This window comes from Hyperoodon ampullatus (genome assembly GCF_949752795.1).
Source record: "Hyperoodon ampullatus genome assembly, chromosome: 11".
NCBI lineage: Eukaryota > Metazoa > Chordata > Mammalia > Artiodactyla > Ziphiidae > Hyperoodon > Hyperoodon ampullatus.
Genome location: NC_136924.1, coordinates 46,280,871 through 46,857,586, shown reverse-complemented (window position 1 = coordinate 46,857,586; position 576,716 = coordinate 46,280,871). Strand labels below are relative to the sequence as shown.

At 36.6% G+C, this 576,716-nt stretch overlaps 1 protein-coding gene and 1 pseudogene across 2 annotated transcripts; one reads left to right on the top strand and one right to left on the bottom strand.

Annotated features, from left to right (window-relative positions):
* Nucleotides 1-108,790: 108,790 nt before the first annotated feature.
* SLC2A13 (solute carrier family 2 member 13) lies at nucleotides 108,791-573,709 on the top strand (the record flags this gene model as incomplete). The annotated part of the gene is made up of 10 exons (XM_079714440.1): nucleotides 108,791-109,340; nucleotides 192,039-192,198; nucleotides 220,203-220,411; nucleotides 350,080-350,188; nucleotides 455,970-456,133; nucleotides 462,407-462,527; nucleotides 489,520-489,645; nucleotides 567,430-567,551; nucleotides 567,669-567,821; nucleotides 573,483-573,709. 10 exons carry the CDS (start codon nucleotides 108,791-108,793, stop codon nucleotides 573,707-573,709), a joined length of 1,941 nt encoding a protein of 646 aa, XP_079570566.1.
* Nucleotides 271,205-272,049, bottom strand: LOC307060843 (40S ribosomal protein S3a-like; annotated as a pseudogene). The gene has a single exon. The product of its transcript is annotated as a 40S ribosomal protein S3a-like (transcript).
* Nucleotides 573,710-576,716: the final 3,007 nt, after the last annotated feature.

The following is a 576,716-nucleotide window of genomic DNA, read 5'->3' as shown; positions in this document are numbered from 1 at the left end:
CATCAACAAATGAATCTCTTGGCACTGGAAGCAGGTGATAGAATGAAAGAGCATAGAGTTTGAATTCTGACACACTTGGGCATAAATCACAGCACCAACATTTATAGTTGCATGTGACCAAGGGCAAAAATAACATGTTTTGAGCCTTTCTTTTCTCATCTGAAATATGGAAAAAATAACATTTACCTTTCAGGATTGTTATGGGGATAATGTTAATAAATGTAAAATTCCTAACATATAATATACATATATATATTACATTTAAAAATAGCTGTTATCAAAATTATAAAGAATATTTCAACATGAGAAAATGTTTACAAATAAGGCAATATTATGGAATAATCACTGATCTAAAAACAATAACATTCAAGACTATAATTCTGGATATAGAGCATAATGCAGAATTTAAAGTAGTATTTCCTACTCGATATACTGTTTTTTATTTTTCTATTTGTATAAAAAAAGTCAAGCTTACAGAATAGTTGAAGAATAATATAATGAATGCCTGCATACCCTTTACTTAGTTTCAACTGTTGCAGGGGAAGAAATTTTCCTCTACCCATCTAGGTTCTTCTGACTGGTCTAAGAATTAAATTGACTTGAGACAGGTTAACAGGAAATATTATAAACAGAAGTTTAATAACATGTATACATGGAAGAGACCCAGGAAAACTGAGAAACTTGCTAAAATGGCTGAAATCTTCACCTTGAATACCATCTTCAGCTAAAGAAAAAAGAGGGTGTTGGGGATAGTGGTTTGGACCTCAAAGGGGAGGAAGGCAATTTACAAGAAGATAGAAAAGCAAATATTTGGTAAACAAATGTTTACTGGATCATCCAGAGACAATGGGACTCAGAGTGCACTCTGATAAAGCTCTAGGCCCTGTGAAGTTTCCCTCCCACCACACTTAGCCCATATTAATTGCAGATATCTCTGGTGATATCTCTATTCTGGGAACAAGACCTTTATCTAAATTCTTCAGGCAGCTAAGGGAGAGGTAAAAAGAAAGGCTTTTTTTTTTAACCTCTCTCTTACCTCTGAGAGACTGTTCTGAAGAGGTGAGGTGGGAGCCAGGGTATTTAGTTTTTGTAAGGAAGACCAGGTAGTCAGAACATCAAAAGCTTACTATTAATTAAAGAAAACCAGACATCTCAAGTTAAGGAATCTAGCACTTTTATATATAATGGGAAGATGCAAGAGTCTGGGCTCACTGAAATCATTCCTTTGATATACACCTCAGCTATCTGGGGTCAGTATCCTGTGTTTTCCCATCCTAAGTCTCCTCAGGGTGCATCTTTGGGGGTAGCTGCAGTGTCTGACTACTTGATGGCAGGCATCCTGTTCCCATCCTGAGTTTCCTCAGGGCTCACCATGTGGGGGGTGGGCAGCACTACAATGTGATGGCTTGATGGCTGCAACATCCTCTGTCTACTGATATAGCAGGCAACATTTTTTCATTGACACTCACTACTGACTTTTCTCTAGTCTTTGCTCTGCAGCTTCTCTAGACAATAACTCAGCTGTGCTGGGTTAAGTTTGTCACACAATATGCATCCACCCCAGAGAACTGTCTAAGAGAAAGGTGCTTTCACAATTTTGTTTTTTCCCCTCAGCCTTATCTCTGTATTTAGTCTTTTCCTCTACCTTTATTTATGCACAGTTCAGTCAATTTTACCTCAGGCAAGTTTCAATATGCAAACTCACCTTTGTTAACATTTTCCCTCTAATTTCCTCTCTTCCTGTTTTTGCTCAATTTTCACAACAATACCTCACTCCCTTTGTATATCCTAGCTTTTCTTTTTTCCTTGACTTTTTTTTTATTGTGAAGTAGCAAAATAATCCCAATTACTACTAGTTGGCTAGTTACCTTTGGGCAAAATGCTTGAACCTCCTGGACCTCAATTGTCCCTCCTGGCAGCTAAGCGAGTAAGTGCTATTTCCAAAGCCACAATGGAGAGTCAGATAGCCTTGAGTGAGATTGAGTAGCTGAAATTCTGGCCTCAACCAGCCTGCGTTCAAATCTCTGCTTCTCAATTACTAGTTTGATGGCTGCAGTGAGTTACTTAACTTTTCATACCTATTTGTAAAACAAGTATGTTAAACAGAGTACTTACCTCATAATTTGGAGTTAATATTTGTAACCATTGATGGTGTCTATGAACGAAAAATGTAAGAGTTATGCTTGGAATACATTCACATCAAGGAAACAAACACCAGAAGCTCTGAGATAACTATGTAGAGAAAAGAGCTAGTGGGATCAAATCTCTGAAAGTATAGTCAGGGAGGAAGAAATTTCTCTCTACCCTTCTAGGTTCGTCTGGAAGGTCTAAGAATTAAATGACATGAGATAGACTAACAGGAGAAAATCAAACAAAAATCTAATAACATGTATACTTAGGAGTGACCCAGGAAATCTAAGTAACTTACCAAAATGACAGAAATCTTCATCTTCAATACCATCTTCAGCTAAGGACAAAAAAGGGATATTGGGGTTAGTGATTTGGGCCTCAAATTGCAGGAGGGCAATTCACATGGAAATGGAAAAGCAAATGTTTGATAAACAGATGTTTGCTTGGTTATGCAGAGACAGTGGAACACAGTGGAATTTTACCAGGCTTTGCTAGGTTCTTCCACCTACACACCTAGTTAATATTAACTATTATGGTACTAGCTTCCTTCCTGGAATAGGTCCTCTATTTACTTTCTTTTAGGCAGTTACAGGAAGGTCAAGTATCTTCCTGAGGTTTTGGGCCTTGATTGTTTTTGGCTCAAAATAATCTGCATGCCAAAGAGACATTTTGGGATGGCAAGGTTTGTTCCCCTACAGTCTTGCCTTTGAAACTTCTTTTAAGAAGTTTCACAGTCCAGAAGATGAGTTAATAGACTGCTCCATCTCATTAAACCAGCCTCTTAGTACTAACAATAGATCAGTTCAGTTACTTATTTCAGTAGGTGGTGATGCAGGTGGGCTCTCAAAGTTAGGCCTATAAGGTGCAAGCAGTTATGTATTTTGTAAGAGGCATTTCTAATGGATACAAAAGAAAAACAAAGGTTAGTGATTGGAGCAAATTACGAACCAGTTTCTGAGCCTAGGGGCCAGTCAGTCAAGAAGATTTCTAGATGTCAAGGTCAAAGCATCTTTTACACTTTTGAATTGTTGCAGCAAAAATAGAAATAAAGTCTTCCCTCTCTTGAGAAAAAGGAAAATAAAAGGAACAGTGAACAAACAGGCTAGAGAAGAAACATAACCTGGCCTGAAAGAGTTAATCACTCCTAGTTTTTTTTTTTTTTTAACTGTTACTAATCTGTAGTGTCTGTAACTATATTTGTACTTCACAAAGCTAACCTATTACTCTTTAAAACTATGTGAATTACATCCTGCACTCCCTGTAGCAAATCACCCCATGTAATATTTGCATTTCAGAAAAAATGTCCCAGGCCGATACCCAGAGACAAACGGACCCAATTGCTGGGCTGCCTGACGCCAGCTGTGACTATTTTGAAATAATGCAGGAAGAAGAAGAATGCAAGACCTTCACTACTTTGATTCTTATCATATAACCCGGACTGTGAACCCCACATATAAAATCTCCGATTCCCAGTGGAGGTGGGGGACACAGTTCTTAAGGCGCTAGCCTGCTGTGTCTTCCCTTCTGCCTGGCAGAAAAAGAAAGCCATCTCTCTCTTCCTCCAAAATCTCTGTCTCCATATTTGTTTGGCATCGGTGCACAGGAAAGCCGATATCTCGGCAACAAAATGTCTCTGATGATGTCATTGACTATTCAGTCAAACTTTCTGAGTGACTTACACAGCAACAGGCATGAGAATTGTCTAAACATGGGCTATTTTGTTGATCTTTCTTAAGTTTATGTGAAGGTGTTCAGCTTAATTTTGCAGATCTTCAGGAAAACAGCAGCTTTGACCCTCAGTAATTCCAAGTGAAAAGTGAGAGAAAATTGGAAACATTAGTTTGGAGAGTTGTAGCCAAATATTTGAGGAAACTAGAAGAATTCAGGATCCAGTCCAATTTACAGGTGGAAAAACAAAACTTCAAAGATGATTAACAGAACAAGAACCTAGTATCCACAACTGTGTACTATAGTTTCTGCTGAAGCAAAAAGTATTCTTTCTTTTTAAAAATCACCTTCAATTTTACTATCAATGATATCAAAGATAGCCAAATTAAGACTACTTTATTTCCAAAATAAGTTTAGTTTCATTAAACTTGGTCTATTTCCATAAGTCCAGCAAGAATAGCAGTTGACCATACATCTTCTTAAATCTGCTTTGTGGGTACTTTTCATAAATAATCTCAAATTGAATTTTTAAATGCCTCTTGAGGCCAGGAAGCCACACCGAGAACTCGCCATCAGACTCATTTGTAATACCTATAGATTTGGGTGAATTCCTCTTCTTGGGGTCCCCAAAATATGCTGGAGTCCCTGCATTTGCCAGGAAGTTACCCTTCTTATTTACCTGGTAAGGTTTCTGAGTAATCTGTAAGCAAAGTACCACCAGGCCGCTTTCTCAAAGGGCCTTATGGGTCCATAAAGTCAATATTAGTTTCTTAAAGTTGTCCGGTCATATCTGATTCTATGCATATTCTCAAATATGGAATTCCAGTCAAAGCCATGGTAATATAATCAATATTTCCAAGTATGTCCTGTTATAAGGAGAACAGATTCTTAGTGAACTTATGTAAATAATGATATTGCCATGAAAATAAGAATACTCACCAAGTTTCCAAATCCTGGAGGAATCAGGTAGGGAGAAAAAGATAAATATTTCAATTCTGCTTACAAAGATAAAATTTACCACATGACTGAAGTCATAGTTGGCATAAGAGGAAAAGTTTCCTCATATCTGGAAAACAAAATAAAAAGCTTTTTTCAGACAAAAAGTCATAAAAAATATAATCATATTTTTCAGTTCATTCAGTTCCATGTAATTAATTTTTGTTGAGCTTGATCTTCTGTTAAGAGTTTTATGAAACCATCAAGTTTTCCATTTGAGTTCTGTAATTTCTAACCCAGTTCAGTAGTATAAACTAAATGTTATCAGAAAGCTTGATGTCATAAAGTCCTTTCTATGAATCTTCTTCAAAAAGAAGCATTTTTTCCAAAGGGTCAAAGAATAGCTATCTAAAATGACAAAAGACTTAAAATGGCATGGTTAAAGATCTGATTACAATTAAATTGACAAAGAAATCTGGTTAATTCTGTGACACACAACACTTTAAGATAATAACTAGATTTATGACTGATAAAATTATACCAGGAACATATCCAGATTTGGGGAATTTCATATAATTTCTAGAACATTGATATAAATAATATTTACTCACCCAATAAAACCTAAGAAGTTTTATCATCTCTCATTTGACAATGTTTCCCGTGTAATTTTACATACCAAATAAGCCTAATTAGTTTAGGCTTTGAGATGTTTGAGATGTTTAAGGGGCCCTCTGAGCATCCCAAAGTTAGCAAGAGCTAAAAAACACTTCATTTAGAATTTGATTTGGGGGCTTGTCAGTGATATCAAAAGGTTTTAAAATACTTTGTCAAATAGAACCACAGTTCACTGTGAAACAATACTTATTCACTTAACCAAAGTGACAATAAAAGATTTCAAAAGCAAATGCAGAAAGTTATTATACAACAGATTACTTAAAAGGTAAAGAAAGTTTTACAATCTGTTATCAAAGCAAATCAATATTCCAAGAAAACTTTGTCCTCTTGAGAGATAGAGAAAATAAAATTCTCGTTTTGCACCAGTTTACTTTTAACATTAAAATTCATTTACTCAATTAAATTTATTCTAATCTTAGCCAGTCCTGACCATGCACAAAACTCTTTTTCTCAGGGTTTATTTTCCACAAACCTTCTATGACTTCCTTTTTACATTCAGATTTTATCCTATGCTTTCCCTTTCTCTCTCTCTCTTTAGAACAAACTTACTTTCTTTTCCTTAACAAAATGCATTTTGATTCCTTATACAGTTTAAAAAAAATTTCCTTACATACAAAGACATTTCCTTCTTAGTTTTAGTAGTTTCAATGACATGTATTAATTAGAATTTTTAACCCTTAGAAACCTTAATTTTTAGTGAAATCTAAAACTTTGCAATTGTGAACTGTTTGTTATACCAGTATTTTTTATGACTGGCAAACATGAATACATTTCATAATTTCTAGATGTGTACATTTTCTCATAGTATAACTATGTTTTTTCAATGTGGTACAAGACACATTTACTAATAAACTTACATATCTTTATTTTTTCTATAATAAGACAAAAATAGGTAAACTTAGAATTGTTTAGCAATTAATGTTTCAGTATTTTATCTTATTTGGAAATAATCTAGACATTTAATAAATTCTCATCATTTAAATTAACTTAGTAAAACTCTAAATTTCAAGTTATCAAAAAGATTTGGGGAAACTATTTTTAAGATGACATACCATAAAGCATAATTATTCTTAGAGAGTTAACCTAAAATCCCTTTTCCCAATTACATTTATATAATTACTTACGGAAATTTCATCATACCAAGTTTTTTTTTTTTTTTTTTTTTTTGGCTGACAAGTTTTGTAGCAGAGATAACATGAACTTATTTGACTTGTGGTCAAGCTGGGTAGAATATAAGTTTTACATTTAATGATGATAACTCTAAAGACATGCCTATTTTAATTAAACCAATAACTTAAATTTACTTTTATTTACTAAAGGTTAATTCTAGATCATATGAACTTGAAAAACATTTGGGTTAGTTTCTACTACATTTACCAATATTTAATTCATAAGTATGTTCTATTAAGCCAATTAAATAGAGCTCTTTTACAAATTAATTTTGATAATATTATTTGGAGGTAGAAAAATACCATATCTGTAATGTACACACATAGACATAGAGACAGACACAGCCAGAGATCTCACAGATTTCATTTTAAAACTTTAGTCATGAACCAGGTATAATACAAAACTCACTAGTTTGTAAATAACTATTGGAGTAAGCAAAGTTTATTTGCTCAGATGGCTAAGTCTTTTTTACTGTTTGTGAAAAAGATTTTTAAGATTTGTATTTTTCCTTGATAAATCCTTAAGGAAGCTGTGAATTAGATTTTGGGCAAGGGAGCCTTTCCAGCAGTTTGTACTGTTAAAAGACCTCTTTCTCTTTTTCTTTCTTTCGATTTCAGGTTTTGCCCTGTTGAGTAAACCAGGCTTACTCTCAGGCCATTGTGGGCTGTATTTACAGTTCTGATTTTGTAGAGATTTGCAAGACAAAGACAGTTGCTTTCAATTCTCCAGAGAACTGGGCTGCCACCTAAATGATATCAAAAGGTTGATCTGCCCACCCAACTACATATTTTTTTAAATGTGCCTTCTTATATCAGGGAGAAGATTTCTAACTAAAATGGAAATCAAAAAATTTCTATGTTCTAGAACTTCAGGGTTCAATGAATCAGGCTTTAAAAAGTCTAAGAGAGTGGCATGGACTTATATATACTACCAAATGTAAAATAGATAGCTAGTGGGAAGCAACCATATAGCACAGGGAGAGCGGCTCTGTGCCTTGTGACCACCTAGAGGGGTGGGATAGGGAAGGTGGGAGGGAAATGCAAAAGGGAGGAGATATGGGGATACATATATATATATATATATATATATATATATATATATATATATATATATATATGTATAGCTGATTCACTTTGTTATAAAGCAGAAACTAACACACCATTGTAAAGCAATTATACTCCAATAAAGATGTTTAAAAAAAAAAAGTCTGTACACGGTATTTAATAAATTGTGTACTCTTTCAGAGTACACAATTCAACCCATACCAATTCACTCTAGGGGCAAAAATCCTCTATTATTGCTCTGTTAGACCCAGAATATCAGTGCCCAGTGTCCATCTCACATGGTGTGGTCTCAGGCAATCCTACTGGTTTCCTTTAAGCATGTTCAATTAACATTGCCTGAAGGATGCATTTATACTGCTGTCTTACAATACCAGGTGGGGAAGCATTCCCCAGTGAGACACAATGTCCATCCCCACACTACAATCAGGCAAAAGGACATGCAACCATCTTATCTATAACCCGCTCAAATACAACAATTTTCTTATAAATTTTCATCTCAATTTTATTAACTCTTATGCCTTTAACCGTAGCATTCATCAAGACCCATAAGTCTCACTCTTACAGAGAGTCCCAGAAACTTTTTCTTTCTACTTCCCAGGCATTTAATCCATTCCTTTATAAAAGGCTTTGGGTCCCAACTGAGGGGATAAGCCAGGGAACCCAGGCCCTTTTATTAACATTTAACTTGATTAATCAGCCTAACTGTTGGCCCAAGAAATTGCTGGTCAGGTTTCTCAGTGTGATTTTTTTTCTTCCAGTCTTTTAAATTTCTCCAAACTGGGATAAATAAAACAGACTTATTTGGAGCCCTTTAATACTGGGGGAAGGGGGGACCAATAAAGGGTCCCTTTGGCCCATCCAACCTTAGGTAGTGCTGAATTAAAATCTTTGTTTTAATCACATCACTTTCTATTTTATTTATCCCATTTCTTAATAACCATCTAAAGATTTCCATCCTGCTGGGTTGAGTCCCGTGATTCTTCCCTATCTGATTTCTCTTTACTTCACCACTTTTGTTAGGGGAACCACTGACTGAAACCGCCTGTCCCGACCAGGCATGATAGAAACCAGTTGCATGAGTTATCTTACAACAGAAGGTCCCGGTAAGGAACTCAGAACTGACAAGCTTACTACCAAACAAAAGAATTCGGGAAAGTCAAAAGGAGAGAGGAGACGCCAGTCCATACATCCTACCAACCTCCCAGACTCCTTCTTGCCGGAATCTATCTTGGCTGAGCGATGCATGCACCACCAGGAAGGACCCAGAATGACTGGCCAGAACCAACCCAGAAACTAACCTCATTACCATAGAATCTGAGACTGCAAGCCATGTGGCATTGCAGTTCTCCTGGGTTCCCTTTCCCTACTGCTCTCCACCCCTGTGCCCCTTCCCAATAAAGTCTCTTGCTTTTTCACCATATGCATCTCCTTGGACAATTCATTTCTGAGGTTAGACAGGAGCCCATTCTTGGGCCCTGGAAGGGGTTCCCCTTCCTGCAACACTTTCAATATTTGTTTTATTTACCTTATTTCTTATTAACACTTTAAAAAGTTTTACCTTGTTTGGAACAATCCCTTGAATTTCCCTTGGCTTCTTTCCATTCTTTTGTTAATTAACACAATGTTTTCTATTAGCATCTGTTTTTATTAGCATAAGGGGAAGCTGAGGTCACAAATTTAATAAAGCTTCCCAAACCATTTTTTTTTTAAACTAAGGGTTTAATGTTAAGGGTTATGCTGTGGTCCAAACGCAGGTTGAAAAAGAATTTCCAGACACAAGGCAGAATGTAAAGAAGATAGAATTTATTAGAGGGAAGGGTCGCTGCCGGAACAGCTGGCCGACTTCCTAGTAGTCTGGGAGAGTCGAGCCCGAACATGTGCTATTGATCAGTTTTTATAGCCAGAAAACAAAGGAATGGTCCGAGGTGAAAATTTCATTTACTGATTGGTTGAGGCACGTATACCTTCCTTCTATAGGGTGGGAGTGGGACAGGGCATATGCCTTTCCGTATTTGGGACAGATCCCGTCACCCAGGTGGGCATCGTCCAGGTGGACTCAGGAATTTCGTAACCATTGCTGGTGGGGAGGGCGATTAAGAGTCTGGTAGGGGGTGTAACGCTGAAACTTTTTCAGGCAGCATTGTCCTTTGTCCTTGAAGCACCACTGTCCTTGGAGCACCGCAGGTTATATTTCTTTGTATCCACCTTATAACTTGATCCTTCTATACGTACCAGTAAAACAGCTGTTTATGATGAGAGCTCTCTAGAAAATTTACCAATTAAGAAGATTTTCCAATTTGAAGGATCCATTGTCTGGCCATTGATGAATAGAGTCTTAACAGTGACTGAAACCAGTAAGACAAAAAAGGTGTCCCCACAGGACAGTGCAAAGGGTACAGCCTTCACAAGATCCAGAAAGCTTACTCCCCAAAATTGTCGAAGAGGGTAAAAACTTTTTGTTACATCACTAGTAAAACAATAGCGTTTGAGACAACAAAGATCTCTTATGGACCAAGATCACTTACCTTTTTTTTTGGCCACACTGTGTGACATGTGGGATCTTAGTTCCCTGACCAGGGATTGAGCCCAGGCTCCCTACAACAGAGTCCCAATCACTGGACCGGACAGACATGGAAGTCCCTTTTTAAATATTTTTTATGACCCTCTTACCCTTATGACAAACTCCCCTAAGCTCTTTACTGCAGCAGTCTTGGCAAGAGTAGTGTTCAGTCAGTAAAGTTGCAGCCCATCCTCATTGCCAACTGCTGGGGAAGGGGAAATTTTCCTCTACCCTTCTAGGTTCTTCTAGCTGGTCTAATAATTCAATTGACATGAGACAGATTAATAGGAGAAAATCAAACAAAATTTTCATAACATGTATACATAGAAGAGACCCAGGAAAACTGTGTAACTCACCAAAATGACTGAAACCTTCACCTTAAATACCATCTTCAGCTAAAGACAAAAGAGGATGTTGGGGGTAGTGGTTTGGACTTCAAAGGGGAGGAGGGAAATTCCCATGAAAATGGAAAATCAAATGTTTGGTAAGCAAATGTTTGGTAAGCAAATGTTTGTAAACAAATGTTTGTTGGGTTACAAAGAGACAATTGGGCACAGAAAAGAGTTTTAACAAGCAAACTTTGTTAGGTTCCTTCCTGTCTCCACACTTAGTTTATACTATAGTTATCTAGTGATAGCTCCCTTCCTGGAATATGTCTTCTGTTGACATTCGTTTAGGCCATTAGGGAGAAGATCAAAGTTTTTTTCTGAGTCCTTTGAGCCTTGTTTTCAGCTTAAAATAATCTGCATGCCAAAGAGTCATTTTGGGGTGGCAAGTTTTTCTCCCCTACAAGTATTGAGAACATGTAAAATGTCCTATAAGAATAGATAAGTCTAAATGCCTCCCCCTTGCTGCCTACTTTATTCTCATTCTAATTACCCTACTTGTATTCAAAGAGTCAATTAAGATAAAAATTCTTTAACAATATTTTCAAATTACTGCCATTACAACAGTCTAATTTTCCAAAATTTAATTATATATTATACCAGATACATCATGTATGTACTAAATTTATATGGAGGGGGCAGTTGGGGCTTAACCACAGTATATACTATTATAGGTTCTCATTTTTGTCAATGTATTAATCTCAAAGAGTTAAAAACAAAACTCTCATAAAAATAAAGAGTGAGCATATGTTAAAAATATTTAACTACTTAATCAGGGAACAAGTAGAATGGTAAAGCGGGCTCCAAAGAGGGAAGGAGAGACTAGTAAATATGGTCAATGGAAGAAAGAATACTGAAAAAAAAAAGATTGCGAGGTTAGATTTTTAAATACTAAATGCTATCATCTGAATGTTTGTGTCCCCCCAAAATTTGTATGTTGAAATCTCAACTCCCAAAGGTGATGGTATGTGGCTTTTGGCTGTGCTTAGATCATGAAGGTGGAACCCTCATGTGTAGTATTAGTGCTTTATAAAAGGGACTTCTGACAGATCTGTGCTTAGATCATGAAGGTGGAACCCTCATGCGTAGGATTAGTGCTTTATAAAAGGGACTTCTGACGGATCCCTAGCTCCTTCTGCCATATGACCTAGAAGAGAATCCTCACCCAACCATGATCTCAGAATTTTAGCCTCCAGAACTTTGAGAAATAAGTTCTGTTGCTTTATAAGGTACCCAGATGTGGTATTTTGTTATAGCAGCCCCAAAGGACTAAGACACTGATTAATATTCTTCAGGATAATAAAACCATAACCTTTAAGGTTATCTTTTCTACTAGAAAGACATCATTTGATTCACTGCCAGACAAAAATAAATTGCAACTTAACAGTCTTTGACAAATTAACATCTAACTTTGTGAAGTCTGGGTCCAATTAACAATAAAAAGTAAGACAAACAATTGCAATCTCTAAAATGCCCTTAAGCAGGCTGATTAGACAGTACTTCGGTATGACAGTGAAAGCACACTTATGCCTTATTTTTAAGTTTTGGATAATCTTTCTCAACATTATGTGTTTTTAAGTAAGCTTTTATAACAATCCATGTATCAATTATACATTTACTTAATTTGGAAAAAATAGTATACACATGCAGAAAAAACCAAAGGATATTTACAAAGACATATTTAAAAGTTAAACTTGATGAATGAATAAGTAGTTGGAATCAGTTCTAGTCTAATATAGGTAATCAGAAAAAAAACAAGAAATATGATCTTTACACTTAAAACATTAAACACCAACTTTTAAAAGAGATAGGTTCAAAATGCATACCATGTACTACACATTAAAAACTTTGTATTGGGCTTCCCTGGTGGCGCAGTGGTTGAGAGTCTGCCTGCTGATGCAGGGGACACGGGTTCGTGCCCCGGTCCGGGAGGATCCCACATGCTGCGGAGCGGCTGGGCCCGTGAGCTATGGCCGCTGAGCCTGGGCGTCCGGAGCCCGTGCTCCGCAATGGGAGAGGCCACAACAGTGAGAGGCCCGCGTACCGCAAAAAAAACCCAAAAAAACAAAAAAAAAACTTTGTATTTATTTTATTAAATTCAGAGTTTATTCAAAAAATTTTCTCAATTTAAATTCAGTAATTATACTAAGCCAGTAATTTTTACATTCCCTCTTCTCTTCTGCCTCTTCCTCCTATAGAACAAAAGCACCAGAAAAGCCTGGCTTTTTCTATGAAGAGGTAAAATTCATATGCAAGTATAGTTTATTAAAGAATATATATTTCATAGTAATCTTTTATTTTTTGTTTATTCTACTGAAAGCAATACCTTTGCAAATATACATTCTAATACTGTAATAACATGCAGGTAAAATGAGCAATTCTGGTTTTGGAAAAAAATTCTTTAAAATTCCTTTTCAAAATAGCCACACTTTTTTTTTTTTTTTTTTTTTTGTAAATCTGTGCTTAAATAAAGAAGAGAATGTCTGAAAAGATTGCAAAATATTACCATACCTACTCTACCTTATTAGTAGAAAATGTAAATGAGTTAAAAATCTTATAAAAGATCTAAGACAAATCAATAAGAAAACACAAAGACACCCAACAGTAAGAAGGCTAAGGATATGAAAAGAAAACTAAAAAGAGGAACTACTGCTCAGCAGTCTTATGGGAATATGTTCTTAGCACTCAAAGAATGCAAATTAAAACAAAATACTAGTATTCACCTTAATTAGTATACTAGTTTTCTAGGACTGCCTTAACAAATTACCATAAACTGAATAGTTTAAAACAACAGAAAGTTATTCTCTCTCAGTTCTGGAGGCTAGAAATATGAAATTAAGGTGTCAACAGAGTCATGCTCTCTCTGAAGTCTCCTCCCTTGCCTCGTCCTAGCTTCAGATGGTAGCCAGCAATTCTTGACTTGCAGCTGCATCACTCTAATCTCTGCCTTCATCTCCACATTGCCTTCTCCCCTCTGTGTATATGTCTCTGTGTCCAAATTCCCTCTTCTATAAGGACATGTCATTGGATTAGGGCCCATCCTAATCCAGTGTGACCTCATCATAACTTGGTTGCATCTACAAAGACCCTATTTCCAAATAAGGGCACATTCTGAAGTTCCAGATGGCATTAATTGTTGGGGGACATTATTCAACCCAGTATAATGCACAAGGATTTTTACTTAATGGTACATCCAGTACTTGGAGTCGACTGAGACTTGTCTCTGTCTCTCATCCCACATGTGATTATCAGCAAGCATGTTTAAATATCTTCTAAATCTGACTTCTCAGCATCATCTCTCCATCTGGACTATTGCAGCAGTCACCTACTTGGTTTCCTGCTTCTGCCCTTGCCTCCCTACATTTTCTTCTCCACATCGTGCCAGGGTAAGCCTTCAAAACCTCAATCATGAAATATCACCTCTTTGTTCAAACTATGTCAGGAATCATCACATTTAGAATGGAGTAGAAAGTCCTTGTCAGGTTGTACAAGGCCAAATGCTCCAGAACCTGAGTCCCTCTCTGGTCTCATTTCTAACCCTTCTTCCCCTTGTTCATGTCTCTCAGGTTGCTCTGACCTTCATATAGGGCACCTATGTATGTTCTCACTTGCAGCCATTTTTGCTTGTTATTCCCTCTGTTTGGAATGGTCTCCCTCAATATCTTACCATGACTGCTAATTCACTGTATTCAGCTCTCTGCTCAAATGTCGCCTTCTCCATGAATCTTTCCTTGTTCACTTTTTCTGAATGGTACCCCTTAAGTATTCTCTATAGTCTTTCTCAGATTTATTGTTCTTCATAGCATTTATCACTACCTGGTATTACCTAGTCATGTGTATACATAAATGTATCTGTTATATATATGTATTGTGTATATAATAAACAATAGACCTGTGTATTATATATATCTAATTTTACATATGTGTGGTTCATTTTGTTCTCTTTACTCAAGTGAGCTCTCTACCCACCTGAGACACTCTCCAAACATAACTCTTGTCTTTCCTCTCTAGAAGTCTTAATCCCTGTGTATGTAGGGCTGATCAAATACACCATGAAATAGATTTTCAGGTGGCCATACTGTTATCTTAGAGTTTCTACAAAAGAGATGCCAGAGAAATAAGACAGAAACCAACTACATATTGAGTACTGGAATATAAACAGGATCACAACCTAAACGGGGAATGAAGTATAACTTGATTAAACTGGATGTGCATGCTTTAATCCCTCTAAATTTCATGTTTCTGGTAATCTGTGTTGGACAATGCAGTTTAGATCTGAAGCTAAAGTGACGCTTTCTATTCTCTTCCCTCTAAATCAAAGGCAGCTGATTCTACAGTGTAGGCCCCACCTGAATTACTTACCCAGTTGCAGAAAAAGTTGTAACTGAGTCAGAGAAGAGAGATTCCCTCTCTTGTGTGGGCAGGCCTATTAGGTTTAAATACCTCTCAGCCAAACAAAGCCACATATGCCTGGATGTAGAAAATAAATGAGCATGGTATATTTTTAAGCCCCAACCTTAAGGCAAAAAGATCCTGTCCACTATTAAATGTTCATCAATGAATGGCAAGTTCTAAGGAAGCAGAATTACCATCTCCTTGCTTTGGAAGTGTTGTGGGTTGAATTGTGCTCCCCCTCCCAAGTAAAAGATACGTTCAATTCTTAACCCTCCCCCCACTCCCCAGTTCCTGTGAATGTGATCTTATTTGGAAATAGGGGGTTTGCAGATGTGATCAATTTAAGATGAAGTCATTGGTTTAGGGTATGCCCTAATCCAATGACTAGTGTCCTTATAAGAAGAGGGAAATTTGGTCACACACACACACACACACACACACACACACACACACACATAGAGAGAAGGTCATGTGAAGATGGAGGCAGAGGTTGAGACTAGAGTTGTGCAGCTGCAAGTCAAGAGAGCAAGGTTTGTCAGCAACCACCAGAAGCTAGGAAGAAGAATGAAAGGATGCTTCTCTACAGATTCAGAAGGGAGCATGACCCTACCAACTCCTTGATTTCAGAATTCTAGCCTCCAAAACTGAGAGAGAATAACCCCCTGTTGTTGTAAGCCACTCAGTGTGGTACTTTGTATGACAGCATTAAGAAACTAACACAGGGAGGAATGAGAAATGGGTTGGAAAGAAGGTCTGGAAGTGTTCCTTATTTTCAACTCTCCCTCAAGTGGAGGAAAAAAGCTTTTGCCCAATGGGATAAGAGAGGATAAAACTTCTCCAAAGACTTTCCTTTGTGTCTCCCTGGACCAGTGAACTGGGGAATTCAGCAATGGGCCCCAGTGATCTCTGAAATTGGTCAGAATGAAATATTAATTATTTAACTTTACAAGCATAGTATACCCTAAGCAAAAAATTCATTTTATTTTCTATTTCCTAGGTCAAAATATGCTCAACCACTAGTCTTCAAATACCAGAGATTCATTATGAACTAGAATAGCCTCAGCTCCAATTTTGAAAATTAAAGTCCTGCTTCCATTATTAAATTCCCAGAAAGAAATTAGAATCCAAAGTTAAAGTCTCCTTCAGTTGGCAAATTTAAGTTCAATAAAATTAAAGCTCAATATTCTTCCCTTTCTAATTCTGTTTCTCTTCCGTATCAGTATAGGTGGCTCTCTGGTGCCCTTGGCTTGGGTTATCATTCTTTGCAATGGGTTAGCTCCCTTAGTCCCCCAGGAGTTGATTTAACCCAACACTAAATCTTTCATGTGTACTACCATGAGAGGACAACTGTCAATAGGTTTTTTGATCTGGGTTCCTTCAGGGAAGTAATCCTACTTTGTTCCTTGAGATCTTGCCTCTTATTTTTATTAGTGTTGTTAATATCCATAATAATGTAATAATAGCTCATATTATAGAGTGCTTACTATATGTTTAAATGCTCTTCTAAAGTCTTTATCAATTTTATCACACTTAATCCTTTCAAGAATCCTATGAGATTTTATTACTCCTGTTTCATAGAGCAGAAAACTAAGGCACAGAGACAAAAAATAAGAACAACAGCTAAGGTTCAAACCCTGGCTCTGTGGCTCCAGAAGCCACAGTCTTAACCATTACACAATAAGCCTTTACAAAACTTGTTTGATTTGGGGATGCCCAGTCAAACTTTCTGATCTAGGCACAAATAAATTTGTCTCCTCCTTTGAGCTCCTTCCCTTAAAACAAGCAGATATGTGCATCTTGTATCTTTTTCTTTTCTCCCAGCTTGCCATCTAAACTATCAACATTTCTCCTAAGGAATGCTTGTACTTCTTTTACCACCATCAATAAGGCTTCCTTCATTTTTGCTTCATGTTGCTACTCTTTCTAGAATGACTACCTGTCTTTCAAATCTGACTTGTCTTTGACCTTGTGACCGTGATATATACATATGCATATATATTTATATAAAATTATTTAAATTATCAGGGAATAGTGATCTAAATAAAATTGTCACAAGTTTTAAGCAACATTTTTTTTAATGTAGGTATTTCAACTAGTTGTTCTTTAATTTCATATTTTTCTTACTAAGGCTTTTATAATGTACCAAAAACCTCTTCAGAAAACTCTTTTAAAATCTTTGTGGAAAACCCAAGTAAAAAAGTATATTTGCCCAGTATTCTGTTGAAAACATAACAAATAACCACATGCATAGGTATGTGCCATTTCTCAGATCAAATAAATTCCTGAAAGCACTTTATTGTACAAATGTCCCTTTAAAAGAAAATTCCATGTACTTTATTACAAAACTGAATCTGGTCATTGTCCAAGTCCTTCAGAAAACCACCAGGTCCTGGCAATTGTCCATATTCTGATATTTCCTTATTCACCAATGTATACTATGCAGTTTTTCTTAGTTGGGAAGAGGCAGATTACGAAGACCCTAATTTTGGAATCAAGCTTCTACTTATACCTTTAAAGTTATTTGTAAGGAAACTTACACAAATTCTAATTATTCGAACAATTATATTTCATAGTAGGTGTATTGTACAAATGTAAATAAGTCTATCCACTGTGCAATGTCAGAACTCTTTTATGGCAGTTGTTTTCTGAAGTACCTTTTAGTTAGCACCCTAATAATCTTATAAGAGGATAAATTAACATAAACTAACAAAGAAGTTGTGGGAAGGTGCTCAGAATAAATTATACAGTCCAGTTTTATCTAAAACCTATAATAAAACTATGCTTTTTTAATGAAAATTATATCTCTTTCATTAACACTTGAGTTTTTCCACAAGCAATTTTGCACAGGAAAAAATAATGAAGGAATTAAATTATGATGTGAAAAGTAACTAGTATCACAGGCTTTTGGAATTGCTGTCTGGGTACTAGTTTTTAATTTTATTTCTTTCTTTCAGTTTCTGGTTTAACAAACCTCAATTTATATACAGTTATTTATTGCAGCACAACAAATTAGCCCCAAACTAAGTAACTTAAAACAGTAAACATTTATTATCATCACAGTTTCTGTGGGTGAGGAAATTTGGGAACAGATTAGCTGGGCAGTTTTGCCTAGGGTCTCTCACAAGGTTGCAATCAGAGATGACAGGGGCCGCAGTCATCTGAAGGCCTGACTGGACTGGAGATGCCAGTTCCAGTCTCTTGGCTGCCAAGGTGTTGATGGTTTTTGGCAGGAGTCCTCAGTTCCTCACCATGTGAGCCTCTCCACAGGTTGTCTGAGGGTCCCCATGATACAGCCAGTGGTTGGCTTCCTCCAGAGCAAACGATCTAAGAGAAAGCAAAGTCATATCCAAAATGTCACACACTGTCACTTCCACTACTTTCCAGTTGTTAGAAGCCAGTCAGAGTCCAGCTCACATCCAAGGGAAGGGAAGTTAGGCTCCATCTTTTGAAGTGAGGTGTATAAAAATACAGTGTGGACATGTCTTTAAAACACAATAGTATTTCTTACTTTATCTCTTACTTATTATAAAGAAAGTTTAACAAAAACCTAAAGTTATAATAACAGGTAATTTATCTCATTCTCAAATATTTCCCCCAATTTTCAACAAACTTACTTAGCAGCCCTGTATATTCTGAAATTTTTTTTCTCACAATTTTATTGTTGTTCAGCATATAAGCCTGTTCTTACTTTCACCATTAGTACAATAGTGGTTAAACATGAATGCTTTGATGTACTAGATTGAGAGGTTCTTATTAGGCTTTGAGATTTGAAACTTTCTGTTGTTGTTCATTTATTCCTGCAGTCTCAGAGTTTGCATTGTGTATGTAACTTTGTTGGCACTCAAAAGTATGGTGAATAAATAAATAAAGCATCTATATTCCTTTTTTGTTTGTTTGGGATTCTTGGATCTAGCATTTCCCATCATGTTCATAAGGTAAAATCAGAGACTTTGTAAAAATATTACATTTTGTGCCCTGAAAAGTTATGTCAAAAATATATAACGTGAATTATTTTTACAAGAAAATGGAGTAAACTATGAAGCAAATGAAAATCCATAGGGCAATAAAAGTATTGAGTAGAAGAGACCAATATATCCATCTAGTGCTCCCCCCCACCCCTCCCCTTCTCACATGTGGGTGGGCACAAGATCTCAGAAGAAATGGAAGAGAAGATATCCAAAGAATAAAACCCCACAGTCCTGGGACTTCCCTGGTAACACAATGGTTAAGACTCCACCTGCCAGTGCAAGGGACATGGGTTCAAGCCCTGGTCTGGGAAGATCCCACATGCTGTGGAACAACTAAACCCGAGCACCACAACTACTGAGCCTGCACTCTAGAGCCTGCGAGCCACAACTACTGAGCCTGTGCGCCTAGAGCCCATGCTCTGCAATAAGAGAAGCCACCGCAATGAGAAGCACATGAACCACAGCAAAGAGTGGCCCCCACCCGCCACAACTAGAGAAAGCCTGCATGCAGCAACGAAGACCCAATGCAGCCAAAAACAAACAAACAAACAAACAAAAACACAGCACTCATGAAAAATAGGAGGAAAATATCATCAGCATAGTCACCACCTGAAAGTGGGGCCAACAAATGGAATTGAAGGATTATAAAGAGAAACAAAGGAGTGAAAGAGTTGTTTTGGAGAGTGGAAGAGTGGGAGGTCATTAACTATGGATATATAGTAGACTGCAGAGTCACACAGAGGCCTTCTTAGTGGTCATGATTTAAAGTGACAGCCACATTCAGCTGCTAAGGGACAGGCAATGAATAGAAAGGGAGTTCAGTTTGACCTATAGTTGGGGTTTTGCCAGAGTAACTGGAGGGAAAGCAAGACAAGAGATATGTTATGATAAACCATGGAATCTAAAATGGGTAATAAAATGCAAGGACAAGACAGAAATGATGAACAGTAGTAAGGTGGTAGAATCAATGGATTAGAGGTCCATTAGGATTTAGGAATTTGGGGTGCAGATTTTTAGCTGGGAAGACAGTGGTGGTGGGAGAGTGGGATGTCTGAGATTATGATAGGGTAGAGTTGGTGATGACAATGTCTAAGCCAAGACTGTGGAAGTGAGTGATTGGCATGATGTGGAGGACAAGATCATTAGGGAAGTAAAAGAACTAAGAAACCAGGAGAAGTATACCTCATCAGACAGGTTCTGAGAAAGATTAGTTAAACTTAGAATTCTCTATTCATCCAAATTATCAATCCAATATGAGCAAAAATTGAAGAGTTTTTTACATACAAAAACTTAAAGAACATAATGCCCATATACTATAAATGAAAATACTCCAGAGTGGACTACAGAAAAGTAAAATCTATAACCCCAAAACAAAGCAAAGTGGTGTCTAAGAAATGCCAGCCCCTGTGCATTAAAGTGAAGAAAGCTAGAAAATATTAAAACAGGATCTGTTATATTCAGACGCTTGCAGATTTTCCTTCAAATGGCAAAATTTAAATGATAAATATATATATTAAATGATATTATATTTTCTCTTTTCTTTGACTCTAATCACACCACACTATGAGTATTACAGTGAATTAATTCTTCCACACTTTGTACATAAGTTGATTATATAAATTGAAGCCAAATAGGCAATACTTATAGTGTGAGTATATGAATAATGATTACAGTTAAAGTGTAAACATTATAATTTTTCACAACTAAAATAATAATATAACTAAAAGATAATCAAAGAAGAGAACTGGAAGGAAGGGCAAGATGTGTTCATTTCTTCATCTTTAATGGCAAAAGGTGGTAGGTATTGCATAAATCAATATAAATAGGGAGTTCAAGTGTATTATTTCAAGGAGAACTAATATTGATGCTATAAATAACAATTTAGAAAGTGAAAGTGAATTAAGTTCCTCATACCTCATAACAGATAAATGCAGCAAGAAATTGAGGTAAATGACTACCATATGTAAGTATAAACATAACCACAAAAGAACAAAAAAAATTGTTGATTGTGGTTGCCTCCAGGAAATTAAACAGCCTGCTGCTTGGGAAGAGGAATTACTGGTTTTCATTTTCTGCCTTTTAAATCCTTTGACTTGAAAAAATATTATTTCTGTGTTTTAAAAATGTTAGCTCTAAAGAAAAATGGACAGTGGGGCAGGGTTTGGGGTGGGGAATAAGTCACACACAATTAATTTCAAGTCTATTTTTTTATGTGTCATGTTAGGATACAGGTAATTATAAATTTACTTAGATTTATAAGGATTTAAATTACTTTACCCTATAAAGACAAAAATGAATAAATATCACCATTTTTTAGTTTAAAAATTACCTACAGATGTCACTTTTTCTTCTGTTTTTCATCCTTATTGTTAGTGTTACAGTATCCTTTTTCTAAAAATGGGAGGGGTAAGGAGGAAGAGAGGACAGAGAGAAACTCAAAGTTCAAGCAGAAGTTTGAAAGAAGCTGATCTGAGAGTTAATCATACAGAATAGAGACAAGATGAACCATAAACTGCATCCATTGCCATAGATAACAAAGCTTGTATTTGTAAATAGTTTTGCTGACAAAGTGCTATATTTTTCAGATCTCATTGGGGTGTGCATAAAGAGATTTACCAAACACTGCCAAATAAGTTTTATATATTAGATGATTCTTCACATTGTATTTAATGATAGATTATGAATAATTTAATAAATGTAATAATTGATTATGACCAATATAATTGCTCAGATGAAAGATGACTGATACATTCAGTAAATTATGAACATTTTTACTAAATGTATTAGTTCTAATGGTTCACAGCTCTAATTTTGAGCAATTTATTCTGCTTTTTTGAATTAAGTTCAAGTAGGGGGAAAAAGTGGAAAAAAGTCTTCCCTTTATTCTTGATCCTGTACCCCACCACCTCTCTTTTTCTTTTTGTTAATTCTTTTAACTGAATCAGCAGTTTAAGGCCAGGGGTCCTTTCAAGTAAAATAACAAGCATGTGAGAGCTACAACATGGTTAAATAAATAGAAATCCATTTTCTTTATTTTGCTTATTTGTTTATACCCTTCCTTCTTTCACGTGTGACAACTTTTTTTTAAAGATAATTTCCTTCCTCACCAAAATGAGATAATTCTTTTAAAAAACACGACTTTGTAAGTTCATATAAATACTTCCATAATTTGTCTGTTATTACAGTTCTGGCTTTTTATCTTTATATCCTTAGAATAAGCTTTTTTGTTTCCTTAAAGAAATATTAGCTCCTAATATTCTGGCCATTTTTTCCAAATTTCATATATTCACTCATACATTATAAATCTAGAAAGAATGACTAGCTGCTCTCCAATTTCTGTCTTCATGTGAAAAACTCCAACATCATGTGTAGAAACCAGCTAAGAACATACTGGTCTTGTGATCACTTCATCAGAGGTTAATTTATGATATATAAGCTGTAATGAAAGAGAAAATCAATGTGTTAAATTGGTTGTCCTAGAGTAAATTTATTTTACTGCTAATGCATATTCATTTTGAAGAAAATTTTGTATTCTTGAATGAATAAAAAGACTCATTTTAATTTTATATTTTGACACTAATCCTTTCTTGTTTGCTTTTGTCAACACAAAATTTAATCAATTTAGCTTGAATTTTGTGGGTGATGTAGGAAAGATTGATGTAAGGTAAATTTTCAACTAGGAAGTGAAGATGTAAAGCACTGAAACTTAGGACTGAATCTCTTTGTGTAAGTATTAGTAAGACATAAAAATATAGACCTCTGGGGGAAGGGTGAGTGAATGCAGCTATACAAGAAAGAGTAGTAAGAAAATCTTGCCATTTGCAACAACATGGATGGACCTTGAGGGCATTATGCTTAGCGAAATAATTCAGAGAAAGACATATACCATATGATTTTATTTTTATGTGAAATTAAAAAAAATAATAACTGAACTCATGGATACAGAAAACAGATTGGGGATTGTCAGAGGTGGAGGGGCAGGAGAGGGGGTGTGAGGGGTGGGCAAAATGGGTAAAGAAAATCAAAGATACAAACTTCCAGTCTACAATAAATAAGTCATGAGGATGTAATATACATCACAGTGACTATAGTTAACAACACTCTATTGTATATTTGAAAGTTGCTGAGAGATCCTAAAGTCCTCATCAAAAGAAAAAAACTGTAACTGTGTGCATTACAATTATTAAAAAATTATTGTAGGGCTTCCCTGGTGGCGCAGTGGTTGAGAGTCCACCTGCCGATGCAGGGGACACGGGTTTGTGCCCCAGTCTGGGAAGATCCCACATGTCACGGAGCAGCTAGGCCCATGAGCCATGGCCGCTGAGCCTGTGCATCCGGAGTCTGTGCTCCTCAACGGGAGAGGCCACACAGTGAGAGGCCCGCGTACCGCAAAAAAGAAAAAAAAAATTATTGTGGTGATCATTTCACAATATGTATTGAATCATTGTGTTGTACCTCAGAAACTAATATAATGTTACATGCCAATTATATCTCAATTAAAAAAAGAAAGATTGATTAAAATACTTATCTATGGAAAGGAAGGGAAAGGTAATAGAGAAAACTAAAGCAACACTATGAGATAAAAAATGTAATAGAATGAGAAGAAATAGGAAGGTGAACACAATAGGATGAAAAACAAAAATGCTGAGTGTTATGGACTGAATGTTTGTGTCCTCCCCAAAATCATATGTTGAAGCCCTAATCCCCATATGACTGTATGTGGAGATGGGGCCTCTAAGGAAGTAATTAAGGTTAACTGAGGTCATAAGCATGGTGCCCTGATCCAATAGAATTAGTGTCCTTATAAGAAGAAATATCAGAGAGCTTGCTCTCACTGTCTGTGCATGTGTACAGAAGAAAGACTATGTGAGGACACAGTGAGAAGGAGGCCACCAGCCAGAAAGAGGGGGCCTCATCAGAAACCAACCATGCTGGCACCTTGAACTTGGATTTCTAGCCTCCATAACTTTGAGAAAATACACTTCTGTTATTTAATTAATACCCATTCTGTGGCATTTTGTTATAGAGGCTCAGGCAGACTAAATGCTGAGATTAGAAAGTTTCTGCAAGGAAGCTCAAAATATAATGACTAAATTAAAATCTACACTGAAGACCAGAAAAAGCAGGATTTACATTGAAGACAATGTAATCAGTGTTATAGAGTGTGTTTCTCACACTTCAGTGAGTATGGGAATCACCTGAGGTTCTTGTTAAAATGCAGAGTCTGGGGTCTGAGATTGTGAATTTCTAACAAGCTCCACTATGGCTGGTCTAAACACAACATACTGAGTGACATGGCTGTAAAGGACATTCTTGAGAAGTTCAGAAGGTGATAGATATGGATGACAATGAATATATTGATGTTCATAATTCTAAAGGAAAGATCAGAACAAATGCAACAGCAGAAATAATTAAATGTACAACTGAAGAAAACTTTACTGAGATTCAGAGAGAACCATGAGTGCAGAAAAAAAGCACTAATGCTTTATGTGCAAAATTCAGTGACATGTTCTTATACCTATTCCAGGAAACTAAAGAAAAAAAAAAAGAACAAAAACAAGACCAAAACAATTTACTACAAACATAATTAGGAAAAGGAAGAAAAACAGAAGAGGCAGATTTTAAAGTAAAACAAAAAATAAGCTGCCCTTAGAACTCTCAGCAATTTTACTTAGCTGGAAAAATATTTATCATAAATGAGTTTATAATAGGGTAAAATACACACAATCCAAATGTCCAACAATAAATTGTCTAAAATTTTGGTACATTCATAAAGTAGACACTATGTTAAAATTAAAATTACATAGCAGAAAAACATGTAATAAAATAGAAAATATTCACAATGTATTGTAAAGTGAAAAAAGAAAGTTGCAAAACAGCATATGACTTCACTCCTATAAAAATGTGTAGTAATGAATATGTGAGTATAGGCACAGAAAAACTGGAAGTATATACTCCTGCTCCCTCATGTGGGATTCCAGGTGATTTTTTATTTTCTTCTTCCTTTTTTTTTTTCATTTTTAAAAAATATTTATTTAGTATTTATTTGGCTGCGCCAGGTCTTAGTTGCTGATCTTCGTTGCAACATATGGGATATTTGGTTGCGGCATGTGGGATCTAGTTCCCTGATCAGGGATTGAATCCAGGCCCCCTGCATTGGGAGCGCAGAGTCTTAACCACTGGACCACCAGGGAAGTCCCTATTTTCTTCTTTCTTGCTGATATTTTCTAAATTCTCTACAGTAAATATAAAATGGGTCTATAAAAATGTCTAAGAGATATAAATCACTAAGAATGCCTATCACTGGGCATGTTATGTCTAATAAAGTCCTTCATATTTTATAATAAATACCTAAATGGGTTTTTTAAATTATATAGACATCACCGGTGTTCAGGGAAGGTTAATTATGACATAACTTCAACAAAATTAGCAAGGCAACCAGGGACAGTATTGCCATAACTTGACTTCTCTTGTTTGAGGAAATAGTTTTCCTGTCCCATTTCTGATTTTTCTATCTTATGAAAATTTCAAATATTCAAAAAAAGAATAAATAAATCATATTTGAGATGGTTTTATTCTATGTCTTCTTTAAATTATTTTTGAAATCAAAATTCACTTCAATAAAATTAAGAATAAAAAATATTCTCAATTCCACTATCAAATCATTACATTATAATATCTACATTACTGAGTAACAGATTTTTAAAGCAAAAATTAGAAAAAGTGGGTAGTAGAACAGATGTATTTCTTTATGTACAAGTGATTATAGAAACAGTTTTTCTTTATAGTTAGAAGGAGAAAAAGGCCACACAGTGTTTTGGAAATAGATTTTGTAATGTTTTTTCCCCTAGATGTACTTTAATTTTGCTTTCTATATTCATTTCCTAAATATAGTTGGAGATTCTGAACCACATATTATAAGGATATTCCCACATGTACCCAATATGTAATTTCAGTGTTCTATTAAAAGAGCTAATAAGCTGAACACAATGTAATTTATATTCATTCTTAGATCCAGCATCAGCTGTTCTTTCAAAAATAACAATAACAAAACAAAATAGAGCAAAACATCATCTCTTCTTTATTTTGGATATTAAAATAAACTTATTGCATTCAAATTATTATTATTATTATTATTTTTTTTTTTTTTTTTTTGCGGTACGTGGGCCTCTCACTCCTGTGGCCTCTCCCGTTGCGGAGCACAGGCTCCGGACGCGCAGGCTCAGCGGCCATGGCTTACGGGCCCAGCCACTCCGAGGCATGTGGGATCCTCCCGGACCGGGGCACGAACCTGCGTCTCCTGCATCGGCAGGTGGATTCTCAACCACTGCACCACCAGGGAGGCCCCGCATTCAAATTATTTTTAAGTTCAAAATATCACCTTAGGCATTTTCCAAAATTGAAACAGGGCATTTGAACTCTTCTATGTCATTTCAGATAATTCATAAATAATTCCTTTTGGAAATGAAGAACTCAAGTTGATTCCTAACCATAATTCTCACTTTTTTTTCACTATGTGGTGATTTTTCAAAATGACAGAGATGTAGTCTTCTCACGGCCTTTAACTATTTTATGAATTTATCCTTATATCCATGTCCTTTTCTACTCTGATGCTAGGCTTAGCCCTCTGACTGGTTTTGGGTCATGGGAGGTTAGATAAGATGATACAAACAGATCTTGAAAAGCACCTGCACTGGTCTGTTCTTGCCATCTTCCATTGCCATGAAAACATGTGCCAGCTAGTCTGCTGGAACAAGAGGTATGTAAAACACAGGCAAGCCTTCACAACTGTCATAGGCAAGGTCTTACCAAATTGGATGACAGCCAGTTGACTCCTGGACATGAGAAGAAGCCCAAATGAGATCAGCAAAAGCACCTAGCTAACCACCCACCACATATGGGCAAAACATATATATTGTTGTATGTCACTAAGATTTGTAGTTTTTGTTGCATATCATTATTGTGGTAATGTATAACTGATACAAAAATAACATCAGTATTCTGTTGGCACTGTTTTACAATACAGTGAATTGAAGAGATTTGGAATATCTTGTGGAAGCAAAAATGAGTGTCAGAAGTGATTGACTAAAGAAACTTCAGCAAGAGTTAGGAAAAACTGATAGATGTTCATCAAGACATTGAAATTTTCCCTGTGAATTCTCAGAAATGTTGTGGGTATGGCAATAGTCATAAGTCACTTGGCTAAAAAAAAATTATATTTGGTCATTACTTTTTAAAGAGGGGAATTCTACTGAGGGGGTGTGTGGCCAAGATGGCAGAGCAGGAAGACCCTGAGCTCAACCCCTCCCATAGGCACATATAATTACAACTATTTACAGAGCAACAATCTATTATGAGAAACACCTGAAAACTAAAAGAAAATATTTCTCACAGCTAAAGGTATAAGGAAGGAACCACAGTGAGATGTGTAGGCAGGGCACAGAAGTGGTATAGTCAAGACCCCAAAATGGGAAGATAATTCCAATTGCAGAGATTCTCCCCAGGGAGCAAGAGGTCTGAACCCCATATCCCACATCCTGGGAGGTCCTGCACCAGAAATATGAGCCCACAGAATATCTGGCTTTGAAGGCCAGCAGGGTTTGTGTATGGGAGAGCTGGAGGGCAGTAAGAAAGAGAGACTGCAATATTAATGGGCAAGTACAAAATCTCATGCACTCTGGTCCCAGCCATGAGGCAGTAATTTGAAAAGAGCCTTGGTTATACCCACTTGCTCATCTTGTAGAGCCCCCTCAGAGAGATAAGGAGAAACGAGGAATCCTCCTGGGGATGGAGAAGCTGGCAGCAAACATTTTTGGGATCTCCTTCTACCATGAGGACATTGGTGCTGGCAAGGACCATTTTGAGGTCCTCCCTCTAAGCTATTAGAACCAGTGGCTTACCTGCCTACCAGCAGTCCAGCACTAACCCTGGGACCACCAGCCCCAGGACACCCAGTCCCACAGTGGGCCTGGCACTCAACTGTCAAGATCCAACCACACCCAGCTGCATGCCCACAGTAGTTGGCCTTGCCATAACAGAAGGGCTCAAGGACCCCACATAGGAGGAACCCCTAGAGCTTATAGCTCTAGTGACCAGAGGGGAGTGTGCTGCTGGGCCCCACAGAACATTTCCTATATAAGGACACTTCTGCAAGATTGGGAAATATAAAGGACCTACACAATACATCGAAATAAGCACAGAGAATTAAGCAAAATGAATAGACATAGGACTAAGTTCCAAACAAAGGAATAAGGCAAAATCTCAGAAGAAGAACTAAATGAAATGGAAATAAGGAATCTACTTAATAGAGTTCAAGATAATGATCATAAAGATGCTCAAAAATCTCAGGGGAAGAATGGAAGAACACAGTGAAAAGTTTAACAAAGAGTTAGGAAATATAAAAATGAAATACACAGAGATAAAATATATAATAACTGAAATAAAAAATACACTAGGAAGAATCAACTGATCAACTATAGATCAGAGGTACAGAATAACAGATCAACAAGTCAGAAGACAGAATAGTGGAAATCACCCAAGCTGACAAAAAAAAAAAAAAAAAAAAGATAAAACAACAACAAAAAACAAAAAGAGAAATAGAGAAAATGAGGGTAGCTTAAGTGACCTCTGAGACAACATCAAGCGTACTAATATTCACATTATAGGGATCCCAGAAAGAGAAGAAAGAGAAATCAGCAGAGCATTTGTTTGAAGAAATAATAGATGAAAACTTCTCTAACCCAGGAAAGGAAACAGACACGCAGGTTCAGGAAGCACAGAGAGTCCCAAGCAAGATGAACCCAAAGAGGCCAACACTAAGGCACACTTTAATTAAAATGGCTAAAAACTAGAGAGAATATTAAAAGCAGCAAAGGAAAAGCAACTAGTTATATGCAAGGAAACTACATAAGATTGTCAGCTGACTTCTTAGCAGAAACTTTGCAAGTCAGAAGGAAGAGGCACTATATATTCAAAGAAATGAAAGTAAAAAACCTACAACCAAGAATACTCTACCAGACAACACTATCATTCAGATTTGAAGGAGAGATAAAGGGTTTCACAGACAAGCAAAAGCTAAAAGAATCCAGCATCACTAAACCGGCTTTACAAGAAATGTTAAAGGGACCTCTCTAAGCAGAATAGAAAAGGCTACAGCTAGAAATATGAATATTACAAAAGGAAAATGTCATTGGTAAAGGCAAACATACAGTAAAGGTAGTAGATCAGCTACCTAAAGCTAGTAGGAAGGTTGAAAGACAAAAGTAGTAAAATCATCTATATGCACAATAAGTTGTTAAGGGATACGTGAAACAAAAAGATGTAAAAAACGATGTCAAAAACATTAAACATGAAGGTGGGAGATAAAAATGCAGGGTTATTAGAATGCATTTGAATTTAAAAGATCATCAACTTAAATAATAAAGTATATATATACTTACAAGTATATATATTTATATAAGTATAGATAAAATTTATGTTTATACATATAAGTATGCATACTCAAAACACAATAGAATATATATAAACAAAACCAAACAAAATATATATATTTCTTACATATAAACCTCATGGTAACAACAATGAAAAATCTATAATAGACACAAACACAAAAAAGAGAGAGGAATCCAAACATAACACTAAAGATAGCCATCAAATCACAAGAAAAGAGAGAAAAAAAGAAACAAAAAGAACTACAAAACAACCTCAAGATAACTACAAAATGGCAATAAGTACCTACCTATCAATAATTACTTTAAACATAAATGGATTAATGCTCCAATCAAAAGACATAGAGTGGCTGCATGGATAAAAAAACAAGACCCATATGTGCTGCTGCCTACAAAAGACTCACTTCAGATATGAAGATATAAACATACTGAAAGTGAGGAGATGGAAAATGTATTCCATTTAAATGTAAATGAAGAGAAACCTGCGTAGCAATACTTGTATCAAACAAAATAAACTTTAAAACAAAGTCTGTAACAAAAGACAAAGAAGGACATTATATAATGATACAGGGCTCAATTCAACAAGAACATATAATACATAAATATATATGAATCCAATATAAGAGCACCTAAATAAATTCAGAAAATATTAACAGACGTGAAGGGAAAAATTGACATTAACATAATAATAGTAAAGAATTTTAACACCCCACTTACATCAGTGGATAGATCATCTAGATGGAAATCAATAAGGAAACATTGGCCTTAAACAACATTACATCAGATGAACTTAATAGATATATATTGAATATTCCACTCAAAAAGCAGCAGAATACACTATCTTTTCAAATGCTCATGAAATATTCTCCAGGATAGATCACAAGCTAGGCCATGAAACAAGTCTCAATAAATTCAAGATTGAAATCAATATCAAGCATCTTTTCTGATCAAATGGTATGAAACTAGAAATCAGCTACAAAAAAAAAAAAACTGCAAAAAACACAAACACAAGGAGGCTAAACAGTATGCTACTAAACAATCAATGGGTCACTGAAGAAATCTTCTAAAAAAATTAAAAATTATCTGAAGACAAATGAAAATGGACCAAAAGGATCCAAAATCTATGGGACACAGCAAAACAATTCTAAGAGGGAAGTTTACAGCAATACAAACCTACTTCAGGAAGCAAGAAAAATCTCAAATAAGCTACTTAATATTACACCAAATGAACTAGAAAAAGAACAAATAAAACCCAAAGTTAGTGAAAGAAGGGAAATATTAAACATCAGAGCAGAAATAAATGAAATAGTGACTAAAAAACACTGAAAAAGATCAATGAAACCAAGAACTGGTTCTTTTAAAAGGTAAACAAAATTATAAGCATTTAGCCAGACTCATCAAGAAAAAAAGAGAGGGCCCAAATCAATAAAATCAGAAATGAAAAAGAAGAAGTTACAACCAGCATTACAGAAATACAAAAGATCATAAGAGATTACAATGAACAATTATTTATAATAAAATGAACAACCTAGAAGAAATAAATTCCTAGAAATGTACAATTTCCCAAGACTGAATCAGGAAGAAGCATAAATTATGAACAAACGAATTACAAGTAATAATATTGAATCAGTAAAAAAAAACTCCCAACAAATGAAAGTTCAGGAACAGATGGCTTCACAGGGGAATTTTATCAAACATTTAAAGAAGAGTTAATGCTTATCCTTCTCAAACTATTGCCAAAATTTGAAGGGGAAACAATGCTTCCAAACTCATTCTAAAGCACCAGTCTCACCCCAATACAAAAACCAGACAGACACCACAAGCAAAACAAAAATCCTTAACGAACATAGATGCAAAAATCCTCAACAAAATATTAGCAAGCTGAATACAACAATACATTAAAAGGATCATACACAAGTGGGATTTACCCTACGAATACAAGGATGGTTCAATATCCACAAATCAATCAATATGATATACCACCTTAACTACCTGAAGACTAAAAATTATACAATCATCATCTCAATTTTTTTGACAAAATTCAACACCCATTCATGATAAAAACTCTCAACAAAGTGAATATAGAGGGAATATACCTCAATATAATCAAGGTCATATATGACAAACCTATAGCCAACATCATACTTGATGGGAAAAAAGTGAAAGCATTTCCTCTAAGAACAGGAACAAGGCAAAGATGCCCACTCTCACACTTTTATTCAATATAGTATTGAAAGTCCTAGCCACATCAATTAGGCAAGAAAAGGAAATAAATGGCATCCGAACTGGAAAGAAAGAAGTAAAACTGTCACAGTTTGCAGATGATTGATAGATAGATACATAGACAGATAATCTTAAAGATGCCACCAAAAAAACTATTAGAACTAATAAATGAATTCAATAAAGTTTCAGAATACAAAATTAATGTACAGAAATCTGTTGCTTTTCTCTACACTAACAACTATTGGAAAGTGTAATTAAGAAAATAATCCCATTTACAACTACATCAAAAAAAATAAAATGCCTAGGAATAAATCTAGCCAAGGAGGTAAAAGACCTATACTCAGAAAACAATAAGACATTGATGAAAGAAATTGAAGATGACACAAAGGGAAAGATACACTGTGTTCATAGGTTGGAAGAATTTATATTGTTACAGTAACCATATTACCCAAGGCAATCTACGGATTCAATGCAATTCCATCAAAATAACAATGCCATTTTCCACAGAACTACAACAAAGAATTATTTTCCAAAGAAGAATACAGATGGCCAACAGGTACATGAAAAGATGCTTAACACCACTAATCATCAGGGAAATGCAAATAAAATCATAATGAGGTATCCTGAACACTGTAATAATGGTTATTATCAAAAAGGCAAGAAATAACAAGTGTTGGCAAGGATGTAGAGAAAAGGGAACCCTTTTGCACTGTTGGTGTGAATGTAAATCAGTATAGGCACTATGGAAAATAGGATGGAGGTTCCTCAAAAATTAAAAATAGAACTACCATACGATGCAGCAATTGCACTTCTGGACGTTTTTGAAGAAAACAAAAACACTAATTCAATAAGATATATGTACCCCTATGTTCATGACAGCATTATGTAAAACAGTCAAGATATGGAAGCAACCTAAGTGTCCACCTATAGATGAATGGATAAAGAAGATGTGATATATATATATATATATATATATATATATATAATGTTTATATGTCTATATGTGTGTGTGTGTGTATATATATATATATATATATGCACACTATATATACACACAATATTACTCAGCCATAAAAAAAAGAATGAAATCTTGCCATTTGGGATAGCATAAACGGACCTAGAGGGTATTATGCTAAGTGAAATAAATCAGACAGAGATAGACAAATACCATATGATTTCACACGTGTGTAATATAAAAAACAAAACAAACATAACAAAAAAGAAACAGACTCATAGATAGAGAGAACAAACTGGTGGTTGCCAGAGAGAAGGTGGTTGAAGGATGAGTGAAATAGGAGAGGGAGGTACAAACCTCCCATTACAAAAAAATAAGCCACAGGGATGTAATACACAGCATAGGGAATATATATAGTCAATAATACTGTAATTACTTTGTACAGTGACAGATTGTAACTAGACTTATCATGGTGATCATTTTGTAATGTATAAAAAATATTGAATCACTGTGTTATAAACCTGAAACTAATATAATATTGCAAGTCAATTATACGTCAATATAAATAAATAAATAGTGGAAACCTTAGAAAGCTGAAGGATTGGGGATCTTATTTTATTTCATTTTATTTTATTTTATACTTATTTAAAGTATATTACTGTGAGTTTCTTGAATCCTTAATGGAACAATAGACAGAATAAAGAATAAAAAATAAAGAATATAGTGTTCTTTTTCCCCATAATTAATAAACCACTGACGGGTAGAGACAATATTTTATTTATTTATTTATTTTACCTCGGACAGTACCTATCCTGTGATTTGCACATAAATTGTCACTCAGTATGTGTTTTGTTGTGCTCAGTTGGACAATTGTGGAATAATTACTTTGTAATTCCTTTGAGCTCTGTGAGAGAATTCTCACCCAAGATTTTGCTGAAAGATGTGTTCAAGTGTTTGAAATTGATGCAGAAATCTATGTTTATTTGCATATCGTTCATTTAAAAAACATAACCTACTTCACCGAATTTCAGGTAACTATAAATTTACTATCATTGGCCCAAGTTCCCTACAACAAAATTAAAAAGGACTTCTGGGAGAGGTAAGTTGCAGATGAGAAATGAGGAGAATGTAGATGTTTTTAACACCAATGATTCTAACAGCAAAGGGACGAGGAAAAACCAGAAGATAAAGCTGACTGCTGATTCACCCTCTTGCATCCATGTGACCTCAGGTAAGCCACCTAATGTCTCTAAGCCTCATTCCTTTTGATTGTTTGAGTTTTCTATAAAATGGGGGAAAGTGGAGGATATGCTCTGCTTGCCTCACTGGGTAATAGTGATAATGAACTGTGTTGGGGTATGTGAAAGCCATACAGACATTATACAATATATAAACCATCATCTCATTATTATTGTGACATGAGATTAGAACACACTATGTTCCATGTAACATTGCACTTATCTAGCTCTAACTCTATGATGTTAAATAATGACTCTCATTTTATTCTAACTCCAGAGAACATAATACAACACCTTCCAAAAGAGATCTCACCTGCCCTCGGTCAGGCTATATGGAGACACGCCAAGAACTCCCTCAGTGGGGCCATGCCATCTTGGCCTTCAATCTATGAGTCAGAAATTGAACTGGCTAAATTGTAAAGACCACTTTAAGTAACTTGTAATTGTCTTTTTCCTTGACTATGCACAATTTCCTGATTTAAATTATTGTGATACTTTGAGGAAATTCTTTATGAAAGCAATATTTGCAATAAAATTAGTATGTAGCTTGTTCTGGAATTCAGTAAGCTCACCAGGAAGGGTCAGAGTTAAATCCCTCATATTTAGTAAAAATACAAAGAAAATTCACAACAGAATAATCTTCCTCTGTTGAATTCATAAAAGAGAATACTAATAATATGAAAGAAACAATAAGTGTGAATGATCACATATCAGGCATAATATAATGATAAAAATACTGGACTTAAACTACTGAACATCTCTTAAGTCTCCATTTTCTCACTTATGCAATGAAATTAGTACCACTTACCTTACCAAATTGCTGTAAGGATTAAATTAGGCGAGGCTTATTAAATAAGAGCAGAGCATACCATACTCTTTGTTTCCTTTCTTTTTTTTTTTTTTTTTAAATCTTCCCTGAAATTTGGTTAAAGCAAGTCCTGCTTCAAAGGACCATATGTTTGTCTCCCTTTCTTGAAGCTAAGGCCATTTCTGGTGAGCTTCTGCCCATCCAGCTATGTAATATAAGCCCCATATTCTTGCTCTCAATAGAGGCCTCTGTAATTTGCCGCATTTCTTTCTTACCTATAGATTCTCCAATTCCAGATCTCAGACTCTAGCTCTGTCACATGAGAAATCTCTTCTGTGTGCTCACTGCTTGTGCATACTTTATCACTCCCTATGTATCACCTGTGTACATAGAAACGGTAAGGTTGCACAGTAACTACATTATCTAGCATCTTCATTCTACCTCTTCTATCTTAAATGACCAAAAACTAGTAGAACATTTTCAGCTAACAACAGAAAGAGAAGAGATATAATTTAACCAGAAAAAGAAAAGATATAATTTCAGGTTGTTAATTCAGGTTTTTAAAAATTCACCTTTATTTTTATATTCACCAGGCTTGTGCATAAAATAAAAACGGAAGTGCTCACAGATGAGGCAGCAATTAGCATCTAAACATACCATATGCTGTTGTTGCACCTATCAAAAGTTATCTAGGTTATCACTGACAAACAGCTACCCCCAGAACACAAGAAATCGACACCACCTGCTCCTTCTTGGCTTGTGGAGTGAAACAGACTTTATTCTCTACTGCCTCTGCTAAACTGTGCATTACAGGTGAGCCAAAACCACTCTGCCAGCCAATCAAAGAAAAATGACTTCACTCAGCAGGAGGATGCTCCTTTGCCAAAAGAAAGGAAAAGAGATCTGAGAAATCATTTAATCCAAGACCCTCATTGTATAGATCAGAATGCAGGTCAAATGCTTTGCCAAAGTCATAAAAGTTAGTTAGCTGCAAAAATAGGATGAGTAAAAACCTTTCTGCTTAAATTAAGGATTCCTTCAGGGAGGGAGTAGGATGTACTGTGGTAAAATACACATAATATGACATAAATATACATAACATGTGTATTTTAAGAGCACAGAACCAGTATTGAGTGAGACTGCCTTGGCTTGTATTATAATTCTTCAATTATATACAAACTACCAAGGTAACCTGTAGGGCCTTCAGTTTTCTTGAAACTATCTTGCAGGGTCATTGTGAAGAGTACATGAGACAATGCACATAATATCCATGTAATTGCACCACACATATATTAAACACATGATAGCAATTATTATTATTATTCAACAGTCCAGAAAATCTAAACCTATTAATAGATTAAATCTATTAAGTCCCAAAATAACTTAATATCTTCAAAAGAAGGGATCATCCTACATTCAATGGAACTGTAAAGTCAGACTTCCAAATTTTAAAACTTTATCTAGATCACCAACTATTCAGTCCCTTTAAAATTATCTTTTCTTTATCTTTGGAATGGCTGTCCTAAGCTTTCAGTAAATTCACCTGTCCCAGAACATAACCACATATAATATAGAGATTAAGAAATAAAGGTTTTTACTTCCATTTAAAACTCTCATTTGAGCCTTTAAACAAGATTCTAGCTATTATGTAGAAATAAAAGATTAAGGAAACAAAGTAAAAATTTATGAAGTATGAGGAACTCTGCCTAATTTGAGCTTTGAGCCATGGTTTAAATATTCTTTTAAGGAAAAGCCTCTTAAACCATTTATCTATTGATGGGCATTTAGATTGCTTCTGTATCTTGGTTATTTTAAATAATACTGCAATGCCATAGGGGTGAATATATCTTTTTGAATTAGTTAAATACTCAGGAATGAAATTGCTGGATTTGAATTTTTAAAAAAAATCTCCATACTGTTTTCCACAGTGACTGCACCAATTTACATTCCCACCAATGGGGCACAAGGGTTTCCTCTTCTCCATAACCTCGCAAACTCTTATTTGTTGTCATTTTGATGCTAGCCATTCTGACACATGTGAAGTGTTATTGTGGTTTTGACTTGCATTTCCCTGATGATTAGTGATATTTAGCATCTTTTCATGTGCTTGTTGGTCATCTGTCTGCCTTCTTTGGAAAAATGTCTATTCAGATCCTGTACCCATTTTTTAATTGGGTTGTTTGTTTTTTGATGTTGAATTATATGAGTTTTTTGCATATTTTGGATATTAACCTTTCTCTCTCTCTCTCTCTCTTTTTTTTTTTTCAGTGCCATGTGGCTTGCAGGATCTTAGTTCCCTGACCAGGGATTGAACCCGGGCCCGGGTAGTGAAAGCGCTGCGTCCTAACCACTGGACAACCAGGGAATTCCCTGGGTATTAACCTCTTATGGGGTATATCATTTGCAAATATCTTCTCCCATTCAGTAGATGGCCTTCTCATTTTGTTGACAGTTTCCTTCACTGTGCAAAAGCTTTTTAGTTTAATGTAATCCAATTTGCCTATTTTTCCTTTTGTTTCCCATGCCTAAGGAGACATGTATCCCCAAGATATTACTAAGAACAATATCAAACTAGGTACTGCCAAGAAAGGGATCACGAGGAAAGAGTAGGAGGATGCTGGGCTCACCTCCCCTCACGAACACATCAAATCTACCACTGTATATTGACGCTTGCTGAAATCAACCTGGGGACTAGCAGGATAGCTCTTCAGCAACCAAGGCTGTAAAGAAAGATCCACACAGAGTCTGGTAGGAAGGGATGAGAAGGGATCTGGTTGGGATCTGCACTGTGTCTGTTGGGGAACACAGAAGTGGAGGGGGGATATCACAGCCTCAGGGATCCTCCCTCGGGGAGCGGCGGGTTCAAGCCACATATTAGGCACCCCAGCCCTGGGGTCAGACACCAGGAAAACAAGCCTCCTTAGCTTGCTTCAAAACCGGTGGGGTGCAATCCCACTACTGGGCATATACCCTGAGAAAACCAGAATTCAAAAAGAGTCATGTACCAAAATGTTCATTGCAGCTCTATTTACAATAGCCAGGACATGGAAGCAATCTAAGTGTCCATCAACAGATGAATGGATAAGGGAGGTGTGGCACATATATACAATGGAATATTACTCGGCCATAAAAAGAAACGAAATTGAGTTATTTGTAGTGAGGTGGATGGACCTAGAGTCTGTCATACAGAGTGAAGTAAGTCAGAAAGAGAAAAACAAATACCGTATGCTAACACACATATATGGAATCTAAGGGGAAAAAAAGGTCATGAAGAACCTAGAGGCAAGATGGGAATAAAGACACAGACCTACTAGAGAATGGACTTGAGGATATAGGGAGGGGGAAGGGTAAGCTGTGACAAAGTGAGAGAGTGGCATGGACATATATACACTACCAAACATAAAATAGATAGCTAGTGGGAAGCAGCCACATAGCACAGGGAGATCAGCTCGGTGCTTTGTGACCACTTAGAGGGGTGGGATAGGGAGGGTGGGAGGGAGGGAGATGTAAGAGGGTAGAGATATGGGAACATATGTATATGTATAACTGATTCACTTTGTTATAAAGCAGAAACTAACACACCACTGTAAAGCAATTATACTCCAATAAAGATGTTAAAAAAAAAAACAAAAAAAAACCGGTGTGGCTTACTGGAAGACTGTAAGAGAACCAAGGCTCTGTGGTTAAAGCATGTAAGCATAGACTTGCTTACTCCCAGTCACAGAATAGAGGCAGCAGATTGAAAACTACTTGAAGCCCTGGCTGGCTTGCGAGAACTGACCTTGTACAAAAGTTGCAACTACGTTCACCTGCAAATGTGGGATGACAAGCCCTTTAAATGAGATTTAAAGATCACAGTAAAGCATGAATTTCTATGATGAATTTAGTAAAGAAGGTTGTTCTGATTTGACTCACCAAATAATGTTGAGTCAGGAAGTTGAGGGATACGGACAAACAAAAAAAAAGTGGTAACAGATTGATACAATCTGGCACAAACACAGAAGTGCCAATGACATATGCCTCATTTAAAACAGTTTTTGGTAAGCTTTGGTACTTAGTAAGGTTAGAGACAGACCGTTTAAGAATCATCTAAAACATGTATGAACTTCAAAGAACTATGCAAGGTGAAATACATGAGTCACAAAGGGACAAATGCTATATGAATCCCCTTATACGTGGAATACCTAGAGTAGTCAAATTTGTAGACAGAAAGTCTGGTGGTAGCCAGGGGTTAGAGAGAGGGGGAAGTGGGCTTGTTTAATATGTACGGAGTTTCAGTTTGGAAAGATGAAGCAGTTATGCATATGGATGGTGATGATGGTTGCACAACAATGTGAATGTACTTAATGCTACTGAACTGTACACTTTAAAATGGTTAAAATGGCAAATTTTATGTTATGCGTATTTCACCACAGTTATAAAAAAGAATAACCTGGAGAAACATAGCAAAGGAAGAAACTGACTAGGATAAGGCAACTGAAATAACCATGAGAAACTAAACGTACATATCTATTTATTGGTACCAAATTTCCTTATCATAAAATCTGTTTTTACCTTAAAATGTGTAGAAAATCTCAGCAAAAGAGTGCCCCCTTGTGGACCTCTGTAAAGTGGCAAAATTCATAATGAATAAGTTCTCTAAATTTGCACAGCTCTCCTGAATCATACATTCCAGTTCCTGCACATAAGCCTTGTGCTTGCATTCCTTGATATCAAAGGACTCAAACACCTCCCAAAAGTTAATCCAGAATCAGAGACTAAAAGAATGATGCTGATATATTTTGGAGAGATTCTTTTCTCTTAATTTCTTAGCTGACACTCAAAAGACTATTCTTTTCTTGAAAGTTTTAAAGGTTGAAGCTCAGTGGCTTTTATGCTAATTGTAACCTAGTATGTTTAAATTCATACTGGGTTTCTGGAAGAAGCTTCTCTACGTGAAGAAAGAAAACATTTTGAGTGGATCTTTTTTGGGGGAGGTGGTTTAAGATTAACTTTATTTCATTCATCACTGCATTTTGTTCTGTTTCTCAGTAGAAATGACACCTTTTTTGTTACTGCCATCCAACTTTGCTGTTAATAAATAGGAAACTGAAGAAAATAAATACCTCTTTGATCACCACAAAGTGGTATGATGTCTTTCCACAACAGATATTTTTATTTAACACTTTTATTTTAAGTTGCTTTTTGATGATTATGTAATTGTTCCTCCTGTTTTTGTTTTTTAACTTAGAGAATTTCATTAACCTCATTTGGTGGCCAAGGAACATGTTAAGTAAACTTTTAAAGGTCATTGAAAGAATGAGTGGCAAAGCAAGATTAAAATTCTGATGTACTGATTTCCTATGCTAATCTTAGCTGATTGCCAAAGCTGCTGCTTTAAAAATGTATGTTCTTAAGTAGAAGCAATTTTTTTTGAATGGGATTTTTCAAGGTAATTCTATTTTGTGGGGGAAAATAATTTATAGGATTTGATAAAAATTTCTTTTACAAACATAAGTTCCTAATCATGAATATGCTAATTTTGAAGAAGACAATAGAAAGATGAATTGCACCTGCTGGCAGCTTTCACTTGACCTTGGAAAGGTTAGAGTCATCCAGAGATCTCCTTAGAAATACTTTTTAGTGAAAAGTTCAAATTAAATGTCTTTCTACACTTTGGCTTCTGTTTCCTTAGGATCTGGAACTTGAACCAGTCTGGTATTAATGCAATAACTGTAAGTATCTTAAGCAATTTGTGGTTATCCATCGTGAGATGCTTTGAAGACCATTAGTTATAAGTTCATGATGTCACAGTGTCTCATTAGTAGGCTATTATCATTTCCAATTGTAACTATGTGAGGATATTTTAAAACTTCTTATTTTAGAATAATTTTAGATTTACAGAAGAACTGCAAAGATAGTATAGAGAATTTTTATATACCCTTCACCCAGTTTCCCTTCATGTTAACATCTTACATTACCATGTTACATTTGTCAAAATTTAGACACTAATATTGGCACATGACTGTTAACTAAACCCCCAAATTTATTCCATTTTTCCACTAATGTTTTTCCCTATCCCAGATTTTCATGCAGGATATCACTTTGCATTTAGTGGTCATACCTCCTTAGTCTTCTCTGATCTATGACAGTCTCTCAGATTTTCCCTGTTTTTCATGACCTTGACAGTTTTGAGGAATATGTATTTTGTAGATTGTCTTCAAATTTGTTTTTTACTGATGTTTTTCTTATGATTAGACTGGAGTTAGGGCTCGTGTGTGTCTGTGTGTGTGTGGGTGGGTGTGTAGAATATGGAAAAGGTGACAGTGTCCTTCTCATAACATCAAATCAGAGGTGCATGATATCAGCATGACTTATCACTGGTAAGATAACCTTGATCACTAGGTTAAGATTGTGCTTGCCAAGTTTTTCCATTATAACATTGCTGGGTTTTCTATTTTTTCTTTCCACAATTGTTTGGAAGGGATTACTATGTCCAGCCCACACTGAAGGTGGGGAGAATTAAGCTCCATCTCCTGAAGGGGGAGTATTTGCATATGTTATTTGGAATTTTCTATAAGGAAGGTTTTTCTCTTCTTTTCCATTTATTTGTTTATTCAGTTATTTCTTTATATCAGTATGGACTATGTATATTTTATACTTTGGGTTATAATCCAATACTATTTATTTTGTTGCCCACATTTTCCATCTTTGGCCATTGGGATCTCTTTCAGATTTATTCCCGTGGCCTTTTGACATGCCCCCATTCTTTTGTTTTCTTAAGCACCTCCTTACTTTCTGGCATTATAAGATGCTCCAGGTTCATCTAGTATTTACTAGTATTTCTATTGCCCCAGCCCTAGAATCACCCATTTTTCCAAGGAGCTCTGATTGCTTTTATTGGCAAATGGTATTTAGAAACCAAGATCTGAGCACTCAGTGTGCTCATTGTTACTGGGTGTCACTCCTTCTAGGCCCTCTCAGTAAATAGAACTAGGAAACATATGTATGTATAAACATATGTATATAATTATTTCTCCATCTGTAGACAGATGATAGATGAATGGTTAGGTAGACAGATATTAAGAATTCATACTAAAGTCTCTGACACTAACCCAATACCAAATGGTTTATTCTAGCCTTTTGTGAGAATTTTTTTAAAATCTTGAAACTTACTTCTTCTTAATCACTGAATCTTTTTGGTAACATGTTTTATATTATTAAAGAATGTTTGCCTTTTAGGCTGCTACCGGTGTACTTTGGTGACATAATGGTGTTGCAGTATCATTTTCTGTAAGTCAGGTCAAGTTTTTTTTTTTTTTTTTTTCTGTACGTGGGCCTCTCATCACTGCGGCCTCTCCCATTGCAGAGCACAGGCTCTGGACGTGCAGGCCCAGCGGCCATGGTCCACGGGTCCAGCCGCTCCGCGGCACATGGGACCGGGGCACAAACCCGCCCCCCCCCCGCATCGGCAGGCGGACCCTCAACCACTGCGCCACCAGGGAAGCCCAGTCACGTCAAGTTTTTTGACCCATATGGCAGATCCTGCTGATTACCTACTTAATATTTATTCAACTCTTCTTTATTCCTCAAACTTTAGGGGTAGCAGTGTGCCCAGTTTAAAAATTATTCTCCCCAGACTTTCTTTAACTTAGGTAAACCTGCAATCTAGATCTACAAGATATAAGAGGAAGCTTCCTGGGTAGAGTATATGGGAAGGCTATTGTTTTCCCAATAAAACACATATTTTGCTCTTCATTCTGTTCTCTTCCATCTGAGACACATGATATATGGAGGCAGAGCAGCTATATTGTGAACAAGTGGATAATAACCATATTCTAAAAATGGCAGAGCAGGATGATTAGAAGGATCCTGCTTTAATGAGTTCTCTAAGTAACTGCACCAGCTTTAGACTGCCTACCTCCAGACTTCTTGTTATGTGGGGGAAGTGGGCTCCTATTAAGTTAAGCTACTGCAGTCTGTTATGTGAAGTTGAACAGAATTAATTGGTACAACCCATTTGGAAGAATGGAACAATAATTCTTTTCTGTCTAAATTGGAAGATCTGTTATTGTAATATGTGCCATGAAATACCAACCAGAGCTGGTTTGTTGTATCACATTTAGGTGTTGAAAAGCATAGTTCAGTTTTAACCATTGATATGCAAAAATTTTAATGGTATTAGGCCAGTAAGTTTCAGTATTAGCCAAAAGTTCCTCCATACATACCATGTAAAGGAAAAAAATTTGGGGAAAAAAAGGAAATTGTGTATGGGCCCTGAGGTTATAAATTAGTTTCATAAGAGATTGATTTGCAGGATGTGAGTCAGTATCTTAAGAATACAGTCCAAAGATTCTTGGGATGGCAGGAGAGGAATATGGGGAAGGGAGAGGAGGAAATAGGGGAGTGTCAGAGTTCATGGGAGAATGTGCAATTTGAAAAAATCATATTAGAGTTATAATGACTTTTGATTAATATATTTAATTTTCTTTGAAAATTAATAATGATAATAATAGACATTTTAAATGTTCCAGGCTATATACTAAGCCTCATAAAAGTATTATAACATTAACTTGTCACAATAATACTTTGCAGTAGCTACTCTTAGTATCTTCATTTAAAAGATTAGGAAACAAGTGTAGAAGTGTCAGCTCACATATCTAACAAGCTCTGGCATTTAAAACCAAGTATGTCTGGTTCCAGGATCTATGTCCCTACTCACCTCACCTCCTTGCTAAATAACATTAAAGGAAATTATAGGGCTCTTATTTCATCAAGTGGCACTTTACAAAAGGGATTTTTAAAAAGTTGAGTAATATTGCTATACTCAGTGAAAAATGAAAAAATGTTTTCCTACCTACTGATAGGAGTAAATCACATTGCCAAATGACATATTTCTAGATGAATATAACAATTTAAATTGAGAGTTGACTTGTATGAATCTATGACCTGAGTTCATTGCAATGTCACTTTTCTCAATTAAAACATAAAAAATGAGGTATATTTGTTTCACATAAATTATTTGCAATAGGAATATGTATAGCTCTACTGTATACATTGCTCATAATTCACTTTTATATGAGATATTTTGAATCATGCTAGAAATGACAGGCAGCTTTAACTGTCATTCTGATTTAGGAAATGCTAGGTATCTGCGAACTTAATTGGCATGAATAAAATATGATTTATGAAAGATATTGGAAGGATTTTTGTCAATTTTTCTATTCATAGTAAATGTATGTGATTGTATTCTTGAAAATTATTGTTTAATAAATTATGAAGTAGAAACTTCTACCAGAATAAGAAGAAATACATTTTCCAACATTTATAGTCCTTTTAGTAGGCATATTTTTTTAACCCTACCTATAACAGATTTTCACACTGTTTATAATAGATTAGCATGGAACAACCAACTATTGCCTTATGAACATAAAGATTTTCATGAAGAGCTTATGGCATCCCTAATAAAATTGAACACAAGACTGAATAAATTGTCTCAAATAGCAATTCCTATGTATTGACAGTCATAGCAACAAAATCTCATATCTGAAGTAGCATCCATAATAATTTAATTCTAATATCAATACATAGTTCCATAAATTATTGATTAAAGAAATAAATGTACCTTCTTTTTTTCAGAAAAAGACTTCTGCATATAAATGCATAAAAATAGACAGCTAAAAATCAATATCACTGCAGTACTAGCCTCTGTGAGGGACACTGCCTGATGAAGTGTATATTATCTGTACCCTGGATGTCATGTGGGATCGCCAGTCCCCTTAATGTCTGAATAAAATTTCCTCCATCATCCCATTCCATGACTTGTGTCAGCACAAAACTTTTCTCAAGTTTTCTGAAAATTATCTAGGTCTTACATTTTCTTTGTTCTTCGGGCTTCTAGCTTTCTGCTCTTTGAATTAGTTTACCTTTTCACCTTTTCAACTATCCTTTCTGTTTCAGGTCATATTAACCCAGATACGAAACTCAGTCATTTATTATAGTACCACAAAATTTAAAAAATAATAAGACATATTATGTAATATAATGTGCTAAATTGGGGGGAGAAAAGGGATAGGAGAGAACTTACCTGGAAGAAATATCATCATCTTAAATTGAATAATAGACATCCTAGTTTAAAATACTTCAGCCATCCCACCCACTGCCAGGGATTTTTCATTGCTTCCTCACTGCATATAGACCCTCAGCCTCATACCATCTCTTTGGCTCCTTATTCATCTTCCCACTTCCATCTAGTCTCTTCCCTGCCCTCGCCTTCCTGAATTGCCACGAATAACTCCAAATTCAGCAGAGAAATTCATTTTGTCTTCCTCTGAGTACCTTAAAAAAAACAAAAACAAAACAAACAGAAGCACATAGAGCCTGAAAAAAGCTTCCCTGCTGTTTTATCAGGAAGTGAAATTCCAGGGAAGCAAGAATGAGGTAAAAAGGAAAGTGAAGCAAGGAAGAAAAGAAAATATAAGGGGATGTATTACTGACCTGGCTATAGTTTCACAAGAAAACATAACTTAGTATTGCAGGACATGTGGAACTTTTTGCATCTCCAAATAGTCAGGGGCTGGAAGAGATCAAAATATATCTGCAGGACCCTTTCCATCTCCTGCCTCTCATTGATCAGTTTCCTTCTAGTGGAGTTTGAACTTCACAGCATTTGTGATTTTAAATAAGATTCCTCATCAGATATATATATTACATTACTTGATTTCTGGATACACATAAATGGTAAACTCTGCTTCAGAAGTTTAATTAGCAATCAGACTCACCAGCATCCATAGTCTGTCATTTCAAACAACCTCTTATCACTGTCCTAAATTCTTCAACCCTGTTATCCTTTTGTCACCACCTGCTAGGGAAAAAAAACCCCAGAACAATATATCTGCACTATGCAATGCTGATGAAAATTGTACAGCTGGGAATTCTGGCTACAAATTCAACAACCTTAACTGGATTTTCAACACTGCCCAATTCAACTGCTTTGTTTCCTTCATTAGTTTGCTCTCCTGTTTCCACACAATTTAAAGTCTTCACTCTCCTTAAATCTCAAGCCCCAAACTTTTCCCTCACCCTTAGGAAATGACCCTCCACCCCATATTCAGATAGAAAAAGAAAGCTTTTATACAGACTTTCCGTCAAATACCTATGACCCAATTCTCAAAGCTACCTTCATCCTTTGTATCAACAGGCCCTGGCGTAGAGTGGGTACACAATAAGTATTTTTTAAATAAATACATACTCACTCTTAACTGCTCCCCCATGTCTAATGAAGAAATGTCCATTCCACCTGTCTCTTCTATGTCTTCAACCTCCCACTCCTTACTGATGGACATTTAAATTTGCTATAGTGTCTCTAGTTTGTTTGGTTGTTTGGTTGTTTTTCAATCTTCCTTCAGTCTTACACTTTCAGCCTTACCCACCCACAGCTGAATAGGATTCCACTGTATGAATGTCATTTCTGTATCCATTCTACTGTTGGTCATTTGAGTTGTTTCCAGTTTTTTTTTTGCTATTACAGAGATTCTACAAAGATACTTGTGCCTGTTTCCTGGTGCATATATGTAAGATTTTCTCTAGAAGAGAAATTTCTGGGTCACTAGGTATACACATTCTCAACTATAGCACATAATGCCAAATTATGATCCAGAATGGTTGGACACTTTACACTTCTGCCAGCCATACGTAAGGGTTTCCCATAGCTCCACATCATCATAAATTGATAAACTCATTATTTCTTAGTTTTTACAAATCAAGTGGGTGTGTAATGATATCACACTTTGGCTATAATTTGCAGTTTCTTGATTACTAATGAAGCTGATTATATTTTAATGTTTTTAGACCATTCTTTTTTCTGTGAGGAGCTTTCTCAAATATTTTGCCCATTTTTCTTTTGGGTAACATTTTAGTGTTGGTTTGCTGTTCTTTGTATATTCTGGATATTAATAATTTTAAATTAAATTTGTTTCAAATATCTTCTATTTTGATTTGTTTTTCACATTCTATATGCTCTTTTGATAAATAGATGTTTTATTTTTAACATAATTGAATTTATCAATCTTTTCCTTTATAATTTGAGTAGTTTGTTTCTTGCTTGAGAATCTTTGCTGTGAGATACTAAAGATTCTCATAGATTGTCTTACAAAAGTATTATAGAATTATCTAATTCACCTATAATTTTTTTGTGTGTATGTGGGAGCCAGTTTCCAAGATGGTCTCCAATAATCCCTGCCTCTGTTATTCTTACCCTTGTGTATTATCTCCGCACAATGAATAAGGCTAACCTGTGTAATAAATAGTAGATGTGGAAATAATGGTTTTTGACCTCTGAGTCTAGATAATAAAAGGCATTGCAGTTTCCATTTTGCTCTCTCTTATATCACTAACTATGGGAGAAAACAGCTGCCATGTTGTGAGGATACTCAGGCAGCCCAGTGGAGTAGTCTATGTAGGTAGGGGCTGAACTCTCCCTAGCCAAAAGCCAGTAAGAAACTGGTTGACAACAGCCATATAAATAAGTCGTCTCTGAAGTGTGTCCTCCTGTCTCAGTCTTGCCTTCAGAAGACTGAAGCACCTGGTTAACATTTTGACTGCAACCTCATGAGAGACTCTGAGACAGAACTACCAAATAAGCTGCTCTTGAACTTCTAATTTGCAGAAACTGTGTGAATTAAATGTGTTATTTATTAGTCCTAAGTGTTGGGCTAATATGTTGTGCAGTACAGATAATTAACAATTATATACGTAAGATAGCATTTACATTTCAATATTTTTCACTTGCATAATCAGTTTTTCCAGCATAATTTATTTGAAAAGTCCTTTTTATCTACAGTTATCTGCAAGAGTAGCTCTTCCATAAATAAATTTTCCACTTATATGTGGATCTGATTCTGCACTCCTTATTCTATTTTATTGGTCAATTTGTACAGCCTTGAGTTAATTCTTCATTAGTTACTAAGCTATATAACTTTTTATATTTGGAAGGCAGCTACAATAACCACTAACCAACACACACTAACTTTTTATATTTGATAAAACCTGCTTCCAATATTCTTCAGGAAATTCTTATCTGTTTTTAACCCTTTGATCTTCTATGTGTATATTTAGAATCATCTTCTCATTCTCTGCAGGAAAACCTGTTGAGTCTTTTAGTATTTTAGCATTTTGAATATTTTAGTCTATGTGTATCCATTTGGAGTTTTCTTTAACAAGTATCATAATTTTCTTCAAAAAGACCACATAGTTTTTTATTAGATTTATACCTAGGTATTTCATTTTTATAAACCAGCATGGAGTATTATAAAATGGAATTTTAAAGAAGATATAATCTAAAATAGCAGAAAATATAACAAATTGCTCAAGCCAGAAACTAGCCTATAGTAAGCACTCCATAATATTTTAAAGAATATTTATGAATGAATAAATGGATAAATGGTAAATAACTAAATGGATGACCACCTACCATTTATTTTTGAAGTGACTGGTATGCCTACCTCTAATATCCATTTCAGATACCATTTTAATTAGGTACTCAGTATTCTTGGGGGATTTTTCCCCCACAATAAGAAACCCTGATGTTTCTAGTTCTCATCTCAGTATGCCACTGATCCAGTGATACAGGATCTAAAGGAATACTTCAAAGGGGCATAAGACAGCATCTTATATCAACTTGTCTTTTCTTTTTCCATGATACCCTTTTCTTCTTTATAACTTTTGACATGTGTTACTGAGCTCTCCTGCTAAGTGTATTCAGTTCAACTTATTGTACTTCACTGAGGCTTTTACAAATTTTTTCATGTGTAAGGATAATAGTTACATATTTTTCTATATTTTGTTGCTGATTTTGTTGTTGTTTTCTTTCATTTGTTATAAAGATTAGACTCTTTATAACTCTTTATAAATGGAAAAATTTTCAAAAATTATATCACTATTATCCTCATTCCTCACTGTATATGGAATTTATAAATATTTCCAAATTCTCAATCCTGGACATCTTTCAGTGATATTTTTTAAGTCTCTTAAGTTATTCAGCAATTTAATAGATCCTTTTTGCTATTTTTTTCAAAGTCTGGGGAAGAAACTGCATATTGGACTTGGGCCAACAATATGTGTTTCTCTCTGTGGATAAGCAAAATTTCATAAGAACTAAGATAATTCAAGCAGATGTTCATGATGTAACTGCCAGAAAAAGCACTCGGAGGCACAAGGATAAATTCAAATTCAGTGTTTGGAAATTTCCCCACTATACCCAAGCATCTTTTGAAGAAGCTATTTTGTGGGTTTTAGGTACTTTTAAAGACCTTCCATAATTTCATCTAAAAATCACTTTTGAAATTTGAACTACTATTCCTGGAAATATATCTTAGATGGATTTTGGATGGAAGTGAGGGAGTAGATATAGGTCTTTATCTTTTAGTGGCTCACTCACTTACAAATATATGGGGCTCTCCATGATCAAGCCACAGCTTATTTCTTGTCACTTCCTATTTTCAAATCCTCTTCCAATTAAATGGAAATTCCAGCATCTCCTAAAACATGTCATGCTATTTCACACCTCTGTGGCTTTGCTCATTTTGTTGTCTTTCCTTAGAATGCTCTACTCTAAGCCCCACTGCCATTATCCACCAGGCAAATACGTACTGTGTTTTCAGGTACAGCCCAACATCATCTGTTCTAGGAAACCTCCTCTGACTGCCATTCATCTCCCACAGGCAAATTAACTACTTTATCTTTCGTACTTTCTCTCTCTCTATTCTAGACCTTTCTATAATGGTACCTATATCATCGTATTGGCTTATTTGAATTTTTGGTTCTCCCTGAGCAACCATAAATTATTTGGAGGTGATCATTTTATCGTCCAGTTTTGGATTACTAGCATCTAGTAGTATCTGACTCAGTACGAACTCAGTGAATTCATCTCAAAGGAATGAATGAATGTCTCTATTTTCATCAGTGATTTAATACTTGATAGTAAAGGTTTTAAATTTTACTCTCCCACATTTTGAGATTTTGACTTTAATGAAATCTCTTGCATACGTTAGACATTACTTTGTCCTTTTCATTTGTCCCTAACACATATGAGATAAATAATCTCCATAAATGTTAAGAGAACATATTGTAATATGTCATAGCATAGAAAAGGCATATCTAATACACCATAGTGCAGACACTTTGTTCCAATGTTTGACAGAATGCTGGACTAAAACTTAAAGAATCTTGAAAAGAAGGAATACTTAAATAAGGATAACTTTATAATGTTTCATTTATATCCTTAGAACTGTAATGTGTTCCCTGAATAAGTTGCCTCATTTAATTTAATGTGCACAAAAAGCCTACAAGATTTGTGGATATTTTCCTCATAGCAGAAAAGGAAACTGAGAGATTAAATAAATCTCAGAGAGAGAGATTTGACATAAATTGCAGCAATATTTTTTTCAGATTAAATAATTCTGAAATAAATAAATAAATAAATCTCAGAGAGATTAAATAAATCTCCCAAGGACACACAAAGTGACTTTGGTATTCTAACACAAAAGCCCATGGTTTTTGTTTTCTTTTCCTTTCTTTTATTTTTTTATTTATTTATTTTTTTTGCAGTACGCGGGCCTCTCACTGTTGTGGCCTCTCCCGTTGCGGAGCACAGGCTCTGGAGCACAGCCTCCGGACACGCAGGCTCAGCGGCCATGGCTCACGGGCCCAGCCGCTCCACGGCATGTGGGATCTTCCCGGACCGGGACACGAACCCATGTCCCCTGCATCGGCAGGCGGACTCTCAACCACTGCACCACCAGGGAAGCCCTTCCTTTCTTTTTTACAGTGGTAAGAACGCTTAACATGAGATCAACCCTCAACACATTTTTAAGCATGTATTGTTAGTATAGGCACAATGTTATACAGCAGAGCTCTAGAACTTAATCACCTTGAGTAACTGGAACTTTGTACCAGTTGATTAGCAGCTCTCCATTGCTACACACACCCCCACACCCCACCCCTGGCAACACCATTGCACTCTCTCCTTCTATGTGTCTGACTATTTTATTTTATTTTTAATTAAAGTAGAGCTGCTGTACAATATTACATAAGCTACAGATGTACAATATAGTGATTCACTATTTTTAAAGGTTATATTCTATTTATAGTTATTATAAAATATTGGCTACAGTCCCCATGCTGTACAATATAACCTTGTAGGTTATTTTACACCTAATAGTTTGTATCTCTTAATCCCCTAGGCCTAGAGTCCCTCCCCCTTTCCTCTCCCCACTGGTAATGACTAATTTGTTCTCTATATCTGTGAGTATGCTTCTTTTTTATTATATTCACTAATTTATTGTATTTTAGATTCCACATATAAGTGATATCATACAGTGTTTGTCTTTCTCTGTCTGACTTATTTCACTTAGCATGATGCCTTCACTTAGCATGATGCCTTTCATGTGCCTGTTGGCCATCTGCATTTCCTCTTTGGAAAAAGGTCTATTCAGTAATGCCCATTTTTTAATCAGGTTTTTTGTTTTCTTGATGTTGAGTTGTATGAGCTGTTTTTATATGCTGAATATTAATCCCTTATCAGTCATATCATTTGCAAATATAATCTCCCATTCAGTAGGTTGTCCTTTTGTTTAGTCCATGGTTTCCTTTGCTGTTAAAAAGCTTTTAAGTTTAATTATGTCCCATTTCTTTGTTTTGCTTTTATTTCGTTTACTTAGGAGACAGATCCAAAAAAATATTGCTGCAATTTATGTCAAAGAGTGTTCTGCCTATATTTTCCTCTAGGAGCTTTATAGTATCTGGTCTTACATTTAGGTCTTTAATTCATTTAGGTTTTTAATATGGTGTTAGACAATGAATTTGGTAAAGTTGCAGGATACAAAATTAAGACAAAGAAATCTGTTGCATTTCTATACACTAACAATGAAATATCAGAAAGAGAAATTAAGGAAACAATATCATCACATCAAAAAGAATAAAATACCTGAAATAGATCTACCTAAAGAAGTAAAAGATCTGTACTCAAAATCTATAAGACACTGATGAAAGAAACTGAAGATGACACAAACAGATGGAAAGATATACTGAGTTCTTGGATTGGAAAAATTAATATTGTTAAAATGACTATACTACCCAGGTCAAGCTACAGATTCAATGCAATCCCTATCAAAATACCAATGGTATTTTTTTGCAGAACTAAAACAAATAATTTTAAAGTTTGTATAGAAACACAAAAGACCTCCAATAGCCAAAACAATCATGAGAAGGAAGAATAGAGCTTGAGGAATCATGCTCCTTGACTTTAGATTATATTACAAAGCTACAGTAATAAAAACTGTGTGGTACTGACACAAAAGCAGACACATAGCTCAATGGAACAGTGTAGAGGGCCCAGAATTAAACCCACACAACTATAGTCAGTCAATTTACAACAAAGGAAGCAAGCATATACAATGGAGAAAACACAGTCTCTTCAATAAGTGGTACTGGGAAAACTGGACAACCACATGTAAAAGAATGAAAGCGTTTGACTATTTTAGAGTCATGATATAAGTTGAATCATACAATATTTGTCCTTCTGAAAGCCTATGTTTTAATTTATTAGCCCTTTAAAAAATAACAGTAATAAACTGTAACATGTTAACATAAGATTTATGAATGATATTTCCTATTGAATAATTGATTTACAATGTTGTTTTAGTTTCTAGTGTACAGAAAAGTGATTCTAATACATATATATGTATTTTTATATACTTTTTCTGATTCTTTTCCATTGTAGGTTATTACAAGGTATTGAATATTGTTCCCTGTGCTATACGGTAGGAACTTGCTGTTAATTTTATATGTATTAGTGTGTATCTGTTAATCCAAAGCTCCTAATTTATTCCTCCTCCTCCTTTTCCCCATTGGTAACTATAAGTTTTTTTTCTATGGCTGTGAGTCTCTTTCTGCTTTGTACATAGGTTCATTTGGGCTGTATATTAGATTCCTCACATAAGTGATATCACATGATATTTGTCTTTCTCTGACTGACTTACTTCACTTAAAATGATAATCTCTCATCCATGTTGCTGCAAATGGCATTATTTCATTCTTTTTTATGGCTGAGTAGGATTCCATTATATATATATACCACCTCTTCTTTATCCATTCATCTGTCAATGGACATTTAGGTTGCTGCCATGTCCTGGCTATTGTAAATAGTGCTACTATGAACATTACAATGAATGTAACTTTTCAAATTAGACTTTTCTCCAGACATAGGCCCAGGAGTGGGATCACTGGATCATACGGTAATTCTATTTTTAAGTTTCTGAGAAATTTCCACAATGTTTTCCATAGTGGCTACACCAACTTACATTCCCACCAAGAGTGTAGAAGGGTTCCCTTTTCTCCACAGCCTGTCCAGCATTTGTTATTTGTAGACTTTTTTTTTTTTTTTTTGTGGTACACGGGCCTCCCACTGCCACGGCCTCTCCTGCTGCGGAGCACAGGCTCTGGACGCGCAGGCCCAGTGGCCATGGCCCAAGTGCTCAGCCGCTCTGCGGCACGCGGGATCCTCCCAGACCAGGGCACGAACCCGCGCCCCCCGCATCGGCAGGTGGACTCTCAACCACTGCGCCACCAGGGAAGCTCTATTTGTAGACTTTTTAATGATGGCCATTCTGACAGGTATGAGGTGGTATCTCATTGTAGTTTTGATTTGCATTTCTCCAATAATTAGTGATGTTGAGCATCCTTTCATGTGTTTGTTGGCCATCTGTGTGTCTTCTTTGGAGAAATGTCTATTGAGGCCTTCTGCCCATTTTTTGATTGGGTTGTTTGTTTTTTTTTGATATTGAGTTGTATGAGCTGTTTGTTTATTTTGGATATTAACTCCTTGACAGTTGCATCATTTGCAAATATTTCTCCCATTCCATAGTTTTTGTTTTGTTTCATTGATTGTTTCCTTCACTATGCAGAAGCTTTAAATTTAATTATGTTCCATTTGCTTATTTTCACTTTCATTCCTGTCACCTTGGGAGAGTGACCTAAGAAAATATTGCTATGATTTATGTCCAAAAATATTTTGTCTATGTTCTAGTCTACGAGATTTATGATGTTGTCTAATATTTACATCAACCAGTTTGAGTTTATTTTTGTGTATGGTTCAAGGGAGTGTTCTAACTTCATTGATTTACCTGTGGCTGTCCAGCTTTCCCAGCACTACTTGCCAGAGAGACTGTCTTTTTTTCCATTGTATATTCTTGCCTCCTTTGTTAAATATTAATTGACCATAGTTGTGTGGGTATATTTCTGGGCCTTCTCTTCTGTTCCATTGATTCATATGTCAGTTTTTGTGCCAATACCATGCAGTTTTGATTACTGTAGCCTTGTAGTATTGTCTGAAGTCTGGGTGGGTTATGCTTACTGCTTTGTTGGGTTTTTTTTCCCCCTCAGGATTGCTTCAGTAATTCTGGGTCTTTTGTGGTTCCATATAAATTTTAGGATTATTTGTTCTAGTTCTTTGAAAAATGTCATGGGTAATTTGATAGGGATCACATTAAATCTGTAGATTGCTTTGGGTAGTATGGCCATTTTAACAATATTAATTCTTTCAATCGAAGAGCATGGGATATTTTTCCATTTCTTTGAATCCCTTTCAATTTCCTTTATCAATGTTTTATAGTTCTCAGCATATATGTCTTTCACCTTCTTGGTCAGGTTTTTTTCTAAGTATTTTATTTTTTATTTTTTGGTGCAACTTTAAAAGGGATTTCTTTTTTTACTTTCTCTTTCTGATATTTCATTGTTAATGTAAAGAAATGCAGTAGATTTCTGTATGTTAATCTTGTATCTTCCTAATTTCCTGAATTTGTTTATCAGTTCTAGTAGTTTTTGTGTAGAGTCTTTGGGGTTATCTGCATATAATGACAATTTTACCTCTTCCCTTCCAATTTAGATAGGTTTTATTTCTTTTTCTTCTCTGATTGCTGTGCCTAGAACTTCCAATACTATGTTGAATAGAGGTGGTGAGAGTGGGCATCTTGGTATTGTTCCAGATTTTAGCAAGAAGGCTTTTAGCTTTTCACTGTTGAGTATTATGTTGGCTATGGATTTGTCATAAATAGCTTTTTAAAATTTTTTTTATTGAAGTATAGTTGATTTACAATGTTGTGCCAATCTCTGCTGTACAGCAAAGTGACTCAGTTATACACAGAGACATTCTCTTTTTTTTAATATTCTTTTCCATTATGGTTTATCACAGGATATTGAACATAGTTCCCTGTGCTATTCAGTAGAACCTTGTTGTTTGTCCATCCTATACATAATAGTTTACATCTGCTAATCTCACACTCGCAGTCCTTCCCTCCTCACACCCCGCCCCCTTGGCAACCACAGATCTGTTCTTTATGTCTGTGAGTCTGTTTCTCTTTTGTAGATAGGTTCATTTGTGCCATATTTTAGATTCCACATATAAGTGATATCATGTGGTATTTGTCTTTCTCTTTCTGACTTACTTCAGTTAAGATGATAATCTCTAGTTGCATCCACGTTGCTGCAAATGGCATTATTTCATTCTTTTTTATGGGTGAGTAGGATTCCATTGTGTTTACATACCACATCTTCTTTATCCATTCATCTGTTGATGTACATTTAGGTTGTTTCCATGTTTTGGCTATTGTGAATAGCACTGCTATGAACATAGAGGTGCATATATCTTGTTGAATTATAGTTTTGTCTGGGTATAGGCCCAGGAGTGGGATTGCTGGATTATATGATAATTCTATTTTTAGTTTTCTGAGGAAACTCCACACTGTTTTCCATAGTGGCTGCACCAACTTACATTCCCACCAACAGTGTAGGAATGTTCCCTTTTCTCCACAGCCTGTCCAGCATTTGTTATTTGTAGACTTTTTAATGATGGCCATTCTGACTGGTGTGAGGAGGTACCTCACTGTAGCTTTGATTTGCATTTCTGTAATAACTAGTGATGCCGAACATTGTTTCATGTGCCTCGTTGCCATCTGTATGTGTTCTTTGGATAAATGTCTATTAAGGTCTTCTGCCCATTTTTATATTGAGCTGTTTGGTTTTTGCTGTTGTTGTTGTTTAATTGTATTAGCTGTTTGTATATTTTGGAGATTAAGCCCTTGTCTGTCTCATCATTTGCAAATATTTTCTCCCTTTCATAGGTTGTCTTTTCAGTTTTGTTTGTTTGTTTTTGTTTTTTATGGTTACCTTTGCTGTGCAAAAGCTTGTAAGTTTGATTAGGTCCCATTTGTTTATTTTTGTTTTTATTTCTATTGCCTTGGGAGACTGACCTAATAAAACATTGGTATGATTTATGTCAGAGAATGTTTTGCTTATGCTCTCTTCTAGGAGTTCTGTGGTGTCATGTCTTATGTTTAAGTCTTTAAGCCATTTTGAGTTTCTTTTTGTGCATGGTGTGAGGGTGTGTTCTAACTCCATTGATTCACATGTGGCTGTCTAAGTTTCCCAGCACCACTTGCCGGAGACACTGTCTTTTTCCCATTTTATATTCTTTCCTCCTTTGTCAAAGATTAATTGACCATAGGTGTGTGGGTTTGTTTTTGGGTTCTCTATTCTGTTCCATTGGTCTGTTTGTCTGTTTTTGTGCCAATAGCACATTGTTTTGATAACTGTAGCTTTGTAGTATTGTCTGAAGTCTGGGAGAGTTATGCTTACTGCTTTGTTCCCCACCCCCAAGATTGCTTTGGAAGTTATATGTCTTTGATGGTAGCATGTAAATTTTAGGGTTATTTATTCTAGTTCTGTGAAAAATGTATTGGGTATTTTGATAGGGATCACGTTAAATCTGTAGATTGCTTTGGGTAGTACTGCCATTTTAACAATAATAATTATTCTAATCCAAGAGCATGGGCTATCTTTCTATTTCTTTGAAATCTTTTTAATTTCTTTTATTAATATTTTATAGTTTTCAGCATATAAGTCTTTCACCTACTTGGTCAAGTTTATTCTTAGGGTTTTTTTTTTTTTTTGGTGCTATTTTAAAAGGTTTTTTTTTTTACATTCCCTTTCTGATATTTCATTTTTAGTGTAAAGAAATGCAACCAATCTTTGAATGTTAATCTTGTATCCTGTTACTTTGCTGAATTTATTTATTAGTAGGCTTTGTGTGGAGTCCTTAGGGTTTTGTATATATAGTATTATGAAATCTGCATATAGTGACAATTTTACCTCTTCCCTTCCAATTTGGATATATTTTATTTCTTTTTCTTATCTGATTACTGTGGCTAGGACTTCCAATATTATGTTGAATAGAAGTGATGAGAGTAGGCATCCTTGTCTTGTTCCAGATTTTATCTGGGAGGCTTTTAGCTTTTCACTGTTGAGTATTATATTGGCTGTGGGTTTGTCATAAATGGCTTTTATTATGTAGAAATAAGTTCCCTCTATTCCTGCTTAGGTAAGAATTTTTATCATGAATGAATGTTGAATTTTGTCAAATGCTTTTTCTACATCTATTGAGATGATCATGTGATTTTTGACTTTTCTTTTGTTAATGTGGTGTATTACATTGATTGATTTTCAAAGTTGAACCATCCTAGTGAACTTGGGATGAATCCCACTTGGTTGTTCTGTATGATCTTTTTTATATGTTGTTGGATTCAGTTTGCTAATATTTTGTTGAGAATTTTGGCATCTATGTTCATCAAAAATATTGGCCTGTAATTTTATTTTTTTGGTGGTGGTGGTGTCTTTTTCTGGTTTTGGTATCAGGGTGACTGTGGCTTCATAGAATGTCTCTGGGAGTGTTTCCTCCTCTTCAACCTTTTGGAAGAGTTTGAGAAGAATCAGTATAAGTTCTTTGTATGTTTGGTAGAATTCACCTGTGAAGCCATCTGGTCCTGGACTTTTGTTTGTAGGGAACTTTTTTTTTAATTACAGACTCTAATTTACTTCTAGTGGTTGGTCTTTTGAAATCATCTATTTCTTCTTGATTCAATTTTGCTGGGCTCTATGTTTCTAAAAAGTTGTCCATTTCTTCTAGGTTGTCAAATTTGTTGACATATAATTGTTCATAGTATCATCTTATGGTTTTATGCATTTCTGTGGTATCAGTTGAGATTTCTCCTTTTTCATTTCTTATTTTGTTATTTGGGTTCTCTCCTTTTTCTTCTTGGTGAGCCTGGCCAGAAGTTTGTCAATTTTGTTTACCCTTTCAAAGAAAGAGCTCTTGGTTTTATTGAGTTTTTTCTATTGTTTTTAAATCTCTATTTTATTTATTTCCTTCCTGATCTTTATTATTTCCTTCCTTCTACTGACTTTAGGTTTTGCTTGTTCTTCTTTTTCTAATTCTTTTAGGTGGCAGGTTAGGTTGTTGACTTGAGATTTTTCATGTTTTTTGAGGAAGCCTGTATGGCTATGAACTTTCCTCTAAGTACTGCTTTTTCTGCAACCCATAGATTTTGTAATTATTTTCATTGTCGTTTGTCTCAAGGTATTTTTTAATTTCCTTTTTGATTTCCTCATTGACCCACTGCTTTTTAGTAGTATGTTGTTTAGTCTCCATGTAGTCATTTTTTTCTCTTTTCTTTTCCTGTGGTTGATTTCTTGTTTCATGCCATTGTGGTCAGAGAAGATGCTTGAAATAATTTCTATACTCTTAAATTTGTTGAGGTTAGTTTTGTGCCCTAGTATGTGGTCAATCCTAGAGAAAGTTCCATGTGAGCTTGAAAAGAATGTGTATTCTGTTTTTTCTGGATGTAATGTCCTGAAAATATCAAGTCTAACTGTTCTATTGTATCATTTAGGATCTCTGTTGCCTTATTGATTCTCTGTCTGGAAGATCTGTCCATTGATGTGAGTGAGGTGTTAGTCTCCTACTATTATTCTATTTTCATTGATTTCTCCTTTCATGTCTGTTAGTATTTGTTTTATGTATTTAGGTGTTCCTATATTAAGTGCATATAAGTTGATGAGTGTAATATCTTTTTCCTGTATTGATCCTTTTATCATTATATAGTGTCCTTCTTTATTTTTCCTTATATTCTTTACCTTGAAGTCTATTTTGTCTGATATGAGTATTATAACTCCTGCTTTCTTGTCATTTCCATTTGCCTGGAATATCTTTTTCCATCCTCTCACTTTCAATCTATATGTGTCCTTTGTGCTAAGGTGGGTCTCTTGTAGGCAGCATATTGTAGGCTCTTGTTTTTTTAATCCAGTCTGCCCCTCTATGTCTTTGATTGGAGCATTCAGTCCACTGACATTTAAGGTAATTATTGATACATAAGTGTTTATTGTCATTTCAAACCTTATTTTCAACTGGAAATGTTGGAAATCAACTGGAAATGTCTTCTATATTCCATTCTTTTTCTTTTTGTTTTTCTTTTTGTGGTTTGATGGTTTCCTTTTATTTTATGCTTGTGTTCTCTTCTTTTTGGTTTTTATAAATCTATTTTATGTTTTTGATTTGTTGTTACCCTGTTTTTCAAGTATGTTAACCCCTTTCTATAACTGCTTGCTTTAGACTGATAGTCATATAAGCTCAAAAACATTCTAAAAAAAAGAATCTGCATTTCCTTACTCTTCTTCCCCACATTTTATGATTTTGATGTCCCTCTTTACATCTTTATGTTTATCCTTTTGCTGTTCCATGTGTTTATCATTGTTTTCACAGATAGGTTTTTTTTTAATCTGTATACTTGTCTATTTAACTGATTTACTTTCCAATTTTGATTTCCTCCTTCCTATATCTTCTTGCTTATTTTCTATTTAGAGATGACCTTTCAATATTTCTTTTAGGATAGGTTACTATTTCTGTATTCTTTTAGTTTTTGCTTGTCTGAGAAATTCTTTATTTCTCCTCTTATTCTAAATGATAATCTTGCTAGATAGAGTTTCTAGATTGCAGATTTTTCTCTTTCAAGACCTTGAGCATATTTTGCCACTCCCTTCTTACCTGCAGTATTTCTGTAGAGAAATCAACTGATAGCTCTATGGGGGTTCCCTTGTAATTAACTCTTTGTTTTTCTCTTGCTGCCTTTAGAAACCTCCCTTTATCTTTAACTTTTGCCATTTTTTAGTATAATATGTCTTGGTGTAGGTCTGTTTGGGTTCATCTTGTTTTGGACCCTCTGTGCTTCTTGTATCTGGATATCAGTTTCCTTTTTAGGTTTGGGAAGTTTTCAGCCATAATTTCTTCAGATACGTTTTCAATCCTCCTTTCTCTTTCTTCTCCTTCTGGAATCCCTATTATGCATAGATTGGCTCACTTTATATTATCCTCTATGTCTCTTCTATTGCTTTCATTTTTTTTTTTCATTTGGCTTTCTGTCTGCTCTTTCGATTGGGTAATTTCCATTATTCTATCTTCCAGGTCACTTATTCTTTTTTTCTGCATTGTTCATTCTGCTATTCATTGCCTTGAGCTCAGCTTTCACCTCAGCAAATGAGTTTTCTAATTTTTCTTGACTCTTCCTTACAGTTTCTAATTCCTTTTTACATCAATCTGCATTTCTGTCAATAGCCTTTCTTCAGTATTTTCATTACCTCCTTTTTGAACTTGGTGTCTGTAAGACTGAAGAGGTCTGTTTCATTGTTTGTTCCTTCAGGGGAATTCTCTTGGTCTTTTAACTGAGAGTGGTTCCTCTGATTCTTCATTCTGCTTATATTTCTCTTACTCTGTGAGTTTAGGAGAAACAAATATCTACTGTAGTCTTGGAGAACTATTTATATCTGGGAGCATCCCTGTGTAGCTTGTGTGTGTTTAATATTTTTTTGGCATGAGGGCTGTTTTTGGTTTGGATGCTTGCCATCTCTTTCCTCAGCATGTGCTGGTGGTTATCTCCTTGATAGGGGGTGTTCAGGTGCATGGCTCACGTGCACGCTCCCAGAAAGTCAGGTGCAGTGGTTGGCTCCGGGTTGTGGGTTCCTTGGGGGAGGCGACTGGCTGCATGTACTCCTGGGGTGGGGGGGTAGTGACCTGCACCCACCACAGGACCCTCAGCGAGAGCAGTTCACGCCTGCCTCTGGAGTCTGAGATGGCAATGGCAGTTCACACCTGCCCCCGTAGTTCATGTAGGCAGTGCCCTGTCACCTGAGAGTGCATAGAGAAAGAAGCTCCTATGGTGGGCCCACTCGTCTCCTCATGTGTCTCCCAACAATGGCACCTTGCCTTTCTGATGGGCCCAGGCTTCTTCCCGTACTCCCTAGTTGTAGCACACCACATCCTAGCCCTCTCAGGCTGTCTTCATGCAGCCACCCCCCATCCTCTACTCAGGGTCTGACCTCTGAAGCCTGACCCTCAGCACCCAGCCCCCGGCAACCCCAACAGACAAACATCTCAGGCTGGGGGGGGGTGCTGGTTGGCAGAAATCATTTGTGTAGGTCTCTCTCTGCTTTGTCCTCTGCAAACCTGTTGCTGTCTTCTCTGGGCTCTGAAACTCCCCCTCTGTCCTGGCTGATCTCCCTGCCAGAAAGGGGACTTTCCTGTGTGTGGAAACCTTTCCTCTTTCACAGCTCCCTCCCAGGGGTGCAGGTCCCACCCCATTCCTTTCTCTCTTTTTTTTCTTTTGTCCTACCCAGTTACGTGGAGATTTTCTTGTCCTTTCGGAAGTCTGAAGTCTTCTTCCACTGTTCAGTTGATGTTCTGTGAGAGATGTTCCACATGTAGATGCATTTTTTATGCATCTGTGAGGAGAAGATGAACTCCACGTCCTACCCTCCACCATCTTGATCCTTTCTCATAAATAGCTTTTATTATGCTGAGATATGTTCCATCTATCCACTTTGGTGAGTTACTTTATCATGAATGTATTCCGAATTTTATCAAATGCTTTTTCTGCATCTATTGAGATGATCATTTGGTTTTTGTCTTTTCTTTTGTTGCTGTGGTATATCACATTGATTGATTTGCATATGTTGAACCATCCTTGTGAATCTGGGATAATCCAACTTGATCAGGGTGTATGATCCTCCTTATGTGTTGCTGGATTTGGTTTGCTACTATTTTGTTGAGGATTTTAACACTTATATTCATCAAAGATATTGAACTGGTAATTTTCTTTTCTGGTAGTATCTTTGTCTGGTTTTGGTATCAGGGTGATGTTGGCTTTGTAGAATGAATTTGGGAGTGTTCCTTCCTCTTCAATCTTTTGGAAGAGTTTGGGAAGAATTGGTATAATTTCTTCTTTGTATATTTGGTAGAATTCCCCAGTGAAACCATCTGATCCTGGACTTCTGTTTGCAGGGAGATTTTTTAAATTACAGTTTCTATTTCACTTCTAGTGATTGTTGTCTTCAAATCATCTATTTGTTCTTGATTCAGCTTTGGTGGGCCATTTATTTCTAGAAACTTGTCCATTTCTTCTAGGTTGTCAAATTCGTTGGTGTATAATTGTTCATAGTAGTCTTATGGTTTTTTATATTTCTGTGGTATCAGTTGTTATTTCTCCTCTTTCATTTCTTATTTTGTTATTTGGGTCCTCTTTCTTTTCTTCTTGGTGAGCCTGGCCAGAGGTTTGTCAGTTTTGTTTATCCTTTCAAAAGAACAGTTCTTGGTTTGATTGACCTTTTCTATTGTTTTTTAATCTCTATCTTTTTTACCTCTTCTCTGATCTTATTGTTTCCTTCCTTCTGCTGACTTTAACTTTTGTTTGTTCTTCTCTTTCTGATTCTTTTAGGAAGTAGGTTACATTGTTTATTTGAGATTTTTCTTGTTTTTGAGGAAGCCTGTATTAGTATACAAGTCCCTCTTAGGACGGATTTTGCTGCATCCCATAGATTTTGTAATTGTTTTCATTGTCATTTTTCTCAAGGTATTTTAAATTTTCCTCTTTGATTTCATCTTTCGTCCATTGGTTATTTAGTATCATGTTGTTTAGTCTCCATATAATCATTTTTTTTCTCATATCTCTTTCTGTGGCTGATTTCTAGTTTAATATCACTGTGGTCAGAAAAGATGCTTGAAATAATTTCTATACTCTTAAATTTGTTGAAGTTTGTTTTGTGTCCTAGTATGTGGTCTATCCAAGAGAATGTTCCTTGTGCCCTTGAAAAGAATGTGTATTCTCAGGTTTTTTTGGCTGTAATGTCCTGAAAATATCAATTAAGTCTAAATGTTCTATTGTGTCATTTAGGATCTCTGTTGCCTTATTAATTTTTTGTCTGGAAGATCTGTCCATTGACGTGAGTGAGGTGTTAATGTCTCCTACTATTATTATACTCTCATCAGTTTCTCCCTTTATGTCTGTTAGTATTTGTTTTATATTTAGGTTCTTCTACATTGGGTGTGTATGTATTAACGAGTGTAATATCCTCTTCTTGTATTGATCCTTATTTCATTATATAGTGTCATTCTTTGTCTTTCTTTATGGCCTTTGTTTTAAGTCTATTTTTTCTCATGTGAGTATCACTACTACCACATTCCTGTCATTTCTGTTTGCATGAAATATCTTTTTTCAATTTCCTCACTTGCAATCTGTGTGTCCTTCACCCTAAAGTGGGTCTCTTATAGGCAGCATATTGTTGGCTCTTGTTTTATTATCCAATCTGCTGCTGTATGTCTTTTGACTGGAACATTTAGTCCATTGACATTTAAGCAAATTATTGATAGGTATGTATTTATTGTCATTGTAAACTTTTTTTCCATTTGCTTTTATATTTCTTTTTTGTTCCTTTCTTTTTCTGTTTCTTTTTCCTTTGTGGTTTAATGGTTTTCTTTTGCATTATTTATGCTTGAGTTCTCTTCTTTTTGGTTTTTGTGAATCTATTGTATATTTTGATTTGTGGTTACCCTGGTTTTGAGAAGACCTTTCAATATTTCTTTAGATTAGATTTAGTACTGCTGTATTCTTGTAGTTTTTGCTTGTCTGTGGAATTCTTTCTCTCTCCTTATATTCTAAATGATAATCTTGCTGGGTAGAGTACCCTGGGTTGCAGCTTTTTCCCTTTCAGGACTTTGAAGATATCATGGCACTCCCTTCTGGCCTGCAAATTTTCTTAAGAGAAATCAGCTGAGAGTCTCATGGGGATTCCCTTGTAACTGGCTCTTTGGTTTTCTCTTGCTGCTTTTAGAATCCTCTCTTAATCTTTAAATTTTTCCATTTTATTTATGGTATGTCTTAGTGTGGGTCTGTTTGGGTTCATTTTGTTTGGGACCCTCTGTGTTTCCTGTACCTGGATATCTGTTTCCTTCTTTAGGTTTAGGAAATTTTTGGCCATAATTTCTCCAGATACATTTCCAATCACCTTCTCTCTAGCTTCTCCTTCTGGATCCCCTTTATACATAGATTGGCACACTTTATATTATCCCATAGGTCTCCTATATTGCTTTCATTTTTTTTCATTTGGCTTTCTGTCTGCTGTTCTGATTAATTTCCACTATTCTATCTTCTAGATCAATTATTCACTCTTCTTATTATCTAGTTTGCTGTTTATCACCTTTAGCTCAGTTTTCATCTCAACAAGTGAGTTGCCCAACTTTGATTGGCTCTTATTTACAGTTTCTATTTCCTTGTTACTGTTATCTGCATTTCTACTGATAACCTTTCTTAATTCATCAGCATTTTTATTACCTCCTTTTTGAACTTGGGGTCTAATAGACTGGAGAGGTCTGTTTCATTATTTGTTCTTTGAGGAGGATTTTATTGTTTTTTAAACTGGGAGTGGTTCCCTTTTCTTCATTTTATTTCTATTTCCCTGACTCTATAAATTTAGGAGAAACAGTTATCCACTGTGGTCTTGAAGAGCAGTTTTTATGTGGGAGCATCCCTGAGGAGCCTGTATGAGTCCAATATTTTTGGTTGCTTTTGGTATGGATGACTGCCACATCTCTCCTTAGGATGTGCTGGCTGTTATCCCCTTTATTGGAGTTGTGATTGGTGTTGTGGGGACCAGAGCCTGCACTTTATGTTGAACGAGGCCTCTTCTTTGCTCTGTTGGATTGTATTTTTGGTGTTTTTATGGGTGGAGGTGGGCTCTACGTCTTTCAATTTCACCATCATGATCTCTACCAAATAACTATATTATTTAAAAATTGGAAGAATGACATAGTTATATTTTTTATTTTTTCTAACATCTTTATTGGACTATAATTGCTTTACAATGGTGTGTTAGTTTCTGCTTTATAACAATGTGAATCAGCTATGCATATACATATATCCCCATATCTCCTCCCCCTTGCGTCTCCCTCCCACCCTCCTTACCCCACCCCTCTAGGTGGTCACAAAGCAGCTAGGTGATCTCCCTGTGTTATGCAGCTGCTTCACACTAGCTATCTATTTTACATTTGGTAGTATATATATGTCCATGCCACTCTTTACTTCATCCCAGCTTCCTCTTCCCCTTCCCTGTGTCCTCAAGTCCATTCTCTAACTTGCATCTTTATTACTGCCTTGCCCCTAGGTTCTTCAGAACCATTTTCTTTTCTTTTCTTTTTCAGATTCCACATATATGTGTTAGTATACAGTATTTGATTTCCTCTTTCTGACTTACTTCACCCTGTATGACAGTCTCTAGATCCATCCACCTTACTACAAATAACTCAATTTTGTTTCTTTTTATGGCTGAGTAATATTCCACTGTGTATATGTGCCACATCTTCTTTATCCATTCATCTGTTGATGGACACTTAGGTTACTTCCATGTCCTGGCTATTGTAAATAGAACCACAATGAACATTGCGGTACATGACTCTTTTTGAATTACAGTTTTCTCAGGGTATATGCCCAGTAATGGGATTGCTGGGTCATATTGTAGTTCTATTTTTAGTTTTTCAGGGAAACTCCATACTGTTTTATTGTAGCCAAATCAATTTACATTCCCACCAACAGTGCAAGAGGGTTCCCTTTTCTCCACACACTCTCTAGCATTTATTGATTGTAGATTTTTTGATGATGGCCATTCTGACTGGTGTGAGGTGAAATCTCATTGTAGTTTTGATTTGTATTTCTCTAATGATTAATGATGTTGAGCACTCTTTCATGTGTTTGATGGCAACATGTATATCTTCTTTGGAGAAATGTCTGCTTAGCTCTTCTGCCCATTTTTGGATTGGGTTGTTTGTTTTTTTGATATTGAGCTGCATGAGCTGCTTGTATATTCAGTTGTTTCATTTGCAAATATTTTCTCCCATTCTGAGGGCTGTCTTTTTGTCTTGTTTATGGTTTCCTTTGCTGTGCAAAAGCTTTTAAGTTTCATTAGGTCACATTTGTCTATTTTTTTTTAATTTCCATTTCTCTAAGAGGTGGATCAAAAAGGATCTTGCTGTGATGTATGTCATAGAGTGTTCTGCCTATGTTTTCCTCTAAGAGTTTGATAGTGTCTGGCCTTACATTTAGGTCTTTAATCCATTTGGAGGGTTTTTTTTTTGTGTATGGTGTTAGGGAGTGTTCTAATTTCATTCTTTTACATGTAGCTGTCCACTTTTCCCAGCACCACTTGTTGAAGAGGCTGTCTTTTCTCCATTATATATTCTTGCCTCCTTTATCAAAAAGAAGGTGACCATATGTGCATGGGTTTATCTCTGGGCTTTCTATCCTGTTCCATTGATCTATATTTCTGTCTTTGTGCCAGTACCATACTGTCTTGATTACTGTAGCTTTATAGTATAGTCTGAAGTCAGGGAGCCTAAGTTCTCCAGCTCCGTTTTTCTTTCTAAAGATTGCTGTGGTTCTTCGCAGTCTTTTGTGTTTCCATATAAGTTGTGCAATTTTCTGTTCTAATTCTGTGAAAAACGCCAGTGGTAGTTTGATAGGGATTGCATTGAATCTGTAGATTGCTTTGGGCAGTATAGTCTTTTTTACAATGTTGATTCTTCCAATCCAAGAACATGGTATATCTCTCTGTTTGTATCATCTTTAATTTCTTTCATGAGTATCTTACAGTTTTCTGCATACAGGTTTTTTGTCTCCTTAGGTAGGTTTATTCCTAGGTATTTTATTCTTTCTGTTGGAATGGTAAATGGGAGTGTTTCCTTAATTTCACTTCCAGATTTTTCATCATTAGTGTATAGGAATGCATGAGATTTCTGTGCATTAATTTTGTATCCTGCTACTTTACCAAATTCATTGATTAGCTATAGTAGTTTTCTGGTAGCATCTTTAGGATTCTCTATGTATAATATCATGTCATCTGCAAACAGAGACAACTTTACTTCTTCTTTTCCTGTTTGGATTCTTTTTATTTCTTTTCCTTCCCTGATTGCTGTGGCTAACACTTCCAAAACAATGTTGAATAATACTGGTGAGAGTGGGCAACCTTGTCTTGTTCCTGATCTTAGAGGAAATGGTTTTAGTTTTTCACCATTGAGAACGATGTTGGCTGTGGGTGTGTAATGTATGGCCTTTATTATGTTGAGGTAAGTTCCCTCTATGCCTACATTCTGGAGGGTTTTATCATAAATCAGTGTTGAATTTTGTTGAAAGCTCTCTCTGCATCTATTGAGATGTTCATATGGTTTTTCTCCTTCAATTTTTTAATATGGTGTATCACGTTGATTGATTTGCATATATTGAAGAATCCTTGCATTCTTGGGATAAACCCCACTTGATCATGGTGTATGATCCTTTTAATGTGCTGTTGGATTCTATTTGCTAGTGTTTTGTTGAGGATTTTTGCATTTATGTTCATCAGTGATATTGGCCTGTAGTTTTCTTTCTTTGTGACATCTTTTTCTGTTTTGGTATCAGAGTGATGGTGGCCTCATAGAATGAGTTTGGGAGTGTTCCTACCTCTGCTATATTTTGGAAGAGTTTGAGAAGGATAGGTGTTAGCTCTTCCCTAAATCTTTGATAGAATTCACCTGTGAAGCCATCTGGTCCTGGATTTTTGTTTGTTGGAAGATTTTTAATCACAGTTAAAATTTCATTGCTTGTGATTGGTCTCTTTATATTTTCTATTTCTTCCTGTTTCAATCTCGGAAGGTTGTGCTTTTGTAAGAATTTGTCCATTTATTCCAAGTTGTCCATTTTATTGGCATATGGTTCCTTGTCGTAATCTCTCCTGATCGTTTGTATTTCTGCAGTGTCAGTTGTTACTTCTCCTTTTTCCTTTCCAATTCTGTTGATTTGAGTCTTCTCCCTTTTTTTCTTGATGAGTCTGGCTAATGGTTTTTCAATTTTGTTTACCTTCCCAAAAAACCACCTTTTAGTTTTATTGATCTGTGCTATTGTTTTCTCCATTTATTTCTGATCTGATCTTTATGATTTCTCTCCTTCTGCTAACTTTGTGGATTTTTGTTCTTCTTTCTCTAATTGCTTTAGGTGTAAGGTTAGGTTGTTTATTTGAGATGTTTCTTGTTACTTGAGGTAGGATTGTGTTGCTATAAACTTCCCTCTTAGAAGTAACTGCTTTTGCTGCATCCCATAGGTTTTGGGTCATCATGTATTAATTGTCTTTTGTTTCTAGGTATTTTTTGATTTCCTCTTTGATTTCTTCAGTGATCTCTTCGTTATTTAGTAGCATATTGTTTAGCCCCCATGTGTTTGTATTTTTTATAGAGTTTTTATTTTAATTGGTATCTAGTCTCATAGCATTGTTGTCACAACAGATACTGATACGATTTCAATTTTCTTAAATTTACCAAAACTTGATTTGTGACCAAAGATATGATCTATCCTAGAGGAATTTCTATGAGCAGTTGAGAAGAAAGTGTATTCTGTTGCTTTTGGATGGAAGTCCTATAAATATCAATAAAGTCCAACTTGTTTAATGTATCATTTAAAGCTTGTGTTTCCTCATTTATTTTCTGTTTGGATGATCTGTCCATTGGTGAAGGTGGGGTTTTAACGTCCCCTACTATGAATGTGTTACTTTTGACTTCCCCTTTCATGGCTGTTAGTATTTGCCTTATGTATTGAGGTGCTCCTATGTTGGGTACATATATATTTACGATTGTTATATCTTCTTCTTGGATTGATCCCTTGATCATTATGTAGTGTCCTTCTTTGACTAATGTGATAGTTTTTATTTTAAAGCCTATTTTGTCTGATATGAGAATTGCTACTCCAGCTTTCTTGTGATTTCCATCTGCATGGAATATCTGTTTCCACCCCCTCACTTTCAGTCTGTATGTGTCCGTAGGTGAAGTGGGTCTCTTGTAGACAGCATTTATATGGGTCTTATTTTTGTATCCATTCAGCCAGTCTATGTGTTTTGGTTGGAGCACTTAATCCATTCATATTTAAGGTAGTTATCAATATGTATGTTCCTATTACCATTTTCTTAAATATTTTGGGTTTATTTTTGTAGGTCTTTTCCTTCTCTTGAGTTTCCTTCCTAGAGAAGTTCCTTTAGCATTTGTTTTAAAGCTGGTTTTGTGGTGCTGAATTCTCTTAGCTTTTGCTTGTCTGTGAAGGTTTTAATTTCTCCAATGAATCTGAATGAGATTCTTGCTGGATGGTGTGATCTTCGTTGTAGGTTTTTCCCTTTCATCAATTTAAATATGTCCTGCCACTCCCTTCTGGCTTGCAGAGTTTCTGTTGAAAGATCAGCTGTTAACCTTACAGGGATTCCCTTGTGTGCTATTTGTTGTTTTTCCCTTGCTGCTTTTAATATTCTTTCTTTGTATTTAATTTTTGATAGTTTGAGTAATATGTGTCTTGGCAATTTTCTCTTTGGATTTATCCTGTATGGGACTCTGTGCACTTTCTGGACTTGATTGTCTATTTCCACTCCCATATTAGAGAAGTTTTCAACTATAATCTCTTGAAATATTTTCTCAGTCCCTTTCTTTTTCTCTTCTTCTTCTGGAACCCCTATAATTCGAATGTTGGTGTATTAATGTTGTCCCAGAAGTCTCTAAGGCTGTCCTCAATTCTTTTCATTCTTTTTTCTTTATTTTGCTCTGCAGTAGTTATTTCCACTATTTTATCTTCCAGGTCACTATCCGTTCTTCTTCCTCAGTTATTCTGCCATTGATTCCTTCTAGAGAATTTTTAATTTCATTGTGCTGTTCATCATTGTTTGTTTGCTCTTTAGTTCTTCTAGGTCATTTTGAAACTTTTCTTGTATTTCCCCCATTCTATTTCCAAGATTTTGGATCATCTTTACTATCATTACTCTTAATTCTTTTTCAGGTAGACTGCCTGTTTCCTCCTCATTTGTTTGGCCTGGTGGGTTTTTACCTTGCTCCTTCATCTGCTGTGTGTTTCTCTGTCTTCTCATTTTGCTTAACTTACTGTGTTTGGGGTCTCCTTTTTGCAGGCTGCAGGTTCATAGCTCCCGTTGTTTTTGGTGTCTGTCCCCAGTGGGTAAGTTTGGTTCAGTGGGTTGTGTCGGCTTCCTTGTGGAGGGGACTAGTGCCTGTGTTCTGTTGGATGAGCCTGCATCCTATCTTTCTGGTGGGAAAGACCACGTCCAGTGGTGTGTTCTGGGGTGTCTGTGACCTTATTATAATTTTAGGCAGCCTCTCTGCTAATGGGTGGTGTTGTGTTCCTGTCTTGCTAGTTGTTTGGCATAGGGTGTCCAGCACTGTATCTTGCTGGTCGTTGAGTGGAGTTGGGTCTTAGAGTTGAGATGGAGATATGTGGGAGAGCTTTCACCATTTGATAATGTGTGGAGCCAGGAGGTCTCTGGTGGAGCAATGTCCTGAACTCAGCTCTCCCACCTCAAAGGCAGAGGCCTGACAGCCAGCCGGAGCACCATGACCCTGTCTGCCATGTGGCTCAGAAGGAAAAGGAGAAAAAAAGAAAAAGAAAAAAATAGAATAAATAATTAAAATTTAAAAATGTAAAAATTATTAAAAATAAAAAGTTTTTAAGTAAAACAAAAAGAAAGAAAGAAGAGAGCAACCAAACCAAAAAACAAATCCACCAATGATAACAAGTGCTGAAAACTATACTTAAAAAAAAAAAACACACACAGAAAAAAGGACAGATAGAACCCTAGAAAAAATGGTAAGAGCAACGCTATTCAGACAAAATCACACAAAGAAGCATACACATACACACTCACAAAAAGCAAAAAAGGAAATATATTTAAACATCTATATATAAACAAAAAGGAGGAAGAGAGCAACCATCAATAAATAAATCTACCAATGATAATAAACTCTAAATATTAAACTAAGATAAACATAAAACCAGAAAAAAATTAGACACAGAAAACAAACCCCAAGTCTACAGTTGCTCCCAAAGCCTAGGATTTGGGATGATTCATTGTCTATTCAGGTATTCCAGAGATGCAGGGTACATCAAGTTGATTGTGAAGATTTAATCCACTGCTCCTGAGGCTGCTGGAAGAAATTTCCCTTTCTCTTCTTTGTTCACACAGCTCCTGGGGTTCAGCTTTGGATTTGGCCCCGCCTCTGCATGTAGGTCTCCTGAGGGCGTCTGTTCCCGCCCAGACAGGACAGGGTTAAAGAAACAGCTGATTAGGGGGCTCTGGCTCACTCAGGTGGGGGGATGGAGGGGTACGGAATGCAGGATGAGGCTATAGGAGGCAGAGGCCGGTGTTATGTTGCAACAGCCTGAGGCGCACTGTGTGTTTTCCCAGGAAAGTTGTCTCTGGATCACGGGACCCTGGCAGTGGTGGGCTGCACAGGTTCCCGGGAGGGGAGGTGTGGATAGTGACCTGTGCTTGTACACAGGCTTCTTGGTGGCTGCAGCAGCAGTCTTAGTGTTTCATGTCAGTGTCTGGTGTCCACGCTGATAACCACTGCTCACACCCATCTCTGGAGCTCGTTCAGGCAGTGCTCTGCATCCCCTCTCCTCGCACACCCCAAAATAATGGTTTCTTGCCTCTTGGGCAGTTCCATACTTTTTCCGGGACTCCCTCCTGACTAGCTGTGGCACACTAGCCCCTTCAGGCTGTGTTCATGCAGCCAACCCCAGTCCTCTCCCTGGGATCTGACCTCTGAAGCCCAAGCCTCAGCTCCCAGTCCCCACCCACCCCGGGGCATGAGCAGACAAGCTTCTCAGGCTGGTGAGGGCTGGTCAGCACTAATCCTCTTTATGGGAATCTCTCTGCTTTGCCTCTGCACCCCTGTTGCTGCGCTCTCCTCCGTGGCTCTGAAGCTTTCCCCCCACCACCCCCGACTCTGCCAGTGAGGGGACTTCCTAGTGTGTGGAAACTTTACCTCCTTCACAGCTCCCTCTTAGAGGTACAGGTCCCGTCCTTATTCTTTTGTCTCTGTTTTTTCTTTTTTCTTTTGCCCTACTCTGGTATGTGGGGAGTTTCTTGTCTTTTGAGAAGTCTGAGGACTTCTGCCAGCATTCAGTAGGTGTTCTGTAGGAGTTGTTCCACATATAGATGGAGAAAGGTGATCTCCAGGTCTTAACTCCTCCGCCATCTTGAAGTTCTCCCACGACATAGTTTTACATATCACCACCAGTCTCTTTAAAATGTTTGAACTATTGGGAAATATTAACTTCATGCTGAGAGACACACATTTTCCAAAATTTAATTCTTTCTTTAAAATTCCAAGTTTATCATTGGCAACCTCTACTGTCAATTGTTTTCCTTGAAGTCACAAACCCACTTTGTGCATTTTCAAGAAAATATTTGCCCAATACCCAAATCTGAATAGATATAGTTTGTCAACATTCTTTTAATGATCTTCTGTTCCATTAAAAATAAAAGTGGCTTGCTCAACTTGCAACTCACTTGCACAAATGTTTTTCTTCAAGAAAACCATTATACCTTCATAAACAGCAGAAGAGCTTTATGTGTACTTCTCATTTCATCACACGGAATTATTAACAAGACATATTCTCAAAGGTTGAGATTTAATAACATTAATAATTTCTATTACTACATCAAGGATATACAGACCTTTTTTTTGTTGTTTTGATGTGCACAGTTGTGGTTGTAGAGAATACAGTGACTTTTAGTAGAGTTTGGTGCCGCTGTCTTGATTCATGCTAAGATGACAGCAGTATTACTCATCATTGCTTTTGCACCATCAGTGCATATGTCAACACAGTGAAAAAGGCAAATAACGTCTTACTTATCAAGAAAATAGCTTTAACTTCATGGATTCCTGAAAGGTTCTCAGTATTTCCCTGGAGTTCCTTAGCCTACACATTGAGAAGTATACAAGACAACTGCCACAGCTTCCTACTAGCCCTTCTATAATCTTTTCTCTCCCCAACACTCTAAATCAGATCATGTTACCTTTCTGTACAAAACTACATGAACTTCTCATCTCATGCAGAATAATGTGGGGTGTTCTGATCTTTCCAATCTCATTTCTTACTACTTTCTCAGTTGCTCACCTTCCTCAAAAATCTAGTGATCTTCTTATTCTTGGACATTTCAAGTAATGTCCTTCTCAGTGGGTCTTTACACTCTCTATTCTTTCTGCACAGAACATTTTTTTTCCTTAGAGATTTCTGTGGGTCGTTTTCTCCTTTTCATTCAGGTTTCTGTTTCAATATCAACTGACAGGAAGGGCCTCCCTTGACCACACTCCACAATTGTGTTTCTGTCATTCTTTAAACCCTTGGCTTGCTTTTTGCCACTTATTTGTTATTGTCTAACTTCCCCCATGCTAGTATGTCAGCTCTGTGTAAACAGGAATTTGATTTTGTTCACTACAGTGGAAAATTTTTGTATGAATTAATAAAAACTACATGCAAGTAGACCCATCAAGGTGAATTCACAAGAATGTTTGCCTTATGGAAGCATAATATAGTACTTCTTAAATGCACGTTCACAGTTAGACTGCACCAAATTAACTTAAGATATTTTTTAAAGTAAAGAATTTAGACTCTTCCCCCAAAATTCTGATTCAGTCAGTCTAAAACAAAAAGAGACAATGTATATTAAAAAATTCCCCAGGTATTTCTCAAGAGCTGTCAGTTTTGGAAACCCTTTTTCTAAATCAACATTCTACTTTCCAATGTAAGGCATTAGTAGATGCTGGATTTATATGAAAGTCAGTTGGGCAATCTGCTAAATCATCATTCAGATCATTCAAATTTCTAAGGATCATGATTATGCAGATGGTCATAAAAACATGTAACTTTATGAAAAGCCTCAAAAAGTAGAATAAACTAAATGTTCTATATTTACTTAGTTACAGTATCAATATACAAAAATCAATTGCATTTCTATATGTTAGCAATGTTCAATATGAAAATTAAACTGATGAGGCAGTTCCATTTACAATGGCCTCAGAAGGAATAAAATGCTTAGAAATAAATTTAATGAAAGAAATGTAAGGCTTGTACCTACTGAGGACTACAAAGCATAAGTAAATAGGAGGACATCCCATGTTTATGGTTCAGAAAACTTAATATTGTTAAGATGAGAGTAGTCCTCAAACTGATGTACAGATTCAATCAGATTCCTCTCAAAACCCCATCTGGCTTTTTTGCAGAAATTGACAAGCTGATCCTAAAATTCATATAGAAATTTAAGGGACTCAGAGAAGCCAAAATAATATTGAAAAGTAAGAGCTATGCTTGAAAGAAGAGTTTTTTCAACAAATGATACCAGGATATCTGGAGATCTATATACAGAAAATGAAGTTGGAGGTCTTCCCCACAATATACACAAAAATAATTCAAAATGTCTCATAGGCCTACGTTTATGAGGTAAAGCTACAAAACTCTTAGAAGAAAATATAGGAGTAAATCTTCATGTACCTTGGGTTATGCAGAGTCTTCTTAAATATGACAACATAGGCACAAACAACAAAAGAAAAAATTGACAAATTAGACTTCATCAACATGAAATATTTTGTGCTTCAAAGGATACCATCAAGAAAGCGAAAAGACAACCCACAGAATGGGGGGAAATATATGCAAAAATATATATGGGATAAGGAACTGGTATCTATCTATAAATAAACAATTATTAAAATGCAATAATAATAAAAATAAAATAAAATAAAATGTAACAATAAGACAACCCAATTTAAAATTGACAGATAACAAAATAAATAAAATTGACAAATAATGTAAATAGATATTTCTTCAAAGAAAATGGACAAATGGCCAGTAAACACATGAAAAGATGCTCAAAATCATCTGCCTTAAAGATATGCAAATCAAAATCACAATGAGATACTACTTCCAGCTGACTAGGATGGCCAAAATAAAGACAGAAAATAACAATTTTTAGCAAGAATGTAGAGGACTTAGAACACTCTCACATTGCTGGTAGTGATATAAAATGGTGCAGCCCCTTTGGTAAAGAGTCTGGCAATTCCTCAAAAAGTTAAGCATAGAGTTCAGCATTCCACTCCTAGGAATCACTACACCCCTCACCCAAAGTGAAAACATATATCCATGCAAAAACTTGTCCATTAATATTCATGGCAGCATTATTTGTAATAGCCAGAGTAGCAATAACCCAAATGTCCTTCAGCAGCTTAATGGTTTTAAAAAATATGTCATATCCAGAAATGGAACATTATTTAACAATGAAAAGGTATGAAGTATTGATGCATACTACTACACTGATGAACCTTGAAAACATTACACTAAGTGAAAGAGGCCAGTCTGAGTACATATTACATACTATTTGTATGAAATGTCCAGAATCAATCTATAAAAACAGAAAGTAAATCAACATTTTCCTGTGTTGATAGGTGGGGGCTTGGAAGAAATGGAGTGACTGCTAATGGGTCTGTAGTTATGTAGTTCTTTAGCCAGAATGGACTAAGACAAACTATCAGCCAGAATGGACTAAGACAAACTCCATAGCTCAAGTATATGGTTTTCAAATCTTATGTGTGTCAAATGTGTATTCTTGACAACCAGGTAACCTTCCAGAATAACAAAGACAGAAAAGCTTCCAAGAAAAGGGATGGAGTGAGTCTCTAGTTTAACTCCTGTGCCTCCTTTCATATCCTCCTTGATTAATTTTTGAAAAACTACACTCTTTTAAAGTTATAGACCTCGTTAGCTACAAGGGGTTTTAGCATAATTTAAAAAATTATTTTCTTAAAGTACAGCAACAGAGGATAATAGAGATGGGAAGGGACATTTATTTTTCTCTGCCCTTTCCTTTCTCTAATGCACTCAAATACTATTTAACACTCAAATGCCCTTTCACTGCAACATCAAAATATCTAATTCACTATTTATATTTTATTTTCACAATAAAAAATTGTTCAGCCTAAAGAGTGTTAAATTGTATAGTAAGTGACTTTTTTATTGTGGTAAAATTTACATAACATAAATTTACCATTTTAACCATTTTTTAAGTGTAGAATTCAGTGGCATTAAGTGTATTCACATCATTGTGAAACCATCATAGGAAGTAACTTTTATATAAATAATTTGATAGAAAATTCAAATGTATAATCAAATCTACAAAGTACTTTTCATTATTAAAGTAAAATCACAGTTCTAATAAAGAATGTTATCATGTCTTCAGCTAAACTAGTAATCCTATGGAGAAATTCATGACATTATTATTTATGGAATCATTTAAAATATTTTTACACTTGTAATTTCTTTAAAAAATTATTTATTTATGGCTGCATTGGGTCTTCATTACTGTGTGCGGGCTTTCTCTAGTTGCAGCAAGCGGGAGCTACTCTTCTATTTGTTGCGCAGTTTTCTCATTGTGGTGGCCTCTCTTGTTGTGGAGCACGGGCTCTAGGCACGTGGGCTTCAGTAGTTAGCTGTAGCATGTGGGTTTAGTTGCCCCTGCAGCATGTGGGATCCTCCCCGACCAGGGCTCAAACCCGTGTCCCCTGCATTGGCACACGGATTCTTAACCACTGCGCCACCAGGGAAGTCCCCTCCTTTTTTTTTGTAATATCTTTATTGGAGTATAATTGCTTTACTGTGTTGTGTTAGTTTCTGCTGTATAACAAAGTGAATCAGCTATATGTATACGTATATCGCCATATCCCCTCCCTCTTACCTCTCCCTCCCACCGTCCCTATCCCACCCCTCTAAGTGATCACAATGCACTGAGCTGATCTCCCTGTGCTATGCAGCTGCTTCCCACTAGCTATCTATTTTACATTTGGTAGTGTATATATGTCCATGCCACTCTCTCACTTCGTCCCAGCTTACCCTTCCCCCTCCCTGAGTCCTCAAGTCCATTGTCTATGCCTGCGTCTTTTTTCCTGTCCTACCCCTAGGTTCTTCAGGACCATTTTCTTCTCTTCTCTTTTCTTTTTTTTTTTAGATTCCATATATATATATGTGTTAGCATATGATATATATTTTTTTCTCTTTCTGACTTACTTCACTCTGTATGACAGATTCTAGGTCCATCCACCTCACTACAAATAGTTTGATTTCATTTCTTTTTATGGCTGAATAATATTCCATTGTATATATGTACCACAACTTCTGTATCCATTCATCTGTCGATGGACACTCAGGTTGCTTCCGTGTCCTGGCTGTTGTAAATAGAGCTGTAATGAACATTGTGGTACATGTCTCTTTTTGAATTATGGAAAAATGTTCATCTAGATTTCATATTGAAAATAAATTCATTGATGCATCATGAGATAGATTGCATATTAAGTATATTAAATGTCAGGCTTGTTTTTCTAGTTTCATTTGAAAAACAAAGTTTTCCATAAGGCATGGACAGATGTTGATAAGATAATAGCAGCTGTGGTGAGAATACATTTTCATTAAGGAAAAATGACAGTGTTTTTCTTTAATGGTTAAGATTATTAATAGTTCTTTGGAAGTATTAGACAGAAGTTGTTACAAGATATTTTAAAATAATCATGAACCTGTGCACTGTGTTTTTTATTTTGGTACCAGCTGCTACGGTTTCTTCTCTCTTGACAAGACATCAAACTCTAAGGCCATGTCTACCTGACCATATCAGAGAGGTCAAAACACAGATACCCACTTGACTAAGAGAATTATCCAATTAAGCCAGAATTTCCTCAGTTTTTCCTCGCTTTTCATGTTCTTCCTCCTTTATGCATGGGTCTTTTATCCACCCCCTTTTGGCCCTTAAGGGCTTGCTATCAATGATTTTTTCATCTATGCCTTTATCTTCAAAGTTTATAGGTTCTTTCCCCTCAGTATTTCCACACTTTGTAAAGAAAAAATAAAAAATAAAAATCATTTTTCGTATCCCTCATATTCCCACTTAGTTAGTATTTAAGATCTCTACTGCACATTTTAACCAAATTTCTTTAAAGAGAAACTGACATCCCCTCTCCACTTTCTCACCATGATTCCCTGCTTAATCTACTGGAAGGTTGCATCTACTGAAATTGACCATGCTGAGGCCACTAAGGCCAATGGATATGTTTTTGTCTTCCTACTTGACCTCTCTTGGCCTTTAATGGTTTCATGGATATTTACCCTGGAAACTCCCCTGCACTGGCCTGTGTAACACTAACTCTCACAGTTCTCCACATTTCTCACTCCTTTGCAGTTTCTCTTGTGGACTCTTCCTTCTCTGTCCTCTTAAATACTGATGTTTTCCATGTATCCAATTTCTTACAAAACATCTATAATTGGTCAGCATATCTCAAATTCAATTACAAAATTCAGTTCCTTGTTTTCCCCTCAATATTCCCCCTCCTTAGATGCTTTCTCTCTCAGTGAAGGGTGCCACCATTCACCCAGTCTGAGTACTACCCTTGGCTTCTTCTCCTTCCTCTCCCACGTGGCACCAGTTACCAGGTCCTGCTATGTTCTTCCACTACTCTGTTCTCCCTCACCAAACTGTGCTTCATGCTCAGAACTGGCTTACTGCAATAGCTTCTAACCAGTTGCCCTATCCCTCAATTTGATTCTCCACACTGTTTCAGACTCATCTTTCTAGTATTTAAATCTGGTCATGTCACCTCTTTACTTAAATATCCATCAGTACTTCTACATGAGAGAACAGGTTTAAACTTGCCTAAAGTTTCTAATACTACCTGATTCCCACTTTTCACTATATCCTTCCATTCCCATTGTTCCAAATAATCAACCTTCACTCTAGCCAAAGGGAATTTATTAGATTTCCTCCAGTGTGTAATGTGGTTTTCCTTTTCTTAAAATACTCTTCTCACTTTTCCCTTATCCATTAAAAATAATCTATGTCCATGAAGTCCTTACCCACCTCCCCAGGCATAACTTCAGGCCAACTTTGATGCCCCCCATTTGTTCACCTAAAGCTGCCTCTACATGCATCTTTCTAATTTGGCTCATATCAGAGTAAATTGTAATCCTAGATTTGCTTTTATTTCCTCTACTAAATTGTCGACTCTTTTTTTTTTTAATGTTTTCCTTATTAATATTTAGTAGTTTTAAAAAAAATAAATTTATTTATTTATTGGGTCTTTGTTGCTGCGCGTGGGCTTTCTCTAGTTGCGGCGAGCGGGGGCTACTCTTAGTTTCGGTGCGCAGGCTTCTTATTACGGTGACTTCTCTTGTTGCGGAGCACGGGCTTTAGACGCGCAGGCTTCAGTAGTTGTGGCACGCGGGCTCAGTAGCTGTGGCTCACGACCTCTAGAGTACAGGCTCAGTAGTTGTGGCACACAGGCTTAGTTGCTCCACAGCATATGGGATCTTCACGGCCCAGGGCTAGAACCCATGTTCCCTGCAATGGCAGGCGGATTCTTAATCACTGCGTCACCACGGAAGTCCCTAAATTGTCAGCTCTTGAGGGAAAGGAATGTGCTTCTCTTGCCTCTACAGTCCTAGAATGAAGTAAAGTGTTTGGCTGTAGTAGTGAGTAATAAAAGTTTGTTGAATTAATGAATACAGGAATAAATTTAATCAACTAAACTCGTTTTGACTTAAATATATGGCTGACCATATATTGGTTATTCTTGTAACACAAGAACCCAGAATTATTACCCTGTTACTCAAAATGCTTTGAATTGAATCCACTAAATAATTGGGTTTCAGTTTGGTTGATTCTTAAACAAGAAGGCTTGGTATACTACAGAAGTCACTTAATTAAATTTTATAGTTTTATTTTTCCTCATTTTTGCAAACTGTCATTTATGTATACTCTAGTGGAAAAAATATTTCAGCTTGACAACATTCAGTTGGTAGGCATTTGTGTGCACATGAATATAAAAATCTCTGGCCACCAGAATATCTTGATCCAAATTGTGAAACAAAAGGACAAGAGACTTCCAGAAACATTGATTACACTGTTTCAATGACAGGGAGTTCCTGTCAGCCACTCTCAGACAAGATCCAAAATCTATGGTTGGTTTATCCATTTGCTTATTTTTTTCTTGCCTTCAGTGCCTGACAATGCTAAGTACAGAGTAAGACTGAGTAATAATTTTACATTCGCATAGCAATTTAAATATAAAAGTACTTTCAAGTTAATTTTCTCCTGCGAAACATTTGTTGGTATGTCTATTTTATTTAATCCTCCTGAATCCTCAATGGTTCTAACAAGAAACAAAACTCTGTTTCTGTATTTTACAGTGTCTAAAACTCAAAATCCTATTTTTGTCTGAATATTTAAAAAATATTTTCATTGTGTTTCAGTTTTGTTTTCAATTTTAAAAATGGTCTGTCTTGGGTTTTATAATACTTTTAAATGAGCTTTAAATTATTGTTTTCTATTTTAAAATACATAGGTATCATTCAGGGAAATATGTAGCTCTAATCTGAAGTATTCCAATCACTTCTATGGATGACCTTTAGCTCCAAATTGCTTCTATGAAGTATTTTTCCCAGTTGTTAAGGTAAAATGTCAAGTCACTACTTTATTTTGAAGGTACTCCTTATTCTTGCATTGCATTGCAATGCTCTTATAAATGTATCTTTTCTTTAATGGAAGAAAAGCAGTAACTGTTATTTCCAGGCTTTAGAAATAACTTTCTGTCCTATCTTACCCTTGAACCTAAATCTTTTAAACCTACTGAACTTATTCTTACATGCTATCTACTCTCAATGTCTTCATATTTAATTCACAGTAGGACTATACTAAGAATGCATACATAATAGAATTTATGTTTTAAATTATCTGTATGGCTTACATAGCTTCTGCCGGTCACATATGGAGACTGTGTGACTGAGCATAAATAGTTAAAAAGTCAGCAACTAGTTTTTGATTCCTCCTGTGGGTCAGGTACTGTTATAAGCCCTGGTAAATAGTACTACCATTGATATGTTACAATCATACCGAACGACCAATTGTGTTTTATATGAAACATCTTGGTTACCATCATTCAGAGTCACATCTTAAATTTTTAATTTATTTTTCCTACCTTAGTATTCCTTTTACCCTTAATTCTTTAATACATTATTTTAAAATTCTTGATTTGTATGTAGGTTTGTATAATCCCTCAGGTCATTATGGAATGAGGTATGATGTAAATAACCAAACACTACTCAATGTAGAAATACATTTTTAGCATAGACACAATAAAGAAGTCACTCTTTCCTCCAAGTGAACAGGAAATGAGTTTTGTTTTCCTTTGCCTCAGCAGATGGAGAATGCAAAGCACTCAAGTCAGAAATCAGAAAAGTCAGCACAAGGAAGCAGAGACAGAAACCATTCCCAGATAATCAGTAACACACATTTTGCAGAGCAAACTTTTTAGAAATGATGCTTACATTTTTAAATAAGCGTTGATATTTAAAGTGAACCTTGAGGAAACAATCAGCCAAACCCAGTACGTGGGAAATTCTACAAAACAAATGATTCAATTTTTCAGTAAATAAATGAAAGAAGGAAAAGAAAAAAAAGAAAGAAGAAAGAAAGAAAGAGAAAAAAGAAAGAAAGAAAGAAGGAAGGAAGGAAGGAAGGAAGAAAGAAAGAAAGAAAGAAAGAAAAGAACTGCTATAGATTAAGAGAGTTGTACGACCTTGTAATAATCCTGACTCCAGTAAACTAACTATAAAAAAGATATTTTTTACACAATTAAGAAAAACTAAACACGTATTAAGTATTAGGTAATATTAAGAAAATATTGTTAATTTTAGGAACGTGATAATGGGACTGTAGTTATACTTTTTTTTTTTTTTTTTTTTTTTGCTGTACGTGGGCCTCTCACTGTTGTGGCCTCTCCCATTGCGGAGCACAGGCTCCGGACGCGCAGGCTCAACGGCCATGGCTCACGGGCCCAACCGCTCCGCGGCATGTGGGATCTTCCCAGACCGGGGCACGAACCCGTGTCCCCTGCATCGGCAGGCGGACTCTCAACCACTGCGCCACCAGGGAAGCCCTGTAGTTATACTTTTTAAAGACCTTATATATGAGATACATATTAATATATTTATAGATGAAATATGTCAGATATTTTCTTTAAAATAGTCCAGATTTATGCATTTTATATGTGAATAAGGAAATTTATCAGTTTAAAAGTAAGCAAGAAGAATAAAGCATACCTTGAATCACAGTAAGTCTCTAATAGGATTTAAATAAATACAAATTATATTCTTGTCTCAGTCCAGGTTCTTTCAAAAGTAGCAACTGAGAGAAAAGCATATTTGAGAGTATAGTCTGCCTTCTGTAGCCACATCCTCTGCATCTGAAGATTTGACCAACTGTGGATCAAAAATATTTTTTTAAGTTCCAGAAAGTTCCAAAAAAGCAAAACTTGAATTTGCTATGCACTGGCAACTATTTATGTAGCATTTTTCTGTAACATCTTATGGAAAAACCCGAATGAACTTTTTGGCCAATCCAATACATTGTATTAAGTATTAAAAATAATCTAGCCATGATTTAAAGTATAGGGGAGGATGTAAGTAGATTAAATTCAAATAGTACACCATTTTATATAAAGGACCTGAATATTTGTGGATCTTGTTATCCACAAGAATCCTAGAACCAATCCACAACAGATACCTAGGGATAACTGCAATGTTTTAGGAACATGATTCCAGGGAACAGCACTGAGAGTCAGAGAGAGTAAAAATGGAGAAGAAAAAGCCAGCAGAGGAATGTACACTGAGTTGGCTACCCACTTTTGGATGACAAGGAGTTCAGTCCTGCACGAGCAAAATGCATCTCAGAACCATTCACTGGGGGAACAAGAGAGAAAGCATTTATCAATCACCTCCCTTCTCCACTGATCAAGGCTAGACCACAGGGCATTAACTCTGGACTTCTTAGTCCACGAGCATGAATGCTGAGAGAATTCTGTGGTATCTAATGACTTGGCTAATAGAAGCCCTCCAGCAGAAAGTAAGAGGTTCTCAGCATTGGCCTGAGGCAATGTGCTGTCAGGTTTCACCTGAATGCATCTGGTTGAAGTCTTCAGGAGAACTAGTCTCCACAGCTAAGATCAGAATAAAAGGATTAGAAGAGATGCACAAGAGTTGTTCCAATAGTCTATTCTCTGTGCCTACCACTCAACATTTCCTTTTTCCTCCCATAAAGTCCAGTCAGTTACAGAATTCCTTTCAATATGGTGGCCAGCTGGAATCTCTGCAAAGACTGAATGTAAGAATGTTAGTGAAACAAGCTACCATCCCCAACGCTACAGCTGATTCCAAGGTCACAATAGACATTATTTATTTCCTTCCTCCATTACCAAATGTAGAATTCTCTCAGCTTAGGCCTGGTTGATTTATGTTGTTTTCCTTCTGAGGTGACCCAGACTTTTATCCCCAAAGGGTCTGTGCCCTTGATTTCCTTGTGCTTGGCAGTCTGTGGTTGCTGCAATCTTCTGTCCATAATTTTCACTGGGCATGGTAGCACCAAGAGACATCCGGGGGCATCCCCTAGGCACTCTGTAGGTCCCAGTTATTTATCTCCTTGCCTTCATTTTGTAGTCAGAACACTAGCTGCTCATGGTAAAAATCAGAAATAATTACCACTACCAATACAAAATGTCTTTCTTTGCCTTTTGTTAGATTTCAGGACTATAAGTGTTCAAACATAACAATGTACAGGTTACCAGTAAGATACTCAGAATATAACATTGAATGTGGTAACAGAACAGTGATCAAGGTCAAAAACAGTCTAATTAGCAGCTGGTGATGTGTTATACTTTTGTAAACTTGACTTCAAATCATTACCTTAAAATACAAAAAACAAAACTAAACAAAAACAGGTGGTTGAACATGTCTCAAAATACAAGGTTATTTTACATGAAAATTTCTTCCCATGAACCATTCTAGAAAACTCTAATTCCTGTGATTGTTTTTTATTCTATTTAAAATAATTTATACTTTTTCTCATTCAATAAATATTTGAAGGAAATATGTTGGATTAATAATTTTTACCTAGTGTGGACAGAAGCATAAGAAAGCTTATTTAATAGAAAAGTGGAGTCTTATCTACCTCATCAGTTATGTCTATTCTGGATGCATTTGCTTATTCATTAATAATACAAATGCTTCCATTTATTTTGTACATCTGTTGTGATCGGCTCTTCTGTGAATTGGACTTAATCCCCACAATAATCCTGTAAGGTAGGAAACTGAGGAGTTATAGGAAGCAACTTACCCAAAGTCAAACAGTTTCTAAACACCTAAGCCAGAATTCCAGTTTAGACCTGTTGCCTTCAAACCATCATCTGGAATAACAAAAGAAATCATTCATTTTATATGATAAGTATTGTAGGAAATCTATTTAGATTTGCATTCATTGGATTGTCATTTTGTGATTCCAAGTTAAGAACAGAGGTGTAATGAAAAGCTGAGGGGTAATTCACAGGCCGTTGCTTTCAAACAGCTGGCTTTTGTATTATTCCATCATTGCCTATTCCATCACAGGCAAAAGCAGAAGTCCACATACAGTCTTTGTGGGTTGAAAATCAAGGTGCCCTGATCTACCATAGTCAAGGAGGTGTCATTTGACTTAAGTAAGAACAGTCACATTTTCTCTCCTGAGATTTTGATATGTGAGTAAAGTGACACGACATGAAAGAATAGACAAAGCATATTTACTCTGGGGCAGCATTCTTACAACACAGCTAAGCAATTCTGGCAGCCTAGCTTTTGGAGTCTGTCATTTTATGGGCACCTCTTTAGTCTTCCTGTAGTTTTTGTAAGGATATCATTATATCTTTCCAATTAAATTTTTTTTCTTACATTAGGCACTCAGCTCCTATTGCTAGCCATCAAAGAACCCTAAATTATATGCAATTGGAACCAAAAGTGATCATTTCTTTCTCTAAATACCTATTGACTCAACAGTCCACACCACAAAATTCAGCATCAATGTTCTCTAATCCCACCGGGATTAATCCTGCCTCCCTAGCTCGAGTGTAAACTATTTGGGCATTATTATCATTATTCTTTGGCTTCCCTCTTATGACCTAGCACAGGGCTATGTACTAAATTGATGGATAGAATTTAAAAACATGCTAAAATGGATACAATGGTAAGGGATAGGAAGTCAGGTAAGCCAGGGGTAGGAAATGAACATAAAAATCAGGGAATGGCAAAAGAGAAAGCCAAAGTTGTCTCCTTATATCCTGCCTCAACCCACTCATGACTATGGCAAAACACCATTCTCTACTGGACAGCTATTCAGGCTAACAATAAGTACATAAAAAACAATCGTGCTAGTCATGTCTGCTTGTGTTTACTAAAACCCACTCTCTTCTATGTGGGGAAAAGAGTTGGGATTATTGGATTCCCATAGAATTATGAATAAGTCATTAACACGTTTTTTGCACAAATATTTTAAAAGTTATATAGAGTGGTATTCTCACCTTTTACCAGCATTAATGATTATTGAAAATATTAAGCAAATTGGCAGGAAGAAAATATAATCTCTTATTAGACATTATAAATGTATTACTTTGTAGAGTTTCTAAAGTTGTAGTAGAATGAACTATTTTCCTAGGCTTCCAGAGTATAAACAATTTATTTCACACACACACACACACACAAAAGCCTCAATAGGAAAGAGTGATTACTTTTAGTATATTGAATCGTTGAGGGAGTGCTTATCATACCTCTTAAGTCCTTCTGAGATATGAATTAAGAGCATTTGTTGGTTGTTCACAAAGCATAGTTGTTCTCAGCCTGAATACTGAGAAAACAAAAAAGAAGAAAAACCTTTTAGGAGAAGTTTAGATTTTTAGAAAATAGTTCCGGTTGAACAGCATGACATCTACTGTTTCCTCTTTGCTTTTAGCCATATAAATGCGTGCTTTTTAGCAATTACAAAAGGTGATTTCATCTCAGATTGGTCTCATTTACCTTGAGATAAATCAAACATTACCTCCTTATGCCTACCATGCTTTCCTTCCTTCCTATAATTTTCTTTGAAACTCTTCTTAAAGACATGTTATTATGATAAAGTATATACCTGATAACTAAATTAAACATGTTCTTGAAATTTTTCCATAAAGAACATTTTCTACAACTAACAATAGTCTGTGAAGTCGTTCAGTTTTGAAGGACATTCACAAACTCTATCTCCTACAAAACTGCATAAAAAATTATATGAGGAGTTAATCCAGGCAGTGTGTAATGAAATACCAAAAAGGGGAAACAGGATATAAGAAACAGGCCAGCTAAGTCTTACCCAGAAGAAGTTAAGAACAAAATTTGAAAAAAAAATAAGAATATCATAAGTCCAAGATGCTTGGAAGATTTCCCTTAGAGTAAGAAAATTTAATGGTACAAGGTTACATATATTTCTTTAGGCATCCAACCATATTACTTGGTTCAACAGAAAATATCATTTATATAGTAATATTGTATTACTGTTGATTGGTTTTTGGAATGAATCTACAAACATAATTTTAGTGACTGTCATAAACCTTAGCTATCAGTATAATAACACAATAACACAACTATAAAAACCAGAAAGTAAGTGGGGGAAAGAGAAATTAGGAGGTAGGGTAGGTACACTAAATGTCCTCATGCTTCTGAGTAGGTAATCAAAAGATACTGTCTAATGTTGTTGGTAAATCTAAAAATGACAACCAGGGACCTACTGACCTTGATACTAATGAAGCTTAATCCTTAATCCTTCTGGAATGCTCACCTGCAAGGGCTCCTTGAAAGGCATTGAGGGAGAGCTAGCAATTCTGTATATGTAATTTTGCATTTATTTTCTTACAGATGTGTCTTCCCAAATGTATACATTTTAGGCCCCACATAATCTGGATCTACTTCTGGGCCACTCCCAGGGTGCTGGGAGAGACTTATGCACCTGGAGGACCCTGCAGTTAAAATTTCTTTAGCTGCAAAGTAAATTCAACCTTGATGGTAGCAACCAAAATAACTAAAAGTAGAAAACTCTGCTCCTAGAGGATGGTCCTGGTAGAACTAGGAGGGGAGTAGGGGTGGGGGAGCAGGCAGAGGGACATTTATACTTTTCATTTTATAGCCACTGGTATGGTTTTATTTATTTATTTATTTACCTGTAGATGTATTTTTTTTTAAATAAAGTGATTTTTAAAAAATTATTTATTTATTTATTTGTTTGTTTATGGCTGTGTTGGGTCTTCGTTTCTGTGCGAGGGCTTTCTCTAGTTGCGGCAAGCGGGGGCCACTCTTCATCGCGGTGCGCGGGCCTCTCACTATCACGGCCTCTCTTGTTGCGGAGCACAGGCTCCACACGCGCAGACTCAGTAATTGTGGCTCACGGGCCTAGCTGCCCCGCGGCATGTGGGATCTTCCCAGACCAGGGCTCGAACCCGTGTCCCCTGCATTGGCAGGCAGATTCTCAACCACTGCACCACCAGGGAAGCCCCTGTAGATGTATTTTTTTAATAGCAATTTATTAGTCAACATGCACATTCCTCTTTCACATGTACAAAAGCTGTAATATTGAAGACAAAAGATAGGGCTGCAATGTATATATTTTATCCACAACTGTAGTGACAATCCTTATTTTCTCCTTACACACAGATTTATCCTGGGTTCGGTGCTACCTTTCAAGATAATAGGAATTCCACATGTGAAAATAGCAGTGCCTAAGATAGTAGGAAATAAAAACATCTGGCATTAAATTCTTGTTCTCAGGAAGAACAACTGCAGAAAACATCAGTGATTGTCTTTTCTCACCATATACATAGTGTTATTGATAGAACTCTTAAAATATAGTATTTTCTTCTTATAAAGAGTTTTCTCATGAATGAATTTTGTTCTTTCCTAAGATACTTAAAAAAAGAAATTCATGATTTTCATCATAGAATCTCTGTAGCATTACAACAACAGATGAAGCGTTGCTTTTTTCAGATAATTAGACTGTTCTTTACCTGCCATGAAGGAAGGCAACAGTGAGCAGACACTAACTCCATGGTGACATGCAGATCAGCATTTTCCTTTTCAACACCTGGGAAACTTCATTTCTCTGAACATCTGCTCGGGGTTTTTTTTCTCAGTAACAGATTAGACAACTAGCAGCAAAGAAAATGTTTAAACATGTTTAAACCTGAAAGCATTATTGGGTCATTCAACTACTTAAACAAATGAAGGGGAACAAGAGAAAAAGATATGTGTAGATTTCCTCCCAGCCTTGAGGTAAAAGAAGTTTGGCTGGAGGATCCCAGCTGGTAATTAGGAAAGCCTCACTGCTTTGCTTTTGCTTATCTCCTGGACAGCTTTGCGAAGAATGGCAGAGTATAAAAAGAGAATCTAATTTAATTAAGCAATGTAAATAATTGTCTTTTGATTTATTTTTCATATTGCTTACTTCCAGTTGAATGGTTATATTATCAATAACATTTCTATTATTTTATGAATATGAAAGTAAAATTGGTATCAAAGACCTGCAAATGACCTGTAAATCTGTTTACCTAGGAGTTGAGGGATAATTAATCCTGTGTGTTTGTTTAATATTTTATTTTAACTTTTGCTAAGAAAGACTACATGGACATTTTTTAATACCAACTGACCCCTGTAAGGTATTGTGAGAAGGTAAGCCATTTTAAACAAAAAGATATTAAGAAATTGAAGCTGTACATATGAGATTGTTAAACATTGAATAATGAATGATAAATTTAAAAGAGCTTGTTGGTAAAATGAAGGTGAGAGACTAAAGAATCTCCAAGGTTTACTCAAGTCTGTACTTCTTTGAGTATCAAGAAAAGACTACATGAAGAAATTCAAAGGCAAAAATAGAGCATTGAATTTTTAAAAATTCTTAAGTACTCTTGAAAAAAACTTAACTATAATGACATGGTAGGCTACTGTTGGCATGAGAGGAAATTGGTGAAAGTAATGGTCTGTTTGCAAGAATGAGCAAAAAATATATGCCTTAGGGAAGTTGTGGAACAGAGGAGAAAATGTAAGAACATGTAGACAAAAATACCTATGTGTGAACCGTCATTAGAGGAATTATTTTAGAAGCAGGCATTTAAAAGTCCCAGAGAAGTTGGTGACAGCAGAATTAACAATAAAAGTTTAAGTTGCATGGGTTATTTTGAAGTAGAAAGAAATGCATATTTGTAACTACTATACAATAACAATTAAAGTGCTAGCAAGAGCAGAATACCATGCAAGACTATTAAAGACTAAATGAATGATCTGGCATCATATTCTAGAATTCAAAAAATCTGAATGAATTACTTAATTGATTAATGAATTAACAGGCAATACATATAAATAATATGATGTAAAATACAGTGGGATAGGTAGACAAACATCTGTTCTAGGGTTGTCTTTTGCAAACATGTTATGTTTTCTCCAATTTTTTGGAAATCCTGGCTTAGCTTAGACCAAAGCCCAACGGTAAAGCTGTCAGCAATCTGGCCTTTTTGGTTTCTGTAGTTAGAGGCCTCCACCAAGACTAACAGAGTAGCAGATTTTCCAAACACCAAAGGAAGAGTCAGCACCCTGTGGCCTCTGGGATCGAGCCTCTGAAATTCAGGACTTCCTGCACCCTGGAAGCCAGTGGCTTTAGCAGACTCCTCCCTATCTGCCCTTCTGCAGAGACTTAGGCTTTGAAGCCAGGTATGATTGCCTCTTGCTTGGTGAAGTCCTCACTAGATCATTAGACCCATAAGAGCAGAGCCCTTGTCCAGTGAATTTGCTGCTCTCCCAGACCAGGCCGGGGACACATGTAGGTGAGACCGAAACCTAGGAAATACTTATGACTAAGGTCTCTGGTCTCGTGGAGTTTATATTCTGGGCTGAGATTATGTAGGAAATAAAAACTGAACTATAGTTTTGTCTTAGAAAAGAAAAAAAAAGGAAGAGTCAGGTGCTAAGCAGCCAAAAGTCTCCCAAGAAATGTTCATAACAGGAGCCAAGGGTCCTCATATTGGGATTAATTGTGTACAAGGGCTGAGGAAGAGCTCTATTTAAGAAAAACAAGTGAGTTTGTTCAACATTTATTACTGAACTCCTGTTGAGTACCTATTGAGAAACAATTGAGTGCCAAGCTTACTACCAAGTCCACAGAAGATAAAGAATAAGAAGCAATCCTTGCTTTGATGAAATTCAGAGTCTAACAGAAGAAACACACAGGTATATATATAGGACAGTTTTCTACAATTTTGAGAATTATGTTCTTGAAAACTCTGTGACTGGATAATTTGTAAGCTAAAAATGTAAGAATTGAAGAGGCAGTAGGGATGTGGGACAAAGTTCAAAAAAAAAAAAAAAAACCAGGAAGGTCTTATTAAGTGTGAGATTTGTATACCCTTAAAAACAGGTTTTCAGTGCAAGAGATCATCCAAGGATTTCTTTTTATATTAAAATTTGATATTCAATTTAGCAAGGTTCTTCTTTAAAATTTTAAGTTGAACATACAAACCTACTTATAGTTTAGTTTAGCAGTTCCTGAATAATGTTTGATTGGTCCCATTTAATATTTTAAAGTATTGTAAACTATACCTATAAATACACAATATTCAATTTCCTACTTAAGTCCTTTGATTTATGACTTAAAATCCTCTGAAGTATAAAATTAATTCTTATAAAGATATTAAACTTCTGAATAATTTGGTTCTTAAGTTCTCTTAAGTGTTTCAATGTATGCATTTAATAAAGGCTTAGTTTAAAATCAAAAGTCTAAATGAATCACTAAATTACTCATTTTAAATTGAATGAAATGCTTGACATATGTTGCTCTAAAAGGCTAATTCCTTTTTTTCATTAGAATGACATTCCTAATATCCTCAGATTCTGTAACATAGAAATGTTAATATGATGCTTCTGATTCTTTTTAACTTTTCTGTATTTAGTTCTAGATCTTTGAATAGTTGAGAGATGCTTACTTGATAAGGAAATAATTATGTCATCCCACTTGAATTTCAGCCCAACTTCTGTTTGGTTTCACAATCAGAGCTTTTGCTTCTGATGCTGACTGGATTGTTATCAGAGACTAATGGGACAGGTTTAGCATTACTTGTACTCCTATATCAATGTGATTTACAATAAATCACATCACTGGGTTCCATTTACAGATATCTGATTCTTCTGCCTACTGATAGAAGCGTCATAGCCCTACCTGGGTTGTTTATATCATATGATTGGGTTTCATAGTTTGTAAACACTTAAAATATGTACTTGTATTTTCTGGCTACCTTTGATCTGGAAGGATTCCTACATTTAAAATATAGATTTCCTAATTTACAGGACACACAACTCTTATAGATGTGATATGCAATTCAATTTTTAATGTTTTAATGGCTTAGTATGACTATTCAGGTACAACTTCTTAGGATTTGAGTTAATCTGCTTGTAACAACAACAACAACAAAATTTTTAAGATGAGTATATTTTGAAACATTGGTGCTTTTAATATTTTCATGTATGAGGAACACATAGCTGGGCAGAAAATGGCTGATATGGCATCTTCATGATGACATCAGACACTCAAGCCCTTTCCATCTTTTCCCTATCCTTCCCATTCTCATGTACAAAATATTTTACATGCTTAAATAATAATAATAAACTCAGCATATAAAATAGAAAAAATATTTTCTTTTTTTACCAAGACATATAAATGTAAGCTCTTAAAAACAGATTTATTAAGGTGTAATTGACACTCAATATACTATATATATTTAAGGTGTATAATCTGGTAAGTTTTGACATATGTATACACCTGAAAAACCATCACCACAGTCAAGGTAATGAACATAACCATCCATTTCAACTGCTTCCTACAGCACCTGTGAAATCTCTTCCTACTCTTCCCCTACCCCCAATGCCATTCTAAGACAACCAGTATCTGCTTTCATTTACTATATATTAGTTTGCATTTAATATAACATTATATAAATGAAATTTTACAGGGTATACTGTTTTGTCTGGCTTGTTTCACTCAGCACAATTATTTTGAGATCATCTATGTTGCCACATGTACCAATAGTTCATTACTTTTTATTTCTGATTAGTTTTCCATGTATAGATATACCACAGTTGGTCTAATTATCTGTGATGGAGATTTGGATTATTTTCATTTTTTTGTCTACTACTAGTAAAGCTTCTATGAACATTAACAAAATGTTGTATGTACATATGCTTTCATCTTCAAAGAAATACCTAGGAGTGGAATGACTGGATTATATACTAAGTGTATTTTTAACTTTTTAAAGAAAATGTCACACTATTTTCAAAAGTGGTTGTATCATTATACATTCCCACGTGCAGATGAATGTTCCAGTCCTTCCACATCCTTGTCAACTCTTGATATGATCAGTAGGTTTACTTTTAGCCATTCTATTAGGCATGTAGTAATATCTCATCAGGGTTTTAATGTACATTTCCCTAATGACCAGTGGGTTTTAAGCATCATTTCATATGCATATTTGCTATCTGCACATATAGTCTTTCGTGAATGTTTTTCAGGTTATTTTGTTCACCTTTTAGTTGAGTTGTTTATTATTTAATTTCAAGAGTGTTTTATTTATTCTGGGTATGAGTCTTCTATCGACATAAAATTTGCAAATATTTTCTAGTCTGTAACTTAATTTTCTTATACTCTTAAAGTTTCCTTTCGATAAAAGAACATTAAGTTCAGCAAGGTTACATGATAAAAAATAAAAATACAAAAAAATCAATTATATTTCTATATACTAGTGATAAAAAAGTTAATGCCAAAATTGTAAATATATACCATTTACAATCTTCAGAATGCTAATGAAAGAAATCAAAGAAGTTAAATAAATGGAAAGACAGACTGTTCCTGGAAATGAACACTCAATATACTCAACACTGTAAAGACATTAATTCTCTCTAAACTGATATACAAGTTTAACACAATTCTTATCAAAATCTCAGCATTTTTGTAGATATATACAAGATTGTCCTAAATTTTAAATGGAAATGGAAAGGAACTAGAATAGCTAAAACAATTTCAAAAAAGAAACATAAATTGGGAAGAATCTGTTTACCCAATTTTGACACATTTGATAGTGGCAATAGTTAAGACTGTGTGGTATTGGGGGAGGGATAGACACCAGACACCACAAATAGCGCAATTAATTTTTGACAAAAGAGCAAAAGTAATTCAGTGGAAGAAAGATGCCTTGTCAACAAAATGATGCTGGAGTAAGTGGACATCCATGAGCAAAAAAATCAATATTGACCTAAGTCATACATCTTATACACACATTATCTTAAAATGGGTCACTGGATTAAGTGTAACAGTTTATGTTTTATTCCATAACACTTTTAGAAAGAAAAAACTAAGAGAAAATCTTTGGGATCTAGGACCAGGAAAAAAATTCTTAGACTCAAAGCCAAACACATAATCCCTAGAAGACAAAATAAATAAATCCGATTTGACCAAAACTGAAAACTTTGCTTTGCCAAACTCCCTGTTAAAAGGATAAAAAAATCAAGTTACAGACTTGGAGAAAATATTTGCTCTCTACATATCCAACAACAACAAAACAGACTATTATCTAAAAGATATAAAGAATTCTCGAGTAAAAACAACAATCCATTAGAAAATGAGCAAAGAATATGAAGAGAGATTTCACTGAAGATGATATAGAGATGGCAAATTAGGACACAAAAAGAGTTGAACGTCAATAGCCTTTAAGAAAATGCTAATTGTGAGCAGAGAGCTGGTGATGGCAGTTGTTGGGGTGCGGTGACTGCTGGCAGTGAGAGGTTTGGTCTGAGCAGGGAGAGCACCAAGCAGGGGGTCCTGTGGTGATCCATCAGTCAGACTGCCAGCCTCAGCTTCACTGGCATCTGGCATATATGTCATCACCTCAAGAGCTTCTTTAGAGCCAAGAAGCTGGTGTAGTGTCCCCTCTGGGGGAATATTTGGTATTCCCCCAACTCAACACCTTGTCTACTAGTATTGAGAGGGGAAAATGAAAAAAATATATAAGCCACACTAATCTCATGGCAACAAAGCTTTCAGATCAGCCTCTTGTTAACACTGGTCCTCAAGGATGTGGGACACTGGTCCAAGTTTTCAAAAATCTGTCTTAGCTTTTGTGAGGAGTTGGAACAAACTCAGGACTAAGAGTTTTACTTCATTCACTTCCAGGCAATTCCCTCCATCCTATCACAAAATGAGCAAATGAAAAATCTCCTTTTCTACTCCTTGGATGTCTCCTTTTCTTTTTATGCACTAGATGACTCAAATGGCCCATCAAGGAGGCACCACCTCACTGCTCCCCTGTCAGCCCTGGGCTTATTCAGTGGCACTGGGAATGGAAATAAGGGGCAGGTCTTGGCTCCAGAGGATTTAGATATTTCTCAACTTATTACAACTATTTTTTGATAAATTATATATTTTCCTTCCTAGTTGAAGTGTTCTTGCCTGTATGTGGCTACCTGAAAACACCAATGCAGTCCCTTCTGAATTCTATTTATTCACACATTTTTGATAACTACCATGGCAGCTCTCAGTGTCTATGGGCCAGAAAGCAGATGTCACAGCTGCCCTCCAGGCCTTACCAGAGGGCCCAACAGAGTGAATTCCCTGGCAGTCCAGTGGTTAGGACTCTGCACTTTCACTGCCAAGGATGTGGGTTCAATCCCTGGTCGATCCCCATAAGTCTCATAGCATAGCCAAAAAAAAAAATATATAAAAAATAAAGAGAGAGAGCCCAGCAGAGAATTATCTTGGGCATGTGTGATTGCCGTTACACAGGGCCACAGAGCAAGAGGTAAGGTAGTGATAGAGCTAGCCCAATTTAGTACACTCTGACCGCACCCCCCCCTTCACCTTTACTTAAGCTGTGGGGGATGTTTTCTTCATAGGAACCAGATTTGGCTCTTTACACAGATTTTCACAGTGAAATAAAACATGTCGTAGTTAAAAAACAAAATAAAGAAGAAGGAGGCAGAGGAGGAAGAAAAGAAAGAAAAAAGAAAATGCACATTGAAACCACAATGAGATATCACTACGCACCTATAAGAATGGCTAAAAGGAAGCAAAGTAACAACACCAAATGTTGATGAGGATCTGGAGATTCTGGATCTGGAGGATTAATATATCGCTGGTGGGAATGTAAAATGGTACAACCACTCTAGAAAACATTTTGGTAGTTTCTTGAAAAACTAAACATGCAACTACCATATAACCCAGCGATTATACTCTTGGTCAATTATCTTAGAGAGATGAAAATTTCTGTTCACACAACAACTTGTACACAAATGTTTATAACAGCTTTGTTTATAATAGGACAAAACTAGAAACAACCCAGATGTTCTTCAATGAGTGAATGATTAAATATACCATGGTATACCATACCATGGAATATAGCACAGTAAGAAAAAGGGAAGAAAGATTGATACATGCAACAACTTGGATGAATATCCAGAGAATTATGCTGAGAGAAAAAAGCCAATATCAAGAGTTTACATACTGTGTGATTTCATTTAAAAAACATGACAAGATTACAGAAATGGAGAACAGATTAGGGGTCGTCAAGGTTAAGGAGGATGTGAGGACTGGAGGGAAGTCAGTATGGCTCAAAAAAGACAACATAAGAGATCCTTGTGTGGGAAACATTCTGTATCTTGACTATTATCAGCAGCAATATCCTGGTTGTGATATTGTACCGAAGTTTTGCAAAATGTTACTGTTGGGGGAAACTGGGTGGAGGATACCTAAGATCTCTTTGTGTTATTTCCTACAATGCATATGAATCTACCATTATCTCAAAATAACAAGTTTACTTAAAAAAAAAGTAACTTTTGACATGAGAAATTTCCAATTTTGATGAAAACTAATTTATCAGTTTGTTCTTCTACACATTGTGCTTTTGATAGCATATTTAAGAACTCTTTGCCTAACTTAAGGCAACAAAAAGTTTCTCCTTGCTTTTCTCCTAGAAGATTTTTAGTTTTAGGTTCTCACATTTAGGTAAACATTCCATTTTGAATTAATTTTTGTGTCTGCTGAAAAGTATGAATTCAAGTTCACTGTTTTTTGCATATGGGTAACCAAATGATCCAGCTGTCCTTTCTCCACTCAATTGCCTTTCATTGTGTTGAAAACCAGTTGTGCATACATATGTGGATCTATTTCTGGACTCTATGCTATTGCACTGTTATATTTGTCTGTCTTTACATCAATGCCACACTACCTTGATTACTATAGCTATATAATACAGCTTGAAATCAAGTAGTCCTTGATTTTAACTGACCAACTAAAGCATGTTTGTTAGTCCTCCAACTTTCTTTTTCAATTTAATGTTGTTTTGGATATTTCGTCTCCTTGCATTTCCATATAAAATTTTAAATCATTTTGTTAATTTCTTCAAGAAATGCCTATTGGAATTTTGAATGGGATTGTGTTTAATCTATGGATCAATTTGGGGAGAATTAACACCTTAGTAATACTGAATTTTTCAATCCATGAAGGTAGCATATATCTCCATTTGTTTAGGTCTTTAATTTTTCCTAGCAATGTTTTATAGTTTTTTTCAGTGTATAGGTTTTTCACATCTTTTGTAAGATTCATCCTGAAGTATTAATATTTTTGATGCAATTGTAAATAGTATTTTTATTTCAATTTTTGATTGTTGTTCGTATTTAGAAATACAGCTGATTTTTGTTTATGACAGTATATCTTATAACCTTGCTAAACTCGCTTATTGGTTCTAGTAGACCTTTTGTAGAGTCCTTTGGATTTTCTAGAGACCAATATGTCATCTGTGAATAAAGACAGTTTGATTACTTTTTTTACACTCTGGGTGAATTTTGTTTTACTATTATTATTTTATTTCTTTGTCTTGCCTTATTGTTTGGCTAGAACCTCCAGTACTGTGTTGAATAGAATTGCTGAGAGTGAAAATCCTTACTTTGCCCCTGACACCAAGAATAAAGTGTTCCAGCCTTTCATCAGTAAATATGATGTTAGTTGTAGATGGCTTTTATCAAGTTGAGAAAGTCTTCTTCTATTCTTAGCTTGTTGAGGGTTTTTATTTAAATCACAAATGAATATTGTATGTTTCAAAATTTTTTCTGCATCTCTTGAGATGATCATACGAATTTCTTAAAATAAGTTTTTAATATAATGAATTATATTGACTGATTTTTTAAATGTGAAACCAACCTTGCATTCTTAGGACTAACTCCACTTAGTCATGATGTATTATCCTTTTAATATATTGTTTGATTTAATTTGTTAAAAATTTTTTTAGAAATTTTGCATCTATCTATATGAGAGTTTTGCAGTTTTCTTAAAATGTCTTTGGTTTTGGAATCAGGATAATGCTGACTTTCTGCTCCTCTTTGATTTTCTAAGAGTTAGTATGGATCATATTATTTCTTCCTTAAATGTTTGGTAGACTTTACCTGTGAAGCCAACAGGGCCTGGAGTTTTCCTCATGGGAAGGTTTTAAACTATAAGTTTCTTAATAAATATAAGGCTATTCAGATTATCTCTTTTTTTTTTTTTTTTTTTTTTTTTTGCGGTACACGGGCCTCTCACTGTTGTGGCCTCTCCCGCTGCGGAGCACAGGCTCTGGACGTGCAAGCTCAGTGGCCATGGCTCACGGGCCCAGCCACTCCACGGCATGTGGTATATTTCTTTTTGAATGAGATTTGGTAGGTTTTTATTTTTTATTTTTCTATTTCAAGGAATATGTCCATTTTGTCAAACTTTTTTGGCATGAATTTTTTATCCTATTCCCTTACTATTATTTAATATTTGTGGAATATGTAGTGATATAACCTCACTCATTCTTGATACTGGTAATTTGTGTCTTCTATATTTTTTCCTTGATCAATCTAATGAGAGGATTATCAATTTTATTAATCTTTTTAAAGAACCAGCTTTTAGTTTTATTGATATTTCTCTATTGTTTTTCTGTTTTCCATTTCACTGATTTCCCCTTTGACCTTTATTATTTCCTTTCCTGTACTTAAAGTTTCATCTACTGTTCCTTTTCCTGTATTTGAAGTTTGAAACTGAAGTCACTGATTTGCAATCTTTTTTTTTTTTTTTTTTTTTTTGTGGTACGCGGGCCTCTCACTGCTGTGGCCTCTCCCATTGTGGAACACAGGCTGTGGACGCGCAGGCTCAGCGGCCATGGCTCATGGGCCCAGCCGCTCCGCGGCATGTGGGATCTTCCTGGACCGGGGCACGAACCCGCATCCCCTGCATCGGCAGGAGGACTCTCAACCACTGCGCCACCAGGGAAGCCCTGCAATTTTTTTTTTGTTTCTATTATAGGCTATGCATATCTCCTAAGAGTTGCTTCAGTGGGATCCCACAAATTTTGGTCTGTTGTGTGTATGTTTTCTTTCAGTTCAAAATATTTTCTAATCTCCCTTTTGATTCCTTCTCTGATACATAGATTATTTATAAATGTACTATTTAGTTTCTATATGTTTGTGTGCTCTATGGTATTGATTCCAATTTAACTCCATGTGAACAGAAAATATACTAATGTCTTGAATCACTCTAAATTTATTAACACTAGTTTCAAAGCCTAAGTTATGGTCTAACTAACTCGGGTAATTGTTTCACATGTACTTGAAAGGGATGTGTATTCTATTGTTGTTCAATGGAGTGTTCTCTAAGTGTCAATTATGTTAATACGGCTGATAGTCTTATTCAAATCTTTTACATCTTTGTTATATCCTATTTTCTGTGTACTACTTCTATCAATCATGGAAAGATGACTATTGAATCTCTGACTCTAATTGTGGTTTTATATACTTTTCTTGTATCTCTATCATTTATTTTGAAGTTCTGGTTTTTGGTTTTCTGTTTTTTTGGCCGTGCGGCATGTGGGATCTTAGTTCCCCAACCAGCAATTGAACCCGTGCCCCCTGCAGTGGAAGCACGGGGTCTCAACAATTGGACCACCAGGGAAGTCCCTTGAAGCTCTGTTTTCAGATGTTTAAACTTTTAAGATTATGTAATCTGATGAATAGACACCTCTATCATTATCTTATTTGTGTGTATTAATATATCCAGCTTTCTTTGGGCTAGTGTTAGCAAGATGTATCTTTGTCTATTCTTTTATACTTAATATATAATAAATAAATATAATAATATTTAATATATCCTTTATATTTAAAGTTGGTTTCTTGTAGGCAGCATATAGTTGAGTTCTGTGTTTTATATCTAATCTGATAATCTTTGTCTTTTAATTGGTATGCTTAGACTATTTATCTTCTATGTGATTACTGATATGTTTGGGATTAAATTGGCCATTCTGCTGTTTTTCTATCTTTCCCTGTTCTTTGTTACCTTTTTCCTCTTTTTTTGCCTTTTTATGGATTGAAGTTTTTTTGTACTATGGCTATTATATATTATTTATTGATATAAATAAAGTCAAAGAATTTTGCAAGAACCAGATAATCACACCTGGAGGTGATGCGTCCAACCACATCTTAATTACCCCGCTGGTTGCTCAGTGGAGACTCTTCTGCTGCTGCTGGGTAAAGACACCACATCTCCTGCTGCCAACTTTAGACATAGTATGCCCCCAGTAGTACTCCTGCTGCCATTTTTTCAAGGCTGTATGGCTTCCCTCTGCCAGTCTTTGCCACCCTCAGTAGGATAGGCTTCATAGAGAGCCTCCCTCATCATGTTATTCTCTTCCAATCAAACTCTTGTGCAGATGTCTTTGATTGGCTGACCTTGGGTGATATACCTGCCCCTAACTCCAAGGAATGCTGGGAGAGTGAACTTCTGGCTTCTATTTTGGCAAAGTGAGACTCATAATACAGGCAATTCCCTAGAGAAAGCGTGTCCAAAAGTACAAGATCACAAAGTATAATAGATGTCTACTACAATTTAGGGAGGTTAAAAAAAAAAGCGGGTTGTATTATAAGATAATTTTTAAAAGACAAAATTTAAAAGATCATACGTTTTTAAAAACAAAAGACACAAAGCAGTTTTTATTCATACCTAAACTGTAACATTATTTTTTTAATGTTTAAAGCTATGAGTATATATAGTTGACTGCTTTTTCCCCTTATTATTCACACTGTGAGTTTCTCATCCATTAGGATGATAATTGAAAGCTGAGTCTTCACTTAGCCTGTAGGTCTATGAAAAATAGCCTCAGGGTATTTTTAATATATATGATTACCTCAGGGTTCATGCATGAAAATTTCATGGCAATTTCACAAAACAAAGATCGTACAGAAGAAATAGACTTTGCTTTTCTTGTTAGTGCACTATTACATTCTTATTTTCTTACCAGATCATTCCCTGAAGAATATCTGTCATCGTTAGCCAGTGACAATAACGTTTTGAATTTTTCTGTACTCATCCAAGCATCTCTTATAACAATTCGATGATTTAGAGAAAATAATGAAATTATCTTAGATCTTCAAATGGTGCAATCTAAGGAATGCTTTTTTGCACTTGGAAGCTTTCTTTTTCCTTTTGGTATTGGGAAGAGCTGCTAAAGTAGTTCCATCTCTTTCTTCTTCCCCATAGAATTCAGAGTAATTTTCTAAGATGACAGACCATTGATTGATATGTATATTGACTTAGCTTTCAGCTTGAAAATTGTCAAAATTTTCTTTTAAAAGATTTTCAAAATATGTATTCCTATTCTATGTTTTGGAATTTATGCAGTTTTTCTTCTATTTGCCAATTTTTCATTAGAATAGTATGCAAAACCACATAGTATAAGCAGGGTGATTATGTCTGGTTAGTAGCTGGGTAAGATGTCTATTAATTAAGAGGTAGCACACAGAAATTGTGCTTTGCCACTTGTAACCTAGGGCTCCCCAAATTAATGATGAAATAGACTGTAATCACTAATAGACCAGAAAAATGAAAAAAAACTGAGTATATTGTAAAACCCAAAGGCAAAATGAAATGATTTACTCTTTAGTTTGATCAGTTGACATTTCATCAACAATTTTGGTAGCAATTAGGAATAAGAATAATTCTATTGCAACAACTTTGTTTTTTTATGTTATAGCTTTGAACTGGAGAAAATAAATACCATTTTATTTTATTTTTTTAATTTAAATTTCAGTCCATTGATCTCTCTTCTCTTATTAACCAGAATTTTGTCTCTTTCAATAATTTGGTACATAATGATTTATACGATCAGCTATTTTTATATATGGGTCTGCAGTGTTTTCCTACTGGGAATGAAGACAATTGAGGACAGTGCAAAGTAAAGTGCTTTTCATAAAGTTCAATGCTCAAGAAATATTGCATTTATTTCTGTTAACATCTATAGGCTATGCTGTGTATTTCTTAAGAAAAATCATGCTTGTTTGATCAGTTAAAATCTGACACTGCTTGAGCTATATTTAGGGTTGGGGTCAGGTGGCATGTTATACACATACTTTGTATTATCTCAACTTGTTGTTATTTCATCATATTATGTATAGGTATGGAAAGTGATGACTTACAGACCTGAGCCAAACAGATTCCATGCAGACTGATATCCCTCACTCATTCATTCATTCATTCAATAAATACTTATGTACCAGCAATGTGTTAGACTCAGGGGATATAATGGTGAACAGAGCAAACACAGGCCCTGCTCTCATTTACTAAGGACACTTTTCTTTAACTATGGGCTGACCTGTAGATAAAACTTCTCTAATTGCACTTATGAAGATATGTTTTCTAGGAGTCTCAGTTTAGAAAAATCACAGGAAGAGAGTACAATAAGTTCCCTACATACGAATGAGTTCTGTTCTGAGAGCACATTCATAAGTCCAATTTGTTTGTAAGTCCAGCAAAGTTAGCCCAGGTACCCAACATAACTGGCTATATAGTACTGTACTGTAATAGGTTTATAATACTTTTCACACAAATAATACATAAAAAACAAACACAAGGGTTTCTCTGGTGGCGCAGTGGTTAGGAATCCGCCTGACAATGCAGGGGACACGGGTTCAAGTCCTGGTCCGGGAGGATCCCACATGCTGCGGAGCAACAAAGCCGTGTGCCACAACTACTGAGCCTGCGCTCTGGAGCCCACATGCCACAACTACTGAAGCCCATGTGCCTAGAGCCCATGCTCCGCAACAAGAGAAGCCACCGCAATGAGAAGCCCGTGCACCGCAACTAGAGAAAGGCCGCACACAGCAACAAAGACCCAATGCAGCCAAAAGTAAAAAAAAATTTAAAAAAACCCACAAAAACTAAAGAAAATATTTTTAATCTTATAGTACAGTACCTTGAAAAGTACAGTAGTACAGTACAACAGCTGGCATACACGGGCTGGCATCGAGTGAACAGGCAAGAAAAGTTACTGACTGGAGGAGGGAGAGGAGGTGGGAGATGGTAGAGATGAAGGAACGTCAGCAATAGGAGACACAGGGCAAGCTGCAATTTCACTCATGCCTGATGTTGATGGAATGCACGTTTGCATCTTTGGATGTTAGCAACTTGAAGTTTCATATGTAGGGGACTTACTGTAATGAATGCTCCTATTTCCACCATAAAGACTCTCTGTCCCATACTTACTGACTCAGCATGAAAATCAGATATAAAAGCAAGTTCAGTATTACTGAAGTGTCATTTAGTGTATTTGAGATATAAAAATGTTCAATGCTGTACACTGTAAAAATTGTGAGAGAGAATCTGAGAGGAAATTACAATAGTGTTTTTTTGGAAACATTGAGGTTGACCACTCTTTCTGAAATATTTTTTGCATAAGTTTGTTTAAACAGTCATATTTTGCATGTGCAAGTACTACTGGCTGGGAAAACAAAAGCATCCTTCAAAGCAGTGCTTGTTAATACTGTGAAACTTATATGGTCAGTGAATTACATAGTTTGTATTATTAAATTAAAAGTTTTCGGTTCTCCCGAGTTAAGAAGAATGTATAAGGAAATAGGAATTTATTTTATCTAAATAATTCCAACTACAAAATATAAATTAATTGTTTCAGCTGGATATTTACTTAGTTTTAACATGGTAAGTTCACTCAGTTTGGCAAAGCAGAGTCACCCTATTACCATGCTTACAACATAGTGACTCTGCTTCAGACAGAGTCATTATTACAGGTGAGTTTACAATTTGGATTCAAAATGCAAAAGAAAGCCTACTTTTTAAAGTAGAATTTTTTAAAACAAATGATTAGTGAGGAGCTCTTCATGTTCCAAGATACATTTGAAAGTATTTTCCATTACTAGTCAAACGACTGAAACTGGCTGAAGAACCAGTGTCAGGCCAAGTTAATAATTTCTCAGTTAGAGAAAACCATAATTCAAAAAGAGACATGTACCAAAATGTTCATAGCAGCCCTATTTACAATAGCCCGGAGATGGAAACAACCTAAGTGTCCATCATCGGATGAATGGGTAAAGAAGATGTGGCACATACATACAATGGAATATTACTCAGCCATAAAAAGAAATGAAATTGAACTATTTGTAATGAGGTGGATGGACCTAGAGTCTGTCATACAGAGTGAAGTAAGTCAGAAAGAGAAAGACAAATACTGTATGCTGACACATATATATGGAATTTAAGAAAAAAAAAGGTCATGAAGAACATAGGGGTAAGACAGGAATAAAGACACAGACCTACTAGAGAATGGACTTGAGGATATGGGGAGGGGGAAGGGTAAGCTGTGACAAAGTGAAAGAGCGGCATGGACATATATACACTACCAAACGTAAGGTAGATAGCTAGTGGGAAGAAGCCGCATAGCACAGGGAGATCAGCTCGGTGCTTTGTGACCGCCTGGAGGGGTGGGATAGGGAGGGTGGGAGGGAGACGCAAAAGGGAGGGGATATGGGAACATATGTATACATATAACTGATTAAATTTGTGATAAAGCAAAAAAAAAAAAAAAAAAAAAAAAATAATTTCTCAGTTAAAGAGGGTGAGTTGTTACTAATTTCATTAGTGATTCTACTTTGAAACAAATACTTCCCACTACTCTCATTTCAGATTTTTGCATCCTGTTTAATTAAGAGATTTCTTGAAGTTGCAAGTCAAAGGTTTTTTTTTTTTTCTTTCTGTTATTTTTTTAACTGTTATCATTTGCAGCTACTCATTTGGGTCAATAAAGAATATTTTGAAGCTCTGCAATCAAAGTTGAGTTCCACTGGAATTTTTGTTTCTAGCTCCAAGTTGGTACACTATGCTTTGTATTATTAGGTATATTTAAACATAGCCATGTTGGTCTTTTACTACTTGGAATATATTGCATTTGAGAATAGGGACTAAGTACTGTACTTTTCTGTATACATTAGAAAAATGGTACCTGGAAATGTTAGAGCCCTCTTATAGAAGCTAGCAGAGGGCAAAACTAATACACTAAGAATAGTAGAGTGGAGAAAAGGACAGAATCTGGATCTTTGACACCATTTTTCAAAGACTGATCAAACCATTCCTGATGCTGCCCCCTCTGGACATTCAGATTTATGTAATAATACACTTCTGTAGTGTATAAGGCAGTTTCAGTATGGATTTCCTGTTACTCAGATTGAAACCATCTAACTACTGATACAGTATTATTATCCTCCTTTTACAGAAGAGAAACCTGAAGTTTAGAGAAAATAAGTAAGTGGTCATACAGTCAAGGAAGTAGCAGATTGAAAATATGAACTTGGGTGTTCCTGCTTACAACATCTAGGTTCACTCCATCTCCCATCCCCCTATTATCCATTTCATGAAAGCTTTCTTTTTTTATTTTTATAATTTTTGTTAGTGATTATCCTATTACTTATGCTATTAATGAACTATAAGAGCTAGCCTAGTAAAAGTCCTTGGGCCAACAGCAGTACCCAGAATTGAGTGCTAATAGTGTAGATACTTGCCAGTCCCTCGGTTAAAAGCTACCAAGGTCAACACTGTATTTTTGTTTTTAATGCCATGTTCTTCTTTCCTGTTTTTTTTTTTTTTTGGCTTGCCTTCTCTTTTAGAGGAAGAAGTGTTCCTCCGCTTCCCTATGGCTAGGTTAGCCTCTCTCTTACTGATCTTGCTCTTTTCCTCCCTGCCTTCTTTGAGACTTTGCTCTATCCATCATGCAGGATCCTGACTTGTCAATATATTATTTTCACTTCAGTATATGAATACATTTGTCATGCCTAACCCCTCTACCCGTTCTCTTGATCCTGATATCTCGTTAAACTATTCTCTCCTTCATTGCATTTACCAAGAGACTTCTAGAAAATGCAACCTACAGTTGCTATTTCCGCTATTTTCTTTTAATTGACATTGCTCTCCTAAAAGTCTCTGAGGAGGAAGAGGAGCTGCAACCCTCCCCACCCAAAAGAGGAGGAGGTGATATTATGTTGTATTGCAAGTTCTCTTCCCAGTTGGGCATGGTTATTAGTGGGCAGGGTCAATGTGTGTTAAAATATCATCTATGCCTCATGCTTCCTTGTATTTCCTGTTCCATGTCTCCATGTAGTAAGCAGATCCAGATCGGACATTGTCCATTGGGCATGCTGACCATCCTGTTTTCTTACCTTCCATTCTTGCCTCCCTCATTCCCTCTCTTCTTCCTTAGAACAAGTCAAAGGCAAGATTCGGGGGAAGTACTAAGCACGTATTAAACCTCATAACTAAGCCATGGGACCCGCTACCTTTGTACCTATTAATAATATATTTATTTTGATGCTGCTATTGTCTATTATACGTACAGAAAGGAAGAACAATCAATAGGGCAGGATTCTGGCATTACTACTTGGTTTCTGAATGTAATACCAGCAAAATACCATCAAAACAATATTCTGATTCTCAGCAGTCACCATTGACTTTTTTTTCTCTCTTTTCCCCCCCAGCTTTATTGTTGTATGATTGACAAATTAAAAATGTATATTGTTAAGGTATACAATGTGATGTTTTGATATATGCATACACTGTGAAATGATTACCACAATCAAGCTAATTAGCATATTAATCACCTCACAGATTACCTGTTTTGTGGTGAGAACATTTAAGATATACTCTATTAGCAAATTTCAAATATACAATATATTAACTATTAACTCTAGTCACCATGGTGTACATTAGGTCTTCACCATTGACTTTCTACTAGTCAAGTTCAATGATTTCATATGAGTTTTTATTCTCTTTGATCTCTATGCAATATATTTGGTTCTCTTAGCCAGCCCCTCCTTCCTGAAACGCTTTACTTGCCTTTTATGCCATGTTACTTGACTAGTTACTTTGGTAACTCAAATCTGTTGGTTTTATTGCCCAGGATTTATTTGCCTGTCTTCCGGCAAAAAAATACCCCAGATTTCTTATGGGAATGCCCCCCAAACACACTCGAAGCCCACATGATTTACTTCTATTAATAGTTCAAGATGTGTGCACTAATTGGTCCTCAGATATGAGTAGAATAGGTAATAGACCTTGGAACCTGCTGTAGTCACTTGGCTACCACATGGAATTTGAGAGTGGAGTGCAAGTAGCAAGAAGCAGATGGAGAGATGGAGCTCTTGGTGACATCCTGGTTTTTGAGGCCCATATTCAGCTGTACATGAAATCAGCCTGTTGAAAACTTTTCAGAGACAAGAGTCAAAAAATCCTCCCTCTCCACCATAATTTTGGCTTAAACCAGTCTGATTTGGGTTTTCTTTCTTTGTGATTTAAACAATAGTAAAATAAACTTTGTGTTTTACTGTGTACATACAAATGCATACAGAAAGTTCTGGAAAGATACATTTCAAAGTGATAGGTGTGGTTATCTCTGGGGAAAGGGAACTGTTATGGTGGGAGAGATGAATGGAAAGGGATCTGTAGCAGTACAGCTAAAACCACTCTCTCACTTCTTTCCCTCTTCCTGGAGGTTGTAAAGCAAATGTACTTAAAACTTGGGTTTTCAAATTCACCTTGCAAGCCAATAATGATGCTTAGAATTATTATTTACTGTGCAATAGCAACTAGGTATATTTTAAAATTATTTTTCATTTCTAATAAATGAGTCATTGTGTACCAATATCTGCTCTGCAAATAAGAAAACAAGGAACAGACTAATTTAGTGGTTGTCAAAAGTTGCACAGTAAAACAGTGATACTGATAGGACTCATGTCTTTTGATCCTTAGCTTTCCATTTCATCATAATCTGCGGTTGGGGCAGGCTTCAGGGAACTATACTTTGGACTCACGCTGTAATGTTAAAATGAACTTGGCTCCCTCCAAGGGCTGGAAAGAACTCTGTTGAATTCTGATCCCTTTTTTTCATGTCACATTTCTTTTCAGATGTAACCTGATCGTAGGTATTTAGGTGCCCTGATGATTTGGAGTGGAACCATTTTAAGTAGTTTAGCGTTCTGTGACATAAAAGCTGAATTTCCAGCAAGGGATGCTCAGGAGCCAAGGTGTTCCTGCCAGGAGTAAAAGGAAGTTTGTTTCATCTCAGCAAGAGGGAACTGTCAACAGTACCAGCTGATTCTCATCTGGTAGAAGAGCCCTGCTCTTCAAAAGCGATGAACCGGCTCACCACCAGGTGGCGCGGTTTTATTACGGCAGGCATGGAAAAGGGCGCTCTCTTACCTGAATCTTTTTCTGTAGCCTGAATATTAGAGTTCATTGCTCCAGAGCTAAAAGCTCTCTCTGTTTAATTGATCCCTGGGAATTATGAGAGAACCTTACTTTAAAGCCACACAATAAGTTTAAACAGTTAAGCCCTCTAAGCTCATTAGTTCATTTTTCCTTGTTGCTGTTAAGGAAAGTGTTATATTATGGAGATAATCATGATTGATAATCCATAGGAAAGCAATTTTGACAAATTATAATATAAATTTTTATTGAAAACGAAACGACAAAATCCTTTTCTTTAATAAGAACAAGTTTTAGGCTGCATGAAAAAATAGGCCTCAGACTAAGACTTTTGCTCAAATAAGGAAAATAAAAGAGCACTGAAATGATAAGGAACAAAATTATATGATGCTTTACCTCCTGCCCTGAGCCTGAAGAATGAAAGCAAATCACAGGGACAAAGTTTCTCTTCTAAAGTGGAGCTGTATAAAATGATTTACTACTGACTTCAAAGTGAGGTAAAAAACTAACAACCAGCAATTAACCCAACAGTTTAAAAAGCTGGTGGCAAGTAATGTCACCTTTGCTTTGTTTCAAGCAAATGAAGCAGTTAGAATTGCCCCTGCAAATGGAAGGCAACAGTGCAGACTTCTCAGGGGAGAAGACATTCTTCCTTTTAGTGAGTATGTTGGGGGAGTTAGGTGGAGAGTTCCTCTTAAACCTTAAATCACATCAAATACTGGGTTTACTTTGTACCAGTGGGAGCTCCTTGGTGATACAGGAGTGTAATGTATAAATGTGAATTTTCTTTTACACATCAGGGATCCATGGAAGGAAGTTTGGGATTCACCTAGGGAGATTCATTATTTCTGTCCTCAAAGAAATAAGATGTACCGTGCCTTTAAAATAAGCACAAGTTGAGGAGGGACTGGCGATAAGAAACTCAATTGCTCCAGAACAGACCCATTTTTGTCACAATATTATAAAAGTAAGGAAGGGTAATTGCTATATGCCATAACAGGATATTTTTTCCTAGGCCCTTTCCAGCCTTGGCCATCCTCAGGCTTTTATAAGGGGTTCTCTCCTTGCCTTTCCAAACCGTGCAATCATCGTAGTTGGTTTCTCCGGGTCTGAAAGCCTAGTACCCGGCATTCAAACATTGGCTTGCTACCCAGCTGCGGCCCCCAAACAAGGGGGCTTAAAGCTGTAAGGATGCGAGAGCCACGTAAGAAGGATCCTAGGTCAGAGGTCGCGATCAACCTGGGGGTGGGTTTTAGGGATCGGGGCGGGCTCAGGTTGGCCCCGCCCGGGGAGGGGGCGGGGCGTCTCCGGCCCGGCCCTGCCGGCTGGGGCTGCACGTGACCCGCGGCCCCACCTCCCGCTCGCTCTGCAGCGCCAGCTCGGCAGGCGCGGGGCGTGAGTCTCGAGTGAGACCCGCCAGGCTCCAACTCCGCAGCGCCGGGGCTCGGCGGGCAGCAACTTTCTCCCCGGAGCGGCCGCGGCGGCGGCGGCTGCTGCCGTGGCAGTCGGAGCGGGAGCCGGGAGGAGGAAGGCGGGGGCAGCGGTTCCTTGTGCCCGCTCGGGCTGTCTAGCCCTCCGAGACCGCCGGCCCGCGGAGCCTCGTCCTCCCGGGCAGCCCCGGGCCCCTGCCCTATGTCCCGCAAGGCGAGCGAGAATGTGGAGTACACGCTGCGGAGCCTGAGCAGCCTCATGGGCGAGCGGCGCAGGAAGCAGCAGGAGCCGGACGCGGCGAGCACGGCTGGGGAGCGCAGCCTCCTGGCGGCCGCCGAGTCCAGCGCCAGCCTGCAGGGCTCGGGCGGTGGCGGCGTCGGGGACCTGGAGCGCGCGGCGCGGAGGCAGTTCCAGCAGGACGAGACCCCCGCCTTCGTGTACGTGGTGGCAGTCTTCTCCGCGCTGGGCGGCTTCCTGTTCGGCTATGACACCGGGGTGGTGTCGGGGGCCATGCTGCTGCTCAAGCGGCAGCTCAGCCTGGACGCGCTGTGGCAGGAGCTGCTCGTGTCCAGCACGGTGGGGGCGGCCGCAGTCTCGGCGCTGGCTGGCGGGGCCCTCAACGGCGTCTTCGGCCGCCGCGCCGCCATCCTGCTGGCCAGTGCCCTCTTCACCGCCGGCTCCACGGTGCTGGCTGCGGCGAACAACAAGGAGACGCTGCTCGCCGGCCGCCTGGTTGTAGGGCTCGGCATCGGTGAGTTCCGGCTTGGCGAAGGGCGCCCGGGGGGCCCCTGGCGACACCACCCTTGAACCTGGTCGCTGCGTTCCTTTTGCCCCTTCGGGGTCCCCGTCGGGTCTGGCCGGCTCCCGAGAATACTTCGCGTCTCTTGCTCCTGCTCCGAGAGCCCATCTGTTTGTTAGTCCGGCCTCGCAGGCTCCCCCTAGGGTGGGGGTGGGGGTTCGCTGTAGTCTCTCCCGAGTCCACGAGGAATCTTCGATTTCCCACAGACAAGTGAATCAGCGTGATTGTTGTCTCTCAGAGCCCTTCCGGGAGCCCCGCGTATCACCAGCGTTGTCCTTGATCCAGCCCTACCTGATGCCTATCTAGAGCTTAGGAAGGAGGGTCTCTTTACTTTTCAGCATTGTCTCACTTTGTTTCTCCATTGCTAGACCGTTTTCCTTTCCTAGGATTCCAAACTCCGAACCCAATCAGTCTTAAAAATCACAGTAAGAGAATTTTTAAAGTTAAGTCATCTGGACTCTATTTTTTGCTACTCCTCACTTTTCTTCTCTAGTCATTTATCTTTAGGGTGGAGTATTATTTTTTCTCCTCTTTTGCTGTGACTTTTTGTATTGCCCTTTGCTTTTGATTTTCCCAAATGAATTCTTGCCTTTTCTGTTTCTCTGACTTTTTCCTTTAAATCTATATTCACCCATTCTCTTTGTTTTGCCTCTCCTGCTTTCCCTTGGGTCATGTTCACTTCCTAAATTCATTTAGGAACTACTGGCCCTGTGGATAAATGCCTAGCAAGGTAGATATTCACAATTTACTTCCAAAATGAAGGGATGTAGATTCCCTTGGCATTGATTGTTCACCCTGGTTGCTGAGCAGGGGAGGTGCAGTTGGTAAGTTCTTGGCAGATGGAAGCTATTTGGAATGTGCTTAGTATTATTAGAAAACACTTTTGAGACAAAGTAGGGGGTTGAGACTTAAATCTCGCTAGTAATTTCTCTAAGACGCGCCACTGATGCTTTTTTAATGTTGCCTTTCATAATTCAGTTTTTTTTTTTGTTTCCTTTAGGGTGCTGTTGAAGTATTTCTTCCCTATGGCTAGGGATTGATGAAAGAGCCCTTGAAATCTTGGGCTCCTGATGATCTGTCCATTCACCACTTGTTTGACCTTTATGCCTTTTGCCTCTTCTCTGTAGGCTCTATGGGGGAGAGAGCCCCATTTATACAACTCCACATGTAGGAACCATGGGCCTAAAACCCAACTCACTGCACTTTTATATCCAAAATCGGTTATTACTGACTTCCTTTTTGTTTGTATATCGCACTGTTAATTGGGAAGCAGTAAAATATTGAGTTGGTGCATTAAAGTCCAAAATGACCAAAAAGTACAGCTGAAATGAAACCTCTCTGTACAGGAACTACCTGTGCCTTCAGGATTATTTTCTCAGAATTCTCTGCCTGGGATATCAGACTACCTTTTTTGTTTCTTTGGACCTGGAAATAATGTAATTTTAGGTAGCAAGATTTGTTCAGTAAGACTGAATCTTATTTGTGATTTTGGAATTCAATACTGTTTTGCAGAGATCTCTAAATGAAGTTTCCTAGTGTTTAGCTATGGCAAGTTTGGATATTTGGGTATTATGTTTACTCTTTTATCTGATAGGAAAATTAACCCGCTGTTGTGTGTAAGGGCCCTTTCCAGATGTTGTGAGCAGAACAGTGAGGAGCATTTATATTTCAGTAAGAGTGGCAGGGCAGGACTAAAGCAAGGTAGAACTTGCTAATCTCCATAAGAAAGGATCACAGGGAGGGCTGATGAATTAAAAGAGGGTACCATTACCCCCAACAGAGGAAAGCCTAAGCTCTTCCAGATGGAAATGGTATGTTGATGAGTAGTATTTTGACAGTAGAAGTAAGGAAAGGACCTTCTAAGCCAGGGAATGAGTAAAGAAAGGAAACCATAGGCCATACGTGGGGAACCAGGTGGATGCAGCCAAGAGGATGAAGCCGGAGGTTAGATTGGAAAGGTTGGTGTGCAAGAACTGCATCTGTGTCTCTGGCACCTGGTCTGCTTGCCTGATAGTGCAGCCAGTTGAGACGTGGTCCTGATAAAAAATTAGTTAAATTTTTTTTAACTAACGGCCTGTCTCATTCCAGGGGGAGCATCCCTTAGACTGGAAGCCATGATACAAAGTTTCGTAAAAAACCCTCCTCACTTATAAAGTGAAGAATGTTTTAAGATCATAAACAGGTTTTCAAATAAGCCACATTAAACATCACCACCTTTCAAATTAGGATCTATGTGATGCATGTAATTGTACACATAAAACCCTTAAAACTCACAAAGATTACTAACCATTCAAAAAAGAAGTCACAAATATTTTTAGCTACAAGGAAATGGGTCCTAACGAGCATTTTTTTAGGGATACAAAATCAGTTTTGTTTGTTTAGTACACTAAATCTGAGTTTATTTCATGCTGTTTTAAGTAGTTAAATTTTATGTGTGGTCAGGAGTTTGTTGTTGTTCTTTTGATATTTAGTAAATGTTGAAGAATAACAGAATGTGTCCTCTGGTATATTTTTCAGACAAGTTTGCAATGGTAATTTCTTACTTCCACAGATTAACCTGTGGTAAATATAAGGGCCGGGAGGACAAGGTTTTTTATTCATTTTGTTCACTAATGTTCAGTACTCCCAGCCCGCAGGAGGCACTGGTTGTACTTGTTGAATAAATGAGTGAATAGTAAGCAGAAACATTAAAAAATTCCATTGCTGATAGGGTATCGCTCTAAGTTGGGATTGTTATTATTTTTTTAAGGGTATTATGAAATATTTGAAAGGCCATCTAAGGGTTTTAGTTTGTAATAGTTTAATTAAATCATTTATTTGTTTAACAAATGCGAATTAAGCTTCCATTATTGATTCTGTCAGTTTCGGAGTAGGCAGTAATTAGATAAAAATCCCACCCTGTAGGTGTTCATACTCTAATGGAACAGAAAGGCCAGCAACAAGCAATTAGGGACTTCCCTGGTGGCACAGTGGTTAAGAATCTACCTGCCAATGCAGGGGGCACGGGTTCTAGCCCTGGTCCCGGAATATCCCACATGCCGCAGAGCAACTAGCCCGTGTGCAACAACTACTGAGCCTACACTCTAGAGCCTGCGAGCCACAGTTACTGAGCCCGCGTGCTGTAGCTACTGAAGCCCACGCGCCTAGAGCCCGTGCTCTGCAACAAGAGAAGCCACCGCAATGAGAAGCCCATGCACCGCAATAAAGAGTAACTCCCCGCTCGCCACAACTAGAGAAAGCCCGTGTGTGGCACGAAGACCCAATGCAGCCAAAATAAATTTTAAAAAAAAGCAATTAAAATACAATAGAGGTTTCTCTAAGTGCCATGGGAAACACAGGGTTAATAGGCAATTGCATTTTTTGGGGGGGGGGAAGAAAATAGAACACATAATTAAGCAGGTTTTTTAGAAACAGATATTTAAAATGGGGTTTGAAGGATGAGTAGGAGTTCAGCAGATTTACAGAGAGCCATGAAAGAAATATTATTTATTTAGTGCTTTAGTATGGACTAGGAACCCTGCTCTTACTTTATGTAGGTTATCTCATTTAACCCTCTTAGCTCTAGAAACAGGTCTCCTTTTGCTGGATGCATACCTCATAGATATTGTGGGTTTGGTTCTACACCACCGAAATAAAGTGACTATTGCCATAAAGTGAGTTACACAAACTTCCAGTGCATAAGAAGTTATCTTTACACTATACTGTAGTCTATTGTCTACAAACAGTATTGTCTCTAAAAAAAATGTACGTACCTTAATTTAAAAATACTTTACTGCTAAAAATTGTTAACCATCGTGTGAGTCTTCAGCTAGTAATCTTTGTGGGTGGAGGGTCTTGCCTCCATATAGATGGCTACTGACTGATCAAGGTGGTGGTTGCTGAAGCCTGGGGGACTGTGGCAATCTCTTAAAATAAGACAACACTGAAGTTTGCTGCATCAGTTGCATCAATTGACTTTCTTTCACAAATGATTTCTCTGTAGCATGCGATGCTGTTTGGGTAGCATTTTACCTATAGTTAGAACTTCTTTCAAAATTGGAATCAATCCTCTCAAACACTGCCACTGATTTATCAACTAACTTTATGTATTGATAGTATTCTAAATCCATTGCTGCCACTTCAACTGTCTTCACAGCATCTTCACCAGGAGTAGATTTCTTTTTGAGAAACCACTTTCTTTGCTTATCCGTAAGAAGCATCTCCTTATCCGTGAAAGTTTTATCATGAGATTGCAGCAATTCAGTCACATCTGCAGGCTCCACTTCTAATTATGGTTCTCTTGCTGTTTCTACCACATCTGCAGTTACTTCCTCCACTGAAGTTTTGAACTCCTCAAAGTCATCATTAGAATCCTTCTTCCAAACTCTTGTTAATGTTGCAAAATAGACCTCTTACTATGAATCAGTAATGTTCTTAATGGCATCTGGAATGGTGACTCCTTCAGAAGATTTTCAATTGACTTTGCTCGTATCCATCAGAAAAATCACTATATATGGCATCTATAGCCTTACACAGGTATTTCTTAAATAATAAGACTTGAAAGTCGAAATTACTCCTTGATCCATGAGCTGCAAAGTGGATATTATGTTAGCAGGCATGAAAACAACATCAATATCACACATCTCCATCAGAACTCTTGGGTAACCAGGTGCATTGTCAATGAGCAGTAATATTTTGAAAGGAATCTTCTGAGCAGTAGGTCTCCATAGAGGGCTTAAAATATTCACTAAACCGAGTTGTAAACAGACTTGCTGCCATCCAGGCTTTGTTCCATGCATAGAGCACAGACAGGGTAGATTTAGCCTAATTCTTAAGGACCCAGGGATTTTTATAATGGTAAATGAGCATTGGAGCCAGGCATTGACCTCTCTCTATCCATGGAAGTCCTAGAAGGGATCTTCTTCCAATATAAGGCTGTTTTGTCTACGTTGAAAATCTGTTGTTTAGTTGTAGCCATCTTCATTAATTATCTTCATTAGATCTTCTTGGTAACTTGCTGCAGCTTCAGCATCAGCTCTTGCTGCCTCCCCTGTACTTTTATGTATGGAGTTCTTTCCTTAAACCTCATGAACCAACCTCTGCTAGCTTTGGACTTTTCTTTTGCAGCTTCCTCACCTCTCTTAGCCTTCGTAGAATTGAAGAGAGTTAGGCCCTTGCTCTGGACTAGGCTTTGGCTTAGGGAAATGTCGTAGCTGGTTTGATCTTCTGTCAGACCACTATAACTTTCTCTGTATTAGCAATAGGGCTATTTTGCTTTCTTATCATTTGTGTATTCGCTGGAATAGTACTTGTAATTTCCTTCAACTTTGCCATCATCACAAGTTGGCTAACTGGTGCAAGAGGCCTAGCTAGTGGCCTGTCTTGGCTTGAGACATGCCTTCCTCATTGAGCTTAATCATTTCTAGCTTTTCATTTAAAGTGAGAGACCTGTGACTTTCTTCACTTTAACACTTAGAGACTGTTAAAAGTAGGGATATTAATTGGCTTAATTTAAATATTGTTGCCTCTCAGGGAAATAGGGAGGCCTGAGGACAGGGGGAGAGGGGCTAGGAAGCTGTTGGTTCCTGGAGCAGTCAGAACAAACACAACAGTTTTTGATTAAGTTCCAATCTTACATGGGTGCGGTTTGTGGTGCCCCAAAATAATGACATTAGTAACATCAAAGATCACTGATCACAGATCACCGCAACAATTATAGTAATAATGAAAGAGCTTGAAATATTGTGAAAATTACTAAAATGTGACCCAGAGACATGAGCAAGTGAGCAAGTGCTGCTGGAAAAATGGTGCCAATAGACCTGCTCTCTGTGGGGTTGCCACAGACCTTCAATCTGTAAAAAAATGCAGTATCTTCAAAGCTCAATGAAACAAGGTATGCAATAAAACAAGGTGCAGCAGTTAAATGACAAGGTCACTGGTGTGAAATCAGAATTAAAAAAACAAAACCTTGGAGTCTTTTGCTCTTTGAATTACTGGGCATTTAAGTTAACAGCAAGAGTAAAGGCAGCAAAAAGTAAAAGCAGTATATGAAGCAAAAAGTGACTGAAGGGTGGTGATGGGTCAGCCATGAAACTGGAATGATTTTTTGCGGGGAGAGGTGTGGATTAGGCTGAATAGGGTTTATTTGGTCTTGCCTATGCGGAGACAGTCTTTGGAGATTTCAGTTGTAAATGATATGATCAGATTAAACATCCCTTGAATTTTTTTTTTCCTTCTGCTTTAAACCATTCTGCTTTTAAACTCTTACTTTCTTCAACCTTTTGTCAACCCCCACTGCAAAAAAAAAATTCAGGAGGCTGCAAATAAGAAAAGAGTTTATTTGGGGTCTTAAGAATTGTGATTCGGGAGATACAGATTCAGGTAACCCTGAAAGAGTGTTCCAAGGAAGAGAAAGAGTCAGGTAAAGACAGGAAGTCACGAGGTTGCTAAAAGTTGCCTGGTAAGAATTGTGATTTTCTCTGATGCAAGCTGGAAAATATCTAAAGGAATCAGTTGTTTTAGAGTAGGGGTCCAATAAGTATCTTGAGTTTCTGGCAGGTGTTCTGGGTGACTTCAGGCCCAAAGGTCGGATTCCACACAGGCTGAGAAATGCACTTTCTTAATGGCCTCCCAGCTCCGTTTAAGAGAGCTCTTTTAGCAGTACTGGCTCCATTTTGATTTTCCTTTCACACCTTGCCTCTTTCAATTTTGCAGTATGAGAAATCCTTTGCCGAGATGGTTGCTACCAGGTGGCCAAAACATGTGGTCATGAATTACTGGAATAGGAAGAGTCAGTGTTCCCTTCAACAGAAATCTTTGAAAAATATAAAGATATCAAGCAGTAGAGTATAATTGTTCAATCTATTATTAGAATGTATAATTATATTAAATGAGTCATGTAACAGAAGCATCAGAAATCGGGGGTGTTTGTTTTAGTTTAAGGGTTCAGGTTCCTTGACTAGTTACAACAAAATCAGCTTATTGAGTATCCATTTTGAAAATGGCATATTTCAGGTTTTGGTTTCACCAGAGGTTCCTTTGGTTCCTCCGGTCTCTTATCCTTGACTTGAGTCCTGGGACCAGACTTTTGCCATTGTTCCTGCCCTACTACTTCTGACACCAAGCTTTTTAAATCTGAAGACTAATTTCAAATAGGACACAAATTTGCAAACTCAGAATTTATTATATTCTATAGAGAATCTTATTTTCATGTCTTTTACACAGTTACATTTTGTAAGTGTTTAGCAAAATTGTACCTACAATCAAAGTTTTTAGGTGTGGTTAGGTACAAAAGGATTGAAGGAGTGTGAATTTGCATGTTTTGCTTCATTTGATTTTTGTCTGGGACCTTGTATCTCTCATGCATAACACACACACAAGGTTGTTGTGACAGGGCAGAGTATAAGAATGTTATGCTGTTATCATTGTTAGCATGTCCATAGCCAAAAAGCACGCAATGTAATTTCGACCTTTTTCCATAGTGTTGGCATTTACCGCTCATTGTAAGTGGTGATTTAGCGCCTGTGTGGGGGCATAGTAAAAAGGGTCTAAATTCAGATATTTACCAGTATCCAAAACGTTTACTGAGAATTGACATGTTAATTTATACAGCACTGGGTTTGCTGAATTAATCTTAGATTTACACCAGTTTCTCGTCTGTCGGCCTCTGTTCCGGTACTCCCTCTACTGGAACACAGTTTGTAGCTGCTTATTGCAGCTTTTAGTTGGTATGTTATGGCCTGTTGAGTAATATTTTTCAAAAATATATCAGTTTTTTTCAAACAGCACTTTGAATTTTTATCCTTTAATGGAAAGCAAATGTAAAATCTTGTCTGATCAGAAAGTCATACTTTCTCAATACAATCTCAATACTGAGATTAATATTAATAAAGAATTTCATTTAAGGTAATCATAGAATCAGACAGATTTTTAAATAGTTAATCAGCTAGTGCTGATTTTTTTCTTTTTGCAACCAAGTTTGTTCCCTTCCCCACCCCTCATAATTTCTTTCAGTTTTATCTTTTTTTGTTTGTTATCTGAATAATTATTTTCTTAACATCTTTATTGGAGTATAGTTGCTTTACAATGCTGTTAGTTTCCGCTGTATATAACAGTCAGCTATATGTATACATATATTCCCATATCCCCTCCATCATGCATCTCCCTCCCACCCTCCCTATCCCACCCCTCTAGGTGGTCACAGAGCACTGAGTTGATCTCCCTGTGTGATGCAGCTGCTTCCCACTAGCTATCTATTTTACATTTGGTAGTGTATATGTCAGTGCTACTCTCTCACTTCGTCCCAGCTTCCCCTTCCCCTTCCCTATGTCCTCAAGTCCATTCTCTATGTCTGCGTGTTTATTCCTGTCCTGCCCCTAAGTTCTTCAGAACCAATTTTTTTTTTTTTTAGATTCCATATATATATGTTAGCATATGGTATTTGTTTTTCTCTTTCTGACTTCACTCTGTATGACAGTCTCTAGGTCCATCCACCTCACTACAAGTAACTCAATTTCATTTCTTTTTATGGCTGAGTAATATTCCATTGTATTTATGTGCCACCTAAGTGTCCATCGACAGATGAATGGATAAAGAAGATGTGGCACAGTTTTATCTTCTTTTAAAGCAGGATTTCTGTATTGGACTTATGCTCTCTACTGGTATGAAACTGACATGTAAAGTAAAACTTCGTTTGACTTCTTTGACTTCTGTTTCCTTGTTTCATACATGTTAACAGTTTGTGTGCACTGCCCCACCCCGCTACCTTCACACTTTTATATCTGGTGGCATTGACATTGTAGAGTTATAGTGAGAGTTATGACCTAATTATGTTTGCCTAGTAGTATTGCATTGCGCTCCTTGAGTGAGTTGTCAGTGAGATGACATAAGTGTTAACGTGAGTTCTATGAAGTTGTTCATGTGACTTCTCTATAAAACATTTCTCTTTTTCATCCATCCATACTTCTCTCTTCTGTGTCTTAAGCTCAAAGTAAGAACAGTCTGAGTTGACTGATTCACACTAATGTTTTTGGCTTTAACACCTCTAATGATATAGAACCTGCTGGTAGATCTCAAACAGCAAGCAGTCTTTGCCATTTTTACTCAAAAGCACATAAAGCTATTTTTCTTTTTTCTTCCTGATTGAACTTGGTTCCTTTATACATCCTTCCTGTCTATAACTCTTTTCATTTTCTTACCTTTCTCTTTCCTTTGACCTTCAGAGTAAAGAGTAAGCAACACTTCTATAGAGAAAACTTTCATTGTCTGGAGAAAATATGTACTCAGTAGAAAACCCCAAAACATTTTCTATATTTAAACTTTAACTTCCTTGGATGTATAGAGAAAAAAATAGCCAAGTTTTACAGATACTTCTAGACTCAAGTTGGGAGAGAGTACTGCATGCTTCATACTTAGGCCTTTTATTAAATATTAGCACCATTGTTTGGAATGATGTGGTCTGGAATATGTTTTAAAAGCCACACAGCAGAAGCCTCATTTCACAACAAGGCTGAGCAGTGTGATGGGGTCCCCACTGCCACAGTGCACAGTGGCATCAGCATCCTTCTGTACTGATTTCAGCATCTCCCTGCTCTGTGCCAGGGGGAGCCTCCCCAGTCGCTTCAAGACAGAATGTGAATTGGCAATCGATATAACGACCAGCGCCCTGGAAGTGATACCTAACATTTATTCAGTGCTTACTCTGTGCCAGACACTCTTCTAAACATTTTGCTTATATTCCCATAATTTTCATAATAACCCAGTGAGGTAGTACCGTTACAGGCATACCTCATTTTATTGTGCCTCACAGATAATTGTGCTTTCTACAAATTGAAGTTTTGTGGCAATCCTGCATTGAGCAAGTCTGTCAGTCCCATTTCTCCAAGAGCATTTGCTCACTTCATGTCCCTGTGTCACATTTTGGTAATTGTTGCAATATTTCAAACTTAAAAATTTTTATTATATTTGTTATGACGATTTGTGATCAGTGATCTCTGTTACCATTGCAAAAGATTATGACTTGTTGGAGGCTCAGATGATGGTCAGTATTTTTAGCAATAAAGTGTTTTTTACTTAAAGTAGTACATTGAGTTTTTAGACTTACTGCTGCTTTGCTTTATTGCAATATTTGCTTCATGGTGGTGGTCTGGAACTGAACCTGCAACGTCTTGGAGGTATGCCTGTATCTTCTTTTAAAGAAGAGGGTATTTAGGTGAAAAGAGATGAAGTAACTTTCTCATGGTCACAAAGCTCCTGAGTGGTGGAGCCAGAGATCGCTCCCAAGACGTCTGGCTTCAGTCTGTCCACGCTCAACTGTTTTGTAACTCTGTCGCTTCTCCCTGAAAATAGCATAATTGTTTTTTTACCATGATATATTATTGTGAGAGTTAATTTTAAAATATAAAATTTTTAAATGAGTTTTTCAAGAACATGGCCACGGCATGTCAAGGAATGACAATGAGAAAAGCAAAGCTTAGAGGTTAGAACATCTCTTTCCTTTGCTAAGAGCTTGTGAACAGGGATGCCTATAATCAGAGCTGCTGTGTTACACAACTCCAGGGGGCTCATGCACACTGTATTCACCCTTGAGGGGGTATATTCACATGGGATATAGCAAAAGTGGGGCCTCCTGGAGTTGGACAGCACAGAGGTATTGCCTATGATACAGCAACTAAAATTAAAAACTGCTGTTTTCCCCTTTAAGTTCCTGTTGTTTTCTCTGTTTGGAATGAGCTTTTCCATAACATTCTCTCTACCCCTTGTCCCAAAGCTATTTACTGAGTGATGACTTTGTTGGGTGTTGGAGAGAGAAAGATAAAACTAGTCCCTGTTCTTCAGAGACCTAAGTCTAGTGGGGGAGAGACAAACATGAGAGCACAGTAACAGGTTCTTAATCCTACAATAGAAGTATCTATAGGATGTTTACTCATCCTTCCAGGTTCATTCAGCTTTATCGTGAAAGCTTTCTCAGTTGGCCTCTGCTAAACATTGGCACTTTCTCTGAAGCAACTCATGGCCTTTAACTGCGTTATTCCTTACAATATATATATCTTTTTTGGCTGTGACTCATCTCCCCTGGTAGAACAGAAACTCATGGGGTTAGGTAATTAGGTATTAATAGTATTTGTGTCTTTTACTGCGCTGAGTTACACACTGTTTATATATTAAGCTCTTAAATATGTAGCAAACTAATGAGTACATAAAAGTAATACCCAAAAGAACATTGCTGTAGTTGAACACTAGAAGGCTCAGGTACATAATTAATTGCTGCACTGTTAATTCAGAAATGGGACTAACGTGGTGAAGCTTGAGCCCTCTGGATTCACACTGCCTGGGCTCACACCCTGGCTGGCCACTTACTACCTGGGTGATTATGTCAAGTCTTGTGCTTCAGTTTCCTCATCTGTAGAATGGTGATAAGACCTGCCTCCTAGGGTAGTTAAGAGGATTAAATGAGTTCATATTTATAAAAGTGCTTTTAAAGTGCCTGGCAAAGTAAAACATCAGTGTTTGTTAAGCATTCACCATAAGATGTGTAACCTTGGGCATTTACCACTGTGTGCCTCAATTCCCATGTCTTTAAAATGAGTGTTATGATAGCGCTTAGAAAATAGCATTGTTGTAGAAATTAAATGAGCTAATTCATGTAAAACTATCTGGCCATCAATAAATGGTAGTTCTTGATCACTGCTTTAACACCTTTTGCAATCAATGGAATTAAATTTTCCTTAGATTTTTATGTTTATCATAACTAGTAACAGATGAGTAAAAATTCCATAATATAAATCGAACAGTCAGACTTGAAAGAATGACTAATTTAAAAGCGGGGCAGTATTCTTTCTTTCAAGTGTTCAGTTATATTATGTAAAATTTATTTTCCAGCAAGGCAGATGAAGTTTTGAACTGGGTCTTGAAGAAAGTTACAAAAATTAGTTATCTGAGAGAAGGGTACATTTCTGGTGGGGGAAGGGGGCAGTGATAAATGTAAAGCATTGAGGAAAGTAGGCAGCTTTTCTTGGCTAGGTGGAGGGGTTGAAAAAGAAAGTTAAAATGTGAACCTGTTTGTTAGAGCTAGTAGTAAGGAACCAGTTGGAGCTGTGATATTAGCTCTGTCTTGTAATGTAGTATTTTATATGCCTACTTACAGACAAAATAGTTCAGTTCTCAGTGGAAAAGATATATCTGCCTTTTTAGAGGCAAAGAATGAATAGTGTTAGTAAAACTTGAAAAATAATAGTTTTGGAATAAAAAGAATTTTAATAATGGAAACTTTCATATAAAACTTCATTATCATGTTTTTGGGCCTAGTTTATGACTCCATGTCAGGAACTCATTCTGTACAACATAGCAAGAAAATTGGAAACGAAAATCCGGTGCATAGTTTTTAAGGACTAAACATTAACCATTTAATGTTTGCTTAGCAACCGCTTGTAGTTTTGAAAGAAAAATACAGTGACTGAAAATAAGTTGCAACCATGTCTAACAGTAGATTTCAAAGATTCTTGAAATATAGTCATTATTAGAAATTAACATTAACATAAAATTTGAAGGAGTACTGCTGTGTCCACCTAATTCTAATATTTACTATAAAATCATAAAGAAAATGGCTTCTAGAACTCCTCTCTCCTCTATTTTTGGGTGCATAAGTATAGTCAGTGTAATGTGGCCCTCTGTGATTTTGTAGATAGGATAGTATGTGTATCTGGACTATCTCAGAGGCCATGCAGGGCCCCTTCTGCCCACCTGGCAGTGAAGTTGGTGAGGCTGGAAAACATACAAAAAACACACAAAGCCCAAAACTATTCAAGTTATTGGTCATGTCTCTTGAAAGCAAGCTTGTTTCTTATAACATCTTACAAAATCTTTCATTATATTCTTATAAAATCTTATAATTCTTATAAATTCTTTCATTATAAAAATTTTATAAAATCTTTCATTATATTCATTCCTATGTTAGGAAAATATTTAGAATTTTTAGGAGTTTACTATTCCTTCCTTTACTTGTTTGCCCTTTTTAAATGATTTTTTAAGTTAAAATTCATCCAGTACTGCAAAGAACATAGAATTCTAACAGTTTGTCATTTTTCCTTGAATACCCTTTATCTGTGAAAATTCGTAATCTTCATTGCTTGGGATATGATGCTTACTTAAAGGTAGCTTAATAGAGGTATTGTAAAACGTCAAAATATGGTAGGTCCTAAAACAGAGCCCATTCTTTATGCCTATATGTGTATGTTTTTTGTGTGCATTCACTCATTAACCAAGAAGGTTAGTACTTTCCTTAGTTTAAGAGTGAATTAAAGGAGTGCAAAGAGGTTAGGTAAATTAGTACTGTTAGTGACAGTGCTGAGATTCAAATCCAGGTTTCTGATCAAGAACCAATGTGTGCCTTACCTCTCCACTATGTGATAAATGCAGTTTTTGATTGTGAAAGCTAAGTATAGTTATAATGATATTTCCTAGGTTAGTACATGTATATGTATACATATATGTGTATATAAAATATATAATATATATGTTTTATGTGGTATAATAATATATTATTAAAAGAAGAAAAGAGGTGAACAGAACAGAATAAAAACTTCAGCAGTAGATCCAGCTATTTGTAAGAGTTTCATATTGAACCAGTCAGATAAGGTAATAGGGAAAAGACAGAAATATTAAAAACAACTGAGAAAAAAACAATATGAAGAAAATTAATGTAAATGCAATTTGATCTCATATTCTCAATACCATATTGGTTTAAGAATATAAGTTTAAAAAAATAAGAACATTAACAAATTGGAGAATAAAAATCATTTGATCATCTCAATAGATGCAGAAAAAGCTTTTGACAAAATTCAACATTCATTTATGATAAAAACTCTCCACAAAGTGGTATAGAGGGAACATACTTCAACATAATAAAGGCCATATATGACAAACCCACAGCTAACATCATACTCAACAGTGAAAAGCTGAAAGCATTTCCTCTAAGATCAGGAATGAGACAAGGATGCCCACTCTCACCACTTTTATTCAATATAGTATTGGAAATCCTAGCCACAGCAATCGGACAAGAAAGAAATAAAAGAAATCCAAATTGGAAAAGAAGTAAAACTATTACTGTTTGCAGATGGCATGTTGCTATACATAGAAAATCTTAAAGATGCCACCAAAAAACTAGTTATGGCTCATCAATGAATTCAGTAAAGTTGCAGGCTACAAGATTAATATACAGAAATCTGTTGCTTTTCTATACACTAATAATGAACTAACAGAAAGAGAAATTAAGAAAACAATTCCATTTAGCATCACATCAAAAAGAAAATACCTAGGAAGTCTAAGGAGGTAAAAGACACATACTCAGAAAACTATACGACACTGATGAAAGAAATTGAAGATGACACAAACAGATAGAAAGATATAATGTATTTAAAAGAATTAATATTGTTAAAATGACCACGCTACCCAAGGATATCTACAGATACATTGCAATCCCTATAAAAATACCAATGGCATTTTTCACAGAACTAGAACAAATAATTTTAAAATTTGTATGGAAACACAAAAGACCCTGAATACCCAAAGCAATCTTGAGAAAAAAAACAGAGCTGGAGGTATTGTGCTGCCTGACCTCAGACTATACTATGAAGCTGCCGTCATCAAAACTGTCCAGAACTGGCAGAGAAACAGGCATGTAGATCAATGGAACAGAATAAAGAGCCAAGAAATAAACCTACATACTTGTGTTCAGTTAATCTATGACAAAGGAGGCAAGAAAACAGTCTCTTGAGAAAAGAGCATCTCTTCAATAAGTGGTGTTGGGAAAACTGGATAGCTACATGTAAAAGAATGAAATTAGAACATTTTCTCACATCATGTACAAAAATAAACTTGAAATGGATTAAAGGCCTAAATGTAAGACCAGAAACCATAAAACTAGAAGAAAATATAGGCAGAACACTCTTTGACATGAATCATACCAGTGTTTTTCTGTATCTATCTCCTAAGGCAAAGGAAATAAAAGCAAAAATAAACTAATGAAACCTAATTAAACTTAAAATGTTTTGAACAGCAAAGGAAACCATCAACAAAACAAAAAGACAACATACTGAATGGGAGAAATTATTTGCAAATGATATGACCGATAAGGGGTTAATATTCCAAAATACATAAACAGCTCCTACAACTCAATATCAAAAAGAAAAAATCCAATTAAAAATGGGCAGAAGACCTGAATAGACCTTTTTCCAAAGAAGACATACAGATGGCAACCAGGCATATGGAAAGATGCTCAACATCGCTAATTATCAGAGAAATGCAAATCAAAACCACAATGAGATATCACCCACACCTGTCAGAATGGCTATCATCAAAAAGACCACAAATTACAAAAGTTGGCGAAGATGTGGAGAAAAGGGAACCCTTGTATACTGTTGGTGCAAATGTGAATTGGTGCAGTAACTATGGAAAGCAGTATGGAGAGTCATTTAAAAACTAAAAATAGAACTTTCATATGATCCAGCAGTTTGACTCCTGGGTGTATATCTGAAGAAAACGAAAACACTAGTTCGAAAAGATACATGTACCTCAATGTTCATAGCAGCATTATTTATAATAGCCAGTATATGGAAGTATTCTAAGTGTTCATTGACAGCTGAATGGATAAAGAAGATGTGGTATATATGTACAATGGGATACTACTCAGCCATAAGAAAGAATGAAATTTTGCCATTTGCAACAACATGGATGGACCTGAAGGGTATTATGCTTAGTGAAATAAATCAGGCAAAGATAAATACTGTATGTTATCACTTATTAGTGGAATCTAAGAAATAAGTGAATATAACAAAATATAAACAAACTCACAGATACAGAGATCAAACTAGTGGTTACCTGTAGGGAGAGAGAAGCTGGGAGGGGCAAGATCGGATTAAGAGGATTCTTAATTAAGAAGGGATTAAGAGGTTCAAACCACTATCTATAAAATAAATAAGCTACAAGGATATATTGTACATTACAGGGAATATAGCCAATATTTTATAATAACTCCAAATGGAGTATAATCTATAAAAATTTTGAATCACTTTGTGGTACACCTGAAATAATAATTGTAAATCAACTATACCTCAATAAAAAAATAGTGTTAAAATAAATGTCATCAAAATTAAAGAAATAGGAATGGAGTGATTTTCTTTTATCTGTGTCAGTGACATGGTTCTTTATATTATAATTTTTAAAACCTCCAATCAGGTTTTAAAAGCAAATGACAGATTGGAAAAATATTGTGGTACATTTATTTACCTAAAACTAAATATATTTATGCTCAAAGCATATTAAGTAGACTATTCACAGCAAGAGAAAATGTAACTAGTGAATAAACTCTTGGGAAAGTGTTAAACCTTGTTAAAAATTAAAAGTGAAAATTAAGATAACATTGTACTTAGTAAATTAGCAAATTAGAAAACACTCAGGGTTGTACCCTAGGAAGAGATTTTTCTGCTTTAAAATATATTGGGATAATTTTCTTTAGAGAATATTCTAGATAATAGCCAGGCATATTTGTCATGTTTCATGCATTAATTCTTTTGTTCATGAATTCAACAAACCTATTTTGAATTACTCATATATTTTAGATACCAAAGTAAATACTTGGAATGTGGAAGTTAATCCAGTGAGGTGTATGCTCTTGGGGTTCACTTTGATCAGATACTCTTTGATCTGGAAATTTCACTTTAGGGATTATAATATAAAGAAATAAAAGAACTCATTTTGCATGAAGATATTTATAGATGTATACAATGCAATTTTTTAAAAAACTTTGGGGGAAATCTCCAAGTGCCTAGTGACTGGGAAATGATTATGTAGACCATGGTATAAAGAGGAACATTTCATTGCTGTTAAAATGAAAACACAGACCTGCGATACATATAAATCCACAAATAATAAATCCAAAGAATAGAACCTAGTTGTGTGGATACACTGGTTACAGTTATCTAAAAAGTTATGGCTGGACATAGAGTTTGGAAGAAGGCATAAAATTGTATATATAATTTACCTATGACAAAATGGACTTTATATTTCATTTTTTTACTATTTCCTTTATATTTGTCATAAGTGTACATGGATTTCACATTTTTGTTTTAAAATACATAGACACATATATAACAAAAGACTCCAGCAATAGAATATTTTTACAAGTGAAATTTTACCTTTATTTTATGGAATGACCTTTTTAAGAAATGATGACAAAAATATAAAGACTAATCATATGAAAGTTGCATGGTTGTATTTTTTCTCCCAATTTTTAACTCACTGCATAAATTAGCAAGACCTCATGATGTATCATGCACATTTTTTTAATCTTTTTTTTTTAATGAATCCCAGGAAAGAATCTTGCTTGCTTTATCACTATGAAAAATAGAAACAATAAGAATGATGGTGTCCATCCCCAAACTCCCTCATCTCCTTCATGTTTCTTCAGATGTCACTGCCTACACTGTCCAGAGGTTCTGTCTTCCACTGTTCTTGCTCCTGGCCAAAGCCAGCCCCTCTACCTGTGTCTGAGAGCTCATCCCTTCTCTCCTATTCAAAGCTATCGTTCCAGCTATTTCCCCCTTTTTTTTATAAATTTCTCTTTCTTTTGGATCATTCCCATAAACATGCTGTTATTTTTTCCATCTGAAAAAAAAAAAAAAAAACCTTTCTACCTCACTTCATCTTTCAGTTACTATCACATTTTTCTCCTTTTTTTTACACAAAACAGTTGCCTGTGGCATTCCTTCTCTTCCGTTCCTCTCTTTCCATTTTTTTGTTGCCCCCTTCCCAGGCAGGATTTTGCCCTTACAATTCTACAACGTCGCTCTTGTCAAGATTCCATGCCCTCTGTGTTGTGCTCAGTCCAAGGGCAGTTTTCAGTCCTCATCCTGTTTGACCTGTCAAAGGCATTTGACACAGGCAATCATGACTTTATGAAGTACTTTCGTTGGCTTCTTGGATGCCACACTGTCCTGGATTTTCCTTAGGCTCTTTGTTCTCAATGGGCTTTGCAGGTTCTTCCTCATCTCCCATACCTCTTTAACTTTGGTAAGCCCCAGGGATCACTCCTTGGAGCTCTCCTCCTCTGCGTTTGCATTCACACTGTGGGTGATCAAATCATCTCACTGGGATGCCTTCTGTGTGCTGACAACTCCCAAATCTAGATCTCAGCCCAGACCTCTCTCCAGATCTCTAGACTTCTGCCCACAGCTTCTCACCCAGGTTCCTGCTTTGCCCACCATCTTCCACATACCAGGTAAGGGCATCCTTCCTGGTGTTTGGGTCAAAAGCCTTGGAGTTGTCCTTAACTCTCATGCCCCACATTCAATCTGCCAGGAAATCCTCTGAATCTATATTCTTATAGATTATATAACTGTAATTAGCTTCTAATTATATCTAGACTCTGTTTCTCATCACTTCCACTGCTATTCACCCTGAGCCAAAATGCCATCTCTCACTTGGAGCATTGCAAACTCTCCTAATACTTCACTTTGTCTTTTTCTTGACCCTTTTGCTACCTTTTCTCCACAAGACAGCCAGAATGATTCTTACGTAAATAGGATTATGCCAGTTCACTACTACTCATGGTGCTGCCCTTAGTAGCTCCCCATCTCGCTCAGAGTGAAAGCCAGTGGCCTGCAGTGCTGTAGTGTTCTTGCCTTTCCCCTCTCCTCCTGTGATCTTACTTATCCTCCCTACTCCTGCTGCAGCCACCCTGGCCTCTAGGAACAAACAAGTCATCCTCCCAAGCCTTTGCAAGGGCTGTTTCCTCTGCTAAGAAAGCACTCCCCAGATATCCACTTCAGTCCCTCATCTTTGCATTTCCTAAAATGTCTCTTAGTGAGATCTTCCTTAATCTCTCTGTTTAAAGTTTCAGCCCCTCCCACTGGCATTCCCTATTCTCTTTTTAAAAATTTCTTATTTTTTTGCTCTATTTTTTCGCCCTGTTTTATTTTTCTCTATGATACTTTTCACTAACTGATATTCATGTTACATATTCTTTCCCTCCACTGGAATGTAATCTTCATGAAGGCAGGTTTTTATTTTTCTGTTTTGTTTACTCTTGTTCCATGAGTACATAGTATAGTATCTGTCACACAGCAGACATTCAATAAATGCTTAATGAGTAGGTAAAAACTAAAACTGTGTAACCCTGGTGAGTAATTTTTGAGCTGAGATTGGATTATCTGTGCATCAGGGATATTGTAGGAAGTGTGTGCAGTGGGTGGAGGTAATGTTCTCTAGGGTTGCTTCTGATTCAAGTCTGTGGTTTCAAACTTTTTAAAGTAGTTGGGAAAAAACATTAATTTTAGGTTCAATTAAGACATTTACAAGTCTTATATTGTTCTCAGTACCTGGGACAAAAGCAGATCTCTTCATCAGTCTTGCGAGTCCAAAAAAAATAGAAGTTGATTCATGTATGAAAAATGACAGAGTCTCAGGGATGAATTTACAGTAACTACATTGACATACAATGGTGAAATCAGCTGGCATGCAAACTTATTACGTGATGCATGTCCTTTTCAGATGGTACTAATGCTCTAATGTCTCTTATCTTTCCTCACAGGGAGATTGGTGGGAAGAATGATTATGAGTCAAATAGTTGCATCTTTATAGTTGAACCCAGAATTAAAATAAGATGGGAAGGGGTGTTGGAGAGTCATATTTCACTCAGACTATAAAAGAGACCTGGTCTCTTTTCCCTGACCTTCAATCATCTCTGTGATGACTCCAGTTTTCAAAGTTCATTGAATCTTTCTCTTGGAGAAAGATCCATACTGGATATGGAATTTGAAATCTTCTCTTGTTCTCTTCTTAGTGCTCAATCTGAATTTCATAAAAGACACTATTTTCCACTTATGGGTTTGCTTATAAATTTAGGGGACAAAACATATATGTAAGTGTATTATGATGTGATAAATGTTAAAAGAGGGTATTAAATGTATGGAATTTAAAAAATAAGTATCATGATCTTGAGGTTGCTCTGATCCTTAAATGATTTAGATTTTAAATCTGGGTATGAAAAGTGGGGCTGTGTTTCAAGTGAAGCCAGTTTGTAACTCTTCATAGCAATGAAGTGGCATGATAAGTTGTGATAATTAAAATACTAGTCTTAGATTACATTTTAAACTTTTGTTTGAATATAAGTGCTTCAGATAAATGTAGAAACTTAAACTGTCAAACAAAATAAATTATGTTATGAAGACCTGGCTCAAGCCAGATTTTCCAGTTTACCATTCTAGTTTTTAATCTTGTAAACCGCTTTAACCCTTAATAACTATGAAAAAGTCCCTGCATCCCAGACACACTTTCTTATGCTTTTCTCTATACCTCTTCTATTAACATATGTGATATTCATATCTCATTGATCCAGATGGTAATAGAAAAATACGTGAAGCACAGTAGCATGGATAAAATCTACCTGGAGCTAGCAGGTCAGATTCACAAAGAATTTACTTCATAGAGTTCTTTGTGTTGGCAAATTGATAAGGTATTTTCTATTAAAAGCTTAGCATAGTTCCTAGTACTTAGTAAATGCTCAATAAAAATTAACTAATAATATTGTTGTTGTTATAATTGTGTTTTTACATAGCTTTTTTTTCTATCATACTGTAAATTTTAGAAGTACAGAGACCATGTCTTTGCCCACCCCTAACTCCTTTTTAAATCTCTGTGGTCTAGCTGAGTCCTGGCACCTGTGTTTGATTGACTGATCAGAATTTTTCCTCCCGTTTTCTTTCTGTTGTAGCTAGACATCAATACCTATTGGATTGTTGAATAGAACTAGATTATGCTCATTAAGTTTTACTGGCATGTTAGTAATGAAAATCTTTTGTATTTTTGTAGGCCTATAATTTGCATATTAGTATGAGTACAGATAGGCCACTTACCTAGTTTCACATCCATAATTCATAGCGAAATGGAGAGAGAAATTTTGAGATTTCCATAGTGTGATTTGAACCTTAAATTTTAGGGCTGGATAGAAAGAAATCGATTTACTACATTAATACATGAAATGTCATTACTCTTTGTTGTCAGTAGTTGGCCAGTTTCAACTTTAATTGAAGTGTAGGCTATTGTTAACGGTATACAAAAATACAGCAAAAGATTCTAATAATATGCTTTTATTTTTAGATCAGATTTTCTTCTTATCCTGTGAAATAAACAGGAATAAATAAATGACACTTTAATATTGTAACAGTGTCAACATGAGTAAAATTTATAGAATCTAATGACATTTAGATGGATGAATTTATTGTCAATATTTAACTTACTGCACAAAGTGTGATACATAAAGTGGAATTCAGGGATCTTATTTCATATAACAAAATATCTACATGCGTACATCTTTACCAAGAATCTCTTACTAAAGATTCTATGGCAGTAACTTCATTTTCTTTTTCATAAGGCAATATAAAATAGCCACAAATAGAAAGGACATTATTCATTGTGAATAAGCAGATATTGAGATACAGGAAGTAAGAACTCATTTTGAAAAATTGAGTTGCTTAGCCTGACTAAGAAAAACATGAATGTTGGAAAAGAAACACATAATTTTGTGATATTCATTTGGTAATTACACAGTCATTTATTTAACCTTCCTCTGTGTAAGAGATTTTGTTCTGGAGCATTTTCAAAATTAATATTTTTCTAAAATTAACACCATTTTCAAATATACATTTATATGTATTAAGCATTCAGAATTCTACTTGTTGATAGGCATTAAAGATTTGCATATAGATAGCCACTGCTGTGGTTTATAGTTATCTTTTATTTGTTCTAAGTGAACAACTAGTGGACTTAACCCAACTTGGATTAAAAGAATTTGTAGATGTGAACTCAAAGCCACTGTCAGTAAATTTTTCTATTTCTAAGCAGTCATGAAGATGAGGTATCCAGAGATAAGACATAGAGGCACACAGTGCCTTAATAGTTCAAGAAGGAATGAGTTCTTGGAATTATAGATCAACAGACATGACATTAATTTCTAGCAAAATTATAAAATATTAAAGTGAAGATTTGGAAGCATTTAGAAAACAGTCTGACGATTACTAAGACCTTTTGTGGGTTCAGTAGGAATATGTATGATTAAACTAACCTCATTTTTTTTTTCTTTGAAAGCGTTGTTGGGTTGGTAGATTAGGGAAATTCTGCAGGTAAAGAATTTGACATACTCCTTTTATTTAACATATTTGTAGAACATTTACTTTGTACTTGGTGGTGAACAAAATAAACTTTATTAAACCTGTGGGGGATAATGATAACAAGTAATCTCTGAAATTTGGCAGATAAAAAAGATGAGGCTTCGTTGGATGCTCTATCAGGGTTAAAGAGTAGGCCCAGAAGGAGGTCACTAACAGGGTACAACCCAAAGCTCAGTCCTTCATGCTCCATGCTTATCAAATCTGGGGAGCCCAGAGCAAGCCAAATCACTGTTATGCTCAATAACAGAGGTAATATTGAAAATATTTTCAAGATACTGGAATGCTCTGAAAAATTGAGAAAAATTAAAAGTCACAGGTAATATGCTTATAATATCTTTATACTATCTTTTACATTTCAAATATGTTTGCAGTATTCCTTTTGACCCACACTTAGACCTGGCCAGCAGTGAAACAGACTTCTCCAGTGTATGTCCATAGGGAGACTATAGGAGTCTGTCCAAGTAGGCAGTCTGCTTACGGGATAGAGAGGCCTCTTTAAAACCTGAAGGAGAAGTCTGCATTCTATTCAGAGCCTGACTGGAGGACCTCTGTAGTCCCACCTGATTCTAAAATTCAAAGGGCTTCTTCTTTTTTTTTTTTTTTTGTGGTACGCGGGCCTCTCACTGTTGGGGCCTCTCCCGTTGCGGAGCGCAGGCTCCGGACGCTCAGGCTCAGCGGCCATGGCTCACGGGCCCAGCCGCTCCGCGGCACGTGGGATCTTCCCGGGGCACGAACCCATGTCCCCTGCATAGGCAGGTGGACTCTCAACCACTGCGCCACCAGGGAAGCCCCAAAGGGCTTCTTTGATGATTACAGTGGAGAAATGGTTTTGTCAAATCTGCAAGGGAACTTGCCCTCTGTAATGGAATAAATCAGCTAATATTGCATACTACTTAAGAGAGGAGACACAGTCCCCTTTTTGTAACTTCTTATTAGTGTTTAGTAAATGTTGTTTGACTCACTGACAACACCTGAGTCATTTTATTTTATTACTTTTGGCTCCTGTGTTTTGAATTATCAAATTTATTCTTCTTGAATATAGTTTGAGCCTGCTTTTATGAAATCAAGAACATTATTTCCTGTTGTTCTTTTTATAAAGAGAATTGGTAGAATATGAAGAAGGCAACTCTGCAAGCCATATGTCTCCGGCATCCTCTGTGGAATTCCTTAATTCTCTCTTGACTCTAAATGATTCATTCTGCCACTTGCATGATTCCTCTCAAGAAAGTCAATGATTTAGTGTTCTTGAGGTGATTGGCTTGCAAATAATCTTGTGATCTTAAGCACTTTTTGGTAAATTTACCAATTTCTGAAAACTAGAAATTATTTTCACACTTACTTGAGTTGTAATTGAGTTATTTAGAACAGATATTCAAAGATTAATAGGCTCTCAAAACTAGTAGGTGTGGGCTCAATACTACACGTTCATCTTCAGTTTTGTTGTTATTAAAAAATATTTTGCCAAAGAAATTCCTACCTTGTAAAAATGAAAGCCAACTGTTTTGTCACATGCCTTTCTTGGAGCTTAGGTCCCCACCCCTTCCTATCCCCTCATTTTCTTCCCTCCTCCATGCTCATTATACGTTGGTGTTTTTACTCTGATAAGAAGGTTGGTGTTTCTCAATATTAGGTAAAGTGTGAATAAAGCCACCTTTCTTTGCTTTGTTTATTGATCTGTAATATACCACATACATAGTATACTTTTTTGGCTGCATTGGGTCTTCGTTGCTGCACGCAGGCTTTCTCTCGTTGTGGCAAGTGGGTGCTACTCTTCGTTGCTGTGTGTGGGCTTCTCATTGTGGTGGCTTCTCTTTTTTTTTTTTTATTTTTTTTTACAAATTTATTGGAGTATAATTGCTTCACAATGGTGTGTTAGTTTCTGCTTTATAACAAAGTGAATCAGTTATACATATACATCTGTTCTCATATCCCTTCCCTCTTGTGTCTCCCTCCCTCCCACCGTCCCTATCCCACCCCTCCAGGCGGTCACAAAGCACCGAGCTGATCTCCCTGTGCTATGCGGCTGCTTCCCACTAGCTATCTACCTTACGTTTCGTAGTGTATATATGTCCATGCCGCTCTTTCACTTTCTCACAGCTTACCCTTCCCCCTCCCCATATCCTCAAGTCCATTCTCTAGTAGGTCTGTGTCTTTATTCCTGTCTTACCCCTATGTTCTTCATGACATTTTTTTTTCTTAAATTCCATATATATGTGTCAGCATACAGTATTTGTCTTTCTCTTTCTGACTTACTTCACTCTGTATGACAGACTCTAGGTCTATCCACCTCATTACAAATAGCTCAATTTTGTTTCTTTTTATGGCTGAGTAATATTCCATTGTATATATGTGCCACATCTTCTTTATCCATTCATCCGATGATGGACACTTAGGTTGTTTTCATCTCCAGGCTATTGTAAATAGAGCTGCAATGGACATTTTGGTACATGACTCTTTTTGAATTATGGTTTTCTCAGGGTATATGCCCAGTAGTGGTATTTCTGGGTCATATGGTAGTTCTATTTGTAGTTTTTTAAGGAACCTCCATACTGTTCTCCATAGTGGCTGTACCAATTCACATTCCCACCAGCAATGCAAGAGTGTTCCCTTTTCTCCACACCCTCTCCAGTATTTATTGTTTCTAGATTTTTTGATGATGGCCATTCTGACTGGTGTGAGATGATATGTCATTGTAGTTTTGATTTGCATTTCTCTAATGATTAATGATGTTGAGCATTCTTTTATGTGTTTGTTGGCAGTCTGTATATCTTCTTTGGAGAAATGTCTATTTAGGTCTTCTGCCCATTTCTGGATTGGGTTGTTTGTTTTTTTGTTATTGAGCTGCATGAGCTGCTTATAAGTTTTGGAGATTAATCCTTTGTCAGTTGCTTCATTTGCAAATATTTTCTCCCATTTTGAGGGTTGTCTTTTGGTCTTGTTTATGGTTTCCTTTGCTGTGCAAAAGCTTTGAAGTTTCATTAGGTCCCATTTGTTTATTTTTGTTTTTATTTCCATTTCTCTAGGAGGTGGGTCAAAAAGGATCTTGCTGTGATTTATGTCATAGAGTGAAAATGACTCTACTACCCAAAGCAATCTACAGATTCAATGCAATCCCTATCAAACTACCACTGGCATTTTTCACAGAACTAGAACAAAAAGTTTCACTATTTGTATGGAAACACAAAAGACCCCGAATAGCCAAAGCAATCTTGAGAATGAAAAACGGAGCTGGAGGAATCAGGCTCCCTGACTTCAGACTATACTACAAAGCTACAGTAATCAAGATAGTATGGTACTGGCACAAAAACAGAAAGATAGATCAATGGAACAGGATAGAAAGCCCAGAGATAAACCCACGCACATATGGTCACCTTATCTTTGGTAAAGGAGGCAGGAATGTACAGCGGAGAAAGGACAGCCTCTCCAATAAGTGGTGCTGGGAAAACTGGGCAGGGACATGTAAAAGTATGAGATTAGATCACTTCCTAACACCATACACAAAAATAAGCTGGAAATGGATTAAAGACCTAAATGTAAGGCCAGAAACTATCAAACTCTTAGAGGAAAACATAGGCAGAACACTCTATGACATAAATCACAGCAAGATCCTTTTTGACCCACCTCCTAGAGAAATGGTGGCTTCTCTTGTTGCGGAACATGGGATCTAGGCACACAGGCTTCAGTAGTTGCAGCACGCGGGATCAGTAGTTGTGGCACGTGGGCCCTAGAGTGGGTGGGCTTCAGTAGTTGTGGTGCATGGGCTCAGTAGTTGTGGCTCACGGGCTCTAGAGCACAGGCTCAGTAGTTGTGGTTCATGGGTTTAGTTGCTCCACAGCATGTGGGATCGTCCTGGACCAGGGATCCAACCCGTGTCCCCTGCATTGGCAGGTGGATTCTTAACCATTGCGCCACCAGGGAAGTCCCATAGTATACTTGCTGTGTCAACAATATTTCAAGACAAGGCCCCTAGCTCTTCTTCACCCTGAGTAACACCCCCGAAATCCAATCCATATAGAACTTATGGAGCTGTGATAGCTGTTTAGGTAATTACCTGTCCTTAAAAGGCAGCCATTGTTGATTATTGGGTTCAAAAAGCATTCTGAAGAGTCTATGATTCTTACCCCCAAACACTTGACTGGCTAGTCAGATGCAGTTTCTTCTAACTTGTAATTCCTTTTATATGTGATTTGAGGTCAGTCAGAAAGATAGCAGTTTTAAAATAAAGTGGTCTTGCAAAATCAGTGTTTAAATGTCATCTTCTTCAATTTTGATATTAGTAAGATATTCACATTCTACCAAGCAGGATTTTTCTTCGTTGTTGTTGTTTTTTTTTTGAGTAGGAACTGCTCACACTGTGGTACTTATTATCTTTAACTCTTCCTCTTTTGAGCTTCATGTCTTAAAAGAAATGTTATACCACTGATTCCTTTTACTTGATTCCTAATACTTAATTCCTTTTACTTTAAACATGTTTTCAGGCCACTAAAAAAATGAGTATCTCTCTTCCTCCCTCCCTTCCTTCCTTCATACAAAAATTTAGTAAAGTACAGTGGAAGAAAAAACCTGGAAGGTTAGGAAGAAATTGTAATACTCTTTCTGTCTGTAGTCTTTTAGTTTTTATTTAAAAAATTTTTATTCTGATAAAAGCACTTAAGATATCTACTCTTAAATTTTTCAGTGTATGGTAATGTGTTGATAACTATAGGTACAATGTTGTACAGCAGATCCGTAGAACTTATTCATTGTGCTTAAGTGAAAGTTTATGCCCAATGGTTAGCAGCTCCCCATTCCTCCCTCTGCACAGCCCCTGGAAACCACCAGTTTGCTCTCTACCTCTATGGGTTTGACTGTTTTAGCTACCTCATTTTAAGTGGAGTCATGTCGTTTTCTAATTCATCTGACTTGAGCTGTTTCCTCTTCTTGAAATATATTTCTTCCCCTAGGCATTGTTCAAAGAATTCTAATGTATCAACTCATTTAATCTTCATAGCATACAATAATGTTATTTCTCATTTTATAAAATAGGATCTCAGACACAGGAGATTGAATAACTTTCTGAAGGACATGCATTTAGTAAGTTGTGGAGGTGAGATTTGAAGCCAGTGGTTTAACCACGGAGTCTGGTCTCTTAACCACTGCACCATGCTGCTTCAAGCTGGTAATAAGAATCCCTGTTTCATAGAGTTGGGGTTAAAAGTAAATGAGACAAACTGTACAAAGGTCTTAGAATAGTGCCTAGCATATAGTAAATATATACTAAGTATTAGCTATTAGCATTTCATTTTGATTTTAATAAGTCTACCATGTATCTTCCTCAGTGGGATAGTATAAATGATATTGATACTGATTGTAATGTGACTTGTTCCGTGAACTTATATATTTTACCAGCCCCTTCTGAGTTGTTAGCATTAGCTATAGGGAAAATAGTACCCACTTCATAGTGGTTTATGAATATTAAATTAGGTAGCATTATATAAGAGTAACTGGTACATATAAATGTCTAGTAGTGTTGGCTTACTCTGCTCCCTTATGAGATGTGTGTTCCTTAAAGACAAGGTCAGTGTTTTATTATTTTTGCATTCAACCAAGGGTGTATCACAGCTGCTGGCACATAGTAGGCACTTTGTAAATGCTTGTAGAATAAGTGAATGAGAGCATTGGAAGGAGAAAGAACAGAAGGAAGGACATATGAGTGGAAATTTTTCTCCTGGAGGTAATTTTCTTCTAGGGAAAGAAGGTCATTTGAAGGCCACATGGATCTAAAAGCTTACTTTTTTTGATATTTAATTCTAAAGTATTATACAACTAATATGGCCACTTAAGGACTGAAGAGTGGAAGAGAGTGGAGAGACAAAGAAAGGGTAAGAAATTTAGTAAGTACTATAGACATGCTACATTCTAAAACTCTAGATAATACCCTTTAGCAGTAGCTTCAGAGTCTTAGCGCCAGTGATCAGGGTCCTTTGGAAATCGAATTAGATGATTAGCCTTTATTTTCAACAAATTATTTACTCTTTGATGAATCCTTTCTGAATGGAACTGCAGCCAAAGGTGGTAGTGAGGGGCATGGAAGTTTGATGAGGGTGTGTGTGTGTGTGTGTGGTTGCATCACCAGTAACAAGAGCAAACAACTTGGTATCTGATGAAATCAAACTGAGGACATATTCTCTATCTTCACCGTCAGTGCTAAGGCAGCAGTTGGGAGGGAAGATGTGTTTTCAAAGGTTGGTTGTGATGTTCTGTCTCAAGGCCTCATTATGTCTCTTGGGATGAGGTAGTGAAACTTATGTCCTGAGACTGACCTTTGGTAACAACATGAGAGAAGTCTAGCTTGATAGGTCAGTCCCTCAACTTGGTGATTTCTCCAGAAACATGTTGCAGTGTTAGGTCAAGGGAACAACTAGGATCTGTCCGTAGCTTTAGAGGCACACCTAATTACACTGCCCATCAATTGTGTCCTGGCAGTTATGTGTGCCACGATCTTGTTACAGGTCTTTCTGCTTGTGGGCAAGAGGCAACAGTGCCTCCGTCCATTGTTCTTTCCTCTTAGTTTCTAATTGTTTGGCTTTTAAGACTGAATTGTTTGGAATACCTTCTGCTGTTGAGGTAGTAAGGAAAAGAGTGTGGTATTTTTCACCAGTGGGAAAAATGAAATATTTCTTACCCATAGGAATAAAACATGAGACTAGACATGTAACTTCTTCTTTGTGAGCCTCTCTTGTTTCTCATTTCAAGTTTGGTTTTGCAATGTTATTGGTGACCACAGGTTAAGAAAACATATGCCAACAAAAGAAAAGAGCACACTTCCTTTTCTCATGGCAACGTGTTTACTTTTATTTATTTTTATGAGTAGATAAAATCAGAAGTCTTCAAATTAAATTGTTTTCCAGAAAGATGATATCAGGTGGGAACAGGGAGATTAAGAAAAAAAATCACCCAGGCCACCTGCATTTCAACTGCCAATGTATATGCTATTGGTGCCCGGATTAGCATCTCCCAGGTGGCATTGCTTTAGAAGTTTCCCAGGTTTCGCCCTCGCTTGGAAGGCAGCATGGAGTAGTGGAGTGGAGGGAACTTGGCATATGAAATTGGAAATCCTGTGTTATGGTCTTGCTTTTGTCTTTTACTTAAATATGTGATTTTTGACAAGTCACTTAACCCCTCTGGGCTTGCTTTCTCTTCTATAAAGTAAGAGAGTTTCATCAGATTCTAGGCAGAGTTTCTTTTAACATAGGCACTTCATTGACCAGATGAGAGGAAAGAAAAATGAGTACTGAGATGATCTGCCACCTTCCAGGCCCCTTTCTTAATGGACACAAAAACAGAGTGTGTCAGGCCTTAATGGGAGAGAGCTCAATCCTAGACTCATAAAATTACAAGACGCTGCATAGATAACTTAAGTTCATTATGAAAATGAGGCTTTAAGTCCAAGCCTGCCTTATGGTATATTTTTTTGCATTCATCCTAAATCATTTTAGCTTTTAACAGACTGCTGTTTCCCTCCACTAGGAATTGGTACTCAGTTCTGGACAGCTCTTCAATTGAATGACCTCATTTACGTTAAATTTTGTTATTTGAGCCAGTGCTTTGAGAAGCTTGCTTTGCTGGCTGTTTGTCTATTTCTTGTTATTTAAGGCACCTTGTTGAAGCTGAAGAGTACACTTAAAAAAAAAAAATTAATTAATTAATTAATTTTTATTTTTGGCTGTGTTGGGTCTTCGTTTCTGTGCGAGGGCTTTCTCTAGTTGTGGGCCACTCTTCATCGTGGTGCGCGGACCTCTCACTATCGTGGCCTCTCTTGTTGCGGAGCACAGGCTCCAGACGCGCAGGCTCAGTAGTTGTGGCTCACGGGCCCAGTTGCTCTGCGGCATGTGGGATCTTCCCAGACCAGGGCTCGAACCCGTGTCCCCTGCATTAGCAGGCAGATTCTCAACCACTGCGCAACCAGGGAAGCCCAGAGTACACTCTTTGAAAGTGTTTTTTAATGGAAAACTGTTGCATTAAAAAGTGGCTTTGTGTTTTCATAGACCACACAATTCTAAGCCAACTGACACGGTTTCAAAGTAGTTTTTGGTGGATAGAACACACAGGTAAATACTTGAGAGCCCAGTGCTTGTAATTTGAAGTATTTGTAAGTATTAAAGATGGAGAAGAGAGCATGACCCAGGTCTGGAGTTTCCTATTTGATTATTTTTACAGCATCTTAGAATACATTGACATTTTGCCGTTACCTTGCGAGATGTGCACTTCTTCAATAAATGTATCAGTTAAAAGCATTTGGTCTAATGTCCAATATTCTGAATATTTAATTGTTACTAATATTGTTGGAATACCTTTTACTAACTCCCAAATCCATATGTGTATCTGTACTATATGCCGTAAAGGAAAACAAACTGCATTTTAAAATACGGTGAGTGATACCTAGTGCTGGTTAAAATGGAGTAGTAAGTCCTCTACATCCTGTCTCTCCACTGATTACAGTTAAAAAGTCTGGAAATGGGGCTTCCCTGGAGGCGCAGTGGTTGAGAATCTGCCTGCCAATGCAGGGGACACAGGTTCGAGCCCTGGTCTGGGAAGATCCCACATGCCGCGGAGCAACTAGGCCCATGAACCACAACTACTGAGCCTGTGCGTCTGGAGCCTGTGCTCCGCAACAAGAGAGGCCGCGATAGTGAGAGGCCCGGGCACCATGATGAAGAGTGGCCCCCGCTTGCCGCAACTAGAGAAAGCCCTTGCACAGAAATGAAGACCCAACACAGCCAAAAATAAATAAATAAATAAATAAAATTAAAAAAAAAAAAGTCTGGAAGTGATGCAGAACACAGTTGAGGACTTTGAAAAGTAAATGATTACAGGCAAACTGGGGAGGGATGTCATACTTTGAAGGCTAACTGGTATGGCAGTGAATTTACTATTTGTTTTGTTCCTCCTTAATCTCCTGTGGGTGGGCTTTTTTCTTTCTTTCCTCTCCTGGCCCTGCTTTCAGGCCAGCTCCGGTCACAAAGCTGTGCTGCTGCAGTGGTAGTGGCAATGGTGCAGGCAACAAGATGCTGAGATAGAGCCCACTTCCTGCCTAGAGGAACCAGGAAAGGGGTCTTTGGGCTCTAGAGAGTGTGTGGGGAAATTACTGTTACTTTTCTCTCTAGTTTATCTTGCTACTTTGCCCAAGGGCAGTCCCAAATATCTGGAACTGCATGCCAGTGTAAAAGATGAAAGTTCTGAGGGAAATCCTGAACTTCTAGACAATAGATTGTGAAAAGGGGACCCTGGGAGCAAGAGAGTGTCAGGGAAATTTTGGAGAAGAGAGAGATGAAAAGAGGGAGCTTGTAATTTGTGTGTAAGTCAACACAAGTCCCAAGTTCACCCCTAAGCTGCATATGCACAGATCAGTTATGCCCAAAGGGGCATAACAAAGTTTATGGTATAAACTACCATTCAAGTCCCAGACTATTCCCTAAATAACCCAAATAGCATAGGCTGTTGAAAACTGGTTTGATATAGAGTTATTTCCTACAGAAGGCAGGGCAGAATTTGTATTCTGAACCTAATTGGATTGACTGACTACTCAAACACACGAAAAAAGTAATCTACATTTGCTAAAGGATTTTAAGAGTACCCAGAGACTCACAACATATAATATTCAATATATCTAGAATATAACCCAAAATTACTTGACATACAAAGAACCAGAGAGCTCTGACCAATTCTCAAAGGAAAAATAAACAAATGATAATTGCAAGATGACCCAGATGACGGGTTTATCAGACAAAGAATTTAAAACAGCTTTTATAACTATGAACTAAGAGATAAAAGTGAATACTCTTGAAATGAATGGAAATATAGAGGTTCTCAGCAAAAAAAAAAAAAGAAACTGTAAAAAAGAACCAAATGGGTATTTTAGAACTGAAAAATACAATATCTGAGATTAAAACAAAAACAAAAACTTTGCACAGGCGTTTTAGCAGAAGGGAGAAAACAGAAGAGTCAGTGAACTTAAGATAGATCAGTAGAAATTATTCAAACAATAGAAATTATCCAAAAGAAAAGAGGAGCAAAATTTTAATTAACTAAAGCCTAAGGGCCTGTGGGACAATATTAGAGGGTCTAAAATTTATGACATCACAATCCCAAAAGGAGAGGAGAAAAAGTTGGATTCAGGAAGAAAAAAATTGAAGAAGTAACAGCTGAAAACTTCTCAAATTTGGTGAAAGTTATAAACTTACAGATTCAAGAAACTCAGTGAACTTCAAGCAGTGTCAATTCAAAGAAAGCCATACTTAGATATATTATAATCAAACTGTTGAAAATCAAAGATAAAAAACCTTGAAGGCAGTGAGAACGGGTCCCCCCCCCCCCACCCCTCCAGCCCTGCACCTCCAGTATACACTAGGGACTCTAATGATTGTGGTTTTCTCATCAGAAATCATGGAAGCCAGAAGACAGTGGAAGAAAACCTGTGAAGTGCTGAAAGAGGAAACTGTCAACCCAGAATTTGATATCTAGTGAAAATATATCTTTCAGGAATGAAAGGAAAAGAAAAGCATTCTAAAAAAAGGAAAATTAAGAATATTTATTGCTAGCAGCTCTAACCTAAAATATTAAGAAATTTTTCAGACTGAAGGGAAATGATACCACATGGAAACTTAGAACATCAGGAATGAAGGAAGAGCAACAGAAATAGTAAATAACTGGGTAAATATAGTATTCTCTTTTTCTCCTTTTAAGTTCTTTAAATTATGTGGTGTTCAAAACAAAATTCATGGCATTGTCTGATGCTTTTTCAGTGTATGTAGTTTAATATATGTGACTCCTATTACCGAGGGGGAGGTGAAGGGTTCTCTATTGTTTTGAGTCTTCTGCATTTCACTGAAAGTGGTAAAATATGAATTTTAAGTAGAATGAAAAGTTAAGGATGTATACTGTAACCCTTAGAGCACATACTAAAAAGATAATACCAAGTGATACTGACAAATGACCCAATATATAAATTAAAATGGACTATTGAAAAACAGTCAAAAAATCCAAAACAAGGCAATAAAGAAGAACAGAAGAACAAGAAGCAGAGTATATAAACAGAAAACAAATAATAAATTAATTACAAAATTATATTAAATGTAAATGGTCTAAATACAGCAATTAAAAGACAGGTTTTCAGATTGACTTAAAAGGAAATCTGTGTACTTAATACAAAAAAAAAGATGACATTAAATATAATGGTAGGGCTTCCTTGGTGGCACAGTGGTTGAGAGTCCGCCTGCCGATGCAGGGGACACCGGTTCGTGCCCCGGTCTGGGAGGATCCCACATGCCACGGAGCGGCTGGGCCCGTGGGCCATGGCCGCTGGTCCTGCGCGTCTGGAGCCTTTGCTCCGCAACGGGAGGGGCCGCGGTGGTGAGAGGCCTGCATACCGCAAAAATAAATAAATAAATAAAATAAATATAATGGTAAATATAGGTTAAAAGCTAACAGAATGGGAAAAGATATATCATGCTAACACTAAGTAAAAGAAAGTTCAGTGTCTATGTTAATATCAGATGAAGTAGCTTCAGAACAAGGACATTTTTCTGAGATGTCCTTCGATAAGTGAATGGATAAATAAATAGTGATACATTTATACAATCTATACATATTGCTCACTGCTAAAAAGAAATGAGCTATCAAGACACACACACACAAAATCAAGGAATATGCATTTAAACATATTACTAAATGAAAGAAGCCAATCTGAAAAGGCTGCATACTGTATTATTCCAACTATGTGACATTCTGGAAAAGGTAAAACTATGGAGACAGTAAAAAGATTGCCAGGATTTGGAGGGAAGGTGGGAGAGAGGAATGAATGGAGAGGGCACAGGAGATTGTTAGGGCAGTGAGACTGTTCTATGTGATTCTGTGATGGTAGATACTTACCATTTTACATTTGCCAAAACTCATAGAATGTACAACACAAAAATGAACCCACATGTAAATTACAGACTTTAATCAATAATAATGTATGAATATTGGCTCATCAATTGTAACAAATGCACCACATTAATCTAAGATGTTAATAATGGGGAAACTGGTTAGGGGGATAAGGGATCAGGAAATGAAAGGGGGTATATGGGAACTTCGGTACTTTCTGCCCAGTTTTTCAGTAAACTTAAAACTGCTCTAAAGAATAATAATTTGTAAACTGATGCTCTATATCATTAGTTATTAGAGAAATGCAAATTAAAACCACACTGGATACCACTATACACCTATTAGAATGGCTAAAATGAGAAGTCTGACAATACCAAGTTCAAGTGAGTATAGGGTGCAACTGGAAGTCTCATATATTGCTGTTTTTTTTTTTTTTTTTTTTTTTTTTGCGGTACGCGGGCCTCTCACCGTTGTGGCCTCTCCCACTGCAGAGCACAGCCTCCGGACGCGCAGGCCCAGCGGCCATGGCTCACGGGCCCAGCCGCTCCGTGGCATGTGGGATCCTCCCGGACCGGGGCACAAACCCGCGTCCCCTGCATCGGCAGGCGGACTCTCAACCACTGCACCACCAGGGAAGCCCCTATATTGCTGTTTTTAATGCAACATAGTAGAGCCACTTTGTAAAGCAGCTTGGCAGTTCATTTTAATCTAGATATTCACTTACCATATAACCCATCTAATTTAAATATACATGTACCATACAGTCATCCCACTAGTAGATATTTTTATTTATTTTATTTTTTTAACATGTTTATTGGGGTATAATTGCTTTACAGTGGTGTGTTAGTTTCTGCTTTATAACAAAGTGATTCAGTTATACATATACATATGTTCCATATCTCTTCCCTCTTGCGTCTCCCTATCCCACCCCTCTAGGTAGTCACAAAGCACCGAGCTGATCTCCCTGTGCTATGTGGCTTCTTCCCACTAGCTATCTATTTTACGTTTGGTAATGTATATATGTCCATGCCACTCTCTCACTTTGTTACAGCTTACCCTTCCCCCTCCCCATATCCTCAAGTCCATTCTCTAGTAGATGTGTCTTTATTCCCATCTTGCCAAAAGGTTCTTCATGACCTTTTTTTTTTTCTTAGATTCCATATATACGTGTTAGCATACGGTATTTGTTTTTCTCTTTCTGATGTACTTCACTCTGTATGACAGACTCTAGGTCCATCCACCTCACTACAAATAACTCAATTTTGTTTCTTTTTATGGCTGAGTAATATTTAATTGTATATATGTGCCACATCTTCTTTATCCATTCATCTGTTCATGGACACTTAGGTTGCTTCCATGTCCTGGCTATTGTAAATAGAGCTGCAGTGAACATTTTGTTACATGACTTTTTTTGAATTCTGGTTTTCTCAGGGTATATGCCCAGTAGTGGGATTGCTGGGTCATATGGTAGTTCTATTTTTAGTTTTTTAAGGAACCTCCATACTGTTCTCCATAGTGGCTGTATCAATTTACATTCCCACCAACAGTGCAAGAGTGTTCCCTTTTTTCCACACCCTCTCCAGCATTTATTGTTTCTAGATTTTTTGATGATGGCCATTCTGACTGGTGTGAGATGATATCTCATTGTAGTTTTGATTTGCATTTCTCTAATGATTAATGATGTTGAGCATTCTTTCATGTGTTTGTTGGCAATCTGTACATCTTCTTTGGAGAAATATCTATTTAGGTCTTCTGCCCATTTTTGGATTGGGTTGTTTATTTTTTTGATATTGAGCTGCTTGTAAATTTTGGAGATTAATCCTTTGTCAGTTGCTTCATATGCAAATAGTTTCTCCCATTCTGAGGGTTGTCTTTTGGTCTTCTTTATAGTTTCCTTTTCTGTGTGAAAGCTTTTAAGTTTCATTAGGTCCCATTTGTTTATTTTTGTTTTTATTTCCATTTCTAAGGGGGTGGGTCAAAAAGGATCTTGCTGTGATTTATGTCATAGAGTGTTTTGCCTATGTTTTCCTCTAAGAGTTTGATAGTTTCTGGCCTTATATTTAGATCTTTAATCCATTTTGAGCTTATTTTTGTATTTGATGTTAAGGAGTGTTCTAATCTCATACTTTTACATGTAGCTGTCCAGTTTTCCCAGCACCACTTATTGAATAGGCTATCTTTTCTCCATTGTATATTCTTGCCTCCATTATCAAAGATAAGGTGACCATATGTGCGTGGGTTTATCTCTGGGCTTTCTATCCTGTTCCATTGATGTATCTTTCTGTTTTTGTGCCAGTACCATACTGTCTTGATTACTGTAGCTTTGTAGTATAATCTGAAGTCAGGGAGCCTGATTCCTCCAGCTCCGTTTTTCTTTCTCAAGATTGCTTTGGTTATTTGGGGTCTTTTGTGTTTCCATACAAATTGTGAAATTTTTTGTTCTAGTTCTGTGAAAAATGCCAGTGGTAGTTTGATAGGGATTGCATTGAATCTGTAGATTGCTTTGGGTAGTAGAGTCATTTTCACAATGTTGTTTCTTCCAATCCAAGAACATGGTATATCTCTCCATCTCTTTGTATCATCTTTAATTTCTTTCATCAGTGTCTTATAATTTTCTGCATACAGGTCTTTTATCTCCTTAGGTAGGTTTATTCCTAGATATTTTATTCTTTTTGTTGCATTGGTAAATGGGAGTGTTTTCTTAATTTCACCTTCAGATTTTGCATCATTAATGTATAGGAATGCCAGAGATTTCTGTGCATTAATTTTGTATCCTGCTACTTTACCAAATTCATTGATTAGCTCTAGTAGTTTTCTGGTAGCATCTTTAGGATTCTCTATGTATAGTATCATGTCATCTGCAAACAGTGACAGCTTTACTTCTTTTCGAATTTGGATTCCTTTTATTTCCTTTTCTTCTCTGTTTGCTGTGGCTAAAACTTCCAAAACTATGTTGAATAATAGTGGTGAGAGTGGGCAACTTTGTCTTGTTCCTGATCTTAGAGGTAATGGTTTTAGTTTTTCACCATTGAGGACGATGTTGGCTGTGGGTTTGTCATATATGGCCTTTATTATGTTGAGGAAAGTTCCCTCTATGCCTACTTTCTGCAGGGTTTTTATCATAAATGGGTGTTGAATTTTGTTGAAAGCTTTCTCTGCATCAATTGAGATGATCATATGGTTTTTCTCCTTCAATTTGTTAATGTGGTGTATCACGTTGATTGATTTGCATATATTGAAGAATCCTTGCATTCCTGGAATAAAGCCCACTTGATCATGGTGTATGATCCTTTTCATGTGCTGTTGGATTCTGTTTGCTAGTATTTTGTTGAGGATTTTTGCATTTACGTTCATCAGTGATATTGGCCTGTAGTTTTCTTTCTTTGTGACATCTTTGTCTGGTTTTGGTATCAGGGTGATGGTGGCCTCGTAGAGTGAGTTTGGGAGTGTTCCTCCCTCTGCTATATTTTGGAAGAGTTTGAGAAGGATAGGTATTAGCTCTTCTCTAAATGTTTGATAGAATTCGCCTGTGAAGCCATCTGGTCCTGGGCTTTTGTTTGTTGGAAGATTTTTAATCACAGTTTCAATTTCAGTGCTTGGGATTGGTCTGTTCATATTTTCTATTTCCACTAGTAGATACTTACACAAGGAAAATGAAAACTTATTCACACAAAAATCTTTATACAAATGTTTATAGCAGTTTTATTATAATCACCAGAAACTGATAACAACTGAAATGCCTTCAAATGGTGAATGAACAGTGGTATTTCCATACAGTGGACTATTACTCTGCAATAAGAAGGAATGAAGTACTGATATATGCACCACCATAACATATTTGAATCTCAAATGAATTAAGTGAATAAATCAGACTGAAAGACTACATGTTGTATAATAGTTATATGACATTGTAGAGAAGGTAAAACTATAGGGATGTCAAAAAACAAAGTCACTAGGTGTGGGGCTGCTATTTGACTGCAGATAGTATGAGGGAAAGCTTTATGGTGATGGAAGTCTTCTGCGTCTTGATTGTGTGGTGGTTACATTACTGTGCATTTATCAAAATTCATGGAACTGTACACCAAAAGGAGCAAATTTTATAGAATAGAAATTTAAAAATAATTAAGTTTATTTCCTTTTATACAAATGAGGGAACTGAAACTTGGAGATGTTAAAGTTTTAAGCTAATAAATGGCAGAGAGAGGCCTCATTTCTTTCTTCCTAACTGGATTTTTTCAGTCTTGGCAGTATGATATATTAGGCTGGATAATTCTTTGTTGTAGGGAGCTGTCTTGTGCATTGTTTGATATTTAGCACCATCTGTGACCTATACAAACTTGATACCAGTAGCAACCTCCTGCTCCCAGTTGCAACAATCAGAATTTCTCCAGATATTGCCAAATGTTCCCCCAGTTTTTGGATGTGGGGGGAATTGTCCCCAGTTGAGAACCACTGCTGTCACCTATACCTTTGAGTCACGGTATGTATCCTGTTCGGTCATCAGGTTCCACATAAGAAAATTGGCTCATAACTGGTCCTGCCTGTTTCAGAAGGTGGTCCTAAGCATCAATTAGATGATAATGTGGAAGTGTTATGCCATATGTAAAACTCCAAATAGATTTTATAATATTAGATTGTTAGGAATAAAAAAATAAAATTCTGGGGAAAGAAAGGATGCACAGAAAAGAAAGGGAGTACCTATTATGATCACAACTAAAGAAAAATATTTTGAATAGAGATTGAGAAGATTGACAATTAAGGAAAGATATATAGTGGCTGTTCAAACAGGACCTTGTTGGATGGTGTAACTTTACTGGGGTCACTAATGTCCAGGTGCTGGCCCTCAATTTTCAAGTCTATAAAGTTGATTTTTCCCAGTTTTTATTGAGTTGATTAGGTTTAACAGTGCTGTTTCCCACCAATTCAACCCAGCACAGATGGAGGAAGAACCAGATGCCTTTTGTGAAATTAGAGAAGAATAAGTGCCAGGTGGATTGAAGTGCTCAGTTTAGCTGGTCAGCATTTTGTTGTTTTAGTTTTGTCTCTCTTCCAACCCACTCACCTTTATGAAAAGATGCTTGGTGAACTTGCAGTAAGCACAAAGGAAGTTAGTAGCATACCTAGAATATAGTTCATGCTATTTAAATATTCATTTTCTGTTTATTTTGAATCCAGAGAGAAACCTACCAAGTCAAGTTTTTTCAGGGAGTTCTGAAAAAATTGTTTCAGGGAGTTCTTTACCCTTTCAATGCCAGAGACACATGGACAAGTCTTCCACTTTGGCGTTTGTTTCTCATCCTAGGTTTCATGCAGACCAGTTGGCATTCTATTAAAATACTTGTTCAAACTAATACTAATACGACTGATTAGTTTACATCAGATTCCATTCATCCCTTCCTGAGTGTATGTTCTTACCACCTTGATTTATAATAGCTTTGGTGCTTGGAACCCTTCAATCAAGAATTTGTTTATAAACCTTCTCTTACGGAAGGGAACCATATTAATAATAGTTCTCTTATAATAATTACAAACAGCTCTCTTAAATTGATTACACTTAAGAAATAATGAGCGGTATAAAATTAGTGGTGCACAATAATGATTTAATGTGAAACCTATTGATGAAATGCAAAACTTAAAAAGTCATAGCAAGTAAATAATGTGTGACTGATGCCTTATCTGAAAAAAAGTTTAAATGGCAAATGATTAGGAGGTTTTAAAACATGGGGTGTTTGTTAAATGGATAAGAAGCTATTGAAAGGAACTTCTTTCTGTGGAAGGTAGGCACTATTCTCCCCTCTTCTCATCACAGTACTAATTAATTAATATATTCTACATTTCCATGGTAGCAAGATAGCACCTCTAGGCTCTTGTTTTTTTTTTTTTTCTTTTAAATTGAAGTGTAGTTGATTTACAATGTTGTGTTAGTTTCAGGTGTACAGCAAAGTGATTCCGATTATATATATGTGTGTTTGTGTGTGGAGGTGTATATATGTATGTATAAATACATATTCTTTTTCAAATCCTTTTCCCTTATAGGTTATTACAAAGTATTGAATATAGTTCTCTGTGCTATACAGTAGGTCCTTGTTGGTTATCTATTTCATACATAGTACTGTGTATATGTTAATCCCAAACTCCTAATTTATCCCTCCCCACACCCCACCTTTCCCTGTTGGTAACCATAAGTTTGTTTTCTGTGTCTGTGGCTCTATTTCTGTTTTGTAAATAAGCTCAATTGTATTTTTTTTTTCCTTTTTTAGATTTCACATATAAGTGATATCATATGATATTTGTCTTTCCCTGTCTGGCTTCACTTAGTATTATAATCTCTACATCGATCTGTGTTACTGCAAATGGCATTATTTCATTCTTTTTTTATGGCTGAGTAATATCATATTGTATATATATACCATATCTTCTTCGTACATTCATCTGTCGATGGACATTTAGGTTGCTTCCATGTGTTGGCTATTGTAAATAGTGCTGCAGTGAACATTGGGGTGAATGTATCTTTTTGAATTATGGCTTTCTGGGGATATATGCCCAGGAGTCGGATCTATGGATCATATGGTAACTCTATTTTTATTTTTTTAAGGAACCTCCCTACTGTTCTCCATAGTGGCTGCACCAATTTACATTTCCACCAACAGTATAGCAGGGTTCCTTTTTCTCCATACCCTCTCCAGCATTTATTATTTGTAGACTTTTTGATGATGGCCATTCTGACCTGTGTGAGATATCTCATAGTTTTGATTGGCATTTCTCTAATAATTAGCAATGTTGAGCATTTTTTCATGCGCCTGTTGGCCATCTGTATGTCTTCTTTGGATAAATGTCTATTTAGATCTTCCTATTTTTTGATTTAAAAAAATATATTGAGCTGTATGAGCTGTTTATATATTTTGGAAGTTAATCCCTTGTTGGTAGTATTATTTGCAAATGTTTTCTCTCTGCTGTTTTTTCATTTTGTTTATGTTTTCCTTTGCTGTGCAAATGCTCTTGAGTTTAATTAGGTCCCACTTGTTTATTTTTGTTTTTATTTCCACTACTCTAGGAGACAGAACCAAAAAGATATTGCTGCTATTTATGTCTAAGAGTGTTCTGCCTATCTTTTCCTCTAGTTTTCTAGGTCTTACATTTAGGTCTTTAATTCATATTGAGTTTATTTTTGTATGTGGTGTTAGAGAATGTTCTAATTTCATTCTTTTACATGTAGCTGCTAGTTTTCCCAGCACCACTTACTGAAGAGACTATCTTTTCTCCATTGTATATTCTTGCCTCCTTTGTCGTAGGTTAATTGATCAAAGGTTTGTGGGTTTATATCTGGGCTTTCTATCCTGTTCCATCAGTCTATATGTATGTTTTTGTGCCAGTACTACACTGTTTTGATTACTGTAGCCTTGTAGTATTTTCTGAAGTCAGGGAGCATGATTCCTCCAGCTCCGTTTTTCTTTCTCAAGATTGCTTTGGCTATTCGGGCCCTTTGTGTTTCCATACAAATTTAAAAATTTTTGTTCTAGTTCTGTGAAAAATGCCATTCTTAATTTGATAGAGATAGCACTGACTCCGTAGATTGCCTTGGGTAGTATAGTCATTTTAACAATATTGATTCTTCCAGTCCAGGGACATGGTATATCTTTACATCTGTTTGTGTCATCTTCAGTTTTTCATCATTGTCTTATAGTTTTCAGAGTATAGGTCTCTTGCCTCCTTAGGTAGGTTTATTCCTAGGTATTTTATCCTTTTTGATGCGATGGTAAATGGGATTGTTTCCTTAATTTCTCTTTCTGATCTTATTAGCATATAGAAAGATTTCTGCATATTAATTTTGTATCCTGCAACTTTACCAAATTCATTGATGAGCTCACTTTCTGGTAGCCTCTTTAGAATTTTCTATGTATAGTATCATGTCATCTGCAAACAGTGAGAGTTTTACTTCTACTTTTCCAATTTGGATTTCTTTTATTTCTTTCTTATCTGATTGCTGTGGCTAGGACTTCCAAAACTATGTTGAATAAAAGTGGCCAGAGTGGGTATTCTTGTCTTGTTCCTGATCTTAGAGGAAATGCTTTCAGTTTTTCACCATTGAGTATGATGTACACACTTGTAATTTAGTAGTTGCTAGTGGATTAAAATAAAATGTACTATTACAGAAATGTTAGCTATTGTGTTGGACACCATGATTCGGGAGACTTTTCTTTTTTCTCTGACTTATTTCTTCATATTTCTTGATATGCAAAATCCACATCATTTACAAAATTAATATTTCATCTTATTGAAGGGATACAAAAGGGAATTAACTTTATTACTGAATGTAATCAAAAGGATTGTTCAGAAACATTAAATGAATAAGTATAGTATTCAATTTCTTTCATTATACTGTACTTACTTTTCTGAATATAATATTTCTGCTACTGGATACCATAAAGACTTTTCTCCCTTGCCTCCCTCTCTCTTCCTTTCAACAGATATTACGTACCTAATGTTTGCCAACTTATACCAGACTTTCCTTATACTTTGTCTTTATGACTCTTATTATAATTACGAAGTATGTAATCATCTTATCCAGTAAGAAACATAAATGTGTAAAAAGACTGTCTTTCTCAGCCCATTTATGTTTAGACATTCCTAAACATGGCTGGTCATAAGTCATTTGTTCACCAGTCCCTCAATTCCTTGCAGGCATGCCCTGTGGTCAACTTTTGGTTACTCAGGTACTTCCTAGCCCTTTCTTCCTAGTCCTGTCTTTGGGCCATTTCACTTTTGGAAAAGAAAAAACAGAGTACTTAGATTAAGTGAATTAATTTGATAGTTATTTATTATATATACCTATTTGTGGAGTAGTTTCATAATTATTTTTAAATTTATGAAAAGTGCCTACAATTCAGAAGGTTAAACTTTTTGTGCAACAGAATATTTGTTCAACATGGTAAGAACAAACAACTTTTACTAGAATCAACCTGTGTTTGAGACTAAACAGTGAGAAGGGGAAAGAAGAGAGAAAATCAATGAAAAAATTGATGTAATGACAAATATTCTTTGAGTAAGTAAAATAAAGGTTGTAGAGAGAAAAGAATATATGCAGAAACATATTTGCTTTAATAAGCAGTTTATTCAGTCCTACATATTACCAGCAACCTACTGGTGACCTGAATTGACATATAATAAATTAGTAATACTAAATAGTATTAGTAGAATAAAGAAGAAAAAATAGAAAGTTGTATGTTTAGAGAGACAGTAGTCTGATACTATAAATTACCAGTGATTCCAAAGAATTAATACTTCCGTGTAAATAAAAGAAGCTAGTTAAAAAAGGATCATTATTTATATTACCATGTTTACTGTATTTAAATAACAGACCCTGCTCATTATTAAATATTAAAGTTCTTTCAAAGAAAGTTCTTAGATACAAAAAACAGAACAGCTTATTTAATTTAGACTAAGAATTTGATTGTAAAGAATTTAGATAATAAAATTAGCACTTCTGCTTTCTCTTGTGTATTATCTAATTGAATCCTAAACCTCTTAAGTTAGGATTATCACCCACATTTTATAGATGGTTAAATATTTTGCCAGTGGTCACATACATAGGAAGTGTAAGCGGCAGAGCTGTAAATTGAATATTGTCTGTTACTGAAATCCAAATACTTGGCTCTCTTCATATACCACTGTGTGATTTGCTTTAGTAGCTAGTTTAAATTAATTTCCTTAGGAATATTAAAACTAAGTCTTTAGGATTGTTAAGTGTCATGATTCTAGAGAAAAGCTTTTTTAAATTCAACTTTGGGGTTTAGCTTTTGACAGTTATGTGACTGATATAATTATTCATTAAGATGAAATAATTTTCCTTTCGTTAAGTTACCTCCTTTTTACTTCAAGCCTAGTTCTTTGAAACTGCCTGATAAATCCAAAGTGATCTTCCCCTCCTATGAATTTAGGAGCGCTTCTTATCGTTAGCATTCATTTCACACATACTATTATGCATTATTATTAATTGTTTTGTGTCTCCAGCTATATTACAGGTTCCTTGTATTTTATTTATCTTTATGTGTAGGCATAGCATCTTATTATAGTATATGTTCGATATTTTCTGAATGAGTGATTATTATTGCTCCTTTATATCTTAGTTCTACTTCTAAACCATGTTGGGTCATCTTCTCACAGTGAATGTTCATTAGGTAGAGTTTGAAGGAGCTGAAAGCCTTTGCTACTCTGTCATTTCTTAAAAGAGTGCATGTTATTTCTTTGACTAGACACTCATATAATTTTCACTCTTCCTTTAGAGTAGTTATATTTTAGGCAAGCAAGATTGGAAGAAATGCCTATGGGTTTGTTTTATGGCTGACTTTAGGGCCATTACCTGAATGTTATATTCAGTACAGCTTGTCTTTCTGGTCACTGCTTTAAATACTATTAGATACAGGCCTAAAGCTTTCTGGGCAGACCTCTTTACCTGGAGACTGGTTTTATGGACTCAAAGTTACTTTAATAAATAATTAATCTCAAATGTCTGCATTTAGTTACATCCATTAGATGGTTTCTTTTAATTTCATGTGTGTGTGTATGTGTGTACATGCATGTGTTTTCTTAAATTGTTTTTCATGTGTAAGTTTCTTAAAACTATTTTTGAAAAGTGGGCCAAATATAAATATTTTTAGAGAGACTCTTGGGCTACATAAGCATGAATATTCAGATCAGACAGTCTTGCCACTTACTAGCTGTGTGACCTTGGGTATTTTGTTTACTTCATTCAGGCTTCTGATTCTTTAGTTTGTTGTATAATTGGGCTAACTATACCTATTCCAAAGTGCAGTTGTGAGAATTAAAATGAAAGTATGTATGTAAAACCAGGCTCATAGTAGGTGTTCAAGAAATTATTATTGTTTATCTGCTGATGTACCTTGCCTCCACTGTGGTCAAATTTTGTAATATAGTATCACAATCAAATATTCCTATTCTTTTAAGATAATTTGGCTCTTCAGGTCACTTCAGGTTGCAATGGAGAAGTTATAAGGTGTCTGTGCCATACAGAATTTTTATAGAATCCTAGTAGACAGCTAACAACTGTTATTTATTTTTTATTTTTTGCGGTACGTGGGCCTCTCACTGTTGTGGCCTCTCCCGTTGCGGAGCACAGGCTCCGGACGTGCAGGCCCAGCGGCCATGGCTCACGGGCCTAGCCGCTCCGCGGCATGTGGGATCTTCCCGGACCGGGGCACGAACCCGTGTCCCCTGCATCGGCAGGCGGACTCCCAGCTACTGCGCCACCAGGGAAGCCCTAACCCTAGGTATTTTTACTTAAGTTGACATGCAACAAAATAACATTATTTATTTATTTATTTATTTTATTTATTTTGAAACTTACATGTTAAAAATTTAAGACCACCCAGTTGTGAGAAATGGACCTGATACTTTAATGTATATTTATCATTGATACTGAAGATTTTTTTCACACAAAAACCACTAGAGAAAAGTAACCCAATGTTTGATATGTGCTGCATAAGCAATGATGTTTGGTTTTATCAAAAGGAAACAAACTAGTTTATGAAATTACAGTCATTATTTTCATTAGGTAAGCTGAATAAAACAAGGTGAAGTTGTCGATAACATTTTTTGGAGTTGCACACCTTAATTAATCTCTCCTCTTTGACTTTGTGGTTGGAATCATTCCTCCAGTTATAAATAGCCCATGCTTGGTAATCCAGATGAATGCGCGTGGCTATTGTCATTTCATCGCTATGGCAATTCTGCAATTAGTGTGGGACTTTCTGGCAGGCTCCTGGGCAACAATTTTGATGTACTGACTTAGAAGTGGAAGAATAAAACCCTTTTCACAGCTGCTGTGTGATTCTGAACAGAGAAACAGAAGCTGGTTTTTTTTTTTTTTTCAGTTTTATACTAATTTAAGTATATAGACATCATGCTTCAAATGAATTGTTGGCAGGAATATTTCCTTTTCTACTGTTTATCAAAGGGAAAGCAAATTTAGATTTCAAGTAAATATTGGGACAGTTTGTGAAAATTCCAGAGAGTAGTCCTGGAACTGAATTTTCTCTCTCTCTTTTGGCTTTAAAATTGAGATGTTCCAAATGGTGGAACAATCAAGAATCTACAAAACTTCACTAAGAGATTTTTTGTATAGATTTATCCCATTCCTTGGGATAAAATAAAAAGTTGTTTAGAGAGATTGATGAAAGAATATCTATATAAAAATTATAAAATAGATACTGGAAAATGGTAATTTTATCCACATTTCACTAGCTAGCTATTAACTTTTTCAGTAAATGTCATTTTAAAAAAAGAGATACAGTGACTTCTCACTCTTTCACCAATCACTAAGTTTCCATAAAGATAGATAAAGCAGGATATATAATTCAAGTTTTCAAAAGGGAGACTTTTCTCTAAATTTAGTACTCAGAAGATTTTAGGAAAATTTTTTCCTACTCAAGATGAATTTGAATGTTTATCTTAAACTCTGAGGTTTTTTTTTTTTTCCTAATAGCTTAGTACTTTTTAAAAACATGCCAACCCAGTGTAATTTTTTCTAGGAATATGAAAGATTGCAGTAAAGTTTAGTTTAGCCATTAGTTTTTATTCTGAACTTACTCCTAAAATAGTTTAGAGTTGATTTCTTAATTTTGTTTTTAATTACAAACTTCTTTTTCTCATTTTTTCCTGAAAATCCTCAAATATATAAAATCAGAAATGCTTTTTTTCTTCCTGTTTTGTGTTATCAATGTGCAATATTTTCTTCTTTATATCATCTCCATATTTACAAGCTTTGGATCTTTTGCTTTCCCTTTCTGATGCTACAAAAGTAAGAAAAAACTTAGTGTTTTTTTGTGAATCTGTACTATAGTAATCTCAATTTCTGGTCAGGGTGCTACCTTCTATCATCAGCTAGCGTAGGTTATCCTGAAGATTTGCAGATCTTCTCATTACAAAATAGTAGCCTCATTACAAACTTTATACGTTTGATTTTGGAATGCATTTCTTTAACTCAGCTTGCATTGATAATAGTGAGATGTAGGGGTTCAATTTCATTTTTTAACATGTTGATGGCCAGTTATCTCACCATGATTTGTTAAAAGGCCCATCTTTTCCTCTTGACCTACAGTATGTCCTCTGCTATATATCAAGTGTTGATGTATGATTGTGTCTGATTCTGAGTGTTCTCTTCTGTTCTGTTGGTTTGTATGTACTATGTGGTTATAATAGCATTATAGTAAATCTTGACACATGGGGGGACATGTTCTTTATTTGTTCTCAAGAGTATAGTGACTATTCTTGGTTTTTTGATTCCCATCAAAGTGTCAACTTGCAAATTTCCATTTTTATTTTCAGCTTATCAAGTTAAAAAAAGGCCCGCAAGCTTGTTGTAATTTTGATTTAGAATGTTCTGAATCTATATATCAATTTGGAAAGAATTAGCATCTTTATAATACTGAGTTTTCTAATCCATGAACATGGTTTATGCATCAATATTGAGATATTCTTTAATGTTGTAAAAATAAAGTCATATAATTTCCTCCTTAAAAGTCTTTTTTTTTTTTTTTTTTTTGAGTTTACAATAGTGTGAAAGCAATGGCATTCAGTAGAAAACTGCTTTGAATTTTGATCTTTTCCCAGGCTAACAGTATGTGGTATGATACTGTTGTGATGGTGGGCAGGGTGGCAAGCCACAGCTCCCAGTCAACCATGCAATCATGAGGGGAAACAACTGATATACTTACAACCATTCTGTACCTATACAACCATTCTGTTTTTATTTTCAGTATAGTAGTAAAAAAATTACATGAGATATTCAACACTTTATTATAAAATAGGCTTTGTGTTAGATAATTTTGCCCAACATAGGCTAATATAAGTGTTCTGAGCAGATTTAAAATACGACTTTTGGTAGGTTAGGCATATTAAATGAACCCGTGTCCCCTGCACGAACCCGTGTCCCCTGTATCGGCAGGTGGACTTTCAACCACTGCGCCACCAGGGAAGCCCTTAAATGCATTTTTGACCTAAGATGTTTTCAACTTATAATGGGTTTATCGGGATGTAACTTCATTATAAGTTGAGGATCTGTCCTTGAAGCTAGGTGTTTTATATTTGTTGATGCTGTTGTTAATGGTATATTTTAAAATTTTATTTTCAGCCATTGCTAGTGTGTAGATATATAATAGATTTTTAAGTACTTTTTAAAATCCAGTGATATTGTTATACACTTTTATTAAATTCCAATAATGTATTTGAAGTATTTTGGGGATTTAAAAAAATACACAATTATATTACTTGTGAATAATGACTTTTTCCCTTTTCAAATCTTATACATATTTTCTTGTCTTATTCCACTGGTTAGAACCTCTAACGTTGACTAGAAGTTTTCTTTCCAATTTCAGATAAAATGCTTTAATCATTTCTTGTTAAGTATGCTGTTTGTTACAGATTTTTTTGTGGATACCCTTTATCAAATTAATGTAGTCCTCATTTAATTCTTTGTTTGCTCTTCATTTTTATTTTTAATTATTAATGGATGTTAAATTTTATCTAGCTCATTTTCTATATCTGTTGCTAGAAGCATATTACACTTTTGATGGCTTACTAAAGTATATACATTAATTGATATTGTATTTGGAGGCTAATCTTGGTTTCTGGGATAGCATGATACATTTTTATACAGTGGTGGACTGCCAGGTTTGGTTTGTTATACATTCTTAGGATTTTTCTTTTTTCATCTGCTCATTTGTGCTGTAGGACTTATGCTGGCCTTTTTAGGTTTAAGCATGTCAGGAGCTGTGAAGGGTGTGAGGTTTTATTCTTCTTGTAAGCTAAAAGTTAACCTGCCGTAGTTTATGGATTCTGGTAGAAGACACAAGTTTCCTGGGTCAGAGATGAAGGGCAGTTTTTTGTGCACAGCAATACCCAGAGAATCAGCATTTTTGCACCTATTCCCTGAGCCCCAATTCCTGCATGGTGATGTGAAGAGAACTGGATAACACTTGCACACGTAGTGGATTGTGTTGCAGGACAGGGTCCCTGAGCTTAAGGAATTCAAACTTTGTAATGGGCAGTAAGCATGCCTACCTTCTGCTTTGGTGGGAGATACTATCTATATCTTTAATGCTGTATTCAAAACTCCCCTTGGCTCTGAAGAGAGATACTCTCTCTGTCTTACAAGACTGTTTGCTATACTAAACATCCTTGAAAAGACAGTATGGAACAAAGCAGTCAGTGCCTATTTGTAAGACAGGCAAAACCCAAGAGATCCACAGAGAAGAGTCTCCCAACACAATTTGTTTCTTGAAAGTTTGGTAGAACTACTTAAATAAAACCATCTAGACTTGATGTTTTCCTTGTGGAAAATTTTTTTGACCATTGGTCTTGTTTCTTTAATGGCTACAGGACTATACAGGTTTTCTAATTATTCCTGAATAATTTTTTTTAGGAGTGTGTCCATTCATCTAAGCATTTTTTTTTTTTAAGTTTCCTATGTAATTGCTTTGAGGATGGAAATCGTGATCCGTATCATTTTGACCCTGTGATACATGGTGAGGTCTGTTTCAAGGACTAGAAGATAGTTTTTATAAATGCTTTTTTTCTGCTTGTAACAATAATATGTATTGATATCTTCACTTGTTGAATGTAAAGTTCATAAAGTGGATGTAGGTCCACTTTAATTGTATTGTTCACCTCATCTGTATTTTTCACTGAACATTTATTTCCTACATCTATCAGTTACTGATTTTAGATGTGTTACTGTCACCCACTCTGATTTTTGTGGATTTGTCTGTTTCTTCATATATTTCTGTCATCTTTTGTTCTCTGTGTTCTTAAACCATATTATAAGGTCATATACAGTTTTTTTTTAACATCTTTATTGGAGTATAATTGCTTTACAATGGTGTGTTAGTTTCTGCTTTGTAACACGTTGAATCAGCTATACATATACATATATCCCCATATCTCCTCTCTCTTGCATCTCCCATATACAGTTTAACAGGTGAATTGAGCCCTTTATCATTAGCAAATGACCTGTTTGGTCTTTAGAAATGTTTTTGCTTTAATGTTTATTTTGTCTGGATGAATATGGCTACTTCAGCTTTTTTTTGTTTAGACTTTTCCTCATTTATCTTTTCTATTCTTTTGCTTTCAATCTTAATCCTATTCTTTTAACTTATGTTTTTTCGGTACAAAAATAAAATATAAATTTTAAATCCAGACAGATTGCTTTAAATCCAGTCTGATTGGTCTTCTTTTTACTTGGTACATTTGATCCATTTACACATATTATGATTTTTTTTTTTTTTTTTTTTTTGCTGTACATGGGCCTTTCACCGTTGTGGCCTCTCCCGTTGCGGAGCACAGGCTCTGGACGCGCAGGCTCAGTGTCCATGGCTCACGGGCCCAGCCGCTCTGCGGCATGTGGGATCTTTGTGGACCGGGGCATGAACCCGCGTCCCCTGCATCAGCAGGCGGACTCTCAACCACTGCGCCACCAGGGAAGCCCCCATATTATATGATTATTGAAGTAATTGTATTTATATATCTGTGTTTTCACCCTCAACTTATTTGTGCTTCTTTTTCTCTCCTCTTTGAATTGCCCTGTATATATATTTTTTTCTCATGCAACTTTCTCTCAACTAGTTTGGAAGTTATATTTTGTTTGCATGTATTTTTTAGTAGTTGCCATTGAAATTTTACTTATGCATATTTAACGTAACAAAGTCTGAAGTTACACAGTATCTTTATCTTCCTCCTGAATAACATAAACAACTTAACAGCACATTAACTCCTTTTAACCTCCTCCCAAGTTTAATTCCATTTTTTCATGTATTTTGATTTCCTTCCTGAGGTTGCATTTATATACCACAAGATATTGGTAATGTTTTTCTGTTTGTTTTGTTTTCTTCTTTAGATTTTCATATGTATTTACCACTTTCTATGCTCTTCATTCCTTCTTGCATTTTTCTTGCATCATCTATTTGACATCACTTTCTGTTTGAAATACTGTGGTATTATGATTTATAGGAAATATATATTTGGTCATTCTGGTGACCAGGATATATTTCTCTTGTATATTTGGTCTTCATCCACAGTTCTTGGATCACACAGCTTGAAAACCGTTGGAATTTCCTAAATGTTGAGAGTAATAAATGTGTCATTTGTTATGTTAAGGAGGTGACGTTTGGAAAGCATGTAAGGATGGGGCTGGTTGCCAGTGGAGCCAACCTTGTGATTAGAGGGTTGGAACTTTCATTTCCACTCCCTGACCTCTGGGGAGGAGGGTGATACAGTCCCCAATGGTCAATGAATTAATCAATCATGCCTATGGAATGAAGCTTCCATTAAAAACCCAAAGGACAGGGTTCAGAGAACTTCCAGGTTAGGTAACATGTGGAGGTGCTGGGAGAGTGGCTTCTGAAGAGGGCATGGAAGCTCTGCATCCTTTCCCCATTCCTTGACCTGTGCATCTCCTCCATCTGGCTGTTCCTGTGTTATAACCTTTTATAATAAACTGGTGATCTAATAAGTAAAAAATTTTCTTTGAACTCTGTGTGCTGCTGTAGCAAATGGATCGAACCCTAGGAGGAAGTTGTGGGAACCTCTGATTTATAGCCAGTCAGTCAGAGGTACAGGTAACAACCTGGACTTGCAATTGGCATCCTGAGTTGGAGGCGGGGGGGTCCCTGGAACCTCCAGTTTGTAGCCAGTTGATCAGAAGCACAGCCTCGACTTGCAACTGGCATTTGAAATTGGAGGTGTGTGCAGGGGGCGGTCTTGTAGGACTGAGCCCTCAACCTGTGGAATCTGATGCTGTCTGTGGGCAGATGGTGTTAGAATTGAGTTGAACTGAGTTGAATTCTGAGACATCCTGCTGGTGTCCAAGAATTGTTTTTTAGGGTGGAGGAACCCCCCCCCCGCCACACCCTCCCACTGCAGTTGGGTCCCCAAAGAAATACACTTTTGGAATTTCCTTATTTAGAAATTTTGCTTTTATTTTTTAAATTAACATAATAAACTTTTATTTATCTCTCACTCTACATGTGTAATGTGTCAAACTCTTTCTCACAGTCTGTCATGGATTTGGGCTGGTGGAGGGTCCACTGTCATAGAGCTGTACCATCTGAGAGACACATAGGCTTCCTGGTAGCTGTTGTATTGGAAGAAGATGCTGGAGGGTTTGTACCAGGAGTTAAATGAATGCATATCACTTCACCTCACTGCTTGACAGTCTGTCATGCACAGAGCAGGGAAATCCTCCCTCGTGCTAGGTTGGAGAGGAGAAGTGGATGTGAATAATCACCCAGGTAGTTTATTTTTTTAAGTTATCATTTTTCTTTTTTCTTTTTTTTCTTCTTCTTTTTTTTCTTCATACATTTCTGTGTATGTTTAAGGTGTACAGCATAATGATTTAATGTATATCATGAAACGAGTAAGTTTAGTGAACATCCATCATCTCGTATAGATAAAAAATTAAAGAAATAGAAAAAATGTTTTCCTTGTGATGAGAAATCTTAGGGTTTACTCTCTTAACTTTTATATATAACACACAACAGTGTTCATTATATTTATATTTAGGTTATATATATTATGCTTAATTATCTTATAACTGAAAGTTTGTACCTTTTGACTACCTCCAAGCCCCACCTTTGTTCTGAAAAGGGATTTTTTTCTGTTGCAGTAGAAACCTAGATTGATAGTTATATTCTCTCAGCACAATGAAAATGAAAATACCATTTTACTGTCTTTTGGGTTCCATTGTTGCTGGCAAGATGTTAGCTGTCATTTAACAGAGAATTTCTGATGTTAATTAGAACATTGGAGATGGCCAAATACCGTGGGATTTCTTGCTGTCAACTTTGTATTTCCGAAGAAACTAGTTCTACATGGGAATTTCCCTTCTTATGTTTCTGATCCCCTCCCATAAATATGAAGAAAAACACAGGCTTAAAGTTGGGACATACCTGAAGAAAAGAAACCTCAGGACTTGGGGGATCTTTTCCAACTTTTCCAAGGCAGATGTTAATAAAAGGAGTTTTAATTTTTTTGCATTTAAAGTTATCCGTTTAAAAATTTTCATCAAGTTGAAATTAGTCCTTTGAAAATGGATTTAAATGATATTTAGTTATGTATCTTTTTTTTTGTCACCTACTCATCATCCTTCCACATCTGTCTGTCCTCTGTATCTATCTATCATAGGTCTTTGTACCTACTCTGCCTTCTCTTGAATAGGGGATTGACTTTATATAAATAAGAACCCATTGAAATATGCCATTGACATACTTATAGATAAGAGATTTTTCAAAATATAATTTAAAAAGAATAAGACAATGAGCTAGGTATTTTTACAATTAAATCGTTAAAGTAAAATGTGGGTAGCAGCAGTGGTAAAAGTCATCTTACCTCATCATTTGTCAAAGAATTGGAAATCACTGCTTCTGTTCTGGCTTGTCAGTGTCACAAAGCTGCTGGAACAGAAATAAGAGACAATTTCAGAGTTAATGCCACATAATTTGTGCCAGAGCTAGGCTCTGTTGACTTAGAGCTGCCATTAGATGTACAAGTAGAGTGAAAAGATGTTCGTAAGCCATGGAGAGTTATAAGGGGTTCATTGTAATCACCTCTTTCTAAAGCCAGCTCTTTTCATAGTTATCTGGCTTGTTCATTATTTGTCATATCACTTGGAGTCTATTTCTAACAGTGTTAGTTGTGGTATCTTGCTTATTGCCTTTTATAAATGTTAAGGATCCATATACTCTCTTTAGACCCTCCAAGAAAAAAGTATTGGAAAGCATTGATACATGTTTCACTGTGATTGGTTCCTACAATTTCAAAGAATCAACCAAATAATATTAGCATTATGTGTACATTCCTGATAGACTAAAGAACAAATTATGAAGTTGGTTCTATCTATTAAAATAATCTTGACTCTGTGTTAAAGAGAACATAAAGGGCTTCCCTGGTGGTGCAGTGGTTGAGAGTCCGCCTGCCGATGCAGGGGACACGGGTTCGTGCCCCGGTCCGGGAAGGTCCCATGTGCTGTGGAGCGGCTGGGCCTGTGAGCCATGGCTGCTGAACCTGTGCCCCGCAACGGGAGAGGCCACAACGGTGAGAGGCCTGCGTACCGCAAAAAAAAAAAAAAAAAAAAAAAAAAAAAGAGAACATAAAGATCTTCCTTATCCTTCACTCCATTCCCTTTTATCATTACTGAGATTTAGCTTCCTTAAAGCTAGATGATACAGAACTGGAGCTCCTAGAAGCAGACTCTAATTTTAGTGTGGCTCTAATTCTTACCATTGCTCTTTAACAAGCTTACATTTTCTATTTCAAAAGTGTCTTGGACAATAACACAAAAAGTGTATATGTAGAAACTAATTCCCTATTTTATAGTACTGCAATAAGAGGAAGTAAAAGCAAAGTTGGCTATGTTCCTCATCAAAAAATTAAAAATTTATAATAGACTCCCATGATTACCATGGATTATCATTGAGGAGTCTGGAGAAGTAAGTGTGTATCATTGTAGATCTTAAAAAAATGCACCTTTTTCCTATGCATTTTTACTTGGTTAAGAATTTACTACTTATATTGATTTTTGAGTATAAGCAGCATAGTGATATTCATATGGCCCAGGTAGAAAGATAATATTAGAAGAGATTGGGAAAGATAATATCTTTTGGTGGATGGCTTATATGATTTTTACCACTTGAATAAACCTCAAAAGCCAGGGTCATTCAGTCTACTTTTTAGAGACACAGGAAATCATTAATAGAGATCTTTGGTAATGAAGATGGACATTATGTTGCTCTATGAATCTACGTCTCATGAACATTAAAAAAAAAAAGCAGAAATTTTAGTTTAATAATTACTCAAGCTTAGTGTTCTCACCAGGTAAAATGTTTAGCGATTGTTACCAAGTGTTGGAACAGGAAAAGGGCATTTAATGCTTTGAAGTATCAATAGTTATCAGACAAGCCAAAAATTCTTTCTGTGTAGCTGAAGAAGTGTGTTACTAGAACTGGGGAAAGAGATGAGCCATAGGAAGAATAGTTGAGTGAGCATTCAGTGGTATACTTACTCAGCTCGATTTCTGTAGTCCAAACTAAGTGAAGGGCAGATCCTCTGAGCCACTTATACTAAAACTTTCCTATTTGTAAAGTTTTTGTTGTTGTTAATCTTCGGGTTAGTTTAGAGGTTGTTTCAAAAGTAGTAAAATGGTGATTTATTTTCTGAGATTTTTCCTACTTGAGACTGGCTTTCACACGCTCACTCCTGGAAGACAACTTGGGAAGGCATAAAATACTTGGATCACAACATTTTTCTCTTTAAATGTTGCGGTTGTTGCTATATGGCGTTTCGTATTTCCTGGTTTTTATTACTTTGTGTGTAAGCTTTTTTTTTTTTTTTCTTTCTGCCCTATCCATAAGAAAACTGATCAATTTTTGTTAACCTTGCAAATCAGAACATTTCCCAGGATGTCTCTAGCTGTTACTACCTACCCCTGGGCCCATTTACTTTTTTTTTTTTTGTGGTACGAGGGCCTCTCACTGTTGTGGCCTCTCCCATTGCGGAGCACAGGCTCCGGACGCGCAGGCTCAGTGGCCCACGGGCCCAGCCGCTCCGCAGCATGTGGGATCTTCCCGGGCCCGGGCACGAACCCGTGTCCCCTGCATCGGCAGGCGGACTCTCAACAACTGCGCCACCAGGGAAGCCCTACTTTTTTTATAATGGTTTCTTTTTCAAAAATATCTTTTATCATTTTAATTTCCTTTGATTTCCATTTTTATTTTTTTCAATTAAAAATTAATTAATTAATTAATTATTTTTGGCTGCGTTGGGTCTTCGTTGCTGCACATGGGCTTTTCTCTAGTTGCAGTAAGCTGGGGCTACTCTTCATTGCGGTGTGCGGGCTTCTCATTGCGGTGGCTTCTCTTGTGGAGCACTGGCTCTAGGCGTGCGGGCTTCAGTAGTTGTGGCATGCAGTCTCAGTAGTTGTGGCTCACGGGCTCTAGAGTGTAGGCTCAGTAGTTGTGACACACGGGCTCAGTTGCTCCATGGCATGTGGGATCTTCCTGGACCAGAGATCAAGCCCATGTCCCCTGCATTGGCAGGCAGATTCCTAACCACTGCACCACCAGGGAAGTCCCTCCATTTTTTTTTTTTTTTTTTTTTTTTTTTGCGGTATGCAGGCCTCTCACTGTTGTGGCCTCTCCCACTGTGGAGCACAGGCTCTGGATGCACAGCCTCAGCGGCCATGGCTCACGGGCCCAGCTGCTCCGCGGCATGTGGGATCTTCCCGGACTGGGGCACGAACCCGTGTCCCCTGCATTGGCAGGTGGACTCTCAGCCACTGTGCCACCAGGGAAGCCCCTTCCATTTTTAAATTGAAGTATAATTTACATTATAACTGAGGTATAATTAGTTTCAGGAGTACAATGTAATTATTTGATATTTATACATATTGCAAAATGATCACCACAGTAACTCTGGTTGAAATCCATGACCATACATACACACAAAATTTTTTTCCCTTCTGATGATAACTTTTAAGATTTAGTGTTTAAGCAACTTTCAAGTATGTGATAAAGTATTAACTATAGTCAACATGCTATGCTATAGTTAACATTACATGTAACTATAGCATGTACATTACATGTACATTACATCCCCCATGACTTATTTATTTTTATAACAAAGTTTGTACCTTTTGATTCCTTTCACTCATTTCTCCCACTCCCAACCATTGACCCTGGCAACCACTAATCTATTCTCTGCATCTGTGAACTTGGTGGGTTTTGTTTTTTTTTAAGATTCTACATATAAGTGAGATTATATAGTATTTGTCTTAATCTGTCTGAGTTATTTTACTTAATACAATACCCTCAAGTCCATCCATCTTGTCACAAATGGCAAGATTTCATTCTTTTTCTGGCTGAATAATATTTCATTGTATAAACATACCACATTTTCTTTATTCATTCATCCATGAACATTTAGGTTATTTCCATTTCTTGGCTATTGTAAATAATCCTGCAGTGAACATGGGGATAAATATATCTTTTCCAATTAGTGTTTTTGGATAAATACCCAGAAGTGGAATTACCAGACTATATTGTAGTTCTATTTTAATTTTTTGAAGAACATCTAAACTGTATTCCATAGTAGCTGCACCAATTTACATTCCTACCAGCAGTGCACAAGGGTTCCCTTTTATCCACGTCCTCACCAGCAGTTGTTGTCTCTTGTCTTTTTCATAATTGCCATTCTAATTGGTGTGAGGTGATATCTCATTGTGGTTTTGATTTGTATTTCCCTGATTTCTTTTCATGTTCCTGTTGGCCATCTGTATGTCTTTGGAAAATATTACTATTCAGGTCCTCTGCCCACTTTTTAATTGGATTGTTTACTATTTTTGCTAGTGAGCTGTATGAGTTCTTTATATATTTTGGATATTAACTCCTCATCAGATATATGATTTGCAAATCCCTTCTCCCATTCAGCAGGTTGCCTTTTCTTTTTTTTTTTTTTTTTTTTGTGGTACACGGGCCTCTCACTGTTGTGACCTCTCCCATTGCGGAGTACAGGCTCCAGACACGAAGGCTCAGCAGCCATGGCTCACGGGCCCAGCCGCTCCGTGGCATGTGGGATCTTCCCGGACTGGGGCATGAACCCATGTCCCCTGCATCGGCAGGCGGACTCTCAGCCACTGTGCCACCAGGGAAACGCATTGCCTTTTCATTTTTGTTGATGGTTTCCTTTGCTGTGCAGAAGCTTTTTAGTTTGATGAACTTCCATTTGTTAATTTTTGCTCTTATTGCCTTTGCTTTTGGTGTCAAATCCAAAAAATTATTGCTAAGGCCAATGTGAAGGTTCATACCACCTATGTTTTCTTTTAGGAGTTTTATGGTTTCCAGTCTTACATTCAAGTCTTTAATTTATTTTGAGTTAAGTTTTGTGTATTGTACGATAGTGGTCTAGTTCTATTTTTTTGCATGTTCCTCTCCAGTTTTCCCAACACCATTTACTGAATGAATTTAGCCTTTCCCCATTGTATATTCTTGACTCCATTCTAATAAATTAATTGACCATATATGAGTGGGTTTATTTTTGGACTCTCTGTTCTATTCACTTGGTTTCCACATGTCTCTTTTTATGCCAGTACCCTACTGTTTTGGTTACTGTAGCTTTGTAATAGAGTTTGAAATCAGGGAACCTGATGCCTCCAGCTTTGTGCTTCTTTCTCAAGGTTGCTTTTGGTATTTGAGGTCTTTAGTGTTTCCATACAAACTAAAAAGTTATTTGTTTTAGTTCTGTGAAAAATGCCAATTGAATTTTTTTTTTTTTTTTTTTTTTTTTTGCGGTACACAGGCCTCTCACTGTTGTGGCCTCTCCTGTTGCGGAGCACAGGCTCCGGACACGCAGGCTCAGTGGCCATGGCTCACAGGCCCAGCTGCTCCGCAGCATGTGGGATCTTCCCAGAGCGGGGCACGAACCCATGTCCCCTGCATCGGCAGGTGGACTCTTAACCACTGCGCCACCAGGGAAGCCCTGCTAATTGAATTTTAATGGGAATTGAAGTGAATGTGTAGACTGCTTTGAGTAGTTATGGTCATTTAAAAAATATTAACTCTTTAAAAGGTGGATCAAGATGACAGAGTAGGAGGATATGTAGTTTACCCACCCCCACACCCCGCAAACAGATCAAAAATACACTTACCTGTGGAAAAACTCTCACAAAAAACCAACTGGAAATTGGCAGAAGATCCCATACAGTCAGAGCTGCAAGAATTGGTAGGATAGAAAGAAAATGAAGAGGACAAGACCTGCAACTCTGGGAGGAATCTGTGAAGGAGGGAGGGTCCACCCATGCAAGCCCTCACCCTTGGAACCACCCCCCCACCGCCTCCTAGGAGGTCTGCCAAGACAGATATAGGGGCTAGAGGGGCCTGGACTCTGCTTATGAGGAGTGCATGCATGCTGGCTTACTAGCAGTCAGGGTGGAGAGTGACCAGCGCTGATGGCCGCCACCTCACAGCACTTTCCAGCCCAAAATGGTCACCAGGCGGGTCTGCTAGTATGCACAGTGGCTAAGTGCTGAGTCTCAGGTGGACAGGCCTGAGGAATCAGTCTACTTCCCCAGAGACAACCCTGAGGGACCTAAGGTGGGGTCTGGGCCTAACCTCAGAGCCCATGGTCAGCATGTGCATAGTGGGGTATGGGTCTGCCATTGGAGCCCACTGTAAGCCTGTGCATGGTGGGTGGGTTGGAGGTGGGTCTGGCAATGGTGAACTTTGTTTGCATGTCCACTAGGTGGTGTCACAGAATCACATATTTCTGGTGGACAGCCCCTGGGGAGAAGTATGTAGCAGTTTTTTTCCCTGTGGGAATGCTGTGGTTCCACTCACCTAACACTGAAGCTTGAAGCCACATTGGGGGTGGACAGATCCTGGGAGAGTCTTCCCACAGAGACAGCCCAGGTCCCATGTTGCAGCACAATCAATCATCTCAATTCCTGCAGTCACAGCACCTCAGGCCCAGCACCAGCCTAGCACTAGGTCTGAGATGAACACAGCTGAGAAAGGAACATGAACTTGGGCTGCTTCTGGGCAGAACCTTGGGTGCCTGCATGGGTAGCTTATAGGTTTGCTGTGACCACACAGGCGGCTTCGCTTGCTTCAGTGCTCACCTCCTTTGGGAGAGAGCATGCACTTAAGGGCAAGGGAGCCTTATCAACCCCAACCCTCAGGGCTTCTGCTCCAACAACTTGAGAGCAGATCTCACCCCTGACAGGGCTGGGATAGCCAAGGAACAAAAAGGAGGCTGCACCTAAAATCCAGTGCAGACTCTGGACACCACAACATCAGTCACACCCACGCTCAAGGGGATAATGGCCAACACACTCTGAGGAAAGGTGTGCCTGGCATCCATGCCAAAAAAAGCCCTTGCACCAAAAATATTGGACTCACACAGTCTACACAGGGATGCTCCCACGTAAAAACAACACTTTAAGACCATAGTGGATAACTGTGAAAATTAAGTAAAGTGAAAAAGCAGAGGAATTACTCCTAATTAAGAGAACGAGAGAAATTGCGTGAAAGAATAGTGAAACAGATCTCACTAGTCTACTAGACCCCAAGTTCACAAAGGAGGCAATAAAAGTGCTAAAGGACTTAAGAAAGTTTACTGATAGAAATGGAGATCACTGTACAAGGAAGTAGAAACTGTAAGATGAACCAATCAAAAATAGACAACTCAATTGTGAAACAAAAACCAATCTAGAAGTAATGAATAGCGGACTAAGTAATGCAGAAGAATGACTAAGTGATCTGTAAGATAGAATAATGGAAATTGCCCAATCAGAACAGCAGACAGAAAGACAAATGGAAAAAAAAAAAAAAAGCAACATACGAGATCTATGCGGTAATATAAAGTGTGCCAACCTACACATAATAGGGGTTCCAGAGGAAGAAGAGAGAGAAAGGGATTGAAAATGTATTTGAGGAAATTATGGCCAAAAATTTCCCAAACCTAAAGAAGGAAACAGATATCCAGGTACAAGAAGTGCAGAGGGTCCCAAACAAGATGAACCCAAACAGACCCACACTAAGAAATATCATAAATAAAATGGAAAAAGTTAAAGGTTAAGAGAGGATTCTAAAAGCAGCAAGAGAGAAACAAAGAGCCAGTTACAAGGGAACCCCCATAAGACTATCCGCTGATTTCTCTACAGAAAATTTGCAGGTCAAAAGGGAGTGTCATGATACATTCAAAGTCCCGAAAGGGAAAAACCTGCAACCTAGGATTCTCTACCCAGCAAGATTATCATTTAGAATAGAAGGAGAGAGAAAGAATTTCACAGAGAGGAAAAAACTACAAGAATTCAGAAATACTTAACCTAACCTAAAGAATTATTGAAAGGTTTTCTCTAAATAGAAAAGAATCAAGAATCTATAGGACAGGTAAAATCACAATAGGAAAGGAAAATACATAAAAAGATTGAAGATCACTTAAATAAGCCAGTACATAATCTGTACATTACAAAAAAACAATCCAAAACTTTTGTGAAAGTGATTATGACTAAAATTAACAGCAAAAGGGTAAACGTGAAGATGTAAGTAGGACATCAAAATCACAAAATGTAGGGGAGGGGAGTAAAAAATATAGATCTTTTAGAATGTGTTTGAACTTATATGACTGTAAGTCTAAAGCGAGTAGATATAGTTTGGGTTAACATAATTGAAAACCAGGGTAACCACAAATCAAAAACATACAATAGATACACAAATACCAAAAAGAAAGGAACTCCACCATAATACAAAAGAAAACCTTCAAACCACAAAAGGAAAAGCAAAAAGAAGAAATGAACAAAGAACTACAAAATCAACTGGAAAACAAGGTTTAAAGTGGCAGTAAGTACATACCTATCAATAATTACTTTAAATGTTAACGTAGTAAATGCTCCTATCAAAAGACATAGAGTTGCAGACTGGATAAGAAAAAAAGAACCTACAATACAAGATAGAATACAAGAGCCTAAAAGAGACTCACTTCAGGGCTAAAGACACAAAGTGATTGAAAGTGAGGGGATGGAAAAATATATTTTTATGCAAATGGAAATAACAAGAAAGTGAGGGTAGCAATACTCATATCAGAGAAAATAGACCTTCAAATAAAGTCTAACAAAAGACAAGGGCATTATACAATGATAAAGGGATCAATACAAGAAGAGGATATTACACTTGTTAACATATATGCACCCAATGTAGGAGCACCTAATATATAAAAGAAATACTATCAGATATTAAAGGAGAAATTGACAGGAATACAATAATAGTAGGAAACTTCTTGTACCCCACTCTCATCAATGGAAAGATCTTCCAGACAGAAAATCAATAAGGCAACAGAGATCCTAAATGACACAATAGACCATTTGGACTTGCTTGATATCTACAGGACACTACATCCAAGAAACACAGAATACACATTTTTTTCAAGCTCGCATGGAAAATTCTCTAGGTTAGACCATATACTAGGCCACAAAACAACCTCAATGTATTAATATTTAAGAGGATAGAAATTATTTCAAGCATCTTTTCTGACCACAACGGTATGAAACTAGAAATCAACCACAGAAAGAAAAATGGGAAACAAAAGCTATCACATGGAGACTAAACAACATGCTCCTAAAAAAACCAGTGGGTCAATGATGAAATCAAAGTGGAAATCAGAAAATACCTTGAGACAAACAACAATAAAAACAATCTCAAAATCTATGGGATGTAGCAAAATTTCTTCTAAGAGGGATGTTTATAGCAATACAGGTGTTCCTTAAGAAACAAGAAAAATCTCAAATAAAAAAACCTAACCTACCCCCTAAAAGATTTAGAACAAGGACAAAAACCCCAAAATCAGCAGAAGGAAGGAAATAATAAAGATCAGAGAGGAAATAAGTAAAATGGAGATTAAAATAAATAGAAAAAAATCAATAAGACTAAGAGCCGTTTTTTTGAAAGGATAAACAAAATTGGCAAACCTCTGGCCAGGCTCACCAAAAAGAAAAGAGAGAGCACCCAAATAAACAAAATAAGTAATGAAAGAGGAGAATTACAACCAATGCTGTGAAATACAAAATACCAGAAGAAAATATTATGAACAGTTATATGCCAACAATATGGAAAACCTAGAAGAAATGGACAAGTTTCTAGAAACATACAGCCTGCCAAAACAAAAGAAGAAACAGATAATTGGAATAGACCAATCACTAGAAGTGAAATAGAATCTGTAACAAACACTCCCTGCAAACAAAAGTCCAGGACCAGACGGCTTCACTGGGGAATTCTACAAAACATATAAAGAAAAACTTATACCTATCCTATCAAACTATTCAAAAAAATTGAAGAGAGAACAGTCCCGAATTCATTCTCTGAAGTCACCATCATCCTGATACCAAAACCAGACAAATAACACTACAAAAAAAGAGAATTACAGACCAATATCTTTGATGAATATAGATGCAAAAATCCTCAACAAAATATTAGCAAACCAAAAAAAAAAATCTAGGAATATACTTAATCAAGGAGGTAAAAGACTATATGCTGAAAACTATAAAACATTGTTTTTTTTAAATTTTATTTATTTTTTTGGCTGCCTTGGGTCTTCGTTGCTGCACACAGGCTTCCTCTAGTTGCAGCGAGTGGGGGCTACTCTTCATTGTGGTGCACAGGCTTCTCATTGTGGTGGCTTCTCTTGTTGCGGAGCATGGGTTATAGGTGTGTGGGCTTCAGTAGCTGCAGCACGTGGACTCAGTAGTTGTGGTGCTTGGGCTCAGTAGTTGTGGCTCAAGGGCTCTAGAGCACAGGCTCAGTAGTTGTGGTGCACAGGCTTAGTTGCTCTGTGGCATGTGGGATCTTCCCAAAGCAGGGATCGAACCCATGTCCCCTGCATTGGCAGGTGGACTCCTAACCACTGCACTACCAGGGAAGTCCCTAAAACATTGTTAAAGGAAATTGAAGATGATTCAAAGACATGGAAAGATATTTTTGATTGGAAGAATTAATATTGTTAAAATGGACATACTACCCAAAGCAATCTACAGTTTTATATGATCCCTGTGAAAATACACATTACATCTTTCACAGAACTAAACAAGTAATCTTAAAATATGTGTGGAGGCACAAAAGATCCAGAATTGCCAAAGTAATCCTTAGGAAAAAGCACAAAGCAGGAGGCATAACTCTTCCAGACTTCAGACAATACTACAAGGCTACAGTAATCAAAACAGCATGGTATTGGCACAAAAACAGACATATAGATCGGTGAAACAGAATATAGATCCCAGAAATAAACCCACACACCTACAGTCAGTTAATCTACAACAAAGAAGGCAAGAATATACAGTGGAGAAAAGACAGTGTCTTCAGCAAGTGGTGTTGGGAAACCTGGACAGCTATGAGTGCTTTAATGAAATTAGAATACTCGCTCACACCATATACAAAAATAAACTCAAAAAGTTTTAAAGACCTAAATATAAGACATGACACCATAAAACTCCTAGAAGAGAACAGAGACAGAACATCCTGGCACATAAATCATAGCAGTATTTTCTTGGATAACTCTCCCAAGGCAGAAGAAATAAAAGCAAAAACAAATGGGAACTAATTAAATGAAAAGCTTTTGCACAGTGAAGGAAAAAATCAACAAAACAAAAAAAGACAAAGTATGAAATGGGAGAAAATATTTGCAAATAATGCAACTGACAAAGGGTTAATATTCAAAATAAACAGCTCATACAACTCAATATCAAAAAAAGAATCAATCCTATTAAAATATAGGCAGAGGATCTCAATAGTAATTTTTTCCAAAGAAGACATACAGATGGCCAACAGGCACATGAAAAGATGTCAACATTACTAATTATTAGAGAAATTCAAGTCAAAACCACAGTGAGGTATCACTGGAACCAGAAGGCTATCATCAAAATGTCTACAAATAATAAATGGTGGAGATGATGCTGAAAAAATGGAACCCCTTGTGCACTGTTAGTGGGGATGTAAATTGGTACAGCCACTATGGAGAACAGTATGGAGGTTCCTTAAAAACCTAAAAATATATATATATAGCTGATTCACTTTGTTATAAAGCAGAAACTAATACACCAATGTGAAGCAATTATACTCCAATAAAGTTGTAAAAAAAAACCCAAAAACAAACAAAACAAAACAAAACCTAAAAATAGAGTTACCACATGGTCCTGTAATCCCACTCCTGGGCATATATTGGAGAAAACTATAATTCTAAAAGGTAAGTGCACTCCAATGTTCATAGCAGCACTATTTACAATAGCCAGTACATGGAAACAACCCAAGTGCCCATCAACAGACAATTGGTTTAAGAAGAAGTGATAAATGGATATGTATGTATACACACATAAATATGCACACACATATATGTAGTGGAATATTACTCAGCCATAAAAAATATTGCCATCTGCAGCAACGTGGATGGACTTAACAAATATCATACTAAGTGTAGTTGTTAGAGAAAACAAATAGTATATGAATATCACTTACGTGTGGGATATAAAGAATAATACAAATGAATCTATGTAGAAAACAAAAACTGACTCACAGGCATAGAAAACAAACTTATGGTTATCAAAGAGGTAAGGGAGGGAGGCAGATAAATTAGCAGTATGGGGTTAACAGATATTAAACTAGTATACTTAAAATAGATAAGCAGCAATGATTTACTGTGTAGCATAGGGAACTATATTGAATTTCTTGTGATAATCTATAATGGAAAATAATCTGAAAAAATATATATAACTGAATCACTTTGCTGTACACCTGAAACTTACACAATATTGTAAATCAACTATAATTCTCTAAAAACATATTCATTCTTCCAGTCCATGAGCACAGAATATCTTTCCATTTATTTGCATCATCTTCATTTTATTTCATCAGTATTTTATATTTATCAGTGTAGAGCTCTTCTCTTTCACCTCCCAGGTTAAATTTATTCTTAGGTATTTTATTCTTTTTGATGCAATTTTAAATGAGATTGTTTTCTTAATTGTCTTTCTGATAATTCATTATTAGTCTATAGAAATGCAACAGATTTCTGTATATTGATTTTGTATCCTGCAGTTTTACTGAATTCACTTATTAGTTTTCTTGGTGGAGTCTTTAAGGATTTTCTATATATCATAATGTGTCATTTACAAATAGTGACTGCTTTACTTGTTCCTTTCCAGTTTGGATGCCATTTTATTTTACTTTTAATTTTTTACTTCTTTTGCCTAATTGGTGTGGCTAGGAATTCCAATACTATTTTTTTTTTTTTTTTTTTTTTTTGTGGTACGCGGGCCTCTCACTGTTGTGGCCTCTCCCGTTGCGGAGCACAGGCTCCGGACGCGCAGGCTCAGCGGCCATAGCTCACAGGCCAAGCCGCTCCGCAGCATGTGGGATCTTCCCGGACCGGGGCACAAACCCGTGTCCCCTGCATCGGCAGGCAGACCTTCAACCACTGCACCACCAGGGAAGCCCCCTCCAATACTATTCTGAATGAAAGTGGAGAGAGGGAGCATCCTTGTCTTGTTCCTGATCTTAGATTTTTTTTTTTTTTCACTGTGCTGTGCAGCTTGTGGGATCTCAGTTCCCCAACCAGGGATTGAACCTAGACCACAGCAGTGAAAGCCTGGAATCCTAACCAGTAGGCCACCAGGGAACTCCTCCTGATCTTAGATTAAAAGCTGTCAGCGTTTTATTATTGAGTATGTATTTTGTGGGCTTGTCATATATGGTCTTTATTATGTTGAGGTACATTTCCTCTATATTTAGTTTGGAGGGAATTTTTATCATTAATGGCTCTTGAATTTTATCAAAAGCTTCCTGCACGTACTGAGATTATTATATGATTTGTATCCTTCATTTTGTTAATATGGTGTATCATGTTGTTGATTTGTGGATATTGAACCATCCTTGCATCCCTGGGATAAATCCCACTTGATCACGATGTATGATCCTTTTTTTAAAATATATAAATTTATTTATTTATTTATTTATTTATTTATTTTTGTTTTTGGCTGCATTGGGTCTTCGTTGCTGTGTGTGGGCTTTCTCTAGTTGTGACGAGCAGGGGCTACTCCTCGTTGCAGTGCATGGGCTTCTCATTGCAGTGGCTTCTCTTGTGCGGAGCATGGGTTTCTAGGTGCACAGGTTTCAGTAGTGTGACACGCAGGCTTCAGTAGTTGTGGCTCATGGACTCCAGAGCACAGGCTCAGCAGTTTTGGCACACGGGCTTAGTTGCTCCACGGTATGTGGGATTTCCCTAAACCAGGGCTCAAACCCATGTCCCCTGCATTGGCAGGTGGATTCTTAACCACTGCGCCACCAGGGAAGTCCCTGATCTTTTTAATGTATTGTTGAATTTGGCTTGCTAATGTTTTGTGGAGGTTTTTTGCCTCTATGTTTTTCAGGGATATTAGCCTCTGATTTCAGTGTACATATGTATTTTACTAATACAAGTCTATTATATATACTTATTACATATATATACTTATTATATGTATATATTTTTTTGTAGTATTTTTACATTGTTTTGGTATCAGTAATACTGGGCTTGTAAAATGAATTTGAAGTGTTCCTTCCTCTTCTGTTTTTGTAAGAGTTTGAGAAGGACAGGTATTAATTCTTTTATGTTTGGTAGAATTCACCAGTGAAGCCATCTGGTTATGGTCTTTGTAGGGAGTTTTTAAAATACTGATTCAATCTCATTACCAGTAATCTGTCTCTTCACATTTTCTATTTCTCCATGATCCAGTCTTAGAAGATTGTATGTTTCTAGGAATTTACCAAGTTCTTCTATGTTGTACAGTTTATTGGCATATAATTTTGTGTGGTTTCTTATGATCTGTTTCATTTCTGTGGTATCAGTTGAAAGGTTTCTTCTTTTATTTCTGATTTTATTTATTTGAATAAAAAATTAAAAAAATATTTTTTTCTTGCTTAGTCTAGCTAAAGGTTTGTCAATTTTGTTTATCTTTTTAAAGAATCAGCTGTTGGTTTCATTGATTTTTTTCTGTTGTCTTCTATTTCTGATCTCTGATCTTTGTTATTTCCTTCCATCTACATCTCTTTGGGCCGTGTTTATTCTTTTCCTAGTTCCATTAGGTGTAAGGCTAGGTTGTTTATTTAAAATTTTTCTTGTTTTTTGAAGTAGGCATTTATTACTCTGAAATTCCCCCTTAGAAATGCTTTTGCTGAATCCCATAAGTTTTGGTATGTTATATTTTTATTTTTCTTTGTTGAAGGTAATTTTTTATTTCACTTTCAATTTCTTTGTTAACCCGTTGGTTGTTTAGTAGTATGTTGTTTAGTCTCTACATATTTGTGACTCTTTCATTTTCTTTTTGTATTTGATTAGTAGTTTCATACCACTTTGGTTGTAAAAGTACTTGATATGATTTCAGTCTCCTTAAATTTGTTTAGATTTTTTTGTGGCCTTACATATGATATGTCATGGAGAGTGTTTCATTTGCACTTGAGAAAAATGTGAATTTTGTTGCCTTTTATGGAATGTTCTGTATGTATCTGTATATCTTGGACTAGGCCATGTAGTCCAAGGTATCCTTTAAGGCCAATATAGTCTTACTGATTTTCTTTCTGGATGTAAGTGGGTTATTAAATTCCCCCAGTATTATTGTGTTACTGTCTATTACTTCCTTTAGGTGTGTGAATGTTGCTTTATATATTTAGTTGCTCCTTTTTTGGGTGCATAAATATTTACAAATGTGATATTCTCTTGTTGAAATGACCACTTTATCAATATTTAATGTCCTTTTTTATCTTTTATTACAGTCTTTGTTTTAAAATCTTTTTTGTGTGATATAAGTATAGTTACCCCAGATTTCTTTTGGTTTCCATTTTCATGGAATATCTTTTACCATCCTTTCAATTCTAATCTATGTCTGTCTTTATATCTGAAGTGAATCTCTTATAGGCAGTATACGTATGAATCTTGCTTTTTTTTTTAATCCATTCAGTCACTCTGTGTCTTTTCATTGGAAACTGTAGTCCATTTCCATTTAAAGTAATTATTGATAGATGTACTTATTTCCATTTTCTAAATTGTTTTGGCTGTTTTGTACTTCCTGTTTCTTTTTTCTTCTTTTGTTCTCTTTCTTTGTGGTTTGATGACTTTCCTTAGGGGGATGCTTAGATTCCTTTCTCATTATCTTTTGTGTATCAACAACAGGTTTTTGCTTCGTGGTTACCATGAGCCTTACATATAACAATTTATATTTAGAACAGTCTATTTTATGTAGATGACAACTTAACTTTTAATGCATTCTAAAGCTCTACATTTTTACTCTCCCTCACACATTTTATTTTTGATGTCACATCTTACATCTCTTTATATTTTGTATCACTTACTTATTATTGTAGTTACAGTTATTTTACTACTTTTGTTTTTTAACCTTTATATTTGTTTCATAGGTGATATATATGCTACCTTTACTGTATAGTTGCCTTTACTAGTGAGACTCATACTTTCATATGTTTCTTGTTACTAATTAGCACCCTTTCTTTTAAGCTTAAAAAAGCCTTTTTACCATTTCTTATAAGGCCAATTTAGTGGTGATGAACTTTTTTTAGCTTTTGCTTATCTGGAAAACTATCTCTCCTTCAATTATGAATGATAACTTTGGCAGTTTGAGAATTCTTGGTTGGAAGTTTTTCTCTTTCATCACTTTGGATATATCATGCCACTCCCTTCTGGCCTGCAAAGTTTCTGCTGAAAAATCTGCTGATAGTCTTACGGAGTTTCTCTTACATGTAACAAGTTGTTTTTCTCTTGCTGCTTTTAAGATTCTCTTCTTGTCTTTAACTTTTAACATTTTTAATTATAACATGCTGTTTTGTGTCTCTTTTGGTTCATCTAATTTGGTAGTCTCTGAGCTTTCTGAATCTGGTTGTCTATTTTTTTCGTGAAGTTAGGGAAGTTTTCAGACATTATTTGTTCAATGAAGTTTTCTGCTCCTTTCTGTCCTCTCCTTCTGGGACTCCTATAATGTGAATGTTAGTTCACTTGATGTTGTCTTGTAAGTCCCTTAATTTCATTAAAAAAAATTCTTTCCTCATTTTTCTGCTCTGTCTGGGTGAGTTCCATTGCTCTATCTTCCAACTCACTGATTCATTCTTCTACTTAATCCAGTCTGCTATTGAAACCCTCTAGTGTATTTTTCAGTTCAGCTATTGTTTTCCTCATCTCTGTTAGTTCTGTTTGGTACTTTCTGATGTTTTCTGTCTTTGTTGAAATTCTCACTGTGTTCATCCATTGTTTTCCCAAGTTAGGTGAGCAATTTTGTGACCATTACTTTTTAACTCTTTATCAGGTCAATTACTTATCTCTGTTTCATTAAGTTTTTTTTTTTTTTTAATGAGGTTTTATGTTATTCTCTTTCTGGAAACATATTACTCAGTTTCTTTCTTTTCTTTTTCTTTTTTTTTTTTTTGCTTCACTCTCTGTGTTGGTTTCTGTGTATTAAATGAAGCAACTAGGGCTTCCCTGGTGGTGCAGTGGTTGAGAGTCTACCTGCCGATGCAAGGGACACAGGTTTGTGCCCCAGTCCGGGAAGATCCCACATGCCGCAGAGTGGCTGGGCCTGTGAGCCATGGCCACTGAGCCTGTGCGTCCGGAGCCTGTGCTCCACAACGGGAGAGGCCACAACAGTGAGAGGCCTGCGTACCGCAAAATAAATAAATAAATAAATGAAGCAACTACCTCCCTCAGTCTTGAATACAGTATTTGTCCTTTTATAGGAGATGAACTTTATTTATCATTCATCCTTGCTATAGCTCTTGGTTGTTTTTCAAACCTTTGTGATTGTCCAAGCAGCCTATTTTTAGTAGCTCCTGGTAATTGAGGATGTGCCAAGACCAGTCAGTGTCCCAAAGGGGAAGATCTCAATCAGCATCTAGATTCAGGTTGATTGGGAGGCAGATGCTCAGGCCATGGCTTTTAAAGAGTGCAAATATATAGTCATGTGGGTCTGCAAGTTTAAGCTCTGAGGGCTCTCTGAGGGTGATCTGGCAGTGTCACCTGGGTAGCAGTCACAAAAATCAGGGCTTCAGACAAGTGTACTAACTCCTTTCTGGGAGATATTGATGAGCTTAGCGGGTCAGAGGTAGAGTACAAAAATGTTGTTCCCCATTCTGCTATCCCTGAGCATACCTCCATAGCTTCTAGTTGTGTGCCAAGGCTGAAGCCTGCCCCTATGGCTGAACCTCCATGACTAGCAAGGAGGCTTCTTTCACAGAAAGACGAGGGGTGTGTTTTAGTCTGCTATCTCTGTTGTGCTCTGGGGGTGGTAGCCTGCCAAGTACTGTCTTTCTGATTGTTTCAGTCCTGTGGGACCTAGGTACATAAGTCCTCCTGGCCACCAGAACCAGGTGATCAAGGGGTATCTCGTAAGCAGCAGCCATAAAAACCAAGGCACCAGTCATAAAAACGGGAAGCAGATATGTATAAGAGCTCCCCTTGGAGAGATTCTGGTGCTCTGGAGTGCTGCAGAGGGAGAATGTGAAGTTAGTAACCTCCCTCCAAGGTCTCAGGAAAGGTTTACAGTCAGACCTTAGATGTGTGTTTAATTAGAAGCCTACCCCTCATATTGCTGCTGTGGTGGCACGGTAATAGTCCTCTTTCACAGAAAGATGAGCTCTTGAGTCTGTTGCCTCTTCCTGTGCTTGGGGGTGGTAGCTGTTTAAGAACTCTTTCTATGTTGGTTACAGTCCTCTGGGACCTGTGAGCTAAGCCCCACTGGCCACCACAGCCAGGTGTCATAGATGTGTTTGTTCCCTGGCTGCAGCCACAAAAATCAGGGTGTCAGACAAGTGCATAAGCTCCTTTCTGTAAGATGCTGATGAGCTGGAGTGAGAGAGAAAGAGAGTGCAAAGATTGCATTCACCAGCCTTTGTTCACTGACAGCTCCTCTGTAGGCCCTATAAGTGTGCCAAACCAGAAACCAGCCCCTCAGGCCAAAGCTCCTGGACAGGCATATAGGCTTATTTCTGAGAAAGATTGGGATGTGTTTTAGCCTGGTATCTGTGCAGGGCACTGAGAATGGCAGTCTGCCAAGAACTGTCTCTCCAATTGTTACAATCCCAGGGGACCAAGGGACAAAAGCCTACTGTCCTCCAGAGCCAGGAGCTTCAGGAAATCAAGGGGCATCCCCTGGGTGGCACCTGCAAAAAACAGGTCATGGGTGAAAACAGGCTCCAGATATGTGTAGAAGTTTCTCTCTGGGAAATACTGGAGCTCTGGAGCATGGCAGAGGGGGAGTACAAAGATGGCACCTGCTGAGAAAAGGAAAACAATGGAAATAAAAGAAACAAAAAGAAAAAGAAAAAAGAAAAAGATGGTACCCACTGGCTTTAGCAAGGCAGATGAGAGTGTGCAAGATGGCACCCACTGGCTGGAGCATAAAGATGGCACCCAGGGGAAAGGGACAATAAAGTGTTGTGGTGGGGAGATGGTGCCTGCCAGGTTTAGCAAGGCAGAGAGAGAGCAGGACGATGGCGCCCACCCGCCCGCATATCTATGAAGTATCCCAGGAGGCCCCTGCCCCTCAGACCAACACTTTATTTAAAAGTCGAAAATGAGTCTCTTTTGTATAAAGTCTGGTCACTTTTCAAAGGGCCGCTTCTCCACTGGGACCTGGGTGGATGCGTCTGTGCACTGGCCCTTTAGGAGCCATTCCTCAGTTCATCCCAGCCTCGTTGGTCTCATGGGTGTGAGTCCTACTGGTCTTCAAAGCTAGATGTTTTGGAGGCTCATCTCTCAGGTGCCCATCTTAAAAGTAGGGGTGCTGGATGTTGTTTGCCTCTCATTTGCCTGATGTGAAGCAGTTGCTCTGCCAGTGTTTAGGTTTTTTTTTCAGAGGAAATTGTTCCATAAATAACTGTAGATTTGGTGTGTCTGTGAGAAGAGGTGAGTTCAGAATCTTCTTAGGTTGCCATCTTGAACTGGAACTTCTGCTTTGCGTTCTTGGAGAACATCTCAAATTGATGTTCCACACTGGTTCAAATTTCACGCATATTTATCTCTATTATTTACTGCCTCCAATATGGTGTTTACTTCTGTAATTATTTATATATTCTGCTATTAAATTTTTAGCATTCTTGCAACTCTTCTGTACCCTACCCATTTCCCTGTTTAATTCTATTCTGTTGTCTTTTCACTTAAACCAATTCCCTCCACCTGGCTCTCTTCCTGCATTATAGGTAAGGCCCAACCCCATATTGAAGAACAGCTTAAACATTTTTTGAAGGGTGTGTTCATTTATTATTTTGCTACTTTAATATTTTCTTTAATAGTTCCTTCTATTTTACTCCTCAACCCTTTATATCTATTGGATGAAAATTTCTATAGGTAACTTCTAGCCCTGAGCTTATCTTACTCTGTATATATTTCTTAAGTATTTTATCTGTTCCTACAGCGATTCACAGACTTTTAGCTCCAGTTTAGGTCCGCATTGTTGTTGTCCTTAGAACATTTACCTCTAGATGTCACTTAGAGCTAAATATGACAAAGCACCACTTACGTTGCTGTCTGCTAAATTCACTGCCTTGATGAAAAGGTATTGATTTCTTATTAACCTTTGTGCATTCCATTTGTCAGGTGTAAAAGCATACTGCTTCTGCTTTTGTAGCATTGCATACAGCTGTCTTTCTCTTATAACCTTGAAACTCTATTGTAAGAAATTTCTTACATATCTAGTAATTTCTATATTTGCTATCTCTCCCCATAAAGAAATTTTTTCCTTCTCTGTTATTTTCCTTCCTTGGTTACATCTGTGTGTTCCAGGAACACTTCTTTTTTCACCTTATCTGAACGCTGGAATGTTATACTGTTACTTAAAATGATTTTGTACTATAAGGGTGCTAAACCAGTATCAAGAGTGTTGTATATGGCTACATAGGGGTGTGTTTTGTTTGGCTGTTTTCATTGTCCTATAGTGTATTGTACCTTAGTTGTTATGTAAGCAGCTTTATACCTTATATGTTATGCTCAGTCAGCTTCTATATTTATGGTACCTGCTTAGCTTATGTAAGAAGTTTGAAACTCCTTAATGGAAAAGAATAGTTAGAATGAATATATTTGCAGTATAATGAGTTAAAGTTACCTTTAAAGACTTATGGAAAAAACACTGCAAGTTATAACCAAATTTTAATAGTGGTTATCTACGGGTGGTGTGCTTAAAGGGGATTTTTAATTACCTTACTTCTTACTTGTAGCTTCCAAATTTTCCCTAATAAATAATATATTTAGTATAAAACCAATCTATGAAGACTAACTTAAAAGGATATGGTTTTGTGTATGCATCCTATAGTATGAAGCGACAACCGTTAAGCCTAGGTCTGTGCTTGACACGTAGACCAATTATAGTTCAGAAGATACATGAGATATGAACATTCCATTAAAGGGCTTGTAGTCCTGCTTTGAGAAACAATGTGATACAGCCTCTACTGAGATGTTACCAGTAAAAAAGGACATTGGCAGATCAACAGAACATTCTCAAGTAATAAAAAAGGAAGGAGGCATTTAGGTTGTGAGAGACTTTACTGAGTTGAAATGATGGTGATATGTTTGTAATGCCTTGTTAGGAGGTTTTTAATGCTGTAGAACATGAACTCTGCTAGTTATCCCCATACATAGAATCTTTCTCATAACCTGGCTCTTCTGTTACAGGCACTTGGTGTTGTATATATTTTCATCACTTTGGGGCTTACTGCTCTTTGAAGTTGCCCAGCAGTTTTTATGTGACTTAAGCCTTATTTTTCAGAAAAGAAACAAAAACAAAAACTGGATTCTAAGGTGTTAATAATCTGGTAAATGTAGATACTTGATTATTTAGAAGAATGCAGACATACCAGCCCTGGGCAGGAGAGCCAAACTGAAACAACTACAGTGAGGGATACTGTTTGTTTGGACAGATTAATTTTATTAAAATTTTTTCTTTAGAGATCATAGAGCAATAATTTACAAAATGAAATTAGGACCTCATAATCATTCTTGTTCAAGAAGCATTATTATTAAAAGGTAGCTTCCTTCATGTGCTTCTAAGAAGCTAATTAGTTGCTGCCTGGCTTATCATGCTGAGAGGCTGCTGTGATTCATGGGAATTTACCCATCACAACAGGATTTTCTAATGCTATTTGGTTATGAAATTATTTATACTTCTGACTCAGGGCTTTAAAAGGGCTTCCAGCAGATTTTGAAAGCCAACTTTTGAGCTCAAGAGCATTTTGTTCCATTCATGGTGAATCAGCTTGGCGCCATTTATGGTGAATCAGCTTGGCGCCATTTATGGTAAATCAGCTTGGCATTATGAGAATGTGTGAATTGGGTTGCGCTGTAGTACCTGAGGTACTGTTTTCTGGTGAGGCTCCTCAAGCTAAACATGATAATGAGCTTTCATTGATGTAGACCTCTTTATTTTGTTAGAAATCAAACTTTTAAAAAATATTCAGAAACAATACCAACACAGGTTTTTGTGGTTGTATTTACTCTAATAAGCTATTAACAAGAACTTGTACCACTACATTCTTTATGTTAATTTCAATTCATGAGTTTAGTATGGATAATTAAGAATTTGTTCTTTCTTTATGAGATATTTATTTTATATAATTAGTAATTTGAATAGGGCAGAAATCAAAAGCTCTTTGTAGAATACTCCTAAACTTTAAATATCATTAATTACATCCATTTGTGAAGCACTTAGTTCTTAATTTGCAGGATCTCATACAATATTACTTAACTGTCCTCATAAGAATAGTGAGCTTTGTTGTTTCCCCAAAGTGGAAATGAGATTTTGGGGTGACATAGCCTTAATGTTGAAGGTTTTTCCAGAGTAGACATCATGTTTAGAAATCCACAAATGATGGCTTCCCAGGTTGTTTTATTGACAGCAAAGTGTGTTAACAGGGCCTGTGCTTAACATTTGCATATTGGACAAATGTGAGTAGTGAACATGGAGCCTACTACTACTCGTCCTGATCATCGGCATTCTTTTATAGTTCTCCATTTTCATAAGGCAGTTTTATAAAAGGAGACTTTAAGCTTGTCTAGCTTTAAATTATACAGTTAATCACATTCAGTTCTCATTTTTCTTACTAATTCATCTGAGCTCTTTAACATGACACCTGCTGGCAGTAAGTCACATAGCAGGTAGTAGGAGCAGGGAAGAGATCAGACTCTTCTGCCCCTCGAAGTTCATACGTGCTCACTAAGGTAATAGGGCCAAAAATAAAATGTTCCTGAGAAATTTCCAAAGGGTCACATTTGAAACAGAGGCACGGCAGTCCGTCTTCCAGTGACACATTACAAAGGTTAGGGGATGTGTGTCTATGAGATCCACTTTGATGTTAACTTGCTATGGGACTTTCTGAAAACTTCTTATTGTCTGCCTCTGAGGCTGGGGTTCTTTACCTTCCCTAAGGGGATAGTGAATGATACCTGTCCCACCTACCTATTGAAAGGATGACCTTACATGAAATACAAAATGGTAACATAAAAAGATTGTAGAAAATAACATAGTATTCAAGGGTAAGGTAGATGCTTGCTGGTCACTTCTTTTCTTTCTTCCTTCTTAAATATTGGAATTTTTCGGGACTCAGTTCTAGGCATTCTTCTCGGGTTCCATTTCTGGGAAATCTCATCCTTCCCATGGTTTCCGTTATATGTACCATCCACACAGAACCATCTTTTGAGCTCCAGGTATTTGTATAACTCTCAGACTCCACTGGGCCCAGTCCAGTCTCAGTTTGGAATTGCATTTAAAGAAATACAGTCCAGCAACTAAAAGTAATTAAGTAGTAATACTACTCCTTACTTGAGTCTCAAAGAATATAGTAGTATGGAGGTTATAATTCAGCAATATTTCAAAAAATCTTTTATCCACTCCCGCCCCCAGTCAAACCTCAGTCATTCCCAGTGTTATGGGCTCCCATTTTTCCATACTGAGCCTGAGACTCTCACTCACAACTCCCTGCAGTCTTTTTTCATTTGAACTTCTCACAAACCAGATCTTTGGCCCATGTTTTCTCCTCCATCCTTTTTTGCCTAGCATTATAACAGCCCAAGAACTAGGCGGCAAACACCAGATTCTCCCTTGAGGATGAGAGAGGAAGGAAAGGTTAGTTTGGCAAAGGCTCTTATTTGGGTAGGAGAAAAGAGGAGGCTGGGAACATTTACATGTAAATAATCTATATTCCCAGCGTACTTGTGGAGTGTTCTACTTGTTCTCTACTTGTATATTTCACAGAGCACCTGTGACTCAGCCTGTCTAAAACTTGACCTTACTATCTTCCACACAAATTTGCTTCTCCTCTAATATCTTCATACAAAGTATCTATCGTGCTTCTAGTTGCTTATTCTGGACATCTGAACGTCATCCTCAAATTTTTCCTCTCCTTCACAGTTCCATTCACGTTCTCTTCAGCCTCGATACTGAATACATACTTCTAGAGTCTCTCCATTTTACTCCATATCTACTGCTGCCACTGAACTCCTTGTTCCCCAGCAATCCGTTTTCCCTACTCCAACCAGAATGATCCTTTAAAAACATGAATCTGATCATGCCTTTTCCTCCTTTACACTGTTCAAAGGTTTCTGAGTACCAAGCCCTTAATAATGGCCTCTAAGATCCTGTATACTCTGGTTGGTCTCTGCTTATGTCTCTAAGAATAGTCCCTTCCTCAACAGGATGCATTTCTTCCTGCCTCAAGGCCTTTGTCTAAGCTGGTCTGGTTGTCTCAAGTATCTTTCACCCTCCTCACCCTCCACCCTGCCCCCCAACCTCCTCATGCAAGGTTTCTCTGACTCCTCAGGCTGGGCCTAGTCCCTTTGATGAGACCCATTGCTCTTGAAATCTAATTACTTGTTCCCACACATTTTGCACAGTAGACCCTAAGCTCCACGAGGGATGAAGTGCTCTCTCCTGTAGCACTTCATCCCTCGTGGTTAGCACAGTGCCCAGCTCAGATCAAGTATTAGTTGAACACTTGCTGATTAAAGGATACTTCTTCCATGATTTGGACTTCATCTGTCTCTCATCTCCATACATATTCTGCTTCACACTCTGTTTACCCCTGAGAAAATGTGATTTCATATTTTTTAAGCTCGTGCTCTTCTTTGCAGAATTGTCTTCCCAGTCCTTCCTAGCTACCACCTAATCATTGTCAGCACCTCAAAATAGAAACCAATGTGTAGCTGCACTGTATCCCTTACCACAGTATTTTGAAATTATTTGATTGCATGCTTTTGTGAGTAGGGCTGTATGTGGCTTCCTTTATAGCAGGGGCAGTATTTTTGTTTACTTCTCGTCTTGATAATCCCAGCACCTAACAAGGTCACACTGAATCAAATAAGTTGGCATACTCATAAGTAGAGGTACTGTAATAATAAAAATAACTGCTGACATTATTGATTATTTTCTGTATGCTAGGCACAATTTTAAGTTCTTTCACGCTACTAACTTATTGAATCATCTCAACTCCTATGAAGGAGTTACCTTTATTCTTCCAATTTATAAATGAACTAGAGACCCAGAAAGGTTAAATAAGTTGTCCAGACTTCACGGGCTGGTAAGTGGCAAGGCTGGAATTTAAACCCACTGTTTCCGGAGCCTACCCCCCTCTGTGGGACAGTCACTATAGTCATAGTGCTTTCAAAATTGAGTTCTGGAATCTTTGTCTGATTCAAATTCTGTTTCTACTTACCTGTATGACCTGGGGTAAGGTCCTTCTCTGTAAAGTGGGGATAATTATATGTCCTTTATAGGGATGTTCTGACGATTAAATAAAATAATCAGTCCATTTGTAATATCTAATGGTATGTAGGCAATTGTAACAGCATTAAGTCAGTGTGAGCACTTGGACAGATCTTTTGGGATTCTTTCCAGCTCTAAATCCAGTGAGTGTTTTTATAGTTTTTTAGTCTTTTCCATTTACTTTTCAATGTTCTGGTATTTATTTTTAATAATCAACATTTATAAGGGCCTGAGGACATCTCTGCGTTTGCTATCAAGTAAAATCTAAGGGCTTTGTGAAAAGCTTGTGCTGCCTAAAACTACAGTGCTGATTTCCCATGCTCAAGTCCCCTGCTAGGTGGCTGAGTAAAAATCTCTGGCTAAAGAGAGCAGCTGAATTACAGCCAGACCAAAGCATAAAAAGAAATCTAATCAGTTACTGTTACCTGATTTTGAAAGTTTATTGAGATGTTCTAATCATAAAAGAACTAAAAAGAATATACAGTTAACAGGTCAACATTTGCAGCTAATGTTTCCTCTTTCCAAGTTAAATGAAAGTCGATTTAGAGTAGTCTGTGCTATTAAATTGATTAGCAGTCAGATGGAAACTTTCAGCAGTTTAGGTGATGATTCATTTATAACGACTATTCATAGTTTGTCTACTAACATTTGCTTATTATTTTATGAAACTCATAAAATCATATGATTTTTTTCACCATCACCACATACCGACAAGCACTACAGTAGCAAATAACATTGGTAGAAAATACAGAGTATATAGTTCTGAGACTTAATGGTCTGACTTGTGTGCAAACTCAATAACTGCTTACCAGTAGTTTTACAACAATACAGTGAATATTCCAGAAGTAGATATATGTACTCTTTAAATACATCTTCTTGATCTGTTTATTTGTTCTACCTTTGAACAAAGCAAATAAATATATAGCAAAAAATATTTAAAATAGATGAAATTGGAGATGATTGTGGCATCAGGAAGGAATTTAGTTCACAGAATAAATACCATGAAGTCCAAAACGCTTGGTAGAGGTGTGCCTCTCTGACTTCTACATAAAAAGGGAGATAAAAGACGGCTATGTGATTTATAGTGCCCATAAACAAACACAAGTCAGTTATTGAGAAACACAACTATTGCAGCTGCTGAGACTAGAGAGGAGTTTCTCCTTTGTCGGAATGTGCTAAATAGTAAATGGCAACTTTTCAGCCCTTGTACAGAAAACACAGCCACAGGATTTCTTAGTGCTGATACCTTCAATAGCAGCAGGCTATTTTTTGACATCGTAAAGATCAATTCATTAAAAAACAATTCTACATGGGTCTATTATGCAGCCCATTGATGTTCTTGGGTATCTGTTTATAGTATCTACAAATATAAAAAGATTAAATTACATTAGATAAGCCTTAATTTTTTTCACTATGCTTTTGCTGACTGTTGATTAGATGTTAGATTTATGTTAAATAACCAGACATATCTGGAAATTGGAAGTGCCACTGGGAAGTGAGCTAGATATGACCAGCAGGGCAAAGATTTTCTCTTAAGAAATAATTTAGGATTGGCTCAAAGTTGTATACCATAGAACTGTATGTAGTTTTTTAAATATGTGTTGAGCATCAGGATCACTTGGAGGATTTTTAAAAGACAGGCTCATCTCCCACCTCTGTAGTTTTCTACTTAATAGATTTGGGTGGGTGAGGTGAATGCATCTTCATTTTATTTTTATTTATTTATTTATTTATTTATAAACATCTTTATTGGAGTATAATTGCTTTACAATGGTGTGTTACTTTCTGCTGCATAACAAAGTGAATCAGCTATATATATATATATATATATACATATATCCCCATATCTCCTCCCTCTTGCGTCTCCCTCCCTCCCACCCATCTAGGTGGACACAAAGCACCGAATTGATCTCCCTGTGCTATTCAGCTGCTTCCCGTTAACGATCTATTTTACATTTCTATATAATATAATTTGTAGTGCGTATATGTCCATGCCACTCTCTCACTTCATCTCAGCTTACCCTTCCCTCTCCCCGCGTCCTCAAGTCCATTCTCTACGTGTATGTCTTTATTCCTGTCCTGCCCCTAGGTTCTTCAGAACCATTTTTTTTTTTTTAGATTCCATATATATGTGTTAGCATATGGTATTTGTTTTTCTCCTTCTGACTGACTTCATTATGTATAACACTCTCTAGGTTCATCCACCTCACTACAAATAACTCAATTTCATTTCTTTTTATGGCTGAGTAGTATTCCATTGTATATATGTGCCACATCTTCTTTATCCATTCATCTGTCGATGGACACTTAGGTTGCTTCCATGTCCTGGCTATTGTAAATAGTGCTGCAGTGAACATTGTGGTAAATGACTCTTTTTCAGTTATGTTTTTCTCAGAGCATATGCCCAGTAGTGGGATTGCTGGGTCGTATGGTAGTTCTATTTGTAGTTTTTTAAGGAACCTCCATACTGTTCTCCATAGTGGCTGTATCAATTTACATTCCCACCAACAGTGCAAAAGGGTTCCCTTTTCGCCACACCCTCTCCAGCATTTATTGCTTGTAGATTTTTTGATGATAGCCATTCTAACTGGTGTGAGGGGATACCTCATTGTAGTTTTGATTTGCATTTCTCTAATGATTAGTGATGTTGAGCATCCTTTCATGTGTATGTTGGCAATCTGTATATCTTCTTTGGAGAAATGTCTGTTTATGTCTTCTGCCCATTTTTGGATTGGGTTGTTTGTTTTTTTGATATTGAGCTGCATGAGCTGCTTGTATATTTTGGAGACTAATCCTTTGTCACTTGCTTCATTTGCAAATATTTTCTCCCATTCTGAGGGTTGTCTTTTCATCTTGTTTAAGGTTTCCTTTGCTGTGCAAAAGCTTTTAAGTTTCATTTGGTCCCATTTGTTTATTTTTGTTTTTATTTCCATTTCTCTAGGAGGTGGGTCAGAAAGGATCTTGCTGTGATTTATGTCATAGAGTGTTCTGTCTATGTTTTCCTCTAAGAGTTTTATAGTGTCTGTCCTTACATTTAGGTCTTTAATCCATTTTGAGTTTATTTTTGTGTATGGTGTTAAGGAGTGTTCTAATTTCATTCTTTTACATGTAGCTGTCCAGTTTTCCCAGCACCACTTATTGAAGAGGCTGTCTTTTCTCCATTGTATACTCTTGCCTCCTTCATCAAAGATAAGGTGACCATATGTGCATGGGTTTATCTCTGGGCTTTCTATCTTGTTCCATTGATCTATATTTCTGTTTTTGTGCCAGTACCATACTGTCTTGATTACTGTAGCTTTGTAGTATAGTCTGAAGTCAGGGAGCCTGATTCCTCCAGCTCCGTTTTTCTTTCTTAAGATTGCTTTGGCCATTTGGGGTCTTTTGTGTTTCCATGCAAATTGTGAAATTTTTTGTTCTATTTCTGTGAAAAATGCCATTGGTAGTTTGATAGGGATTGCATTGAATCTGTAGCATCTTCATTTTTAAAAAAAGCCACACAAGTGATTCTAGTGATCAGTGAAGTTTGAGAATTGCTACCATAGATTATGCTGTATTAATTTTATATAGAAAAAGGTTTAAAGCATTTATAACCAAATACACGTTATCCACAAAACCGTCTATTTTATGGTTAAGATCATCTGTTTTTGAAGACTGTAAATTCCCAAGGTACTATCCATTGTAAGCGGTTTCTGAAATGTACATCTAGCCAGTTGGGTAAGGTGATTTAATGTATAGACATCTAATTAGTAAACCAGTTAAGAGTTTTGGTGTGTCTACTGGAAATGATGACTTTGAATAGTTAATATGTATTTGGGGATAATTTTTTATTCTCACCATTGTCTGATTACATTTCCATATGGACCAACAATATTTCAATAATTATATTCTATCTAGAGAGCATTTTTCTATTTTTAGTCTTCAAAAAGTTATAAAGCATACTGACAGGCATTCTAAAGTTATCTGAGATCTCTAGGGGTACTTTCGTTCGTAGGCTTTCAAGTGATAATATGAAAAATGATACTCAGAGATTGGTATCTCACATCTTATCTGCAGTAGTCACTACTTATAAATAAAATCTTTAAATATGTGGTAAACCTTTATTTAAAGTAGAAAACTAAGCTTGTATATGTGTGTGTATGTCTTAATCTGTCTTAATATCTATAACAACAGAAATCTTGAATAAATGTCTAATGTTTACTTTTTATTGTTCCTTTATAGGCATTGCTTCTATGACAGTGCCAGTGTACATCGCTGAGGTCTCACCCCCCAATTTAAGAGGTCGATTAGTCACCATTAATACCCTCTTCATCACGGGAGGGCAGTTCTTTGCAAGTGTTGTTGATGGAGCCTTCAGTTATCTCCAGAAAGATGGATGGAGGTCTGTAAATAGTTCTTACATCTAATTTTCAAATAAATTATGACTATGTAGGGGATGGAAGAAAAATTGAGAAATGATAGAAAAAGTATAGGGTATTTTGAATCATTATAGCTAATTTATGTGATGGCATTCAGCAAAATTGAAAGTGGACAAGAAGCTGATATTTATTTTAATGATAGACAAGGAATCTACCATTAAGAATTGATATTTACAGGGTGTTTTAGCATTTAGGTGACATTGCTCACACTGTGTGTAATATTTTGCAATATTTGTTTAAAAATGAATGCAGCAATAAATATGCATGGAGTTTTTGAATTGTATCAGTGATTGACAAACTGTTTATGAGTTGCAAATATAACTAACATCCTTTTGGGATTTAGGTAGCTACATTCTAATCTGAATGAAAGAAAACTCAGTCTTTAAAGGTACAGGTTTATTTGTATAAAAATATGTTATATATGTAAAACTTAAATTACACAAATTATTTATGATCATTATTTGGCTTACTTTGAATCAAAAGAGATGAGAAAAATGTTTTAAAAACTGCTTTAAAATATTTTCAAACCTAATATTGTAAAACAAACTGATCTTATGTTAAAGCTTAAAGATATTATGGGCTCTGGATTTTGATATACTTCATGGTATTCAAAACAACAGATTCATGTAACCCTTCCAGGGTTTTAAATTTTAATAGAATTTCCCTATACTCTGTATAGGTGCTGGAGAGAAAATATTCCACAAGACAGACTCTGGTGTGTTAGCATGGTGCTTAAAGTATTGAAGTTAATTCTTAACAGCTGAAGAAAAAGGGTTTGCTGCTATGTGGATGTAGGGAATTAAACTTATATATGTAAGCAGCACAATAAATCAAAGGTGTTGAAGACTTAGGCTGATGAAGTGTTGTTAAACGTCATGTGAGAAAACTCAGTGAAGGCAGTTAGGGTGTATGTTTGTCAGGAGAATTAAAGAGAGGACACATTTCTTTAAAATATTAGCTGTGTCTGCACATGTTGCTAAACCACTTTCTACCTCTGAAGGAATGAATCTCCGAAAAAGTGAGAAATTACTGAAAAATTGAAGAGGCAAGAACTTCATCATTCTTTTCCACTCTGTAGAAGAACAGAAAGCGGGAGATGATAACTTGTTACCAGCATAACCTGATATCTTGAGTTTTTCCTGGAAGCTCAATGGAAGTCAGTTAATCTTTCAGCCCCACATAGCTTTAATATCTAAATTATCTATTTACATTTTGTTAAGGAATTTTATTAATGTAACCAATATAGAAATATATATCTGCTTTTATTAAAAATCTGTTTTTAAGTGAAAACATATAAGTTACATGAGTCATGTTTTTAATCCAAGTATCACAATTTATTTTTATGTATTTATTTTATTAATTTTAAAAATTAAGCAATTTATTTAAACTAAAAAGAGAGTTTACCCATTTCCCCCATCCCCCACCCACCACATCTGGAAACCCCTAGTCTGTTCTCTGTATATATGAGCTTGGGTTTTTGTTCATTTGCTTTTTTATTTTGCTTTTTTTTCTCTTAGATTCCACATATAAGAAAGCTCATACAGTGTTTGTCTTTATCTGTCTGTCTTATTTCATGTAGCATAGTGCCCTCGAGGTCCATCCATGTTGCAAATGGCAAGATTTCACTTTTTTTTTATGACTGAATAATATTCCATTGTGTGTATATATACCACATTTTCTTTATCAATTCATCCATAAATGTTGGACAATTAGGTTGTTTCCAAATCTTGGCTATTGTAAATAATGCTGCAATGAACATGGGAATACAGATATACGTATCTTTTTGAATTAGTGTTTTCATTTTCTTCAGATAAATATGCAGAAGTAAAATTGCTGGATCTTATGGTAGTTCTATTTTTAATTTTTTGAGGAACCTCCATACTGTTTTCCACAGTGGCTGCACCATTTCACAATCCCACCAACAATGCACAAGGGTTCCCTTTTCTCCACATCCTCACCAACAGTTGTTATCTCTTGTCTTTTTGATGATAGCCATCCTAACAGGTGTGAGGTGATATCTCATTGTGGTTTTGATTTGCATTTTCTTGATGATTAGTGATTTTGAGCATCTTTTCATGTACCTGTTGGCCATCTCAATGTCTTCTTTGGAAAAAATGTCTATTCAGATGCTCTGCTCATTTTTTAATCAGATTGTTTGTTTTTTTGCTATTGAGTTTGTATGAAATATTTATATATTTTGGATATTAACCCCTTATCAAATATGTGATTTGCAAATATTTTCTCCCATTCGGTAGGTTGCCTTTTCATTTTGTTGATGGTTTCCTTTGTTGTGCAAAAGCTTTTTAGTGTGATATAGTCCCGCTTATTTATTTTTGCTTTTGTTGCTTTTACTTTTGTTCTCAGATTCAAAATTTATCTCCAAGACCTATCTCAAGGAGTTTACTGCCTATATTTTCTTCTAGGAGTGTTATGATTTCAGGTCTTCTGTTCAAGTTTTTAATCCATTTTGAGTTAATTTTGTATATGGTATAAGATTTATTCTTTTGCTTGTGGCTGTCCAGTTTTCCCAACACCACTTAAATATAGCAATTGAGGTACCTTTTCTCAGTACTGAGTTAGGAAAGAAAGAAAGATAAAGTAGTGAAAATAATTTATGAATGTAGTATCCCTGTGCAGAAGTGGAGGTCTTAGGATAGGCATTAGAACACTTTTGAGAGGCAGGGTGACATAGTGATAGACAGAGCTGGATTTAAATCTGTTTTCAGTGAGTAATTAGCTACAGACTTTGGACAAGTTACTTAGTTCCCCTGAGATTCACTTTTGTCATTGTAAAAAATGCTACCAGTGCTTATCTCGTAAGGTTATTGTGGGATCTAAATTAATTGTTGTATATAAAGTACTCAGCACAGTGTTTGGCACATGGCAAATACTCAATAAATGATGAATCACGTTATTATTTACTATTCTGGTGAATGCATAGAAGATGGGTTCTACTAGAGGTAAATTGTAAGGGAGGTTGAAGGAAACACATTCTAAGACCTCTGGTTTCTTAACCATTAAAGTTGTGGCTTGGAGGTGCTAGGGCAGAGGCCTAGAGAAAAAAAATGTTAAATGCTTATATCTACCATAGAAAGTACAAGAAGGAAAAGACTAAAGACAAAAATGATTTTCCAAATAACCATGAGATCCCAGCTGATGCTGGAGGCAGATATTTGCAGTAAAGTGAAGTAGCACACCTGTGTGAATTTTTCCCATAATATTGGAGAATGCAGGGGTGAAAAAATAAAATAAGAGGATGGAAAACAAACTTGGGCTAGTATTCAGACCAGTGCATTAACATATCAGATCACTTTGAATCCACTTAAGTTTTGTACAAATACATGTTTATTTGTGTATACATGCAAATATGTCTACTTTTTTTCTTACAAGTGAATTTTCTGTGTACTATTTTCTTCTATTTTTCAGCATCCTTAGCTGTGTGTTTACCTCATCTGACTCCTGGACTCATAGGAATGTGGTTACAAGCAAGTGAAAATTGGAGTATTACCTAAGCATCAACATTAGAATTATCAGCAATTATAACTTACTCATGATTATAACAATAGATAATTCATCATTTTGTGGCCATGTATTCCAAAAGTTCTAAGGAAATGTGGTTTTAAATGTTTCATATAAAATTTCTTTCTCATACTCATATTTTCATGTATCATTAAAATGTTCCCTACATTCCAAGAGTTTGAATATGTTAACGTTTTGTTTCTTTTTTTTTTTTTTTTTTTGCGTTATGCAGGTCTCTCACTGTTGTGGCCTCTCCCGTTGCGGAGCACAGGCTCGGGACGTGCAGGCTTAGTGGCCATGGCTCACGGGCCCAGCCGCTCCGCGACATGTGGGATCTTCCCAGACCGGGGCACGATCCTGTGTCCCCTGCATCGGCAGGCGGACTCTCAACCACTGCGCCACCAGGGAACCCCTGTTTCTTTTTTATTTGCCTTTTTGACTTTTCTTTCTCTGAAACTCTTAAGTTACTAGCCTTTGATGTCATACTATATACCTAGTGTCCCAGATTAACTAGTTCACTACACAGATGAACAGTTTTAGAATCTGTTAGTGAATATCATTTCTTCTTCACCAAAACCTTGAGAGGCTGGTGGAACTAATATTATTCCCTATTTGTAGATTTAAAAAATACTCAGAGGGGCTTCCCTGGTGGCACAGCGGTTGAGAGTCCACCTGCCGATGCAGGGGACACGGGTTTGTGCCCCAGTCTGGGAAGATCCCACATGCCGTGGAGCGGCTGGGCCCATGAGCCATGGCCACTGAGCCTGCACGTCCGGAGCCTGTGCTCCGCAAGGGGAGAGGCTACAACAGTGAGAGGCCCGCGTACAGAAAAAAAAAAAAAAAAATGCTCAGAGAAGTTAAATATTTGCCTGAGACCACATGGTTATTACGTGCCGTAGATTAGAGCCAGTTCTTTTTAGTTGAAATGTAACCACATTTTTCCTCGTTCTGCTTCTAAGTGTTTAAAATCTAAAATATGATTACTGATAATTTTTATGATAGTGATAAGATTAAGATATGCAGAAGATGAAACTGACAGAGGAACTTCTTAGATGTTGAGGTTGTTGAAAGACTAAATCACCCTTTGTGTCAGATGGGTCAAAGCTTCTGTTCTCTTATTGTTTGGATGTCATAGAAATAAATTGTTTTTTGCTGAACTGTTGAAAGATAAGCTTTTCTAGAAAAAATTGCCAGTAGAAGATTGCCTGCTGATACTTTTGTAGCACTGTAGTGTCATAATACTACTACAATGGGAAGAATATCATTGGGCTCCATAAGAAAGAGGAAATAAGGATTTTGAAAATATCAGTAAAGATTAAGTTTTTAAAAATAACTATTGAAATATAATCCATACACCATTCAGTTCACCCATTTAAAATGTAGAATTCAGTGGCTTTCAGTATGTTTACAGAGTTGTGCAGTCATCACTACAATCAAATTTTGAACATTTTTGTTACCCCGAAAAGAAAACTTGTACCCCATAGCTGTCATCATCCAACTTCCCAGCTCCTCCCAGCTCTAGGCAACTATTAATCTACTTTTTTTCCTTATAGAGTTGCCTATTCTGGGTATTTCATGTATCAATATGTGGTCCATTATAACTGGCTTCTTTTACTTAGCATGTTTTTAAGGTTCATCCATGTTGTAGCATGTGTCAGTACTTCATTTCTTTTTATTGGCAAGTAATGTGGATATACCACATTTTGTTTAGCCATTCGTCTGTTGATGGACATTTGAGTGGTTTCCGCTTTTTTGGCTATTAAAAATAATGTTGTTCTGAACATTTGTGTACAAGTTTCAGGGTGGGCATATATTTTCAGTTCTCTTGGGTGTATACCTAGGAGTAGAATTGCTAGGTCATATGGTAACTATGTTTACCTTTGGAGGAACTGCAAGACTGTTCTCCAAAGTGGCTGCACTATTTCACATTCCCATTTAGCAATGTATGAGTTCCATTTTTTCCATATCCTAGTAAACAATTATTGTCTCTCTTTTTCAATTATAGTCATCTCAGTGGGTATGAAGTAGCATCTTGTTGTGATTTTGATTTCCATTTCCCTGATGACTAATAATATTGAGAAAGATTTTATTTTTGTCTAATATATTATAGTGCTTATGAAGATGACAGAGTTATTTTGGTTATTAGCACTAATGACATGGCGTTTTATCACTGTTTGCCCTTTTCTGTGCTAATATTTTTGAATTGTTCTTACTGAACATAGTGAGATTTACTCACTACACCTCAGGCAAGGCAAGGTTTTCTTTTTTTTTTTAACATTTTTATTGGAGTATAATTGCTTCACAATATGGCACATGGTTTTCTTTTTTTAATTGCCGAGTTAAAGCCTGGCACTCTATAAACATATAGTAAAGTGAACTTCGCCACCACCATTATCGGTCTAAAACACTTATCTGGACATGCCACTGCTAAAATGCTTCCAAGACTCCCCATCTCCTACAGGAAAAAAATCAGTCTCTTCATCATGGCTTGTAGTGCCTTTCATTATCCAATCCATGCCTGCTTTCCTAGATTTTTAAATTCATTATTACTTCCTTCCTTCCTTCTTTATACAACATAGGTTTACACCTATAAACTGTATACAGTAGTCACATCTTGCTTTTTCCTGTTTGTTTTTTTCCTTCTGCTCACTTTGCTTATAACGTCTTTCTACTCTGTCCTGCTTTACTGGTTCAGTTCTTGTTCCTCTTTTAAATCTTTTGCTTGTATATCATGTGAAACTGTCTTTGTTCCTTTGCCTTTTCATAATACTTTGTACATGGCTTCACTTTTATACTCACCATTTTTTTGAACCAGTTGCTTATTTTGTCTATTTCTTCTAATTCACTTTGGAGCTTTTTAATGTCGTTGACCTTGTACTCATTTTTAGGTCTAGGAAAGGGTCTGGAACATAGTAAAGGCTTACTAAATGTTTATTGAACTTAGCTGAAATTGACTGGGCTCCAGGAAAGAGACTCTTAACCAAAGTAAAAAGATATTGATTATAGACCAAAATACCAATTCATTAATTTTTGCTGGGGAATAGATATCTTTGCAGGTAGCTGAAAAACTAAATTATTAATTGTAAATATTTCTTACTGAGCATAAAAATCAGAGAAAGAAAACTGGTTTCTGAGCCTATGAAAATTTACATCTCTCAAAATAATGTACCTCTCTGGGCCCCAGGACATTCTTTGCTCTTCTTTCTTGGATAGAGCTGATTTTCAAATGAGTGTTCCTCTATTTATAGTTACATAAATCACCATGTGATTTATATTAAAAAGAATGGTATATCTATAGAAGGGCTGAATTCTTCTTCATATTGACTTTTACTGATTCTCAGGTTTAATTTTTTTTTAATTACAGTTATCTTATTCCACCTCACTAGACTATATACAGCTATTTGCAAAGTATACTGGGTATTTTTGCATGTTTCATCATTCACATGATGTTCTTTTGTTTTCTTTTTCTTTTTTCAGCTGAAGAAGGAAAATTTGAGGTAATACAGCTGTTGAATGAAAAGCACAAGGTATTAGTGCTAGTTACATCTATATTAGATATTTTTCTGGAGTATCACCAGGCTAATTCATGGACAATGTGAGACTTGTGCTGAGCTTTGAAGAATTGGCAGAATTCATGTGGACTTAGGTGAAAATGAGGACAGAGAGTAGGATGGATGAGGGCAGGATCAGGAGGCTTGAAACTGAAGTTAAGATGTACATGGTAGATTGGAGCCAGACTGTAGAGGTCTGTGGATTCTAGGCTGGAGGTTTTGAAATTTTATCTACAGACAAAGGGAAGCTATTACTTTTGAAGCAGTTCATGCCATAATGTTAGCCAGTGATTAACATGGCAGTGAGGTCCAGAATTTATTGGAACTCTTGGCTCTTGGGTGGGTTCAGGGAACCTATTGTGAGAGTACTGCCAGAATATTGGTGTGAGGTACTGACGTGATACTCTTGGAGACATCAGTTAGTATGGAAATCATTCAGTCATTCAAAAAAATTTTTTGGCACTTACTACATACTCCTGTTGTACTTGATACTAGAGATAGAAAGATCAATAAGAAATGTACCTGTCCTTAAGCAATCAAGCACCTCACAGACTAATGAAGGAGAGGCTTTTCGTCAGCATGTTAAGTAAATGATAGTGTCATGGGAGCTCTCGGGGAATAAATAACTTAGCTTCACAAATGGAATGATATTTGAGCTGCGTCTTTTATGAATAAAAGAGTTCGAGGCAGAGTGAGGGAGAGGGAAACTCTAGGTGAAATATAATTTTCAAAGGCCCTATAGTGTAACAGAGCCAGTCATGTTTGGGCAATGGCGAGAAGTTTAGAGTGGCTACTGGGAGGGCCATGATTACTATTTGGGAGTTTGAGAGTGAAGTGGGAAGTCTAGTCTTAACAGGTATGAATAGAACTTTAAATCCATTGCACTCTCTAACAGTACATTGAGTTCAGGTTTGTTTATTGACAGTCTTAGAAAATAATTTTTAAAAATCAGCATTACTTTAGATGAAAAAATTTATGAGCTTCTCTTCCCCATAATATTTTACAATTTTAAAACCATGCCAATAAGATGATTTTCAGAATCATATTTAAAAGAGGGTAATATTTCTAAACAAATTTATGTTGGGGGGGCTTCCCTGGTGACACAGTGGTTGAGAGTCCGCCTGCCGATGCAGGGGACATGGATTCGTGCCCCGGTCCAGGAAGATCCCACATGCCGCCGAGCGGCTGGGCCCATGAGCCATGGCCACTGAGCCTGCCCGTCTGGAGCCTGTGCTCCGCAAGGGGAGAGGCCACAACAGTGAGAGGCCCGTGTACCGCAAAAAAAAAAAAAAAAAAAATGTATGCCAGGGAAAGTACTCTTATTATTTATGACATTGGACATTTTAAGATAGATGGATTTGGTTAACAAGTAAATATCTTACTACTGAAGATATTTGTAATTTTATTATTGACAGAATTAAGATACAAGATATATATATATGACTGTTTATCATAAAGGTGTAGTGGACAGAAGAGATTTGAGACTTGCTTTAACAACACATTCATTGCTTTATCTAAGCACTGACATCCTCATTAGCTAATGCTTCAGCAATTGTACAGTGTTACTGTGAGGATCAGGTGAGTTTTAGTAGCTGTGAACATACTTATAGACTCTTAAATGTTCCTAGGTATTGTTTGCTGTTATCTCCAGAAAAACCTTAGGTTGGGTCTCTATCCTGCATAAAGCTGGCAATAAAAATCGCCCCCACGTTCAACTATCTGAATTGTCCAGGTGAAAAGTTAATATAGTTTGCTAATGAGACTGATTGGCGTAAGACTAACCTCCCCTGAAGGTAACCATTATAAGTCATAGACAGAATAAATAAAAATGTTTAAAACACTGGAGAGCTCCAGCACCAAGAAACTAAAGGGGGATTTGATCCTTGAAGGGAACAGTTCATGGTGAGATCTACACCTATCACTTTTTCTCTGAGGGCAGCCCTCAATCCGTGATGCTGGGCAGCGAGAACTTAAGCAGAAAACTACAGTTTTATTGGCTTGTGGTATAAGTGGCTAGAGTTTGGGATGGCCAGAGCAGCTGAAATTTGAGGAGTAAAATCCAGGAAAAAATGACCCAGAGAGGAGGAAGCCACCAAATCTGAATATTAATTTGCTACAAATGTTTTACAGATCCCTGAACTGTGAATATTACAGGGGAGATTCCATGGAGCCTGCAGAAAGCAACAGTTAGTAGACGGTGAAAGATGAGACAGATTTTATTTCCTGCCCATAGGAGGAAGGACATATTTGGAATTTGAAACCTGCCAGGTTAGAGGGGCCAACAGCTTGAGCTTCCACGGAAATCATAGAAGCACCAGCCTTAGGAATAAAGACCTGTTGCATGATTCAGGAATTTCCCCTAAGACCAAGCCAAAACCGAAAACAGATTTACACTAGCCAAGTGTAAAACCAAGCTTCCACAGATATAAGGTGCCTAATAAAAAAGTGAGTGTTCTTCAGAAGAGAGCAAAATCTAGTCTCCAGAGTTTATCCACAATACTCAAAACACATTAAAAGTATTAGATATGCAAATAAACAGAAAATGTGACCCATAATTGAAAGAAAAATTGGTTAATATAGGCAAACCTCAAGATTATGCTTATAAAGACATTTTCAAATAAAGTTAGGACGAATTGTCACCACTAGACCTCCTGCATTATAAGAAATGCTAAGGAAAATTTTCAGACTGAAGGGAAATGACACTAGATGAAAGCTCATCCATCCACAGTAGGGAGGAAAAGTAGTGGCTATCAATAAGAGACCAAATGTAAAGGAATTTGTTTTTTTCTTCTCTCCATTTTTTGAAAGACATATGACTGTTTACATTTAAATTTATTGTGCGATTTATAATGTATATGTTATAAAATATATGATGATAATAGAAAAATTGGGGTCAGTAAATAGAATTATACATGTTTGTGAAGAGTTACAGTGTTATCTCTAGGTAGACTGATAAGTTAAGATGCATGTCTTATCCTGAGAACAATCACTAGAATAGATTACAAAAGGATACAGCTAAGAAGCCATTATAAGAATTAAAATGAAATACTTAAGGTATTTGGATAATCTGAACAAAGGCAAGAAAAAAATAAATAGGGACTTCCCTGATGGTGCAGTGGTTAAGAATCTGCCTGCCAATGCAGGGGACACAGGTTCAAACCCTGGTCCAGGAAGATCCCACATGCCGCAGAGCAACTAAGCCTGTGTGCCACAACTACTGAGCCTGTGCTCTGCGCCACAGCTACTAAGCCCACGTGCCACAACTACTGAAGCCTGCGGGCCTAGAGCCCGTGCTCCACAACAAGAGAAGCCACGGCAATGAGAAGCCCGCACACTGCAACGAATAGTAGCCCCTGCTTGCCGCAGTTAGAGAAAGCCCGCACACAGCAATAAAGACCCAACACAGACAAAAATAAATAAATAAATAAATAATAAATATTAAAAAAAGGAAGAAAGAAAAAAATAAATAGCAGATGGGACAAATAGAAAGCAGATAGCAAAATGGTAGACTTAAAATCCAGTTACAGCAACAGTTACATTAAATGTAAAAAATTATCATTGTGTACAAAAAGCATGGCACAGATTTGTATTGTGTAAAAGAGATATACTTTAAGTAAAATGCTATAGATAGGTTAAAAGTGAAAGGATGGCAAAAGATAGACTATGCAAACAGTAAGTATAAGAAAGCTTGTGTGCTATATTAATAATTACACAAAGTAGACCTTAAGACAAGTGGTATTACCAGAGATGAAGAGGGACATTTCATAATGATAAAAGAGTCGATCCATCAGAATTAAAAATGATAAAGAATGTATAGTTTACTTCAAAATGCATAAACAAAAAATTAACAGATGGTGGTTGTACAACATTGTGAATGTACTTAATGCTGCAGATCTATACACTTAAATATGATTAAAATGGGAAATTTTATTTTGTAGACTTTATCACAATTCAAAAATTACAGAACTAAAGGAAGAAATAGACAAATTCAGGCTCATATTGGGAAAATTTTTAACTCTTTTCTTAGAAACTGATAGGACAACTAGACAAAAAATGTTTGTAGAAAAACTGGAAAACACTCTTAATTGCCTAGGCATAATTGACATTTGTGGATAGCTACACCCAACAGCTGCATCGTACACATTCTTTTTCAAATTCACATCAGACATTCTATAAAATTGGCCATATCCTGAATCATAAAATAAATGTTAATAAATTTAAAAAATGACTCTTATAGAATATGTCCTCTGACCGTAGCAGAATTAAATTAGACATCAATAAAATAGCCAGAAAAGCTTCAAATATTTGGAAATTAAAGCAGCATGTCCTAAATAACTCATGGATTTAAGGAGACCTCAGAAAGAAAATTAGAAAACAGTTTTGAGTTCAAAGACAATAAAATATATCAAAATTTGTAGAATGCAGTTTCAGCTGTGCTTAGAGCATAATATATAGCTAAAGTGATTTTATTAGAGAAGAGGAGAAGTCACATAATCTAAGTTTCATGTTAAGCTAGGAAAATATGAGCATACTAAAAACAAATGGAACAAAAGGTGTTAATAAAGAATAGAAGCCAATGTAATACAAAGCAGACAAACAATAGAAAAATGATGTTGGTTCTTTGGAATTATTAATAAAATTGGTAAACTGATTATGACTGATTTAAAAAGATAAAGCACAAATTATCAATATCAGGAGTAAAAGCACATCATTTCTATGGACATAATAAGGATAGTGAGGGAATACTTTGAACAACTTTGTGCCAATAAAGTCAACAACTTAGATGGAATGGACATATTGCTTGAAAATCACAACTCTACTAAAAACCAACACAAGGTAAAATGGAAAATCTGAATATTCCTATATTAAGTCGAATCATTGCTAGTAACCTACCTGAAAAGCTAACTTCAGGCCCAGATGGTTTCACTGGTGAATTAAATAAAACATTTAGAGAATAAATAGCTCCAAGCTTAAACAAAAGCTTTAAGAAAATAGAGGTAGAAGGAGTACTTCCCGGCTGAGTTTTGAGGCCAGCATAACTAATATTGTGGCCTTTTTTTTTTTTCCTGAAATTAGTCATGCCTCACTTAATTGTCCAGTTTTTTTTAGTACATTCAATAGTGACATAGATTCTCAATAATTCATAAGTACATGCTAAATATTAAAGTATATCATAACAGCCTCCAATACACTTTATGTTAGATATTATACCTAAGGGCTACCCATTCCTATAACAAATTGAATGAGGCTCTTCTTCTTGAAATTGCCGCTGAATACCTTTAATTTTGTTTCTGTCCTTCTGAGACTGTTAAAGACCAGCAGTGAGCTGGATGGGCTGCACTTGTGGTAGTAATGGAGATTCCAGTACACTGGGAAAGACTGTGGTTCGGATTCATGGCTTGTTAGTTCTGGAAGTGGCTTAAGTTGTTACAAGCAAAGAAAACTCTAGACACAGATTGGAAGTATCCTTAAAATATTAGTAAAATCAAACCCAATAATATATAAAAGAATAATAAATCCTTTTATATAAACTGACCAAGGCAGTTTTCTCAGAAAAGTCGGTTTGTTTACCATCTGAAAATTAATTTGTGCAAGTCACCATGTTGAAATTATTTAAAGGAGGAAAACCTAAAGGATCTATCTCAATATATGCAGGAAAACATTTGACAGATAACCTTTATTTATGATAAAACCTTTCTGCAAACTAGAATGGAAGAGCACTTCTTGAATTTAATAAAGGGCATCTACAAAAAAAACCTGCAGCCAGCTTTATACTCAGTGGGGAAAGCCTGAATGCTTTCCCTTCTGATGGAATTCAAGACAAAGATGTCCGCTATCACCACTTACATTCATTCAAATTCACTGCAAAGGACAAGTAGATTCTAAAATTTTTACAGAAAAGTAAAGGACCTAGAATTGCCAAAACCATCTTGAAGAACAAGTTGGATGATTCACTATCTGATTTCAAGACTTACTATAAAGCTAAAACAATGAGACTGGTAAGGATTGATAAATAAATCAGTGGATCAGAATGAATGGATGTATCTCAAAAACAAGATTGAAAGAAGCTAGATACAAAGAAGTATGGTCTCTAAGATTCCGTATGAAGTTCACCAATATGCAAAATTAGCTATGGGGACAGAAATTCGATCAGTGATTGTCTAAGGCAATGGGGATTGACTGGAAGGGGGTAAGGTATGAGGGAACTTTCTGGGATGATGGAAATGTTCTGTTTCTTGATTGGGATGGTAGTTACAAGGATATATATATATACAGACACACACACACACACACACACACACACACATATACTCATAGAATGGTACACCTTGGATCTCATTATGTGCAAATTTTGCCTAAAAAAAGTTAATTTCAACCTTATGTTGGCTCCCTCCATTATATTCTTTTCTGCAATGGTCAGTGATAGTTTAAATGTTGTTTCTGCCATGACACTTTTTCTAATACCCTCTGTTGAAATAACTTTTCTCCTTACTCTTACACTGTGCCTAAATCTCAGTCAAAACAATTACATAATCCAGTTTTGTTCCATGATTACTAGGTATGAGCTCCTTGAAGCAAGGGAATATCTCTTAGTCATTTCTGTATCTCCAAAATCCCAACATAGAGCTTTGCATATGGGAGATATTCAGAGTTTGAAAAAAAAGGGTGTATATATAGGTATGGTTGTGCATGCATTATTTTCAGCACTCGTACTGTGAATTTTGTACATCTTAATGCATATTGCCATGTTGTTTAAAACTATCTAATATCTCTGCAAAATACCACATTCATTTATTTAAATAGCATCTAATCTTATTCTATTAAAGCAAGTATATCTTGCTGCTTCTGCTATGAGCACAGCACTAAATAACGTCGGCCAAGCCATTTGCCTTATGTACTGATATCAAATTACTTTGAGAGATTTTCTCCTAACTATGTAGATAGAGTTAATATTTTCTTTGGCTTATATATATGTTTACGTCTATGGCTATGAATTTTTTAACAGTTTACATAGACTCATTTACTAGGTAACATTAAAATTGCTCATTTGCTGGTGATGTATCACATCACCTTTTTACTTGGAAGAATCCAACTTGACACATTGATTTTTTTTTTATTATGTACCCCCAGCTGTGTGTCTCCTGTTTGCTCTCTAACTGCCATCAGATTTTTAAGTGTATCAGTCACTGATGTTAATATTCTACATGGCCCCTAATAGCAGAGGAAAATTAACTTATTAGCCTGAGGTCTTAATTAGGCAGTATTTTCTTTTTTTAAAAAAATTTTATTGGTGTATAATTCATTTACAATATGTGTTAGTTTCAGATGTACAGCAAAGTGAATCTGTTGTACAAATACATATATCTGCTCTTTTTTATATTCTTTTCCCATATAAGCCATTACAGAGTATTGAGTAGAGTTACTAGTGCTATACAGTAGGTCCTTATTAGTTATCTACTTTATATATCATAGTGTGTATGTGTCAATCCCAGTCTTCCAATTCATCCCTCCCCCACCCCTTAACCCCTGGTAAGCATAAGTTTATTTTCTACATCTGTAACTCTATTTCGGTTTTGTAGGTAGGTTCATTTGTAGCCTTTTTTCTTAGGCAGTATTTTCTTATTTTAATTTCTCATCTATTGAAATGGATTTGTGAGTGATGAAGAAAAAATTTTAAATATATTATCAAGTAAGTTGTTGTAACTATAGCAGGTAGTTAAATTCAGTGTTATCTTCTTACATTTAAAACTTGCATTAAGTAAGAACATATATAAATCACAATTCATGTTTGATGACTATTGAGTAATTATTTTATCGTTGATATTTAAAGGTGGCTGTTTCTTTTGTAAATCCAAGAATAGGGATCTTGGAGTAAATGCATTACTCATGTGATTATTACTTAAAGTTTATGAAAAAACTCAAAATCCGTAGGACTCTTGAACAACGAAGTTGGGTAGCTCTAGATATAGGGCTGAAGGACGGTGTTCTTGGATGTGGTTTGAAGGGATGGGGTTATGCCTTTTTAAGGGGAAACTTAAAAAGTGTATAATGATAGAGATTATTGGAAAGTTGAGCTTGGGGAGATGTTTTTGGATTTACACAGTAATGCACTCTCTCTGGTTAAGTTCATTCATGATGCTCAATTGCTTAATGATTGGTTTAGAGTTGGTACTTAACTCACATTCAGATGTTTGCTGGGTAAACAGCTGAATAACATCTCAGATGGCAAGTTCAGCCTTAGCTTTCAAAGCAAACACAGTAAATCTTCAAAAAGTAACATTTTCAAAGAATTTACTTACTCTAACTGTTAACCCTTTCTATTTTCAATGAAATGTTTCAGGAAAAAAAAGGTTTAAAGTTTATTTCATAGTTATGTGTGAAAGAATGCCAATTTGAAACTGTAGAGTTTTAAAGAATAAAAGCATAGCATTATGCTTAGTATTTATGATACAGTATTCCTCTAATTGATTTGTGCTTTTAGAATGGGCTAACCATTCTTGATTTCCAAATTAATAGCAAATAGATATAAACAGAATGCAAGCTAGAAGATAGAGGATGGAGGTAAAACTATTAGAATAACAAATACAGATTTGTCATTTGATTTTTTTCAGTTTATTATAAGACAGTATGAGATATTATTAGAGAATATTGCTAAAAACCCTCCCTGTACCCAGGACAGTTTCAGAGATGGTGACTGAGCTCATCTTACTGTTTTGAAAAATATCAAGATTCTCTAGGACTAGAAAAATGTAACATGAGGATTTGGTTTTAAAATGTATACTTTTAACAGCACGAGGTCTAAAGACAGGTAAGGAAGTGATTATTGAATTGCACATTAATGCTGTCATGGCCTATTAGGAGGATATTTGGCTAAATGACTGCAGTGTCCAAAAAATCTTTACTGTGCTTCTCAGAGTGAAAATGTCTTCCTTTAGTAGAATTCAGCACTCCAAGAGCCATAAAAATAATTTTATACAATTTGTTTTAAATATAATATTTTGTAATACAGTTCCCTTAGCTATGATAGTCTATCTGTTACAGCTTGACTTGCAAGTAAAACCATAAATTGTATAGCTCTTGCATTATAAAGCATTGGCAACCTTTTCCCATCATTTGAGAATTTAAGGAGGAAGAAGAATAGAGGGGAGACTTCCGGGTAAGATGGCGGAAGAGTAAGACGCGGAGATCACCTTCCTCCTCACGGATACACCAGAAATACAGCTACACGTGGAACAACTCCTACAGAACACCTACTGAACGCTGGCAGAAGACCCCAGACCTCCCAAAAGGCAAGAAACTCCCCACATACCTGGGTAGGGCAAAGCGGAGAGATTCCCGCACAGAGGATCGGTGCCGAGCGGCACTCACCAGCCCGAGAGGCTTGTCTGCTCGCCCGCCGGGGCGGGCGGCGCTGGAAGCTGAGGCTCGGGCTTCGGTCAGAGCGCAGGGAGAGGACTGGGGCTGGCGGCGAGAACTCAGCCTGAAGGGGGCTAATGTGCCACAGCTAGCCGGGAGGGAGTCCGGGAAAACTCTGGAGCTGCCGAACAGGCAAGAGACTTGTTCTTCCCTCTTGGTTTCCTGGTGCGCGAGGAGAGGGGATTAAGAGCGCTGCTTAAAGGGGCTCCACAGACGGGCGCGAGTCGCGACTGAAAGCACGGAGCCCAGTGACGGGCGTGGGACGCTGGGGCTGCTGCTGCCGCCGCCAAGAAGCCCGTGTGCGAGCGCAGGTCACTGTCCACACCGCCCTTCCGGGAGCCTGAGCAGCCCGCCACTGCCGGGGTCCCGGGATCCAGGGGCGGCTTCCCTGGGAGAACGCACGGCGCGCCTCGGGCTGGTGCAACGTCACGCCGACCTCTGCCGCTGCAGGCTCGCCCCGCACTCCGTGCCCCTCCCTCCCGCCCGGCCTGAGTGAGCCAGAGTTCCCGAAGAGGCTGCTCCTTTAACCCTTTCCTGTCTGAGCGAAGAACAGACGCCCTCCGGCGACCTACACGCAGAGGCGGGGCCAAATCCAAAGCTGAGACCCGGGAGCTGTGAGAACAAAGAAGAGAAAGGGAAACCTCTCCCAGCAGCCTCAGAAGCAGCGGATTAAAGCTCCACAATCAACTTGATGTACCCTGCATCTGTGGAATACATGAATAGACAACAAATCATCCCAAATTGAGGAGCCAGGAGTCAGTACTGTGCCTCTGAGGTGGGAGAGCCAACTTCAGGACACTGGTCCACAAGAGACCTCCCAGCTCCACATAATATCAAACGGAGAAAATCTTCCAGAGATCTCCATCTCAACACCAGCACCCAGCTTCACTCAACGACCAGCAAGCTACAGTGCTGGACACCCTATGCCAAACAACTAGCAAGACAGGAACACAACGCCACCCATTAGCAGAGAGGTGGCCTAAAATCATAAAAAGTCTGCAGACACCCCAAAACATACCACCAGACGTGGACCTGCCCACCAGAAAGACAAGATCCAGCCTCATCCACCAGAACACAGGCACTAGTCCCCTCGACCAGGAAGCCTACACAACCCACTAAACCAACCTTAGCCACTGGGGACAGACACCAAAAACAACAGGAACTACGAACCTGCAGCCGGCAAAAAGGAGACCCCAAACACAGTAACATAAGCAAAATGAGAAGACAGAAAAACACACAGCAGGAGAAGGAGCAAGATAAAAACCCACCAGACCTAACAAATGAAGAGGTAATAGGCAGTCTATCTGAAAAAGAATTCAGAATAATGATAGTAAAGATGATCCAAAATCTTGGAAATAGAATAGACAAAATGCAAGAAACAGTTAACAAGGACCTAGTAGAACTAAAGATGAATCAAGCATCGATTAAAAACACAATAAATGAAATGAAAAATACTCTAGATGGGATCAATAGCAGAATAACTGAGGCAGAAGAACGGATAAGTGAGGTGGAAGATAAAATAGTGGAAATAACTAATGCAGAGCAAAATAAAGAAAAAAGAATGAAAAGAACAGAGGACAATATCAGAGACCTCTGGGACAACATTAAACGCACCAACATTCGAATTATAGGGGTTCCAGAAGAAGAAGAGAAAAAGAAAGGGACTGAGAAAATATTTGAAGAGATTATAGTTGAAAACTTCCCTAATATGGGAAAGGAAATAGTTAATCAAGTCCAAGAAGCACAGAGAGTCCCATACAGAATAAATCCAAGGAGAAATACGCCAAGACACATATTAATCAAACTGTCAAAAATTAAACACAAAGAAATCATATTAAAAGAAGCAAGGCAAAAACAACAAATAACACACAAGGGAATCCCCATCAGGATAACAGCTGATCTCTCAGCAGAAACTCTACAAGCCAGAAGGGAGTGGCAGGACATAATTAAAGTGATGAAGGAGAAAAACCTGCAACCAAGATTACTCTACCCAGCAAGGATCTCATTCAGATTTGATGGAGAAATTAAAATATTTACAGACAAGCAAAAGCTGAGAGAGTTCAGCACCACCAAACCAGCTTTACAACAAATGCTAAAGGAACTTCTCTAGGCAAGAAACACAACAGAAGGAAAAGACCTACAATAACGAACCCAAAACAATTAAGAAAATGGGAATAGGAACATACATATCGATAATTACCTTAAATGTAAATGGACTAAACGCTCCCACCAAAAGACACAGATTGGCTGAATGGATACAAAAACAAGACCCATATATATGCTGTCTACAAGAGACCCACTTCAGACCTAGAGACACATACAGACTGAAAGTAAGGGGATGGAAAAAGATATTCCATGCAAATGGAAACCAAAAGAAAGCTGGAGTAGCAATTCTCATATCAGACAAAATAGACTTTAAAATAAAGACTACTAGAAGAGACAAAGAAGGACACTACATAATGATCAAGGGATCGATCCAAGAAGAAGATATAACAATTGTAAATATTTATGCACCCAACATAGGAGCACCTCAATACATAAGGCAAACACTAACAGCCATAAAAGGAGAAATCGACAGTAACACAATCATAGTAGGGGACTTTAACACCCCACTTTCACCAATGGACAGATCATCCAAAATGAAAATAAATAAGGAAACACAAGCTTTAAATGATAAATTAAACAAGATGGACTTAATTGATATTTATAGGACATTCCATCCAAAAACAACAGAATACACATTTTTCTCAAGTGTTCATGGAACATTCTCCAGGATAGATCATATCTTGGGTCACAAATCAAGCCTTGGTAAATTTAAGAAAATTGAAATTGTATCAAGTATCTTTTCCGACCACAATGCTATGAGACTAGATATCAATTACAGGAAAAGAGCTATAAAAAATACAAACACATGGAGGCTAAACAATACATTACTTAATAACGAAGTGATCACTGAAGAAATCAAAGAGGAAATAAAAAAATACCTAGAAACAAATGACAATGGAGACACGACGACCCAAAACCTATGGGATGCAGCAAAAGCAGTTCTAAGAGGGAAGTTTATAGCAATACAATCCCACCTTAAGAAACAGGAAATATCTCGACTAAACAACCTAACCTTGCACCTAAAGCAATTAGAGAAAGAAGAACAAAAACATCCCAAAGTTAGCAGAAGGAAAGAAATCATAAAAATCAGATCAGAAATAAATGAAAAAGAAATGAAGGAAACAATAGCAAAGATCAATAAAACTAAAAGCTGGTTCTTTGAGAAGATAAACAAAATTGATAAACCATTAGCCAGACTCATCAAGAAAAAAAGGGAGAAGACTCAAATCAATAGAATTAGAAATGAAAAAGGAGAAGTAACAACTGACACTGCAGAAATACAAAAGATCGTGAGAGATTACTATAAGCAACTCTATGCCAATAAAATGGACAACCTGGAAGAAATGGACAAATTCTTAGAAATGCACAACCTGCCAAGACTGAATCAGGAAGAAATAGAACATATGAACAGACCAATCACAAGCACTGAAATTGAAACTGTGATAAAAAATCTTCCAACAAACAAAAGCCCAGGACCAGATGGCTTCACAGGCGAATTCTATCAAGCATTTAGAGAAGAGCTAACGCCTATCCTTCTCAAACTCTTCCAAAATATAGCAGAGGGAGGAACACTCCCAAACTCATTCTACGAGGCCACCATCACCTTGATACCAAAACCAGACAAGGATGTCACAAAGAAAGAAAACTACAGGCCAATATCACTGATGAACATAGATGCAAAAATCCTCAACAAAATACTAGCAAACAGAATCCAACAGCACATTAAAAGGATCATACACCATGATCAAGTGGGGTTTATTCCAGGAATGCAAGGATTCTTCAATATACGCAAATCAATCAACGTGATACACCATATTAACAAATTGAAGGAGAAAAACCATATGATCATCTCAATAGACGCAGAGAAAGCTTTCGACAAAATTCAACACCCATTCATGATAAAAACCCTGCAGAAAGTAGGCATAGAGGGAACTTTCCTCAACATAATAAAGGCCATATATGACAAACCCACAGCCAGCATCGTCCTCAATGGTGAGAAACTGAAACCATTTCCACTAAGATCAGGAACAAGACAAGGTTGCCCACTCTCACCACTCTTATTCAACATAGTTTTGGAAGTTTTAGCCACAGCAATCAGAGAAGAAAAGCAAATAAAAGGAATCCAAATTGGAAAAGAAGAAGTAAAGCTGTCACTGTTTGCAGATGACATGATACTATACATAGAGAATCCTAAAGATGCTACCAGAAAACTACTAGAGCTAATCAATGAATTTGGTAAAGTTGCAGGATACAAAATTAATGCACAGAAATCTCTGGCATTCCTATATACTAATGATGAAAAATCTGAAAGTGAAATCAAGGAAACACTCCCATTTACCATTGCAACAAAAAGAATAAAATATCTAGGAATAAACCTACCTAAGGAGACAAAAGACCTGTATGCAGAAAATTATAAGACACTGATGAAAGAAATTAAAGATGATACAAATAGATGGAGAGATGTACCATGTTCTTGGATTGGAAGAATCAACATTGTGAAAATGACTCTACTACCCAAAGCAATCTACAGATTCAATGCAATCCCTATCAAAATACCACTGGCATTTTTCACAGAACTAGAACAAAAAATTTCACAATTTGTATGGAAACACAAAAGACCCCGAATAGCCAAAGCAATCTTGAGAACGAAAAATGGAGCTGGAGGAATCAGGCTCCCTGACTTCAGACTATACTACAAAGCTGCAGTAATCAAGACAGTATGGTACTGGCACAAAAACAGAAAGATAGATCAATGGAACAGGATAGAAAGCCCAGAGATAAACCCACGGATATATGGTCACCTTATCTTTGATAAAGGAGGCAGGAATGTACAGTGGAGAAAGGACAGTCTCTTCAATAAGTGGTGTTGGGAAAACTGGACAGGGACATGTAAAAGTATGAGATTCGATCACTCCCTAACACCATACACAAAAATAAGCTCAAAATGGATTAAAGACCTAAATGTAAGGCCAGACACTATCAAACTCTTAGAGGACAACATAGGCAGAACACTCTATGACATAAATCACAGCAAGATCCTTTTTGACCCACCTCCTAGAGAAATGGAAATAAAGACAAAAATAAACACATGGGACCTAATGAAACTGAAAAGCTTTTGCACAGCAAAGGAAACCATAAACAAGACCAAAAGACAACCCTCAGAATGGGAGAAAATATTTGCAAATGAAGCAACTGACAAAGGATTAATCTCCAAAATTTATAAGCAGCTCATGCAGCTCAATAACAAAAAAACAAACAACCCAATCCAAAAATGGGCAGAAGACCTAAATAGACATTTCTCCACAGAAGATACACAGACTGCCAACAAACACATGAAAGGATGCTCAACATCTTTACTAATTAGAGAAATGCAAATCAAAACTACAATGAGATATCATCTCACACCAGTCAGAATGGCCATCATCAAAAAATCTAGAAACAATAAATGCTGGAGAGGGTGTGGAAAAAAGGGAACACTCTTGCACTGCTGGTGGGAATGTGAATTGGTACAGCCACTATGGAGAACGGTATGGAGGTTCCTTAAAAAACTACAAATAGAACTACCATATGACCCTGCAATCCCACTACTGGGCATATACCCTGAGAAAACCATAATTCAAAAAGAGACATGTACCAAAGTGTTCATAGCAGCCCTATTTACAATAGCCCGGAGATGGAAACAACCTAAGTGTCCATCATCGGATGAATGGGTAAAGAAGATGTGGCACATACATACAATGGAATATTACTCAGCCATAAAAAGAAATGAAATTGAACTATTTGTAATGAGGTGGATGGACCTAGAGTCTGTCATACAGAGTGAAGTAAGTCAGAAAGAGAAAGACAAATACTGTATGCTGACACATATATATGGAATTTAAGAAAAAAAAAGGTCATGAAGAACATAGGGGTAAGACAGGAATAAAGACACAGACCTACTAGAGAATGGACTTGAGGATATGGGGAGGGGGAAGGGTAAGCTGTGACAAAGTGAAAGAGCGGCATGGACATATATACACTACCAAACGTAAGGTAGATAGCTAGTGGGAAGCAGCCGCATAGCACAGGGAGATCAGCTCGGTGCTTTGTGACCGCCTGGAGGGGTGGGATAGGGAGGGTGGGAGGGAGACGCAAAAGGGAGGGGATATGGGAACATATGTATACATATAACTGATTAAATTTGTGATAAAGCAAAAAAAAAAAAAAAAAAAAAAAGAATAGAGGGGAGAAGAGAAACAGAACGTGATGCAGGATACAATTCCTCAATCCAGCACAATTCCTTTTGGGGCGGCCTCTGGAAGGAAGACATTGGAAAACAAAGTGTAGAGAAAAGTGACTTTAGATCTATCACATCTGTCATATAAAACATTTAAAAAGGATCAAATCTCAAGTCAAAATTTTTTGCCCTCAAACATCTTTTAAACTATCTATTGTGTTATTATCTAAATTTTTCCTATATGAAAAGTTTACCAGTGTATGTTAAAGAAAAATGAAATCAAAATTCATTTTGGCACAGTGTTCAAAGTGAGCACCACAAGTTTACCCTTACAAATGATATATTTTCTTTTAACTAATAGTCAGTTGTTTTCATAGAAGCACTCTGGTGTTGAGGGTAATAGAATATCCCATTTGCCACGAGCGGTCCGTGTTGTTAAATCCAGTTTGCAGTTCCCTAGCCCAGTGGGTGCTAAGTGTCAGGTGCTATGCAGGGTTTGACAAGGTTGGGAGGGACTGCACCCAGCAGCCCTTTCCCCTGTTATCGCCACAGGGCTTTACTGCATTTCACAGAGATGTGTGAACAACAGACTTCTAAAGCGATCCTTGAACATGAGGCTGAGGTACATTTATGCCCCCTTTTATGGGTTCTGCAGAATTATTATCAAGTAATCATGAAACATTTATTATAGCTTGACTAACAATAAACACTTATTATAGGGAGCCTGGGTTTTAATCCTAGTTCCACCGCATGCTAGTTCTGTATCTTCTCTGTGCCTCATTTCTTTGTCTTTATAATGGTAATAATAATGGTACCTACCTCATAGGGATGTGGCGAAGATTAATGAGTTAAAGTATTTTAATTCTTTTGAACAGTGCTTGGCACATAGTAACTAGTGCTATGTGTTAGCTATTACTTCTGCTGTTCAAGCTGAGTTTGACCTTCAAGTAGATTTTCATGTATTTGGAACATAGTCATCACTGCTGTGGAACTACTAGAGATAAGAACCATGTTTATCTGTTGACTGTGTTTTCAGATAACCATGTTATCATCAGTTCAGAGAGGGGCAGTTATGAACTGCAAAATTCTGTGTCTTAAATGGCCATCTATTCAAAGATACTTGTCTTTCGTTTCATAGGTTAGAGCAATATGATTCCTTTAAAACAAGAATGGTTGTAAATTGTTCAGTTCAATGAAGGACTTGTTTGGTTTTGTGTGAGGCACAGGCCATCTGATGGCAGCAGCTCAGCAGGTCTGCTTAGCCACAGTGGGGAGGGCAGGCACCCAGGAATGAGGGATGTTTGGTTTACAGAGTTTCAGTTCCTGACACTGGGAAGGCTTAATCTGAGGTGAAGAAGCCCGGCTTGTCTCCTTTGTTGATAGGTGGCCCAAACACACAATTTGAAAGTATTGCTTACTATTTGAGGTCCCCTCCTGAGTTTTCTGGTAGGCAGGCGCTGGTATTGCTAATTGTACTAGAAAATAGCTCATTTGTTAACTTCAGTTTAGAAAGTTTTAAAAGGTATCTTTCTGTGAGTGATCATGATGCTAAAGAATATTCTAAAAATTTTTAGGACTCATGAAGGCTTGGCATTTTTGATTGAGTCAACCTCATTTCCCCTTCTGTCCGCTTGATGTGCTATCTGGCCTCCAGAAGGTAAATGGCGTTTGCTCGAAGGTGGACCTTGGGAGCTTATTGTTCACTTTCACCCCCTGGATTTTTAAAACACTTAGATCAGTGGTTCTCAGCCTTGATGGCACCTGGGGAGCTTTTAAGAAAATAGAATTCCCTGAGCTTGAAGCCCAGAGCAATTAGTCAAAATCCCTGGGGTAGGTGCGCCCTGGACACTGGTGTGTTTTAAAAGCCTCCTGGGTGATTCTAATGTGCAGCCAGGGTTTAGAACCCTTGATTTGGCTTATAATTATGAGATTCCCCATGTCAATAGGGGGCTGCTTGTCTGTTTGGGGATTGCCTGCCTGGTTTGTCAGTGTACTCTTGTCATTCATCTGGTTCCTGGTTTCCTTGGATTTAGAGGACTCTTGGTAAGTCTAATAGTGCCTTAACTAGTCTATAGAGTTCCTTCTCTCTTAGTCTCACGTTAAAATTTTCATCAGTATCACAGCAAAGCAAACTCTTATTTATTCTTCTTATTCTCCAGTATGCATATCATTGGAGGAACAGTTTTTCCTCAAGAAAGAAACTGGTTACTAAAAGTTTGGGTGGATGATATAGCTGGAATAGAAAAGTTGCATTGAATTAGTTGAGAGGGGAGAAGGTCAGGGAGGTGAAAACATTTTTTGCTGAGCTTTCTCTTTGTGCTTAGGTACCGAAAGAATGATTTCACTTAATTCTCCCAACAGCTTAATGAAATGGACACTGTCATCTGTGCATTAAAATGTTCTGTAACTTGATCAGGGTTTTGTGGTTAATGTGTCCAGAGGTGAAGTATGACCCAGGTCTGCTCCTACCCTCTCTCCATCATAAACCACAGTTACCTGATCTCTTGTGTATTTGGTCTCTACAAAGCCATGGTAATTTATTTCTATCAAAATATTTTTATCATGAAAAATAATTAAAATACAGTAAAATAAGCTCCTTTGTTTTACTTTTAGAAATCTTAGGATGTAAATGTATAAAACATGTTTTATCTTGACTAGTCTCTGAAAACAGGCTTTAATATATCCTTAGAGTTTGGCAATAGAGTGTGAGTTCCTTTTTCCTGCCCTAGTATTAAGACATTGAATTGTAAATGTCAGATCTAGACTCTTGGGACTTAGAGATATCAGAAGGCTGGAGGGCTAAAGTATTCTGTCTTCTACAGCTCGCTTAAAAAAAACAGGCTAATATGTATCTTTATATTTTACTTTTTGTATTTTCCCTTTTCTTCCCTTCTTTTCTTTTTTCTTTTAATTTTTAAAAAATATTATGTTCTGAGATTAAATAGTGAGTAGTAAAGTGCAAAGTATTATGTGAGCATCTTTGGGTCTAAAAATGATTCAGTTTCTGTATTCATTTCAGTGCTTCTTTGAAGTATTCAGTGCACCCCTTTAATCTTAATTCATCACTAAGGGGGTTTGGAAAACAGAAGGAAAGGTCAAGAAAGGTATAGAGAAATGAAAAGTAAAGGCTTTCATCTTTAGCACTTTTCTTATTTATTTCCTAATCCAATATATTTGGTTTCTACCTTTTTATTGCTTTTCTTTTAAATAATTGGCAATGTAGGATAACCTTTTTTCTTAAATTTTTTAAGAGAGAACACACTGAATAGAAATTTCATTCATTTACAGCATTAAAACACACATTAAGATTTGGTTATACAAGTTAACATCTTAAGGGAAAGAGGCCAGAAATACGCATTTGTGTGAGCTGATCTCTCTAGTTCTCATCAGATGAGTCTTCAGAAGAAAAGGTTTGGTCATATCTAGAGTAACAAATAGTTTCATTGGAAAGAATTTCTGTGTAAGTAACTTTGCAGAGCTAAATGATCCAGTAGAGTTGCTGCATAAAATGTTACTATATGAGTGTGAAACAGTTTTCTGTTTAGTTTATATAGACAGTTTCGATATATATAGCTGTTTTTGTATCTTTTCATAAAATATTTACTGAATGCCTACTGTGCAAGATACTTTATAAGGTGCTATGCTGAATATAAAGTTAAATATGCAGTCAAGTGAAATAGGTAAATAATTTATTATAATACAAGGTATAATGACATAAATAGAGGTTAAAAATGTTTTCTAGGTGAGCAGAGGAAGGAGTGATTAAGTATTGGTGTAATTATCAATACTTATGGATTAAAGTATAAAACATGTCTAATAAGATTTCCTTTAATATTGTAGGCAAGTGATTCATTTAGTCATTCATAAACACTTTGTTCACTTTCTAAATCTTAGTTAATTTTTCTGAGTGTATTTATAGCTACTGTTTGAGTAGGAGGTACTCTTAACACCCATGTAGCAATTGTGTTTTGTTTTTCTACTCTTTTTGGAAGTAAAATGAAATTGCCTGGAAAATAATAGACCTATTCACAAGATATGTGTCTTCAAGACTGCTATACTTTTGGTTTAGCATGGCTTAAAAGTTAGAACAGCTTTGAAAAGTGTATTGAGTCAGGTGAATTCTCGTTGATTTATGAATACCAGTGAGTAAGGGTTGTTATGTAATCAGGACTGGCCTTCTGAGCTCTACCACCATAAATCTACCATGGAAAATATACTGGGAACTTGGATCAGTAGAAAACATCCAGGTGTCCTAGATTCATAGAAGCCACCAATTTAAAGAGACCTTGAAGTTTATGTAATCTAACTCAGTTTGAAAAGATTGAGGACTAGAGATATTAGGAGATTAGTCCAGTGGTCAGAATAATTTGGAGAGATCTTTGATATTGATATGCTCATATTGCTATTTTTGTTATTTCTCTGGTAGATTTAAAGTGCTATGCTTATTTGTTATTTAGAATTTTGTCAGTCATTAAGAATAGATATTTGAAGAAGATGACAACTTAAAACATTAGCAGCTTTTTCATATTTCTAGTCACTTTAATAATGATTATTAGCATCTGACTTCATATTTTTTCTGCTATTGGCTGCTATGTGCTTTCCTAACTCTCCCTCCACCCCCCCATTTTTTGTTAAGTAAAGTGCTTTTTTGTCTAAAAAAAATGATGCTTGATGGCAAAATGAAATCATAACTAATCATTTACAGAGAAGAAATAACTGTAAAGCAATAAATCTGGGCATTTATTTTAATGAAAAGTATATCTTTTAAACAGATATCAGAGAGTTTTGTCTTAGCCCCATTTTTACATTGTAAATTACAGAATTATATTAGTATTAGATAGGAATGGTGATTTTGGTGTTTTGCATGTTGTGTTTGGTTCAGAATGCCTATCCAAAATGATCGTGACTTTTGTCCATTCTTTTTCATTGTAATTTGTGGGAGAGATAAAGAAGAATCAGATTTTTTTCATTTTTCAATTTTTCACTACAATATAAAAATATCTTTTCTGGTGAAACACACATGCATATATGATAAAAAGAAAATAATTCTAATTTTTACCATTATGTGTTATTCCTATTGTGGTGAACACAAACCTTTATTCATACTCAATGCTAATAAGACCACATTTTACAACAATGTATTGATTTCTTATTGCAGGTACATGCTGGGACTTGCAGCAATTCCAGCAGTTATACAGTTTTTTGGCTTTCTCTTTTTACCTGAAAGCCCTCGATGGCTTATTCAGAAAGGACAGACTCAAAAGGCCCGTAGAATTTTATCTCAGATGCGTGGTAACCAGACCATTGATGAGGAGTATGATAGCATCAAAAACAACATTGAAGAAGAGGAAAAAGAGGTTGGCTCAGGTATGTGGATTTTATACATATATGAATTTTAAAACTACATAATAGTTTTACTTATAAATTATATTCTTTTAGTATTATTTAATGTCTCTAAATGATGAAGTGGTTTAATATGTATAACTAAACCAAAATAAATATATTTTAATTTTAAAAGCAATATAATAATGTTATAAAAGAATGAAGAAAACACTGCCATAATGCCACTGTCCTCAAATAATTACTATTTTTATTTTTGTAATTTCTTTTATTTTAAGTCAGATATACTTGACACAGTTGTCATTTTGAGTGTGGGGACATTTTTTGGGTATATGTATATTTTACATATAAATATTTAATATATAAATATAAGTATGTATTATTGACCTTCTATATTAAATAAAAATTCAGTTTGAACTATTGTCAAAATAAATCACTTTAGTAAAATTAAATACCTTGTTTACATGTGTTACATTAATTTCCATACTAATTTTTATAAAGACTAAGAATACCTTCATATACTAGTTATGGAATAATTTTTCATTTCCCTGTTTTCATTAAAATGTTTAATTGTCTAATCACAATTTAACCATGTCAGAAACCAAAAAAAGCATGGTTCTGGTTAATTTATGTTGATGAATTTATTTTCAGAGAAGAAATCATGTAGGGATTTAAAAATTCTCAGGCAAGATCTGTAGTCTTGACAGTCTGATTTGGGTAAGCGATTTGCCAGATGGGAATGATGGGAAAAGGTATACATTTTACAATTCCCTGCTGGATTCACATTCCCCAAAATTGTTTCATTTTCTCTCAATCTTCCTTCTGCCTCTACATTAATTGGTTGTTCAATGGAGATGCTTACTTATATTAGTCAAATTATTTTTCATACCTGAGAAAATGCCAAACACACACACAACCCTTTATTAATATGTCATACACAAGTCTTGGAAGATCTGTTCACTCACTCTTACTATCTTTTGGTAGAGCTGAAGAAGCAATAGAATGAACACTCTGCAGAAACTGGTCACTGTGGTAGCCACACATGGTTTGACTTACATATACACAGTACATGATACTTACATACACAGTGTGATCTTATTACCTCCTTGCTCAGACGAAAGCCCCTAGATAATTGTGAGCCCACTCTAGGTGAAGGTAATTTTTAGCAAAAAGTTTCTGAGTATATACCATGTGCCTGGCATTGTCAGCATTTCCTATACTCTGCACATTAGTGCAAGTATTAAAGAGAATTTTGTTTTAACAAAATTAATTCACTTAGTGAGTTCAAGATTGTGTTAATTTTTAAAATACAATTTTAAGTGTCTATTTAAATTACAAATAACTTCTTTCATGCTTCTGTCTAAATTCCTCTCAGTAGCTGCTTGAATGAAATCTGAGATTGTTTCATATTGTAATCAGTAATGTAATGTAATTACATGTAATCAGTATACTTGAAACCCATGTGCTAATAATGTGTGAGTGGAAATCTTTTCAGAGTATTAGGTTATATTAAATACTACTTAGAACATAAGTTTTTATTACTTATGTTAAGGATAGAAACAACAACTTAATAAAAAACACCTCTTGTTTAGGAGTAGGGATACCACTGACTTTACTACAAAGCATTGAACATGTAGCTTCACTTTGACTACGTAAAAAGTTGTCTGACTGGTCTAGCCATGCAGTTGTTGATGATGCACGCTGTTTGAGTCTCATGACTATTTGGAATGTGTAACCAAATGGGTTTTTAGAAACTTGAGGTAGATAGGATTGCAGTTATCTGCGTCTGCTTTAGTTTTTATTAGACGTCTTTGGGAACTAAGTAGGGCACTATTTTACGTATACCTATTGGATATAGATAAAATAGTTAGCTATTTACCTATTTCCTCATATTGCTTTATATGCACATTTGGCACAAGTCTTTTTTAAAAAATTATATACATAAAATTTATTTGTTATGCATTACACATTGATAGAAAAATTAAAGGCAGATATCACTTCAAAGACAAGGTGGCACCAATCTTAATACCATAATATTATCCACTGAATCCTAATTTGTCTTATGCTTGGGTAAATATTGTAAACTTTGTAACTAATAGGATTAATAATTTTTCCATTTCTGGATTTGTATTATTTGTGTACTGTCATCTTGCTTAATTTTAAAACTAATCTCATGTTCTTTTATAAAGGTAAAGAATTAATAGCATTATGGCATGAATGCACACAGACAGTTTTGCCGGGATTACACAAGCACCAGTAATTTGGGGCTTCATTTTTGTGACTGATAAATTTGACCACAGTATAACATATTCTGCACAGTATGAATTTTATTGCATCGTTTACATGTCAGTTCAGTTGGAAAATAGAGAGTAGTGCTAGGACTTTTGTTACAAACCAGAAGGTCCTGCCCTCAGTCACTTTACATTTGAAAAGATAGGCTAGATGGACAATTACACATGAAGAAACAGCTAACTTTGAAATAACAAATATGTTCTGGCTCAGAGAAGAGTCAGCCATTGTGTTGGAGGGTTAGAGAGTGACTTGTGTTAATCTGTCCATGGATTCTGATGAGGTGAATTTTGAACCATGACTTCAAGCCCAGGAACTCTGAGTAGTGGAGGGCAGTTGCTTGGAGGGACGAACCTTGTCCTAGGCACCATAAAATACTCAGCTATTCCAGGAGGGTAGAAAATAGTTGTTTAATACGACCACCTTTCCTTTTGGCAGAAATGTTTTATCATCAGACATGGTGGCTTAGTTACCTGCTACCTGTGAGCCAAATAGGTCTGATTCCAGATCAGTAAACGATGTCCTTCTCTCAGAGTTTCCAGTGGATTTGTGACTTGTGACTATTATGGTACTTGGTTATGTGACACTCCTCTATTTGTAGAATTTTTTTCCTTGGTTACTTGAGTTTAAATTTGACCTCTTTGAGGAAAATAGGCATAGCTGCTGAACTATGTATTAATTGTTTTGATGTGTGAAATGTCAGTGTATATGGGACTTATTTACTTCCTGTTTCAAAACATACTTTATGACTTTATGTAGTGAATATGGTGGCTTCTCTGACCAGGTCTGCAGGAGAAGTGAGGTTCATAGGCCATGCTGTGGAACAGGATTGGGTTATAATGGGATTTCATCTCTTCTTCTGCACATGACATAAAAGTCGACCTCTTTAGCATGTGATTTCTCCACTATAAGGGAAAAAAGGCAGTTTATGGGAAAAGAAGCAAACACTTTTCATTTGTGTTCAACACTGTTTATACATCCTGTAGGACTAATAAAGTGAGACTAGAAGAAACGACAGCTTGGTTGGGAAAGCTCTCGGAATTGGGAGACAGGGAAATGAAAGACTTGTCCTGGCTCCATTCCAAACTTGTAATCCTAAAAGGATTTTGGGGGGAGCACTGAACCTCAGTTTTCTATTAGGTTTGTAAGAAAAGAGAACCAGATTTTAACAGCTCCACAGTCTGACTTTTTAGTTTCAAAAGTCTGTGAGAAATGCCTGTTTTAAAATTTCTGAACACTGGAACTTCCCAGGTGGTCCAGTAGTAAAGAATACGCTTTCCAATGCAGGGGACACAGGTTTGATCCCTGGTCAGGGAACTAAGATCCCACATGCCGCAGGGCAGCTAAGCCCACACGACACAACTACTGAGCCCACGTGCCTCACCTAGAGAGCCCCCCATGTGCTGCAAACTACAGAGCCCATGTGCTCTGGAGGCTGCACGCCACAACTAGAGAGAAGCCCACATGCCACAATGAAGATCCTGCGTGCAATTAAGACCCGACACAGCCAAAAAAAAATAAATAAATAAATAAAATAAAATAAAATAAAAATTCTAAATATTATACAAGAGTCTTTCATTCTGAAATACTTATTGAGTGACACTCAATAAATGTGGGGATGTGGCAGTAAGTAGATAGACAAGGTTCTGGCCCACTGGGAAGAGGCACACAACTGATAAATAAAAGAGTAAGTAATTACCAGATAACTACAAATTGTGGTAATTGCTTTGAAGGAAACAAGCAGGATAATAACATATTTATAGAGGGACTGAAGAGGGGCTACTTTAGGTGGGATAATTAGGAAACGCTTCTCTGAAGAGGTGAGTTTGAATGGTGATTAAGAATCATCAATGTAGAGAACTAAAGGGAAGACTGTTCCAGGCAGAGGGAACAGCAAATGCAAAATTATACATATTGTTAAGTTACCAGATTAATTTTCTTGTAACATTTTGATTATATATATACATGTACATGTACCAGAGTTTAAAGACATTTCAGTAATAACTAACTGTACATCTTTATTTATCCCAGGTTGTCAAGCCAAAGCTTGGGATTAGTAGAGACACAATTACTACTTTAAGAATTAAAAGCACAGTTGAGTACAAAATAATATACCATTTCTAACATTTTGTTGCTTATCTCTTATGGTTTATCTTACTAGTTTATTTCATGTTGCATAGATGTGGAATAGAGTCATGACTCGTATGTACATGCGCACTTAGGCTACTTCCAAGTCTAGGCTATTGTTAATAATGCTACAGTGAACACAGGGGTGCATTTATCTTTTTGAATTAGTGTTTTGGTTTTCTTCGGGTAAATATCTGGAAGTGAAATTGCTGGATCATATGGTAGTTCTATTTTTAGGTTTTTAAGGAACCTCCATACTGTTTTCCACAGTGGCTGCACCAATTTACATGCCCACCAACAGTGTGGAAGTGTTCCCTTTTTTTCCACATCTTTGCCAACATTTGTTATTTGTGGTCTTTTTGATGATAGCCATTCTGATAGGTGTGAGGTGATACATCACTGTGGTTTTGCTTTCCATTTTTCTGATGATTAGTGATGTTGAGCATCTTTTCATGTGCCTGTTGGTCATCTCTGTGTCTTCTTTGGAAAAGCGTCTATTCATGTCTTTGACCCATGTTTTAATTGGGTTGTTTGTCTTTTGATATTGAGTTGTATGAGCTATTTATATTTTGGATATTAATCTCTTATTGGTCATATCATTTGCAAATATTTTCTCTCATTCTGTATGTTGTCTTTTCATTTTTTCAATGGTTTCCTTTGCTGTGCAAAAGCTTTTAAATAGGTCCCATTTGCCTAAGGTGACAGATCCAAAAAACATTACTTTGATTTATGTCAAAGAGTGTTCTATTCTTTCTTCTAGAAGTCTTATGGTTTCCAGTCTTATATTTAAGTCTTTAATCCATTTTGAGTTTATTTTTGTATATGGTTTGAGAAAATGTTCTAATTTTATTCTTTTACATGTAGCTGTCCAGTTTTCCCAGCACCACTTATTGAAGAGACTGTCTTTTCCTCATTGTGTGTTCTTGCCTCCTGTGTCATAGATTGACTGACCATAAATGTATGAGTTTATTTCTCTCTATTCTGTTCCATTGATCTATGTGTCGGTTTTTGGGCCAGTACCATACTGTTTTGATGACTTTGTAATATAGTTTGAAGTCAGGAAACATGATACCTCCAGCTCTGTTATTTTTCTCAAGATTGTTGTGGCTTTTCAGGGTCTTCGTGTTTCCATACAACTTTTAAAATTACTTCTTTTATTTCTGTGAAGTATGCCACTAGTAGTTTGATAGGGATTGCATTGACTCTGTAGATTGCCTTGGGTAGTATGGTCATTTTAACAATATTAATCTTCCTGTCCATCAACATGGTATATCTTTGCATCAGTTTGTGTCCTCTTCCATTTCTTTCACAGCGTTTTCTGAGTACAGGTATTTTATTTCTGTAGTTAAATTTATTCCCTAGGTATTTTATAATTTTTGATGTGATGGTAAATGGGATTTTTAAAACATTTCTCTTTCTGATATTTTATTTTTAGTGTATAGAAATGCAACATATTTCTATATATTAAATTTGTATCCTGCTGTATTTAAACTTCACTGTATTAATTGATGATCTCTAGTGCTTTTTCAGTGGTGGCGTTAGGATTTTCTACGTATAGTACCATGTCATCTGCAAACAGTGACAGTTTTACTTCTTCCTTTCAAATTTGGATTCCTTTTATTTCTTTTTTCTTGTCTGCTGTGGCTGGGACTTCCAATTCTATGGTGAATAAAAGTGGTGAGAGAGGGTATTCTTGTCTTCTTCCTGATCTTATAGGAATCCTTTCAAATTTCACTGCTGAGTATGATGTTAGCTGTGGGTTTTTCATATTTGGTTTTATCATGTTGAGCTATGTTCTCTCTATACCCACTTTGTGGAGAGTTTTTATCATAAACGGATGTTGAATTTTATCAAAAGATTTTTCTGCATCTATTGAGATAATCATATGATTTTTATTCTTCATTTTGTTAATGTGGTTTATCACATTAATTGATTTGTGGGTATTGAGCCATCTCTGGGATAAATCCCATCTTGATCATGGTGTATGATTCTGTTAATGTATTGCTGGATTTGGTTTGTTATTATTTTGTTGAGGACTTTTGCATCTATGTTCATCAGTGATAATAGCCTGTAATTGTTTTTCTTGTTTTTGATATTTCTGTCTGTTTTTGGTATCAGGGTGATGCTGGCCTCATAGAATGAGTTTGGAAGCATTCCTCCCTCTGCAATTTTTGGGAATAGTTCAAGAAGGATACATGTTAACTCTTCTCTAAATGTTTGGTAGAATTCACCTGTGAAGCCATCTGTTTCTGGACTTCTGTTTGTTGAGAGTGTTGATTATTGATTCAGTTTCATTAATGGTAATCAGTCTGTTCATATTTTCTATTTCTTTCTGGTTCAGTTTTGGGAGATTGTACATTTCTAGGTGTTTGTCCATTTCTTCTAGATTATTCATTTTATTGGCATATAATTGTTCATATGACCCTTTGTATTTCTATGGTGTCGGTTGTAAGTATTCCTTTTTACATTTCTGATTTAATCGATTTGGGTCCTCTCTCTTTTTTTGTTGGTCAGTCCGGCTTAAGGTTTATCAATTTTGTTTATCTTTTTAAAGAACCGGCTCTTCATCTCATTGATCGCTTCTATTGTTTCTTTGGTTTCTATTTTATTTATTTCTACTCTGGTCTTTGATTTCTTTCCTTCTACTAACTTTGGGTTTTGTTTGTTCTTTTTCTAGTTCCTTAGGGTTAAGGTTAGATTGTTCATTTGAAATTTTTCTCATTTCCTGAGGTTGGCTTGTATCACTATAAATTTCCTTCTTAGAACTGCTTCTCCTACATCCCGTAGATTTTGGATCATTGTGCTTTGTTTTCATTTGTCTCCAGGTTTTTTTTTTTTTTTTCTCCTTTCATTTCTTTTTCCATCCCCTCACTTCAGTCTGTGTGTGTCTTAGATCTGAAGTGAGTCCATTGTAGATAGCATATATATGAGTTTGTTTTTGTATCCATTCAGCCACTCTATGTCCTTTCATGGGAGCATGTTGTCTATTTAAATTTAAAGTAATTATTGTTAGGTATGTACTTACTGCTTTTTAAAAAAATTGTTTTGGGGTAGTTTTGTAGTTATTTTTTGTTTATTTCCTCTGCTTTTGTTCTGTGCCCTTGTGATTTAATGACTGTCTTTAGTGTTATGCTTTGATTCCTTTCTCTTTTTTGTTTGTATCTATTATAGGTTTCTGGTTTGAGGTTACCATGAGGTATATTTATAGCAATATATGTATTCATATATATATATATATATGATTATTTTAAGCTGCTGATCTCTTAATTTCAAATGCTATTTAATAATCCTGCATTTTATTCCCCTTTCCCAGGGTTACTTTTTTTGATGTCATATTTTACATATTTTTGTTTTGTGTATTCCTTAACTACTTATTGCAGATACAGATGATTTTACTAGTTTTGCCTTTTAACCTTTTTACTGACTTTGTACATGGTTGATTTACTACCTTTACTGTATTTTTGCCTTTACCAATGAGCTTTTTCTTTTAGTAATTTTCATGTTTCTGGTTGTGGCCTTTTCTTTTTTGCTTAGAGAAGTTCCTTGAACATTTCTCATAAAGGAGTTATGGTGGTGCTGAACTCTTAGCTTTTGCTTATCTGTAAACCTTTTGATCTCTCCATCAAATCTGAATGAAAGCCTTCCCGGGTAGGTATTCTTTTATTTATTTATTTATTTTTAATTTTTTTTGTGGTACATGGGCCTCTCACTGTTGTGTTGATCTCTCCATCAAATCTGAATGAAAGCCTTCCCGGGTAGGTATTCTTTTATTTATTTATTTATTTTTAATTTTTTTTGTGGTACATGGGCCTCTCACTGTTGTGGCCTCTCCTGCTGTGGAGCACAGGCTCTGGACGCGCAGGCTCAACAGCCATGGCTCACGGGCCCAGCCACTCCACGGCATGTGGGATCTTCCCGGACCGGGGCATGAACCTGCGTCCCCTGCATCAGCAGGCGGACTCTCAACCACTGCGCCACCAGGGAAGCCCCCCGGGTAGGTATTCTTTGATATAGGTTTTTCCCTTTCATCACTTTAAATATATTGTGACACTCCCTTCTGGCCTGCAGGGTTTGCAATGAAAAGTCAGCTGATAGCCCTGAGGGTCCCAAGTCTAGTGTCTGTGCACTGATGTGTGGTCCTTGGTCCTAGGCCCTCTGGTGGACATGGCCATGTCCAGGAGTGGCTATGGGCTCAAGGGGTCTTAACGCAGCCTTCCTGCTTTTGGGGGGCTGTTTCCCCTCCAGGCTAGTTGCTTGGCCTGAGGCGTCCCAGTATAGGTGCTTATAGCCTAGTGGGGAGGGCCAGGTCCCTAGGCTGATAAGCTAGAGGGAGGGCTTGCTAGCACCACTGTCCATGTGGTAGAACAAGCTCCCCAAAATGGATACTGCCAGTGTCTGTGTCCCCAAGGTGAGCTCCAGTTGCCTCCTGCTTCTTCTGGAGATTCTCCAAGATCAGCCTGCATCTGACCCAGGGTCCTTTAAAATTACTGTTTCTGCCATAGGTCTCTGAGCATGTAGTGTGTGTGCCCTTTAATAGTTGAGTCTGGGCTTCCCTGGTGGCGCAGTGGTTGAGAGTCCGCCTGCCGATGCAGGGGATACGGGTTCGTGCCCCGGTCTGGGAAGATCCCACATGCCGCGGAGCGGCTGGGCCCGTGAGCCATGGCCGCTGAGCCTGCGCGTCCGGAGCCTGTGCTCCACAATGGGAGAGGCCACAACAGTGAGAGGCCCGCGTACCGCAAAAAAAAAAAAAAAAAAAAAAAAAAGTTGAGTCTACGTTCCACAGCCCCCTGGCTCTCCTGAATGTAAGCCCTACTGGCCTTCAAAGCCAAATATCCTGGGGGCTTGTTTTCCCAGTGAGGGACCCTCTGCAATTGTAATTATCCTCCCATTTGTGGGTCACCCACCCGGAGGTGTGGGTCTTGACTCTACCTCTGCCTCTCCTATCCATCTCATTGTGGTTTCTTCTTTATATCTTTAGTTGTATAATATTTTTTTCTGGTAGGTTCTGGTCTTTCTCATCAATAGTTGCTCTGTAAATGGTTGTAATTTTGGTGTGCCCGTGAGATGAGGTGAGCTTAGGGTCTTCCTACTCCACCATTATGGACAAGATCTCTTCATTTTTTTTTGTTTTTTTAAATGGAGGTATAATTGACATATAACTTTATATTAGTTTCAGGTGTACAGCATAATGATTTGATATATGTACATACTGTGAAATGATCACCACAATAAGTTTACTTAACATCCATCACCACACATAATAAAAAACTTTTTTTTCTTAACTTTTTCAATTTCTTATCCAGCACCAAAGAACACGTATTTTTCTAAGGTGGTGTCAAAGGAGAGTGAAGGCTGTTGCTGGCATGCTTAGCAGAAGAACCCCTTAGGCAGGGCTCAGGGAAAGTATGAAATAAGGCACCATCTCTGCCACTCCCTTCTGGGCTCTGCAGTGGGGGATTAAGGCAGGATCATTGGAGGGAAAGTGTAAACAAAGAAAGCTTTTTCTCCCTAGAGAAATATCCAGATGTTGATGTTGGAACCATTACAGAAAGACCAGGGAAAGTGTTTTGGGAGCATGGAGTTGTCAGGGCAGCTTCAGTGCAACAACAGATTGATAAAGGGAGCCAGGCAAGGGGGAGACTGAGTCCAGACCTCCGGTGGCAGGGGCAGCCTCCTGCAAATCTGTTCATCTGTTTACAGCACATGGTCATTCTCAGGAATTTAAAACAGTATATGGACTTTCTTTTAAGGAAAAAGCTTTTTTGTGTGTCCTGTCTGTCTATCTATCTATCTATCTATCTATCTATCTATCTATCTATCTGTCTATCATCTATCTGTCTATCTACACACACACACACACACACACACACACACACACACATATATATATATACACACACACACACATATATATATATATTTTACAGTTAATATTGCCTAGGTCACCTAAACCACAGATACTTCCAAAACTGATTTATTTCATGTAAAAGTGTCACTGAGAAAGCTGGCCCGACCCTTTGGGCACTAAAATCTTAATATTTAGGTATATGTGAGAAGTAGCAGCCTAGAGGCACTAACTAATGCTTTAAACTGAAATTAGATCCAGGCCTACTGGTTGCTAGTCACTATTGTAGTGCATTCAGGGTTACCTATGCAGTGTATAATCTTTGCAGAAACATTTACATCAAGAAGATTTACATTGTTTAATTGTATCAACAAATCAACTCAGTAATCTGGGAGAAGGTTGGCTCTGTGTTTTCCCTTTGTTGGGTAATTTAATCTCTAGCCTGGAAAGGAAGAATATTGTAGGGTAGAAAATTTATTCAAGACCCTCCTGTGAGTTCGTTTTTTAAAACCTGGTTTGATTTACCTCTAGCTCTTTGGGGGTCACATCTATGGTGTACAGGAAAGAACAGCTGCACCTCTCTCTTTTTTCCCTCCAGTAATTTTACAATTAGGTCATCAAGACTCATATCCTTATAAGTCAGTTTCTTTTCCTGTGAACTGATATTGTTTGTGGTCATTACAACAAATCATGTTCTGCAGAGAGGTCAGAAAGTGTAGATATATATCATCGATTTTGATAGAAGTCCTTACAAAAGTTTCTTTAGAAATCTAATTCCAGCCTAATGACATTGCAGTGGAATGCTCATTGCAGGTGACATCTGCTGCACTTAGAGCAAAGTGTCATTTTTCCTAATATTTCTGGTAGTTTTGCTTATATTTTCTTCGTGTGGTAGTACAGTGCTTTCTGACCCAAAGTAATTGCATGTATGCTATTTACTGGGTGAACTTGAAATAGATATTAACAAATTGTTTCTCAGCAAGATGACAACCAATTTTCCACATGTAGGCCAAGAAAGCATATCTATATCTAATATTCTAGAGGTTGTCACAAAATTGCCCAAATGGTCAATGTGTGAGGTTGTTATACATATCTCCTATGGTAAAGGGTAGATTAAAATAAAAGATCAAGTAAAAATCTGCTTTAATTTTCTCTCCTTGTGTTAACAAGCTGTAAGCTGAAGGATTATTAAAACAATATATAAATCTATTGTCCTTTTTTTTTTAAATTTTGATGGCTGTGTCAGGTATTAGTTGTCACACACGGGATCTTTGTTGCAGCGTGTGGGCTTCTCTCTAGTTGTGGCGTGCGGGTTTTCTCTTCTCTAGTTGTGGCGTGTGGGCTCCAGAGAGCATGGGCTCTGTAGTTTGTGGCATGCAGCCTCTCTCATTGAGGTGCCCGAGCTCAGTAGGTGTGGTGCACAGGCTTAGTTGCCCCGTGGCATGTGGGATCTTAGTTCCCCAACCAGGGATTTAATCTGCATCCCCTACATTGGAAGATGAATTCTTTATCACTGGACCACCAGGGACGTTCCTCAGATTTTAGTTAAACTTACATTTTTAGGCATCATGACTTATTTAAAAGAACCTCTATTTAATTCAACATGGCTTTAAATAAAGCTTGCTTTGGATTTTCTAAACTCCAGAGAATTTTTTAAATCATAAGCAGAATTAGAGTAGTTCTTAGACAAAGAGATAAGGAATGGCATAGAGAAGATTTTCCACTCGGCAAATCACAGGAGAAGCAAGTACTTTTCACATTACCTATAGCCTTTCAAGCCATCTTCACTGATTTGTATTGAAAATGCAGATTGTCTTAGGAAGTTGATAGGTAGTACTTGATGGTTCATCCTTCTACTTTCTTGCTACAATGTACCTAAATCCATATTTCATAAAAAAACCATGCTAAAGGAGTTTCGACTGTGTCAAATTTTTCCTTTTTACTCCTATACATTGTGAAGTTTTTCTGTATTTAATACAAATAGGAGGAGAAAACCCAACAAAGTACACTTCAAAAGGAATATAGTTATTGAGTTGCTGCTTTAGGGTAGTTCATTTCCAACTTAACACTAAACCCATCATTCAGCACAAGTGATAGTCTGGTTTGTAAATAAAACTCTGGTCTGGAGTTTTTTTCCTTGAGCAAAGACAAGCTGTTGGGCCCTTTAAAGGTTACCTAGTGTGTGGAGAAGCTTAGAGGAATATTCTGAAGAAAACCCAATTATCTCCATCTCAAAGGGGAAGGCACATGGCCACTCTTGAATGTTGGGACTTTTTAGTGATAACAGGAAAGTTCCATTGATGGGCTCTAGAATCACAATATTAATAACCATGTCGTGTGGTATCTGAAGAACCTTACCTATTAACAAATATCAGAAGAGATCTTCTCGAATGTTTCTCAAAGATCGAAGAATTACTCTTAATTTTTTCTAACACTTTATTTTTTTTTAACATCTTTATTGGAGTATAATTGCTTTATAATGGTATGTTAGTTTCTGCTTTATAACAAAGTGAATCAGCTATACATATATCCCCATATCTCCTCCCTCTTGCGTCTCCCTCCCAGCCTCCCTATCCCACCCCTTTAGTAGTCACAAAGCATCGAGCTGATCTGCCTGTGCTATGTGGCTGCTTCTCACTAGCTATCTATAACATTTGGTAGTGTATATATGTCCATGCCACTCTCTCACTTCGTCTCAGCTTACCCTTCCCCCACCCTGCGTCCTCAAGTCCATTCTCTTCATCTGCATCTTTATTTCTGTACTGCCACTACGTTCTTCAGAACCATTTTTTTGCCTTTTTTTTAGATTCCAAATATGTGTGTTAGCATACGGTATTGGTTTTTCTCTTTCTGACTTCACTCTGTAGGACAGACTCTGTGTCCATCCACGTCACTACAGATAACTCAATTTCATTCCTTTTTATGGCTGAGTAATATTTCATTGTATATATGTGCCACATCGTCTTTATCCATTCATCTGTCGATGGACACTTACGTTGCTTCCATGTCCTGACTCTCGTAAATAGAGCTGCAGTGAACACTGTGGTACATGACCCTTTTTGAATTATGGTTTTCTCAGGGCATATGCCCAGTAGTGGGATTGCTGGGTCACATGGTAGTTCTATTTTTAGTTTTTTAAGGAACCTCCATGCTGTTCTCCATAGTGGATATATCAATTTACATTCCCACCAACAGTGTAAGAGGGTTCCCTTTTCTCCACACCCTCTCCAGCATTTATTGTTTGTAGATTTTTTGATGATAGCCATTCTAACTGGTGTGAGGGGATACCTCATTGTAGTTTTGATTTGCATTTCTCTAATGATTAGTGATGTTGAGCATCCTTTCATGTGTATGTTGGCAATCTGTATATCTTCTTTGGAGAAATGCCTGTTTAGGTCTTCTGCCCTTTTTTGGATTGGGTTGTTTGTTTTTTTGATATTGAGCTGCATAAGCTGCTTGTATATTTTGGATATTAATCCTTGGTTAGTTGATTCATTTGCAAATATTTTCTCCCATTTCAAGCGTTGTCTTTTCGTCTTGTTTACGGTTTCCTTTGCTGTGAAAAGCTTTTAAGTTTCATTAGGTCCCATTTGTTTATTATTGTTTTTATTTCCATTTCTAAGGGGGTGGGTCAAAAAGGATCTTGCTGTGATTTATGACATAGAGTTTTCTGCCTATGTTTTTCTCTAAGAGTTTTTTTAAAATTTTTTTATTAGTTTATGCTTTATAACAAAGTGAATCAGTCATACATATACATCTGTTCCCACATCCCTTCCCTCATGCATCTCCCTCCCTCCCACCCTCCCCATCCCACCCCTCCAGGCGGTCACAAAGCACCGAGCTGATCTCCCTGTGCTCTGCGGCTGCTTCCCACTATCTATCTACCTTACGTTTGGTAGTGTATTTATGTCCATGCCTCTCTTTCGCTTTGTCACAGCTTACCCTTCCCCCTCCCCATATCCTCAAGTCCATTCTCAAGTAGGTCTGTGTCTTTATTCCTGTTTTACCCCTAGGTTCTTCATGACATTTTTTTTTTAATTCCATATATATGTGTTAGCATACGGTATTTGTCTTTCTCATTCTGACTTACTTCACTCTGTATGACAGACTCTAGGTCTATCCACCTCATTACAAATAGCTCAGTTTCGTTTCTTTTTATGGTTCTCTAAGAGTTTTATAGTGTCTGGCCTTACATTTAGGTCTTTAATCCATTTTGAGTTTATTTTTGTTTATTGTGTTAGGCAGTGTTCTACTTTCATTCTTTTACATGTAGCTGTCCAGTTTACCCAGCACCACTTATTAAAGACACTTTCTTTTCTCCACTGTATATTCTTGCCTCCTTTATTAAAAATAAGGTGACCATATGTGCGTGAGTTTCTCTCAGCGCTTTCTATCCTGTTCCATTGGTCTTTATTTCTGTTTTTTTGCCAGTACCAGACTGTCTTGATTACTGTAACTTTGTAGTATAGTCTGAAGTCAGGGAGCCTGATTCCTCTGGCTCCATTTTTCTTTCTCGAGATTGCTCTGGCTCTTCAGGGTCTTTTGTGTTTCCATACAAACTGTGAATTTTTTGTTATGGTTCTGTGAAAATGCCATTGGTAGTTTAATAGAGATTGCATTGAATCTATAGATTGCTTTGGGTAGTAGAGTCATTTTCACAATGTTGATTCTTCCAATCCAAGAACATGGTATATCTCTCCATCTATTTGGATCATCTTTCATTTCTTTCACCAGTGTCTTATAGTTTTCTGCATACAGGTCTTTTGTCCCCTTAGGTAGGTTTATTCCTAGGTATTTTATTCTTTTTGTTGCAATGGTGAATGAGAGTGTTTCCTTAATTTCTCTTTCATATTCTTCATCATTAGTGTACAGGAACGCAAGAGATTTCTGTGCATTCATTTTGTATCCTACTACTTTACCAAATTCATTGATTAGCTATAGTAGTTTTCTGGTAGCATCTTTAGGATTTTCTATGTATAGTATCATGTCATCTGCAAACAGTGACAGCTTTACTTCTTCTTTTCCGATTTGGATTCCTTTTATTTCTTTTTTTTCTCTGATTGCTATGGCTAAAACTTCTAAAACTATGTTGTATAGTAGTGGTGAGAGTGGGCATCCTTGTCTTCTTCCTGATTTTAGTGGAAATGGTTTCAGTTTTTCACCATTGAGAATGATGTTGGCTGTGGGTTTGTCATATATGGCCTTTATTATGTTGAGGTAAATTCCCTCTATGCCTACTTTCTGCAGGGTTTTTATCATAAATGGGTGTTGAATACTGTCGAAAGCTTTTTCTGCATCTACTGAGATGATCATATGGTTTTTCTCCTTCAGTCTGTTAGTATGGTTTATCACATTGATTGATTTGTGTATACTGAGGAATCTTTGCATCCCTGGGATAAACCCCACTTGGTCATGGTGTATGATCCTTTTAATGTGCTGTTGGATTCTGTTTGCTAGTATTTTGTTGAGGATTTTTGCATATATGTTCATCAGTGATATTGGCCTCTAGTTTTCTTTCTTTTTGGCTTCTTTGTCTGGTTTTGGCATCTGGGTGATGGTGTCCTCGTAGAATGAGTTTTGGAGTATTCCTCCCTCTGCTATATTTTGGAAGAGTTTGAGAAGGATAGGTGTTTAATATTCTCTAAATATATGTTAGAATTCGCCTGTGAAGCCACCTGGTCCTGGGCTTTTGTTTGTTGCAAGAGTTTTTTTTTTTTTTTTTTTTTTTTGTGGTATGCGGGCCTCTCACCGTTGCAGCGTCTCCCGTTGCGGAGCGCAGCCTCCGGACATGCAGGCTCAGCGGCCATGGCTCATGGGCCCAGCCACTCCGTGGCATGTGGAATCTTCCCGGACCGGGGCACGAACCAGTGTCGCCTGCATCGTCAGGCAGAGTCTCAACCACTGCGCCACCAAGGAAGCCCATGTTGGAAGATTTTTAATCCCAGTTTCAATTTCAGTGCTTGTGATTGTGCTGCTCATATTTTCTGTTTCTTCCTGGTTCAGTCTCGGAAGGTTGTGCTTTTCTAAGAATTTGTCCATTTCTTCCAGGTTGTCCATTTTATTGGCATGTAGTTGCTTGTAGTAATCTCTCATGATCCTTTGCATATCTGCATTGTGAATTGTTGCTTCTTTTTCATTTCTAATTCTGTTGATTTGAGTCTTCTCCCTTTTTTTCTTGATGAGCCTGGCTAATGGTTTATCAATTTTGTTTATCTTCTCAAAGATCCAAGTTTTAGTTTTATTGGTCTTTGCTATTGTTTCCTTCATTTCTTTTTCATTTATTTCTGATCTGACATTTATGATTTCTTTGCTTCTGCTAACTTTGGGTTTTATTGTTCTTCTTTCTCTAATTGCTTTAGGTGTAAGGTTAAGTTGTTTATTTGAGATGCTTCTTGTTTCTTGAGGTAGGATTGTATTGCTATAAACTTGCCTCATAGAACTGCTTTTGCTGCATCCCATAGGTTTTGGGTCGTCGTATTTTCATTGACATTTGTTTCTAGGTATGTATTGATTTCTTCAGTGATCTCTTGGTTATTTAGTAGCGTATTGTTTAGCCTCCATGTGTTTGTTTTTTTACAGATTTTTCCCCATAATTGACATGTAATCTCATAGCATTGTGGCTGGAAAAGATACTTGATATGATTTCAATTTTCTTAAATTTACCAAGGCTTGATTTGTGACCCAAGATATGATCTATCCTGGAGAATGTTCCATGAGAATTTGAGAAGAAAGTGTATTCTGTTGTTTTGGGATGGAATGTCCTATAAATATTAATTAAGTCCATCTTGTTTAATGTATTATTTAAAGCTTGCGTTTCCTTATTTATTTTCATTTTGGATGATATATCCTTTGGTGAAAGTAGGGTGTAAAAGTCCCCTACTATTATTGTGTTACTGTCAGTTTCCCATTTTATGGCTGTTAGCATTTGCCTTATGTATTGAGGTGCTCCTATGTTGGGTGCATAAATATTTACAATTGTTATATCTTCTTCTTGGATTGATCCCTTGATCATTATGTAGTGTCCTTCTTTGTCTCTTGTGATAGTCTTTATTTTAAAGTCTATTTTGTCTGATATGAGAATTGCTTCTCCAGCTTCCTTGTGATTTCCATTTGCATGGAATATCCTTTTCCATCCCCTCACTTTCAGTCTGTATGTGTCTCTAGGTCTGAAGTGGGTCTCTTGTAGACAGCATATATACGGGTCTTGTTTTTTTATCTATTCAGCCAGTCTGTGTCTTTTGGTGGGAGCATTTAATCCATTTACGTTTAAGGTAGTTATAGATATGTATGTTCTTATTACTATTTTCTTAATTGTTTTGGATTTTTATTGTAAGTCTTTTCCTTCTCTTGTATTTCCTGCCTAGAGTAGTTCCTTTAGCATTTGTTGTAAAGGTGGTTTGGTGGTGCTGAATTCTCTTAGGTTTTGCTTGTCTGTAAAGGTTTTTATTTCTCTGTTGAATCTTAATGAGGTCCTTGCTGGTTAGAGTAATCTTGGTTGTAAGTTTTTCCCTTTCATCACTTTAAATATGTCCTACCCCTCCTTTCTGGCTTGCAGAGTTTCTGCTGAAAGATTAGCTGTTAACCTTATGGGGATTCCCTTCTATGGTATTTGTTGGTTTTCCCTTGCTGCTTCTAATATGTTTTCTTTGTATTTAATTTTTGATAGTTCCCTTAATATCTCTCTTGGCATGTTTCTCCTTGGATTTATACTGTATGGGAGTCTTTGCGCGTCCTGGACTTGATTGACTATTTCCTTTCCCATATTAGGGAAGTTTTCAACTATAATCTCTTCAAATATTTTCTCACTCCCTTTCTTGTTCTCTTCTTCTTCTGAGACTCCTATAATTCAAGTGTTGGTGCATTTAATGTTGTCCCCGAGGTCTCTGAGACTGTCCTCAATTCTTTTCTTTATTTTTTCTTTATTCTGCTCTGCAATAGTTATTTCTACTATTTTATCTTCCAGGTCACTTATCCGTTCTTCTACCTCAGCTATTCTGCTATCATTTCCTTCTAGAGAGTTTTTTATTTCATTTATTGTGTTGTTCATTTTTATTGTTTTTTTGCTGTTCAGTTCTTCTATGTCCTTGTTAAACGTTTCTTGTGTTTTCTCCATTCTATTTCCAAGATTTTTTATCATCTTACTATCATTACTCTGAATTCTTTTTCTGGTAGCCTGCCTATTTCCTGTTCATTTGTTTAGTCTGGTGGGATTTTGCCTTGCTCCTTCATCTGCTGTGTGTTCGTCTTCTCATTTTGCTTAAGTTATTGTGTTTGGGTCTACTTTTCACTGGTTGCACGTACGTACTTCCCATTGTTTTTGGTGTCCGCCCCCAGTGGCTAAGGTTGGTTCAATGGATTGTGTTGGCTTTTTGGTGGAGGGTAGTGGTGCCTGTGTTCTGGTGGATGAGGCTGGATCTTATCTTTCTGTTGGGCAGGACTGCGTCTGGTGGTGTGTTTTGGGGTGTTTGTGACCTTATGATTTTAGGCAGCCTCTCTGCTAATCGGTGGGGTTATGTTCCTGTCTTGCTAGTTGGTTGGCACGGGGTGTCCAGCACTGTACCTTGCTGTTTGTTGTGTGGTATTCGGTCTTAGCATTGAGATGGAGATCTCTGGGAGAGCTTTCACCATTTGATGTTATGTGGAGCCGGGAGGTCTCTGGCGGACCAATGTCTTGAACTCGGCTCTCCCACCTCAGAGGCACAGGCCTGACACCCGGCCGGAGCACCAAGACCCTGTCAGCCACATGGTTAGAAGAAAAGGGTGAGAAAAAGAAAGAAAGAAAGAAAGAAAGAAAGAAAGAAAGAAAGAAAGAAAGAAAGAAAGAAAGAAAAATAAATAAATAAATGAAATAGTTATTAAGATAAGAAATAAAAAAAATGTTAAAAAGTAATTAAAAAAAAGAAAAGAAAGAAAGAAGAGAGCAACCAAACCAAAAAACCAATCCACCTATGATAACAAGTGGTAAAAACTATACTAAAAAAAAAAAAAAGACAGAATCTGAGGCCAAATGGTAAAAGCAAAGCTATACAGACAAAATCATACAAAGAAGCATACACATACACACTCAGAAAAAGAGACAAAGGAAAAAAAATATATGTCTATATATTTAAAAAAAAAGGAAGGAGCAACCAAATCAATAAACAAATCTACCAATGATAATTAAATCTAAATACTAAACTAAGATAAACATAAATCCAGAAACAAATTAGATGAAGAAAGCAAACCCCAAGTCTACAGTTGCTCCCAAAGTCCACCGCTTCAGTTTTGGGATGATTTGTTGTCTATTCAGGTATTCCAGAGATGCAGGGTACATCAAGTTGATTGCGGAGATTTAATCACTGCTCTTGAGGCTGCTGGGAGAAAGTTCCCTTTCTCTTCTTTGTTCGCACAGCTCCTGGGGTTCAGCTTTGGATTTGGCCCCGCCTCTGCGTGTAGGTCGCCTGAGGGCATCTGTTCCCGTCCTGTCTGGATGGGGTTAAAGGAACAGCTGATTAGGGGGCTCTGGCTCTCGCAGGCTGGTGGGAGGGAGGGGTATGAAATGCGGGCGAGCCTGCAGTGGAAGAGGCTGGCGTGACGTTGCAACAGCCTGAGGTACGCTGTGTGTTCTCCTGGAGAAGTTGTCCCTTGATCATGGGACCGTGTCAGTAGTGGGCTACACAGGCTCCCAGGAGGGCAGGTGTGGATGGTGACTTGTGCTTGCACACAGGCTTCTTGGTGGCTACAGCAGCAGCCTTAGCATTTCATGCCTGTCTCTGGGGTCCGTGCTGATAGCCGTGGCTCACGCCCATCTCTGGAGCTTGTTTAGGCAGTTTTCTGAATCCCCTTTCCTTGCGCACCCCAAAACAATGGTCTCTTGCCTCTTAGGCAGTTCCAGACTTTTTCCTGGAATCCCTCCCGGCTAGCTGTGGCGCACTAGCCCCCTTCAGGCAGTGTTCACGCAGCCAACCCCAGTCCTCTTACTGGGATCCGACCTCAGAAGCCCGAGCCTCAACTCCCAGCCCCCGCCTTCCCCAGCAGGTGAGCAGACAAGCCTCTGAGGCTGGTGAGTGCTGGTCGGCACCAATCCTCTGTGCGGGAATCTCTCAGCTTTGCCCTCTGCACCCCTGTTACTGTGCTCTCCTCCGTGGCTCCAAAGCTTCCGTCCCGCCAGCCCCTGTCTCTGCCAGTGAAGGGGCTTCCTAGTGTTTGGAAACCTTTCCTCCTTCACAGCTCCCTCCCACTGGTGCAGGTCCTGTCCTTATTCTTTTGTGTCTGTCCTCTCTTTTTTCTGTTGCCCTACCCAGGTACGTGGGGAGTTTCTTGCCTGTTGGGAAGGCTGAGGTCTTCTGCCAGCGTTCAGTAGGTGTTCTGTAGGAGTTGTTCCACATGTAGATGTATTTTGATGTATTTGTGGAGAGGAAGGTGATCTCCACGTCTTACTCCTCTGCTATCTTGAAGGTCCCCTTTTGCTAACGTTTTAAAGTCAGTTTGTATTGGTAGATAGAGTAGGCAAATAACATTAATTTTCTCCTCCTATTACCACTGTACATCAAGCCCTGCAAACCCTTTGGTTGACCCAGTGAGAGTGATTTTTAATCAGTTAACTTTAACGAATTTAATTAAAGTATTGAATTTAACAAATTATTTAATTTTTAATCTTAGTGAACACTTACCACAGGTGTTTACATTTCAGTTAACTTACTTATCAGCATCTATATTGCTTGAAATGTAGTAGCCTTTGATAAGGAGATGTGTGCTTGGCAGGATAGACTGAGGAGAAAAATACTAGGTTTATGAAGCTACATCAATAATAAATTGCTGTAGAATTGTCTCACATTTTTCGTATAGTTTTTTCCTCCCTGAATTTTTCAAGATATTTCTTTGAAAATGATTCCCACTGCACATCTTAGAATAAACGTCTTAGAATAAACCTTCAAAATACTTTTTTTTAAAAAGATAGAGGCCAATAAATGTTCTTTTCTAGGGGTTGGAGGAGACCCAGAGACTCTTTTTTTGTTGTTTTGTTTTTTTTGTTTGGCTGCGTTGGGTCTTCATTGCTGTGCGTGGGCTTTCTCTAATTGCGGCGAGTGGGGGCTGCTGTTCGTTGCAGTGTGCAGGCTTCTCATTGCGGTGGCTTCTCTTGTTATAGAGCACAGGCTCTAGACACGCGGGCTTTAGTAGTTTTGGCAGGTGGGCTCAGTAGTTGTGGCTCGTGGCCTCTAGAGCGCAGGCTCAGTAGTTGTGGCACACAGGCTTATTTGCTCCACGGCATGTGGGATCTTCCCAGACCAGGGCTCGAACCCATGTCCCCTGCATTGGCAGGCAGATTCTTAACTACTGCACCACCAGGGAAGTCTGAGACTCAGAGACTTTAAAAACCAGCTTTGCATAAAAGCAAAGACCTTTTATACTGCTGTCTTATTCATATTTAAATAATAATAGTGTGAAAATGACAGTAGCAATAACTATTTACTGAATGCCTAGTTCTGTAAATGTTTCATGTGTGCGCACACACACACACACATTCTCTCTGATTCTTAAAACAACCCTAAAAATTAGACATTATCATCCATATTATACTGAATAAATGAACAGCTATCAAAGTCAAACATCTAGGAAATGAAAGAGGCAGGATCTGAGCCGCACACCACCACCTCTCAAGCCTTTCTTTATTCCACTTAGCCAACTGTGCATGTCATGCCACTTCTGTGCTATGCAGTTTGGATGTAGATGCTGAAAAAATAAATTAGACTTAGTCCTTGCTCTTGAGAAGCTTAGAACTTTTAAAATTTCCTTAAGAATGTCTTCCTTTTCTAAAAGAAAGAAAACAAAACAACCTGAAAATATATAAACAAGACAACCCACAGAGTCAATTGGCAAATTAATTTAATTCACTTGCTTTCACCTTGAGAGCATATTTCCCATCAATTCCCTCTTCTCCACTCTTGATGTCATTGCCTGTGTTGGGTTTCTTCTGTTCATCTTCTCTGCTTGGGTAATAGGCAACAATGGCTTCCACTGGTCTTCTTGCTTCTGGCATCTCCCCCTCTTCATTCACTTTCCCAAAGGCCTCCAAAGGTTGTCCCAACACACAGACAACATCATGTCCCTTTCCTTCTCAGGAAAACATTTCTTAACTTGTTATTAAATTTTCTTTAAAATATACTTTCAGTTTTCCTTTCCAGTTTGTTTCACTAGAGCCGCCCCCATTGACTGAGAGCCTCCTGATTCTCAGGGCAGGGAGTTGATGACTAGGTTGGAGGTGGGGTAGAGTGGGACACACCCTGAGATGGTCTGGGTGGAGTTCCTGAGCTTCACTATTTAATCCAGCCAGTGCATTATGCAAAGAAAATGTAAATATTGTCTCACAAAAAGAATATATTAAATTTGAGGACTAGTAACATAGTAGGGATTTTCTATGCTGAGAAGACCTTTTGATACTACTCTCCATTAGCAAATTTAACGTGATTCATCATTCAGTTTACTTTTGTGAACTTTTTTTGAAAAAGTCTAATATAGAAGACTTAGGTGTTTCTTTCTGCTTAGTCCAGTAGATGCTAATATTGTTTTTATTGGGTTGTACAAGAGTAGAAAGTCTACAAATTAAGTAAAATCATGTTTCATCTGAAAGAAATTTTAAAAAGGTACTAATAGGGATATTTTAATTGTGCTTTTAATGTAATAGGCTTGGGGCTGTTCTCATTGTTGGTAGAATGATTTTTATTTTGATGCCTTATTCCAGGAGTCCCAAACTTTTTCTGTAAGGGCCAGATAGTTAATACTTGGCTTTGTGCCCACATGGTCTCTGTTGGAACTACTCAGCCTGATGTTGCAACATGAATGCAGCCAGAGACAGTCTGTGAAGGAATGAGTGTGGCTTGTGCCAATAAAACACAAAAGCTTATTATTTTGTACCTGTTATATTTTATTATTTACAAAACTAGGATGCTGACCAAATTTGGCCTATGGGTAATGGTTTGCTGACCCCTTCTTAATCAGTCATTAAAAATGTCTTATTTTATCAGTTGCCTCAGTTTTTACTCTTACGACTATTTTAAATTAGGGATTCTACTTTAAAAATGTGCATTGAAGCCTCTTCAACATAATATTCACTAGTGGCTGTGTCTCCTTTGCTTTCTATGCAGGTGGTGAAGTTGTGTGAGAGTGTGTCTGTGTGTAAGTGTGCACGTGGTACATAGTCAGAGAACCAAAAAGGTAGTGTTTTAGGGAAGCTTCTGGGTAATAGGAGCACTAAACCTTTATGAGACCACTGCTCAGAGAGGCTTTGCCTAGCTGCCCTTTTGAAACAGCTTGACCCCCTTGTTCACACATGAACAGAAACTGTCACTCCCTTTCCCTGGATTACAGTCAAAGGAAGATGATACCCTTTGTGGAAGACAAAATGCATTGGACAGTTGAGATGATTTTATTCAGGCTGTTGCAGTAGGGAGGTTCATTGACAATGAACTTCTCAAAGAAGAGGGAAAAAACCTGGGGTTTCACAGCGCAGGTAAATAAGAGTTCTGAGGAAGGGTGGAGGCATGTCTTACTTCAGAATGGGGGAGGGCAGTGCCTACCTCTCTGTGCCCCTCCAGAACCTCAGTAATGCATCTCTGTGGCAGCTGACGTTTGATCTTCCTGTCCCTGTCCCACCAGTGACTCATCCTTATTTATCTTTGCATCCCTGCCACCAGATACAGTCCCTGCCCTACATCAACAAGGTACTTAATGTTTCTCTGATTGATTTTCCACTCACATGGGAGGAGTGGATGGTGAAGTCTTATCTTTGACCCTGGGATTTGGAGGAGGAAATGGAGTTCTTACAGCATGAGAAGCCTTCCTTGTGTGTGACTCAGTCATCCTGAAGCTCCAGAGAGCCCCAGTGGTTGGTGAAGAGGAGATGTAATTCAGCACACATGATTATTTGTTGAATGACCCTGTTTTCAGGGGCAGATGTATATATTTAAAATCTCATTGTGGATTTTACCAAACCACTTGGAATTTATTTGTGTGTGAGGAGTTAGTATTTTCTTCTGGTCTCTAACATGTTGGGCCCAATTAAAAAACTTAAACTTTTGAGGTCAAACATGTATGAGTAAAATGGAATTTCAAATATAAAAGTTATAAAATCTTATGTGATTTATTATTATTTTAGAATTAATTTTTAAAAAGACCCTTGTTCATGTCCAAATCTGGAAATACCACTTACAAATGAATGAATTAGGCTTTTGTTAATAATTATGGGGAACAGATTATAATTCAGAGTAGGTGCTTATAGGTATGCAGACTTCAAGTGTAGAATCTTCTACTGTGAAAGGTGAGCCTTCTGAAATCCAGGTATTTTTTCACTAGCCTGGCTACAGTGGCTTTGGCACTCTTAAAACAAATGACAGTTTTGACAGTAGAATTGTAGTCAGAACTTTAGGTGTGAAATTTGGTGTTTGTTTTGTTTCTGCTACTCTCATTAACTAGTTTATATTTAGATGCACCCACTTCAGGAAGTAATTCAGGAAACTCATATTCCTCAAAAATGTTCTGTGAAAAATGTTTTAATTTTACTTTTTGAAGCAGCTTGTCATCAGGGTGTCTATTCATTTCACAAGAATTAATGAAATACAGTTGGCATCATTAATGTAATAATTCTGTAGATTTTTCTATCTTATGCTTAATAATCCTGTTGAACATTCATTCAGCTTTCTGGAGTAGTGTTTTTTTAAAATAGTGTGTTTTAGAATATGAGTTCTGTATCCTCATATGGAATAATGGCAATTGCTGCTTACCTATACAGGTGACTTTTTTGGCAGCAAAGAGAATAGTATCACTTAAAGTCTTATTGTTTTTAAAGAGGAAGTTTGAAAAGCAATCATGAATATTCTGATTTTAATTTATCTGTTAGCAATTTGTTCGAAATTAATAAAAAATAATGACCATTTTTGAGCATTTACTATGTGCTGTGCACTGTGTATAGCACTTTACATGGTATTATTGCATCCTTTAATTCTACAATCCTGTGAAATAGTAGTAGTAGAAGTTGTTACTATTGTTACATTATTTTAGAGATGAGAAAATTAGGCTTAGAAAACATAGGTCTCCTTGTCTAATAAGTGGCAAAAGTCAGAATTCAAACCTTAGTTCAGATACATATTCTTAATCATTAACCTGTAATTCAGTGAATTTTAAGATTTTTGTATGGTAAGAAAAGTATTATTTCCATGCTTTAAGATTTGCTTTTAAAAGTATTTGTTGTATTACAGTTTCATATATGTAGTGTATTTGTTTATACAGAAACACAGGCTATTCAATTTCTTTGACAATCTTTCTTGAACTGTAACATATTATCACATCATTTTAGTAGTTGGAATTGAACAAAATGAAACTCTTTTTCTGCCTAGTATCAGTTCATTTATTTATGGTTCCTGCCATGTTAAAATGAGTTCCCAAAGACTGTTGTTCATACTTTTTCTGATTCAATTCAGAGTTTTGTTTTTTAAGTAAAGGTTGATCACACTTTATTTATTGACTATCAACTATAATAGAAGAGAGGCAGTTAAGAACTCAGAGTTTTGTAAGGTTAGAGTAATTCATTTACCCACAAGCATTGTTTGGCTACTTACCATGTGTCGGGTACTATGCTAGGTGCCAGAATACGGGGTTTTACAATAATGATGGCTAATATTTGTTGAGCACTTTCTATGTGCCAAATATTATTCTAAGTTCATTATGTATCTAACCAGTATAATTATCACGGCAACAGAGGTAAATACTATTAGGATCCCCGTTTCATAGATGAAGAAACAGACTCAGAGGGATTAAGTAATTTGCTGAATTATTTAATTCAGCTGGTAAGTGGCAGAGCCAAGATTCGTTCTAAGTAATCATCTCTTAACCATCATACTTTATAGCCTGTCATACTGAATAAAATAGAGAAGGTCCCTATTCTGATGGACCTTATTTCTAACTAAAAGAAACAATCACTAACTAACAAAATAAGTAAAGAAGAGACTGCCAACTACTATCAATAAAATCGAAATGTTCTGGGGAGGAATGGGGGACTATTCCAATGGGTGGTCACAAAAATACTCACAGAATTAGGGGCAGATGAGAGTGGGGTTGTGTAGACACAGTAATACACAGGGGAATCAGATAAGATTCTTATTAAATCATACAAAGCTTTCAATAATCTTATCTATTAATATTATACTTATGTAGCCCTTGGAAGTACACAAAGTAAGTGCATTGATTCAGAACACAGTTTGCATGGTTTCCAGTAATAATCAGTGAGGGTAGTCTATCATGTGATACATTTTTGTTTCTTTTAAAGATCCTTTAAACAATGAAGACTATTTAGTCAGCAAATCAAAAGGCTTTAAGTAAGTAAGAAAGAAGGTTTTATTTGCTACATTTCATTATTCAAAACCTGGTGTGTCCCTTGAAAACTTGAGACAGGGGAGTTTAGGACATACAATCATTTTTCAAAAGGAAGTACAGGTCCACAAAGATTATCTCACAAAATACAGTTTACCAAAATATTTATGATGTCAAAATTCTTATGAATTTCTATAAAGAAGTGATGACTCTTTTATATTTAGTTTGCTATTTCCTGTGTATTTTAAAGTTTGAAGAATTGGTAAAATTAGAAGAGAACCTATAGTAAGTGGCAAACTTGCATATCCATTGGCAGCAGAACTTTCATTACATTCATTAATTTATTCACTTAACAAAAATTGGGCACCTATCAAACACCAGACTCTGTTCTTACTGCTAAGATTACAGCAGCGACCACAGCACAGACTCTGCCTTCATGGATCGACATTCTGGTGAAGGAATGCAGACAGTAAAGGAATATATAACATACTGAGGAGTGGTTAAGTGTGATGTGGAAATGTACAGTGTGTAGGGGAGAGAGAGTGTTAGGAGCCTGTGGGTTAGAAAGGTGAGGAGTGGCCTCTTTGTTGAGGTGCCCTCTGAGCAGAGTCTTGAGGAAGTGAGGGAGCCAGCCACACACACGTCTCCAGAAAAAGTGGTCTGGGAGAGGGACCTACTGGTCATTGTTAAGAAAATCCCTGGGGTGGGATGGTACTTGGTAAGTTCAAGGAAGCCAGTGCTGCTAGTGTGGATAATGGATAAAATTTGGCTGGATCTAATATAGCTTATATTTTGTATAGGAAGATGGTAATTCAGGAATGTCTTTTGTAAACTGGATGAGTCTAACACTTGATTTTAAATTACTGAAATGGAATATTTGTCTGGAATTCTTAGGGGAATTGTCTCTTAACTTGATGTTTTGGTGTACTAGTTTGCTAAGTTGTAAAGTCTTCCCCTTTTATAGAGGGATAGACAGTTTCCCTACTTAGGTAAATTAGTGGGAGCTAGAGATCTCCACAGTTGTTAGCATTTTGTATCTTGCACTTAATTGGCATATCAGACACACATTAGTTCTTTGGTGAATTTTTCTTACCTCTGGCCAGACATACATATTCATTCATTATTTGACATGTTTATCAGTTCACTACTTGCAGGTTATAGTATTAAATGCAGTGTGGTATGCAAAGTTTTTAAAAACAAAGCTTCCTGTTTCCAGGAGCTTTTATACTTTACTAGATAAGATTAAACATCTAAACAAGGAAGCAGGAAATTGGTGTTATATAATATTTGAGTATAGATATGTTCTAAATATATCTGAACATTTATGTCTCAATAGACTGTATTTTCTCATTTCTGTTGAAATTATATGGTTTTGTTTAAATATAAGCCTGACCATTTGTTATCTGTGTAAACATGAGGAAAATACTTAATTTCCTTTCTAAGTATTAAATCTCTTTAGCTTTAAAATCAGGTGAAGTCTGCACTACACAGTTGTTGTGAGGCATGACTAGGACAGAGTATGTACAGTGTCTTCTGCTGCAGGACTGCAGACGAGCTCATTAGAGTGGATTCCTCATCCTTTGTTTTGTACATTGATGAAGTAAGCCCCAAAAGAGCATGCCCACAGTCAAATTATAATGAAGTTATTTTCATTGTATGAAATATAAATATAAAATGTCTGAGTGGCTTACCGTTATAGGTTTAGGATAATGAGTTCATTATATAGTGGGATCAGCTTTGCAAAATGGCAGACTTGAGTGGATTCAAGGCCTAGCTGTGATGATTGTGACTTGGGTAAGTTACTTAACATCTCTGAACTCAATACAGAAGGAGTAGTAAGATTTAAAGGTTCCAGGCAACTTTTTGAAATTATTCATTGTGGAATGAGCAGCTTTATCTATTATGACCTCCTGGTCAGTCTCTTAAGACCCATACTTTGCAGTGGTTTCATGAATCTACAAGTTTTCTGACATTGGTATGGGTTATACATTCAGTGTTTTATGTCTAGAGAGCTGCCTGCCTTAAAATCTCTGGGAACTGATGGTGGCTCTAAGGGCTTCGGTAGCAGTTATTAAGAGATAAATTTGTGGAAGACACAGCTACCATTGTAGCTATTTTAGGAAGACACTCACTGGTTTTCTTAATTTTATAAGGGTTAAGCATAAAAAATGAAGACATTTCCTTTAAACATCATATTTCCATATAATATTCTCTTTTATTATGCATCCTGATCTTTTAAGACTAAGCAATCCACCAGACTAGGTGGGCTGAGAGGGAGCAGAGACCAACTAGGAGGCCCTGCTGATCTCATCTGATGTGCTTCTTGGAAAGTACCAGAGGCCTCTGTAGTTCCCTCAGTATTTGTTTACAGTGGTTCCTTTCGGAGAATAAACTGCAGTTCACAATGGTCTCTGAATTACAACTGAGGATAAAATGTACACATTCTTGCTATAATTCATTTTGCAAGAAAGACTGTTTAAAAGATAGGTTAAAAGAAGCAAAGGGAGTCATAGACCATAGTAAAAAACAAAAAGATCTTCAGCTCCACCCCTACACTGAAAAAACAAACCATAAAATTTGGCAAAGGATAACCTTATATTTGATTGGCAACATAAAGTTTAATTTTTCCCTAGATTTGTTAAATAATGATATATTTACTATGAGTGAGATAGGAAAGCAGTGCTTTTCATCATAGTGTTTTGTCCTGTAGATTTCTTTATACTTCTGTGGTAAAGAGGTTAAGAACGTGAACTCTAGAAATAGAACACCTGGGTCTTAATTGCAGCTATGCAACATTAGACAATTTAGTTGACCTGTTTGTGCTTCAGTTTCCTCTTTTGTATCCTGGAGATAGTTATCATGTCTGTCTCAAATAATTATTTTGAATATTGATTGATTTAATGTATAAATCTATATGAATACTGCTTAGTACATTATAAGCTCTGTAAAAGTGTTAATTATTATTATTGAAGTTAGCATACCAACAAAGTAACCAAGGGTGTGCTAAAAGTAATTAAGTTTGCACACCTGTTGCATTTCTAAAAGGTTTCATGTAAGGAATGAGAAGTCAGAATCTAATCCACTATGTGCCAATTTATTCTACTATCTTTTTGAAAACACCTGTCTTTTTTCACTTATCATTGGAGGTGACAACTGATTTCATTCATTTAATACATATTTTTTTGAGTGCCTGCAACATTCTAGGCATGGGGAAGAGGGTGATAAACAAGATTCTCTGCCCTTAACATTAATCCTTCCCTTTTCTACTCTATTGTAAGTTTTAGATCTCCTTCAGCCTTTGTTGAAAATAGTTCATTTTTACTCGTTTTTTTTCTTTCATCATTTAATAAAACTTGGTGATTTGTGCTACTCTCTGGTTAAATAAAAATTCATATTTTAAGCGAAGACAAGAAAAAATTAAACATAAATTTTTTCTCTGCCCATTTTTGCCTCCCTCCTGCCCTCTAGAGTGCATTGTGCATCTTCATTATGCCTTAAGCAGACCTCCCCAATAGCAGAAATGCCTGCTCAACCATGAAGATCAATATTTCTCCTCCTTTCTCAATCATATAAAAGGTCATGATGACACACCACTCACCTTGTAGGTGTAGACAGCTTTGGTGAACTTTATGTCCAATGCCAATATGTCATTTCTCTTGAAGATAGTGGTTGATGCAGAACAGACTGGTCAGATGGCCTGGGGGAGATACTGGGCTGCACCTACTGGAAGTTCTTAGCTTAAATACTTACTTATGACCAACTAATGTTACTAACTATATTACTTCTATTCTGCCTATTTTATAAGATTAGTTTCTTGCATTACCAGATGTATGACTGAGCCTCAGATAAAATGAATGATGATTAGGTGATTTGAAACAATTGATCAAATAAATAGTTCTATAAGGTCAATGACTATAATAGTGTAACTCTAGATATGGGAAGAAGCAATGAGAGGGAACCACTTCCTGGACCGTGACAGACTAGTAAGATGGGCACTCCAGAGGCTTTTGACTACTGGTAACAGGGCCTAGTCCAGTAATAGCACATTGAGTGACCTGTCAATGAAATCCTTGCCTGATCTGAGAATGAGCATTCCTAGTGCTGTGGACAAATTGGTCATGAAATGCCACCCAAACCTAGGTCAAAATTAAGACTGAAAAAAAAATTAAGACTGAAAGGGAAGGGATTGTAAAATAAAGAATGTTGCCCACCATCCAGTTCTGTAAGAATTAAGTCATTAGCTACTGCAGTCACTGACCTACAGTGCATCCTAAAAGGAATCCAGGGTGAAGATCAGGATGAGGCACTCTACTCTGGGAATACTGACAGAACTGCCCCTCAGATAGTTATTTTCAGGAGAAATTTTTACGAACCTGATTCTTCTGTCTTCCCATACCTATAAAAGTACTAAAACCATTAACTAAGATGTCTATTCCTAGTGACTAGCAGTGACCTTCTACTGAGATGTGTGCTTGGTTGCATGTACTCCCTTCACCAAAATCACACATATACTGGCCTCCCCTTTTACCTCTTTGGAACAATTCTCAGAGCTCTCTGAGAGACTGTCTCCCAGGTTGTAACCCTCAGGTTGGCTTGAGTAAAATTTTCCATTTCTTTCTTATATTGACTATTAATCTTTTCATTGGCACATTTTTGCGAATAGTTTCTTAGAAACTGTCCTTTGTATATATCTTTTGATTATAGAAATTTTTGAAACTATTTTTTTCTGTAGCTGCCACTATATATATTTTGTCAGTGCCTCCTTGTCTGAAGGATGATAGAAATATCTTTAGAGGAGTGTTTCTTCCAACACCCTTGAACTTAGAAACTGGAAAGCACGGATTTAGAAGTGACATTTTCTGTCAAACGTTCCCTAGCAATTGTTTTTAACAGCATTGTCATTTGGTCCTGGTTTCAGAGGTGTGCTGTCTCTGGCTGCTGAAGTGTGACTTCCTATGACACTTTCTATTCTGGAAAGGTGAAATTGGGTTTCAGTCACTTGTTTGGAAGATTGTGATTTGTTGTTTTGAACATTACTGAACCAATGTACTGACCTGTGTTTTGGAAGCCACCTTATCCATAGCAGAAATACTTCTGCCTTGTTTAGTTTGGAAGAATGTTTAAAAAAAAAAACAAAGGAAAGGAAAAGGTAGAGTCAAGTATGTCCTTGTGATCTTTAGCAGGTTAGACCAAACTGATGATATTAAAGCTAGATTTTTAGGTTCATTGTGGTCACACACGTGCGACAGAAAAACATAAACATCACATCTTTCATTAACACATGTTCTGACATTTTATAGTAAGTGGTTATATCTCCTTTGATTATACTGAAACAACGCTAATTTCCACACCTGGAGTCAAAACACTAATCACTTTATTTAAAGAATGAATCCATTGCCAAAGATAAATTTTGAAGAAAGAGTATATGTTCCAAAATGGTAAAAGAACGTCATTAATATCTTCTCTAGCATTTGAAGAAAGGAGACAGATGCTACCAGTAAAATATTATGAGCTCCTCGTGGTTGTTTCTAATAAAACACAAATGATTTCCTGGGCCTGTAATTTGAACTGTCAATTAGTAAGTTTGTGTTGAAAAGTCTGATTTCTAAAAAAATCGAGACAAGACGTGAATTTACTATTATATGTGATATATTTTTTGTGAAATATAGGGAATATTAACGAAAAAATGTGATAAAGGAAAATTTGAGACCTTCCTCGTTGGGATATAATAGATCTTAACATGACTCTGAGTTTAGAAAACACAGCATCAGGAATCCCAAATCATAAGTCCTGCCCTGCCCATGACTAGGTGCCATCAGCAGGGCTAGCTTCGTGGATGTGCACCTTCTGCAGTTGCCTGGGGCCCTGCACTCAAAAGGGCCCTGTGCTTGGTTTAATGCTCTACTTGTTGCTGCCTTGAAATTCTTAATTTTTGAATGAGGGGCTCACATTTTCATTTTTCCCTTGGCCCGACGAATGGCCAGTCCTGGCCATTGACAGGTTACTTCTCTGAATTTCAGAAGAGGCAACAAAGATCCTCAATGTGGAGTTCAGAGTCCCAACACAATTTACGAGAAACTGAAAGCTCCATGTTCACCCTGACCGCAAATGGTTCTCAGCCAGAAGCAATTTTGCCCTCTAGTGGACATTAAGCAATGTCTGGCGACATTTTCAGTTGTCCCTGCTCAGGGGAAGCTGCTACTGCATCTGGTCGTAGTAGGATGTCCTCCAAATGCACAGGACAGCCCCCACAGCAAAGGAGCCCCACGTTTATACACTTCTGAGGTTGAAAAACCCTGTGTAACTCATTATTTGTATCTCTAACACTTGGTACTGCACCAGGGAGGTTACTCAGTGCTTGTTGAACCAGTGGGTATAGCCAGGATCTGAGGTTGTTGTGTTCCTTCCCATATACAGACTGAAGAATGAATCTGGTGATTATTGAATGTAATCTAACATTTCCACAAGGTGCAGTACAGAGATACTCTCTCCACTTCTCACACTTACCCAGTTAACTGGTAGGCTCCTTACCCTCTTTAGACCTTCTTTAAAACACGCTACACTGACAATTGGTGGATGACTTTCCAGGACGCCTTTGTATTTCTGCTGCCACCTGTTGGGCTGTCAGTTTACCAAGTCCTTGAATTTGTTCCCAAATCTGTTTACGCCATTGTGCTGGTTGCTGTCATTATGCAATTACAGAAATTTAGGGAAAGAAAAATATTAAAAAAGAGATTTCAGTGAAAATCTAAGTTGAATGCTTTGGAAAGATTGAATAAAGGTGTCACTAAAGAAAATTGCCCTTGAATTAACTGTAGGCAAGATGACTCTAAAAGATTTGGGAGAGAATCATTAAAATTAGATTCTGTGTTGAATTTGCATAACCATTATTTATGGAGACTATAGACAACTACACTGTGGTTTTTGCAAGAAAGACTACTTTACCTAACCGATCCATGCTCAGAAAAAGGCCTGACCCACATCACAAGATTGCAGAATGACATTTATGTATTTTGGAATGGTATGAATTGTTTTATTTAGGAATGTAACTTAAGATGATTTTCCTAATAATCAGTGTATCAGACAACAGGCTTTCTACTGTATTTTCTGGTGGAAATAAAGAATATACTTATATATTCTACTTGGTCACTTGGAGAGCCAAACAACTCTCAGCTCAGTGATGTCTATGAATAATTTTCCTTAATTACCACCACCTTATATCTTAAGAAGATACTCCTTTAGTTTTTGATTCCATAAACACCAACATAAGGTCTGTCTCTTGCCAGATTCAAGAGCTGCTTGCTTCCTTTTTAGTTCATATATTTTATTTCTTGAACTTTCCATGTGCCTGGATAGATTGGAGGTAATGTGTCAAATTCTTTAAGAGTTGAGCAAGTTTAAGTAATATGATCGTAAGTGTCGTCAAATCAGTTAATTTCAAAATACCGTTTGAGCTGAGGTGAGATACATTTGTTAGTCTGTGTGATTTTCAGGGTGGCTTTTAACTTGATATTGTCTTGTTAGGACTCGTGTCCCTGACTTGGAGCAGAGTTCTGGGTCTCTTAATCCTGAGCTTGTTAAAAGAAAACAGTGGACAACCTCTTTAATATAAATCAACCCTTGGTACTTTTTGTTATACCCAATGTAACTCATCTTTGTTACACCATGTAATATTTTATCTTCCATCAGTCATCACAATTTTGCAGACATTGTTGAACAATTTAGGTATAAACATCTTATTTGGCTAGTAAAACAAAGAATTTAACATTTATGATCAAAGACATCAGGAACTTTTTTTAAAAAGTAGTTTAATTTAACAAGTGATATATAAATATACCCTCCTTTTAAAAGGTTAGAACTTTAGAGATAAAGCTAAATTCCTCTTTGCCCATCTAATACAGACTTGAAATGTATCCTTCCAGACAAGGACACCCCCCTACACACAGAAACACACCCACACACCTCTACAGATTTTTTTTAGAGTTCTGGTATCATACTGTATGTATTGTTTAGTTACTTGATTGCTTTCTTTAGACAAGTTCAGTCAATTTGAGTCAGATCTTATATAAATCTAGTTAATTTCTTTTAGCTGCTATATGATATCCCAGGTATGATTATACCTCATTTTATTTTTCTGTTTCTTTGTTAACGGACATTACATTTGTGGTATCAATGTTGTAATGAACATCCTTTATATGTTTTCTTTTGTACATGTACATATGTTTCCCTAGGGTAAGTTCCTAGAAAGTAGATCTGTGGACCATCTATATCATAGCATTACAGTGTTGTCTTGATTCATTTGTTTTAGTGGTAGATTCTTTCCTAGCTACATAGTATATAGGACAAAAGTCATAGAATCGTAGCCTTTTAGAAATCTAACATATCTTAGGTATCACCACATGATATAAAGGGTTAATTTATTTCGCCATACTCTTAATATTTAATATTTTTACCCTGGAGCTTCCTTCTACTCCCCCTGCTTTTGATACCTTAGTAAAATCCTTTTGGCTCTTCTATCACTTCTGCTTTTAGTAACAAAATTTCAGTCAACAAAATACATTATAGTAAGGAGTCATTTTAGCCGGCATGTTACTATGTTCAGTCTAAAATTTAAAAATATATATATTAAAATACTTTCTTGAAATGTTTTGAGTGACTGATTCTTTCAGAATTACACCTACATTGGTTTAACACTTGGGATAGTCAGATATTGTTGAATTACCTCAGAAGTGGAAAATGCTTAGATTTAAAATCTAGGTTTTCCTTTAAAACCCATTGTGTGCTATAAATGTACCATAAATACGGCACACATGTATGGTATGAAAACTAGGGGCTGATTGCCTCCTATCTTATTTGGATAGTGTTTCTTCACTTGAATAATTACCACCACTCATATTTAATGGCTTCTATGTGTGAAGTGTTGTGCCTGTGTTTTTCCCTTTAATTCTTACAGCAAGCCTAGGAACATGAAAATATTATTCTCATTTTATAGGTGTAAAAATTGAGAAAGAAGTAACATCCCCAAGGGTCACACTATTAGGAAGTAGTGGAGCTAAGAATTCAAAACAAAGCTTATCTCATTAGAGCCGTATCCACTCCTCAGTGTCTATATAGGGCTACCCCTTGCCCACCATCATTTAAAAATCATGAGAGTCTAGTTTTAGAGTTCTGCTTAATTTTTAAATACTAATGATTTAAAAAAATCTTTCAGTTGCTTTCAAGCATAATTGTAGGTAAAATAGTTTTTGGTGGACAATCACAGTTAATTTTGTCTGCTTTTATTTTTTTTCAAGTTGTCAAAAAAAGTACCAAGGTGTAGAACATTTATACTGTTACTTTCATTTATTCATGAACTATTTATTGACTTTCTGTTATTGATTAGGCCCTATGCTTAAATTTTTCATATGTTGAAAATAATACAGGCTTATTATGGAAAATTTGAAAAATATCCTAAACTATTGAGAAAAAAATGAAAATTACTGGTAATTCCATCAGCTCTATTTCTAACAGCAAAATGAACAAATGACTGTTCCCCACCCCAGCATGTGCCTGTGTGCCTGCACACTGACTGCTTCTCACACATGGAGTGGGATGTGGGCATGGTTTAGTAGTTTCAAGAAATTCTTTTTTTTTTATTATTATTTTTTTATTTTTTTTAATTTTTATTTATTTATTTTTTTAATTTAACAAATTTAATCAGTTATACATATACATATGTTCCCATATCCCCTCCCTTTTGCGTCTCCCTCCCGCCCTCCCTATCCCACCCCTCCAGGCAGTCACAAAGCACCGAGCTGATCTCCCTGTGCTATGCGGCTGCTTCCCACTAGCTATCTACCTTACGTTTCATAGTGTATATATGTCCATGCCGCTCTTTCACTTTGTCACAGCTTACCCTTCCCCCTCCCCATATCCTCAAGTCCATTCTCTAGTAGGTCTGTGTCTTTATGCCTGTCTTACCCCTATGTTCTTCATGACATTTTTTTTTCTTAAATTCCATATATATGTGTCAGCATACAGTATTTGTCTTTCTCTTTCTGACTTACTTCACTCTGTATGACAGACTCTAGGTCCATCCACCTCATTACAAATAGCTCAATTTCGTTTCTTTTTATGGCTGAGTAATATTCCATTGTATATATGTGCCACATCTTCTTTACCCATTCATCCGATGATGGACACTTAGGTTGTTTCCATCTCCGGGCTAATGTAAATAGGCCTGCTATGAACATTTTGGTACATGTCTCTTTTTGAATTATGGTTTTCTCAGGATATATGCCCAGTAGTGGTATTTCTGGGTCATATGGTAGTTCTATTTGTAGTTGTTAAGGAACCTCCATACCGTTCTCCATAGTGGCTGTACCAATTCACATTCCCACCAGCAGTGCAAGAGTGTTCCCTTTTTTCCACACCCTCTCCAGCATTTATTGTTTCTAGATTTTTTGATGATGGCCATTCTGACTGGTGTGAGATGATATCTCATTGTAGTTTTGATTTGCATTTCTCTAATGAGTAAAGATGTTGAGCATCCTTTCATGTGTTTGTTGGCAGTCTGTATATCTTCTGTGGAGAAATGTCTATTTAGGTCTTCTGCCCATTTTTGGATTGGGTTGTTTGTTTTTTTGTTATTGAGCTGCATGAGCTGCTTATAAATTTTGGAGATTAATCCTTTGTCAGTTGCTTCATTTGCAAATATTTTCTCCCATTCTGAGGGTTGTCTTTTGGTCTTGTTTATGGTTTCCTTTGCTGTGCAAAAGCTTTTAAGTTTCATTAGGTCCCATGTGTTTATTTTTGTCTTTATTTCCATTACTCTAGGAGGTGGGTCAAAAAGGATCTTGCTGTGATTTATGTCATAGAGTGTTCTGCCTATGTTTTCCTCTAAGAGTTTGATAGTGTCTGGCCTTACATTCAGGTCTTTAATCCATTTTGAGCTTATTTTTGTGAATGGTGTTAGGGAGTGATCTAATCTCATACTTTTACATGTCCCTGTCCAGTTTTCCCAGCACCACTTATTGAAGAGACTGTCCTTTCTTCACTGTACATTCCTGCCTCCTTTATCAAAGATAAGGTGACCATATGTGCGTGGGTTTATCTCTGGGCTTTCTATCCTGTTCCATTGATCTATCTTTCTGTTTTTGTGCCAGTACCACACTGTCTTGATTACTGTAGCTTTGTAGTATAGTCTGAAGTCAGGGAGCCTGATTCCTCCAGCTCCATTTTTCGTTCTCAAGATTGCTTTGGCTATTCAGGGCCTTTTGTGTTTCCATACAAATTGTGAAGTTTTTTGTTCTAGTTCTGTGAAAAATGCCAGTGGTAGTTTGATAGGGATTGCATTGAATCTGTAGATTGCTTTGGGTAGTAGAGTCATTTTCACAATGTTGATTCTTCCAATCCAAGAACATGGTACATCTCTCCATCTATTTGTATCATCTTTAATTTCTTTCATCAGTGTCTTATAATTTTCTGCATACAGGTCTTTTGTCTCCTTAGGTAGGTTTATTCCTAGATATTTTATTCTTTTTGTTGCAATGGTAAATGGGAGTGTTTCCTTGATTTCATTTTCAGATTTTTCATCATTAGCACATAGGAATGCCAGAGATTTCTGTGCATTAATTTTGTATCCTGCAACTTTACCAAATTCATTGATTAGCTCTAGTAGTTTTCTGGTAGCATTTTTAGGATTCTCTATGTATAGTATCATGTCATCTGCAAACAGTGACAGCTTTACTTCTTCTTTTCCGATTTGGATTCCTTTTATTTCCTTTTCTTCTCTGATTGCTGTGGCTAAAACTTCCAAAACTATGTTGAATAAGAGTGGTGAGAGTGGGCAACCTTGTGTTGTTCCTGATGTTAGTGGAAATGGTTTCAGTTTTTCACCATTGAGGATGATGCTGGCTGTGGGTTTGTCATATATGGCCTTTATTATGTTGAGGAAAGTTCCCTCTATGCCTACTTTCTGCAGGGTTTTTATCATAAATGGGTGTTGAATTTTGTCGAAAGCTTTCTCTGCATCTATTGAGATGATCATATGGTTCTTCTCCTTCAATTTGTTGATATGGTGTATCACATTGATTGTTTTGCATATATTGAAGAATCCCTGCATTCCTGGAATAAACCCCACTTGATCATGGTGTATGATCCTTTTAATGTGCTGTTGGATTCTGTTTGCTAGTATTTTGTTGAGGATTTTTGCATCTATGTTCATCAGTGATATTGGCCTGTAGTTTTCTTTCTTTGTGACATCGTTGTCTGGTTTTGGTATCATGGTGATGGTGGCCTCGTAGAATGAGTTTGGGAGTGTTCCTCCCTCTGGTATATTTTGGAAGAGTTTGAGAAGGATAGGTGTTAGCTCTTCTCTAAATGCTTGATAGAATTCGCCTGTGAAGCCATCTGGTCCTGGGCTTTTGTTTGTTGGAAGATTTTTTATCACAGTTTCAATTTCAGTGCTTGGGATTGGTCTGTTCATATTTTCTATTTCTTCCTGATTCAGTCTTGGCAGGTTGTGCATTTCTAAGAATTTGTCCATTTCTTCCAGGTTGTCCATTTTATTGGCATAGAGTTGCTTATCTCTCATGATCTTTTGTATTTCTGCAGTGTCAGTTGTTACTTCTCCTTTTTCATTTCTAATTCTATTGATTTGAGTCTTCTCCCTTTTTTTCTTGATGAGTCTGGCTAATGGTTCATCAATTTTGTTTATCTTCTCAAAGAACCAGCTTTTAGTTTTATTGATCTTTGCTATCGTTTCCTTCATTTCTTTTTCATTCATTTCCAATCTGATTTTTATGATTTCTTTCCTTCTGCTAACTTTGGGATGTTTTTGTTCTTTCTCTAATTGCTTTAGGTGCAAGGTTAGGTTGTTTATTCGAGATGTTTCCTGTTTCTTAAGGTAGGATTGTATTGCTATAAACTTCCCTCTTAGAACTGCTTTTGCTGCATCCCATAGGTTTTGGGTCGTCGTGTCTCCATTGTCATTTGTTTCTAGGTATTTTTTAATTTCCTTTTTGATGTCTTCAGTGATCACTTCGTTATTAAGTAGTGTATTGTTTAGCCTCCATGTGTTTGTATTTTTTACAGCTCTTTTCCTGTAATTGATATCTAGTCTCATAGCATTGTGGTCAGAAAAGATACTTGATACAATTTCAATTTTCTTAAATTTACCAAGGCTTGATTTGTGACCCAAGATATGATCTATCCTGGAGAATGTTCCATGAGCACTTGAGAAAAATGTGTATTCTGTTGTTTTTGGATGGAATGTCCTATAAATATCAATTAAGTCCATCTTGTTTAATGTATCATTTAAAGCTTGTGTTTCCTTATTTATTTTCATTTTGGATGATCTGTCCATTGGTGAAAGTGGGGTGTTAAAGTCCCCTACTATGATTGTGTTACTGTCGATTTCTCCTTTTATGGCTGTTAGTATTTGCCTTATGTATTGAGGTGCTCCTATGTTGGGTGCATAAATATTTACAATTGTTATATCTTCTTCTTGGATCAATCCCTTGATCATTATGTAGTGTTCTTCTTTGTCTCTTCTAATAGTTTTTATTTTAAAGTCTATTTTGTCTGATATGAGAATTGCTACTCCAGCTTTCTTTTGGTTTCCATTTGCATGGAATATCTTTTTCCATCCCCTTACTTTCAGTCTGTATGTGTCTCTAGGTCTGAAGTGGGTCTCTTGTAGACAGCATATATATGGGTCTTGTTTTTGTATCCATTCAGCCAATCTGTGTCTTTTGGTGGGAGCATTTAGTCCATTTACGTTTAAGGTAGTTATAGATATGTATGTTCTTATTACTATTTTCTTAATTGTTTTGGGGTTTTTTGGTAAGTCTTTTCCTTCTCTTGTATTTCCTGCCTAGAGAAGTTCCTTAGCATTTGTTGTAAAGGTGGTTTGGTGGTGCTGAATTCTCTTAGGTTTTGCCTGTCTGTAAAGGTTTTAATTTCTCCGTTGAATCTTAATGAGGTCCTTGCTGGTTAGAGTAATCTTGGTTGTAGGTTTTTCCCTTTCATCACTTTAAATATGTCCTACCCCTCCTTTCTGGCTTGCAGAGTTTCTGCTGAAAGATTAGCTGTTAACCTTATGGGGATTCCCTTCTATGGTATTTATACTGGGTCAAGTTTAGTGAAAAGAAAGAAAGTAAATGAATAATTCGACACGTGTTTGTTTGCTAATTAGAGTATCTGACTCATTTTTGTTATAAGAACTAATTAATGGCTCACTGATGCAAACTGGAAAAACTAGCACTAAATATGCATCTACTGGCTTTATAGATACTCAAATGGGATTTCCTTTTCATTATTTTTTTTTAAAAGATTAGTTATTTATTTTTGGCAGCGTTGGTCTTAGTTGCGGCACACGGGATCTTGTTGAGGCATGTGGGATCTTTTGTTGCATTGTGGTGCACGGGCTTATCTCTAGTTGTGGCATGTGGATTTTCTCTTCTCTAGTTGTGGTGCGCAGGCTCCAGGGCGCATGGGGTCTCTAGTTGTGGCGTGTGGGTTCCAGAGCACGAGTGTTCTGTAGTTTGTGGCACGCGGGCTCTAGTTGAGACACATCGTGAGCTCAGTAGTTGTGGCACATGGACTTAGTTGCCCCACGGCACGTGGGATCTTAGTTCCTTGACCAAGGATCAAACCCGCATCCCCTGCATTTTAAGGCGGATTCTCTACTACTGGACCACCAGGGAAGTCCCTCCTTTTCATTATTCATGGTTAACTTAATGAAGAAATTAAGAATATTATCTTGGCATCAAAGAGAGTAAGAATTTGTTATCCATATTTGAACACTGTCAAGCACAACTGCCGGCATGCATTTTAAAACTCTTGTGAAGCACTTTATCCCTAGAGAGGCCTGAGTGAGCAACGGGTTGCTTCCATTGACAGGAGATAAGGAAGTTGAATGCAACATCCACAGCTATACTCGCTGCCTCCACATAAAATAGGGAGAACTCCCCTAAAGTTTTAGTATTGCTGTTGTTTTTATACTTTTTTCTTAGCTTAGAATATCACAGAGATGTTTTGCCAGACTCTTAGAACTTACACATTGTTTTGTTGCTGTATTTTCATTTTGGTATGATTTTCTTCTTAGTTATAAGCCCACACTTAGCATAAATGTGTGCCAGTTATTGTACTATGTACTTTACATGTTTTATTTATTTAATCCTCGAAACCTCGCTTTGATATAGGCTCATAATATTGACTGTTTTGTAGTGGAAGAGAAGTGGAAGCTTAGGAAAGAAAAATGAAATTAACCAAAATGTTACAGCTGATCGATGACAGAGCCAAAAACTTTTGCCCACCTGTACCTGAGTTGCAAAGTCAATTTTTCTTGCCACTCTGTTAGAGCTTATGTATTTCAAAATTTCTTTTTAGAAAAATAATTTTTCCAGTCTTATGTTTTTCACAATTGACTTGTTTAATAAAACCCTTTTCATTTTTTATTTTTAACTGTTAAACCTGTATTGTTGATTTCAACTTTGTGTTTTGCCTAAGTATTAGCTGACTTTCTGTAGTTGTTTTAGTTATTAATTTATATTTACTTGGCCAAAAAAAAAATGAGTATTTTGGGACTTAAAACATTAATACACTGTTTTCTTTCTTAAATTTTTAAACCAGTTTGATTGAGACATTTAAAGACATGATTCTCCACCGTGGCCGAACATAGGAATACTAGGAATCTAAACGAATAAATAAGCACCTATTAAATCAGACTTTCTGAGGTGGGGCCCAACCTCAGAAGCTTCCAGGTAATGCTAATGTGCAGTCCATGTAGAGAGCCAGTGACTTAAAATAGTCTTTGGTGGTTACATGGCACTCAGTGTAGTTTAGAACAGTGGCTCTTAACTATTGTACATCTGAATCATCTGCAGAGAGAGCTTGCCCAGCAATCTGAGTCAGTAGGTCTGGCCTGAGGCAGAGCCCAAGGATTTGCTTTTCTAACAGGTTTTCAGGTGATACTGATACTGCTCTTTTGTGCTGTCCTTTGAGAATCACTGCAGGTCTAGGTATTGCTCTTTGAGGCAGTGAAGGTTTCACTTTCTGAGTTGTCCTTTTAGTTTAAGTGATCATATCATACCCACCCACTCTTCTGGCTACATACCCACATTGCCTTTGCAAGCTATCATTCAGAATTACTAGGACCCCCCATATGCCCACTACCACCATTAAAATGTAGTCATATCTCTACATGAGGGATTTGTTTTTGTCCACATGGCAAGACCTCAAGTGAATTTCACTCTTCCTTCACCTATTCTGTGAAATATAGTCAGACAGTTCAGTTTAGAGATCTCTTCATACCATAGCTATAGGCTTTCTTTTTTTCTCTACTTTTTCAGTGATTTTTAAAATCCCAAAGATGAATATTTTCCACCCTAATTTCCTTTTGCTAATTTGTTGAAAAACACACACTTTTGCTAGAAACAATGGTAAATGATTATAGATAAATTAGGGTTAGCCAATATTTACCAAAGGATTATTTAACTTAGAAAATTGGAATAAAAATTTTTTTGTGGTTAAATACACACAACGTAATACTTACCATCTTATATCATTTTAAAGTTACATTTCAGTAGTATTAAGTACATTCATAACATTGTGCTACCATCACCACCATTCATCTCTGTAACTTTTCATCTCATATGTCTGAAACCCTGTACCCATTAACTTCCCATTCCTTCCTCCCCAGCCCTTGTCTCTATGAATTTGACTACCCTAGGTACCTCATTTAAGTGGAATCATTCGGTATTTATCTTTTTTGTCTGGCTTAATTCACTTAGCATAATGTTCTTGAGGTTTATCTGTGAGTGGCACGTGTCATAATTTACTTCCTTTTTAAGGCTGAATATTGTTCTATTATATATATTTGCTAACTTATGTATAATATAACTAATAATATACCATTATATATGCATGTACACATAGACACACACAAACATACACCACATTTTGATTATCCATTCATCTGTTGATTGCTTCTACCTTTTGTCTATTGTGAATAGTGCTGCTCTGAACATGGGTGTACAAATATCTGTTTGAGTCCCTACTTTCAGTTCTTTCGAGTGTATACCCAGAAGTGGAATTTCTGGGTCATGTGGTAAGTCTATACTTAATTTTTTGATGAACAGCCAGACTGTTTCCCATAGTGACTGTACTGTTTTACATTGCCACCGACAGTCCACAAGGGTTCCAAATTCTCCATGTTCTCACTAACACTGGGTGTTTTCTGTTTTTATGATAATAGTCATCCTAATGGGTGTGAGGTAGAGAAAGTTGGCATTTTGAAAAAAAATGGAGGAGAAAAGGACAGATAAAACCTTGTTATTTGGCTATAAAGTTGCCAGTAATAAATTTGGGTGGAGAGAATTTCCATTTAAAATTGAAATTATCAATGCAATACACAGTCTGTTGTTTAATAAAATTAGCTATTTAAATTTTTCTTTGAGAGAAGATAATTTAGAAGCATGCTATATCAAGTACATATATTTCTGGAGGGATTGATACATGATCTATAAAGGATGTCAGAAATCTCACATTTATGCCTTTGTGGATGGTCCTAGATATCAGTTACTTTGTCAGTTAGCACATTCTTTCTGTTGAAGAAGGGAAAGAATGGGGGAAGTTAGAGTTTTGTTAAAAGTAACAAGTTGCTTTTCAGAAAGAAATTCTTTGATTTAAAAAATTTACATTGGTATATAGTTATAACAATACCTGCCATTCATTGTTTTCTGTATCACAGTAATTCTATTTTATTTTTTCACTCAACCACATAAAAAGGTAAAGCATAAAGCCAAGCACATGGACTGAACTCATGTGCCCAGGTTTTTAATTCTGATTCTGCCACTTAAAAACAAATTATTTGATCTCTCTGTAAGGTTATGTCAATTTTCTTAACACATATTACTTTTAAAAGTTTTATCTTTACCTTAAAAAATATTAAGGCAATAGATACCCAAAGCTTTTTAAAAATCAAATAATCCTAAAGATTTATAATGCAAAAAAATGACAGTGCCCAAACTTTGTTACCTCTCATCATCCTTCTACAGAGTAAACACTTTACTCTCTTAGAGTATGTTCACCCTCAAATGTAAAGAAATATGTTTATATCAACTTTTATTTCTTGAGTCCTCCTTTTGGGTAAAGTGGCCACTTTGACAATATTAATTCTTCCAGTCCAAGAGCACAGGATATCTTTTTGTTTTTTGTATCATTTTCCATTTTCTTCATCAGTGTTTTAGAGATTTCAGGGTATAGGTCTTTCACCTCCTTGGTTAAGTTGATTTCTAGGTATATTATTCTTTTTGGTGCAGTTTTAAGTGGGATATTTTTAACTTTCTCTTTCTGCTAGTTCATTATTAGTGTATAGAATGACAACAGATTTCTGTATATTAATCTTGTATCCTGCTGCCTTGCTGAATTCATTTATCCTAATAATTTTTGAGTGAAGACTTTAGGGTTCTCTATATAACGTATCATGTCATCTGCAAATAGTGACAGTTTTACCTGTTTCCTTCAAATTTGGATACCTTTCTTTTTTTCTTCTTTCTGTGTTTGGCTACAGATTTATCACTTTTGTTTATCTTTTCAAAGAAAATCAAATCTTGGTTTCATGGATATTTTTAAATTACTTTTTTAATCTCTATTTTATTTCCTCTCTGATCTTTATTATTTTCTTCTTTCTGCTGACTTTTATTTTGTTTTTCTTCCTTCTGATTGTTTTAGGTGGTAGGTTAGATTCTTTATTTGAGATTTTTCTTGTTTCTTGAGGAAGGCCTATATCACTATGAACTTCCCTATTAAAACTTTTTACTGAATCCATAGATTTTGGAAAGTTATGTTTCCATTTTCATTTGTCTCAAAGTATTTTCTGATTTCCTCTTTGATTTCATCATCAGTAGCATACTGTTTAGTGTACATGTTTGTTCTTTTCCCATAGTTCTTTCTATAGTTGATCTCTAGTTTCATACCACTGTGGTAGGAAAAGAAATGCTTGGTATAATTTTTCTCCTTGTAAATTTGTTGAGGCTTGTTTTATGGCCTAGTATATGAACTATCCTGGAGAAAGTTCCATGTGCACTTGAAAAGAATGTATATTTTACTGTTTTGGGGGGTAATGTTTGTTAGATATTTAAGTCCAGCTGGTCTTTTGTGTCATTTATGATTACTGTTGCCTTATTGATTTTCTATCTGGATGATCTGTCCAGTGATGTCAGTGGGGTGTTAAAGTGCCCTACTATTATTGTGTTGTCAATTTCTCTCTTTATGTCTGTTAGTATTTGTTTTACACATTTAGGTGCTCCTGTATTGGGTGCATATATTTTAATGCCCTTCTTTGTTACAGCCTTGTTTTAAAGTCTTTTTTGTCTGATACAAGTATGGCTACCCCTACTTTCTTGTTGTTTCCATTTGCATGAAATATCTTTCCATCCCCTTCACTTTCAGTCTGTGTGTGTCTTTAGCCCTGAAGTGAGTTTCTTGTGGGCAGCAGTTTGAAGGGTCTTTTTTTTTTTTTTTTTAAATCAAATCAGCTGCCCTATGTCTTGATTGGAGCATTTAGTCCATTGACATTTAAAGTAATTATTGATAGGTATGTACTTATGGCCATTTTATTCCTTGTTTTCCAGTTGTTTTTATATTTCTTCTCTGTTCATTTCTTCTTTTTATTTCTCCTCTTGTGGTTTGGTGATTTTCTTTAGTAGTAAGCTTGAGTTCCTTTCTTTTTGTTTTTTTGTGGTTACCATGGGGTTCATATATCTTGACCTTTAATTATATCTGCTTGATCTAAACTGATTGTCATAAATTCAGACACATTATAAAAGATCTATATTTTTTACTCCCCTCTCCCACATTTTGTGTTTTTGATGTCATATTTTACATCTTCATTCTTATCACTTTACTGTTTATTGTAGTTATAGTTGCTTTTACAATTTTTTGTCTTTTAATATATGTACTGGCTTATTTAAGTGATCCTCAGTACTTACTATATATTTGCCTTTCTTATTGGAATTGTCCCTTTCCTGTAGATTCTTACTACTTTTCCATTTAGAGAAGATCCTTCAACATTTCTTTTATGGTAGGTTTAGTATTGCTGAATTCTTTTAGTTTTTCCTTGTTGGAGAAATTCTTTATCTCCTTCTATTCTAAATGATAGTCCTGCTGTGTAGAGTATGCTAGGTTGCATTTTTTTTCCCATTCAGCACTTTGAATATATGATGCCATGCCCTTCCGACCTGAAAAGTATTTGCAGAGAAATCAGTGTATAGCCTTATGGGGATTCCTTTGTATATGACTCTCTGTTTTTCTCTTGCTGCCTTTAGAATTCTCTCTATCTTTAACTTTTGACATTTTAATTATGATATGTCTTGGTGTGCGTGTTTGGGACCTTCAGCTTGTTTGGGATCCTCTGTGTTTCCTGTACATGGCTAATTGTTTCCTTCTTTAGGTTTGGGAAGTTTTCAGCCGTAATTTCTTCAAATATATTTCTGATACCCTTCTCTCTCTTCTCCTTTTGGAACTCCTATCATGTGACTGTTTGCACATTTGCTGTTATCCCTGAGATCTCATATGTTGCACTTGTTTTTTTTCCTTTGCCTTTCTGTCTGCTGTTCTGATTGGGTGATTTCCGTTATTCTATCTTCCAGATCACTTGTGTGTTCCCCTGTGTCATTTAGTCTGTTCTTGATTGCTTTTAGAGTTTTCCTATCTCAGATATTGAATTACTTATTTTTGGTTGGGTCTTTTTATATCTTATAGTCCTTTGTTAAAATGATCTGTGTTTAAAACAATTCTCTTCCCTAATTCAGTTAACATTTTTTATTACCAATGTTTTGAATTCTTTATCTGGTAAATTGTTTATTTCTGTTTCATAACTTATGTTTCTCTTACTCTTTTATTTGACTTTTTTTTTTTTAACTTAAGTTTCTCTGTCTCTATGATTTTAGTTGAAACAAATACGTATTGTGATCTTGAAGGGGTGTTCATTTGTGGGAGCATCCCTATGCAGACTGCATGTACCCAGTGACTTTGGTGGGAGGTCTGCATTTGATGTGGACACAATCCTGTCTTTCCTCAGCATGTGCTGCATCTATCACCTTGGTAGGTGGTGAGGCTGGAGATAAGGGAGCTAGCTAGAGCCTGCTCATGGTGTGAGGCAGGACTTCCTATCTGCTCAGTGGCCATCACTACCCTGTCAGGAGTGGTGCTTGTTTCCAATTTGCTGGAGTGGAAGCCCTGAGGGTCGGGTTCAAGCTAACTGTGTTCCCTTTAAGTGTGTTTTTCCTTCTCCCTACACTGGGACTTTTGCTTCAAAGGAGGGGAGTGCTGAAGCAAGTGGGGCTTGTGTGCTTACAAAGGTCCAATGCCCTGCCTGTGCAGATGTCTGTGGTTCCACTCAGATGCAGCCCACGATGGTGTCTTTTCCCCTGTTGTGGCAGCCCCAGATCTAGTGCTAGGCTGTGGCCTGGAGTGGATGGGGCTCAGACTGGGGAGCATGGTGAGGAGGCAACAGTTAGGACAGACCTCTCTCTGCCCTAACTGGGTGCAAGCCAACACTCCTCACAAGTGGATTCTAGGCTTTTCCAGCCTTTCTATATGTCCCAGCAGTTCTCCAAGCTGTCAAGGGGGTTTGTCTCCTCTGCATAGGACCCCAGGACTGGGAAGCCCAGTCTGTGGTTCCATCAACTCACTCCTCAGTGTGAGTGTCTGCCTATATTATCTCCCCTTTCTTTTGAGTCCCCTCCCAGGGGCACAGGTCCCGATCTGATGCTTTTCTTCCTGTCATACCTGATTACATGTGTATCTTTCTTATAGCCTTGGTTGTACAGGAGTCCTTCTGCCAGTTTCCAGTTAGTTTTCCATGAGAATTATTCCACATGTAGATTTTTTTTTTTTTTTTTTTGCGGTACGCGGGCCTCTCACTGCTGCGGCCCCCTCTGCCGCGGAGCACAGGCTCCAGACACACAGGCTCAGCGGCCACGGCTCATGGGCCCAGCCGCTCTGCGGCATGCGGGACCCCCCTAGACCGGGGCATGAACCCACGTCCCCTGCATCAGCAGGCGGACCCCCAACCACTGCGCCACCAGGAAAGCCCGTAGATGTATTTTTGATGTGTTTGTTGGGGCAAGTAAGCTTCTTGTCCTCTTACTCTGCCATTGTGCTCTCTCAGTCTAAACCTCACTATTCATATTTTGTTGGTTTTACTTAATGTCGTTTTTTTCTGTTCCAGGATCCTATCCATGATACCACATTACATTTAGCTATCATGTCACCTTAGGCTCTTCTGGACTGTGAATTTCTCAGACCTTTCTTGATTTTGTTGACCCTCAGATATGAGGAATATTGGTCATATATTTTGTAGAAAGTCCCTTAACTGGGATTTATCTGAGTTTTTCCTCATGGTTAGACAGACTGTGGGCTTTTGGAAGGAAGACCATAAAGATAAAGTGCCATTTTCATAACATCATAACAAGAGTGCGTACTATCAACATGACTCGTCACTGCTGATGTATGGTGCAGTTACTCTTCTCCCCTTCCAGCCCCCAACCTTCTTTACTGTACTCTTTGAAAAAACCTCACAGCATAGCCCTCACTCAAAGTTTGGACATTATCTTCACCTCTTTGAGGACAGGTATCTACATAATTTTTTTGGAATTTTTTCACATGGGAGATTTGTTTCTTTTTCTCCATCTATTTATTTATTCATCACATATACATAACTGTGGACCCATAGATATTTACTTTATACTTTGGGTTATAATCCAATATACTTTGCTGCATAAATTATTCAGCCTTTGCCTTTGCCCGCTCTATTAGTTGGCCCTTATATTTTGCTGCATAAATTATTCAGCCTTCGCCTTTGCCAGCTCTTTTAGTTGGCCCTTATGTCCCTCTGATCTACTACTGTCATTATTTTTGTTTTTAGCATTTCCTTAATTTCTGACTCAACTCCAGTTGGAGAACAGTATTAGAAACCAAGGTCTGGCACTTGCTGTGCTCATTGCCATGTAAGTATTATTGCTTTTAGGCCTGCTCAGCTGAGAGCAAGGAAATATATGTGCATATACAATTCCAGGTAGATATACATATCTATAAATATTTCTGTATGTAACCATGTATATCTATATTAGTCTAAACCTGAGTTTGTACTGATATTTCTAAATAGTAATGGTAATAATGGTAATGTACATGGAATGAGAACAAAGGGGAGAAGAGACATGACACCTGAGAAAGAGAAGAGGACGAAGGTGGTTAGCACAAAAATACTAGAATTAATGATCTAACCCTAGTTTCTGTCTGTTTCTGTCTGTTTCTGAAAGGCAATTTTGAGAATTTATACATTTAGGAAGTTTTTTTAAATATACTTAATTTAATTAAAATATTGTAAAATAAGGAAGGCCAATATCTGTGATGAGTTGGTTCTAAAGCTTGTGTATTGAACAACTACTACAAGGAATTCTACTCTTTTTTTAAACTTTTTTTTCTTTTTTGTATGGAACTATATTGAAATCCAGGGAGAGACAAATAGGCTATGGAGGGAGAAGGAGAAAAGAAAGCATAGATAGATTGAGAGGTTGATCATTTCATGGAATAATATTGCCACCTCATGGACTTTCAGGATCTCTACTAAAGTATTTTCCAGTTTAATATTTATGAATGAAGATAAGATGTCTTCATCATGTTCTTGTATGGAGATAGACCAGGTTTGAGTAAGAGCTCTTTCCCTTATTGCCTAGGTAAACTTGGCAATGGGAATAGCAATAGCTACCTTGCTGAAGTGAGGGTTAAATGAAATGAAGTATGTAGAGAACTGAGCACATTGATTGGCATAAAATAGAGAATTATTAAATGTAATTTCCAGCTTGACTTGTATGTTGAATGCCATTGAAAGGTCCAGGGTTTTTCACCATTTCCCTAATATGTCTTTGAGAAGCTGCATTAATTCTAAGACTTGGGTATGACTTAGATCTAGCAAGCATATGTGCTTCAAACTTATTATCTGCTCTGTTAGAAAAAAAAAATAGACATTTGATTCAATGTTCAGTTTTACCTCATATTAAGTAAGTTTTATATATGAGAAACTAAGTTTATAGAGAGCTCAACCGTGGGATTATTTTAAATAATGAGTTCCTATTTTTGATTTGAAATTATTTGAGTTGCTCTACAAACTTGGAATAATAAATTTGGTCACATCATTAATTTTTTTTTTTTTGCAAATAAAGTTTTTATTTGTCACCATTAAAAGACTGAATTTTAAAGAGATTCTTGGACTGATGGTTCGTATCTTTCAGCTTGGTCAACTTTAACACCCATCTCATCCCCAGTAACTTTTCTAGAACCACTACCTTCACAGTGAAGCTCCATGAGTTTTCTCAATTCAAATTGAGCTTCTTCAGCATTTTTACTTTGCTAATGACTACATCATGGAGGTGGTAGTGGGGATTAAGTAGATTAGCCTTTTCCATATCTTTTCCAGTGCTATCTGGAATCACTTTGTTGACCGCTTCTTTCAAGTCATTTGTCTGCACCTTCCAGCTCATGATTTCCATCTTCATCTGGATTTGGTGGACCTGTTGACGGTGACCATAAAAAATCTTCTCAATCTGATATTTGTGGGGTTTTTTTTAGTAAAACCAATGCAGAACAGATAAAGCAAATAACCATCAGTAGTCTTGACATCAACATGAGCTTCATTCATATCTACTATGTTTTTGATCATGGAGCACATCTTGTCATGAGTAAGATTCATGCTATGGAAATTAGTCAGGTAGTTTTTGAACATCCTCAGTAATTAGGTTGAATTTTCTAAGTGCAAATTCTTCATTCTGCAATTAGTAAATCTCACTTCAGAAACCCTTGAGGCCACCAGATCACTTTTGGTTCCTTGAGTTCTTGTGACTAGTGTTTTCCCAATATTTCTTATACCAAACATAGCTGGTGCTTTCACACCATAGCAGTTTTTCTTAGAAAATGGATTGACCTTTCTTCTTGGCTCCCTTTTTGCCACTTTTCATAAGATGCTTGTTTTTGCCAACCAGCAGGTGTTGCTCAGAGAGCCAAAAGAGCACATCATTTAAATTTATTCTTTAAGTTGAATCACTGAAACCCTTAACTGTCTTATTGAATGAAATCTATCATCACCTTAATCATATTTGGAAGTTCCGTTTACCATGTAATGTAACAAAAAAGATAATAGATGATAGATATAAGATAAAGAAGGCTGTATGTATGAAGATTCCAGGGATTAAGGCGTGGGAATCTTTTGTAGGGGGGCACATGCCTCTGGTACCACACCAGGTTACAGCTCTTTTTGGTTCACATGCTCAGGCTCTCCTGTTGCCTTACAAATCACAATTGCTGGTACAGAGGCAGATTTTGATTCTGCAGCAGCCATACATTCAGCTGTATGGAGCCTTTTTTCCCCGCAAGCTCTCAAATCTTGATGTGGGGCACAGGTCACTAGCCTAGGTGCTTCTTTCCTCAGTGTATATATTTTTATTTCAGAGATCTTGTTTCACGTCCCTGCCAATAAGCTATTGTAAGGGGGCCTCCTGGTCTGCTGTGAAAACACGTTCCTAACTTCACCACTCTGGGAGCTGAGGAATTATAGATTTGGTGCATTTCTTAAAGTAAAATCCCAACACTTATTCTCTTTTGGGAAGATTCACATTTTTATATCAAGCGTTAAGGCATATCAGGGATTTGGGATGTTGTTTAGCCCTTTCAAAATTCACCTTAGTGAATTTTGGGAGTCTTAGTGGGAGTCTTAGAATTAGCTACCCCACTGTACAGTGTGCCCAAGGCTTAGACTTAAGGATTCAATAACCCTTATAGGTATTTTCCTACTTTGGAAAGGGCAAGTTTGACTTTTAAGTTTTGTTCTTACTGTCAGCTCCCATTCATTTTTTGGTTAACTGATGTTTTCATCTCTCTCTTCCTTGGTCCTAGAAGATATCCATTACTTTCTTAGGAAGCTAGCACTGCAATATCAATAACAAATATTGATATGAGAAATTGCAGAATGAATGGATTCTAACTTGTATTAAGTAGGTCGCCATCTTTGAAGAACAATTTCAGAATCTGTAATATGAGACATAGAAACAGAAATATCTTTAACTCCAATATCCACCTTCCAGAAAGCCATTTCACCTGATGGTGTAACTAGTGATTTTCATTATGTTAGCCTGAAATTGTTCATTGTAAAGCAGTCTTCTGAGATGTTTTATAGGTATAGTTAATTGTGTTTTCATCATCAGAAGAGTCTAAAACAGTGTCCTCTGGTAATTGTAATTCATTAGTAATGACTCATTTTATGTTGCCAATGGGTTACTACTCGTAAATAGTAAGATAGCTTTTTTTTTTTTTTGCCTTACGTGGGCCTCTCACTGTTGTGGCCTCTCCCATTGTGGAGCACAGGCTCTGGACGCACAGGCTCAGCGGCCATGGCTCACAGGCCCAGCCGCTCTGCGGCATGTGGGATCTTCCTGGACCAGGGCACGAACCCGTGTCCCCTGCATCGGCAGGCGGACTCTCAACCACTGCACCACCAGGGAAGCCCCGATAGCATTTTTTTTATACATCTTTATTGGAGTATAATTGCTTGACAATGGTGTGTTAGTTTCTGCTTTATAACAAAGTGAATCAGTTATACATATACATGTGTCCCCATATCTCTTCCTTCTTGCATCTCCCTCCCTCCCACCCTCCCTATCCCACTCCTCTAGGCGGTCACAAAGCACCGAGCTTATCTCCCTGTGCTATGCGGCTGCTTCCCACTAGCTATCTATTTTACATTTGGTAATGTATATATGTCCATGCTACTCTCTCACTTTGTCCCAGCTTACCCTTCCCTCTCCTCGTATCCTCAAGTCCATTCTCCAGTAGGTCTGTGTCTTTATTCTTAATAAAACCTTACTAGAATTGCCTGTTAGACTGACAGTAAAAGATGTTATTAAGAGCTGTCAGATTTAGAGTTCTTTGAACTAGTATCAGAGATTCACTCATTAAAAAAGCAGTAGAGGGGCTTCGCTGGCGGCACAGTGGTTGAGAGTCCGCCTGCCGATGCAGGGGACACGGGTTCGTGCCCCGGTCTGGGAAGATCCCACATGCCGTGGAGCGGCTAGGCCTGTGAGCCATGACCCAGCGCTGAGCCTGTGCGTCCGGAGCCTGTGCTCCGCAGCAGGAGAGGACACAACAGTGAGAGTCTCGCGTACCGCAAAAAAAAAAAAAAAAAGCAGTAGAATTACTGTTGACACTTGAACAACATGGGTTTGAACTGAGCAGGTGGATTTATATGAGGATACATTTCAATGGGAAATACTACAGTACTGCATGGTTCGTGGTTCGATGAATCCACAGATACAGAGGAACCAAGGATACATCGAGCTGATTATAAGTTATATGCAGATTAACCCCAGTGTTGTTCAAGGATCAACTGTACTTGTTTTTAAAATATAATGTGCCCTCTGGGCAATTTCCAGATAAAATACTCTCATATATGAAGTGCTAAAAGAGCAAATAATTTGATTTGTAAGTCACAAACAAGTTAACTGCTTTAAATACTTTTTTTTTTTTTTTTGGAGTAAAGGGAGGTATAAATAAATCAATAACAAAAAGAAGCTATAATACTTTTTGCTACAAGGAATTAAAAATTTCCAACTTTCTTTGCTTAGCAGTTACAGAAAGCCTCCAGAAAGTTTATGCTTGAAATTGCTAACATATATTTACTTTTTTGATGATGCCATACCATATTAAGAGCCTTCATGATTTGTATGATTGGGTACCTCATAAAAATGTCAACTGTTTATTTGTATTTAACAACTATTTTCAAGTATTCTAACTGAAAATAAATTTAATAAGGGAGACTCATTCCACAAACTTTTGGTTTATTTAGTATGAAATGAATGTTTGTGAGTATTGGTTAGTAAAATGGAGTAAGGCAAATAAATGGCTATGATTCCATACATTGTTTCATTTTAGATTGTTTAGATTGTTCAAAATAATGCTTTTCTCTGAAAATATCTTATTTTGATGAAATAATATGAACTGAAGGTGGATGAGTGAATAAATGTGAACAAGAGGATTACAGACTAGGTACTTTAAATTATCTAGTAAAAATGTAAATGTTTTTGTTTGTTTTGCTTTACTTTTTGTTTTTAAGTATGGTTTATTGAAAAACAGCATTCAGTTTATACAATAAATAAACTTTGGAAATACATTATTTCTACCTATATATTGTAGTATTTACTGAATTTAAAGTCTATATAAAGACATGAACCTAGCTCTAACCTCAAAATAGATAGAAAAATGCAAAAATATTGAGCCTCATTAACAATTATACATGTTACATCTCTAGTCTCAGAAACAACCTTGTTTAGTGCAGTGTAATGATTGAATTTTATCTTAATAAATGCATCCTAATGAACTATGGACATTGAAACATTCCTTTGGATCAGATCAGTGCTCCATATACCAGTTAATTTTTAAAAAGTTTTTGGACTCAAAAATTATATTCATTCATTCATTTTTTAAAAGACAATAATATGACAAAAGTATCTATCCCTGGGTTTCCTACCCTCCTACTCCAGTTCTTCCTCAGTCCCAGAATTGGACCCTGACTGGGCCTCACAGGCCTCTCAAATGTATGCAGCAACATTGAGGGACATGTCCTCAATGGATGTGTTGTAGAAGTTCTCTATGTCCTAAGAGGTCCTCTTCTTCTGTCCCTATGTTGATAGCCACACCCTTAGTCGAAAATGTCCACCGTGACTGATTCTGTGGATATAGCTTTTCCACAGAAAACTAAAGCAGGCTGCTTTCATCATGGTTGATGATGAAAGCAGCCTGCTGCACATCAGTGCCTCTGGTCCATGTCAAGAAAGACGACAACTTCAGTATGTGGATGTGAATGGGGGACTAGGCATATATGTAGGCAGTCATAAGTCAAAAAAAAAATCACTTTACCCTCACAGACCTTGGGCATACCAGATTTTATCCTGAGTTGCTATGTTTCTGGGAGCTTGGGGAGCACTAGCTGGCCCATTGGAGAGGGGATCACCTTGGAAGAACGTACTGTGTAATATATCTGAATGATCAAATGAATATTTTGTGTGAAAGGACAGTAATGTCCTTGCGTGGACATTATTGGAAGATTACTAACATAATATTCCATCCACAACTTTATGTAATTCTTTCATAAGTGCTTATCAGGATCATGTTTCTTTTATTGCTAATCTACTGAGTCACTTAGCCACAGGAGTTAAATAAGAACCAGGGTCTCTCTAAATGATGTTTTATCACTTTCTTTTGTTATTTATATTTGCTTTTATGTATTTCTGAAATTCTCTTTAAATTTTTGTGTGTATGTGTGTAATAAGGTAGATATGAAAAATTAAAATGTCACTGTGTAAAAAATGCTAACAGCCAGGGAAAAGAGGGGACAACATGATCACTTATTACATTTATGATGCTCATTTGATGAAAATGTATACTTGTTTTGAAGAAGTGCAGCTTTTCTTATTATTGAAACAGGAAGTCTGATTTGTTCTACAGACTCTTATGGAGGAGACCTTGCTATGTAGTAGGATAACTGATCAACAGTCTTTTTTTTTTTTTTAACACCTTTATTGGAGTATAATTGCTTTGCAGTAGTGTGTTAGTTTCTGCTTTATAGCAAAGTGAATCAGCTATACATATACATATATCCCCATATCCCCTCCCTCTTGCGTCTTCCTCCCACACTCCTTATCCCACCCCTCTAGGTGGTCACAAAGCACTGAGCTGATCTCCCTGTGCTATGCAGCTGCTTCACACTTACTATCTGTTTTGCATTTGGTAGTGTATATAAGTCCATGCCACTCTCTCACTTTGTCCCAGCTTACCATTACCCCTCCCTGTGTCCTCAAGTCCCTTCTCTACGTCTGCGTCTTTATTCCTGTCCTGCCCCTAGGTTCTTCAGAACCATTTTTTTTTTTTAGATTCCATATATATGTGTTAGCGTATGGTATTTATTTTTCTCTTTTTGACTTACTTCACTCAGTATGACAGTCTCTGGGTCCATCCACCTCATTACAAATAACTCAATTTCATTTCTTTTTATGGCTGAATAATATTCCATTGTATACCTGTGCCACATCTTCTTTATCCATTCATCTGTTGATGGACACTTAGGTTGCTTCCATGTCCTGGCTATTGTAAATAGAGCTGCAGTGAACATTCTGGTACATGACTCTTTTTGAATTATGGTTTTCTTTGGGTATATGCCCATAGTCGGATTGCTGGGTCATATGGTAGTTCTATTTTTAGTTTCTAAGGAAACTAAATACTGTTCTCCATAGTGGCTGTATCAGTGAACATTCCCACCAACAGTGCCAGAGGGTTCCCTTTTCTCCACACCCTCTCCAGCATTTAATGTTTTTAGATTTTTTGATGGTGGCCATTCTGAACGATGTGAGGTCATACCTCATTGTAGTTTTGATTTGCATTTCTCTAATGATTAGTGATGTTGAGCATCCTTTCATGTGTTTTTTGGCAATCTGCATATATTCTTTGGAGAAATGTCTATTTAAGTCTTCTGCCCATTTTTGGATTGGGTTGTTTGTTTTTTTGATATTGAGCTGCACGAGCTGCTTGTAAATTTTGGAGATTAATCCTTTGTCAGTTGCTTCATTTGCAAATATTTTCTCCCATTCTGAGGATTGTATTTTCATCTTGTTTAAGGTTTCCTTTGCTGTGCAAAAGCTTTTAAGTTTCATTAGGTCCCATTTGTTTATTTTTCTTATTATTTCCATTTCTCTAGCAGGTGGGTCAAAAATGATCTTTCTATGATGTATGTCATAGAGGGTTCTGCCTATGTTTTCCTCTAAGAGTTTGATAGTGTCTGGCCTTACATTTAGGTCTTTAATCCATTTTGAGTTTATTTTTGTGTATGGTGTTAGGGAGTGTTCTAATTTCATTCTTTTACATGTAGCTGTCCAGTTTTCCCAGCACCACTTATTGAAGAGGCTGTCTTTTCTCTATTGTATACTTTTGCCTCCTTTATCAAAAATAAGGTTAACCATATGTGCGTGGATTTCTCTCTGGACTTTCTATCCTGCTCCATTGATCTATATTTCTGTTTTTGTGTCAATACCATACTGTCTTGATTACTGTAGCTTTGTAGTATAGTCTGAAGTCAGGGAGCCTGATTGCTCCAGCTCCGTTTTTCTTTCTCAAGATTGCTTTGGCTCTTCAGGGTCTTTTGTGTATCCATACAAATTGTGAAATTTTTTGTTCTAGTTCTGTGAAAAATACCATTGGTAATTTGAAAAGGATTGCATTGACCCTCTAGATTGCTTTGGGTAGTATAGTCATTTTCACAATGTTGATTCTTCCAATGCAAGAACATGGGATATCTCTCCATCTGTTTGTATCATCTTTAATTTCTTTTATCAGTGTCTTATAGTTTTCTGAATACAGGTCTTTTGTCCCCTTAGGTAGGTTTATTCCTAGGTATTTTATTCTTTTTGTTTGGAATGGTATATGGGAGTGTTTCCTTTATTTCTCTTTCAGATTTTTCATCATTAGTGTACAGGAATGCCAGAGATTTCTGTGCATTAATTTTGTATCCTGCAACTTTACCAGATTCATTGATTAGCTCTAGTAGTTTTCTGGTAGCATCTTTAGGATTCTCTATGTATAGTATCATGTCATCTGCAAACAGTGACAGTTTTACTTCTTTTCCAATTTGTATTCCTTTTATTTCTTTTTGTTCTCTGATTGCTGTGACTAAAAATTCCAAACCTATGTTGAATAATAGTGGTGAGAGTGGGGCTTCCCTGGTGGCGCAGTGGTTGAGAGTCTGCCTGCCGATGCAGGGGACATGGGTTCATTCCCCGGTCCAGGAAGATCCCACATGCTGCTGAGCAGCTAGGCCCGTGAGCCATGGCCGCTGAGCCTGTGCGTCTGGAGCCTGTGCTCCGCAACGGGAGAGGCCGCAACAGTGAGAGTCTCGCGTACCGCAAAAAAAAAAATATATATATATATATATATATATATATATATATATATATAGTGGTGAGAGTGGACAACCTTGTCTTGTTCCTGACCTTAGAAGAAATGGTTTCAGTTTTTCACCATTGGGAACGGTGTTGGCTGTGGGTTTGTCATATATGGCCTTTATGTTGAGGTAAGTTCCCTCTATGCCTACTTTCTGGAGGGTTTTTATCATAAATGTGTGTTGAATTTTCTCGAAAGCTTATTTGGCATCTAGTGAGATGATCATATGGTTTTTCTCTTCAATTTGTTAATATGGTGTGGCACATTGATTAATTTGCATATATTGGAGAATCCTTGCATTCCTGGAATAAACCCCACTTGATCATGGTGTGTGATCCTTTTAATGTGATTTTGGATTCTGTTTGCTAGTAATTCGTTGAGTATTTTTTGCATTTATATTCATCAGTGATATTGGCCTGTAGTTTTCTTTCTTTGTGACATCTTTGTCTGGTTTGGGATCAGGGTGATGGTGGCCTCATAGAATAAGTTTGGGAGTGTTCCTCCCTCTGCTATATTTTGGAATAGTTTGAGAAGGATAGGTGTTAGCTCTTTCTAAGTGTTTGATAGAATTCGCCTGTCAAGCCATCTTGTCCTGGGCCTTTGTTCGTTGGAAGATTTTTAATACCTGTCTCAATTTCAGTGCTTGTGATTGGTCTGTTTATATTTTCTATTTCTTCCTGGTTCAGTCTCCGAAGGTTGTGCTTTTTTAAGAATTTCTCCATTTGTTCCAGCTTGTCCATTTTATTGGCATATAGTTGCTTGTAGTAATCTCTTATGATCCTTTGTATTTCTGCAGTGTCAGTTGTTACTTCTCCTTTTTCATTTCTAATTCTATTGATTTGAGTCTTCTCCCTCTTTTTTGTGGTGAGTCTGGATAATGGTTTATCAATTTTGTTTATCTTCTCCAAGAACCAGCTTTTAGTTTTATTGATCTGTGCTATTGTTTCCTTCATTTCTTTTTCATTTATTTCTGATCTGATCTTTATGATTTCTTTCCTTCTGCTAACTTTGGAGTTTTTTTGTTCTTCTTTCTCTAATTGTTTTAGGTATAAAGTTAGGTTGTTTATTTGACATGTTTCTTGTTTCTTCAGGTAGGATTGTATTGCTATAAACTTCCTTCTTAGAACTGCTTTTGCTGCATCCCATAGATTTTGGGTCGTCATGTTTTCACTGTCATTTGTGTCTAGGTTTTTTAAAAATTTCCTCTATGATTCCTTCAGTGATCTCCTGGTTATTATGTAGTGTATTGTTTAGCCTCCATGTGTTTATATTTTTTACAGTTCTTTTCCTGTAATTGATATCTAGTCTCATAGTGTTGTGGTCAGGAAAGATACTTGATATGATTTCAGTTTTCTTAAATTTACCAAGGCTTGATTTTTGACCCAAGACATGATGGAGAATATTCCATGAGCACTTGAGAAGAAAGTGTATTCTGTTGCTTTTGGATGGAATGTCCTATAAATATCAATTAAGCCCATCTTGCTTAATGGATCATTCAAAGCTTGTGTTTCCTTATTTATTTTCATTTTGGATGATCTGTCTATTGGTGAAAGTGGGGTGTTAAAGTCCCCTACTATGATTGTGTTACTGTTGATTTCCCCTTTTATGGCTGTTAGCGTTTGCCTTATGTATTGAGGTGCTCCTATGTTGGGTGCATAAATATTTACAATTGTTATATCTTCTTGGATTGTCCCTTGATAATTATGTAATATCCTTCTTTGTCTCTTGTAATAGTCTTTATTTTAAGGTCTATTTTGTCTGATAATGAGAATTGCTACTCCAGCTTTCTTTTGATTTCCATTTGCATGGAGTATCTTTTTCCATCCTCTCACTTTCAGTCTAAATGTGTCCCTAGGTCTGAAGTGGATATCTTGTAGACAGCATATCTACGAGTCTTGTTTTTGTATCCATTCAACCAGTCTATATTTTTTGGTTGTAGCATGTAATCCATTTACATCTAAGGTAGTTATTGGTATGTATGTTCCTTTTACCATTTTCTTAATTGTTTTGGGTTTGTTAATGTAGGTCTTTTCCTTCTCTTGAGTTTCCTGCCTAGAGAAGTTCCTTTAGCATTTGTTGTAAAGCTGGTTTGGTCGTGCTGAATTCTCTTAGCTTTTGCTTCTCTGTAAAGGTTTTAATTTCTCTGTCAAATGTGAATGAGATCCTTGCTCGGTAGAGTAATCTTAGTTGTAGGTTTTTCCCTTTCATCTCTTAAAATATATCTTGCCACTCCCTTCTGGCTTGCAGAGTTTCTGCTGAAAGATCAGCTGTTAACCTTATGGGGATTCCCTTGTGTGTTATTTGTTGTTTTTCCCTTGATGCTTTTAATATTTTTTCTTTGTATTTAATTATTGATAGTTTGATTAATATGTGTCTTGGCATGTTTCTCCTTGGATTTATCCTGTATGGGACTCTCTGTGCTTCCTGGACTTGATTGACTATTTCCCATATTAGGGAAGTTTTCAACTCTAATCTCTTCACATATTTTGTCAGTCCCTTTCTTTTTCTCTTCTTCTTCTGGGACCCCTATAATTCGAATGTTGGTGCGTTTTATATTGTCCAAGAGTTCCCTGAGACTGTCCTCAATTCTTTTCATTCTTTTTTCTTTATTCTGCTCTACAGTAGTTATTTCCACTCTTTTATCTTCCAGGTCACTTATCCATTCTTCTGCCTCAGTTAATCTGCTCTTGATTCCTTCTAGAGAAATTTTAATTTCATTTATTGTGTTGTTCATCATTTTTTGTTTGCTCTTTAATTCTTCTGGGTCCTTGTTAAACGTTTCTTGTATTTTCTCCATTTTATTTCCAAGATTTTGGATCATCTTTACTATCATTACTCTGAATTCTTTTTGAGGTAGACTGCCTATTTCCTCTTCATTTGTTTGGTCTGGTAGGTTTTTACCTTGCTCCTTCATCTGCTGTGTGTTTCTCTGTCTTATTTTGCTTAGGTTACTATGTTTGGGGTCTCCTTTTCTCAGGCTGCAGGTTCATAGTTCCCATTGTTTTTGGTGTCTGCCCCCAGTGGGTAAGGTTGGTTCAGTGGGTTGTGTAGGTTTCCTGGTGGAGGGAACTAGTGCCTGTGTTCTGGTAGATGAGGCTGGATCTTGTCTTCCTGGTGGGAAGGTCCATGTCTGGTGGTGTGTTGTGGGGTGTCTGTGACCTGATTACGATTTTAGGCACCCTCTGTGCCAGTGGGTGGGTTTGTGTTCCTGTCTTGCTAGTTGTTTGGCATAGGGTGTCCAGTGCTGTAGCTTGCTGGTCATTGAGTGGAGCTGGGTCTTAGCATTGAGATGGAGATCTGTGGGAGAGCTTTCACCGTTTGATATTATGTGGAGACAGGAGGTCTCTGGTGGACCAATGGTCTGAACTCAGTTGTCTCACCTCAGAGGCACAGGCCTGATACCTGGCTGGAGCACAAAGACCCTGTCAGCCACACGGCTCAGAAGAAAAGGGAGAAAAAAAGAAAGGAAGGAAAATAAATAAATAAAGTTATTAAAATAAAAAATAAAAATAATTTAAAATATTATTAAAAATTTAAAAAATTAGAAAATAAAGAAAAAAGAAAGAAAGAGAGAGCAACGAAACCAAAAACCAAATTCAGCAATGGTAACAAGCGCTAAGAACTATACTAAAAAAAAAAAAAAAAGAAAAGAAAAGTATAGACAAAATCCTGGGACAAATGGTAGAAGCAAAGCTATACAGACAAAATCACACAAAGAAGCATACACTTACCCACTCACAAAAAGAGAAAAAGGAAAAAATATATATATATATTCATATATAAAGAAAAAAAAGGAAGAGAGCAACATCAATAAAAAAAATCTACCAATGATAATAAACTCTAAATACTAAACTAAGATAAACATAAAACCAGGAACCAGTCAGTCGCATAGAGCGATCCCCAAGTCTACAGTTGCTCCCAAAGTCCACCGCCTGAATTTTGGGATGATTTGTTGTCTATTCAAGTATTCCACAGATGCAGGGTACATCAAGTTGACTGTGGAGATTTAATCCACTGCTCCTGAGGCTGCTGGGAGAAAGTTCCCTGTCTCTTCTTTGTTCTCACAGCTCCTGGGGTTCAGCTTTGGATTGGCCCTGCCTCTGCCTGTAGGTCTCCAGAGGTCGTCTGTTCCCGTCCAGACAGGATGGGATTAAAGCAGCAGCTGATTAGGGGGCTCTGGCTCACTCAGGCTGGGGGAAGGGAGGGGTACGTAATACGGGGTGAGCCTGCGGTGGCGGAGGCCAGAGTGATGTGGTAACAGCCCAAGGCATGCCGTGTGTTCTCCCAGGGAAGTTGTCCTTGGATCATGGGACCCTGGCAGTGGCAGGCTGCACAGGCTTCCGGGAGGGAAGGTGTGGATAGTGACCTGCGTTTGCACACAGGCTTCTTGGTGGCTGCAGGAGCAGCCTTAGCATTTCATGCCTGTCTCTGGGGTCCGCGCTGATAGCCGCGGCTCACGCCCATCTCTGGGGCTCGTTTAGGTGATGCTCTGAATCCCTTCTCCTCGCGCAGCCCATAACAGTGGTCTCTTGCCTCTTAGGCAGGTCCAGACTTTTTCCCGGACTCCCTCTCTGCTAGCTGTGGTGCACTAGCCTGCTTCAGGCTGTGTTCACGCAGCCAACCCTAGTCCTCTCCCTGGGATCTGACCTCAGAAGCCTGAGCCTCACTTCCCAGCCCCAACCCGTCCCGGCGGGTGAGCAGACAAGCCTCTCAGGCTGGTGAGTGCTGGTAGGCAGTGATCCTCTGTGCGGAAATCTCTCCACTTTGCCCTCCACACCATGTTGCTGTGCTCTCCTTCATGGCTCCAAAGCTTCCCCCCACCACCTCCTGTCTCCGCCAGTGAAGGGGCTTGCTAGTGTGTGGAAACCTTTCCTCCTTCACAGCTCCCTCCCTGAGGTGCAGGTCCCATCCCTATTCTTTTGTCTCTGTTTTTCCTTTTTTCTTCTGGCCTACCCAGGTACATGGGGAGTTTCTTGCCTTTTGGGAAGTCTGAGGTCTTCTGCCAGTGTTCAACAGGTGTTCTGTAGGAGGTGTTCCACATGTAGAATTATTTCTGATGTATTTGTGGGGAGGAAGGTGATCTCCACGTCTTACTCCTCTGCCATCTTGAAGGTCTCATCAACAGAGTCTTTAAAAGATTTTAACTTGAATTCTCTCTTTCATGTTATGCTTAAAGTTCATTTAAAAATAACATGTTGAGTAAAATTCTGAAGGATGTACAATTCATTCATTCTTGTTTAAAATTTTTTTACCAAGATGAAATTCATATACCATAAAATTCACCTTCATTTATTATTTAGATAGTATAACTATCAAAAAGTTGTGTATTTGGTCCACATAATTTTGGCCCATCAGAGTTTTACTTTTTCCCAAATAACAGAATATTACTATGTCACTGGCTTGCAAGGAGAGTGAAAACCAGAATTATGAAACCCCTTCATATGGCATTTTTGTAACTCTAGTCTATGCCGTTACTCATATTAATACCTTTTAAAATCTCTTCTGTATGTTTACCTTCCTTTGTAGACTTTGAAGTTTTCAAGTGAAGGGATTGTGTCATATTATTCTTAGAGTCTTAAGGAGCTAGGAGAGTGCCTGATTTATGGCTTATGGTTCATGACTCAACAGTTTTGTTGCATGAAAGAATAAATATTTCTTTTTTTTTAGACTTTCAGAGGAAATTCCATTATCTCATTCATTAATTTTATTAATAGTGCATACTGTTTAGAAATTTAGTTTATTTTTGTGGCTCTATATGCCCATTTCTTCTCCTGCTTTCACTTGTGATAGGCGATATCGCATTATTCTTTGTGTTCAGAATCAAGGCAGTAGAGTGAAATGGGTTTGAAAAATGGGTATGAAGTAGTACCCACTTCATAGAATGGTTGTGAGGATTGAGCGATATAATGCACACAAAGCACTTAGCAGGCTAATAATAAGCCCATAATAAGTGCTCAATAAAACAAATTTTATTGTAGTTGATATTTGATAGTTGGTTTTCCCTTCACCCTAAATAAGGACATTTTCTTTGACCTAATCAAAGTCTAATTTTTCAGTAGTTCAGTTGCTGTCGTTAATTTCAATTAGCAGGAGGAATGTTTATAGACTACTGAAAATGTGTATAGTAGATAAATAAGATTTACTAGGTTAAATTCTGCCTTGTATTATTAATTATGGAAATTCCTTTTGTTGCTTTGAACTTTTATTATGTTTACCTAGTTATTTGGCGTAGTGAAATAAATTCTCAACAAAAATGCTACTTCTAAAATCTAAGATGATTGATACCTTTAAAATGTTATATTTGTTGAAGAAGTGGTCAGAATTATTTTTATTTCAGACTAAATTCATTTTGTGATTATGTGCAGAATTTCAAATCTAATTTTATTTATAGACTTTTACAGCCCAGTGGTGCTGAATAAAGAGCAATTTGCGAGATTGTAGTTTCGAAGCCCTGAATGTCATTAAGTCCCAAGAATAAATAGTGCTGACTTAGAAGTTAGAAGACCTGCATTCTTGTTCTGATTCCCTTGGTTATTAGTTTGTGACCTTGGGCAAGTCATTTAATGTCACTCAGTTTCACTATCCTCATTTTTTCCCACCTTCTCTACCTCACAGAATCATTATGAGGGTGAAGTGAGAAAATGTTAGGGGATGGTAAAAACTGAAAAAATATAAGATATTATTTTTTGTGTAAGGCAGTGTTTTGTGATGTTAATTTTTTAGATGAGATTAGAGCTCAGGCTGAAACAGTGAAAATGTGTTTACTATCTGAGTTTTTACTCCAATTAAATTTTAGAAATATTCAGGAACTGTTTTTAATGATGTTTATAGTTCCCTTTGAAAGAAAATTTGCAGTCATCACATAATGGCTTGTCATTTGTATCCCCTCCCCATTGTTGACTGCTAGTTTGCATTTTAGCATTGTGGTTCTTTTAGTAGAAGACCCAGCTTAAGTAAATGCCGAAGTCTGCAGTTAGGGTTGAGGAAACTTTCTGAAAACAGTTGAATATACCAGTGTTTATCCTTTCAGTTTGTGAGTCCAAGAGACTTTTATTTCCTCAGCCATGTTGATATTTATGTATATTAACATAATTTTTCCTGAATGTCTATGCCTTCCCTTGTTTTTTTCTTTCTTGATAAGGACCTGGAGTTTTTGGACAATAGGGAATGCTTTGCAGCCTGTGTCTGGACCTGGTCATCTGGTTACCGGTTACCTTTCCTAGTGCTTAGGGTTCCACTGAGATCAATTAGAAGTGGAATGTTATGGACTAAAGTGTGCCTCTCCAAAATTTATGGCATCCTAACCCCTACTACCTTAGAAGTGACTGTATTTGGGCAATAGGGCCTTTACAGAGGTAATTAAGATTAAATAAGGTCACATTGGTGGGTCCTAATTCACTATGGTGTCCTTACAAGAAGAGGAAGAGACACCAGGTTGCGTGTGCAGGGAGGAAAGACCATGTGAGGATGCAGTGAAAAGGCAGCATCTACAAGCCAAGAGGAGAGGCCTCTGGAGAAGCCAAAAATGCTCACACTTTGATCTTAGGCTTCCAGCCTCCAGAACTGTGACAAATTACATATCTGTTGTTTAAGCTACTCAATCTCTGGTATTTTGTTGTGGCAGACTTGGCAAACTAATACATGGAGTCTCCCAGATCCCAGGTGCTGGAATTCCTTGTGTATATGTTGGCCTCTGGGATTGTAAGAAACACCCTAAAAAGGGTGCATAACCCACATGTAAATTCAGTTTCAGTTTGAATTTGGTAGAAAGTCACAGATCCTACAGCTTGTAAGTTCATTCTCTAGAAGTGATGGCAAAGCTACTTTTAGCATGGAAAAGACAAAGAGGTCATTATTTTAGATAGTTTATTTAAAAGCTTACTTTTACATCTTTCATAGTTTGATATACTGTTCTACTTTGAAATTATGGAGGAATTAATGCAAATGACTTAAAACCTTTTTAGAGACATGCACAAGGTAAATTCTTTCTTGTGTTTTTTTTGTTTTGTTTTGAATCATTGCTTTCCCATATTAGTAAATCACACCAAGTGTTTTGATGTTAATATCAATGAAACAGTCTAATTTATGTATGAAATTTTGGAAAAAAACCCTACTTCACCCACTAATGATTTTTAGTTGGCTTAATTTTGATTTTCAAATACTGAGTCCTATTCACATGTCTGTTCACTGAATTGGCCATTTTATAAATAAGATAACAATACTCCCTTTTCATGTACGGTGCTATACAATTTTAAAATGCTTGCACATGCATCGTCTCATCCCATCCTCCCCAAAACCTACTTATGCTAGCATTTTTCTCTTAATTTTCTGGGAAATGATTCCCAGAGAAATTAAGACACTATTTCAGAGTCACACAGTGAATTAATGGATCTCATGTTTCCCAACTCCCCATTCAGAGCTTTTTTATTTTTCCCTAGGCCCAAGTAAACCAAGCCCCAAGGACTGAGAAATGCATTTGATGTGTATGTGAGCATATGTGTGCACATGTGCCTGTGTGTGCAGTGTGTGTGTGTGTGTATGTGTGTGTTTTCCCTTAAGTTGTTTCTAATTGTTTCTCCTTTTTCTCCTCTGGTTATTTTGAGCCAGGTATTTTATTGTGGTAGTGGTGATGTGTGTGCTTTCTTTCTTATTCTTTTTCATTTCTTGTGTATCGTGTGTGTGTGTGTGTACACAGAGGTGAATGTGCATACACGTATATATGTGTAGCAGTATCAAAATACAGCTTGAAGCAGTGGAGAGATTAGTTCTTATCATCTGTAAGTTTGGATAGCAGGATGGGTGCAACTCCCGACTGAAAAAAATATTTTAAGGTATCTACAGCTGTTACCTCTTATTTCAGTAAGTAATAGAATCTATTTAAGATAGTTAAAGGGTACGACTCAAAGTCTGTTTCTCTGCAAAAACATCACCTGTAATCTTTAGCTTCCTAAGGTAGGCAACAGTTAAAGAAGGTTATATATTAGTGTTCAGAAAACGATTAAGCTAGTTCTTTGTTCCCCAGACCTAATACTGAATCCCTCTTTGACGTTTCCTAGCAACTGACTCACGTGGAGGATACAGAAGGAAAGCCATCAGGGACTTGCTCTGCATTTCTCAAACAGCATCTGAGAAATGGTACCCAGATTACATTGTTTCTCTTCATGGTTCCTACTAAAAGCATGCCTCTTACATTTATTAGCTTCTAAAAAGGATAGTCATAGAAGATGAGCATGAAAAATTGAGTAGTGATGATAAAAAACTTTCAAATTATTGGAAAGTTTCATCAGTAGTAATATGTTTTAAATAGTCATTGCTATTTATGTAATCTTGAATTGATGGTTACTGGGATAAGGAGATGAAATCAATTCTGTTTTATACTTGAAAATTAAAATCTTTATTATTATAAGGATATTCCTCTTAGATGCCTAATTACTTGTTCATATTTATAAAATAAGATGTATCTGCAGTTTTTTCCTTAAAAGAAAGGAGGACAATGTACCGTAAATATATTATACATATATGCATATATATGTAACTGTTGTACACACATCTGTGAATTTTAAACCTTTAGGTTGGCAATTTGAAAAATGCTTTATGAACTAAATGATAAATTTCATTATGTTCAAGCTAAGAAAAATAACACCAACTGAGCCCCAATTTCTATTTATGAGAAATTGATAGTAATTTGATATTGTCAGCTTTAGCACATGTTTAAAATGGAAACTATGATTTTGTACTTTTATATATTTTTATGGTCATTTAATCTTATCACTTATTTTGGTGGTCTAAAATGTAAAATATAATGATATTAACCTGTTAATAATAATAATAATAATAAGACATATCTATTAGAAAATATTGGCTTTCAGATGACAAGAATCTGAAATGATGTCTCTTCCTTTTTTAACTGTCACTCTGCCATTTGCTGTAATGGACCCTAGCTAGGAAAGGAGAATAAAAAGAAGAGTGATGGGTGATGATGGGAAAAGACAGCAAGAGGAAAATGGAAGGAAAGCTGAAGCATGAGTAAAAAAAAAAAAAAGGCTACAACCAATGAGTAGAGGGGCGGTGGAATTTACATCTTTCTCCCTACTGCCTCTATAAAATATTATTCTATTATTCTCCTGCCCAGTATTGAGTTTGCTAACCAGCTAGCCCCTACTAGGGGCAACTGGTGTTATCCATGACATATTCAGATTGAAAAAAAGGTTAAGGGTAGAAAGCATAATCACCTGGGTCCTTAAGTGTGAGCTGAGCACCATTTTCCTCATGTGTGAAATGAAAGCTTGGATTAGATCAAGTCTTTCCCAAAAGCTACACGGTGGACCTGTGTTGATCCATAGAGAGGTTTTCCTTGATTTGCAGCCAACTTAGAAAACAAAGTATTTTACATCGGGTTCATTGTATAGTCTTAACTTCAAAGATTTCCAACATAAAAATATTTTATTTTTCTTTACTCATTGAGCCCAGCTGTGTTTTTTAGAACTGCCTTTTCTGTAGGTAAGCAGAATTCTCAAATTCTGTTCCCCACTTTTTATAAGTCCATTTGATTTAAAACTTCAATTTCATATCTGAATTAAAGCCTTGCCCTTCATCTAAGATGAGCTCAAAGTGTCACTGTTGTTCTGCCACATGACAGTTATTCAGGCTACTCCATTCAACTCTCCTGCTCTCCCCTCTCCTACTTCCCACCTACTACTCCTGCTGCCATTACTCTCCAAATCTCTCTCCTTCTCAAATACACACAGGAGGCAGATCAGCAAGCATACCTCATAAACACATGTCCAGCTAGGCAGTGAGATGCTGGACTCCCCCATTCATGCAGGCACCTCCTATCTTTATGGATGTTTTTCTTGATCCCTTATCTGTTGGCTTAGGAGACAAGGAACAACCCATCTCTTCTCACATGGGAGCCCTTTTCAGAATATAGGTTACTTAATTGCCGTTGACCTACCACAGCTTTTGACACTATTCACGTATCAATTCAGGGCAATTAAAAAATGTCCCGCTCACCATGCTATTATTTTTTCATGTGTCTTGGTGTAAGGTTGCCTAAGGGTCTTTCTTTGGAAGTACTTCACCTTATGCTAAGATCATATTCTTTCTACTTTTAAAATTCTTTTCTGTATGAAATGGTGATAGAAGATCGTAATTGGGTTTTTTTTGTGTGTTTTTGATAGAAAAATTAAAAGCTGCCAGCCCCTTCTACCTCACACATCCTGGTTGGTTAACCCAAATATTCTTTAGGCATTCTTTTTCCCCTTTTTTCACTTTGATTACACTTAAGGTATGAATAAGGTACACCCACTATTACCCTGAAGGCAATTTAAAAAGAGAGAAACAGCTGTTATGGCAGGTTTTACAGCTTTCTCCAGGTCACTGACCATCAGTGAGCTTTCCAGGTATCTGGCTTGTCTGGCTGGTGTGGGGAGAGGAGAGGCTGAGAGAAGGTCCTTAAAGTGGGTGGGGAAGGAAGTGGTGAAGTGCTTTTTGTTCACCAAGCCAGTTAGGGAGCTGCCCACAGCCTGAGGAGACCTGAACAAGGAAAGAAAGACGGTTCCCCGGGCAGCTGTCTGAACCAATACAGAAGCCACTGTTGATCACTACCTGCAATGATTGACAGGGAATTAGCAGGCCTTGGGGTTCCTTCATCAACCAGTGAAACATTATTTCACATGTGTAATAAACACAAAAACGTCTTCTTTTTTAAAAATTAATTAATTAATTAATTAATTAATTTTTGGCTGTGCTGGGTCTTCATTTCCGCGCGAGGGCTTTCTCTAGTTGTGGCAAGCGGGGTCCACTCTTCATCATGGAGCGCTGGCTTCTCACTATCGCGGCCTCTCTTGTTGTGGAACACAGGCTCCAGACGTGCAGGCTCAGTAGTTGTGGCTCACAGGCCTAGTTGCTCCACGGCATGTGGGATCATCCCAGACCAGGGCTTGAACCCGTGTCCCCTGCATTGGCAGGCAGACTCTCAACCACTACGCCACCAGGGAAGCCCAAAAAACGTCTTTCGAATGATGCTAATAGCCGTTCATGAAATGTATAACTAAATGAATGCATAAATGAATGAATGAGTGAATTTTGATGGTGGGCAGCAGAAGATGAGGTAGAGGGAGGGAGAAATGGATTCTGCAGTGATGGAAAAAATAGAGAAGATTTAGGCCTTGATGCTTAGGTTTGTAAATTTAATACAATTGAGACTAATTTGAGTGTGTGTGGGGGAGTTTAGAGATTTAAGAAGCAATCATATTTTGGCTTTTACTAAAGGTTTTATTATAGAGACAGTTGGCATTGCTTAAAGTTTTTAAACTGTGATCATGTTATATAATGCATACATTAAGTATGCGTAGTAATACATTGAAGTGTCCCAAGCACAGCTGCCACGAGAGGACGACAGAAGGCCCAAAGTGTCACCTCTGTGAGGCAGAGACACCTAGTTGCCTCCCTGAAACCAGGGTTGCAAGAATCCCTTTGCCTTCTTTGGCCCTGTTTCTCCAAACACTATATCATCAGAGCAACCTTTTCCCAGACTTTATGCTTCTCTAATATGTGCTGAGATACTATTCCCCGAGGCGGTAAAGCCAGAAATTCAAGTGTGGACACAATTCTACTTGTACTTTTGATGATGTCATTAAGGAGAAGACCTCTTACTCAGGAGAAAATGTACTGCTAAAATACGTGCTGGAAGTTAATCTTAACTCCCTGTGTGAAACATTCATTTATTTATTACTTGAATTTTATTTATTTTTTCATTGAGCATTTATTGATTGCTCTGTGTGGTTGGCACCTATCAGACCCTAGGGATACTGTGGGAAAGATAGACAAGCCCCTACTCTGTTTGAAGGAATTCACTTTCTAATGAGAAGGTAAGAAATAAGCAAGAAAATACATAAATATGTGTAAGGCAATTTCAGATAGTAAAATGAGATAATATTTGAGAAATATGATTTCAGAGTGCATGGCCATAGGTGTCAGTAGAATAGATTTTCCACAGAACTCTGAAGTGCTACATATTGAATACTTCTTTCTTCTCCTTGGTTTCCTTTTTTATTATTTATTTTATTTATTTACTTTTGGCTGCATTGGGTCTTTGTTGCTGTGTGCAGGCTTTCTCTAGTTGTGGTGAGCGAGGGCTGTTCTTAGTTGCGGTGCGCAGGCTTCTCATTGCAGTGGCTTCTCTTGTTGTGGAGCATGGGCTCTAGGCACATAGGCTTCAGTAATTGTGGCATGTAGGTTCAGTAGTTGTGGCTTGCAGGCTCTAGAGCGCAGGCTCAGCAGTTGTGGTGCATGGGCTTAGTTGCTCTGCGGCATGTGGGATCTTCCTGGACCAGGGCTAGAACCCGTGTCCCGTGCATTGGCAGGCAGATTCTTAACCACTGTGCCACGAGGCAAGTCCTGGTTTCCTTTTTTAAAATCAGAGCTATAATCCTATCATATAGGGAAAATTCTAGGAGAATAAAATTGAAATCTTACAGCAAAAAAAAAAAAAAAAAAAAAGTCGAGGCAATAATAAACAGATTACTGGGAGTACGTTTATATTGTTCAGGAGCTTAATATATTTTATAGTAATTTCTTATCTGTAAAATTTCATGAGAACTGTGGTAATTTTCTTATTGCTAATCTGTACCCTGATTCTTTTCTGGATCGTGGGGATTAATTTCTTTCCTGGGTTTTTTCTCAGTTGGAAAGTTAATAGTCTTTCCTACAATATATTCTTCTGCTTCAAGATTTTGTGGAAAATGTTGCACATATGACAATGATATTTTTAGCCCTTTCCATATCAGGCAAGCTTGAATCTTTCAAGACTTAGTTTCAGTGTCATCTGTTTTGTGTAAATCTGTCCCTGATACTCCCCATAAACAACTGGAGCAAAGTACCCAACTTTGATTATTCATTCATTCAGAAAATATTTTTTGAATGCCTGTTACATACCAGGTACAGTTCTGGACACTGACGATTTAGCAGTGAACAAAAGGAAACCTTCTTAAGGTTTTCTTTCTAGTGGAGAGAGGTGACCAATGAACACATAAACATATGACTAACAAGTGTTAATAAAGAGCGATGGTGATAAAAATTAATGAGCAGATGAAGGATGGTAGATGACAGTGGGGCAAAGTGGTTGCACTTTTTTAATAGGCTGTTCCAGGAAGGTCAGAAATGTGGCATGTGTTCAAAAGGCTACAGTAAGTTAGGAGAGTGAGCCATGCAGATATCTGAGCCAGCATGGCTAAAGCACAATGACCTGGAAAGTTTTAGGAGGTAAGGTCAGAAAGAAGAGCAGATTATATAGGGACTAAAAGGATTTAGGCTTTTTTTCTGAATGAGAGGGGAAGCCACTGGAGGGTTATGAGCAGAGAACTAATGCAACTGACTTGGGTTTAGAAAGGTTCATCTGGCTCCTGTGCTCAGAATAGACAGGGGAGAGACAATGGTGAGACAATGGTTGAATCAGGTCCCTGAAATTGAAGGCCACTGGAATAACCCAGAAACAAGAGGTCTAGGCCTAGGTGATTTCTGGGGGTGGGGTGAGGGGTGAGAAGTGGTGGAGTGTAGAATTGACAGTATTTGCTGATGCACTGGAAATGGGTTATAAGAGAAATAGAGGAATTAAGATGACCTGACATTTTTTGTCTTGAGCATTTTAAAAGATAGGGCAGCCATTAATTGAGAGAGACAGTGAAAGCAGCAGGTTGTTATTATTATTATTTGGGGGAGGGGAATTAAGAGTTTGCATTCAACACACTTAGTTTGAGATGACTTTAGTCATCCAAAGAAGAAATTCAGCAGACAGCTAGATGAGTAAATTTTCGGTTAAGGAGACAGGGTAAATTTGGTGATGTGAATTTGGGAATCATTGTTGTATAGATGGTATCTGACACCATTCTCTTTATACATGTCTCAGTTATAGCACTTACTTCATTATTTTGTCATTGTTTTTTGCTTATCTGTCTGTTTAGGTTAAGATCCTTGAGGGCAGAGACTGTGTCTTTTTGACATTTAAATATTTTGTTCATGGAAGTCTGACGTGGCAAGTTTAATCAAGACCAGTGCCTTAGAAGCCCTGAAGGAAATAAACTTCATGTAAACCCAAACCTGCAACCTGTTGGCAAGCACCATATATATGCCTAAGATTTATGCTCTTTGAAATTGGTCAGCTCGATCAGTGTGACCTAAAGTAAGACCCATAAACTGGTGCCTGTCTTTAATTCACCACCCCCTTTTTTAATCTACTATGGGTTAAATACAGAAATCAAGAATAAGCATTTAGAAGCTTTTATAGCATTGGACAGAGTAATTTTATGTCTGTTGAATCTAATGAAAATTGCTTGTATTTTGTGTGTCTTTTTAAAATTTCATTTTCCTAGTAATTCATTTTTTTGTATTTAACAAAATGTCCGTCTGCAGCAAATTGAAAATTTTTTTTAATTTGGTCCATCGCAGATAGTTTGAGAAGCGATATACTGGTTCATTATATCAGAAGGCACTTCATTAATTGAAGACTCAGCTAAATCAGTAATTCTCACTGGAATTGGTTGAAAATGTAGTCAATAAGCATGGTTATTAGTATCTCTAGAGGATAAGTGTACATTGAAAAAATTCTTTATATTCATGAGATGACATTGATGGGGGGAGCTATGATACGGTAGCCTAAAAAGTGGTAAAAGAACCACCCTACTACAAGGAAACTAAAAAACGGAGGGATTTGTTTAATTTTTGGTTGGTCAAGCTGCCTATCATCCTAAGTCTGACATTTTGGTGGGTGGATTATAAGGTATATAGGACCACTGCTGGGTTTTGTAAACATTTCCTTTTAGCACCCAAACTTTAGATGTTTCTTCACATGTCAGTGTGTTGTTTTATGGTTTCCTAAAAGTAATCTTCTGGTCTGCAACTCATCTATGCATCAAATACTTAACCTTGTTTCTTAGCTTCTGGAGCATTTTTACACCTTTCATTTATCTTTTTAACACTTCAAAAGGAAATTATCAAAAGATACACTGTGAATTAATAATCATTTTGGTCAGTTCTTTAATACTTTCCTTAACCATTTTTACCTCCCTTGAATAATTTTATTTCATTTTTATTAACAAGCAGTGGTAATATGCCTCAGAGAATGCAATTAATAGCTAACCTGGTAATTTCAGAAAAAGGAAATAAGCAGCTGTGAGGAATAAAAGTAAAGGGAAGCTATGGGAATTTTATCAAGCCATCTAATAATAAGCAAGAAACAGCAGGATGAGCAGTATACACAATAAAGCACCAGGAAGAGAAACAAGACCAAAATAAGAGTAGTTTCTTCTGGACAATGACTCTGGAGATTGTCTCCCCTGTTTTTCATTTTTTGGAACTTTCCAGATTATCAACATTAACTGTATATTATTATTATTATAAAAATTGTTTCCATATAGTCCTCCCCCAAACATATAAGTAAACTAACTACAGGTTGAAGAAGCAAGTTGGTGGATTTGGTATTCTAGTTTTGATGTTCTTCCTTTTGAAGAGCTTAAAAATTATTGTCAAACTTCTTTGTGATTTCCCCAGTGACATCCTATAGAATGCTTCTTCCATCTTTGCAAAGATATGTGACAGCAAATCTCTGGCAGTTAATGAGCACGTGAAAAGCTATTTGTCTAAGAGCTGTTTGTTTTGCGACTTTCAAAGCCATAAAGATGTTAACAAACATCTTTCAATCGCTATTGAATACTCTCAATTTTTAGTCAACAAGGACATCAGCCACTTGAAAAATTAACTGAAAGAAACTACTTTTTATGAAACATTATTAAAGAAGTAAATGGTTTGATTTTAAAATAATCACTTTAAAAATAATAAATGGGATTATTTACTGTTTGTTAATAATCCAGAAATTTCTGCATTAAACTTTTATAATCAGTGGTAGTAATGGTTTTCTAATAATTTACTTTCTTTATATATATAGTATAGCATATTGATTCATAGTTTCTGTACCAGAAATTTACATTTAAATTGGGTAGAAGCAAAAATTAGATCAAAAAATTATTCCTATATCCTTTTTTCATTAAACCCCTTATTTATAAAATATTACATTTATTATTGCTTTATTATACTATTTTGTGAACAGTTTATTAAAGAGAGAGTGTGACTCTAAAAGTAAAAACTTCTTAATCAACCAAGAAGAATTTACCTATTCTCTCATTTTGAGGGAGGATTATATTTTAGTGATACTGCCATTTGTTGCTCAGAAGACTTCTGCTTTTATTAGAATTACCTTGAGAGCCAGTTCTTGAGTCACAAACCAATGTTTCATTCACTCACTAACAAAAATTTACTGTATTCTTACTCTTGTATCGGTTCTCTCTAGATGCTAGATATACTGTGGTGACAAAATCACATGGTTACTGAGCTCAAAAGCTTATAATGTAGTAGGGGAGACAATAAAAACACATAGTAAATACTTTTAAAAGTAGTAATAAGAACTATAAAGAAAACAAACATGTGCTTATGAAAGATAATTTAGATAGAAGGGGTGGGTATTTAAAGCTGGTGAAGAATACACAATAGCTTGGCATAGCTTGTTAATTTATTGGCACCTCTTTTTCATCTCAAATGCTTTTACTCAACTAAACAAGCCATCTTATCAATAAGGCTTGCCTTTGGATGACTCCACTCTCAAAAGCCAAATTCTTTTGCAAAGGATGAAACTTCGTGACCACTGAGGATATTCATAGTGTGCCACTGGTGCTGAAGATGATTCTAAAAGATTTTCAGAAATACTTTGATCTGTAACATCATCACTGAAATGATTGTATAATTTCCTTCCCAAGGTGACTTTGAAGGAAACAGATTTTGAAGTTCTGATGTGTTTCTTCAAAAATGAGCCACATAACTTCATAACCATTCTTTTTTTACTTGAAAGCAAATATTTATTAACTTTTTTTGAAAAATTCCTAACGGTTCAACATGTAAGAAAGAAAAAAAAAAAGGCCAGCACTGTTGCAGAACAAGTCAAGAAAAGTAAGCCTGAAATGATGTACATACAACAGAAAACTTTCTTCTGGGCTGCTCTAGATGCTCTGTACTGTGTACATCATTCATCTCGGTGTGCAAGCCCCATTTCTACTAATGACATATGAAATGCTTCTTCCATAACCATTTTTAATGTAATAAGAATAGTAAAAGGCTGTACTTCTTTTTAGAGAGGGCCGCTTTTTCTTCTATGGAAAGTGAAGATTGAGACAAAACAATCTCTGTAATCATGAAGTTCTGTTTGTCTCAGTTGCTTGTTCAATGTCTGAAAGAAATTAGAGAAACAGTTTGATATGTGGAAAGATTAGGGACTTTTGGGGACTTTGAAGTCAGGCATTGACCTTAGCATTTACTAGTTCTTTGATCTTTAAAAAGTTACTTTGCCTCTCTGAGCCTTTGTTTTCTAATCTGCCAAATGAGATTAATATTACAAACCTCTTAGGTAGCAGTGCAGATTAATTTGCATAGAACTTGAATCTAGTAGGAATTAAATAAATATTAGTCCATGCCAACCTTCCTTTCTCTAATCCCTTCAGCCCCCAGTTTTACCATAGGTATCAAACCTAATGAAATCCAGTCATTAGCTTAAAATACATACATTGTTTTCATGCTTTCCTTTCTGATTTTTTAAAATTTAATTTTTAGTAAAACATGTTAGTACATTACATGAGATAGCAATAATAGGATTAGGGGTAGAGAAAGACCACAGACTAAAGTTTTTCTAGAAGTAGATTTTATTCTTCATCTAATGATAAGGCTAGAAAGCTTCAAGAGATGTAACTGTCTAGAAAGATGGGAGTTTGGACTTTGGTAGATGGAAAATATACAATGAAAAGTTCTTATATAAAATATTTGATAAGGTAAGTCAGTTTGGTCCTCCACACTCAAATGATATATTTCTGATTTAAAGTTAAAACACTGTTATACATAGGAAACACCATAAATTACATTTATGAAAGTTAATGATTGTAGCTTGAAATGAATCATGGAACTAATAAATAATCACTTTAAAAATAATAAATGGGATTGCATATTATATATGTGTTCATATATAGTCTACTCCAGCTAGAATAGCTCTCTTCTGTTCTCAACTCTCAGGTCATTCATTCACCTTTGATAGCTCTTACCTTAGCCTACTGTGATCAGTGCCATCTGCAGTGTAAGTTTCTTGAGGATAAGGAACATGTCCAATTTATCTTTGAGCCTAGCAGTTATTCCAGTCCTGATGATGATGATAAATTGCATTTGATGGTAACTAGAAAGAACTTACTTTGGTGTGGTCATAATGGGTACCTGAGACTATTTTTTAAGGGAGCAGCTCTTTCAAGGTCTGTTTTCAGCCCTATTAGAAGACAAGAAGATGCACTCCTGAGCAAGGCTGACACGTATGACAATTGTGTGATTTCACATTTCTGAATGGTGTCATTGTTCTGATGATGCATGAGTTGTTATATTTGGATACTTAGAAGGGAGCACTGCTAGTCTGCTGTTAGTACATATAATTATTTAGAATGTTCAAATTTAAGAACATAGTTTGACCTTTATTTATGACTCAGGATTTATAAGAAATATGCTTTGTTGAATATTTATATACTTTGACTCTTTAGAGTTGCTGTAGGCATTTGTGATGCATGTTAATAGAAAATGAAATAAGAACAGTTGTGTTTAAAGAGCTACACCTGTTCTGTGCCTGGGTTGTTTGAAGTTTGGAAAGCTCTTCTGATCAAATAAGTAAATCTTCAGACAGGTGGCTTGAATACTTATAACTTATTTTCAGATTCCTCTTGGGAAATCTTATATTTGGCTGCAATTTCTAAACTGTTTTATCTTCCAAGGATAAGCAGGGAATGGGAAGCTTCAATTAAAATTAATGGAATCTATCATGGAGAAATTTAGAAAAATTTCACTACCTTTCAGTGGCACAAATATAGTAAAAACATAGGCATTGTCCAAGTAGTCACTTGAATAAAGCTTACTACGTGGACTTATTTTTGTATGGAAATTCAAAATGCAGATAGGACGTGTGTAGTTAAAATTGCTGTATTGGTTTAATATTAGGAAGTACAAACCTTTCTCAGTCCCCTCCTTGGGGCATTATCTTCTTCCTATTCCATAGCAAATTAACAAAGTGTAAGCCAGGTGGAGGGGATAATTTTTTCCTCTACCTTAATTTTTAACACTTACTGTTTAACAGAAAGTATATAGTTTGCCTACATGAAATGTGCTCTCCAAATCTGTCTGTTGAATGTCTGTCTAAACTGGAGGCATGGGTAAAAAGGATCTCCATGGTGAGCAGCAGTTCAGCCCTTTCCAGGCATAGCAAAAGTATTTGGTTATGTGATATAAAAGAAAAATCTTGGAGAGAAAGAATGCATGCTTTTTGATGCTACTATGAAATTTACAATTTCTGAATAGCAAAGTAAAATTGAGCTATAATTCGGTTATAACATGTAAAAGTGCTTGAACACAAAACATTTGATTAATTTGACATTTAGGAAATGTTGACAACAGAAATGAATTTTGCCTCTAAGTTTTCTGTGAAAAATTATGTAAAAGTTTACAAAGAAAATTTATAGTGTAATTTATCAGAATTCATAATGTGAAACTTCTCAGATAGTTTAAAGGCAGTGGTTTTCAGTGATGTTCATCATTGTTCCATGCCATTTTTCTAAAATTGTACAAATTGCTGTATAATATGGTACTTTAATAAGTTTGAATGTATCTTGTAAGATAATTTTGTAGCATTTACACTTAGATTCTCAATGAAGAAGTGCTTCAAAAATACTGGAAGATAATGCAGGGACTAAAAACTTTTGGAAATAATGTGAAGCTTTTGAAAATGCAGTCTAGTGCATACAAGTGTCAGAACTCAGGACAGGGGGCTAGTAGCTAATGACTGCATACCTTATCCAGGCAGTGTGCATACATAATCTTGATTTGTGTCATCATCACCCTGCTCTATAGATGAGGACACTGATTATATCAGCACAGTAAGAACATGAGTTGGGGTCAGGTATGGCCCGAGTCCTCTCTGTGCCATTCATAACTATGCAGGAGGCCTTGGGCAATTTGTTGAACTGGGGTTGTAGGAGAACATATTTATTAAGAGGAGAAGCTTTGGAATCAGATCCTCAACTAAATTCTGGGTATACCAGTTAGCATTTCTGTGATTCATGAAACAGGAATAATAACACTTGCCTCGTGTATTTGTTATAATTAAATGATATGTATGAGGAAGTTAACATAGTTTGTGGAATATAGTAAGTGCTGAATAAATGATGTCACTGACAAGGATAATGATGCTGGTGGGGGTGGGGTAGTAGAGCAGAGCTCATACAGAAACTCAGGCATACCTATAATTCCAGAATACGTGCTTTTTCCACTGACTCTGATACTGGAAAGATCAGACAGAATGGTAGGGAAATATGCCTTGAATCAAAAGCAGTTTTAGTTTTTGAAGCAAAAGAATTCCCTCAACAAATATGCAAGGCATGGACTGTTTGGGGGATAGGCATTAGAGTCGAGGATCCCACCCACATAGAAACTTGTCTGGTGAGGGAGATAAACAGTACACTAGAAAACAAATATGTTGTGCTATGGAGAAAAAAGCAGCTTAAGTGTATACATTTTATTGACAGGTGTGAGGGAGAGATGCCTCTAGTTGCTTAAGCAGCTGGGTGAATGGAGGTTTTATTTCGTGGAAAGGGGAATGCTAAAGAAGTAAACTGCTAGGGAATCAAGAGTACTGTTATGGCTAGTATCATGTGAGGTGATGATTATATATTCAAATGCAGATGTGGGGTAAAAAGTTGAATGTGTAAGTTTGGAGCTCAGAGGTGAGGTTGGCATGGCAATGTTAATTTGGGAGTCATGGGGTTGGAGGAGATCCATGGAGAATGCATACATGGAGAGAAAAGAAAGGATCTGGGCCTTAGGGCATCCCAAAATGTGGATCCAGCAGAGGAGACTGAGCAGAGGCATCCAGTGATGGAGGAGTAAATCTAGGAGAAAGTGGCTTCTGGAAGTTAGTGATAGAAGTGTTTCAGGAAGGAAGGAAAAACAGCTGTTTTCTATGTTGCTCATAGCTTAGGTTTGGTCATTGACTATGCAAAGTGGAGGTAGCTGGAGACCTTGACAAAAACAATTTCAGTGGATTGGTGGGCATGAAAGCCTGCTGAGAATGGGGTTGAGAAGAGAGCAGGAGGTAAGGAAGCGGAGATATAAGATGACTCTTAAGGAGATTTTCTGTAAACTAGGTCAGAAAAATTAGGCATGAACTGGAGGATGATGTGGATTTTCTGAAAGTTGATATTTCAGTTTTATTTTACTGTGGATATTACTACATCAAGATTATATGCTAATGGGAAGGATCCAACTGACAGGGAAAACTGATGTTGGGATAGAGGGAATATAATTATTACAGGAGCAATATTCTCTGTGGGCTCGAAGGGCTAGGATTCAGATCTTAAGTAGAGAGGTTAGCCTTGTGCTGAGGAAATGGCAGAGTATACATATGGGTCAAGATACAGGGAGATTGCCTTTGTGGTGGTGAGAAGATGAATTAGTTCTCCTCTAATTGCTTCTCTTTTCTCAGTAAAATAAGAACCAAGGTCATTAGCAAGTGCAGTAATTATAATGGATGAGTCATGTTAATTAACCAATATCTGCATGAACTGCATTCTTGGGCAGCAGGATCCTGGGAGGTATGTTTCCCAACAGAAGGGCTTTAGACTTTATGGACTATGTTCTCTGCCCTACTTTAGCCATAAATGTTGTTCCTCTGTTTCTACCATATGACTCTTACAGATTTCAATTGACCAGTGAGGTGTGAATGAAAGGTCCCAATGAACAACATATTTTATTCCTTCAGTTTTTCACTGTGTTTTTATCAGATGATTTCCTAAGAAGTAGGGCATCACAGTCAATCTTTATACATACACAATATCTTCATTTTTCATTGTAGACATGTATATTATTCCAAACCCCTAATATAAATTATACTTTATAACTATATATAGTATATGTAGTAAGTCATAAGGTAATGAGAGGAACCACCTATTTATTTACTCACTGCCATAAGAGTCTATAGCATAGAGATTTTCATCCACCCAGAGATGCTGACGTGATGCAAGCCAATTCTGAAATGATGGAAAAGCTTATGATTAATAAGCTTCTTGTACCTTTTGACAAAGGTTACCACATTTAAAATTATTTGTTAATGTTAGACCTTAAAAAAAATAAATGTTTATTAGATGAAAACCATTTAAAGGAAATGTTTTATATAAACCAAATTCTTTTTAATAATTCAGTTCAATAATTTCTCAGTGAGCACGTGCTGTACGCCACACCGAGGAGACAGATATATCTGTAACACACGAACTAAGCTGTTAAGGAGCTTAAACACCTGATAGATAAAGATATGTATAAAAATGGTTATTGTACAAGTCAAAATATAAGTGATAGGAAAGGAGTGTGAAAAATAGGAGGAAGCAAATAATTCTGACATTTGTGTCACATTAGAGAAGGACTCCATGGATAAGATATTATTTGAGCTGGACCTCAAGGGATGGGTAGGATTTGGGAGGAGGAGATTTGGGACTGGTTTAAGCACTCCAGGAACATGAAGAACTTGGAATAAGGCATAGAAGGGTGGCAGTGTATGTGTTACTGAGTGGTGACAGGTTCAGTGTGGTTATATTATGGGAGTTAGATTTGAAACTATTTTGAGCACCGTAATAAGGAGTCTCTAAGCATCGGGGGAAACAATGAAATTATATCTTGAAGAAGGGAGTGAAATGATTATGGCTGCTCATTAGTTTGATAATTGGTCACAAAGTATGAAATGGAAGTAGGGGATAGTCTGAGGCCATTTGACAAGCATATTTGTTGATCAACCCAAAGTAGTATATAAGGAGCAGAGAAACTAAAAATGAGCTGATATTTCTAGAAAGACTTTTCTTTTTAATACCTTTTACCCCCAAAAAGGGACACAGAGCAGGGATATCATATTTATTTGTTTTTGTGTGTATAACTGTGAGTGATTTAATGAATTTGATTTTGAATTTGCTGAGTACCTACAGTTCTATTTTATTTGTTTGCTTGTTTTGTTATGTCTTATTCCCTAAATGATTTGGGGAAACTTATGGTAAATATATTAAATAAATGGAGCTAAAATAAAAATAAAAACATAATGATATGGGAAATTGAAAATTAGAAGAGAAAGTCAATACCAGGGGGACAACTAATGTGTAGATATATATTATTGACCATAGAGGCATAAACAGTAACGATTGGTTGCATACTTGATTCTGAGCCTCCTATCAGCCATAACAGGAAGAATAATGCAATCAGGTACATGATTCTCACTGTCCATGAGGAAGAAAAATGAAATGATACTTTCACTGGCATTTACATACTTTCTTACATGAGGCTTCATATAGGGGATACCCAGTGTGGATAAGAGAAAATGTCCTCCAGGACAGCAAACGCATTTTTTTTTTTTTTAATTAACTTACTTTTGGCTGCATTGGGTCTTTGTTGCTGCATGCAGGCCTTCTCTAGTTGTGGCAGGCAGGGGCTACTCTTTGTTGCGGTGTGCAGGCTTCTCGTCGTGGTGGCTTCTCTTGTTGCGTAGCACAGGCTCTAGGTGTGCGGGCTTCAGTAGTTGTGACTCACAGGCTCTTCAGTAGTTGTGGCACATGGGCTTAGTTGCTCTACGGCATGTGGGATCTTCCCGGACCAGGCCTCAAACCTGTGTCCCCCTCATACTTTCACTGGCATTTACATATTTTCTTACATGAGGCTTCATATAGGGGATACCCAGTGTGGATAGGAGAAAATGTCCTCTAGGACAGCAAATGCAGTAATGTGGTTTATAAAGTTAGTTCTTGAAACATCACGGCACTTATTATATTAATATAGTACTTTAGTGATCAAAAAGTATGGAATTATCGGTAAACATTTTTTGTGTGTGCATTTAAAAAATTTTTTTAAATTAAAAGATGGAGTTTTAGAAGTAAAAGAGACTGGCTACAATAGAATTTAAAGGACTTGGGGAAGAACCTTGGAGAATGCCTACATGAAGGATAAGAGAAGAAAAGGATCCAGCAGGGGTCAATGAAATAAAACAAAGAAATGTTAGAGGAGAAACAAAATTCTGTAGTATCAGAGAAAGCAAAGGATAAGAGAGTTTTGCAAAAGAACCGGACATAACATGAAATGTAAGGAGATCAAAGAGAATGACTACTTCATTGTTAGAATTAGCAATTAGAATATCATTAATGACCTTTTGAGAGAGTTGTTTCAGTAGAATGGTGAGGGATTGGGGTGGGGGGACTTACAGTGGCAGAAATCGAGAAAGCATGTGTAGATATTCTTTCACAAATGGTAAAATTGTATTTGGCATAATTGGGATAGAGGAATTGATTGAAAGGGAAGAAAGGGGAATAATGATGTCCAAGATCTCAGAGGAAGGAGACAGGACCATATAAATGGAGGCTCAGGGAGGAAAGGATTACTTTCAGGGAGCTGGAAGGGGAAGAGAAACAGGTAATGGTATTGAGGAACTTTGTATTGGAAAGGAGCTAAGTAAGTTACAGGAATTTACATCACATGGCTTCTGAATTGCTTGAAGATTTGAGGTAATTTGCAGAGTGAGTTGAAAGTATGTGTGGATGGGGATTCTATTTAAGTCATGACTCTCTTAAGTCAAAACATCATTTTAGAACAGATATTTTTGAGGTTATGAAAATGCCATTTCCTGGTTTTAAATGTCAGTTTTTGTTTTATCAGGAATAATTTAGTTTGCTTTGTCCGTTTAGAAGCACTCAATTCCCCCACAGATGTGTTGCTTTTTCCTTAAAATACCAAATGAAGATACAGCAGTAAAGTGAAAGCTTTATACTAATAGGCTAAATAGAATATTTATGAAGAGTAGTTTTTAGTAGAGTGCTGAAAAAATGACTTTTCACTATTTTCCTAAAACATTTATAGTAACTTGATGAATAATGAATGGGAATAATTCATAATAGCTACAGACCTCACTCAAATACAACATTTGTTTATACTCCTGCGTAACAGCTACATCATGGCTATATTTCACATGAAGAGCCATATATTTTTTAACATAAATGTTGCTAAAATAGTTTCATTTAACAGAGTCTTAGAATCCTTTTGTTTTAAGGGACCTCAGAGGACAGGATGTTCTAGAACATCCCTGAAAAGCATTCAGCCACACATTGCTTCACCCCTATTTAAATTTTGTATTCAAATGATCACGAGCAATACAAGGATATAGTCTAAGTAAGCCATAAACAAGTTGAGTATCGAGATTAGAATCATTTCCACATCTCTGATAATGAATCTAATGCTATGCTTTTTATATATGCATAACTGAAAAATATATAGAAATGAGTTTTATTTTGTAATTGAATTTTGTGGTACAGTGAGCAGGTTGCATTTTTAAAAGACTAAGTTTTAGCATTCAGAAAAAGTAGAAGGATCAAAGCATTTCTAAGTAGAAACTCAAATTTCAGTCAGTATTTTAAATAGACACATCCTGACTCCCTTCACAGACTGCTATTGACCATATGGTAACTACAGACATGCCTCAAAATAAAACGGCCATATGTAGATTTGCAATACTGACCTCATCCCTAGAGAGCCATATTTATCTAGAAGAGCATCTTAAACCACATCAAGTAAAATTAAGGTTGTGTCATGTTAAAAGATTGGAAGAATCTGCCTAGTGAAAAACAATCACAAGTTAAAAATATCAAGGAAATAAGGTTAGATACCCACAGACATCTAAAAGCAAGGGCATCTGGAGAAATGTCTTTCGAATTCTCTTAGCCCAGTCGTTATACACAGTAGCTTAATACATAAAAGCAGCATTAAAAGCTATCTTGTGCTATGGTCATCAGAATGGATTTAGTGAAAATACTGAAGGTGTGATCAGCAGGGATGCTCACTGTGTGTATCTGTTTTCAGGCTAGCAGGCTCTACTGGCTGTGCTAATCGAACACCAGTATTATTTTTTTTCTCATTCCTACCATACAGTTTCTAGAGCAGGACATGTGGAACTCACTTCTCCCATTTCCTGCTGCCAATTGTTCTCTGCTGAAATTCTGCCACGGTTTTTCAGAAATTTTAGTCTTGTGGGCATGTGCCTATGAATTAAACAAAGGCAAGGAAGAAGGAACAGAATTGTTGTAGCCATTTGAAAAAATGTATTTATATCTTTAATGATACCTCATTTTCCTCATCTAAGTAGAAGTGGAGAAGAGGTCAAAAAGGGGGATAAGGAACTAAATTTCTGTTAAGTAATAAGAGATTCTGTAATGGTGATCATTGGATTGCAAAATCTCTGTGTGTGTGTGTGTGTGTGTGTGTATAAATAATATATACCCATACATATACACACATATTATAATATCTATATATCCATAAACATACATATGTCTGTGTGTACATGTATGTATATATGAGGGAAAAAAGGAAGATTTTAACAATTTTAACACCCTTGTAGTGTACAGGAAAGCCCTGTTTCCTGTAGGTGCTGTATTACACTAGCATGCCTCTCATGTCCAAGACTTGATTTAAACAAAACTGCTGATCATCCCTTCAGCATTTTCACTAAATCCATTTTGACCACCATAGCACAGGATAGCTTTTAATGTTGCTTTTATGTGTTATCCTGCTGTGTATAACGACTGGGAAAGGAGAATTCAAAAGACATTTCTCCAGATGCCTAAGTAGCCCTGGGTACTCAGAGATATGCTATGTGCCTAAAGTTAAGAAAATAATATTCATCACTCCTAAATGTTATTTGAGAGCTTTAGTTTCCCTTTGCTTTCCTTTGGATGTAATACTATTTTATTGGATTTCACTGAGTGATGTTATGTTTCAGGTAGTCATATGTCATAGATTTATCTTAAAATAAAGTTGTGACCTTGAAGAAAACTGCCCTCATAGACCAAGAACTCTGAAAATTACACTCTGCGTAAAAGGTCACTGAAATTTCTGAACCAATCTTTATAATATATGAATAAACCTAAACCATAGATTTTCAAAGCTGAGCCCCCTCATATAGATGGATGGATGGATGTACGGATGGATGGATGGATGGATGGATGGATGGATAGAGACATATATCACTGTATTTATAAGTAGAAATTTGTGAAAATTTATTTTTGAAATTCTTTTTTGTTTCTTGTTAATTTAGAAGATTATTTCATTCTAACCCAGATGTATAAGTGGTTTTTAAAAGTATTTTGAACTCACCCAGATTTATCAATCTCTCCACCTTTTCTAGTTATCTCATTTTGTTCTTTCAGCTTTGCTAAAAGTAACAGGATGAGTTGTTAGCAGAGAAACAATAAAAAGATTGATTCATTGTGGAAATCCAATAGCTTTTTAAAACTAAAATTAATATACCAGCCTGTTAATGTGCATAAACTTCCTTTTCAATATTGATTTGCCTTAGGTATTGATCGCATGAGGAGGGAGTGTTTAGTTGATCACTTTAGGCCATAAAATGTTTTGTGGAAAAGAAAATTAAACTGATTATTGTTCTTAGCATATCCTTCTGGAATAAGTGAAACAGTGTTTATGCCAGTTAACTGGTCTTACTGTTATTTAAGTTATTAGATTTGGGAAATACAAATATTATATTTCTCATTTGTATAGAACATTTTACTGGCAATTGTTTTCTTCTGAAATTTTGTAAATAAAGATGAGAAGACTAAATGGCATATATAGTGAATTTTTCTATGGAAATCCAGGGTTTGATTCATATTTGATCTATAGATCAACATTTTCTCTAGGTCTGCAGAAGTGACTGGTATCCTTTACTAACTCAAAGCAAGCTCAGCAGCCATGCAGAGCTTTGGCAGACAGACCTTAGTGCTGAGAGGCCATGAATAAAAGCATCCCTAAGAAGAGAGATTTGTTTTATTTATATGCTATGATATACGATGTTTCTTGAATGACACTGTGAGCTAAATACATTCTAGATTCCATCATCGACCTTGTGGCCTTTGGGATCCTCTGTACCAACTCTCTTGCATTTAGGGACCAAACACATTTATGGAGCTCCCTTGTAGGATCTCTCTGTTGTGTTCATGGTGCAGTAAAGACATTTTAAATCTCACGTGTCCTAGCATACCTGAACAAATGGAAGATAAGGTTATTGCTTTGTTTCTTTTTCAGCAGCATTTACATTCTGACATAAGTCTTATTTATTTTCGAGTTAAACCTATAAATGAAAGATGAGAGTACTGGAAAATCCATATAAATATATATATTTTTTTACATCTTTATTGGAGTATAATTGCTTTACAATGGTGTGCTAGTTTCTGCTTTATAACAAAGTGAATCAGTTATACATATACATATGTTCCCATATCTCCTCCCTCTTGCATATCCCTCCCTCCCACCCTCCCTATCCCACCCATCCAGGTGGTCACAAAGCACCGAGCTGATCTCCCTGTGCTATGCGGCTGCTTCCCACTAGCTATCTGTTTTATGTTTGGTAGTGTATATATGTACATACCACTCTCTCACTTTGTCACAGCTTACCCTTCCACCTCCCCATATCCTCAAGTCCATTCTCTACTAGGTGTGTCTTTATTCCCGTCTTACCCCTAGGTTCTTCATGACATTTTTTTTTTTTCTTAGATTCCATATATATGTGTTAGGATAAGGTATTTGTCTTTCTCTTTCTGACTTACTTCACTCTGTATGACAGATTCTAGATCCATCCACCTCACTACAAATAACTCAATTTAGTTTTTTTTATGGCTGAGTAATATTCCATTGTATATATGTGCCACATTTTCTTTATCCATTCATCTCTCAGTGGACACTTAGGTTGTTTCCATCTCCTGGCTATTGTAAATAGAGCTGCAGTGAACATTTTGGTACATGACTCTTTTTGAATTATGGTTTTCTCAGGGTATATGCCCAGTAGTGGGATTGCTGGGTCATATGGTAGTCCTTATTTATAGTTTTTTCAGGAACCTCCATACTGTTCTCCATAGTGGCTGTACCAATTCACATACCCACCAGCAGTGCAAGAGTGTACCCTTTTCTCCACATCCTCTCCAGCATTTATTGTTTCTATATTTTTTGATGCTGGCCATTCTGACCGGTGTGAGATGATATCTCATTGTAGTTTTGATTTGCATTTCTCTAATGATTAATGATGTTGAGAATTCTTTCATGTTTTTGTTGGCAATCTGTATATCTTCTTTGGAGAAATGTCTATTTAGTTCTTCTGCCCATTTTTGGATTGGGTTGTTTGTTTTTTTGTTATTCAGCTACATGAGCTGCTTATAAATTTTGGAGATTAATCCTTTGTCAGCTGCTTCATTTGCAAATATTTTCTCCCATTCTGAGTGTTGTCTTTTGGTCTTGTTTATGGTTTCCTTTGCTGTGCAAAAGCTTTGAAGTTTCATTAGGTCCCATTTGTTTATTTTTGTTTTTATTTCCATTTCTCTAGGAGGTGGGTCCAAAAGAATCTTGCTGTGATTTATGTCATAGAGTGTTCTGCCTGTGTTTTCCCCTAATAGTTTGATAGTTTCTGGCCTTACATTTAGGTCTTTAATCCATTTCCAGCTTATTTTTGTGTATGGTGTTAGGGAGTGTTCTAATCTCATACTTTTACATGTCCCTGTCCAGTTTTCCCAGCACCACTTATTGAAGAGGCTGTCCTTTCTCCACTGTACATTCCTGCCTCCTTTATCAAAGATAAGGTGATCATATGTGCGTGGGTTTATCTCTGGGCTTTCTATCCTGTTCCATTGACCTATATTTCTATATTTGTGCCAGTACCATACTGTCTTGATTATTGTAGCTTTGTAGTATAGTCTGAAGTCAGGGAGCCTGATTCCTCCAGCTCCGTTTTTCGTTCTCCAGATTGCTTTGGCTATTCGGGGTCTTTTGTGTTTCCATACAAATTTTGAAATTTTTTGTTCTACTTCTGTGAAAAATGCCAATGGTAGTTTGATAGGGATTGCATTGAATCTGTAGATTGCTTTGGGTAGTAGAGTCATTTTCACAATGTTGATTCTTGCAATCCAAGAACATGGTATATCTCTCCATCTATTTGTATCATCTTTAATTTCTTTCATCAGTGTCTTATAATTTCCTGCGTAAAGGTCTTTTGTCTCCTTAGGTAGGTTTATTCCTAGATATTTTTATTCTTTCTGTTGCAGTGGTAAATGGAAGTGTTTTCTTGATTTCACTTTCAGATTTTTCATCATTAGCATATAGGAATGCCAGAGATTTCTGTGCATTAATTTTGTATCCTGCTACTTTACCAAATTCATTGACTAGCTCTAGTAGTTTTCTGGTAGCATTTTTAGGATTCTCTATGTATAGTATCATGTCATCTGCAAACAGTGACAGCTTTACTTCTTCTTTTCCGATTTGGATTCCTTTTATTTCTTTTTCTTCTCTGATTGCTGTGGCTAAAACTTCCAAAACTATGTTGAATTATAGTGCTGAGAGTGGGCAACCTTGTCTTGTTCCTGATCTTAGTGGAAATGCTTTCAGTTTTTCACCATTGAGGATGATGTTGGCTGTGGGTTTGTCATATAGGCCTCTATTACGTTGAGGAAAGTTCCCTGTGTGCCTACTTTCTTCAGGGATTTTATCATAAATCAGTGTTGAATTTTGTCGAAAGCTTTCTCTGCATCTATTGAGATGACCATATGGTTTTTCTCCTTCAATTAGTTAATACGGTGTATCACGTTGATTGATTTACGTATATTGAAGAATCCTTGCATTCCTGGAATACACCCCACTTATTCATGATGTGTAATCCTTTTAATGTGCTGTTGGATTCTCTTTGCTAGTATTTTGTTGAGGATTTTTGCATCTATGTTCATCAGTGATATTGGCCTGTAGTTTTCTTTCTCGGTGACATTCTTGTCTGATTTTAGTATCAGGGTGATGGTGGGCTCATAGAATGAGTTTGGGAGTGTTCCTCCCTCTGCTATATTTTGGAAGAGTTTGAGAAGGATAGGTTTTAGCTCTTCTCTAAATGTTTGATAGAATTCGCCTGTGAAGCCATCTGGTCCTGGGCTTTTGTTTGTTGGAAGATTTTTAATCACAGTTTCAATTTCAGTGCTTGTGATTGGTCTGTTCATATTTTCTATTTCTTCCTCGTTCAGTATTGGCAGGTTGTGCATTTCTAAGAATTTGTCCATGTTTTCCTGATTGTACATTTTATTGGCATAGAGTTGCTTGTAGTAATCTCTCATGATCTTTTGTATTTCTGCAGTGTCAGTTGTTACTTCTCCTTTTTCATTTCTAATTCTATTGATTTGAGTCTTCTTCCTTTTTTTCTTGATGATTCTGGCTAATGGTTTATCAATTTTGTTTATCTTCTCAAAGAACCAGCTTTTAGCTTTATTGATCTTTGCTATCGTTTCCTTCATTTCTTTTTCATTTATTTCTGATCTGATCTTTATGATTTCTTTCCTTCTGCTAACTTTTGGGATATTTTGTTCTTTCTCTAATTGCTTTAGGCGCAAGGTTAGGTTGTTTATTCGAGATGTTTCTTCTTTCTTAAGATAGGATTGTATTGCTATAAACTTCCCTCTTAGAACTGCTTTTGCTGCGTCCCATAGGATTTGGGTTGTCGTGTCTCCATTGTCATTTGTTTCTAGGTATTATTTGATTTCCTTTTTGTTTTCTTCAGTGATCACTTCGTTATTAAGTAGTGCATTGTTTAGCCTTCACGTGTTTGTATTTTTTACAGATCTTTTCCTGTAATTGATATATAGTCTCATAGCATTGTGGTCGGAAAAGATACTTGATACAATTTCAATTTTCTTAAATTTACCAAGGCTTGATTTGTGACCCAAGATATGATCTATCCTGGAGAATGTTCCATAAGCACTTGAGAAAAATGTGTATTCTATTGTTTTTGGATGGAATGTCCTATAAGTATCAATTAAGTCCATCTTGTTTAATGTGTCATTTAAAGCTTGTGTTTCCTTATTTATTTTCATTTTGGATGATCTGTCCATTGGTGAAAGTGGGGTGTTAAAGTCCCCTACTATGAATGTGTTACTGTTGATTTCCCCTTTTATGGCTGTTAGTATTTGCCTTATGTATTGAGGTGCTCCTTTGTTGGGTGTATAAATATTTACAATTGTTATATCTTCTTGGATCGATCCCTTGATCATTATGTAGTGTCCTTCTTTGTGTCTTCTAATAGTCTTTATTTTAAAGTCAATTTTGTCTGATATGAGAATTGCTACTCCAGCTTTCTTTTGGTTTCCATTTGCATGCAATATCTTTTTCCATCCCCTTACTTTCAGTCTGTATGTGTCTCTAGGTCTGAAGTGCGTCTCTTGTAGACAGCATATATATGAGGCTTTTTTTTTGTATCCACTCAGCCAGTCTGTGTCTTTTGGTGGGAGCATTTAATCCATTTACATTTAAGGTAATTATCCATATGTATGTTCATATTCTCATTTTCTTAATTGTTTTGGGTTTGTTATTGTAGGTCTTTTCCTTCTCTTGTGTTTCTTGCCTAGAGAAGTTCCTTTAGCATTTGTTGTAAAGCTGGTTTGGTGGTGCTGAATTGTCTCAGCTTTTGCTTGTCTGTAAAGGTTTTAATTTCTCCATCAAATCTGAATGAGATCCTTGCTGGGTAGAGTAATCTTGGTTGTAGGTTTTTCTTCGTCATCCTTTTAAATATGTCCTGCCAGTCCCTTCTGGCTTGCAGAGTTTCTGCTGAAAGGTCAGCTGTTAACCTTATGGGGATTCCCTTGTGTGTTATTTCTTGTTTTTCCCTTGCTGCTTTTAATATGTCTTCTTTGTATTTAATTTTTGACAGTTTGATTAATATGTGTCTTGGCATATTTCTCCTTGGATTTATCCTGTATGGGACTCTCTGTGCTTCCTGGACTTGATTAACTATTTCCTTTCGCATATTAGGGAAGTTTTCAACTATAATCTCTTCAAATACTTTTGCCACCCCTTTCTTTTTCTCTTCTTGTTCTGGAACCTATATAATTCAACTGTCGTTGCATTCAATGTTGTCCCAGAGGTCTCTGAGACTGTCCTCAGTTCTTTTCATTATTTTTTCTTTATTTTGCTCTGCAGTAGTTATTTCCACTATTTTGTCTTCTAGGTCACTTATCCGTTCTTCTGCCTCAGTTACTCTGCTATTGATCCCACTAGAGTATTTTTAATTTCATTTATTGCGTTGTTCATTGTTGCTTGTTTCATCTTTAGTTCTTCTAGGTACTTGTTAAATGTTTCTTGCATTGTCCCCATTCTATTTCCAAGTTTTTGGATCATCTTTACTATATCATTACTCTGAATTCTTTTTGAGGTAGACTGCCTATTTCCTCTTCATTTGTTAGGTCTGGTGGGTTTTTATCTTGCTCCTTCACCTGCTGTGTTTTTCTGTCTTCTCATTTTGCTTATCTTACTGTGGTTGGGGTCTCCTTTTTGCAGGCTGCAGGCTTGTAGTTCCCGTTGTTTTTGGTGTCTGTCTCCAGTGACTAAAGTTGGTTCAGTAGGTTGTGCAGTCTTCCTGGTGGAGGGGACTAGTGCCTGTGTTGTGGTGGATGAGGCTGGATCTTGTCTTTCTGGTGGACAGGTCAACGTCTGGTGGTGTGTTTTGGGGTGTCTGTGGACTTATTATGATTTTAGGCAGCCTCTCTTCTAATGGGTGGGATTGTGTTCCTGTCTTGCTAGTTGTTTGGCACAGGGTGTCCAGCACTGTAGTTTGCTGGTCATTGAGTGAAGCTGGGTGTTGCTGTTGAGATGGAGATCTCTGGGAGATTTTAGCTGTTTGATATTACATGGAGCTGGGAGGTCTCTTGTGGACCAGTATCCTTAAGTTGGCTCTCCCACCTTAGAGGCACAGCACTGACTCCTGGCTGCAGCACCAAGAGCCTTTCATCCACATGGCTCAGAATAAAAGGGAGTGAAAGTAGAAAGAAAGAAAGAGAAAGAAAGAAAGAGAGAAAGAGAGAGAAAGAAAGAGAAAGAAAGAAAGAACGAAAGGAAGGAAGGAATAAAGGAAGGAACGAAGAAGATAAAATAAAGTTATTAAAATAAAAAGAATTTTTAGAAAAAAAAATTTTTAAAGAAAAAACGGACAGATAGAAGCCTAGGACAATGGTGAAAGCAAAGCTATACAGACAAAATCTCACACAGAAGCATGCACACTCACAAAAAGAGAAAAAGGGGAAAAATAATAAATCTTGTTCTCAAAGTCCACCTCCTCAATTTGGGATGATTCGTTGTCTATTCATGTGTTCCACAGATGCAGGGTACATCAAGTTGATTGTGGAGATTTAATCCACTGCTCCTGAGGCTGCTGGGAGAAATTTCCCTTTCTCTTCTTTGTTCGCACAGCTCCCGGGGTTCAGCTTTGGATTTTGCCCCGCCTCTGCGTGTAGGTCGCCTGAGGGCATCTGTTCTTCGCTCAGACAGGACGGGGTTAAAGGAGCAGCTGCGTCTGGGGCTCTGGCTCACTCAGGCTGGGGCGGGGGAGGGGTGTGGATGTGGGGTGAGCCTGCGGCGGCAGAGGCCTGCAGGACGTTGCACCAGCCTGAGGCTCACCGTGCGTTCTCCTAGGGAAGTTGTCCCTGGATCCCGGGACCCTGGCAGTGGTGGGCTGCACAGGCTCCCTGGAAGGGAGGTGTGGATAGTGACCTGTGCTCGCACACAGGCTTCTTGGTGGCGGCAGCAGCAGCCTTAACGTCTCATGCCTGTCTCTGGGTTCCCCGGTGTTAGCCGCTCGCGCCAGTCTCTGGGGCTCCTTTAAACAGCGCTCTTAATCCCCTCTCCTTGAGCACCAGGAAACAAAGAGGCAAGAAAAAGTCTCTTGCCTCTTCGGCAGGTCCAGCGTTTTCCCTGGACTCCCTCCCGGCTAGCCGTGGTGCACTAACCGCCTGCAGGCTGTGTTCACGCCGCCAACCCCAGTCCTCTCCCTGCGCTCCGACCGAAGTCGGAGCCTCAGCTCCCAGCCCCCGCCCGCCCTGGCAGGTGAGCAGACAAGCCTCTGAGGCTGGTGAGTGCCATTCGGCACCGATCCTCTGTGCAGGGATCTCTCCGCTTGCCCCTCCGCACCCCTGTTGCTGTGCTCTCCTCCGCAGCTCCAAAGCTTCCCCCTCCGCCACCCGCAGTTTCTGCCCGCGAAGGGGCTCCTAGTGTGTGGAAACCTTTCCTCCTTCACGGCTCCCTCCCACTGGTGCAGGTCCCGTCCCTATTCTTTTGTCTCTGTTTATTCTTTTTTATTTTGCCGTACCCGGGTACGTGGGCAGTTTCTTGCCGTTTGGGAGGTCTGAGGTCTTCTGCCAGCGTCCAGTAGGTGTTCTGTAGGGGTTGTTCCACGTGTAGATGTATTTATGGTGTATCTGTGGGGAAGAAGGTGATCTCCGCGTCTTACTCTTCTTCCATCTTCCCCCTCTGATCAGAAAATCCATATTTTTAATCAACTCTTCTTTTCCATGAACCCAAAGCTCTATTTAAAGATCATTCTATTTTGTAGAACTTATAACTAAGTTCTTTTTACAGAATATCTTTATTTTTTTTGATATTTTCTTCCAGTTTTATTGTGATGTAATTGACATATAGCACTGTGTAAGTTTAAGGTGTACAGCACAATGATTTGATTTACATACATCATGAAATAACTACTGCAGTAGGTCTAGTGAACATCCAGCATCTCATATAGGTACAGAGTTAAATAGAAAAGAATTTCCCTGTGATGAGAACTCTTAGGATTTACTCTCTTAACAACTTTCATATATAATACACAGAAGAGTAAATTATATTTATCGCATTGTACAGTACATCCCTAGTACTTATGTATCTTATAACTACAACTTTATACCTTTTGACTGCCTTCATCTAATCCACCTCCCCAACCCCCTGCCTCTGGTAACCACAAATCTAATCTCTTTTTCTATGAGTTTGTTATTTGTTTGTTTTTGAAAGTTTAATTGACCTACAACACTATGTTAATTCCTATTACACAGCATAGTGATTCACTATTTCTGTACATTTCAAAATGATCACCAGCGTAACTCTATTTACAGATGTCATTGTACAAAAATATTACATAATTACTGACTATATTCCTCATCCTGTACATTTCATCCTCTTGACTCACGTGTTTTGTAACTGGAAGTTTATACCTCCAGATCTTCCTCACCTATTCCTTTCTTACTCCCAACTCCCATCCCCCTGGCAAACACCTGTTTATTCCTTATATCTATAACTCTGTTTCTGTTTTGTTATGTTTGTTCATTTCTTTTGTTTTTGTAGGTATAACATATAAGCAAAATCACACAGTTTTGTCTTTCTCTGTCTGTATTTCACTTAGCATAATACCCTCTAGGTCCATCCATATTGTCACAAATGGCAAGATTTCTTTCTTTTTTTTTTTTTTTGATGGCTGAGTAGGCTGCTGAGTAATATTCCATATATACATATATATACCACATCTTCTTTATTCATTCATCTGTCAATGGGCATGTAGGTTGCTTCCACACTTTGGCTATTGGAAATAATACTGGAATGAACAAGGGCTGCATATATCTTCTCTAATTATTACTTGTTTTATTTGGATAAATACCCAGAAGTGGAATTGCTGGATCACATGGTAGTTCTATTTTTAATTTCCTAGGAATCTTCATACTGTATTCCATAGTGGCTGCACCAGTTTACATTCCCACCAACAGTGCCCAAGGGTTCCTTTTATCCACATCCTTACCAACACTTGTTATTTTTTGTCTTTTTGATAATAGCCATTCTGACATGTATAAGGTGATATCTCATTGTGGTTTTGATTTGCATTTCCCTACTGGTTAGTGATGTTGATCATCTTTTCATGTGTCTTTTGCCCATCTGTATATCCTTTTGGAAAATGTCTGTTCACATCGTCTGCCCATATTTTAATTGGGTTGTTTGTTTTTTTGATGTTGAGTTGCATGAGTTCTTTGTATATTTGAATATTAACCCCTTATCATATATATCATTTGCATATATCTTCTCCTAGTCAGCAGGTGGCCTTTTCATTTTGTTGATAGTTTCCTTAGCTGTGAAAAAGCTTTTAAGTTTGATGTAGTCCCATTTGTTTCCCTTACCTGAGGAGACATTTCCAAAAAATATATTAATAAGACCTATGGCAAAAAGCTTACTTGCCTATGTTTTTTTCTAGTAGTAATTTTATGGTTTCAGGTCTTACAGTTAAGTCTTTTTTTTTTTTTTCTTTTTTTTTTTTACACGGGCCTCTCCCTGTTGCGGCCTCTCCCACTGCGGAGCACGGGCTCCAGACGCGCAGGCCCAGCGGCCATGGCTCATGGGCCCAGCCGCTCCATGGCATGCGGGACCCTCCCGGACCGGGGCACGAACCCGCGTCCCCTGCACTGGCAGGCGGACTCCCAACCACTGCGCCACCAGGGAAGCCCCAGTTAAGTCTTTAAGGCACTTTTAATTTATTTTTGTGCATGGTGTGGAAGAGTAGTCCAGTTTGATTCTTTTACATGTAGTTGTCTAGTTTTCCCAACACCATTTACTGAAGAGGGTGTCTTTTCCCCACTGCATATTCTTGCCTCCTTTGTCTTACATTATTTGCGCATATAGGTGTGGATTCATTTCTAGTCTCTCTGTTCTACTCATTTGATCTATGGGTCTGTATTTGTGCCAGTACCAGACTTTTCTGATTACTGTAGCTCTGTAATAGAGTTTGAAATCAGGGAGCATGATATCTCCAGCTTTGTTCTTTATCAAGACTCTTTGGGCTATTTGGGGTCTTTTGTGTCTCCATATAATTTTAGAATTATTTGTTCTAGTTCTATAAAGAATGCTATTGGTGTTTTGATAGGGATTGCATTGAATCTGTAGATTACCTTGGGTAGTGTGGTCATTTTAACCATATTAATTTTTCCAAACTGGACACAGTATCTCATTCCATCTGTTTTTGTAGTCTTCAATTTATTTCATTAATGTCTTATAGTTTTCTGAGTACAGTTCTTTTACCTCCTTAGTTAGATTTATGCCAGGTATTTTATTCTTTTTGATGTGATTGTGAATGGGGTTGTTTTCTTAATTTCTCTTTCTGATAGTTTGCTCTTAGTGTATAGAAATGGAACAGATTTCTGTATATTTTGTATCCTGCAAGTTTACCGAATTTATTGATGAGCTCTAATACTTTTTTGATGGTGTTCAGGATTTTCTATGTATACTATCAGGTCATCTACAAACAGTGACAGTTTTACTTTTCTTTCCAATTTGGATTCCTTTTATTTCTTCTTCTTGTCTTAATGCTGTGGCTAGGACTTCCAATAATATGTTGAATAAAAGTAGTGAAAGTAGGCATCCTTGTCTTGTTCCTGATATTAGAGGAAATGGTTTCAGTTTTTCACCATTGAGTATGATGTTAGCTGTGGGCTTGTCATTTATGTTGAGATATATTCCCTCTAAATCCACTTTGTTGAGGGTTTTTATCATAAATCGTTGTTGGATTTTGTCAAGACCTTTTTCTGCATCTACTGAGATGATCATAAGATTTATATTCTTCAGTTTGTTACTGTGGTGTATCACATTGATTGATTTATGAATATTGAACCCTCCTTGCATGCCTGGGATAAATAACACTTGGTCATGCTGTAGGATCCTCTTAATATATTGTTGAATTTGGTTTGCTAATACTTTGTTGAGGATTTTTGCATCTATGTTCATCAGTGATATTGGTATGTAATTTTCTTTTTGTTGTAATATCTTTGTCTGGTTTTGGTATCAGGATGACACTGGCTTCTTTGAATGAGTTCAGAAGTGGTTCCTTCCTCTGCAGTTTTTTGGAATAGTTTGAGAAGGAAAGGTGTTAACTCTTCTCTAAATATTTGGTAGAATTCACCTGTGAAGCCATCTGATTCTGGATTTTTGTTTGTTGGGAATTTCTTTATTACTGATAATTGGTCTGTTCATATTTTCTTTTTCTTCCTTGGTTCAGTCTTGGGAGATTATACATTTCTAGGAATTTGTCCATTTTATTGACACATAAATGTTCACAGAAATCTCTTATGATCCTTTGCATTTCTGTGTTGTCAATTGTAACTTTTCCTTTTTCATTTCTGACTTTCCTGATTTGGGCCTTTTCACTTTTTTTTCTTGACGAGTCTGTCTAAAGGTTTATCAATTTTGTTTATCTTTTAATAGAGCCAGCTCTGTTTCATTGATCTTTTCTATTGTTTTTCATGGTCTCTATTTCATTAATTTCTGCTCTGAACTTTATCATTTTTTTCCTTCTACTACCTTTGGATTTTGTTTGTTCTTTATGTAGTTCCTTTAGGTGTTAAGGTTATATTATTTATTTAATATTTTTCTTTTTTCCTGAGGTAAGCTTGTATAGCTATTATCTCTCTCTTAGAACTGCTTTTGCTGCATCCCATAAATTTTGGATCTTTGTGTTTTCGTTTTCATTTGCCTTAAATTACTTTTTGATTTCTTCAGTAATCCATTGTTTGTTTAATAGCGTATTGTTTAGCCTCCACGTGTTTGTGTTTCTTTGCATTTTTTTCTTGTAGTTGATTTTTTCTTCTAGTCTAATATCACTGTGTTAAGAAAAGATGCTTGGTATGATTTCAGTTATTTTAATATACTGAGACTTGTTTTATTACCTTTCATGTGTTATATACTGCTGGAAAATGTTTCATTTGCCTTTGAAAAGAATGTGTAACATGCTGTTTTGGATGGAATGTTACACACATTTCACACACGCACTCATAAATCCATCTGGTGTAATGTGTCATGTAAGGCCAGTTATTCATTATTGCTTTTCTGTCTGGATGATCTGTTCATTGATGTAAGTGAGGTGTTAATGTTCTCTACTATGATTGTGTTACTGTCAGTTTCTTCCATTATGTCTGTCAATATTTGCTTTCTGTATTTAGGCGCTTCTATGTTGGATGAATATATATTTGCAATTGTTATGTCTTATTCTTGGATTGATCCCTTGATCATATTGTAATGTCCTTCTTTGCCTCTTGTTACAGTCTTTGTTTTAAAGTCTATTTTGTCTGATACAAGTATTGATAACCTGACTTTCTTTTCATTTGCATTTTCATGGAATACCTTTTTCTATCTCCTAACTTTCAGTCTGTGTTGATCTGTAGATCTGAAATCACTCTCTGTATATAGCAATCTCTCTCTCTCTCTCTCTCTCTATATATATATATATATATTATATATATATATATAATATATATATATAAATTTGCTGATCTGTTAAGTTCAAATGCATATATGTAATATATATAAATATATATTTTTAAAGTATATAATATATATTTATAAATGTAAATATACACAAAAATATATTCATATTGTATATAATAAATATAAATATATTTATAAACATGCTATAAATATATATAAATATATATTATATAACTATGATATAGATATTTAAGAACATATTATATAAATATGATAAATACAATATATAAATATAATATAAATATAAAACATATTTACATACTTAATTTATATATATTATAAACCCAAGATAACGAGAGAATATTAAAAGCAGCAAGGGAAGAGCCACAAGTTTTATACAACAGAACCCCCTTAAGGGTATCAGATGACTCTTCAGGAGAAACACTGCAGGCCAGAAGGGAGTGGGATGATATATTTAAAGTGATGAAAGGGAAAACCTAAAACCAAGAATACTTTACCTGTTAAGGTTTTCATTAAGATTTTATGGAGGGATAAAAAGTTTTACAGAGAAGCAACAGCTAAAAGTGTTCAGCATGACAAAACCAGTGTTACAACAAATATTAAAGGGACTTCTCTAAGTGAAAAGGAGACAGTAGTTTCTTTTAATAAGTAGTAGTTAAGGTATAGACAAAACAAAAAGATATAAAATATGATGTCAAAAACAGTAAATGTAGTGGAGGGATAAAAATGCAAGGTTCTTAAAATGCATTTGAACTTAATAGATCAGCAACATTTTATATATGTATATATGTAATATAAATAATAAATATTTATAAATATATAAATTACATACATTTATATAATTTATATAAATATATATTATATAATATATATATATAACTACTTATTGCAGATACAGATGATTTTACTACTTTTGTCTTTTAAACTTCCTACTGGCTTATATGTGGTTGATTTACCAACTTAACTGTGTATTGCCTTTACCAGAGAGATTTTTCTTTTTGTAATATTGCAGTTTCTAGTTGTGGCCTTTTTCACTTAGAGTAGTCCCTTTAATATCAGTTGTAAAACTGGTTTTGTGGTGCTGAACTCTTTTAGCTATTGCTTCTCTGTAAAACTTTTATCTCTCCATAAAATCTGAATGAAAACCTTGCCACATGAAGTATTCTTGGTTTTAAGTTTTCCCTTTCATCACTTTAAATATATCATGCCACTCCCTTCTGGCCTGCAGTGTTCCTCCTGAAAAGTCATCTGATAGCATTAAGGGGTTCTGTTATATATAACTTGTGGCTCTTCCCATGCTGCTTTTATTTTTTATTTTATTTTATTCTATTTTTTGGCAAGTAATAAATTTTTTTAACATCTTTATTAGAGTATAATTGCTTAACAATGTTCTGTTAGTTTCTGCTGTATACCAAAATGAATCAGCTATATGTATACATATATCGCCATATCCCCTCACTCTTGTGCCTCCCTCCCATCCTCCCTATCCCACCCCTCTAGGTGGTCACAAAGCACTGAACTGATCTCCCTGTGCTATGCAGCTGCTATCCACTAGCTATCTATTTTATACTTGGTTGTATATGTATGTCAATGCTACTGTCTCACTTTGTCCCAGCTGACCCTTCCCCCTCCCGTGTCCTCAAGTCCATTCTCTACATCTGTGTCCTTATTCCTGTCCTGCCCGTAGATTCATCAGAACCAATTTTTTTTCACATTCCATATATATGTGTTAGTATATGGTATTTGTTTTTCTATTTCTGACTTACTTCACTCTGTATGACAGACGCTAGGTCCATCCACCTCACTACAAATAACTCAATTTCGTTTCATTTTATGGCTGAGTAATATTCTGTTGTATATATGTGCCACATCTTCTTTATCCATTTACCTGTCGATGGACACTTAGGTTGCTTCCATGTCCTGGCTATTGTAAATAGTTCTGCAATGAACATTGTGGTACATGACTCTTTTTGAATTTTGGTTATCTCAGGGTATATGCCCAGTAGTGGGATTGCTGGGTCATGTAGTAGTTCTACTTTTAGTTTTTGAAGGAACCTCCATACTGTTCTCCATAGTGGCTGTATCAAGTTACATTCCCACCAACAGTGCAAGAGAGCTCCCTTTTCTCCACACCCTCTCCAGCATTTATTGTTTGTAGATTTTTTGATGATGGCCATTCTGACCGGTGTCAGGTGATACGTCATTGTGGTTCTGATTTGCATTTCTCTAATGATTAGTAATTTTGAGCGCCCTTTCATGTGTTTGTTGGCAATTTGTATGTCTTCCATGGAGAAATGTCTATTTAGGTCCTCCACCCATTTTTGGATTGGGTTGCTTCTTTTTTTTCTTTTTTGATATTCAGCTCCATGAGCTGCCTGTATATTTTGGAGATTAATCCTTTGTCAGTTGCGTCATTTGCAAATATTTTCTCCCATTCTGAGGGTTGTCTTTTCATCTTTTTTTTGTGTGTGTGTGATACGCCGGCCTCTCACTGTTGTGGCCTCTCCCATTGCGGAGCACAGGCTCTGGATGCGCAGGCTCAGCGGCCATGGCTCATGGGCCCAACCGCTCTGCAGCATGTGGTATCTTCCCGGACTGGGGCACGAACCCATGTCCCCTGCATTGGCAGGCAGACTCTCAACCACTGCGCCACCAGGGAAGCCCTGTCTTTTCATCTTGTTATGTTTTCCTTTGTTGTGCAAAAGCTTTTAAGTTTCATTAGGTCCCATGTGTTTATTTTTGTCTTTATTTCCATTACTCTAGGAGGTGGGTCAAAAAGGATCTTGCTGTGATTTATGTCATAGAGTGTTCTGCCTATGTTTTCCTCTAAGAGTTTGATAGTGTCTGGCCTTACATTCAGGTCTTTAATCCATTTTGAGCTTATTTTTGTGAATGGTGTTAGGGAGTGATCTAATCTCATACTTTTACATGTCCCTGTCCAGTTTTCCCAGCACCACTTATTGAAGAGGCTGTCTATTCTCCATTGTATATTCTTGCCTCCTTTGTCAAAGATAGGATGACCCTATGAGTGTGGGTTTATCTCTGGGCTTTCTATCCTTTTCCATTGATCTTTATTTCTGTTTTTTTGCCAGTACCATACTGTCTTGATTACTGTAGCTTTGTAGTATAGTCTGAAGTCAGGGAGCCTGATTCCTCCAGCTCCGTTTTTCTTTCTCAAGACTGCTTTGGCTATTCGCAGTCTTTTGTATTTCCATACAAATTAAAAATTTTTTTGTTCTGGTTCTGTGAAAAATGCCATTGATGGTTGATAGGGATTGCATTGAATCGGTACATTGCTTTGCATAGTATAGTCATTTTCACAATGTTTATTCTTCTAACCAGGGACATGCTATATCTCTCTGTTTGTATCGTCTTTAATTTCTTACATCAGTGTCTTACAGTTTTCTGCATACAGGTCTTTGGTCTCCTTAAGTAGGTTTATTCCTAGATATTTTATTCTTTTTGTTACAGTGATAAATGGGAGTGTTTCCTTAATCTTTCTTTCAGATTTTTTGTCAGTATATAGGATAGCAAGAGATTTCTGCGCATTAATTTTTTATCCCGGTACTTTACCAAATTCATTGATTAGCTCCAGGAATTTTCTGATAGCATCTTTAAGATTCTCTATGTATAGTATCATGTCATTTGCAAACACTAACAGTTTTACTTCTATTCCAATTTGGATTCATTTTATTTCATTTTCTTCTCTGATTACCATGGCTAAAACATCCAGAACTATGTTGAGTAATAATGGTGAGAGTGGACAACCTTGTCTTGTTCCTGATCTTAGAGGAAATGGTTTCAGTTTTTCACCATTGAAAATGATTTTGTCTGTGGGTTTGTCATACATGGCCTTTATTATGTTGAGGTAGGTTCCCTCTATGCCCATTTCTGGAGAGTTTTTATCATAAATGGGTGTTGAATTTTGTCAAAAAATTTTTCTGCATCTATTGAGATTATCATATGGTTTTTCTCCTTCAATATGTTAATATGGTGAATCACATTGATTGATTTGCATATACTGAAGAATCCTTGCTTTCCATGGATAAACCCCACTTGATCATGGTGTATGATCCTTTTAATGTGCTGTTGGATTCTGTTTGCTAGTATTTTGTTGAGGATTTTTGCATCTATGTTCATCAGTGATACTGTTCTGTAGTTTTCTTTTTCTGTGACATCATTGTCTGATTTTGGTATCAGGGTGATGGTGGCCTCGTAGAATGAGTTTGGGAATGTTCCTCCCTCCACTATATTTTGGAAGAGTTTCAGAAGGATAGGTGTTAGCTGTTCTCTAAATGTTTGATAGAATTCACATGTGAAGGCATCTTATCCTGGGCTTTGGTTTGTTGGAAGATTTTTAATCACAGTTTCAATTTCAGTGCTTGTGATTGGGCTGTTCATATTTTCTCTTTCTTCCTGGTTTAGTCTCTGAAGTTTGTGCTTTCCTAAGAATTTCTCCATTTCTTCCAGGTTGTCCATTTTATTGGCATATAGTTGCTTGTAGTAATCCCTCATGATTCTTTGTATTTCTTCAGGGTCAGCTGTTCCTTCTTCTTTTTCCTTTCTAATTCTGCTCATTTGAGTCTTCTCCCTTTTTTTGTTAATTAGTCTAGCTAGTGGTTTATCAATTTTGTTTATTTTGTCAAAGAACCAGCTTTTAGTTTTATTGATCTTTGCTATTGTTTCTTTGGTTTCTTTTTCATTTATTTCTAATCTGATCTTTATGATTTCTTTACTTCTGCTAACTTTGGGTTTTCTTTGTTATTTTCCTCTAATTGCTTTAGGTGCAAGTTTAGGTTGTTTATTTGAGTTGTTTCTTGTTTATTGTGGTAGGATTGTATTGCTATAAATTTCCCTGTTAGAACTCCTTTGGCTGCATCCCATAGGTTTTGTGTCATCATGTTTTCATTGTCATTATTTTCTAGGTATTTTTTGATTTCCTCTTTGATTTCTTCAGTGATCTCTTGGTCATTTAATAGTGTATTGTTTAGCCCCCCTGTGTTTGTATTTTTTACAGTTTTTTTCCTTTAATTGATATCTCGTTCCATAGCATTGTGGTCGGAAAAGATACTTGATACCATTTCAATTTTATTAAATTTATCAAGGCTTGATTTGTGACCCAATATATGATCTATCCTGGAGAATGTTCCATGAGCCCTTGAGAAGAAAGTGTATTCTGTTGTTTTGGGATGGAATATCCAATAAATATCAGTTAGTCCATCTGGTTTAATGTGTCATTTAAAGCTTGTATTTCTCTATTTATTTTCATTTTGGATGATCTGTCCATCGGTGAAAGTGGGGTTTTAAAGTCCCCTACTATTATTGTGTTACTGTCGATTTCCCCTTTCATGGCTGTTAGCATTTGCCTTATGTATTGAGGTGCTCCTATGTTGGGTGCATAAATATTTACAATTGTTATATCTTCTTCTTGGATTGATCCCTTGATCATTTTGTAATGTCTTTCTTTGTGTTTTGTAATAGTCTTTATTGTAGTCTATTTTGTCTGATATGAGAATTGCTACTCCTTCTTTCTTTGATTTCCATGTGCATGGAATATCTTTTCCATCCCCTCACTTTCATTCTGTATGTGTCCCTAGGTCTGAAGTGGGCCTCTTGTAGACAGCATATATACGAGTCTTATTTTTGTATCCATTCAACCAGTCTGTGTCTTTTGGTTGGAGCATGTAATCCATTTACATTTCAGGTAGTTACTGATATGTATGTTCCTATTACCATTTTCTTAATTCTTTTGGGTTTGTTATTGTAGGTGTTTTCCTTCTCTTGTGTTTCCTGGCTAGAGAAGTTCCTTTAGCATTTGTTGTAATGCTGGTTTGGTGGTGCTGAATTCTCTTTAACTTTTGCTTGTCTGTAAAGATTTTAATTTCTCTATGGAATCTGAATGAGTTCCTTGCTGGGTAGAGTAATCTTGGTTGTAATTTTTCCTTTCCATTATTTTAAATATGTCCTGCCACTCCCTTCTAGTTTGCAGTTTTTCTGCTGAAAGATCAGCTGTTAACCTTTTGGGGATTCTGTTGTATGTAATTTGTTGCTTTTCCCTTTCTGCTTTTAATATTTTTTCTTTGTATTTAATTTTTGATAGTTTGATTAATATGTGTCTTGGCATTTTTCTCCTTGGATTTATTCTGTATGGGACTCTGCACTTCCTGGACTTGATTGACTATTTTCCTTTCCATGTTAGGGAAGTTTTCAACTGTAATCTCTTCATATATTTTCTCAGACATTTTCTTTTTCTCTTCTTATTCTGCAACCCCTCTTATTCGAATGTTGGTGCATTTAATGTCCCAGAGGTCCCTGAGACTCTTCTGAATTCTTTCCATTCTTTTTTCTTTACTCTGCTCTGTGGCAGTTATTTCCACTATTTTATATTCCAGGTCACTTATCCACTCTTCTCCCTCAGTTATTTTGATCTTGATTCCTTCTAGAGAATTTTTAATTTCATTTATTGTGCTGTTCATCGTTGTATGTTTGTTCTTTTTTTCTTCTAGGTCCTTGTTAAATGTTTCTTGTATTTTCTCCATCCTATTACCAAGATTTTGGATCATCTTTACTATCATTACTCTGAATTCTTTTTCAGGTAGACTGCCTATTTCCTCTTCATTTGTTTGGTCTGGTAAGTTTTTACCTTGCTCCTTCACGTGCTGCATATTTCTGTGTCTTCTCAGTCTGTTGAAATTACTGTGTTTGGGGTCTCATTTCTCTGGCTGCAGGTTCGTAATTTCCGTTGTTTTTATTGTCTGCCCCCAGTGGGTGAGCTTGGTTCAGTGGCTTGTGTCGGCTTCCTAGTGGAAGCGACTGCTGCCTTTTGTTCTAGTGGGTTGGGCTGAATCTTGTCCTTCTGGTAGGGAGGGCCGTGTCTGGTAGTGTGTTTGGGGTATCTGTTAACTTAGTATGACTTTAGGCAGCCTCTCTGCTAATGGGTGGGGTTGTGTTCCTGTCTTGCTAGTTGTTTGGCATGGGGCGTCTAACACTGGAGCTTGCTGGCCGTTGGGTGGAGCTGGGTCTTAGTGTTGAAATGGAGATCTCTGGGAAAGCTCTTGCTGATTGATATTACGTGGGGCTGGGGGGCCTCTGGTGGTCCAACGTCCTGGACCCGGCTCTCCCACCTTGGAGGCTCAGGCCAGACACCCGGCCAGAGTACCAAGACCCTGCTAGCCACACGCCTCAGCAGAAAAGAAAGAAAAAAAAGGAAAACAAACAAACAAAATGAACAGATAGGACTCCAAACCCAATGGTAAAAGTAAAGCTAAACAGACAGAATCACACTATGAAGCATACACACACACACTCATAAAAAGAAAACAAACCACCACAACAACAAAGCGAACAGTCATAATCCTAGGACAAATGGTAAAAGCAAAGCTAAACAGAGAATATCACACAAAGAAACACCATACACACTCACAAAAAGAGAAAAAAGGAAAAAAATTTTAATATATATAAAAAAATAATAAAATAAAAAAAGAAGAAAACCACCAAACCAATAAACAAATCCACCAGTGAGAACAAGCACTAAAAACTAATCTAAGATAAACCTAAAAACCAGAAACAAATCAGATGCAGAAAACAAACCCCAAGTCTACAGTTGCTCCCAAAGTCCACCGCCTCAATTTTGGGAACATTTGTTGTCTATTCAGGTATTGCACAGATGCAGGGTTCATCAAGTTGGTTGTGGAGATTTAATCTGCTGCGCCTGAGGCTTCTGGGAGAGATTTCCCTTTCTCTTCTTTGTTCGCACAGCTCCCGGGGTTCAGCTTTGGTTTTGACCTTGCCTCTGCGCGTAGGCCACCCTCAGGCATCTGTTCCCCGCCCAGACAGGAGGGTGTTAAAGTAGTGGCTGATTAGGGCTCTCTTGCTCACTCAGGCCAGAGAGAGGGAGGGGTACGATAGTCATAATTGGAATGCAGGCGAGTCTGCAGAGGCAGAGGCCAGCGTGACATTGCAACAGCCTGATGCATGCTGTGAGTTCTCCTGGGGAAGTTGGTTGTCCCTGGATCTTGGGACCCTGTCAGTGGCAAGCTGCACAGGTTCACCAAGGTGGGTGGTGTGGGTAGTGACCTGTGTTTGCACACAGGATTCCTGGTGGCAGTGGCAACAGTGTTATTGTTTCATGCCTGTCTCTGGGGTCTGAGCTGATAGCTGTGGCTCGCACCCATCTCTGGAGCTTGTTTAGGCCTTGCTCTGCCTTCTGTGGGAAGACGGGGAAGGAATCCCCTCCTCTTGCACACCCCAAAACAACGGTCTCTTACCTCTGAGGCAAGTTCAGACTTTTTCCCAGACTCTGTCCTGGTTAGCTGTGGTTCACTAGCCCCCTTCAGGCTGTGTTCACGCAGCCAACCCCAGTCCTCTCCCTGGGGTCTGACCTCCGAAGCCCGAGACTCAGCTCCCAGCCCCCACCCGCCCTAGCGGGGAGCAGACAATCCTCTGAGGCTGGTGAGTGCTGGTCGGCCCTGATCCTCTGAGTGGGAATCTCTCTGCTTTGCCCTCTGCACCCCTGTTGCTGTGCTCTCCTCTGTGGCTCCGAAGCTTTCCCCCTACCCACCCCTCATCCCTGGCAGTGAAGGGGCTTCCTAGTGTGTGGAAACCTTTCCTCCTTCACAGCTCCCTCCCACTGGTGCAGGTACTGTCCCTGTTCTTTTGTCTCCATTTTTTCTTTTTTCTTTTGCCCTACCCAGGTACATGGGAATTTTCTTGCCTTTTGGGAAGTCTTAGGTCTTCTGCCGTGTTCAGTAGGTGTTCTATAGGAGTTGTTCCACATGTAGATGTATTTTGATGTATTTGTGGGGAGGAAGGTGATCTCCACGTCTTACTCCTCCACCATCTTGAAGGTCTCCTTCCCCGCCCGCCACCGAGGACCACACTCTCCACTCAGCCCTCTCGAGTCATCCTCTGGCTGCAGCAGGAGAGGACAGGGGGGACTCCACTTTTGTTCCCTGGGGCTAGCAGTCCGTTTGGGGCCAGGGTGTGCAGTAGATGCTGCAATGGTGGGTATCCCAGACGGGAGATGCCCACTCCCAGCAGCTCTGCCGACAGCAGTAGCAGTGGTGGCAGTGGCGGCAGCAGCAGCAGTAGCAGCAGCAATAGAGATAGTCCTTTGCTGCTTTTAATATTCTCTCATTATCTTGGATTTTTTCCATTTAATTACAATGTGTCTTGGTGTGTTCTTCCTTATACTGATTCTGTTTGGGACTGTATGTGCTTCCTGGACCTGGACATCGGTTTCCTTTCTCGGGTTAGTGAAGTTTTCAGCTATTATATCTTCAAATATATTCTCTGTCCCTTTCTCTTGCTTTCTCCTTCTCCCTGTAATGTGAATATTAGTACACTTGATGCTGTCACTGAGGTCTCTTAAACTGTCATTTTCTTTTCTTCTTTTATCCTTCTTCTGTTCAGCTTCAGTGCTTTACAGTACTCTGTCTTCCAGTAGCTGATATCATCTAATCTACTGTTGATTCCTTCTGGTGTATTTTTTATTTCAGTTATTGTAGTCATCATCAGTTTTTGGTTATCCTTTGTATTTTCTAACTCTTTTAAAAGCTTCTAACCTCTTACTCTGTTCATCCAATCTTCTATTGAGTTCTTGGAACATCTTTATAATCATGACCTTAAACTCTTTATTGGGTAGATTTCTTATCTTCACTTCACTTAGTATTTCTTCTGGGGCTTTATTTTGTTCCTTTGTTTGGAACATATTTCTGTGGTACCTCATTTTGCCTAAGCTCCTGTTTTTATTTCTATATATTTAATAAGTTGATTATGTTTCCCAGCCTTGGAGAAGTGACCTTTTGTAGGAGACATCCTATGTGTCCCAGCAGCCTACTCTGCTCTGGTCATTAGAACTGTATGCTCTATGGGTGCCCCCCATGTGGGCTGTGTGGGTCATCCTGTCATGGCGAACTTAGAAGTGTGGGTGTTCTGGTAAGTGTGTCTGGCTTCTGACCTGGTTGGTTGCCAGGCCCTTCCTTGTGTGGAGGCTGTTGGCTGCTGGTGAGTGGGGCCTGGTCTAGTGCTGGCCCACTGTTAAGCAGTGCTGGTATCTGGGATGGTAGTTGTTGTGCCAGGGGTCCCAGATCTAGTGTCAGCCTGCTAATGGGTTATGCTAGCTCCTTACATAGCTGGCTGCAGAGGCCAGGGTGTACTGAAGCTTGTGTTGACCCACTGGTGGGGAGGGGAGGAATCTTAGGGTGGCTTGCTGAGGGACCCAAAGTGTTCCAGAGTTGGTGTTGGCATGCTGGTGGGTGCAGCCAGGGTTCAGGAGTTCCCTGCTCTGGTGCCCGCCTGCTGTTTTGTGACCTGGGTACCGATAGTCTGCGGGTCCATGGTTGTCCTGGGGCTCATGTTTACCCACTGGTGGGTGGGGTCAGAGCCCAGGGGATTCCACAGCTGGTGCCCACCCATTGGTAGGTGAGACCTTGACCTGGGACTAGTGCCTGCCCATTGTTGGGCAAGGCACATCCTGGCGTCTCTGGCTGTAGGGCCCTGGGGGGTCCCAGAATTGATGTGTGGCCTGCTGGTGGGTTGGGCCTGGGTCTCTGGTATCCTGGGGTTGGTGCCTGCCCACTGGTGGGTAAAGCTGGCCCTATGTCTAGTATAGGCCCACTGGTGGGCTGAAATGCATCCTGGGGTCTCTAGCTGCAGGGCTCTATGGATCCCGGGCCTAGTGTATTGCCTGGTGTTCAGGGCTGTGTCCTGGACCCTCTGGTGGACAAGGCCATGTCCCAGGACAGCTGAGGGTTCAGGGGGTCTTAAGGCAACAGGTCTGCTGGTGGGTGGGTAGATGCTGTGTCCTTTCCTGGGTAGAGGCTTGGCCTGAGGCATCCCAGTGCAGGAGGTAACAGGCTGGTAGGTGGTGCCATGTCCTGGATCTAATAAGCTGAGGGAGGATTCCAAAATGGTGCTTGCCTGCAGTAGTGTCCTTGTGGTAGAAGAAGCTCCCAGAAATGGCTGCTGCCAGGGTCTGTGTCCCCAGTGTGAGCTCCAGTTGCCTCCTGCCTCTCTGGAATGCTCTCCAAGATTAGCAGGTAGGTCTGACCCAGGCACCTGTCAAATTATTGCTTCTGCCCTGGGTCCCAGAGCGTGTGAGATTTCGTGTGCACCCTATAAGAGTGGAGTCTTTTATTTCCCACAAGCCTCTGGCTCTCCAAAAATTAAAGTCTTCTGGCCTTCAAAGTGAAACACTCTGGAGCCTCATCTTCTGAGTGTAGGACTCCCTGACTGGGGAGCCCAGTGTGGACCTCAGACCCCTCACTTCTTGGGGGGAACCTCTGCAATTGTAATTATCCTCCCATTTGTGGGATGTTCACCCTGGGGTATGGGTCTTGACTATACGTCTCTGCCCCTCTTACCCATCTTGTTGTGGTTTCTTCTTCATTTCTTCAGTTGTAGAGCATCTTTTTTTCTAGTCTTCCAGTCTTTCTCTTTAATAGTTGCTCTGTAAATAGTTGTGATTTTGGTGTGCCCATGGGAGGAGGTAAGCTCAGGGTCTTCCTACTCTACCATCTTGGCCACACCTCAGAACATCTTTATTTCTTACTCTATATTTAATAACTCTCACATATTTTTTTCACAGGTAGGAGACAATTATTTTTATTTTTCTTTATCTTTTTTCATATAGCCTTATACATTTGTTTTGGTTCTTTTTTGTTTCTCATTCCTGGATATTTTTGAAATAAATATGGTTTTCCAAGAATCATTCTGACAGAAAACACAGTCTCTTTCATTTAAGATGTTATATTTCAAGGTACCACATATGTTTGCAGCAGTCATGCTTCCAGAATCTGGTGGAACAAACGTGATTTTAGATATTCTGCCCCACTGTAAGATCATGGGCCCTTTAATTCGGCCTGGTTTTTATCTTTTTGGTATCTTTATTCATGGTAACTATCACATGTAAAGCTAAATATAGCAAGAAAGAACAGTATGAAATACATGAATCATGGTTAGATTTTCATCTTTATTCTCAATAGTACTTATTTGTTGAATGCTTGAATCTAAAAAAAAGTCATGTTAATAGAATATGTTCAAATATACATATAGAATTCAAATATCCTTATAAATACATACTTTTTTAACCACACAAATGATTAATGTTTAGAAACATAGTTCATATATCTTAAAATGTTTAACTGATAGTAATGTAGAAATACTTAGATTCTAGGAAAGCTACACGTGACCTAAAATGAAGTCAGGGGAATAAGATCTAATTAATATGTATTTGTATGAACAGTTTGGCAGTATATATAAATGAATTTGATAGAACTGCCATTTATTACAGGAGCCTGAAATATAATTCCTATTGATTTATCACCTTGTGTTTATCAGTCATCTGTGTAGGCGTATTCTGTTAATTATAAAAGATATAGAAATTATAAGTATAGAATTAATCTATTTTTATGTTAATGAAGCTTTTTGAATTATTTTATGGGACCTTAAGAATGAAATCTCTTTGTTTACATAGAGGGAAACCCTATGTAATTTGTTGACAGTTGTTTTTTATTCCAAACTTTCAAATTGTATTCAACTACGGAGAAATTCTACAGAGCTGATGGATGAAATCATAGCACCATTATTTGAGTTTTGATGCAATATACTTCACATGTATTATCACCTTTAATTATGAAAATACAATTGTGAAGTGGATGTTATCTCATATGAGTCATGCCAGGCTCAGAAAGGGTATGGAACCCACCCAAGGTCACACAGCTTCTACATAGCTGAGCTGGATTTGAATCTGGGTTTCCCTGTTTTGGAGATTCTTACTCTTTATACTGTTCAACATTGCTTATGGTTGTATAGCCTTTAGCAGATGCAAGTCATACACTATCTTATGTCTTAGTGTTTAATATCTGTTGAAAAGTTAGGTAAGTGAGAAGCTTTATATCACTAAGAATGACAACTAGTTATGAAAATACTCTCAGAATACCATCAGGTTAAAAGTATGTGTCCTTTCATTTTAAAATTGCTTTGGTAAAGACAGTATTAATGTTAAGAATATAATTGTTTAAGGACTATTCATTTATTTACTAAGAATTACTCACTTATTAAAAAAAAAAAAGATACTTCACTTTGTTCAGGAAAGGTTTTCCAAAGTAGTAATTCTTAACATTCTTCCCCTCAGCAACACACCACACTCCCATGGCTGTTATGAAGTTCAGAGATCTCTCATTTGAGAATTGCTTGGCTAGGAGATATATTTTATGATGGCTTTTTTTTATATAGATACCTTTGATGAAGGGAATATTTTTAGAATTTAAAAAGAATTCTTGGTAATAACAAGAGTAGGTTTTTGAAAAACAGCATTTTAGTGGCATTAAGCCCTATCACAGAAAACAGACTTTACTTTAGCAACCTCGAATAATAATGACTAGATTACTGAGTCAGTGCATACTGTACCATGATCAGCTCACAAACAGGCAGCTGTAGATAATCAGCCCAACACAACATCTTGGCAAATTGATTCTTTAGAAGGATTTCAGAATGTATTGGCATAAATGCCAGACTGTGAAGGAATGATTGAACCACATGGGGTTGAATTTATCATTAGCAGCAGTCCATTCTTCTGAACAGTACATGTGCCAAGCACCAGCTTGTAATCACAAACATCATCTGCTGCATATTGAAGAGGAAAACAGCATGGCTGTGCTCAAGATCTTATGGTAGTTTATAATTAATCACAACATTGTTTAGCAACTTGCAGTGTATTCAGATTGCTTCATTCTTGATCTCAATAACCATTATTTGCTCCAGTGTTTCTTTCTTCCTTATTCCCTTTCCTCCTTCTTTTCTTCTTCATGTTCATTTTTTTTCTTTTTTTTAAATATTTTTTTTTTGCTTTATAACAAATTTAATCAGTTATACATATGTTCCCATATCCCCTCCCTTTTCCGTCTCCCTCCCACCCTCCCTATCCCACCCCTCCAGGCGGTCACAAAGCACCGAGCTGATCTCCCTGTGCTATGCGGTTGCTTCCCACTAGCTATCTACCTTACGTTTCATAGTGTATATATGTCCATGCCGCTCTTTCACTTTGTCACAGCTTACCCTTCCCCCTCCCCATATCCTCAAGTCCATTCTCTAGTAGGTCTGTGTCTTTATGCCTGTCTTACCCCTATGTTCTTCATGACATTTTTTTTTCTTAAATTCCATATATATGTGTCAGCATACAGTATTTGTCTTTCTCTTTCTGACTTACTTCACTCTGTATGACAGACTCTAGGTCCATCCACCTCATTACAAATAGCTCAATTTCGTTTCTTTTTATGGCTGAGTAATATTCCATTGTATATATGTGCCACATCTTCTTTACCCATTCATCCGATGATGGACACTTAGGTTGTTTCCATCTCCGGGCTAATGTAAATAGGCCTGCTATGAACATTTTGGTACATGTCTCTTTTTGAATTATGGTTTTCTCAGGATATATGCCCAGTAGTGGTATTTCTGGGTCATATGGTAGTTCTATTTGTAGTTGTTAAGGAACCTCCATACCGTTCTCCATAGTGGCTGTACCAATTCACATTCCCACCAGCAGTGCAAGAGTGTTCCCTTTTTTCCACACCCTCTCCAGCATTTATTGTTTCTAGATTTTTTGATGATGGCCATTCTGACTGGTGTGAGATGATATCTCATTGTAGTTTTGATTTGCATTTCTCTAATGAGTAAAGATGTTGAGCATCCTTTCATGTGTTTGTTGGCAGTCTGTATATCTTCTGTGGAGAAATGTCTATTTAGGTCTTCTGCCCATTTTTGGATTGGGTTGTTTGTTTTTTTGTTATTGAGCTGCATGAGCTGCTTATAAATTTTGGAGATTAATCCTTTGTCAGTTGCTTCATTTGCAAATATTTTCTCCCATTCTGAGGGTTGTCTTTTGGTCTTGTTTATGGTTTCCTTTGCTGTGCAAAAGCTTTTAAGTTTCATTAGGTCCCATGTGTTTATTTTTGTCTTTATTTCCATTTCTCTAGGAGGTGGGTCCAAAAGAATCTTGCTGTGATTTATGTCATAGAGTGTTCTGCCTATATTTTCCTCTAAGAGTTTGATAGTGTCTGGCCTTACATTTAGGTCTTTAATCCATTTTGAGCTTATTTTTGTGTATGGTGTTAGGGAGTGATCTAATCTCATACTTTTACATGTCCCTGTCCAGTTTTCCCAGCACCACTTATTGAAGAGACTGTCCTTTCTCCACTGTACATTCCTGCCTCCTTTATCAAACATAAGGTGACCATATGTCCGTGGGTTTATCTCTGGGCTTTCTATCCTGTTCCATTGATCTATCTTTCTGTTTTTGTGCCAGTACCATACTGTCTTAATTACTGTAGCCTTGCAGTATACTCTGAAGTCAGGGAGCCTGATTCCTCCAGCTCCATTTTTCGTTCTCAAGATGGCGTTGGCTATTCGGGGTCTTTTGTGTTTTCATACAAGTTTTGAAATTTTTTGTTCTAGTTCTGTGAAAAATGCCATTGGTAGTTTGATAGGGATTCCATTGAATCTGTAGATTGCTTTGGGTAGTAGAGTCATTTTCACAATGTTGATTCTTCCAATCCAAGAACATGGTACATCTCTCCATCTATTTGTATCATCTTTAATTTCTTTCATCAGTGTCTTATGATTTTCTTCATACAGGTCTTTTGTCTCCTTAGGTAGGTTTATTCCTAGATATTTTATTCTTTTTGTTGCAATGGTAAATGGGAGTGTTTCCTTGATTTCACTTTCAGATTTTTCATCATTAGTGTATAGGAATGCCAGAGATTTCTGTGCATTAATTTTTTATCCTGCTACTTTACCAAATTCATTGATTAGCTCTAGTAGTTTTCTGGTAGCATCTTTAGGATTCTCTATGTATAGTATCATGTCATCTGCAAACAGTGACAGCTTTACTTCTTCTTTTCCAATTTGGATTCCTTTTATTTCCTTTTCTTCTCTGTTTGCTGTGGCTAAAACTTCCAAAACTATGTTGAATTATAGTGCTGAGAGTGGGCAACCTTGTCTTGTTCCTGATCTTAGTGGAAGTGGTATCAGTTTTTCACCATTGAGGACAATGCTGGCTGTGGGTTTGTCATATATGGCCTTTATTATGTTGAGGAAAGTTCCCTCTATGCCTACTTTCTGCAGGGTTTTTATCATAAATGGGTGTTGAATTTTGTCGAAAGCTTTCTCTGCATCTATTGAGATGATCATATGGTTTTTCTCCTTCAATTTGTTAATATGGTGTATCACATTGATTGATTTGCGTATATTGAAGAATCCTTGCATTCCTGGAATAAACCCCACTTGATCATGGTGTATGATCCTATTAATGTGCTATTGGATTCTGTTTGCTAGTATTTTGTTGAGGATTTTTGCATCTATGTTCATCAGTGATATTGGCCTGTAGTTTTCTTTCTTTGTGACATCGTTGTCTGGTTTTGGTATCAAGGTGATGGTGGCCTCGTAGAATGAGTTTGGGAGTGTTCCTCCCTCTGCTATATTTTGGAAGAGTTTGAGAAGGATAGGTGTTAGCTCTTCTCTAAATGCTTGATAGAATTCGCCTGTGAAGCCATCTGGTCCTGGGCTTTTGTTTGTTGGAAGATTTTTTATCACAGTTTCAATTTCAGTGCTTGGGATTGCTCTGTTCATATTTTCTATTTCTTCCTGATTCAGTCTTGGCAGGTTGTGCATTTCTAAGAATTTGTCCATTTCTTCCAGGTTGTCCATTTTATTGGCATAGAGTTGCTTGTAGTTATCTCTCATGATCTTTTGTATTTCTGCAGTGTCAGTTGTTACTTCTCCTTTTTCATTTCTAATTCTATTGATTTGAGTCTTCTCCCTTTTTTTCTTGATGAGTCTGGCTAATGGTTTATCAATTTTGTTTATCTTCTCCAAGAACCAGCTTTTAGTTTTATTGATCTTTGCTATCATTTCCTTCATTTCTTTTTCATTTGTTTCTGATCTGATTTTTATGATTTCTTTCCTTCTGCTAACTTTGGGATGTTTTTGTTCTTCTTTCTCTAATTGCTTTAGGTGCAAGGTTAGGTTGTTTATTCGAGATGTTTCCTGTTTCTTAAGGTGGGATTATATTGCTATAAACTTCCCTCTTAGAACTGCTTTTGCTGCATCCCATAGGTTTTGGGTCGTCGTGTCTCCATTGTCATTTGTTTCTAGGTATTTTTAAATTTCCTCTTTGATTTCCTCTGTGATCACTTCGTTATTAAGTAGTGTATTGTTTAGCCTCCATGTGTTTGTATTTTTTACAGCTCTTTTCCTGTAATTGGTATCTAGTCTCATAGCATTGTGGTCAGAAAAGATACTTGATACAATTTCAATTTTCTTAAATTTACCAAGGCTTGATTTGTGACCCAAGATATGATCTATCCTGGAGAATATTCCATGAGCACTTGAAAAAAATGTGTATTCTGTTGTTTTTAGATGGAATGTCCTATAAATATCAATTAAGTCCATCTTCTTTTTTTTTTTTTTTTTTGCGGTACGCGGGCCTCTCACTGTCGTGGCCTCTCCCGCCGCGGAGCACAGGCTCTGGACGCGCAGGCCCAGCGGCCATGGCTCACGGGCCCAGCCGCTCCACGGCACATGGGATCCTCCCAGACCGGGGCACGAACCCGCATCCCCTGCATCAGCAGGCGGACTCTCAACCACTGCGCCACCAGGGAGGCCCTAAGTCCATCTTCTTTAATGTATCATTTAAAGCTTGTGTTTCCTTATTTATTTTCATTTTGGATGATCTGTCCATTGGTGAAAGTGGGGTGTTAAAGTCCCCTACTATGATTGTGTTACTGTCGATTTCTCCTTCTATGGCTGTTAGTATTTGCCTTATGTATTGAGGTGCTCCTATGTTGGGTGCATAAATATTTACAATTGTTAGATCTTCTTTTTGGATCGATCCCTTGATCATTATGTAGTGTCCGTCTTTGTCTCTTCTAGTAGTCTTTATTTTAAAGTCTATTTTGTCTGATATAAGAATTGCTACTCCAGCTTTCTTTTGGTTTCCATTTGCATAGAACATCTTTTTCCATCCCCTTACTTTCAGCCTGTATGTGTCTCTAGGTCTGAAGTGGGTCTCTTGTAGACAGCATATATATGGGTCTTGTTTTTGTATCCATTCAGCCAATCTGTGTCTTTTGGTGGGAGCATTTAGTCCATTTACGTTTAAGGTAGTTATAGATATGTATGTCCTTATTACTATTTTCTTAATTGTTTTCGGTTCGTTATTGTAGGTCTTTTCCTTCTGTTGTGTTTCTTGCCTAGAGAAGTTCCTTTAGCATTTGTTGCAAAGCTGGTTTGGTGGTGCTGAACTCTCTCAGCTTTTGCTTGTCTGTAAAGGTTTTAATTTCTCCATCAAATCTGAATGAGATCCTTGCTGGGTAGAGTAATCTTGGTTGCAGGTTTTTCTCCTTCATCACTTTAATTATGTCCTGCCACTCCCTTCTGGCTTGTAGAGTTTCTGCTGAGAGATCAGCTGTTATCCTGATGGGGATTCCCTTGTGTTTTATTTGTTGTTTTTCCCTTGCTGCTTTTAATATGATTTCTTTGTGTTTAATTTTTGACAGTTTGATTAATATGTATCTTGGCGTATTTCTCCTTGGCTTTATTCTGTATGGGAGTCTCTGTGCCTCCTGGACTTGATTAACTATTTCCTTTCCCATATTAGGGAAGTTTTCAACTATAATCTCTTCAAATATTTTCTCAGTCCCTTTCTTTTTCTCTTCTTCTTCTGCAACCCCTATAATTTGAATGTTGGTGCGTTTAATGTTGTCCCAGAGGTCTCTGAGACTGTCCTCTGTTCTTTTCATTCTTTTTATTTATTTTGCTCTGCAGCAGTTATTTCCACTATTTTATCTTCCACTTCACTTATCCGTTCTTCTGCCTCAGTTATTCTGCTATTGATTCCATCTAGAGTATTTTTCATTTCATTTATTGTGTTTTTAATCGATGCTTGATTCATCTTTAATTCTTCTAGGTCCTTGTTAACTGTTTCTTTCACTTTGTCTATTCTATTTCCAAGATTTTGGATCTTGGAAATAGACTCTTGGATCATCTTTACCATCATTATTCTGAATTCTTTTTCAGGTAGACTGCCTATTACCTCTTCATTTGTTAGGTCTGGTGGGTTTTTTTTTTTTAATTTTATTTATTTATTTATGGCTGTGTTGGGTCTACGTTTCTGTGCGAGGGCTTTCTCTAGTTGCGGCAAGTGGGGGCCACTCCTCATCGCGGTGCGCGGGCCTCTCATTATCGCGGCCTCTCTTGTTGCGGAGCACAGGCTCCAGACGCGCAGGCTCAGTAATTGTGGCTCACGGGGCTAGCTGCTCCGCGGCATGTGGGATCTTCCCAGACCAGGGCTCGAACCCATGTCCCCTGCATTGGCAGGTAGATTCTCAACCACTGCACCACCAGGGAAGCCCTCTGGTGTGTTTTTATCTTGCTCCTTCTCCTGCTGTGTGTTTTTCTGTCTTCTCATTTTGCTTATGTTACTGTGTTTGGGGTCTCCTTTTTGCAGGCTGCAGGTTCGTAGTTCCCGTTGTTTTTGGTGTCTGTCCCCAGTGGCTAAGGTTGGTTTAGTGGGTTTTGTAGGCTTCCTGGTGCAGGGGACTAGTGCCTGTGTTCTGGTGGATGAGGCTGGATCTTGTCTTTCTGGTGGGCAGGTCCACGTCTGTTGGTGTGTTTTGGGGTGTCTGCAGACTTTTTATGATTTTAGGCCGCCTCTCTGCTAATGGGTGGCGTTGTGTTCCTGTCTTGCTAGTTGTTTGGCATAGGGTGTCCAGCACTGTAGCTTGCTGGCCGTTGAGTGAAGCTGGGTGCTGGTGTTGAGATGGAGATCTCTGGAAGATTTTCGCCGTTTGATATTATGTGGAGCTGGGAGGTCTCTTGTGGACCAGTGTCCTGAAGTTGGCTCTCCCACCTCAGAGGCACAGCACTGACTCCTGGCTCCTCAATTTGGGATGATTTGTTGTCTATTCATGTATTCCACAGATGCAGGGTACATCAAGTTGATTGTGGAGCTTTAATCCACTGCTTCTGAGGCTGCTGGGAGAGGTTTCCCTTTCTCTTCTTTGTTCTCACAGCTCCTGGGTCTCAGCTTTGGATTTGGCCCCGCCTCTGCGTGTAGGTCGCTGGAGGGCGTCTGTTCTTCGCTCAGACAGGACAGGGTTAAAGGAGCAGCCTGTTCGGGGACTCTGGCTCACTCAGGCCTGGGGGGAGGGAGGGGCACGGAGTGCGGGGCGAGCCTGCAGCGGCAGAGGCCGGCGTGATGTTGCACCAGCCCGAGGCGCGCCGTGCGTTCTCCCAGGGAAGCCGCCCCTGGATCCCGGGACCCCGGCAGTGGCGGGATGCACAGGCTCCCGGAAGGGTGGTTTGGACAGTGACCTGCACTCGCACACAGGCTTCTTGGCGGCGGCAGCAGCAGCCCCAGTGTCCCACGCCCGTCTCTGGGCTCCGCGCTTTCAGCTGCGACTCGCGCCTGTCTGTGGAGCTCCTTTAATCAGCGCTCTTAATCCCCTCTCCTCGCGCACCAGGAAACCAAGAGGGAAGAAAAAGTCTCTTGCCTCTTCGGCAGCTCCAGAGTTTTCCCGCACTCCTTCCCGGCTAGCTGTGGCACATTAGCCCCCTCCAGGCTGAGTTCTCGCCGCCAGCCCCAGTCCTCTCCCTGTGCTCTGACCGAAGCCCGAGCCTCAGCTTCCAGCGCCGCCCGCCCCGGCGGGCGAGCAGACAAGCCTCTCGGGCTGGTGAGTGCCGCTCGGCACCAACCCTCTGTGCGGGAATCTCTCCGCTTTTCCCTACCCAGGTACGTGTGGAGTTTCTTGCCTTTTGGGAGGTCTGGGGTCTTCTGCCAGTGTTCAGTCGGTGTTCTGTAGGAGTTGTTCCACGTGTAGCTGTATTTCTTGTGTATCTGTCCTTCATGTTCATTAAACAGATATTTATTGAATCTTTTCTATTTGCATGACCCTAAGCTAAGTACAATGGGAAGCAAAATGATAAAACAGAGATAAAACCTGGGCCATTCACCCCCATATAATCCAGTATAAAGATCGTAATCCAGTATGGAAGAGACATCAGCTACATAATCTGTAAAACAGATTAGCCATCAGTGAGAACATAAGAGAAGTATGAAACTGACACCATCATTCTGATGAGAGAATGTCTTCTTTTGGGAACAGGGGCGACCTCATAGGACAGGAACATTATACGAGACAGAAATGTAAAAATATGAGGCTTCTCTGTGTAAAACAGGCTACCCAAAGATTGTTGAAGCCACGTGTGTTAGAGAAGAAGTAGTGTGAGATAAGTCTTGAAAGGCAGGAGTGTGCCGTTCATGAAGTAGACCCTTATGGGTCTTTATCAAAAGTTTTGAGCAGGTCAGTGAAGAAAGTGATCAGTGTTATGCTTTAGTATACAGGATGGAAGCGATGTGGAGAGGCTAGATTGATTTAGTAGAGACGGGAGATGTGGAGACCATACACAAACAAGGAATTGTTATTGAATACATAACGTGTGAGTTAGTATTAGTCAGGGTTTTCCAAAGAAATAGAACCAATAGGACATCTATGTCTATGTCTATATCTATATCTGTATCTGTATCTATATCTGTATTTATATCTAATATGTATATGTATATAATATATATATATATATATATATATATATATATATATCTCCTATGAGATTTATTTATTATGGGGAATGGGCTCACATGATAATGGAGGATGAGAAGACAGTCTACTCTGCCCTTGGCAAGCTGGAGACCCAGGAGAGCTGGTGGTGAAATTCCCAGTCAGAGGGCAGGAGAAAACCAATGTCCCAGCTCTATAATAGGCAGGCTGAGAGAACAGACCTTCCCTTCTTCCTCTTTTTGTTGTATTTTAGGTCCTCATGGATTGGATGAGGCCCATCCACATTGGGGAGGGCAATCTGCTTTACTCATTCTACCGATTCAAATGTTAATCTTATCCAGATACCCTCATAGACATATCCAGAAGTAATGTTTAATCAAATATCTGGGCATCCTGTAACCCAGTAAAGCTGACACACAAATTAACCATTACAGATAGTGTATGCCTGGAAGTTTACTATCTCTAATCTTCATATTAGCAAGACTGAATAACATGCACAAAACTTCATGGCAGCTGAGCGGGGGAGCTGGAATTTCAACGGTGACCTGCGCAAGTACCGTCCACTGCCATGCAGTCTCACCAAGGACACAGATGAGAGCCCCCAGATGAGAGCCCAGCAGGGCGGTAGAGAGCTGGGGAGGGCACGGATGGAAAAACAAGAGAAGTTTTTCTGAACATTTTGTGGAAAGAAGTCAGGTATATATACATTAATTTTCATGAAAATTTGGCAACTCATTGGATGTGGAAATTAGGAAGAGGGAATGAATAGCCAAATGCCACATTTTTTTTATCCTGACTTAATGTGAAATTAGGTACCATAGGGTTTGGGGTGAGAAATGACGACCTCTCTTTCATATGACCTTAAGCTGGCACACCCTTTCTGGGTTCTTCCCTATTCCTCAGTCTGATAATACTTTACATGTGCCTCTGTCAGAGCCCTTAGACTTTTGTGGTGCAACTCGTTTTGTTTCTGTGCGTGATTCCCTCCCCACTCTGATATTATGAGCTCTTGCAGGGCAGGGCCTCTTCATGTTTCTGTACCTAGCAAAGAGTAGGCTGAGGGTCGGTGCTTCAAGTATGCTAAGTGAACTAGGGAATACTTGGTCTGAGAGGCTGCAGAGAACAATGGAAGTCCAAGGAGGAGGAAGAAGGAGGAGTGTTTGAAATGGATGTTGTTGAGAATGTAATTGAGAGCCAACTTGAGATGAATGGTGCTCCTCAGGTAGCATGGAGGGCCTGACTCACAGAAACCCTTAATTTGCCATGAAACCAGGTCTATTTTCCTAACTATTTGTAAACAATGTTCAACTCCCTGGATATAGGATTGGAGAAAAGAACAGATTGAAATGAATTATTTGAGATAGATAACTCGAGAGTAAAGACTGGCGATAGTGGCAAGTGAGGCCATAAAAAAGATAAGAGAAAAAAAAGAGCTTGAGGGATTGAGTCATGATGAACACAGAGAATGTGTATTCCTGTAGCTTGAAAGTGCTTTAGTTTTGTGTTTTGTTACTCATACTATTCATAATTGTTGATTTTCTTTTTATGCTAAGGAAAATCAGCTCATTTAAGAATACATATGAAATTTCTTGTCATTTATGGCATGAACAGAAGTTAGCTCAAGTCCTAGCTCTACATACTTAATAGTTTGTGACCTTTGGAAAGTTACCTGATCTCTATGTACTTCTTTCCTCAATAATATTACCTGTTCTTTCCTACTTGGTAGAACTCTTATGATGATGAAAAATGGTTCATAAGGCATGAAGACATATCAAAATATTAGAAAATTCATTGAGATTTGAACAGGTGCCTAATACTCTTGGTGTTATGGACTGAATATTTGTGTCTCCCCAAAATTCATATGTTGAAGCCCTAATGCCCAAATTGATGGTGTTTGGAGATGGAGCTGTTGGGAGATAATTGGTTTAGATGAGGTCATGAGAGTGGAACCCTCTCTCATGAAGAAGAAAACAGACCTCTCCCTCCCCCTCTCCCCCCTCCTCCCTCCCTCCTTCTCCCTCTCTCCTCCCTCCTTCCCTCCTTCCCTCTCTCCCTTTCTCCCTCCCTCCCTCCTTCCTTCTCTCCCCTTCCCTCACTCCCTTTCTCCCTTCCTCCCTCCTTCCCTCTCTCCCTTTCTCCCTCCCTCCCTCCCTCCCTCCATTATTCCTTGGCTTATGGCTACATCAATTCAGTATCTGCATTCATGGTCACATTGCCTTCTCCCATTCTGTCCTGAATCTCCCTCTGCCTCCCTCTTATAGGGATACATGTGATTGCATTTAGGGCCAACCCAGATAATCCAGGATAATCTTCCCACATCAAAAGTCCTTAACTTAATCACATCTGCACAGTCTTTTTTTTTTTTTTTTTTTTTTTTTTGACATCTAAGGTAACATTAACAAGTTCCAGGGATTAGCAGGTATGTATCTTTTTAGGGGGCCATTATTCAGCCTTCCATAGTCTTGCTCAAAGTTTATCAATTTTATTGAGATTTTCAAAGAACCAGATTTTGGTTTCCTTAATTTTTTTTCTCAATTGTCTCCTTATCTATTTAGTGGATTTCCATTCTGATCTTTATTATTTTTTTATCTTGTACTTTTTTGAGGTTTCCTTTGTCACTCTTCTTCTGGTTTTGTAAGGTGGAAGCCAAGGTCATTGCCATAAATTTTCCTCTGTTATACTTTAGCTCCATTCCACAAATTTTCATATGATGCATTTTCATATTCTTTCAGTTCAGAATACTTTCTCATTTCCCATTCCTTCTTTGATCCATGGAAATATGTTATTCAGTTTCTGATCTGGAGGGAATTTTCCAGTTATCTTTCAGTTTATTGATTTGTATATTAATTTTATTATGATCAAAGAACATTCTTTGTATGACTTGAATCCTTTTAAATTAATTGAGACTGGATTTAGAGCTCAGAATATAATCTATCTCAGTAAATGTTCCAAGACATTTACCATGCATTTACTCTTGGAAAGACCGTTTGGTCTGTAGGGTATTGTCTAAATGTCAGGTCAAGTTTGTTGATAGTGCTGTTGATGTCTTCTGTATCTTTGCTGATTATCAGCCTACTTTTACTATTACTCAGAAAGAGGTGATGAAATATCCAAGTATAATTGTGGGTTTTTCTATTTTCCCTTGCAGTTGTGTTTTTTGTTTCATATATTTCGAAGCTTTTATTAGGTGCATAGACACTTAGGATTGTTATATCCTCTTGCTGAATTAATCCCTTTATCATTACAAGTTGTACTTTCCTGCCTTTTTGCATGCCTCGTAATTTTATATGGTATGCCAGACATTATAAATTTTATCTTACTGTTGAACTTAGTTGTGGGATGCTATTCAGTTACTTGGAAGCATTTGGGTCTTTCATTTAAACTGTTTAGATGGTGCCCAAGCAATGTTTAATCCAGGACTAAATTTATACCATTACTTAGGTAAAAGCCCTTCTGAATATTCTTCCTTATGCTCTAGGTTTTTCACTCTCAGTCCTGTGTAAATTCCTGGGGTTCATTTCTTTCGTCCTTTCCTGTGGCTCTTTCCCCTGACTGGGTAGTTTCCTCACACACATCCACTGATCAGTATTCAACTGAAAAGTCAAGGAGCCCTGCAGATCTCCAGTATCCTCCATGAGTCTCTCTCCTCTCCGGCACGCTGCCCTGTGAACTCTAGCCACCTGGATCCTGAGCTGCATCTTTTCAACTTAAGGAGACCACCAGCGTCTGCCTGCTTTCCCCTCCCTGTGCTATAGCCTGGATACTTTTTTCCAGGCTTAGGCTGGGACATTTTGAGGGTTCATCTCATTTGCTTCCTGAATATCAGGGGTCACTATTCTTTGTCCCATTATCATGAGAAATACTGTTTCATGCATTTTTGCCTGACTTTTTAGTTGTTTCATGTTGGAGGTAAATCTGATAACTGTTACTCCATCTTGGCTGGAAGTGGAAGTCAAGAGCTGGACTTTTATACAAAGTGTGTTCTAGTACATTTTTAATCATACCTGGAGAAACTTTTGTAGACTCAGCTTCCTCACAGACATCCTGTCCACAGGATTGGTTGCACTTGTTGCACACAGGAGGGGTTGCACTTGTTGCACTGTCCTTTTCAGCCCTGCCACCAGAGCCACCAGAGCACCTGCCACACCTGGACAACCGTTGTGAAAGTTACTTAGTATGAGGTGTCCAGAATGAGGGGAAAGATGAACCCATTTGCGGTTTTTGCCTCTATTATTTTATTATGTGTTATATTTTGAGTTCTGCATTTCCACTCTACTTTTGTTATCTAGAGGTTTTAGTTTTTATTGTGTGGGAATTTCTGTATTTCAAAGACACAGATGTTTTGTTAAAAATAAGGTGTGAAATGGTTGTATACATAAAAATGTTTTTACAAAAATCAAAAGAAGTGTAATTAGAGAATGACATTTTAAATGTTCACTTATGAACATTCAACCAATTCATGTATTTGAATTTGTCTTTGCCTCATAGCTTCTGTGATATAAAGATTAATAGTTTGCATTTGTTAAGTTAGTTTTACTGCCTAATAAAGCTAGGTTTATGATTTTAATAAAAGGAAATTTTTTACTTTTGTTCATGCATAATCAGATATGCAGCTGCTGTGACCAAAATTTATCTTTAAAAAAGATAAATCCAGTCTTATAAAGGAACTACCATTGTTTATTTTTTACAGGAAATCCAAAAAAAAGTCCAAAACCTAGACTTTTTTTAGATGTAACCATGTTTTTTAAAAAAAATTTTATTGGAGTATAGTTGATTTAAAATATTGTGTTAGTTTCTGCTGTACAGCAAAGTGAATCAGTTACACATATACATATATCCACTCTTTAATTTAGATTCTTTTCCCATATGGGTCATTACAGAGTATTGAGAAGAGTTCCCTATACTATTCAGTAGGTCCTTCTTAGTCATCTATTTTATATATAGTAGTGTGTATATGTCAATCCCAATCTCCCAGTATATCCCTCCCCTCCCCCACTGCTTTCCCCCCTGGTAACCATAAGTTTTTTTTCTACATCTGAGACTATATTTCTGTTTTGTAAATAAGTGCATTTGTACCATTTTCTTTTAGATTGCACATATAAGTGATATCATAAGATATTTGTGTTTGTCTGACTTACTTCACTCAGTATGACAATCTCTAGGTCCATCCATGTTGCTGCAAATGACATTATTTCATTCTGTTTTATGGGTAATATTCCATTGTATATATGTACCACATCTTCTTTATCCATTCTTCTGTCGATGAACATTTAGGTTGCTTCCATGTCCTGGCTATTGTAAATAGTGCTGCAGTTAACATTGGGGTGCATATATGGTTTCAAATTATGGTTTTCTCCAGATATATGCCCAGGAGTGGGATTGCAGGATCATATGCTAGCTCTATTTTTAGTTTTTTAAGGGACCTCTGTACTGTTCTCCATAAGGGTTGTACCAATTTACATTGCCACCAATAGCACAGGAGGGCTCCCTTTTCTCCACACCGTCTCCAGCATTTATTGTTTGTAGATTTTTTGATGTTGGCCATTCTGACCGGTGTGAGGTGATACCTCATTGTAGTTTTGATTTGCATTTCTCTAATAATTAGTGATGTTGAGCATCTTTTCATGCACTTTTTGGCTCTCTGTATGTCTTCTTTGGAGAAATGTCTATTTAGATCTTCCGCCCACTTTTTGATGAGTTGTTTGGGGGGTTTTTGATATTGAGCTGCATGAGCTATTTGTATATTTTGGAGATTAATCCCTTGTAAGCTGCTTCTTTTGCAAATATCTTCTCTCATTATATGGGTTGCATTTTCATTTTGTTTATGTTTTCCTTTGCTGTGCAAAAGCTTTTAAGTTTAATCAGGTCCCACTTGTTATTTTTATTTTTATTTCTCTAAAAGGGGGATTAAAAAAGATCTTGCTGCAATTTATGTCAAAGAGTGTTCTGCCTATGTTTTCCTCTAAGAGTTTTATAATATCTGGCATTACATTTAGGTCTTTAATCCATTTTGACTTTATTTTGTGTATGGTGTTAGGGAGTGTTCTAATTTCATTCTGTTACAGGTAGCTGTCCAGTTTTCCCAGCACCACTTATTGAAAAGACTTGTCTTTCCTCCATTGTATATTCTTGCCTCCTTTGTAATAGACTAGGTGGCCATAGGTGCTTGGGTTTTTCTCTGGACTTTCTATCCTGTTCCACTGATCTGTATTTCAGTTTTTGTGCCAGTTCCATACTGTTTTGACTACTGTAACTTTGTAGTATAGTCTGAAGTCAGGGAGCCTGATTCCTCCAGCTCCTTTTTTCAAAGCCCAGATTTTTTAAAACTAGGAAATAAATGTGTGATGTTTATGTGATAATTTATCTCTTGATATTTTGACAAGTCAAACTTTAGTCCAAATTTGTCATAATTTTCTCTTTGTTTTTCTGCCCTCCAAAATCAGTATTACCTAATCTGTCTGTCAAACCATGGAACAGTTTAACAGTGAAAGTAGATACAGCTATCCAAATATTATGATAGATTTCTTGCAGAAGGCCAGTTTGTCATCTGTGGAGTTTCTTAAAAGCTGAAAAAGGGTTTGGGTATTTTGTGTTTTGTTTTTTTACAACATCATAGATGTCATTTTTAAATTTTTCCATGGTATATAAGGTAAATTATAATCTTTTATTTTAATTTTTTGATTTTGGAAATAGGTAGATGTTTATATGATGCTGTGCACGTTTCTTATTTTGTGGCTCATTCATAGATACCTAAATTTGCAGATGAGTCTGCTTATCTTTCAGAGAACTGATCCAGATATATTTCAATATTGTCACAAAGTCTACCTATTTCATATAACCTTTCTGATATACTAGGTTTTAATACCACTTTACTTGAATCTAAAACATTTTGACATTTATAATACTCTCAGCCTGCTTTCTAAAGGGGGGGGCAGTCTTAGCATTTAGAGACAAAATTGTTTGCAGTAAATCAAGTCTTCTTGTGATTGTAATCATACCTGTGTAGAGATGAATATCCTCACCCCAGTAATGTTCAGTTCTCATTAATCCCCTGGCTTAACATCCCATATTAACTTTTATTGTTGAGACAATAGCACGTTCTATTCCATATCCCATTTCTGTGGACTGGAATATAAGATTTCCAAAAGATTCTGAAATGGTGAAATTTCCTCAGAATTTAATTTACTTGACTTGGTTTAGGGTTCACTAATGAAAATTGCCTCCAGGAAAAATGCTGCTAATGAAGCAGTTAATATCCCAGTGATCCCAGGCTATACCATAGGTCCTAGGAGTCAACTCTGGTCCCATAAGGACACTATATAGAATGCCTCTTAACGCTAAGGTGAAGGCATAACAAGCACTTCTGAGAATAGAAGGGGCACTTTAGGTAATTATGCCCAGACAGCAGGCATCAATTGGTTAGTCATCTTACTTCAGGCCTCAGTGGTTCAGATCTACAGCTTTTCAGAATTGGTCTAGAGTTCTGATATAGGGACCAAGGGATCTGCACCATTTTGCAAGCCCATTTATATTTTGAAATGATCATTGAATACCTCTTAGGGAACTATTAAAAATATCTAGAAATATCATACATATATACCTATATAAAATAGACATTAAATTTCATCTTTTTTTTACCTTTTGGGTAATTTTTATTAATAATATCCATTGCAGTCGTAACCAAGCCTGATATCACCCCAAATTCCTTAACTTGAATTAAATATATTGGAATGAATATCGTTACTTTAGCCAAGTAAGTTGTAATGAATCCTGTTACTTGTTTCATTGTTTTTAATGAATGCCATTCTTTCAGTTGATTAAAGCAATTTTTCCAGTGACTTTGTAAGTAGTCCCACATTGAATGGATTTTAAATAGTAATTAATTGCCCAGGAAGCAGAAGAACAAAGAGTGGTTAATACAGCTCATAGGGGTTTAAGGAAGAATAATTGGTGACACCTACAGTTATGTAGATCTTTCTAGTATCCATAAATTGCTTTAACTTGAATTCTCTCTTGTTGATTTTATAGTTTTAACTCAAATATGTACTGTTTTCAAAAATATATTGTGCCCAGGTTTCTATAAAAGTACATATGTTCTATTTTTAAATGCCCAGTCATGTTGATTTCACAGAGATTTGGGGAAATTTATCCTAATGGGAATAATTTCTCTGGGAGCTAAAAATAATAGACATGTCCTTCTTTTTCTTTCTTTTTTATAAAAGCTGGACCTGTGATCTGCAGAATGCTGAGTTATCCCCCAACTCGCCGAGCTTTAATTGTGGGTTGTGGCCTACAAATGTTCCAACAGCTCTCAGGCATTAACACCATCATGTATGTATTTCTTTCTGGTTTTTTACTGAAAAGATTGTGAAGGAATTAATTTATATGGAAAAGAAAGAGTAGGACTCTTGGTGATTTGTTTTTATTAAATGTGTAGAATTCTCCTTTTGGAAGATACTTAACCTTACAATTTTTTAAATCCTGTAAAATTGTAACTAGAAGGAAGTGACATTTTGTTTGTTGTAATTATTGACTTTATTTGATTTCACAGAATTTCTCTTTTATGCCATCCAATATGTCCTTATATTCTGAGCTACTGAATGTATCATTTTCATAAGCTATTTCTTGATTCACATTAAAAGGTAAAACAAAAGGAAATCACCTGGCATTATTAGAAATTAATGGACACACAGACAACTAGTTCATTTCCTTTTAGGGCCATCAGTTACAATGCAATGTGATAATAACATTAATAGAAGTATGTTTTTTACAACCAGGGTACAGTGGGCCAAGGATCGAGTGGGATCAGAGAAGTAGGAAAGACACACAAGTTCCCTGTTTTCTAGTTTTCAGACTAATTCCCAAAGTTATATGTGTGTTGTGGGTGGAGCAGGGTGAATAGTGGGAGTTCTACCACATTTCATTCATTCAATATTAAACCCATTTTTGAAGGTCTATTTTGTACTAGATACATAGCAGTGAATAAAGTAGACATGGTCCTTGGCCCTACAGAGCATACAGGCTGGTGAAGGAAACAACACACTAAATAAACTCACAGTTTAATACAGAATTTCAAGTCTTCATAAGGTCTGTGTAGGACTATTCCAATGGGGGACTTTTAAGATCCTAGGTGATAGAATGTGGGTTAAAGAAAAGCCACGATCTTTGCTGAAAATCTTGTTGTTGGGTGAAAAGCTCCTAAATCTTAGAAGCTTTCCCCCACTACCTGTTGGTTAAAATTATTCATTAGAAAAATGCAAATTATGTAAAATTAAATATTACGTAGTAAACCATTTGTATTTGGGACTCTTGATATTTTCCTTTAAAATTACTTGGGTTATAATGAATTATTCCACGGTAGTTTGAGAAGAGTGAATTAGTTAAAATAATGGCTAGAGCCCAATGACCAATTAGGTTAAATTGGAATTTGCTAAGAAACTCCATCTTGAATACATCCACGCTGTTTGTGAATTTGACTTTGATGGTAATTCTTGTTGGACTTCAGCTTCCAGGACTACATTTTTAATATTGGTTCTCTCCTCCTTCCCTCTAACATTTACTTTCATTTTTTCTTCACCTTTATCAGCTCTATTTAGGCCCATCTGTTGGTATGGTGCCCAGCATTTTTGTTTCTGGATGTGGCACACCATGACTTTTCTGAGGCACGTCCACTGTCCTCAGTGTGGTGATGATATGGAATTGTAACAAGGCTAGCACCAAGCTTTCAAATAATGCAATGCAGTAATAACCCTATGTGAAAATCTAATTTATCAACCTAAATTAAAATATGCCTATTTCTGAAAATCTTTTTTGTTTGTTCTACTTAATAATCTGTAGAAGTTGAAATGTTTTTATGAAATCCATCTTTCACCCCAAGTTTGTGTGAACCTGCAATATGAGGTATTTTGAATTCTATTTTTTGCCAAGAAAAGTTCATAGAAAGATCATATGGGAAAATACTGAAAGATAAATCATCCTTACAATTGTATTATGTAATCTTACCATGTTTAGTTTTCTCTTTTCTCCCTCATGGGATCTTTATTTCTATCTCCATGAATTATTTAATGTTCTGTCTCAGTTAAGGAAATAGATTTACTTCTTGGAATATTTAGTTTTTTCATTCTCTACCGTGAAAAAAAAAATATATGTGGTTTGAGTGTATTTAAGTATCTTTTATTTGTATAACTTATGTTTATATCCTAACCCATACCTTATCATCGTCTTCTGTCCTACTGTGCATAGGACTTCTAAGACCTTAAAACCATTACATACTTCAGACACTACATTTAAATTTTAGAAGAGGCAATTTTCTGTTATGACTCTGATCACTTAATAATTTCAAACATGCAACTGAATAGATTATTCTCTATTCACAAGAGAGAAAGAACAGAGCAAATGGAGCTCTGTTTTCCTGATAAATCCCTGGTATATTATTGCACTGCCTCACAGACCAATAAAATATTTCCACATCTGTCAAAATAAAAGGGAGAGTAATGATAGATGAAGATGATGATGATTAATGTGAAGACAGCTCTTTTAAGAAATTCTCATGTGATCTATTCTAAACCCTAGTTATAATGTCAATAATTTTCCATTTTCTGACTAAGAATTTTTATTTTATTAATAAATGGATCCTTCCCACATTATTATTACCACAACCAAAATGTGTATGGGTGAGTAATTAGGTAGGTAGGCAGGTAGGTAGGGAGGGAGAGTGAGAGAAAAAAAAAAGAGAAAGAAGGAAAACAGCTGGTTCCATCTGGGTTTGATAGCATCTTGCTTCTTTTGAGGGACTTAAAATAAGCTATATTTTGATAAGTCTTGATAAACATAAAATCAGTCCATCTTGGACAGGTGGAAGGTATCAGATTTTTACCTGGGAAGACCAAGAGGTTCAATGGCTTATTTTAAGGTTACACAGAAAATCCTCAGTAAAGAGAAGGAAATCCAGAATTTTAAGCTTTTTATGTCATCTTCAGGTAAAAGGAACTGTGGGTGTGTGAACTTCTTTTGGACACTCCATACCAGTCCTTTATTTTTAAGCTACTCTTCTTTTTAGCTAATCCTCCCAGCTTCATCTCTTCTTACTCTTCCCTTTTCTACTAACTTAAAGTAGGGGTGGGAAATAGACAATTATATTGGCTGGGCAGATCATTCTTACCTCTATAACTTCTTTACCTTAATCCCCAGTGGGTCACTTCTTCTATTTTATTTATAAGAGATAATAGAAAATTTTTGGAAAATATGCCCTTGCAATAATAATCTTAATAGGTATCATTATTGAGCGTTAATAACAGTACTACTCTAGCATATATTAGCTCAGTAAATATTAACAGAAAAGGAAAAATAGGACAAAACTCTTAGCTTGTCTAATGGTGTAATTATTTATTATTGTCATGATAAAAACAAAAATGTTTACTGTTTTATATATATATATCTAACACTATAAAATATTTTCATAGACATGATCTCCCTTGTTCTTTATAAAAATCCTGTCAAGTAGGCAGGGCAGTTCTGTTTATTCTCAAGCCAAGGCAGCAAGAGCTTAATGAGTTAAAGTGACTTGTCCACTCACACAGTAAGTTTTAGAGCTGAGGGTAGAACCCTGATTTTCTGACTCTAGGTCACCTGGGCTACCCTTCAGTTGTAAAACACCTGAAATGCCCAGGGCTGACTCTTTAAAGCTTGTTTGGGGGTAATATAAGTCAACATATCAAAGTTAGCGAAATTCACTACCACCCAAGGATAAAAGTCCAAAACGACTCTGTGCTAATAAAATTGCATCCATCTCAAGAATCATAAAACTCATCAAAGTATTTAATCTACTGGTACCCAGCTGAGGCCTCTGCTTTATACTCTGATCTAGAGTTCTTGGGCAGGCCAGGCTGATGGTATGATATTTGTTAATCATATTTAATTAATTTAATTTCACAAGTGCAATATTTCTGAATCTGTTCCATTCTCATATTTTATCCCCAACAAGCTCTCCTAGTGTAAAAAATTACCATGCAATCAGGAAACATGGCACAAAAATCAGGCCAGATGGTGGTAAATGCAGAGAAAAATAAAGGTGACAGGAAATAAGAAGAAAAGAATAAGGATTTATGCTCTCTTATGTTGTAAGTCTGAACCAGAGGTGATGTTTTACTCTCTCTGAGGTCCTCAGCAGGCAGCATGAGTGGACCAAAATACTAACTCACTAATTTGAGCCTTCTCCTCTCTCTACATCCTCACTAGGGCTCAGAACATAATCCAAAAAAGCTATTAAAAGATAATATGCTTATCTCTTTGGAATGTTTCAAGATGAGTGTATTTTAGTCATTTGTGTTAATTGGGTGAAAGTCATTGAATGAATGAGAAAATGTTCAGTTTCATGGTTCACTCTTTTGAAAGATGAGTTTAGAGTGCTGGGAAGAATATTGACCCAGGAATCAGGATAATTACTTTCAAGATCTGTCTCCACCATGGAACTTTGGGCATGCCAGATAACTGTCTTCATTCTAATTACCTATAAAGTGAAATAGATGGACTTTAATGTACATTTGAATGAGGAAAAATGGAGTTTCAAGTGAAAGTGGAAGCTCAAACATTTGCGTTTGAACTACTTTAAACCTTTCTTGAGTAAAAAGTTATCAGGAGATTGATTTTAATCTACAAAGAAAAATGTAAGCAATAAAATGGGAGTTTCATAAGAGATGGTGAGAGTATATTTTTTGAATATTATAATCTTTTGTTTTCTTTTTATAATTCACAAATAACTGTGTCCTGCAATAGGAATCTTAAAACTACATCTGCTAAAGTATTCATTTATTTATTCTTCAACCAGTATTTACTAGATTGTTGATAGAGCTTCAAATATTTGGAAACTAAAATTCTTGTCTTTGAGAAGTCTATATTCTACCTAAGCAGACAGACCAAATAATTATAATGCAGTATTATAAAAAAATTAATATGCTATATGAACACAGAAAAAATGAGTGACTGATTCTACCTCGAAAATAAAGAGGGCACATATAAACGATTTTTTGTTATTTTAAAATTTTTCTTTGTATGGAGTCATTTTGGGGATAGAAACATGGTACATCAAATATTAACACAACCTATGGTGTTAGATCTGAATTTAAATCGAAACCCATCACGCTTGCTAGCTGTGTAAACTCCACAAGCTTCTTAACTTCTCAGAGCCTCAGTGACCTGAAAATCAGGAAGTATATCTCCTGTGGTTCTTGTGATTAAATGAAATATCCTATATAGTTCAGGCCCAAGAGGGGAACTGAGACCATGTTAACTTCCCTTCTGCTCACTGTGTGTTGCAGCTTAGAAATTCCAGAGCATTTGTGGAAAGCAGGGCCATTCCATAGTTGATTCATTCTCTTTGGCCCAAACCTATCCATCAGTCCAGCATCTGAAGCATCCTTTGTAGAAGCAAAATTGTTGTAATACCCTTTTTTTCATACTTGTCTCTAATTTTCAATATATAGAAAGAAGTCAAAATAGTGTTTTTCTTCTAACTTATAAATGTGGTAGGAGTGTTGTCTGCTTCAGTGTTGATACATTCTTTACCTCTTAAGTCAGGGAGAAAAGACTTCAATGACTTTTATTTTTAATTAATTTTTATTGGAGTATAGTTGCTTTACAGTGTTGTGTTAGTTTCTTGCTGTACAGCAAAGTGAGTCAGTCATACGTATACATATATCCACTCTTTATTAGATTTCCTTCCCATTTAAGTCACCACAGAACACTGAGTAGAGTTCCCTGTGCTATACAGTAGGTTCTCATTAGTTATCTATTTTATACATAGTAGTGTATGTATGTCAGTCCCAATCTCCCAACCCATCGCATCCCCTCTTCCCTCCTTGGTAACCATAAGTTCTCTACATCTGTGACTCTATTTCTGCTTTGCAAATAAGTTTATCTGTACCATTTTTCTAGATTCAGCATATAAGCGAACCAGAAAAGACCTCAATGACTTTTGAACAATAGGAGCTAATAATGCCTCCTTAGGAAGTGGGGGATCTGTGACTAAGTATACCCTGGGTGGCATGACTTGTGGTTTACATCAAAAGATAGTCAAATCCTTTTGGCATGTTTTCCAAGTCAGATGTGAATTTAAGGTTCTGTGATAATTAATCGAAATTTATCTCCACTGGTTTGTCAAGTATCAGCAACTAAGATTTGGGTTCCTCAGGACATCTTTGGTGATATGAAAATATGGTTTCCTTGACTTCCCTTTCTCTGACTGATATGTTTTGCTGAAAGGTAAGCAGAAGAAATGCTGTTAGATGAGTTGAGAAGATGCTGTTAATGAGTTGAAATAACAGCATGAAATCCAGGGATGTGCCCCAGGAAATAGACCTGCTGTGTCCCTAAAGCAGAACCTTGCCCCCCAAATCATATGTGAGTTTGAGAGTAACCAGTCTAGTTAGTTCCAGGTAGACTATTACAAAATTGTAAAACAATTCTTTAAATTCTTTAAATTGTAAAACATTCTTTAAACAAATCGGTGGAAGGCACTCCTCCAGGGACTAGATAAACACAATATGACATAGCCCATCCCCAGGGAACTTTGGTCTTTTCCCTTATCTTTAAAAGGATATACTGTCACCTGTCTTGAAAGGTTGCTTTGAAGATGAAGTGAGGCATGAAATGTCTGCCACACAGGAGGTACTTAGAGGATGTTGGGGAGTTTGGTTCTCCTCTTCTCACACTCACATTTGTTATCCTCTCAATTAGTCAGGTATCTGGGATGTCCTCACTTGGCCAGCGTTCTCTTTAAAAATTTTCCCTTAGTGGCACGTCATAGCATTTCATCTTGAGTCTCCTTCATGACTTTTTCTTCTCAATTTATACTTTAAGGCTGGTGCTCCGCAGGCCTTGGCTTACAACTCTGCTGGGAGATTTTGTTCACTTCCATAGTTTCAATGACCAGCCACATGGAAGAGATGGCTTAGCCTACATTTCCAGATCAGAACTCCTCTGAGATGCACAGTCATGTTCAACTGCTGGGCATTTTTATTTGGATATCCTACTCTCATCAATCTCTACATGAACAAGACTGAATCCCTATTGTTTCTCACCAATTCTGCCCCTCCTCCTATTATCCCCATCTCAGTGAAGGGTATGACTAGTGGGTGCCCAAGACTATGGCTGGGGAGCCAAGACGTCCAAATCCAACCAGTCGCAATTTCCTTAATTTTACTCCCTTAGCACCTTTTATATCCTTCCTATTCTCTTCATTTTCATTATCTGTCCGAGTTTAGGCCCTGCTTTAGTTAGGGTTCATTGTATTTGCAAGTATTTGAATTTTACTCCAACCTAACAAGAAAAATTAGGGCAGTTTACAGTAAGGGCACAGGGACTGAAGTCAAGAAATACAGCTGCACCTACCAAGAGGCTGTCAACAAAAAAATCAATCAGTAGTCAATCTAAGAAAGAAATGGAAAATTTCTTTACTTGGGCCAACCTGAGGATTATAACCGGGGAGACAGTCTCTCAGAGAGCTCTGAGAATCTTCTGAAGAGGTAAAGGGGGAGGCCAACATATGTGTGATTTTGGTGAAGGGAGTACATGCAACCAAGCACACATCTCAGTAGAAGGTCACTGCTAGTCACTAGGAATAGACATCTTAGTTAATGGTTTTTGTGCTTTTATAGGTATGGGAAGACACAAGAATCAGGTTCATAAAAATTTCTCCTGAAAATATCTAACTATCTGAGGGGCAGTTCTGTCACTTTTACCTCATCCTGATCTTTGCCTGGAATTCCTTTCTGGGTATATTGTAGGTCAGCGACCGCAGTGATTAATGACTTGATTCTTGTAGAAGTGGTGGACAACATTCTTTATTTTACAATCCCTTCCCTTTCAGTCTTAATTTTGACCAAGGTTTGGGAGGCATTTTGTGACCAGTTTGTCCCACAGTGCTAGGAATGCTCATTCCCAGATCAGGCAAGGATTTCATTGATAGGCCACTCAGTGTGCTATTACTGGACTAGGCCCTGTTACCAGTAGCCAAAGCCTCTGGACCACTGCTTTACTAGTCTGTTATGATCCAGGAAATGGTTCCCTCTCATTGCTTCTTCCCATATCTAGAGTTACAGTATTATTACAATCATTGATCTTATAGAACTATATATTTGATCAATCGTTTCAAGTTACCTAATCATCATTAATTTTATCTGACACTCAGTCACACATTTGGTAATGCAAGAAACAATAATCTTATAAAATAGGCAGAATAGAAGTAATATAACTAGTAGGTCATAAGTAAGTATTTAAGCTAAGAACTTCCAGTAGGTTTGGCCCAGTATCTCCTCAGGTTGTCTGACTAGGCTGTTCTGCACCAATTGTTATCTTTAAGGGAAATGATAAATTGGCATTGGACATAAAGTTCACCAAAGATGTCTGCACCTACAAGGAAAATAGTGGGTCCTTGTGACCCCTTACAGGATTGAGAAATCAGTGTTACCTTCTAAGGAGCTACATTGCTGGTGCCAGAAGGGGAAAAATTGATCTATGTGGTTCAGCCGGTATTTCTCCCATTGGGGAAGTCTGGTTAAGGCATAATGTAGATGTACACTAGAAGGAAGGGTAGAGGCCAAAATGGGCAGAGAAAAATTTTACATTTAAATTTTTTCTTGTCTTGCCTTAAAATATGAATTTTTATTTCATCAGGGCTCAAACCAGAAACGCAGCCTCTGTGTCCACATGGTATTGTGTTCTTGTTTCTCTCTGGCTATATGCATTCTCTTCCTTCTTTCTCTTTGAGATCTTTCTCTGGTTTTGCTCATATGTGATCACACTCTGCCACCATAACCTTGGATATACTTCTAAGTTCAAGCATCACAAAAGATTGACTGGAATTGTCTCAATTCCTAATTCCTAAGAGAGAAAAATCAAAGTGAACCTCCCTTTGTGAGGGAGGATATGAGGCCAGACAGCTGGGCAATACCATAGGAGGAGATGCACAGAGAATTTTTCTGCAATAAATCTCATGTCCCTCATTTTATCCTTCTTATCTCTGCATGTGAACTTTCCGAAACAAAGTCAAATCTTATCCCATCTTGACTTAAAATCATTTAATGGTAGCCATAGCGTTCAGCAGGGCTCAAAGTCTAGAGCCCTTCATGGTCTGACTTTTGTCCATCTCTTCACTGTCCTGTCTCTGACCACTTCTCACATGCTTTTGCCTCCTGCTATATGGAACGTCCTCTACTTTAGGTGATGATTAATTGAAGCCTCAGGGCCTTCATACATCCCGTTCTCCCAACTCAGGTCACATGCCATCTCCCTACACTCAGGAGCTGATTCAGATGATCCTCCTTTAGCCTCCTATAGCACTCTGAGTAGATATCTGTCATAACAGTTATTGTGCTTTATTTGTTTGTGCTTTATTTAACATTTATGCTTTATAAAACTGCAGGTTTATTTTTTTATTTCCCCAGAAAGACTATACAAATAATAAAATTGCCCCCCCCCAAAGTATTCCCCAGGGAGAGCCAGCTAGAGTTTTGTTCCCACTGACTCTTTTGTTTTTATTCTGTTCATCACCACGATCATAGTATGGTGTTATGCTGGATCTGTCTCTGTCTGACTATGTGAGTGTTTTCCTTAACTAGTTGGCAGGTATGACATCAGGAAAACAAAAGCAATGACATTCAAGATTTGAGAACAGGATTTTTCAAAACCACTGCCAAATGAGTTCTTATCTTTAGAATTAGTGACAAGCTATAATGACATTTCTACTAATTTATAATATTGGTTAGATACTCTTTAAGTTTAGTTTGGGTTTCAACACTGAAGGTCCCATGACAAAAATTCTGAAGACAGAGGTCTTGGTTCCTTCTTAGGGCAACTGAAGAGCTAAGGTAGTGACTTCTATCCACATTTGTGATAGTACTTCCTGTGGCTGATAGAATTGCAGGATTTCAAATGCTATTAAGCTGCTAGATGCAGAGACAAATAAGTCTAATGACATGTCATTCATGGCAGGGAGAAAAATGAACAGTGTTCCCTGCTGGAACATCTTCATTTATTTTGATAAGATTACTTTTTACTGGGCAGATTAAAATATACAGAACGAAATATAAGGTGCTCCTGTTTCCATTTCGGTAAAAACACACAGTACCAGAAAATAGAAAACGTATAGAGTATATTTAACTATGTGATTTTAACTGCAGTTTCCTGCATAGAATTAACAGTCTTCTCCTGGATTCTTCTGATGATCTTATTCAACTTCCTTAAGGTTCTCCCCTCAGTCACTTGTCATGACTTTGTTGGAGAAGTTTAATTCTGTATCTAAGACTATTTGCAAGGACTAAATTTAGCCCCGAGACATGTTTTCTTTGGAAAGGACAGAATTTTTGCACTTGTTAAATTTCACACTAAAGTCCAGATTTCAAGGGGACTGCATTGCCTCTTGGAGCCTATGTGTCCTCTCCAGTTCCCCACATTCCCTGCTACTCTCGATGGCTGGGCACCATCAAAACAGTTAAGGTTGTGCCACCTGCCCTAAGAAATCAACATTCAATTAATAGTCTACTTAGAACTTTCGCATGTATGTCCTGTTCAAGCCTGGATAAAAATGAGGGCAGATAATTTAGATTGCTCTGATTTTAGGAATAGCAATATAGTCTAATCATTACAGCAAAGCTGTGGATATTTGTAAAATGTTCAGTTTCATCTTCTACCCTCAAGACCTTCATTCCACATTAAAAAAATTTTTTTGAGACTAAGTGGATGAGACTACCATTTACCAACACTTTACAATCATTTTTATCAACTAAGAGGGAATGTGCTGTAGGTGATGTTGGAATCAGACAGATCTATCTAACAATGTTGTTAGAATTAAATGAGATACCATATTTAATGTACTCTAAGGTGACTAACTTATAGCAGCTCATTATTTATTACATTATTATTTTATTTGGCATCAGACAGATCTGGAGTCAAATTTTACCATGTTTCCTGACCAGTTGTGCTACCTTGAATGACTTACACAGCCACTCGAAGTCTCAGCTTTCTTATTTACAAATGGGATATAATCTACCTTCCAGGGTGCTTGTGTTTTCCTTCATTCTTACACATCTCATTGAGCAGTGCTCCTATCTATCCAGTTGCTCAGGCCCAAAACCCAGGAGTCATCATTGATTTTCTTCTCTTTTTACTTCCCAATCCAGTTCTCCAGTAAGTCTTAGCCCCAAACCATGATTTTCAAACTGTGCAGAGGCATGAGACACTCCTTACAGGGTCGCCGAGGGATATTTTAAATTAAATGTGTGAGGGAAACACTACATGCTCAGACTACCAGTATTAAGTAGTTTTACTTTAATAAACAGAACCATTAGGTATTTCTTTTGGCTTAGAGGTGCTGAAAAATATTACTCAGACAGGAAGGGCTCCATGAAGCAAACAAGTTTGGGAACTTCAGCTCTATGGTGTAGTGTATATCCTTCCCCTTATCTTCATCTCCACTACTACCAGCCACACTAGCCACTATTGTCTCATTTTTTGCAATCATCAGTCTCCTAACTGTTCTTTCTGTTTCCGTGTTTACCCTCCATAAACCATTCTCCACAGAGCAGCCAGAATTAAGATCTTAACTCTCCATTACTCAGAAACTTCTGGTAGCTTTCCATCACACTTAAAGTCAGCCCAGCTTTTCACCATGTTCCTGTGACTCTGCTCTTTGGGCTCACATCTTGTTTACCATCCTCATTTCCTGCTACTCACCCCAGCACTCACCAGTTTTCAAGCACAATGGCTTTTTTCCTTTCATTTGTTTCTCAAACTCTCTATGTTTGTTCCCACCTTAGAGACTTTGCAGTTGCTTTTCCTTCTGCCTGGAAAGATCTTTCTTAGATCTTCCCAGTGGCTGGTTCCTTGTCACTTGTGTCTAAATTTAAATGTCAACACCTCAGATAGGTCTTGACCCTATTTGACCTCCTCCCTTCACTGTTATCTCTCTCCATTTATTTTCTTCATAGTATTTATCACTGCCTAAAATTATCCTCTTTGTTTACTTGTTTGTTAATAAGCTCATGAGAGTAGAGACCTCATCTGTCTTATTCACCTTTAAATTTTGCTCAGCATACAGTAGACACTCAGAAAATATTGGTAGCATTGGAAATATGGACAAATGCTTGTTCTGTTTCCCTTCTTTAGAACCGAATGATGTCACTGATGATCATGTGCCCTTTGCTGTTTCTTTGTAGTAAAGTCTTGTTGAAGTTTTGAAAGATGGGGGAACCTAAGTGTCTTGGGGGGTCAAATGTTGGAGCATTTATTTATTTTGCTTTAATAGCCAAGAAATGTAGTCATACTGCACTCTACCTTTATTTGAAGTGCCTGACTTTTCCAAATCCTTAGTAAATTGATTAAACAACTGAGAAAAAATTCCTTTTCTATTTTCCTCTTTACCCAAATCTCTGAATTGTCAAACCTCGTAGTCAGAGAAGTATTGGAGTAATATATAGTAAAATCAAAATCACTCCTGTATATCCCTCATTCCATTAAAACACAGAACTGAAAACAGCATGGAAGAAAGGTATATATATAGCCTTTGGGTTTATCCCAAATGAACGAACTGGATTGCCAAATTGTATTGCACGAGGTCAGTTTGCAGTTCAGTGAGATGAATCTTTGCAACAATCAGTAAAGAGAAGAATAGCTTCATGAGTAACAAAATGAGGACTCCATGATTGGACCTCAATAAAACTATAATATAATAATACAGAATAATATACAATAAATTAAATCTATAATAACATTTTTGTAATTAGGGTAAAATGCAAACAAGTAATTTCAAATAAGTATTTACAATTGTAGGTATTTATGTTCTGGCTGTTTGTTTTGTGGGAGAGTATTTCTTTCTTTCACTAGTCTTTACAGAGTGTACCTCAAACTTACTAATTGGTTATCTTCTAAGGATTTAAAATTCAGTTGGAAATTTCCCGGTGGTTAACTATGTGGCTATGTTAAACTGTTATACAAAATCCCCTTATGCCTTACCATATCTGAAGTGCTGAAACAATCATATCATTGCTGTTGTAGGAAAACTTCCATGTTACAACTCAAGATTCCAAGTGTATTTTCCCTCAGCCCCAGAATTCCTGTAGCACCAGTTCCAGATGGGAGTAGAATGAGAGAACACAGATGGTCAGGAGGCCCAGGTACAGGTGTGGGTGTAGGTAGGTACCAGACCCTGTCAGTAGGACAGGAGAGGGAGTGGCAACAGCAAAGACATTGACAAGGGCAGCTGATTGTAGTGATGAGAACTATGGTTATTGTAGGGTGTTTATCTTGCCCCTGGTAGGGGAGGAAGGAAGTAGATGATGCTTATAATTGTTCTGACAGTGTTAGAGGTGAAAGGGGCACAAGATCATTCCCATGTATCAATTGTTAGTATGTTTGTATATAAATGGTTATCTCTAATATGGATATATTAGTTGATAATTGAAGTGATTTCTAAAACCAAAAAATCTGAAACGATTAGGGCTTCTCAGCATGGATCGTATAGTAATTGTTTGTTCCCACATGTTCATTAGAAAGCCAAGTTTTGAATTAATTTGGTTATTAAAATTACGCTGGTAACTTAGGTTCCATGTACACAATGTTTCAACAACCAGGTGAAGAATATTGGTTAGCTGGTTATTTTGATAGTAAAATATGATCAAATGGCTTGACTGATTTGAAGATTGATCTGTTAAAGCACAGTAAAACAAGTTTTCCTATTTTCCTGATTTTAAAGTTTTTTCGATAAACAATAAACTATGCTCTTGAATCTGGGTCATTTATGTGGTGGGTTAAAAAAGTCACAGACTCATTTTAACGTTATTCATATTTTATATTTTGAGTTTAATTTTTATTGTGGTATTACATATACAAGAGTCAAGGTAGTATAAGGTTTACCATGAAAAGCAGTTGTCCCTGTCCCTCATCTTCTACCTCAAGTTCTACTCTCCAAGGACAGTTACTTTCACTTCTTTTAGATATGTCTCTCCATATTAACACTATCTGTATTTCTAAGTAAATAATATTTATATAATTTTTATTGATTTCAATGTTTGCAATTCTGTATTGACTTTCCATTACAGAAGATACTTCTTCCAACCACCTCCATTCACATTCACATTCACACAATTCCGCCCACCTTTATAATTATATCTCAAGTTTTGGGATTAACTAATGTTCACTGTTTTCAACATTGTGACTACAGAAACATTGTTTCCAACTGAGCAACTCAGTGCGCTGTGAGTATGTGTACTTCTGTTGTGCTGCACATCTTCTGTTTGCTACTCAGGTGACACCTCCATCTTTCTCTACCTTACTCTGCCTGAGCCTGGCCTGGTGAACTGATTGATACACGTGTACCAACATTTTTTCCTCCCCTATTGTAAATAATTGCCTCCTCCTTTAATTTGCTCAGTGTTCTGTGTACCCCTCATGAATCCTTTCTGCACACTCCTCAGTGGAACTGTGAAACCCCTCTCTTGTTGGTTAAACGTAATAAGAAAAATCAGGAAATCCATCCTTGTACTTCTGCTTCCCCACACCTTGCCTTCCTTGCTGACCCTCCTCCTGGAGCCTCCATTATCCTGCCTGCCCCATCCCCCTCAACAGGATGCTGTCTAGGCGCAGCTGTAGGAATTCTCTTTACTTCTCTTCTCATTAGCTTCCCTGTTTCCTGGATCCCATTTCCTCTCTTTAGCCTTACAGTGCAGTAGTTGACTGTGAAAAGCTCAATGGGAAGTAAAAAAAACCTGAGACCATGAAAATCTCTATTCTGCCCTCAGACTTAATTGTTGTTCTCCCTCAGAATTTTCAAGCCATAGACTCTCATTTTCAGACCATGCCTTCCAGCTGGCCTTCATTGTACCTGTTCTCAAATCTGCAAGCTTGGTTGCTCACTGTCTCTAGACATTAAACCTCTGCCTCCTTCCAGGTGTGGGTAGGGTGAGAGATCTGGGAGGGAGTTGAGGGGCTCTAACTGATTACTATAAAGACTCTCAACTTGTTTTTAGTCAGTGTCTGAAATATCTGGTACCTCCAATCCTTGGACTTTTCTGGAGTTCTGTCATGTAACTCATCCCTTGCTCCCCCACTCCCATATGTTCTGATGTTTTAAGCAAGTCACCACATGTCTAATCTCTTATCAGTCTGAAACTTCTAATCTAATATTCTTTATCTTTGCATAGTTTTTAAAACTCTTAAGTTATTTTATAGTAGTATTAGTGGACAAGTTGAGGAAATAAAGGTGCTGGGCTTAACTGGACATAAGTATTTTAAAATATTAAGGCAAAATATAGTCGACTTCATAATTGAAATGCTTCTCTGAAGTAAAATACATGTTGTTTAAAATATTAGCTCTGTCATAGATTAGAGGACCATATCCTGTTCCATTAATCTATATTTCTGTTTTTGTGCCAGTACCATACTATTTTGGTTATTGAAGCTTTGTAGTATAGTCTGAAGTCAGGGAGTCTGATTGCTCCAGCTCTGTTTCTCTTTCTCAAGACTGCTTTGGCTGTTCAAGGTCTTTTGTGTTTCCAAACAAATTTTTAAAAATTTTATTCTAGTTCTGTGAAAAATGCCTTTGGTAATTTCATAGGAATTGCATTGGATCTGTAGATTGCCTTTAGTACTATGGTCATTTTGACAATTTTGCTTCTTCCAATCCAGGAACATGGTATATCTTTCCACCTATTTCTGTCAGCTTCACTTTCTTTCATCAGCATTTTATAGTTTTTGGAGTACAGATCTTTTGCCTCCTTAGGTAGGTTTATTGCTAGGTTTTGTTTTTTTTTTTTTTTTTGATGCAATGGTAAATGGGACTGTTTTCTAAATTTCTCTTTCTAATCTTTCATTGTTAGTGTATAGAAATGCAACAGATTTCTGTGTATTAATTTTGTATCCTGCAACTTTTCCAAATTCATTGATGAGCTCTAGTAACATTCTGGTAGCATCTTTAGGATTTTCTGTGTGTAGTATTATGTCATCTGCAAACAGTGAGAGTTTTACCTCTTATTTTCCAATTTGGATCCCTTTTATTTCTTTTTCTTCTCTGTCATGGCTAGGGCTTCGAAAACTATGTTGAATAAAAGTGGTGAGAGTGAACATCCTTGTCTTGTTCCTGATCTCAATTAATCTATGACAAAGGAGGCAAGAATATGCATTGGAGAAAAAACAGTCTCTTCAATAAGTGGTGCTGGGAAAACTGGACAGCTACATGTGAAAGAATGAAATTAGAATATTCTCTAACACCATACACAAAAATAAGCTCAAAATGGATTAAAGACCTAATTGTAAGACCAAATACTATAAAACTCCTAGAAGAAAACATAGGCAGGACACTCATTCACGTAAATTGCAGCAATATCTTTTTGGTTCTGTCTGCTAGAGTAATGGAAATAAATAAACTAATCAGACCTAATTAAACGTGAAAGCTTTTGCTGCACAGCACAAGAAACCATAAACAAAACAAAAAGACTACCTACAGAATGGGAGAAAATATTTGCAAACAGTGCAACCGACAAGGCATTAATCTCCAAAATATACAAACAGCTCATACAGCTCAAATCAAAAAAACAAACAGCCCAATCAAGAATTGGGCAGAAGTTCTAAATATTTCTCCAGAGAAAACATACAGATGGCCACAAGGCACATAAAAAGATGCTCAACATTGCTAATTATTAGAGAAATGCAAATCAAAACTACAAAGAGGTATGGCCTCACACTGGTCAGAATGGCCATCATCAAAAAGCTTACAAATAATAAATCCTAGAGAGGGTGTAGAGAAAAAGGTACCCTCCTACCCTGTTGGTGGGAATGTAAATTGGTACAGCTACAGCCACTATGGGCAACAGTATGGGGTTCCTTAAAAAACTAAAAATAGAGCTACCATATGATCCTGCAATCCCACTCCTGGGCATATATCTGGAGAAAACCATAATTTGAAAACATACGTGCACCCCAGTGTTCACTGCATCACTATTTACAATAACCAAGACATGGAAGTAACCTAAATATCCATTGATAGATGAATGGATAAAGAAGATGTAGTATATATATGTGTATATATATATATATATATATATATATATATATATATATATACACAATGGAATACAATTTAGCCATAAAAAAGAATGAAATAATGCCGTTTGTAGCAACATGGATGGACCTAGAGATTATCGTACTAGGTGAAGTAAGCCAGACAGAGAAAGGTTCATATCATACGATATCACTTATGTATGGAATCTAAAAAAAAAAAAAAAAGATACAAATGAACTTATTTCCAAAACACAGAGAGACTCATCAACATAGAAAACAGATTTATATTATCAAAGGGGAATGGGTGGTAGGAGGAGGGATAAGTTAGAAGGTTAGGATTAACATATATACACTACTATATAGCACATAGATAAAGGACCTACTGTATATCTCAGGGAACTACACTCAGTGTTTTGTAATGACCTATAAGGGAAGAGAATTTGAAGAAGAATGTGTGTGTGTGTGTGTGTGTGTATAACTGAATCACTGTGCTGTACACCTGAAAGTAACACAATATTGTAAATCAACATACTTCAATTAAAAAAGGAAAGTTATGCAAAACAAAAATAAACAACTATTTCACTATAAAAATTAGTTCTGTACTTAGTATATCTTCAAAATTTTTAAGATTTAAAAATCTTAACTCTCATCATCTGTATGGTAGAGAATCTAGCATTTTGGTTCTATTTTATGTATTGCTCATTTATTAGAAGAAGCACTCTTGGTACCACCACTCACACAGAAAGTGCCGTCAGAGCCTGAATGAAGGATTGGCAGGCTCTCAAATTAAATCAGTAAATTTACATATTAGAAATAGCATTGTAAGTCAACTATACTTCAATAAAAAAAAAGAGAGAAAGAAATAGCATGGATTTACTTTATAGGCTTTTTTAGTTTGAGTAAGATTTTTTACTCGAATTAGTAAGCAGAAACTGGGCAAAAGCGTATGAAAACTTAGTGCTCTGTGACATTATTATTACTATTATTATTTTTTTTTTATTTTTATTTTTTGCTGTACGCGGGCCTCTCACTGTTGTGGCCTCTCCCGTTGCGGAGCACAGGCTCCGGACGCACAGGCTCAGCGGCCATGGCTCACAGGCCTAGCCGCTCCGCGGCATGTGGGATCTTCCCGGACTGGGGCACGAACCCGTGTCCCCTGCATCGGCAGGTGGACTCTCAACCACTGCGCCACCAGGGAAGCCCTAAATTTTTTTTCTGATGTGTGAAATATCATTGTTTGATCTTTGAAATAGATGTTGTTGTGATAAAACATTGTTTCCCTTTTAGAAATAATGTTGCTATAGGAGAGAATCACAATGGAATAATGTAAGTAATAAATTCTTAAACATATACCAGGCTCTTGTTACTGGAAATTTAATTCATTTTTCAACAATATATGCATTTGATACTAAGCTTAAAATTACACATATGTTTTAATTTATATTTTAATGTTTGTGTCCAATTAACTAGAAGTTTAATTTATTTAATTACTTATTTCAGGGACTTCAAAGGTATGTACTGTTTATTTTTGTATTCCACACTTCCATAGGAGCTCAATAAATGTTGAAATAAGACAGTCATGTTTTGTATACCAGCACAGTGCTTTGAACATACTGAAGCTTAATAAATTCATCAAATTAAAGCATATCCTTTAGCTTTTCTGAATGTCCCTTAAAATAAAAATTTTGAATATGAAACAAAATTTAGCCAAGTTTCTATATCATTGCATATTGATTTTGAAAAACAGCTTTGAGGGTAACAATAGCAAATGCAATATTCTTTTCTTGTTTGGTGTTATTCTTTTAGAAAAGATAAATTCTAATTAGATGTAGGCCAGATACAATGAATATGCTTCTTTGAAATATAAAACATTTATTAACTTTAATAGCCCATGAAATCCTGAACTAACTTATTGTATACTAAAGATTTTATATTTTAAATGACATTTGGGGGAGAAAAAGGAAAGGATATGCTTTGATTAATATGTTTATACTTTTTCCATGAAACTTTTTAATTCATATGCCTCACCAGTTTTCAATTAATTTACTCTGTACATTGATCATTATTCTATACCTAGAAGAAAGTATTAAATTCTACAAGTATTTTGGTATCATAGATCAAAGGTAGAAGTAAACTTGTGAAATTCAAGATTTTAAAAAATTCTATAAAATGCAAAAAATGTAATGGAGCATTTCATAAAGAGAATGACAGAGAAACATTATTTCTCAACTCAGAAGCACCACACCATTTGATTTTAATACAAGAACTATAGATATTTGGCTGACAGGAATCTTATCTCTTTAAAATGCTTAGTGCACAATCTATTACTGTTTAATTTGTATGTGAACAAACTAAATGCATTGGTTCTAAAGGTACTATTAATTATGTACCGACACCTTGATGGATTGCTCCATCAGCTGAGCAGCCTTTCTCAATCAAATAGCATCAGGAAGAGAATTTTCTCTATAAATGAAACCTATAAAAATTCTTCACATTTAGAGCTATATACAGTTTATAAAATTGTAAAGATTTATTATCTATTGAAATGGTGATATGGCTGTTAAAATATCAGGGAAAGATATGTCAAAATACTTAAGAGCAGTTTACAAAACAATATTGCATGTCTCACTCATTTATTATAGAACGCTGACCATGCAATTCATGTCTCGGCTCCCACTTTTATAAATGTCAGAACCATATAAATATGTTTGAATTTTTGAAATTCCTCATAAGAAAAGTATCTATAATATTTCCTGAGAGCACTCATTATAACATATGTCTTTGAAACTTCCCAAGCCTCTAAACCTGAAATGTACATGTAGGATATTCTTAAAAACTGACTAAAGGGGTATTATTCACTTCCTCAAAATAGTTATCAGTCACTATTTAATAAAATCTTCCTTGTCTTTGAGTGGAAAGAATTACTTAAATAAAAAGGATTACTATTATTCACATATTTTAATGACTGAGGATTCATTTATTGTGTTTTGAGGGACATTTTATTTCTCACTGCTTTAATGTTCTGCACATTATTTGAATTTTTCCAATAAATTCCAAACAACCTTTGTTTCAGTATTATAAATATTTAACCAACCAAATAAAGAAGTGCATCAAATCCATGCCCAGTTGAAGCAATAGGCTCCTTTTGTATTTTGGAATCTATCCCTTTCATAAAGGACTGCATAGGATATCCTAACAACTAGGTGAGAGTCACTAAAGAAATTAATGTGGTTAACTTAAATAAAATAGGAAAATTCTTTATTTTTTATTAAACTCTGTACTGCTATGAAAGATTGGTAAATATTGATGTGACTTAAATGTGCTATTAGTTGATTTGGTTTTAAATGCTTTAGACAGTTTTTTTCATATTCAATTAATTTATCATTAATCTTTCCATGTAATAAAACTGAAGCATCTGAGAGGGAAAGAAATATGCATTTTATTTTATTTTATTAAATCATTGAATCCTCCATGTTAAGAATCTAATTAAAATGCAGCTTTTCTAAAGTAATGGTTGTTTTGGTTTTGTTTTCATTAATTATTTCATAGGCAACCCCAGAATGACCCAGATGTTGGAGTCATTAGATAACAATTTTAAAGCATCGGTTATAACTATGCTCCAAGAGATGTAAGATGATATGTTTATAATGAACGAAAAGTTAGGGAATCTCAAGAAACTATGAAGAATAACCAAATGCAAATTTTACAATTGAAAAATAAAGTACCAGAAGTAAAGTGTTTACTGGATGGCTTTAATATCAGAATGAAGACAATAAAAATCTGAAGAAGAGAAAGAAAAAAGTTTTTTTTGCATAAAGATAACCTCAGATTATGTGAGGCAATTTCAGAAGAAAAATGGAGTCCCAGATGGAGAGAGTGAGATAATGGAGCAGGAAAAAGAAATAGAAAAAATACTGGCAGAAAAGCCTCTGAAATTTGTTAGGAGATACAAATTTACAGATTTATGGACTCAACAATCTGTTTTTTGTTATTTAGTTTTAAGAGTATTCTATGTATTGTGGCTATTAATCTCTTATAGGATATATGATTTGCAAAATTTTCTCCCATTCTGTGGGCTACTTTGTTACTCTGTTGATATTGTCTTTTTTTTTTTTTTTTTTTTTTTTTTTTTTTTGCTGTACGCGGGCCTCTCACTGCTGTGGCCTCTCCCGTTGCAGAGCACACGCTCCGGACACACAGGCTCCGCGGCCATGGCTCGCGGGCCCAGCCGCTCCACGGCATGTGGGATCTTCCGGGATCGGGGCATGAACCCGCGTCCCCTGCATCGGCAGGCGGACTCCCAACCACTGCGCCACCAGGGAAGCCCCTGATATTGTCTTTTGATGCACAAAATTAAAAAAAAAAATTTAGAAGCCTAATTTGTGTATTTTTTTCTTTTTTTGCCTGTGCCTCTGGTGTTATATATAAGAAATCATTTCATGAAGCTTTGTCCTGTGTTTTATTCTAAGAGTTTTATAATTTTAGGTCTTACATTTAGATTTTTGATACATATTGAGTTAATTTTTTAATGTGGTGTTAGGTAAGGATCCAATTCCTTTCTTTTGCATTTAGGTATCCAGTTTTCCCAGAACCATTTGTTGAAAAGACTGTTAAAATTCCATATGAATTTTCTATCTCTATTTCTGAAAAAATAAATCCCTGAGACTTTTGTAGGAATTGCATTGAATCTGTAGAACACTTTGGATAGTATTGACATCTTAACAATATTAAGTCCTCCATTCCATGAACATGGGATGTGTTTCCATGTATTTATGTCTTCCTTACTTTCTTTTAGAAAAAAATGTAGTTTTCATTGTATGAGTCTTTCACCTCCTTGCTTAAGTTAATTTCTAAGTATTTTATTCTTTTTGATGCTGTTGTACATTGAATTATTTTCTTTATTTCCTTTGAGATTGTTCATTGTCATTGTATAGAAATGCAACTGATTTTTGTCTGTTGGCTTTATATCCCTGCTACTTTGCTGAATTTGTTTATTACTTCTGGCAGAATTTTTATAGAAACTTTAGGGGTTTTGGTGTAAAAGACCATCTTATCTGCTAACAGAGATCATTTTACTTCTCCTTTATTGGTCTTGCCTAATTGCTCTGGCTAGAACTTCCAATACTATGCTGAATTGAAGTGGAAAATGGGCGTCCTTGTCTTGTTCCTGATCTTGGAGGAAAAGCTTTTAGTCTTTTACCATTGAGTATGATGTTTACTATGGGTTTTTCTTATATTGTTTTTACTATGTTGAGATAGTTTTCTTCTATTCCTGGTTTGTTGACTGTCTTTATCACAAAAGGGTGTTGAATTTTATCAAATGCTTTTTCTGCATCAATTAAGATGTGATCATATGATTTTTTCCTTTTGTTGATATGACATATTGCATTGATTGATTTTCATATGTTGAACCATCCTTACATTCCCATAATAAATCCCACTTGTTCATCATGTATAATCCTTTTAATATCCTGCTAAATTCAGTTTGCTAGTTTGTTCATAATGTTGGTCTTTAATTTTATAATGTCTGTCTGGCTTTGGTGTCTGGGTAATGCTGGCCTCATTGAATGAGTTAGAAAGTGTCCCTTCCTCTTCAATTTTTTGGAAAAGTTTGGAAAGGATTGATAGTAGTTGTTTAAATGTTTGAGAATTCACCAGTGAAGCCATCTAATCCAGGGCTTTTCTTTGCTGGAAGATTTTTGACTACTGATTCAAACACCTTAACAGTTGTAGGATTATTCAGTTGTTCTGTTTCTTCATAATTTAGTCTTAGTATGTTTTGTTTTTCTTGGAATTACATGTAGTCCATTACATGTAGGTTATCCAATTTATTAGATATAATTGTTCATAGTACTCTCTTATAATCCTTTTTATTTCTGTAGTATCTGTAGTAATGTCCCCACTTTCATTTCTGATGTTAGTACTTGAGTCTTCTCTTTTTTATTTAGTCCATCTAGCTAAAGACTTGTCAAATTTATTGATCCTTTCAAAGAACCAACTTCTTTTTTTTAATTCTTCTAGTGCTTTTTTGTTTTTTAATTTATTTATTTTTGACTGCATTGGGTCTTTGTTGCTGTGCTCAGGCTTTTCTCTAGTTGTGGTGAGTGGAGGCTAGTCTTCGTTGCAGTGCACGGGCTTCTCATTACGGTGGCTTCTCTTGTTGCAGAGCATGGGCTCTAGGCACACAGGTTTCAGCAGTTGTGGCATGTGGGCTCAGTAGTTGTGGCTCGCAGGCTCTAGAGCACAGGCTCAGTAGTTGTGATGCACGGGCTTAGTTGCTCCGTGGCATGTGGGATCTTCCTGGACCAGGGCTTGAACCCATGTCCCCTGCATTGGCAGGCAGATTCTTAACCTCTGCGCCACCAGGGAAGTCCAGAACCAACTTTTGACTGCATTATTTTTCTTTACTTTGTTTACCTCTAATCTCAATTATTTCCCTCCTACTGCTAGCTTTGGGTTTAGTTTATTCCTCTTTTTCTAGTTCCTTAAATTGTAAAGTTAGGTTGTTGATTTGAGATCTCTCTTATTTTTTAATGTAAGGGATTATGGCTATAAATTTTCCCCTTAACACTGCTTTTGCTGCATCCCATAAGTTTTGTTATGTTGTGTTTTTGTTTTTATTAGTCTTTACATATTTTCCAATTTCCATTGTGATTTTTCTTTTTTGATCTATTGATTGTTTAAGATTATGTTATTTAATTTCCACAAATTTGTGAATTTTCCAGTTTTACTTCTGTTATTGATTTCTAACTTCATCCCGTTGTGGTCAGAGAAGATACTTTATATGATATGTATTTTTAAATCTATTGAGACTTTAATTAATGGCCTAAAAACACATGGGCTATTCTGGAAAACGTTCTGTGTGCACTTAAGGAAACTATTTTGTATATGTCTGTTAGGTCTAGTTGTGTTAAGTTCTCTGTTTCCTTACTTATCTTCTGTCTGGCTGTTCAATTATTAAGAGGAAGCTATTGAAGTCTCCTGCTCAGAGTGTAACAAGGTTTCTGAAGGTTCTTCTTGAGGAAGATGAAAATCAGTAATCATAACGATTGTTGAAGTATCACAGTACTTGTATTCAAGAAACACTTATTTTACTTGATAAAGGCTCCAAAGCACAAGAGTAATAATGCTGGCAATTTGGATATACCAAAGAATAGTCATAAACTGCTCCCTTTAAGTGGAAAGGTGAAAGTTCTTGACTTAATAAGGAAAGAAAAAAGTCCTTTGCCAAGGTTGCTAAGATCTATGGTAAGAATGTATATTCTATCCATGAAATTGTGAAGAGAGAAAGAAATTTATGCTAGTTTTGCTTTCACACCTTAAACTGCAGAAGTTATGGCCTCAATGTGTGATGAGTGCTTAGTTAAGATGAAAAGGCATTGAATTTATACAATGAGATATTTTGAGAGAAAGAGGGAGACCACATAACTTTTTTTTTTTTTTTTTTTGCTGTACGCGGGCCTCTCACTGTTGCAGCCTCTCCCGTTGCGGAGCACAGGCTCCGGACGCGCAGGCTCAGCGGCCATGGCTCACGGGCCCAGCTGCTCTGCGGCATGTGGGATCTTCCCAGACCGGGGCACGAACCCGTGTTCCCTGCATCGGCAGGCGGACTCTCAACCACTGCGCCACCAGGGAAGCCCACACATAACTTTTATTATAGTATATTGTTATAATTGTTCTATTTTATTGTTATTGTTAATCTCTTACTGTGATTTATAAATTAAATTTTATCATAGGTAGGTTTGGAAAAAAATGTAGTCTGTGTAGGGTTTGGCACTATCTGTGGTTTCAGGCATCCAGTGGGGGTCTTGGAACGTATCCCCCATGGATAAGGGGGGACTATTGTAACAGTATTGGGAGGATAGGAATATGAGCAAGGTGTTTGTGGGGTGGTAGTAGGAATAGTAACAGGGTGCTAAATCCCTATGATTAAGGGAATAATGGATAGGAATTGCTAAAAACTTTTTATCAAAAAACATCAACATACAGACAGATAGAGAAGTAAATAACAACTGAAAATAAAGTGGCAATGACCTCAGAAATGAGTTAGAAGTGATATAGGGAACTAGTATTATTAGATACTTGTGTGACTTTTTAAATAATAAAAACCAAAATAATTTATCTAAAAGAAATTAAGCCATGAAAAATTATAAAATTTCCAAACCATAGCTTGTAGACTTTTGAATATTTCTTTACCCTTATTTCAAAAATACTTCTCTTGTTTAATTTTTTTAAATATACAAACGAAAAGTACTAATGTGCTGTCATTGTACATGCTCAGCTGGTATAAGTAAATTTGGTCATTGACATGTATTACTATGGCTACTTTCTTTTTTTAAAGATTGACATTCAGTGGTAAAAGATAAATGACAGAAGTTGAAAGATTGAAGTAAAATACACTCATTCAGCTCATCTTATTACTTTCTGACTTGTTTTAGGTTGATATTACAAATGCAAATAATTATATCTATCTCTCTCTCTCTCTCTCTCTCTCTCTCTATATATATATATATATATATATATGAAAGCTGACCTTTTCATTCATGTGGTATATTACATATCATATTCCGTAATATGTATGGTGATATTAATAAATGTTGAAGCATGTTTTTAAAGGAACAGTCCTTGGCAGATTTTCTGCAGTGTATTAACATAGACAGACAAAGAAACTTGTTCTTTGTAATTAGTATCTCTGTGGAGTCAGAAAAAGGTGAAGGCCTTTCAACTTGCTAAATGACTAATTCAGCTTCCCACATAACTTACTGACATCAAAATAAAAACCTGGATATCTCTTATGCTTGAACATTTGGTAAAAGTCTTCATTTTAACAAGTTTAAACATTTTGTTTTCAAGAATGTTTTGAGTTTTCTGACAGTTAAAGACTGTAGGATATTTTGTGCAAACATTAATTATATTTGTTTAAGAGTTTACATTATTAATGTATTCAGAAGAGAAATGAAAGAAAGTCATTTTAAAATAACACTTCTTCATTCTATTTTGTTATTTACCTTGATAAGCTATATTCAATACAAGTAATTTTGGAGCTTTAAGTATAAAAGCCTTCACAAAAAAATAAAATTATTATAGCTTTAGTGGAGAAATGAAAATAATAGCATGTTTTTGGTTTTAATTCTTTTCCCACATTTGTATTATTTACATGTCTTATGTGTTTATAAAAAAGGATGTGCTTATGCTAATTTTACCTCATAAAGAGGTAAAATGTGCTTTGAGGGAGACAGAACAGATACTGAGGTGCTAAGAGATTTGTAAAGGATTTTTGTTTTTTGTAGTTTTTCCATTTTTGCTTCTTTTTTAGTGTATTTTTATTGTAAAATATATCTAACAAAAGTTGCCATTTTTAAATGTACAGTGCAGTGGCATTAATTACATTCACATGTTGTACAGCCATCACCACTATCTACTACTAGAACTTTTCATCACCCCAAACAGAAAATGTATACCCATTAAGCAATAATTCCCCATTTCTGCTTTCCCTCAGCTTCTGATAATGTCTAGTTTATTTATTCATTTATTTTTAATAAAAATAAAATATAAACAAAATATATTTATAAATAATGTGATGTTATAAATAATATTTATTGTTATATTTAGGTTAAGTGCCTTTACCTTATTGAAAGGTTGATTTCAATATTACTTTACCTGTTATTTGAATTAGTCTATTGGCACATGAAATGCATTCTAATTATGATGTAGTAATTTAACTTTAAATTAACTTTCCTTTTCCCTTAGCTAGAATGTTTAAGACACACATACAAGGATTACTATCATATCCAATATAATCAGTTGGGATTACTTCAATGCACATATGTTACTCTTAGATGGTGCCTCATGGCCAAATCAGAATTGTGAATTGCCAAACTAAAACAGAATACAAAAATATGGTAATACTTATGCCCTGCACTGATATCCTTTATAGAATATTTTTTTGGTCATCAATCATGGACTCATAAGCAGTAATGTGTATCACTTGAGAACAGTGTACTCAGTATAAGCAACTAGAGGTACTAGAAGCTCCCATGACTTTCCTTTGCAAGGATGGCTGGGATACATTCCTGCATACTTAAACACACTGAAGGCTCCTGAAATGGGGGAAATGTGACAGCATTGGAGGAGAGAGCTCCCTTTCTTTGTCAGTGGCTTCTTTGAACTAAGAGGAACCTCCTGCTTCAGAAAGACTCTCCAAGATGTTATTAATAACTGAAGATTATCATTTTCCAGGAACAGAAAGAGGGAAATTCATGCACTGAAAACAAGCTAATCTTCCAAGGCGAACACCAGAGATTGTGCACAAAACTCAATTCTAACACTTGACAATTACCCCTTTTGCAGCTCTTATATAGGCAATCCTGTTACCAAACACAAGATCACGTGCCTGATGCACAGTGAGGCCAAACAAACTGAAACTTGGGCCTTCGGAGCAGAGAAAGGTTGTAGAGCCATGCAAGAAGTCGAGTGGCTTGTGTCCCCCAAAACCCTGAACTCCCCAATGGTTTTCAGGGAGAAGTTTTTATAGGCAAAATTTGGGATGAGAGCTACGGGGTCTGTGACTTTCTTCTGGTTGATTGTTGTGAGGTAACAGGGCAGTGTTCCAGGAGTCTTGTGCTCAGCCTGTAGTTACCATCCTCCCCTGGGTGGGGGCCTTAGTTCCTGCAGAAGAACTCAAAGGTACTGTTAAATATATTCTTCCTTCAGGAAGAACCAGGATGCTGCCCCAAGGCTGTAGTATTGTTTCTTGACCACCCCTCCTTATTTTCTGCATTCCCTCCCTTCCCTGACTAGCAACTGTTTGAATCTGCCCTTTGGAACTCAGGGGAGGTAGGAAGGCTGAATGAAGCCTATTTCCTACAAACAAGAAGCAGGGGACAAGGAAGGGATTTGTACTGGAGAGGGCCCCAAGAGGGTCCTGCTCCATTTCAATCCCAGTGCTAAATATCCCAGTTAGAAATCCTATACATAAAGCCAAAATCAGTCAGTTATGTTTCAATTTTTTTTTTTTTTTTTTTACATTTCAGTATCACCCTTAATCCTATCAGGCTTGTGGTTTTCTGTATTTGAGCTACTCTTTGCAAAAAAATTTATACAAAGTACTGAAATCCTTAGTTCCAATGTTGTTTAGCCCTGCTTATTATTTACACCAGCTTTTTAAAAATTATCTGTCCTTAGCTTTTGGCATAGTACCTGGCATTTAGTAGCCATTCTAATGATAGCTAAGGTCTATTCAGTTGTGTTTGTGTGCCAGAATGCTTTGCACAGATGACTTTCTTTAATCTTCACAATACCTTTGTATGGTTGGTTTGATTACTATACTGATTTTACAGGTAAGGAAGCTGGAGCTCAGTGACCTGTTTTGCCTGAGGTCTTAGAGCAGTGATCAGTATAGCTGGGATTCAGAGCCTGAACTTCACCCCAGAGCTCTTAACTACTCAACTATACTGTGTTTATAAGTGATTGTTGACCAGAGTGCTTTGTTAAATGAAGGAAGAAGCCAGGATATATTCTGCTGTTGTTTTCTGTTCAGTTTTTAGGTTTATACCCCAGTTCTCAGCAGTATAGAGGTTATGAAGAAGTACAGAGGTTAAGAAGAACTCTGGTACAGTTCTCTCTACCACTAGCCAACCTTATCCTAACTTGCCACTTTCCATAGTATAAGCCATTAACCAGTCAGAGGAATTGGTTCAGCATGTGCTTAACTAATGTGCTAGGTTTCCTGGGAGATAATTAATAAGTAGAAATTCATAGCCTCTTGTTATATACATATACATGTAGGATATGGCTGATTCTAGTCTATATATATAGTTTTTTTTAACCTTTTTCTGTACACTCATAGAGTGTACAGAAATGTGTACTTTTTTTCTTACACCCATAGAGTGTACGGATATATATATATATCCGTACACTCTGAGTATTGGAAGGGTTCACTTTTAAATATGGTGTAGTGCGAGCATCTTAGAATGTGTCTTGTATGATGAGGAATATAAGAAGGTGCATTTTCCTTGATGAGCACAGGCCAGCTGGGACTCCTTTTACCAGGGATCAGTTTGCTAATATTTCACAGCTGAACTCTTAAGTAACAAAGCTGATTAAAATAATGTTATTCAGAGATAATAAGTGTATCAAGGTGCCAAGTCTGGTTTAGGTAAAATCATTTGAAATTTAATATAGTATTTGAAATTTAATATAATAGTTTTGGGGAATGAGAAAGAATGCACTGTAGAGCTTTTCACATCTAATCATCATCACAAAATATGGGAGCATATGGGAAGAATTCTCTTTAGATAAAATCTAATTAAAGCAATGGTGATTTACATTAATATATGACCACCAGGTAAGATAAAAATTGCTGTTTTTTAAGGAAGTTTATAAAATATTAGGCACTTTTAGATTTTCTTTGTTATGTTTGTGTATGTTTATACTTTTAAGATTTTATATTATGGTCTAAAACATCTTATTTATACAGTTTTCTTGGAACATGTTAGGATAACTATACTTTGAAACCTATGGGTTAATAGACTTTTTTTTAAATTACTGTATTAATTATGTACTGTTGACTTAAAAAAATGCACCACGTGAGAGTTGTGAGTCAGGTTTTATTTGGGGCAAAGTGAGGACTATAGCTGGGAGACAGCATTTCAGACAGTTCTGAGAAACTGCTCCAAAGAGGTAAGGGGGAAAGTCAGTATATATGTTATTTTGGTGAAGGGGGAGTACATACAATCAAGCACATATTTTTTTTGCAGAAGGTTTCTGCTAGTCACGAGGAGCAGTCATCACCAGGAAGGATTTTAGTGCTTTTCTAGATATGAGGAGATACAAGAATTGGGCTCATAAAAGCAGCTCCTGAAAATATCTGACTATCTGAAGACCTGTTCTGCCAGTTTTCCCAGAGCACAGAGGGCCTCCTTTCTGCTCTCCACCGTGAACTTCTTTCAGGTGGTGTTGAAAATCAGCAGCTGCAGCAGCTCATGATTTAATCCTTGTAGAGGTAGCTGGCAAGTGCCAATTTCTTGTTGACAGTATCATAGAGAAATCTTAGACATATGAGTAAACATTCTTGGAAAACAAAAATGGAGTAATGTAATATATTGTTAAAAGTATCAGTTCATCTTGATTATTTTTCTTTCATAAGGTACCTTTATTTACCTTAGCATGAAACAAGATACAAAGATATCAATAAGATCATCTATGATGTAGTTATCCATAATCACAATTATATCTTTTTTAATATTGAAATACTAAGGGATTTTTTTCATTGTAGCATTTTACTTCAGCATTAGCCAAGAAGAATATTTATCACATATACAGTTTATATTCTTCCACATTAAAATATTCATAATCTGCAAGCATCTAGAAACTTCAGGTCTTTTTATAACTAAAAAGTTTTTCTTTAACTCTTTCTAAAATCCTATGCACATGTGCACTCACCATCCATCCTATTTTATAGATACATATAAAATATGGTAAAAATATTGTATATTTGTTTCTCATGAATGATGATTTACTGTACCATGAAGTCAGCTTTCTGATATTCATAGTCATTGCTCAATATAAATGTTACTGAGTCCAAGCTCACTCTGCTCGCTGCACAACAGGCCAACGAATCGGAGACAAGGTGATGAGTGAGGCAAAGAATACAACTTTATTCAGAAAGCCGGCAGACTGAGAAGATGGCAGACTAAAGTCTCAAAATAACCATCTTATCAGGATTTGGATGCCAGTTTCTTTTATAGCATAGAGAGGGAGAGGAGATAAGGAAGTAAAGTAATAAGGCCATAAGTTTTGCAAACATCACCTGGAGTGGCCAGCCTCTGGGAGGGGATGTGTTCATTTATTTCTTGTAGCCATCCACAGGTGGACAGGGTCTAGATGTTTGCCTGAACAAAGGCACTTTGGTTTAACATTCAGGCAGAGAGGCAGGGTTCCCCGAGGAAGATATTATGTATAGACAGTATCCTTTTAGTGAACAAAAGCATCAGAAAGCAAATGTTAAAGTAAAAGAAACAGATCCAACATGCAGTCAAGATTTGGCTCTTCCCTGTCAAAGTTGAATAGAAGCTTCCTTGACATTATTAAGGACTAACTATAAAATTTGCTTGGAGGGATTAATATCTGATATAAAATTATTTTGTTTGAATTAAATTCTTTATTTTAGAGGTTAAGATGTGAAAAAAGTTCTTGTTAATCAGGAAAGGGTTCTAATTAGTCAAGTAATTTTTATGTAGGAAAGCCAGAGGAAAGACAATGGTAACTATGTAAAATGATAGATATATTAGTTAGCTTGACTGTGGTGATCATTTCACAATGTATGTGTATATCAAGATATCAAGTTATACTCCTTAAATATATATAAAATTTGTTATTTTACCTCAATAAAGCTGTTTTTGTTTTTGTTTTGTTTTAAAAAGAAAGAATAAAAAGCCAGTAGTGAAGTGTCTCAGAGCATAGCATCTGATGATGTAAGCTATGTGAGTTAAATATTAAAATAATTCTCATCTTTCACTTTAGTGAATAATTTAATTCTACGCAAATATAATTAGTGCACATGGTATATATATATATATATATATATATATATATATATATATATATATATACAGTAACACTGGAGTACAGCAAAATAAAGTAGATAAGATCCTTTCAATTAAAGAATATAACATCTGGGCTTCCCTGGTGGCACAGCGGTCGAGTCCACCTGCCGATGCAGGGGACACGGGTTCGTGCCCCAGTCCAGGAAGATCCCACATGCCACGGAGCAGCTAGGCCCACGAGCCATGGCCACTGAGCCTGCGCGTCCAGAGCCTGTGCTCCGCAACGGGAGAGGCCACAACAGTGAGAGGCCCACATACCGCAAAAACAAAAACAAAAACAAAAAAGAATATAACATCTTTTTGAGCACCTACTTTACATCAGGTAGTATTCTAGGCACTGGGGATTCCATGGGAACAAAACACACAAACTTGCTGCCTTCATGGAGTTTAAATTCGAATGGAAGATAGATAATAAGCAACATAAAGCAATTATGTAATATTTTAGAAAGCAAATACTGTAGAGAAAAATAAAATGGAAGGGATTATATGGGGGCTGGGGTGGAGAGGAGGTTGAATTTTAAGTAGTTTTAAGGGGAGACCTCACTGTGAAGGTAACAATTGAAAATAAGTCATAAAAGAATTGAAGGAATAGGCCATGAGTATATCTGGGGGAAGGGCATTCCAAATGGAGGAGAGAAAACTTGCCAAGACTCTAAGAAGTGCCTGGCATGTTAGAAGAGCACCAAGGAGGCCAGTAAGCCTGGCAGTGAGTGGGTGAGGGAAATGAGGTCAGAGAAGTAAAAGGGATTAGTTATAGGAGCTGAAATGCAGAGGACTCTGCATTCAGTCAATTTGGGGAAGGATGAGGAGCTCACATGAAGTTTCAGTAGCCTATATATTCATGTATAACAGGGAAGCTGTCCAGGATGGGGATATGAACCTAGAAGTCAGCAGTGGGTAGATGGTATTTAAAGTCCTGAAACTGGGTGGAATCAACAAAGAAGCTAAAAGACAAGAATAGATCCAAGGATGTTCCTGTGGCACTTTGCATGAGATAGATCCAACCAAGGAGAAGGAGCAGCCTAGAAAGTGCTGTCTCATGCAAACCTAGTAAGGGAAAAAGCTGATTTAAGGGAGGAGGGAGTAATCAGCTATGTCAGATGTTGCTGTAAGCCAATTAATGGAAGGACTAAGAATTGGCTATTACACTTAAAACACGGAGGACATCGGTGACCTTGAGATAGGGTGGGGCAATCAAAAACCTAATTAGAAGAATAAGAGCAAAAGAATAACAATGAGTACAGCCAAGTCTTTTGAGTTGCCTTTTTTTTTTTTTTTTAAGGGGGAAGTGGAGTCGGGCAAGTTGCATGTTTTTTGGTTGATGGGAATGTTCCAGTAGAGAGAAAACAAATGATGCAGGAGAAAGAAGGAAGATTGCTGAGTGATGCTCTTGAGTAGGTAAAGTGTTTTCATTTGAGCAGAAGAGTTCCAAGTTTTAGAGGTAAACACATTTTGTTCAAGAGTGTGAAGCCTTCAAAGTTCATGTGAGAATCTAGTAGTGGAAATAGGTTATAGAGTGCTTTGAATATGAGACAAAGGAGAAGTGAACTTTATTTTGTAGGTAGTGGGATGCTGTTAACAGTGTTCTGAGTAAGAGACTGACAAAATCCTCATTTGAGACAACTGACCTGGCATAAGTGGACAAGATAAATAGGTAGTGGAGAGACTATATATAAGGAGACAAAGTAGTAAGGCATTGCACAATGAGAAAATGGTGAAAATGGTGAAAATACTGAGGGGCACTGAGTTTCCCATCCTGGTAATTAATAAATGATTAATTAGTCATAGATAAAGAATGTTTACAATAAAGAATAACAATTGACACTTTCTTAATTTTTAAATTGTTTTCATTCTTATTTGGTGGGCTATACAAAAACAGCGGCAGGCCAAATTTGGCCCCTGGGCCATTTGTCATCTCGATCTAGGTAAAGAACAAATAGATGTTTATTGTGCTACATTCTAAATTTTTCTGTAGAATTCTGAAAATTCTCACAATAAAAAGGTGGAAGAAAGTGATTAATCTTGGGAATAAAAGTAAAACCATAGAACAGTTTCAAATTTGTTAATTAATCTTCACTGCAAGAATGAAAGGATAATAAATAAATTTCTGAGGAGAATGCATGTCTTTAAAGAAGCCTGGCTTCAGTGGAGAGAGAGCAGTAGTTACACACAGGAAGAGTGTATGTACATACATGAGTGGAGTGTCCATAATTTGTCATCCAAATGGGGATGCTTTTGAGAGTGGAAAGGGATGTCAATGATAATTTGTCCTGGACAACAGGTACAAATCAATATGTGTGGTCACCCTAGATGTTGGATTAAGAAGGTTGTATTCATTTTCTAAGGCTGCTGTAACAAAGTACCAAAAATGGGGTGGCTTAAAACAAATGAAACATTCTCTCGCAGGTCTGAAGGCCAGAAGCCTAAAATCAAGATGTCTGCTGGGTCATGTTCCCACTGGAGGCTCTAGAGAAGAATCCTTCCTTGCCTCTTCCAACTTCCAGTGGTTGCTGGCCATCCTTGGCCTTCTAGACACATCACTCCAATCTCTGCCTCCATTGTCACATGCTCTTCTTTCCTGTGTGTTTCTCTGTCTGTATCTAAATCCCCCTATCATTTTTCTTATAAAGACACCAGTCATTGGATTTAGAGCCTACCCTATGCCAGTATGGCCTAACCTTTACTAACTACATCTGCAGAGACCCTATTTCCAAAGAAGGTCACATTCCAAAGTTGTGTGGAAACACTGTTCAACCTAGTACACAGTTTTATTTGATTGGTTGTTTTGTCTGGGTTTGTTGTAAAACAGGAGAGACTTTGGTATCCTTAAGGAATGAGGGGAAGTAGCTAATATAATAAAGAACATAAAGATTTTGTTTTCCAGACATGTCTCTGATTTGTGTTGAAGTAAAAGCCGCTTCAACTAAGTCAAGAAAAAAAGAGTAACATCATTGAAAGGATACAACAGAAACTTTCATAGCATCCAAACACTGGAAATGATGTGTCTTGTCAAGGAGAATCCTAGAACTTGAAATTAGAACCTAGTTACTTCCCCTGTCTTTTAAGCTGCCTGTGTCTTCTTCTCCCTTCAACCCCTTCATTGTCTGGCTTTTCTATTCAGAAAAAGGGGAGGGAGGAATTAGTGTGTGAATGTTTATCACAACAGGAAAATGGAGAGAGTGCAGGCCTCTGTTAAGTAGGAGCCAAGATTCTTTACTCATATAGAGTGAATTGGGTAGCACAGGTATGCTATTTGTTCTTTTTTCAATATGTGGCATGTTTTGTTCTCTCAACATGTCAAGCAGATCTTTTCATGCTTTTCACAGAAAATAATGTCAGTGTAGACTCCTGAATATCCCTGAGGATCTTGCCTGAAGTAGTTCTCCATGAAGACTCTTGTGTATATTGCCCCCACCACACACAAAAATTGGAATCCTGTGTTCTATTCTGCTACATGTTCATGTTCATTTTAATTTGCTCCGCTTCATCAAAAGCTTGAGTTAAGTTAAAGCTCAAAGACGATGTACCATATTAACTCCTGGGATTTTATACTGCCTAGGACAAGGTTGTGATCCTGGGGGGTGAACACTAAAAGTTACAGACAGTGTGAACATTCTTGTACTCTGGATATATGAATGTTGTAGTGACCGTGTTTCTTAATCCTAAGGGCTTTGCATGGTAGATACTAAATGAGTGTTTAATTTATATTTTTATGTACATTTCCACATTGACAATTAAGGGTTTTTTTCAATTAAGGTTTTTGTTTGTTTTTTGAACTTAAGCTATTTTTTTCATCTTTGGAAACTGAGATTAGGGAAGAAATAAAATTAAGATAAAGTGAATAATAGAGGAGAAGGGAAAGGAAGAGGAAAAGGCTGCTTTGCTTTTCAGCCACATGGGCATTTGTGTTACCAGAGACCTTTGTACATGCTGTGTCTTCTGAATCAATAGCCTTCCTTTCCCTTTTTTCTGAGCTAACTCTTAAGAACTCTATTTAATCATCCCTTCCTCAGTAAAGACTCTTCTGACCACTCTGATTAGGTCGTATTCTCAAAGCTCCATATGCTTCTCTGGAGTCATCATCACATTCTAACTTATTTGTATGTATTTGATTGATATGTGTATCCTACCCTAAACCAGAACCTCTGGGAACAGAGGGACCATGTTTGGTTTTGCTACCAGCATAGTGGATGACCCATAGCAGGTGGTCAATAACTATTTGTTGATGAGTATGTGAAATGTGACATATTTTACTGGTGTAATTAAGAAACAGGATTCTTGAAATCTCATGAGGTCATCCAAGGTGGAGAATAAATAAAGCTGTGTTTTTCCCTGTCCTATATGTTAGGGAAGAAGATGAAATTGCTAGTACCTGTGCATACCCCAGGAGAAGAACCGTCTCAGTTTCCACTTTGATTATTTAAATTATACTCCTTCCCCAGGACCATGACTACAGAATTAGGAGGAAAGAGATACTATGTTCATTAATTAAGTAAACACATGAACTTCAAATTCTTGTGGAAGTCAGGTTATTGCTGTGCTCTTGATGTTTTTAATAAATAATGATGGTGCGAACCAAAGCTGACCTAGCTGCCTGGTGAGGTCTGTGTTCCAAGGGAACATTTCTGGAAAACATGATTAATTTTCTCCTCACATGAAAAAATAATAATTAACCTTTGTTGTTAATACCATTTAGTTTTAGAAGGTCGATGAGTGTGGTATTGGGATACAAATAGTATGTATAATTAAGCTGGCAGCTGAGATTTCCATTTTCAGATTAAGATTTTAGCAGTAGTAGGAAGAAATTAGTTTTGACTCTCACTTTCACTTTCCTTAGCAGTAAACAGGGAGATCCATGTTTTTTATTTTTGTAAGGGGAAGCACTGCTGGCCTTAATTTCTCAGAAAATTTCCTCCAGACAACTGAGAGCAAAAGAAAAATTCAGTACATTTTGGCAGCTGATTATGTTCAGTTATGTTCTTTATTATGTACTGCCCTACTTGAGATGTATCTGTGCCATAATGGAACTTAAAAATCATACATAATTTATACTTCTTAAATTAATGTTGTCCCTTCATAGTAGTCACCTTAGGAATCGAAGAAGATTGCTGTTTTTTAAAAATATTTTCCTTTTTAATTTGCTTATCAATTCCTAAGGCAAGTTCTTTTAAATATTCTCAGTGGTGGTAGATCTTTGTCCTTTGAGGATGGTTAGATTGTTGGAAATAGGCAGGAATAAAAGGCATTTAGAAGACATTCTATGTCTTTTGAATTAAGGTATGTGATCAAGCCTTCTTGATTATTTTTTTTAAGTTTTTCTTAGAAAATGTGCTGTGAATCATATTTGTCATGATGGAGTCAATCATTGAGCTCTTTATGTCACATATATTCTTAAGCTTCAAAATTTCTTCATGATGACTGTGATTAATGTTTGGACATTTTGGATTCTGCAGCTATTTTTAAGTCAGCAGTGTGCTTGGTTGTCAGGTTGTCATTTTGATGAACCAACTTGGTCTTGATATTTTTAACCCTAGAATTTTGTGCTTTCTTTATATGTAATACTCAAAAATTCCCTTTCATCACTGGCTATTTTTAAGTTCCCTGTGAAAGATAACAATAAACGTTATGTTTTTTCTCACTGAAAATTGATGGGCTAGTTTTTTTCAAAACTTCTATGTTCAACTTTCCTTTCAGAAGGGATCCATATACTTTTAACTCTTCATCCATGAATTGTCTTTGTGACTGAATCAGGTATCTGACCTTCCCCTATGAGTATTTTACTTCCTCATGAGGGTGTTTGTATGCCTGTCTTATACATCACTATTATTGTCTGCCCAGTGACAGCATTGCTCTTGACTTTGCTTCAGTCATTCTTTTCATGTCACTGTTAATTCATTTGTCAATGTGATTACCTTTACTGAAAATGTTCTATTAGCTCTTACTGGTTTTTATGCCAATATAAAACATAACCAAGTCCCTGTCCTAGTTTCTTAGGTTTTTGCACGTTATCATTGCCATTCTTCTTTTTTTTATTATCCCCCCCACCTTTCCTTCTCTATAGAAACTCAATGTATCTATGTATTTAATACTCAATGTATTTAATATATATTCTTTCAATCTACTAAATTCTTATTTTGATTAATTTTGTTTTGTGGTATTGTCCTAGAAATCTTGTTCTCTAACCTTCCCCCATAATGTTAGGTTGTTATATGCATTTTTAATACTTCGACTGCTGTATTTTATCCTAGCATATTTATGAAACACATTTAATGTATCCATTTTCCTACTGATAGAGAATCTTGGTGCCTCCATCTCTTAGCTTTTATAGACAATCGTGGATGAACTTCCTGTTACATATCTCCATATTAATTTCTATGAGTATATTTCTGAGGTATTAATATATATCCTGGAATGGAGTTTGTGAGTTCTAGGATATTCTTCTTCTTCTTTTTTTTTAAAAATAATTTTTACCTCAACTTCAGGTCAATCATTTTAAGGCTTTTTTTTTTAATAAATGTAGTTTTTAATTTTTTAATTTTTTAATTTTTGGCTGCGTTGGATCTTCATTGCTGAGTACGGGCTTTCTCTAGTTGCAGCGAGCAGAGGCTACTCTTCGTTGTGGTGCGTGGGCTTCTCATTGCAGTGGCTTCTCTTGTTGTGGAGTACAGGCTCTAGGCTCACAGGCTTCAGTAGTTGTGGCTTGTAGGCTCTAAAGCACAGGCTGAGTAGTTGTGGCGCATGGGCTTAGTTGCTCTGCGGCGTGTGGGATCTTCCTGGACCGGGGCTCGAACCCATGCCCCTTGCTTTGGCAGGCAGATTCTTAACCACTGTGCCACTAGGGAAGCCCTAGGATGTTATTCTTAATTTTACCAAGTCTTTTCATATTATTCTCACATATGACTTCATCCATATTCATTATAAGCATTTGTGTAAGTGTCACCATTCCCAACTCCCACCCTTCCTAACACTTTATATTATGCTACTTTATAAATTTTGGGAATCTGGCAGGTATATATTTTTACCTAATATTTTAGATTTAACTTTACTCTGATTATTAAAATTATTATTTATTGAAAATTCCTTTTCCATGCATGACCATCCATATCCTTTACCCATTTCTCTATTGGTTTTCCTGGCTTTTTCTGTCTGACTTGAAGGTGTATCTTATGTATTGCATATATCAATCCCTTGAAGTCTTTTGGTCCAAGTCTGTCACCTGCCTGTTCATTCTGTGTTGTCCTTTGTTGATGTAGTCAACAATTTTTTCCTTCATAATTTGTGCACTTTAGATATGTAAGATATTCTGCTTTTCAATAAAGTCACAAAGATATTTTCTCACATTTCCTTCTATTAGTTTATAGTTTTGTCTTATACATTTAGTTCTTATATTCTTTTGGATTTTTTTTGGTAATGTAAGGTTGGGAATTCAATTCTATATACTGAGTCAATTTTTCATTCTCCACTTAACATATAGTCTGTCATTTCCCACTGGTTTGTTATGCTGTCTATATCATAAGTATGTATATATACATAGGCATGATTATAACATGGAACTTTATTCTTCTGCACCCTTAATAGGATTTTTTAAAATATTCCTATGAAGATCCAGTGCATTATTTGTTAGGTTAATTCCCAGATGTGTTTCTTCTTATTGCAAATGTTATCTCATTTTCTATCACATGTTCAACTTGTTTATTTTTGGTGTAGAGAAAAGTTAAGAAAACGTATAGGTTGATTTGATGAGCCAGGACTATGATACTGCTGAACATAAATGGAAAAACAGGCATCCTTGCCCCAGACTTAAAGGAAATGTCTAAAGTTGCTTCACTAAGTACGGTGTTTCCTATAGAATTTGATAGCTATTCTTTATTGAGTTATCGAAGTTCTCCTTTATATCTTGTTTCTGAGTTTTTATTATAATTGTTTGATAATAAACATTTATAAGATAGTCCTGAAAATGATTTGGACATGAAACAGTTTTTTTATTGGGAGGTGGGGGAAGATAGTGGTATAAGGTTTTAGATACTGTTTCAACTTCTTAAAAAATTACTGAACTCATCATATTTTCCATTTCACTTTTTTTTTTTTGGTTTTTGTTTTTCAGAATGGATCTATTCCATTCAGGTATTCAAGTCATTGGTTTATACTTGTTCATAATATCCATTCATCTATTTTGTGCTTAATCTGTGTAATACTTCATGATAGTAGTTACCCATAGATTCACTCTATGGTTAATTTATATTTTCTGTCTATTCCTTTTGATCCGTCTTGCCAGAGGTTTGCCTATCTTATAAATCTTTTCAAAGAGTCTATTTTTGGTTTTGTTAATCATTCCACTTGGAGGCTATTCAACTCTAGTGAGGTATGGTTTATATAAAATAAAATTTATCATTTTAAGTAAACAAGTTTTGAATTTTGACAAATGTATACAGTCATAATAAAAAATAGTTCTGTTACCCCCAAAAGCTTTCTCATGACACTTTGGAGTCAATTTATCACCCTGCCCCTTACCCCTGACAGCTACTTGGTTGATTTTGTAACTATAGGCTTGCCTTTTCTAGAATTTCATATAAATGGAATAATCATACAGTATGGAGTCTTTTGTGTCTGGTTCTTTCAGTTAGTATAAGACTTTTGAATCTCACTTATGTTGTATATATCAGTCATTTTTATCCTTTTATTGCTAGGTAATATTCCATCATAGATATACTTTTTAAGATTATTCGTTTGTTAATGAAGATTTTAATCTATTCCTGTTTTTGCCATTACAAATAAAGCTGCTTTGATGTATATATACAAATCATTGTGTAGACATATATTTTCACTTTTCTTGGGTAAATAGTAAGAAATGGAACTGTCATATGGTATAATTTTAACATTTTGAGAAATTGCCAAATTGTTTTCCAAAGTGGCTGTAACATTTTGCATCTCCGTGAGAGTTCTAGTTCTTCCATATCCTGCCAATATTTGGTATAGTCAATCTTGGTAATTTTAGCCATTCTAGTAGAGGTGAACTGGAATCTCACTGTGCTTTTCATTTGCATTTCCCTAATGACTAAATGATGTTTGGTATTCCTTTATGTGTTTATTTGCCATCCATATATCTTTTTTCAACTTTATATAAGTATAATTGAGAAATAAAATTTTAATATATTTAAAGTACATGACATAAGGATTTGATAAACATATACACTGTGAAAGAGTTTTTACCCCCATCAATTAACACATCCATCACCTCACATATTTATTTATTATTTTCTAAGACATGGAAACAACCTGAGTATCTAGTGAATGTATTGGCTATTCTGAATAATGCTTCAGTGAACATGGGAGTACAGATATCTATTCGAGATAGTGATTTTGTTTCCTTCAGTTATATATCCAGAATTAGAATTGCTGTATCACATGATAGTTCTATTTTTTATTATTCAGAAATGCCCTCAATACTCAGACAGGAATACTATTTTCCATAATGTCTGTACCAGTTTACATTTCCTAAAACAGTGTATGGCAACTCTATTTTCTCCACATCTTCCCACCATTTGTTATCTCTTATCTTATTGATAATAGCCATCCTAACAGGTGTGAAGTGACAACTCATTGTGATTTCGATTTGCATTTCCCTGGGGATTATTGATGTTGAGCGACTTTCATGTCCCTGTTGGCCATGTAAATCTTCTTTGCAAAACTGTCTATTCAGTACCTATGTCCGTTTTTAATTGGGTTGTTTTTTGCTATTGCATTTTATCTTTTATATTTTAGAAATTACAAATAGTATATGTGGTTTGGAAAGATTTCCTCCTATTCCACAGGTTGCCTTTTCATTTTGTTGATTCTTTCTTTTGCCATGCAGAAACTTTGTAGTTTGTTGTAGTCCCACTTGTTGAATTTTGCTTTTGCTGCCTTGGTTTTGGTTTCAAATCCAAAAAAGCACTGCTAAGATCAATGTCAAGAAGATTTTTCCCTATGTTTTCTTCTGGGAGTTTAGTGTTTAACAATCTTATGATCAAATCTTTAATCCGTTTTGAGTTGATTTCATATATAAGATAACAGCTTAGTCTATTGTGTGGATATCTAGTTTCCCCGGTGCATTTATCCTTTCCCCATTGCATAATTCTGGTTCCTTTGTTGAAAAATAATTGACTGTATATGCATGGATTTATTTCTGGACTCTCTGTTCTGTTCTATTGACCTATGTGTTTGATTTTAATGCCAATACCATATTATTTTGATTACTGCAGCTTTGTAATATAGTTTGAAATCACAGAGCATGATGCCTCCAGCTGTGTTTTTCATTTTCAAGATTGCTTTGGCTATTTGGAGTCTTTTGTGGTTCCATACAAATTTTAGAATTTTTTATGTTCTTCTGTGAAAAATGTCATTGGAATTTTAATAGGTATTGCATTTAATCTGTAGATTGTTTTTGGTATTATGGATATTTGAACAATATTAATTCTTCCAGTCTGTGAGCATGGAATATCTTTCCATTTATATGTGTCTTTAATTTTTTAACTAATGTATTAGAGTTTTAAGTGTACAGATATTTCACCTCCTCGGTTAAATTAATTGCTAAGTATTTTATTCTTTTGCTACTATTTTATTTTATTTACTTATTTATTTTAACATCTTTATTGGAGCATAATTGCTTTACAATGTTGTGTTAGTTTCTGCTGTATAACAAAGTGAATCAGCTTTATGTATACATGTATCCCCATATCCCCTCGCTCTTAAGCCTCCTGCCCACCCTCCCTATCCAATGCCAATAGGTGGTCACAAGCACCAAGCTGATCTCCCTGTGCTATATAGTTGATTCCCACTAGATATTTTATATTTGGTAGTGTATATATGTTAATGCTACTCTCTCACTTCAGCCCAGCTTACCCTTCCCATTCCCCATGTCCTCAAGTCCATTCTCTACATCTGTGACTTTATTCCTGTCCTGCCCCTAGGTTCATCAGAACCATTTCTTTTCTTTTTTTTAGATTCCATACATATGGGTTAGCATACGGTATTTGTTTTTCTCTTTATGAAGAACTTCACTCTGTATGACAGACTCTAGGTCCTTCCACCTCACTACAAATAACTCAGTTTCGTTTCTTTTTATGGCTGAGTAATATTCCATTGTATATATGTGCCACATCTTCTTTATCCATTCCTCTGTCAGTGGACACCTAGGTTGCTTCCATGTCCTGGCTATTGTAAATAGTGCTGCAATGAACATTGTGCTGCATGTCTCTTTTTGATTATGATTTTCTTAGGGTATATGCCCAGTAGTGGGATTGCTGAGTCGTGTGGCAGTTCTATTTTTAGTTTTTGAAAGAACCTCCATACTGTTCTCCATAGTGGCTGTATCAATTTACATTCCTACCAACAGTGCAAGAGGGTTCCCTTTTCTCCACACCCTCTCCAGCATTTATTGTTTGTAGATTTTATGATGATGGCCATTCTGACTGGTGTGAGGTGATACCTCATTGTAGTTTTGATTCTCATTTCTCTAATCATTAGTGACGTTGAGCATCCTTTCATGTGTTTGTTGGCAATCTATATCCTCTTTGGAGAAATGTCTGTTAGGTCTCCTGTCTATTTTTGGATTAGGTTGTTTGCTTTTTAATATTGAGCTGCATGAGCTGCTTGTGTATTCTGGAGATGAATCCTTTGTCAGTTGCTTTGTTTGCAAATATTTTCTCCCATTCTGAGGGTTGTCTTTTCACCTTGTTTATGGTTTCCTTTGCTATGCAAAAAAAGCTTTTAAGTTTCATTAGGTCCCATTTGTTTATTTTTGTTTTCATTTCCATTTCTCTATGAGGTGCCTCAAAAAGGATCTTGCTGTGATTTACATAAAACACTGTTCTTCCTATGTTTTCCTCTATGAGTTTATAATGTCTGGCCTTACATTTAGGTCTTTAATACATTTTGAGTTTATTTTTGTGTGTGGTGTTAAGAAGTGTTCTAATTTCATTATTTTCCATGTAGCTGTCCAGTTTTCCCAGCACCACTTACTGAAGAGGCTGTCTTTTTTCCATTGTATATTCTTGCCTCCTTTATCAAAGATAAACTGACCATATGTGCATGGGTTTATCTCTCGGCTTTCTATCCAGTTCCATTGATCTTTATTTCTGTTTTTCTGCCAGTACCATAATGTCTTGATTACTGTAGCTGTGTAGTATAGTCTGAAGTCAGGGAGCCTGATTCCTCCAGCTCTGTATTTCTTTCTCAAGATTGCTTTGGCTATTTGGGGTCTTTTGTGTTTCCATACAGATTGTGAAGTTTTTTGTTCTACTTCTGTGAAAAATGCCATTGGTAGTTTAAGAGGAATTGCACTGAATTTGTATATTGCTTTGGGTAGTATAGTCATTTTCACAATGTTGCTTCTTCCAATCCAAGAACATGGTATATCTCTCCATCTATTTGTATCATCTTTAATTTCTTTTCATCAGTGTCTTATAGTTTTCTGCACACAGGTCTTTTCTCTCCTTAGGTAGGTGTATTCCTAGGTATTTTATTCTTTTTGTTGCAATGGTAAATGGGAATGTTTCCTTAATTTCTCTTTCAGATTTTTCATCATTAGTGTATAGGAATGCCAGAGATTTCTGTGCATTAATTTTGTATTCTGCTAGTTTACCAAATTCATTGATTAGCTCTAGTAGTTTTCTGGTAGCACCTTTAGGATTCTCTATGTGTAGTGTCATGTCATCTTCAAACATTGACAGCTTTACTTCTTCTTTTCCAAGTTGGATTCCTTTTATTTCTTTTTCTTCTATGATTGCTGTGGCTAAAACTTATAAAATGATGTTGAGTAATAGTGGTGAGAGTGGGCAACCTTGTCTTCTTCTTGATCTTAGACGAAATGGTTCCAGTTTTTCACCATTGAGAACGATGTTGGCTGTGGGTTTGTCATATATGGCCTGTATTATGTTGAAGTAAGTTCCTTCTATGCCTACTTTCTGGAGAGTTTTTATCATAAATAGGTGTTGAATTTTCTCAAAAGTTTTTCCTGCATCTATTGAGATTATCATGGTTTTTATCCTTCAATTTTTTAATATGGTGTATCACTTTGCTTGATTTGCATATTGAAGAATCCTTGCATTCCTTGGATAAACGTCACTTGATCATCATTTATGATCCTTTTAATGTGCTGTTGGATTCTATTTGCCAGTATTTTCTTGAGGAATTTTGCATCTGTGTTCATCAGTGATATTGGTCTGTGGTTTTCTTTCTTTGTGACATCTTTATCTGGTTTTGGTATCAGGGTGATGATGGCCTTGTAGAATGACATTGGGAGTGTTCCTCCCCTGCTATATTTTGGAAGAGTTTGAGAAGGATAGGTGTTAGCTCTTCTCTAAATTTTTGATAGAATTCGCCTGTGAAGCCGTCTGGTCCTGGGCTTTTGTTTGTTGGAAGATTTTAATCACAGTTTCAATTTCAGTGTTTGTGATTGGTCTGTTTATATTTTCCATTTCTCCCTGGTTCAGTCTTGGGAGGTTGTGCTAAGAATTTGTCCATTTTTTCCAGGTTGTCCATTTTACTGGCATATAGTTGCTTGTAGTAATCCCTCATGACTCTTTGTATTCCTGCAGGGTCAGTTGTTCCTTCTCCTTTTTCCTTTCTAATTCTGTTGATTTGAGTCCTCCCTTTTTTTCTTGCTGAGTCTGGCTAGTGGTTTATCAATTTTGTTTATCTTCTCAAAGAACCAACACTTAGTTTTATTGATCTTTGCTATTGTTTCATTCATTTCTTTTTCATTTATTTCTTATCTGATCTTTATGATTTCTTTCCTTCTGCTACCTTTGGGGGTTTTTTGTTCTTCTTTCTCTGCTTTAGGTATATGGTTAGTTTGTTTATTTGAGATGTTTCTTGTTTCTTGAGGTAGGATTGTATTGCTATAAACTTCCTTGTTAGAACTGTTTTTGCTGCATCCCATAGGTTTTGGGTCATCATATTTTCATTGTCATTTGTTTCTGGGTATTTTTGACTTCTTTATTGATTTCTTCAGTAACCTCTTGGTTATTTAGTAATGTATTGTTTAGCCTCCATGTGTTTGTATTTTTTACAGAGTTTTTACTGTAATTGATATCTAGTCTCATAGCATTGTTGTCAGAAAAGATACTTGCTATGATTTCAATTTTCTTAAATATACCAAGGCTTGATTTGTGACCCAAGATATGATGTATCCTGGAGAATGTTCCATGAGCACTTGAGAAGAAAGTGTATTCTGTTGTCTTCGGATGGAATATACTATAAATATCAATTAAGTCCATCTCTTTTAATGTGTCATTTAAAGCTTGTGTTTCCTTATTTATTTTCCTTTTGGATGATCTGTCCATAGGTGAAAGTGAGGTGTTAAAGTCCCCTACTATGATTGTGTTACTGTTGATTTCCCCTCTTATGGCTGTTAGCATTTGCCTTATGTATTGAGGTGCTTCTGTGTTGGGTGCAGAAGTATTTACAATTGTTATATCTTCTTTTTGGATTGATCCCTTGATCATTATATAGTGTTTTTCTTTGTCTCTTGTAATAGTCTTTATTTTAAAGTCTGTTTTGTCTGATATGTGAATTGCTACTCCAGCTTTCTTTTGATTTCCATTTGCATGGAATATCTTTTTCTATCCCCTCACTTTCAGTCTGTATGTGTCCCTAGGTCTGAAGTGGGTCTGTTTAGACAGCATATTTACGGTTTTGTATCCATTCAACCAGTCTGTGTCTTGGTTGGAGCATTTAATCCATTTACATTTAAGGTAATTATCGATATGTATGTTCCTATTCCCATTTTCTTAATTGTTTTGGGTTTCTTTTTTTAGGTCTTTTCCTTTAGCATTGTGTTTCTCACTTAGAGAAATGTTTCCCAGTTAGAGAAATTCCTTTATGATTTGTTGTAAAGCTGGTTTGGTGTTGCTGAATTCTCTTAGCTTTTGCTTCTCTGTGAAGTTTTTAATTTCTCTGTCGAATCTGAATGAGATCCTTGCTGGGTAGAGTAATTTTTATTGTAGTTCTTTCCCCTTCATCACTTTAATTATGTCCTGCCACTCCCTTCTGGCTTGCAGAGTTTCTGCTGAAAGATCAGATGTTAAACTTATGGGGATTCCCTTGTATGTTATGTGTTGCTTTTCCCTTGCTGCTTTTAATATTTTTTTCTTTGTATTTAATTTTTGATAGTTTGATTAAATATATCTTGGCATGTTTCTCCAGGGAGTTTTCCTGGATGGGACTCTCTGCACTTCCTGGCCTTGATTGACTATTTCCTTTCCTATGTTAGGGAAGTTTTTAACTATAATCTCTTCACATATTTTCTCAGACCCTTTCTTTTTCTTTTCTTCTGAGACCCCTATAATTCAAATGTTGGTGCATTTCATGTTGTCCCAGAGGTTTCTTAGACTGTCCTCAATTGTTTTCATTCTTTTTTCTTTATTCTTCTCTGCGGTAGTTATTTCCACTATTTTATCTTCCAGGTCACTTATCCGTTCTTTGTTCTTAGTTATTCTGCTATTGATTCCTTCTAGGGAAATTTTAATTTCATTCATTGTGTTGTTCATCATTATTTTCTCTTTAGTTCTTCTAGTTCTTGTTAAACGTTTCTTATATTTTCTCTAATCTATTTCCAAGGTTTCAGCTCATCTTTATCTTCATTATTCTGAATTCTTTTTTGAGTAGACTGCCTGTTTCCTCTTCATTTGTTTGGTTTAGTGGGTTTTTACCTTGCTCCTTCATCTGCTGCATATTTCTCTGTCTTCCCATTTTGCTTAACTTACTGTGAAACATTAGTTGTTTAATGGATACATAAAATTGAGAGTCTTCTGAGATTTAAGATACTCAGTTTCTCTAGTGAATCCTTCTGTGATACACAGAAATTCCCCAACTGATCGTTTTTTGTGTTTGTCTGTTCTGATGGAGCAGCACATTCCTGTTGAACGAGGAGCTCTTCCCATGGGTGTGTGTATGCACACTCACTGCTCTCATCTCAGGTGAAGACGAGTGCAAGGTACTATTTTAAATGTAATTATTTTCTTAATTTCTCTTTCCAATAGTTCAGAGTTAGTATGTGGAAACTCAGCTGATTTTTATACACATTGATTTTGTATCCGGCAACTTTACTGAATTCCTTTATTAGTTCTAACATTGTTTTACTGGAGCCTTAAAGGTTTTTTTAAAATATAATATGTCATCTGCAAATGGAAACAGTTTTATTTCTTTCTTTCCAATTTGGATGCCTTTAAAAAATTTTTTTCTTGCTTAATACTCTGGCTAGGATTTCCAGTGCTATTGAATAAAGGTGGCTAGAGTGGACATTCTTGTCTTGTTCCTGCTCTTATAGGAAAAGCTTTAAGCTTTTCACTGTTTTGTGTGGTGTTAGCTGTAGGTTGGTCATATATGGCATTTATTGAGGTACATTCCTTCTACACACAATTTGTCGAGATTTTTTGTTGTGATAAGATACTGAATTTTGTCGAATGCTTTTCTGTGTCTATTGAGATTTTCATGTGATTTTTATCCTTCATTTTATTAATGTAGTGTTTCAGATTGATTTGTGTGCATTCCTGAAATAAATCATGCTTGACTAATTTTGTATGATCCTTATAATGTGCTCTTGAACTAGGTTTGCTAATATTTTGTTGAGCATTTTTGCATCTGTGCTCATCTGGGATATTGACCTGTAACTTTCTTTTCTTATAATGCCTTTGTTTGTCTTTGGTGTAAGAGTAATGCTGGCCTCATAAAATGAGTTTGGAAGTGTTTCCTCCTTTTTTTGTTTTTTGGAAGAGTGATGGAAAGATAGACATTGATTCTTCTTTAAATGTTGGTAGAATCTGCTATTCAAGCCATCTGGTTCTGGACTTTTCTTTGTTGAGAGATTTTTGATTACTGATTCAATCTCCTTACTAGTAAGTGGTCTGCTCAAATTTCCTATTTCTTCATGATCCAGTCTTAGTAGGTTATATGTTTCTAGCAATTTGTCCATGTCTCCCAAGTTATCTAATTTGTTGTTGTAAATCTGTTTATAGTAGTCTATTATGATCCTTAGTATGTTTGTTAATCAGTTGTAATATCTCCTGTTTTGTTTCTGATTTTATCTGTCTCCTTATTTTCTTAGTGAGTCTAGCTAAATATTTGTCAACCAGCTTATCTTTTCAAAGGGCCATCTCTTAGTTTTATTGATCTTTTCTATTGTCTTTTGAGTTCTATTTCATTTGTTTCTATTCTGATCTTTATTTTCTGCCTTCTACTCATATTAATCTTCATTTGCAATTATAGTTCCTTGAGGTGTAAAGTTAGGTTGTTTGAATTTTTTTTTCCTTAATGTAAGCACTTATTGCTATAAACTTCCTTTTAGAACTGCTTTTGATACAACCCATAAATTTTGGTATGTTGTGCTTCCATTTTCCTTTGTCATTTTTTTTATTTTTTAAAGGAAAAATTTTAATTCAATTTGTAAACATGTTATATACATAAATCACATTCTGACAGAATATATCTATTGGGTAAAATAAAATGCAGCAACAATCTACTTCTTGTCTAGGATGTTCAGGTCATGCATGAGATGTTTCTTTTTAATTTTTTTTTTGAATTTTTGAATTTTATTTTTTTATACACCAGGTTCTTATTAGTTATCCATTTTACAGGTATTAGTGTATATATGTCAATCCCAATCTCCCAATTCATCACACCACTACACCCCCCACCCCACCCCCACCGCTTTCCCCATTTGGTGTCTATACGTTTGTTCTCTACATCTGTGTCTCAATTTCTGCCCAGCAAACCAGTTCATATGTACCATTTTTCTAGGTTCCACATATATGCGTTAATATACGATATTTGTTTTTCTCTTTCTGACTTCACTCTGTATGACAGTCTCTAGATTCATCCACGTCTCTACAAATAAGCCAATTTCGTTCCTTTTTATGTCTGAGTAATATTCCATTGTGTATATGTACCACATCTTTATCCATTCATCTGTCGATGGGCATTTAGGTTGCTTCCATGACCTGGCTGTTGTAAATAGTGCTGCAGTGAACACTGGGATGCATGTGTCTTTTTAAATTATGGTTTTCTCTGGGTATATGCCCAGTAGTTGGATTGCTGGGTCATATGGTAATTCTATTTTTAGTTTTTTGAGGAACCTCCATACTGTTCTCCATAGTGGCTGTATCAAATTACATTCCCACCAACAGTGCAAGAGAGTTCCCTTTTCTCCACACCCTCTCCAGCATTTGTTGTTTGTACATTTTCTGATGATGCCTATTCTAACTGGTGTGCCATGATTCCTCATTGTAGTTTTGATTTACATTTCTGTAATAATTAGTGATGTTGAGCAGATTTTCATGTGCCTATTGGCCATTTGTATGTCTTCTTTGGAAAAATGTCTATTTAGGTCTTCTGACCAGTTTTTGATTGGGTTGTTTGTTTTTTTTTAATATGGAGCTGCATTACCTGCTTATCTGTTTGGGAGATTAATCCTTTATCTGTTGATTCATTTGCAAATATTTTCTTCCATTCTGAGGGTTGTCTTTTCGTCTTGTTTGTAGTTTCCTTTGGTTTGCAAAAGCTTTGAAGTTTCATTAGGTCCCATTTGTTTTTGTTTTTATTTCCATTACTCTAGGAGGTGGATCAAAAAAGATCTTGCTGTGATTTATATCATAGAGGGTTCTTCCTATGTTTTCCTCTAAGAGTTTTATAGTGTCCGGACTTACATTTAGGTCTCTAATCCATTTTGAGTTTATTTTTGTGTATGGTGTTAGGGAGTGCTCTAATTTCATTCTTTTTTTTTTTTTTTTTTTAATTTTTATTTATTTTTGGCTGCGTTGGGTCCCCGCCGCTGTGCGCGGGCTCCCCCCAGCCGCGGCGAGCAGGGGCCACTATTTTTTTTTTTTTTTTTTTTTTGCGGTACGCGGGCCTCCCACTGCTGTGGCCCCCCCCATCGCGGAGCACAGGCTCCGGACGCGCAGGCTCAGCGGCCATGGCTCACGGGCCCAGCCCCTCCGCGGCATGTGGGATCCCCCCGGACCGGGGCACGAACCAGCGCCTCCTGCATCGGCAGGCAGACCCCCAACCACTGCGCCACCAGGGAAGCCCTAATTTCATTCTTTTACATGTACCTGTCCAGTTTTCCCAGCACCACTTATTGAAGAGACTGTCTTTTCTCCATTGTATATCCTTGCCTCCTTTTGTCATAGATTAGTTGACCATGGGCACATGGGTTTAGCTCTGGGCTTTCTATCCTGTTCCATTGATCTGTATTTCTGTTTTTGTGGCAGTACCATATTGTCTTGATTACTGTAGCTTTGTAGTATAGTCTGAAGTCAGAGAGTTTGATTCTTCCAGCTCCGTTTTTTTCCCTCAAGACTGCTTTGGCTATTCTGGGTCTTTTGTGTCTCCATAGAAATTTTAAGATTTTTTGTTCTAGTTCTGTAAAAAATGCCAGTGGTAATTTTATAGGGATTGCATTGAATCTGTAGATTGCTTTGAGTAGTATAGTCATTTTCACATTATTGATTCTTCCAATCCATGAATATGGTTTTTCTCTCCATCTGTTTGTATCATCTTTAATCCTTTGTCTTAAGATATTTTTGACTTCTTCTTTGAAATTAGTTGTTTAGAAAAGTGTTGTTTAATCTCTGTATATTTGTGAATTTTCTAGTTTTCCTCTTATACTTGATTTCAAGTTTATACAGTTGTGGTCAGAAAAGATGCTTGATGTGCTTTCAGTCTTCCTAAATTTATTAATACTTGTTTTGTAGCCTAACATATGATCAGTCCTGCAGAATATGCACTTGATAAGAATGTGTATGCTGCTGTTGGATGGAACATTCCATATATATCTGTTAAGTCAGTGTGGTATAACATGTAGTGTATATCCAATATTTCTTTATTGATTTTCTTTCTGGATAATCTGTGCATTTTTGAGAATGGGGTAATGAAGTCTCCTACTATTATTGTATTCCTGTCTATTTCTTTCTTCAGATCTGTTAATATTTGCTTTATGTGTTCTGGTGCTCCCATTTTAGATATATAAATACTTACAAAAGTTATATCCTCTTGATGAATTGACCCCTTTATCATTATATAATAACCTTTGTCTCTTGTTACAGTTCTGGCTTACAATCTCTCTTGTCCACTACCTTATTTTCTTTTACTTCCCATTTTCATAGAACATGTTTTTTCATCCCTTCACCTTTAACCTGTGTATGTCCTTAAGCTGAGGTGAGTCTCTTATAGGTAACATATAGTTATGTTTTGTTTTTTTATCCATTCAGCCACTCTATGTCTTTTGACTTGAGAATTTAGGTCCTTTACATTTAAAGTAATTATTAGTAGGTAATGAGTTACTATTGCCATTTTGTTCATTTTTAATGGCTGTTTTGTAGTTCCTTTCTTTGTTCTTGCTCTCTTACTCTCTTCCTTTGTTTTGATGATTTTCTTCAGTAGTATGCTTTGATTCCTTTCTCTGTATCTTACTGTATCTACTGTGGGTTTTTGCTTTGTGGTTACAGAGATGCTCACATAAAACGTCCTATAAAAGTCTATTTTAAGTTGGTAGCAACTTAACTTCAAATGAATAATAAAGCTCTACATTTTTACCTTTGCTCCTCCCAAATTTTATGCTTTTGGTGTCATACTTTATATCTTTTTATATTGTGTATCTATCGACAAATTATTACAGTTATAGTTATATTTAATACTTTTGTCTTTTATCCTTTACACTAGAGTTATAAGTGATTTTCCCACCACCATTATAAATCTCATTATATAGGATTTAACTATATGTTTAGTTTTACCATTGAGCTTTATACTTTAGCATCCTTTCATTTCTGCTTAAAGAACTTCCTTTAACATTTCCTGTAAGGCTGGTCTAGTGGCAATGAACTGTTTCATCTTTCGTTTGTTTGGAAGCTCTTTATTTCTCTTTTGTTTCTGAAGGGCAACTTTGCTGGGTAGGGAATTCTTGGTTGGCAGGTTTTTTTTTTTTTTCTTTTGGTACTTTGAATATATCATTCTATTCCTTTCTGGCCTGCAAAGTATCTGCTGAAAAATCTACTGATAGTCTTATGGGGCTTCCCTTGTGTGTAACAAATTGCTTTTCTCTTGCTGCTTTTAAGACTCTCTGCTTGTCTTTAACTTTTGACAACTTAGTTATAGTGTGTCTTTGTGGATGTCTTTAGGTTCATCTTATTTAGAATTCTCTGGGCTTCCTGGAGCTTTATGTCTGTTTCTTTTCTAAGTTCAGGGAAGTTTTCAGCAATTACTTATTTATATAATCTTTCTGCTTTTTTTTTTCTCTTCTGGAATCCCTATCATGTAAGTATTGGTATATTTGATCATGTCCCATAAGTCTCTTAACCTATCTTCACTTTTTTTTTCTTTTTTTCTTTTTTCTCCTTTGATTGGGTGAATTCCACTGCCCAGCCTTCATGTTCTCTTATCCTTTTTTCACTAGACCTAGTTTGTTGTTGAATCCTTGTATGAATTTTTCACTTTAGGTATTGTGTTCTTCAGCTCTTTGATTTCTGTTTGGCATTTGTGTTTTCTTTCGCTTAGTTTAAATTCTGACTTTGTTCATGCATTGCTCTCCTGACCTCAGTGAGCATCTTTATTACCATTATTTTGAATTCTTTATCCAATAAATCACTTATCTCCTTTTCATTACGATCAGTTTTTGGAGCTTTATCTTGTTGTTTTGTTTGGGATATATTCCTGTTTCTTCATTGTCCTTGACTCTCCATGTTGGTTTTTACATGTTATATGAAAGTCACCTTTCCCAGTTTTGACAGACTGGTCTTGTGTAGGGGATGAAGCTTGCAGATCAGCCTGGCCTGAGCTTCTGGTTGCCTCTAAACCTTTGTGATGTCTGAACCACCATCTTTGTTCTTAGTGTCTCACAGGAGTAGAGGGTGTGCCAAGACCCATCAGTAGCCCAAAGAGGAGGAAGACGGTCAGCATCTATATGCAGGTTGATTAAAATTCAAGCCCTCAGGAAGCAGCTGGTAAAGTATGTAGTCAGACCTCTTCCAGGGAAAGACTGGGAGTTGAGCATTTTTGCCTGCTCCCTCTTTGCTGAGCCCCGGGGGGATAGCCACAGCAAGTGTTCATGCCCATTAACAACTGATTCTTTGTTTGCTATAGTCCTGTGGGACTTGTGAATGCAAGCCCCACTGGCTTTCAGAGCTAGTTCATTTGAGGGTCCATCCCTTGGATGGTAGCCTTAAAAGTTGGGACACTTGATGTGTAGTCCAAACCCATCACTTCTCAGAGAGAAGCTGAAAGTTGAGGGTTCCCTCTTGATTATAGTACTGTGCCAAGGGCGGGGTGTATTTTAGCCTTTCCTATCGGTTTTGATGTGTGTATTTTCTCAGTCACCTGATGTATAGGAGTCACTCAGCTAGTTTCTGGAATTCTCTCAGGGAATTGCTCCATTTCTTAGCTGTACATTTGATGTGTCCATGGGAGGAGGGAAATTCAGAAGCCTCCTGTGTTACCATCTTGGTCTGGATTCCTGGACTATGACATTCTTTCCCCAGGATGTTGGTTCTGCCATCTATAAATCTTTTTAGATGAAACATTTGGTCAAATCTTATGCCCTTATTTTATTGAGTTGTTTGTCTTGTTGTTACTGAGTTCTAAGAGTTTTTATGTATTCTTTACCACCTATAGGGCCATTTCTCAGGGTGGTATTTGCAGTGAACAGCCTTGAGAAATAGATAACATCTTTCCTCAAACAATAAACTTACTCCCACTTGCTTTAAAAGTGGCACATTCTACCAAGGTCAGTGTTTATCTCCTATAATTTAACCCACTGCATGTGCTGACAACTGTATAGGTCCACTTGTGTTTGCCACCAAGGGACTTCGTGGTCAAGGGAGAACCATTGCCAAGTAATATGATATTCATGCTGCTTACTCTTCCTTGTGTAACAAAATCCTTTCTCTCTGACATAGTAATCTGTGTCTTCTGCCAGCATCCATGAAACAATAACAAGTTAACTTTTAGCTTACAAAGACGGTCAAATAGACCCTTCACAAATTCTGACAGGACATAGTTCAGTTACTTGTAAATAACATGGTCCTTTTCAAGGCTTGCTTTTAAACTTTTTTGGGAAAGTTCCAGAACTAGTATCAGTGTGCACACTATTGAGGTAATGCCATGCTAAGGACTTTACTCAGTGCCCTGTGTGTCCATTCTGGCTGGTGTGTATACAAATTATTCCTGACCCCATGTGAGCTCTGGGGGATTTTTTTCCACTTGCTCATTTGGTGGTTCTTTGTCCAGCCTCAGTAGTTTCTCCACACACATGCACTGAGCATTACTTACCAAAGGCTTCAGGAGAACTGATGGCAGACCTCTGGAGTACTCTTTCCTCTGTGCAACCCTCCTCTCCACTACTCTGAGTTCCCTTATGCTACAGTCTGGAAGCTAGCTGTGACATCTGTAGAGGTCACCTCATTGTCCCCCCTTCTCTCAGTGTTCTCTGTCCTGTGCTGACTGTTGTCCAAAGTCTCAAAACCCTAGTTTCTTATATGTCACTTGATTTTTTGATTGTTTAGCGTAGTAGGGTAAATTCAGTACCTCTTATTCCACCGTTGTTGTAAGCAGACATTCCACTTCTTAATTTCTCAAGTAGAATGCTTAGCTCGTATGTTATCACTCTTTTGTTTTATGTGAAAAACTATTTAAATCTCTGCATTTCTTCCTAGTGCTTTAGATGCATCTCACACAGCCTTTGACATGTGGAACTTTCACTGTCATTCAGCTCTTAAGCATTGTGTAATTTGTCTTGTTACTTCCACTTCATTTAACTATGAGTTCATTCATTTAACTATTTAGTTTCTTGACCTTTTTTTAGCTTTTCTTTTATTATTAAAGTTTTGAAATTTATATAGAAATCATGATGCATACATTAATTTTTTGGAATTTGTTGAGAGGTCCTTTTGGTCTAACGCATAAAACATTCATATGTTCTTGGAAAAAAATGAGCATTTAGTTTGTTGGGTAAAGTTTTACTATATTTATATTTTTAGATTGAGCTTGTTAATGGTGTAATTCACATTTACTATGCATTTGCTTCTTTTTTTCTACATGATCGATCCATTTCTAAGAAATCTGTATTAAAATTTCCAGTGAAAAATTGTACCTGTTCTGTTAGTGGTTTCATTTCATGTGGATATATATTTATGATTATTATGTCTTATTAATACACTATATTTAGGAGCAAAGTATGTTTATTTTCTTCTTAAATTGCTTGCTCTAGTATTTAAACTATTTAATCTTGCATTTGGTTAACATTTACTTTATATATTTTTTTCCATCTTCTCCATCAACCTGTCTTTTGTGGACAGTTTAATGCTAGATTTTTTGTAAATCTGATCTGAGTCTTTTGCTCATTGAGTTTGAGAAATGTATTCTTATTGTCTTTGTTATTGTATGGAGACTTTATTTCTGCCATCTTGTTTCATGTTTTTATCCATCATGTTTTCTTAATTTTTCCTCCTTTCCTACCTTCTATTATGTTGACAACTCAGACTTCATTTTTTTGTTTGAAACTTACAAGTTCTATTTTTTCTTTTGTTATCTCTAACTTATTAAGATTCATTATACTTGTTTTTCCCTTCTAATCTGTAAAATTTGTATCTCTGTCTTCTCCATCAACAAAAATCTTAGCAGTCTCTCAACTCACTTCTCTACTATGACCTCCCTTCCTTTCATGTTGGAATATTTCAGAGTTTTCTATATTTTTTATGCTTATTCTGTTAGCAATAAATTTACTAAGTTAAGTTATTACTTGCCATTGATTCCCTTATCTCTTTTCTTTGTCTGAAATTCATTTTTCTTCTTGTTACAGAACATCCTGCAAGATATTTTCAGAGTATCTGTAATTATGTGATTCATTATCTGAGACTAGCACCTCTTCCTAGGCTATGCATCTGTGGTCACATCTCAGACCATTCTTTTTGTTTCTTCCCCTGTTCATTCAGCAGCTATTTAGTGGTTACTTGTTTTATAACAGGTATTATCCTAGGTCTGAGGAAGGAAACAAAGCAAATAAAAATATCTGCCCACTGGAGTTTACACAAGGTACAGAAGAGAGGGGTAGAGAACACTAGGGGCCTGGTCAGCAGTCAGTCTCTGGTAAAAGCTCCACACCAGCAGAGCTCCAGAGCTGCCTTGATGTTACCCTGATGTTTCTGGATGATACTGAGCAGGAGGTATTCCTTTCTTGTCACATCAGTATGACTGGGCACGTGATATTTTAATCAGAGAATTCCAGTAGAGAAAAAAGGCCAGTTAGAGAGCCATTCCCAATCCATCCCAAGTCTGTGGCTTTTGACTCTTTCTCTTTAGATTATAACTTTCCCTACCATGTTAGGACAATTTCTTCTTATTCCCCAGGGTTTCTTGTTTGTGTTTTTTTTTATTGTTATAGCTGTTGTTTTATTTTCTAAGTAAGGTTCTGAAAACCTCAAAACTCAATATTACCTGTAATAGCTCTGAGATTTAGCTGGGAAAGGAATCCATCAGCCCACGGTAGTTCTTCATCTTGTCCAGAATTGGTAGTCCTGGTAGAATTTATTATCATTTATTATTATTATTTACTATTGTTTTGGCATGCAAATGCAAATGGGAATTAATGCCAAGAGAGTTTTCACAGATGATTATCAAACATATTCTTAAAAGAGAAAAGCTATGAAATTTAATTATATATGTGGCCTATTAGCCTAGAAATTATCAGAATCTTAGGAGAGTTTTATCTGCTAAGCTCCTAGTAGAGTTGACCATTGTGGGAAAAGGGGACTCGGGAGAGGCTGAGGATCACTGAGTGACCCTTTTCTACATGGTTTCAGGAGGCTGGACCACCTCCCACTTCCAGCTCATCACAGGAGTCAGGAATGAGTGTTCTCTAGTCAGAGACTCAGAACCAGTCCTGAATTTCAAAGAAATGGAGACAGGAATCTCTCTTAAAGAGCAGCTGCAAGTGACCAAGCCATATTGTCCATCTGACAGTGTATTGTCCTGCCTGGCAGTGTGTCTTGCACACCTTTGATTGAGACCATTCCCTGTTCCTGTCTATGTAGTCCTAATCTTTGGACAAACTACCCACTGCCCTTGACTCTTTTTTAAATTTCCAGATAAAGGACTTTAATATTGGATTTTATCTTAGTTTACAGCTCAGTAATTTCCTTGGTACTCAGAAACTTCTCAGACCCTATTTCAGGGAAGGGTGCCAACACTGCAGAAGGCAGTGGAAATGGACTTTTGTCTAGTAGTAACTGAAAAAAAAGGGGCGGGGTCAGGGAAGCCTGTGAATTTTGGGTACTGTTCTTACATTGAAACATAATATAAATTGGAGGCTGGAACAAATGCCAAGAAAGGGTAAGGGCTATATTAAACCCCCTATTTAATAAATCCTCTTGTGCTTTTTTCCTTTTATTCCCTAATTTCTATTAAACCTAATTATCACAAAGGGAGACAACAGGATGAGGTAACAGTATCTTAAAACAACAGCAAAACAGGTTATATACCTACAATAATACTTATAGTAAGTCACCAAACAGCAAAAATTTGACTTTAAAATAATGTCAGTAAGTGAAAGAAAGTATCAGAACAACAGTGATGTTCTAAAGGCACCTCAGTAAATTAAAAGCAGACATTAGTAAAAACCAAAATTCTATTGTTGTTTGAAGCTAAATTTAGTCATGTTCTTGCCAAGGCCAAAATATGAACATATTCACCCTTGCCATGTGCTCTAAATAGAAGCTCATGAAATATCAATGAAATACCAATTCCTATTAAAATGAAAAAGGTTGGGCATTTTGTTCTTCCTTTAATAAGCCAAACTTATTAATTAAGCCACTCACACACAATCATGCTCACACACACAGCCCCACCAGGTTGTAGTAGTTTTTCCTGTCAGGAAGTCTTAGTGAATGACAATGTGTTAAACTAAGGATCTGAGTCCTGCAGCTATCAGACGTGTTCTGTGGGTTCCCGAGGTTGTTGACTTTCCTCTGCCATAACAGATGGAGTGCAAGAGAACAGAAGAGAATATCTACCTAACAGGAGGAGGGCATATTAGTATTCCAAATGTATTTATGTATTGAAGCCAGTCAGTGATTATATCTGAAAAAATTACCTCAGACTTACAAAAATATCACCTATAACACATTGGTGGCTTGATAATGGTTGTATCCTTAAAAAAAAAAAAATCACTTGACATTTATCCAAGTATTAACTATACCATATGGGTGGTTAGAGCGTAAATACATAATTTCCATAAGTATAGACTAAAAGACCATTTGCCTCAAAGAAATGGTTAAATTATAAAAGTATACATATATTTATTTAAATATAGCAATTATTAAAAATTGAAATACTCATGTAATAATAAATATCAATTTCCAGGATTGCTAATGTCATTAATTATTCAGGAAGGAAATGTATAAACAATATATGTGACACAGTGGACATTACTGCACAGGGAGACAGGTAATGAGGGTCTAGTCCTTCCTCTTCCAGGAGCTCTTGAGAAAGCCACATAACCCTAGTGGATCTAAAGGCCCTCCCTAAAAGGGGGGGAATTGTAGTACCTTAACTACCCCCAGATAGAATAGTAGGCCAGAGCTCCTTCCCTCCTCTCGCATTTGTGTGTGTGTGTGTGTGTGTGTGTGTGTGTGTGTGTGTGTGTGTGTGGTAAAATACCAGAGCTCCTTTTAACTTGCCTTTTATTTCAAACATTTATGATTTATTTATTTATTTATTTTTACTGTAACCTGGAGTTGTGGCAAGGGAGGGTGGAGAGAGCCAAACATTTATGGATTCCCTATGTATTAGGGAGACATTCTCTATGTTACTTAACCTCCTCAAAAAATAAAAAAACCCTGAAAGGAAAGAAGTGAGAAGAGAACTGGTATTCGTTGAGTACCCACGTTGTACAAATTGCCTACATTTTCTCATTTAATTTTCAATGAAATTCCCTAAGTATTTTTTATTAGCACCATTTGAACCATTTGCACTCAGAAAGATTAAGTAAATTGTCTTTGAATATCTCTTTAAAAAGATAAAATAAATTTATTCATAGATTCAACATTGATTTTTCATATTTTTTGTAGCTTTGGACATATTATATCAGTACTGTATGAATGTAATGAGTATTCAGGAATATTATAGCAATATGTTGAAGGTTAACACATTCTTCTGAAATATTCATGGTAGGCAAAACAAAGAGCATCAAATTTTAAAAATTCGTTAGCAAATTTTTTTGCCACATTATTGACAGATACAGGCTATTCATATTTTGTTATTGGGTAAATTTGTTAGTCCTGTTGTAAATGCCATTCCTCTCATTCTGTAAAACTAATTTCAGAAAAGAAAAGCATATTTAAAATAGAATTTAGAAATAAGAAATGACTTAAAAGGAATTATATGATTGAGAAATATTATACATTTTGACCTCACAGCAGTGTATGATAGAAAGATCTTATTATAATCCTTTTATCTTTATTTGAAAATTGATTAGTACAAAATATTAATTTTCTTCCTCTGTTGTTAATCTCTATCCTAGAGGTTTTCAAACATGGAAAATATATGTGTGTCACTAGATGTCTTGTGAGTACTACTTGCCTCTACCCCCATGAATTACTCCCTTTTTAATATAGTCATTTAAAAAAAACCCTCTCAATATTTACTAATTTTCAAGTCTTATCTTGATACAGTCCATCTCTGACTTGTCTGTATCCTTCACTTATAAATATCTGTTCAGGCCCTGTTATCAGCTACACACCTGTTCTGAATTGCCCCATAGAATTTCCTTCCATCTTCATAACATACAAAGTCTGTTTTTATGGTCTTTCCAGATAGCAAACCCGTTTTGCTTTTTGCTTTACCCGTGCAGTCAAGGCCTCACAGCAGTTGTAGTGCAAAGAGAAGTACTGTTCTGGATATTAGGATGAAAGTGAAGTCAAGGAAATACCTCCTCACTCCCATATAACTCACCTCTAAAACCACCATCCTGGTATTTTTGCATCCCCAGCATCCACCCCTTGACCTTCATCTCATTCTCTTCAGCCACACCCTGGTTTTCTTTCCCTTCCCTCCCTCTTTCCTTCTGTCTCCTCTTCTCTCTTTTCCTCCATTAACACAATCTGTTGTGTCAACTCCAGGTTTCTCTTCCTCCCTGTGTTTTGAGGAAAGGAATGCAGCCATATACAGTTTTCCCTTTACCTATAATCCCAAAGCAAGAATGTAAGTCTTTGTGGTGGTCTGAGGGGAATTTACTATTAGAAACATTAGGGTATCCAACAATGGGTAGAAATAACAGGAAAATGTTCACATTTCAAGCTTCACCATTAGAATCTATATCACCTTCATGCAACTTTATCTGTTTTTCTCACTGTTGTTGGAATAAATTGAGAAGAGAAATTTAAGAAGAAAGATGCCCCTCAACCTCCAATCCCTGTAATAGATGGTCTGTACAGTTCTTGTGATTCATAAATTTTGCAGCTCCCCCTTGCTTCCTTTGTGGTTTCCATGTGGAACCCTCCATGGCTCCAACACTGAAACTTTTGAAGGTATGGTTGTAAAGGTGGAATGATCAGGGAAAGAGAATGGGTGGATTGGGAGTGTAGACTCCAAGGTTCCATTCTCTTTCTAGTTCCTAGGGAAGGAGAGAGAACACTTGAGCTGAAGTAGAGTTAGAATCAGTGGATAAACAATCAGGTAGGCAAATACACGTAAAAAAGAAATTACTCCCAGGATGAGCATCTAGCCTAGATACTTTCCAGACCTTTAGAGCTTTCTATTTCATAGGCAGAATTTTCTACAGAAGATTGGTGAGTGAGATATGCCTGATTCTATTTCCAAGACAATGTGTAGGGGATAGGTAATTTTAGCACTCAAAACTGGATCATTTAACACACTATCCCACTAAAACATCACTCTACGTTATGGATGGGTCCTATATTCTATTAGTATTATATATCGGGTACATTATGTATTTAATAGGGTTTTGTGAGAGGCCAGGGCCTCTAACTTCCTTTTGTTTTATGAGAAAACTCATCCTGAGGACCACACAAATAGATTTTTGGAATCTTGTAAACTAGAAATCAGCTTGTAAACTCAGTGAACAAATATTTTCTGTTTCTCACCTGAGAAAATTAAATAAGGAAATCAGCATAATCAATTTTAATTTGCTCACTATGTTTATAAATAATACAAGCATGTTCTCTTTCAATATTTTATATCTTGATGGATTTTCATGAATATGTAGATATTTTAATGACTAAATACATACCCATACTTGTTAGAGCCAATAAAATAGAATAACTTTCCTGTTTATAAGATTCATATATTATTTTAATTACCAAGAAAATTGCAAAGGGTTACTAAAATGCAATAACAACAATAAATTAAGCATTAGTATGATAGCATATAAATATAATAAGACTTCTATTCATTTACCTTGATTTATGTGTTAATTTGCTTAGTTTCTGCTTAGAAATAGCTCAGTATATACAATGGAGAAATCTAAGAGACAAAAAAAAATTAACTTTTCTATTTATAAAAAGAATCAAGTAAATATACATTTTTACTTCCTAATGGACACTGCAAAACAAATTATCTTACCTACTTTGTCTTCCCTCATAATGGTTTTGCCTACTTTCATACTTCAAGGAAAAGAGGGGAAAAAACATTAATGCAATCATCTCCACTTTATCAACGTGTAATTTAAAATAATCACAGAAGACGTATGAGCCCCCTACGTTTAAGTAGCTCTCACTTTAATAAGAATTTCAGTAATTGATTTAATATTTATTTGGCCTGAATAATGAAAGTGAAATTCTCTGCCAATACTCCATCCTCATCCTCTTGGTTGCCCAGCAACATAGAACAGAGCAGAGACCCAGCAGAACAAAAACAGGCTTAAGGATCACAGAAACTGATGAAAAGAAACTATTTCTTCCAGATTAGATAAAATCTCATGATTTTATGTATCTCATGATTTACATATCTAATATGTGTGAGAATGTACATATAAATTTAATCCTCATAAACAGTAGGAGTTGTGACAGTTACCTCTGATGAAATTTAGTTAGCAAGCTCGCTTTCGTTATTTAAATAGAGTTTCAGGAAGTAATTTGCTCATAGCCTCAATTTCTTTCCTTAAGATAGAATATGAGAATTGGAGTTATTGCCCTCAGGGATTGAGGACTGGGGGTATAAAAGCCAATAGAAAGGTGTGCCTTGTAAAAGGGTCTCAATTGAAAACAAACCACAGTTCTTTATATGCAAGAATTAGAGCTTATCTAACTAACATATGAATTTTATCACAAACAGGTTTGTTTGTAGCAGTAAAGTTGAAGTGGTTTTAGGATTTTTGATGCTTTTCAGATTATAAGAATCTTTAATCAGCTTTTTGATTTCACTTGAGAAGTAAAATTATAAATGTTAAAGCCAGATATAATTTAATCTAACAGAAATTATTATTCATCACAGTCAAAGACATACTGATAAAAAAATTTCAAAGAATATCTCATCTCTGAGAGGTAATGGAATCAGTTACCCACGGGGGTAAGGAAATTTTTTGAGAGTATTTTCATATAATAAAAGACTAGTGCCATATGAGCGTCTGTTTGAATTTGGAGCAGACCTTTTCTCTTTAGGTTAAAAGGATATACACAACTGCTTCCTGAGGTTTCTCGAGCTCTGTGTTTCTGCAGTATACTTTAGAATGTTAATATTTATAGGTACTAGGTGTCTTAAAGGTAGCATTCTAAATTAAAATCAGCAACATTTGTAAGATTTAAAATGAGGAAAATTCACTCATATATGTTTACTGTACTTTGATTCAAAATGCCTTATTTACTTAGAGATAGTATTCTAAATAAGAAACGGGGCAAGATGCCACAAAATGAAGCAACTCTTCTATAAACTTAATTAAAATCATGATGATACATTCAGCCTTGAGTTTAGTTTTATGTTCAGCTAGTCATCTGCAGCCTTGCTTCCCACAGAGGGAGATTGCCAGTCTCACAACACACTGTGCAGCTTGGATGAACAGTATTACAGGCTGCTTATGAGCATATTACATCTGGGATCTGTGGAGAGCAGCCAGAGCAGCAAGACAGCGATGCTGAATGCAGGGTATTTTCTAGGTAGATTTCCTAGCCACCTAAATGCTCACCACTTTTCTTCAATACAATGTTCAGAATGCAGTAAAAAAAAATGTATTTCCATTTTAACTGTTGTTCCTGGTAAGATCAGCAGTTTACTCTAATTTTAAATTTTTGATTTTAAAATTGTTCATATGATCATAAGTCCTTTGCTATGGGCATATTTGTGTTCTTCAAGTTAATTTAGTGACTTTGTAGCTGAAGTGGTAAACTAGTTTTAGCTCCAGCAACTGAAGCAGCCATTCTACTGCTGACACTTGGTTAGTTTGCCTATACTGTATGTCTGTGTCAGAAAGTGTCATGCCTTTTATGTGTCTATGAACATGTGCACATACATTCAAAGGATAGCAACACAATAAAAAGACAGTGTGGAAGATCCATTATTCAGGGGCATGGCAGGTTTACATCTTGGGATGTAGGTATTCATCCAAAAAATATGTTTTAAAGAAGTATGAGGGGCTAAGAACTCTGGATACAAAAATAAATAGAGCATTGCCCTGATCTCCAGTGGTTTGTAGTTTAGTTTACTTGGCTGAAGCAGAGCAGGGCATATAAAGAAAGGCTGGGGCTTAAAATGAGGTCCATCCTTCTATCAGAAAAGGGCAAATGGTAGGACATTGAATTCATCTGCAATATCTATGATGTCCAGTGTAGCAAACAAGTCTCCACAGCATGTGGTGGGCAGCAGTTGGAGGAGTATCCAACTCGAAGTCTTGAAATATCCTAAAAGAAAGATAGTGTGCAGGGAAGAGTCAACATAACAGGTCTAAGACTGCTATCCTTAGGAACACTGGCTTTTACGGTTGACCTTTGGCTGGTGTTTGGGAACTTGAATGATAAAGTTTCCTAGACTGATGTAAAACTTTCTCTAAATGGCAGGAGTGGCTCACCGTGTACTATGTCTAAACTATTTTTACAATGTGGTTTTTTTTGGTTTGTTTTTTTTTTTTTTTTTTTGCGGTATGCAGGCCTCTCACTGTTGTGGCCTCTTCCGTTGCGGAGCACAGGCTCCGGACGCGCAGGATCAGCAACCATGGCCCATGGGCCCAGCCGCTCCGCGGCATGTGGGATCTTCCCGGACCAGGGCACGAACCCGTGTCCCCTGCATCGGTAGGCGGACTCTCAACCACTGCGCCACCAGGAAAGCCCATACAATGTGTTTTATACTGAATATCCATTTTCCTTCAGAGAGGTTGGAAATTTTGTACATGCTACAAAAAAAAAATGTAAAGCAAGTAACTATTTCTATCATTCGTTTTTAAAGAATCAAGGATATATAGAAAATATAAAAAACACAAACAGCTGCAATTCAGGGAGTAAATAAAGGAATGACACAGGCCTTAAATTTAACAGCCTCCAAAGCCACCTGCACTGCATCATCAGTGAGGGGACTCTGTTACAAGGGCAAGATCCTCCAGCCTATGTGACTGTCCTCTAATAAAATATCCTGGGCACTCATTCTTTAATGAACTTCCCTGGTAGACATTTCACAGGTGCTGTGACAACTCATTACTGAAGAAATTAAGTATGTGCTGTGTAACTAAACTGGTAGACTCTTGGAAGTTTGCACCCGGTTTCCTAAAGACTTCACCCTAATAGGCCTTCCCCTTGTTGATTTTTACTTTGAATCCTTTTGCTGTAGTACATTGTAATCATAAATACAACAACTTCTTGCTTCTGTGAGACTGTCCACTGAATCACTGAGACTAGGAGAGTTGTAGGGACCCCCTCCCAACAAGTGCAGAATCTGAATTTCAAACTAATACGTAACAGCAGGAGATCTGATGGATAGCAGTATCTTATTTATTGTCCATAAGTCCAAATATGAGACTCCAAGAGATATTGGTCCAGTTTGAAGTACCTTTTCTTCACTTCCTCTGACAATATAAGAGGCATTCAGTCTACCCTGTAACAATTCTGTTTACAGTACCATCAAAAAGAATAAAAAACTTAGGAATAAATTTAACCAAGGAGGTGAAATATATACCGAAATCTCTGAGTATACTGAAAACTCTAAGACGTTGGTGAAAGATATTGAAGAAGACACAAATAAATGGAAAGATAGCTTGTGTTTATGAATTGGAAGAATTAATGTTGTTAAGATATTCATACTATCCAAAGTCATCTGTGGATTCAATTCATTCCCTATCAAGATTCTAATGGCATTTTTTTACAAAATTATAAAAAACAACCATTAAATTTGTATGGAACAACAAAAGACCCTGAATAGCCAAAGCAATCCTGAGAAAGAAGAACAAAGCTGAAGGCATCACACTTCTTGATTTCAAACTATATTACAAAGCTATAGTAATCAAAACAATATGGTATGGGCATAAAAACAGACACAGAACAATGGAGCAGAATAGAGATTCCAAGAACAAACCCATACATATATAGTCAACTTATATTTGACAAGGGAGCCAAGAATACTTATTGAAGAAAAGGTAGTCTCTTCAATAAATACTGCTGGAAAAACTGGGTATTTACATGCAAAATAATGAAAGGATGCCTAACTTAACACCACTCACAGAAATTAGCTCAAAGTTGGTTAAAAACTTACATGTAAGACCTGAAACCATAAAAATCCTAGAAGAAAACATGAGGAAAAAGCTCCTTGACACTGGTGTTGGCAATGATTTTGTGGATATGACACCAAAAGCACAAGCAACAAAAGCAAAAATAAACAAGAGTGGTTATATCAAAATGAAAGTCTTCTGCAAAGCAAGAGAAATGATCAACAAAATGATAAGGCAACCTATGGACCAGGAGAAGAAAATATTTTCAAACTATACATCTGATAAGGCCTTAATATCCAAAATTTATAAGGAACTCATACAGCTCAATAGCAAGAAAACCAAAATAATCTGATTAAAAAATCTGCAAAGGAGTTGAATAGACATTTTCCAAAGAAGGTATACAAATGGCCTACAGTTACATGAAAAGACACTCAACATCACTTATCATCAAAGAAATCCAAATCAAACCACCATGAGATATTGCATTACACTGTTATGAAGGCTATTATTAAAAACACAAGAGATAACAAGTGTTGGCAAGGATGTGGAGAAAAGGGAACCCTTGTACACTGATGATGGGAATGTAGGTTGGTTCAACTACTGAGGAAAACAGTCTGGCATTTCCTCAAGAAATTAAAAATAGAACCATCATATGATATAGCAATTTCACTTCTGGGTATATTTCCAAAGGAGATGAAATATCTCTAAGAGATGTGTACACTCTCATGTTCATTGCAGCATTATCTTCAATAGCCAAGACATGGAAATAGCCTAAATGTTGGTCAACAGATAAAGGTTAAAGAAAATTACATATATATATGTAGTGTGTATTCACACACTAATGTATATATATATATATTCACACACTAATATATATATATATATATATATATACACACACACACTCTTATGCACACATATACAGTAGGATATTATTCAGCCTTAAAATAGAAAGAAATCCTGTCATTTGCAACAGTGTGACTGAACCTTGAGGACATTATGTTAAGTGAAATAAGTCAGACAGAGAAAGACAAATACTACATGATCTCACATATATGTGGAATCTAAAAAACCAAACTTCCAGTTATAAGATAAGTATGTTCAGGGATGTAATGTACAACAAGGTGACCATAGTTAACAATACTGTATTGTATATTTGAAAGTTGCTAAGAGAATAGGTCTTGAAATTTCTCACCACACACACACACACAATTGTAACTCTGTAAGGTGAAGGATGTGTTAACTAACCAATATATTCATATATCAGATTTTTAAAATCCCTGGTACACATGATAAATTTTATAACAGTGTCTTCAATATTTTTGTGCCTTTTGAAAAAATTCTGCCCAAAGTAGCTAATCTATCCAATACACTTTTTTGATTAAAGGGCTGATCACATAGATCAGTCTGAAATCCTTTTTTTGTATTCCAGTTAAGTCCTATACCTAGATTAATGAGATGAATGCCATATTTCAGGTTCAGAATATTATTCAGACTTTCTCTAAGTAATTGAGCCTATGCCTATCATATCAATTTAGATTTTTAGCCTATTTTTCCACCTAGATTGGCTAACTGGATTCAAATTAAATTAATTACTGGATTCCTATGGCCTTTTAATTCTGTCTCTTCACCTTATTACTTGTCTACTAAGCACAGCAATTTAACTTTCCATCACCTTGAAGAAAGGAAATTAGTTTTTTATGAACAAATGTTTCCTGGAATGTGGTCAACCTTTTGTGTGCAACTCAATAGGGAATAAGATGGAGAATAACACATTGAATTCTTAAGGGAATTCATTTCCCAGTTGCTTATTTCTTTTGAGTTTGAACATGAAACTGCTGTGTCAGTCATCTCATTCACAGTAGATAACTAAAATTATTTAAATTATGTAAATGTAAAATTATATAAATCCCATTATATTTTATTCTTTCTATTAGCCTATAAGGTAAATGAAGATGACTATGGGATACATGAGTTACAAGGCAGTGCAAGAAAATGGTAACCTCTGCCTCTGACATGCTAAGCCTACTTTAGACACATCCTTTTCTAGGGTTCACTTTGGTACAAAAAAGAATATTTCTTCTCTCTTATGATTTTAATTTAAGTATACCTGGCAGAGCTTAAAAACAACATAGATCTTCTATGGTGTGTACCAAGGATATACCACTGTTTAATTCATTACAAGCAGGATGAACGGAGCATTGAAATAATACTGCACACTGGTAGGGGGAGAAAAGGACACATTTCAGTTTAAAAATAGTTCTCTCTCATGTGCATACACACATTTTTTTCACTCATTTGTTTACCTTCTCACCCTCCTTTTTCTTCCATCTTTCATTTTATACACAAAGATAAGAATGTGTTAAATATCCTATACAGCAAAGTCACACCATTTATACATTTAACTTGTTCATGCTGAAAGAGAATAATCCAGGAGATATAAATTGTTTGGGTGACTATAGTTCCAGTCCATGAACATATGTCCCAGATTGAGCAGTAAAATGGGAAATTACAATTTGCTGTTTTCTCATGATGTCTCAATTACCTATATATCTAGTAATGTGAATATGATGCTGACTTCTATGTGAATCCTTAATTTGAAGATACATATGTTTCATATAAAATAGACCTAAGGACATGTCATCTATTATACTTTGCCTGGGGTCTAGCTAAGGAAATAGTAATCTGTTCAGTGATAGAGGAAGAAAACCTGAATACAACATGGAGCTCTTTATTTTATTTTTTTAACAGCTTTATTGGAGTATAATTGCTTTACAATGTTGTGTTAGTTTCTGCTGTATAACAAAGTGAATCAGCTATACATAAACATATATCCCCATATCTTCTCTGTCTTATATCTCCCTCCTACTCTTTCTATCCCACCCCTCTAGGTGGACACAAAGCCCCCAGCTGATCTCCCTGTACTGTCTGGCTGCTTCCCACTAGCTATCTATTTTACATTTGGTAGTATATATATGTCCATGCCACTCCCTCACTTTGTCCCAGCTTACCCTTCCCCCCTCCCCATGTCCTCAAGTCCATTCTCTACATCTGTGTCTTTATTCCTGTCCTGCCCCTAGGTTCTTCAGAACAATTTTTTTTTAAGATTCCATATATATGTGTTCATATGGTATTTGTTTTTCTCTTTCTGACTTACTTGTATGACAGTCTCTAGGGCCATCCACCTCACTACAAATAACTCAATTTCGTTTCGTTTTATGGCTGAGTAATATTCCATTGTATATATGTGCCACATCTTCTTTACCATTTATCTGTCGATGGACAATTCGGCTGCTTCCAAGTCCTGGCTATTGTAAGTAGAGCTGCAATGAACATTGTGGTACCTGACTCTTTTTGAATTATTGTTTTCTCAGCGTATATGCCCAATAGTGGGATTGCTGGGTCGTACTGTAGTTCTGTTTTTAGTTTTGTAAGGAACCTCCGTACTCCATAGTGGCTGTATCAATTTATATTCCCACCAACAGTGCAAGAGAGTTCCCTTTTCTCCACACCCTCTCCAGCATTTATTGCTTGTAGATTTTTTGATGATGGCCATTCTGACTGGTGTGATATGATACCTCATTGTAGTTTTGATTTGCCTTTCTCTAATGATTAGTGATGTTGAGCATCCTTTCATGTGTTCGTTGGCAGTCTGTATATCTTTGGGAAAATGTCTATTTAGGTCTTCTGCCCATTTTTGGATTGGGTTGTTTGTTTTTTTTGATACTGAGCTGTATGAGCTGCCTGTATATATTGGAGATTAATTCTTTGTCAGTTTCTTCGTTTGCAAATATTTTCTCCCATTCTGAGGGTTGTCTTTTCATCTTGTTTATGGTTTCCTTTGCTGTGCAATAGCTTTTAAATTTCACTAGGTCCCATTTGTTTATTTTTGTTTTTATTTCCATTTCTCTAAGAGGTGGGTCAAAAAGGATCTTGCTGTAATGTATGTCATAGAGTGTTCTGCCCATGTTTTCCTCTAAGAGTTTTATAATGTCTGGCCTTACATTTAGGTCTTTAATCCATTTTGAGTTTATTTTTGTGTATGGTGTTAGGGAGTGTTCTAATTTCATTCTTTTCCATGTAGCTGTCCAGTTTTCCCAGCATCACTTATTGAAGAGAATGTCTTTTCTCCACTGTATATTCTTGCCTCCTTTATCAAAGATAAGGTGACCATATGTGTATGTGTTTATCTCTGGGCTTTCTATCCTGTTCCATTCATCTATATTCCTGTTTTGGTGCCAGTACCATACTGTCTTGGTTACTGTAGATTTGTAGTATAGTCTGAACTGAGGGAGCCTGATTCCTCCAGCTCCGTTTTTCTTTCTCAAAATTCCCTTGGCTATTCAAGGTCTTCTGTGTTTCCATACAGATTATGAAACCTTTTGTTCTAGTTCCATGAAAAATGCCATTGTTAGTTTGAGGGGGATTGCACTGAATCTGTACATCGCTTTGGGTAGTAGGGTCATTTTCATAATGTTGACTCTTCCAATCCAAGAACATGGTATATCTCTCCATCTGTTTGTATCATCTTTAATTTCTTTCATCTGTGTCTTATAGTTTTCTGCATACAGGTCTTTTGTCTCCTTAAGAAGGTTTATTCCTAGATATTTTATCCTTTTTGTTGCAATAGTAAAGGGGAGTGTTTCCTTAATTTCTCTTTCAGATTTTTCATCATTAGTGTATAGGAATGCAAGAGATTTCAGTGCATTAATTTTACATCCTGCTACTTTATGAAACTCATTGATTAGATCTAGTAGTTTCCTGGTAGCATCTTTGGGATTCTCTAGGTATAATATCATGACATCTGCAAACAGTGACAGTTTTACTTCTTCTTTTCCAGTTTGTATTCCTTTTATTTCTTCTTCTTCTCTGATTGCTGTGGCTAAAACTTCCAAATCTATGTTGAGTAATAGTGGTGAGAGTGGACAACCTTGTCTTGTTCCTGATCTTAGTGGAAACGGTTTCAGTTTTTCAACATTGAGAATGATGTTGGCTGTGGGTTTCTCATATATGGCCTTCATTATATTGAGGTAAGTTCCCTCTATGCATACTTTCTGGAGGGTTTTTATCATAAAACGGTGTTGAATTTTGTTGAAAGATTTTTCTGCATCTATTAACATGATCATATAGTTTTTGTCCTACACTTTGTTAATATGGTTTATCACATTGATTGATTTGCATATATTGAAGAATCCTTGCATTCCTGGAATTAACCCCACTTGATATTCATGTATGATCCTTTTAATGTGCTGTTGGATTCTGTTTGTTAGTATTTTGTTGAGGATTTTTGCTTCTATGTTCATCAGTGATATTGGCCTCTAGTTTTCTTTTATTGTGGCATCTTTTTCTGGTTTTGGTATCAGGGTGATGGTGACCTCACAGAATGAGTTTGGGAGTGTTCCTCCCTCTGCTATATTTTGGAAGAGTTTGAGAAGGATAGGTCTTGGCTCTTCTCTAATGTTTGATAGAATTTGCCTGTGAAGCCATCTAGTCCTGAGCTTTTTTTTGTTGTTGGAATATTTTTAATCACCGTTTCAACTTCAGTGCTTGTGATTGGTCTGTTTATGTTTTCTATTTCTTCCTGGTTCAGTTTCGGAAGGTTGTGCTTTTCTAAGAATTTGTCCCCTTCTTCCAGGTTGTCCATTTTATTGGTATATAGTTTCTTGTAGTAATCTCTCATGATTCTTTGTATTTCTGCAGTGTCAGTTGTTACTTCTCCTTTTTTATTTCTAATTCTATTTCTTTGAGCGTTCTCCCTTTTTTTCTTGATGAGCCTGGCTAATGGTTTATCAATTTTGTTTATCTTCTCAAAGAACCAGCTTTTAGTTTCATTGATCTTAGCTATTCTTTCCTTCATTTCTTTTTCCTTTATTTCTGATCTGATCTTTATGATTTCTTTCATTCTGCTAACTTTGGAGGTTTTTTGTTCTTCTTTCTCTAATTGCTTTAGGTGTAAGGGGAGGTTGTTTATTTGAGCTGTTTCTTGTTTCTTGAGGTAGGATTGTATTGCTATAAACATCCCTCTTAGAACTGCTTTTGCTGCATCCCATAGGTTTGATGTCATCGTGTTTTCATTGTCATTTGTTTCTAGGTAATTTTTTGATTTCCTCTTTGATTTCTTCAGTGATTTCTTAGTTATTTGTATTAATGTATTGTTTAGCCTCCATGTGTTTATATTTTTTACAGATTTTTTCCTGTAATTGATATCAAGTCTTATAGCTTTGTGGTCAGAAAAGATACTTGATATGATTTCAATTTTCTTAGTTTTACCGAGGCTTGATTTGTGACCCAAGATATGATCTATCCTGGAGAATGTTCCATGAGCTCTTGAGAAGAAAGTGTATTCTGTGTTTTTGTAGGGAATGTCCTGTAAATATCAATTAAGACCATCTTGTTTAATGTATCATTTAAAGCCCGGGTTTTTTATTCATTTTCATTTTGGATGATCTGTCCATTGGTGAAAGTGGGGTGTTAAAGTCCCCTACTATGATTGTGTTACTGTTGATTTCCCCTTTTATGGCTGTTAGCATTTGCCTTAAATATTGAGGTGCTCCTATGTTGGGTGCATAAATATTTACAATTGTTGTATCTTCTTCTTGGCTTGATCCCTTGATCATTATGTAATGTCCTTCTTTGTCTCTTGTAATAGTCTTTATTTTAAAGTCTATTTTGTCTGATATGAGAATTGCTACTCCAGCTCTCTTTTGATTTCCTTTTGCATGGAATATCTTTTTCCATGCCCTCACTTTCAGTCTGTATGTGTCCCTAGGTCTGAAGTGAGTCTCTTGTACACAGCATATATATGGGTCTTATTTTTTGTATCCATTCAGCCTGTCTCTGTCTTTTGTTTGGAGCATTTAATCCATTTACATTTAAGATAGTTATCGATATGTATGTTCCTATTACCATTTTCTTCATTGTTTTGAGTTTGTTATTGTAACTCTTTTCCTTCTCTTGTGTTTCCTTCCTAGAGAAGTTCCTTTAGCATTTGTTGTAAAGCTGGTTTGGTGGTGCTGAATTCTCTTAGCTTTTCTTTTCTGCAAAGGTTTTAATTTCTCCATCAAATCTGAATGAGATCCTTGCTGGGTAGAGCAATCTTGGTTGTAGGTTTTCCCCTTTTATCACTTTAAATATGTACTGCCACTCTCTTCTGGCTTGCAGAGTTTCTGCTGAAAGATCAGCTGTTAACCTTATGGGGATTCCCTTGTATGTTATTTGTTGTTTTTCCTTTGCTCCTTTTAATATTTTTTTCTTTGTGTTTAATTTTTGATAGTTTGATTAATATGTGTCTTGGCGTGTTTCTCCTTGGATTTATCCTGTATGGGAGTCTCTGTGCTTCCTGGACTTGATTGACTATTTCCCTTCCCATATTAGGGGAGTTTTCAACTATAATCTCTTCAAATATTTTCTGAGTCCCTTTCTTTTTCTCTTCCTCTTCTGTGACCCCTATAATTCGAATATTGATCCGTCTAATGTTGTCCCAGAGGACTCTGAGACTGTCCTCAATTCTTTCCATTGTTTTTTCTTTATTCTGCTTGGAAGTAGTTATTTCCACTATTTTATCTTCCAGGTCACTTATCCCTTCTTCTGCCTCAGTTATTCTGCTACTGATTCCTTCTAAATAATTTTTATTTCATATATTGTGTTTATCATTGTTTGTTTGCTGTTTAGTTCTTCTAGGTCCTTGTTAAATGTTTCTTGTATTTTCTCCATTCTATTTCCAAGATTTTGGGTCATCTTTACCATCCTTACTCTGAATTCTTTTTCACATAGACTGCCTATTTCCTCTTCATTTGTTTGGTCTGTGAGTATTTACCTTGTACCTGCATCTGCTGTGTGTTTCTCTGCCTTCTCATGTTTCTTAACTTACTGTGTTTGGAGTCTCCTTTATACAGGCTGCAGGTTCATAGTTCCCATTGTTTCTGGTGTCTGCCCCCAGTGGCTAAGTTTGGTTCATTGGGTTGTCCTGGTGGAGGGACTAGTGCCAGTGTTCTTGTGGATGTGGCTGGATCTTGTCTTTCTGGTGCGCAGGACCACTTTTTTGGGGGTATCTGTGAACTCATTATTATTTTAGGCAGCCTCTCTGCTAATGGGTGAGGTTGTGTTCCTGTCTTGCTAGTCTTTTGGCATAGGGTGTTCAGCACTGTAGCTTGCTGGTCATTGAGTGGTGCTGGGTCTTAGCATTAAGATGGAGATCTCTGAAAGAGCTTTTGCCATTTCATATTACGTGGGGACGGGAGGTCTCTGGTGGACCAATGTCCTGATCTCAGCTCTCCTTCTTCAGAGACTCAGTCCTGACACCTGGCTTGAGCATCAAGACTCTGTCAGCCACGTGGCTCTTTCCTGATATTATTTTCTTCTTGAGGGCCAGCACTTGCTCATCTCTGTATTTCCAATGCTTGAAAGATAGCTGATGTCTCTTAAATGTCTTGAAAAGGCATCAAAGAGACTTGAGGTGTAGATCTGCCTCCTCAGTTCTTCACGGCTGGCCAGTTAGCTGTGCTTTCCCTGTTCTCAGTTTGTCAAGTCAGAGAGTCCAGGTAAGATGCTAAATGCACAAAATAATCCACCTTGCTAACTCTGAAGGGTTGTTAAATCCATAGGATGCAACATGGAGCTATTGAGGGGCAGAATGTGGTATGTCAACCTTCAAAGGGACATACAAATACTATTTACTGTATTTTAAGGGCACAACAAAGGATTTTGAAAGGAAATTATGAGACTTTTAGAGCCTAATCATCTCCACTGTATCATCACCATCGCCATCATGTCTTCACCCTAATTATATAGGCATAGTGTTTTTAAGCCTTATCTAATATTTTCAAAAGAGCTTTGTCTTTCATTGGTTCTTTTCAGTGAAGTGATTTGATAATAGTTATCACAGTCTGAAAAGGAAACATTTGACCCATCAAATTCAATTCTAGAATTTTTTCCTAAGGGAATATTCCTGCATATAGAAAAACATATGTACAAATATGTTCACCGTAGGGCTTTTTCAAAAACAAACATAGGAGCAAAAACCTAAACTTTTAACAATGACAAACTGTTTAATAATTCCACCTCAATATAACAGTGTACTGTTAAGTCATTAGTAATAACAGATGATGTCTATAAAGTGTTTACCATGTGCCAGGCACATAATAAAATTACATGTATTAATGTAGTATAATTCTTAACAGCCATTAGATTTTGTCTAAAATATTATATTTGTATGTATTTAGTTTATATATGCATGGATATATTTTGTGATTTATGAATATATTTGTACAAGAAAAATTTTAGAAGACTATAACAAAAATGTAAATAACAATATAGATGAAATAGGTTAGAATGATTTCTTTTTTTTTTTTTTTTTTTTTTTTTGCGGTACGCAGGCCTCTCACTGTTGTGGCCTCTCCCGTTGTGGAGCGCAGGTTCCAGACGTGCAGGCTCAGCAGCCATGGCTCACGGGCCCAGCCGCTCTGCGGCATGAGGGATCTTCCCGGACCGGGGCATGAACCCGTGTCCCCTGCATCCGCAGGTGGACTCTCAACCACTGCGCCACCAGGGAAGCCCAGAATGATTTCTTTTATTGAAGTATTTTTAATATACAAAATTATATTTCAGGTGTACAGCATAGTGATTCAGTATTTTTGCAGATTATACTCCATTAAAAGTTATTACAAGATAATGGATGTAATTCCCTGTGTTATACAGTATATCCTTGTGCTTATCTATTATGTACATAATACTTTTTATCTCTTAATCCCATACCCCTAATTTGCCCTCCCCTTTTGCTCTCCCATTTGGTAACCAATAGTTTGTTTTCTATATCTGCGAGTCAGTTTTTCTTTTACAAATACATTCACTTGTATTACTTTTAAGATTCTACATAAATGATAACACACTGTCTTTCTCTATCTGACTTATTTCACTAAGTATAATATTTTCTATATCCATCTACATTGCTGCAAATGCCAGAATTTCACTCTTTTGTATGACGAATATCTATTGTATGTATATATGCCACATCTTCTTTATCCATTCATCTGTTCATGGGCACTTGGGTTGTTTCCATGTTTTTGCTAGTGTAAATAGTGGTACTGTGAACATTGGAGTGCATGTGTGTTTTCGACTTACTGTTTTTGTTTTTTTCTCATTTTATACCCACAAGTGGAATTTCTTGTGTCATATGGCAGTTTTCTTTTAGTTTTCTGAGGAACCTCCATACTGTTTTTCACAGTGGCTTCACCAATTTACATTCCCACCAGCAGTGTACAAGGGTTCACTTTTCTCCACATCCTCTCCAACATTTATCTGTAGACTTTTTGATAGCCATTCTGACAAGTGTGAGGTGATACTTCATTATTGTTTTGATTTGCATTTCTCTAATAATTAGCAATGTTGAGCATCTTTTCAAGTGTTTGTTAGCCATCTGTATATCTTCGAAAAAATATCTCTTCAGGTCTTGTGCCCATTTTTTGATTGGGTTGTTTGGTTTTTTGATGTGTAGTTGTATGAGCAGTTTATATATTTTGGATATTAACCCCTTATCAGTCATGTCATTTACAAATATTTTCTCTCATTCCATAGGCTGTCTTTTCATTTGTCTGTGGTTTCCAGTGCTATGCAAAAGCTTTTAATTCAGGCCTACTTATTTAGCTTTGCTTTTATTTCATTTGCCTTAGGAGACAAATCCCTCCCAAATTGCTACAATTTATATCAAAGAGGGCTCTGCCTGTGTTCTCTTTTAGGAATTTTATGGTGTCAGATCTTACATTTAAGTTTTTAATCCATTCTGAGTTTACTTTTGTATATGGTGTGAGGAAGCATTCTAATCTCATTCTTTTACATGTAGCTGTCCAGTTTTCCCAGCACCACTTGTTGAAGAGACTGTGTTTCCTCCATTGTATATTCTTGCCTACTTCATCAGAGATTAATTGACCGTAGGTGTGTGGATTTATTTCTGGGCTTTCTATTTCATTCCATTCATTTATGGGTCTGGTTTTGTACCAGTTCCTTGATATTTTTGATTTTTTTTATTGATGCACAGTTGATGTAAAATATTATATAAGTTTCAGGTGTACAACATATTGATTCACAATTTTTAAAGGTTATACTTCATTTATAGTTATTATAAACTATTGGCTATATACCCTGTGTTATAAAATATATCCTCGCAGCTTATTTATTTTATACATAGTGGTACAAACTACTACTAATTGTAGTTTGTACCTCTTAATCCCCTGCCCCTATACTGCCCCTCCCCACTTCTCTCTCTCCCCCCTCAGGTAACCACTGGTTTCTTCTCTGTACCTGTGAGTCTGTTTCTTTATTGTTATATTCACTAGTTTTTTTTTTTTTTAGATTCCACATGTAAGTGATTAACGTACAATATGTGTCTGTCTCCATCTGACTTATTTCCTTAAACATAATACCCTCCAAGTCCATCCATGTTGTTGCAAATGGCAAAATTTCATTCTTTTTTATGACTGAATAATATTCTATTCTGTATGTCTAAGATTCCACATACATACAAATGATATATATATACCACTTATTGAAGAGACTATTTATTCTTCGTTATATATTCTTGCCTACTTTGTCATAGATTAATTGGCTAGATTAATTGGCCATAAGTTTGTGGGTTTATTGCTGGGCTCTCTATTATGTTCCATTGGTCCATGTATCTGTTTTTGTGACACTGCAATGCTATTTTGATTACCAAAGCTTTGTAGTATATTCTGAAGTCTAGGAGCATGATACCTCCAGCTTTGTTCTTTTTTCTCAAGAATGCTTTGACAATTCGAGATCTTTTGTGGTTTCATATGCATTTTAGGATTACTTATTCTAGTTCTGTGAAAGATTTCATGGGTATTTTGATTCAGATTCCACTAAATCTGCCGATTGTTTTTAGTTAGTGTGGTTTTTTTTTTTTTTTTTTGCGGTACGCGGGCCTTTCACCACTGTGGCCTCTCCCGTTGCAGAGCACAGGCTCCGGACAAGCAGGCTTAGCGGCCATGGCTCACAGGCCCAGCCGCTCCGCAGCATGTGCGATCCTCCCAGACCGGGGCACGAGCCCGTGTCCCCAGCATCGGCATATCCCATAGATTTTGAAGTGTATTGTTTGCATTTTCATTTTCTCGAGGTATTTTCTGATTTCCTCTTTGATTTCGTCATTGACCTGTTGGATTTTAGTAGCATATTGTTCAGTTTCCACATGTTTTTTTCTTCTCCCATTTTTCTTTTCCTAATTGATTTTTAGTTTCATACCATTATGGTTAGAAAAAATGTATGATATAATTTCTATCCCCTTAAACTTGTTGAGACTTTTCTGTGCCCTAGCATGTGATCTACCCTGGAGAATGATCCATGTTCACTTGAAAAGAATGTGTATTCTGCTGTTTATGGATATAATGTCCCATAGACATTAATCTTTTAAGTCCAACTGGTCTCTTGGGTCATTTATAATCACTGTTGCATTATTCATTTCCTGTATGGATGATCTGTTCATTGATGTCTATGTGGTGTTAAAGTTCCCTAATATTATTGAAATATTGTTAATTTCTCCCCTTAGGTCTGTTAGTATTTGTTTATAATATTTAGATGCTTTTGTAGGGGGTGCAAGTATGTTAAAAAATGTAATATCCTCTTCTTGTTTTGATCCCTTTGTCATTATATAAAGCCCTTCTTTGTCTTTTGTTATAGCCTTTGTATAAATCTATTTTTTTGTATATGAGTTTTGCTACCCCCTCTCTCTATTCATTTCTATTTTCAGGAATTATCTTGTTCCATCCTCTCACTTTCAGTCTATATGTATTTTTAGTCCTGAAGTGAGTCTCTTGTAGGAAGCATATTGAAGTCTTGTTATTTTATCCAAACAGCTACCCAGTGACTTTTGATCAGAGCATATAGTCCATTGACATTTAAAGTAACTGTTGGACAAAAAGCCAACCCTCAGAATGGGAGAAAATATTTGCAAATGAAGCAACTGACAAAGGATTAATCTACAAAATTTACAAGCAGCTCATGCAGCTCAATATCAGAAAAACAAACAACCCAATCCAAAAATGGGCAGAAGACCTAAATACACATTTCTTCAAAGAAGATATACAGATTGCCAACAAACATATGAAAGGATGCTCAACATCACTAATCATTAGAGAAATGCAAATCAAAACTACAGTGAGGTATCACCTCACACCAGTCAGAATGGCCATCATCAAAAAATCTACAAACAATAAATGCTGGAGAGGGTGTGGAGAAAAGGGAACCCTGTTGTCTTTTTTTTTTTTTTTTCTATTGCTGCCTTTAGAATTCTCTCTTTATATTTAACTTTTACTATTTTAATTCTGATATGTCTTAGTGTGGGTCTGTTTGAATTCATCTAGTTTAGGACCCTCTGAGCTTCCTGTACCTGGATATCTGTTTCTTTCTTCAGGTTTAAGATGTTATCAGCCATAATTTCCTCAAATACCTTTTCTATCCCCTTCCTTTTCTCTTCTCCTTCTGTATGTCAGAATGCTTAATGTTATTTCAGTGATCTCTTAAATTGCTTTCATTTTTAAAAGTTTCTTTTTCTTTCTTCTGTTCTGATTGGGAGATTTCCATCATTCCCTCTAGATCACTTATGCATTCTTCTGTATCACTGAGTCTGCTATTCATTCCTTTTACTGTGTGTGTGTGTGTTTTTTTTTTTAATTTCAGCTGTTGAATTATCCATTTCTAATTTTTTTTAATATTTTCTGGTTCCTTGTTAAAATATTCAGTGTTTAGATCAATTCTTTTCCCTAATTCAATTAACATTTTTACACCAATGTTTTGAATTCTTTATCTGGGAAACTTTATTTCTGTTTCATTATTTATCTTTTCAGGGATTTTTCTTTTGCTCTTTCAGTTAACAGTAGTTCCTCTGCCTTTTCATTTTGCTTTAACTTTCTCTGCCTCTATGAATTTAGATGAAACAGTTACTTATTACAGCCTTACAGGAGTATTGTTGTGTGGTAGTGTATCTATACAGACTGCATGTGCCCAGTGCCTTTGATGGGAGAGCTGGGTTTAACATGGATGCAGTCATCTTTCCTCTGGGTGTGCTGGCAGCAGTTACCTTGGTAGCGGATGGGGCTGGAGATGGATGAACAGGCTGCAGATATGAGGCTAGACTTCTCTGCTCACCACCCAGTCTAAGTTGCTCACCACTAGATTCTAAGTTGCTGGAGCAGAAGCCCTGAGGTTCAGGCTTGAGCTGGCTCTGTTCCCTTTAAGTGTGTGTTTTTCCCTCTCCCCGCACTGGGACCTTTGCCCCAGAGAAGGGGAATGCTGAAACAAGTGAGGCCTGTTCACCAACAGAGATCCGATGAGCTGCCAGTGTAGGCATCTGTGGCTCTGCTCAAATGCAGCCGTACGTGCAAGACCTCTTTGTCTCTCACAGCTCATCACTGCTCCCAGCCTTCACTGCTCCCCCACTGTTGTGGAAGCACTCTGCAGGGTGGGTGGGGACCCATGTGGATTCTCATCTCATGTCTGGGGATTAGCTGTGGTACAGCAGCCACCATCAGGGATCTGGGCTGCTTATGAGGCTCTGCCTGAGTAAGCACCAACAATGGCCACTGCTATCCCACCCAGGCTCCACCCTAGGACCAGGTTGAGTCTTTCAGCTGGTCCTGGCATCCCCAGATCCAGTGCTGCACTGTGGTGTGGAGTGAGCAGGGCTGGAGCACTTGCTCAGCTCAGACTGGAGCCCACAGTGAGTCTGTCACAGGAAAGCTGACTGCTGATAGGGCAGACCTCTCTGCATCCTGCCTCGGGCTAGTTTGTGTGCCCCTCGTGAGCACCGTCCAGGTTTCTCCAGCCTTTCTGGCTGACCCAGCGGTCCTCCAACCACCCAAGGGGGCTTGTCTCCTCCTTGTAGGACCCCAGGACTGGAACGCACAGTGTATGGCTCAACCTGCTCACTCTCCATGGTGGGTGTCCACTCATGTAATCTCCCTTCTCCTCTCAGTCCCCTCCCAGGGGCACAGGTCCCAACCTAATCACTGTTCTTCCCCTCCTATCCAAGAACATATGTATCTCTCTTACAGCCTTGGTTGTATAGGAGTCCTGCCAGTTTCCAATTAGTTTTCAGTGAGGATTGTTCCATATGTAGATGTATTTTTGATGTGTTTGTGGGGGGGACGTGAGCTCCATGTCCTCTTACTCGCCATCTTGATTGCCCTCTGTGGAGTGATTTTTTTTTAATATTGTGTTTTCTAATTTTTATAAACTGGAGATATTACTTAATTTGGGCCTTTAGTTACAGATTCTCTAACTCTGCTGTCAATAGAATAGCTCTGTGGAATAGAATGGCCACATGTATTTTAATGAAAATTAGTTTGAAATTAAGTAAAATCTAAAATTCACTTCCTCAGTAGCACTTGACACATTTCCAGTATTCAATAACCACAGGTTGTTGGTGTCTCTTTCATATTAGACAAGCAAATATAAAACATTTCCATCATCACACAATACTCTATTGGGCCAGTGCTGCCTAACTCTTGAATTAAAGGCTGTAGTCCAGCAGCGGTTCCTTGTAGAAACAGTAAAACATCTCCATCCTACTAGTTATAGCAGTGTAATTGTTATATCTTTTCCTGCGTACTTGTGGTAGGCAATTGATTGTTATAACATCTGTCTGTTAAGCAGAGGTATGAGATTCTGAAATTGGGAGCCCTATTTGGGCATAGCTTAAAGTCTGTCTTTGAAGACTGGCAGAAGTATAACCGTGTTCTTTCAAAGTGCTTGATTACCTCACACCTGTCAGAATGGCTGTTATCCAAAAGACCACAAATAGCAAATGCTGACAGGGATGCAGAGAAAAGCGGACCCTTGTACACTGTTGGTAGGGATGTATATTGGTGCAGACACTCTGGAAAACAGTATGGAGGTTCCTCAAAAAACTAAAAATAGAACTACCATATGATCCAGCAGTGCTACTCCTGGGTATATATCCAGAAAAAAACAAAAACACTAATTTGAAAAGATACATGCACCTCAGTGTTCACAGCAGCATTATTTACAATAGCCAACATACGGGAACAACCTAAATGTCCATCAACAGAAAATTGGATTAAGAAGATGTGGTATATATAAAGTGAAATATTACTCAGCCATTAAACAAGAATGAAATATTGCCATTTGCAGCAACATGGATGGACCTAGAAGATATTATGCTTTAGTGAATTAAGTTAGACAGAGAAAGACAAATCCTATGTAATATCACTTATATACATAATGGAATAGTGGAATCTAAAAAATAATAAAAATGAATGTATATGCAAAACAGAGAGAGACTCATAGACAACAAAATTATGGTTAGCAAAGGAAGAGTAAAAGGCAGGGCAGGGACAAATTAAGGATATGGGTTTAACAGTTACAAACTACTACATTTAAAATAGATAAGGACCAATGATAGACTATATAGCACAGGGAATTATATTCAATACATTGTAATAACCTGTAATGGAATTTAATCTGCAAGAATACTGAGTCACTATGCTATATACCTAAAACTAACACTATATTACAAATCAACTCTACTTCAATTTTAAAAAATTCACAATAAAAAATAATAAAGGGTTTGAGCTAGTCTCTTTGTTTTAAATGTGTGTATTATATAGATATCAGTTGTCACCATCCTTTTTTTTAATGGATGGAAGGATTGGGTCACAGAAAGATTGGCCAAAAGGCATAATATGTCTCTTAATCCAGAGGTCTCTTTATTCACAGGAATACTGATACAGAAATAACAATTAATATCAATTGCTTGCCCTCATGAAAGTAAGCACTGAACTAAGGGTTAGAAATTGTCTCTTCTTCAGTTTTTTTTTTTCTTTTACTATCCCATCTTTTTGGTTAAAATAAGATAAGTGAAGACATATATTACATATACACTCCACCATGTAGCAAGTTGAAATTCCAGTTAAAAAAAAAAAGGACATGGGTTTTTTCATGCATGTAACTTGATTGTAACAACTATAAATGTTGTAAATATTTTAACTCACTATTGGCAAAATAATTTTTTTTTCAATAAAAGTGTATACAACTTTACAAGCTTTTGATTATATGAAAAACTAATAAATATGAAGTGCAAGGTGTTTTACTGGGATATACTGAATAATATCTGAAGTCTTCAATTTTTAAGAAAACTTTGGACATATTTAAATGCTGTTGAGCACTATAATTTTCTTCTGGAAATCGTATTTTTCTTTGAAAAATACCTGTAACTTCTGCAGTTTAGTACATCCTAAGGTGAATCCAAGAGTGGCAGACCCACTCACCACCTATTAGTGTTCTGCTGCTGCTGATTGTGGTTCCTTCTCTTTCCTGCAGGATTTAGATCATGGTCCTAGAGTGCATTTTAAGTACAGGTATAGTAGGGTTTGCTCACCAGCTTTCTGTGTAGCAGTAGTTTGGACAGTTATTGTTAGTACTCTGTGGTTTCATCTCCATTTCTTCTTCTTTTTTGTCTTACCTTCCTTTTCCTTTCTTTCCCTTTTTGCTTGCTTTTTCTCTCTTTATCTTTGTTACATCTCCCTGCTTTCTTCCCTAATCTTTACATTTGTTTTACTTGTATTTTTTATTGCCACCGAAGGCCAGTATTCTCCCATGAGCCTAGCTAGTCCTTTGGATTGACCTTGAACTTAATGATTGCTGATGTCTGCTGTAGTTGTTAACCCTGATTCTAAAATATATACCTTTAAAGTAACACAAAAAGATCGGTTTAATTTTATTTTGCCCTTTAATCAGTTCAGTGTTAGAATTTTTAATCCATTTCAAATATGGTCTGGGTTTAAACACACCAATATCCAAGCTAAATCAATTCAGCAGGACAAATTATTTTTGTAGACTTGAAGGCTAATTTTACCTCTTCTTGACATTCTGTTCTTACATCAAGCAAATGTTTTCCTTAAAGGTTTAGTGACTTGAGTGTCTGAATGTTGATTATGGCTCAGAGAAAAAATTCTACAAAAATATTGTTGTAATCTACTTTTATTCATCATGTTCATGAATGTTCTGTTAATCAGATTGAAAATGTGGATAACTAGTATTCGGTGAATTAGAATTAAACAAAGTAAAGCAAAATAAAATTTTAACTCAAAAGCTGTGATGGCCATATTTTTTACTGATAACAATTGAAGACAAATCAAGATTTTCAGAGTTCCTTATTTTCAATTTAGTTAATAGAGCTGCTGCTATGTGCAAAGACCTAGTGACATGGTACTGTAGCTAGTAGAATGCTGGTATGACCATGCTTACTAAATGCTTGCAAAAACATTTATTAAAATGTACTAAACATTTACCATAATGTACCAACTGCCTACCAAGTGTACTGAAACATTTAAAAGTAAATTGCTTTGCCTTTTGAAATATTGTACATGTCAATTTTTTCAATATTTATGTTACTCCCTACTAACACATTTATCAGTTGTAAAAATTAATTTATTATTTAACAAAAAGAATGGATTGACTTTTTATGTTTTCAATTATTAACAGAATCTGAAGACATTATTTTTTAGGCTTCAAATAAATTGCAGAAAATATGTTTCTTTTAAGTTTAGTTAAATAAATTACTTGAAAATGAAGACTTTAAAACCAGGTCCAGGACTCCTCCCATAAATAAACCCTGTCCCCCCCCCAAAAAAAGCACATATTATTTATTGTACAAAAGATTAGTTTTTCTAGTTGGAATCTGACTTCTTTTAAATTAACCCTAAATTTTATTTTTATTAGAAAAGAGCTGTAAATTTTCAAATAACTATTTTATTTTCTATAAAATAGATACAGATAAAATAAATTATTGGAAGAAAACAACCATCTGTTTAAAATGCCATCAGGTATTTTCGTAGAGAACTGGCCAACCTAACTTAAATGACTTATATGGTTTCACTTTCTTATTCTCTGTAACTATCATTGGTTTCTCTTATTTAATCTTTTGTACTGTCTTCCTCAGTAGAGAATATGCAAAGAGTACATTATCATGGTTTTCATTTCAATAATATGGAAATTGAATTCAATTAATTGAATTTAGAGTAATTTGAATTCAAATTGTAATGTCAAAATTAGAATCTAGTTAAAATTTTTAATTTTATTTTTCAATATAAGGTTTGGCTGAGTATCAGTATAAATGTTCAGGATTTGCTTTCTTTGCAAACTTGATGATGCTCTACAACTTTGATTTATGTAAAAGGCAGAAAATCTAGTACAACTTTGGCTGATTTGACCTCTGCTTTTAAACTTAGGTCTATACTCATGTTAGGGACAAATTTTTATACCCTCTGTTACAGAGAGTTTTTCTATTACCAGTTTGGAATAAATATGATACTTCTTGCTTGTTTTTAAAGAAAACCAACTGGGTCCAAATTAATTGACCAGGCTACTATTGATATTCATTCATCGCTATTTTCTGTGGTCGAGATGAAAGGCAGATTCATGAGAATCTGCTCAAAGAAATTGGTTTATTGTTTAATGCACTCAAATTATCATTTTTAAAAAAAACAAGAAAGCAATGAGAATTAAAATGAGGATAGCAATATTTTTTTTCTAAAGTGTCTTCCTCTTGACTAAAGTTAAGCCTCAACAGTCTACAGATCAAGGCACAATGATAAAATCATAAGCAATCTAGAGCTCATCCAGTGAAATCTGTTATGGCATAGCACCAATGGCAGCTCCTGTGGCCGGGCCAAACAGTATCATGGATCCCTTCAGGGAGAAGTAAAGACATGCACAAGCCAGCATATCTATCCCTGTGACCCAACCAGTGAAAGGATAAGGAAATGTGCCCTTGCCAACCTGCTGCAAGACATGCAGACTAATGAGATAGATGGAGTAAGAGACAGCCTTAATAGTTACAGAAATGCAACCATGGCTTTCTCTCAGCTCAGGCTCCTTTTATTACTTACAATATAAATAGTATACTATGTGGTGCAGAAGTGGAAACATAAACTACAATAAAATGCATGCTCCTTGATTGTTTGCAAATTTTTGAGAACAGAAGTTAAATGTGCTCTTCTCCACAGGAGAGAATTAGTAGGCTTGATTAAACCTACTAACAAAACCATATTCATTATTGAGATAAACATATTTCCCAAGATAAGGATTATTTTCCTGCTGTATCTTTACAAACCTTTTTTTTTTTTTTTTTTTTTAAAGCAGAACCAGGCTTCCCTGGTGGCGCAGTGGTTGAGAGTCCACCTGCCGATTCAGGGGACAGGGGTTCGTGCCCCGGTACGGGAAGATCCCACATGCCGCGGAGTGGCTGGGCCCGTGAGCCATGGCCGTGGAGCCTGCGCTCCGCAATGGGAGAGGCCACAGCAGTGAGAGGCCCGCGTACCGCAAAAAAAAAAAAAAAAAAAAAAAAAGCAGAACCATAGGCAATAATGATGATGATGAGACCACTTATAAAAATGGTAATTTCACAGTAAAGGAGACAGATTGTCTCAGCTGAGTGACTAGGAAAGGCTATAGATAAATGTTGAACCCATATAGATTTAAGCAGCAGTGTGATTTAGGGGAATGAGTCCTTATCTGAATCCATCAGTACCACTAACCTCAGGCAAGTTCTTAACCTCTCTAAGCCTCCAAGTTTCTAAGATGTAGAATTGCAAACCTTGAGGATTGTTGGCAGTAAAATAGGCCTGCAGAAAATATCCATTATTTTCAAATTCCTGTCTTAATCTTCACTATAGAAATCATGAAGTAACATACTTTCATTGCTCCTATAATTCATTAACTGAAGAAGCAGTAGGGTTGAGTAAGTATATCAGAGGTGTTCATATGCTTTCTTAAAATAAATTATAAACCCCCCATCTTCTCTGGCCTAAACTATTAATGATTTTACTTATGAGCCAAGCTCTGTGAATCGATAGGAATATGCAATCATGAGCAAAATAGGGTGCCTTCCTTAAGGTTATTGAGAGTTCAATGGAGGAGTCACAAAAATAAAGAAGCAGTTATCCTACAATGTGAAGATGCCATGTTAAAGGTAATCACAGTGCATAGATAGGAGCTTAGTGCTTAATGGAAAGGGTGAAGGGGATTGGGGAATGGTTGGTAAAATTTTCCAAGAGAAGAAGCTTCTTATATGCATCTTCAAATTAGATCTGAAAAAGTACTTTTGAAACTTTGAGGGACTTAGTAATTTAGGTGCCCAACATTTTTCTGTTACCATTTGTTTTTTAAGAATATGTATGTAATAAAATTCTTCATTAACATGAAAAAGTAAAAAGAAATATATTTAAATTATTCATAATCCCATCTCTCAGAGATGACATTTCCCTTTTTATGTTATATGTATATACTTTGACTTACAGAATTAAAATCATGTCATATATACCCATTTATTAGTTTTTTACTTAATAGTAGGATGTTACTATTTTCCATGTTATTACTTATCATTTTTAAATGTTTTTAATAGTTTTATAGAATTATTTTTTATAACTAGGCCATAGTTTGTTTAACCAATCTCATAATGGTAGGGTATCAATGTATTAGTTTTCTGTTGCTGCTGCAAAACCCCACAAATTTAGTGACTTCAAAAATCCTACAAATTTATTATCTTAAATCCTCTATGTCAGAAATGTGACAGGGGTCTCAATGGGCTGAGATCAAGATGTCAGCAAGAATGCATTCCATTCTGGAATGTGTAGGGAAGAATCCATTTCCTTGCCTGTCCAACTTCTAAAGGCAACCCTCAGTTCATGCCCCCTCCCATCCTCCACTCAAAAATCCATCTTCAAAGCCAGCAATGGTGAGTTGAATCCTCATATCACATCACTTTGACCTCCTTCTTAGTCACATGTCTCTCTGACTCTTCTCTGCCTCCATCTTTGACTTTTAAGACTCTTGTGATTATGTTGGACCCACCTGAATAATCCACTATCATTTCCCTATCTCAAGGTCAACCTTAATTCCATATGCAACCTTAATTTTCCTTTACTGTGTAAAGTAAATAACATTTCCACAGATTCGGGGCATTAGGACATGGACACCTTTGGCAGGCCATTACTCTGCCAGGCACAATGTGGTTTTAATTTTTTTCAGTTTTATAAACCATGTTGTATAATAATAATGATGCTCTAATGAACTACATGAGTTTCCAATTACATATGTTTTTTTAAGGTAAACAGATGGCCAACGTTTTCCTGTAAATTGAATAATAGTCTCCTTATTTATTCATTATATATGACTCATGATTTTTTTTTTTTTTTTTTTTTTTTGCGGTACACGGGCCTCTCACTATTTTGGCCTCTCCCATTGCGGACCACAGGCTCCGGACGCACAGGCTCAGCGGCCATGGCTCATGGGCCCAGCCACTCCGCGGCATGTGGGATCTTCCCGGACCGGGGCATGAACCCGTGTCCCCTGCATCGGCAGGCGGACTCTCAACCACTGCGCCACCAGGGAAGCCCGACTCAAGAATTTATATACTAATAATTCATGATTTCGTACTAAAAAAGTGATACAGACATATATTACTTAATACTGGTGACTGGGATTATTTTACAGATTGTAGAGTTTCTGCTCACATGTAGCAATTTTAACTTATTATAGAAATAAAAAATATTATTAGCCAGAGACAAGTTGGAAGTGGAAGCAGATAAAGATATGAATAATTATATTTATTTTTTAGTTGAAATAATCATATGGGATAATAAGAACAAATGAGGGTTTAGAACTTAAAGTAAAATAGTTTTCACCACTAAAGCATAAACTCTGCCTGTACTCACTTGCAGTGTATAATAGTGTGTGAGGCTGTAGAGTACATTCACACTCTAATAATTATAAAATATAGAATAACTTGTTTGAGAGGAAGCATATACTTGTATTAACGTATGTTAAAATTTCTCATTTAATATAAAAAAGCACAAGAATCTGCCAGTACTTTAAATTTTAAGGGATCCTGAGAAAATAAGGTGATAATTTAGAAATACATAATGAAAAATTTAGCAACAAATATGAGATTGATAACAAATTTTGAGATTTGAATTGGAATTATAAATGATAAATAAGTAGTCAGTCAGATATGTATGATCTGCAAAAAGATAGGCCTAATAAACTTTAAAATGAATAGTGTGACATGATAATGTAAGCCAACATCTGGTTTGCTTTTAGTAAAAATAAGAGCAATCCCTTCATCTAGTTTGTAAATATTTCTAAAACCACAGTATCACGGCTAACATTTTAAGTTATACTGCTCAATATAGGGAGAGTTTTCATTTGTATTTTTGAAAAGTAAACACTTTGAACCGTTCAGAAGAAAAATAGTTCAGCGTTTATGGTTATTTGAAACCCTGGAATAATTTTAGTTGTTTTTATTCAGATATAAGCAGATCAAAACTGTATGAGATTATAGCTATATGAGTCAGGATATAAAGCTAAGTCTCATCAAGTAGTATTATATTATAAAATTTTGATTATAAGAATTCCATATGGAAGAAAATACTGTCTATATTCAAAGGGATCTCTATGTTGAACTTTGCCTGTTGTGCCACTGTTAACATCATATTTAAAAAGTGATCATGAAAAGTTAGTTCAGTGCCCTCTTGCAATTCTGTCCGGTCTGATAAAGGGTAAATATTCAAAAACAGGATAAGTTTTGCATACTGTCACTAATTGTAAGTGTGTCGCTAAATTGTATGTTTTAAGTAAAGAACCTAGAATGGTTAAGTACATAAGCATTTTCTCCCATGAACTAGACAAGCAGCAGAACTTGGGCATTTGAGGCAGCCTACTTACATGGCTCTGCTACTTCTCCAGAAGGACATGGATTCTCCAGGGGTGTTTACTAAGTCAGCCCAATTGATTCATTAGTTGATATCTGCCAGATCAGTTCCATAGAGTTTCCAGATTTCACAAGGCTGCGAGTAGGTCTGGGATGTAGGGTACAGAGCAGGGGCCAACTCATTTTTTGAAGGTTCCTGGAATTAGAAGGAAAAGAGTTTTTGATCACTGGTCTGTTCACACGATACCCCTCTGGTTTCTGCCTTATTTAATCAATAAGGGGAAGGCAAAACAGAAGAGGGGCCTCATACAGTGACAAGAATAAGCACATACTTCTTGGCTCCAGGTCCATGCTCTTTCCTCTCTGTAGTAATACCGTCACTTCTGTGCCTTCCTTGCCAAGAAGAAAGAACTTCTAGAAATCAAAACACACACACACACACACAGATTTAGTTAAAATATAACAATAGTCTTCACAACAGAATAGCAGGTTGCTTTCTCATAGAACTGGAATAAGTAAGTAATCCTCAGCCACGTCAGGTCATTAAAATAGAAGCAGCTGGAAGGAGAAGGAAGTCTACTCTCCAGTGTTTAAAAAAAAAAAAAAACTGTTCAGTATCCAATAGTTCCTTTCCCCACCATCACCATAATAGACAGAATGTGTGAGTAACTCTACTTCTCCTTTTTCTCCTACGTTTGTAAAGATGCTCTTTTTGTTATTTATATTCCCCTTTAAGTCTGTTCTTTAAGTTTATTTTAATTGATTCTAGAGTTCCCAGTGGAGAGGAGAGTTTAGTTGGCTTTGGGCTTCTGGAACAAGCTAGTGCTGTATATCCCCCTTAAGGGGCAGCATGCTTCTGGGATATCTCTTGTAACAGGCTGGCTGCCCATCCATTGGCCCATCTCTGAAGGTCTCTTTCTAATTAAGTGTAATTTTATGATTTTTATATTTTATGAATTTCACAATTAACGACAACTTATTTGGCAGCAACAGTGCTAAACAATACAAAAGACTCTAGCTGCAGAAAATGAAAATAGTTTTCATGCAGAAAAAAATTGTAAAGTTGTAAATGTGCACATAAGGGTTTATGTTTTGCGCTGTGCATAGAGTGAGTAAACTGAGTAAGAATTTCCATAACAGTCTCTTTGGGATCCTGTGTATGTGTGAGAATGGAGAGCTTTATGTTGAGTTAATTATACCCTAAAAATGCTTATTATTGACTCTTATTGAGTTTGCATTTTCATAAAGTGTGATGATTGAATGATATAATATGGGTAAATCACATCTGGCTACTACTTGGCATATGGTAAGTGCACAATAGATGTTATTTCTCCTTCTCCACTTTTATCAGGAGAGAAGTTCTGCCATCAGCTCCAACTCTAAAATTGAGTTTCATAGACTCAGAAAATGCTAATAAATGTTAGCCATTATTCTTGTTGTTTTTCTCTTCTGTGTTTCTTATGAAGCAGCTTTAGGTTTTCATCATAAGAAACAAAAAATGAAAAGGGCATTTATAGAACCAATTCTACATGTTTAAAGGCAAGTGGAGAATTAAAGGCAATCCAGTCAATTCAGACACACAGAAATATTTAACTCAAAAGTATTTTCCTAATTCTGGTTTTTCAGAATGAACACAAGATGATTCAATGCTTTTCTATAGTATTTAAAAATTAAAATGAATGTCTTTCATGATGTATCACCTCAATAAATGTACGCTGACTCACTGATAATTGCTTTTTCTTCTTTAGGTCAAACTTCATGTGTACACATAGGCAGAATTTTTTCTGTCATTAGTGAAAGGTCCTGCACTTCCACTAATAATTGAACAAGCATGTCCTGGTGCTGCCTGCATGCACTTGAAATGAACCAAGTGCAGTTTTAGGTCTTTCTTTGAATATCAAAGGGCACAGTGCTGTCAATGTGCCTGCATCAAGTCAGCCTAATTTACTGCTTAATAATACATTGGTGTGGGAGCCCTCTCTTTGCAGTGTTTTTTTGCCCAGGGCTGTTACAGCTCAACTTGTTCCTCTGCTGTTAAAAAATTTATCAGCTTTCTTTCCCCAATATTTGGAAAGGGAAAAATAAGATTTAGTCATACTAATCCAAAAGTCTTTATTCACTTCAACCCTTCCTTATTCCAGAAAAAGTTTAAGAGGACTTAATTAAACATATAGAGAGGTAGTAGGTGCAATCTTTAAAGATAGTGATTTAGGAAAGAGGACAAAGTACGACAAGATAAGATGATTTCTGTAAAAGAAACTTGCTGTAGAGTAGTGTCTGTACGAACTAGGTCACAAAGCCTATCATTTTCAAAGTGTTCTTGGAACCCCCTAAGTTAGAATCTCTTAAAATGAATCAATTCTGGGCAGTGGTGAGTGGGTGGGGATGAGCAAAGAGGATGGACAACTTGGAATCTTGTGTTTGTTACAATCTCCAGATTGATTTTTATTCACACTACAGTTTGAGAATCATGTTACTCTAAATGTTTTAGCAGCCAATACAATGTAGACAATACATGTTTCACAGTGTCCCTAAGATAGAAATAAATCAGTTATCCCAGGGAAGCACAAGAATTCCTCCTTACTAAGGTCAGAGAGAACTTCTCTCTGAGTCCTTGTGGTGACTATAATATCCATTAATATTTATCTTTTCATAGAAAGTTTATTGTAATCATCTAAACTTATAGGTATTGGTTTTCATATCTAGAACAGTTAAGTCACGCCATGCAATTCCTTTATCCACAATACAGCAGGAAATAGGGAAACAAAGAAAATTATCTGTATACTTTTTACATGTTAGGTGACGGAATTCTCTGGTACCTTGTTCACAGAATTGCATTCTACTTCTGCTGCCTTCTCTTGTTCCACAAGCCCACTCTTCCTCAGGAGATGGACTCATCATTTTGGAGAGTTGAAGAGTGAGCATATTAGGGAATTTCAAGTACAGCCAGTCAGTGTGTTGTTCTCACTCTTTGAGAAGTGAGAAATCCTGTTGACCTTTATAGCATCCTTTCCTTCCAGTATGCCTTCTTCCTCACTCAACTCTTTGGCTTCATGAGCACCAGTGGATGGAGCTCCTTTTCCATTTATCATGGATCCCCTGCATCAAAGGCTCCCCTTAAATGTAGTCACATTTAGATCATTGCCATCTCCTATGAAATCAAAACCAAGAATTTCCTTCCTGGCTATAACATCCATCTCTGCCACTACAGTTTTTCTACTCAGTGAACGAAATAGGTATTTGTCATTCTGATTATGATTTATAGTCTCACAAGTCCTTTCTACTTCTCTCTGTGCATGATCCTTGAGCTGGTTTCAAAGGTTGTCCCAGACTAAGTCTTGTGGTAACTAGCATCCTACATTCCTTGACCTTTTGTATTTTTTTCAATGTTGGAATATTAGATGTGGTAATATGGCTAATTGGAATCACTGATTAACAATTTGGACTGTTGGGTGGAGTTGATCACTGCCTTTATGTTCAAATAGCACTTTAATCTTACAGCTCCCATAAAACTTGGCCCATTGGGATGTAATTTTTATGTGTATGGCAGTTTTCCTCAGTGGAATGAGAGACCCTGCCCTCCCCAAACAGTCCCAGATATTACTTGTCTTTTTATTTCCCACTGTCTCTAGCACATAATATACCTCAAATAAATATATTTTAATTGCATATAATTGAGACATTCAACCATTATATACTTATTTTCCACTAAAACATCCATTACTATTATCATGTAAATATTTGTTGAATTAAATAGATATGTTACAAGTTTATTACAATGTCTTATTTGTGGTGTTTTGGGGACTAAGACATAAAAAATGTATAATTTCATCTAAGAAAATACTAAATTTGGCAAAGAAAAAATAAGTTGCAAGTGGCTTTATCTGAAGAGAAACAGACATATATTAGTTCCTCACAATTATTATTTCATGTTTGTTTTACTTAAAATAATATTGGATTTAGTTCACAGAGTTGGAGGTTTATGGTGCCTGAATACAATGTATGACATATTCTAATCTACAAAATTTTAATACTTTTAAATAACATGTGTTTATTATGGAAAACTGGAAACCTATAAAGAAGAAAAGGCACTTAAAATCTTTGATTTAGTCTATCTTAACATTTTGGTGTATTTATTTGTCTTATTTTTCTGTGATTAATTTTAATAGTTGAGATTCTGCTCTCTAAATTTGCATTTTGTTTTTTCTTTTTTTTACTTCATCCTCCATACTCTTGGTCTGTTTTCCCAATCTGTGATTCTGCAGAGATTTACAATTATAAATAATGTGCATAGAACTACATATCTTTGCATAATCACAGTTTTGTTGACCATGCTGTAAAATGTTGCTTTTATATAGAATGAAAGTTCTTGCAAACTTTTGATTACAAACAAACCTTTGAGTGCCTTGTAGCTTAAAATAAAATACCATTTTATACCCTTTTGATAGTGCCAGAAGCAGTTTTTTCATAAAGTAAATGACATGACCTGCCCTTTTTTCTCACTCAGGCTCTTAGACCCCCTGAGAAAAATTTTAAATAGACCATCACCTTTTTCCCTCTTGTTTGCTTTAATGGGGCGTTATATGTGTACAACTTGGAGCTAAAGAGAAAATTTGTCATTGTTTGAGTAAAAAGGCTCACAAGTCAGACAGTCACTTTTAAGGTTCTCTTCCCTAGCCTTGAGGGTACATGGGTACCAGGCTGGCCAGTGGAGTGGAAAGGAGTGCAGCTGAATCAGGAATGCATGGTGGTGAGGAGTGTGTTGAAACTCTACCCTTCCCTCTCACCGTACTCCAGAAACATTTTTATTTCTTTAAACCCTCTGGGTTGTTTTAATACTTTATTGTGAACATTATTTTAATTAAGGGATTTAAATTTAGTCATAGGTATACTAAAAACCACTGAATTATACACTTTAAAAAGGTAAGTAACTCCAATACCAGAAGGAAAGTGGTATGTATTGTAAGAGAGGTACACATAAATTGCTGAGGAATAGCAGACGAAAAGATTAATAATTCAAGCAGCAAATATTGAAGAAGGAATCTAGAAGAGAAATTTTGAGTGCTAGTTGATTTTCCATGAATTAATGTAGAATTAACAGGTAGGTGGATAGATTTGGTGGTGGTGAGATGAGGGTGTACCTCTCTGATTATTCACACTTTCTCAGTGAATATTAGGTGAGATTTCACCTGAGGCTATTTAGACTGGAACAGTGGAAAGAAGGGAGGGAGATACTATGCAATCATCCTTTTGAGAACTGTAGAGTTTGCATCTTAGGGAATTTCATGTGAGGTCGATTTGTGTGTTTCTCTCTAGAACCTTTCAGCTGCTAGGTGTAATTGCAGAGTAGAAGAATAGCTGTATGTAAGTAGACAGAGTCAGATTTTATGGCATGAATATTACAAAGGGGGAATAGGCCAGGGAATTTGAGAATGGTAAAAAGAAAATGATTATAATAATGGTCTTGGGAGTAAGTTTTCAAAGCAGTGTCAGCATCACCTGGAAACTTATTGGAAGAGCAAATTCTTGATCTTAGACCTACTGAATCAAAAATTCAGAGTGGGGCCTAGCAATTTGTGTTTTAACAGGTCCTCCAGGTCATTCTGTAGCACACCAATACCTGAGAACCACTGGTTTGGGAAATCTAAACTACTTAACACTCTAAGTACAGTTATAGGAAAGAAGCAGAAATGGGTGATGATGGATAACTGAAAAGAGGTAGAGTGTATGGCGTAAAAGTCTCCACAAGAGTAAAGAATTGTGTGGGTGGAGGAATTCAAGTAAGCGAGCTATGACCAGGTGGTGCTGGTCAGAGACTAGGATAACTGAAGGATTTTGGAAGTGAAGCAGTTAAGAGACTAGGTGTTTTATGGGTGGACCATGTTGACGCTACTCTTACAAAGAATCATGACACAGAGGTAGAAGTGGTGAAGAAATTGTGAGGCAGGTACTGAAATTACCACTGAATGAGGAGTGACCAGAAGTAGGCCAACAACTGAAAAAGGAGGGTTAGAGGATGCTGTAGTTCATTTATTCCCCTTGCCACCCTCTCCTCTTCTTCAGGTCTCCTTGAGTTTATAGGATGTGAGAGAAAAACAGCCTGGACTGTAGATCCAAGCTGTAAGAAGGTGGTAACCTCACGTCCAGACTTAGTTAACAGGGCCCAGGGAAAGAGTGTGGGAGGGCTGGGACAAGAGGAAGATTGAGGCAAATTACTGAATCTACAGGTTAATATGGAAGTAAGTGACCAGCTGGAAATAGTTGACCTGAAAGCCTTGGATTGCTGCTTGTTGCTGAAATAAGTAGGGTTGTGAGATATGGTGAGGAAAGGTGGAAACCCTCTTAACTGACATGATGAAGATCGGCTCTTGTTCAGTTAACTGAAAAAGACAGTTATGAGGAAATGATACATATATACCTTCAACATTTTATTTTTAGTTGTACAATAATTCATCACATCCACTGCTTGAACTTCCAAATTGTTTTTCTTTCATAAACCACACTCAATATTGTCATCTATGAATTCCAGATTTAGTTTCTTTCAAATAGAACAAGAACTGAAAGACATATGAGAAGAATCCTAAGGGCAGAATTTTCTTATAGACTTTTACATCTTATCCCCAATTTTTTTGTGGTTGTGTTGCCCACAAATTTTTTTAAAATAATTTAACCTTTATTGACTTTTTAAAAGCATACAGTTTTGTTTTTAATGTAACTCTCTTTTAGCATCTTATATTTTATTGATTTAGGTATTATTTGATTAAATTACATAATTATAATGACAGGCATAAACAGGTTTGGAAACAAACACACCTGATTTGATACACATACATTCAACAAATGGGGAATGTGAGCCTGCATGAAGTCCCAAATGTTCAATGTCCTGTGGCCATATATTTTATAGAAAGAATTAATAGGTTAATCTGGCATATTGATGAATTGGAGGTCAGATTAGAGAGCTTCTATCATTGTTCTTAGTGATGCACAGGGGAAGGTTAATGATGTGGTTAAGCTGGGTGAGATCAGTTATTTCTCCTGAGGTTTCCAGTCCTGTGAAGCCAGGGTGAGGGACTGGTCTCTGAGATGAAATACCAGTCACATTGGCTACGCTGAATGTCTGTAGAAATCCCTAATTTCCTTTGGTACATTTTTACTTTGTTCTTCCCAAAAGATTAATAAAATCATTTAAATTATGAAAACTGTCTTGTAATATATTAAATGTGATAAGTAATTATGCTTTCTGAGGATTACTATAATTTTTGGATCATTGCCTGATTTAAGAATAGTATGACACAATAAACTAGTATATTAGCTTAAACACATGTATGATATAAATGAAATCCTAATTTCTACTTTTCTAACTTTTATTTTTGGCTTTATGGTTTGCATCTAATAATACACAAAGAAGATTTCTCAATATACAAAATATATAAAATAGATTCAAAAAGTTTAATTATTTTGTAAACTGTTTTTAAGATTTTGTATTTCGGTGAAATATTCTTCTCTTAAAGCATAGTTACCATAGTTACCCATGTTTTTGACTGTATAAACACCATCCCAGTAGGAAAATATAATACTTTCCATTAAAAGAACATATTCTATTAGAATAGCATCTTAAATCTGTAGTCAATGTATTCTGGCATATGATACAAATAGGGGCCAAAAGAATCAAACAACATAACTTAGAAAATGGGAATCTTTCAGGGTTTATAGTCCTTCAGCTATGCTCCATAAGTTCCAATCTTCTCATTTAACTTGGTCGTTCTCCCAAGTGTGAACATGACCTGTAAGGCTATTGAGTAAGACAAGGTTTGTATTTGGAAACTATCCACAACACTGCTAGTATATATCACCTTTGTGCCACATGAATTAAAATAATTATGACTAAATTTCATCTGTTAATTTGTTGTATTTAGACTGGCTGACAGTGTTAGGAAGAGTATATTCCATATCTCTTTTACTCGTGAAATTAAATTCTTTATAATTTCATGCCCAAAAAAGTTTATCTTCATTATGAATTGGTTTGTTTTTTTTTTGTCAGACAGTTAAAACAATCATTTACTATTTTGCCTTGGCTGCCAGAAATTTTAGAGATAGCTTATAGTGATTATGCATCCAAAGTTTTCATATAGTTATCTTTATCTTTTATCCCTCCTACTCTCTCTTCTCAGTCTTTTATTTTTATTTTAGCAATTCTGTCATGTTTTTTTATTAGAAATATTCTTAATTCCTTTTTAAAAGTTGGTGGTAGATAAGTTCAATAAATTTAACAAACAATTATTAGGTACCTACTTCTTGCTGTTAAATTAATTCTGTTATATTAGCAATAGTGAAAAAGACAGGCTGTGGCTTCAAGAAGCTGAAAAAAATAACTTTTTCAGAAATTCCTATGAAATGCTTTATTCAGATAGGAACGTAATATATGTATTTTGCTCAGCATATAAAGTGCTCATGTTTATGCTTTTATTGCTAGTTAAAAGTCATCATTAAGATAGATTGCTATTAGCAAAGCCTACATGTTTTCCAGAGCTATTTTGTTTTATTCAAATTTAAAATTCAGGACTGGAAGCTGCCTCTCACATGATCTCTAAGATAGCGATATACATACAGTCTGCCTGTTTCTGTTCTTAGACATCTATAGAGATTTGTGAAGCTGGTCTTCTGTGAGAACACACTGCCTTCAGGCCTTTCATATTCACTCTGGGGAACAGATAGTATGTGTGAGATAACCAAAGGTTACCCAGGGAATCTTTGAAGATGATGATAGTTTGTCAGATAGATAGTATAAAATGATTTTGAAAAGAGAAGCCATCCCTCCTTTGAGTCTAAAAAGGAAATAAAGCCTTTTTTTTTTTTTTTTTCCAGTACGCGGGCCTCTCACTGTTGTGGCCTCTCCCGTTGCGGAGCACAGGCTCTGGACGCACAGGCTCAGCGGACATGGCTCAAGGGCTCAGCCGCTCTGCGGCATGTGTGATCTTCCCGGACCGGGGCACGAACCCGTGTCCCCTGCATCGGCAGGCGGACTCTCAACCACTGCGCCACCAGGGAAGCCCAGAAAGCCTTTTTTAATTGTTCATATTGTTCTCTTATGACGAAAACTCTGTTTGCTTTGTGCAAATTCAAACTACTACATAAAGGCTCAGACTAAGTACAGTGGTAGCCTATTACATAAATGGTTGGCTGATAGCATCATTTACAAAAGCATTGGAATTCACACATTTTAAAATGTAAATTAAGTGTGTCTTTTCACCACTCCATGACCTGACTTTTAAAAACAAGGTTCATGAATTATTCTGACCTAGATATGTCATCCCCTGCCCTTGAAAGAGTAGTATGAAAGGGAATATAGTTATTGTCTAAATTCTTCTGGAACTGATTACCCTTTAGGTGAATATCCTTATCTTCATTCCTCCCCATCTCGTTCTAACTTTTGGCCTTTTGCTTATTTTACTGTTTATTAGCACCTTTATGTACTAGAACAATCCCCTCCAAAGATCTGCATGTTGTAAACAACATGTGAATATTTTACATTACATGGCAAAGGGAAATTAAGGTTGCTGATCGAATTAAATCTGCTAATCAATTTACCTTAAAATAAGGAGATTATCCTGGTTATCTGGGGTAGTGTAATCACAAAGGTCTTTAAATGTAGAGGAAGCAGAAGGGAATATCAGAGTGAAAGGACCTGAGAGGGACTGGACCTACCTTTGTTGGCTTTGAATATTGAGGAAGGGGAGCCCTCAAGCCAGGGCATGTGGGAGACTTGTAAAAGCCAAAAAAGGCAAAGAAATCTATTTCCCCTGGAGCCTCTCCAGCTGGCATCTTTGATTTTTGACACCCAATGAAACCTGTGTCAGATTTCTGACTTATAGACCTGTTAGAAAATAAATTTATGTTGATTTAAGCCATTAAGTTTGTGGCAATTTGTTATGGCAGCAGTAAAACCTAATACATTTACCAATGTTTTAGAAAGAAAAATGAGGATGAAAACTCAAGACACTCCATCCAGAAAAAGATTTAGTGTGGGTTGAAGTTGCAACTCTTGCTGACAGGAGGATATAAGGCCATCATTGAATTCCAGACTTTGCTCTCACTGTTTCACATTAATACAGAAAATCTACAGGGTCCTGTTTCCAGTATAATGACCTGAAAAATGCTTTAAAGAAATATACCCTTGTTTCCGTCTGTATCCTGTCTGCCGAGTTTGCTGTAGTTAGAGTGATCTTTTCACAGAACAGACTTAATTGTGTTACTTCTCTTTAAAGTCCATCTCATGGTTCTCCATTGCCTACAGAATAAAAACCAAACATGTAGCATGGCAGTCAAGACCCCTCTATAACAAAACCTTCTGCTACAGCCTTATGTCATACTTGTCTTTCCTATGGACCTTCTTATGTTCAGCCATGGTAAACTACTTTTGGTCTATGAGCCCAGCATAGTATTTTGTACTTTTTCGTTCATACATGTCATTTCCTTTACCACCAATGTCCTCCCAGATCATCAGACCTGCTGACAAACCCCTATGAATTCTTCAAAACTCAACTCAAACATTAAATTTACTGGAAAATCACTTTATACATATACTTTATACAAACTTTATACATCAAAGAAAATTATTTGGTCTGTCTTTTATGCCACATTGTTATGTGTATACCTTGCGATATTAAAATTATTTCTTTCCGTTTCATTGTCTTATACTAAACTGTGAGTTTCTTTAGGGCAACAACTGGATCTAATAACATATCTGTGGGCTCTCAGTAACTCACATAGCTTTATAGTATGTCCTCAATACATAAATATTAAGTGAACAAATGATTATGTTACCTGACCTGGCCAGCACACCACAGAGATGCCTTTAGAATGACAGTTTCTGATTCCCAGGCCACTCTTTACTTATAGTCTGCCTCTATAAATTAAGTACCATAAAAGAAATTATTTTACATACCTAGGACACATTTTTCATTTTAAATAAAATTCTGGTCACTTCCCTGGTGGTCTAGTGGGTAAGGCTCTGCGCTCCCAATGCAGGGGGCCCGGGTTCTATCCCTGGTGGGAAGACTAGATCCCGCATGCATGCTGCAACTAAGACCTGGCACAGTCTAAATAAATAAATATTTTGTTAAAAATCACTAAATAAATAAATAAAATAAACTGACCAACTTATTTTGTTTGTTACCATTCCCATTTCTAGCCATTAATTTAACACCTGTAATTTCATGATTTTATTGTGTCAAAAATGAAAACATCGAAATACAGTTGTCCCTCGGTACCCACGGGAGATTGGTTCAAGGACCTCCATGGATACTCAAATCAGTGGATGCTGAAGTCCCTCATATAAAATGACAAAGTACAGTCAGTCCTCAGTGTCTGTAGGTTCTGCATCCCCAAATAGAGAGGGAGGGCCTTTTGTAATATCTCTGCTTTGTTTAGTTTATTCTCGCTCTATCTGGAAGGATTAATTTGTGCAGTGTATCTGTTGTTGTTCTTAAAACATTGAGAAGATTCTAAAATGTAATAGAATAGCATGACAAGTATCAAATTCTTTTGGCTTTAAATATTTAAATTTTCTCTCAGCATTTCTGTTTTCTGCCTTTCTAGATTTATGTCAGTTACTCAGTGGTTACATACAGGTATGACCTTGCTGCCCAGATCTTTATGAAAATGAGATAATGTATGGAGTAGCACTTGGAAACTGTATAGTACCATTCATATGGACTGAATTGTTTTCATAATTTTTATTATCACTTCACAGTCTGACTGCAAAATGTTCACAATTGTCACAATGATGGGAGAGGTTTCACTGGGAGTTTCTCTTTTGAGAAGAGCTGTCAGAATTCAAAATCTTAAAATGGTTAGCCTAACTTTTAGTGTGATCAGTAAAATACATCCTTCACGCTGCATAGTAAGATATTAGTTTACCACTTTAAAAAAGGAAAACACTTTTTATTAAGATGAATGAGTCCATGTTGGTGTTAATATTTTACATAAGAAGATCTTTTTTAAAGACTTTTTAAAAATCACTACTGAAGGTGGCGGAATAGGAGGACGTGGAGTTCACCTCTCCGCACAAGTACATCAAGAATACATCTACAAATGGAACAACTCTCACAGAGCACCTGCTGAACACTAGCAGAGGACCTTGGACACCTAAAAGGACCTGTAAAATCCCCGTGCAACCGGGAAGGATGAAAGAAATAAAAAAAGAAAAGAAACGGGACGGAACCTGCACCCCTTGTGGGGAGCTGAAGAAGAGAAGTTCCCGCACCGAGGAAGCCCCCTCACCAGCGGGGAGATCAGCTGGGACAGAAGGGGAGCTTCGGGGGCTCAGAGGAGAGCGCAGCACCTGGTCTGTGGCAGGTAGGACAGAGTGAGAGGTATACAGATGGTCCCTGCCACAGCCCTGCGTGCCTCAGCCTGAGACAGGTGTCCGCCGTGGTGCACGGGGCCTGGGTGCTGGAACGTGGGGTTTGGAGAGTAGACCCAGGGAGTGGACAGCTGTTAGCTGAGAAGAGACAGCCTGAAGGGACGGGAGTGAGGAGCTCCACAACTGGGAACGTTCACGGAAGAAGCCTGGGCTGCCATAGAGGCAGGGCGCCGTTGTTGAGTGGCACGCAAGGGGCGGGGCCACCATTGCAGCCGCCTTCCCTACGTGCAGGCCCCAGCCTCCGCAGGCGCTAGGAGGGGCTCCCACCTGAACAGGCTCCCAGGACCCGCCTGTCTCCGCCTCCGCCCCCGCCTGCCTGGGTGGGCACCGGTTCTCCTGGGTAGCCTTGGGAGCAGACTCTGGTGAGAGGCCTAAACACACGGGTGGGGCTGAAACCACAGCTAAGCCCCAGGGGCCATGCATCTAATGAAGAGCTGAAATCTCTTCTTGTGGCTGCGGGAACCACGATTTACAGCCCCGCTGCCGGCTTTGTAAACTCAGCACCTGTAGAACATCCGAATGGAAGAGCGCTACTGCAGCTGAGACAGGTCTAGCTTTGGCAGCTATGGGCTTTGTGGGCACGTACAGGTGGGGTTTGGGCCAGGCCAGAGTCTGAGGTGCCTCCATAGCTCCTACAGCGGGTCCAGGTACACGATTACTGCAGTCCTGGGACCTGACTTCGGTGGATCTGCGCTGGAGGCCTAGTGAAAACAATGCCTTAGAGACACCAGGGCCAATTGCCAGCATACCCATGGTTAAAATGGGGCTGAGACCATTTCCAACAACAGTGTAATTTGTGAGCCCGCACAACGGGTGAAAAGTGACACAGCAGAGTACACTTACAAGTGAACAGCTCCAGAAGAGGAAAACTCAGAGGCTTCTCTCCCAGTGGAAGTGCTCCAGTCCTGCCTACCTCATACCACAGCTCAGAAACAGATCTGGGGGGCTTCCCTGGTGCCGCAGTGGTTGAGAGTCCGCCTGCTGGTGCAGGGGACACGGGTTCGTGCCCCGGTCCAGGAAGATCCCACGTGCCGCGGAGCGGCTGGGCCGTGAGCCATGGCCGCTGAGCCTGCACGTCCGGAGCCTGTGCTCCGCAACGGGAGAGGCCACAACAGTGAGAGGCCCACATACCGCAAAAAAAAAAAAAAAAAGAAACAGATCTGGGGCCCTCTACTCCAACATCTAGGGAGCAGGCCCTGCCCCTGACAGGACAGTGACAACCACAGAGCAAAGGGCAGGCCCCGCTCAATATCCAGTGCGGGCTCTAGTCACCACAACAACAGTCACACCTCCTATCAAGGGGATAACAGCCAGCATGCACCGAGGCGAGAGGTAACAGACATCCATACTAAAAACAGCACTCACACCAAAAAATATTAAACCCACACAGCCTACACAGGGATGTTCCCACATAAAAATAGCCCTCCAAGACAGTCTGAGGATCAGGCATCAGGAGGAAGAACCCACAGAGCATTTGGCTTTAAAGGCCAGCAGGGCCTGAGTGCAGGAGCTCCACACTCAGGGAGAAAGAGACTCCACTCTCGGAGGGTGCACAAAGGTCTCAGGTCCCCTGGGACCCAGCACAAAGCAATACCTCCATAGGAACCGGGGCTACACCTAACTAGGGGTCTTCGAGGGTATCCTGAGGAGGCGGGGGTCAGCTGTAGCTCACTGTGGGGGCAAGGACACTGGTGACAGAGGCCCCAGGAAACACTGATCTGCGTGAGCTCTCCTGGAGGTCCCCATTTCAGCATCAAGATGCGTCCCCATCCAACAGCCTACAGGCTCCAGAGCTGGAACGCCTCAGGCCAAACAACCAGCAAGACAGGAACATAGCTCCACCCATTAGCAGACAGGCTGCCTAAAGTCGTACTGAGTGCATAGCTACCTCAAAATGCACCCCTTAACATGGCCCGGCCCAACATTATCCAGCAATCCCACACTTGAGCATACATCCAGAAGAAATTATAATTCAAAAAGATACATGCACCCCTATATTCAATGCAGCACTATTTACAATAGCCAAGATATGGAAACAACCTAAATGTCCATCAACAGAGGAATGGATAAAGAAGATGTGATACATATATACAATGGAATATTACTCAGCCATAAAAAAGAACGAAGTAATGCCATTTGCAGCAACATGGATGGACCTAGAATTGTCATACTGAGTCAGACAAACACAAATATCATATGATATCGCTTATATGTGGAATCTAAAAAAATGGTACAAATGAAATTATTTACAAAACAGTAATAGAGTCACAAATGTAGAAAACAAACTATGGTTACCAGTGGAGCAAGAAGGGGAAGGGATAAATAGGGAGATTGGGATTGACATATACACACTACTGTACGTAAAATAGATAACTAATAAGGACCTACTGTATAGCACAGGGAACTCTGCTGAATAATCTGTAATGACCTATATGGGAAAAGAATCTAAAAAAGAATGGATATATATGTATATGTATAACTGATTCACCTTGTTAAACTAACACAACATTGTAAATCAACTACACTCTAATAAAAAATTTTAAAAATAAAATAAGAATTTAAAAAATAGTAAACAGTAGTCATTGATGAATCAATGAGACTTAAATGTATTCAAACAGATTTTATTTTTGAAATATTATGAAAAAGTTGCCTAATATCCAGAAACTGTAGATTGTAACTATGGAAATATCCAGCTTGATTGAATACATTGCTCAGATGCCAACTGTTGGATTTGGATAAAGCTAACTTGTTTTGGAATGGCTTAAAAGCTAGGCAAAGCCATGGTTCAGAATGTATCTTCAGGATTTTAATTTTGTCACATTTCATAGATGATTTGCCAGGAGTATTTTGCTTCCTTTGTTTTAAGGGCCGCTTTTAAGTAATCTTCTGATACAGCTACTGATGTTTCCCCTGGAAAAGAAATGTCCTATGAGAAACATGTCACTTTAAACGTACCAGACATATCTCCCTTTGTGTGTCAACAAGTTGGCATTATGATTTTTTAGAGCCAGTTTCCAGTGTATTCATTTGGAACAAAATGAGTCTATAGAACCTAACTAGGCACATTGTGCTGGAGGCTTACTAAAGAGTATACCTTTCTAGGAACCACAAAGGCATTCTTTGTGTACATAATGTAAGTTTCTTATCTCCTTACCAGATGCCAGATAAACTGATATATTCTTACTCCTTGTGTCTTTGAAGAAGTTCTTTACTTGTACCAGATTTTTGCCATTATATCACATTTTCATTAGTATATGTAGCAGTTCTCTTTATTTTTTTAAGTACATAAATTTACAATGTATGGTAACTTCTGATTCATTCCATGGATTTGGAGCTTTATCCTTGGTAGTTTTAGTGAAACTACCATCTGTCAACTGTCCCTAGGTGTGGGGTATATTCAACTTTTAAAGGCTTCAGCCCTCTATTCACTTGCTTGAGTATTTCTTCTTACTGATACAAAGTTAAAAATGAATTCATCTGAACACAGTCTCTATATTGTGATCCTTTAAATAGTTTGCATGAATTCCCATCTTAACTTGGTGTTATTAATAGTTATTCCTGGTCTGTTTTAGTCGGGTAGATATTTTTCTATATGAATAACTAACAACAATTGTTTTATTCTTGCCTCCCAGGTACTACAGTGCAACCATTCTGCAGATGTCTGGTGTTGAAGATGACAGACTTGCAATATGGCTGGCTTCAGTTACAGCCTTCACAAATTTCATTTTCACACTTGTGGGTGTCTGGCTTGTTGAGAAAGTGGGTCGCAGAAAGCTTACGTTTGGTAGTTTAGCAGGTAGGTGCCGAAGAATTCAGTTATAAACTTTTCTCTAATGACAAGTTAACCTTTTAAAATACAGTACCACTTCTGATATAGTTTTCATAACTAAATAATAGAGTTCCTCTGAAAATTTTTTTAATAAGAACTTATTATGATATATAACTAGAAATTAGAATTGTAATAACAATTTGAACCTACTGAGGGTAGCATTTTGCTGTTATTATTTTGAGTTTTGCTCAAAGGTACAAAATGAAAAAGAAAACTTGGTATTCATAAACTCAGTTTTTAACATAGTTTTTTTAAATTTGGGATAATGTGGAAGTAAATTTGGAGCATTTTTTTTTCAAAGTTCTTTCAACAGTGGAACATTAGAACCATAAATTTCTTCACAAAGCAGGGACAGACTCTTTTTGTGTTTGAACGAGGCCTAAATCCTAGTGTAAATTCTGGTTGGTTAAGTATGTTTCCTATGATAACTAAATAAGAAAACCCCTTCTCACATTCAAGTATCTTTGTCTTTAAATCCCACCCATTCCATTTATTATTTCTCTGTAATGCAAGGGCTGTTTCACTTGCCAAAATGAGACCCATCTCTGTCATTGTCTTCACATGTTTGCATCATATAATTTTCTAATCTTTTTCAAATATACAAGCAGATTCCTACTTATCAATTAGCTGTCCTCTAATAGCTCCTTTATAAGTTTATTTAGAGTAAGAATACATTTTTCTATTAAAATGTAAAGTTTCCAGGCCTGCATTATCTAAATTCTATTTTAACTAAATTATACCTAAAACACTGATCTAGGGCTTCCCTGGTGGTGCAGTGGTTGAGAGTCCGCCCGCCGATGCAGGGGACACAGGTTCTTGCTCCGGTCCAGGAAGATCCCACATGCCGCGGGGCGGCTGGGCCCGTGAGCCATGGCCGCTGAGCCTGCGCGTCCGGAGACTGCTCCGCAACGGGAGAGACCACAACAGTTGAGAGGCTCGCGTACGACCAAAAAAAAAAAAAAAAAAAACACTGATCTAATAGAACTGCTCAAGGCAGTTGTCCCAGATTTTGATGAGAAAATACATTTGGAGTTTCATACCCAGTTATTAAGAGCACATACTCCCTCCGACCCTTAACTCCAGAAAGAAGAGTGGAATGCTTCCGCCCTCTGTTCTTGCCTTGAGTGGAAGCCTTGAGTTCAATAATGTAAGTTGAACTGCAGTGTCAGCACTGTGGGGAAGGCAGGGGGGAGACTGTCTGATTAAAAGGCAAAGGTAATCGCAACAGCCAATGTATATAGGGAAGCGGGAGGGTAAGTGAGGAAAGGTGAGGGACAAGTGAGGGTTAAAAACCACATATTTATAAACCTGTTCAAGGAACCAGAAGTGTTTAGGCCCAGAAAAAAGACTAAAGAGACACCTAATAGATATTCTCACAGATGGTAGTTGTTATGAGGACATAGATTTTTTACTTAATATAAGAAAAATATTCCTAATAATCAGAGCTATCCAACAATGAATTGGGCTGCCTCATTAGGATGGTAAACTCTCAACAAAAGGGTAGATGGCCATCAGGCAGTGATGTGCTAGAAATAAATTCCTACAGTGGGTTGAAAATTGGATTTGCTGACGCCTGAGGTTCAGGTCAACTCTAAGAAGAGGTAATAGCTGCTTTAAAGATTTTTAAATGGACACACTTTCTTTGACAGGGCATTAGTATTCTGCTACCTCAAGAGGCCTATTTTTTAAATAGAATTTCGGGTCTTGAATTTGGGATTTGGGTTTTGAGATTTGGAGAAAAATGCTGATTTTTGAGATGGGAAATGCTTTTACTGGCAGCCTCTGTCCCTTCGTTTGTTGTATTCTAGGATTTTGAGGCATTATAGATATAAAGCCAGACTGTTTGGGTTTGAATTGTGTGATATTGAGCAAGGTTCTATTTTCTCATTTGTAAATCGGGGTTAATTATAATCCCCACTTCATAGGGTTTTAATGAAGACTAAACACATTTATACACGTATAACATTTCAAACAGTGCCTGACACAGACAGTAAAATGCCCAAAGCATTTTGCTATCACAGTAGTGTTACTGCCAAAGAGTGATTCTTTGTTGTTTTAACCATAAAGTAAAATCAACTTGCATCAGAATCCAGGAACTTTCCTGAGCTCCTCTTGCTGATGTCATGTTTCACCCTTCCACGTAGGTCCTCTGCCCCAAGGATTTCCAGAGCTCATCCCTGACTATTAAAAGAAAGTATTAAGACTTGGGGGAAAGACCAAGAGATTCCAGGGACTGCCTTTATGAGCAACCTGGAGGCAGTTTTCTTTCCTGCAGAATTAAGAGGTTGTCATTAAATTTGTAATATTTACAAGATAGACCAGTTCTGTTAGCAAGCTTTGAAAATATTAAAAGCCACAAAATGTCCTACCTTTAAATTATTCATGGACTATATATTTTGTATTTCTTTGTATAAAGAATTTCTTTGTCTGTGTCTAGCTAAATACAGTTTATTTGTAGTACTTTTTTTTTTTTTTGTGGTACGTGGACCTCTCACTGCTGTGGCCTCTCCTGTTGTGGAGCACAGGCTCCGGACGCGCAGGCTCAGCGGCCATGGCTCATGGGCCCAGCTGCTCCACGGCATGTGGGATCTTCCCGGACCGGGGCACGAACCCGTGTCCCCTGCATCGGCAGGCGGATCCTTAACCACTGCACCACCAGGGAAGCCCTGTAGTACTTTTTAAAGAATTAGCACCAAAAAAATTTTTTTAAGAATTTAATTATTTATTTATTTTTAAAATTAAAAAAAAATTAACTTGATATGTTTTTTTCACAATTTTTCACCTAATAAAATAAATCATAATATATTTGGTATTCTACCATTGCTAAGTATTAGAATACTATTCTATTTAAAATTTCTTAAATTAGCCTAGAATTTTTTAACTTCAAAAGTTTTATTCCCTATTTTGTGTTTTTATTATGGTTTATTTTATTATATAGGGTGAAAAATAGTAAAAAAAAATCAAAATAACTTTTTCAGTAGGAACTTGTTCTTTAAAAATTACTACAAATAAACTGTATTTAGTTAAACCAGGACAAAGGCACGCTTTATACAAAGAAATGTAAAATATATAGTCCATGAATAATTTTAAATGTAGGACATTTTGTGGTGTTCTGACTTTTAATATTTTCAAAGCTCCCTAAGAGAACTGGTCTTTCTTGTAAATATTACGAATTTAATGACAACCTCTTGATCCTTTTAATAGAGGAAGGCTTATATCTATGTAGCTTTATTGCTTATAAATCAGAAAACCAGAAACACTGTGTTATTTTCTGCCAGATATTTTGGTAGTGGAATATTTCCTAAAACATTACTCACAGGCTGTCTTCATCAGAGTTGCCAGGGATACTTATTTTAAATTGTGAATTCTTGAGACCCAACCCCAGATCAACTAAATTAGAATCTCTGAAGATGAGGTCTGGAATATGTGCAGGTGATACTTATGCACAAGAAGTGTGTTCTGTTAGAGTCTTAGGGAGGGAAATTATTTTTTTCTGAGTATTTACTAATAATCGACACCCTGTACCAGGTAATTAAGGTAACTTATTTCATCAGATGTTTTTGAGAATGCTATTTATCCAACACACTTCACCTCCTATGGAGAACATTTTTATTAGGAAAATGATATCAGAATTCCAAAATGTGACAGTATACTTGGTTAAGAGGGACTTTTCTCTTAAAATATAAAGAATGTCCCCAACCTACCCAGTACAGTGGAGAAGATCCTTTCATACAAGGCCTTCCTGTATTGGACTCAAATCTAGGTTGCAATAATGGATCATTGACAACAACTATAACAACTTTAAATACTAACAAGTGACTGATAAAACATCTGTAATTTGTTAAATTAAAGGAAATAGATAATTCAAGTAGTTTTAAGCCTTAAAGATATATGAGTATATGAAGGGCGAGGTGATCGTTTTAAAAATGTATTCCATAAGTAAAGTCCAGTAAGACACCATTCCCTTCCCTTAAGGAGTTTATCATCTCATAAGGATTTTTACCCTGTCTGGGTATCACAATCACCTGTGGAGTCATGTTACCGGATCCCCATTTTCTGGAGAGTCTGATTCAGAGGTTGAGATACATTCTAAAGATTTGCTTTCCAATAGGAAGCCAGGATTGAGAAATACTACTATATGTAATATAGTAAAGGAATGATACTGACTTTTAAAAGATTTCCATCCCCAATGGGTCAAAATAAAAATAAATTTGTGTTTAAGAAGGATAAACCTTCAACTATTTAGGGATTTTTTAATATCCAAAATGGTTTTTTCCCCAAATTTTGCAAGTTGGTTGGACTTTTTTAGAGATGGATCCAAGAGATATAATATCCATACTGCAGAACTCTCATCTAGTATATTTGTCCCATACTAACCCCATGACCTCAACTGAATAGTCTTAACATGCTTTGTTGTTTTCTTCAAAAATAGCCAGTATTGCAAAAATCTGTGGTACTATGGGATCTGCTCTATGCTAGGCACTAGAATTAAACATATATTAGTTTGTGTTATGTACACCATCTAAGAGTTTACAGTTTATCACAGACAAGTTATGTAAGTAGTGTTATGAAAGAAGAGTATCATCTTTCCTTCACATCCAAAAGTATCAACTTTTCCAGGTTGAAACAAATCTTATCTGTCCCATGACAATATTCTATATAGGTAATTTGGGAAAATACTTAGGGACCCAGCTTCTTTCATAGACAAGTAACAGTAAAACTCATGGTTTATTTTGCTTTGTTTGAGGAGAGAGGGATAATTTTTATTTACAAGCCTAATATATCTTTTCTCTTTCTAAGAGACAGACTTCTGTTGTGTTTCCCAATTCAGGGCTTGGTAGTTTTTGAGAAAGTAATACCTCAAACCCTTCCTAGTTCTGGTTTGAATTTTAAGCCAACAAGGGGAAAATGAACTGTGATTTTAGATTCATGCCTCTTCAGCCTGGTGTGGTAAAATGGCTTCTGATCTTTTCTTCAAGCCTCCTCCCCCTTTTTCAACTTTTTTCCAGAGTTTTAAAAATATTCTGCTGCTGCTGTTTCTAATGATAATTATAGTACAATAATTAACATTTTTTAGCATTATAAAAATCTTTCAAATGTATTGTGATATTTAAAATTCACTGCAATTCTGCAAGGTGAGCATTCTCACTAAGCCCCAGTTTCAGCAGACAGAATTGAATTTTGGAAAGGTCGAGTGTTTTGCCCAAGATCACTGAGTCAAGAAACAGCAGAGCTAGGACTTAACCACAGTGCTTAACTTGACACATCCCCTCTATCTTAAACACAAACCTATTATGTAATCCAATTGCACTTTCACAGTGCGTCCCAAAGTTGTTCTTTTGTCCATTTAAAAAATATTTTTGGTCATTCTTAAATTACTTTCCCATTTATCTAATAGAAATTTTATTGCTACATAAATGACCTCCCTGAATTCCATATTTTAAACATGTTGCCTCATTCAAATTGTACAAACAAATGCAGCCATATTTTCTTTCTCCTTTCTTCCCATGACCCTTTTTTTAATCCTCACAATGGCTGGAACAATAGTCAGAAATTTGAAAACTTTCTTATTTACTATCAGTATTTCTATCAGGGACTCAAAAATGAGCTTTTTAAGTGATACATATAATCACATTCTGTACCTTAAAATCAAAGACAAATATTCCATTTCCAAGTGCCAACAGGAAAGACAACTGAGTATATGTGTTATGTCATTTCTGACATTTTAAGTCTTTACAAAATGCCACTCCTTTTTAATGAGAAACTCTTTCAACTGCTTTTGATATATTTAGTTTGTTACTTTTTAGTTTACTTATTTGGGTCTTAGCCGATTGAATTACATTAGAACAATTTTCTTGGTAATGAAAGGAACACTTGGTGTAAATCTGTTGCCTTTCATACTTCTAACATATTAGGCACTCAATAATGTTGGTTACATTAATTGATTTTGAGACAGCAATCCAAGATGGTGTTTGTTTAGAAAGTTATTAACCAACCTACTGCTTGGCTAGCAAATGTATTTGATTTGCATTTTACTCTTGTCATTTCTCACAGTGAATATTCTAGTGAGTTTTTATGACAATATATATGTGTAAGGATCTTTTTTTTTAATCCAGTGAAGATAGGTCAAGGTATTTTTTTAGAGATATGTCTTGCCAAACCCAGTCCGCTTTGGAAGAATGTTGTCAATTCTTCTCTGATGTAAAACTTTTTTTTTTCTTTCCTTTTTTTTTTTTTTAGGTACCACCGTAGCACTCATTATTCTTGCTTTGGGATTTCTGCTATCAGCCCAGGTTTCTCCACCCATCACTTTTAATCCAATAGCTCCTTTAGATCAGAACACTTCTTGCACAAGATACAGGTGAGATTTTATAATGGTCCCCTTCCTTAACCTAACTCTGGTAACTTTTTTGTTTTGCTTATAACTTTCCTAAAATAGGAAAGGTGAGTAGGAGCTTGCTAGGTATCCAGACTTAATGGTGGAAAGGAAGAAAATGGGAAAGGTGTTAGGGAGGGACCACCAGGAAGAGAAAGAGCATATACAAAGAACAGCATGTGCAAATGCATGCTTAAGGAAAAGTGAGTTACTAGACACAATTTTGGTGATGTTTCTCTGGAAGTTGAAAGTATATATATTGAAGAATCTAAGCAGGAATACTGTGAAACTATTTTATATCGTATATGACTCGGTGACATCTACATTCTAGAGGAAATAAAGAACTTTCATCAGTAATTAAACTTTTCCATGATGTACATGTCTGATACAGTTGTTTATCATCTGGATATTCTAGCAATTAATCTTCACTGTGTTCCACAGGTATCACCTCATTCACTTAAGCAGAAAATAATGTTTCCTCTCACTACTAGGTTTCTTGCAGAGCAATAGAAAGTGGAAAGAGTTGGTAGGAGAGAGTGTTTTAATGGTCAGCTGCAGGTTTAAGAGCTCATTAAGTTTAACAGTTTACACCCTATATAATAGATTGATAGATGGAGAAATGGTTGGATGCATACATGGGCTGACAGATGGACTGAAGAATGAGCAAGTGAATTAATTAAAGATTGAATGATTGAACAGATCAATTAATAAATGTGTCAGGAGAGTTTCAAAGTTTTTTACTTCATTTTAGTGGCTGGAAAGGCTAGCGACCCCTTTAAAATATATGGATAAAATAGCTTTAAAAACAAAAAATGATATTCCTTCAGCTACAACTAACCAGACATAAGTCTCAAATCAATGGGTAAATGATTTATTAAGTCATATACTCCTATGTGAAATTAAAACATTACATTGATATACTAAATTCCACTTGGAATCACTAGGAGCTTCTCCTTGAACAGAATTTATGGTGCCTTCTCATTACAACAATGAGGAAGACATATACTATTATGTCTTTCTGGTTGCTAATTGTGATATCCACTTGCCTTTGGACATGAATAGCTTATATGTTTATCGCTTTACTGTTTTGTTTTTTTTTTAACAGTCTTTATGTTCTAAAGGAGATTGAAAGGTGTCTTAAAAGAAGTTACCCTTAGCGTAGACTATTTCTGGATGTAGTGATCTTTATTTTCTTTGGACATATCACCTCAACTGCTAGAAAGATGACAGACCATTGCTAGAATTCTGCAGGCTCCAATTTTGTTTTTCTTGACAGATATTTTAAGTTAAATGTTTTTTTAACACAGTTACCTCTAACAAATTATTAAAAAATTACTATTGTTTGAGCAACTTAGAATACCCTCTAGATCTGGTGTCTGATTTATATGCAGCAGTTTAGATTCAGAATAAGATTGATACACTGTCAAGTCAACAAAGGCAGAAAGTCAGCCAGAGAATATGAAAAAAATTTTTTATGAAGTTCTGATATAGGAAAGGAATAACTAACTTTCTAATGATTTCCATAATGAAATAGTTTTCCTGACATCGACTTTTAAAATTTAAATAAAAATATTTATTGCCATAGTATAATTCATTGCACAGCAATTTATGATCATCAATCTATTAATCCTCCTGATCCATCTAAGTTATTATCATCTACCTACCAATATAGGTAAGTGACAATAAGATACTATCACCTACCAATATAAGATAAAGTTGTAGTGGAGTGAGAGAAGTGTTACAACCTAATTTTATTCTTATCACAAAAATGGGCAGCAATTTTTGAAAACAGAACCAAATTTTAGATGTCCTCTGGGAGTCACTGAGTATGCAAAACACTTATTTCTTGTGTGCTTTCTTTCAGAGTAACATATTAGGCTTTGTGAGAATTTGATAACATGTATTTATAGTCTGAGTGATTTTATAAAATATATCTGCAGTCCCCTTACTGATTTTGTTGTTGTTAAAACTACCTATACACATTTCCCATTTCTTTACAATAAACATGAAACATAAAATATACAACATATATGAAAGTTGTTAAGAGAGTAAATCCTGAGTTCTCATCACAAGAAAAAGATTTATTTTATTTCTTTAATTTTATATCTATATGAGATGATGGATATTCACTAAACTTGCTGTGATACTCATTTCATGATGTATATAAGTCAAATCATTATACTTGTAAACCTTAAACTACACAATGCTTTATGTCAGTTATATCTCAATAAGACTGGAAGAAAAATAAAAATTAAAAAGGAGATAAACATGAAACAGTCATGTTCGCCTGACCTTAGGATGAGTAATGTTCATGCTGTAAATATAGATGGTATGTTTTCCTCTTGGAATGATCCATATAGGAAAATTGAACAAAGAAAACAGATTTAAAGGGAGAGATGGTTTAGTATCTATCTTTTTTTTTTTAACATCTTTATTGGAGTATAATTGCTTTACAATGGTGTGTTAGTTTCTGCCTTATAACAAAGGAGAGATGGTTTAGTATCTATCTTTTTTAAAAATTTATTTATTTTATTTATTTATTTTTGGCTGCATTGGGTCTTCGTTGCTGCGCGCGGGCTTTCTCTAGTTGTGTCGATGGGCTTCTCATTGCTGTGGCTTCTCTTGTGGAGCATGGGCTCTAGGCGCACAGGCTTCAGTAGTTGTGGTTCATGGGCTCAGTATCTGTGGCTTGCGGGCCCTAGAGTGCAGGCTCAGTAGTTGTAGCGCCTGGGCTTAGTTGCTCTGCAGCATGTAGGATCTTCCCGGACCAGGGCTCTAACCTGTGTCCCCTGCATTGGCAGGCAGATTCTTAACCACTGCGCCACCAGGGAAGCCCTATCTTTTTTTTTTGTTTAACATCTTTATTGGAGTATAATTGCTTTTCAATGGTGTGTTAGTTTCTGCTTTATAACAAAGTGAATCAGCTATACATATACACATATCCCCATATCTCTTCCCTCTTGCGTCTCCCTCCCTCCCACCCTCCCTATCCCACCCCTCTAGGTGGTCACAAAGCACCTAGCTGATCTCCCTGTGCTAAGTGGCTGCTTCCCACTAGCTATCGGTTTTACGTTTGGTAGTGTATATATATCCATACCACTCTCTCACTTTGTCCCAGCTTACCCTTCCCCCTCCTCGTATCTTAAGAACATTGTATACTATTGGTGCGAGTGTAAATTTTTCTCCATTTTGGAAATTAATATACTTTCACCTAATAAAACCTAAATACATAGGCCCCTCTATTCAGCACCTCCACTTGTAGAAATCTATATTCTACAGTGACTAGTATGTAATGCATTCTGACTAGAGTAGAGTAGAAGATTTAAGAAAGTGGATGGTTCAGGAACAATGGTTGTTCTTTATTTTAATTAAATAAATATTGATTGTGTGGCATCACCAGGTAGGTTAGAACAAAAAATATTGTAGGTTGGGGCTCACTAATGACTTTGGACCCAAGACATTGACTACCCTAAATAATTTCTAATAAGAACTTACCCTTTTTAGAATTTTTAATTTTTTAATTGATGATATTTTGTTCGAAGTCCTGGTTAGATTTTGTTAACCAAATGTATTAAAGAACACCTTTCAGATCCACTTTCTTGCAGCTAAAGCTGTGTACAGTCACAGGGTACCAACTAAGGCTAGAAGAAATAACTCTAGTGGGGGTATCATCTGAATCATATATCCGTATAAGAATACACATGCATACTCCTAATATGGCCTTAAGCTCCATGCTCTCAAATTACTAATAAACATATTTTCTTATGAGAGCTATCCAAGCTTTGAGGATTCAAACGTTTCCTATGTAACACTTCCCTCGAATCTTTGACTTTTTATTATTTGTAAGTATGATCTCATTATATTCAAACCCTTCAAAGTAAACATATATCTTAAAGTATACAGCTGTAGAATTGCAAGGTACTCTTGTCCTAGGGCTTTCATCACATTACCACTAATTCATTTATTCATGCATGCATGCATTTAAAAAATATTTTGGAGCACCTATTCATAGGATTATAGTAAGGATGAATTAATATATGGAAAGCACCTAAAACAGCACTCAGCATATAATAAGCACTCAATAAATATTATAGCCATTGTTATCATCCATAAAACCTATAATAGGAGATGAGATTGTGATGATGGATAGAAATCTTTCCCATCTTTTGAAGAAGAGGAGTTTTAAGCAGTATTAAGTAGTGTTTTAATTTTAAGCAGTTTTAAGTCATAACTTGACCAGATTTTCTATTCTAAACTTTCTCTCTGGGGCACAGTGAGCACATGTTGATATAGGCAGACTGATTATTAGAATTGTCTATGAGAGAGATTGATAATTGCCTGGAATATGAAGGTGATACTCAAGATAAATAGGTAGACAGATTCTAGATATATCTAAGAGAGAAAAATCAACAGGAATTAAAAATAAGTAATTGATTAACTGTGAGCATCCAGGTAGAATAGATCATGGAAATGAGTTGGGGTAATTGAAGGAGAAATTGACTAAAGGGACTGTGCCTCTAATTCACTGCTCTTTTTGCTATTAATATTTTTCATTTGAAAGTCTTACCCAGAACCATCTGAGGAGGTACTTAAAGCTACCCGTCCCTCACTCCCACAGATCTGCCTCACCAGGACAGTGGAGAGTAGGTGATTCCAGTACATCTTTCATTAAGAACCACTGCAATATGCTTCAGTATTTTTTTTAATTATTTATTTTATTTTTATTTTTGGCTATGTTGGGTCTTCGTTGCTGTGCACGAGCATTCTCTACTTGCAGCGAGCGCAGGCTACTCTTCGTTGCAATGCGCGGGCTTCTCATTGCGGTGGCTTCTTGTTGCAGAGCATGGGCTCTAAGTGCACGGGCTTCAGTAGTTGTGGCTTGCGGGTTCTAGAGCACAGGCTCAGTGGTCGTGGCGCACGGGCTTAGTTGCTCCACGGCATGTGGGTTCTTCCTGGACCAGGGCTCAAACCCATGGCCCTTGCATTGGCAGGTGGATTCTTAACCACTGCACCACCAGGAAAGCCCGCTTCAGTATTTTTTTAACTGCATAACTGCCAGCTTTCTTTCTTTCCTTTTTTTTTTCTTCTTGAACATTATTAAACCAAGAGTACAAAAAATAATCAATGTGGCTCTTTTGCTATAGAGTAATATTTTCATATTTCCCTCTCTAAATGAAATTTCCAAATATCCAAGTTGACAAACCGTTCCTTCATCTAGAGACCTCCCTATGGTGGTGACACTAGTTTTGAGAAACTGTATATGCCTAACTAATTATAATTAGTCTCTTCAAAGTTCATTTACAATAAAAAATAATTTTGTATTCACTACACTTTTCTTCTCCTTTTGCCAACCTTGTGTGATTGAGCACATGTCATTGGCATTAGTACTATGAGACTGTTAGATTCAATCATAAAACTCTTATATGACCTTAGAAATGTGCAGAAACCCTATTACCCCCCCATTTTTTCCAGTATTTGGAATCCTGCTGACTGATAATGTGTTTGTTTCTAATAATTCTTAGCAACTTGACAATGAATATAGTATTATACTGTGAATGAGACTTTTACTTTTGTTGAATTTTGTTTTCTAAAACTTATTGATTTCCTTTAAAAATAACATATTTTAATTTTTTTTGGCCTGATGGTACAGGCTAATAGGCCTTGAGGTTAATATTAATAAAACTATGGAAGAAAATATGCTATATCTGTTGAATAATATCCACAGACTTAAGATAAAGATAAACATAATTAAATTAGTTGAAAGGGAAAATGAGATTTGAAACAAAAAGCCCACATAACCTTATCATGTACCTTTATCTCCATCCAAATAATTGTACATGTTTTTTGCTAGCACTTAAATACCCAGTACCGAATTTGACATCTGGAGAGGAGGATGGTGGAAGTTGACCACTTATGGGACATATTCATTGAGTTCCTCATGTCCTTTTTATCTTGATGCCTGGACTTTTGGCCGAGGACCAGCCAAGCCCCCACAGTGGCAAGATCCCCTACTCAAACCTTATTTTCCACAGTCAAGAAGTTCTTTTCGGGAAGCCTTAAAGACAAAAAAGAAGGCTTTTTATTTTAGGTTTGCAAAGAGTGAGGGGACATCATGTGTACAAGCCCTAAGCATGAGCAAGAGAACAGCACAAAGATAGACTGGATGGCAGGCCAGTGACAGACCACACTGGGACCCTCATAAGCCATGAGAATTTTAGACAGCATCAGAATACTGAGAAGCCTTTAAAGAATGATAAGATAAGAATGATTTAATCAGATTTGTGTTTCTAAAAGATCACTCTGGCTGCTTAGGAGAATTGATTAGAGCAGGACAAAGGGCAGTGAAGGGAGATCAGATAAAAGAAATCAGTAGCCTAGGTAAGAAAATAATGCAGCCTTGACAGTGGCAGTGGAGACTCAAGAGATATTTTGGAGGGGGGTAACAGGGCTGGGTGATTGGATGAATGACATACAAGAACAGATGCTTTACATGTGGTTAGGATAGTACTTATGTAACAGGAGTCTGGGGCTCTGAAATCTCACTGTAGCTCACTTCTTAGAACACAATTTCAAGATATAAACCAGGAGAGCCTTTCCCTTGCTTTCCAGTTAAGTACAGCAGTCCCATAATAAGAACAGTGTTTGCTGTCACTTATACTTTTATTTGAAATATCATTTTTACTCCCTCTTAAACTCAAAAGACTTTTGAGAAAAGCTCTTCTGAACTTATCCATTTAGGTCTGAAGTAACACAAAGAGGTAAAGGGGAAAATGTGTATCTCTGAAACTCAAGGAGTTTTATTCTCATTCTAGAGCTCTAATCATTACAATGAGTAAATAAAATCAACCTGGAATTTTGTTCACATTTCAAGTCAATCCACTCTAGAATATCATCCCTATTTTGTCCTATATTTTAAAAAGGAATACATTATCCAGTCCTGTGACAGTGTTCTTGACAGTGAAATAGATGATTCTATCATTTTTTGAAGGTAAACTGAAAATTTGTTTTAAACTGTGTAGGGGTACTTAATTTATAGTGATTGATACTCAAAGCTCAGCATATCTTGAGCATGCCATATTATTAAGTAGCTGATAATACAAATCAGTCCTTTATTCCCCTGCTTTTCACTTGATACATCTAGAGTAACTGGCATTTTTCTCCATGTGCATCTAAATTGCATAGTTACCAGTTTTTGTGGAAACCTGTTACTACTTGGCAATTAACATTGATCATTATGTGAATTCTATGGTAATTTCATCATAGAACAAAATTTTTTGAAATGATGTTATACATTACAACCAACTTGCCGGTAGATAATAAAGTTTCCACCCTTCACAGAGGTTAAAAATGTACTGCTCATTTTTATAATTATCAGTGAATCATAAAGTCATTGCCAGTAGCCCAGATGAGGGTCAGAATTTAATTTTTTAAGCTTCTTATTCCCCTTTCTTTTGTTTGATTTTGATTTTTATATGATAAATTCATGCTGATTAGTCTTATCAAATCAGGAATAAAAATTATTTCATTGAGAGAACTTATTAGCATTTTCTAGTTCATTCATTTTGAAAGCAAAGGAAATCTTTATTTTATTTAAACTGATTAGTATTTATATGAATGCTTAACTTTGTGGGACCTAAATATTTAGTTCTTCCTGATTTTTAATTTTTATCATTGTGAAATTGATTTGTGACTATGTCAGTTAGCTATCTTCACAGAATTTTAGTGTAAAATAATAAACGTTTGAAATTCAAGATAGTAATTTATCCCTCAAAACAATAAATCCCTCAAATCTTGGCCCGTATAATCAAATTCAGCAAGAAAGTATATTATCCTTACTCATATATGCTATACAATTGTGCGTTGTATTATAGAAAAACCACAAGTAAATGAACGTATAAATTCTTGGCAGTTAACACGTACTAATGTTTACACAGTTATAACTCTTTGTTAACTTTACTTTCATCTTTCATATTATATAAGTGTATAATGTATGTGTGTGATGGCTTGCTATAAATTATAAAAATAAACTTCAGAAATCTAAACAGGCTAAATTTAATATTACTGCTTTTCGTCTTGCAAACGCATGTACCAAAGTGGTCTTACATTCTTATGCAAACTGAGAGTGCCATTTTCAGTTCAACTGCAGAAGAATTACAAGAGGGGTTAGAGTGTTGTACCTTTTTAATATCTATTCTACTAATGTCTATAGGCCACCTTATTTTACTTAATCCCTAGATTGTTGAAAAATATATCACTGCAGTAGAGGAGCTCAGTATTTTAAAGAGCCATTCATCTAATTATGTTTTAAAGTAATAACTCCTTATTATAGAAGGCTTCCCAGAGCTGGGCAGTGAGGAACTGGTTGGAGTTAGATGGAATAAGCAGAGGAAGACAGCATCCCAGACAGAGGAAATAGCATGTGTACAGAAACAGGAGAAAGCTTAATATTTTCTAGAAACTATAAGTACAGGGTATTCTCTAGTTTCAGATACTCGATTTCACAAAATTCATATTTTCCATTTCATTGAACTATGTGCCTTATATGCCTAATTTTTTGGAGATGTTCTGTGGAACAGTAATTTTAATTTCTGGTATGGGAGCACTGCCAGTAAGAGAAAAGGCTAAGCCATAGAAGGGGGTCCTGAAGGTTCTTAAAAGTGCTTATGCTGAACTTAGCAGAGCTGCATCAGCCCAACTCAGAGGATCTACAACTGTCTCCTGTCCCTTTCCCTTTCTTTTCCAAGCAGAGGGGCTCACTTGCCAGTCAGGGTCAGCATCACCAGTGAGCATCAGTTCCCAGGGCCTGGCCCAATCACCCTCCCATCCCTTGCCTCTATTAGACAGTTAGGCATGTGGTGACCTTCACCAGGGTCACCTGAGTTTGTAGAGGAGAACAGCCAAGGCCTCGCCCCCATGGTGGTCTCTGCTGCTGAGGCTGGGGAGGATAGTGAGGATAGAGACTCCCCACTCCCCAACCCCCAGCAGCCTTGACAACACCTGCTCCAAGTGTCTGTCACAGGCTAGTTCAGAAGTTCAAAGAGCAGGGGCTTTCCAACTGTCTTTCCCAGCCCTGTGGCAGAGAGGCAGAGGCCTGGAAAGGAGACACTTCCTAGGGAGGCTCTATGGTAGTTCTTCTGTAGCAGATACCTCTCATACTTTCAGATGCTGAATTTCAGACAAATTTTCAGAAATGAGATGCTGCCTATAATTACATTCAGGAAACATGTGGTGATCTCTAAACAGAAGTAGGAAATGGCAAGAAATAAAACCTGAAGAGACTGTTGGGAATTTAAATTATAAGAAGTCATGTGTAAAAAATCTACAAACAATAAATGCTGGAGAGGGTGTGGAGAAAAGAGAACCCTCTTGCACTGTTGGTGGGAATATAAATTGATACAGCCACTATGGAGAACAGTACAGAGGTTCTTTAAAAAACTAAAAATAGAACTACCATATGACCCAGCAGTCCCACTACTGGGCATATACCCTAAGAAAACCATAATTCAAAAAGAGTCATGTACCACAATGTTCATTGCAGCTCTATTTACGATAGCCAGGACATGGAAGCAACTTAATTGTCCATCGACAGATGAATGGATAAAGAAGATGTGGCACATATATACATGGAATATTGCTCAGCCATAAAAAGAAACAAAATTGAGTTATTTGTAATGAAGTGGATGGACCTAGAGTCTGTCATACAGAGTGAAGTAAGTCAGAAAGAGAAAAACAAATACCGTATGCTAACACATATATATGGAATCTAAAAAAAAAAAATGGTCATGAAGAATCTAGGGGCAGGATGGGAATAAAGAAGTAGACCTACTAGAGAATGGACTTGAGGACACGGGGAGGGGGAAGGGTAAGCTGGGAGAAAGTGAGAGAGTGGCATGGATATACATACACTACCAAATGTAAAACCGATAGCTAGTGGGAAGCAGCCAGATAGCACAGGGAGATCAGCTTGGTGCTTTGTGACCACCTAGAGGGGTGGGATAGGGAGGGTGGGAGGGAGGGAGACGCAAGAGGGAAGAGATATGGGAACATATGTATATGTATAGCTGATTCACTTTGTTATAAAGCAGAAACTAACACACCATTGTAAAGCAATTATACTCCAATAAAGATTTAAAAAGAAAAAAATTCATTTAAGACGTTTTCTGTGGAAATAAAAGTCATGTATAAAGGTAATAAGGATTTTGGACTCTCTCATTTAAAAAAAAAATGTGAAGCTATTAAGAATATTATTATCAGATATGTGTTTTACAGAGGCCACTCTGGCAGCAAAGTGGAGATGGCAGAGGAGCAAACCTTTGGGTCTAAATTGAGACCTGAATTGAAGGGATGGGCTCTTGTCAGGTCTTGGTGACTGGAATGACTTATTATTTACAAGTTTTTGTTAATGTTACTTAACTGCCCAGTTTTTGTGGCTTGTCTTCCCAAATGGAAATTTGTAACCTGAAAGGAGGAATTATGTTTTCTGTTTTTTTTCATTTTTTCTTGTTTTTTTTCCTCTCTGCTTTCTTCTTTATATACCTAGCAGCTAACATCATGTCTTATATAATGTATTTGTTTACTGATTTAGCCAAGTATTGAGACTGATGTGTGCATGATGTTGACATGTATTTTTCCTCTGTAACTGTAATAATTACATAAACTGATTTGAAATTCAATAAGAAATTTTTCCATTGGTCTTATGCCTACCTCAGCTAATTCAAGGTTTTCAGACAAGTCCGTTGCAGTACTCTAAACCGCTCCTCAGGCCTGGTGATAACACTGATAATGCTTCATTTCTGTTTGATTGGATTCTTGCACTGAGCTTTCAGCACTTGTCTATTTTGTCCTGATAAACTCAATTTGAATTGAGTTATCAAGGAAGATGTGGAAAGACACAAGAATCTATAGATTTTAAACTGCAGGTCTAAAATAAATTTATATATATTACCATTATGTTAATTATATATTGATATATTAATAACAAAACAGAAGAAAAATACCCCTCTGAGAGAATTTTAAAAATAAAAAAGTAAACAGAGCTTTGAAGTCTAACCAGGAAAGAAAAGAGGGGAATGGCCATATAATTCTGAAAGTTATGGTCTACAAGATCTTTGAGGATTAAAGTATTAAAAGATAAAGGCAACAAATTGAACATACAGTAGAAAAAGCTAAGAAATTTACACATAAATGAAACTCAAATAAATATGAATCTTTGAGACTCCAAGAGGGACACACATGGTAATTATTCTGTCAGAGAGAAATCGGAGCAACAGAAATTGTAGCACTAAAAAAGAAGCTTAATTGCTCCATTACCCTATAAGGAAGAGTCACAAAGGAACAATTTACCATCTCAGAGAGGTGCTGAAGTAAGATAGATGCAGTCATAAGCACCTCAAAAAACAGAGTCACAAAGCAAAATAACCATGACAAGCTAGAGCACTCACTGCCCTCATCGTCACCAAGCTGGAGTCTCACAGATAAGAGGCCAGCCACGAAGGCTCAGCCATTCTAGGGTGAGTGCAATTAACTGGGTGAAGCATTAACTCTTAGAGAATTTTAGGTCACCTTTCTTGGTGTCCAAGTAACTTGAAGGAACCAGCATACTTGGTAAATGCCCCATTCACCACTAGACATTGACTGCATCACTGAGAAGATCCAGAATTACAAATATGCAATTATAGGTACACAGAGACACTATTAGGGATTTTTTTTCCACTTTTTATTCTTTCATTTGGACTCCATTACTGACCATTTACCAACTGTTGTGCCAGCTGTTAAGAAAACAAAACATGAGATATAGCCCCTTGTCAGGAGTTGGCAATATCTTAGAATGGCTTTTATTTACATTTTGAACCCATACTCAAGTCTCATGTCTTCAAAGATGTTGCGACTTGGGTAGAAGCTGATATTTCAGAATATATATATATAGAAATTAGCAAAAATATGTTTTAAGCATTTGAATAAATATTTTTCTATCAGTGAGGAATTGTGTTTGACTGTGGATAACAGAAGAACCCAAAATAACTCTTAAACAAGAAAGGAGTTTCTTTCTTGCTCATGTAAGATAAATTCAAAGGCACGGATTTTGGAACCATTACGCTATACCTAGTGTCATCAGGGATCCAGGCACCTGTCTTTTTGCTGTACCCATATAAGTCTTCTTCACAAGTTCATGAGGAAGGTCCAGGATGGCTGCAGGAGCACCACAATCATGTCTGTGACACAGGCCAGAAGGAGAAAATGTAGAAGGAACAATGCTTCCTGGCTGAATCAGCTCCCTTTGAACTGAAGCCTTCCTGAAATCCCACACAGTACTTCTCACAAGTCAGAATTAGTCCCTTGGTCATATCTAGTTTTAATGGAAACTGGGAAATGTATTCTTTTATTCGGTGGTTGGGAGAGGAAGGGGCAGGGGGCACAGTGTTCCCAGTTAAGAATCAGAATTCTCTTACAAAGGAGGAAGCAAAGAAGGAATCTAGGGATAGAACACTAACAATCTTTGACACAACAGTATTAGAGTTAACTTTATGGAACATGTATAGGTGGTTCTGCTTGCCAGCAGGAAGGGTTAATTAACAGGTTAAATAGGGCTCTAGCTACTTACCGTTTTTGGTTTCGTTCTCTTTATAGTGACTAGAAGTCTAAGGTCAGCTTTGTAGGTGGCAAGAAATATGGCCACATTAGATAATGTACCTCCAGCTTTGCAAGGGAGAAAGAATCATTACAGTCTCTTCATTTATTGCATTTCTTTTGGCCTTGTAAACCAGTGAAATAGTTGCTCTTTGTTGTGCAGTTTGCTCATCTATTCAAAAGGAGTAGTCATGTCAGTTACCATTTATCATATAGTCACGATGTGCCAACTGCTGTGCTAAGGCTTACATGGATTCTGTCTTTTATCCTTCAGCAAAACTGAGGTAGATGGTATTATTTCCCCCATGTTACCAATGACACTGAGGTTTAAATAAGTTGAGTGAAGAAGTTTAGATCATATGGCTTAGCAGACAGTAAAACTAGCTTTAAGTAAGAGTCCAGCTAGCACTACACTCATCATTCTGAAATTTACCAGTTAAGCAGCAGGATGCTTCTACTGACAGGTGTTACACACTCTTTGGGAAGTGGACAGTAATTCCTGATGATCAAAAGCCAGTAGGTCTAAAAATACCTATGTTGGTGTATTTTCACTCATTCAGTGTAAATGAGATTCTTTCTCTAAGAAACCATTTTTGTGAGTGGTAGTCTATTTGGGACTTAAAGAAGATTTATTTTTATTTTGTTCATTTATTTTCATTTACGTGTATTTACTCTGCTTAGAAAATTCTTTTCCTGCTGTTAGCAGTATCATCATAGAACATCTTTGCTATAAAAGCAAGTGCTTAACATAAAGTGAAATCATTCTAAAGTATTCTAAATGATTCACTACCTTTGGTTTCCTTAGAGCAGAGTGACCTTAACCACATAGTTTTGAATTTGAGTATCTGATGCAAGTTTTTTTTGGGTTTTTTTTTGTTGTTGTTGTTAAATGTATTTTTAATAACATTATCCTCCTTCTCTTAATTTTATCTTTTTTTTACAACTTTATTGGAGTATAATTGCTTCACAATGGTGTATTAGTTTCTGCTTTATAACAAAGTGAATCAGTTATACATATACATCTGTTCCCATATCCCTTCCCTCTTGCGTCTCCCTCCCTCCCACCCTGATGCAAGTTTAATTGTAGTTTTTATTTTGTTTAGTTGGTTTGCAGTGAGTGTTGTTTTTTAGGCCTCTGTTACACAGATAAATATGGAGAAAGCAATTTAAGAAAAGAAGCAAAGAGATGAGATGCACTCACAAAGAAATACCCTTTGGGCAAATTAGACTGTACCTATACACTTAGATGAGAAAAAAAAAAAAAGACCATGAAAGCTGTTCTCTTCTATCTTCCTTCTTTAGTTATGGAGAGATGTATGATATGTGTGAATCTGAATATCTTCCTTAGAGAAGAAGAATCATTGTGTGCTGGTATTAGTATTTTGACCCAACCCCTGACATCACTTTACTGGTTCCTATTGTTTTCATCCACTTTGAATTCTTTTTATTTTGTAAAATGCTGTCAGTGAGGCAGGTTCTAGTTTGAAAGAGCACATGATCACACTAGAGTTGCAGGCATCAAAAGACATTATCATGTCCAGAGAGATGACGTCCAGTCATTTCATCTCCATCAAGCAGCGCAGCTTCCAAATCAAGCATCATTCTGGGGCTTCAGGGCTGATTGTTTCTCTCACTCTCCAAGTAAAACTCACTTTGTCCTTCACTTTCAAACATACATTTCCTATGAAAATCAAAAAGTCCTCCAAGTAACCATGGAAGAGCTGATAAGCAAAGCCAAATAAACCAAAATGTATTTTACCTCTTGATTTTGTTTTCTCTGTGTGAAACACTTGCCAATATGTTAAACATAGTGCCAGGTGTTGTAGGGTTTGATGAAAAATATAAAACAGGCTTGATCACCAAGTTTCTTTCTTGCTGCATAAGGAGATACTTGGGTAATACTTAAAATAGAATTGTGAATTATCAAAGCAAATAAACAAACAAAAATGGGTCCCCCAAAGAGAGGCAGTTTTAAGAAGTGTTTGCACAGATGGATAAAAAAAAATTGTCATTTTAAAACAACCTATTTTTTCTTGTTGACCTAAAGAAAATATATGAAAGTCAATATAACCATGTATTCACAAAGAATGAAGATACTATACTATATATTCACATTTCAATTTTTATACTCCAAACAGTAAAAGTTAACAAGAGACCTAGACCTTGAAATATTGGAAAGTTCTCAATAAGTAGAAGAGCTAGTGTTAGGAGCACGATGCAGAAATCAGCAACTCATATCTGGTGGTGTGATTAGTTAAATGCATATCGCAGGAGTGTGTTATACAGCTTTTTAGGGACGGTGTTTATACAAATACAATCACAGATACATAAAATAAGGCTTATATGAAAGTTTTCAAATGGTAATCATGAGCCCCAAACAAAACTGTGTTCTTACATTATTTTTATTTATTATTATTTTGGTAAAACTATGTGACTTACATATAAACTATCTGTCAACAAAATAGTGATCAGTTTGTAAGTCTTCAATAAAATCATGTGTCAATAATCATATTACTGTAGCTGATAACCAGGATGATACATAAATAATTGCAGCTGTTATAGCAGTCAGGCTAGGAAAGGCATTACCTTATAACACACACACAAAAAAGAAAAACACCAAAATATTAGTGGTTTAAAGCAACAAAGGCTCTGCTCATGTCTCAGGAACCTAGGCTAATGGAAGTTCCAACATTTTATGATGCCACCTCTTACCTCAAGGCTTTAGGATTCGTCACAGAGATAAATAGTGACCTACCACTAGTACTTACTCACAATATATGACCACAGCTAGTCACTTGGCTGCTCCTAACTTCAAGAGGGTAGGGAATTATAATCCTCCATAAACCTTGAAATGGAGGGCAACTAGCCATTGGTGAACATTACTTGTATCTTCCCACAATTTATTTTGCTGCTTTTATTGGCCAAGATTCCCTATCATTTCTGTGGAAAGGTGTAAAGAATTTTCTTTCTGCTGATTGATAGCACTGTTATCTTGAAAACATCTTTTTTGGTGGTATGCATTAAAAATGCCAAAATTCTTCAGTTGACTACTGCTCTGGAAAAATTGATGACATTCAAGACTATGCCTGTACCAGTACAATTGGTTGAAGATTAAATATCAAAATGTGAAACATGTTTGGCATGCATGAAACAGTTTGTCAGTTTTTCAAAGCATTAAACATAGAGTTACCTACCATGGGACCCAGCAATTCCACTCCTAGGCATATAATCAAAAGAATTTTTTTAAACATTCACATAAAACCTTGTACACAAATGTTTCTAGCAGCATTATTCATAATAGCCAAAAAGTAGAAATAACCCAATTGTTCCATCAACTGATGAATGGATAAGCAAAATATGATATATCCACACAATGAAATATTACACAGCTATAGAAAAGAATGAAGTAATAAAATTTGGATGAACCTTGAAAACATCATATTAAATGAAAGAAGCCAGAAACAGAAGACCACATATTATATGATTCCATTTATATACAGAAATCTGTTGAGACATGCAGTAGTTTAGTGGTTGCCATGAAATGGTGAGAGGTGGAAATTGGGAGATATGAGCTTTATTTTGGGTGTTGGAAATTTTCTGGAATTGGATAGTGGTGATGGTTGCACAACTCTGATATAATAAAAATTACTGAATTGTAAGCTCTAAAATGGTTAAAATAGTAAATTTTATATTATGTGAGTTTTTTCTCAATAAAGAACTTTAATTTTAAAAAAAGGAAGGGGCTTTCCTTGTGGCGCAGTGGTTGAGAGTCCGACTGCCGATGCAGGGGACATGGGTTCGTGCCCCGGTCCGGGAAGATACCACATGCCGCAGAGCGGCTAGGCCCGTGAGCCATGGCCGCGGAGCCTGTGCGTCCGGAGCCTGTGCTCTGCAACAGGAGAGGCCACAACAGTGAGAGGCCGTCATACCGGAAAAAATAAAAATAAAAAGTATGTGCCATAGCGGTCACCACTTTTCCAAATTGTGTTGACCTCTCTGCCTTCATTTTCCTAGGAGTGTAACCACTGCTTTATATGCTCTCTACACAAGACAACAGAAGATTCCAAATCATCTATGCTAAATAAGTATTTATTTTATCTATCACAATGTCAGTATCTTCAATATGCTAATCAATTTTCTCACAAGGATAACTTTAAATTTCAACAAATTAAAGGCTAAGTAGAGTAAAAATTGCGTTTGGAGTCAGAGAAACTGCATTAGGGACATGAGCAAGTCTTGCTTTTATGAGCTTTGGTTTTCTCCTCTGTAAAGTAGGAATTTTAATGCATACCTCACCAACTTGTTGGAAAGACCAGATGACACAGTGTATGTGAAAGTGCTTTGTAAAGTTTACACTGCTATAGAAGCTGTAGTTATTCTTTTCTTTCCAATTTTAATTTTAGCATATTTCCTTTAAAACTTTTAGCCTATTTCACTTTAAATAAACATAAAAAATCTGGGCATTTGGAGTCAATACACTTAGGTCTGAATTCCGGCTCTGCCACATTTTAGCTCTGTGACCTTGCTTAGATAGCTTAATCTCTCTAAATATCAGGTTTCTCATCTACCAAAAAAGAAAGTAAAGCGTCTCTCATAAAGCCCATGTAAGGATTAAGTAAGCACATGTACAGTGTTCTGCATGTGGTGAGCTCTGTTTATAGTGCCACAATAAAACGCACCCTCCACAATTCTCTTCAAATCTACAAATGCTAATCGACTTGGTCTGTTGGCAAACCTAAAAATCCCAATCGCTTAATGTTTCTTCTAATATTTTTCTGTTCCATCAAAAATGAATAACATATGGGCTTCCCTGGTGGCGCAGTGGTTGAGAGTCCGCCTGCCGATGCAGGGCACATGGGTTCGTGCCCCGGTCCGGGAAGATCCCACATGCCGCAGAGCGGCTGGGCCCTTGAGCCATGGCCGCTGAGCCTGCGCGTCCAGAGCCTGTGCTCCGCAACGGGAGAGGCCACAACAGTGAGAGGCCCTCGTAACGCAAAAAAAAAGAAAAGAAAAAAAAAAAGGAATAACATATACTGTCACCAGAGAAGATTGATTACTGTTTTTTTCCTTTGAAGGTGACATGTTGCACACTAATTAGATTGTATTTGGGTGCCTATGTGTTGATTACAGAGTAGTATTGTAAATCTGATTTTACTCTCAACTTATAGACTGAAAAATTTGTATTTAAATGCGCGTGCATATATATATATATACACACACACACACATGCAGATTTACTTACATAAATACACATATGTACATATATAAACACATGCATATACATGTCATCTTATATTTGCAAAGTTGCAATTGAGGGTTTTGTTTTTAAGTATGTTGACCAAAGGTTCATGTAGTATAATAGGAAAGCACTTAGCCCTATTGAAGGTGACAGGCTTGGCAGATAGAGCTCTCTTCTTTTACCTCCCTCCCCTTTAGAGAGTTTATTGGTATACTTTTCTGAGATAAAAGGGGAGAACAAATCCAAGAGTTCATAAAAGAAGGTTAGACAATCAGTGACTAGAAATTAGAGCCTAAAGTACTAGTAAAAATTTAAAAAAAAAAAGAAACCCACTCTGAAAAATCAGCTAAACTTTCCTTATTTAATAGCACCAAAGAGCAAGAGCCTGTGCTTGCTTTTAATCAGCAAGCCTCACTGCTATGAATTACTTTTTGCCTCTAACTCAGGAATCCACTGCACTTTCAACCTCAGTTTCTAAGGGGAAGTGATGAGAAATATGACTGTGTTCCAAAAGGTTGCAGCAAATTATATGTGGATTTGATCTGAGAGCCATGAATTGTAAGGAACAATTCGCAGCTTGATTTCAAGCTTCAATCCTATGATCTCATGGACCAAGGTATGGTGAATGAGATATAACTTCTCTAATGGAACTGCAGGGAGAACTAACAAATCTGTTGTCAATATCAGTGACATTCATTCATCCCTTTATTTATACAGCAGGTATTTACTAAACACTTATCTATCAGGCAAAATGGAAATCACTAGGAATAAAAGATGTACAAGACAAAAATCTCTACCTTGAAAAGGTCACAGTGCATTAAGGGAAGGCAAACATATCACAAACCCTTAGAGAAATGGTGGGATGGGCAGTAATAATAGACTTTTGTGATCCTCTGATAACATAGTGATACATCTAATTCTGCTGTGGTCTGAGTTTCACAGAGGAGGTGATGCCAAATATGAGTCTCGAGGCAAATGTGTAGGAAAACAAAGGTGGAAAGTAATAGTCCAGACAGAGAAAACATTATGAGGAAAAACATAAGAACATGTCATATTCTGAATCCTGCAGTTTGTATGGAATGACTACAACCTGTGACATCTATGGAGAAATAGCACAAAAGATTGACAAGAAGGGACTAGATCATGCCATAATAAGATTGGTCTTCATCCTATAGACAATGGAAAGCTATTGCAGGATTTAAACAATAGAGAGTTCGGATCAGGTTAGATTTAGGACAATGTACAAGATGAAGTGGAAGGAGTCTAGAAGCAGGAAGACTCAGTAGAAGATTATTGGAAGAGTTTAGGTGAGAGGTGGCAAGTTCAAATCAAAGTCCAGGTGAGAAGTGGTAAGAATGGAGAGTAGAGAAACTACACATGCTTTGGAGATAGACTTGATGGAGTTGTAACTATGTAAATGTGAGTGGTCTCAGATCATGCTCAGGTTATTAAATTGTGAGACACAGAAGAGCAGTTGGAAAGCTTTGAGGGGAAAGTCAAAGATGGAGCTTTAGGTACTTGTGAACATTCAGAAAATTGGGCTATGGAAATATGGGTCTGGCACTTAGGGAGGAGAAACAAACTAGAGAAATAGGTCATGGAGTCTCTGTGTATCACTGATAATAATGGTTGTGTATGGCTGATGTTTCCCAGCAAAAGTTATACAGAGTAATGAAAGAAGATTGCCAAGAACAGAACCAAGGAGAAAGAAAAGATGCATCATTCTGAGAGGTGAAAGAAACATAAAGGGTGTCAAGGAATGAGAACATTTTAGGAAAGAGGGAAAATGTTTAGGAAATTTTATCATAGAATAAGTTTAGTAAAGAAAAGCACCCAGAGTTAATGAGAAGATCACCAGCAATCTCTGTTAGGGCAGTTTTCATGAAGTGGTGAGGCATGACTTTTACTCATAAAATCAGCACCAGTAGTCCCTAGCTTTTTAAATTAATTTCCAATGATTTACTTAAGTCCCCCAGAATTTCTTATTTTTTAAAAAATTCTCACAAGTTCCCTACTTTCACAGTCCAAATGGGGAGAGGGAGTCCCCTGACATCTACAGTCTGACTGAGAAAGAAGGCAGGAGTCCTGGAGTTCTCTTTGCAGAACTCGTGTAGAAATCTGGCCCTGCAGAGAGCTACAAGCAAGGCAAGCTGTCCCCCCAGTAAGAGTAAACTGGATTCCAGGTTGCCTGCTTGAAGGCAGTGGGGACAGTTAGGAGTAAGGAAGGCATAGTAAAGAGTAGAGAAAATTTAGAATAGCTGTCTGGGAAACAGAGGGACATAATTACACAAAGTAGGATGTTAAATTCATGCATAAGGAATGAATGAGTGAACAGTTACCCACAGAGAATGAACATGGACCTGTGGCAATGGATTGTCCTAACACCTGCATTTACCACAACTGATTTTTTTTTTAACTTAAGCCATGCCAAGACAGGCATTTTAAGACCACTCTTCTTAATGTTCTATCTCATTGGATTTAATGAGACATACTTAAAAACAAATGGACTGTTTTCTATAGGGCCAGATTCACACTCGGCTTCACAGAGTAGAAACTTAAAATGTTCGAAATTAACCCAAATCAATTTTTAAAAGATTTTCTCAGGAGAGAGAAGAGGGCACATTTGGTTAAGACCCTGAGTGCCATGTGAAGCATGTAAAAGATTGACTGAATGAAAATAGGCCATCCTTTCTCTCCCTTAGACACTAAGCCACCTTTTATTCTACTCTTTTTTACTTTAATTGGAAATATTTTAAAATTTTAGAACCAGTTTTTTTCTAAATATCTGAATACTTATTTTTCTCCCTTTCTAAAAAGAAATGTCAGAGATTAAAAAGTTAAATCTTCCTTCTTTGAAACTAGAAAGAAAAGAACTGTTTGGTTCTAATTGTAGTTGTTGTCTGAATTATATATTTTCCAGTTTCCTAGTAGAGTTTCTAGTATGCTCTGCTAGTTTCCCCAGCAGTTTCAACCCCTAGTAGAACATTGGCTATTGTATAATCTCCCCAATTGAAAGTATCCACAGTCAAGAACAACAGCATGCATTCTGGGCACACTGATTTACCACAATTTCCCTCTAAATATTATAATGTCCTTTTACTATGAAATTTTGCAGGCTATGATGTAAAAGAGAGCCCTCTCTCTGTGTGGCTCTTTTCTTGGGGCTTCAAGGAAATTGGCCCTTGCAGCTGGTGTTTCTGAAAGTGAGTTATCAAAATTACTAACCAGTTCCATTTAGGTTGTGGATTAAATGTTTGCAAATGGCAGCTTTAGCCTCTGGCAATTTAAAAACTGGGCTTAGCTTAAAGTACCGTCTGACACTAGGTTTTACCTTCTTTTAATTTCATTCCAAAAAATGACTCAGATATTCACTCCAAGCTACCCACCCCCCAAAATTATTTTCTATTAATGGGCAGAAACAGATTAATGAACCTACAGTGTGCCTTGATTTATAGAGCTACCATGCTTTGATTCATTCAATAAACATGCATTGGGTATCTAGCCTACAGTGGGGTGCTGCATTTGCAGAGTTTGTAAGCATGGCCTTTTCCCTCAGGTCCTTGCAAACCAGTCAGTAAAAAACATTGTAAGTTCTACAATAGAGGTGTGCACAGAGCAGAGAGGAGGGCCATCACCATCAACTGTACTATATACTGACTTGTCTGAAGTTTAAAATATTTTGTATCAAAAGAGAGGGATCCCCATTTTATGTAATTAATTCAGCAATTCCTTTGATAAAACATAGCCCTTTTGTAAATGCTTTCTTAATTCGTTTCCTTTGTAACTTTAGAATTTCTTAAAGTAAGGCACACTTATAATTTCTGCTCTTGAAATAAGTATGTAAGAGTAAATATTTGTGAGATGTTACAGCATCCTAATATGTTTTACACTATTAAAGTTTGTGTGAATTTAGAGTGGGATGGAAAACTTGAAGTCCAAAATTTGGAACTCACCAGGTCATACTGTGAGAGGGGACAAATAGGGCCTAATATACCAGTCTGCTTTTCACACAAAAAATATTTTAATCTATGCTTAGAATGTTCTTATGAGCATTGATTTAGTAAAAATATATTTAAATTCTCAAATTTTATATTAGAAAATCTCATGTAAATTTATCAGGTCATGTTCAAGAAAGCCTTAAAGAGCAAATCATGAATAAAAAATAGCCACTTCTAGAAGTTGTTCCTTTTTTCAACACTATTTGTTAAAGCCACAGTTATGATATATGCTCTCTGTAAAAGGTCAATTAGCAGATTCCCCAGGATATTTAAGTTTTGTGTTATCTTCTAAATGTCAAGTTGAGGTTAGAAATGTTACATTTGGGAGAATCTTGCCATAAAATAGTCCAAATGATGAAAAACAAATATTCCAGGTCAAGGATAAGGGAGTGGTAGGGAATCATACTTTGCCTCCAGAAGCCTGAGAGGCTCCAAGGCCAGATCAGTTTAGCCAATCAGTTCCCAACAGTGGCCCACTCCCTGAGATGGCAAGGAAATTGAACTCTTTTTAATATTTGGCCTCTTTTCACTGACCAACTCCTATGAACTGGTGTGAAGTAGTACAAAAGACAGTTTTTCATGCTTTTTTAATATGAGAAAGGCCAGAGCCTGCACATAAACTATGGGGTATGTTCTAGGAGAGGTCTGAAAGTATAAAGGGAAGAAAATAACCAATGGGACAAAGTGTTGGTCCTAGTGAAGACCAAGGGGAATAAGATTAAAAGCTCTGATAGAAGGATGACCTTTGAACAATTCTTTTTCAGAGCCTGGAGGAAAACAGACGAGGATAGATGTGGCTATAGATATCTTTGTTCATGTCTGAGTTTAAAGTTGAAAAAGTTCATTCCTAATCTCTTCAGTTTTCACTGGGAAGCAAGGCAAGGCCATTTTCAAAAATATTTGTAGGAGGGAATAAGGACTGGGATTGTAGGAGTGTTGTGGGCATTTGGGATATCAGTTGTGGGAGTGAGGAAAATCACTGATTAGGGACAGGTAAAAGTTTCCTCCCAGCAGTGAGGATCCAGCTGCAGTTGAATACTGTGATTGTGGAGTTTCACCAATATGCCTGGTTATGTTAATTCTCCACCAGTAAAGAGCAACTTAGATGTAGAAAGTAAAAACATAGAAAGAAACAAACATAAAAGTTTATAGGTTGACTTTATAGGAGAACATAAATACAAAAACACTGAGGGTCTGGTGAAAGTGGTTGAAGTCGTTTACCATGAAAGTCTGACAGAAAAGGATGCAAAGCCATGAAGTTAGTGAAGCATCAGGAAAAAAGGAGTGTGGAGGATCTCTGAGACAGAACAGTTATCCTAGGAGTAAGGAAGTAAGAGATCTTGAAGGAAAGGAATAAGAAATCTGTGTATGTGATTAAGATCAGGGATCAGCAGACTTCCTTTAAAGGGTAAGATAGTAAATGTCTGTGGCTTTGCAGGCCATATGGATTCTGTTAGACTTCTCAACTCTGCCCTTGAAGTTGAAGGTATTCATAGATAAGTAAACAAATGGGCATGGCTATGTTTCAGTAAAACTTTATTTACGAAAATGGGGTGTGGCCTGTATTTGTCTCAAGGGCTATAGTTTGCTGACCCCTCTTCAAGATAATGACAATTACCAGGATGTGGAGGAAGTTAAGTGGAGGTGAAGGCTGTTAGAAACCAAGGGGCCAAGATGCTTTAAGATTAGTATATTGAATATAAACCATCTAGATCTAACAGATGTCTAGAGAACACTTCACCCAACAACAACAGAATAACACATTCTTCATAAATGTACAAGGAACATTCTCCAGGACAGATCATATGCTAGGCCACAAAACGAGCCTTGGTAAATTTTTAAAGGATTGAAATAATACAGAGTATGTTCTCTGATCACAGTGGAGTGAAATTAGAAATCACAAATCACTAACAAAGAAATCTGGGAAATTCACAAGTATATGAAAATTAAATAATGCACTCCTCAGTTGCTAATGGATCAAAGGAGAAATCACAAGGGAAATTACAAAATACTTTGAGATGAATGAAAATGAAGACATAACACACCAAATATGGGATGCAATTAAAGCAGTGCTTGGGGGAAATTTATAGCTATAAATGCCTACATTAAAAGGAGAAAAATATCACAATCAAAAACCTAATATTTTATCTTAAGAGAAAGAAGGAGCAATAATCAGGTCTGAGATGGCCTGAGGAGATGGAATGGGATGAAATCCCAGATAGAGAAGTTGACCTTAGCTGAGAGGAATGGCTTCTCTTCGTAACTGGAGCATAGAAAAGTAGAATGGTTTATATATTTACTATAAGATTATAAGTTTCCCATCTTTACCACTTTCATCTGTTTTCTCTGTAAAGCTGAAGTTGAGGTCATTTGCAGAGAGTAAAGGGAAATGGAGCATTGGAGAGTTGAGGAATAGGTTTTGTGTAGAATGGTTAAAATAGTCCTCCTATAGAGTTGACAAGAGAAAACTATTGAGAATTTCAGGCTGTTGAGGATCTTTTTGAGGCTGGTAGTAGTGTGTTACAGAGGAACTACTGATCTGCCGTGTTGTGTAATTCCTTCAACTGCATTTGGGTAGGTGGGTGAAGGCACAGAAAAGGCAAATGTTTGTGTTCATATACAGCTAGATGGGTGAAATGGGAAGATAAATAGGCAGGGAAATTTAAGATGTTGAAATGATGGGTCATGGTCAATAAGCTAATTAAGGACAGAACTAAAGAAAGGAAAAAGCTAAGGAATAGGGAGCAAATAGATCACTTAACTGGAGGTCACCAGGAGGTCTAATATACAAATCGGCTTCATGAGGGCAAAGAAACTGTTTTGTTCGCTAATGAGTCCCAGCCCCTGGAATAGCACCTGGCACAGAGTAAGTGTAAAATATTTGTATTTGTTGAATGAATGATCATGGCAGAGCAGGGATCATTTAGGAAGAGAGCTGGAAGAATGGCAGGTTGTGGTCAGAGTTGGATGCTTGAATGGTTATAGAGAGGCGGAGCATTATGGGTAACACCTTGTATGTCTGACATGCACATACAGTAGGTTCTTGGTAACTATTAGCCTTTATCATTAAGTTTTTTGGCCTTTTATAAGAAATAAGTATTTTTTGAGAAATTAAGTAGAGAGTCATTTCTCTACAAATGGATGAATTGACATTTCCCAAATAAGTATCATTTAAAGCCATTGAAACAATCAAAGTTGTTAATTCTACCTCATATGGGCAGAGTAAAACAACAAACAAACAAATAAATAAACAAACAAAATACTAGTAGGAATGATCTTCCTTTCCAAATTAGCCTAGACTAGTTCTCAAAGCCAGAAGCTCGGAGTACTTCTTATGCTTTCTATTGTTTTATTTTGCTTATCACAAGTGTGGGAAATTTTAGATTCACAATACTGTATCACCTTTCTAAAGTGTATTGATTTTTTGGTAGACTTTGAAAGATCTCTTTTTTTGCTTTTAGGATAAGGTTGAAGTCTCATTAAAAATAGACTATTTGCAAAGGAAATGTTTACAGACAGAGGCTGAAATGGCAGTAATCTAATTTTTAAACAATGCCAGTTTTTTTCCATTTAGCTAAATGTATCAAAGAAGTATTTTGGTTTTGAGGATTCATGTCTTCTTTGGCTAACTTGTGGTAATTCTTACCCTATTTCTCTCCCACACCCCACTGTGTAATTACTTGTACACAGTAGATATTAATAAGTCTGTATTGACTGTTCTTTAATTATGTATGGAGTTCATTCAGGTTTTTTCTGAGATGTTATGGAAAAACCCGAACGAACTTTTTGGCCAACCCAAGAACAAGCAGTTCTCTGAAATGCCCTTCTCTCTACCTCTTTGCTGGATAAATTTCTATTATGATCCAGTTCAAATATTGTCTCTGAAATTATCCCCCACTCTTACAGGTGAATAATCAGGTCTCTGTCCTTAGAGTAGTTCTTAACTGTTTTCTATCATATTACCATTATTTACTAGTGTAGCTATTTCTCATCGTTGCCTTTTATCTATCAAGGAGCAGGGACTTTAGCTTATTCATCTTAGGGTCTCCATACCTTGTGTGTGCCTGCTATGTATAAAGTGCTCCAGGTTTGTCTGGCAAATAGTATGACAGTGAGAAAACTCATTCTACAAGCACGCTGTAGGCTTATGTTGGAAAACCCTGCCCTCTAAAGGATTTTGCCTCTTTAAAATTTTCCTGCATTTAGGATACTGCTGTTAGGTGAGCAATGATTAATTGGTTATGGCTCTGTAATCCAATCAATGGATGTAATTAACTTAGAGAAAAGTTAGCCTTTTTCCCTACACCAACTTTTTTTTTCTTTTCTCTTTAAAAAAAATTTTAGGGACTTCCCTGGTGGTCCAATGGTTAAGACTCTGTGCTCCCAATGCAGGGTCCTGGGTTTGATCCCTGGTTGGGGAACTGAGATCTCACATGCCACATGGTGCAGCCTAAAAAAAAAAAAAAAAAAAAAATTATACAATTTTGAAAGGTTACAACTTCTTTTAATTAAGCATACAACATAGTTGATTTTCAATATATATTTATTAAAAATACAGATGTCCACCAAGATGTTAACAGTGACCATTATTTGGGTGGTGGCATTTTTATTTTTTAACTTTTTTCTCTAGATATAATTTTTTTCATTCTTTGAATTTTCTATTTCATGATATATATTAGGGGGAAATTCCATTTTTTAGAAGATATGGTACATGATGGAGACATTTAAGAGAAATAAATGCTTTGGTACAGTTTGGAACCAGGCAGCTGGTTCAAGATGGACCAGTCCATGCTCCAGTAACAAATTGCAGTGGCTTAGGAAAACAAAAGTATATTTGCTGTAGGTAGACAGGGGTTCTTCTACATCCAACATTGCACATCCAATCCTCCATCTCAAAGTAGTTTCCAAAGTTGCTGCAACCAAAGGAGGGAGAGATGGAAGAGACCAGCCAGCTCTCACCTGCCTCAGCACATGTCATTTGCCATGGCCAAAACAAGTGCCATGGCCCCAAGCTTACTGCAAAGTAAAGTGGAAAATGCAGGGGAGCACATATTGTGTACTGACTGAGCAGCAGTTGTCTCTGAACATGACTACAACTCATTTCATTTTACAGTTACTGTAATGAATGTATGTTGGATCCAGACTGCGGTTTCTGCTATAAGATGAATAAATCAACCGTCAGTGACTCCTCCTGTGTTCCAGTTAATAAAGCATCTACAAACGAGGCAGCCTGGGGCAGGTATGTAGCTCAGTATATACCATAAGAATATACAATAAAATTTCATAATGAGTCTTATTTTTAAACTTACAGAATGACTGCACTTACAGTAAATTACTCTACTTCTTTTAAATTGGTCTTCTTTTAAACAATCTTTGAAACTGGTCTTTATAACTGCATTACTTTGCAGCATATTCTGATGAGTGTGGGTAGACAACATTGCAACTGTATGTTTCACAAACTTAGAATATAAACTCTAGCCTAGACTTCAGGAAATCCAAATTTCAGACCCAGCGTTGTCCTAATAAGCTACAGGACTTTGGATATTGAGGCAGGTATTTCTAAATATTGCCAAGGCAGTTTCTCCTGCTGGGTACTTTTAAATTATACTAATAATTTCCAAACTCCCAAACTTAAGTGAAAGACAGAAAATTGTCAAGTCAAAATGAATTACTATCACTTTAAATTCTTTTATTCTTTTAGTACTTTCCTGGAAGTCAGAGAAATTAAACAAAATAAGGAGAAAGTTGGTAATTATAGGCAAGTATGAGAAAGTATAAACCTTTCTCTTTTTGACAGATCATATTGGTTTATAGTAGGCACATAAAAGAAATATTAGTATAGAACAAATATGAACTAATATTCATATTCATGGACACAAAAACATGTAAGTATTATTTGACATGGCTTTAACCTCTTTTGTGTTTTAAATTCTCATAAAAAGAATAGTATCCTCTCATTCTGTCTCCTAATACTGATGAAAGCAATGAAATCTGTAATAAAGTGCTTGTATCTCCTAGGAGCCATGAAGTATAATATGTCATTATTAATCATTATGCTGTTGTCATTAATCATTTTATTAGGAATTACTCCAAAGGAGTAGAAATAAATTATATGGTAGTTGAGTGAAAATCCAGACCACATTTTAAATACACTGATTAAAAAGAAATATGTAAAAGAAATGCAATTATTACTTAAAATGAAAACATGAAAGAGCTTCTTTTAAAAACACCCAGCGCATACTTTTCATCAGTCAAGCTTTATTAGGAAGTTAATTGATTAAATATTTTTAGATGTAATAGTTTACAGCATTAATCCTTAAGATTTTTTTCAATAGAAAAAACCTGAAAGTTACTAGTCAAGAATTATGAACATTATGAAATCTGTGTATGTAGTTTCCTGTATTTCATAGAATTAATTTACAAACTTAAGAGAAATGTCTACTGATGGTAAGGGGACACTAAAATTAGATGTTTTTCTCTTCCTCAGTAGAAGGTCTAGAGGTCTCAAAATAAAAGTCTTGTTCTTTTTGCAAATAACAAATTGTACAACTTTTTAATAGAAATGTGTATTACTTCTTTTACTTCAACTTATTCTTAGATTTTATTTATATTTTTGTACCATTATTCCTTGGTTACACACAGTACTAAAGAAAAGTAAAAACAGATAATACCCAAGTAGGAAAAATACAAAGAACTAAACAAAATATACAAAGAACTTTCATGTTTGTGGGCTATTCTTAGAATAACCTCAAATTCTTTACTGCCCGCCTCCCCCCAAAAAAACAGGTTTTCTCACTCTTCTCTGTGCTAAGCAACAACCCTCCTCCTAGCTTGGCCACTGTGGTGGGTTGCCTCAATCTGCTCTAGAAAGAAAGCAAAAAATGAAGGATGTGTTAACCATGAAAAGTTCCTACAACAGATTTTCCATTTGTAGTTAAAATAGCCTTCACTATATTTTTGTTTATTAGTTGGTTGACAGGTTTTATGCAGTTACCTAGGATGGAATATTCAGGGTAAAATCTACCATTACCTTGGACTCATATTTGAGATATACTATTTCTAGATGTTTTAGGGTCAAGTATTGAGGCAATTCATAGACAGAAACTGAGATCTCTAATCGTAGCTGTTTCCTGAAAAGATACCAGGTAAAATGATAATACCATTCATGATGGGGATAGTATGCTGATTTTGATGTACTCTGAGTTATCTCAACATAATGAAAACCATTTGTCCATATAATCAACTATAATTAGTTGGAAACAAAACTTTAAGTCAATCAGCATGCTTTTCTATATCTATGTAGTTATATTTCAATCAAAAGATTTTTTTAAATCATTTAGTTCTCAAAAGAAATATACAAATGACCAAGCACATGAAAAACTGTTCAGCATCACTAATCATTAGGGAAATGCAAGTCAAAACTACAATGAGATATTACCTCAGACCCCTTAGGATAAAAAACAACAACAAAAACAAAACAACAATTGTTGTGAAGGATGTGGAAAAATTGGAAACTGTATGCACTGTGGATAGGAATGTAAAATGGTGCAACCAGTCTGGAAAACAGTATTTTAAGACAGAATTATATATCATTTAACAATTCCATTTCTGGATATATGTCCAAAAGAATTGAAAGCAAGGTCTTAAAGTTATATTTGAATACCCATGTTCATAGCAGCATTATTCACAATAGCTAAAAGATGGAAGCAACTCGAGTGTTATTTGATGGATGAATGGATAAACAAACTGTATATACAAACAATGATATATTATTCATATTTAAAGGAAAGAAATTCTGGCTACTACAACATGAATGAACCTTGAAGACATGATGATAAGTGAAATGAACAAATACCGTATAACTCCACTAATATGAGGTACCTAGAGTAGTCAGGTTTATAGAGACAGGAAGAAGAATGGTGGTTGCCACAGGCAGGGGCAAAAGGGAATAGGGAGTTTGTTTAATGGGTATGGAGTTTCAGTTTTGGAAATGGAATGAGTTTTGGAGGTTGCTTGCACACTAAGGTGAATATGCTTTAACACTACTGAACTGTACAATAAAAAATGATTAAAATTTAAAATGGTTAATTAAAATGGTAAATGTTATGTAATGTGTACTTTACAATTAAAACTTTTAAGAAGGAAAATCCATGTTAAAATCATTTAACATACTTCTAGAAAATATAGTATACTTAGCTGATAGAAAACCTCCTCCTGTCCATCATCCTCGGTACCTCCTACATGCATCCCCCACACAGGCAAATACAGGTTTAATTCACAGCTGAACTTGAGAGAAATGCCTATGTGCCACCAATGAGAATGAGAGCAGTGAGCCCATGTGGAAACCCAGCAGCCCATGGGAATATCAGAACAGAAGCTGGCCTAAAGGGTGAGAGGCTAGTGTTTTATGTGCTGAGAAGACAAAGGTGCAGGTCTTGACTCTGGAGCTATGATGGGCTACCTAGGCTCTGAAACAGAGACAAGAAAAACTGTTGGCCTGGGCTAGGCAAGCTGCTAAATTCTCTATGACCCACTTGGGACCTTGAATAGAAATAGCGTCACACATGAGAAAGCAAAGCCAGGAGCATTTACTGTGGGGAAATATGGCTTATAATTTCACACTGCCTTTGTGAAGGGGAAGCCATAGGAGAAACATGAAGAGTGAAAAAGTGTGTCACAAACTGGAGACATCTATAGAGCTAACTCAGAAAGAAACATGCAATTGTCAGAATCCAGGACACATGAGACTTCCATGGAAAGCAAATATGAGATAGTCAAAAATTTAAAACTACATCAATTTATGAAGGAAAGAAAGCCACCAAGTGTGACAGATGGAAGAATGAATACCTAAAGAACCTTGTATTACCAAAAAAAAAAAAAAAAAAAAAAAAACTTTTAAGAGACTTTAATATGTTTAAAAGAGAAAAAGGAAATAGTATAATTTTTTCGATTATACTGAAAGCTGCACACTTATGATTTGTGTGGTATATGGGTATGTATGTGTGTGTGTGTGTATATATATACATATATAACAAATGTTATACTTAAGTAAATTTTGTAAAAAAAAAAACTTGGAAAGATAAACTTCTAGATAAATAACATAGAATGTGGTATGGGAACTTTGGGGGAAAAAAAAAAAGCCCTCTATATTCTTTTGTTTGTTTTCAGAAGGAAATGGAGATTATAATTAGTTTTGCAACTTGTTAAATATAAGTGTTTAAAATATAAGTATAATCTCTTAAAGATATATACTAGTACAGAGAGAAAAAAGAGAATGAATCAAACTAATAAAGACAGGAAAAGGGGAAAATTACTGGAAAAAAACATGGTTAAGAGAAACCACACACAAAAAAACCCCCAGCAAAATTAGTTACATGTAAATGTACCTGTTATTAAAGTGAAAATAACTCAATTAAGCATACCTATTAAAGACAAAGTTCCTCGCACTAGATTTTTTTAATGCAGTTATGTGCTGTTTACAAGAGATAATCATTGAAAGGTTGGAAATAAAGGAGTGGAAAAAATTAGATAAGTGTTCAATCAAGAAGACAAAAAATAGCATAGGTTAGACAATTTGGAAAACTTAATAACAAGCTTGATGTAAGAGTTAAATAATGAACCTAACACATAGAGAACTTCATTCATTTCAAGCAAACATAAAACACTTATGAAGATTTACCATATCCAAGCACAAAGAATAAATTTATATAAATGTAAATTCCAATAAATTCTAAGTAAATCCAGATGATCAGTATTGTGCAAAATGTCTTTTCAGTGATAACACTGCAAAGCAATAGAAAGATATTTATCACGTCTTTTACTTTAGTCTGTAAACTTAAAAAAAAATCTTCAAATTAATTAATGGGTTAAGAAGGAATCATAATGGAAACCAGGACACTGAAATTAGTAACTGACAAGATCCACAAGAAGTGAGAGCTAGAATACAGTTAGCCTGTAGAGTAAGCAGAGGATGGAAATTAAAAGACAAGAGGAAAAAATAATGCAAAGCAAAGAAATACTAGAGAAGATCCAAAAACAAAAGTTGGTTCTTAGAGAAGACAAATTTAATGGAGAAAACCCTGGCAATACTGGTTAAGAAGAGACAGAAGGCACAGACAGTATTTAGAATGAGAAAAAAGGGCATATATATATATATATATATATATATATATATATATATATATATATATATTTTTTTTTTTTTTTTTCCTTTTTGCGGTACGCGGGCCTCTCACTGCTGTGGCCTCTCCTGTTGCGGAGCACAGGCTCCGGACACGCAGGCCCAGCGGCCATGGCTCACAGGCCCAGCTGCTCCATGGCACGTGGGATCCTCCTGGACCGGGGCACAAACCCATGTCCCCTGCATCGGCAGGTGGACTCTCAACCACTGAGCCACCAGGGAAGCCCAAGGGCATATAAAGATAGTAAAGATTTTAAAATTCATAACAGAATATTATGAATAATGCTGTCCAGTGCATTTGGAAACAGATAAAATAGACAGTTTTCTAGAAAAAACATAACTTTCCAGAACCAGCTTGATACCTCTGTGAAGTGTGATTTTTATTCCCATTGTACAGATGAAGACAGTGAGGCTTAGAGGGTCTGAATTACTTTCTCAAAGTCAAAAAGCCAGTAAGTACATTGCTTTTAGGGGAGCAACAATTGGGTAGACGAAAGATGCACATTTTTGAGTCGGTTTCAAATTTGAGCTTTTATCATTTCCCTCATCATTGGCACTAGGACAGTCTGGGCTTCTGTGAGCCCGTCTTCATCTGTAAAACGGGAATAATATAATTGCTGTGTTGAAAAATATGGTTTTTGTTTGTTTTTATTGAAGTATATTTGATTTACAATATTGTGTTAGTTTAAGATGTATAGCACAGTGATTCAGTTATTTTTTTCAGGTAATATTCCATTACAGGTTATTCAAGATATTGAATATAATTCCCTGTGCTATACAGTAAATCCTTGTTGCTTGTCTATTTTATGTATAGTACTTTGTGTCTGTTAATCCCATACTCCTAATATACAATATAACGTACAATATTCCATTGTGTGTGTATGTGTGTATATATATATCTATACACACACACACACACACACATCTTCTCTATCCATTCATCTGTCAATGGACATTTAGGTTGCTTCTGTGTCTTAGCTATTATAAATAGTGCTGCTATGAACACTGGGGTACATATATCTTTTCAAATTAGAGTTTTCATTTTTTCTGGATATGTACCCAGGAGTGGGATTGCTTGATCATGTGGTAGCTCTATTTTTAGTTGTTTAAGAAACCTCCATACTGTTTTCCAAAATGACTGTACCAATTTACATTCCCACCAACATTTGAGGGTTCCCTTTTATCCACAGCAGTATGGTTTTTATGAACTTTAAGTGAGTATTTCTGAAGACACATAAAAATGTAAAGTTCTGCACACATATAAGCAGTAAATATCCTGTAACAATTTTTATTTTTCTTACATTTCTCAATAACACATTTTCTAGACTAGAATAGGCACTTCCTAACAGATAAGTACATTAGAATACTTTCTATTTATTTATCTGTCTATTCATGCACCTCCATCTCTCCTGGCTTCCTATACACACAAAAACAAAAATAATCTATTCTGGTACTTCAAATATCCTGACTCTTTAAAAGTATTGTTAATTAGGGATACTTTCTTAATGTGCTGATTCAGCATTTGTTTCCTATAATACAGCATTTTCCCTCTGTAATTAGGCACACCAAAATAGCCAGATAGATCCTTATTTGGCAATTCATTGTTCTAACTTGCACTGAATGTCTGGTTTATTGTATTCATTCAGCAGATATTTTTCTCAAATCTGCACTCTGATACAACATCCAGCCTGTCTTCCCAGCTACCCACCACTCTCCCACACAGAAATCTAGTCAATCAAAACCCCCTGCTATCACCCTAATATCCATTATGATTTCTGATCTCTTTGCCTTTCCTCATGCTGTGCTTTCTGCCTAGGATTTACCCTCCTTCTCCCTCTTTTGAATCTCTGACTCTGACTTCTAAGCATTATCTTTTGCCCAGATTAGGTATCACTTTTTCCTGCAATCTCTCTGATTAGCCCCAGAGAACAATGCTTATTATATCCCCTGTTGTCCCCTCTAGCACTACCTGTATAACTTATGATAATTATACTGTCTTATGTGATAGTGATTTGAGTTTGGATGTATCTTCTCTTTTAGATTATAAATTCCAATGTCTGTATCCTGCAGTATTTTAAATTCCTCAGTGCCTTACCATTTCAGTCAATAATCATTTAATAACAAAAATGGAAAAGTCTGCCATCACCAGAAAATATATAAGGGTTTGAAAGTAACAAAGTTCCAAATGAGAGGATATGATGTTCCCATTATTTCATTTTAGTGATATCTTCTACATTCATTCTAAAGGAAAAATGAGAATGATGTGATTTTTAATAAACAATGTTAAATGTTTACCTGGTACTCATTAAAACACTAAGAAAGTTTAAAAAATAAAAATTAACCATGTACTCCAAATATGTATACTGCATATTGCTTGTAGTCATACTACATGAAAAATACTTTTTAATAATTATTGGAAGAAGTATTCAGCAAATTTCCTCCAAACATTCATTGGTATGCTAGGGAAGCAATATAACTATGGTGACAGTATAAGATCAGTTGTATTACAGAAGTAGGCCAAATAGCAAAAAGGGGATTTTCCCTTTATCACCTCTTCTTTTCTAATTTTTAAAGACATATATCAGTTTTGCATTTAGAAAAAGGAATTTATTTTATCATTAACAAACTATATCAGTATCTTAATTATTCATGTACAAGATTGATATTTTTAGTTATTCATATTAAGGATTTAAAATCCCCAAGCTATGCTACTAAACTAATAACAGTATAGTTCAAAATTATTTTTTGCTAGCATATATTTTATATAGAGGGAGAAGTAACAGAGAATCTAACATAGGATACTTTTAATCAATTTTGCTTTTTAAAATTTTTATAATTTTTTATTGAGGTAGAGTTGATTTGTAATCTTTCAGGTGTAGAGAAAAGTGATTCAATTGTACATATGTATATTATTTTTCAGATTCTTTTCTATTATAGGTTATTACAAGATACTGAATATAGTTACCTGTGCTATATAGTAGGTCCTTATTGTTTATCTATTTTATATATAGTAGTCTGTATCTATTAATCCCAAGTTCCCCTTTGGTAGCCATAAGTTTGTTTTCTACACCTGTGAGTCTCTTTCTGTTTTGTAAATAAGTTCTTGTTTATCACTTTTTTAGATTCCACATAAAAGTGATATGATATTTGTCTTTCTGTGTCTGACATACTTCACTTACTATGATAATCTCTAGGTCCATCCATGAAGCTGCAAATGGCATTATTTCACTCTTTTCTTATGGCTGAGTAGTATTCTATTGCGTATATATACCACATCTTCTTTATCCATTCATCTGTCAATGGATATTTAGTTTGCCTCCTTGTCTTGGCTATTGTAAATAGTGCTGCTATGAACACTGGGGTGCATTTATCTTTTCAACTTAGAGTTATCTTTGGATATACTCCCAGGAGTGGGATTGCTGGATCATATGGCAACTCTATTTTTAGGTTTTTAAGGAACCTCCATACTGTTCTCCATAATGGTTGCACCAGTTTACATTCCCACCAACAATGTAGGAGGGTTCCCTTTTCTCCACACCCTCTCAGAGCATTTATTGTTTGTAGACTTTTTAATGATGGCCATTCTGACTGGTGTGAGGTGATACCTCATTTTGGTTTGATTTGCCTTTCTCTAATAATTAGCAATGTTGAGCATCTTTTCATGTGCCTGTTGTCCATCTGTATGTCTTCTATATAGAAATGTCTGTTTAGGTCTTCTGCCTATTTTTTGATTGGGTTGTTTGTTTTTTGATATTGAGCTGCATGAGCTGTTTGTATATTTTGGAAATTAATCCCATGTCAGTCACATCGTTTGCAAATATTTTCTCCCATTCCATAGATTATCTTTTCATTTTATTTATAGTTCCCTTTACTGTGCAAAAGCCTTTAAGTTTAATTATGTCCTATTTGTTTACTTTTGTTTTTGTTTCCATTACTCTAGGAGACAGAGCCAAAATAATATTGCTGCAATTTATGTCAAGGAGTGCCCTGCCTATGTTTTCCTCTAGGAGTTTTATACTATCCTGTCTTACATTTAGGTCTTTAATCTATTTTGAGTTTATTTTTGTATATGGTGTTAGAGAATGTTCTAATTTAGCTGTTCTATTGTAGCTGTCCAGGTTTCCCAGCACCACTTATTGAAGAGACTGCCTTTTCTCTAATGCATATTCTTGCCTCCTTTGTTGAAGATTAATTGACCATAAGCATGTGGGTGTATTTCTGGGCCTTCTATCCTGTTCCATTGATCTATGTGTCTGTTTTTGTGCCCATACCATACTGTTTTGGTGACTGTAGCTTTGTAGTATAGTCTGAAGTCAGGGGGTGTGATTCCTCCAGCTCCATTCTTCTTTCTCAAGGTTGTTTTGGCTATTCGGTGTCTTCTGTGTTTCCATAAAAATTATAAAATTTTTTGTTCTTGTTCTGTGAAAAATGCCATTGGTAATTTAATAGAGATTACACTGCATTTGTAGATTGCCTTGGGTAGTATGGTCTTTTTAACAATGTTGATTTGTCCAATCCAAGAACACAGTGTATCTTTCCACCTGTTTATGTGGTCTTCAGTACCTTTCATCAGCATTTTATAGTTTTAAGAGTACAGGTCTTTTGCCTCCTTAGGGAGGTTTATTCCTAGCTTTTTGTCTTTCTGATGTGATGGTAAATGGGATTGTTTCCATAGTTTCTCTTTCTGATATTTCATTGTTAGTGTATAGAAATGCAGCATATTTCTGTATATTAATTTTGTATCCTGAATCTTTACCTAATTCATTGATGAGCTCTGGTAGTTTTCTGCTGGTGCCTTTAGAATTTTCTATGTATAATATCGTGTCATCTGCAAATCACGACAGTTTTACATCTTCCTTTTCAATTTGGAGTCCTTTTCCTCTCTGATTGCTGTGGCTGAGAGTTCCAAAACTATGTTGAATAAAAGTGATGAGAGTGGACATACTTGTCTTGTTTCTGATCTTACAGGAGATGCTTTCAGCTCTTCCCCATTGACTATGATGTTATCTGTGTGTTTGTCATATATGGCCTTTATTATGTTGAGGTATGTTCCCTCTATGCCGACTTCCTGGCAAGTTTTTACCATAAATGGATGTTGAATTTTATCAAAAGCTTTTTCTGCATCTATTTGAGATGATTGTATGGTTTTTATTCATCATTTTGTTAATGTGGTGTATCACATTGATTGATTTGTGAATATTGAAAAATCCTTGCATCCCTGGGAAAAATCCCACTTGATCATGATGTATGACCCTTTTAATGTATCGTTGCATTTGGTTTGCTAGTATTTTGTTGAGAATTTTTGCATCTATGTCCAACAGTGATATTGGCCTGTAATTTTCTTTTTTATGTGATACCTTTGTCTGGTTTTTGTATCAAGGTGATGGTAGCCTCACAATTTTGCTTTTTATTATTTTATTTTTTGTAACTACTTTTTTTATTCTTTATACAATTTTTTAAACATCTTTATTGGAGTATAACTGCTTTACAATGCTGTGTTAGTTTCTGCTTTATAACAAAGTGAATCAGTTAAACATATACATATGTTCCCATATCTCTTCCCTCTTACGTCTCCCTCCCTCCCACTCTCCCTATCCCACCCCTCTAGGTAGACAAAAAGCACCGAGCTGATCTCCCTGTGCTGAGTGGCTACTTCCCACTAGCTATCTATTTTACGTTTGGTAGTGTATATATGTCCATGCCACTCTCTCACTTTGTCACAGCTTACCCTTGCCCCTCCCCATATCCTCAAGTCCATTCTCTAGTAGGTCTCTGTCTTTATTCCCGTCTTACCCCTAGGTACTTCATGACCTTTTTTTTTCTTAGATTCCATATATATGTGTTAACATACAGTACTTCTTTTTCTCTTTCTGACTTACTTCACTCTGTATGACAAACTTTGGGTCCATCCACCTCACTACAAATAACTCAATTTCGTTTTTTTATGGCTGAGTAATATTCCATTGTATATATGTGCCACATCTTCTTTATCCATTCATCTGTTCATGGAAACATAGGTTGCTTCCATGTCCTGGCTATTGTAAATAGAGCTGCAATGAACATTTTGGTACATGACTCTTTTTGAATTATGCTTTTCTCAGGGTTTATGCCCGGTAGTGGGATTGCTGCGTCGTATGGTAGTTCTATTTTTAGTTTTTTAAGGAACCTCCATACTGTTCTCCATAGTGGCTGTATCAATTTACATTCCCACCAACAGTGCAAGAGTGTTCCCTTTTCTCCACTTCCTCTCCAGTATTTATTGTTTCTAGATTTTTTGATGCTTGCCGTTCTGACTGGTGTGAGAATATATCTCATTGTAGTTTTGATTTGTGTTTCTCTAATTATTAATGATGTTGAGCATTCTTTCATGTGTTTGTTGGCAATCTGTATATCTTCTTTGGAGAAATGTCTGTTTAGGTCTTTGGCCCATTTTTGGATTGAGTTGTTTGTTTTTTTGGTATTGAGCTGCTTGTAAATTTTGGAGATTAATCCTTGGTCAGTTGCTTCATTTGCAAATATTTTCTCCCATTCTGAGGGTTGTCTTTTGGTCTTGTTTACGGTTTCCTCTGCTGTGCAAAAGCTTTTAAGTTTCATTAGGTCCCATTTGTTTAGTTTTGTTTTTATTTCCATTTCTCTAGCAGGTGGGTCAAAAAGGATCTTGCTGAGATTTATGTCATAGAGCGTTCTGCCTATGTTTTCCTCTAAGATTTTGATAGTGTCTGTCCTTACATTTAGGTCTTAATCCACTTTGAGTTTATTTTTGTGTATGGTGTTAGGGACTGTTCTAATTTCATACTTTTATATGTACCTGTCCAGTTTTCCCAGCACCACTTATTTAAGAGGTTGTCTTTTCTCCATTGTATATTCTTGCCTCCTTTATCAAAGATAAGGTGACCACATGTGCATTGGTTTATCTCTGGGCTATCTATCCTTTTCCATTCATCTATCTTCCTGTTTTTGTGCCAGTACCATACTGTCTTCATTACTGTAGCTTTGTAGTATAGTCTGAAGTCAAGGAGCCTGGTTCCTCCAACTCCATTTTTCGTTCTCAAGATTGCTTTGGGGCTTCCCTGGTGGAGCAGTGGTTGAGAGTCCGCCTGACAATGCAGGGGACATGGGTTCGTGCCCCGGTCCAGGAAGATCCCACATGCCATGGAGCAGCTAGGCCCGTGAGCCATGGCTGCTGAGCCTGCGCTCCACAACGGGAGAGGCCACAACAGTGAGACGCCCGCATACTGCAAAACAAAAAAATAAATAAATAAAGATTGCTTTGGCTGTTCAGGGTCTTTTGTGTTTCCATACATTGTGCAATTTTTTGTTCTAGTTCTGTGAAAAATGCCAGTGGTAGTTTCATAGGGATTGCATTGAATCTGTAGATTGCTTTGGGTAGTAAAGTCATTTTCACAATGTTGATTCTTCCAATCCCAGAACATGGTATATCTCTTCATCTATTTTTATCATCTTTAATTTCTTTCATCAGTGTCTTATAATTTTCTCCATACAGGTCTTTTGTCTCCTTAGGTAGGTTTGTTCCTAGATATTTTATTCTTTTTGTTGCAATGGTAAATGGGAGTGTTTTCTTAATTTCACTTTCAGGTTTTTCATCATTAGTGTTTAAGAATGCCAGAGATTTCTGTGCATTAATTTTGTATCCTGCTACTTTATCAAATTCATTGATTAGCTCTAGTAGTTTTCTGGTAACATCTTTAGGATTCTCTAAAGATGAGAATATATGAGTATAGTATCAAGAGTATAGTATCATGTCATCTGCAAACAGTGACAGCTTTACTTCATCTTTTCCGATTTGGATTCCTTTTATTTGCTTTTCTCTGACTGCTGTGGCTAAAACTTCCAAAACTATGTTGAATAAGAGTGGTGAGAGTGGGCAACCTTGTCTTGTTCCTGATCTTAGTGGAAATGCTTTCAGTTTTTCACCATTGAGTACGATGTTAGCTGTGGGTTTGTCATATATGGCCTTTATTATGTTGAGGAAAGTTCCCTCTATGCCTACTTTCTGCAGGGTTTTTATCATAAATGGGTGTTGAGTTTTGTCGAAAGCTTTCCCTGCATCTATTTAGATGCTCATATGGTTTTTCTTCTTCAATTTGTTAATATGGTGTAGCACGTTGATTGATTTGCATATATTGAAGAATCCTTGCATTCCTGGGATAAACCCCACTTGATCATGGTATATGATGCTTTTAATTTGCTGTTGGATTCTGTTTGCTGGTATTTTGTTGAGGATTTTTGTATCTATGTTCAGCAGTGATATTGGCCTGTAGTTTTCTTTCTTTGTGACATCTTTGTCTGGTTTTGGTATCAGTGTGATGGTGGCTTCGTAGAATGAGTTTGGGAATGTTCCTCCCTCTGCTATATTTTGGAAGAATTTGAGAAGGATAGGTGTTAGCTCTTCTCTAAATGTTTGATAGAATTCGCCTGTGAAGCCATCTGGTCCTGGGCTTTTCCTTGTTGGGAGATTTTTAATCACATTTTCAATTTCAGTGCTTGTGATTGGTCTGTTCATATTTTCTATTTCTTCCTGGTTCAGTCTTGGCAGGTTATGCATTTGTAAGAATTTGTCCATTTCTTCCAGGTTGTCCATTTTATTGGCATAGAGTTGCTTGTAGTAATCTCTCATGATCCTTTGTATATCTGCGGTGTCAGTTGTTACTTCTCCTTTTACATTTCTAATTCTATTGATTTCAGTCTTCTGCCTTTTTTTCTTGATGAGTCTCCCTAATGGTTTATCAGTTTTATTTATCTTCTCAAAAAGCCAGCTTTTCGTTTTATTGATCTTTGCTATCGTTTCCTTCACTTCTTTTTCATTTATTTCTGATCTGATCTTTATGATTTCTTTCCTTCTGCTAACTTTGGGGGTTTTTTTGTTCTTCTTTCTCTAATTGCTTTAGGTGCAAGGTTAGGTTGTTTATTTGAGATGTTTCCTGTTTCTTAAGGTAAGATTGTGTTGCTATAAACTTCCCTCTTAGAACTTCTTTTGCTGCATCCCATAGGTTTCGGATCGTTGTGTCTCCATTGTCATTTGTTTCTAGGTATTTTTTGATTTCTTCTTTATTTTCTTCAGTGATCACTTCGTTATTAAGTAGTGTATTGTTTAGCCTCCATGTGTTTGTATTTTTTACAGATCTTTTCCTGTAAATGATACCTAGTCTCATAGTGTTGTTGTCGGAAAAAATACTTGATACGATTTCAATTTTCTTAAATTTACCAGGACTTGATTTGTGACCCAAGATATGATCTACCCTGGAGAATATTCCATGAGCACTTGAGAAAAATGTGTATTCTGTTGTTTTCGAATGTCCTATAAATATCAATTAAGTCCATCTTCTTTAATGTTTCATTTAAAGCTTGTGTTTCCTTTTTTATTTTCATTTTGAATGATCTGTCCATTGGTGAAAGTGGGGTGTTAAAGTCCCCTACTGTGATTGTGTTACTGTTGATTTCCCCTTTTATGGCTGTTAGTATTTGCCTTATGTATTGAGGTGCTCCTATGTTGGGTGCATAAATGTTTACAATTGTTATATCTTCTTTTCTTGGATTGATCCCTTGATAATTATGTAGTGTCCTTCTTTGTCTCTTCTAGTAGTCTTTACTTTAAAGTCTATTTTGTCTGATATGAGAATTGCTACTCCAGCTTTCTTTTGGTTTCCATTTGCATAGAATATCTTTTTCCATCCCCTTACTTTCAGTCTGTATGTGTCTCTATGTCTGAAGTAGGTCTCTTGTAGACAGCATATATGTGGGTCTTGTTTTTGTATCCATTCAGCCAGTCTGTGTCTTTTGGTAGGAGCATTTTATCTTTTACATTTAAGGTTATTATCGATATGTATGTTCCTATTCCCATTTTCTTAATTGTTTTGGGTTTCTTATTGTAGGTCTTTTCCTTCGGTTGTGTTTCTTGCCTAGAGAAGTTCCTTTAGCATTTGTTTTAAAGCTGGTTTGGTGGTGCTGAACTGTCTCAGCTTTTGCTCGTCTGTAAAGGTTTTAATTTCTCCATCAAATATGAATAAGATCCATGCTGGGTAGAGTAATCTTGCTTGTAGGTTGTTCTCCTTCATCACTCTAAATATGTCCTGCCACTCCCTTCTGGCTTGCAGAGTTTCTGCTGAAAGATCAGCTGTTAACCTTATGGGGATACCCTTGTATGTTATTTCTTGTTTTTCCCTTGCTGCTTTTAATATATTTTCTTTGTATTTAATTTTTGATAGTTTGATTAATATGTGTCTTGGCGTGTTTCTCCTTGGATTTATCCTGTATGGGACTCTCTGTGCTTTAGTGGCTAAATTTGGTTCAGTGAGTTGTGTAGGCTTTCTGGTGGAGTGGACTAGTGCCTGTGTTCTGGTGGATGAGGCTGTATCTTGTCTTTCTGGTGGGCAGGTCCACGTCTGGTGGTGTGTTTTGGGGTGTCTGTGGCCTTATTATGATTTTAGACAGCCTCTCTGCTAATGGGTGATGTTGTGTTCCTGTCTTGCTAGTTTGGCATAGGGTGTCCAGCACTGTAGCTTGCTGGTCGTTGAGTGAAGCTGGGTGTTGGTTTTGAGATGGAGATCTCTGGGAGCTTTTTGCCATTTGGTATTATGTGGAGCTGGGAGGTCTCTTGTGGACCAGTGTCCTGAAGTTGGCTCTCCCACCTCAGAGGCACAGCACTGACTCCTGGCTGGAGCACCAAGAGCCTTTCATCCACACGGCTCAGAATAAAAGGGAGAAAAAGTAGAAAGAAAGAGGAAAAAAGAAAATAAAATGAAATAAGATAAAATAAAATAAAGTTAATTAAATAAGGAATAAAAAAATAATGATTAAGAAAAAAAATTTAAGTAAAAAAAAAAAATACAGACGGACAGAACCCTAGGACAAATGGTGAAAGCAAAGCTTTACAGACAAAATCTCACACAGAAGCATACACATACACACTCACAAAAAGAGGAAAAGGGGAAAAAAGAATCTACCTTGCTCCCAAAGTCCACCTCCTCAATTTGGGATGATTCGTTGTCTATTCAGGTATTCCACAGATGTAGGATACATCAAGTTGATTGTGGAGATTTAACCCGCTTCTCCTGAGGCTGCTGGGAGAGATTTCCCTTTCTCTTCTTTGTTCGCACAGCTCCCGGGGTTCAACTTTGGATTTGGCCCCACCTCTGTGTGTAGGTCGCCTGAGGACGTCTGTTCTTCGCTCAGACAGGACAGGGTTAAAGGAGCAGCTGATTCGGGGGCTCTGGCTCACTCAGGCCGAGGGGAGGGTGGGGTACGGATGCGGGGTGAGCCTGCAGTGGCAGAGGCCAACGTGACGTTGCACCAGCCTGTGGCATGTTGTGTGTTCTCCTGGGGAAGTTGTCCCTGGATCTCGGGACCCTGGCAGTGGCGGGCTGCACAGGCTCCCGGAAGAGAGGTGTGGATAGTGACCTGTGCTCGCACACAGGCTTCTTGGTGGCTGCAGCAGCAGCCTTAGCATTTCATGCCCGTCTCTTGGGTCCGCGCTCTTAGCCGCGGCTGGCGCCTGTCTCTGGAGCTCCTTTAAGCAGAGCTCTGAATCCCCTCTCCTGGCACACCAGAAAACAAAGAGGGAAGAAAAAGTCTCTTGCCTCTTCGGCAGGTCCAGCCTTTTTCCCGGACTCCCTCTCGACTAGCCGTGCCGCACTAGCCCCTTCAGGCTGTGTTCACACCGCCAACCCCAGTCCTCTCCCTGAGATCCGACCGAAGCCCGAGCCTCAGCTCCCAGCCCCCACCCGCCCCGGCGGTTGAGCAGACAAGCCTCTCGGGCTGGTGAGTGCCGGTTGGGACCTATCCTCTGTGCGGGAATCCCTCCACTTTGCCCTCCGCACCCCTGTGGCTGCGCTCTCTTGCATGGCTCCGAAGCTTACCCCCTCCGCCACCCGCAGTCTCCGCCTGCGAAGGGGCTCCTAGTGTGTGGAAACCTTTCCTCCTTCACGGCTCCCTCCCACTGGTGCAGGTCCCGTCCCTATCCTTTTGTCTCTGTTTTTTCTTTTTGTTTTTTCTTTTGCCCTACCCAGGTACGTGGGGAGTTTCTTGCCTTTTGGGAGGCCTGAGGTCTTCTGCCAGCGTTCAGTGGGTGTTCTATAGGAGCAGTTCCACGTGTAGATGTATTTCTGATGTATCTGTGGGCAGGAAGGTGATCTCCACGTCTTACTCTTCAGCCATCTTCCTCCTACCCCCAATTTTGCTTTTTAAATTATACTTTTCTTCATGCTTTTGCTTGAATAGAAGTCATTATGTTAGATTAATCCCTTTAAGATCTGTAGCTGTATAGTAAATATTTGTAAGTTTTATCTATCCATAAATTATTTCAGAGATTGCAAGCCTCTTTTTTCAAGTCCAGAAACTAAGACTCTCTTGGATTTAGTGATTATCTATATTGCAGATTCTGATGCTATTTATGTTGCAAAGTGTACAAATCAGAAAAGAGCGAAACATTTCTGAATAATTTATCTCCCTCCTCCATGTTAGTTTGTCCAATTTCTTCATTGACATTTAATTATAATAAACTCATTTTAACAGTTTTATCTAAGTAGTAATGTTCATAATGTTTTGACTACCCTTCATCTTAGGTCAAAACCTTACATTTCTAGTCACTTCCTTTTCCTTTTACATTTTTAAAATTATTCTTCAGTTTATACTTCATCTGAAAAGTAGTCTGTGAGTTATTTCTCACTAAAGAAGACTGTAAGACTGTTTGTATGAGAATAAGGGCCGAGGCATGAATTGCATGTGCTTGGTAAATATAACAGAAGCGAGTCTTGGTTCATCAAATAATGGTGCAATTAAGCAACAGAAGGTGCGGTACTGCAGAGATGAGGTTGGGGAGGTTGGGATTTGTCAAAAAGGGAGCTTAGGGAGGAGTGGGAACGAGAGGAAGGAAAATGCATGGCTGGAGCTGACACTGAAAATGTGAGTTTGGATCAGAGTTTCAGAGAGCCTTATTTAGGAGTTCTATTTTGACTTTTGTAGATGTATTTTCATAGGTGTGGAAATCATACTGGTAATTATTTTAGGTGAATGACTTTGTTATACCTGGATATGGATATGAATTATATCATATAGAGAGATACAGTTCTCTTTCAAATATTCTAAATATATTAAGAAGAAAATCAGTTGGCAAAATTTTAACACTTGGTAGGAAATATTATCTAACTAGAAATTAATAACATTTTGTTTTCATTCCATTTTATTTTAATTATTTTCTATTCTTGATAAGTGTGTTTGATTGTATTATTGTTCAAACTATCTGCTGCACTCGCTAGGAAAGGATTAGATTTCCCTGGCCCATTCAGTCTTATCCACATGCCTTGCTCTGGCCAAGGAAATGAAAGTGCAACCAATCTGTGTCATTTCTAAGCTGAAGCTTTAAGAGCAAGGATTGACCATATCCTCTTTTCCCTCTGCAATAAAGTTGTCAATGTCCCAGTGTAAAAGGTGTTCCATTAGCTTTGGTCAGAGAGGAAAGGAAATGTGGAGCAGAATCACAACTAACCTCAATGGACCAGTAGCATGAGCAATAAATTAACCCAGTTTATGGCACTGGGATTTGTGGCCCTTTTGTTACCTCTACATAACCTATTCTCTTCTGACTGATAAAGCAAGATGAACTACATTCCACTGTGCAAGTGGCACAAAATTTACTTATGCTATAAAAGGAAGCTCATTTAAAAATCTGTTAAACAAATAATAATACAGGCAAAAGAAAGATATGGTGGTTACCAAATGCCTTAACTTTGAAGAATATTGCTATATGTGGTAGGAGCTGTTAGGTTTTTAAGTAGGGGCTAACGTGAATGGCTTTGGGTTTAGAAGGTAAAATTCTGATAGAAAAAGGAGGGAAGAATTTTTAAAAGCACGGGTAGAAGGTAAGGCAAGGCATTTGGAAATTTATTAATATAAGGGATATATAGAGTGATGGTATCTGCAGTTTAAAATGTTGTTATATATTTTAATAAAGACATTTAAAGGGAAGACTATACACATTACTAAGATATAGAAAGAAGGATAGCATTAGAAATCCAAATACTCTCAGGAAGTTCCTTGCTAGATAGCAGGTGTGAACTAAAATCCAGTTATTCAAATTAAAGAGCTGCTGTCTCAGTACAAATAATTTAGCACTCAAGTCTTTCCTACTCTCATGGTTTCAGTGCTAGCTTCAGAAAAACGTAAGCAAAATTGGTTTTCCATTAGTTATTATCTGGGTTTACAACTTCTACAGTTTGTACAGTAACAAGTGCATGTTTTGTCACTTGGAATTTGCATAGACATTCATGAACCAGAACCAATCAGAATTCTTACTGTTTCCAAATAATACCAAAATGGCAACCTGGAAACTGAGAACACAATACTCTATCCCTGTGATTTCTGGGAAGAATTCATTATAACACTGTTCACTGTATCGTCACTTGTCATCTATTATGATAAGTGCTCCCCATGTCATCTAAGAATTTAGTTTTAAAGTAAATAGTTCCAAAGTATTAATCAACTTTATTTTCAGTTCAGAGGCACAAGTGCCCTGGAACCCTCTAAAAAATACATGTTTTTTTCCTTTTTGTCGTTATTTATTTATTTGATATATGAGTATGGTGAAACGTTTGGAAATAGACCTGTTATGCATGTACAGACTCATATATGTTAATATTTTTACGTTTCATTATTGGTAGGTTGGCTTTTTGTAACAGAACTTAAATTCTATTCATGTTTAAATTCTATCCATTTGTAACTGGAAATACAAAGAGGTTTTTTTTTTTCCCGAAGTCATTTTATAACATTGAAATTTGATACTGTGCTATTAAAAATGTATTTATTTCAACTATTAGAAATGCAGGAAGGGATATGAGTGATAGCTAGGGCCACTCTACTTCCTGGTTTGCCCAGGATAGTCATGGTATGCTTGTGACTCTAATCATAGTTATTAACAGCTCCCTTTCATTCTCAAAAGTGTCCTGGTTTGGACTAAAATTATATGGTTACCTTAGTGTTAGTATCTTCACCCTTGTGTTACAAGTGAGGAAACCAAGCCACAGAGCAGGGCTGTGACTTAGACAAAGTTATGGACTTAGGAAGGGACCAGAATTAAAACCCAGAAATATCTAGGAGTCTTCCTATTCAGTGCCAGGACTCACCAGTAACAAGGCAATGGCAATGACTGCGATGGCCAGGATTTGGACACCAGCAGTACACATGAGATATAAAGTCTGTGTGAGCAAGGCTCTCCCCATCCTGGAGGAACTTTACAGGGTCAGGAGATGAAGGCTGAGAGATTTAGGGGATCTTCGTGTACCTAAGCCTGGCCTAGTTCTTTGTGCACTTGTGGCTTCTTGTCCACCACTCTTACTGATGTGGGAAAGATTATGAGAGAAATAAATTAGTTTTAGACATGTTAAATTTGAAACAACATTTCAGCATTTAACTGGAGATGTAGAATAGGAAACCAGACTGGAGATATCAGTTTGGGAGTTAGCAATGAAAGGGTGGTATCTGAAGCTTAGGGCACTCATGAGAAGAGCAGGAAAAAGAGTTCTGCAGTAAAGAACAGGGGTCAAAAGGAAGGTGGAGGGTGAGAAGATGAAAAAGGCCTTAGGACACTGAATAACCAGCTCCAATAATGAGAGGAAGACAAAAATAATATCTACAACAATAATGATGATAAACTGCTGTTACTACCGTTACTGGAAACTTTTTACGTTCCAGCAACTCTACCAAGTACTTTATATACATTAGCTTAGTCCTCATTACTATCCTCTGAGGTAGGGAAAAAAATAAGTCCACAGAGATGTTAGGAAACTTGACTGAAGTCACAAAATAAGCAGCAGAGCAGAAATTCAGACTTAGCTCTGCCTCTAAAGAGCTCTGATCTTTCTACAATGATCTGCATATTGGATCTTATCTTCCCTCTTTTCTCCTTTGTCCTTTGTATGTGAAGTATGTGATGATTTATAAGGCTTATAAATATTTTTCTTCTGTGAAAACAAAAAGAAGTATTTATTGATAAGAAGACACAGACATTACCTCAAGACTTATAATTTAGGACAGATAGAAACATTTATGCAAGCAAATTTTAAAGTAATTGTAAATAAATGAATGTTTCTTTTTACAAATACGTAAAAAAAGAAAAGTATTTACCATGTATACTACTTAAGGTCAAGGCCATTTGGGAGAGAAGGTGTGTGAAAATGTGTTGTAGAATGCGCAAATATGGAATGAGTTTAAAAAACCAAACCTGGCTTTTAGGAATTTCAAATAATGGAAGGCTTGAGGAATAAATGTTATGGCAAGCTATGAGGCAGAGTATTTCAGATAAAAAGCATGGACTGTAAATATTTATAAAATTATGTGTTCCCACCTTAAGTATATTTTAAAATAATGTTGAATACCCCCTATCATGGTAACTTACTTGAACTTTCTATGACATAACTGAGGAAAATATCTCTAAACTGTAAACCCATTAAAAAATCATTAATTAATTTTATGAGCTTTTAAGCCTCATGAAGATATAGCATATATTATTCTTTATTATTATTTCTTCCAGCTTTATTGAGATATGATTGACAAACAAAAGTTGTTTATATTTAGGTTGTACAATATGATTTTCTTAAGGTGTATAACATGGTGATTTTACATACGTATACATCGTGAAATGCCTACAATCAGCAAGTTAGTTATCACACCCAGCACTTCACATAGTTACCTTTTGTGTGTTTGTGTGTGGTGAGAACATTTAAGATTTACTCTCTCAGCAAATTTCAAATATAAAATTCTGTATTGTTAACTGTAATCACCATGGTGTACATTAGATCCCCAGAACTTACTCATCTTATAACTGAAAGTTTGTGCCCTTTGACCAATGTCTCCCTATTTCTTGCATCCCCCAGACCCTGACAACCACCATTCTACTCTCTGGTTCTATGAGCTTGACTTTTTAGATTCCACATATAAGTGAGATCACACAGTATTTGTCTTTCTGTGTCTGATTTATTTCACTTAGCATAATGCTCTCCTGGCTTATCCATTTTGTCACAAATAGCAGGATATTCCTCTTTTTATGGTTGAATAATATTCCATTCTCTGTGTGTGTGTGTGTGTGTGTGTATACACACACATACATAAAACCATGTTTTCTTTGTCCATACATCCATGGACAGACACTTGGGTCGTTTCAATATCTTGGCTCTTGTGAATAACACTGCAGTGAATGTTCTTTATTATTCTTGATGAAAATTTCATTGAAAGCTTAAAAATGAGATTGATGTGTGATGCATGGAAACCCATTTATTAAAATATTAGAGCTATCCAAACGTTTGAAGCATCAGGGATGGGAAACTATTGTTCAGATAACTGTACTGATTTTGTTTCTTGTGGGTGCATGCTGGTTGACTGAAAACTGATTAGTAATGGAAAATCATCTTACTTGTTTTAGTATTGAGCTTTTAGGAAGTAGTTGATTATGCAGACCTATTGTTACTTTTTAATTATGTGGCTTATGAAACAGGAGATCAGAATTCTGCTCAAGAGAATCTAGGGATGAAGGAAAGGACAGAACAGAGTTAAGTCAACATTTTATATTTCAATAACATCTGAAACTTTTCTACATCTGTGCATTCAGACTGTAGTCATGTGGGGGAAAACATGTATGAAACTTATTATCTACATATATTCTGCCTATTTATTCAACAAACATTAACTAATAACTTTGCCTATAACCTAAAATAGGATTGCAAAGTCTAGTATTCTTAAAAATTGGGAGAGATCAAGTAGGACAGTTAGACAGACTTGAAAAAGAATTTCAAAGGTGATTACGAAGCACAGAAATGTCCTTGCCTTCGGCAATGTCACAGAAGCCACTTTTAGTAACATCAGAGTTCAACAAAGATGTATTATTGCCCAGAACATCCTCTTCCCTGTTAACAAAGCTATTATTCTAAGTTCTTCATTGATTTGTAAGATATGTGATATCTTGGGAGCAGGGAACATTTAGCAAATAATTCTTGATATAGTGTTACAACTTTACTCCTTTAAACAGAAATTAAGAAGGAAATAGTCTATATCTTTTACAATTAAACTAGGAAATATATTTAGTACTGCTGCTTATTTAAGCCTGAGAATTTCTATGTGATTATTTCTGTCTGCCCTGAGCCAGGAGGGAGGCAAGCTGTGAGAATTCACATAGGGGAGAAAATTCTTCCTCTACCCATCCTAGGTTCTCAGCTAGGCTCTTTAACAAGACAGACTAACCAAAGAAAACAAACAGAAGTTTATTAACATCTGTATCTCATATATACATGTTAATGTGAGAAGCTCAGGAATGAGTAACTCAAAGAGGTGGCTCAGAATTCAGGCTTATGTAGCATTTTCAACAAAGAGCAATAAATTTTAGAGAAGTGACAAGGCAAAAGCAAAGGACCTTGAGTCCCTAGAGGTGGCAAATTGTAGGAAGACAAATATATGGGAAAGGAGTGGGAGATCAAGGCTAGTTGGTAAAGTCTGTTACATAGATTCCTCTGGTGTCATCTCCAGGCTGATAAGAGTCTAAAGTTGTTCCTGTGATTTTTAGAGAGGGAAGGAGGGACATCTTTCTAAATTTATGTCCTGCTTTTAGGCACATAGGAGAAGGGCAGAGAGCTTTCCTGCTTTTGCTGCTTTTTAATTGCCTTTAGATCCAAATAATTCTTATATGGAAAAGGCTATTTTGGCATGACATATTCTGGTTTCGTTTATTTGGCATAACTATGAAGGGGGATCACACTCCTAGGTATGTCAGTTGGGTCATAGGAGTGGCTCAAGAAAGCTCAGCAGCAGAGTATAATGCAGGAAGTAAATTAAGAGTATGGGGAGAGGATAAAGAGCTGGAAGATGTTATCATAAAGGTATCCAAATTGGAATGATACAGTAGAGAAGAATCTGGAGATGAAAAGGGCAAATGTAGACAAGTTCCAGGAAGGCAGCTCAGGAAACAAACTGTGGACATAGTCAGTCTTCTCTGTAGTGAGTTTTTTCTTATTTGCAGTTCTCTCTTGCCTGGGCAAGGAACTGCCTTTGAAGTAAGCAGAATTGCTCTAGATGTTGACAAAGTCCTCATAAGATTGTCAGCTTTGAATTTTTCTTACAGATTTAGTATTTAGTAGCTGTATATTGAATACATTGGGCATAGATATTTCTTAAGTATATATTTAACATATACAAAAAGCTAAAGATGAAATAGTATGTATAGCGTTAATTTTATTATATCTACTGTGTACAAATAACATTTTTTTGAATGTAGATGAAGGATACTGTATCTTTGTTTCATTAAACCCCTCAGCAATCATCAGTTTCTTTTCTCAACTGGTTTCTATAAATTTTTCATGTCCTGTAGTGCAACCATTTCATTTCAGGCAAGGTATTGTTTTCTGCTTTAGATAAGGAGGTGACAGAATATAAATTATTGTAAGCCTAAATTTGTGGAGCATGTAATCCACAATTGGAAGCTGGCAGAGCCCATCCTAAATTGAAATAAGAATGGAACTGATCACCCCGTGAATTTACTTGTGATTTGTAGCAGCAGTGTAACCTTGACTGATGACCTCCTCCATCCCACCCCACACGTACACACCACTCCTGAAATGAGTGACATAAAACTGGTTGTGAATTAATCCGAGTCTTTGGAAGACAATTTCTAGCCCTTATGAATTTGTTTTCAGTACTTCTGAGTGAGATGTTCAAAGAAGTTAGTGTTTTCCCAATACCATTCATTCTTCTTTTATCTTCCAACTCAAAAAATTGAATGAGATATTCTGTGTGTGCTGTTTTGAAAAGAGAAGGAGAAAGTCACTCACTACCTACATATTCTTTTCCCCCCTTCAAGGCATTGTGGCTGTTGTCATTCTAAAATTGGAAATGACCCAAACCACACTGGAATAATAATATACTTGCCCAAGATAAGAGAAATGATCAGGCACACCTAGTGTATTGGATATAAAGCAAGTTCAAAGCATCTGATCCTCTATGCCATTTTTTATTAATGTCTTTCAAACTCTTAAAAATAATAATATTCAGAATTATTCTGAATTCAATTCATTGCTTATCACAAACTTATCCCTAAGGGCTAAGTAGAATAAAAGCCAATGGGTAGAAGTTCTGGCAGCATAGCCCAAGGAGACACATGAGAGGGCAGGTTTGTTTGTATTTGTTTGGTTTTTAATCTAGTGTTTTTTTTAATTTATACGAATTCTCCTTTATATTCTAAAATATAGCCACATTCAGTTTAGTATTATAATTGTTATATACTTATCCATTAATTTTTCTAGACAACCCCAACCTACCACCTCTCATCTCATCCTTCATCCCATCAGTAAAAAAAGGAAAATTTTTGTTCTTTGGGAATGTGCTTTTATTCTGTAGCACATGTGCTAATTTGAGAAGCATGACAATAAAGCATAGACCCAATCCAGAAACAAACAATCAGTTCACTAAAATTTTAAGAGGAAGAGGCGAATTCAAGTGAAACTATTTTAAACTTCAGTATCACTCTAGGACACACTATATACCTCATGGATTTAAATGTTATAGTTAGAATTTTGTGAACACTGTAGGATCTACAGTATAGCTAACTGATTAATTCTTGAACATCTAATTGAATTTCTTGAACAAAAAATATTGCTCTGAACAAAAGGGAAAATATTTCAGAAACCTCTGGATTTATAATATCACCCACTGATTCTGAAGTGTAAACATTAAAAGATTATTTTACTTCTCCGGTTTTTTGGCTACATTTATTTTATACATAAAATATATAAAAAGTGTGGCCTTACAGAAAACTCTCAAAAACCTCTTACAGAGTGGTGGCCTGTGATATAATTTATCAACTGTTGTAAAATAGTAGTTAATTATTTTTCTCAGACTGGAAATATAGGAAGCTATTTCATTACAGCTAGCATATATTAAGATACTTTTCAACTATTACTCCAAAACACCCTATTCTCAGCCCCTTAAGTACAGTTGCTCTCTAGTACTTTATCAATAATCTATAATTATTTCCTTATGTTGCATTATGGCAATTTATATACCTGTTTTCCTCTGACTGTCCTCAAACTGGAAACTTCTCAATGGCAAAGTTAGACAGTGTTGTTCTATCTGCCAGGCATTATGCCTGGCACATGGAAATCTCTCAGTATGTGTGAAAATTGTTGAAAGAATAGTAATAAAGATAATGAGAGTGCTCCAGCCACCAGTCCTCTAGGTGTTTTGACTAAGAATCTGCCAATTTTATTCTTCTGGATGATTTTGTGTAATATAGACAAGGCCAGACTTTTTTGAGAAACTTGTAGTAGAAATGACAATAGTTAAATAAAGGCCAGACCATTATCATATCCACCACAGCTCACAGGATTCTAAGCCTTATTCTATTTCCTCTTTTTCTATTTCTGACTCATAGATGAGTATATGGGATTCTGGAAGTTTTTTTCTAAAGTCTAAAATGAATTGACCTCTGGTATAGTAGAAAGAAAGCACTACATGGAGTCAGAAGACTCTGATTTTTATCTGGACTCAGTAGCTGACCACAGTGTGCCATTGGGTCATTTATTTTACCTGTCTTGTTATCAGTTTGTTTATCTTTAAAATGGAAAGAAGGATTTTACTTGCCATGCAGATCAATGAAAAAGTCAAATGAAAATATATGTGAAAAGAATATGTACACTTGATTAAAAAGACCTGATTGTAAATCTCATTTCCACAATCTATGGATAACTTCCACAATCTAAGATAACTTCCTGATTTAACTAACTTTGTAAACTGGAATTGCATACCTAACTGGCAAATGAAAAATTAAAAATTTCTTTATTAAGCATGCAAGTATTTTGATATAAAAAAGAGTTCATTTTCCTATAAATGCATTCTTAAGTTTATAAGAACTTTCATCAATTCATTTTCATTAAACCTTATACAATTATACCAATGCTTAGTATTATCAGAATTTTTATTAAATTTCTTTAGTAAGACAGTATGTTATTTGATAACATAATAAAGTCAGCTCAAGCCTTGTTGTATTTTTCTTAAAGTAATAGATGTTTCCACTTTACCCGCTACTTGTAAAAAGTTTAGGCTGGTAAAAAAAATGTACACTGAAGAAATTATAAATAATTCATTAAATGTCATTAGTGAGCTTATTCCTCATAAACTATCAACTGCTGTCTCTATCTGTAGCTCATTGCCTTGAGCGGTAAAGTAATGACATTAAAACTCCAGAAGTACAATCTACATCAAAATGGTTGGTTAATTTTTTGGAGTCTTGTCCCTAGTCTTCACATTTTAAGTTAATTTAACCCCTAATTGTCATAAAGAAATAAACAACATTGTGCAGGCAAAATTTAACAGAATATTCATGAGCAGTTTTCCTCCTCCTTAAAGGTGTGATTATGGCCTTACAGAATTTGGCAATATAATATTAATGAAGCAATAGGAAATCACTCATACTGGATATTGTCCAAAATTGAAATTTTTAAAATATGGAGTTACCTAAGACTTGTGAGGGTAGGCATTAGAGAATTTCCAAGAATGACATTTTTCAATATAAAATGGAAAACCTAGTTCAAAAAATGTATGTAGTGTAGGAATTTTGTTTAATTAATATTACAAATTAAATCTTTTAATTATTATTTTAAATTTTAAATCAAACGGAAGTCATGATGGGATTCAAAGATGGTAGTGACAGCGGCAGTGTTTTTAAATCTCTCTGAATCTCTTTCATTCCCACCACCCCAATAAAAACAAACAATTGCAAGGAATGACCTTATTTGAATCTCAGTTCAAATAAACTGTGAAAAAAAAATCTTTTAACAGTTCAACCAGAGAAATCTGAACAGTGATTGGCTATTTAATGCTATTAAGAATTTATTGTTAATTTTTTTAATGCACTAATTATATTGCTTTTATATTTTTAACAGTCTTTGCAGAGATACATACTGAAATAGTTACAGATGAAATATAGGCATACCTTTGAGATATTGCAGGTTTGGTTCCAGATCATTGAAGTAAAGCAAATATCACAATAAAGCAAATCACATGAATTTTTTGGTTTCCCAGTACATATAAAAGTTATGTTTGCACTATACCGCAGTCTATTAAATATGCAATAGCATTATGTCTACAAAAACAATATAAATAGCTTAATTTGAAAAATAATTTATTGCTAAAAAATGCTGACCATCTGACAACACAGATTTGCTACAAACCTTTGATTTCTAAAAAATGCAATATCTGTAAAGCATAGAAAATGAGGTATACCTGTAATATGATATCTGGAATTTGCCTCTAAATAATCTAAGAGAGGAGAGTTAGTGGGTGTTTAGATGAAACAAATGTATTTATAGTTGTTGATGGTTTATTATGGGTATATCAAATTAATTATATTCATTGTCTTTTGAGTATATATGAACATATTTGTAGTAAAAGAAAATGTTCATATTATATCAAAATAAATGATGGTCTAGATTAATGATTAAAAACTAAAACAAAAATCATAGCTAATAAGCAAATAGAAGAGATAAAATGGAATATGAAAACATATGCAGTTATGGCAACAGAAATCCTAAAAAAAAGAAGAGAAAGAGTAACAAAGGTCAGATTGGAGAAATACAAGACAAAAAGGTGGTAGATTTAAACCAACTATATTGACAAATTAAATGTAAATTGTCTAGAAACTCCAAATAAATAAAAAGCAGAAATTGTCCAAGTGTATTTTAAAAAAGCAATACTTAACTATTTGCTATGTAGGGGAGAAAAAGCAATTTAAATATAAAGACAATTATGGGTTAGAAGTAAAAGGATGGGACTATTATTAGAGATAAAGAGAGACACTTCATAATAATAGAAGGGCCAATTCATCAAAAAGATATAAAAATCTTAAGTGTATATATCTCTAATAGGAGCGCTTAAAACTGCATAAAGCAAAAACTGAATCTACAATTATAATTGGAGAGTTTTTCACCACTCTCTGAGTAGTTGATAGTACGAACAGACAAAACATACTAAAGACATGGAAGACTTGAACAGTACTGTCAACCAACAGGACCTAGCCAACTGAATATTTGCAGACCATTCCACCCAACAACAGCAGAATACATACTCTTCTCAAATGAACATGGAACATTACTAAGATCTACAATATTCTGGGTTATAAAACAAGTCTCAATATGTTAAATAAGTGAAATCATATAAAGTACATTTTCTGACCACAGTAAAATTAACTTAGAAATCAGTAAAAAAAAAAAAAAAAAAATGAGTTTTCACAAAAATTTCCACATATTTAGAAATTAAACAGCACACTGCCAGGTAGCCCATAGCATAAAGAAGAACTCACAAAGTAAATTAGAAAATATTTTCAACCCAGTGAAAATGAAAATACATTAAAAATCTTGGGATGCAGGTTAAAGCAATGCTTGGGGCAAATGTTAGTTTAAAATAATTATATTAGAAAATAAGAAAGGTCTCAAATCAGTAATCTAACAACTTCCAATTATGAAGCTAGGAAATGAAGAACAGATAAAACCCATAGTAAGTAGAAGAAAAAGGATACACAGAAATCAATAAAATAGAATACAGGACAGTAGGTGAAGCAGTAAAGTAAATGTAATGAAAAGCTATTTTTAAAGAGAGCAATAAAGTTTATTAACTATACCTAGATTCATCAAGGGGAAAAAAAAAGAAAGATAATACATAACACATTACTATTAGAATTAAAAGAGAAGACTTAGATGAAGTGGACAAAATCTTTGAAGATACAAATTACCAAAACACACGCAAAAATAAAAAACTTAAATCATCTTATATCTATTTTAAAAATCAAATTTGTAACTAAAAACCTCCCCACAAAGAAAACCCAAACCCAGATGGCTTCCTTGGTGAATGATACCAGATATTTAAGGAAGAAATAATGCCAATCTTACATAAACTCTTTCAGAGAGTAGCAGGGGAAGTGGAAGGTGGGGGAACTTAAGATTGGTATCATCTTGGTACCAAAGCCATACAAAAACTACAAAAAAAAGGAGAATTTTAGAACAACATCCTAATATCCCTCATATATATAGACACAGAAATTCTCAAATTGAATCCAGCAACATAAAGGAATACTAGATTGATTTATCCTCTGAAATTGGTTGATGTAATTCATCATACTAATAGAATAAAGATAAAAGTACATATGATCATCTCAATATATACAGAAAAAGTTTTTGACAAAATTCAACACCCATTTGTGATAAAAACTCTCAGAAGGATAGCATTAGAAGGAAACTTCCTCAAACTGATAAAGGACATTTGTGGGAAAACCCTACAGCTAATATCATACTTAATGGTGAAAACTGAATATTTTCCTTCTAACATTGGGAACAAGGTTAAAATGTCTACTCCTACTACTTCCATGCAACATTTTATTGGAAGTTTTATCTGGTATAATAAGGCAAGAAAAAGCATACAGGTTGGAAAAGAACATGTATTCTATTTTCAGATGACACTATTTTTACACAAAAGCTATTAGAACAAATAAATGAGGTTAGCAAGTTCTTAAAAAGGTCCATATACAACAATAAATTTTATTTCTAATACTTAACAACTGGCAAATGAAATGTGTTTTTAAAACAAAGCTAATCATAATAACACCAGAACATATAAATTCTTAAAGGTAAATATAACAAGAAATGTCAAGACCACTACACTGAAAACTACAGTATGTTGCTGAATGAACTGAAGATCTAGCTAAGTAGAGAGATATACCAGGCTCATGAATTGGAAGATTCAGTATTGTTAAGATGTCAGTTTTCTCCAAACTGATCTATACATTCAAATAATACCAATCAAAATCCTAACAGCTTATTCTGTAAAAATGGCCAGTCGGTTCTAAGGTTTATACAGAAATGCAAAAGAAGTGGAGTGGCCAAAACAGTTTTGAAAAAGAAGAACAATGAAGATTTGGGTTGAGGGATTTCAAGACATACTATAAAGTTACAGAAATCAAGAAAATGTGGTATTGGTAGGACAGACATACACATGAATGAAACAGAATAGAGTCTAGAAATAAATCCATACATGTATGATCAGTTGATTTTTAACAGAGATACAAAGTTAATTTAATGAGGAAAGGATATTCTTTTCAACAAATGGCACTAGAAAAATTGGCTATCTGAATCAGGGAGAAATGGACCTCAATCCTTACCTCACACCATAAACAATAAATAACACAAAATGGATCATAGACCTAAATGTAAAACTTAGAATCATAAAACTTCTCTAGGAAAACGTAGGAGGAAGTCCTTGTGACTTCAAGATAGGCAAATAAATTTTAGGAAGGTAGGACTCAGAAAGCACAGACAATAAAATAGAAAATTTTTTGATATATTAGAGTTCATCAAAATTAAAATTATCTACTCTGAAAGACACCATTAAAAGAGTGAAAAGCATACAGACTAGAAGTAATATTTACAGACCAGAAGTAACTATTTGCAATACATGCATCTGACAAAGAACTTTATGGATAAAGAATTTTTACAACTTAATAATAAGATAAACAAGGAAACAATAACCCAAATAAAGGCCAAAAGATTTGAACAGACACTTTACAAAACACAATATAGAGTTGACAAATAAGCACATAATGAGATGTTTAACATTGTTAGTCATCAGAGAAATGCAAGTAAAAATCACTGTGACATGCCATGCCACAGCTAACCACTAGAATAGCTAAAATGAAAAAGACTGACCACTACCAAGTGTTAGTGAGGTTGCAAAGCATGTTTGTGGGAATGTAAACTGGTACAAACACTTTGGAAATCAGCTAGAAAGTTTCATATAAAGCTCATCATACATTTTCTGTATAATCCAATAATCCAACTACTACGTATTTACTCAAGTGTGATAAAAACATGTGTCCAAGAAAGATTTATATGTTATTGTTCATAGCAGCCTCATTCATAATATACAAAACTGGAAACTACTCCAAAGATTACATCAATAGGTGAATGGATAAACAAACTATGATATACACTAACAGTTGAATACCACTCAGAAATAAACAAAATGAATGACTGGTATATCCAATACCTTGGTAGAATTTCAAAACACTATATTGGGCAGAAGAATCTAGACACAAAGCAATATATAATGTATATTTGTCTTTATTTGAAATTCTAGAAAAGCAAAACAAATCTCCAGTGATCAAAAGCACATCCTAAGGTACAAAATTACGTTTTTCTAGCTGTTTTCAAAGGGGAGACTGAGTCTCCTTTTAGCAAGCAGCATTTGGTGACACCATGAGCTACTGCAAGATTCTCCTGGTAGTTATTAAAAGCCAAATTCTGAATAACTTTATCAGTTTACCTTTGAAAGTGAATGATTAGCCAAGCTCATACATTTATCATGTCTTCTAGCCATGCTTTATTTAAAAATTGTTAACCTTTTAATTTTAAATAATTTTAGATTTACAGGCAACTTTAAGAAATTAAGGGTGATTGATAGCAGCATCATAGCATTATGGGATGGTTCCTTTGTCTATGCCCCTTCAATCTACATCTAGTTAAACATCCATAACTCAACAAGGGTTCCTCCGCCCAACACAGCAAGATGCTGGAGAGATCCATACATCTGTGCATCTGAACATGGGTAGATTGGAACAGATAGAGGAAGTGGAACCAGGGGAACAGCAGAGATGGTGCCCACAATCCTGGTCCCTGGTCCCTGGCCACAGTGGCTGAGGCCACATCCCCAGACAACCCAGTAACAGCAGTGGAGGTAGTGCACATGACTCCAGCCTCCAAGTCACAGCAGCACCCACAGGCAGGGAACTGGGCAGAGGTGGCAAGTCCTGTAAGCTTGGGCCCTCTAGCCACAGTGATGTAACTCAGGCCACCCTGTTACAGTTTTTTCCTTTTTATTGCTAACTAGTATTGCATAGTACTGGATGTATCATTTTTTAACCATTCACCTATTGAGGGACATCTGGGTTGTTTCCCATTTTAAATGCTAAAAAGTTATTTTCAAATATCTTGATTTCATTATTACATGACAAAACTTATAACAACTAAATTGTTTCCCATATGTAATTTAAGCACTTAGGAGAATTTTCAAATATTATGATGTTGACAGTTTGTATACTGTCTAAAGTACCCTTGAGATCTTTTTCTTGAGTTGAACTATAAGGAAGTTTTCTTGAAGAAGTTATAGCTTTTCAAGCACCGTAGAATTTCATTTATCTAGCACTTAGATCTATCTCAGATTAGATTTTATCTCAACTGAAAACATGTCTTTTTATGGACATTTTATAATATGCAAATAATGATAAATGCAGTCAGCATCCTGTGTCGCTTCTAATTGGAGCCTAAGGAAAATGTATCCAGTAACATTTAGGGGAAAAGGACAGAATACCCTTTTGTCCTGGAAAAGGGTAATTCATCAGGCACCTAGGGTCAGTTAGATATTTCCCTTAAGAATACCTTACATTTCGTTGGACAAAGGTATGGTTCCGACATATCCTTCGTTTCATTTTCAAAAGGATTGAGACCTTTTGGTCTGATAGTTCAGCTTCAGAGGTTTCAGGCGAGATCAGGGAAATCAACTCTAAAATATAAACTTCTCAACAAATTTTTATTAATTTTTTGATTTTGAAATTACATTCTCAGGAGCCTGTTTTATGCATTCATATACAAATGATCTTGTGATTTTAAATAATCTGTTCTGCTATAGCTAAGATTTTGTCACTCTAAGCTTTCTCAGGCAGCAGCCAATATCAGAAAGAAGGTTGTAAAAATTTCAGGCAAGCTGCTATAGCTAAGAAAAGTGTTTAATGAATACACCAGCCATTAATTGTCTCTTGCTGATTTATCCATTTACCCATGAAACTAGGTGAATTCTCCCCACAGCTTTCTGCTCTCTGCCTATGTTTCTAAAATGTCCATTCAGCTATCTTTCCTTTTTCCGTTCAGCAAACGAAAGTGAAGAAAAGGCTAGGTAACTCCTCTTTCTCTGTCATTTGTCTAAGACCTTGACTGAATTGCCCACTCAGATCCAGTTTCCTGGGTACCTGAGTTACTGAGGAGGTGCCACCCCCCAAACTCCCTTCACTTCCTTTTGCCTTTTAATGAACAGATTGTTTATGCAGAATAGATTTTTATTGAGGTATAGTTGTTACAATATTATGTAAGTTTTAGGTGTACAACTTAGTGATTCACAATTTTTGTACATTATACTCCATTTATAGTTATTATAAAATATTGGCTATATTCCCTATGCTGTACAGTATATCATTGTATTTCATTTATTTTACACATAGTTGTTTGCACCTCTTAATTCCCTACCCCTATCTTGCCTATCCCCTCTTCTGTCTTTGCACTGGTAATCACAAGTTTGTTTTCTATATCTGTCAGTCTGTTTCTTTTTTGTTGTATTTACTAGTTTGTGTCATTTTTAGATTTCACACATAAGTCATATCATACAGTATTTGACTTTCTCTACCTGACTTATTTCACTAAGCATAATACCATCCAAGTTCATCTATATTGTTGCAAACAGCAAAATTCCATTCTTTTTTATGGCTGAGTAGTATCCAATTGTACATATATATACCACATCTTCTTTATCCATTCATCTATTGTTGGACACTTAGGTTGCTTCCATATGTTGGCTATTGTAAATAGTGCTGCTAATAACATTGAGATGCATGTATCTTCTCAAGTTACTTAGTTTTCATTTTCTTCAAATAAGTACCCAGGAGTAGAATTGCTGGATCATATGGTAGTTCTATTTTTAGGTTTTGAAGAACCTCTATACTATTTTCCACAGTGGCTGTACCAAATTACATTCATACCAACAGTATACAAGGGTTCCCTTTTCTCCACATCCTTCCCAACATTTGTTATTTGTGGTCCTTTTGATGACAGCCGTTCTGACAGGTGTGAGGTGATATCTTGTGTTTTTTTATTTGTATTTCCCTGATGATTAGTGATGTTGAGCACCTTTTCATGGGCCTGTAGGCCATCTGTATGTCTTCTTTGGGAAAAGGTCTGTTCAGGTCTTCTAGCCAACTTTTTAATCAGATTGGTTTTTTGATATTGAGTTATTTGAACTATTTGTACTTTTGGATATTAACCCCTTATCACTCATATCATTTGCAAATATATGTTCGCATTCAGTATGTTGTCTTTACATTTTGTCCGTGGTTTCTAGTGCTATGCAAAAGCTTTTAAGTTTAATTAGGTCCCATTTGTTTATTTTTGCTTTTGTTTCCTTTGCCTTAGGGGACAAATCCAAAAGAATACTCCTGTGATTTATGTCAAAGTGTTTTGCCTATGTTTTCTTCTACAATTTTTATGGTTTCTGGTCTTACATTTAGGTTTTTAATCCATTTTTAATTTACTTTTGTATATGGTGTGAGGAAGTGTTCTAATCTCATTCTTTTATGTGTAGCTTTCCAGTTTTCCCAGCACCACTTATTGAAGAGACTGTCTTTTCTCCATGGTATATTCTTGCCTCCTTTGTCATAGATTAACTGGCCATAAGTGTGTGGGTTTATTTCTGAGCTCTCTGTTATGTTCTAATGATCTATGTGTCTGTTTTTCTGCCAGTACCATACTATTTAGATTACTGTAGCTCTGTAGTATAGTCTGAAGTCAGGGAGGGTGATACCTCTAGCTCTGTTCTTTTTTCTCAAGATTGTTTTCACTATTTAGGGTGTTTTGTGTTTCCATACAAATTGATTACTGCAAACAACTATATGCCAATAAAATGGATAACCTATAAGAAATGGACAAATTCCTAGAAATGTACAGTCTCCTGAGACTGAACCAAGAAGAAATAGAAAATATGAACAGACACATTACCAGTTCTGAAATTGACCAGTAATAAAAACTCCTAACAAATGAAAGTCCAGGACCAAATGGCTTCACAGGTGAATTCTACCAAACATTTAGAGGAGAATTAACATCTGTCCTTCTCAGACTATACCAAAAAATGTCAGAGGAAGGAATGCTTCTGAATGCATTCTAAGAGGCCAGAATCACCCCGATACCAAAACTAGAGAAAGATATCAAACACATTCACAAAGATTACAGGCCAATATCACTGATGAACATAGATATAAAAATCCTCAACAAAATATTAGCAAACTGAATCCAACAATACATTAAAAATATACACTGTGATCAAGTAAGATTTATCTCATGGATGCAAGGATGGTTCAGTATCCACAAATCAGTCAGTGTGATACCTCACATTAACAATTTGGAGAATAAAAACCATATGATCATCTCAATAGATGCAGATAAAGCTTTTGACAAAATTCAACATCCATTTATGATAAAATATCTCCAGAAGGTGGGTATAGAGGGAACATAATTCAGCATAATAAAGGCCATATATGATAAGCCAATGGCAAACATGACACTCAGTGTTGAAAAGCTGAAAGCATTTCCTCTAAGATCAGAAGCAAGACAAGGATGCCCACTCTTGCCACTTTTATTCAACATAGTATTAGAAGTTTTAGCCAACAGTGGTCAGACAAGAAAAATAAAAGGTATCCAGGTTACAAAGGGAGAAGTAAAACTGTCACTGTTTGCAGGTGACATGATACTATACACAGAAAATCCTAAAGATGATACCAAAAGACTACTAGAGCTCATCAGTGAATTTGGTAAAGTTGCAGGATAGAAGATCAGTATACAGAAATCTGTTGCATTGCTGTACAGTAACAATGAGCTATCAGAAAGAGAATTTAAAGAAACAATATCATTTACCATTGCATCAAAAAGAATAAACCTAATCTAAGAATAGACTTACCTAAGGAGGTAAAGGACCTGTTGTACTCAAAATGTACTAGGACACTGATGAAAGAAATTGAAGACGACACAAACAGATGGAAAGGTATACTGTGTTCATGAATTAGAAGAATTAATATTGTTAAAATGACCATACTACCCAAGGCAATCTCAGATTCGTTGCAATCCCTATCAAAATACCAATAGCATTTTTCAAAGAACAGATTTTTTAATGAGAACTCTTAACAGTATTTACAACTGCTTCAAAGCTTTTTTTTTTTTTTTTTTTACACATGTTGCAATAGATCAGTTTTTCAATACAGTTTTTTCAGGCCAATAGCCTGTGGGGGTTAGGACTGTGAAAAGAAAAACAAATCAGAGGCATTGAGAACCTGAAAGAAAGTGTATAATGTGCGTGGCTGCTGCTGCCTGAAAAAGACTCATCATTTATCCTGTGGGCCCTCTTCATCCCTTCCACTTCTTGTACCCTTGTTTCCAGCTACTGTCATCTCTCCCCTGGATTACTTCAGGAGCCTCCTAACTCATCTGCCTGCGTTAGCCCTGGCTCCCGCACAGACTCCCCTATACCATGTTCTCCACAAAACTGCCAGAGTGACCCTTTAAGCTGGAAGCCAGTTCACACTACTATTCTGTTCAGAACTCTCTCATGGCTTCCCATGTCACTTGGAATAAAAACCACCCCTACAAAGTCCTACACACTCTGAGCACATGAACACACGCTTCTTTGACCTGGCCTCCCAATGCAGTCTTCCTTGCTCACTTTGCTGCAGCCTCTGTTCTTGCAGATACTGAGCAGGCTTCCATCTTCGGGTTTCACACTTACCTCTCTTCAGATACCTACAGGGAGTGCTCTCTTCTATCTCAGCTCAATCATCACCTTACATTAGAGCCCTTAACTGAGAGCCCTATAAAAATAGTGAACTACCCCTGCCCTACTCCTTGTACTTCTCACCCTGTTTTGTTTCCCTTTTTAGTATTTATATTACTATGTTTATATTTAACATGTAAATACAAACATATTTGTATGTTTATCTGTTTGTTTTCGGTGTGCCCACCTAGAATGTAAGCTCCATGAGAGTAGAGAGCTTTTTTGACACCACAGACTAGAAAAATGCCTGGAGCCTAGGAGTCAAGCAGTAAATATTTGTTGAGTAAATTAATTAATTAACCAGTCTGTGTCCCCTTTATGTTACACTGCATTAGCAAAAGTGGCAGAACAACCTAAGAGCAGAGGAAACAGGGAATACTAAAGCAAGCATATGTTTATAACATGAGAATGATAAGTAAATTGGTTTGACAGATAATAATTATTATTAACCTAGGAGTTTTCGAGAATGAATGTTCAATTCTATCCTCATGATTGTGAAGTTGTCAGTTTTATTTGAAATCCTAGTGTTGCTCTACATAGCTTGAAGTATCTTTAATCAGGTGTTTATAAGATGAGAACTGTTATATTTTTCTGATGAAATGAACCTTTTATTATTATGAATCATTTATGCCTGATAACTATTTTTGCCTTAAAATCCATTATGTCTATTATTGTGTAGTTTCACCAGTTTTCTTTATGTTAATTTTGTTTGTTATATGTTTTTCTTCATTATTATTTCAACTATCTGAATCCATATATTTAGGTATGTCTTCTGAATAGCAAACATAGTATTTTTTTCCCACCATTCTAACCAGTGCCTTTTCATGAAATCACTGCTTGTTTACATTTATCCACATGCAAACCAGTTTTCTATTCATAATTTCTTTCTTTTTTATTGAAATATAGTTGATGTATGATTTTATATTAGTTTCAGGTGTACTTAATGTAATGATTTGACATTTGCATACATTATGAAATGATCACCATAAGTCTAGTAGTCATCTGTCCCCATACAAAGTTATTACAATAGTATTGACCATATTCCTTATGCCGTATATTACATCCCCGTGGCTTATTTATTTTCTAACTGGAGGTTTGTACCTCTTAATTCCCTTCACCTATTTTTCCCAACACCCCTTACCTGCTTCCCTTCTGACAACCACCTGTTTGTTCTCTGTACCTATGAATCTGTTTTCATTTTGTTTTCTTTGTCTGTTTTTGTTTTTAGATCACACATATAAGTGAGATCACATGGTATTTGTCTTTCTCTGTCTGACTTATTTCACTTAGTATAATACCCTCCAGGTCCACCCATGTTGTCACAAAAGGCAAGATTTCAATTTTTTATGGCTGAGTAATATTTCATTGTGTGTGTGTGTGTGTATAACATCTGTTTTATCCATTCATATATCTGTGGGCACTTAGGTTGCTTCCATATCTAAGCTGTTGTAAATAATGCTACAGTGAACATTGGGGTACATTTATCTTTTTGAATTACTATTTTTGTTTTCTTTCGGTGAACAGCCAGAAATGAAATTCATGGATCATATGGTAGTTCTATTTTGAATCTTTTGAGGAATCTCCATAGTGTTTTCCACAGTGGCTGCACCAATTTACGTTCCCACCAACAGTGCGTGAGGGTTCCCTTTTCTCTAAATCCTTGCTAATACTTGTTATTTATGACCTTTTTAATAATAGTCTTTCTGACAGGTGTGAAGTGATATCTCATTTTGGTTTTGATTTGCATTTCCCTGATGATTAGTGATGCTGAGTATCTTTTTGTATGCCTGCTGCCCATCTGTATGTCTTCTTGGAAAAATGTCTATGCATGTCATCTGTCCATATTTTAAGTGCATGGTTTGTTTTTTTGATGTTGAGTTGTATGAATTCTTTATATATTTTGGTTATTAACCTCTTATCAAGTGTATCATTTGCATATATCTCCTTCCATTCTGTAGATGGCTTTTTTATTTAGTTGATAGTTTCCTTCACTGTGCAAAAGCTTTTTATTTGGATATAGTCCCATTTATGTATTTTTGCTTTTGTTTCTCTTGCCTGAGGAGACAGATCCAAAAAAAAATATTCCTAAGTCTGATGTCAGAGAGCCCACTGCCTATGTGTTCCTCTAGGAGTTTAATGATTTCAGTTCCTACTTTCAAGCCTTTTATCCATTTGAGTTTATTTTTGTACATTGTGTGAGAAAGTAATTCAGTTGGAGTCTTTTGCATGTAGATGTCCAGTTTTCTCAACACCATTTATTGAAAAGTGACTTTTCCCCATTGTATAATCTTACATTCTTTGTTGTAGATTAATTGACCATATATGTGTGGGTTTATTTCTGTGCTCTCATTTCTGTTCCTTTGATCTATATGTCTGTTTCTGTGCTAGTACCACACTGTTTTGATGACTACAGCTTTTTAGTATAGTTTGAAATCAGGGAGCATGATACCTCCAGCTTTTTTCTTTGGCTATTGAGTCTTTGTGTTTCCATAAAAACTTTAGAATTATTTGTTCAGTTTTGTGAAAAAAAATGCATTTGGTATTTTCATAGGCATTGCATTGAATCTGTAGGTTGCCTGGTGTAGTAGCGACATTTTAACAGTATTATTCTTCCAATCCATGAGCATGATATGTCTTTCCATTTGTTTGTGTCATCTTCAGTTTCTTTCATTAATGTCATGTCGTTTTCAGAGTACAAGTATTAACCTTGTATCCTACAACGTTACTGAATTCACTTATTTGTTCTAATAGTATTTGGTAGTGTCTTTTGGATTTTCCATGTAGTGTATCATGTCATCTGTGAACAATGACAGTTTTACTTCTCCCCTTCTCATTTGGATTCCTTTTATTCCTTTATTTATTCTTGTCTGATTGCTGTGGCTAGGAATTCCAATACTATGTTGAATAAAATTGGCCAGAATGGGCATGTTTATCATCTCTTTGATCTTAGAGGGAATGCTTTCAGCTTTTCACTGTTGAATATGAAGTTGGCTGTCGTTTTGTCATATATGACCTTTATTATGTTGAGGTATGTTCCCTCTATACCTACTTTGTTGACAGTTTGTATCATAAATAGATTTTGAATTTTGCCAAAAGTTTTTTTGCATCTATGGAGATGATCATATGATTTTTATTCTTCTTTTTGCTAACGTGGGGTTTCACATTGATGGATTGTAAATACTGAACCATCCTTGCATCCCTAGGATTAATCCTGCTTAATCATGGCGTATGATCCTTTTAATGTATTGTTGAATTAGGTTTGCTAATATTTTGTTGAAGATTTTGGCATCTATTTTCATCAGTGATTTTTTTTTTTTTTGGTAGTGTCTTTGTCTGCTTTTGCTATCAAGATGATGCTGGCCTTGTACAATGAGTTCAAACTGTTCCTTCCTCTTCACTTTTTTGGAATAGTTTAAGAAGGGTAGGTGTTAACTCTTCTTTAAGTGCTTTGTAGAATTCACCTCTGAAGTCATATGGCCTGGACTTTTGTTTTTTGGGAGTTTTTTGATTACTGATTCAATTTCTTTGCTGGTAATTAGTCTGCTCATATTTTCTATTTCTTCCTGAGTCAATCTTGGGGGATTGTAGGCTTCTAGGAATTATCCATTTCCTCTGGGTTGTCCATTTCATTGGCATATAATTGTTCATAGTAACCTTTTATGATCCTTTGTATTTCTGTGATGTTGATTGTAACTTCTCCTCTTTCATTTATGATTTTATTGATCTCAGCCCTCTCTCTCTTTTTATTGATGTGTCTGGCTAAATTTTTCCCAGTTTTGTTTATCTTTCCTAGAGACCGTCTCTTGGTTTCATTGATCTTCTCTATTGTTTTTCTAGTCTCTATTTTATTTCTGCTCTGATCTTTATTATTTCTTTCTTTCTACTAATGTTGGATTTTTCATTTTTCTTCTTGTAGTCCCTTTAGGTGTAAGATTAGATTGTTTAGTTGTGATTTTTCTTATTTTCTGAGGTAGGATTTTATCACTATAAGCTTAGAACTGCTTTTGCTGCATATGATATATTTTGGATTGTTTTTATCCATTTTTATTTGTCTCTAGGTATTTTTTAATTTACTCTTTGATTTTGTCGGTGATCCACTGGTTGTTTAGTAGCATATTATTTAGACTCCATATGTTTGGTTTTTGTAGTTTTTTTCTTTTAGTTGATTTATAGTCAATACATTTGTGGTCAGAAAATATATTTAATGTAATTTTAATAGTCTTTTTTTTTATTTTAATATTCTTAAATTTTGAGACGTGTTTTGTGGCCTAGCATGTCATCTATCCTGAAGAAAAGTGCATCTATTGTGCACTTTTTTTTAAAATGTGTATTCTGCCTGTTTTGCATGGAATGTTTTCTATAGATCTATTAAATTCATCTGGTCTAATGTGCTGTTTACTGCCAGTATTTCTTTATTGATTTTCTGTCTGGGTCATCTTTCCATTGATATATGTGGCATGTTAGTCCCCCCAACTATTATTGTCTTACTGTCAATTTCCCCCTTTATGTTTGTTGCTGTTTGCTTTATGTATTTAGGTGCTCCTACATTGGGTGAATATATATTTGCAATTGTTATATTTTCTTCTTAGATTGATCCCTTTATCATTATGTAACGCCCATCTTTGTCTCTTGTTACAGTCTTTGTTTTAAAGTCTGTTTTGTCTGATACAAGTATTAATACCCCAGCTTTCTTTTGATTTCCATTTTCATGGAATATCTTTTTCCATCCTTTCAATTTCACTTTCTGTGTGCCTTTAGATCTGAAGTCAATCTCTTGTAAGCAGCAAATATGCGAATCTTGTTTTTGTATCCATTCAGCCAGTCTATATCTTTGGATTGGAGCATATTGTCCATTTAAATTTAAAGTAGTTATTGTTTGGTATGTACTTATTGCTCTTTTGTTAATTTTTTCTGGTTGTTTTGTAGTTTTATTTATTTATTTTTGGGGGCTCCTTTTACTTTTGCTCTCTCCCTTTGTAATTTGATGACTATCTTGAGTGTTATGCTTGAATTCCTTTCTATTTTTTGTGTGTGTACCTATTATAGGTTTTTGTTTATTACCACGAAGTTCATATATAACTATATATAACTGTATATATGTAATACACAAATATACACATAAATATATTATTATTTTAAGTTGATAAGCTCTTAAATTCAAACACATTCTAACCACTTTACATTTTTACTATCCCCCAACATCTAATATTTTTGACATCATATTTTACATCTTTTTGTTTTCTGTATCTCAACCTTTTATTGTGGATATAGATGATTTTAACATTCCTTCTAGCTTTATGAGTTTTTTAAATAAATTTATTTTATTTATTTATTTTTGGCTACATTGGGTCTTCATTGCTGCACGTGGTCTTTCTCTAGTTGTGGTGAGTGGGGGCTACTCTTTGCTGTGGTGCACGGGCTTCTCATTGCGGTGGCTTCTCTTGTTGTGGAGCATGGGCTCTAGGTGCACAGGCTTCAATAGTTGTGGCACATGGACTCAGTAGTTGTGGCTCGTGTGCTTAGTTACTCCATGGCCTGTGGGATCTTCCTGGACCAGGGCTTGAACCCATGTCCCCTGCATTGTCAGCGGATTCTTAACCACTGCACCAGCAGGGAAGCCCCATCTAGCTTTATGAGTTTTTCATTTGCTACCTTTACTGTATGTTTTCTTTTGGCAATGAGATTTTTCCTTTTATAATTTTTATATTTCTAGTTGTGGCCTTTTCTTTTCCACTTAGAGAAGTCTCTTTAACATTTCTGTAAAGCTGGTTCAGTGGTACTGAATTCTTTTAGCTTTTGCCTATCTGTAAAACTCTTTAACCCTTCTTCAAGTCTGAATGATAACTTAACCAGATAAAGCATTCTTTTCAGAGGTTTTTTCCTTTCATTACTTTGAGTATATCTTGCCACTCTTCTGGCTTCAAAGTTTCTGCTGTAAAGTCAGCTGGTAGTCTTTTGAGAGTTTCCTTCAACTTAACTAGTTACTTTTCTCTTGCTGCTTTCCTAAGGATCTCTCTCTATCTTTAATTTTTGCCATTTTATTCAACATGTCTTGGTATTGACCTCTTTGGATTGATCTTGTTTGGGACTCTCTCTACTTCCAGGACCTGGATGTCTGTTTCCTTGCCAGGTTAGGGAAATTTTCAGCTGTTCTTTCTTCAGATAGTTTCTCTGCTTCTTTCTCCCTCTCTTCTCCTATCTCTCCTATGGTATCCCTAAAATACAAATTTAGGTATAGCACTTATTGTCTCCAAGGTCTCTTAAACTTATCTTCATTTTTTTTTAATTCTTTTTTTTTCTGTTCATTTTGGGTGATTTCCACTACTCTGTCTTCTAGATCACTTATCTGTTTCTCTGTAATATCTAATCTACTGATGATTCCTTCTAGTGTACTTTTAATTTCAGTTATTGCATTCTTCAGCTGTTTGGTTCTTCTTCATATTTCATAACTCTGTTGAAATTCTCACTGTGTTCATCCATTCTTCTCCCAGGTTCATTGAGCATCTTTATGATCATTACCTTGAACTCTTTATTGGGTAGATTGCTTATCTCCATTTTGTGTAGTTCATTTTCTGAGGTTATTTCTTGTTCCTTCATTTGGAATGTATTTCTCTATCTCCTCATTTTGCTCAGTTCTCTGTGTTTATTTCTATGTGTTAGGCAGGTCGTTACATTTCCCAATCTTGGAGAAGTGATCTTATATAGGAGACCTCCTATGTGGCCCAGCAGCACAGTCCCCTCTGTTCAACTATATGCTCCTGGGGTACCTTATAAGGGTATGTGCTCTTCTGTTGTGGGGTGAGGGGCATGACTACTGTGGGCATGTGGGAGGCGGGGAACCAGCCCTGCCTGGTTGGCTCATGTGGTGACTGCAGTTCTGCTCTTATATTGGACCAGGTCCCTGCCAGGCTTTCTGCATCAGCACCTCAGTGCTGGTGCTGACATTGGGCCAGGTCCCCAGCACTAATAGGCTAGAGGGAAGATTCCAAAGTAGCACTTGCCAGTGCCAGTGGTATTGCAGTAGAATAAGCTCTCCAAAATGGCTGATGCCAACATCTCCTTCCCCAAGGGAAGTCCCAGTTGCCTTCTGCCTCTCTGTGTGGTTCTCCAAGATCAGCAGGTGGACCTGACGCAGACCCCTTTGTGCTGGGAGTCAGAGCATGTGAGATTTTTGCACACGCCCTTAATAATGGAGTCTCTGTCTTGTAGTCCTGAAGCTCTTCTGAACATAAGCCCCACTGGCTTTTAGAGCCAGACCTTCTGGGAGTTTGTCTTCCTGGTGCAGGACCCCCAGGCTAAGGAACCCAATGTGGGGCTCAGACCCATGACTCTCTGAGGAGGATCTCTATGATTGTGATATTCCTCCCATTTGTGGGTCACCCACCTGGGAGTCCTGATTATACCCCATCTTTGCCCCTACTACCCATCTCATTGTGGTTCCTTCTTTATGGTTTTAGTTGTGGAAAATCTTTCCAGATATTCTCTAGGTCATTCTCATAGATAATTACTCTGTAAGTAGCTGTAATTTTGGTGTGTCCATGAGAGGAGATTATTTCAGGGTTTTCCTTCTCTACCATATTGGCCACCCCCTCATAATTTCTTGTTCTATATTTTTTTCCTTCTGTTTTTGCTAAACTTATATTCATAAATATATGAATATATGTAAGAAGAAATATATATATATATATATTTCTTCTTTCTACTGTATCCTTTAGAAGTCTTTTCTGCAAGAGTATTGAGAGACAACTCTACCAAGAGTTGTCTGAAATTTTACTTATTTTTGCATCACTCTTTATTGATAATAACCTGGACATAGAAATCTAGATTTAGGGGTTTTTTTCCTCACAATACTTTGAAAATGTCATTTCTTAGTCTTCTGAATGGCCAGCTGCCAGGGTAGTTATCATTCATTTTTAAGTATTCTTTGCTTCCTTTGGATGCTTTAAGCCCTGTTGCTTGTCTTTAGTATTCTGTAGTTCAAATAATGTACCTTGATGTGAATTTAATTTTACTTATCCTGCTAAGTGATCATTGTTCTTTCTGAATATGAAGAGTCTTGTTTCTCATCACTTACAAAAAGCTCCCAGCATTATATCTCAAAATATTGTCCCTCTCCCCAAATTCTCTCTCTTCTGTCCTTCTGGAATTCCAGTGAGATGCATGTTGGCCTTCATGTTCTGCCTTCTCTGTCTCTTATTTCATGTCTTTTTTAGTTCCATGTTCTGGGACATTTTCTCAGATCATCCAGTTCTCTAATTTTCCTCACTCGTGTCTAATCTGATGATCAGCACATCTATTGAAGGATTTCTTTCCAATGACTATATATTTTAAATTATATTTGATTCTTTTTCAAATCTGAATATTTTATGGTGTTTTATTTATATCTTAGACATCTTCTTTTAATCATTTAATTTATTTTTGCTTGTAGATGAGTTTTACAGTTTAAAGTTTTTTGCAGCTGTGAATCCGTGATTTATTGTTACCTACTAGCAATTGATCACAGTAGATTTTTTTCCTTACATGTTCTGTATAATTGTAGCATAAGTTTATTTTCAACATGGTTTTATCTTGGCAATCCTGGGTATTGAGATTGTTCTTCCAGAAATTTTTTCCATTTGCTTTTGTTAGGTACTGTGCAGGGCTGTCGCCAACCTGCAGGTTGGTCCCTTAAAAGGGCACCTAGAGTGGCTGCCCTGTGCCCTATATTTCAGTTGGTGGTAGCTATATGTTACTCCTCTTTTCTGAACACTATTACAAATAAATTTAGATATTTCTGTCACTTTAGTATCCCAGAGGGCCCATGGGATTACTTAGATTACTCCATACTGGTTGAGTTGCCCTTCTAGTGGGCTTTACTGTCCTAGTACATATTTTTATGTTAATTTCTCTAATTGGGCAACCCTAAATCATTCAGTGTATACCAAGAAATCTCAATCTGATGTGATATTTGGCTTGTAGATATAAACATATATAAATATGTGTATATGGACAAGCTTTCTTGTGTCCCTCGGTCACTGAGTGAAATTTCCTTCTTATACAATTTTATCAAGTACACAATCCTTGTACTAGATAAAATCCAATCTCCTACAAGACCCTATATGAACTGGCCCTTACCTACTTCTCTGGCCTCACCTGCTGCCACTGCATTTCTCTCAGTTCCATGCATCAGTCTTCTTAGTCTTCTGTTTCTCAAATACGTCAAGGTTTTGTTGCTGTTCCCTCTCGTAGAATGTCCGTCCACCATTATCACAGAGATCTAGCTCCTTCTTGCCCTTTAGGTCTCACTTGTCTGCAAGACCAGGGACATGTGAGGCTCAGTGTAAAATGAACATTTAAGATCCTTTATTAAAAACTTCAAGACAGTGACAGCAGAGCATTAAACCAGCTCTCCTAAGCATGGGCCTGTGCAATCACACATGTCACACACTGAAGAAGCTGGCCCTACTTTCCCTGGCTAGCCAATCGAATGCCCATTTCCACTTAGTTTTTCTCTCTGTTTTTCACTCTGGTATTTCTTTCTTCATGACAATTACCATTATCTGAAATTATTTGCTTACTTATATATTGCCTATCTCCAACTGCTAGAATATAAAATCTATGCAAACAGGGACTTCCATATTGTTCACTGCTGTAGCACCTAGAATGGTGCCTGGCTCGATAAATATTTTCTTTTATGAGCGAATAACTTAGTCCATTATTTTCAGTGTTACAAAAGCAATCTACTTTAAGGCCAGAGATATTCCAGAATGACTTACCCTATCCCTAAAGCCAGAAAATCTCAAACAATATATGTATTTGATAGATATAAAAGTAAACCCACGATCAGAATTTTAAAAGATTAGCTTAGAAGCAAGAAAAATATTCTTCCCATTCAGATGCTTGAAGATGGATTCTAGGACCCAAGTAAAAGAGAGACCTTAAATGATTTATGTTTTTGTTCATCTAATATGAAATGATGTTTGGTGATGCTGTTTATTACAAAAAAATAAAAAAGGTTAATGTTACCAAGGTTCCCAAGAACTTGTGAAGGCAAATTTTACTTATGTTTTTTGAATAGCAATTTTATTTTATTCTTTTCAGAGTTCAAGTAAAGCTCAAAACTATTATATGGACTTAAGCAGATTTTATTGTCTTGAAAATGTCAGTGATATTGAAATTTATCATTAGCATATTCTCTTACTGCTAGATTTCATCGTGTTATTTTTTTTTTTTTTTTGATCCAAGGACAGTCAATCCACTATGGTCAAATAACTTAGTGCCAAGCCTTACAAGAGGAAATGAATTTGAATTCATTAACTTCTGTGGTTTCCTATACTTGTATGATTTTACAACTTTATCAGAATGACTTTAAAATATTTTTATGAATGTGTAAATTATTCTAGACTAAAATCACTTAAAATATTTTCTAGTTTGTTGTTTGATAAATGCACATTTTAACTAAGCTTTTGTTAATTCATAATTGAGAAGGAGGTTAATGATCTCCCCAATAACAAAAAACCATGGATTAAAAAATGTGACAGTAAATTGACAGCTCTTTTTTTAATCCATTTTCTTTTCAAATTTAGGTGGTAAAGCCTACAATGTTTTTTTTTTTTTAAATACTGCTCTAGGTATTTAGAATTTTACAGTGAGGTAACAGGCAAAGTACAAGGCATTTTAATGAAGTGCTGGATATTATACCTGTGATAGGTATAATATTGCTTCATGCCTAGGAAATGCATAACCATGTTCTGGTCATGATCTTGGATTTTTATCTATGCCACCTAGTACCTACCATTAAGTTTACTTTTCTTTTTTAACTGAACATGAATTTCTTTAATATATTCATTATTACCTCTGCAAATTAACAACCTTTAACAATAAAGGATTTTCCTTCTGTTATTACTAAGCTCTTGAAATAACCTATCATGGGTTTTCTGGTTAGTTATGTTCAATGAATAAATGATAGGAAGTTATAGTTGCAAGTGCCCTTAAAGATGATTGAGTCCAAGGGTAGCGACTGTGCCCTTCTCCAGCCATTCCTTCACCATGTCTTGCCCTGGCAGACATTACTATCTAGTTACAGTCTCCTTTCCTAATGGGGTCCAAGCAGCCTGAGAATTTTTCTCAGCACAATATTGATTTTCCACAAACTAGTAATTCCTAGATCCTAGTCTAATTGAAGAAAGCGCAGACTACTGGTCAGAGCATCTAGGCTGGCAGAAACCGTCAGCCTAAGGTGGCCGAACAAATGTGGGGCGGGGTAAAACCGTCCCCTGTAGCGTCTCTGAGCATCTCTTTCCTGGACCCTTAAAGGTCATTAGAATCTATAACACTTCCAACGCTGGTGCTCAGGCGGATGAGCAGTGAGTTCTAGTCTAGTCTAGTTCTTTCATTATATAGATGAGGAAACTGAATCTCAGACATCTTAAATGATTTGCTAAGACTCACAAAGCCAACTAATTAATGGCCAAGCTGGGCCAAGAGAATAAGTCAGCTGACTCCCAATTAAATCTTCTGTCTCTCAGCACTAGTACCTTCAGTGAATTTTCCTATTCTAGTCATCTTTTTATTCAACTACCTGACTTTAAAAACGAAAAAAATTTAATAACATGTATACCTCCTTGTAACATGGAAGATACCCAGGAAAACTGAGTAACTCCCTAAAATGGTCCAGCCCCTCACTTAAATAACATCTCCAGCTAAAGACAAAAGAAGATATTGGGGAGGGATGGGAGTCAGTTATGGAATCAACTACCTGACTTTTTAAATAATCTTGTAATGGAATACTACCAATTTTGAATCCTACCTTTGTGCCAGTGGGAATCAGGCTAGCCAGAAGTTCAGCCCTCTCAAGTAGATTGTCATCATCTCTGAGGGAACGTCTCTGTTTATGACTCTGCTACCCACAGAGCCCCCTCTGGGAAAGGGGTCTGCAAAATCTTACTCAGCATAACTTGCATTCTTATTTATATTATCAATATTTTCAGAAGGGAATTTAGCAACAAATTTTTCTTTTGTTTACAGTTCTTATTCAGAACATGTCAGTATCAATTACCTCTGTGCAAAAATGCCAAGGGTTTGAAGATGTATGACTGGTGTGGGAAGCTCAGTGGCAGTTTTAGAGTTGCCCTGATTTCTCCATGTACTAAGAAAATTGGAATAGTTCCAACTAAATACACGAAAAGTATTGTGTATAAGTTTTCTCAGCAAGGATCTGTTTTTCATGGAATTGAAGAAAAAGCTGATCTATCTTCATTACATATTTTGTATGTAACAGCTGCTTCAATGCAGATCGGGAACAAATTCTTACTCTAAGGATTCTGACAGATTACAAATTATACTGTTATAAATTTGATTCTCTATGGACCAGTGAACTGAAAGGTCTACCAAGTTTCTTTCTGGATAATGTGAACTCATGATTCAGCAAATCCTCCTCAATTGTCAGACTTTAGTAATGGGAAGGCATTATTCCTCTTTGTCTCTGTGCATGTTTTTTTTTATAATTGGCCTTCAAAATGCACTCAGTTGCTGCATTTCACTGATATCCAGTCTCCACCTTTTGAATTGCTATTAGTTGTACAGACCAATCTGTAGCCTTGATTTTTCCAATCTTTTTTGACCCACCTACTAGCTATATTTCAGATTTTTGTTTTGAGCTGTCATATTTGTTTCCTTTGTTTGCCTTACTCAGCCAGTGGCCATGGAAATGAAACTTATTTTTACTGTAATCTTGAGATTACTCTGTGTATGTCCCTGTAAAAGTGTACCATGGGGTGCTAATATTCAAAATTAAAGTACAACACTAATTTTCCAGGTGGTTGTACCTTTCCTGAGGTGGGAATGGGGGATAAGTGTGATGAGATCGCATATAGTTTGAAGAGAGGCAGTACCTTTGTTTCATTACCTCGATTTATTTTGGGGACCATTTATAAAGTATTTTGAACTTCATTTAGTATAAAGCGGTCTGAGAGATTTTTATATTTATATAAAGGTGTCATGGGAAATGTTCTAAAAACTTAGGAAAACCTTGAATGGAGCTGATGTGTTCCATAAGTCTCTCCTCTGCCTTAGCACTAGCCTGGGATATTCCTGGGAGGCATATTCATGTACCTTGCAAAGAGGCTGAACACAGGCTAGATGGCCTACTTTGGAGTGAAGCACTGGCTCTACAGTTAGACAAAGTTAAAGGGCTCTTATTCATAATAGTATCTTGTAAATTTTTGATGAATTAAAAGTTACTTGGGGAGACCTTCAAGATGGTGGATGAGTAAGAAGTGAGATCACCTTCCTCCCCACAAATACATCAGAAATACATCTATATGTGGAACAACTCCTACAGAACACTTACTGAACGCTGGCAGAAGACCTCAGACCTCCCAAAAGGCAAGAAACTCCCCACGTACCTGGGTAGGGCAAAAGAAGAAAGAAAAAACAGAGACCAAAGAATAGGGATGGGACCTGCACCAGTGGGAGGGAGCTGTGAAGGAGGAAAAGTTTCCACACACTAGGAAGCCCCTTCACTGGCAGAGACGGCGGGTGGCGAGGAGGAAGCTTTGGAGCTACTGAGGAGAGCACAGCAGCAGGGGTGCAGAGAGCAAAGCAGAGAGATTCCCGCACACAGGATCGGTGCTGACCAGCACTCACCAGCCTGGAGGCTTGTCTGCTCACCTGCTGGGGCCGGTGGGGGCTGGGAGCTGAGGCTCCGGTTTCGGAAGTCAGATTTCAGGGAGAGGACTGGGGTTGGCTGCGTGAACACAGCCTGAAGGGGGCTAGTGCGCCACAGCTAGGTGGGAGGGAATCCGGGAAAATGTCTGGACCTGCCTAAGAGGCAAGAGACCATTGTTTTGTGGTGCACGAGGAGAGGGGCTTCAGAGCAATACCTAAATGAGCTGCAGAGACGGGTGCGAGCTGCGGCTATCAGCACGGACACCAGAGATGCGCATGAAATGCTAAGGCTGCTGCTGCATCCACCAAGAACCCTGTGTGCAAGCACAGGTCACTATCCACACCTCACCTCCAGGGAGGCTGTGCAGCCTGCCACTGCCAGGGTCACATGATCCAGGGACAACTTCCCCGGGAGAACACACAGCATGCCTCAGGCTGGTGCAACGTCACGCCAGCCTCTGCCACTGCAGGCTCACCCCACATTCCGTACCCCTCCCTACCCCCGGCCTGAGTGAGCCAGAGCGCCCTAATCAGCTGCTCCTTTAACCCCATCCTGTCTGAGCGAAGAACAAACGCCCTCAGGTGACCTACACTCAAAGGCTGGGCCAAATCCAAAGCTGAACCCCAGGAGCTGTGCAAACAAAGAAGAGAAAGGGAAATCTCTCCTAGCAGCCCCAGGAGCAACAGATTAAATCTCCACAATCAACTTGATGTAAACTTCATCTGTGGAATACCTGAATACACAATGAATCATCCCAAATTGAGGTGGTGGACTTTGGGAGAAATTATATATTTTTCTTTTTCCTTTTTCTCTTTTTCTGAGTGTGTATGTGTATGATTCTGTGTGTGATTTTGTCTGTATAGGTTTACTTTTACCATTTGTCCTAGCGTTCTGTCTGTCCATTTTCTGGTTTTTTTTTTTTTTTTTCTTTTTTTAGTATAGTTTTTAGCACTTGTTATCATTGGTGGGTTTGTTTCTTGGTTTGACTGCTCTCTTCTTCCTTTTTTTCTTTTTTTAATTACGTTTTAATTTTTTTATTTTTAATAATAACTTTTTATTTTAATAACTTTCTTTCTTTCTTTCTTTCTTTCTTTCTTTTTTTCTCCCTTTTATTCTGAGCCATGTGGATGACAGGGTCTTGGTGCTTCAGCTGGGTGTCAGGCCTGTGCTTCTGAGGTGGGAGAGCCAAGTTCAGGATATTGGTCCACCAGAGACCTCCCAGCTCCACGTAATATCAAACGGTGAAAATCTCCCAGAGATCTCCATCTCAACACCAAGACCCAGCTCCACTCAATGACCAGTCAGATATACAGTGCTGGACACCCTATACCAAACAACTAGCAAGACAGGAACACAATCCCACCCATTAGCAGGCTGCCTAAAATCATAATAAGGTCATAGGGACCCCAAAACACACCACCAGATGTGGACCTGCGCACCAGAAAGACAAGATCCAGCCTCATCCACCAGAACACAGGCACTACTCCCCTCCACCAGGAAGCCTACACAACCCACTGAACCAACCTTACCCACTGGGGGCAGACACCAAAAACAATGGGAACTATGAACGTGCAGCCTGCAAAAAGGAGACCTCAAACACAGTAAGTTAAGCAAAACGATAAGACAGAGAAACACACAGCAGTAAGTTAAGCAAAATGATAAGATGGAGAAACACACAGCAGATGAAGGAGCAAGGTAAAAACCCACCAGGCCAAACAAATGAGGAGGAAACAGGTAGTCTACCTGAAAAAGAATTAAGAGTAATGATAGTAAAGATATCCAAAATCTTGGAAATAGAATGGAGAAGATACAAGAAATGTTTAACAAGGACCTAGAAGAACTAAAGAGCAAGCAAACAATGATGAACAACCCAATAAATGAAGTTAAAAATTCTCTAGAAGGAATCAATAGCAGAATAACTGAGGCAGAAGAATGGATAAGTGACCTGGAAGATAAAATAGTGGAAATAACTACTGCAGAGCACAATAAAGAAAAAAGACTGAAAAGAACAGAGGAGAGTCTCAGAGACCTCTGGGACAACATTAAACACAACAACATTCTAATTATAGGGGTCCCAGAAGAAGAAGAGAAAGAAAAAAAGGGACTGAGAAAATATTTGAAGAGATTATAGTTGAAAACTTCCCTAATATGGGAAAGGAAATAGTTAATCAAGTCCAGAAAGCACAGAGAGCCCCATACAGGATAGATACAAGGAGAAACACACCAAGACACCTAATAATCAAACTATGAAAAGTTAAATACAAAGAAAAAATAGTAAATGCAGCAAGGGAAAAACAACAAATAACATACAAGGGAATCCCCATAAGGTTAACAGCTAATCTTTCAGCAGAAACTCTGCAAGAAAGAAGGGAGTGACAGGACATATTTAAAGTGATGAAAGGGAAAAACCTACAACCAAGATTACTCTATCCAGCAAAGATATCATTCAGATTTGATGGAGAAATTAAAACCTTTACAGACAAGAAAAAGCTAAGAGAATTCAGCACCACCAAACCACCTTTACAACAAATGCTAAAGGAACTTCTCTAGCCAGGAAACACAAGAGAAGAAAAAGACTTAAAATAACAAACCCAAAACAATTAAGAAAAACGTAATAGGAACATACATATTGATAATTACCTTAAATGTAAATGGATTACATGCTCCAGCCAAAAGACATAGACTGGCTGAATAGATACAAAAATAAGACCTGTATATATGCTGTCTACAACAGACCCACTTCAGACCTAGGGACACATACAGACTGAAAGTGAGGGGATGGAAAAAGATATTCCATGCAAATGGAAATCAAAAGAAAGCTGAAGTAGCAATTCTCATATCAGGCAAAATAGACTTTAAAATAAAGACTATCACAAGAGGCAAAGAAGGACACTACATAATGGTTAAGGGGTCAATCCAAGAAGAAGATATAACAATTGTACATATTTCTGGACCCAACACAGGAGCACCACAATACATAAAGCAAATGCTAACAGCCATAAAAGGGGAAATTCACAGTACCACAATCATAGTAGAGGACTTTAACACCTCACTTTGACCAATGGACGGATCATCCAAAATGAAAATCAAAAAGGAAACACAAGCTTTAAATGATACATTAAACAAGATGAAATTAATTGACATTTTTAGGACATTCCATCCAAAAACAACAGAATACACTTTCTTCTCAACTGCTCATGGAGAATTCTCCAGAATAGATCATATCTTGGGTCACAAATCAAGGCTTGGTAAATTTAAGAAAATTGAAATTGTATAAAGTATCATTTCCGACCACAACGCCATGAGACTAGATATCAATTATAGTAAAAAATATGTAAAAAAAAAAAAATACAAACACAGGCTTCCCTGTTGGCACAGTGGTTGAGAGTCCGCCTGCCGATGCAGGGGACATGGGTTCATGCCCCGGTCCGGGAGGATCCCACGTGCCGTGGAGCGGCTGGGCCCATGGGCCATGGCCGCTGAGCCTGCACATCTCCGCAACAGGAGAGGCCACAGCAGTGAGGGGCCTGTGTACCGCAAAAAAAAGAAAAATACAAACACATGGGGGCTAAACAATATGCTACTAAATAACCAAGAGATCACTGAAGAAATCAATGAGGAAATCAAAAAATACCTAGAAACAAATGACAATGAAAACACGACCACCCAAAACCTATGGGGTGCAGCAAAAGCAGTTCTAAGAAGGAAGTTTATAGCAATACAATCCTACCTCAATAAACAAGAAATATCTCAAGTAAACAACCTAACCTTACACCTAAAGCAATTAGAGAAAGAAGAACAAAAACACGCCAAAGTTAGCAGAAGGAAAGAAATCATAAAGATCAGATCACAAATAAATGAAAAAGAAATGAAGGAAACAATAGCAAAGATCAATAAAACTAAAAGCTGGTTCTTTGAGAAGATAAACAAAATTGATAAACCATTAGCCAGACCTATCAAGAAAAAAAGGGAGAAGACTGAAATCAATAGAATTAGAAATGAAAAAGGAGAGGTACCAACAGACACTGCAGAAGTACAAAGGATCATGAGAGATTGCTACAAGCAACTATATGCCAATAAAATGGACAACTTCGAAGAAATGGACAAATTCTTAGAAAAGCACAACCTTCTGAGACTGAACCAGGAAGAAATAGAAAATATAAACAGACCAATCACAAACACTGAACTTGAATCTGTGATTTAAATTCTTCCAACAAACAAAAGCCCAGGACCAGATGGCTTCACAGGCGAATTCTATCAAACATTTAGATAAGGGCTAACAACTAGCCATCTCAAACTCTTCCAAAGTACAGCAGAGGGAGGAACAATCCCAAACTCATTCTACGAGGCCACCATCACCCTGATACCAAAACCAGACAGAGATGTCACAAAGAAAGAAAACTATAGGCCAATATCACTGATGAACATAGATGCAAAAATCCTCCAAAATACTAGCAAACAGAATCCAAGAGCACATTAAAAGGATCATACAACATGAACAAGTGGGGTTTATCCCAGGAATACAAGGATTCTTCAGTATATGCAAATCAATCAATGTGATACACCATATTAACAAATTGAAGAAGAAAAACCATATGATCATCTCAATAGATGCAAAGAAAGCTTTTGACAAAATTCAGCACCCATTTATGATAAAAAAAAAAAAAACCCTCCAGAAAGGGCATAGAAGGAACTTACCTCAACATAATAAAGGTCATATATGACAAACCCACAGCCAACATCATCCTCAATGGTGAAAAACTGAAACCATTTCCACTAAGATCAGGAACAAGACAAGGTTGCCCACTCTCACCACTCTTATTCAACATAGTCTTGGAAGCTTTAGCCACAGCAATCAGAGAAGAAAAGGAAATAAAAGGAATCCAAATTGGAAAAGAAGAAGTAAAGCCGTTGCTGTTTGCAGATGACATGATACTACACATAGAGAATCCTAAAGATGCTACCAGAAAACTACTAGAACTAATCAGTGGATTTGATAAAGTAGCAGGATACAAAATTAATGCACAGAAATCTCTTGAATTCCTATACAGTAATGATGAAAAATCTGAAAGTGAAATTAAGGAAACACTCCCATTTACCATTGCAACAAAAAGAATAAAATACCTAGAAATAAACCTATGTTCGGAGATAAAAGACCTGTATGCAGAAAACTATGAGACACTGATGAAAGAAATTAAAGATGATACAAATAGATGGAGAGATATACCACGTTCTTGGATTGGAGGAATCAACGTTGTGAAAATGTCTGTACTACCCAAAGCAATCTACAGATTCAATGCAATCCCTATCAAACTACCACTGGTATTTTTCACAGAACCAGAACAAAATTTTCACAATTTGTATGGAAACACAAAAGTCCTCAAACAGCCAAAGCAATATTGAGAAAGAAAAACAGAGCTGGAGGAATCAGGCTCCATGACTTTGGACTATACTACAACGATACAGTAAAGATACAGTACTGGCACAAAAATAGAAATATGGATCAATGGAACAGGATGGAAAGCCCAGAAATAAATCCACGCACATATAGTCACCTAATTGTTGATAAAGGAGGCAAGAACATACAATGGAATAAACTCAAAATGGGTTAAAGACCTAAATTTCAGGCCAGACACTATAAAAACTCTTAGAGGAAAACATGGGCAGAACGCTCTATGACATAAATCACAGCAAGATCCTTTTTGACCCACCTCCTAGGGAAATGGAAATTTAAAAAAATGAACAAATGGAACCTAATTAAAATGAAAAGCTTTTGCACTGCAAAGGAAACCATAAACAAGACCAAAAGACAACCCTCAGAATGGGAGAAACTATTTGCAAATGAAGCAACTGACAAGGGATTACTCTCAAAATTTACAAGCAGCTCGTGCAGCTCAATATCAAAAAAACAAACAACCCAATCCAAAAATGGGCAGAAAACCTAAATAGACATTTCTCCAAAGAAGATATACAGATTGCCAACAAACACGTTAAAGAATGCTCAACATCATTAATCATTAGAGAAATGCAAATCAAAACTACGAGATATCAACTCACACCCGTCAGAATGGCCATCATCAAAAAATCTACAAACAATAAATGCTGGACAGGGTGTGGAGAAATGGGAACGCGCTTGCACTGTTGGTGAGAATGTAAATTGATACAGCCACTATGGAGAACAGTATGGAAGTTCCTTAAAAAACTACAAATAAAACTACCATATGACCCAGCAATCCCACTACTGTGTATATACCCTAGAAAACCATAATTCAAAAAGAGTCATGTACCACAATGTTCATTGCAGCTCTATTTACAATAGCCGGGACATGAAGCAACCTAAGTGTCCATCAACAGATGAATGGATAAAGCAGATGTGGCACATATATACAATGGAATATTACTCAGCCATAAAAAGAAACGAAATTGAGTTATTTGTAGTGAGGTGGATGGACCTAGAGTCTGTCATACAGAGTGAAGTAAGTCAGAAAAAGAAAAACCAATACCATATGCTAACACATATATATAAAATCAAGGGGAAAAAATGGTTATGAAGAACCTAGGGGCAAGACGGGAATAAAGATGCAGACCTACTAGGGAATGGACTTGAGGACACGGGGAGGTGGAAGGGTAAGCTGGGACAAACTGAGGGAGTGGCATGGACATACATACATTACCAAATCTAAAATCTATAGCTAGTGGGAAGCAGCCGCATAGCCCAGGGAGATCAGCTCTGTGCTTTGTGACCACCTAGAGGAGTGGGATAGGGAGGGTGGGAGGATGGGAGACACAAGAGGGAAGAGATATGGGTATATTATGTATATGTATAGCTGATTCACTTTGTTATAAAGCAGAAACTAACACACCATTTTAATTATACTACAATTATACTCCAATAAAGATGTTAAAAAAAAAAGTTACTTGGGAATATAGATTTTAATTTACTATTAACGTTTCTCCTTTTGCCTTTCAATTTCTTATTCAGGTTAATTGATCTTCATTTTACATTCAAAAGCCCCTCCCTATATTAGTAATATTTCTATGTAATAAAACCCCCAAATTTAGCGGCATCAAACAATAAACATTTATTGTGCCATATAGTTTCTATGGGTCAGCAGTCCAGAAATAGCCTAGCTGAGAAATTCTAGCTCAGTGTTGCTCCTAGACTGCTTTCATCTGAAGTCTTAACTAGAGCTAAAGGATACGCTTCGAAAGCGATTCACTTATGTGCCTGGCAAGTTAACGCCGGTTGTTGTCAGTCATGCCTTAGTTTCTTTTCATATGTAGCTCCCCGTCCTGCTGATTGAGTGTTCCCGTGACATGGCATCTGGCTTCCCCAGAATAAATGATCCAAGAGACAGTCAAGCAGGAGTCACAATATCTTTCATGAACTAGCTTCAGAAATCATACTCTATCATTCCACAATATTAGTTACACAGATAACTGTATTCAGTGGGAACTACACAAGGGCATGAGTACCAGGAAGTGGGATCATTGGGGGACATCTTGCAGGCTGTTTCCCATAACTCCAAATAAAAGTCATGTGTGAAGTAGAGTTTAATCAAAACAATAGCTTTTATATTCATATGGACAGAATGTATGCTTTTCAGTCCATGTCTATGTATGTCTGTGTTTACCATAACTGGCATATAACATGTATCCATTAACTTTTATTTTAGAGCACACTTGTATCTGGGACTATGGTTAAATTATCTGATTTATGTTAATCATTCTCACAGCATAAAAGCTGCCAATACGAGACAACAAAAATTAGGCAATTATCCTCATCATCTATGTGAAACGGATTGAAATATTTCGCTAAGAGGATATGGGTTATTGGATTAGTTCCTCATTTTGTGTCAAATCACCACTTACATATTTTTTATATATTGCTATTGTTTATGAAAACAGAAAACCATTTTCTGCTACAGAAGCACAACATAAATGAGAAAATATTGAGCTGAAATGGGAAAATAACATTATAATTATAGGTCAGGAGATGCAAGTCAGAAATCCAAAATAAGTTCAGTGTATGCTGAAAATGTTAGCATTTTTTAATGTACTTAAAGATAATTGTATTGCAAACATAATACAGTTTTTACCATTGTTTCCCAGTTGAAGGGCTTAGGGATGATCACATGCTTACTTTACATCCCTTGAAGAGATACGTGTTATTTTCTTAGCATCAGAATTTATACAAATAATAAAATGAATAGTTTTCACTATTCATTAGTTACTATTATTAACCCTAAGCATGTTATCAAATAACACTTTTTAGGGTTTTTTTTTTTAAGTTTTAAAAAATGATCAAAAAGCACTCTACTGCACTGTCAAGGGTAAAACAAATCATCTTTCTAAATGGAAATTTGTGAATACCTATCGACTTAATGATGTCCTTAACCTATGATAGCAACCCTACTTCTAGAAATGTGTTATAAGGAAATAATTGGAGAGGAAGCTAAGGACATATATGTTCATGCAGCATTATTATTATTAAAAATACTGGAATAATATCCAGTTAGCAAATGATAAAATAAATGATGCCACATTCTAATTATGTTATTTAGTATACAGGTTAAACTGTTGTAACCAAAAGATCTATCTAAGTAAGGTTTATTTCAGTCAATATCCATATTCCAGAGATACTAAACCTTATGATTGTGCACCAAAACATGATCAGGGACCTAGGTCTCCACTCTCTTTCTCTGTTAATCTGAAGAATAATACCTTCCACATAGTTTCAGCCAACTCATCATCACCATCACTTTGCGCCAGCCCATGGGAATGGGGAAAAAGGAAAGGGAGAGCAAGCATCTTTCTTTTAAGAAAATGACCTAGAATTCACATACATTATTTCTGCTCACATTCAAATGGCTAAAACTTAGTAACTTGGTCACACTGAGATAAAGTTAGGATGTCAAGGGCTATACTCTGCATTTGAGAGGAAATGAAATATGAGTTTCCATGTATAACCTTGAAAACATTATTTTAAGTAAAAGAAGCCAACTGGAGGGCCACATACTATACGATTCCATGAAATGTCCATAATGGACAAATCTAGAGACAGAAAGTAGAATTATGGTTGTCAGTGGCTTGAAGGAAGAAGGATTGGGGAGACTGCTAATGAGGATGGGCTTTTTTTGGGGGTGTTGAAAATGTTCCAAAATGAGATAGTGATGATGGTGGCACAACTCTGTGAATATACTTAAAAATCATTGAAGTATATACTGGAAAATGATTAATTTTATGGCATGTGAATTATACTTCGATAAAACCGTTATAAAAGAAAAAAAAATGTTCTCTTGCAGAAAAGTACAACAAGGAAACTTTCCTTTCTCAGCCCTCAGGTGGATAGAAGGGGAAACCACTCCACCCCCAAGAATTTAAAACTAGAAGTCAGCCCTTTTGTGTGGCTTCATGCTCCCTGTGACTGTAAAGCCTCTAGCTGAGGACTTAACCTAAAGTGGTCCTGGTTTTACAGCACCTCCTGCGGGTCTAGCAAAAGCAAATGTAAATCCTATCTGGAAATATCAACCTCAATAAAAGCCTCAAATCATTCCCATAGATAAAATTCCAAGGAAAACAAGCAGTTCACAGAGCAAATCACAAAACATCCAAGGGTACTAGGCACCATGAATGGGAATCAAAGAAACACACGACAGCAGTAATTGCCTACAGAGGTTTCAGGTATAAGATTAGTTTTATATATATATATATATATATATATATATATATATATATATATATATATATATATATCACATTGAATGTGGTTCTGAAAATACAAGATAAATGAAAAGGAAATTTCTCCCTCAAAGTGCCTCCAGTCTAGTAAACAAGACAGACAAATATATTCACATAATTATAACACTTCTAGCTCTTAATTAAGGAAATGCAAATTAAAACTATAATGGATTACCATTTCATCTATCAGATTAATGGATGTTTAAAAAAAAAAACTGTTTAGGTTCCATGCAGAGCTATCCCTTGTCTACTGCTGGGGAGAATCTAAATTGGTACCACTCCTGAGGACACAATTTGTGTTATCTATGAAGTTGACTTTGTATATACCTATCATCCCACAATTCTACTTCCCTGTATTTAATAGAGAAACTCTTAGACACATGCACCAGGAGACAGGTTAAAAATATGTTCATAGCAGCATTATATGCAACTTTTTAAAACTGGAAAAAAAAACAATTGAATGGATAAACTGGTATATCATACAACTATATACTATAGAGCACTGAAAATCAGCTATAAGCTAAAGGAATCACCATGGACAAATCTCAAAAGCATAATATTAAAGAATGAAGCAAGTCATAAGAGAAAGCATATAATCCCATTATATTAAATTCAAAATCAGGCACAACCAAGCAATTTATTTTTTTAGGAATGAGTGTATAAATAGGATCATAATAGAGAGACAGCATAATTATCACAGAATTAATGATAGTGATTATCTGTGGACCAAGGGAGGGAATACAATCAGAAAGTGGCCCATGGACACCTTCTGAAGTCTGATAATGATGTAGTTCTTAACCTGGTTGTTGAGTATATCAGTGATTATCTTATTATTGTTCTTTTAAGTATACATAAATATCTTATAAGAAGTTCCTTGTATGTATGATAAATTTTAATAAATTAAGACAGGCTATAAAACAACTATATCATGAACCTAATTTTATTTGCACACACACACACAAAGTAGATTTTTAAATATGTGTGGGAAAAGAACTCTAAGGAAATACACCAAAATATTTATTTAATGATGAAAGGATACATGTAGGTGAGCAATTCAAATAGAAGTTTGGACATTCAGGTTGCAGGGCAGCTTTGATTGTTGAGCTACTTTTTAATAGAGGTCAGCATTCTGCTAATTGTGCTTATCCAAAACATAAGCAGCATTATATCACTACAGACCTAGCAGGCAAGCTTGAGTATTTTTAGGAAGGTTCTAGATGCTTTCTAATTCTTTTGCACATATAGAAAGTTATGATTAGTTCATTTGAATGTACATAAGTCTCCTAGAAGTGGAATACTTTTTTTATATACTTCAGCAAGTACGTAATAGAATATTATTTTGATTACTATGTAATTGTTCTTATATATTCTCATACTTCAGTCAAATTTCTATGATGAATGAACCCTATCACATGTAACAGTATCACATATTATCTTAGTACCAGTAAACTTGTATTGTACATTTAGTGAGTAACAATGCCTCTCCTCTCTTGGTCGATTCATGGCTAGCAAATATCAGTTTATCATCAATAAATTTGGTGAATTCGCCCTTTTATATTTTTAGACAAAGAAGAAATATGAGCTAAGTCTCTCAACTAGTTCCATTCACTTTGCATGATGGTTCATCTATTTATTCAAAGGCCGCCTTCTCTTGTCTCTTACCCTGGCTATTTATTCATTTTCATCCTAAAATTTATCATAATGGTCTGAAAGGCAATGCTTACATTACTGTATAGAAATACCAATAAGTTCATTCATGATTGAATGAAGGGAAAACTTATTTCAATAAGAACAAAAGAGAAAGCTAAGGAAGTATAACAATTTATTAAAAGATTAACAAAAAGCTTGTGACTGGCATAAATAAATAAAATGAGCTGGAGGAAAAAATAATGTCCTAGGAATCCAGATGATGTTACTTCCTTCTCCTTTAGGAAACACATCATATCCACAAGGGAGTATTGTAATATATAGAATTTTATAGAAGGAAAAAATATTCTTTTTTGGCTTTGGAGCCCAGGCCTGCTGAATACATGCATTTTATTAATAGGAAGAATAATTACTGTTATTTTCATAATAATAATTTCATTACATGCTAAGCATTTTTAAAGAAAGGTAGCAAGACTCATGTAGGTTAAATAACTTGCTTAATGTCATTGGTGGAAGCTAGCTAGTAAGTAGTTGAGCTAGAATTCAAACCCTGGTCTGCTCTATTGCAAAGTTTGTTCTGTTAACCTCTGTATAAAACTGGCCACATACCCAAATCCATCTTCTTTTCCTCTGTAGCTTTTAACCAGATTGAGTCATTCCTGTTATATGGATCTGAGGTTTATCTTAACATCTAGGTTGATTACATTATTTTACTACATTACAGGGCCCTAATTTTAACTTTTTTAAAAGAAAAAGCATTTACAGAAAATTTAATTGTGGCTATGATTTGACTCATATAAAAATGTTCCTGCTATTATAGGTACTAAGCCAAGAACAAAGACAAGTGGGACAAAAAGGAGCTCAAAGTAGCCCATTTACTGCAATCTTAAATTTAAGTCGCACTCACTTTCCAGGGAGAATAGTCTTTTACCTGTTATAGAAGAGAGAGGCCCTTGAGCTATCTCCCACACTCCACACTCCACATAGGGTAAAGATAGTGCAAAAATGATCCACTCACCAGGGTTGAGCCCATGTTTAACATTCTTTGTCTGAAGTTTCCCCAACTCCTAAATTTTGTGACACTGGGTTTTCTATGTTGTGATTAGGGCAGCCAGACTGATCTAACCATCCCTGAGGACCCACCTCTGAATTTTGTGCTCTCTCTGTATATACCAGTATCTGCTGAGAATGTATTTCAGATGCTTTGGGACCTCCTTTCCCTTAAGTGAAAGAACTTTGAAACATATTACGAGCTCCAAGGGTCCTTCTGGGAAAATTTCTCCAAAGGTAAATTCAAGGTTTTCTCAACAGGAGACGACCTTTTACTTTGTAATAAAAGCATAGCAAGCCTTCCTTAAGTTTGAGTATATGCTTTTCACCCTAAAATTTGTCTGTATCTGCTAAGACCTTGGCCTTATTTCTAGGCATAATTCCATGACCATGGTTACCCTAACCCCACAGAGTACAAGTTTATCTAGGATCCAAGATAGAACCCAAACATTGAGTAATTCCCAGTTTACATGTTCATGCGACACCCATAATCTCAGATTGTCCATTGCTTATTCACTTGCCCAGAATAGTCCTCATTACCAGGCATTAGAGATTATCACCTAAACAACCCTACAAATACAGGCAAATGTGTCTAAGTCCCCTCCTTCAAGATATGTCAGAGTCCTACCCAAGCCCACCCTCCACTTTTGTCCATTGCTACCAGACCCTTTTCTCTCTCTGTAAAGAAAAATACCACAGATTTCCACAAATATTTCTTTTATGGTATGTGTGTGTGTGTTGGGAAATATAAAAACTCCCATCTCACTTCACCTGACAATTTCTTTTTGGCTGTGTATCTAATAATTTCAGTTGGCACTTAGCTTGTAGTAAATGATTGTTGAATGATAGAATGATTTAATATTTAATTTCATCTATTCTAATGCTTATTCTCATGCCTAGAACACACAGACATTTATTTGTTGAAATGATAAAATAATCAAATGAGTAATTACTTGGAGTTAAAATTTATGTAGCTTTAAATACCTGCTGTAGATTATCAAAATATATGAAAATTCACACAAAGAATAAAAGATACATCACATTGCTAATTCATTCTATCCTTAACATAAAATTGCTTTGGAAATAAAGTAATTCATTTAACAAATATTTAATGAGCCCCAACTGTGAACCTGCCTCTGGGCTGGGGTTGGAGGCACAGGGGTGATTGATGGTAGTGAAGTGGAGGAGGTGCCAGGTAAGGCTGGTGCAGGGGTCTCCCCCAGCGTGAAGCCATAGCTGTTTTTAGGAGGATGAGTGTGATGGTGAGTATGACACAGTTTGCTTTGCTCCATTGCCAGGAACAGATCAGAAGGAAGGATATGGTGGATTTCAATGGACCTGTTTAGCTGTATTCACCGAAATGGTAGAAAAACCATCCTTTGCTTAGAACGATTGAGATGCATCTTTTCTGTTTTATAGTTCTGTTTCACTGCTGATAAAAGGTGTTTCAGAAGTTTCTATTACAAATCAGGAAGTGAGAAAACAGGCAATTGCAGTTATAATGCTTAATTTATTAAGCTATTACATTTTCACTTTAGCAGTAATTTGAGATAAAATAATGTGAAACTGTCTTACGGTTTTATTATATTGACTTTCCATCTCATTATTTACAAAATGTTTATGTCAATAACTAACGGCACTATTTCTTTTTAAGTAATTGCTGAGACATTCCATATGTATTTTCATCATCCTCCAAGAAACTTCTGGGAAAACTTTTTTTAAATTCCTTATAACTGTATCAGACAAAGTCATTAGGTAGCTTTGTGTTTTAGAATATGTATTATTTAAAGACTGCTATACTGCCATCTTATAATATTAGAATGACTGTTTTCCTTGTCATACATTTGTAGTGTTGTCCTCAAATGAGTTAGCCAGTTATTGAGATTCTTATATGATATTTTAGTGTCCAGCTTATATAAGCATTCTTTTTGTTCTAATTATTGTTTTGTGCTTTGAAGAAAAAATGGATGCTGAGTCAAAAGAGAATGTACAAGACACAGAGGCCCAGGTTTGCCATGATGCTGCTTATTTTAATTCCTAATGCTCTTTAGGACGCATTTTATTCTACTCATTATAGATAGAGGTTTAAATGACTGCCTTTACTCCTGACATTAAGGAAGAACACTGACTTAGGGGATATTTCAAGCAGAGTTTTCATCTCAATTCTTTTTCCATTTAAATTCCACAAAAAGTAAAGTACCTCGAGAGAGAGGTTTTCATATATACGTTAACTGGTGGGATGATTATGTTGAAGGTGAAGGAAACAGAGAACACTGAATTTCAAATGTTTATTACCTCTGCTGTGTAATCTTGGGAAAAATCGCTGTATTTAAAAAAGGCTTGTAGCATATGCAAAATGGGAAGAATTGTGCAATTGCTTTGGATTATTATAAGAATTAAATGAGTTAATGTATATTAAGGTATATTGTATAGTGTAATACTTTATACAAATATTAGTCAGTTTCATCAAATGAAGATTTAGTTATTCAAGGACATTTCTGTTGGGAGCACAATTTTCATAAAGAAGCCATAGAACTCACACTTGATGGAAGGCAGCTGTAGCATGGATTGAAAAGAATCCAAGAACAAATTATACCATTGTTTGTATCAAGATAGCCTATAGCAATATCAGCTACATTCATTCCCATGCACCTGCAAATAAAAACAAGTGAGGGATCCTGTGCAGGCATTCTTGCAGTGGAAAGAAAATCAGATCAGAGTCTTGGTGTGGTTTGAAATGATACAGATGGATTTTGCAATGCCTATGGTATGGAAGCACGTACTACCACAGGCAATAACTCTTTTAAGTAAGTAGCAATAACCTTCTTAGAATTTAAAAAATTTTAATGACAAATATATCTGTCTTCTCTAATGCTTACAATATAATTGTAAAATAGTATTGTAATTTAATTGGTGAAATTAAATTACAATATAAGAAATTAAATTACAATATAAGAAATTAGTGTCAGATGATCAAAGAGCGGCTTAATGGAAACTGACTAAATTATTTTTATTGTTTTATTTAACAAACATTAATTGAGCATTGCTTATGTGTAAAATGTTGTACTAAGTACTGGCCTGTGAAGCCCGGGGAAGGAAGAAGGAAGATAGAGGTGCTATGTCCTCACTGGAGAAAGGTCCCCAAGTAAAACGGGGGCAGTAAAAGAAGTCAGGTAGGAGGGAGAACCCTTCAGTGTGGAAAAACCTCAAGTCTCTGATTGAAACTTGAGAGGGGTAGTATAACTCCCCATCCTGAGATCCTTGTCACAGCACAGTCACATGAGGACCAATCCTAACCCTTCATATATATAATATATAAATTGTATTACTAATTTTACTTGCTTTAGTATTTTTTATTTGAAAATTTGTTTTTAATTATTAAAAGATTATTACATTGTTATTAAATTATTAAATCAGTAGTAACCAGCAGAATAACTCTATTGAACACATTAAGCCTTCTCTTCATTCATTTATTTGACGAATGTATATATTGTGCCAGGTAATGAACATCATTTAAGATATCACAACAAGTGGCTATCAGCTTATATACTGATGACTGGAGAAGTGTGCCTTCAGCAATCCCCATTTAGCATCATCCCTCTCATTTCTCACTGTTCTAGAGCCCATAACACACAAATGCACTTTTTCTCTGTGTTTGTTGCTGTTATTTCCATTACACTGTTTCCCTACCTCCGCTCCATTGGTTCAGTCTCTTCTTTCCACCCAGTACTTCAGAATTCCTCATGATTGCCTCACGACGGCAAGAAATAAAAGAAAGAGGGAAGAAAAGGAAAGGAAGAGAGCCTGAAGTAGAAAGTAAAAGAAAAAAAAATAAGGTTGATTTTCTTGACTGATAAAGAAGCAGATTCTGAATATGATTCCCAAAGGAATTCTAGAAAATATGAGCAATATAATACAGCATAATTGGAATAAGTGTAGCACCTCCCACAGTGACTACATGGGGAAATGTTGTGATGTTTGAAAAAACCTTGTTGCAGGAATGGATCTGTATGGCCATTGTGATACACTCTGTACACTCTTTTGAGGACCTGTGGAATTTTATAGATTTAGAATCAGGATCAATACTGTATCATAGAACTTAGCCTTTATCTTGTTAGAACTTCTCATGTTGAGAGGAACAGAGACACACTTGATTTCCTCAGTTAATGGAAGTTTTATGGTAAAACTGTATAGAAAAGTAAGGGGGGAAATGAGAAAGAAAAAAGTCTCAACTTCTACCCAGCCCTGCTTTATGGATATCTAGAATACTAATCATCAGACTGGTAGCTGTCTGCTCTTGGCCTGTCTCTTCTGCACGTCCCCCATGGCTGTCAGCTACATGACCCTTCTTATGACCTCTGCCTATTCTTCTCTCTCTGAGTCTTTCCACTTCTGTATTGCTCTATCCTCTTCAGATATTTCGTATTCTGACTTACTGAGAGAGAGAGAATATAAATCGTTTCTCAACATTCTCTGATATAAAGTATATCCACCCTATGCCAAGGCTATTGACAGCCTTGGTGTCAAACATAGTTAGAGCTAGGCAGGCAGTTTGTGGGACAGAGCATTACCATTTGCACATGGGAGACTTCCAAGTTGTGGATAGAGGCAGGTCCTGTGAGGCTTCTGGGAAGGGAAGCAGTGTAGTGATGACTATGGCATATACATATGCAAACCAAAGCTTTTGAACCCTTTTGGGTAACAGCGTGATGGAGAAGGTATGTAATTCAAAGGCAATATTTCCCTTCCTTTCAGTGCCAGTCGAAGCAGAAGAATAGCTAATAACTTTAATGTCTGCCTTTAGTATGGGAAAAATTTTAGAGTGAAAAAAATGGAAGAAGAATCCCAGGATTAGTTGTCTATGAGTCACTAAAGGTTTTCCCACCTTGTCAGAGTGACACTATCACAACTATAAATTCAAAAGTGAAAACAATCATCATCTTAATAGATTTACTTTCCCCCCAATTTTCCATTTACTCTTACCCATATAACCTTATATCCTAGATAATATTTTCAATTTGATATCCCCTATACTGCCAACTTCATGGCATTTTCCATGTTACCAGGTAATCTTTACAAAGTAGACCACGACCAGGCTGGCTGTAGGTGTGATGATGCAGTAAGAAAAAGAATGAAGTATTTTCTTATTAAGTAATACAGTGGAAAATTTTTCTTACACAGAAATGGGGTTGAACCCTGAATGCTAATGTGAGCTCTCTCCAAGGCAGAGTTCAGGGCTCCTCTGACTTGGCAGATTCTTTACTCTACATTGAGCACAGAACTTCAGAGACAAGTCTGGGAGGGGCCAGACAGGCAACAGGGGACCATGTCCTCTTACTTGGGTCCTTAATTGTGCATCCATTGTACTGTTTGTTTGCCAGTGTGATACCAAAATGAAAGTAACTGAAGTTAAATCTAAGACATTTTGACCAATCTTCAAACCCAGACCATCCTTTGTGGCTTGGCCCAGCTTACTTTATAATTATTATTTTAATGGCTTCTTTATTCTATTCAGTTGTGGTGCCTTAACTGACTTAACTACCCTCCATTGTAGTATATCTGCAATTTTACTAATTATTTAACTATGTTATGCTTGTGATAAATAAAAGTACGGTGAAAGTATATCTTTCAGCATATAATATTTTCCATTTAGATCATTTTCTAAGGATAAATTTTAGGAATGAAACTTTGGGTCAGGAATATTTGGGTGTGAATATTCTTACATAAAACTGCCAGATTTCATCCCAAGAGGAAGTTATACTAACTTAAATTCTTACCAGACTTAGAGACTATACCAATACCACTGTATCTTCATCAGCTTTAAGTATTATTATTATTTTCATTTGCTTGCCCACTCATATTCTGTCCATCTTTTTCACATACTTAGGATGTATAAGCTAGCCAACATACTGGTAAATGGTTTATATTACAGTGATTTATATATAAATAAAACTTTATTAATTCTTTATTATTCAGTAAAAATGGCTTTTAGTTCCAAATTTCTAGTGCTTTTGAAATTTACCGATGTCCATGTTTAATCATCTCAATAATTCTAAAGGTTTTATTTTTACCAGAAAATAATAGTAATTAACAAAAGATAAGAGGTGAATTTTTTCAACTTGCCTTTATGTGACAGTCCTCTGCAGGAAAAACGTAAATCATGAAAACAAGGGGAAAGGCTTGACAATAGAAAATTATCCAAGGCCAAGATGTTCATCATGGTCTGCATACTGCAAGCTCAGGAGCCATACTTTCCTAAAATTATTCAACTACAGATACGTTAGAGTTTAAATGCTATGTTGCAGTTCAACTTATGCTTGACATAAGTTTATTTCATGTTAGTTTATTATACAGGAATTATACTAGTGAACAGAAATTACACTGTCTGAGTAGTAATGATTCAGGTTTGTAAGAGTAACTTTTTCTGGTTGCTTTGCTGATTTGAAATTTCTCATGGCTAAGGTTACTTATAAATTTATATCATCCTAGTCCTCTGATTGATTGGCATTGTGTTTCTTTATTTCTCCTCAGACAAAAGTGAAGCTGTCCTTTCCTGGGGAGATACTCTATCCTTTTTCTAGGTACCTCTCTACCACCAGCATCAGACTATAAATGTGTAATCAGATCATAAATTCCTATAGATAAAGAACTATTAAATTTAACCCTTAGCAGTATCCATTTGGTTTTGAGGTGATAGCTTAATGATCTTGTTCGAAGAAACCACAGTCCTGCATCAGGAATTGGAGATGAAATCATGCTTCACTCACACTTCTACGTAATGAATTGACAAATAAAGCATGTGCAGTAAACCCAGTAGAAGAATGGTAGATGTGTCACACAAATCATCGTAAGCTGTCCCTTCTCTTCTCCAAAACCCCAGGTCTTTTATAAACTCTTTTGGGAAGGTGGCAAAGTTCTGTAGGCTTCTCAATGATTAGGATTGGATAGATAAAATTAGAAGTTTTGTGCTATAAATACAGGTTGTATTTTCACCCATCCCCCATGCATGAACATGAAGCACTTAAATAATTTCATCATAGTAAATAAAGGAACAAAACAAAAAGCATGTCCTCTGTAGGAAGCAAAGAATAAGTTCCTTATGGTTAATTGTGGCAAGAGCAATTGCACCACTTAGTTCCTTTGGTTATTTCTTTGGTTCAAAACTCTTTATAGATCTGATGGAGAAGTAACAGCAAAAAACAGGCAGAAATAGCTCTACGTATGAACTGATTTTGGAGTGGGTGTTGAGTAGGCAAGGGAGGATTGTTCTACCTTCAAAGAAGGCTGTTAATTTCTAGATGCATTATTAAGGGAAGCACTGTGGGCTACATGGCTGGAACAGGGAACTAATCAATTTTTTGGTCTACATATCAGGTGTTAGTCTAGTCTGCTAGTAAAGCGTAGTTCTCTCACTCTGCCAAAATGAGACCTATTTTGCCTGCTTGCATATGATTCTTCTGCTTTGTCCACTGCAGCACTATCTGCACCGCTGCCATTATTGTAATTATTTTCTGGTTTTGCTCTAGGATGTGGTGAGAAGTAGCCCTATCAGAGAGCATGACTTTTTCTTATCCCAACCCACACACTGATGTCAAAGTATTTTTGTTCTTTCCCCAGAGCATTGTGTTCTTCCACCAGCAGTCACTAAGCCAGGAAGACATGAGGGTATTTTGCAATAACACTTGGAATATACATTTTTTATTTTTTAGTTGGAATTTCTAGTGTTTATATTTTGAAGGTCATGTATGATGTCACATTCTTAGTCATTAGCTGTCTACGTATTGCTGGGTATGTAACTCTGCCAGGTCCATGCCTGCAGTGCTTTCCTAAAATCAGCATGAGGATGAAGAGGAGTTAGCCTTTTATGCATATAAATGTGTGTGTCCAGATGGTTAAAAGCTACATCACAGCAAGCACAGAGTCTACCAGAAAATATCCTGCTTTCCATTGTTCCAGCAAGCAGTCATGCAAGGAACTTTGATAATAATCAGTGTAAATAGTAAACAGAATTTTTCAGTGAATTTTAGTGATTTGATTATTTGTAAGCACTTCCCTCCACAGCAGCCTATCTTTTCCCTTTCTTCCCCCTTCATCCCTTTCTCCCATCGTTCCCCTCCCCTCTCCCACCTTCTATCCTATTTTCTCATTTTAAAATGTTCACAACCTAAAAGACTATTTGACTAGTGGGAAATGAAGGTGGAGGATTATTGATCAGGGGATTTCTAATGCTGTTTACTACTCACTATTAAACAAATGTATGCTTCATTCATCATTCAATGAGCATTTTTCTCTATACAGAGTACTATTATGGACTAGAGGTTGAGATTTCAAAAGGGAGACACAAAAATGACTATTCTTTGGCAAACACTTAGATAACTTGCTTTCTTTGTGCTGAGCAATTAATCTTTGTAACAAGTCTATTATTAGGGACTCTCATTTAATGGATTAGAAAACCAAGGTACAAAGAGGTTAAGTAACTTGCCCAAAGTTAAACAGTGGGTAAGTGGCAGAACTGAGATTCAAAACCATGCAGCCTGACTCTAGACCCTGTGTCCTTAACCTTTGTGCTATGCTGCCTGGGATGAGAGCTCAGGACAGTAAAAGAGGGAGTATATTCAGACAGCATAATACAGAGCACTATGTGATAACAATACAGATGAGGAAAATGAAAAGGCTTGAGAGGAGGGAGAGAATATTTCAGACAGGTGAATGGGTGGCATCTGTACTAGCCTTGAGGGCTGAGGTAGATTTTGATGGTGGAGATCAGGAGTGAGAATTTGCTTTCAGTTAGAGGAAATGACATGAGTGGAAGATGCTGGGTCTGGAAGGTAGGTTCAGAAAATAAGTAGTCTAGTTTAGTTGGAGAAAAAGTTGTATACAACAGTACTGGATAAGGAAGGCTACAGCCAAATTTTGCAGGCCCCGTTCCATAGGCATTTGGAATAAGGAGGATGAGGGGTTCTGAGCAATGAGGTGGCAAGAACAATGCTCTAAAGAGCTCAACTTGATGGGCTGGTAGTTTGAAGAAAGGAATGCTAGAAGCAGGAAAAATAATTCAGAAACTGTATTTGTTTTCTATTGCTGCATAACAATGTTACCACAAACTTAGTAGCTTAAAACAACCAACATTTATGATATCAGTTTCTGTGGGCCAGGAGTCTAGGCACAGCTTAGGTAGGTCCTCTGCTTAGGGTCTCACAAGGTTACAATCAAAGTGTTGACTGGGGCTGTGATTTCATCTGAGGCTCAACTAGGAAACGATTAGCTTTTGTTAGCAGAATTCAGTAACTTTTGTATCAAGGACTCAGTTTCTTGCTAGCTGTCAACCAAAGGCTACCCTCAGCTCCTAAAGACTTCTCTCAGTTCTTGCCGTGAGCATTCAAACACTGGCGTTCCATAACGTGGCAGCTTGCTTTTTGAAAGCCAGCAAGGGAGTGAGAGACTTCAGCTAAATAGCACTGTAATTTTAATCACGTGTCCTGCCACATTCTGTTGGTTTCTAACCAACAAGTCAAAGGTCACCCCCACACTTAAGGGGAGAGGATGATCCAAGAGCATGAACATCAGGAAACATGGGTCATAGAGTGTCTACTCTAGAGTCTGCCACAGACAGATACAGTTGGTGAAACAAACACTCAAGAGTCTGAATTAGGGTGGTATGAATGCACATAGAGAGGAAGAGTTAGATTCATGAAACTACGTCTAGGAAATATAATCATGATTTCTTTTGAAATTCTTTGCATACATTAACTCATATATGCCTCAAAATATCTCTTTGACGTAGGTGCCAGGAAAATCCTTATTTCACAGGTGAGGATACAGGCTTTTAAAAGTTAAGTGCCTAGATCACATACATATGAGGTTCAAATCTGGGTGTCCTAACCTAGATTTGGAAGTAGGATGGCAGTCCCAGAGCTCATAGTCGTGGCCACCCTTCTTTACTTGGACCTAAAAGTATAGAGAATTTAAAGAGAGATGGATAAGAAAATATTGAAGATAACTCCAAGATTTCAACTAATTTCAACTCCATTTCAACTCAGAGAAATGTCGTGAGAAGCACTATTAAAGTAATATTTATTGTGTGTACACTACATGCCAGGCAGTGTGCTAAGCACTCAGTACTCATAGTCACATTTAATGTTGCCAACAGCCTATGAAAATAGTCCTTTCCCCTATTTTACAGATCAGAAAACAGAACTGTGTCTGTGCCCACTAAACCCTCGTTTCCATAAGTGCAAAGGGTTATTTTGTTCATAGCTCTATCTCTAATGTCTGACACATAAAAAAATGTTCATTATATAAATTTTTGAATGAATGAGCTTATAAGTGGTAGAGTCATGAGTTGAACTCAGAACAGCCTCACTCTACCTCCTGGAGTAGACAGTGCATTCCACTGTAGCCATAACAGGAAATCTAGATATGGATATTCAGCAGATATATAAATTCTATTAAATGGAGCTTGAGGAAAACGTCAAGCCTCAGCTCCCTGTCAGGGAACATCCATGTGGAGATCAAAAGTCCCTAAAATTAGATGAGATGATTAAGGGGGAGGGTATAAGCTCCAAACCAGAACCTTAGAGAGCACCTATGTTTAGAGGCTGAGGGGAGGAAGAGGCATTTTAAAAAACAAAGATGGGGCTTCCCTGGTGGCGCAGTGGTTGAGAGTCCACCTGCCGATGCAAGGGACATGGGTTCGTGCCCCGGTCCGGGAAGATCCCACATGCCACAGAGCGGCTGGGCGCGTTAGCCATGGCCTCTGAGCCTGCGCATCCGGAGCCTGTGCTCCACAACGGGAGAGGCCACAACAGTGAGAGGCCTACGTACCACAAAAAAATTTAAAAAAAGAATCTCCAGGGATAGGAATTCCAACAAGGAGATTTAAAAATAAAAAATAAAAAAGAATCTCCAGGGATAGGAATTCCAACAAGGAGATTTAAAAAAAAAAAAAAAAAACAAACAAAAAAACAAAGATGGATATATAGATATAAAAGCAAAGGGGAAAGAGAAGGAAGGAGGGTTTTCAGCAATATCAACCACCACAAGGTAATCAAAGAGCCTCAGAATTAAGGCAAGGTAAGTGCATTTGGGGATTAGGAGGTCATCGATTCTGGGGTGAGCAGATTCGGAAAAAAATAGGGACTGAGTAAGAATCAGGCAGGTGTCTGAGTAGGTGGGGAAATGGGCTTGTGTAGGAAAGAGTGGATAGTAAGGATATAGAGCTCACTAGTATAAACTTCTTTGTAATTTCAGATGAGCTAGTAGTAGTAATATGAGAGGGATGAAAGATTTTAATAGGAGTAATTTTTTGTGTTGTAAACAGAAGGGTAGGCTCAAGTAGGAAGAAACTAAAGGTAGCATAAAGAGAATTGACTACTGATGGAACATGACCCCAGAGGAGACAGGAGAATGAGATGCAGGACCACTAATAGGAAGGGCAGATCTTAGAAAGGGACATGTTACCATTCTAGATAGGAGAAGAATCTGAAATAAAATATAGAAAAGTAGAGATCCAGTAGAGAAAAATTGAGCGTATTCAGATTGAAAGTCCTCAATTGTCTTAAAGATGGAGGCAAGTTCTTCATACCCAGAAAGAGAGGGAAAGATTTCATGACTAGATGATAGTAAGAAATATTTTAATTAATTGAGGCAACAGTTGACAAAAAGTTTATTCAATGTCTACTCTGAAATAAGCAGAAAATTCAGTAGAGAAGACAATAAAGGATAAAAATAAGCGTAATTAGGAACCCAACTGAGAAGAAATAGCATGAACTTTTAATAGAATTCAGCAGCATGGTTTCATAATTTTGCCCAGCTTCTGAAAAGCAGTTATTAAAGGAAGTTAATGGTCCAGCACAGGGTTGGGAACTGAAACTGTGAGAATGACAGGCAAGCATGGAGGAATGAAAGATGGATTCTAGAGGTCAGCGAAGACAGTATTGGCATCATCATGGTCTAAGCAGTGATGTGAATGAATACTGAGAGGAGTGTAGAATCTAAAGATTGTAATTTGGGTGTGGAACAAGCTACCAGAGATGAAGAAATAAAGTGCTTGTAATCAGAAACGGAATGCTCTAAGTTTGAGAAGTAAAACAGTAAAATTTTGAAGTAAAATAGTCCCAAATCAAGCTAATTATAATGCACTTTCCTCAGTTTCAGAGGTTAAATAAGGAACTATGAAGCCAAGGTATCAGACAGGCCAGAAGTAGACATAAATGAATGTGGCAGAGGATGAGAGAGATGGAGAAGGTGACTGACCAGGCATCAAGTGGGATGGGATGTTATGATGGAGGTCATAAACACAGCAATAAGGACAGGGCTTAGATGTCAAGGTTCAAAAATAGAGGTTGGTAGAGAGAAAACAATAGCCTAAAAAATGACAGTAAAGGATAAGAAAGTTTTTCAGGCTGATCATGTCTTCAGGTGCAATTCAGATTTCAATTAAGGTAAAGAATTGGAAGTTCAACTTGAGAATCAGTCTAGAACAATAGGAGACTTTGCTTCCTAGTAGAACTAGGAAACAAAGTCAGCAGGGAGTGGCTGAGAGAGAAGCAAGTACACACAGCAGGAAAGTAAAGGGTTAGTTTGAATAAGAAATAAGCATTGCTCCCTGCCCACATTCCCCTATCACCCCTTTCCAGGTGACCCTTCTAATCCCTAAAATTACATGTTAGGCATTATACCCCATTTTACAGATGTAAAAAATCTGGTTCTGGAATTTGAATCTTGTCCTAACTGCAAAATCTAAAGCTTTCTACCACAACCTACTTACTCTCAGTGGTTTTAAACTGTTGTTGCACCTTCAAGGACTACCTGGAAATCATATCTGACATATGAAATGGGTATGAAACACATTTTTTAGGTATATTTTACATATACAACATTATATTAGTTTCAGGTGTACAACACAATGATTCAATATTTGAATATATTGGCAAATCAACACAATAAGTCTAGCTAACATCGGTCACCACACATATTTACGTTTTTTTCTTTTGATAACTTTTAAGATCTACTCTCTTATGCAATACAGTATTATTAACTATAGCTACCATGCCATATATTACACCCTCATGACTCATTTATTATATAACTGTAAATCTGTACCTTTTGACCCATTTTCACCTCACATTACCCCTCACCCCTGGCAACCACCAATCTGTTCTCTGTATCTATGAGCTCTTTTTTGTTTTTGTTTTTTTTTAAGATTACACATATAAGTGAGATCATATGGTATTTGTCTTTCTCTGATTTATTTCACTAAGCATAATGCCCTCAAGGTCCATCCATGTTGTCTCAAATGGCAAGATTTTCATCTTTTAATGGCTGAATACTATATATATGTATATACTATATATATACACCACATTTTTCTTTATCCATTCATCCATTGATGGATACTTCGGTTGTTTCCATGTCTCGGCTATTGAAAATAATGCTTCAGTGAACATGGGAGTGCAGATATTTTTTCAAGTTAGTGTTTTTGTTTACTTCTGATAAATACCCAGAAATAGAATTGCTAGACTGTATGGTAGTTCTATTTTTAAGTCTTTGAAGAATCTCCACGCTGTTTTCCATAGTGGCTGCACCAATTTACATTCACAGCAACAATGCACGAGGGTTCCCTTCTCTCCTCATCCTCGCCAACACTTTTTATTTCTTGTCTTTTTGATGATAGTCATTCTAACAGATGTTAGACGATATCTCATTGTGGTTTTGATTTGCATTTACTTAATGAATAGTGATGTTGTGCACCTTTTCATGTACTTGGCCATCTGTATGTCTTATTTTGAAAAATGTCTATTCAGATCCTCTGCCCATTTTTCATTCAAATTGTTTTTTTGCTGTTGAGTTGAATGCACAATGTGTTGCTCTTGAATTATATTCAGCTCTAAAAAGTTTTATGTGAGCTTACATATCTAATCCACCTGTTTAAATCTTAATTTTTTTTTCAAGAGAAACGTGTTGGATTCTTTTACTTAATGGATTAAGGAACTTCCAAATACCTTCTAGATGATCACATTGAATTTCTGCAACTATACCCTAAAACCCTAAGTTAATATTTATATTGCATTATTTTTCAGGTGTGAAAATGAAACCAAATTCAAAACAGAAGAAGTATTTTGGGCTTACAATTTCTGCCCTACTCCATACTCCTGGACTGCACTTCTGGGCCTTATTTTATATCTTGTTTTCTTCGCACCTGGTAAACAAAGGCTTTGTCGTTATTATTGTTATGTTAATTAAATTGTCTCTATTTAGAGGAGAAAAACTCTTTTAAATTACTCACTACATTTACTGAAATTCATTTTGTATTTCTCAGGAATGGGACCAATGCCTTGGACTGTGAATTCTGAAATATATCCCCTTTGGGCAAGAAGTACAGGAAATGCATGTTCATCTGGAATAAATTGGATTTTCAATGTTCTGGTTTCACTGACATTTTTACACACAGCAGAGTATCTTACATACTATGGTAAGAGAATATTTTTTCCAGCTATAGTTTCATTTTTATTTTCCTCCTCTATTTTTAGATATGCTATCATTTGTGATTGAAAGATTAGATGGTTATATTTTTGCTATTATAAATTCTCTATATGGCTTTCTTATTCCCCGCAGTCCTTGGAAATGTTTCTGGGAAAAGATAAGAGGAACTCTCCTTTCCTAAGCAGTATTACTTATAGCCTTCACCCACCCACCTACACTTCAGACCCAAACATCTCCCACCTATCTCCCCAGTTGGTAATCTTCACAGCAAGGCCTTTAGTTTAATGAAAAAACATAAACAGAGAATGGTAGAAAACTGCAGGAGTCTAGGGCTAATGCTTGAAGATGTCTCATAACAGGGATGGAGTGGTATCCAAGAGTGGAAGTAGGGTTAAAGTAGCTCCCACAAATGTTGTGCTTTGAGTTATGCCTTCCACTCTGTCATCTGTGCTGTTCAGGCCAAAGCATTTCAGGATCCACTGAGACCAGAACTTACCACTGCCAGAACTATAAATGTGACAGAAGTGTTCAAGTGAAAATGTGTGGAGACCGTAACTCGAAGAAAACAATCTTGAGAAGTGACTGAGTTAGGAAAAAACTTTGGGAATCTACTTCAAGTTTATGTTTCCTAAAATGAAATGATTTTGGCTTTTTAGCAAGAGGATTTCTTCACTGTATGAGTTTATAGCTGTGATTGGATTCTAAATGATGAAATAGGAGGTTTTCATTCTAATCTTCTCATGAGCCTCTGTGATTGTATATTGAATGCCTATTGCTTAGTCCATTCTCTGATTCCCTCCCCCATCTCTCACCTCATCTCACTTCATCCCATGTTCTGGCTACTTATAATTCCTTTTTGTAAGAACAGGTTTATTTGTCAGCTCCCCTACCCCACCCCTCACCACTGGACCATAAATCCCTTGAGCTTAGGCCAGGATTATGCTTTGTTCACCATTATATTCCCAGTGTCCTCCAGGGCATCCTATTCACTTAATAAGCACTCAGAAGCATTTGTCAAATGAATAAATACATGGATGAACTTTTAGATGAATGGTGAATATGAGGAAACATTATAAAAGTCTATTCCTCCTCTCTTCTGAACATGCTGAATTGATATTTACTTTTATTTAAAATTATTTATCTAATGCTTTTTTTATCTTTATAAAACTCCTCTCTCTGCCGATCACCATTTGGGACATTTAGAAATATTTATTTTCTTGGAAAAGGAATGCACTGGCATTTTTAACTGGATATATATTTAGTATATTCAGCCTTATCCCATTTGGCAATTAAAATGTTTTACATAAATGTGTAAGCTTATCTTCCTAACAGCATAAATATGAACACAATAAATATTTATCCATATTTTCTGATTCTTGAGAACACTTAAATATTTGAAGATCTAAATATAGACTAATATCTTGAGAAAGCATTTTTTTAATGAAAGTCATAGACCAAATAATAAAAGTCTTTGTGGTAAGACCTTTGTTAGCAAAGCACCTCTTCCTTGAATAAATTCTGTCAGAAAAACATGAGGCAACAGAAGCAAAATTTAAATATGGCATAGCCAGGCTTCTTTCAAAAATATCTCCTTGGGAGAAGCTTTTTGCTTTGCATTAAGCCAAGCTTCTATCAGGTCAGCACACTGTCCATTAGGTCCTCACTAGTGGAACAATATCTCAGCTCAGGTTAGATTTTCCCTGTTTATTGCTCTATATTTTAATCTATAGGTTACTGATTTATGTAAGGTATATGTTTATATTCCTGATTTAACAAATATGCACCATAATGATGTATTTCTCTGGAAATATTCATGTCTTCTTTTACTTCCTTTTTTGTTTCATAAGACCTCAAGGTTTTTTTGTTTGTTTGTTTTCCAACATCTTTATTGTAGTATAATTGCTCTACAATGGTGTGTTAGCTTCTGCTGTATAACAAAGTGAATCAGCCATATGAATACACATATCCCCATATACCCTCCCTCTTACGTCTCCCTCCCATTCTCCCTATCCCAACTCTCTAGGTGATCACAAAGCACCGAGCTGATCTCCCTGTGCTATGCAGCTGCTTCCCACCAGCCATCCATTCTACATTTGGTAGTGTATATATGTCCATTCCACTCTGTCACTTCATCCCAGCTTACCCTTCCCCCTCCCCGTGTCCTCAAGTCCATTCTCTATGTCTGCGTCTTTATTCCTGTCCCACCCCTAGGTTCTTCAGAACCTTTTTTTTTTTTTTTTAGATTCCATATATATGTGTTAGCATATAGTATTTGTTTTTCTCTTTCTGACTTACTAAACTCTGTTTGACAGACTGTAGGTCCATCCACCTCACTACAAATAACTCAATTTCGTTTCTTTTTATGGCTGAGTAATATTCCATTGTATATATGTGCCACATCTTCTTTATCCATTCATCTGTTGATGGACACTTAGGTTGCCTCCATGTCCTGGCTATTGTAAATAGTGCTGCAATGCACATTGTGGTACATGACGTTTTTTGAATTATGGTTTTCTCAGGGTATATGCCCAGTAGTGGGATTGCTGGGTCGTGTGGTAGTTCTATTTTTAGTTTTTTAAGGAACCTCCATACTGTTCTCCATAGTGGCTGTATCAATTTACATTCCCACCAACAGTGCAGGAGGGTTCCCTTTTCTCCACACCCTCTCCAGCATTTACTGTTTGTAGACTTTTTGATGACGGCCATTCTGAAGACCTCAGGTTTTGATTCCTTCCTAAACTATACTGCCTAGGAAGGTCTGCCTTGGACCCCATTCAGTAATGTTTATTACTAAAAATTATCATTAAAATGTCACCAGTATATCACTTTATTTATAACACATGTGGCTAAATAGATCCCTTGGTGATCATTATTATTAAAGTTCCTGTGTTGAAGTACTGGAATTCAATCAAACATGGTCTTTAATTCCTCATTTTATATGATTCAATTAAATATTTGTTTTAATCTGAAACTTAATATAGGATTCTAATAAGATTTATTTCCTTTAGAATAAAGCTGAGGAATAACTGCACTCTTTAACCATCCTGACAGACTTGTTACACACATTTTTTTCATTTTCATTCCAAGGGGGCATAATTAAGAAAGTGAGTTCCATAATTGACTTGCCCATTACATGGAGCAGGTCACAGCCTCCCAGGCCTGCCTACACCTCACCTCTGTGGCTTAACCACAGGTCTCACCAGTGAAGCCCATATATGCAATTTTGACATTTGCCTTCTTTAGATTACTCAGATTTTTATAAAAGGAATAGAATTTCCTTAATGTTATTTGGCTTTGGGAATCTGGTTCACACACAAGAAACTTCATGGCCTTTAAGAATCTTTGTAATCCATGTAATTGTTTTTGACTGTATGAGTTTAGTGCTAACAGATTTGATTTGTTACTTCTAATCATGCCATAGTACCTAAATTGTGAAAGATGATGAATATTTCTCAATGTTATATTTTATAAAGCCAGACTATATTTACTCTGTTAGATATTTTAGACTTTAGCGTCCTGATTTGGTCTAAAATGTTTTAACCTCTGCACTTATTTTTTTCTGTATTATCAACATGATTACCATCCTTTCTTTGCCCCTCCCCATAGAAGATTCCATTTCTCTTCTTATGTCCACAATTTTGCTTATCTGTATTCAGAACACAGGACTTCATCTCCTATCATTTTTTTCTCAAAATTCCACATTCTCCAAGAGCTAGCTTGCCAGTATCACCCTTTAGATGAAAACATTACCAATTTATTAGTCATGCTGATCTTACTAGCAACTATTCTTCCCTAGTCATTTAGTAGAATTTAATAATGCGGTCTATCACTCTTTTGAGCAACTAACATCCAAAATTCTAATAGGAATGTAACATACATTTTTTCTATTCTTTGCAGTTTAGCCAGGCAGAATTTATTTTCCCTGTCAGATCAGTAAACAAGGTCAAGACAATTCAAGAAACTGCTCAAGGATTCAGCCTGCATCACTTTGTGACTTTCAGACCTACACTCTCTACAGAGGCATGGTGCCTTTCTCTCACTATAACACTCAGCTATTCATTCCAGATGACCTATTATTATTTTCTGATTATTTATCAAGTATAAGACATAAAAATATATAAACTTGTAGTAAGTGTTTAATGTAAACCAAACTGAAATGAAGTAATTTTATTTATTTATATTTGTAAATGGAATTGTATTTTTATTAAAGAAAGAATTTGATTTATGCAGGTCCCACTCCTTAAGAATTATATAGCTTCTGATGATTTAATCTAACAAATTATGTCTTGGTTTAGTCAACCCTTTCATATTTTTCCTAATGTCTCATAGTTTACCTCTGTTTCCCTTTTATTTTCTCATGGCTCCTCATTCCAAAGAGCAGATTCTTTGGAGTGGCCAATTCAGCAGCATTTTTCCTCTGTAGTTTTCCTTGAGTCTTCCCAAGAAATGTTTCTGTGGATAGTACTGAAATGCTTACTTATAGGCCTACTAAACTACTTTATAGGCCTAAAAACTACTCTAAGAAAGTAGTTTTAGTAATGTTTTTCCACATTCTGTAATTCAGCAGAACTGAGAAATACTATTCAGTTCTTTAATTGCTGTACTATTTAGCTTATAGCTTGGCTTTCAAATATATCTTCATGACTTCTAATATAGCCCTTTATTTCAGATCTACTACCCAGTGTGTTCCATCTGGCAGTCAACAAGAGAACATTCATTCTCTAAACACTCCAATGTGTCCGCACTGTACTAGGAACCCAAAGACAAGCCATAGACTCTGTCATTGAGGAGACCACTTTTGCTGGTCTCTTCCTCAAGCATCTCATAACCATCTTTCCTATACCTGGTCCTGATTTGGGTTGTAAAACTTACAGAATTATAATTTAAACCATAAATATAAATAGGAGCTGAGAAATGATTTTACTTAATGAGGAAACTGAGGTCCAGGGAGGAGGTTAAATAACTATCTAGAAATCACATAACAAGACTTAAACCACATCTTCCAACTCCCAATCTGATATCCTTTCTCCAGCCATTTGTCTTTTAAGACCAGAGATATCTAGGAATGGTGAGAGGTGGTCATCTTTGGATTATGATTGAAGGTAGATCCAACAGGATTTTCTAACAGAGTGGGTATTGGGTGGGAGAGTAAGAGAAAACTCAAAGTTGACTTCCAGACTTTGGGCATTGACCCATGAATTCAGCAATATCGTCATTGAATGTGGTTCTGGAAATACAAGACAAATGAGCAGGAAATTTCTCCCTCAAAGTGCCTCAAGTTTAGTAGACAAGACAGACAAATATATTCACATAATTATAATACTTCTTGGTTGTTATATACCATTTTGCCTCAGCAGAGTTTTGTGAAAACACAATTAACTCTAACCAGGGAAGTGAGGAAAGACTTCAAAGCAGAAGTTATATCTGAGCCTGGTCTGTCATTCTTCTTGAGTTTGATTACATGACTTGAGTTTAGAAAGACAAATTGCATTATATTCACAGCATTAGAACAATTAGAATAAACGAGGCTGGAAGCAATTTTTTGGTTCCGTCTCAGACCACAGTCATGCATGATTGACCAGAAAAAAAAGTTAAAACCAAGTACCCTTTCCAATGTAAACCTATACATATATATTATTTCCCATTGCAGGAGCCTTCTTCCTCTATGCTGGATTCGCTGCTGTGGGTCTCCTTTTCATCTACGGCTGTCTTCCTGAGACCAAAGGGAAAAAATTAGAGGAAATTGAATCACTCTTTGACAACAGGCTATGTACATGTGGTGCTTCAGATTCTGATGAAGGGAGATATATTGAATATATTCGGGTGAAGGGAAGTAACTATCATCTTTCTGACAATGACGCTTCTGATGTGGAATAATTGTCAGCTGCTGATATATTTAGTCATTTAAACAAACTTGGGAGAGAAGAACAGCAATTGGTGACCTCACTGCCCTGCTTTTAATCTGGTTCTTTCCACAGTCTAGTTTTGAATGACTTCATATTCTAGAATATTTGATTCCAAGGAAGATATAATCACAATGACATTTTTTTTCACAAGCAGAGATGTAAAAAAAAATCTACAGAGATTTTAAACTAATAGTTATTGAGCAAATGTGTATAATTCCTTCCTGAGATAGTTTAAAATGAATATTGTACCCAGTGACTTCTGTGACAATCCTTTTTTCCTAAGACTATATATAATTATTAGTGGCAATTGAGTCAGTGCTAATCTAGCCAAATCATATATGTGTGATATACTTACAGCAAAGGATTCTGAAGTATGGTCCAAGGGTATTTTCTGTCAAAGCACGGCCTGTTGGCCCTAAATTCTCGTAAGGACATGGAGCTTACCTGTGATCAGCTATTAGAAAGTAAACTCCATTTAAACTTTCATCAACAAATTCAAAAGTGCGTCCTACAGGGGCACAGCTGTCCTTATATCCTTTGGATCCCACATTTTGGTTTTCTCTCTCCAATTCAAATCTGGAAAGTTCTTCAGAAGCTGACTCTGTATAGGATCATTTGAACATTATGAAAAGCAGGGCTTTTAGGGTTTATTTTCCTACATATTTTTTGCATCAGTGAGAAGTATACATTTGCACAGATTAGCTAGCAAGTTTTGATAAGTATATTTTATTGCTAGAAAGTAAGAAAGAAAAGATTTTTATGGACCTTAAAGACTTTTAACCCTAAGTTAGTCACTTAAGTATGCAACTGTAAACACAAAGTAGCACTAGGTCTTCAACTGTGTTTCAGGGTCAGTTTTTGTTCATGCCAAAATCACCAGATGTTCACCAAGCCTTCACTCATCCACTCTGGAGTCCTACTATTTGTGCCTTCATTTGTGTGATATAAATAACTTCTAGCAGACTATCTTTCCCCTTCTTTTAATCAAATAATTTCTGAAACAAGAAAGGAAGGAAGAAAATCAGTGGCAGAAATAATCCTGCTGTTACTGATGTTTGTTTAATTAAGTAGTGGGACTTCTATTTTTCTTAGCTTTTTATTAACTCTTCCTAAGGGAATTGTCACATTTTGTTATTTACGGTACTCGTCTTTTTTTTTCTTTTAATTCTGAGAGCATAAACTGATTTTTATTTTGCACACCCTTTCCCATTTTACCTGACATTCTATATTAAAAGATAAATAGATTTGTCTGTGGGTGTTTCCTTTGTCTCATGCTTGGCTTGGGATTTTTTCCTCCTTGTCTAAAAATTGGAATTTTCTACTGGAACAGATTAATGGTTCTCATATAATACGTCTTTAAGAGATGTTGACTTACTACATTTCTACAATATCTTTTCAAAGTGTTCATTGGTTCTTATGCTCATTCATCAATGAACTCCAATTTTCACTCGTATGTTAAGAACTATATAGTATATACAAAATCACTCACAAAATTACTTGCTAGTTCCAGTGGAAATATGAATGACTCTTCTGTGGTCAGTTAAGAGTGCGTACATTTGATGCATTTTAAAATAGCCCTAAATATCTAATAAGGTACTCTTTGGAGTGAAAAAGTGGCTCTCTCTAAATTCAGTATGTTTCTGCCAGTCTCCAAGATGGTTTGGTCTCTCTTGCTTGTTCTTATCACAATGACCACAGCTGAGAATGTAGCCAAGGAGGTTCATTCTCTAAACCTAAAAATCCTTCAGACAAAAAAGAGTTTTCTCCCTTTGATAATTTCATGTAATTAAAAAAAATTAGAGAGATTCTTTCCTTGAATTAGGCACTTTGGCAATTGATTTCTAAGGGGATATTGATTTTGATATTCCCCAGAAAAGCAGATGTGCTTTGATAGAGAAAGTTATTATTCCATCAATATTTCTTATCCCATAAGAAATTTATTATCTGTATAATATTTCACAAGTGAAGCGGGAAATGAACTATTGTGTGGTAAAATATATCAGAATATAATGTGGAGAAAAATTATTTAGACCCATAAAGTGATCTCTTTAGAAGTTTGTTTTCCTGATTTATCCAAATAATTGCCTCAATTCTTCTCTTTATTGTATACATAGCCTTAACTATATGCTTATACTCAGCTGAGCTGAATGCACAGTAACTTTATTAAAGGAGCACCTGGGCTTATTATTTCCTAAAGCAGAACATAGCCTGTTCTCCTTTACGTAAGCAAATGGTGTTTTCAACTTTATATCCATAAATGCACATAATAACAGGGAAAAATAGCCACAGTTCTCTTTCTCTATTCTCCTCAATTCCTTCTATAAGGGACTACTTGTTATTTATATAGTGATAAAAATAATATTCCATATCTTTGAAGTATAAGACAGAGAGGCACAGTATAAGAATTATTTATAATTTTTTAATAACAACTACTTGAAAAGGAACCTTATACAATTAGGGTATTATTTTTAGATTCAGTGAACATTTATAGTATATTAAAAATTAAATGTTTGAATTTTGCAGGTTTTTTAGTATTATGCACCTTTTAAGTTATCAAGCATCTTTGGCTACCACTATCAACTTGAAAACATTCCATTTGAAATATCATCAAATATATATTTTGTAGGACAATTTATATATGGTATGATTTGACCTACCATATTAAAACACATTAAGCATCATGCTTTTAGCTGAAATTATATGTTTCCTTCTGAACATGCTGCAAATTTAATAGAGGTATATTGTGATTTAGGAAAATATAGGGAAGACGGTCATAACCCCTACTGAGGCTTAGCTGGATGGCTGGTGAGATCTGCACTAGACTTGAGAGAATGTAACATTTCATCTGCATCTGAACACATAGGGCTGAATGTGATGTCAGATAGATTTTAAAGATTTGGTATTAATATTTTTCTTAAATATAAAATTTCTTATAATTTTGATTGTTGCACCTTAGTCAATAATTGCCCAAAACATGA